This window comes from Odocoileus virginianus, chromosome 8 (genome assembly GCF_023699985.2).
Source record: "Odocoileus virginianus isolate 20LAN1187 ecotype Illinois chromosome 8, Ovbor_1.2, whole genome shotgun sequence".
In the NCBI taxonomy this organism is placed as follows: Eukaryota; Metazoa; Chordata; class Mammalia; order Artiodactyla; family Cervidae; genus Odocoileus; species Odocoileus virginianus.
Window position 1 is genome coordinate 71,829,322 of NC_069681.1, and position 566,623 is coordinate 72,395,944.

General features: G+C 46.8%; 5 protein-coding genes, 1 long non-coding RNA gene and 2 other non-coding genes across 22 annotated transcripts; 3 read left to right on the plus strand and 5 right to left on the minus strand.

Annotated features, from left to right (window-relative positions):
• The first annotated feature begins 36,170 nt into the window (after positions 1 to 36,170).
• Positions 36,171 to 127,056, plus strand: TNFRSF19 (TNF receptor superfamily member 19). 3 transcript variants are annotated; one of them, XM_070471678.1, is made up of 11 exons: positions 36,171 to 36,246; positions 36,687 to 36,843; positions 58,903 to 59,002; positions 61,775 to 61,885; positions 79,510 to 79,688; positions 88,909 to 88,994; positions 116,543 to 116,707; positions 117,156 to 117,281; positions 120,346 to 120,448; positions 121,535 to 121,940; positions 123,992 to 127,056. In XM_070471678.1, the coding sequence occupies exons 3-11, from the start codon at positions 58,937 to 58,939 to the stop codon at positions 124,022 to 124,024; spliced, it is 1,275 nt and encodes a 424-aa protein (XP_070327779.1). In that variant the 5' UTR covers positions 36,171 to 36,246; positions 36,687 to 36,843; positions 58,903 to 58,936; the 3' UTR covers positions 124,025 to 127,056. The 3 variants fall into 3 exon arrangements, with proteins under 3 accessions (XP_070327779.1, XP_070327778.1, XP_070327780.1); XM_070471677.1 differs by lacking the exon at positions 36,171 to 36,246 and having other exon boundaries at positions 36,270 to 36,843; XM_070471679.1 differs by lacking the exons at positions 36,171 to 36,246; positions 36,687 to 36,843 and adding an exon at positions 45,192 to 45,338.
• TRNAC-ACA (transfer RNA cysteine (anticodon ACA)) lies at positions 95,494 to 95,566 on the minus strand. The gene has a single exon. It is a non-coding gene; the product is annotated as a tRNA-Cys (tRNA).
• Positions 127,057 to 154,763: 27,707 nt separating the features above from the next.
• Positions 154,764 to 234,787, minus strand: MIPEP (mitochondrial intermediate peptidase). 3 transcript variants are annotated; one of them, XM_020894641.2, is made up of 19 exons: positions 234,609 to 234,786; positions 231,794 to 231,967; positions 228,438 to 228,526; positions 227,160 to 227,246; positions 222,899 to 222,962; positions 220,757 to 220,939; positions 219,865 to 220,021; positions 212,878 to 212,926; positions 211,401 to 211,461; positions 209,144 to 209,196; positions 208,563 to 208,716; positions 207,301 to 207,378; positions 205,636 to 205,840; positions 204,394 to 204,503; positions 192,123 to 192,197; positions 189,204 to 189,323; positions 170,773 to 170,894; positions 168,729 to 168,802; positions 154,764 to 155,022 (listed from the first exon to the last, which is right to left on the minus strand). In XM_020894641.2, the coding sequence occupies exons 1-19, from the start codon at positions 234,744 to 234,746 to the stop codon at positions 154,925 to 154,927; spliced, it is 2,091 nt and encodes a 696-aa protein (XP_020750300.1). In that variant the 5' UTR covers positions 234,747 to 234,786; the 3' UTR covers positions 154,764 to 154,924. The 3 variants fall into 3 exon arrangements, with proteins under 3 accessions (XP_020750300.1, XP_070327782.1, XP_070327781.1); XM_070471681.1 differs by lacking the exon at positions 234,609 to 234,786 and adding an exon at positions 230,597 to 230,872 and having other exon boundaries at positions 231,794 to 231,881; XM_070471680.1 differs by lacking the exon at positions 154,764 to 155,022 and adding an exon at positions 157,500 to 158,851 and having other exon boundaries at positions 234,609 to 234,787.
• Positions 234,788 to 237,986: 3,199 nt separating this feature from the next.
• Positions 237,987 to 246,410, minus strand: C1QTNF9 (C1q and TNF related 9). Of its 2 annotated transcripts, XM_020894637.2 has the most exons (5): positions 245,715 to 246,405; positions 241,694 to 241,843; positions 241,330 to 241,511; positions 240,383 to 240,445; positions 237,987 to 238,946 (listed from the first exon to the last, which is right to left on the minus strand). In XM_020894637.2, exons 2-5 carry the CDS (start codon positions 241,717 to 241,719, stop codon positions 238,174 to 238,176), a joined length of 1,044 nt encoding a protein of 347 aa, XP_020750296.2. In that variant the 5' UTR covers positions 241,720 to 241,843; positions 245,715 to 246,405; the 3' UTR covers positions 237,987 to 238,173. The 2 variants fall into 2 exon arrangements, with proteins under 2 accessions (XP_020750296.2, XP_020750298.2); XM_020894639.2 differs by lacking the exon at positions 241,694 to 241,843 and having other exon boundaries at positions 245,715 to 246,410.
• Positions 246,411 to 247,864: 1,454 nt separating this feature from the next.
• Positions 247,865 to 471,480, minus strand: SPATA13 (spermatogenesis associated 13). Of its 9 annotated transcripts, XR_011489094.1 has the most exons (14): positions 470,954 to 471,480; positions 308,232 to 309,830; positions 294,464 to 294,829; positions 292,521 to 292,665; positions 263,890 to 264,026; positions 263,000 to 263,179; positions 262,528 to 262,713; positions 260,357 to 260,536; positions 259,450 to 259,682; positions 256,589 to 256,718; positions 254,598 to 254,970; positions 252,850 to 252,924; positions 252,347 to 252,466; positions 251,431 to 251,506 (listed from the first exon to the last, which is right to left on the minus strand). XR_011489094.1 is itself a non-coding variant. In XM_070471683.1 (13 exons), exons 1-13 carry the CDS (start codon positions 470,963 to 470,965, stop codon positions 251,331 to 251,333), a joined length of 3,792 nt encoding a protein of 1,263 aa, XP_070327784.1. In that variant the 5' UTR covers positions 470,966 to 471,480; the 3' UTR covers positions 247,865 to 251,330. The 9 variants fall into 9 exon arrangements, 8 of the variants coding, with proteins under 8 accessions (XP_070327784.1, XP_070327786.1, XP_070327787.1 ...); XM_070471683.1 differs by lacking the exon at positions 252,347 to 252,466 and having other exon boundaries at positions 247,865 to 251,506; XM_070471685.1 differs by lacking the exons at positions 252,347 to 252,466; positions 470,954 to 471,480 and adding an exon at positions 355,471 to 355,691 and having other exon boundaries at positions 247,865 to 251,506.
• On the plus strand, positions 280,839 to 294,091 carry LOC139036349 (uncharacterized). The gene is made up of 3 exons (XR_011489095.1): positions 280,839 to 281,262; positions 288,844 to 289,065; positions 290,653 to 294,091. It is a non-coding gene; the product is annotated as an uncharacterized lncRNA (long non-coding RNA).
• Positions 440,362 to 440,434, plus strand: TRNAE-CUC (transfer RNA glutamic acid (anticodon CUC)). Its single transcript has one exon. It is a non-coding gene; the product is annotated as a tRNA-Glu (tRNA).
• Positions 471,481 to 530,156: 58,676 nt separating the features above from the next.
• AMER2 (APC membrane recruitment protein 2) lies at positions 530,157 to 540,330 on the minus strand. Of its 2 annotated transcripts, XM_070471691.1 has the most exons (2): positions 539,461 to 540,327; positions 530,157 to 539,145 (listed from the first exon to the last, which is right to left on the minus strand). In XM_070471691.1, the coding sequence occupies exons 1-2, from the start codon at positions 540,179 to 540,181 to the stop codon at positions 538,268 to 538,270; spliced, it is 1,599 nt and encodes a 532-aa protein (XP_070327792.1). In that variant the 5' UTR covers positions 540,182 to 540,327; the 3' UTR covers positions 530,157 to 538,267. The 2 variants fall into 2 exon arrangements, with proteins under 2 accessions (XP_070327792.1, XP_070327791.1); XM_070471690.1 differs by having other exon boundaries at positions 530,157 to 540,330.
• Between the last annotated feature and the right edge of the window lie 26,293 nt (positions 540,331 to 566,623).

A 566,623-nucleotide genomic window follows, 5' to 3' on the forward strand; every position in this document is an offset into this window, starting at 1 on the left:
CCAGTAACAGAGCTGTAGAGTTTGCTTCCAGGGGAGGCAGCGTTTGGAACAATGCTTATCATTAACAGTCATCCGCTTCTGATGGTTAAAAACATTGATGTTTTTTCAAAAGGCTACTGAAATATTTTATACCCACCAAAAGAGAGTTTAACAGAGTGTATTAAATGCCCACCCTCCTGGGCCCATGCCGTGGCAGAAGGAAACCTGTGACATGAACCAGAATTTGAGTCTAAGAAAGATACTTTGATTAGAAAGAAAGAATTGAAGTCAGTTAAAAGAGAAAATGAGGATTTGAGGGGCAGATTTCCTTGTAAGTATTTCTGTGTGTTTTCTTCTAACTCCTCTAATTCACTCCTTCCTGAGTGAATCAGCTGAAGTCATCTGCCTCTCCTTGGCATTTCAGGGACGTTTTATTTAGCTGTTCCTCAGAAGGGAATGAGATTGTGGACTAAGGAGATTTGGGCATGTGTCTTCTGTCCTAAAGCAAGCGTGAGGTTCTTTGAGGATGTGAACCTCATCTTCACTGTTATGTCTCGAGTGTCTTCCAAATACAGGTCCTTCAGGTGGTGACTACTCAATAAATGTTGAGTTGAAGAGGAACGAGATGGGACAAAATGGATGGAATGAAGAGACTGAGGACAAGACGGAAGGAGGTTCAAGACACTTATTCAAAATCAAAACAAGTTCCCAAAAATGTATGCAGGGAACAAAGACATTTGTTCCAATTATCTCTAGTATCAGAGAGCAGTGGTAGAGTTGAATCTGAAATAGTTATGGTGAAGGCTTCAGCCTATTGGTCCCCTATAAATTTAGCTTAGATGTCTCATCCAGAAGAGAAAACAATTAAAAGCCAAATTCCTTCCCAAGTGGTACTATGAAAATGTATCAATATGTTTCCCAAAATCCCACCCAGCAAAGCCACTTCAAAGCTCAAGGTAGAACATGACACTCTTGGATTGTTACAGAAGTGTTTCTCAGTCACAAAGATCTACCTGGTTCCTTGGCAATACACAAGCAAATACATAAATTAGGTTGCTTCAGCATTTTTAAATGGGGGCAGCCTGGAAATGTTTTCCAAAGAAAGAGTAACCTGTATGTTGGACAGGTGTATAGATAGACTACCCCTCTTAATCACTGGAAATAATGCCTCCTTTCCCACTAACTTAGTCCAGAACAAGCTCATATTATGATGACACGTTCAGAAAGAAAACACCTGGCACAACTTAAAACTTGTTAACAAGGTGGTGACAAGGAGTTGGATGGAGTTCACCAGTGGGTCGCTACATGTTTGCAATAAACAAAAACGATTTTGATCTACCCAGAGCCTTGCTCACAGCGAGTTTAGATAAATACATACCTTCCTTCCATCAGAGGTAGGATCACTGTTCTTTGCCAGCAGGTGGTGCAAAAACCGTATTGTAGAGATGGGCCCAGAAAACAACAGGATGTCTCAAGTTGGGAGCTTAGGAGCACATGGACCTTGCTTCCAGAAGACATGATATGGAGCTCCTTGTGTAATGGTCGGCGGGTGCTACTTCCATAACGCATCACCCCTTCCCACCCGAGCACCTCGCTAATTCCACACCTTTGGTTGGAGAAGAGCTGCTCCATTGTGGCTGTCATGATAAATTAGTACTGGTCAGCTCGCATCTCATGTCCCCTGCTTTCCCCAGCTCAGAGGACCAGCTGGGTCCAGGCCAGCATGAGACTGTTAGCCATTCCCAAGAGAGGCGGGTAATTTGTGACTCCTTCTCACCTCACCAGGTGGGGTGTCCAGATAAGATCAGGGTCCCTGAATCCAGTGGACTCTTGTCTATTGAGCTTCTGTATCTGTTTCGCCACCTCACTCTCTGCTTCTGATCAGAGATGAGATTCTGCACTATTGAGACTGGTTCAAGGCAACTGACTGTCATTATTTATGACAGAGACGTGATCCATGGGGTGTGTTGTGAACAGACAAAACCAGTTAGAAATGTGAAGCACTTCAGAAACTAAAATGATCACTTTGAATAGTTTAAAATCTGCTGGAAATAAACTAGACCCAAATTTAATTCTTCTCTGTGCCAGGCACTGGGCTATATAGACTTTCGCATACTTCAGTAAAACAGCTAGTAAGAGACAATTCCAGGACTCAAGTCCAAAATCCAGTTGGGTCTCCCGATGAGTTTCTCTTCATGTCCTGATCCATAAACGCTAATTCGATCTTGGGTGAGAGATCTGAGCAAGGCCACGGCTTGAACGGGACACTGAGTGAAGCGGTGCTCCTTAGCTGCCGAGGGCACACAGTCACAGGGATGCTGGTCACAGAAGATCCCCCTCCAGAAACGCACGCTCGTTTTGAATTACTAGAGAGACTGGACATTCTGCCCTGTGTCACAGAGATGGCTGGCTGCCTGAGAATAATCTGTTTCCTCTCAAAGGAGCACTGGTGCCCAGAATCAGCCAGGAGAGCACACAAACTTCCCCTCATCAGAGATATCCTCGGGTGACCTAGACAGACCTTGCAGGATCTCTCCGCCGCCTGGACCACGCCCACGCCCCGCCTCTTCGGCCTCAGAGCTGAGGCTCCCTCCGCAGCCCCCTTCTTTTATCTGCACCTGCATTCCAGGCCCCAGCGAGCTGGCTCCCCGCAGGCTCGATCAGCCTGCCTCCTCCCGTGAGCACTCACCACGGAGCCTTCACAGGAGCCGCTCGGGGGACCTGAGCAGGCCTGCCCCCAGACTCCAGGACTCCCAGGTTCTCAGACGCACACCGCTCCCACCCATCCCCCACGCCCCGCTTTATTTAGTTACGGTTATGTTTGTGTGCCCTTCCCTCACACAAAGATGTAGAGCCGTTCACATTCATTCCCCTAACTCTAACCAAACACGGAACTTTATATGCTCCATAAATGCAGTTTTTTATTTATAGGTTTTCTACATAATCTATACACTTGTGTTAGATGGCATATTTCACATGGATTCACATTATCCCACTGACTCTCATTATATCGGCAGGTGTCTGACCATAAGACACGTTTTGGTCAATAATAGGTTCTGATGATATCATGTAGGTATCATGATATGAGACTGTAGGTGTTTATTGCTGATTCTACTTGTGTCTAATTTTTAAATTTTTTTCCTTTTTGGTTGCGCTGGGTCTTTGTTGCTATGTGGACTTTTCTCTAGTTGCAGCGAAGCGGGGCTGCTTTCCAGTTGCGATGTACAGGCTCCTCATTGCAGTGGCTTCTCTTGTTGCCCAGCACAGGCTCTAGGGTGCGTGGGCTCCCGAAGTTGCAGCACGTGGGCTTGGTAGTTGCGGCTCCCAGGCTCTGGAGTGCAGACTCAGTAGCTGTGGTGGATGGGCTTAGTTTCTCCAAGGCATGTGGGATCTTCCTGAACCAGAGTTTGAACTCTGCGTTGGCAGGGAGATTTTCTTATCCATTGTACCATCAGGGATGTTCCACTTGTGCCTAATTTTTGTACTAAACTTTTGCATTAAGTTTATCAAATGAGTGATCCAGATGACACCAGAGACCACCTACCCTTTATCGTATTAGCCACATTATTCAACAAGGATTTATTAAGTATAAACCAATTATTTATTAAATGTAAACCAAGTCTTTATTCCAATCCCAAAGAAAGGCAATGCCAAAGAATGTTCAAACTACCACACAATTGCACTCATCTCACACGCTAGCAAAGTAACGCTCAAAATTCTCCAAGCCAGGCTTCAACACTACATGAACTGTGAACTACGAGATGTTCAAGCTGGATTTAGAAAAGGCAGAGGAACCAGAGATCAAATTGCCAACATCTGCTGGATCATCGAAAAAGCAGGAGAGTTCCAGAAAAACATCAACTTCTGCTTTATTGACTATGCCAAAGCCTCTGACTGTGTGGATCACAACAAACTGTGGAAAATTCTTCAAGAGATGGGAATACTAGACGACTTGACATGCCTCCTGAGAAATCTGTATGCAGGTCAAGAAGCAACAGTTAGAACTGGACATGGAACAATAGATTGGTTCCAAATTGGGAAGGGAGTATATCAAGGCTGTATATTGTCACCCTGCTTATTTAACTTATATGCAGAGCACATCATGTGAAATGCCAGGCTGGATGAAGCACAAGCTGGAATCAAGATTGCCGGGAGAAATATCGACTAACCTCAGATGTGCAATGACACCACCCTTGATGGCAGAAAGTGAATAAGAACTAAAGAGCCTCTTGAAAGTGAGAGAGTGAAAAAATTGGTTTAAGACTCAACATTCAAAAAACTAAGATCATGGCAGCGAGTCCCATCACTTCAAGGCAAATAGATGAGGAAACAATGGAAACAGTGAGAGACTTTATTTTTGGAGGCTCTAAAATCACTGCAGATGGTGACTGCAGCCATGAAATTAAAAGACGCTTGCTCCTTGGAAGAAAAGCTATGACCAACCTAGACAGCATATTAAAAAGCAGGACATTACTTTGCCAACAAAGGTCCATCTAGTCAAAGCTTTGGTTTTTCCAGTAGTCATGTATGGATGTGAGAGTTGGACTCTAAAGAAAGCTGAGTACCAAAGAACTGATGCTTTTGAACTGTGGTGTTGAAGAAGACTCTTGAGAGTCCCTTGGACTGTATAGAGATCAAACTAGTCAATCCTAAAGAAAATCAGTCCTGAATATTCATTGGAGGACTGATGCTGAAGCTGAAACTCCAATCCTTTGGCCACCTTATACAAAGAACAGACTCATTTGAAAAGACCATGATGCTGGGAAAGATTGAAGACAGGAGGAGAAGGGGATGACAGAGGATGAGATGGTTGGATGGCATCACCGACTCTATGGACATGAGTTTGAGCAAGCTCCGGCAGTTCATGATGGACAGGGAAGCCTGGTGTGCTGCAGTCCATGGGGTTGCAAAGAGTCAGACATGACTGAGCAACTGGACTGAACTGACTGAAATCACTGAACTGACCTCCAGGAAAGAAAACATGAAAGTAACACTCTCAGCCCTCAAAGATTTTTATTGCCTTGAAACAGATAAGTGTGTATACAACTTCCGCTAAGTAGAATGAGGTAAGACTACCTCAGAGGCATAAACCAAGGGGGTCTATAAACACAGATGAGGGAGAGGTCTTTCTGGTCGATGGCAGGCTGGAGATCAGAAAGGGGCTGGACTGGGGGGCTGTGCATCTGAGGATAACAGTGTTCCCAGCAGCCAGCTGAACAGAGGGACCCTCCAGCTTGAGGGGAGGGTGCAGAATGGCTGAAGCCACGAGGAGGTGATGGGCAGTTCACGTGCACTGCAGCTGTGGTTGGCAAGGCAACATGGCAGGGGTATCAATAGCACTGAACTGGAAAGGCGGGTGTGGATCCAAGAGGCATTTAGAGACAAGTCCTCAGGTTTTGACAGGTGTCTGATGGGCCAGCAGGACCTTGCAGTGCCTTCCCCAAGCACCAGGCCTTGTCACATGTGTTAATGCTGAGTCCTCAGGACAAACTCTCCGAGAAAATGGAGAAGAGAAGGAAATGGAAGAGCGAGTCACGAGCCCAGTTGTTGCGCTCCTCCAGGGCTCTCAGAAGCCGAGATGGGACTCAGAGGCAGAGAGGTTGTGAGCTGGCCTTTCAGCAAGAATGTCTCAGCTACACAGCATGGCGAGCAGTGGGTGGGCCCTGAAGGCTGGCTGGAATCCCAGTCTCTCACCCACTGGGTGTGTCCACTTGGGCCAGTTCCAGGTGGATAAGAGTTGGTCCTCGCCAGTCAGGCTGCAGTGAGGATTGACTGCGTTAACATGTGCAGAGCACTGCAATGGGGCCCAGCAGTGCTGAACACACAGTTACACCTGAGCCAGGCTCCAGGTGGGTTGGACGGGCCATGCGGAAGGGGGAGGCTGGGCAGGGCTGTCAATGTCATTGCCCAGTTTTCTTTGCTTTTCCAAACTTCTCTTATGTAGGTGTCCCCTAAGACAGAGATCTATCCCTGGTCTTCTCTTTCCTCTCTTTTCACCCTCCCTGGGAATCTTGTACATTCCATGATTTCATTTAGCAACACTCTAAAGACAACGTTTATATCCCTTTGTCAATTCAACCAAATATGGTTGAGCATAAGTGCAAAGTGGAAAACACGTTACTTAAGGAGCTCAGTAAGTTATAGTTATATGAATTATAAACAAATACAGTGCAGTTTAATAAATGCAACAGGGCCCATGGCTGGATCAGCCTGTGAGTTATATCCTGACGACCGAGAGGAGATTCACCATGGGAATAATAGTAGAGGGTAGGTCTTGTGGACTTCTGTTTCTCCTGTGTTTGGGGAAGCACTTGAAACTGCTTCCAGCCAGTGCTGGGGGGCAGGGGCGGGGGAAGTAGGACCACGACATCCTCAGGGGGCAAGAGTACTCAGTACTTGCTCTGTACCTCTGCTTGGGTATTCCACTAGTGACCAAATTAAACACATCCCAGTCCGATCCCTTCTTACCCACATACTGCACACATTCTCTTCTTCCTCCAAACAGGGGTTCTTTCTTTACTAGTTCACAGCGCCCGTTACTCCTGACAACCTGACCTTAGAGATGTCATCCTTGAGGCTTCTCTGGGAAGCCCAACCCTGCCAAGTCCTGAGATCCTCCCTCTGAATGTCTCTTGGATCCACCCTCTCCTGGTTTAGGTCACCTCCAGATCCTCTCAGCCTTCACAGAAGGAGAGGCAGCTAGAAAGTGGAGCACTGCATTGAACAGCCAACAGAAGAGAGTTTGTCACTGATGTCATAAGAGAGGGACAAGAGAGGAAGACAAACACTGTGGCCCCCAAGATGCTTGAAGCTGCCTGGGAGATACAGCCAGTGCTGGGGGGCAGGGAGGCGAGTAGAACCACAGCATCCTCATGGGGCCAGAGGATGCTGGCTCAGTGGATCCAAATCTTCTGAGTTCTGAGGGAAAGCCAGAATGCAGACACACATGTACATAGTAAACCTCAGCAGCTAACTCTGGCTTAGAAAATTCAAGGTGTGACTGGCTGCAGCACTGTGGGTCAGACAAATGCCATCCCTGGAGGCAGCCTGTTTCCAACATCCAGGTGACAGTGAGTAGGAGGATAGGATGACTGCTGAAATGGTGTTACGCAGTTAGCCGTTGTCAGAACTTGTGTTGTTGTTTAGTCGCTCAGTCTTGTCTGACTCTTTGTGACCCCACAGACTGAAGCACACCAGGTTTCCCTGTCCTTCACTATCTCCTGGAGTTTGCTCAAACTTATGTCCATTGAGTCGGTGATGCCATCCACCCATCTCATCCTCTGTTGTCCCTTTCTCCCCCTGCCTTCAATCTTTCCCAGCATCAGGGTCTTTTCCAATGAGTCAGTTCTTTGCATCAGGTGGCCAAAGTATTGGAGTTTCAGCTTCAGCACCAGTCCTTCCAGTGAATATTTAGGACTTATTTCCTTTAGGATTGACTGGTTTGATCTCTTTGCAGTCCAAGAGACTCTCAGTAGTCTTCTCCAGCAGCACAGTTTGAAAGCATCCATTTTTTGGCTTCCACTTTCTTTGTGGTCCAACTTGCACATCCATGCATGCCTACTGGAAAAACTATAGCTTTAATTATATGGACCTTTGTCAGCAAAGTGATGTCTCTGCTTTCTAATATGCTGTCTAGGTTTGTCATAGCATTCCTTCCAATGAGTAAGCATCTTTTAATTTCATGGCTGCAGTCACCGTCTGCAGTGATTTTGGAGTCCAAGAAAGTAAAATTTGTCACTGCTTCTGCTTTTCCCCCTTCTATTTGCCATGAAGTGATGGGACCAGATGCCACAATCTTAGTTTTCTGAATGTTGAGTTTCAAGCCAGCTTTTTCACTCTCCTCTTTCACCCTCAGAAGCTCCAGGCACTCGTTTGCTCAGACTGCACAGGGAGTCCCATGTTCTCACTTACAGAAAGCTCAGCACAGGGAAAATAGAAGTTATTGTCTCCCTAAAAGCCTTCCTCTAATACCTGCAGGGGCCAAATGGCCCAGACTGGATTTAATCAGCTAAGGTCAGACCCATTAGCATCCATTAAGGCGTTGCTATCTGGGGCATCTTTTGAAGTTCTACGTGGCCCAGGCAGATCCTTTCAAAGCCTGCAGTGATTTTGTTTTGGCTGAGGCCAGTGGGAAAGCCAAGACAGAGACCCAGGAGACTGGGGATACAGTGCTGGGTGGGGCCGGACCACCACCCAGCAGAGAAAGGCTCTGAGCTGGACCTGCTCGGGGACGTGAGTCTTGCCTCTCAGAGGGTCTCTGCTCGGTCAGTTCTCCACTCAGGACAGACTGAGTGACTAGGCCATTTGTCTCTTGTTGTTCAGTTGCTCAGTCGTGTCCGACTCTTTGTGACCCCATGGACTGCAGCACGCCAGGCTTCCCTGTCCTTCACCATTCTCCGGAGCATGCTCAAACTCATGTCCATCGAGTCAGTGATGCCATCCAACCATCTTGTCCTCTGTCGCCCTCTTCTCCTGCTTTCAATCTTTCCCAGAATCAGGTTTGTTTCAATAGGACTTGGTTATCTCTCTACAGAATGGAAATGATGATAACAAGGCTAAAACCTGACCCAGGAGGTTTCCTGCACTTATCCTAATGCAAGTACTTTAAAAAATCAAGTACTTAATTAAAATATGTGTGAGCGTGTGAATGTGTGGGTGTTTAATAGAGAGCTTCCATCTAGTAAAAAAATTTTAAAACTGAGGCTTTTTTTCTCTTTAGTCCATTAACTGTAAATCACAGAAGAGATAGATGTTATACACACACATTCAGTGAACTGTTTACAACCACATTCTCCATCTCATTGGAGACATTCATCATTGTTCCATTTCAAAGTCGGTGCTATTTAAAGGTTATGACGTATGTTATTGGAAAGCTCCAGTAAACATATCTTATTTCACTGAGCATTTCTGGAAAATTACTTCAGAATTGTTCAGGATGGTACAGAGCAGTTTTGCTTCACTCAAAAGAAACTGAGGGTGATTTAGTAGCTGTGGATCGAAACTAAGTAATGTTGCCAAAACAGTGCAAAGCCTCTCACTCAGGACCTTGGTAATAATTCTCATGTTCATGAAAGCTAAGTACAACCTAACACTCTGAAGTTCTCTCCTAATGCACCCTCGTTTCATTTACTGTTTCATCTTCCCACTGCTTTGATGTTTGGATTTGTTTATTTTGTAAGCATTTTGTTCAAAGACACTCTATGATTATTTGACGGCTATGCCCATTCTTGCCATCCTTGGGATGTTAAAAACTACCTGTCACGGGCAATCACTAGGACCATTCTGCCAAGAGAGAATAATGGGATTAAAATGCCACACACATGTAAGAAATATCTAGGAACACAGTGGAGTCAATCTAAATATACATTCAATCAAGGGTAAGTGCACTGGACAAAACAAAGGTGCAAGTTCATTCAATATCAAGGCCTGTGTGTGCAAAGTGCGTGTGCAAAGTGTCTTTCCTCCAGGTAGTGCTGCTGCTGACAGAGGGCTGGCCTGGGTGGCCCAGAGATATCTGTCTCCTTTTGGGTTACTTTGCCCCTGGCAAGGAGCTGGGTGAGGGCCATAGGCACAGCCCACCATTCCATCGTGAACAGGGCTTCTCATTGACTTAAGAGAAAACCCGCTTTCTCTGCCCTCAGACCTCATGTCTCACCTTTACGTGCACCAATTCATCCTTTCAGAGCAAGGGCCACCCTCCCAGCAACCAGCTCCCAACAAGGGAAGGGTGAGGGTGAGAAGGTCACAGAGAAACTGGTAACATTCTCTTCTGGACCACGACCTTGGGATTTTACACACATCTCATTGTGCCATTTTCACCTTAAAAATGCCTGTTACAGCCTGACTGTGTCCCCTGATTCCTGTGTTGGAATCCTAATCCTCCACTATGGAATTATTAGGAGGTTGGCTTTGGGGGCGATGAGGTCATGAAGGTGGGGCCCTGTGAACAGAATCAGTGCCCTTTTAAAAAAAGACACTTTTCAAAAGGGAGCTCGCATGCCTCTTCCACCACATGGTGTTTTTGCTGAGGGACAGCCGTCTGTGAACCTGGCCTCGAGCCCTCTTGCCCATAAGTCTGCCTGCTGGCTTCTTGATCTTGGACTTGCCTACCTCCAGAACTGCAAGAAATAAGTGTTTGCTGTTTATAAGCACATAATCTATGGTATTTGGTGATAGCAGCCCCAACTGATTAAGACAACACTAGGAGAGAAAGGGCTTCCCAGGTGGCTCAGTGGGAAAGAATCTGCCTGCCAGCACAGGAGACACGAGAGATGTGTGTTCAATCCCTGGGTGGGGAAGATCCCCTGGAGAAGGAAATGGCAACCCACTCCAGTATTCTTGCTTGGAGAATCCCATGGACAGAGGAGCCTGGTGGGCTATAGTCCATGGGGTCGCAAAGAGTCGGACATGACAGAGTGACTAAGCACAAACACACAGAGTAGAGAAAACCCCATTCAGGTCTCATAATCATGGCTTCTCATAATTGAAATTATGATGTGGCCAAACACTGCTTGCTGTCCAGATGCTTTTAAAACAAAAATGTGACATTTCTCCAAAGAAGACATACAGATGGCTAACAAACACATGAAAAGATGCTCAACATCACTCATTATCAGAGAAATGCAAATCAAAACCACAATGAGGTACCATTACACGCCAGTCAGGATGGCTGCTATCCAAAAGTCTACAAGCAGTAAATGCTGGAGAGGGTGTGGAGAAAAGGGAACCCTCTTACACTGTTGGTGGAATGCAAACTAGTACAGCCGCTATGGAGAACAGAGAACAGTGTGGAGATTTCTTAAAAAACTGGAAATAGAACTGCCATATGACCTAGCAATCCCACTTCTGGGCATACACACCGAGGAAACCAGATCTGAAAGAGACACGTGTACCCCAGTGTTTATCACAGCACTGTTTATAATAGCCAGGACATGGAAGCAACCTAGATGCCCATCAGCAGACAAATGGATAAGAAAGCTGTGGTACATATACACCATGGAATATTACTCAGCCATTAAAAAGAATTCATTTAAATCAGTTCTAATGAGATGGATGAAACTAGAGCCCATTATACAGAGTGAAGTAAGCCAGAAAGATAAAGACCAATACAGTAAACTAACACATATATATGGAATTTAGAAAGATTGTAATGATAACCCTATATGCAAAACAGAAAAAGAGACACAGATGTACAGAACAGACTTTTGGACTCTGTGGGAGAAGGCAAGGGTGGGATGTTTCGAGAGAACAGCATCGAAACATGTATATTATCTATGGTGAAACAGATCACCAGCCCAGGTTGGATGCATGAGACAAATGCTCGGGCCTGGTGCACTGGGATAACCCAGAGGGATCAGGTGGAGAGGGAGGTAGGAGGGGGATCGGGATGGGGAATACATATAAATCCATGGCTGATTCATGTCAATGTATGACAAAAACCACCACAATATTGTAAAGTAATTAGCCTCCAACTAATAAAAATAAATGGAGAAAATAAACATATAAAACAAAAATGTGACTTCTACAATATTATCATGGTGTAATTGGTATGAAATAGAGTTAGTACAGCCCTTAATAGTCACTAAGCACTTCCCTACAGTTTAACTCGTTCAAGCCTAGAACAGAGATAACAAGCACAAATATTCTTACTGTGATGCTCATCTCAGATGTAGACATTGAGGTTCAGAGATGTCTAAACTTAGTACTTGTCAGAGCTGCCATCCTTTTGACCTACAAAAGGCCATTCTTTCCCACTTCACACGATTATCCTTGATCAAAATTTTGTAAAACGATTCCTGATATGCAGCCCTGGGGTACGTGAAGTTTCATGCCCATTTACCCAGTTGCTGTAAAGCTAAATCAATTGTGCTAGAAACCTGGATTGAATTGTTCAGTCACTAAGTCACATGTGGCCCCCTGGACAGCAGCATGCCAAGTGCCTCTGTTCTCTACTGCCTTCCGGAGTTTGCTCAAACTCATGTCCATTGAGTCAGTGACGCTGTCTAACCATCTCACCCTCTGCCACTCCCTTCTCCTTTTGCCTTCAGTCTTTCCCAGCATCAGGGTCTCTTCCAATGAGTCAGCTCTTCACATCAGGTGGCCAAAGTACTGGAGCTTCAGCATCAGTCTTACCAATGAATATTCAGGGTTGGTTTCCTTTAGGATTGACTGGTTTGATCTCCTTGCTGTCCAAGGGACTCTCAAGAGTCTTCTCCAGCACCACAGTTTGAAAGCATCAATTCTTCATCTCTCAGCCTTCTTTATGGTCCAATTCTCACATCCATACATGTCTTGGTGGCCCTGTATCCCTGTATGGCATGGCTCATAGCCTCATTGAGTTACACAGGGCCCTTCACCACGAGGCTGTGATCCATGAAGGGGCTGGATATAATAGAATTCTTTAAAATGTGACAAGAACTCCGTGCACCTAAAAGAACTTGTCTTCCACATATAGAACTGAAAACACCAGTCTGGGGACAGAGATAGAGAAACCATGGCAGTTCTCTCTGGTTACAACAGCTAGTCCTCTGCAAACAACACAACCCCAGCCCCATCATCATTCCTACTGGGAGCAAGCAAGCCTGCGGCTCATGTTTCCTGACTGCTTGTTGAAACATGCGATTTATCTCTTGCTAAACACTGATTGACATTGGATTCATTTAAAGCATTGGATAATAGACACATCACGGAGCACACAGTATATCTCTCATGTGACTAAGCAGTATGTCCACAGATCTAGAATATTCTCCCGTTTTGCTGACTTGCATTCCTCTCCCAAACAGAAAGCCTCTCTAGTGAACTCTGTACATCCCTGAAGTCTCTCATCGTGGTCTTTTTTTTTCCTTTCTCTATTATCTTTGGTTCAGTTCAGTGACTTCAAAATGTTGCCAATCTGATTATTTACTAAACTGCTTCTTGAAAGGCAAACTGCCATGTTTACTTATAGGAAACAACTAGCAACAGAGTTCCCAAGTGAGTATAAACCAGCCAAACACTCCTGAAGCTCCTGGTGGGGCCTCTCTCTATGTAGACACAGTGTTGCTTTTCTTGGGGTACCAGAAACAGTGATCTTTCTTCTTCATTCATTATTTCCCTTTTCAAACATGTTTAAACCATTGTTTTCTATCCATCCTCTTATAGGAATGGACCAAACATACTCTTTCATGAGCTTAATCCAAAATGTGAGTCTAGAGTTTGGGACCTTGAACAATCCTTCCAGCTCTGAAGATGAGGGCCCGCAGATAGGTTAAGGCACCTCTTCTGATTTCAAGTTGTTTCATCTAGAGAAAAAAGAAATCAAAGGGATTCCTTCATCATTACACCCAAGCTCTGTAAAGCCGGCCTTGCCTTTAGTAGCAATGATTTAAGACAGAAGAGGATGAATGGGAAGCCTCAGTGGTTCTTGAACCACTCCCTCTCTTCAGGGGGAGTTTGCAATGACTAGAGATGTTTTCCATTATCTTGGCTGCCTTGGGTCTTAGTTGCCACACACTGGCTCTCTATTGTGTCACGTGGGGTTAGTAGCCCTGTGGCATGTGGGATCTTAGTTCCCAGACCAGGGATGAACCCACCTCCCCTGCATTGCCAGGCAGATTCCCAACCACTGGACCACCAGGGAAGTCCCAAGATATGTTGGAGGTGTTTTACATTATCTTGAGTGGACTTGGGAGCAGCTGCTATGCTGATGTAGCAGGTAAAGGCCAGGGATGAGGCTGGAGGCTGGGCATCCTACGGGGTGGGGTACAGCCCCCCAAAAAAGACTGTTGTCATGTGGGATTGATTGCTTTCTGACCACTACTTGCCTGTGTCTGAACCATACAATTAGAGGAGTTATCCCAATCCTGTTGCGTGGAGAAAACAGATAGGCATGTGTGCTTAGTCACTCAATCGTGTCTGACTCTTTGCAATCCCATGAGCTGTAGCCTACTAGGCTCCTCTATCCATGAGATTCTCCAGGCAAGAATACTGGAGAGGGTTGCCATGCCAGATATCCAGAGGATCTTCCTGACTCTGGGATCGAACCCAGGTCTCCTGCATTGCAGGCGGATTATTTGCCATCTGAGCCAAAATGGATAAGGCATGTGGTGATGCTCATTCTCATTCTCTGATCAGCTGTTGCTGAAGCTGAGGGAGAACTCCAAAGTGACAGGGGCATCCATACTCCAGGGCTGCACGTCCATCTGTCCCCTCACCGCCGCTCTTCCCTTCGACAAGACTATGGGCAAGATGGGCTGTGGAGGGTTTTCCAAAGACCCGTGCAATTGTAGACATTCTGATCTGAATACATTTCTTCTCTTCATTTTCTGAACTGACTTGACTATGGATTAATGTTGTCTTTACTCTGGTTTTAAGGGCTTAAGAGCAACTGCAGCGGTTTAGAGGGTATCGGATGTCATCGAGGTGAGTAACCACGACCATCATTAGATCTGACGTGTGTTCTATCTGCCCACTCTGCCTCAAATTGTAGGCTCCGTAATAACTAAATTTAACTTGGACATGTTCTCCGTCGTGTTTATATAACATGTTTTGACCAGCTCAGCCTAGCAGGAAGCCAGAAGAGAAAACCATAAATAGATTTAAAAAGCTTTTCGATTCAGTGCAAACAGTAATCCACATTCAGGGTTAAACCTTGAAATTCCAGAAAGACTTAAAGGTTTTATAAGGTTTACCCACCCATTATGTTAACTTCTACCTTCCTTAGTAACTAACGTAATTGCTTTGAAAGACAATTCTTAAAATGACTGGTTTGGTTTGGTTTTGTGTTTAACCAAGGTTTTTCCAAAATACATAGCTTATTTCACTAGCTCTCAAATATTTGCTGCCTTTTGGGGATAATATCTTTAAAACTGTATTAGATGACAGTAAGTAAGCCAGCCAGGATACTATCTTAGGTGGGTAAGATCTCTCTGGTGGACCTAATTATATAGGACACTGTGTGGGGTAGTGTTTAAAATCCAGAACCAGAGTGCAACGACCTGGGTTGGAATCCGGCCTCCTCACTGGAGGGTAGGGTAGAGTATCGCCACGTGACTCCATCTCTCAGCCTGTTCCCTTGTGTGTAGCAGGGGACCCTCCTAGGTATCTGTCAGAAGCAAATTAGTTAAGTCAATGGTTCTCAACATTTGGTTCACAGTCTGCGGGCAGCATCACCTGGGAACTTTAGGAAATGCCAATACTCAGCCCCGCCCAGACCCACCACCTCTGAAGCCCATCTCGGAGGTTCTGATGCACACAAGAGTGTGAGAACCACCAAGGTAAGCCACATCAGAATAAGCACTCAGTAAATGTTAGCTCTTATCATCGTCCAGTCTGTCAGCCTTCGCTTTTCTGAAGTATTTTATACTCCTGTCTGCTCAGTTCTTTGAAAACATCTACTTCTGACACGCCCTGGCTTTCATACCCTCCTGGCTTTTAATCAGGCACCAGGTGAGTCATTCGGAGTCCGCTCTGCCCGCACCCGCCTCCCTCCTGGCCCCGGGGACTCCCCTCCACCCTGCCCACCCCCACCCCACCCCCGCTCCAACCTGGTCTTTCCTCTGTGAGTCCCGCACAGACCAGCTCTCTCTGCTCTCCCAGAGCCCACGATGATGTGCGGAAGGGCAAATGCCCTGCTGCCAGACAACACGAGGACACTTGGGGTTTCCTTTAGGTCCACAGGGGCCCCCAACCTCCGGGACCTAAGGCCGGATGATCCGAGGTGGAGCTGATGTAACGAGAATAGAAATAAAGTGCACAATACATTCTATGCACTTGACTCATCCCCAGACCACGCCCCTCCCCACCATCCATGGAGGGACTGTCTTCCACGAAACTGGTCCCTGGTGCCAAAAAGGTTGGGGACCTCTGCTTGAGGGCACAATCTCCAGCTTGTGGTTCACCCCGCCACACAGCTGCAGGAGGAACCGTTCACACCACATTCCATGTCACCCTGCTGGGTGTTGTCCTAAAGGGAATTGTTAGGACAAACGGGGGAGAGACAAGGAACTCAGCACCAAGAGCAGCATTTTTGAAGACGTGGGAGCCCTCTTACTCCCACAGCAGAAAGGAAAACTCTCCTTTGGGACTTGGACCCCACATAGAAAGTCAAGAGGCAAGGTCATCCCAGGAGACTTCTGATGAAGAAGGCCTGGCATGATCCCAACAGAAGTCCCGTCCTCACTCAGCTCCAACAGATCAACTTAACTGACAGGAAAAAGAAGAGCAAGCTTCCTTCTCAGGAGTACAGTTCAGAGAGGGGCGAGGGAAAGGACAAACACAGCCTCAGCCAGGTGACCTCGGTCAACAGCGGTAAATCATGCTGACCACACATGCCCTTATTTTTATATGATGTGGTGGAAAGGGCATTTTATGCCTGTGGTCTTCCTCCCAAAAACCACAGCCCTGGTCTAGTCTTGAGAGAAACATCCAAAGATCCCAACAGTGAGACCGACCACAAAATGCCTGATCAGTGGTCTTCAGGGTGTCCAGGTCAGCAAAAATAAAGAATATCTGAGAAACTGTCAGAGACCAAAGTCTACTAAGGCGCCATAAGGACTAAATATGATGTGTCCTCTTTGGAGTCCTGGAACAGGAATAAAAGACATTAGGAAAAACTAAGGAATAGTTTATGTATAAAGTATGGACTTCAGTAACAGTAAATCAACATTCATTTATTAACTGTGACAGATGCACTGTACAAAGGTTAAGATTTTCATGATAGTGAAAACTAGGTGAGAGGCACATGGAACTTTTTTCAACATCTTCATCAGTTCAGTTCAGTTGCTCAGTTGTGTCCGACTCTTTGTGACCCCATGGACCGCAGCACGCCAGGCCTCTCTGTCCATCACCACCTCCCAGAGTCCACCCAAACCCATGGCCATTGAGTCTGTGATGCCATCCAATCATCTCATCCTCTGTCGTCCCCTTCTCCTCCTGCCCTCAGTGTTTCCCAGCATCAGGATCTTTTCAAATGAGTCAGCTCTTCGAATCAGGTGGCCAAAGTATTGGAGTTTCAGCTTCAACATCAGTCCTTCTGATGAACACCCAGGACTGATCTCCTTCAGGATGGACTGGTTGGATCTCCTTGCATCCAAGGTCTCAAGAGTCTTCTCCAACACCACAGTTCAAAAGCATCAATTCTTCGGTGCTCAGCTTTCATTATACTCCAACTCTCACATCCATACATGACTACTGGAAAAACCATAGCCTTGACTTAGACAGACCTTTGTTGACAAAGTAATATCTCTGCTTTTTAATATGCTGTCTAGGTTGGTCATAACTTTCCTTCCAAGGAGTAAGTGTCTTTTAATTTCATAGCTGCAGTCATCATCTGCAGTGATTTTGGAGCCCAAAAAATAAAGTCAGCCACTGTCTCCACCGTTTCCCCATCTATTTCCCATGAAGTGATGGGAGTGGATGCCATGATCTTAGTTTTCTGAATGTTGAGCTTTAAGTCAACTTTTTCACTCTCCTTTTTCACTTTCATTAAGAGGCTGTTTAGTTCTTCTTCACTTTCTGCCATAAGGGTGATCATTTTTCTTTAAATCGCAAATATTTCTAAGAGTGGAGGCTGTTTAGTTCTTCTTCACTTTCTGCCACAAGGATGATAGTTTTTCTTTAAATCACAAATATTTCTAAGAGTTAACATTTGTTAAAAACAAAACAGTAAGACTTGAGAGGATTCAGCCACTATGGAGAGCAGTATGGAGGGTGCTTGAAGACCTAAAGATAGAGCTACTGTGTGATCCTGCAATTCCATTCCTGGGCACATATCTGGAGAAACCATAATTGGAAAAGATACTTGCATCCCAGTGTTCACAGCAGCACTATTCATAATAGCAAGACTTGGAAGCAACCTAAATGTCCATCAACAGATGAATGGGTAAAGAAGATATGGTACATATGTGCAATGGAATACTACTCAGCCATGAAAAAGAATGAACATGGATGGACCTAAAGATGATCATACTAACTGAAGTCAGAAAGAGAAAGACAAATACCGTATGATATCACTTACATGTGGAATCTAAAAATGAAACAAATGAACCTATTTACAAAACAGAAACAGACTCAGATGTGGAAAAACAAATATGCAATTAACAAAGGGGAAGGGGGGGCGGTGAATCTCCCAGTAGGCTTGGGAAATGTGGGCTCCCCAGGCATAGGTAGTTACCCTTGACTTCCCTATGACATCGTGATAGTCCAAATCACCTTTGCCACTGATGGTGTAACGGTAGGGATAGTACTCATTCTGGTCAATGATATGAGAAAAGTGGATTGGAGGGTTGTTTGCTCACATTGTCTAATGGGGACAGGGTTTCAGTTTTGCAAGATGAAGAATGTCCTGGGGACTGGCTGCACAACACTGTAAATACCCTTAGTGCTACTGCACACTGAAGATGGTTAAGATGGTAAATTTTATACTAAGTGTATTTTACCACAATTAATCCTTTAAAATATATATATTGAGGGCTTTCCCTTGGTGCTCCAGTGGTTAAGAATCCACACTTTCAATGGAGGGGGCTGGTTCCATCCCTGATCAGGGAACTAGATACCACATGCCACAGAGCATGGCCGAAAAAAAATTTTTTTTAATTAAAATATGTATATAGAGAGAGTCTTCCAATATATAAACACAGTGTATCTATTTGTTCAGGTATTCTTTCATTTCTCATAGCAATGTTTTGTAGTTTTCAATGACCACATCTTACAATATTTTGTTGCATTTATTGCTAGGCACTTCATGTTTTTGATATCACTGTAAATGGGATCATTTAAAGGCAGTTTTACTACTTTTTCTTAATTTGTATTTCTTCCTTCCTTTTTCTCTCCCCTCCCTTCTTTTCTTCCTTCCTTCCTTCCTTTCTTTCTTGATGATGTTGAGCTCAAATGGAGAGACAGACATCCTTGCTGTGTTCCCAGTCTTTGAGAGAAAATGTTCAGTCTTTCTCCATGAAGTATGGTGCTAACTCTAGGATTTTCATAGATGAGCAGATTGAGGAAGTTACCCTATATTCCTAGTTTGTTTAGAGTATTTCTTATTAGTGGGTGTTAGATTTTGTCAAATTCTTTTCCTTGCATGTATTGAGATTACCTGGTGTGTTATTATTGTTCAGTTGCTCAGTTGTGTCCAACTCTTTGCTACCCCATGGCCTGCAGCCAGGCTTCCCTGTCCTTCACTAGCTCCCGGAGTTTGCTCAAGTTCATGTCCATTGAGTCGATAATGCCATTCAACCATCTCTCACCCCTTCTCCTGTCCTCAATCTTTCCCAGCATCAGGGTCTTTTCCAATGAGTCAGCTGTTCGTATCAGGTGGTTGAAATATTGGAGCTTCAACTTCAGCATCAGTCCTTCCAATGAATATTCGGGGTTGATTTCCTTTGGGATTATCTGGTGGTCATGTGTATCCTGTTATTATGGTGAAGTATCTTGATAATTTTTATATGTTAAGCCATCCTTAGAGGCCCAGCATGAAACCCACTTGAACTTGATGCCCTATCCTCTTCATATCTTAATGGATTTGATTGGCCAACATGTGCTAAGGATATTTTCTTCTATGTTCACAAAATATATTTGCAAATGGCTTTCCTTTCTTGTAATGTCATTTTCTAGATTTGGTATCTGGGAAATATATCATAAAATTAAGAAGTGTTCACTTCTCCTCTGTTTTCTCTAAGATTGATAGAAAGAATTTGGGCAGAATTCTGCCATCCAAAACTATCTGAGTCTGGAATTTTCTTTATTGAGAGACTTGACCTCAGATTAAAATATTTAATAAGTATAAGCCTATACATATTTCCTATCACCTCTTGAATCATATTGGTTTGTGTCTTTCAATTTGTCCATTTAATCTAAGGTGTTAAATTCATTGTCATAAAGTTGTTCATAATATCTCATTATTCTTTCAATATATGTATGATGTGTGTGATGACCCACTCTTATTCCTGATATTTGTGATTTGTGTCTTTTCTTCTTAACCACTCTAACAATCACAGAAAACAGCTTCTGCTTGCACTGATTTTCTCTATTGTTTGGTTGATTCCTAATGTATTAATATGTGATCTGCCCTTGTTTTTCCCTTTCTTCTACTTTGGGTTTCATTTGTTCTTTTCTAGCCTATATAATGCCTCTAAATATTGCTTAAACTGTCTTCTGCATTTACCTATGCATTTTTCATTTCTGATGTTTTTCTCTCCTTTTAAGATTCAAGTTACTAGTATGATTTTACTTCATCCTAAGGAATTTCTTTTAACATTTCTTACAATATAAGCTGTGGAAATGTCTTTCAAGATTGTTTGTCTTCAAATGATTTTCTTGATTTTTGGAGAATATTTTCACTTGTTATAAACTTCTGTGTTCCCACTTTTCTTTTATCAATTTAAAGATGTCTTTCCATTGTTTTCTGGCTTTTACTGGCTCTGAGAAGGATGGAACATTCCTAATTTTATTCTCATATACATAAAGTCTTCACCTCTCTGGGCTGCATTTAAAATTTTCTCTTCATCCTTAACTAGCTAGCTATGCTGTGCTCAGTCATGTCTGACTCTTTGCAACCCCAAGAACTGTAGCCCGCCAGGGATTTCCCAGGCAAGAATACTAGAGTGAGTTGCCATGCCCTCCTCCAGGGGATCTTCATGACCCAGGGATTGAACCCATGTCTCCTGTGTCTCCCGCACTGGCAGGCAGGTTCTTTACCTCTTGCACCCCCTTCATCCTTGGTTTTCAGCAATTTGAGTATAATGTTCCTTAGCATTTTTTTTTTTCATGTTTTTTTCTGCTTGGAATTTATTGACCTTCTTGGGTTATAGGTTTATAGTTTTCATAAATTCTGAAAAATTGTGACCATTATTTAAATTTTTTTTTCTGCCATTTTCCCCCTCAAATGACATGTTAAATCATTTTATATTTTCCTACATGGCACTAAAGCACTGTTCATTTTTGTTCAGCATTTTTTTTTTCTTTTTTGTCCTTCAGTTTGGAGTTTCTATTACTGTGTCTTTGATTTCACTAACTTTTTCCCTCTGCAGTGTTAAATCCACTGTTATTCCCTTCAAGTGAGTTTTCTCTTTCCACATATTGTACTTTTCAACTCTAGAAGTCATACAATATGCATCCTTCTGATTAAGTCCTTGCAGGTCTAAACCATGGGAGATGGTAGGTCTCACACTGATGGTTTCCCCTTCCTCTGAAGCTCACTCTGTGCTCTCCATGGTCCAGCATCTTCAAGTCATTGCTTCAAAAACCTTGTATCCTTTTCTTTCTCTTTCTTTTCTCTTTAAAAATATTTATTTATTTGGCTGCACAGGGTCATAGTTGCAGCATGTGGAATCTAGTTCCCTGACCAGGGATTGAAATCAGGTCCCCTCCATTGGGAATGCAGAGTCTTAGCCACTGGACCACCAGGGAAGTCCTTGTCCCCTTTTCTAGTTCTCCATGGCAGGAGGAAGAAGAAGAAGAAAGTGAGGAAGAACTAAAGAGCCTCTTGGAACAGCATCGAAACATGTATATTATCTAGGGTGAAACAGATCACCAGCCCAGGTTGGGTGCATGAGACAAGTGCTCGGGCCTGGTGCACTGGGAAGACCCAGAGGGATCAGGTGGAGAGGGAGGTGGGAGGGGGGATCGGGATGGGGAATACATGTAAATCCATGGCTAATTCATTTCAATGTATGACAAAAACCACTGCAATGCTGTAAGGTGATTAGCCTCCAACTAATGAAAATAAATGAAAAAAAAAAGAAAGTAAAAAAAAAAAATAAATAAAGAGCCTCTTGATGAAAGGGAAAGAGGAGAGTGAAAAAGTTGGCTTAAAGCTCAACATTCAGAAGACTAAGATCATGGCATCCACTCCCATCACTTCATGGCAAATAGATGGGGAAACAATGGAAACAGTGACAGACTTAATTTTCTTGGTCTCCAAAATCACTGCAGATGGTGACTGCAGCCATGAAATTAGAAGACGCTTGCTCCTTGGAATAAAAGCTATGACCAACCTAGACAGCATATTAAAAAGCAGAGACATTACTTTGCCAACAAAGGTCTATCTAGTCAAAGCTATGGTTTTTCCAGTAATCATGTATGGATGTGAGAGTTGGACTCTAAAGAAAGCTGAGTGCCAAAGAATTGATGCTTTTGAACTGTGGTGTTGGAGAAGACTCTTGAGAGTCCCTTGGACTGCAAGGTCAAACCAGTCCATCCTAAAGGAAATCAGTCCTGAATATTCATTGGAAGGACTGATGCTGAAGCTGAAACTCCAGTACTTTGGCCACGTGATGCAGTTCTTTGGAACTGACTCAATGGAAAAAACCCTGATGCTGGGAAAGATTGAAGGTAGGAGGAGAAGATGGTTTGAGGATGAGATGGTTGGATGGCATCACCGACTCGATGGATGTGAGTTTGAGCAAGTTCTGGGAGTTGATGATGGACAGGGATGCCTGTCGTGCTACAGTCCCCAGGGTCGCAAAGAGTCGGACACTACATAGTGACTAAACTGAACTGAACTGATGGCAGGAGGGTAAGTCCGTAACAATGATAACAACGTGACTGAAAGTGAAAGTTGTTCATAAGCTTTTGACACACTACCTATATCACTTTCTCTCCCTTACTCTCTTTTCTTAGTTTTTCCTACTAGTTCTTAAGTTCTGTAAGGTCAGGGAATTCAGTCTGTTTCCTTGCTGGTACTTCTCCATTACTTAAGCTATACCATAAACATTGCTCACATCATTGAATCAATTATTTTTTTCCTGCAATTTGAAGTACTTTAGCCAAGAAAGAATGGTACTATATTTGTTTCAGTATATCCAGCTTTGGCCTGGCATATCAATGTTCACTATCACAAGTCCACATTCAGAGGTGTTTGTGTAATATTACATCAGTCAGCAGGTGAGACGTCACTAATTAGCAACATGTATGTGAAAAATGGGCCCTTGCTGGTGAAATCAAAGGCATTCAGAATGTGGGGACAGGCTAGGGTATTTCAGAGGCATTCATCACCCTCATAACACGTAAGAATTCAGTGAGCCTGTAGTCTGAACTCAGTGATGGTATGAGGCTTAATCTTTAAACAATCTTGAATCCAGCCATTTCTAGGCAAAGATGCTTGCCTGACAGTGACTATGGAATGTTGTCATGCATTTTATGCAAAGCACTAATCAGGGCACCCTGATGTACAGGGAGCTGGAATTTTATCTAGATTAGAGAACCAGTTTTCTGTCTACTTCCTAAACAGTACGGGCTGTGCTCATGGAAGAGGATGGAAACTGAAGGGGCTTCACATCCAGCCAGGTCCAGGATACACATTACTGCCTGTACCACAGGAAAGTGAGGTAGAGGTAAAAATCGTACTTTATGGATACAGGAAAAACGTCTTCTAAGATGAAAGGGCCATCCACAACTTCCTGTGATGTCTCCCACACAGGACACTGCTAGGCTTCTGCATTTCAGTTAAAATCTGGACCCTAACTTCTCCCAGGCCGAGCCTTCATCTCCAAGCTTTTCACCAACTCTTCATTTGCTCACAAGTGTCTAGTGCTCATTTCTCTGCCACCAGGTACAAGCTTCTTTCAGGTCAGGGCTATGCTTTATATCCTCTGGGTCTAAAACAACATTTGGCTCTTATTAAAAAGCATTAATAAGTATTTTTAAACTAACTGGCTTTCTGGTCACCTTAAAAGCCAAGATAAAAGTCTTTTCCTAAACATTTAAGAGGCCAAGAAAGATTCTTACCACTCTAAGATCAAGGACTAGTTCCTGTTGGAAAGTATTCCCTTCCCCAGGTATAGCATACAGCATCATGCAATAAACCCACCAGAAGAGAAAAGTAGGTCTCTAACTTCAAAACTTTTCAGAGTGTGAGTCTTTTACAATTGCTATGGCAGATGCCATCAGAGCAGCCTGTCCAATTGTAGCTTCCAGAAGGAAAACTCCTTGGAGAATTTCTCTGCATCTCACTCACAAACTTCAACAACTGCCTTAAGTAGCAGTGTCTGCTTGGGAAAGTTCATCATAAAGAAGTCTGGATTCTCTGGCCTGTAGCAGGATGTTTCTATTTCACTTCTTAAGGTGACTCAGAGGGGCTGGATGTAATCTACAAAGCTCTACTGTCTAGGTAAAAATTCCTCAGAGAACTTCCCTCTCCCTTTCACACTTCACAGTAATTAAGATACTGGGCTGTGCTACTGCTTATGAGCAAAGATCTGAATTTCAGAAGTAGGAAATTTGGCCTTGAAGAAGACAGTATTATCTTCACAATCTTCCTATTGTGATTAAGCAAACACGTTAGATTAAGCAAACACAATCCTGAGTAACACCCAATCTGTCTTTTTTTTTTTTTTTTTTTTTGACAATGGAAATGGGACTAGTGTAATTTTGGGGTGGACCCAGTGTAGCCAAAAATAATAAACAAAAATATTTTTTAAATTATAGAGGAAACATAGAGACAGCATAATATATAACACATAGCTTGGAAAAAAGAGTAATGCTAATCCACCCACTGAGCGAGAATTAGAATCAAGGGGCTCAAATTTGAGAATCAGGTCATTCCTGTAGAAATTAGTCGTTTATTCATTCAGCCATTATTTACTGGTCATCTGCTATGCCGTATCCCCTGTAAAACGCTGAGAATTACTACCAATTACTAAAAGACATTGACCCAATCCCTGAAGGATAATTCAGGTCTCCTAATAGTAATCATTCTTTAAAGTTTCTCTGTTTCAATTGAATGTGTACATAGTCATGTCTTAGTGGGAATTTAGGTCAACTATTCTTCTCCCAATAGTGTTCCTGTTTTACAGCTCATCTGTTTTAGTTGAAATGCTTGACTGGCTCCAGTAAAGCCAATCAGAAGAAAGCAGAGACAGTCCATCAGCAGATGATGACAATAAAAAGTCCTTTCTGTTAACTGCTGCTCCCACCCCCAGGTTAACTATCCCACATTTTATGACTGTTAAAAACTTGAAAGGCCAACTTACATAATTGTGAGCTTGAAATAACCTTGGTTACAATGAAAAGGAAAGTCTTGAGTTGGGTCAAATGCTCCAGGGGTTTACATCCCAGAGCAGCAAAGGAATATTTTCTCTGCTGTCTGCTTCTCCAAAGATGACAGCAGGACGGCGCAGAGCAGCATTTGTTAACAGGAGTAAGCTGATACCGTTGAGAGGGTCCAGAGCCCGGCACCCACATGATCAAAGGAGTTCCTTGTGCATTAAGATCAAAAGCCCTGGCAGAGTGTAGACTGGCTGAGCAGTGGTGGGGGGGATGGATGCTGCCTGGGTGCACGATAAGAGCTCTACAAATATTTAAAGGGTGTTAACACCCCAGAAGGCAAGTCATTATTTTGCTTCCTTGGGGGTGACATAATGTGAGAAACAGTAAAGGTAAAACTAAAGCAAGAACAAAGTACCCAGAATATCTGGAAAGATTTCCTACAAATAACGATTGAAGTTTTTTTTGCAAAATGTCCAGCATTTGATCCATGATGCCCATAGCAAAAATGAACCACACAAAACTTCCCTTCCTTGCAAATGTTGTTGTCTTTCTTACCTTGTTACCCATCATTTAAGACTTACTAATCCACCTTCCACCTGTTGCCAAAATTCTTTCATGTCCTTAAAGTTCCCATCAGTGACATTGCACCTACTTTTTGATCGAATACGATTTATGTAGCCACGTCATATAGACATTTACAAATAGGAAACCTGTGGATGGTGGCCATCACTGATGTAATCCCTAGAGTTTTAGGAACCAGAAGCAAGCTTGAGGGGACTGCTCTCATCAGAGAGGCTGGGGGACTTCTCTAAAGTGTACCAGTCTCATGACTAAGAAGAGAAAAAACCAGGTCTCACCAACGTGGGACCAAATCCCAGTCTACAGCAATTTTGTTGTTTGTCACAAAGTGGTGTCTGACACTTTTGTGACCCGCCATGTAGCCTGCCAGGCTCCTCTGTCCATAGGATTTCCCAGGCAGGAATGCTGGAGTGGGTTGCTATTTCCTTCTCCAAGGGATCTTCCCAACCCAGGGATCGAACCCGTATCTCCTGCATTGGCAGTTGGATTCTTTACCCCTGAGCCAGCTGAGAAAGCCCAGGAAAGAGTGGAAGCCCACAACAGTGGAAATACAAATGATCAATAAATATATGAGACATTGCCTAACTTCACTTGTAATTAACACAGAATGCAAAATAAGATAATGAGATAATAGTTTTCACCTATCTAGTTGACAAAAAGTGGAAAATATGGATAAATTTCAGTGTGAAGCAAAGGTGAAGGCTGGAGTAAAGAAGTCATGTTCATATGCTGCTGGTGATAATGCTAAATGATCCAACATTTTAGGAGGGTACTGCAGTGATACCCTAAGACATTGGCTGCCTATCACTTGACCTAGCAATGTTCTAGGAGTCTTTCCTAATGAAGTATTAGCGTGTGTTGGCAAAGATATTAACTGTGGTACCATTTACAATAACAAAATAATTGGGAATAACTTAATATCCACTAGTAAGGAAACACCATACTAGCATTCTGATACATTTAGTATACAAAAGGTAAGTTGTAAAACAATAGAGGGAAGGATAGCATAGCCACCTTTTGTTTAAAAAAAATACGTACGTGTGTACACAGTGCGGTATGTGTGGTGTATGTCTATGGTGTGGCGGAAGTGTGTGTGGTGTGTGTGTATACTATGGTGTGGGTGTGCAGTGTGTGTGGTATATGCATGGTGTGGTGTGTGTACATGGCATGTGTGCACAGTGTGCTGTGTGTGTGCAGCACGTGTGATGTGTACATTCTGTGGTGTGTGCACAGTGTGGCGTGTGTGTGCCGTCAGTGTGTGAACCTGCACAGACGCACACTTGGAAGGCCTCCCACTGCAGGGCTGGCAGAATCAGCCTGTGTGATGGGATTAGCATGGAAAGAAGGAAGGAGGGGAAGGAGTTCCTTTCACTGTACACATTCAGTGTCCTTTGAATCTTTATTACAGATTCCTGTACTGATGTTCTGATCTCTGAGTCATGTTTCTCTTTTCCTGCTAGAGCTTTCAAGAGGAAATGGTGCAATTTCTATTCGAATTCCAGCACAAGAGACCTTTCTCTTAGGAACCTCGTTTGAGGACAGTGTCTTGTTTTGCAAACCTCCCCCCACCCGGTGTCAGAGACATTCCCAATAAAGGGGCTGATTGTCAAAGACATTTGTTCCCTAAAGCTTTGCTCATAGATGTGATTATGAGATAAAGCAGCGCCCAGCATTTCCTGTATTAAATATCACACTGAAGTAGCACTTCAGATCCCGACCAGAAGGTTAAACAAACAGGAGAGGAAGAACAACCGCATCAGAAACCTGCTTGCTAGATGCCTTCTCCTTTCAGGATTTGCCAGTAATGAAAAACTTCTTGCTTTAATCATTTAAATCCATATAATTTTTATAAAGAAGACTAAATCACTATTATGGATGAAATGGATAATATCTTTTTACTTTGCTTTTGTGTACTTATTCAGTTTTTTAAAACAAATATATACTGTTTTTATAATCAGAAAAAAGAAACAGTGCTTGAAATTTAACATCTTAAACAGGAGGACACATAAGCCTCCTGTGGGCATTTCTGTAGTCCAAGAAGCCCCAGTAATTTACAGAGGCTATTAACACTTAGGTTGGCAGGGTTCCCTACTTGTGAAAACTAAAGCAGGGTTTTAGAAAGACATTTAATTAACAGAAAAATAGTGAAATAGTGTGATCTTGTAAAAGAACACAACATTGGAGTCATACACTCTTGAGACTGATTTTAGCTATGTGACTGTGGAAGGCTGATATATCTTTTCAGCCCCTTGGTCTCCTGGCCCGTGAACTGAGGGAGTTGATTATGAACCTAGCAAAGGACAAGGCTGAAGGGAGGTAGTTAGCCAGGAGATGTTGCTAATAGCTCTGCAAAACGCACATGGAAACGGAGAGTTCCACTGTGTCCCCAACCTCTCAGAGACCCCAAAAGAACTGTCAGATCATCAAGGCATCTGAGGAGCACTGGATACTTTTCTGCCTCTGATCACAGACTCTCATCCTGGTGGCATCCCGGGTGTACTGGGCCCCAGGGTCCTTCACTTCTGACCTTTTAGCAGTTGGACTTCCTCCATCTTTCACTGGCTGAGGTCTTTGCTATTCATCATGCCATGTGCATCCTTCCAGACCATACCCTTAGTCTTAGCACAAGAAGTTCTGTGACTTCTAGCATCTCCAGGCTTGTGCCCTCTCTCTAGGAAGCCTGTACCACTCCAAGATGGCAGACTTACAACACAAAGCTGCCCCCAACCCCCAGCACACAGACCACCTCTACTGTGATCCCAGGATTCCTCCCTGTCTCCATTGTGACCCTTTCCCTCCACCATACCCTTGACTGGTGAAGGACCAGACATCCTTTGCTGACAGTGGGCATTCTGTCCCTCCAACAGGGAGGACTCACTCACTGTCTAGCTGTTCCAGTGTATGAAAATCCCTTTAACTGACTGAAATTTATATACAATATATACACTTTCACTTCTTATTTTGAGAGAACCTTGTCAATCTTATGCATTCATCTAGGGTGGTGAATCCTTAACCTCTAACCTGAATGAAGTATCCCCTCTGAAAACTGTCATAATATGCTTTGGACCTTTTGATGGTATAATACTAAAATATCACAGTTGTTCAGTCGATAAAAGTTGTGTCTGACTCTTTATGATGGACTGCAGAAAGCCAGGCTCCTCTGTCCTCCACTATATCCGAGTTTGCTCAAATTTATGTCCATTGAAGTCAGTGATGCTATTAACCATCTCATCCTCTGTCTCCCCCTTCTCCTCCTATCCTCAATCTTTCCCAGCATCAGGATTTTTTCCAATGAATCGGCTCTTCACATCAGGTGGCCAAAGTATTGGAGCTAGGGAATGGCAAGCCACTCCAGTATTCTTGACATGAGAACCCCATGAACAGTATGAAAATACCACAGTGGCAATTTTTAAAAATCCAAGTTGTCCACATTCAAAGCTATAAAACATGTTGTTTGCCAAAATGCAAAAATATCTTTTGACTTCAACATGAGAAATGCTTAGAAAAAGCAGAATACAGTGTGCTTTTCTCTTCCAAAGACAATTTTTTTTTCTCATCTGACACAGTTAGAAATGACTCTCTCTCTCTCTTTTTTTTGGCAACACTTTAAATAGCTGGGACTTAAGATGTGCTCCATACTTACTATATGCCAGTATTATTCTAAGGTTGACAAAAACTCTAGGGAGTAGATAGTCTTATTGCCCCCACGTTTTAAAGATAAGGAATCTGAAGTTTAAAGTGACTTATTGACACTCAGAATTTCATGTGGAAATACTGGAATTCAAGCCAGCAAACCATGGCATGAGCAACCATTCACTTAAGCAATGTGGCTCCAGCTAACACATTAGAAGGTGAAAAGTTGACTAGAACAGTTTCTTTTTGAAAAATTCCTTATATCTACTTCCAACAATGTATGCATCTCTTACTTGTATGAGTTCGATCCCTGGGTCTGGAAAAGGAAATGGCAACCCACACCAGTATGCTTGCCTGAAAAATTCCATGGAGAGAGTCTGGCAGGCTACAGACCATGGGGTCGCAAGGAGTCGGACACAACTTGGCAACTAAGAATGCACACAATTATCTATGAAGCTGGAAAATAGAGACTAAACTCTGAGGCTCATACAACCTATAGGCTATGATCTTAAACAAAGTTAGGAAAGATCTACAATGTAGTCATTTTTCACAATTAAAAATGGCAACTGTGTAGTGTATGCTTTATTAGAAGGTAAGTTTATATCTGGGCTTCCTTGGTGGCTCAGGTGGTAAAGAATCTGCCTGCAATGCAAGAGACTCCGGTTCGATTCCTGTGTTGGGAAGATCCACTGGAGAAGGGATAGGCTACCCACTCCAGTATTCTTGGGCTTCCCTTGTGGCTCAGCTGGTCAAGAATCTGCCTGCAATGTGGGAGATCTGGGTTTGATCCCTGGGTTGGGAAGATCTCCTGGAGAAGGGAAAAGCTACCCACTAGAGTATTCTGGCCTGGAGAATTCCATGGACTGTATAGTCCATGGGGATGCAAAGAGTTGGACATGGCTGAGGGACTTTCACTTTATATCTAGGGAATAAAGAATACCAATTTTACACAAACTTTCATAGAAAATAGAAGAGGATGAAATATCTCCCAACCCATTTCATGAGGCTGGCATTACCAAACAAAGACATTACAAGAAAAGAAAATGAGCAAACACTATCTTTCATGAACATAAATGCAAAAAAATAAAAAAACCTGAATCCAGCAAAATATTAAAAAGCTCAGACAGCACAGCCAAGTCCTACGAATGGAAGACTGACCTCACCCAATGTATAAAAATCAATCAGTGTAATTCACCATATAAACTGAAGAAAAAGCATGCAGTCATCTCAATAGATGCACATAAAAATGTGTCACAAAAGTAACCATCAATTTATGATTAAAAACAAATATATTAGAAAACTAAGGATAGAGGAGGCTTTCCTCAACCTGATGAGAAACAAACGTCAGGACAAAAATCCTGACAGCTGCCATTGAACTTATTGCTGAAAGATGGATGGTTTCTCCTTGATACTAGGACAAAAGCAAGTATGTCTTCCCTCCCCGCTCCAATTCAACACCCTAACGGAAGCCCTAGTGATGCAGGAAGGCAAGAAAAAGTGTGTAAGCACGAGTGGTTATCCATTTACTCTACCACTTTACCTTGCAATTCAGTTTTATTTTGCATAACTACTCTATTACACTTCTTTTTAAAAATAAATTTTATCCTTTCCTGATTTTATACAGCAATTATCATTATTCTGTGTGTTTTATGCCACCAACATTATGCTAGGTGCTTTTTCAATTTCATTAAATATTTTGACTTTAGATCAGCATTTCTTAAAGTAGTCTTCTACTTTTCTTTATCTAAAACTGGACTTCCTGATGAAGCGAAAATCTCTCTCTGTGGTATTATACTGAAGACATTCCTTACTGAATCTTTCTGTATGTTCTCAACATTCCATTAGCAATCTAATTTCCTCATGTATCATGTCCAGCTTTCAACAAAAGATCATAAGGGCTGTCAAAACGCAAGATAATGCACAATCTCAAGAGACAAAGCAAGCTTCAGAACTAGACTCAGACATGATCCAGTTTTTAGAATTATCGCATAGGAAATTTAAACTAACTGTGATTAATATGGGCTTCCCAGGTGGTGCTACTGGTAATGATCTCACCTGCCAATGCAGCAGATGTAAGAGACATGGGTTTGATCAATGGATTGGGAAGACCCCTGGAGAAGGGCACAGCAACCCACTCCAGTAGTCTTGCCTAGAGAATGCCATGGACAGAGGAGCCTGGCGGTCTATAGTCCACTGGGTAGCAAAGAGTTGGACACGACTGAAGTGACTTAACACGTGATGAAGATATTAAGGGCTCTGATGGAAAAAGGAGATAAGAACAGATGTAAGCAGAGAGATGGAAACTCTAAAAGAGAAAGGGACTTTCCTGGTGGTCCAGTGGTTAAGAATCCATCTTGCAATGCAGGGGATGTGGTTCAATCCCTGGTTACCGAACTAGGGTTCCACATGCTGCAGAGCAACTAAGCCCATGTGCCACAACTGCTGAAGCCTGCACACCAGAACGAGAGAGTCCATGTATTGCAACAAAAGGTTTCACATGATGCAGTGAAGATCCCATTTGCTGCAACTAAGACCCCATGCAAGCCAAACAAATATCTTAAAAGTAAATTTAAAATAAAACAGAAAATAAAAAAGAAATGCTAGAAATCAAAGACTTTGTAACCAAAATGAAGAATGCCTTCAGTAGGCTCATCAATACGCAGGACACAGTGAAGGAAACAATCAATGAACTTGAAGAAATATCAGTAGAAACTTCCAAGTGAAAATGCAAAGAAAAAAATGAAGAAAATCTTCTGGGATAATTACAAAAGGCATAACACACTAGTGATGAGAAAGTCAGCAGAAGAAAGAAAGAAAGGAACAGAAGAAATATTTTAAATAAATAATAACCATTGTCCAAAATTAATGAAAAACACCAAACCATAGATGCAGGAAATTCAGAATCTACCAGTCAGGATAAACACAAAAAAACCTACGTGTAGGCATATCCTGTTTAAACCACAGAAAACAAAAGACATCTTGACATCTAAAAACAAAAATCAAAGCAAAAACACTTTCCTTATCAAGTAACAAGGATAAGAATTGCATCAGATTCTTGATAAGAAACTATGAAAGCAAAAAGAGAGTAGGGTGAAATATTGAAAATGTTGAAAGGAAAAGCAAAAAATCATCAAAAAATTCTTCAGAGAAAAGGAAAGTTTCCAGGTGGCACTAGTGATAAAGAATCCGCCTGCCAATGCAGGAGACCATGGGTTTCATACCTGGGTTGGGGAGATCCACTGGAGGAGGAAGTGGCTACCCACTCCAGTGTTCGTGCCTGGAGAAGCCCATGGATAGAAAAGCCTTGAGGGCTACAGTCCATGGGGTCACAAAGAGTTGGACATGACTTAGGTGACTCAGTATGCACATATGCACCTAGAGCTTGCAATACACATTTACAATTTCTTAGTCAACAGATTGAGAAGGAAGAAATTAAATTTTTTTCTGTTTACAGATGTCATGATTATTATAGACAATCCCAAAGAACTGACTCAAATAAATGATGGAAAAAATTCCTGGAACAAGTAAGTGATAAGAGCAAGGTTGCAGGATATAATACACAAAAGTCAACTGGGCTCCTATATACAACCACTGAACAACTGAAACTTGAAATTATAAACACAATGTCATTTATCTTAACAATCTACCCCCCAAAACTAAAATATTTAGGTATAAAACTTTTCAAATGTATTATATGTACGAGGAAAAGTACAAAACTCTGATCAAAGAATTCAAAGAAGATCTAAACGAATGGAGAGATATTCTAAGTCCTTGAATAGGGAGATCCACTGTTAAGATGTCAGCTTTTCCCAGTGTGATCTAAAGGTTCAATGGACTCTCAATCAGAATTCTATGTATGAGATAGGACATTGCATTTGTCAAAATCTATACAACTTCTTTGTACAATTCTGTAATGGCAGTGAAATTATTCCGACTGAAACAGGATACTATGCCTTTGTTAAAATCTGTAAGAACTGTACAACACAATGAATGGCCTTTAATGTGAAGTAGGGATTTCAGCTAATAAAATGTATCAGGTCTTTGGTGGTCCAGTGGTTGAGAATCTGCCTTGCAATGTGGGGGACACTGGTTCAATCCCTGCTCAGGGAAGATCCCACATGCCACAGAGCAGCTAAGCCCGTGTGCCACAACTACTGAGCCCATGCGCTGCCACTGCTGAAGTCTGCACTCCCAGAGCCTGCGCTCTGCAACCAGAGAAGCCACTGCAGTGAGAAAACCCACGCGTGGCAACATAGAGTAGCCCCGCTCGCCGCAACTAGAGAAAGCCCATGTGCAGCAATGAAGACCCACCACAGCCAACAAATAAATACATCTTACATAATAATAATAATGTGTCAGTATTGGTCCAGACCCACGACACAGCCAGGTGGTGGAGACAGGACGTGGGGAGGAGAACGAGATATGCCGTCTATGCAGGACGTGGCTCTAGGGATCAGAAATAAAAGACTTCAATTCAGTATTGTTCAACCGGATCATAACAGAGTGGCGGCTGACGTATTTCTTAATGTCTTAGCAAATGACTTAATTTCTCAAATCTAAGATTCCCAGAGGGGAGAGAGGAAAGCTGTGCAGGAGCTCCCCTTCATGGAGCCCTGCAGAAGCAACCACGGTGTGGCCACGTCTCCACATTGCAGGAGGCTCCGTGGGCATAGCCCTTGTGGGCTGGGTCAGGAGGTCAAGTCTCGTTCCAGGCGGCCTTCAGCCACACTCTGCTCCAGGTGACATAGGTGGTCCTAACCTCGCTTCCTGTCGTCTCACATGTGGGGGGGCTCTCGGCCACAAGAGACGCAACTCAAAATAATTCTCAGCCACTGGGTGAATAAACTCCTCCTTTGGAGATGATATCACATTGCTAGGCTTCCCTGGTGGCTCAGAGGTAAATAATCCACCTGAAATGTGGGAGACCTGGGTTCAGTCCCTGAGTTGGGAAGATCCCCTGGAGAAGGGCATGGCAACCCACTCCAGTATTCCTGCCTGGAGAATCCCATGGACAGAGGAGCCTGGTGGGTCACAGTGCCTGGAGTTGCAAAGAGCCAGACACAACTGGGTGTGCACGCACCATTGCGTCATCATCATCACATTTCTAGACATACTCTGAACTACAGATTTTCCTTGGTGAGGTTCGTGTAAATGTAGGATCACTTGAGTGGTTTTCACTTAAGTCCCTGCTTTCAAATGCATCCTGCCAGGTTCCAGTGGAAGTGTCAGAATCCTGACTCGGCCCCTCACCCAATTTCCACTGGTGTTGAACTCTATCGATACACTAGGATTTTACATGCTTATCTGAAGAGCCTCACAGAGCATCTGTGTGTGTCTATGTATGGTCAGTTGCTCAGTCGTGTCCGACTCTCTGCAACCCCATGGACTGTAGCCCTCCAGGCTCCTCTGACCATGGAATTTCCCAGACAAGAATACTGGAGTGGGTTGCCATTTCCTCCTCAGGGGGATCTTCCTGAACGAACCCTCGTCTCCTTCGCATCTAGGGCTCATAAATTAATATGTTGGTGTATCAGGAAACATAACCTCTGAGCGCTGCTTGGTGGAATATGGATTTCACACTAGGGGCAAGGCTGGGTTACCTCAGAGAAGAAATGAACACATGGCCACTGGGAAATATTTTGTCCTTTTTGGTATTCTCTGTAATGTTACCTGGAGTCCAAGTATCACAGGAGTTTTCCTGGTTACTTTTGAGAAGTCATAGGAAATCATACCTTGATCATATACTATCTGAGCTCTAAGCATCTTCGAGAAATGACCTGTGGGGGAGGAAAATTATACAAGAAATGCTGGGGGAAATGATTACTTAAATGTTAAATACTGAACTCAACTGTGGAAACCAAAAATTTTGCTATCAAAATTTGTTTGAGAATCCCAGACATCTGGAAATAAACACACCATAAACTACATTTTCAAAAATCACATGAGGAAAGAATTAGATGAAACTAATTAGGAAGAGGAGTTTATAACGTATATAAATTAAATTCTATTGTCTTCTAAGTTTTACAAAATATTTTTAACTGACTTCTAAAGGTTGGCAAGTCGCCATTAGAAAACAGAAAAATTTCCTTCAGGCCATAGAAGAGTGGCCTGGAATTCAGAAATGCACTGTATCCTGGATTGTAAGATGAAATTTTGAAATTATTTTCTATTTTGATAAATACTAAAAATAAACTTATTTTATTGAATCTGCTGTTGTTCAGGATGGATAGTCAGACAATTCTAAATAATATGTAGTAAGTTTCAGGTTAAAATATGAATAAATAGACTAAATGTGATGACTTTTAGTGTCCAAACTATGGGTTTAGGAGAAATGGCCCTAAAAGGCAAGGAACACAGCCTTCTTTATTTTTGTGAATTTTATTTTTTAATATTTATTTATTTTATTTAATTGACTGGGCCAGGCCTTAGTTATGTGAGATCTAGTTCCCCCATCAGGGATCAAACCAGGTGCCCTGCACTTGGAACCACTGGACCACCAGAAGTCCTTCTTTTGTGAATTTTAAATACTCAATAGGTGTTAATGAATTACACCTATCTAAGAAGTACATGTAGTTTTAAAATCTAATTTTTGAATCCTAAACTAAGATCAAAACTGTGTCGGGCCCAGTGGCTTAAGTGAGAGGGTGAGAGATATCAAAATACTGGGTAACTTAGTTATCTGCTCGTTAATGACTTTGATTAAAGCGCCGGTGATTAATTTGCAACGTGTAATAATTTAAGTTTCAAGGAAAAGACAGGTTACTCAAAACCCGTAAGGACTGGTCACAGGGAAGGCCGGAACAGCCTTTGAAGAGAGAGGTCACTCTCTCCTTCGGGGTCCCCACTGCTCCTTGGAACCATCCTGGAGACTGAACGCCGGCTCTGCGGGACGCACCGCGGTTCCTCCGAGAAAGGGGCAGATAAAGGTTGTGTCTCTGGCAGCCAGCACAGCTCGGGGGTCCGCTCCCCACCGGGTGGCCCCGCAGCAGCGGCCAGGCTTTGCCGCCGGGGCCGCGGGCGCGCGGCGCGATAGGAGGCGGCCGCCCTGCCCCCGGGCGCGCTCCCCGCGGGCGGCCGTCCTGCCAGGCAGCGGTGAGGTCATGGGACCCGCGGCTCCGCGAGATGAAAGGGCCCCGGCGCGGCCGGCTGGCACCAGGCGAGGCTCCCAGCGCGCAGCCCGGGCGCAGCGCGGGGGCCCGAGCGCCACGGGCCCAGACTCTCAGCCCGGGCCGGGGGCCACCGCGGGGGCCTCCTGGGTGCCAGGGAGAGGAGAACGGCTGGATCCGGGTCAAACAAAAGAATCCGAGGGCGGGGAGGCGCGGGGGCGGCTACCTGCTAGAAAGGAGCGTTCCGAGAGCCCTGCGCGCGCGCGCGCGCACACACACACACACACACACACACACATACACATACACACACACATACACACACACGCACACATAGCAACTTGGCCTGCCTTTGATGTGCGGCAACTGATCACCGATCAGATTACGGGCATTTCATCTCCCTGCTCGTCTGCCTTTGATCTGCAGGCTTCATTTTCTTTTCCCTGGTTGGAGGTTTCGTCTGGGCTTGTGCCGACATACATTTTTCGGAAGGTACAAGAGTTGGGCGCAGAAGGGCTGCCAAGGAGAAACTCAGTTGCCGAAAAGGGTGGTGAGTCCTTGGAAAGACTTCAGCACGTTGAAGGTACAGCGATTTCTGTTTGTTGTGGCTTTCGGTGCACTTTTCCTGCATGTTCTCAGAAAAGAGGGTTTTAGTCTAGGGGGCCACGAGCATTTCTGTCCTTGAGTACTCTGTGTGTGTGTGGATGAAAGGAAATCCGATACTCCGGGGTCGGTTTGGTAGTTTGTACAAAGGGTTTGCAATCTGCCGCGCACATTTTACTTGGAAATGAGTTGTTCCAACAGGACCGAAGGGGAGGGAGCTAACTTGAGCCATCTCCCCCGCCGCTGCAGAGCCCAAGGTCTGCAGGCTGTAATTGCTCTAAGTATTTACAAGTTGCTTTACTTAGTAAACAGGCGGAGGGACTCCATGGATGCCAATGCTTTCTGTTTTCTCATAGAAAGAGCACTGCATCTCTGGTAACACTGTTTCTTAATTTACTCTCTCACCTCCAAGATGCCGACCCAAGAAATACGTTTTCTTATGCGGTATGTCCCCTCCAAGGAAGCACTGGAGAGCCATTCAAGTACGATTAAAGCCCTTTTCTGGGTAAAACTAAAGAATTGTCAGACAGGGAGGGTTAGGTTGTGCTGAGTTTGGTTTAAAAAAAATCCTCTGGTGATCTTCTGGAACCTTTGCACAAGCCTCAAGTGCAGACACATCCCGGAGGTTAATATTCCTAAACTGACATGTACTTTTAATGCAGTGACAGCTGTTGTGAGTTAAAATTTGCCAACTGTTTATGAAAACTGGGTGATCAACAGTTATGATGTTAAACGATTTTTAGTCCCATTTTCCCTTTAGTTTACACTCAGCATGGCAAAAAAGTATATGACTGTACTGAATTTGCAAGTTAACTTGTCAATTCAATGATCATGCATGCACAGTGGAAATTTAAGAGCACCATGTTCATATTAGCTCATTTTAATGTTTTGGTCTTAGTTTTACTTGGGTAGAGTATGTATCATCACGGTAGTCTATTTAATGCCATCTCACAAAGCAAGTATAAGTGATGAGATCAGTTATTTTTTAGTCAGAAATTCTGATGAGACAGGAAGGGCCTAATGAGCCTCATTTCATGTGTAATTAATTTTTCAGAGCCAATTAATTAAATTACTTTCTAAATTTTCCTCTTGATGTTTGAAGGAGCATAATTAGCATTGTTTACTTAATTTTAAAACTGATAGCTGTTAAGTGGAGATTATTTAAAACCATACCAAACTGGCTTTGTTTTTAAGATGTATCAGTAAGAATTCAAAAGATTTAACTCCTGTTTTTTAGTCATGACAAGAGAGGCATTTAAATTTTTGTTTTACTGACAATGTGACAAAGCATGTTCACAAAATCCTGAATGATCAGCTTAAGTTGATTTTTTTTTCATTCGTTTGCTGAAAAAGTCCTCTTTACATCACAACCACAGCAATAATGTTCACATTAGGATAAAGAAAATTAAACTTTTAAATTAATGACTGGAGAAGATGCCTAAAGAAATAGTGTGCTTAAGAATTTGGTCATTTAGTTCCGATTTGGGACTTAAAATTTTTTTTTAATGACTATTATTCTGCTACTAGGCTCATTCTAACAAACACACACTTTTTCAACAGAAAACAAAAGGGAGTATTGGCAATTATCTGATTAATTTAGGCTTTGCAGAGAGCTTGCTTGGGCAAGTCAAGTCATTGAAAATCCACTTCAGGGTCTGAATTAATTCAGGGAATTGTTTACATTTTGTGTCTTGGTTGAGAAAAGATGCAGATTGTATTTGATTTTTAAAAAAGGATGCCTGTTGCTAAATATACAGGTACAGTCTTAAAAGTCATCTCTGAACTGATTGCTTTATGTTGATCTTGACTGTGATTTAAATCCATAAGATTTCTACTGAAGAAAACCCTTACATTACATTCTTCAAAGCCCTTTCCTATCTGATGCTTCAATGGCAGCTTTGTTACTGCAGAAACTCCAAGACTTCAAAAGACTTATTTCTAGTCCTGATTCTCTCACTAATCAGCTATGTGACCCTAAGGGATTCACTTCACTCCCCAGTGTTCTCATGTGGGGAATGAGGGAGTGGACCAGATTGTCCTCCTGAAATAAGCAGGGTGGAATTTTTATAGCTATTATACAGATGAGGAAACTAGGACTGCGGAAAAGTTACTTGACTTTCTTAATTAAGTTACGTGGCCAGTTTTCCAAGTCTTGATCCTGTGTCCTTCCCAGTTCACCATGGATATTTTCCAACACCTGCTAAAACAAATGCACTGCTGACTGGAGACCAGGGTTAGTTTGAAAGATCAAGATAACCACTTCCTTCTGCTGTGTAGTTTTTGTTTCCATGAGAAATGTGTCAGTCAACTGGACCAGTCCTTTGATTTCCCGACAATTGCTGTTGCTTCTGTGTTTCTAAGCAGTCTGAACACAATTACTGCCACACATAATTTGCCAGAACATTTAAAGTAATTTTCACAAAAATTTAATATATCTATGCAATGTGGAATTATATATATTTGTGTATGTGTAGATGCAGGTGTGCATATATATATTATGCACATATTTTGACATTATATGCACACTCTTTTTGTGTTTCCAAGGAATTGATACTTTCTTGGAGGATGTTAGTGAAAAGTGAAAAGTTTGATGTAATAGTTAACTAAAGGTTGTTATTCCTCCCTGGAGAGTCCCAGTGGGATTTTGTGAGATTTCAGTTTACAGATTCAATATGGGCTTGTGCATGATATATATTTCATATTACATTTGATTATATTAAGAATTCTTGAGCAAGTTTTCACTAACTCCTTCTGGGATTTTTTTTCTTGAAAAAAAAAAAGAATATATCTCTTGTGAATAAATTTATTTATTGACTATAAATTTTTCACATATACACTGATCTCAAGGCCAAATAGCTATCTCTCATGTGTTATCACCCTCATAAAGATTTCATATAAAGCCTTACAGATTATTACTTAGTAACATTCACTAGCATTTATTAATGCACTAGTTATTAATTCACTCATATCTATGGAGTACTTGTGTGTCACGCACTCTGACAGTATTTTTAGGACACCATCTGATTTAAATTTCCAGCAATTAATTTTGTTGCTGCAATTATACAGAAGAGAAAAGTGAGTCTCAAAGGGATTAAATATCAAGTGCAAGCTCACAGGACTAATTAAGTGCACCACTGGAGTCTGATTTCAATTCAGGCTCTTTTGTTTTAGGGCTGGGCAGTTAATTCTGTTGTAAGAATTGCATGGAGCTGAACTTGACTGTTAGCACACATTGCAGCCAAAATTTTACGGGGGGATGGGCTTTGTAAAAAATTTCATTTGGTATATTTTATGAGAGTTATTAGAATTTTTTGATCGCGTTTTCCATCATTGGCCTAGAATCTTCAACTATAAAGGACCTCGGGATCTAAGTCATTCTTTCTCTGCTTCAGGACTGGACCACACTCATGCATCCATCATTGGTGTGGTTAGTCAGACTCTCTGTGATAATAGGGCCAGTCCAGGACACCCTGGAAGCTTTCAGAAACCAGTGCATCATTAAGGAGTGATTCTTTAACATGTTGTCAGCACTGCTTAGAGGAATGGGCTACGAAAGGGGGCGTGAGGAGGCTCCCTGGTGGCCATGCTCCCTCAGGTCCACTCACTGGCTGAAATCACCACTCCAGCCTGACCATCTTTCACATCCTTGCCGCAAAGTACTTCAGCATCACCCACTGTGACTTAACTCTGCCCTTTGATGAGAAGGCGGAGGGAGATGACATGGGGGTGTTGAGCGACTTGATCAGACTGATTCTTCCAACACAACTGGCTCCCTCTCTGAGAAGCGTTCTAAGTACAGCTTTCTCCATCCTGTCAGTGGCGCCCAGGACTTAGACAGTCCTACAGACTAGCCTTGGGAGCTGCTGCCCAGTAAGCCTGCTTCTTCATCCCACTATGTGCAGAGGGATCAGTCACCTGTGTTTCTTGGGAAGCAGAAAAGGAGCATCATGGCTTGTTTCTTCTCTCAATAAACACAGAAGAAGATTTTGACCAACGTGGTATCATAAACTCACCAGGATCAGTGCACCTGCTGCAACTTACAGCAATTTTGCTCTATAGATGTCATGAGTTTGACGTTATATCAACTGAATAAACACCCTCTTTGGCCTGTGTTCGTCGCTCAATCATGTCCAACTCTTTGCGACCCTATGGACTATAGCCCACCAGGCTCCTCTGTCCATGGGATTTCCCAGGCAAGAACACTGGAGTGGGTTGTCATTCCCTTCTCCAGAGGATCTTCCCTACCCAGGAATCATACCTGGCTCTCCTGCATTGCAGGCAGATTCTTTACCACCTGAGCCACCAGGGAAGCCCTAAGCCACATATTAATTTATGCATTCTTGGTATGGTGATGATTATATTAGGATTCAGGAAGCCTGGATTTTGGATCCTGCTTTGTTATTAACTTGGTGTGTGACCTTGGACAAGTTGCTCTCTGTCAGGCCCCTGCCCTACACAGATGGCCTGACATCAATGGTCAGTAATGGGTGCTGGGAATTATTTAAATATCTGGGTCTTGGTTATATTCCCCTTTATTTTCCTAACTATATTTGGCAAACTTTATAACTCTTTGAGATTTTTACCCCTATTTATTCATTCATTCAACAAATTTTTAATGAGTACCTACTATGTGCCAGGCACTGTGAAGGAACAGACAGAATTCACAATTCTCATGTGACTTGCCTTCTGTTTCTTTCCCCCATGAAATAGTGTTTTATGCTGGAAATTACTTGAAAGTCAAGCAGTTTTCCATTAACTTTTATTCCAGTGAGCTAGCTTATCACGGAAACTATTTTCCCAAGAGGTTTGTTAACTTCATTGGTTCAACTTTTTTAGGAACATATTCTAAACAAATGCACTTCAAATCAGCCTAGCTATTGCTAAAACTAGCTTCAGAAAGCCAACTCTTAACATAATCTTTAAAACTACGCCTCTACCAAAATCCTCGTAAGAATTTGGCTCTTTCAGGGAATTGCTTGGTGGTCTAGTGGTTAAGACTCTGGACTTTCACTGCCATGGACCAGAGTTTGATCCTTGGCCCCAGGGAACTAAGATCCCTCAATCCCCAGTAGCACCCCCCCCTCCGAAAAAAAAAAATTGGCTTTGTCAGTAAAATTTCAATTCATTAATAGCAATCAGTGTGGGACTTCCCTGGGCTTCCCAGATGGCTCAGTGGTAAACAATCCTTCTGCCAATGCTGGAGACACAGTTTCATTCCCCAGATTGGGAAGATTCCCTGGAGAAGGGATTGGCTACCCACTCCAGTATTCTTGCCTGGAGATTCCAGTGAAGAGAGGATCCTGGTGGGCTACTGTCCACAGGGTCCCAAAGAGTCGGATTGAGCGACTGGGAACACATGCATGTGGGACTTCCCTGGCAGTCCAGCGGTTAAGACTCCACACTTCCACTGAGGGGGTGTGGGTTCCATCCCTGGTCGAGGAACTAAGACCCCACATGCCAAAAAGTTAAAACAAAAAGAGTAAAATGCACTCAATAGCCACAGTGCAGCCGTTCAGTACTCCTCACTGTCAAGCGCCATTTGGGTTATCACAGATCTCTGATGCTTGGCATTGTGTGCCTGACAAAAGGCTGCCATTTATTGAGCACTGACTATGTGCCAGGCACTGGGCCGAGCTCTTTGCATCCCTTTTCTTACTGAACAACGACCAATGGAACCACGCCTTTCACAGTTGAAGCAGAAGTTTAGGAAGGTCAAGTAACTTTTTCAAGGGCATACAGCTAGTGAGCGGCAACTTAGCATCCAAGGCCAGAATGTGCAATGCCAGCGGCTGTGTGTGTGCATCAGACCCGTCCATGGAGAGTTAGCGGGCTCAGGGGAAATCCAGCCACACACACATGAGATGGTGCTAAACGACTGAACGAAGTAATGTGCTACTGTCTCGAGCAGAAAGGGAAGCCAGAAGAAAACAAAGGAGTTCCTGGGCTGGCAGATTCTGTTCCTCTCAGAAAACACTGAACATTCATGTGAATGTTTGATACTGTCAAAGGTGCACGTTTGAGCAAAATATGCCGCTTCTTGAAAGCAGAACTCCTTTTAACTCCTTGAGGAAGAAAGCTAAGTCACAGGAACAGGGCATTCTCCCTCTACTGAGGGAGAATGTGGCAAGTACTGTTCTTGTCTTAAGAAGGCCCCAGACCTTAGGGAGACTCGTGAGAGCTGTGGCTTCTGGCGTGCGAAGGAGTCAGGTGAGGGAAAGAGGTGAGCGTGAAGAGAAGGCTTGGGGAGCAGAGGGAGGGCAAGTTCAGGGCACACTGGAGGCAAGGCATGCAGACCAGTTTGGCCGGAATGTGAAGTGGTCGGTGCAGAGGAAGGAAAGATAAGGCTGAAGATGTGGGTGGAGCCCAAACATGGAAATCCCTGACTGCTAATTTAAGGGATGAAGACGCCATTCTTCATAGTGAAGAATCCTTGGAAATCTTTCCACTGGTCAGTGACCATGATGTAAGGCAGGAGGAAGACAGATGGGCTGGACAGGGTAGCGGGGAGGGAGGTTTGAAAAGGCAGGGCGTTCAGGCGAGAGGTGTGGAGGGCCTGCACTATAGGTTGAGGTGATGGGGTAAAGAGAGAAAGAGGGAAAAGGGTGAATGTGTGAGACCTTACAGAGAAGCAGCAATAAGTCAGCTTAAGGATGGGAGACGGAGGATCCCCTGTGTGCTAGGCTGTGGGCTACTAAGAAAATAAGAGGTACCCTCGGAGGTGGAGTCCAGTTAGACAAACAGGTGACTTCCATCGAAGAGGGAGCTTGTGGGTGAAGTTCAGGGAGTGTTGTGGTCCCAGATCACAGCTGACAGGTAGGTTTGGGAAATGCAGGCTTGCCTTGAGTTTCAGGTATAATGTGTGCGTGCATGCTAAGCCGCTTCAGTCATGTCCAGCTCTTTGTGACCCCGTGGACTGTAGCCTGGGAGAATTCTCCATCCATGGGATTCTCTAGACAAGAATACTGGAGTGGATTGTCATTCCCTTTTCCAGAGAATTTTCCTGACCCAGGGATCGAACTGGCATCACTTATGTCTCCTGCATTGGCAGTCAGGTTCTTTACCAATAGCTCCACCTGGAAAGTCCTCAAATAGGATAGGGTATATAATTTGTAAATGATTAAAAGTAAGTTATTATTGCAGTTTCTATTCCAGCCATGACAACCTTGAGGCTGACACTTGGAAGGATATTTTTAAAGTATTTTTCACAACTACCTAGTACTGAACTGGGCATTCTCAGTGTGGGGTGTTGTGTGTGGTAACTAACCATAGGAACGTATTCAATCTACAAACACTTATTGAAGGCTACTATGGGCCTTGGAGTACAGAAGGGAAACACAGGATTTGGTTCCATCCAAAGGAACGTGAAGTTTTGCCAGGAAATCAAAGCCATCACAGGGAGCAGGGCGCTCTTCTGCATCAACTCAACGCGTGCGCGGCATCTTGGGCTGGAGAGAAGTTTGTGCACTTACTCACTGGCCAGATGATGATAATTGCTTACATTTCTATACCATTCTACTGCGGAAAAACTAACTTTTTCTGTACTTGGAAGGATATTTTTACTCCTTCCACCAAAGGTGCGGAGTGGGCACCGTTAGCCCCGCTTCTTAAGTGTGCCAAGTGAAGTTTGGACACCATCCCTTCACGAGGTGCGTGTGGAGGCCTGGATCCCCGGGGGCTTGGACCAGACCGCGCTGGGCCTATGGGTGCACCGGGCCCTCTGGAAGCCAGCGTCCCGTGGACCCGCTGGGAAAAGCCTCTGTGAGCGGGTAGGAGCCCGGTGGGCCAGGTCCTGGTGATCTGGACCCACTGCACTCGTGTCACGTGGCTTCCCGCGCCTTTCCTGGTGCAGAGGCGGGCGCAGGGTAGAAGGTGAGGAGCAGCGCAGAGGCACGAAGCCTGGAAGCAGGTCCAAGTGGACGCGAGGGTGCCACTCTAGCCGCAGGCAGTGACACAGCCCCGCTCTAGGCGATCCGGATGAGCACCCTCCGCCTGGCCCAGACCCGCCTGCGGGATGCAGTCAACAGCTCCCAAAGCCCCGGGGGCCACGGGCGGCTCAGCTGCGGCCTAAGGTGCTCGAGGCCGGTGGGGACAGCCCGGAGCAAGGGGTGTGCGGTGGCTCTACTGTGGGCGGGGCAGGCAATGGGCGGGGGTCGAGAGGTGGGCGGGGCTTAAAGGTAGGCGGGCCATGGGGTGGGCGGGGCTCAGGCGTGGGCAGGGCAAGCTGTGGCGCCGCCAGGAGCCTGAGGGCAGGAGGGGACGTGGGCGGGAATCCTGGTAGGCGGGGCCCCTGGTGGGCGGGGCCGGGAGGCGGTGGCGGTTGCCGGGCTACCGGGGAGCGCGGGGCCGCAGCGCGGGGCAGTGCAGGGCGCGCGCGTGAGAAGCGGACCCCGGCCCAGCTCCGCGCCGCGTGCCGCGCGCCCCTGAGCCTACGATCGCCGTCGGGACCTACGGGGCAGCCTCAAGTCACCGGGGAAGGTAGGTTCCCGCAGCCCACCCGGCCACGCCACGCGGCTGTCCCAGCCCTCGCCCCGGCGGTTCCGCGCGAAACGCACGCTGAGAGAAGGCGGCCGCGGGTGGAGGCAGGGGCGCCAACCTGGGCTGCCCGCGCTCAGGGCAGGGGACGGGAGGACAGGGTTGGCGGAGCCGACCCCTGGGAGGGCTGACGGCGGTGGGCACGGAGATGCCCGAGCTGGGGGAACGCCCCCCGGCCCGCGTGGGCGACCGGACAGAGCGCGCTGACCCTGGGTGCAGGGATCTATCTGGTCAATAGGATGCTGCGCGCCGGCGAAGGTGTGTGTGCGTGCAAGTGTGTGCTCGCCGGGCCTGGACCGGGCGCTGCAGCCCTCCAGGCGGGAAGCGGTCTGCAGGCCGGCCGGCCGTGTGCGAGCTGGGGAGGGAGGAGGTGCCGGCACGGTGATGCACAGGGCCGCCCTCGCAGCCTTGGTCAGGGATCTCCTGCCATTCGATGGCAAAAAGATGTAGCGCATTCCCTCTTGAGGAGGAAGTTTGCAAGCACCCAGCTGCAGCGATGTTTCGTCGGTAGCGAGCTCTGCGTCACACCTACAGTTACCATTGTAGGAAATCCATTTCAATTGTTTTTTTGTTTTTGTTTTTCATTTAAAAAAAGGACTCAGTTTGCAGACAATCAAGACCATTAGGCATTGTTCGGTATTTCTTTAATTGAAATAGTTTAACTCAAACTATGAATGGGTGGTTTTTACTCCAGTGACAGTTTTCCTTTACTGTTTACAATAGAAGACGATTTCTTTATACAAACAGGAAACAGTTACTGTTAAACATGACTTAGGCAAACAGAAGAATTTATTTTGATGTGTTGTTATTTCATGATCAGATACTTATATGCAAAGGGGAAGATTATTTTGCATTAGTTCAGGATTTACTCCCTATGTTTTCTGTTGTACAGCTTCACCTTAGGCGTCTTTGCCATGCTTTCATGTAGTTTAAAAACATGTCTTATTTCAAGCACTTTTTAATCTAATTTAAAGATATGTAACTAGAGGGGGTGAGAATAGAGTCCTACCCTGGAAGACAGTTTTTGACAGTTATCATTCACAGAGATGTCAGTACTTGAAAAGGGTTTTTCTTCACATAATATTTATCAAGTTCTGGCAATAATACAAAACATAGAAATGCAGTTTCATTTTGAAAATACTCCCTTGGCATGAATACATGGTGCTTTATCATAGCTCTATGTTTGTTTCTTTGTAACCCTTGGAAGTGTCTCATGAAGTCTACTTTGTTATGGAGGCCAGGTGTCTTTATGTACTTTGGAATTTTTTCCATATTAAGTGCTGACTCTAGGATGTTGTGTTAGCATTTTCTGGGACATTCATGGAGTTTATTTGTTTCTTTGATGGGAGTGTCTTTAGGCTCTGAGTCCAGACTGAATTTTGAATTTGAAGGTAAACACATAGGAAGACTTTTTATGCACTTGAAATTGTAAAGTGCCTTTCCTACCCAGATGACTTGAATAAAGAACATTGCTAACATTTAAGAAGCTTTTTAAAAGAACAGAAAATTTTTTAACCTCAGATGATCATGAAGTTTAACTGACATAGAATGTATTTGTACATACATGTAATAATTACATGCTGTGCTAAGTATGTTAATTTAACTTACTAGTTGTAGCTCTAATATGTGAATCCAGGGTATTTGGGGACATTTGACATCTGAGTGTGGAGTTCTGCTAACACTCCTGAAGAGACTTTGGTTCTCCTTTTTCACCTATTTAAACATCCAAACCCAACCTTAACCCAGGCCTCTGCAACCGGTTCAGCCATTCGAAAATTAACACAGCAGAAACAAAAGACTGAAGGATCTTTAAGGAAAATAGCCAAGTTCTCTTAAATCTGATAAATCAGTATTTTAAGTTAAGCATTTAAAGATCTGGAAAAGGCCAGCATGCTCTGTCTGTTGACAACAGGTTGAATAAATGTATGCCCTGAATAAAGAGACAGCTGCTCATGTGATAAGAGAGCAGGAACAGCTTAACAGTGAGAGGTGTTTGTCTCATGGCAGCTGATTCTTAAATGTTCATAACCTTTCTAAAATGACCTTCTGGCTGAAGAAAAAGAACAGTCAAGCAATACGAACACAATTTCCTTTCATGATTTACTGGCTGAGCAGTGAGTTCATTCATCGTATTTTATCTGTCTCAACTGTTTACATTTAGAAGTAAGATGTTTAAACAGTATTGGGTTATCATGTAGTCCACACATCACAGAATATGTGCCTTTTAAATTGAAGTTTTAAGAGCTGGGTTTTTAAAATGAGGACAGCCAACCTCAGCAATTTTATACCAGAGGAGCTTGTCTACCTGAAGATTAAATGTTATTCAGCTAACTCTTCCCCTCTGTCTGCTCGGATGGTTCTAATATGAGGAAGTTCTAAAAGAATGGAGGCCACTTATAATGGAGAACTCTGCACATGTTACAGAGAGGGGTTTTGGAATCTGTCCAGACTTCTAAAGTAAAAATTTAAACAGCTGTGTTGTAGACATTGTTATGCACAATTCTCTTAGAATAGACTGTATGGTTGTTTGGGGTCCCCTTAGACCCTGATGCTACAATTGTCTTATTTGTCTTTTAGGATTGGAAAACATTAGTAAAGTTAGGAAAGAGTATCCAGTTACAGTATGCTTGTTGATTGAACATTTTGAGAACACTGTGTCTTCCTAAGGCAAAAATGATACCTTTTACAACTCAGAGAAATAAAAAGAATTATTTTCAAAAAACCTATCCTAGTTTAAGTTCTGTTAAAAACAATTGTAGGAGCCTGACAGTGAGTGGCCCCTAATGATTTTGAACTTTGAAGGAATTGAAGGTATTGTATTTGGCAACAGAACATTTTAAAGCTTGTAGAGTTTTGAGTAGAAAATATTTCTTGACTTGAAAGGGGAAATCATTCCCACTTCCCAGCCAACAACAATATGTATATTTTTATTACTGCATACTTTCCTGAGCTTTCTAGGCCACAAAAGGGGCTCCAAATTCTACTGTGTAAGAAGAACAATTTTCAGGATAGAATGAAATTGAAGGCAAAGATACAGAATAGCCAGCAGCTAGAGGTTGTTGCCGTGAGTGGAAATAGCAGCACCCTAAATTTCTAATTAATTTTTTATTCTCTTCGCATATGGAACTGACATTATTCTTAGCCATTTATGATTGTGTTCCACCATTAAAATATAAGAGGCCATACGTGTAGCATTGGCGTCATTTCAGTGCTGATTTTATAAATTGTAAGCCTGCCAGTCTAATGTTACTTTCTTAAAAAAATATCTCAGCTTATTACATATTGGAAAAATGTATGAGTTGGTTGTGGCTTCATGACCTAGTGTATATATAGTTTTACTAGATGAAAACGTTTTCCTGTTGCATGCTCTGCATGTCAGATAATAAATCAAATGGCTTTGAAATGTGAGGGGAAAAAATAAAATTGAGCAACTTTTTCTCTGAAAAAATTATTTAGATTATTGGAACTATTCTAAGAGTCATATATCTTGGTCATTTATAAGATCAAAAATAAGGACCATTCTTGGAGATGTTACTGAATTGTTAAAATTGGAAAGGTCCACGCGAGCTCTTCCTCCTTGGGGACGTTTGTTATTATTATAGCTCTATTCTCAGAAACGCCCTCCTCACCTGAACCGTGCTCTCCCACCATCAATTATGTTTCAAGCTCAAGGTGTGGTCGGTCGCACACATTTCCCCGTATATTATTTTACTCCTTATGACAACCCTAACATTTTACTGTTTCTAGCTAATGAATTTCTTCATTGCTTCAACATGTATTGCGCACATATTTTGGATGTGTTACAGTTCTAGAGCAAAATCACAGTTCTTATCACCAAATATTCCAACCCCAGCTGGTGATGAACTCTTAACTGCTCGGCTGGTGATGCAGGAAGGTTGTGACGACAGAGGAGGTGGAGACCGTAGCCCCCAGCGCCTGAATTCCTCCGTGGATGGGATCGTAGCTGCTCAGCTGGAGCTCGGGTCGCCTTGACGTGGGACTTGTGTATGCCAGGCTTTCAGTTTTCAGGAAAAGTCTTCATTTTTTATATGAAAACTGATCTTTAAATTTAAGTGCTATAGTGACAGAAGAAAGTGATGCGTCCTGATAAGATGCAGTTCAAGGGCAACAGACAGAAGGAACCGGACGGTCACCCTGTAGGTTGGCAGGACACCCAGGGTGCTGCAGGAGCCCCAGGGAAGGCGCCCACGCTAGGTTTAGGGAGATCCAGTGTGGCAGATCCGTGGAAGGCGTGGTAGGTGAGGCCCCGTGTGCAGGAGAGCCCGGGGGCAGAAGCGGGGGCGGCTGGAGGGACCTGCAGGTTGGAGCAGCCCTGTGGTTCAGATCCAGTGGGTCTGCACCGTTCGGACGGGGGAAGCCTGGGGCTGCCGCTCCCAGCCACTCCCGGAAACCCTGAGCTCTGCCCGGTAACACATGCACCAGCCCAGGTCTTCAGGATCTGGATCAGCAAGGGGAGGGGGGTGCGTTTCATTTCCGCACCTGTTGGATTTACCCTCACGGAGGGCTGGCAGTTAGGTGGCCTCCGTGTTAGTTACCATTCATTCAAATGAGCAGGCTGAGCAGCTTGATCTGATAAGCAGTCACTTTCTCTGCTGCTGAGAAGTGTTTGCCCGCTCTGTGCTCTGGGCTCTTCGTTTCTGCTTGCCTGGTTCTCCTGACACCTGCTTGCTGTTGTTGAAGAGAGATGGCAAGACAGCAATCCCATACACCTGGATTCCTGTACACCAGGCATCTTTGGTCTTCTGATTGCCACGGCTGGTTTCTCTGCACACATTTTGGAAAAACAGGCACCAGACTCTTAGTTGATGTGTCATCTGGACACTGAGGCAAAATGTGAAAGTCCCTGTGGGCCCATTGTTGTTCAGTTGTTAAGTTGCGTCTGACTCTTTGCAACCCCAGGACTGCAGCCCGCCCGGCTCCTCTGTCCATGGGATTTCCCAGGCAAAAATACTGGATTGGATTGCCATTTCCTTCTCCAGGGGATCTTCCTGGCCCAGGGATCGAACCCATGCCTCCTGCATTGGCAGGCAGATTCTTCACCTCTGAGCTACCAGGGAAGCCCGGACCCATTGTCCACAATCTCATAATGTGTATATTCTGTGCTTGTCAGGTTCTTCCCCAGATAAACAGAATGCTGGCATCTATAAAAAGCATTTCTCTACCTGGGCCAGACCCAGAAGTTAAAAGCAATTTCAGTAAATACCTTTTTATTGCCTTATTTTTATTTTAAACATTATTACTTACATGCTTGTTATTCCATTAAATTTTCCTTCTTTTTTTTATGGATGCCAACACATTTCATAAGCGATTTCATTTTATTCCAGGAAATTCAAGGTCACGCTTAGAACACTCCACCGGCTGAATGGTTTATTTCTGAACAGTTCTTGGTCAGGCAGCCTGAAGAGGTTCAGCTGCTCTGCTCTGCCAGGAGCTCGGGCCAAGCGCCCCTTTACCGCGCCCTCCCTCAGGTGGCTCCTCCTCCTTGCAGGCTCTGATAGCTGTCCCATCAGAGCTGCTGGGATGAAGGGCTGCACTGTTGAACACGGTATTTAGGTGGTTGTACAGCTTTGCAGTATCGACCAGTTTGGTGGAGTCCTACGGAGCTAAGTGAAAGGGTCTTCGATACTCACTGGGGCGGGTACAACCCTTAGTCAGCCTGGCAGAGCACCCAGAGCCCTGCCTTGGGGTCACCAGGAGTAAGTTTTCTTTGGTTTCCACCATTTCTAGCCCATGTGTCCTTTGGGCCTCAGTGTCCTCCCTTGTATGGGGATAAACACCTCGTGTAGAGGGTAGGTAGTAAGGAAAAAAGCTGTCCTTTTCCTAGAGCATGGACACAGTCCCGATGCTATGAATGCCTAGTTCACTGGCTCCGTTCTCAGTCTTCAGACACTCTCTGCAGCCTCAGGTCCAGAGGTCTGAAATGCTGCCTGGTCAGTCCTGACCATCTGGGTGTCCCACATTTGTCCAGCAGGTTGCAGCCTTCAGGGACTGTCAATACCCTGGACCATTTGCTCCTCAAGGGTAATATTAATAAAGGCAGGGTATGTTCATGCAAGTAGCTTTGGTTGTGTCTAACTCTTTGTTACCCCATAGACTATAGCCTATCAGGCTCCTCTGTCCTTGGGGATTCTCCAGGCAAGAATACTGGAGTGGGTTGACATGCCTTCCTCCAGGGGATCTTCCCAAGCCAGGGATCGAACCCAGGTCTCCTGCATCTCTGGCGTTGGCAGGCAGGTTCTTTACCACTGATCCAACTGGGAGGCCCAATAATGTCAGCACCCATTGCTGACCTGTATTGAGCACTTATTATGTGCCAGGAACAGTCACGTCTCAGAGTATCAGGCTCACTTATTGCTTACAGCCATTCTGGAGGCAGTCCTGTCACCGCACCCAGTTCAGAGAAGAGGAGACTCGGGTCAGGTCCACAGTTAGTTAGTGATGCTCCCAAGGACAGCAAAAACCATGGCAACCTCAGCAGCCATCATCCTTTAAGCCTTTACTCTGTTCCATGCTGTCAGCTGTGCCGCTTGCCTGCATTATCGCAGAAAACCCTCCCACACCCCACAGAAAGGGCCTGTTTTTGTCTCTACAGATGTGTGATCTCAGAGTGACTTTGCTGAGAACCCAGGTATCCTGGCTGCATTTTCTCCTGACCATTCCCAATTACCCGCAGACTATTTTCAATTATGGTGGGTTTTCCTCAGTTCAGTTCAGTCACTCAGCCGTGTCCGACTCTTCACAACCCCATGGACTGCAGCACGTCAGGCTTCCCTGTCCATCACCAACTCCCAGCGCTTACCCAAACTCATGTCCATCAAGTCAGTGATGCCATCCAACCATCTCATCCTCTGTTGCACTCTTCTCCTCCTGCCTTCAATCTTTCCCAGCATCAAGGTCTTTTCCAATGAGTTAGTTCTTTGCATCAGTTGGCCAAAGTATTGGAGTTTCAGCTTCAGCATCAGTCCTTCCAATCAACATTCAGGACTGATTTCCTTTAGGATGGACTGGTTGGATCTTCTTGCAGTTCAAGAGATTCTCAAGAGTCTTCTCCAGCACCACAGTTCAAAAGCATCAATTCTTTGGCACTCAGCTTTCTTTAGAGTCCAACTCTCACATCCATAGGTGACTACTGGAAAAGCCATAGCTTTGACTAGATGGACCTTTGTTGGCAAAGTAATGTCTCTGCTTTTTAATATGCTGTCTAGGTTGGTCATAGCTTTCTTTCAAGGAACAAGTGACTTTTAATTTCATGGCTGCAATCACCATCTGCAGTGATTTTGGAGTCAAAAATAAATGAATAAATAAAGTCTCTCACTATTTCCATTGTTTCCCCATCTATTTGCCATGAAGTGATGGGACCAGATGCCATGATCTTAGTTTTCTGAATGTTGAGTTTTAAGCCAACTTTTTCACTCTCCTCTTTCACTTTCAAGAGGCTCTTTAGTTCTTTGCTTTCTGTCATAAGTGTGGTGTCATCTGCTTATCTGAGGTTATTGATATTTCTTCTGGCAATTTTGATTCCAGCTTATACTTCATCCAGTGCAGCGTTTCTCATGATGTACTCTGCATGTAAGTTAAACAAGCAGGGTGACAATATACAGGCTTAACCTACTCCTTTCCCAATCTGGAACCAGTCTGTTGTTCCATGTCCAGTTCTAACTGCTGCTTCTTGACCTGCATACAGATTTCTCAGGAGGCAGGTAAGGTGTTCTTGTATTCCCATCTCTTTTAAGAATTTCCCACAGTTTGTTGTGATCCACACAATCAGAGGCTTTGCCATAGTCAATAAAGCAGAAGTAGATGTTTTTCTGGAACTCTCCTGCTTTTTTGATGATCCAGCAGATGTTGGCAGTTTGATCTCTGGTTCCTCTGCCTTTTCTAAATCCAGCTTGAACATCTGGAAGTTCACAGTTCACGTATTGCTGAAGCCTGGCTTGGAGGATTTTGAGCATTACTTTGCTAGCATGTGAGATGGGTGCAATTGTGTGGTAGTTTGATCATTCTTTGGCATTGCCTTTCTTTGGGATTGGACTGAAAACAGACCTTTTCCAGTCCTGTGGCCACTGCTGAGTTTTCCAAATTTGCTGGCATATTGAGTGCAGCACTATCACAGCATCATCTTTTAGGATTTGAAATAGCTCAGCTGGAATTCCATCACCTTTAATAGCTTTGTTCATAGTGATCTTCCTAAGCCTACTTCATGTTCCAGGATGTCTGGCTCTAGGTGAGTGATCACACCATCGTGATTTATCTGGGTCATGAAAATCTTTTTGTACAGTTCTTCTGTGTATTCTTGCCACCTCTTCTTAATATCTTGTGCTTCTGTTAAGTCCATGCCATTTCTATCCTTTATCGTGCCCATCTTTGCATGAAATGTTCCATTGGTATCTCTAATTTTCTTGAAGAGATCTCTAGTTTTTCCCAATCTATTGTTTTCCTCTATTTGTTGGCATTGATCTCTGAGGAAGGCTTTCTTATCTCTCCTTGCTATTCTTTGGAACTCTGCATTCAAATGGGTATATCTTGGTTTACCTGAAGAAGACTGTTTGAACTTGGCCCTTATATCACCATAGCCACTCCCTAGATAGTCCACCCAAGCCTAAACTACTTCTCAGCCTCTTGGTGTAAAAAGCCAGGTTAAAAGAGAAGCCACAGAAAAGAGAAGTGACATAGTTCACTGGCACATTTCAGCCCCCAGTTCCCAGTTTAAGAAATCTGTGAATGACCGCTTGCATTTTTTAAGTGAATTAAGATATTTAAAAATGTCACTATGTCATTTAATCCTGTCTCCTGATCTAATGTGAGCTTCTCTGATGGCTCAGCGGGTAAAGAATCTGCATGCAGTGCAGGAGACGCAGGGGACTCGGGTTCAGTCCCTGGGTCAGGAAGATCCCCTGGAGGAGGACATGGCAACCCGCTCCAGTATTCTTGCCAGGAGAATGCCATGGAGAGAGGAGCCTGGTGGGCCACAGTCCATGGTGTCTCAAAGAGTCAGACACATATGAAGTGACTGAGCGTGCAATCTAATGTACTGAATGCCTTGAGCAGGTAGTAAGATTTCATGTACGTATATTTGTCTGAAACAGAAAAGGAAGAATTAAAAGAATTAGAATTAGAATTCCACAGAAGAATTAGATCTGGTATCCGCAACCAAATCTCAGGTGTTTTCCAGGAAGTGTTTTTCATTGTTTTGTACTGCTTCATCCATTTAATTCCGCACACGTTCGCGGAGCACCCTGGTGTGCCTGACGCTAGGAACGAAGTCCCAGGTGTGGCCCCTGCTGTAAGGGACCGTGTCCGTGAGCGTGGACAGGGCTGTGGGGCCACCGGGAGCTGCTGTGGACAGCATTCAGCAGAGTGGTCGCTGGCTGGCTCTTGGAGGGACTCAGAAGGAGAAAGGCTCTCCAGACCCAGAGGAGCAAGATCACGGGCGTCCAGCAGAAGAGCAGGTGTCAGGGTGTGGCTGAGCTGGGCCGGCAGTGAGGGCAGGGACCAGTGATGAGACCTCTAGGCCAGAGGGCAGATGAAAAGGGCATAGGTGTCTGGCCGAGGAGTTTAGAAGATAATTTGCAGGCTTCAACCCACTGTGTCCCTGGAAGTGTAGGTGTAGCAGTGCTCCTTTTGTATTCCCATTTAAACTACTCAGTTTAGCATGTATGTTGGGAAGGTAATATAATATAATATAATATAATATAATATAATATAATATAATATAATAACTTTCTGGGCTGGCCAGAAAGTTCCCATAACACCTTACAGGAAAACCTAAATGAACTCTTTGGCCGAAAGAATAAAGTGAAAGTGAAAGTTGCTCAGTCATGTCCGACTCTATGTGACCCCATGGACTGTATAGGCCATGGAATTCTCCAGGCCAGAATACTGGAGTGGGTAGCCTTTCCCTTCACCAGGGGATCTTTCCAATCCAGAGATTGAACCCAGGTCTCCCACATTGCAAGCAAATTCTTTACCCGCTGAGCCACACGGGAAGCCCGAACTTTTTGGCTAACCCAATACAAATCAGCACATTGAGTCTAGTTTCATTAATTTTTGTCCACCCTATCATGTAAAAAATTTTTGTGATGCAAAAATCATAGTACTTTGTTCAGTGTTCTCCTTTTTGGGTAGTGTATGTATGGTTTTTATCTCATCACCTTTTTTAATTTATAAACTTTTAAGAAGGACCATGTTACTTACATTTTTGTCCCCCAAAGCACAATACATATATTTGTTTCATTATTAATGAAATATTTATACTACAAAGAATGTTCAGGATAAAGAGGGTAAATAATCCCCCCAGATTGCCACAGTATAACTCTAAACCATTGATGTTATTTTGGCATATTTATTTTCATACATGACATGGGTGTGTCTTGTGAAGTCAGAATCGTATTGCCTTGACTTCTGGCTTGAGGTGTGTGTCATCAGTCATCTTTTTAAGAAGATGCTGCATGTTTTGTCTGCCTTCCACAGTAGTTAGCACCATGTCCCAGTAAAGTTACCTGCCCTAACTAGATGCTCAACTATAGACTGATTATTCACAGACTCTAGAAGAAGGGGATGACAGAGGATGAGATGGTTGGATGGCATCACTGACTCAATGGACATGAGTTTGAGCAAACTCCGGAAGATAGTCAAGGACAGGGAAGCTTGGTGTGCTTCCGTCCATGGGGTTGCAAAGAGCCAGACACCACTTGGCCACTGAACAATAACAACAACGATGCACAGACTCTAGCAATCTCTTTATTCTTCATGTTCTATGTATATACTTTGGTGTTTATAACCTCTTTTCTGTGTTAGTTCAATTCCACATAGGTTTTGTGCTTTTTACCTTAAAAAATATTTAGGGCCCTGCTGGGAAAGAGACAGCCTGAAGCATATCATTCAGGGAATGTGATGTTATCTTCTGACCCCTATCCTGTGTCTACACAGCAGCAGGTTGCATGGTTGGGTAATTGCTGGATGATTTTGAGATATGCAAGGGGGGCGGGGGAAAGCTATGATCAAGAAGCTGGAAAAGGAAAAAAAAAAGAGCTGTTTGAATTCACTCAAAATGGGTTATTCACTCAACCAAGTTTAAAAATGACTTTTTGTTGCCCTGATGTTTGGACCTGCGCTGGCAGCTGGGATGACCACCTGGACAGTCTCCTGGCGGGGGTGGGGTGCCCCCCGGCTGGCTGTTTGGTCCACAGTTGGGACAGCAGCCTGCTCAGCTCAGCCTGCTTCCTTTGTTGTTACTGTTGCTGTTTTTCTTGAGCTGTTTGATTTTTGCTCTGGTTTCTTTCCAGGTAGTTAGGCTATCTGCTCTGAGGTCTTGCTAGAAACTGAACCAGTGTTCCTCTGCCTGATTGGTGGAGTGAACAGATGAGTCTTTACTTTTTAAAAATGTTCAAATAAATCTCTTCTCTTGACATTGCATGAGTCTGTAAAAACAAAACAAAACACACTTGTCTCTACATTTTACATCATTCCTGGGAAAGAGAAAGAGGCTTAGTTTGTTTGTTCTTCTTGAAGTGTCAGGGTAGTACCTCCAATTCATCACTTGTAAATGATTTTTAGGTGTTTTTTTTTTTTTAATAAGTGCTCATTTTTCTGCTAGTAGATAATTTGCACTGTACTGGTTTGGGGAAGAGTTCACAAATGCCAGATGTTAGTTGTTCCTGCTGCTTAGTGAAGCTCAAGACCTGAGACACAAGCACGCAGTTTTTGTTTTTGCTTTTTTCATTTATTTTTATTAGTTGGAGGCTAATTACTTTACAGTATTGTAGTGGTTTTTGCCATACATTGACATGAATCAGCCATGGATTTACATGTATTCCCCATCCCGATCCTCCCTCCCGCCTCCGTCCCCATCCCATCCCTCTGGGTCTTCACAGTGCACCAGTCCTGAGCACTTGTCTCATGCATCCAGCCTGGGCTGGCAATCTGTTTCACAATTGATAATATACATGTTTCAATGCTATTCTCTCAGATCATCCCACCCTCACCTTCTCCCACAGAGTCCAAAAGTCTGTTCTATACATCTGTGTCTCTTTTTCTGTCCTGCATATGGGGTTATCGTTACTATCTTTTTAAATTCCATATATAGGCATTAGTATACTGTTGGTGTTTATCTTTCTGGCTTACTTCACTCTGTATAATGGACTCCAGTTTCATCCATCTCATTAGAACCGATTCAAATGTATTCTTCTTAATGGCTGAGTAGTATTCCATTGTGTATATGTACCATAGCTTTCAGCCTTCAGAATGGGAGAAAATAATAGCAAAGGAAGAAACAGACAAAGGATTAATCTCAAAAATATACAAGCAACTCCTGCAGCTCAATTCCAGAAAAATAAATGACCCAATAAAAAAATGGGCCAAAGAACTAAACAGACATTTCTCCAAAGAAGAAATACAGATGGCTAACAAACACATGAAAAGATGCTCAACATCACTCATTATCAGAGAAATGCAAATCAAAACCACAGTGAGATACCACTACACGCCAGTCAGAATGGCTGCTATCCAAAAGTCTACAAAGCAATAAGTGCTGGAGAGGGTGTGGAGAAAAGGGAACCCTCTTACACTGTTGGTGGGAATGCAAACTAGTACAGCCACTATGGAGAACAGTGTGGAGATTCCTTAAAAAACTGGAAGTAGAACTGCCATATGACCCAGCAATCCCACTCCTGGGCATACACACCGAGGAAACCAGATCTGAAAGAAACACATGCACCCCAATGTTCATCGCAGCACTGTTTATAATAGCCAGGACATGGAAGCAACCTAGATGCCCATCAGCAGATGAATGGATAGGAAAGCTATGGTACATATATGCAGTTTTTATTAAATGGAGCAGGTTGATTTCACGGTGTCTGTCATGGGGACATTGGAGCCAGCCACCGGGGTTGGCATCCAGCTCTGCCTCTTACCACCAGTGTGACCCAAGGCAAGTGACTCAGCCCTTAATGAGCCTCTGTTCCCCCATCTCTAAAATGGAGATAATGACCGCATCTACCTTCTAGGGTAGTTGTGAAAATGAAATGAGTTCTGCTAAGAATAGTACCTGGCATTGTGTGCTTAGCATGTGTTGTTATTTTATCATTGGTATCATCCTATATGACTAAACCCATATAAATGGGAAGTTTCTGTGAGTTTGAATGTAATTTTCTGCTGGGTGAAGTTGACACTGTAGAGATTTGGACAGAAAGGAAATAAAGGCATCTGTAGCCTAGGAATTCAGAGCCAGTAGGTATTTTTTGTGTACTGTGTAGGTTGACAAAGCTTCAGTTCTCATAACCTAAATTATTAAAGAATTGTTTAATATTTATCTCTGGTATCTTTGAAAAAGATAAGTCCTTTTTAAAACATAAATGATATTTTGTTTTACTAACATACTAAATAGCATTGTTTTACTAGTGTATATAGTAAATGGTAGCACTGTGTAGTAAATACAAAGCACAGTCACTACTGATATTAACTTTAACTGTATCTTCTTCCCTTTTAGAGCTCTTCAACCAGAAATACATTTACTAAGAGCAATGGCTTCAAAGGTGCTACTCAGGCAACAGAAATCTTTCACAGTTGTAGTTTTACTAGCCTGTTTGGTAAGTCAACTCTTTACTTTCATAAGAATGTAGGGGAAAAATTCATAGAACTAGGACCCAATCTAATTCCAATTTTTAACCCCATATCTTCAAAATTTTCTTTCAAATTCCTTTTATCATTGTTGCATTTAATTAATAAGTCAGAGGCTATTGTTGGGTCTTGACTTTTGTGGCAATAATTGCACTTATTTATTTCAATCTTGATGAGATCATCAAGTCATGGCATTACTTGTAGCCCCAAGATAATGATGCTTCATGGGCTTACAGGCAGATGCCTCTCACAGCACAGCCTAGATGCTAACAAGGTTTAGATTCTAGCTTGGAGCCCATGACTTCACAGTCCATGTAGAATTTGGAGTTGATTCTTAAATGCTATTGTTTTATGTGATTATTTATATCCATTTTGACTTCAAAAAGCATCAAAGACAGATAGAGAATTGTAACCTTTGAAAGCTTTCACACAAAAGGTCTTTGAATGTGTTCAAAAGAATTACTGAAGCATTCGGTCTGGAGATGCAGTCATGATCTACAAATATAAAAAGGATTAATGACACCAAAGACAGTTCCTGAGGTCTTCTTGGAAGACAGAGTGAGGGGAAGTGGGGTCAGATTGGAGTCTGGGATGCAGCTAGATGTGAGGAAAACAACCCTTCCTTAAGTTGAGGTTGTTAAATATTGGAAGAAATGGTCCACGAGAGAGGCTGTGGCATTTCTTTCTCAAAGCAAATGCAGTGTCTTTGTGGTGGAAGGAATATTCTCTCTCCCTCAAATGAAACCAATCCCTGGTGGCTCAGAAGGTTAAGAATCATCCTGTATTGCGGGAGACCCAGGTTCAATCCCTGTGTCAGGAAGATTTCCCTGGAAGAGGGAATGACAACCCACTCCCGTATTCTTGCCTGGAGAATCCCATGGACAGAGGAGCCTGGTGGGCTGCCCATGGAGTCACAAAGATTAGGACACAACTGAGCGACTAACACTTTCCTCTAAGGTTGGTTGTCAAGTGTGGTTAAGAGAGGCTGGAGGTGATTACTAGACCTTTAGCCCCCCATTAGGATCTTGAACCCCACCTTGAATTCTCCCTCCTGCTTACTCTAGAGGATAAGGCTGGGATTTTATTTAAGGAGGTTGGATGACATCACTGTAGATATTTGCTTCGAGTGGAGGCAGTGTGTACTGAATAACTGCCCATGCTGTCATCACTAAAGCCCATTCTATGCACCTCCGTGTAAAGAGCATTACACACTCACTCCAGTCTCTATTCCGCCCGTGCCTCCTGACGCTCTTAGTTTTCATTTAGGGCAACAGAATTAGCATCAGGAATATTACGGAGGGGGCCTTTGCTTGGCATGAGAGTTTGAACTGAATGTTGTCACCAGTCTGAGATTCTATTAATTCCAACACTTTTTAATGAAACACCAGCTATTAAGAAGCAGATATACGTACTTTTGTAAGATGAGTGCATATAAACTTAACTGTTTTTAGGTAAAAGAAGAAATAAAGTCTGTATCTTGAAAATAACTTACAACCTTTGTTTTTGCAAAGTAGATAGTCCTTCCATTTAAGACCTATCATGTGAACCAAAGTATATTGTAAGGACATAGAGAACAGACTTGGATGGAATGGGAGGTTAGGGTTAGCAGATGCAAACTGTTACATATAGGATGGGTAAACAAAAAGTCCTACTGTATAGCACAGAGAACTATGTTCATATCCTGTGACATACCGTAAAGGAAAAGAATATTAAAAAATAAAGTATATACATATATCGTGACGTAAGAGATATGAGTTCGATCCCCTAGGTTAGGAAGATCCTCTGGAGGAGGGCATGGCAACCCACGTCAGTATTCTTGCCTGGAGAATCCCATGAACAGAGGAGCTTGGCGGGCTAACAGTTAATGGGGTTGCAAAGAGTCAGACACACCTGAAATGACTTTAACATTTATGCATACATATATATGTGTAATTATGTATGTATGATTGAGTCACTTTGCTATACAGCGGAAATTAGCACAACACTGAAAATCAACAATACTTCAATTTTTAGAAAAAGGATATTGTTAGGTTCCATTTAAGTGGCAAAATGGCAATCAATAGGAAAGTAACACTTTTGCTTTGAAGAGCAGAGGATTTGGCCATTTTTGTCATCATCATAATTATCAGGAATTTTACTGACCTTAATATTGTCAGAATTTTTTGAATGATGGACTCTAAGTAAATGTAATTCAACTTAAAGGTGGAAACTACTGCATCAAAGTTGGATTTTGGATATGTCTAAAAGATAATGGCAGAGTTCTTGAGTCCAGTCTACGTATTCCATTTATTTATTTATTATTCAATTCATTATAGCTGAATATGTTTATATTAAAAATTTAAAAATAACGATTTTTAAATTCAGAATTTTTCCAGTTGAAGAAGTACCCTGGGTCTCTGCATAACTGCTCTTTAAGTCATCTTCTCACTTAGAAAAGAGAACAGCTTCTAGCAGTTTTTACCTTGGGTTCACAAATGTGTAGGAAGAAGATGGCGATTGATTCCAGAAAAGGGGAGTTCTCGTTCAGAAGCAGAGAAAGGACTCGGGCTTGAATTGTTTCTCTGACTTTTCCAGAAAGTGGTTTTCCTTCCTAAAGTGGAAACTGAATTGGCCTCACTCTGAATTAATGTTTACCTTCAGTGGTTATGTCAATAATACTGAAGATACTGTTCCCTTCTTGTGAAAAACAGAATTACCTCACCTTAAGATAACGTTTTGTGAAATGTGTTTTTTTTTTTTAGGCATGTGGAGTGATTTGTGAGACAGGAGACTGTGGACAGCAGGAATTCAGGGACCAGTCAGGAAGCTGTGTTCTGTGCAAGCAGTGTGGGCCAGGCATGGAGTTGTCCAAGGTAACTGTGGGGTGCGTGGGGCGGTTATACGCCTGTGTTTTCTATTTACATTTATTTGCTTATTTGCTTGGCTGCCTCAGGTCTTGGTTGTGGCACGTGGGATCTCTTGTGGCAGTGTGAAAACTCTAGTTGTGGCACACAGGTTTAGTTGCTTTGCAGCATGTGGGATCTTAGTTTCCTGACCAGGGATCAAACATGGGTCCCCTGAATTGCAAGATGGATTCTCAACCACTGGATCACCAGGGAAGTCCCACATCTGTGTGTTTTTAAATGCATTCTTATCAGCTGAATTCTTTCAGTTGATGACTGGTGATGATTTCCTCCTTTAGCCAAGTGTTGCACAATTCCCTCCTCAATACATTCGATTCATGTGTCTCACTGAGACAGAAGAAGTCGATTCTGGTAACTGTAACTCAATAAATGTCATAGTTCTGTATACTTAAATGTTCACCATATTTTACTAAAAAAATAGAATCATCAAACAATAAGGTCTCACTGTGTAGCACAGGGAACTATATTCAATATCCTGTGATAAACCATAATGAAAGGGAACATGAAAGAGAATGTATACATATGTATAACTGAATCAGTCTGTGGCACAGCAGAAATTAGCATAACCTTGTATATCAACTATACTTCAATAGAATAATTGAAAACACATAATAATTTTATTTATTGATTTTGTGTGTGCTGAGTCTTTGTTCCTGCATGGGCTCTTCTCTAGGTGCGGAGAGCAGGGTCTGCTCTCTAGTCACAGAGTGTGGGCTTTCAGCTGTGATGGCTTTTCTTGTTGTAGGCACGGACTGTAGGCATACAGGCTTCAGTAGTCATGGCACGTGGGCTCAGTAGTTGTGGTTCCCGGGCTCTAGAACTTGGGCTCAATAGTTGTGGCTTTGTTGCTCTGTACCACGTTGGATCTTCCTGGATCAGGGATCGAATCCTTGCTTCCTGCATTGGCAGGCAAATTCCTTGCCACTGAGCCACCAGGGAAGCCCTGAAACAATCTCCTTTAAAAAAAAAAAAAGAATCATTAAGGTTTATTTGCCTTAACTAAAAAGAATCAACATTCTACTAATGATTTAAAAATAAAGCATTGATAGCAGAATATGTTAATGCTCCTATTTACTGGGCCTTCTTTTTCTTAAGATGAAGGTTACCACTGCTAGTCAAGAAACAGAGTACAGAAGTGTCTTAAGTAACCAGGCTCCAAGGGAGCAGTTGTTTTCCAAGCCAGAATTTTGAACATTCTTTCGACAATGTCAGTGTGATTATTATTTTTCCGATGCTGAGTATGGACTTCCCAGGTGGTGCTAGTGGTAAAGAACCCACCTGTCAATGCTAAAGACCTAAGAGATGCAGGTTCGATCCCTGGGTCGGGAAGATCTCCTGGAGGAGGGCATGGCAACCCACTCCAGTGTTCGGGCCTGGAGAGTCCCAGGGACAGAGGAGCCTGGTGTGCTACAGTCCACGGGGTCACACAGAGTCGGACATGACTGAAGAGACTTAGCAGCAGCAGCATGCTGAGTATAAGCTCCTTTCAGGAACATCTTAAATAGACTCATCTTCAGGACTGCTTGTGAGGCAGCCGTGTTCTAAGGGGGTGGACGCAGCATCTTGGGTGTTCTGGGGCCCTTCTCTGTCCTGAGAATCTTGGAAGCTGCGCACCCATTTGCTTTATTGACTGACCTTTCAAAGATGTTAGCAGTTGGGCACAATTGATGTATCGTTTTGTTCTAAATAATGCACCAAGATCTTCCTGTTAGAAAAGAACAAAAAATGTCTCTTTAAGTGACTTTTCAAAGAGAAGTCCTTTCCCCTATAGTCTACTGTTCTCTGAAGTTGAGTCTTGTCATTCATAGATTTTTGATCGATGATCTGCAAACATGGGAAAACAAAGAATTATGCATTCCACAAGTAATTCCTGGTGGATGGCCTATCTGGATGTTGTGTTTAATATGCGATGGCGTTCAGTCTCCTGGGTCGTCCGTCTGGGCAGAAACTGGCTGAGTTTTGAACTCTGCTGAGTCAAGTTAACTGGAGCACCCTGACTGATGATTTTTTTAATCCCTGTCCATTGTAAAAAGGTCCTTTATAATGGCAAACTGCATATCTGGGATCTATCGACAAAGTTAAGAATGAGATCATGCCTGGGAGGAAAATAGTAGTGTTTCTACCCCTCAGAGTTCTTCTTTTTCCAAATCTCTCTTAAATATGAATGAAAACTCACAGATTTGAAAAGATAAGATAAGTCATTTCTAAGAAACCATTCACTAACCTTCATCATTTATCTAGAGAATGAAGATGAAGTTTCTATCAGCTCCAATATTTTTTTAAAAAACTCATCCTCTGAGGTTAACTGATAGTAGTTTCCATATTTCATAATTTCCCATGGATAGCCAGATGAAGTATTTTTCATTAGGGAGTAATTTTCCCTGATTGTTGCAATAGCTGTCCAACTTTATTTCATTAACAGCAACAAAAGGAAGCAATGAATAACTCTCCTATGTGTACTCTTTTTATTAGTATTTATGATCCATTTCCTCATTTTAAAAATGTCCAGGACAAATTGAGGGAAAAAGAGTAAAGGTAATGATGACCCTGAAATATTAGATCTTGGAGACCCACTCTACTACTATAGGCAAGAATCCCTTAGAAGAAACGGAGTAGCCATCATAGTCAACAAAAGAGTCCGAAATGCAGTACTTGGATGCAATCTCAAAAATGACAGAATGATCTCTGTTCATTTCCCAGGCAAACCATTCAGTATCACAGTAATCCAAGTTTATGCCCCAACCAGTAATGCTGAAGAAGTTGAAGTTGAACAGTTCTATGAAGACCTACAAGACCTTCTAGAAATAACACACAAAAAAGATGTCCTTTTCATTATAGGGGACTGGAATGCAAAACTAGGACGTCAAGAGATAACCTGGAGTAACAGGCAAATTTGGCCTTGGAGTACAAAACAAAGCAGGTCAAGAGAATGCACTGATCATGGCAAACACCCTATTCCAACAACACAAGAGAAGACTCTACACATGGACACCACCAGATGGTCAACACTGAAATCAGATTGATTATATTCTTTGCAGCCAAATATGGAGAAGCTTTATATAGTCAGCAAAAACAAGACTGGGAGCTGACTATGGCTAAGATCATGAACTCCTTATTGCTAAATTCAGACTTAAATTGAAGAAAGTAGGGAAACCACCAGACCATTCAGGTATGACCTAAATCAAATCCCTTATGACTATATAGTGGAAGTGAGAAATAGATTCATGGGATTAGATCTGATAAACAGAGTGCCTTAAGAACTATGGACAGAAGTTCATGACATTGTACAGGAGCAGTGATCAAGACCATCCCCAAGAAAAAGAAATGGAAAAGACAAAATGGTTGTCTGAGGAGGCCTTATAAATAGCTGAGAAAAGAAGAAAAGCTGAAGGCAAAGGAGAAAAGGAAAGATATACCCATTTGAATGCAGAGTTCCAAAGAATAGCAAGGAGAGATAAGAAAGCCTTCCTCAGTCATCAGTGCAAAGAAATAGAGAAAAACAATAGAATGGGAAAGACTAGAGATCTCATCAAGAAAATTAGAGATACCAAGGGAATATTTGATTCAAAGATGGGCACAATAATATGGACCTAACAGAAGCAGAAGATATTAAGAGGTGGCAAGAATACACAGAAGAACTATACGAAAAGGATCTTCATGACCCAGAAAACCACAATGGTGTGATCACTCACCTAGAGCTAGACATCCTGGAATGTGAAGTCAAGTGGGCCTTAGGAAGCATCACTATGAACAAAGCTAGTGGAGGTGATGGAATTTCAGTTGAACTATTTCAAATCCTAAAAGGTGATGCTGTGACAGTGCTGCACTCAATATGCCAGCAAATTTGGAAAACTCAGCAGTGGCCACAGGACTGGAAAAAGTCAGTTTTCATTCCAATCCCAAAGAAAGGCAATGCCAAAATATGCTCAAACTACTGCACAATTGCACTCATCTCACACACTAGCAAAGGAATGCTCAAAATTCTCCAAGCCAGGCTTCAACAGTATATGAACCATGAACTTCCAGATGTTCAAGCTGGATTTAGAAAAGGCAGAGAAACCAGAGGTCAAATTGACAACATCCATGGGATCATCAAAAAAGCAAGAGAGTTCCAGAAAAACATCTACTTCTGCTTTTTCCACAACAAACTGTGGAAAATTCTTCAAGTGATGGGAATACCAGAACACTTGACCTGCCTCCTGAGAAATCTGTATGCAGGTCAAGAAGCAACAGTGAGAACTGAACATGGTACAACAGACTGGTTCCAAATTGGGAAAGGAGTAGGGCAAAGCTGTATATTGTCACCCTGCTTGTTTAACTTCTATGCAGAGTACATCATGGAAACGCTGGGCTGGATGAAGCGCAAGCTGAAATCAAGATTGCCTGGAGAAATATCAATAACCTCAGATATGCAGATGACACCACCCTTATGGCAGAAAAGGAAGAAAAACTAAAGAGCCTCCTGATGAAAGTGAAAGAGGAGAGTGAAAAAGTTGGCTTAAAGCTCAACATTCAGAAAACTAAAATCATGGCATCTGGTCCCATCACTTCATGGCAAATAGATGGGGAAACAGTGGAAACAGTGAGAGACTTTATTTTGGGGAGCTTCAAAATCAATGCAGGTGGTGACTGCAGCCATGAAATTAGAAGACGCTTGCTCCTTGGAAGGAAAGTTATAACCAACCTAGACAGAATATTAAAAAGCAGAGACATTACTTTGCTAACAAAGGTCCCTCTAGTCAAAGCTATGGTTTTTCCAGTAGTCATGTATGGATGTAAGAGTTGGACTATAAAGAAAGCTGAGCACCAAAGAATTGATGCTTTTGAACTGTGGTGATGAAGAAGACTCTTGAGAGTCCCTTGAACTGCAAGGAGATCCAACCAGTCCATCCTAAAGGATATCAGTTCTGAATATTCACTGGAAGGACCGATGCTGAAGCTGAAACTCCAATACGTTGGCCACCTGATGTGAAGAACTGACTCATTGGAAAGGACCCCGATGCTAGGAAAGATCGAAGGCGGGAGGAGAAGGGGACGACAGAGGATGAGATGGTTGAATGGCATCACCAACTTAATGGACATGAGTTTGAGTAAGCTGTGGAAATTGGTGATGGACAGGGAAGCCTGGTGTGCTGCAGCCCATGGGGTCGCAGAGAGTTGGATACGACTGAGCAACTGAAGTGAACTGAACTGAAGACCCACTCCGAAGCAGAAATTTACACATGCTGAGGGTGTTTCTGCATGCCCTAATATGTCCCCCCTGCAGGCAGGTGGCCGGTCAGCCTTCACCCTCGCGGTCTGCACAGACTGCCCAGCTCCATTCAGCAAACACTTAGTGTGTCTTTGCTAGAGGAGTGAATAGATCAGTCAACCTCAAATGAGTTTTGGAAAGTAAGTGCTAGTACATAGTGAACACGGTGCTTAGGCGCTCAGTCCTGTGTGACTCTTTGTGACTCCGTGGACTGCAGCCCGCCAGGCTCCTCTGTCCATGGGATTCTCCAGGCAAGAATACTGGTGTATTGCCATGCCCTCCTCCAGGGTATCTTGCCAACCCAGGATTGAACCCAGGTCTCCCACAGTGCAGGCAGATTCTTTACTGTCTGAGCCACTGGAAAGAAAGGTCACAGTTAAATCTAGTAGTATAAAAGTTAATGAATGTGTGATTGGTGTGTTACTAATAATGTTCGCCAAGCCTTTTAGTTTGGTTTTAGCTCTTAGTAAATAAAATTAGCAAGTGAGCCTTGCTCAGACTCTAAACTGTAAAATATAAGAAAGGCAAAGGATTCAAACATACCAATGGAAGTGAAAAAATATTTTTATTTCCCCGTTAATTAATCAAGGCCAGGGATATGAGGGTTTTTTGTTTGTTTGTTTGTTTTTAATATAAGCCATTACTTTGGAACTAGAAATCTCCAAACTGCCTACCCGTGAATTTGCGGTTTTCTCCTTCCAGGCTGATTTTATTAAATTTTTAGCAAGAACATACATCTTTCAGAGGAAAGAAAAGTTCTGGGTATATTAAAATCAGATAAATCAGTTAAATCAACAAGTATGTTCAATTGGTTATTGACTCACTTCCAAGTTTTTCAAAGTGAGGTAAAAATATTTTTTTACTAAGTTTTTGTTGAATTGTTAGATATCAACATTTATAAATAATCTAATTGCATTCTGCTTGGAATATTAAATACATCATTTGGAGGGGGAATCTGTTCATTTGGAGGGAAACAGATGAGTACAAGCATCTTTGCTTTTTTAACTGAGGCTTACCAGTTTGGTTACCTGTGGTGTTTGATATTTTGAAAGCACAATAAATACTTTTAGATTAGTTATGAAAAAGTAGAAAAGCTGGATCAAATGATCCATACCCACAATCAAAGTTTTCTTCATGTGAAGAATTTTAAAAGGAGCATTTTCACCAAACATGGAGCTTTCAAATAATCTTTCTTCTAACATTACTATGTAATATATTTTGCTGTACCAAAGGTAATTTAAAACTTCTATTTTCTGCTATCATGTCTCTCTAAAATAACAAAGTCTGGGTCATGCAGTTCTTTGAATTGCAAACATGTATCTGTATCTTAAAACTTAAGCTTGGAAATTCTTTTGGTGAGCAGGTATACTTAAAATTTCCATCTGTGGTTTTATTACTCCTAATTATTATTTTCTTTGGAAAGCTTTCAGCCCTGCCTTTTTCGCAAGGTGTCTGGCTTCCTCCCCCGTGGTTGGGTCTCTACCCTTAGGATGCGCAGTGGGGCTTGTTGCCAGCCGTGGGGAGCGCTCACCGGGGGCGCTATGCTCTCCGCTCAGCTGAGTTGGTCGTGGTTCCCACCGCTTTTCACTTCCTCCCAGTAGTGAGAGTTGTAAGGCGTCTACCCCAGAGCCCCAGGTTCCATAAGACCCTTGTGGCTCATTGGGATGGACACTCTTTCCATCTTTGGCCACTTTTTAAACGAGTACTTGTTTTGAGACTTCGTGTGTATACTTTCTGTTATGTGCATCTATCTGCAGGGTGTGTCTTATAAAAAATAAGGCCTCTCTATCTCAAAATGTCTGTCCCTGTGACTCTGTCATACGGATCATGCAACAAGAATGGACGGCTGATGTCACTAGCCGGCTTCTGTGTGATCTCCGTGTGTGCCATCAGAAGTGCTCACAGCGTAGGTCTGAAGAGGGGAGTCTAGCTGCTGCTGTTCACAGATGGGGACCCAGAGACGCAGAGATTAGCCGGCACGTCCACCAGCGCTGTCTGTGGGGAGGGTGTTGGGGCTGCTTGGGGTCACCCTCTGCCCGTTGCCGCCCCGGCACAGCGCACCTGGCAGGGCTTTCTGTGCCGAGGGATGGATGTCTCAACAGCCCGTTTGGTTCCCAGGTTAACCGCCTCCCTCCTACCCCGCCCGAGAGCCCCAAGCACCATCTCTCTCATTTAGGCCCTTTTTTAAGAAAATTTCATATTCATTTTGTTACTTACAATGATATAGTATTGGGTTGGCCAAAAAGTTGGTTCTGGCTTTTCCAAAACGAGATTTTTGGCCAAGCCAGTATTAGTCTTTTCATGGTTGTAACGACAAATTACTACATTTCAGTACTCAAGTAGCATTAATGGAACTATGACAGTTGTTATTATCAATGGGTCACTGTAATCCCTGATATGTTAAGGTAAACAAACACATAAGTACACATATGTATTTGTATGTGTAAATGTGTATTATATTAGCATTACATAATTGATATTACATAGCTCATGTATAAGAGACTTCCCAGGTGGTGCTAGTGGTAAAGAATGTGCCTGCCAATGCAGGAGACCAAGGTTCAATCCCTGGGTCAGGAAGATCCCCTGAAGAAGGAAATGGTAACCCACTCCAGGATTCTTGCCTGGAGAAGCCTGGCGGGCTATAGTCCATGAGGTCACAAAGGAGTCGGACACAACTGAAGAGACTTAGCACAGCACAGCACAGCTCATTTATAATATAGATACGTATACTGTGTATATTACATTTATAGTATATGTAGTCAATATTCTACATAATGTATACTGATACATAATTAACCTGTATGCAAAATTTAATTATTTTAATTAGACAAATGTATTTGATCAGCTTCCCTGGTGGCTCACAGGGTAAAGAATCCGCTTGCAATGTGGGAGACCTGGGTTCAATCCCTGGATTGGGAAGATTCCCTGGAGGAGGGTATGGCAGCCTACTCCAGTATGCTCGCCTGGAGAATCCCATGGACAAAGGAGCCTGGGGGGCTACAGTCCATGGGGTCGCAAAGAGTCAGACAGGATTGAGTGACGAAGCACAACACAGCACCTTTGATTGGCAATATATGATCCATGCAAATGTTAGCTCACACTCTTTATTATTTAAAATTAAAAGCTCAATTAAGGAGAAATTTAAATGGGGAACAAAAGAGAAATGTTCAAAAGAAAAAAAAGACTTTTTAGTAACTCAGCTTAAGTAGTTTTCCTGAATCTTTTGGAAAATAATGTGGTAAGTCATGGAGCCATTCAGAGTCTGTTTTGAGGGTTTTATTCCCTTGAGCCATATTTACTCTCTCCCCCACTGCATGGTTTAGGTTTTAGTTTTTGAGAGTCTATGATAAAGATAATGAATAATGTCTTTTTCCTATTTCTGAGGCAAAAAATACCACGTGTGGTTTCCGTGGCTCTGTGAGCAGCGCCGCCGGTGTTATGACCAGGACCGTGTGCGTGAGTGTCAGGTGGCGTCCCAGGGGCTCATGAGAGCAAACAGCATTGGGATGTGTGGGAGATGATATTTTTGTTTTCCCGAAGTGACCATGTTAGACTTGGATTCTAACCATCTCGCGCTTGCCCAGCCCCTCCCCCACACTGAGTATTGATGCCAACAGTGAGCTTTTAACACGGTCGCCTCTCAGCAGTAAATCAGGAAACTAGTTTTTGCATGAGCCTCTGGAAACAGACTTCAAGTCTCTGGCATGGTTTTCAAAGTAAGCTTTGCTAAGCAATTATTGGGATGACTTTAGTTAATGTGAAAAAATCAACTCTTGTAAACAACAAGAGTTTATGCGAGTCTATGTGGGGCTTCCTATTTTTAAAGACGTCTCCCTCTTTGGAAAATTGTTTTCATCCTTATGAACAAAGTTACACAAAATTTAGTGTAATTTTCAAGTATAAAACGATTCATTTCTGCCATTTAATTACACCGTTGCTCACTTTATTTGTGTTTAATTATACCTAATCGAGCCCAGTGATGTTTGGCAGATATTAACAAGCTCTAGCTTGTCATTTTTCTTTAGAAAAACTCAACTGTGGGTTTTCACAAACCGAAAGTTTGGGGGGCGGGGGGGATGCGTCTTTGCTGTTGTTTTATTAAAGGAAATTAAAAAGCTGATTTCTAAACACCAGCCACATGAATCTAATTTGTCATTCCCATTTCTGTGCCCTAGATTTTCTCTATAAATAACTTCTTCTCTGTCCAAGTTGAGCTTTTAAAGTTCAAAGAACCCAAGTTAATAGTCACTGGCCGCACAAATAAATAGTGCTTTCGACTCGAGTGCCCAGAGTATGTCTCCGGGACATTTCGTGGTCTGGGAGGATCTCCCCTGTTGGGAGTGGGGGCCTGCTCCCCCAGCATATAGGTGGGATCCACTTGTGTTTTTGTTCGGTTCTGGGTTTGCAGAGGGAGGGAGGAGAGAAGGGGATCTGAGGACTGTTTACTTTGAGTCATTTTGCTACTGGAAAGCCACCAATTGTGGCTTTAAAATATTGGGCAGAGTGACAGAGCCACGGCCGCCGGCTCGGTCCAGCCTGCTGCTGCCTCGGAACCAAGATGAGGCAGACGCTCTGTGCATCCCCGCCCTCCCAGGAGGGAGGCTTGGCCTTGCTGACCAGGAAATATTGCCATGGCCTGCAGGCTTGCTCCCTGAAGTTAAATAATAGCACCAGTAGTAGTAGTGGTAGTAATAATATACTTTAGGAAAATGCACAGTATTTGTTCATCCATCTTAAACAGCAGGCAGTTCTTTATTACACACTGGCTTATCTACTGCTAAAGAAAAGTTACTCAGTGTCTCTTGTCAAGGAACAGGGATGACTCAGAACCTTTGCAGCAGGTGTAGGGTGTGCTATGGTGGGATTTTAGAGGGGGAGGCGGTGTCTCTGAATACATCCTGGAGAAATGGGAATTCATAGCTGAGGAGCACTGTAGCCCACCGGGTTCCTCTGCCCATGGGATTCTCCAGGCAAGAATACTGGAGTGGGTTGCCATTCCCTTTTCCAGGGAGTCTGTCCAACTCAGGGATTGAACCCATGTCTCCGGCAGGTCATAAGTTAAAAAATAAAGGCCATAGTGTCGTCTTGAAGCCTCCATGCATTTCTAGCATGGATATTAATGAGAGATGGTCCTCCATAAACAAAAGTGAAAGTGAAGGGAAAGTCACTCAGTTGTGTCCGACTCTTTGTGACCCCCTGGACTATACACTCCATGAAATTCTCCAGGCCAGAATACTGGACTGGGTAGCTTTTCCCATTTTCAGAGGATCTTCCTGACCCAGGGATCGAACCCAGGTCTCCCGCATTGCGGGCAGATTCTTTACCAGCTGAGCCACAAGGGAAGCCCAAGAGTACTGGAGTGAGTAGCTTATCCTGTCTCCAGCGGATCTTCCCGATCCAGGAACTGAACCAGGGTCTCCTGCATTGCAGGCGGATTCTTTACCAACTGAGCTAAAATATGTCACTAATTCTAGAGCCCAGGCTGGTGACTGACTCACTCTTCTCTCTCACACCACACCATGCCAGACACACACACACACACACACACACACACACACACACTCCTTCTAATAAAAGGATCAGAGGGAGAACTCAGGGCCACCTGGGACATGCCGGACAGAGGTTAAAGCAGTAAGAAGAACTTCTATTCAGGAGCTTTTGCAGCAGAGACTTTGGCCTACAACTGGGTTCAGTTTCAAATCCAGGTGGACACATGGGGGGCGAGCGTCCAGGAGCAGGATGGGGATCAGGGTGGGACTCCCGAAGAGGAAGCATCAAGGGAAGGGGCATCCCAGCTAAACAGACGGGGGGAGTCCTGCTGAAGGTGGGCAGACAATCAGACATCACCAGTGGGTGGGGAGGGTGGGGGGAGGGTGAGGAGAGCTGGTCAGATACGGAGAATAAGCATGTGTGGACAATGGGAGACAACTGGGCTCTTCAAGACCAGACCTAAGAACAGGGCATAGTTGAGCAACTGGCTCAGGAAAGCTTGTCCGGCTTGGTCTGTCAAAGGTAAGATGAAGCAGATCCCCCGCGGGCAGCCTGCTCCCTGCCTCCTCTCCAGAGACCCATCCATCCTTCTTGCTTCTGTACTCAAAGAAAGCACTCTACCAGAGAAATCACTCCCTGCTACCCCAGAGTCATGCGGGAAAACCCAAAAGATCAGATGCTATTTTGGTTAGATGCCCAAGTGTAACACGTGGTCCTCACCAGTGCATTTCACCCGGTGCAGAGAGGTTGCCCTTGGGATGCAGTGGTGAGACCTGTATCCTGAACACTGCCACCATGCCCTGAGACAGGCAGATGCACTCAAGTTGCACACACATGCACACGCACAGGAAGGGTATGTCTGTGAGGTTTTCCCAAACCTGGCTGTAGTGTTTGTGGTGGAGGGTAGGAAGTTACAAATGGAGGATGGGTTGTTTATTGAACTTAATATGGAAGATTTCAAGGCATTTTAACCACTTTGTTTTACTGAGTGAAATAAAAACATCAAAGTAGACATTTATATTGGGATATAATTTAATATTTATGTGCTGTTTACTTTATAGCCTGGATTTCAAATAATTTTGGCATCTGTATGTTTACGGTGCTTTAGAAATATGACAGATCAGCTCTAAAAGTGGTTGCTGCCTTGGACGTTGTACAGTAATTCTTTGGAAATAATTGCTCTGAATTTCTAGTTAATTCAAGATGTCTAGTTAATTCAACGCATGAAATGGTCACTTCATACACTTAAGCTGGCATGAACTGCAAGCTGTGATGTTATTCTTAAAAGTTTAAAAATAGTTTTAGAATAGTATTGTTTTAAAAATGGCAGATACTTTAGAGAAAATACATACTTTTAAAAATTTTATTGAAGTATTGTTGATTTACAATGTTGTGGTAATTTCTGCTGTGTAGCAAAGTGATTCAGTTATATGAGATATATACATTATTTTTCATATTCCTTCTTATTATGGTTTATCACAGGATACTGGATAGAGATCCCTGAGCTGTACAGTAGGACCTTGTTGTTTATCCATCCTGTATATAACTGTTTGCATCTACTAACCCCAGACTCCCAGCCCAATCCTCCCCTACCCGCCTCCATCTTGGCAGCCATTCTCTATGTCTGTGAGTCTGTTTCTGACTGAAAGCGCAGGTCGCTCAGTCGTGTCTCTCTGCGACCCCATGGACTATATAGTCCATGGAATTCTCCAGGCCAGAATACTGGAGTGGGTTGCCTTTCCCATCTCCAGGGGATCTTCCCAACCCAGGGACCAAACCCAGGTCTCCCGCATTGCAGGTGGATTCTTGACCAGCTGTGCCACAGGGGAAGCCCAAGAATACTGGAATGGGTAGCCTATCCCTTCTCCAGCAGATCTTCCCAACCCAGGAATTGAACCAGGGTCTCCTGCATTGCAGGCGGATTCTTTATCAGCTGAGCTATTTGAGTAAAATTCATCCAAATAATCAGTCTCTGTACAAGTATGACTCATGGTTCCTGCTCTGTGCATTTCGGTACTGTTTTATGATACTAATGGTACAAAGCCTTACCTCAACCCGTCACCCAGTGCTACCCCAAAGAAAATTGCTATTGCTGCCAGTAAAACATATAAACTCCAGGCAGAAGTAGTGAGCCAGTATCCAGTTATTAAGGAAACCTATGATACAGTTGGAGCCCCACTTTTTTCTTTCTATATGTGATTTGGTCCATTGTAGAATGAGCCAAAAAAAAAAAACCATGAAATTCTCTTTCTATAAAATCTAATGCCATGTAAATGACACACAGCGATAATATGGCAAAAACTCTTTGGCCAAAACAGTCCTCATGTAGGATATGAACTCCAGAATACAGCCAGGAATCAAAAAAGAAGCACAAAGATTTCTCTGACACTGAAGTACATGTTCTTTCTCAAGAGAGATGGGACTGTCAACACCCTTGTGTGTATATTTTCAAGTCGGATCGTTTATCCAGTTTCTCGGGAATGGGGAGAGGAAGTGAGTGGCTGTGGACAGTGATGCCCGGCAGGAGGGAGGGAGAACAGCTGACCGGCCGGCAGGGGTGTTAACCCAGCAGCAGCGCCTGCAGCCCCAGGGCTGCCTGGTTCTTTGTACGACAGCGCAATGCAGCAGTAGATTCAGCCGGGAAAGGTGAAATTCTATTTTATGTACCCATTTTCAAAAGCAAGTAGTTGAGACTCATTTTAGACAGATTTTTATTCAGTAAAAATGTTTTAGATGAAAAGTGATGCTTTTGTTGTTATTGTTGGGTCTCTCAGTTGTGTCTGACTCTTTGCGTCCCCATGGACCACAGCTCGCCAGGCTTCCGTGTCTTCCCATCTCCTGGAGTTTGCTCAAACTCATGTCCATTGAATCGGTGATGCCATCCAACCATCTCATCCTCTGTCGCCCTCTTCTCCTTTTGCCCTCAATCTTTCCTAGCATCAGGGTCTTTTCCAGTGAGTCAGCTCTTTGCATCAAGTGGCTAAAGTACTTCAAAGTGATGTTTGAAGTCACCTAAAAAACTGGGGTCTGCAGATCACTTTGTTCCCCAGCGAGACTTTATTATACTGGAATCAGGAAAACGTGGGCTGTGGAGCATTCAGAATAATAAAAGTCATTGGTATCCCTTCTTTGGCCGGATGCTAGTGCTTGATTTCTAGTTTGGAGGCTTTATATGTTTTCCAGTTTATTTCTCAGAATAACCCTATAGGGCCGGGCGATTATCCCCTCTCACAGATGAAGCAGCTGAGGGTCAGAGAGTTCCCAGAGTAACTTGGCTGGCGAGTGGCCCGTGTGCGTCTGTCTCCAGTGTGGGAGAATACCCCCATTCTGCTGCGTCAGCCTGGCCGGGAGAGCAGCGTTTTGGAGGTGTGCTGCCAGTACATGGACCCCTGCCTCTTTCCCTTTGTTTGCTTGTCTTCCTCTGCCCGCTGTTCCTTCCCCTCTCTGTTGTGTGTTAACCTGTATATGAGACCCGTGCAATCCAAGCCGCCTGCATCCAAGAGTGATTTTGCAGTTGTGGCCGCAGGGACCTTTGACAGGGATGCTGAGCTTGAGGCCCCGCCCCGGATGTCACATGCTCTGATCCCTGATGCTGGGGGCACGGGGTGGGAGGTGCCCTTCTGTGCCAAACGAAAACCTTGGGATGCTCGGCTCTTTCTGCAGCGAACGTGGTCCCAACGCAGATCGCACTGAGAGGCGCAGCCCCCCAAATAGCAGGGGTTCCCCCCCACCCCACTGAGACCAAGTAGACACCCCAAGAACTCTCTCTAGATGTGTCTGTGTTGTTTTCCTGATTGCTACAGCTGCTTTCTGCATGAAAATCAAATCATTACGGAGTTATGAGAACTGAAAACACCTCATCATTCCGCCCCCACAAAAAAAAAAGAATCTGTTAACAGTTTTAAAGAGATTCTAATTTGTGAATTGGGGCTTCCCTGGTGGCTCAGATGGTAAAGAATCAGCCTCAGTGCGGGAGACCCCGGTTCCACCCCTCTCCTGTCCCCGCCTGCCTTTGGGTCGGAGCTTTGTCGGGCTGGAGCCCTCAGAGTTGAGGAGGGGCTGACCTCCTGCTTTGTTTTTCTCCACAGCGCTTTGCTGTGCTTGTTGAAGACACGTCTGGAAGACAGACAGGGGCTGAAAGGGAGACGAGGGGGCTCCTCCTCCCAAATGTGCATGAGTTCATTAGTGGGTTGAAGCCTTATTGCCAATACCCTTTATTGAGTTCTTTACTGAGTACAGGCAACACTATTCTTTGTATTGGTTTTTGCTTTTTAATTGAAGTGTAGTTGATTTACAACGTGTTAGTTTTGGGTGTGCAGCAAAGAGATTCAGGCATACATATATAATACCTATGCTTTTTCAGATTCTTTCCCCATTATAGATTATTATAAGATATTGTGTGTATTTCCCTGTGCTATATCGTAGGACATGCTGTTTACCTGTTGTATATACAGTAGTGCGTATCGGTTAACCCCAGCCTTCAGAAGTTGTCCCTCTCCTCCACCTCCTGCTTTGGTAACCATAAGTTTGTTCTCTATGTCTGTGAGTCTATTTCTGTTTTGTAATTAAGTTCATGTGTACATTCTTGTATGTGTGCCTGTTAATTTTGATTTAATTTTTAATTAGTTGTCTTTGCATATAAATATGGATGGAGAAGTTAAATGTGTAAACGTTATGGAGAAACAAGGATTTTTGACCTCTCTGGACCTGTGTTCTGGCTTCCACGGTTCCCAGAAGAGGGACCTGAGGCTGTGAGGGGAGCCCTGACTCCCGCTGCCCCTCTGGCGGCCCGTGGGCCCCTGGCACACCCTCGTGTGGGGCCATGTGGGCCCCTGGCACACCCTTGGTGTGAGGCTGTGCGTACAGCTTATGAGCTGCTGCCTGATTTTCTTTTCAAGGGTCAGTGTTCTATAGAAACCAGCACATAGTTGGTTTAACTATGGTATGTAACTCTTCAGACATCCTTCTGTGTATATGTCAGATAAGCTGCCAGAAAGGCCCACAGTATGATAATAGGAAGTCTGGCTCTGGAATTAAATGGTGTAGGTCTTGTACCTTATGTCCCAGCAGTTCTGCTCCAGGGTATATATATGAAAAAAACAAAAACACTAATTCAAAAAGATATATGCACTTCAGTGTTCATAGCAGTACTACTTAAAATAGCAAAGGTATGGAAGCAACCTAAGTGTCCATCAACAGAGGGATGGATAAAAAAGATGTTGTGTGTGTATATGTGTGTGTGTGTGTGTGTGTGTACACACACAATGGAATACTACTAAGCCATGAAAAAGAATGAAATTTTACCATTTGCTGCAGGGTGGATGGACTTGGTGGGCACTATGTTAAGTGAAGTTAAGTCAGAGAGACAGGATACTGTAAGATATCTCTAATATGTGGAATCTGAAAAATACAACAAACTAGTGAGTTAAACAGAAAAGAAATAGACTCACAGATAAAACTGAATAAACTAGTGTTACCAGCAGAGAGAGAAGAGGGGGGCAATATAGGGATAGGGAACTTTAAAAAAAGGATTATTATGGGATTATATAAAATTATGTGTGTGAAACTTTCAAAAATTGTAAAGCACTATAGAATCAATTAATTAGTCAATTTAAAGACTATTCTGGGAATATCCTGGTTCTGATATCAACCATGTCTCTTTAGTTAAGTGCGCCCCTTCTGGGAAACCCCCCACTCCGATCTATGAGTAGGGCTTTCCTTACTGGGGGGAGTATTAACTAATGAGAGCCTGACATGAAGAGAGCCCCCAATAAATATGAGTACTTAATATTAGTGTTTTTGTAAGAAATGGGGTCATACTTCTCATTCTGTATTATGACTTATTTTTTAAACTCTCACGAACACCTGTCTATAGCACTCTTGTGGTTGCATTATAACTGCATCATGATCCGCTGTGATTGATTTAGTGCTTGAACTTGTGGAGATGATTGCACGCAGGTCAAAGGGTCATCTGTGAGGCCCATCCCTGGAAAGCAGCGCCGGGTTCTGATGCCCAAATCTGGAAAGTCCTGAGACTTTAGTGTCACAGGGCTTGATCCAGACAAGAATTTAGTGTACTTTTAGGCGTCATATAAGTATCTTCTATCAGACAGCAATAAACAGCCAGGGCTTCCCAGGCGGCACAGTGGTAAAGAACCTACCTGCCCATATAGGAGACGCAGGAGATGCAGGCTTGATCCCTGGGTCAGGAAGATCCCCTGGAGAAGGAAATGGCAACCCACTCCAGTATTCTTGCCTAGAGAATCCCATGGACAGAAGAGCCTAGTGGGTTATTAGTCTATGGGGTTGCAAAAAAGTCAGACTCGGTGTTTAAATGATGATAATAAACAGCTAAATATTTCAAGGCAGTTCACTGCATAGGTTTATAGGCTTGTAAGCCTCTGACATTTCATATGCAGCTGTCCTTGCCTTCTAATACTTATCAAAGCACTTATTTTATGCCTTGATAAGTGTGTGTGTGTCTGCCTGTTTCCCTGACTCCAGTTTCTGAGGACTTAGATGACTGGCCAAGTTAGAGAATAAAGTGCCTGATTCCGCCCTAAGCCAGCGATAATTCAGCAGCAGGAGGCAGAGAGCCTTTCGTATTCAAATGCTCATGCTGCTGAAATAAAGTGGATGACAAAGTATACTTCTGGCCGTAAGAGAGATTATTAGCGGGGAGACACATGGGAACCACTGAAAGAGGGGCCTTTGTGTGCAGGGAGGCAGACGCTGGGTAATTACCAGCCCAGTTCCCCGTCTTATCTCGTCATCCTCCTTTTTCATGCTTGCGGGGTCTGAATAGCTGTCTCTTGTCTTTTCATCCCCACAGGAATGTGGCTTTGGCTATGGGGAGGACGCCCAGTGTGTGAAGTGCCGGCCGCACAGGTTCAAGGAGGACTGGGGCTCTCAGAAGTGCAAGCCGTGCCTGGACTGCGCCCTGCTGAGCCGCTTCCAGAAGGCCAACTGCTCGGCCACCGGCGACGCCGTCTGCGGGGACTGCCTGCCTGGGTATGTGTCCAGTCCTCCCCGGGAGATCAGGTCGTTATTCTGAGCAGGATTTTCTTTCCGGTTCCCTTCCAAACATGGATGCCTGCTGACATCAACCCCAACAAGGTTGCTGAGGTTCACAGCTTTTCTGTTTCCCGGGCCTCCCGCGCACCCTGGACAGTGACAGGCGGGGGGTTAGGATCAAACAGATAAGCCAGTGACCAAGGCTCGGTGTCACAAAAGTCTGCAGAGTCCCCACCGGTCAATGAGAAAGAAAAGACGGACAAAGGGATGAAAGAATAAGGCTGCTCACAAAAGAGGAAGTGCATGTGGCCTGTGATGCTAGAAGATGGCCATCCTCCATGTGATCAGAGAAACGCAAACACCACCGTCCAGCTGGTCACTTCTGCAGTTTGTGTGGGGCAGCTGCTAGGTGTTGCTTTCGGGAGGGAGACAAAGACTGCTGCCCGTGGGCAGCTTACATCCTAATACAATTTGAAAGGTACCTGCATAGTAAATAATAAGTTGTGTAGAAAGGTAGAAGGTGGTGGTTCGTGGGGAAAACAGAAAGCCTTCAGCAGCTCAGGGGGCTGGGTGTGCCCCCTGGGGCCAGAGAAGAGAGGCAGGTGGCAGGATCAGAGTGGGTCACGGGCTGGGTGATGCTAAAAAGGTGAGGTCTCTGAGGATGCAGACCCTAGGGTGGACGTGTGTGCATTTCAGAAACAGCCAAGAGGACAAGACAGGTGTAGGAGGCAACAGAATGGGCTGGAAGGAGAGGCAGAAGGGGTGGCAGGGGTGGACTCATGTAACACTGGAGACCTTCAATGTGCACATTGGAAAGGAGCCCAGGCCGTGGACAGAAAGCGGACCACACCTGGGCCAGGTGGAGAGACAAAGCCCAGGAGGAGGAATTTTTAAATATTGAAGTGCTTGTAGATACTGGTTGGCTGGACATGCCAGATAAAACAGGCAGCTGGAAGACAGAGTGGTGATGAAAACTGGGACCCACTGGGGCCGAGTGGTGGTCTGTTAGAGAGCGAAGAGGCCTTGCTGCGGGAGGTAAGGCAGGGAAGAGACCAGGTGACTGCCAGGAGGATGTGTTTAAACAGAGCAGAGCCAGAGGAGAGACCAGGAGTCCGGAGCTTGCCTGGAACCCAGGTTTTATGGCAGAAGTGAATCGACCAGGGCCAGCAGCATTACGGGAGCAGCAGACATGTATTACTTAGTGGCCAAGCACTCTACATCCTCTGGAGGAGGAAATAACAACCCACTCCAGTAACCTCACCTGGAGAATCCCATGGACAGAGGAGCCTAGCGGGTACAGTCCATAGAGTCACAAAAAAGTCGGACAGGACTGAAACAATTTAACACAGAGAAGCACTTTACATGAATTATTTTCTGTAATGTTCACAGTGTTTTAAAAATGAAGAAACAGCCTTGTCATTAAGGTTATTCAGGTGAGATTGCACAGACAGTACGAGGCGCAACTTGGAGCCATGTCCAGGACTCTGCTGCCAGAATCCACACTCCAAGTCATAACAGATGCAGGACCCTCCCTGCACTTGACCAGTATGTGCCCACAAGACCAGGGGTTTGACAGATGCCAGATGCTTGTCCTGGGGCTTCTATTGAAGCCAGAGGACAGCTAAAACTCTGGGCCCAAAGAAAGAACAGAAAATAGCCTTACAAGTCATGTCCTCATGCAAAAACTTACCACCCAAACAGCTGCAAAAAGTAGTGGTCTTACACCAACAGCACAATGACCAAAGGGAAAACAGCTGTATTGGACTTCATTGAAATTAAAATCTTTTGTGCTTCAGTGGATACTGTCAAGAAAATGAAAAGACAACCCCCCAGCATTAGAAGAACTATTCATAAATCATAAATCATATATGTAATAAGGGACTATCTTATTTAGAACATATAAAGAGCTTTTACAACTCAATAACAAAAAGACAAGTAACCCAATTAAATTATGGGCAAAGGATATGAGTAGACATTTCTGCAAATAAGATACACAGATGATACTCATGAGTGAGCTCATGAAAAGATACTCAACATCAGTCATCAGAGAAATGCAGAAAAATACCGCCACATATACTTCATGTCCATGAGGATCAGTTTAGGTCAGTCACTCAGTTGTGTCCAACTCTCTGCAAGCCTATGAACTGCAGCACGCCAGGCTCCCCTGTCCATCACCAACTCCCAGAGTTTACCCAAACCTCATGTCCATTGAGCTGGTGATGCCATATAACCATCTCATCCTCTGTTGTCCCCTTCTCCTCCTGCCCTAAATCTTTCCCAGCATCAGGGTCTTTTCCAGTGAGTCACTTCTTTGCATCAGGTGGCCAAAGTATTGGAGTTTTAGCTTCAGCATCAATCCTTCCAATGAACACCCAGGACTGATCTCCTTTAGGAAGGACTGGTTGGATCTCCTTGCAGTCCAAGAGACTCTCAAGAGTGTTCTCCAACACCACAGTTGAAAGCATCAATTCTTCGGTGCTCAGCTTTCTTTATAGTCCAACTCTCACATCCATACATGACCACTGGAAAAACCATAGCCTTGACCAGACAGACCTTTGTTGGCAAAGTAATGTCTCTGCTTTTTAATATTCTGTCTAGGTTGGTCATAACTTTCCTTCCAAGGAGCAAGCGTCTTTTAATTTCGTGGCTGCAGTCACCATCTGCAGTGATTTTGGAACCCCAAAAAATAAAGTCTGACACTGTTTCCACTGTTTTCCCATCTATTTGCCATGAAGTGATGGGACCAGATGCCATGATTTTAGTTTTCTGAATGTTGAGCTTTAAGCCAACTTTTTCACTCTCCTCTTTCACTTTTGTCAAGAGGCTTTTTATTTCCTCTTCACTTTCTGCCATAAGGGTGGTGTCATCTGCATATCTGAGGTTATTAATATTTCTCCAGGCAATCTTGATTCCAGCTTGTGCTTCCTCCAGCCCAGCGTTTCTCATGAGGTACTCTGCCTATAAGTTAAACAAGCAGGTTGACAATATATAGCCTTGACGTACTCCTTTTCCTATTTGGAACCAGTCTGTTGTTCCATGTCCAGTTCTAACTGTTGCTTCCTGACCTACATACAGGTTTCTCAAGAGGCAGGTCGGGTGGTCTGGTATTTCTATCTCTTTCAGAATTTTCCACAGTTTATTGTGATCCACACAGTCAAAGGCTTTGGCATAGTCAATAAAGCAGAAACAGATGTTTTTTTTGGAACTCTCTTGCTTTTTTGATGATCCAACAGATGTTGGTAATTTGACCTCTGGTTTCTCTGCCTTTTCTAAATCCAGTTTGAACATCTGGAAGTTCATGGTTCACATACTATTGAAGCCTGGCTTGGAGAATTTTGAACATTACTTTACTAGCATGTGAGATGAGTGCAATTGTGCCATAGTTTGAGCATATTTTGGCATTGCCTTTCTTTGGGATTGGAATGAAAACAGACCTTTTCCAGTGCTGTGGCCACTGCTGAGTTTTCCAAATTTGCTGGTATATTGAGTGCAGCACTTTCACAGCATCATCTTTTAGGATTTGAAATAGCTCAACTGGAATTCCATCACCTCCACTAGCTTTGTTCATAGTGATGCTTCCTAAGGCCCACTTGACTTCACATCCAGGATGTCTGGCTCTAGTTGAGTGATCATACCATCATGGTTATCTGGGTCATGAAGATCTTTTTTGTACAGTTCTTCTGTGTATTCTTCCTTCTGTGTCCACAAGGATGGCTATGGCCAAAAGACAGACAATAGCAGGTATTGGTGAGGACCGGAGAAATGGGGAAAATAAAATGGTGCAGCCGCTTTGGAAAACAGTATGGAAGATCCTCAACAAGTTATACATTGAGTTTACTTGCAACCCAGCCCTTCTGCACTTGGGTATATATAACCAGGGGAATTGAGAATGTGCCGCACAAAAACTTGTACACAGCTGTTCACAGCACTATACGTAATAGTAAAAAGTAGACATGACCCAAATGTCCTTCAGCTGATCAATGGATCAACAAAATGGAGTGTAATTAACAAATTAATGACAGAATGCTGTTCGGCAATAAAAGGAATGAATTACTGATACCGGTGACAACGTGGGTGAACCTCGAAAACATGATGCGGAGTGAAAGAAAACAATCACAGAAGACCCCGTTTTGTATGATTCCATTTGTGTGAAATGTCCAAATGTGGCAGATCTAAAGACCAGAAAGTAAATTAGTGGCTGTCGAGGGCTAGTGGCTGCGGAGGCTTGAGAAGAATGGGTAGTGGTTGCCAAAGGAGGCAGAGTTTCTTTTCTGGAGTGATGAAGATGTCCTAAAATAGTCGGTTCTGATGTAACACCGAATGTGTCGATACTAAAGATTGCTTACTTTACAGGGATGGAATGCATGGTATGTGAATTATATCTCAATAATCTACTCTGTTTTTATTTCTTGACTGTGCTGCGCAGCATGTGAGAGCTGTTCCTGACCAGGGATTGAACCCATGCCCCCTGCATTGGAGGTGCAGAGTCTTAACCACTGGATCACCAGGGATGTCCCCAATCTGTTATTAAAAAAAAGAAGAAGTAATGTAATCTCAGAAGGCGCTGATACCTGTTGCGTATCATTATGCCGAGGTTTGACCTTGTGCAAATCTAATGCAGGGATAGAAACTGAACACCTGTCTTATCTCTGTTCCTGTCCTGACAAAACCAAGTCTGTGCCCCTCTGCCCTCTTCACTGGGGTCGGGCATGGGGGCGGGGGGACGAGGAGGCCACGGGGGCTGCTGCCCAAAGTGGGCAGTGCCTGGAGACCCAGGACTTGCTGTTTGTGGAGTTGGGGCGGGGACCCCAGGTGTGAGCTGCTGGACCGTGAGAGGATCCAGCCTCCCCCGAGCTCCCTCCCAGACATGCTTCTTCATGCTCCACCAAATTTGCTGTCACCTGAGCCCACAGCTTTAGTTTCCAGAATGTTTGCTCGTCCTGTAAATAAATGCTTCCATGCAGGAAGGTTAGAAATGAGTAGGTATTTGAATAGTGTTTCATTGTTTATTTATATGATTAGTTTAAAATTACATCCTTTCTAAGCCAGCATGAAGGTATGAGGCAGGCAACAATTACAGAGTGACTTGTACACAGGTCTTCCTGGGTGTGTTCAAAGTGCTCACCCAGCTTGACTGTGTTTGTGTGAAAGAGGCAAATAGTTCACACGTGCTTTACAGACAGGAAAATTGAGGCGGAAAGAAAATAAACAGGGACGTCCCTGGTGGTCCAGTGGCAGAGACTCTGTGCGTCCAATGCAGGAAGCCTGGGTTTGATCCATGGTCAGGGAACTAAGATCCCACAGGCCTTGTGGCCAAAAAACCAAAACATGAAACAGAAGGAATATTGTAATGAATTCAACAAAGACTAAAAATGGTCCACATCAAAAAAAGAAACTATAAGATAAGTCAATTATGTAAAAATATGTATATAACATGTAGTAATGCTACCAACCTGTAACATTGTTGGAAAGGTTAAGAATAGAGCTTATGTCCAGAGCCTGGCAGAGTGCTAGGCACAGTAAGCACTAAATACGTCACAGACATTGCTGTCAGTTAATGTTGTGTGGGGCCTGTGAAAGCATTGCAAAAGGGGCCACATGGCCTCCAGCCCCGGCCCCACCCACCTTTCTCTGCTGAGGGGGCCTGGGGCCCTGCCTGGAAGAGGAGCCCACGTGGCCAGTTCTCTGCTGCTTTTAGTAACCAGGACGGCTGACACTTTCCAAGCACTCTGTATGGATTCAATGATTTAATTGCCGAATCACTCTGTGAAGAAGGGATTAGCATCACCCCTTCCTTGTAAAGGACGTTTTTGTTGTCATTCTCATTCAGTCTCTTAGTTGTGTCCGGCTCTTTGTGGCCCCATGGACTGCAGCACCCCAGGCTTCCCTGTCCTTCTCAGACTCACGTCCATTGTGCCAGTGATGCCTTCCAACCATCTCATCCTCTGTCTCCCCTTTCTCCTCCTGCCCTCAATCTTTCCCAGCTTCAGAGTCTTTTCCAGTGAGTCAGCTCTTTGCATCAGGTGGCCAACTTGTTGGAACTTCAGCATCAGTCCTTCCGATGAATATTCAGGGTTGATTTCCTTTAGGATTGACTGGTTCGATCTCCTTGAAGTCCAAGGGACTCTTGAGAGTCTTCTCCAACCCCACGATACAAAAGCATCAATTCTGCAGTGCTCAGCCTTCATTATGCTCCAGCTCTCTCATTTATAGATGGCTAATGGAAAAACCATAGCTTAGGAGTTACTTAAATACTCTGGATATCAAGCCTTATCAGTTAAATGATTTGCAAATAAATTTTCCCATAGTATAGGTTGCCTTTTCATTCTTTTCACTGTCTCATTTTCTTTTAACTGCCAAAGAAACTGTTACTAAAATTCAAAAGTCTTTTTTTTTTCAGTTGTGACATTTTTAACCACTTTGTTGAGGTATGATTGACTAAAGCTGTACATATCTACTGTATACCACTCCATGAGTTTGGTAATAAGTACATATCACATCAATAGTATCCTTTGATATACAAAAGTCTCAGATTTAATATACTCCATGTCTATTTTTGCTTTTGTTGCCTATTTATTATATACCTTTTGATGTCGTATCTAAGAAATCATTGCCAGATGTTGTCATGAAACTTCTCCTGTATTTTCTTCTAGGAATTTACAGTCTGGGGGTCTTATGTTTAGGTCTTTAATTAATTTTGAATTAAATTTTAACAAATTTTTAACAAATCAAAGAACAAAGTTGTAGGAGTCACACTTCCTGATATCAGAACACTTTACAAACTCCACTTTTCAGTACAGTGTGATGCTGGCATAAATGCAGACACACAGAACAGAACAGAACAGAACAGAGAGCCCAGAAGTGAACCCGCACATGTGTGGTCAAACGATTTTCTACAAGCTTCTACAAGGACGTGTGTCTCCTCCAACTTTGTTCTTTGACTTTTAGTTTATAAATTCCAAAAGAAAGATTTTTTATCAAATTGTGGTGGGAAGTCACTGTATTATGATCATTTAAGCAGATCTTCACAATCCATTGAAAATGGAAGGTTGAGCAAGTACTGGATAAATCTGAACATTTGGTCTAATTATCTAGTTTTAAATGCAGATTTTACTTCAACCACAAATCATGCAGATTTGCTAAATAATCCAATTTCACAAAATAATTGCATCTACCTGTCTCTATAAACTTGATCTGTAGTTTATTCTCCATATCACTATTTTTGTCATGAAAAAGTTGGAAAATATATGTATATATATGTATGTATATAAAAAGCACTGGAATCCCCATCATTTAGAAATAATCTCTATTAATATTTGGTGTATAATATACCAAACTATTTACAATGCACCTTTACACACATAAATGTCTTTGGCTGCATTGATAATTAAATAATCTGAAAGAATCTATACCAAAGTGTGTGTGTGTGCAAATTGGAACTATATTATTCACAATTCATTTTCAGTTAATGATATTTCATAAATTAAAATAAAAAATAGATATGTAGACCTGCATCGTGGTTTCTAAAGTCCCCCTTGTATTTCACAGCCTTGGGTCCACCACGGCTGAGGTCACATCTGCTATTGGGTATGGGCCAGGCCTCTTGGGTTTTTTTCTTTTATAAGCAATGCTGTGGTTTCTCTATTTACATCCAATTTTCCCCACTTGATTATTTTTTGAGGATAAATTTCAAAACATGAAATTACTGGATAGGATGTAAACTGTTCTATTGAGTTCTGATGGCCTGTTGCTAAATTGCCCTGTAAAGCAGCGGTTTGTATTCCCACTGCACATGTGTGCCCGTTTGCCTAGGTGCATGCCAACAGGTTTCCAATTTTCTAATTCAAAACAGTATATTTTCATTGCAGTTTGCACTTGCTTGTTAGTAATGAGGTTAAACATTTTAATGTTAAAAATTTTTAAAGTTCTTAATTTCATCGTCTTTTCCCTCTTAGCTCAGTTGGTAAAGAATCCTCTGCAATGCAGGAGATACTGGTTCAATTCCTGGGTCAGGAAGATCCGCTGGAGAAGGGATAGGCTACCCACTCCAGTATTCTTGGGCTTTCCTCGTGGCTCAGCTGGTGAAGAATCTGCTTGCAATGCAGGAGACCGGGGTTCGATCCTTGGGTTAGGAAGACCCCCTGGAGAAGGGAAAGGCTTCCCACTCAAGTATTCTGGCCTGGAGAATTCCATGGACTGTATAGTCCATGAGGTTGCAAAGAATTGGACACAACTGAGCGATTTTTTAAATTAAGAAATTTTAAAATTATGATGTGTTCTTTGGAACATTAGTGTTCTTTGCATGTTTTTCAGTTGCCATATTCACTTTTATAAAAATTTATTTTTATTTTTTAAATTTATTTTTGGCTGCACTTGGTCTTTGTTGCTGTGTGCAGGCTGTCTCTAGTTGCCACAAGTATTAATAGTTGTAGCCCTGGGGCTTTGTTGCTCCGAAGCATGTGGGATCTTGCCAGAACAGGGATCAAACTCATGTCTCCTGCATTGGCAGGCATATTCTTAACCACTGGACCATCAGAGATGTCCCATGTTTACTTTCATCATAATGATTTTTAAGTTTTAAGTTATAGACAATACTGTGATTAGAACTATTTTTCAGTTTTCTTCTGCCCACTAATTATGTTGACGGCTTGTTTTTCCTTTTCAGGTGTCTCTAGTATTTGTGCACACATGTGTGTGTGAGTGTGTTTATGTGCGGGTTCAAAACTGTTAATCTCTTCCATTCTGCCTCCTGGATTTCTTGTCATTCCTAGAAAGGTGTTCCCATATCAAGATTGTGTATTTGCCTACATTTTCCCAGTGTTCTTATGGTTTGTGTGGCATTTTGGTTTCTGCATTTCAAAGGTTAAAAACCAGCACCGCATAAAGTATTTTGTCATATAAATAACAATAGAAATGTCCAGATTTCATATTGCCTCTTGGTGCCCCTCCCACCACAATGTACAAAAGTGGGGCTGAGTAGAATCTACAAAGTTACATTTAGTGAATTGTCATTTCTTAAGTCCACTGCATGCTCAGAGTGCTTTCTAAAGTTGTGTCTGTCTGAAATATACTGTTATATTTAAGCCTTTGAGAACCTTTTTTCAAACATAGAACTGGTAATGGAGACTGGCAGTAATTTATGACAGAAATCTGTTTGCTGCATCTGTGAGCTGAGATGAAAAAAGCAACACAAAGATTATTCTCTTTTCTCTTCTAGGTTTTACAGGAAGACAAAACTTGTTGGTTTTCAAGACATGGAGTGTGTGCCTTGCGGAGACCCTCCACCCCCCTACGAGCCGCACTGTGAGTCATGCCCTGCACACAGAGGGGCTCTGGGCCTTTGTAAAAGCTTTCTGCAGTTGGCAGATGGAACACAGTCTCTCTATACTGCTGGCTTAGAGGGTGCAGTCTTTTGTCAGGTGTCCAGCAGGACAGAAAGCCCTTTTGTTGTGTGTCTCAGTCAGCAAACTGCGTCCACTGATCGGAACCTCGAAGGGAAATACAGACATGTTGCTACTCCTGTTCCCTTCAGCCTCTTATCTTTCAGTCTAGATGATGCCTCGGGCAACTCCAGTTAACTAGGGGTCCAGATTCTACCTGATGTGTCCCGTTTTGTGCTGTGGCCCCCTGAGTCCGTGTGTTTCCCTTCCTGGTCCCCAGACCATGGACAGAGGAGCCTGGTGGCCACAGTCCCTGGGGTTGCAAAGCAACAAGAGAAAACTTGTTTGCATGTTGGTAGGGAGAAAACTGCCTTTTCTCTTTGTAGCAACTAGTTAGACTTTCTGACCATGTTGTTTCTTAGATGTAAAAGGTATTTGTTACAGGTTATCAACCTGCATTGGTTTTGATTAGGAAAGAGAGGCTCCTGACTCGTCTTAATCCTAAATATAAATCTGGCCAATGAAAACCCCTCCGGGAGATGGTGAAGGACAGGGAGGCCTGGCATGCTGCAGGCCATGGGGTCGCAAAGAGTCGGACACGACTGACTGAACAACCACAGCAATGAAAACTCGCTAATAAGGGGGCAGAAGGGGAGTCAGGGTGGGCGCCCCGCCATCCCCCGGCTGTGCTCGGGGTGGGCTTGTCTGTGCTGAGGGGGGCAGCAAGGTCCAGGAAGGGGGTTGGAAGAGGACACTGCTCGAATGGGCATTGCTCTTTCCTTTCGGGGAGCATAATACAGACATTTATTTATTTAGGGATTACTTTGATATAATTCTCCATGCCCAGAATCTGACCTCTTACTTCTTTTCGTGACAGGAGCCCCCTTAAGTTAATTTAAATTTACTTCATTATTTGATAAAGTCACATGGGATTTTTGTTTCCGAGAATGTCATGGAATTTTGCAGTCCCTATTATTATGTCCTTTACCAAAGTGCATTCCTTTCTACGTTTGAAGTGACAGGAAGGCCAAGGACTTGACTCGTTCTTTTATAGAAATGCCGTTGACCCCTCTCTTTGTAATAGGTAAATGTTCATCAGATAATTCATTGCAGTTAACAGATGCAATATTGAATGTCTGTTTTGTGTGGGTCACAGTTGGTTTTACTTAATTTTCTCAGGGTCTCATCATCAGCTCTCAGTCATCAATGCGAACACCAGTCCAGAGAGGTTAATGACTCTCCACTGTTGGCTGGTAATTGGCAACCGCGGGTCTAACTCCAGATACTATGTTCTCCCCCACATGCCCTGCTGTCTCCGTGCAGTCCTCAGCCGTCCAGTCGATCCTCTGTTGGCTGATGTCATCCACTCCATGTTGACTTTTTCTTGTATTGTTTGCTTTACTGTTCATCATCTAAGGAAACTCTAAAAGTCCAACTTAGGAGAGGTGCTGAGTCTCTTTTTGCTATGTAGCTCAGAAAAGGACATGTCCTCTTGCCAGTTAGAATGGCACAGCTACCAAGTAAAGTGGGTCAGACAGAGAAGGAGAAATATCATATGACGTCCCTTATGTGCAAAATCTAAAGAGAAATGATACAGATGAACTTATTACAAAATAGAAACAGTCTCACAGACTTAGAGAATGAGTTTACAGTTGCCAGGCTGGGGGGAGAGGATGGGTAGAGGATCATTGGGGAGTTTGGGATGGACATGTACACACTGTTACATTTAAAATGGAAAGGCAACAAGGCCCTGCTGTGTAGCACACGGGACTCTGCCCAACGTTAATATGGCAGCCTGGATGGGAGGGGAATTTGGGGGAGAATGGAGACGTGTGCATGTGTGGCTGAGTCCCTTTGCTGTCCACCTGAAACTACCACAACACTGTTAATTGGCTATACCCCAAAATAAAATTAAAAGTTAAAATGAGGCAGCAGCCTCGTCTTGCCTATGGCTCAGCTCAGCTGTCATTCTGTCCAGAGGCAAAGATTATCCCCTTCATCCTAAACTATCAGAAAAAGATTTAGTGAAGAAATTGATATTGCCCCATTTAGAGTTAGAAAGGCCTAGGTTTTTTTTTTCCCTTTAATTTATTGGGCTTAAATTTAATGTGATCTAGTCATGTTTGAGGCACTGGAGTTGTTTGCCTTTGGGGAATCTGACTAAGCTTGGACATCATAAATTAGGCTTTAAGCATAGATTTCACATTTAACTTTTAATGTCTTGTAAAGCCCTAAGTAAGTGATCATTTGAAAATAAAATTGGCTATATATATATATTTAATATTTCTCCTGTGTGAGACTAAATTTTTTTCCAAGCCAGAAATGCCGCGCACACAGCTAATAGCTTTTCGAATTGTGAAACAGCTGTATGGTGGTCTTTAGTGAGCCTTAATCCTTATCTCTTTAAAGGAATGTTTGCTGCATTTGGCACAGTTCTTGGGAATAATTCCAGAACGCGGCTAATCTCTTCAAAAGAGTTCTCGATGTCTTTGGGGAAAATTATGTAAGGCGCCTCATATTTTCATTTCTCCTGCTTCAGGCTTTTGCACTCATCCATGAACAACTGCTTCTTTAGTGCCTTTCCCAGAGGCGTTCTTGTGTTATTTATACTCTAAGCGCCAAGGTGGTGGCCCCTGGGAAGCTCCCTGCAGAGCCAGGCTTCGTTTCAGGGGTGCACGTGGCGGTGGGAGCCTGGACTCCCCAGACCAGGAGCAGCCTCTGCTCAGGGCCACGGGCAGCCCTGGGGTCTGGGGACCGCGGCCCCCGCAGCAGGAGGGTCCCTGTGGCTCCTCTCTAAGCCTGCAGGCCCTGCCTAGGCCCGCTGGCCTCCCCACGCTCTCAGTGGGCTGCTGGGGCATGTGTTTGCCCCTTCGGGCTCCTGAAGGAGAGAATCCCGCAGATGCAGGTGAACACCATCGTCCTGGGAGCTCCGCCCTTCCCGCTTACCTGCTGAACAAATACTCGGGTGTCTACGAGGTGCACACCCACCGTGGGGCGGACATGGGCCCAGCCCTTCCCTTCATGGAGCTCACGGTCACTCAGACGCCGCACACCTGGGCGCACCTGGTGATGGTCAGTCCCGCCTGGAGGACCCTCGGCTCTGAGGTGATGGTGCAGGAGCTGCGGGGAGGCCCCAGCTGTGACCCGGCAGTCAGCCAGGGGAGGGCGAGCCCGAGGAGGGGGACGCGGGAAGGAGAGCATCCTGCAGCGTGGGGTGCTGACTGTGGTCCAGCCAGCCGACACCGGCATTGCCCGTGGACTTGGTCCCCGGGAAGTCTTCGGTGGCCGATTCAGTGAGTGATGGAAAGGGAGCCCAGGCGACGGGGACGTAGGAGGCTGTGCAAGGGAAGGAGGGAGCCGACGGTAGGTCACTCGGTCCAGAGCCTGCCTCGACAGTGACCGTGGGGAGCGCAGTCAGAGGAGGGATCTGTTTTATGTTGTTTGTAGGTGAGAGGCACGCCTGTCTGTTTGCAGGTAAAAGGGAACGATCCAGTTGAGAGAGGCTGACTGTTTTATCTGAGAGGACAAGAGAATGGTAAGGTCTGTTGAAGGATCCAGAGAAGGGTTGCCCTCTGCTGGAGGCGGTGCCGGGCTCCATGCTGTAACCAGGGCAGGGGCAGGCGAAAACCCGGGCATGTGCATCCATCCAGTGGCCGGCAAGGGGCTCTCCTGCGAGGCTGTGTGTGTGTGTGTGTGTGTGTGTGTGTGGAGCACGAAGCACCACTCTCCCAGGTGACACTGGACCCAGGCCCGCAGAGGCTGGGCCAGCACAGGCGTCTGAGGTTCCGTCAGTGAGAGTGGAGGGGTCAGGGGAGAAAACAGAGGACTCCTGGGAGCACCAAGGGTTCAGCTGGATCAGTGGTCATGGTGAGCCTTGTTTCCACCTCCTGTGATGTCTGTAGGGGCCTCTGTGCCACAAGACGTACCTAAATTGGGCCCGAAACGTGCAGCTTATGGTGGTGGTTGTTCAGCCGCTCAGTCGTGGCCTACTCTTTGCAACCCTGTGGACTGCAGCACTCCAGGCTTCCCTGTCCTTCATCATCTCTTGGAGTTTGCTCAAACTCATGTCCATTGAGTCAGTGATGCCATCCAACCATCTCATCCTTTGTCGTCCCCTTCTCCTCCCATCTTCAATCTTTCCCAGCATCAGGGTCTTTTCCAATGAGTTGGCTTTTCGCATCAGGTGGCCAAAGTATTGGAGCTTCAGCTTCAGCATTAGTCTTTCCAGTGAATATTCAGGGTTGATTTCCTTTAGGATTGACTGGCTTGCAACAAAGTCCTTTAAAAGGACGACTGTCTGTGTTAATAACACGAGAATAATTTTAAAGGAATATAAAGACATTTTAAAATTTTTTTTACTGGAGGCTAATTGCTTTACAGTGTTGAGGTTGTCTCTGCCATAAATCAGCTCTGATCATTGATAGTTATATATATGTATATACATCCCCCACCTCGAGCCTCCCTCCCCTCACCCCGTTCCACCAATCTGGGTCATCACAGAGCGCCACGCTGGGCTTCCTGTGTTATACAGCAGCTTCCAGCGAGGTATCTCTTTTTTACATGGTAGTGTATTTATGTTGCGCTTCCCAGGTGGTGCTGCTGGTAAAGAGCCCACCTGCCAATGCAGGAGACGTAAGAGATGAAGGTTCGATCCCTGGGTCGGGAAGATCCCTTGGAGGAGGACATGGCAACCCACTCCAGTATTCTTGCCTAGAGAATCCCATGGACAGAGGAGCCTGGCAGGCTGCAGTCCATAGGGTCACAAAGAGTCGGACACGACTGAAGCAACTTGGCATGCACAGATGCTGTCTTGAGAAAGGACCTCAGGACTGCCTGGGGCTGTGGGGTTTAGCAGAGGCTGCGGCTCAGAGTCCAGCAGTAAGTGCGGGAACCTGGATGGGGCGTAAGGAGAGACGGAGGGAGCTTCGGCCATCCGTTCTCCGCAGGTCAGATTTGTGACCAAGAGTGTCTCGGTGGCAGTTTCTCTCTCTGAACCACGTACTCAAATTCCTTATAAACTGCTTTAGAAAACTAGAAGGAAGTTTCCATCCAACCTCCTGCCCTCTGACTGTATGTATTGGCCCAGTCTTGAGTCCTCAGACCCTGGCGTCCACCAGCAGCCGAGGGTGGGGCACGGCTTGGAACCAGCGAGAAGTCTGGGCACCCTTTCCTCTGCCCCGTGGCCCAAAGCACCGCGCCCGCAGCCCAGCCAACACGAGCTTTAAGCTCCCCTGCCCCGGAAGAGTGGTGGGTGTGTGAACCTTCATTCAGGCCCAGGCTCTGCCTTGGACCGCGGGTGTCACCTCGGGCAAGTCAGCTCACCACTTTGAGCCTCCCCTTGGCCCTCGGGAGATGGGGATAACTGTGCCATGTTGGCAGAGGGGAGATAGACGCGAACGGGATCGCATCCAGGAGCGCCAGCCTTCTTTCCAACGATGACTGCACCTGGCCTGCCGTGCCGCAGCCCCGCCCATCCAGGTGTGCCCCGTGTGGGAGGTGGTGGCTGGGAGCTGCCCCACGCGGGGAGGGTCCCAAATGCAGCTGGCCTCAGTCCTCCCCTAGCCCTGGGGAGCGGGGAGCGGGAGTTGAGGGTCACCTGGATGGGGTTGCAGAGGACTTCTGTGCTTGGTGATCCAGACGGCCAGAACACCAGGCCGCTGCTCTCCTTTGCCCCTTGGCCCGAAGCCCCACGCCCACTGCCAACCAGCTTGAGCTTTAAGCTCCCCTCCCCCTGGCAGAATGATGGGTGTGTGAACATGGATTAGTCCACCCAGAGCATTCTAATTTGTGAGGATGGAGCTGCAGGTAAATAAAGGCACCCTTTCCATAGAAACCCCTGCTCCACCCTCTGATAAGGGGCAGCTGTTTACAGCATTAGGAGAAACACAGAAAAACACTAGAAATTTTAGAACTACTTCCTGCCCTGGGCCTGATAAGAAATGCAGGATTGGCGTGATTTCCTTTAAGCAGTGTTTACTTAATTTGGAACAAACACTGTGGTTGGAACAAATGGTTTTGAAAACATTCAAAGCGGTTTTTATTTAAGGGTGTTTAACCGAGATGTTTGCTTTGTCCTTGGGGGCTTAGTAAAACAAGCCACGTGATTCCTAGGAGATAAGCCATCAGCTAAGTTCCCCTGTGGGGGAGATAGGAGGTCGGGAGCTGTGCTGACCCACAGCTCTGTAGGATTTACCATGACTTCATCCTCTCAGAAAGCCCGCCACTCTCCGCACCAGTAAGGCATTTCGTTGTTAAAAGGAGGAAAGTCAAGTCGCTCAGTCGTGTCCAACTCTTTGGGACCCCATGGACTGTAGCCGTACCAGGCTTCTCTGTCCATGGCATTTTCGTACCAGGCTTCTCTGTCCATGGCATTTTCCAGGCAAGAATACTGGAGTGGATTGCCATTTCCTTCTCCAGGAGATCTTCCCGACCCGGGGATTGAACCCGGGCCTCCTGCATTGTAGGCAGGCGCTTTACCATCTGAGCCACAGGGAAGTCAAAGGCTGACTGTTTTCCAAAGGAAACTCAAACCATCTTCTAAATAGAGAATAAAAGTAATTTCAAAATAAACTTTTAAAGGAACTCTTTGCTCATGGGGCTTCCCTGGTGACTCAGCGGTGAAGAAACTGCCTGCCAACACAGGAGACGTGGGTTCGATCTCTGGGTCGGGAAGATCCCTTGGAGGAGGAAATGGCAACCCACTCCAGTATTCTTGTCTGGGAAAACCCACAGACAGAGGAACCTGGCGGTCTACAGTTCACAGGGTCCCAAAGAGTCAGACACAACAGCAACTAAACAACAACAACACATTTGCTTATTTAATTGATAATTTTTTAAGTTTAGTAGGAAAAAAAGGAAGGGGAGAGCATCGGAAACAAAACATTTCCAACATTGACACATACAGAACAAAATTATGGTATTCTGATGGTCTTCTTTTCAGTCTTTGTTCTATCTGTACTACTGATTAAAAAATAGGTGTAATTATGCCATACACAGTTTTGTAACCTTTTCCCCCTTGAGATGTATATTCATATACTAATTATTACTTTAATGATATTTTCAAGTAAGTGCTGCAGGCTTCAGACTTGAGGTGGACTTCAGGGCTGTCTGCCACACACACTGCTCTGTCCACACGTGTGGGAGCCCTTCCCCAAGTGCCTACAGGTGCTTATGTGTGCAAAGGCACTCGTATCTTCCGCTCTTGACCTGTGGTGCTAAATTGTTTTAAATAAGGGTGCCTGGTAAACACCTCTTTTAAAGAAGACCAATTTAAAAGGAGGGCTTCCATGGTGGCTCAGATGATAACGAATCTGCCTGCAATGCAGGTAGACCCAGGTTTGATCCCTGGGTGGGGAAGAACCCCTGAAGAAGGAAATGGCAGCCCACTCCAGTATTCTTGCCTGGAGAATCCCATGGACAGAGGAGCCTGGCATGCTACAGACCACGAGGTCACAAAGAGTTGGACACGACCGAGTAACTAACACTTCCTCTCAATTTAAGAGGAAACAAATGGGGAATGTTCTGAAATCGATGCCCGTGTGGGTTTTCAGGTTGCCTGTGGTGGAGAGCAGGTGACTTCAGCCGCTACCTGTCTACAATTGAACCCCTGAGAATCAGAAGTCAGTTTCTGCCACCTCCCTGCACCCAGGACTCTTCATCCGGGGACCCAGCACTCACTGAATCTGATCAGAGTGATGTAGAAAGAGGTGCAGAGAGATGTACATAATCCGAAAGATTTATAGCAAAGCCATGTGCTTCAGAAGCATCCTGTGGTGTTGTTGCATCTGTGTATGTTTCCCATTCCTGCAGGACAGAGTTCTCCTGAGTTGGCTCATACTTAGTGGCCTGACTTTGCAGAGAACTTGCTGGATCCTCTGCCGGACAGGCCCACAAAGCCACCCTCTGCTGATTACGGGTTCAGTTTACACGGGATGTTCTTGGAGTCTGTGGTCCCCAGGCCAGGAGTCCGAGTGTCGGGCGGGAGACTGGCTCCTGTGGGTGGTGCCCCGTTTGGGGACTCTTTTCAGGGTAGACAGATGCTCCCGGGGCCTCGAACAGTAGGGAAGGGCAGCTTCTTCAAGATGCAGCTCTGTCCTGTTCACAGAGCAGGGCGAGGAGCGGGAGGACAGGGCGATCAGAGAAAACAGCCCTGGCTCCTGGAGCCGACTGCAGAGTGGCCCCCGGGCGTCTGGAGCACATTCCCCCACTGCCCCCTCGTTAGTCACTGGTTCCGGGAAGTCCTCTCTTCTCTTTGTTCATCTTGCCACAGTTTCCTGCTTTTCCTCTCTTTCTCTTTCTCAGTTCCTGTGATATCCTTACTTTATTGACAAGCTAACAGAGTGAACATGGAAAGTGGCTTACGTGGGAACCAAGAGATGGAAATCCACCAGGGCACCCTGCATGGTCCCCGCACCAGGGCTTGGCCCCAGGACACCCTGAGGGCCCCGTGGGGTCCACAGAGGCTGTACTGTAGATGATGCTCTGACAGCTCCGCCTGCCGGGCAGAGAGCAGGAAGTGGGGGCAGCTGCGGCATGCAGAGATGCTCGGATGCGGGCGGAGAGCAGGGCGGCTTGTATATCCGGCCTGGGGGCGGGGACCCTGGACAGAGCACCCAGCGTGCTCCAACTTCGTGTAGATGGACCCCTGGGTTATCTGATACCACCTGCTACAGTCATTGCAGTTTTCACTATTACTCTGGACCTAGGAGGGGTGGGGAAGGGGAGATCCAGTCACATTGGTTGGAATCTTTTCCTGAAAACAGAAAGCTGCTCTCGTTTCTTTGAAATGGTTTCCATCCCACATAGTTAATCTGGGTTTTTTTAAAGCAGATTTGCTTCTAGGGTAAACAACTGTTTTCTAAAGATACGTTGAAAATCTGTCATAGCAAATGGCTCCTTTTCCAAGGATGTTGAGAAAACAGTGGGGCAGCTTTAATGTCTTGGCCTCTTTAGAGAAAGAAGTGCTTAGTGAATGCAACCGCTTTGAGTGATTATTTAACTATTTCAAATATTTGTCTTTCCTTAGCCCTAGTTTCACTAAAGGTAACAAAAATCAAGAAATTTTAAGAGAAAAATGTTTCTTAGACTCACGTGCTCTACCCGCATGCTTTTCTCCCAATATAAAATGGCCAAATGTTTGTCAGCTGTGCACTTGGTCCCACATAAAGAAAAGAAAAGCAAAGAACAGTTTGAGTGCTGTCCCTGGGTCCCTGGACCATGTCCCCCAACCCTGGAGATGCTTCAAGAGCTCGTCTGCTGGCCTCAGTCTGGAGGTAGGGGAGTCCTGAACTGGAGGCGCCAAAGGCTTTGATCCAGCCCCTTGAGAACAGGAGTGGCTGATCATTACCCAGTTGGCTATAAATCCAGTTCCTTGGCCTTTCTCTGCAGTCTCTCTTAGACATTCAAAGTCAATGAGCTGGTTTAAATATTTACTCACCAAGAAACAGGTTGTGGTTTGTTAAAGGCCATCACTAAATTAAATGAGTGTTAGATTAAGTACAGTTTATTTAAAAAATATAAAATCCAGCAGGCCTGTTTCATTAAGTCATGGACTTTTGCAAAGGGATCAGTGATTTGTGTGTGTACCCATTAAATGCTTAAAATAAAAAAGCATGGTGTAAAGCGACCTCACAGTGCACACCAGACCCGATGCAGAGACTGTCAGAGGTTCAGCTTAGCAACGACTCCATCCCTCAGAGCCGAGCGTCTGTCCTCGGGAGGAGCTGTGTGAGCTCTGTCCTCTGGCAGCCACATCCCACGGGCAACTGGAATAAGCATAGCTGCACCCACGGAGGGCGTCCTTTTGTCTCTAAACCCGCGTGTGTGTCCAGCCCCTTCCCACACCAGCTCTTGACCAGGAACGTCATTGGAGGAGCATCACTTCGAGGAGGGAAAGGAGAGGAGAGCCCCAGGAGAGTTTAAAGCAGCAAGTGGGTCTTGAGTCCTGGAGGGAACCACTCTCCATGTGCTTCTCCTGGCCTGCACCACCCCCACGTCACCGCCAAGAGGCGGCCACAGCAGAGAGGCAGGCCTGGACCCCCAGCCTGCCCCACTTCTCCAGGCCAGCTCCAGGACCAGGAGTGAGGGCATTTTAATTTTAAACTTAAGAAAGAAATCAGAACAATACTTGAAAAAGAGTTAGACCTACTTGGAAAAGAGACCATAAACAAAGCTGAGCGCTGAAGAATCGGTGCTTTTGAATTATGGCACTGGAGAAGACTCTTGAGAGTCCCCCAGATTCTGACCTGAAGAATAAGATGCAGGAAGTTTCTCTCTGACTTCTAATGCTCGTTAGCACTGAAAAGACATAACTGTCTTACCCTGTCATCTCCAAATTAATGTCAGCCAGTCTCTACGGGAGCTTGCTTTTGAGTCCTAGTCCCAATCCTTAACTTCCAGATAAGCTATTTAGGTTGTCTGTGTCCCAGTTTTTCGTGAACCAATTGAAGAGTCTCACCATTTTTAAAGTTGATTTTACCTGTTTCTTTTATTTACTTTATCCAATGTTGGTTGTGTTGCGTCTTCACTGCTGCATGGGCTTTCTCTAATTGCAGCAAATGGGGGCTACTCTCTAGTTGAGATGCATGGGCTTCTCATTGTGGTGGCTTCTCTCATTGTGGAGCACAAGCTGTAGGATGAAAGGGCTTCAGTAGTTCTGACACATGGGCTTAGCTGCACCGTGGCATGTGGGGTCTTCCTGGACCAGGAATCAAACCTATGTCCCCTGCATTGGCAGGCAGATTCTTAACCACTGGACCACCAGGGAAGAAGCCCTGAGCATCTGTGTGCTCAGTCCTGACTCATTGTGACCCCATGGACTGTAGCCCACCAGGCTCCTCTGTCCATGGGGATTCTCGAGGCAAGAATACTGGAGTGGGTTGCCATGATCTCCTCCAGGGCATCTTCCCAACCCAGGGATCGAGCTCCAGATTCTCACAATTTTAAAAGAGGAGATAAAGCCTTGGTTGAAGTCCTAAATCTGCACCACTTTCCAAACCTCAAGACATGTTCTCTTTCTAATCTAACGCAGACTTGGGTTCTTCACCATAAGTTCTGTCAACTATAAGATTATGAATAAATGAAGAGCAAGGTCGATTCTGCTGGAACAGGGATAGCAAGAAACACAGTCTACATCCAGGTTTTCTCCTCAGTCTAGGCCCCGCCATGCTAAACTGGGCAGAGACATACACATTTTTTTTTTCTTAGTAAGACATTAATAGGTCGAAGTAACTTGAGTTTTATCATCTTAGAATCATTTCACAGTACTGCAGTGAGGTAAATAAGAATTATCCACTCTACTAATAACAAGGAAGCTGATGATTCCTGGAGCCAGAGTCCTTAGGTGCAAGCATGCCAAGCTGGACGCTGCCTTCCCCGAGGATAAGGTCGAATGAACAGGGTTCCCTCCACGGGAACGCGGGGTCCAGGGCCCCCAGTGCAGCCTGGCACTGCGGGGTTAAGCGGAGTCCTGTTCGGGAACAAGGAGGGCAGGGGCCCAAGTCGCTTGTCTTTGTTCCAGCTCCCAGATGGCAGCCCCGTCCGTTAGTCCCAGTTGAGGCAAAACTATTTTTGAGTCTGTGTATATCCTTCAGCACAGATGGTGGAGGCCGTAATAATGTGTTTCTTTTATGGTGTCTTTTCTGTTTCTTGGTGTGGAAGTTTCAAAGCTTCATTGTTCCATCAGTCAAATAAACACAGCGAGACCTTCTGGGACTGGGGGATAATAAAAAGAAGAGAAACATCCTTGAAAGCAGGAAAAAAAAATCCTTTTTATCGTGTCTACAGAGAAATGCTATAGACAAGCTGCTTCCATTTTGTGGCTTATGGTGTTTTTCAGTGTTAATTATGACATTTATCATAATTAAAGTACCAGACAGTTATTTATAATTCACCCACCGCCAAACATAAAGTGACGAGCTTGCTCTGGGTGTCACAGGCTTCCTCTGAACGGCACAAGTGGCGGAATTCGTCAGTCGACCCTGTGGTTGAACAGTGGGCAGTGCTGGCCTGGGGTTCGTCTCCCTGCCCCTCCAGCCACTCTCCTGTGGCAGTCACCTGCTCTGCCCTTTCTTCTTTCTTTCTGTTCCCCATAAAGACATGCATGATCATGTTTGGCTCAGTCCAGGCGGGGAATAGATTGCCAGGCCAAGTAGTCTGGCAGCAAGGTTAAGAAGAGCAGAAACCAAGTTTAGTTTAGTCATTGACCGAGTCTCAGCATCTGGGACCTGCAACCCCGCTGGGAACAGGTCCCCTGCCAGGACTTTCCTGCCCAGGGCTATTTCTGCTCACTGGGTTTGGCCTTCAGGATGCTCCCCCTGACCTCAGGCTTCCCGGTTCCTCCCACCCCCAGGCCTCCTGGGACGCCTTTCCACCTGCTGGGAACCTGAGGCCCTCATCCATCACCCCAGCCCCTCTCTTAACACTCCTGCTGACCCTTTGGCCTGCCCGACCTCCTGTCACACTTGCTCCAGGCCCATCGCTGGGCCGCCAAGGGCCCTTGAGTCCTATTTTTGTTTGGTTTTATCATTGCATTTCTGATGGCACACCTGAGGACACACACATCTTAAAGCATAGAAGACTCTTTGTCTTGTCCATCTATAATTTTCTTTTGTCCCGCTGAGAGAAAAATAGAACTGTTCAGTTCAGTGCCTCATGAATATGGTTAATTTTCATTTTCTGGATAGAAGCGTTGACGTTTTGTACTAAGAAATAAGATCCAAAGCAAACTTGGGCTTCCCAGGCGGTGCTCGTGGTAAAGAACCGGCCTGCCAATGCAGGAGACAATGAGACGCAGGTTTGATCCCCAAGCTAGGAAGATCCCCTGGAGGAGGGCATGGCAACCCACTCCAGTATTCTTGCCTGGAGAATCCCGTGGACAGAGGAGCCTGGCGGGCTACTGTCCAAGGGGTCACAAAGAGTCGGACACGACTGAAGTGACTTAGCATGCGCGCACACACAAACCAAATTTAAAGAAACGAAAAATAGGGAAACTTTCCCACTCCCGTTGGTAGCAGTCGTGGACAGCGGCATGAGCATACGTGGCCGGCACTTGCAGGGACGCAGGGCTGGAGGAGACGCAGCTTGCTTCCCAGCTGCTCCTCACCGCTCCGGCTAACACCGCGCCGGGGCTGAGCGCGCCCATGAGGGCGGGCTGTGCGCCCCTGGCCCCTCAGGGCTCTTGGCCTGCAACAGTGAAAGCTGGTGGCTTTCAGTCCACAGCAGCCACTGCTACAAAGAGAGCAGCCCCCGAGGGACCGATTCCGGCGGCAGGGCCGGGTCTATGGGGAGCAGGTGAGTGGGAATCAAGTGGAGATGGGAGAAGACAACAGAGACCTGGGGATCTGGAAGGATGACTCTCAATGCAGTGCACACCCTGCTGGATGAGAGGGGACATCCTCAAATCATGATTTTCTGGCCATTGAAAGACAAAGTGCTCGTTATTGTGGGCAGAGTGAGTGATGTTACTGTGGCTTTACACCTTGCAACAAAACAGATCGCCACTGGCGGATACCGTGCTAGTCGTTAGGTGGCTGAGAGCAAGTCAGCTCACTAGACATCTCAGAGGTGTTCTCATGCGCGAGCATGCAGCTGGTGGCAGGTGGAGCGGTGGGGACGCATGGGTGGTGCCCCACTCTCAGGAGGAAGGCGATCGGCTACCCGGGATTCTGTTCAAACACTACAGGGGCCCATTTACGTAGTTGGATGAGGTTTACAGTGGAAACGCAGCCTCAGTTGGACGGGGAACCAAGCCCTTGTCTACATACACCAAGGAGAGACTTGGTGACTTCCACTTGATTTTTTAAAATCAGCTTTTGCCACCATGCAGGTTAGTGATTGAAGTGAGAGAATGTAGTTGTTGTGTAGCTCTGTTGGTGAGAACGTGAGCCTGCTGCATTCCTCTGTAAATTCACGCCATCATCTTATTGTAAACACACGCATCACCGACTTCCTGACCCTGAAGTGTCCCCAGGTGGGAGTGAAAGTGACACTCAGGTAAAAGGTCACACATTAAGATGAAACATCCCAACACTGGGGGGAATTTCCCGTCAGTCAATGTGTCTTTCTGGTTGTAAATGCTGTGCTGGCCGGGTGGTGGTCCAGCCTGCTTCCTCTTCTCTATCTCCCCTTCACCCCTCTTCTTCTCAGATAGGAGGGCCTATCTCCCCACACTGAGACCCACAGCTTTGAAGATGCACATTGAGCATCACCATCCACCCTCAGGAATGAAGTAAGTCAAATTTCGTTGTCCACAAAGACAGTTATCACACATTCATGGAACTGGCCTTTTTTTTCTGCTGTAATTTCACAGTGAAGCCAGACCATCTAAATATTGGTAGTAGAACCAGGCAAATATATACATGAGAAGGGAGTTTTCAGACAGTCATTTCTATTAATCCATCTTCTATCAAATAGCCTTACAAAAAATACCTGAGAAAAGAAGAGAAGCTAAAGGCAAAGGAGAAAAGGAAAGATTTAGCCATTTGAATGCAGAGGTCCAAAGAACAGCAAGGAGAGATAAGAAAGCCTTCCTCAGTGATCAATGCAAAGAAATAGAGGAAAACAATAAAATGGGAAAGACTAGAGATCTCTTCAAGAAAATTAGAGATACCAAAGGAACATTCCATGCAAAGATGGGCAAAATAAAGGACAGAAACAGTATGTACCTAACAGAAGCATAAGATATTAAGAAGAGGTGGCAAGAATACACAGAAGGACTGTACAAAAAAGATCTTCATGACCCAGGTAACCACGATGATGTGATCACTCACCTAGAGCCAGACACCCTGGAATGTGAAGTCAAGTGGGCCTTAGGAAGCATCACTACAAACAAAGCTAGTGGAGGTGATGGAATTCCAGTTGAGCTATTTCAAATCCTAAACAATGATGCTGTGACAGTGCTGCACTTAATATGCCAGTAAATTTGGAAAACTCAGCAGTGGCCACAGCACTGGAAAAGGTCTATTTTCATTCCAATCCCAAAGAAAGGCAATGCCAAAGAATGATCAAACTACCGCACAATTGCACTCATCTCACATGCTAGCAAAAGAATGCTCAAAATTCTCCAAGCCAGTCTTTAATAGTATGTGAACCGTGAACTTCCAGATGTTCAAGCTGGATTTAGAAAAAGCAGAGGAACTAGAGATCAGATTGACAACATCCATTGGATCATCAAAAAAGCAAGAGAGTTCCAGAAATATATCTATTTCTGCTTTAATGACTACGCCAAAGCCTTTGACTGTGTGCATCACAACAAACTGTGGGAAATTCTTAAAAGAGATGGGAATACAAGAACACCTTACCTTCCTCCTGAGAAATCTGTACGCAGGTCAAGAAGCAGCAGTTAGAACTGGACATGGAACAACAGACTGGGTCCAGATTGGGAAAGGAGTATGTCAAGGGTGTATATTGTCACCCTGCTTATTTAACTTATATGCGGAGTATATCATGGGAAATGCTGGACTGGATGAAGCACAAGCTGGAATCAAGATTGCCGGGAGAAATATCAATAACCTCAGATATGCAGATGACACCACCTTTATGGCAGAAAGGGAAGAAGAACTAAAGAGCCTCTTGATGAAAGTGTAAGAGGAGAGTCAAAAAGTTGACTTAAACCTCAACATTCAAAAAACTAAGATCATTGGCATCTGGTCCCATCACTTCATGGCAAATAGATAGGGAAACAATGGAAGCAGTAAGAGACTTTATTTGGGGGGGCTCCAAAATCACTGCAGATGGTGACTGCAGCCATGAAATTAAAAGACGCTTGCTCCTTGGAAGAAAAACTATGACCAACCTAGACAGGAGAGACATTACTTTGCCGACAAAGGTCTGTCTAGTCAAAGCTATGGTTTTTCCAGTAGTCATGTGAGAGTTGGACTGTAAAGAAAGCTGAGCGCCAAAGAATTGATGGTTTTGAACTGTGGTGTTATAGAAGACTCTTGAGAGTCCCTTGGACTGCAAGGAGATCAAACCAGTCAATCCTCAAGGAAATCATCCCTGAATATTCATTGGAAGGACTGATTCTTTGGCCACCTGATGAGAAGAACTGACTCATTGGAAAAGACCCTGATGCTGGGAAAGATTGAAGTTGGGAAGAGAAGGGGATGATAGAGGATGAGATGTTTGGATGGCATCATCAACTTGAGCTCCGGGGGTTGGTGATGGACAGTGAGGCCTGGAGTGCTGCACTCGATGGGGTCGCAGTCAGATGCAGCTGAGCAACTGACCTGAACTGAACGGATCTTCTATCAATGTCCTCTTTTGTATGTAACTTAAATTTATGACACTATTTATGCTTAATGTCTATTTGTATTTATCTATCACTATGTTGGTAATGGGGCTTCCCTGGTAGCTAAGCTGGTAAAGAATCCTCCTGCAATGCAGGAGACCCCAGTTCGATTCCTGGGTTGGGACGATCCCCTGGAGAAGGGATAGACTACCCACTCCAGTATTCTTGGACTTCCCTGGTAGCTCAGTAGGTAAAGAATCTGCCTACAAGGTGGGAGACCCGGGTTCAATCCCTGGGTTGGGAAGAGTCCCTGGGGGAAGGCATGGCAACCCACTCCAGTATTCTTGCCTGGAGAATCCCCATGGACAGGGGAGCCTGGCAGGCTATAGTCGATAGGGTCGCAAAGAGCCAGATGTGACTGAAGTAACTTAGCATGCATGCGTGCACATGTAAGTAACAAGTCCAAACCATGATCTTAGTGTTCAAGAAGCTAGAAGAGAAAGAAGCATACTATTTTCGTCTATTCATCTCAAATCCTATACAAACACTACTTAATAAAAGCCTTTGAGGAAGACTTAGAAATCTTGGACAAACATCATAGTCAGTTGTGACTCGTGCCTGGAGTCTCATTTACTCAGAATTCCCCACCAGTGTCTTTAAGGAGCAGCGAGTACAGGTCCTACGGCTTGTCTGCCATGTCCCTCCTGCTCTGTGTTCTCCAAGCTGTCTTTGTGCCTGACCATTAATATTTTTCTGTTTTGCCTGAAGTTTTATCCTACAGGCTCTTTTTAGTAATAGTTTTACCATTTTATTCACAATATTCCAAGAGGTTGATTTATTTTGCTCATGGTCGCTTATTCTCATGCAACATTGCTTAATGTTACTTTGGGCAATCATATGGCAGGAGGGACCCTTTGAGACACTTAGATAAAAGTAGCGGCAGCTGTGTCTTTTGTAAGAAACGAACCTAAACTTCTGGGGAGAATTATGTTAGTTTCTCTTCACTGTGCGCTTTCCTGCCCTCCAGGGCCATGTGATAAGGACACAGGCTATCCCTTCAGGGTGCTCATCGGCCTGCCTGCTACATAGGTGGTTTCACTTGGTTTAAGAGACCATCCAGATTCCACCATAATAACAATTAGAATATGATGTCTGATTCCGAATAATAATAGGAGAAAGGATGGCTAACTCAGGAAGTTCACTGTGGGAGGTACCAAGATGACCCTGTGTGTGTGTATCACTTCCTTCAGGTCTCACAGACCTTCAGGTAGATACTTTTATTTCCTGGTTGTATTGATAAGGAAACTGAAGTCATCATTTGCTGGTTGGTGACACAGCTACTAAGTGGCTGAGCCAGGATTCAAACCGAGAATGCTGACAACAAAGCTTTTAACCAAGAGTGTGCAGCACTTTACAGTATATTTTAGAGCCAGGAAAAGAGGGAAGGAAGAAAGGATAATGACCCCAGATGTCCATGTGCTGCACTTGGACCAGTGGAGGGAGGCTTCTGCCTATCCGTTTTAAATTTGAGCTTTGGTCCTTCACCAGCGAAGTGCTTACGTTCATCAGCCTACAGTGCTTCCAGCTCGAGCAACAGCCCCTGACAGGCTGCCCAGGAGAAAAGGCCACGTGTTTGCTATTTTAATTTTCACTCAGTAGAATCGGGTTCATGTAAACACAACATGCGTGAGCTCTCCACATATGAGCCGATTACCACTAGGCTCTGCTAGTTGTTTGTTATTCTGTACATTAACTTATCCGAAGGGTCACTGCCACTGTCTTCTGCTCTGCCATCAGGAGGCCTGCTCAAGTGTGTTAGTTGCTCAATCATGTCCGAAACTTGTTTTGACCCCATGAACTGTAGTTCTCTGTCCATGAAATTCTTCCGTCAAGAATACTGGAGTGGGTTGCCATTCCCTTCTCCAGGGGATCTTCCCTACCCCAGGGGATCTTCCCTACCCAGGGACTGAACCCAGGTCTCCCCCATTGCAGACAGATTCTTTACCATCTGAGTTACCAGGGAAGTCTCAGGAGACCTAATCATAAGCAATTGTTCTTCTGTGTAATCAAAATACTGATGATGCATTCTTATCTTTAACCCTTTAATTGGTAATAACATTCTGTCACTTCCGAACTCTTAACAGTCAATTACCTCATTTTGGCATTCGGTCCCATCACTTCATGGCAAATAGATGGGGAAACGGTGACAGACTTTATTTTTGGAGGCTCTAAAATCAATGCAGATGATGACTGCAGCCATGAAATTAAAGGATGTTTGCTCCTTGTAAGAAAAGTTATGATCAACCTAGACAGCATATTAAAAAGCAGAGACATTACTTTGCCAACAAAGGTTCATCTAGTCAAAGCTATAGTTTTTCCAGTAGTCATGTATATATGGATATGAGAGTTGGACTGTAAACAAAACTGAGCACCAAAGAATTGATGCTTTTGAACTGTGGTGTTGGAGAAGACTCTTGAGAGTCCCTTGGACTGCAAGGAGACCCAACCAGTCAATCCTGAATAGTCATTGGAAGGACTGATGCTGAAGCTGAAACTCCAATACTCTGGCCACCTTATGGGAAGAACTGACTCATTGGAAAAGACACTAATGCTGGGAAAGATTGAAGGCAAGAGGAGAAGGGGATGACAGAGGATGAGATGGTTGGATGGCATCACCGACTTAATAGACGTGAGTTTGAGTAAGCTCTGGAAGTTGGTGATGGACAGGGAAGCCTGGCATGCTGCAGTCCATGGGGTTGCAAAGAATTGGACATAACTGAGTGAGTGAACTGACTGACCACTGACTTTAGTTAAGATTTTCTAAGAGCAGAGATAAAGTTGGAGATAACAACTAATGGGCGTGTGGTTTAAAGAAGTTTCTGCTTTTCTAAACACATACCTCTTCTAGGGTAAGGAATTCAGGAAAAAATGTTTTCATAAAAGCTTTCCAGAAGGTAATAAAGGGCTTTGATTCATATCACTAGTATTTTCATTGCAAGATTTGGACTTTCCGTCTTTAATTCAAAACATAATGGAATAATTGGAACCATTTTGGAGTATTGGCTATAATCATATCTTTTTTAATGTCTCATAATACAGGGTAATATTTATTGATAATCTTAATTGCTTCCCTGGTGGCGCAGTGGTAGAGAACCTGCCTGCCAGGAGACATGGGTTCAGTCCCTGGGTTGGGAAGATCCCCTGGAGAAGAAAATGGCAATCTACTCCAGTATTCTTGCCTGGGAAATCCCATGGACAGAGGAGCCTGGCGGGCTACAGTCCATAGGCTCAGAAAGAATAGGATATGACTAAGCAACATGGCCACTTGCTCTTACAAAAGAAAGACTCTGTGTATAAGATTGTGAGAATAGACAGAAAATGTGAAGGAATGTATGCTTTACATTTAAGAGTGAATAGAATTATATCCACCACCCTCCCCCTCTTCAGCTTCAAGAAGAACAGTTTGCTTTTTTTTTTTTTCAGTTTGCATTTTTTCATGGTTTCCTCCCAACATGCATGGTAAAGGCTGAGAATAGCAACTGGGCAGCAGTGGGCAGGCAGCCCAGAGGGAAACAGAAATTGGTGGAGTCAGAATGGCCGATGGAGTGAGGGCTCAGAGGTCCTCCGTGGGGGTTTCCCGCTCTCCTGCTCTCAGTAACCTGTGGAACCACCATCCCATAGTCTCATAATCAGGGACCCATCCTGACATTGTGGGGTACCCTGGGTTTCTTTGGTTCCATAGCCTTGCAGCTTTTACGTATTGCTTTATTTATCCTTGGTGATTCACCCAACTTGAGCAATTGGGAAGCAGAGACACAAAAGTGTACTTCTCAGAAGCCAGCTCTGCTTATAATAGAACTGTATTTATGAGTCATCTGTATTAGTATTAAAAGAAAGCAGAGTGGAGGCTGCCTCGGGGTTCTGCCTTGATTCACTTGAGTTTAAATCATGAAAGGACTAGTAACTGGGGCAGTGCCCGAGAGGGAACTTGAAAGAAGGAACTTCAAGCTCAGAAGTTCTGTGTTTATAAACAGATGTTACAGCATTGCTCAACAAAGGAAAAATGTTTGCCTAGTCGTACTGTTTTTGATATGCTGTTAAGTTCAAAAAGGAAAATAAATTTTAAAAAAAAGTTTAGGACATTAGCTTGGAAACTCAGCACTCAGAGCGTGTTTGAAAAGCAGCCTGACACGATGAACTTTTGGTTTTACTTGCATACAACTGGCTGCCCCAGATACAGTTGTAAGAAGGTGGTCTGGCCAGTGCTTACCAGGCTTAGATTCTGTAAACAGAGACATCAAGTTGAATAGTTTGGGTGAAACTTCAAAAGTAAGGTCAGAATGATTCCTTTTTTAAAAAGAAAAAGATACAAATCCTCATATAATCCTTCTACCATTCATTTGAAAAATGATACTTTCTTCATTTAAATGATCTTGCTTCTTGATGAATAAAATCTTGCTTATATCTCGATTACTGTTTTGTTGTAAAATCCCGTTGAGCTTTGCTCCTCTTATTTTACTTAGTGATATCGTATTTCAAAATCACATTTTAGTTTCATTTTAATCAGATGGTTTGTTTTTCTGATCTTCAGTTGTGTGGAAGTGAACGTGTTAGTTGCTCAGTGGTGTTGGACTCTTTGCAGCCCCACAGACTGTAACCCACCAGGCTTGTCTGTTCATGGGGATCCTCCAGGGAAGAATACTGGAGTGGGTTGCCATGCCCTTCTCCAGGGGATCTTCCCAACCCAAGACTGAGCTCCGTTCTCCTGCACTGCAGGCAGATTCTTTACTGTCTGAGCCACGAGGGAAGCCCATATTTAAGGAATCATTGCCAAATCCAAGGTCATGAAGATTTTACCCTATGTTTTCTCATTTTTAAGGTAGAGTTTAGAGTGTCCGTATTGATTAAGGCACATTTAAGAGAAGACTCTTTTGAGAGTCCCTTGGACTGCAAGGAGATCAAACCAGTCAATCCTAAAGGGAATCAACCCTGAATATTCATTGGAAGAACTGACGCTGAAGCTGAAGTGCTAATACTTTGGCCAACAATGTGAAGAGCCAGCTTATCAGAAAAGACCTTGAAGCTGGGAAACACTGAAGGCAAAAGGAGAAAGGGGCGGCAGAGGATGAGATGGTTAGATAACATCACTGACTCAATGGACATGAACTTGAATCAACTCCAGGAGATAATGGAGGACAAGGAAGCCTGGCATGCTGACGTCTCTGGGGTTGCAGAATCAGACACGACTTAGTGACTGAAGAACAAAAGGGAATCATATCTTAAGCAATTTTGAATGTTGCCTGTCTTCATCTTGTACATGCCACTCCAGCACATTTAATATTGGTATTCATCATGCTCTCCAAGCCAGTCAAGCTTGGGATCCCCAACATTTCTGTGTCAGTAATGTAAGGTATGAAACTAGCAGATTCAGTAAAGACCTGCTTCATCCTCACCACACTGGGCATTTAGATGCCATTCGGGTTGGGTTTACAGGATGGGGAGTGGCGATGATTCCGGGCCTGAGTCTCCTAACAGCAGAGATGTGGAAGGGAGGAGGAGATGCCCAGGAGAATGGCTACTGACTGCAGACCACTGCCACTGGCCTCATGGTGGCATTGGCGGGACTGGGGGCAGCTGTGGTGTCCTGGGAGGAAGACCTGAGAGTTCTCAGAGTTGTCTGATTTGAACAAATCTGCCTGGGTGGGAGCATCACCTGCAGCAGCAGCCCAGTCCAAACCTGCCCACCACCACTCTGCCCACACCTGCCCGAAGGGCACACGGCACATCTCACTGGGCGTGCAGAGAACTGCTGGCTCAGGGTGGGCATTGGCAAGCATGCCTACTGGTGTATTGAGTGCTTTTGTCACAGAAGGGCGTTGGGTTTTGTCAAGTGCTTTTTAAGCATTGTTGTCCCCCTGTGGGCCCACTGTTGTTTAGTTGCTCAGTCGTGTCCTAGTCTTTGTGACCCCACAGACTGTAGCCCGCCAGGCTCCTCTGTCCATGGGATTCTCCAGGCAAGAATCCTGGAGTGGGTTGCCATTTCCTTCTCCAGGGAATCTTCTCGACCCAGGGATTGAACCCAAGTCTCCTGCACGGGTGGATTCTTTACCTTCTAGGCCACCAGGGAAACCCTTTTTAAGCATAATTGAGGCAATTAGTGTTTTTTTTTTCCTTTCATTTATTTTTTTATCATGGGTTATATTGATTTTGGTATGATTCATCATCATTGCCTCCCTGATGAATCCCACTTGGCTGTGATGTATAATCCTTGAATATGCACTGACTTTCATTTGGTACGTTTTTGTTGAGGGTTTTTGCATCTGTACTTGTCAGGGATCTTGATCTGTAGTTTTCTCCCCTTATAGTGCCTTTTTCTGGCTTTGGTATTGGGATAATGTTAGCCTCATAGAAAGAGTTAGGATGTATTCTTTCCTCTTCATTTTTTGCAAAAGTTTGAGAAGGATTTGGCATTAATTTTTCTTTAAATATTTGGCAGAATTCACAAGAAGGCATCTGGTTCTGGGCATTCCTTTGTCAGGAGGTTTTTAATGACTGAGTCCATCTCTTTGTTGCGGTCTGTTTTCATTTTCTATCTCTTCCGTGTCAGTTTCACTGTTTTGTGTATTTCTAAGAATGTCTTTTTTACCTAGTTTATCCAGTTTGTGGTACCTTTGTTCATGATGTTCTTTTATAACCTTTTTATTTCTGTAAAGTCCATAACAATGTCTGCTCTTTCATTTCTGATTTTACTTACTTGAGTCTTCTTCCTTTTCTCCTCTGTCAATCTAAGTTTCATCAATTTTGTTGATCTTTTCAAAGAACCATCTTTCGGTTTTATTGCTTCTCTCTATTGTTTTTCTCTATTTATTTATCTATGTGCTAATCTTTATCATTTCCTTCCATCTGCTAGCCTTTGGTTTAGTTTACTCTTATTTTTCTAATGTAATAAAGTTAAACATTAGGCTGTCGATTTTAGATCTTTTTTAGTATAGACATTTACTGCTATATATTTCCCTCTAAACACCGCTTTTGCTGTATCCCATAAATTTTGATATTTTGTTTTTTATTCTCATTCATCTCATCCCAAAGTGTTTTCTAATTTTCTTTGTGATTTCTTCTTTGACCCATTGGTTATTTAAGAGTAGATTGTTTATCTTCTGCATATCTTTGAACTTCCCAGTTTTCCTTCTGTTACTGATTTCTAGTTTAATTCAGTTGTGGTTGGAAAAGATACTTTGTATGATTTTAGTCTTTTTAAAGAAGAATATATATTCTGTAGTTGTTGAGTACTTCCTATTTTTCCTAGAATAGAATTCAAGCTCCTCACTATCGTTTCAATTCCTACAAGTACTGGTCTTGACTAGCTTCTCTGGCACTGTCTCCCTCCACTCTTCTCTTGGTTTGCTCAGGAATTTTTTTTTTCCTGACTTATTAATTAACGTAATGCTCTAGTGTAATAACATTAAGTATGTGAGTGACTGATTAACATAACGCCTTAGTGAAGGAACACTAACCTTTTGATAGCATGTGGAGCCATTGTGTGTATCTCTGTGAAAAGTTTAAAAGTGTATGGAGAAAGATTGAACATGAATGTTCATAGCAACATTATTCACAATAGCCAAAAGGGGGAGACAGCTCAGATGTCCACCGTCTGATGAACAAGTAAACAAAACATGGTCCATCCATACAATGGAATGTTATTCAGTCATAAAAAGGAATGAAATTCTGTTGCATGCTGACATAGATGACCTCAAAAACTTTCTGCTAAGTGGAAGAAGACAGACACAGAAGGTCATGTAATATTTTATGTTTCCTTTTATAGGAAATATCCAGAATAGGCAAATACAGACACAGAAAGCAAATTAGTGCTTGCCAGGATGTGGTGGTGGGGAAGTAGGGGGTGGGACATGACTGCTTCATAGGTTGGGGGTTTCCCCTCTAGTGGTGATGCTTACATAACATTGTGGAAGTACTCAGTGTCGCTAAAGGTAAACTTTATGTTATGTATATTTCACCACAATGAAAAACTCAATCCAGTTTAAAATCTTTTTTTTCTCCTGTGCAAAAGAAAGCTCTCATTTTCAAATAATATTTTTTATCAGTATTGAAAAACAAACCACATTGTTCAAAGACCAAAGTTTAAAATGAAAAATAAGTAAAATGATTAAGACTCACTCTTTTACATGACATTACATCCAGTGTCAGAGAGCTTGGTATAAAATGGACTTTAAAAAATCCAACTATTTTGTTTACTGGCAGACTGTTCTGTGGTACATCTGGAATTCATATGTTGAGTGTTACCGTAGATATTTTTGTTTAACCAGTTTGGATGAACAAGATAAAGCTTACACTCCAAGCCTGTATCTTTGCCTCAGTTAAGATTGCAAAATGCTCTTTGTTAATGTATATTTTTAATTAAGGAACATAGCTAGAGATCAATCCATCATGTTTTGGTCTTGTTACACAGTTACTCAACATGAGTTTTCTTGGTGGTGGTGATGAAAGAGCACAGAAAATAATGAATTGATTTTTTTCTTGAAAAAAATATGAAAGGCAAAGATAAAATATGTTCCTGAAAATTATTAGAGAATGTCTGTTTATCTTCCAGAACTAATTGTCACTTGAATTACTCATGACAAAACACAGCCATCAATAAGTGAAAATGTTCGCATCTCCGATTATGTTGGAGCTTCCATGTCACATAGCATGCAACCTGATGTTTTATTTTCTTCTGTGAACTCTGTGATGAAAACACAAGGCGTTAGTGAAATCTTAAACATGGAAGCCCAGCAGAAAGCAGAATTAGTTCATATATGACAGTTCATATCTTTCCCTACTTGTTTAATACTCATCTAGTTATACTATATAGACCTTAACAAGAACGTTTAAAAAATAAATTTAAAGAGTCATATGTTCTTTTTCACTGCAATAAAACGCAATAGCCTCTTTAATCTTGGGGGTAAGAGAGGTTGGACTTGTGAAGATGTGTTTGTGTTTTAAATTAGGCCAAGTCTTATTGTATATGTTAGCTAATTAAGTTGAATTTACTGACCTGTGCAAAATTTGAATAATAGTCCTTCACACTCTTGTTGTTTTTTTTTTTCTCTAAACAATACTATTGGAATGTTGAGAGGAATGTAGCATAATTTTTTTTTAAGAGCATATATTTTAGAGTCAGACAGATTAGGCCTAAATCTTGATTCAACCACTTGATGGTTGTTTAAGTGAAAACCCATTTCTAGATTTGTAGACATCTTCATCTGTAAGACCCTTGCTGTGGAGGATTGTCATGACATTTTGAAGGTGGGCGACATGGGGCCAGTCCTCCGCAGGTATTTGGTGTGTGGTCTCTGTGATAATGTTGATGGTAATTTGGATGACTTTCTACCAAAAATATTCAAGGACTCCTGTTTTTAGCAGATCTCTAAATAATCTCGTCATTTTTTTTCCATCCTCCTGTGTGGTTTTACGGAGTGCTCAAATTGTCTAGTCGTATCTGACTCTTTGGGCTTCCCAGGTGGCGCTAGTGGTAAGAAACCTGCCTGCCAATGCAGGAGACATTAGAGATGAGGGTTCGATCCCTGGTTTGGGAAGATCCCCTGGAGGAGGTCATGGGAGGTCATGGGTCGTGGGTTGATGGCAACCCACTCCAGTATTCTTGCCTGGAGAAATCCATGGACAGAGGAGCCTGGCCACCTTTTCTGGCTTCTTTGGTTAATTCACAGTGGGCATGAATTTGAGCAAACTCCAGGAGACAGTGAAGGACAGGGAGGTCTGGTGCACTGCAGTCTGTGGAGTCACAGAGTCGGACACGACTTAGTGGCTGAACAACAAGTGGGCAGGTAGTCTACCAGAGAGAATCTGAAGGCCGGGGTCTAGTTCTCAAGCTGTCTCATTTTGATGACAGATTTGTCAAAGCCTAGTGTGGACTGGAGCTTGGTTACTTGATGGAAAATTTAAGCTACAGGGCCCAGTCTCACTCTAAAGTAAATCATTTTCTCACAAACATGAATCAGCCTCACGATTTGGTTGCAATAAGCAATACTCAAGTTTCCCAAGTTACTTACCATTCGTTGTAGCCCACACTTTTACCTGCATTAGACATAAATTCCTATTCGTGTGTTTATTTGTCACTGTTTACACAGCTGTGTTTGTTTATGTTCATACATTCTCTGGTGAATTTGCCCGCTTATAGAGGCTGTTTCGAATTTAGCTTTCCTCTCTATCAGGTCTGGGCTATGTATGATCTTTTTAACTTGCTGTGTGGTGAACATCTAATGTGTGCTGTTTGATTATGACATTATGTCTGCATAACTAGAAGCAATATTTTTATGAGTGTTGAACATGTTTACCAACAAATATCCTTTGTGGTTGGATTATGATTCTTATTCATCCAGGTCCAAACCATATGGTGTCTGTACCTTTCCCGGTGACAATGAGAAACATGTTTCAGGGTGGCCCAGAGTCATGGAGCCCAGATACACCAAGACTCAACATCCCCAAATGATCATTCTTGTTTTTGTTTGGGCTATCATGTTTTTATGGTTCAGTAACTCAACCCTGATGTTTGTTTCTCTGTGGCTCTGGCTGCGGGGGCCGTGGCCAGAGGAAACCCGGCCTCAGTGGAAAGCTGACTTTAGGAATTAGGATGGGGTGGTCCTGTGTGGCCAGGGACAGGGGGAAAGTCCCAGGTGTTCCAAGTGGGCTTTAGTGCCTCGCAGCTCAGATACTGGTAGCAGCCAGTTGTCTCTAGAGCTGCCAAGTCCATCACGGTCAGCTGTAGCCACACGGGTGGACAGGCCCTCAAACAAGCTCCATCCAGACAGAGATGTATTGTCAGTGTGAGGTCATGGTGGTGTTAGCTTTTTTCCCTCCAAAACGTAGGTGTTGTTCAGTACTGTAACAGCGACAGTGTTAAAGTAATAATAATAATGTTCACTGTCTCAGAATGTGGGGGCCCACGGCAAGGTTGTGGTCCGGTGGGCTGAGGACGTGTGTGTCAGGGTGGCGCATGGTTGCTGCCGTGGAAAGAGAGGAGAGCTGCAGGTGGAAGTGCAATATTCCAGCCATGTCCCGGGTGGAGGGAGTGTGTGAGCCGCCTCGCACACCTTCCCTCCTCACCGCGGCTTCTGCGCTCTCACTGATGTTGCGCGAAGGCCCCTGCAGGGGACCCCGCGTGCAGTGTGCGCGTCTGAGTCTCCTAGGTGGTGGAGACATGAGAATTCTGTCCCCGTGGTTTTCAGGTACCAGCAAGGTCAACCTGGTGAGGATCCCATCCACGGCCTCCAGCCCGCGGGACACGGCCCTGGCGGCCGTCATCTGCAGCGCCCTGGCCACCGTGCTGCTGGCCCTGCTCGTCCTCTGCGTCATCTACTGTAAGCGGCAGTTCGTGGAGAAGAAGCCGAGCTGTAAGTCCTGAGCGCTTGCTGTGTCTTGGCATCCCGCCGAAGGGTGTTGATCATCATCATTGTCCTCCAAGTGTCCAACGAGGACCTGAGAGGAGCATCTGGCTGCGGCCACGGGGACAGAGAACATGTGCAAGTAGGGGAGGCGCTGAGGGTGTGGCCGAGGGGCGGCATCACTTCCCCGGGGCCTGAGGAGGCAGGGCCGCCCCCACCCTCCACAGAAACACACTTCGTTCCAAGTTCTGGCAACACAAGGGCCCCCCATCTCGAGCTTTCTTGGCCGATTGTTTCGTTTCTCTGCCTTTTTGTAAGAAGAAGTAGTTTTAAATGGGAACCACAGCTGTCCTTTCCTCCCAAACTGCAGAAGCTGGGATGGTTCTGGTCGCGCTGTGATGTTCCCGGGCTTCCCCTGGGGAGCCTGTCTCGCTGACCGAGTTCTCGGCCTCTGCAGGGTCCCTGAGGGCACAGGACCTGCAGTTCAACGGCTCCGAGCTGTCCTGTTTCGACAGACCCCGGCTCAGCTCCCCTGCGCCCCACGCCTGCTGCCAGTGCCTGCGGGACTCGGCCCAGACCTGCGGTAAGTTCAGAGCTTGGGGTCCACTAGGAACGCAGGCCCCGAGGCCGCAAAGAGCGCTCCTGCTCTGTTTTCCAGCTAAAGCTGATCGAGTTTAGTCATTCTCCCTCGTCCCCAGAGGTTTGGGGTGTTGGGCATCTTTAAGTATTAGTATCAAACAGAAAAGAAGCATCTCATTAAAATTCTAGGATTTCCCAGTAACTTTTAAAAAATGAGTTTGCCTTCATTTTGGTGTCAGTTGATTTAAAGTAACGTGAGCCTTTTGTAGAGTAGGTTTGTCTGTCTCCTTTCTTGTCTGGTGGGTTCAAAGTGAACCTGTACACGACTGTCTTGGTGTCTTTCTGGATTTCTTTTTCTTTTAACTAATTTATTTATTTATTTTTGGCTGTACTGGATCTTGGTTGCTGCGTGGGCTTTTCCCTGGTTGTGGTGAGCGAAAGTTACTCTCTCTTTGTGGTGTGCGGGCTTCTCATTGCAGTGGCTTCCTCTTGTGAAGCAACAACTCTAGGGCTCATGGGCTTCAGAAGTTGGGGCCCCCAGGCTCTAGGGCACAAGCTCAGTAGTTGGGGCATATGGGCTTGGTTGCTCCGTGGCATCTGAGATCTTCCCAGACCAGGGATCAAACCCATCTCTCCTGCATTGACAGGCGATTCTTTCCCACTGAGCCACCAGGGAAGCCCCGGATTTCTTACAGAAGAGGGAGGAGGGAGACCTGTGACAGGGTTTTCCACAAACCAGTGTTGCCTCTGGGATTATTAACAGAGATGGAAGTTCAGGGAAGTCCAGGCAGACCCTGGAGACACTGGGGTTCAGTTCCAGACCATTGCAGTAAAGAGAACATTGTAATAAAGTGAGTCACGGGACATTCTGGGTTCCCCAGTGCATATAACATTATCTTCATGCTATGCTGTAATATATTAAGTGTGCAATAGCATCATGCCCTAAAAAACAACATATACACCTTAGTTTAAAAATAATTTATTGCTGAAAAATGCTAACCATCATCTGAGCCTTCAGTGAGTCATACTAAAATAGTCACATCAAGGTCCCCTGAGCACAGACCATCATAACAAATATAATAATAATGAAAAAGATTGAAATACTGAGAGAATTACCAAAATGGGACACAGAGTGAGCAGATGCTGTAGGAAAAATAGTGCCCCTAAATTGCAAGACATAGGGCTTCCACAGACCTGCCCTTCGGGAAAAAGCAATAATTGTCAGGCACGATACAGCCAGGTCTGCCTGTAATTCAGGTGGACTAAGGTTTCTAACATGGGCAAAAGTCAGTAAAGGAACACTAGCTTACGCTTAACTTCCTGCCCCATCCCCACAACCTCACCTCCTCTGCAGGGCATAATCAAGGTGGCCGCAGCCCTTCCAGAAGCCTGCCCTCTGCCCACTCCATCCTCACCTGTGTGTCCCCTGCACCTGTGGACACAGCACCTAGCAGTGTGTCGTCTCCTATAACGGTCTGTGAGGTTCAGTGTTTCCCAATTCGATGGCTGGTCTTCTCGTAACTGTCCGATCTTTCATTTTAAGACATCGAAGGGTTCAGCTTTTCAATCTAATATTTGATATGGGAAATAAGGCATTTTTAGCACAATTCTTTCTCCGCTGACCGTTACTATCTGCATTTATTAGTTGCCTTCCTAGGTAAGCAAGAACTTCCCTCTTCCCCACTTATTCTTTCCTTTAATTACCATGGATGCAATGTCCCTGATAAAGGGATGATGGTCCTTGGCGATCATTATTTATTTTGAGGCTCAGATTTTCCCAGGTTTGGCCAGAGGAAGTCCCTTCACCCTGCTCAGGCGTCATTTGGACACAGTTTCATTATCCTTTTAGCTTCTCTGTTATTTTCTGACTCAGAAAGAAGTTCCAGGCCCATCTTGTATTTCCCAGCTGGAACCCTAGAACCAGCCATTTCTACAGGGAATGGTGGTGCCTTTCTTTGAATAAATTTGAAATGTCTCAGAGTGAGGGTGACTTGCTGAAATGACTGGCGGTGGATCCAGGCGCGTCACCACAATCATGGCCACGTGAGACGAGGGCTGCTTCCCAGAGTCGGCTGCAGGCTGGGCGGCTATCCCTCTCAACACGGCTCACTGCTGCATCTCAGTGGTTAACTTTCATTTTTAAAAGGGAAATGGTTTCATCATCTTTTTTTTCTCTTGATAAAAGTAAAGAAAGAATTCATCATGGAAACTTGGATGTGTGTGTGTTTCTGTATTAATATATAACTTCCTCAAACCTTTTCTCTGTATATTATGTGCGTGTCTTTTGTGTTTGTTGGTATGCTTTACTCTGTTTATGGTTTATAAAATCAGATTTACGTGTGTCTGTATACATAGAGAGAGGAGTCTAGAAGGCTATTCAGAAATGTGGACAGTGTTTTGCAGTGTATGGAATTGGGAAAGATTTATTTTTCAATTTCTGATCTAATCTCTCTATTTTTAAAGTTTGTCTTCAATGAATGTGTATTGTCTTCATAACCAAAAATAATATACATACTGCTTCAGTGAACAGAGTAGTTAGTAAAGCTGTATGCACATAGATAGTTATTTCTTAAGCTACGTTCCTAGCAGTAAAGAACAAAGTGTGTGTTGAGTTAAAGGCTGTGGACATTCGTGTTCTGCCCAGCAGTGCCCTGCCTGCTTGCAGAAACACTGTCCTTCATGTATGAAAGACTCATTTCATGTCCCCTGTCTTCATGCCTTTTCAGCATTATTTTCATTGCAGTGAAATTGACATCAAATTAAGTTTACCGTTTTAACCATTTCCTGGTGAGCAGTTCGGGGACATTAAGCACGTTCACCACCACCATCCCCAAAACGCTGTCCTGACCCCACACAGGAAACCCCCATCTTCCCACCTCCGGCCTCTGGGGACCACCCTCCTGTTGCCCGTCTCCAGGTCCTGCATAGAAGTGGCTCATCATTTTTTAAGATAAAAGAGAAAAAATTAAACCTCATGGCCCATCCCCCTCAGAAATCACCCAAAGGGGAACAGCTAAACATTCAAGTTCAGTGTTGAAGCAATGTAACAAGCCCTCCGACTTTCCTAGGGCCCGTCCACCTCGTCCCGTCCCGGTGCTGTGGTGGGACCTGTGGCGTCGGCCGGGACGCTGCTGGTTGTCGGGGGCACTGCAAGGCCACCCTTCAGGACAGGTAAGTGGATTGATGTTTCTAAAATATTTCTTTATTTAATTGCTTGGCGGCTCTGGGTCTTAGTTTCAGCACATGGGATCTAGTTCCCTGGTCAGGGATCAAACCCAGGCCCCTGGCACTGGGAGCTCAGAGCCCTAGCCACTAGACCACCAGGGAAGTCCCAAAGTGGTGTTTTTAATCAATATAATTTCATATTCCCTTGTGCAAATATACATCCTACTTATTTACATTTCATGCGGAACTGTGAGGACATCACTTTCTTAGTAGTATTAATGACATTCTGGACATTTAAGAGGGTGGGAACTTTGGAAAGAATTAGGTAAGTCTCTCAGGGTTACTGAGAGCCAATGCAACATTCTTTATACTGTATATCCTGCTAATTTTGTTTTTGTCTTATATTCATGATTTGTAACACTTTTGTCATCTCTAAGTAATTTTTAGTATGCCACATACCCAGAGAATTTTAGAATAGTAGTCAAACTCAGTGAAGACCTAGGACACTCCATATTTTAGACGTTGGATTAAGTATAAATATAAGGAAATGGCAACCCCCTCCAGTATTCTTGCCTGGAGAATTCCATAGACAGCGGATCCTGGTAGGCTGCACTCCTCAGAATCACAAAGAATTGGACACAACTAAGCAATCAACACATGTTGATTAGAAGAAGTGGGTATAGAAATTCAATTTTATAGTAAATGGAGTAATTTAACTTACTGTACTGAAGCAAGTTTATAAAAAAGGAGGCACGAGAATTCTGACTTAATAAAATGGTGTTTATATCATGTTGTTGTTCAGTCGCTAAGTTGTGTCTGACTCTTTGCAACCCCATGGACTGCAGCACGCCAGGTTTCACTGTCCTTCACCATCTTCCGGAGTTTACTCAAACTCATGTCCATTGAGTTGGTGATGCCATCCAACCATATCATCCTCTGTTGTCCCCTTCTCCTCTTGCCCCTAGTTTTTCCCAGCATCAGGGTCTTTTCCAATGAGTATATTTCATCTAGAAAACTAGAAAGCATAGCTGGAGTTTATAGGAGGTTTTTCTCCTGATAGAGTTACTTATACGCTTTCGAACATGTGTCCAGAAACACAGGTCCAGCGGGAGAGGCGATTCCCACTTTCTTCGGGTCCCTGTCAAGGTCCCTCTGCGGCGAGTTCTCAGACGCCTGGCCTCTGATGCAGAATCCCGGAGGAGGTGATGACGTCTCCTCCTGTGACTCCTGCCCTGAGCTCCCTGGAGAAGACACTCACTCTCTCGACCCAGAGAGCACAAGCTTGGCTTCCCTGGACTCAGACAGCAGTCAGGGTCTGGTCGGTGGAGCGGGGCCAGTTCTAGCTCATCCGGAGACCTTTACAGACACTACTGATTTGTCGAGACTCAGCGATGCACTGCTGGAGCCTGTGCAGGCTCAGGTCGTGCTCACTGCTGGAAACCAGCTGGATCAGGGGCGAGGAGATGCCCCACACCTGACCACACAGCCACACGCCCAGGTGAGGCCCCCCCCAAGGGTGGATCTCAGGATGGGCACAGTACTGACTCAGGGACACCCAGAGGGAACCAAGCTCTGACGCCAGAAAATGTGGGGGACCCTGGGGAGAAGGTCTTTCCATCCTTCATACCTTCTTGTGTGTTATAGGAGAGTATGTTTACATTAAATTTCAGGAGTTTTTTTTTTTTTTTGTACTAACAACCCCACCCCTTTGAAAATAATTTATGTCTATTTTATTTTCAATGAAACTTTAAATTCCTACCGAGACACTCATTTATATTTTAACCTCTATTTACTCTTTTTTCCCCAGCTTTATGCAGATAGAATTGACATATAATATTGTATAAGTTAAAGGTGTGTAGTGTGCTAATTTGATTTATTGCCAGGTACATCTTGGCACATCCCAGTTAGCTGCTCATGTGGTAAAGAATCCACCAACCAGTGCAGGAAACGTGGATTTGATCCCTGAGTTAGGAAGATCCCTGGGAGAGGAAATGGCAACCCATTCCAGAATTCTTGCCTGGAGAATCCCATGGACAGAGGAGCCTAGACAACTACAGCCCACAGAGTCACAAAGAGTTGGGCACAACTAAACATGCAAGAAATTAAAAAAAAAATTATCAGATTTCTAACTTGTGATTCATTTGTTCCCCAAAATGTGTTTTTACACAGTAGTCTTCTTGTGGGTGGTTTAATCCACCCAGATCTGACAGTGATAGTCACGGTGGTGGTGGTTTAGTTGCTCAGTCGTGTCTACTCTTGCAACCCCGTGGACTGTGGCCCACCAGGCTCCTCCGTCCATGGGATTCTCCAGGCAGGAATACTGGAGTGGGTTGCTATCTCCTCCGTGTAGTTATCAAGCAAATAGGAGTGAGCGGCTTCCTTAGTCTTGTGACTCAAATTTAGTCAAATTTTCCCTCAACACACCTCTCCAGAAGGGAAGAGGACTAAGATATTGAGACATCACTTGCAAAGACGTTTGGGGAATGAAATAGCTTGTTTGATTATAGGAAAAGCTTTTGTGGGTGGTGTTTTTTAACAAACATTTTAAATGTCAGCATGAAATATGGGAGGAATGATAGAAAAGATATGAGATCACCTGGGTTCTAGTTTCTCAATATATTAAAATCTCTCTTTTTTTTCTCTCTCTATTGACCAATTAAGTATAATTTGCCTTCCACAGTAGCATTAACATGGTTGGTATTATCATATCAGTTGACCAACATATTTGACAAAACTATCTTATTGAGAGAACCTCAGATATTTCTATTTTGAGATAATCTGCTTAGACTTATGAAAAAATTTTACTGTGGATGTATCTGATATGTCATCAACGCCAAATTAGTAGTAAGTTGATGAAAAGTGACTGCAGAAATGAGGGTTTCACGTACATATGATAATATGCAGTGGCCAGACCTCAGCCCCTCCCAAAGTGAGGTCACTGCCCTTTTTTTGACAAGGGTCACACCTAAAGGCTGCTCCCTGCCAATGACGTTTGCCCTGTGACATGTGTGAGTGTTCCAGGGAGGTCATTTATGAGAGAAGTCTCCTTCCCAAACTCTTTCTAAGCTTTCTCCAATAGCACCACAGAAGTTTTAAATTCAAAGACCAAGAATGGCACTAATCGTTAACCATCTTTGTTCTTTTAAAGAATAGACTAAAGAATCCTAAAATCTTTGCCTATAGTTGCTTTAAAGAAGTGCAACACAGAACCGGGCTTGAAATGTCTGACAGGTTGAAAATCAGCAGAAGAACTGTCCATTGATATGGACAATTGTCCGTTGTCCATAGTTTGTTGGGGTTCATTTTCATCTTTTAAGGACTGTTTGCCCAGATGGAGTGAGTGGGTTGTTAGGAAGTCTTTATTTTTATTCCCAGAGTACATGGGTGCCTGATATTAGGACACCGTAACAGGAGCTTCCTGTCCATATATCATTAAATTCACATGCACCATTAGGAAAAGTGAAGCACTGTCCATCTTCACAGTCACAGTGTAGCGGTTTCAGTTCGTAAGGTGCTGTGTTCAGAGCTCTCCTTGTGTCACCATTTCAGGGGGACGAAAGGACTTGCTTCTTTCTTCAGTGAAGTGTCCATCAGAGCCTGCTTGTGGACCTCGCGTGGCTTCTGGGGGAAAAAGTGAATCTGAACTGAACTGATGTCATTTTAAGCTTCTGAGCCAGGCCCGCCGCGAGCCGAAACCTCAAGGAATGGAGCCTCCTAGCTCTGCATCTTTTCCACCCAAGGAGCGTCTGAGCGGGAGGCCGACTTCGGAGACACAGTGGGCCGGGTTTGCAGCCTCCGAGCTTAGGGGTATAACGAGAAGCAGAAACGCAGTCATGCTTCTCTTCGTGGTGGATGTGGTGGTTTTGCCGAGACTGAAGGCCCAGAGTATAACTTTTCATTCACACTTCCTGGAAATAATTTCACATCTCCTACTAAAAATCAATGTCAGATCGGTTACCCAGTTTTTACGTAGGATAGATTCACAGGTGAGTGTTTCTGTGTACTGGAGGTCACCTTTTCATCATCTGAATAATCAGCGTGGAAGGTTAGAATTGACCTCACATGGTCTGCCTGAGTCTTGGCTTATCAGATGGTGGCCTGGGAATCAGAAGAGATCAAATCTTACAGAATCAACACTTCTCCATCAGCCACTGTCTCATCAACCCCAGCTGAGTTAGTGACCAGAGGGGCCTGAGTTAGTGAATGTGGTTGGGAAAGGGCTACCCAACCTCTCCCCCGAGTTATAAGCTCCTTAATCCTTATCCTAGATTAGCAGATTTCCTCGAAAATCCACTGATATGGAAGCATTTGTTACTTCTGTCCCTGGGACCCAGCTCAAAAGATCCAGATTTTCTCTTCTATAGAAAAGCGGTATTTATAATAATCTTTTGTTTGCATCGTGTTTTATAATAAAGGCTTTAGAAATGCCAGCACATGGTGTATCCACGCCACTGAAACACGATGCCAGGTGAGTAGTCTTAGGAGACGACTCTGCGTATTAGGACCGGGAGAACAAGCACAGTGGGTGGTTGTAACCGCCATTGTGTCGTCTGATCAGCATGTTACAGGGCTCCCTCCAATCTCTAAGCTTGGTCAACACAGCAGTTTCCACCGCAGCGCAGTGACGCTGGATTGAAGAGTCCAGTGCTTCTACGAAAGCGATCCACCCCTGCCACCTTGGTGTTTACATACTAGAATTTACTCTACAGCTAAGGCCGAAACAAACCCAGCTCAGTCGTGAACCAGGGGACAGCTCCTTAGCTCTTCATCTCTGCACCCCGGAGAGGTTTTATTTGAGCAGGATTTCTTTCTTTTCCTACCACGCTCGTAATCAGTCCTGGCAGTTGCCTTTTAAGTTATGACTATTAGCTTTGTTCTATTTGCACTTAAAAAAGACATAAACCTTCAAACATCCGTGCGTTAGAGAATGCTCACATATTTTGTTTCTGAGTTGCTCCTCCAAAATCAGCGTCTTCTTCTGACCTTCCATTGGAAGGTCATTGGAGGCAGTTGCCGGTGGTCCAGTGGTTAGGATTCAGCACTTTCACCGCCATGGGTCTGGGTTCAATACCTGGTCAGGGAACTAACATCCCACAAGCCACATGATACAGCCAAAAAAAAAAAAAAAAGTTTGAAGTGAGCATTAGAACTCTGCCTTTCCCAGGACACTGTTACTTCCCTCTCATTACCCCGTGCTTTTCTCTCTTGCATTCATGAGCTCTCACAAGACACCCCCATCATGTTCCTCCATCCACAGCTCAGGCCCCCTGCAAAGACACAAACTCACCTGGGTGTGGTGTGTTGTGTGTCTGACCTCCGTTCCTTGGACTCAAATAGGAAATTAGAGCATCTCACGGTAACGCATAGCCTTTCCCGTCTAGCTGGTACCCAGCCAGAGTTAACTGACTTTCTTTTTTCTCTTCCGTTTTTTTAGTCTAAACCAATGATTCTTAAGCTCTGGCATGCACCAGCTCTTCTGAGATGTGCCTTTAGGAAACTCATGCAAAGTACTTAGGATCTGAGCACTAGAGGGCCAGGAAAATGCAGATTTCATCTTAAGTCACATGTGCTATAGTCTGCAATCCAATCACTTTTGTTACAACAGGGTAGGCCAGGGCAGTGTTCCTTTTTATAATCAGAGTATATCTTCCATGTGTAGAGCCCTCATTAACATCAAAGGCAAACACTTGCAGGAGAAAGCTAAGATTGATGGAAAAGAGGCTCTGGCTCCAAATCCTGAAACATTACTTCTGATTAATAGAGATGATGATGTTTAGTTGCTAAGTCGTGTCCGACTCCTTGCGACCCCGTGGACTGTTGTCTACCAGGCTTCTCTATTCATGTGGATTCTCCAGGCAAGAATACTGGAGTGGGTTGCTATTTCCTGCTCCAGGGGATCTTCCCAGCCCAGGGATCGAACCTGCGTCTTCTGCATTGGCAGGCAGATTCTTTACCACTGAGCCACCAGGGAAGCCCTAGGAGAGAAGATTAGGGTTACAAATGGATTTTATTTGATACAACATTTGAAAAATCTTGGGTTATTTTTATCAAGATGAAGACATTGTACTACCACGTACTATGGGAACAGACAATGATGTTATATCCTGTGCTCTTTGTAAACACTGGAAAGGACAATCCAGCCGGCATCTCATATCATTGGAATATTGGCAGCACTCGGATAAACTCAGCTGCCGGCATGCCAGGAAATCAGCATCAAGTGATAACAGGACTGGACGTGTGAATTCTTGCTACTTTCTGTGCCACAGAAACTCACCAACAAGGATGAGATGAGGATTGGACAGCAACCACAGAAAGGCATGGGTTTTCTGATTTTGTGTAAATGGAATATATTTTTCCAACATAGATTTTTCTACTTTAGATAAAGTGTTCATGTTGCTGTTACCTAGGTCAAGCACTGTTGTCTGTGCTAATAAAAAAAAAAAATAGAAAAGGAAAAATCCCATCATTGCTTTAAGGCAGTCAGCTTGCATCCATTTAGACCTCATCTTTACTATTTTGCATACTGGAATTTATGAATTTGTAAATGTTGGTTTCCTTACACAACTAGTTTTGTAAGACCTTTTTTTATTTGTGAATAAAATTGTTACCTTGTATTCTTGTCGACACATTGGGTGAGAAAATGATGGATGGTGTGAATGCAGCTGTGTTTCCCCTCCTGCTCCCCATGGAGGGTCTCACTAAGATCGTGTCCTCCCCACGACCCCTCTCTGGACCTCTGACCTCTGAGGATTTAGATTCCTCCCTGGGGACCAGGTTACATCTCTCAGGCATGAGGCAGGTCAAGCTACTAAAAATGTTCTAAGTTATCTCAGAGGTTTTGGTGTGAAGATTTTATCATGATCTCTTTTTTTGGTCCTTCGTTTTGTGACACCGAGTGGGAAGGTCTGAAGAAGAAATTCTCCATTCATCCTCTTTGGAGGCCAGTGGGGCTGAGGGGACGAGGGGCTCCCCCGGGGCAGCAGTGGTCACCTGAGAGTTTCTTTCCTCTTCGCTCCTTCCCTTCTCCTTTCTCAGCCCCGTCTGTCCCCCTCAGTAAAGCTTTGGGTGTAAATGTTGGTTTTTCTCCAAAACTGAATCCAGTTTTGAAAAGTCCTAGATTTTGAGAGGACTTTAGACTTCCTCAACAAAACATGGATTATTCATTTTTTGAATTTAATTTTTATCTTAAAGTTGATTTACAATGTTAGTTCCAGGCATGCAGCAAGGTGATTCAGTTATACGTGTATCTATTCTTTTTCAGGTTCTTTTCCAAAAAGACAGCTTCCCTGATAGCTCAGTTGGTAAAGAATCTGCCTGCAATGCAGAAGACCCTGGTTCGACTCCTGGGTCAGGAAGGTCCCCTGGAGAAGGGATAGGCTACCCACTCCAGTATTCTTGGGCTTCCCTTGTGGCTCAGCTGGGTAAAGAATCCGCCTGCAATGCGGGAGGCCTGGGTTCGATCCCTGGGTTGGGAAGATCCCCTGGAGAAGGGACAGGCTACCCACTCCAGTATTCTGGCCTGGAGCATTCCATGGACTATATAGTCCATGGGGTTGCAAAGAGTCAGGCATGACTGAGCAATTTTCAGTTTCCAAAAATAGGTTAAAGTGTCACCATGTTCTCTCAGCTTACTGTTCAGTGTCCCTGTGGACCCCATAAGGGAAGGACACTCAACACCTTCTTTCCTCTTTCCCAGTGTCCATACAGACAGGGGTGGGGGCTGGAGGTGCCTCCAGCTCTCTAAGGAAGGCAGCTCAGATCTAAGCAGAGTCCCGCAGGGGGCCCACAGGACTCTGCCGTCACTTAAGCAGTACATATGCGTGATGATCACCATGATGAAGGTCGGTTGGCAGCTGCCTACTTGTCATTCTGAACTTGTCTCTTTGCCCCATTTCAACTTGAGCAGCTGTCTGATTTTTTTTAAATATATTTGGCACCCGATAAGGTATGAAAATATAGCTTAAATGTACCACTCAGTTATCTTGTAACTAAATGGCAGTCTGAGAATTTCCAAAATCTTCTATAATTTCTAAGACATTTCACGATTCAAAAGTGGTCGTTATGCAGAGTCAGCAGAGAAAGGTCAAAGCTTGCTTTCTATCCTCCAGATTCCGGCAGGCAGCGGCCGGGTCCTTTCACAAACCACAGTCGCCTTTGAAGTGGTGTGATTTATGACTGCTTTCAAATCAACCTCTCTAAGAGCCTCGAATGTTAAAAACTTAACCAGCAAAACACTTTCTCTGGAGCCATGGGTGGTCTTCCGAGCCAGGTTTCAATGATTCATCTGTAAAAATGGAGGATTTCTTTTTATCTTAATTTCTAACGGCATTAACTATTCCTGTTAGAGACAGAAAGAGCTGTGTTCTCTGTATTTTGTTTGGGGTTAAGCATAGCCAGCAGGGCCCTGCAGAGGCATCTCCTCCCTGGGGTGGACTATTTACAGTCAATAGAAGATCTGAGAAAAGGCTGGTGATCCTTTAATTGCAGGTGAAGGGAGGCAGGTGGCCCATGCCTGGCACACGTCCCCTGCAGTGTATCAGGTAAAAGCTGTCTCCCCTGAAACCTAATCAGGAATCTAATTCCTCCCAGAGGCCTGGCTCTGAAAAAACGCTGTTTCCTGTGTCAGGCCTGCCTTCCTTCCTTCAGCGTGTATTTATAGAGTCATATAGTGCTGCTGTTTAGTTGTTAAGTCGTGTCTAACCCTTTGCAACCCTGTGGACTGTAGCCCGCCAGGATCCTCTGTCTGTGGAGTTCTCCAGGCAAGAATACCTGAGTGGGTTGCCATGCCCTCCTCCAGGGGCTCTTCCCAACCCAGGGATCGAACCTGGGTCTCCTGCATTGCAGGCAGATTCTTTACCATTTGAGCCACCGGGGAAGCCCTGGTCACAGTCTGTAGCTCTGTGGGTGTAATTGTTGGTTTTTCTCCAAAACTGAATCCAGTGGGTAGAGTTACCCAACCAAGGATATGCCCGCTTTGGAGGCAACTCTGAAAGATGCATTTGAAAGAAATCTTAAGTAACAGCAACATTATCAGAATAATGAATTGTCCAACCAAGGAACGAACATCTTTGAAGTTAATGATATTTATCTGAATAGTCAAGGTTTGTTTTTCTTTTTAATCTCAATACTTAACTGCTAGACCTTGTGTGCAGGACATTTCTGTTGGACATGATGAATATGCTCAAAGCCAAATCATTCACTTTGGGACCCACGTGTGACGTTTGAAAACAGCTCATGTCTTCTTCAGCACATTTACATCCGTTTTCTCATTTGACTTCAGGTCTGTCCTACGAGCAGGATTATGATCTTCCTCTTACAGAGAAGGAAATGGAGATTCAATACAGTAAATGCCAGTCTTAGAGTCAGTGAATGGTAGAAAGTGGTAGAAAACATGGGGAAAAGTTTTCAGCCAGTAGTGGTGGAGCTGGGACGTGAACTTTGGATTGCAGTCTCGGAGCCTCGATCCCCCAGCTGCGGATGCAACCGCAGAGTCCCTGTCCACACTGCAAGGTGGGGAGTGGGGACCCCAGCTTCTGGCCACATTTGTGTGGAATGAAGCCACAGGCTCCTGGCTTCATCTTACAGCCTCAGGCTGGAGTTGGAAGGACCACAGAGATGGGTCCAGCAGTTTCAGCCCAGAGATCTGAGGAGGCTGCCTCAGGGAGCAAGAGAGGCCTGTGGGCGGTCCCTGGTCCACCTCGGCCCTGCTCCAAATGTAGGACCGTTCACCTCTTACTGTGCAAATGCACAGATGTAAAAACAGAGAATCTCCACTTCGTCCTTGGTCTCCTGGCTCCGAGCATGGAGGACAGCCATGGCTTGATGAAGCTGGACACCAAGGCCAAATTCCAGTGAGTCCTGCCACCAACAGCTGGATGAGCTTGGGCACATCACTGACCCTAATCACCCCCTACCCACGAGGCTGCCGGGAGTCCACCCTGACCTGGCCTGGGGACCCCTTCATTCCCGGTCCCAGCCTTCACAGCCCAATGGGAACGTGCAGGGTCACCAGGGGCGTGGAGAGTCCAGTCCCTGGGAGGCACGGAGCCCAGCCGCGGGCGGGTCCTTGAGCTTCACTCAGGCCCAGCCGTGTCCTGTGTCCCACCGGCCCCCACCCCAGCCCTGCCTGCCCTGTGAACAGGGGCTGGTGGGGGCTTCACTCAGCTGGACTGGGGTGCTAGGCCCTGCCCGGGCCCTGTTCTGAAACCTTAGCCCATGACCCCACTTCTCTACGTCTTTTTCTTAACTGCGGCGAAAGAGAGCATAGAACTGACCTTCTCAGGCACCTGAATGCACCGCTCGCCGGTATTCGTCCTTTCACACGGCTGTGCAGCATCACCACCCTCCATCCCCACGTTTTTCTCCTTCCAAACTGAGTCTCTGCCCCCATTAAACACTCTCCACCCCCCGCCCACGGCCGTCCTGCCCCTTGGCGAGCACCATTCTCCCTGTCTCTGACCGTGAGGATGCACAGAGATGGAAGCATACGATGTTTATCCCTTCGTGGCTGGTTTGTATCACTGGGCTTAATGTCCTCAAGGTCCATCCGTGTTGTAGCCTGCGTCAGAAATCCACCTTGAGTTTTGTTTTTTTTTTTAAACTATTTCTGTGCAAAATGGTGACTATTTCTAACTCTCCAGAAAGAATATTGTAAGAATCAGAAAATATCTACAGCTGTCACAGAGGGGTCCTCAACAAGTGGAAGATATCATTATTTCTACATGTATTACTAGTGTAATAAGATGTGGAAACAGTCTGCAAGCCAAACGGAAAGAGTCTTCAGACAAAAAATAGTGCCCTGTCATTCCAGTGAGTGAGGAGTGTTGCTTCCCATGAACCATCAGCCACTGAAGCTGCCCTGGTGGTGCACCCGGAGGGGATTCAGGATGCAGAAAGACAGGACATTGGCCCTGGACAGTTAAGATGAATATTGAAGGAGTAATTTGAATGAGCTCAGACTTCTTGCCTCTTGCCGTACACAAAAGAACTGAAATCATTAACTTGAGGTATCTGTTATTTAGGCTCAGTGGTAAAGAATCCACCTGGATGAGAGAGACCTGGATTTGATCCCTGGGCTGGGACAATCCCCTAGAGAAGGGCATGGCAACCCACTCCAGTATTCTTGCCTGGAGAATCCCATGGACAGAGGAGCCTGGCGGGCTACAGACCAGGGGGTTTTGAAGACAGACATGACTGGGTGACTGAGCACAGCAGTTATTTTTGACCAGCGGTCATCATTTGCTGTTTCACTACATGTTTGGGGGTTTTGGTTTTTTTTCCCTCCCCAGCAAACACACCTGCATATCCTGACTCCTCCCTTCCCTCCCCCGAGCAGTTTCTCAGAGGACCCGAGAGGCCATCTCCTGAGCTACAGTCCTCAGTGAACTCTGGGAATAAAACCCAACTTGATACTTTTAGGTCATGCATTCTTTTCTGCCAACAAGTCATAGCTACCTGTTCATCTCAGCCTGTGGGGCTTGGGGTGATTTTGCTGCCTCCCACGGTAACATGGGGTTCTTTAGAGGCAGAGGGAGAGAAAGGCCGAGCTGTGGTCTGGGGGCCTTGTTCTCTCCGGGAGGAGGTGTGTGTGAGGGGTGGGATGGGGGCTGCGAGGAGACCAGGGTGACAGGCTGGGGTGACAGTGGCTAGGAAGTGGGTGTCGGCAGGTGGCCCAGGGTGTGTGCATGCTCCCCTTCTGCGTGGGGGCTGGGGTTCTACCAGTCCTTGCCGCGTGTGTGCATGCACGCTAAGTCGCTTCAGTCTGTGTGCTACTCCTTGCAACACCGGGACTTTACCCGCCAGGCTGTCAGTGGGATTCTCCAGGCAAAAATACTGGAGTGGGTTGCCATTTCCTTCTCCAGAGGATCTTCCCAACTCAGGGATCGAACCCACATCCCCTGCATTGGCAGGCAGGTTCTAGTGCCACCTGGGAAGTACCCCATTGGATAAACCTGTCTGATGCCCGTCCGGGAATGGAGATGGGCCTGGGCAAAACTGGCCACCAGGAGATGCCCTCATGGGACTTGGTCCACACTAATAGCCATAGACAGCTCTTCCTAATCCTGCTGATGGAGGCCGGAAAGGCTGGCTGCAGCGACAGGGCCCAGCACCCAGTACTATCCATCAGTGAGCAGGAAGGACCTAGGCGGCCCTGCAGGAGCGCGGCCAAGTGAGTGAGCAGTGGGGCTCCACAGGCCCCCCTGAGCTTCAGGCCTCGGGACACTGTGGGGTACTGGGGACCCCAGTGTCCCCGAGGCCCACACCCACAGGCTCAGACCTCAGCACCATGACCCCGAGCACTGGGGGTGGTGGACAAGCCTTCTGGGAATGAATGAATGAATGAATGAAGTCTCTCGGTTGTGTCTGACTCTTAGTGAGCCCATGGACTGTAGCCTGCCAGGCTCCTCCATCCATGGAATTTTCCTGGCAAGAATACTGGAGTGGGTTGCCATTTCCTTCTCCAGGGGATCTTCCCAACCCAGGAATCAAACCCAGGTTTCATGTACTTCAGGCAGACTTATTGCCGTCTGAGCCACCAAGCAAGCCCAGCCTTCTGGGGAAAGACGCGCTAAAGCTGGTAGGGGAGAAAAGCTGTTTGGTGGTCTGGCTGCTTTTCATTTGCTTTTCTGGTGGAAGAGGAAGCTGGGGAGCAGGCAGAGAGCCTGCTGGTGGCACCGGGCTGAATTCCCTCCCTCGTCACCTGCCTGTGCCCACGCTGCAGGGACCTGAGCCCCTCTCCTGCTAGGATGGTGCTGGACGGGGGGCACCAGCTGGGAGACGGTGACCGAGCCGGCTGGACCCTGGAGGTTCCCCGAGCGCCCTGTGTGTGGGGTGCCCGCCCCAGAGGGGCTCGGTCCACGGCCCCGCAGCAGCTGCTCCTCCCCAGGTGTGGTCTGCCTGATCTGATCTGATCTGCTCCTCAGGGCCCCAGATCAGAGGGAGAATTTCTTCTTTCTTGTGGCTCCTTTGAAGGCCCTGGGCTCACATTCCTTCCCAGGACGTCTGTGAGCCCAGCTACGCTCCCCTCGGCCCCTGGGGCTGAAGCTGAGATTCCATCTTGTGCCGGGCTGTGATTTCTCCTAACCATGGGGCCCCAGCCCTGCCTCAGCCCCAGGCCCAGCGTCGACAAGCCTGCCTTGGCCTTGCCCAGGGAGTAGCTTCTGTGACGATGTCCTGGAATCAGGCAGCTTCAAGGCTTGGCCCAGAGCACAGAAGAGCCCCGCTCTCATGCCCTGTTTGCTGTTGCCTTCTAGAATCCCTCAGTACTTGTTTGAACCTGGAACTTTGTGTTCACTCTGGACCAGGCCCTATTGGGGTAGAAGCTAGGGCCCAGCCTGGAGCACATTCCTGTGACCACTGAGGGCAAGCAGTCATGGGGAGACATCAGGGGAGGGTGAAGGAGGTGGACTTGGGGCCCCCCACCCCCGCTTCTCCCCTCTCCCTTGCACCAACCCCCCTGTGTCTCTCATTCTAAATGCCCATTGTGCTTGCTGGGACCTGGGCCTAAAAGGGTGCTGGGCAGCTCTGTGCCCATGAGCCAAGTCACCCCTGCCCAGGGGACAAGGAGTGGGTCCCCCTGCCTCGGATTTCACTGTGTTGGAAGCATCTCAAATCAAGGTGCCTTGAAAATGAAGATGAAACCTCTTTTGGATTTCCAGGTGTAGGCTAATCAGAGAATGGGTGCCTTGAAAACGAAGATGAAACCTCTTTTGGATTTCGGGTATAGGCTAATCAGAGAAAATGAAATGTCTTCTGAAATGTGAAAAGTAGTAAAAGCAGCTGGTGATGGCTTCACACAGCAGGCGTGACCCTGCAGAGACTGAGAATGGGGTGGGGGTGGGGAATGGGGAGGGCTTTGTGATGCTCAGAAGACCGTGGTCCAGCTTCCCCCAAGAAAGCCTGACTGGTGACTTGGCTCTCAGTGTGATTATCTCCAGGTCCATCCATGGTGCTGCAAATGACGTTACTTTCTTCTTTTAATGGCTGAGAAATATTCCATTGCATATATGTACCATATCTTCTTTATCTATTCCTCTGTCAATGGACATTTAGGCTGCTTCCATGTCTTGGCTGTTGTGAACAGTGCTGCTATGAACATAGGGGTGCGTCTATCTTTTTAAATTAGAGTTTTCTCCAGATATGTGCCCCAGACTAGGATTGCAGGATCATATACTAATTGCTTTTACTTTTCTGAGGAACCCCATATGTGACTGCACCAACTTACATTCTCACCATCCCTGTAGGGAGGGCTCTGCTTTCTCCACACTCTCTTCAACACTTGTTATTTACAGACTTTATTGATGGCCATTCTGAGTGGTATGAGGTGATATGTCATTGTAGTTTCAATTTGCATTTCTCTAATAATTAGTGATGTTGAGCATCTCTTCAGATGCCTATTGGCCATCTGTATTCTTTGGAGAAATGTCTATTTAGCTCTTCTGCCCATTTTTAAAGTTTTATTGTTGTTGACTTGTATGAACTGTTTATATATTTTGGAAATTAAGCCCGTGTCAGTCACATCACTTGCAAATATTTCCTTCGATTTCTGTAGGTTGTCTTTTTGTTTCGCTTATGGTTTCTTATGCTGTGTAAAAGGTTGCTAAGTTTGATTAGGTCCTATTTGTTTATTTTTGTTTTTATTTCTGTTGCCTTGGGAGACTGCCCTAAGAAAACATTGGTACAATTTATGTCAGAGAATGTTTTGCCTGTTCTGTCTTCTAGGAGTTTTATGGTGTCATGTCTTATTTAAGTCTTTAAGCCATTTTGAGTCTATTTCTGTGTATGGTGAGAGGGTGAGTTCCAACTTTTATATGCAGCTGTCCAGCTGTCCTAACACCACTTGCTGAAAAGACTTTTCTCTATTGTATATTCTTGCCTTCTTTGTCAAAGATTAATTGGCCATAGGTGTGAGGGTTTATTTCTGGGCTCTCTAGTCTGTTCCAATGATCTTATGTCTGTTTTTGTGCCAATACCATGCTGTTTTGATGACTGTAGCTTTGTAGAATTGTCTGAAGTCTGGGAAATGTCCTGACAATAAATGATGAATGGGGAAATGAGACCCAGAGGGGAAAACACTGACTTAGGACCACTTCTGTACCCTGTTGTCATCACCATGAGCCACCCACACATTCACTGGCCACTTAGTCTGTGTCAAGCACCGTGTTTGCCAGATCTGCTGCAACAGCCGTCACGGGATGCAGGCAACTGGAGTGTAGTGTTACCTGTCAGCAGTGTAGAGGTTCAGTTCAAATTGTCCCTCAGCTGAGACCCCTCCCTGGAGATGCTGATGGCCAAGACCCTGAAGCTGTGGGTTTAAGGTGATATTTGAGAACCGAGGAGGGTAATTACATGGTTTACAGGTAAAGCATTTTCAGCGTCTGAGAGGAGATGTGTGGAGATCAAATAAGTTTCCAGGATCAAGAAGGCCTTTGGTAAATCTTCTCATTTGTCATTTACAGCGTGCTCCTAGCCCAAAATAACCCTGGAGATATTGAGATTAGACAGTTGACCTAGGACAGAAGGAGAGAGTATTATTGAGAACAATATCCAAAGGCTAGAATTAAAGCCAGAAGATGTTGATAGCCTAAATGCAGTAAAGGTCCCATTTTACAAGGCTTGGACTTGAGCCCTCCTGGATAGAGCAATCTCCATTTTATTTTTAAAGATTCTGCAGAAAGAAACTCTCCCTCTGTACCCCCATCCCCCACCCCCAGGAAATCTGTCCTTGGCTCCCATCCCATGCCTCAGGATTAACTGTAGAGAAACCTTATCTCTAATCTTTTTCTAGTGCTAACCCATCTGCATCATGTAAAAAAGATGGGAACCACAGCTCACCCTGCCCTCAACAGGAGAACGCCTCACCCTTGGGAGGAACACTTGTGCCTGTATGTGCGTTCACAGTCCCACAGTCCTGGTGATTTCATGTTTTCATTGGAGCTCATATCTCTGAGTCTTCCCAGGACTTCCCCAACAGCATGGCCGGCAGGATCTAGAGGCAGAAGGAGGGGTCTCCATGGTAAGGCCCACCCCCTCCAGCCTCGCCTCCCTGCCCAGATGACTTGGGGAGGCGGCTGCCCAGTAACCGAAACTCTGAAACTCCACGAGCCTCCCAGATGAGGATGAGAACAGGATGCAAAAGGCCAGAGGCACTCATTGAGGGCAGTTAATAAAAGGCGCCCAGGATGGAAAAAATTTAGGGATTGCCCTGAAGAGGGCAAAAATCCCAAACCAAGTTACTAATGGCAGGGAGATAGAGTGTCTGGAAAAGACAGACGCTGAGTGAGACCTCAAGGGAATGAGAAAAGGCCAGCAAATTATATGTGAGCTCGGAACGGGATCGGGGGAGCAACCACAGGAGCACTCAGTTGTGAATCACATAGTTGAGGGATGGAGTCAGGGACCAGGAACGAGTGCCGTCGCCCCAGACCCCTGGAGCCAGCAGGCTGGCCTGCAGATGGCGGAGACTCAGCCGAGGTGGAGGGGATGGACAGAGGGCCCGCGGAGGGGGAGGCAGCGGGGGCTGGATGGAGAGAATTCTCTGCAGAGCTGGTGCCTGTGGACATGGGCCGGCCAGGCCCAGCCCCGGGGGTGGTGGGCCCGGGAGGGCAGACCAGCCATCACCAGTGTGTGCAGAGCCTGGAGGCCGTGGGACCACTGGCAGTGCCGCTCTGCGAAGCGTGTCGGGGGCCAGGTGGTGTCAGAGTTGTAGGCCCATGCGCGGTCTGCACAGCAGCCATGGCTGTGGCCCCTTGGAGCCCGGATGAGCTCTGAGGGAAGGCATGAGCATTTCCTCAGCCTCTCGGGCCTCACGCAGGATGCTATCACAGGCTGACCCTGGCAGGGACTGGGCAGCTGTTCCCACCTCCACTCATGAGACCCAGGTCTCTGCAGAGGCCCCCTTCCCCAGCCTGGCCTTTCTGTCCCTTCTTGGGGTCTGTTATCTGCCCTTGTCTCAGGCTGAGAGATGGAGGAAGGCAGGGTAGACACAGACAGGTAGAAGGCTAAAAGCCCCCAGACAGGGTGGGCACGGGGACTTCCCGGGAAGCCGAGGAGAGGAGGCATGGGGCGGCAGGGCAGCCTGTGGGCTCCAAGGGCATCCGACAGCGGGCTGAGGGCAGGGAACCATCCAGGGGCCTGGATCCCATTTCAGCTACAAGCCTCGTGGGCTCTGTGATGCATGCCCATCTCCCATGCTTTGTGCAAATGTGTATTGACCCCACGTACCAGACTCAAAATGCAAAAATGACCCCCATGGACCCTGGTCACACTTGGGGGAGGGGCGGTGGCTGAGGTGTGAGATGAGACCCAGGACGGGGGTGGCCGTTCAGCTGGTGGTGATGGCATTGTGAGGGGTGATGCATGGGCTCCTGCAGATGGAGCAGGGTCTGGCGGGCAGGGCAGGGCTGAGGGCACCTCTGCACAGGAGCATAATGTGGAGGCTGGGCTCCCTCTGCCTGGCTTCGTAGCTGTGCGACCTCAGGCAAGTGACAACATCTTCGTGCCTCGGTTTCCCCATCCATAAACAAGGATGGAGAATGCTACCCACCTCCCAGGGTCGTTCTGAGGATTACACATGTTAATATACACAAAGGTCTTAGGAGCACGTCTAGCACAAAGAAAGTGCCCATTCTGTAAGAGTCGCCATCTTTTTTGTCATGTGTTGGGAGAACCTGGGGGAATTCAGTGTGACCAGATGGGAGACACCAGGTCCAGGGCTGGAAGAGGGGTGGGCGCAGAGGGTGAGGCCCGAGAAGGTACCACGGACAGGTGCAGGCCCTGGGTCTTTTGGAGACTGAGATGAGAAATAGCTCCTGACACTTCATGCTATAGATTTCTAAAGATATTACTTTTTTTCATTATATTTAAAATTAGTTTCCAATTCCATGACTTACAAAACCAAAAACACGCTGCTACTTTTATATTACCTCATTCAGGAGCTGTACAAAGCTATTGTTCAAACATATATTTGGGTGTGTGCATGCTTAGTCACTCAGTCACATCCAACTCTGTGACCCTTTGGGCTGTAGCCCGCCAGTCTCCTCCGTCCATGGGATTCTCCAGGCAAGAATATTGGAGTGGGTTGCTATGCCCTCCTCCAGGAGATCTTCCCGACTCAGAGATCAAACCCGCATCTCCTGCTTGGCAGGTGGATTCTTTACCACTGAGCCGCCAGGGAAGCCCTCTATAGGCGACCCCAAATGGTGACATTAGCGCGTGTATGTGAGTCGCTCAGTCGTGTCTGACTCTTTGTGACCCCAAAGACTGTAGCCCGCTGGGCTCCTCTGTCCATGGGATTCTCCAGGCAAGAATACTGGAGTGGGTTGTCGTTCCCTTCTCCAGAGGATCTTGCCAACCCAGGGATCGAACCCTGGTCTCCTGCACTGCAGGCAGATTCTTTACCGTTTGAGCTACAGGGAAGATTAGTAATCAAAGCAAAAACCATTGACATCCCAGTGCTCTGAAAGCCTTCATGTGAAGGCAGTGCTCTTGGCCTGGGAGGTGCCCAGCAGAGGTGCTGAGGGCCCGGGAGAGGACTTGGGGTTAGGAGGAGCTGGGGAGAAACCGTGGTAAACCTCTGAGATAAGGAAGAAGACACTGATTTTTAAATTAAGTTATAAGCATTCACCTATGCTTCTTAAAAATACGTACATCCTTTTCCCCCCCAAACTACATTCTTCCGGGTGAGGGGTGGAAGGATGGCGCTCCCAGGCAGAACGCTGGGTGTCCTGATGCCTTCAGGGTGGGGTAACAGCTGAGAAAGATCGTGCTCCTCCAACGGCAGCCCCGAAATGTGAAGAGTTAAAAAGACTCTGAAGTCAGGAAATTCTACCCTGGTTTCGACAGCGTCTCCCTGGCCCCCACTTTCCCACAACCACCCGATGGTGGCCAGGAGGTCTTGCCAGAGGCCACTTGAAAGACAGGGGTTGGTCCGCGCTCCTAGAACTGCGAGTCTGCACGTCCACAGCCCTTGATAAACATCCGCGGACAGGCTGGGGCTCAGCTCTCCCCACCCTCAGCCGGGGGAGAGCAGGGGTGTCTCGGGGCGGACGGGGCCTCTCATTTCCATACTGGCCTCAGCGTGGGCTGGCGGCGCGCCTGGCCAGATCCTGGATGTGGCCAGACCCCTGGAGGCCCATCTCGGCACACATGTCTCACAGACCCTGGGTGCCCGGTGCTGGGCTGGCAACGTGATGCAACGGGCCGCCAGTCACCCTGGCGCTGCTCGCTATGCTGGGGACACAGACAAAAGCAGCGCTGGGCCGCCAAGGGGCTTGTGGAAAGTGAGGGGGTGTGGTCAGGTCACAGGGTAGACACGCCAAGTAGGGGATGCTTGTCCTGAGTAGGGGGACGGGGGGTGGAGCACGGGGTGGAGGGGAGAGCAGGGGTGCTGTGTGGGCAGCAGCCTAGGGCGTGCTGGGCCTCCGGCTGGCAGGAAGCGGTCAGTGGGTGCCCATGAGCAGAAGGCAGGCAAGCACGGTCCCAAGACATGGTGTGGTGGGAGCCCAGGAGCCAGGCTGAGATGCTGAGCGCAGTGTCTGGGAGGAGGGTTCACAGGGCTGCGGGGGCAGGGTCCCCGGTTCCGACCTGACTCTCCCCTGACTTCGGAGCCCCACATCAGGCTGCCCAGTGGACATGAATATGGATGGAGGAGACTTGTGGGCACGGGGGAGGTGGTTGGGAGGGGCCACCTGTCCCCTTAGCGGGGCTGGAGCCCACACCCAGTGATGTAGGCACCCGCCAGGTGCACACCGACACCCGATGTGACACAGACTTCTGCTCCCAGGGACCCAGGGGATGTTAGCCCCGCTGTGACGACAACTCGCGGGGGCCTCGATGGACCTGGAGTGATCAACGGCAGGGGTGTAAGTCAGGAAGTGTGGAGAAGGGTGGAAGCCCATTGTGAAAGGTGAAGGATGGGTGGCATCAGTGGACATGCTCGGCAGACAGGACACACCCTACTTTGCAGGGCTTCCTGACCCCCACTACTGTCAAAGCTCTCGCTGTGGCTGGTTTCTAACTACCCAGGGGAAGCCAGCAACTTGGAGCTGGGAAGGGATGCACACAATGGGCTCTTTGGAGCTGTTCCCACTGATGCCAGCTCTCCTCTCAGAGGGATGTGGTCCCACCAGGGGCCCAAGATTATAGAGGTAAAGGGCGTGGACTCTAAACCCAGGCAGACTGGGTTCAAATCACAGCTCTGGTGTATATTAGCTGTGGAATCTTAGACAAGTAACCTAACCTCTCTGTGTTCAACCGATCCCCGTGTAAAGTGGGGATAATAATTGAAGCTACCTGAGGAACGTTATAAGGAGTAAGTGAATTTATAAAATACCTAGCATGTAGTAAATATTTCAGTGTTTTCCAAATAAAATATAGAAGAAAGAGGGCGGAGTTCATGTTTTGAACGTTTCCATGTTCAAGGACCAGTTCAGAAACAGGCACTTTTGTGCCTGCAAAGAATGTTAGACAATAGGTAAGTGTGGAAGGAGACCATTCATTGTTTGCTTTAAAAAATGTATCATTAGTATTCCACAGAATTTAGTGCCTTAACGTAGACCTCTTGCAGCCTTCAAAGAGTCAGGCTCATCTCCACCCCAGGGCCTTCCCATGTGATATTCCCTGGCTTCTCCCCCAGATATTTGCGGCTCCTCCCCCAGACACCCCATGGCTCCTCCTCCAGACACCCCAGAGTTCTTTCACTGTCTTTTGTCACTTTCCCAGGGAGGCTGCCTCTGACCTGCAATTTTCCATTGCCTGGCTCCCCAGACTCCACATTCCCTCCCCTTTCCCCCATGGATGTTGCTACCTTTTAAACTACTATGTGTTATTTTCCATGATTCTCTGCTAGAGTCGAAGTGCCGCGACAGCAGAAGGTGTTCACTGTCCGTTCACTGATGGAACCCTAATGCCCAGAAGGTACCAGATGCACAGCAGGTGCTTAGGAAGTATTTGTGAAGTGAATAGAGGAACACATGTGTCTCTTTGGACTCAGCTAAATTCTTGGAGTTATTAACTTCATAATAATCATGCCGAATTGCTCTGAAGCTTCAGCTGTAAGTTCAGTAGTCTGGATGGTTTTTAAAAAATTTTTATTTATGTCTGGTTTCACTGGGTCTTTGTAGCTGCACTTGCACTTTTTCCATTTGCAGCAAGTGGGGGCTACTCTCTAGTTGCTGTGTGTAGGTGTCTCATGGTGGTGGCTTCTCTTGTGGAGAACAGGTTTTAGGTGCTTGGGCTTCAGTAGCTCCGGCTCTAGGGTTTGGGCTCAGTAGTTGTGGTGCATGGGCTACCAGGGTTGAACTTGTGTCCCCTGCATTGGCAGGTGATTCCCATCCACTGTACCACCAGGGAAGTCCAGTAGTCTGTAACTCAAATATCAAGGTGGTTCAATCAGTTCAGTTCATTTCAGTTGCTCAGTCATGTCCAACTCTTTGGACCCCATGGACTGCAGCACACCAGGCTTCCCTGTCCATCACCAACTTCTGGAACTTGCTCAAACTCACGTCCATTGAGTTGATGATGCCATCCAATCATCTCATCCTCTATCGTCCCCTTCTCCTCCCACCTTCAATCTTTCCCAGCATCAGGGTCTTTTCAAATGAGTCAGTTCTTTGCATCAGGTGGCCAAAGTATTGGAGTTTCAGCTTCAGCATCAGTCCTTCCAATGAACATTCAGGACTGATCTCCTTTAGGATGGACTGGTTGGATCTTGTTGCAGCCCAAGGGACTCTCAAGAGTCTTCTCCAACACCACAGTTCAAAAGCATCAATTCTTTGGCACTCAGCTTTCTTTATGGTCCAACTTTCATATCTGTACACGACTACTGGAAAAACCATAGCCTTGACTAGACGGGCCTTTGTTGGCAAAGTAATGTCTGTGGTTTTTAATATGCTGTCTAGGTTGGTCATAACTTTTCTTCCAAGGAGTAAGCGTCTTTTAATTTCATGGCTGCAATCACCATCTGCAGTGATTTTAGAGCCCCCCAAAATAAAGTCTGTCACCGTTTCCACTGTTTCCCCATCTATTTGCCATGAAATGATGGAGCCAGATGTCATGATCTTAGTTTTTTGAATGTTGAGTTTTAAGCCAACTTTTTCACTTTCATCCTTCACTTTTTTCAAGAGGCTCTTTAGTTCTTCTTCACTTTCTGCCGTAAGAGTGGTGTCATCTGCATATCTGAAGTTATTGATATTTCTCCTGGCAATCTTGATTCCAACTTGTGCTTCATCCAGCCCCACATTTCTCATGATGTACTCTACATATAAGTTAAATAAGCAGGGTGATAGTATACAGCCTTGACTTAATCCTTTCCTGATTTGGAACCAGCCTGTTGTTGCATGTCAAGTTCTAACTGTTGCTTCTTGACCTGCATACAGACTTCTCAGGAGGCAGGTCAGGTGATCTGGCATTCCCATCTCTTTAAGAACTTTCCAGTTTTTTGTGATCCACACAGTCAAAGGCTTTGGCATAGTTAATAAATCCTTTGTTAGTGACAGTAGTTATCAAGTGCTGTGTGAGGATGGGATAAACCAGTGTGTATTGTGAAAAGCCACTTTCACTTACAGCTAGCAGTGATTGTAATGTTGGGAGAAGGAAAACCTGGAAGGGGGAAGGAAAGGCTTAGAAGGAGGGGAGCCCAGCAGGTGGGCTTTTCCCCCAGCCCCGCTCATCCCAGGGCCTGACTCATCCCAGGACACTGGGTGGATCTGTAACAAATGAGTTTTGTGAAATTGCAGGGGAACAGCTCTTTCTGTGAGCATCACTTTGTGCCGATCCCAGGTGATGGTTCTTGGTTTCGGGGCTTGGGGTGGTGGTGGGGAATGCTGTGGAAATGTGCAGTTGTTGTCCTTGAGGGAATCTGCAGTGGGGTTTCAGTTGGCTGGTAGCCCCTGATGCTGTTACTGAACCTCACATGGGTCCCCTCCTCTGGTCCTAGTAAAGCCTACCTGTGACTCCTGGTTGTGGTGAAGGACAGGGCAGCCTTTACTGCAAGGCCAAGCAAGGGAAGGCTTTTGAAGACAGGGTTGGGGCGTGAGGAACCAGTGGTAAAGCTCCTGCACGTTCTTCTGGTTGGTTGGTGGTGAGATAGTGAGGAGTTAACATCATCAACCTGGTTCCAACGTGTTTGGGGTCAACTTGCTTGTGGTCAGCCAGCAGTTAACTTCTTACACTTGATGGGGGTCTCAGTATCTGCAAAACAGCTCCAGGATGGCTCAGACTGTTGTCTACAGTTCTTAAGGAGGAACTAAAGGTCTGACTTTGTTTTAACGGTTTAACAGTTACTGTTTTGAATTGCTTGACTATTTGCCTTTGTTTTTGCCTTTTCTTACTTCTCTGGTTAGATTTGCTCTTTGGAACTCGGTGAGGACCTATGAGGCTAAAGTTTTTCTACAAACGAGAGGCAGTTGGAGGACATGGGGGAGAGGGGTCTGACAAAGGAAGGACCATAGTGTCCTCCTCCATTACAGTCCCCCCGCTTCTTTGATACTCCTCATTCTTGAAGGGGAACAGGTGCAGAACAAGAAAGGGAATAAAGTTTAGGATACAGAGGTTAAACAAACTTGGCAGAGGACTTGGTTCCAACTAAGCCTGGAGGCCCACCGCTGTGCAATGGGACTATGCTTCCTCTGGGTTCGTCCAATCCATGACTGAACATGGACCATTTCTTCTTTTTCACGTTTCTTTTTTCATTTTGAACACTTTGAGGTAAAATTCACATATACACACTCATTTTGTGTGTATAATTCAATGCTTTTTAGGGTATTCACAGATTCATGCAAACATCACCACTAATTCTAGAACATTCTCATCTTCCCCAAAAGAAACCTCATACCTTCCAGCACTCACTCCCCATTTCCTCCACACCCAGCCCTCCTGCAGCTGCTGGTAAGTCGCTTCGGTCGTGTTCAAACGACCCCATAGACGACAGCCCACCAGGCTCCCCCGTCCCTGGGATTCTCCAGGCAAGAACACTGGAGTGGGTTGCCATTTCCTTCTCCAATGCAGGAAAGTAAAAAGGGAAAGTGAAGTCTCTCAGTTGTGCCCAACTCGTAGTGGCCCCATGGACTGCAGCCCACCTGGCTCCTCTATCCATAGGATTTTCCAGGCAAGAGTACTGGAGTGGGTTGCCATTGCCTTCTCCGACACCCAGCCTAGGCAGGCACTAAACTAGTCTCTGTATCTATAGAATTGACTATTCTGGACATTTAACAGGATTGGAATCACAATTTGTGGCCTTTCACTTAGTATAATGTTTTTGAGGCTCAACTATGTTGCAGTATTTTGTTTTTACTGCTGAATAATATTCCACTGTATCGATATACTGCTTATCAGTTGATGAACTGTGGGTTGGTTATACTTTTGGCTGTTATGAACACATTTTCTTTGAACATTCATGTGAAAATTTTTGGGTGGACATATTTCACATATGTATATGTAAATGGGTTATATTCATATAAGTGTCAAATATATTTGATATGCTAAATATATTCATATTTCATTTTCTTGGGTATATACCTAGGGCGGAATTTCTGAGTCATATAATAACTCCATAATTAACTTTTTGAGTAACTGCCAAACTGTTTTCCAAAGCAGCTTTACTATTTTCTATTTGTGATATAGGTTTCCAGTTTCTCACGAACACTTGTTACTGCCTGTCTGTTTTATTCTAGCCATCCTGGTGGATGTGAAAGTGTCATGTTATTTTAGTTTTGATTTGCATTTCCCTGGTGGTTAATGATTTTGAGCATTTTTCAGTGCTTATTTGTACACCTGTTTGTATGGCTATTTGTATATATTCTTTGGGGAGATGCCTATTCAGATCCTTTGCCATTTTTAATTGGGTTGTCTTCTTATTACTGATTCACAAGAGTTCTTCCTATATCGGCCTATAAGTCCTTTATCAAAAATAGGATTTGCAATGATTTTCTCCCATTCTGTGGATTGTCTTTTCATTTTCTTGTTGGTTTAATCTACAGCAAAATTGAAAAGTTTAACATTCTGGTGCAGTCTAATTTACCTATTCTTTATTTCGTCTCTTGTGCTTTTGGTGTCATATCTAAGAAACCACTGTCTAACCCAAAGTCATAAAAATTTATAGCTGTTTCTAGTTTTAGCTCTTACATTTAGGACTATCTTCCATTTTGAGTACATTTTTGTATATGATGTGAAGTAGAGGTACAATTTCATTCTTTTGTGTGTGGATATCCAGCTGTTCTGATTTTTCGAAGAGTATTCTTTTCTCTGTTGAATTGTTTTAGTACCCTGTCAAAAGTCAGTTGGCCATAAATGCAAAACATTATTTCTGGACTCTTTTTTTGTTTGTTCTGTCAGCTTATGTGTCTGTCCCTGTTGGCTCAATGGTAAAAAACCTGCCTCTCTATGCAGGAGACGTAGGTTCGATCCCTGAGTTGGGAAGATCTCCTGGAGAAGGAAATAGCAACCCGCTCCAGTATTCTTGCCTGTAGAATCCCATGGACAGAGGAGCCTGGTGGGCTACAGTCCATGGGGTCGCAAAGAGTCAGACACGACCACTACACAGCAACAAATGCCAAAACTGTACTGTCTTGATTACTGTAACTTTGTGGTAAGTTTTGACATTGGGAAGTGTGAGTTCTCCACCTTGGTCTTTCTCAAGCTGGTTTTGGTTGGTTGGAGTCCATTTCCCCATGGATACTGGGTAATTTTTGAGGGATGCAGACCCCTCTGCTGGGAGATCTGACCTGGGGAATCCACACTGGCCTGGGCTGAGTGGAGACTCCTCCTGCCTGAGATTCCTCCTCCACACCCTCCTTTCACAGGTGTCAGACCCGCATTGGTGTCTACCTGCCACCTCTGCTTCCTCCCGTGTCTCCTTCAAGCATTTCCCCCAGTGATCTCCTCATCTCAGCATCTTCTCCCTAGAGAGGCTGAACTGACTCGGTTTCCTAACTTGGAGTTTCTGACTCTCTTTCCAGGCCCTTTTGATATATGATACTTGGGAATGTATCAGTCAACTAGGAAAGAGAAATGCCGACTTCTAGAAACAGCCCTTCTTTTAAGAGCTGGGGCCCAGGACACTTCCATAAGGAGAGTGAGCAGGTGCAGCTCTGGATGTCCCACCAGTAGCCCTTCCACAGTGAGTGCTGAAGTGGCCAATTCCTCAGCACATGAAGCTTTTTAGGGTTCTTTTCCCTGGGTCACCCATAACCATGTGGCATGACAGTGCTTTCCCTTGCGGCTGATTGTAGAACTATCTTACTTGCAGCCAAAGCATCCTAATTCCTGCTGACTGTCCTTGGGTGGCTGTGAGACATTTTAACAGTATTTTTGTAAGAAATCATCCACTTTACTCAGGCTACTCTGCATCCTGTCATTTGCAATCAAGAGAGTCAACAAAGTGTTCATGTTTCTAAAAATCTTGTAGGAAGAAGATAAATTGACAGTTTGCATAGCAAGAGAAAACCCATCTTCATTCTAACTTTACGTTACATTTCATCTATTTCCGAAGCTGTTAAAACTAAATAAAAAGTGCTTATGTGCCTTGAAAGGGGGAGAGAAATAAGAATTATAAGCATTAGTGTGTACTAGGTACTTTCAGGAAGTTATAATTTCGTAACAAAATGGAACTGTTTCATTATATGCAGAAACAGTCACACTTCCAATCAAACATTATGTTTTGGAGCTTGTCACCCACAGAGCAAGGAAGGGAAGTAAAAATATCTACCAGTTTCAGGAAGAAAACTGTTCTGTTAGGAAGAATCTGTTAAGGCAGAAGACCATTTAGCAAGAATCCGCTAATCGTCATTGGAGCCTTGGTGACAATGCAGCCAGACGGGCTGCCGTACCAGACACTCTGTTATTCCGTGAATGAACATGAAAGGGTATGGATCTGGCCTCAGTCCATTCACAGTGTAGGGAGGAGATAAATACTGATAAAGTATAATTATGGATTCTCTAAACATTTTTATATATTATTTTTGGCGGTGCTGGGCCTTCATCACTGCACAGGCTTTTCTCTAATTGTGGTGCATGGGCTTCTCATTGCGGTGGCTTCTCTTGTTGTGGAGCACAGGCTTAGTTGCTCCATGGCACGCGAGATCTCCTGAGACCAGGGGTCAAACCCCTGTCCCCTGCGTTGGCAAGTGGACTCTTTACCAGAGTCACCAGGGGAGCCCTAGAGGTTTATTTATTTATTTATTATTTTTTTTTAGAGGTTTATTTCTTAAACAGCTTTATTAAGATATAATTCATATACCGTAACATTTACTCATTTAAAGTATATACTTCAGGGGTTTTTGGTATATTGCATAACTACTTAACATTGTGATTAAGTGTCCACAACACAACATTTTCCATCTTAGACACTATTGAGTGTACGTTCACTACATTTACATTGTTGGGCAGCTATCATCGCTCTCTATGTGACTCCAAGGATAATTCCCCCACTACCCCACCCCAGCCTATGGAAACCTCTGTTTTAATTTTTCTCTCTGTGAACTTGACTATTTTAAGTAAAATCATCCAGTATTTGTCCTCTTGTGTCCGGCTTCTTTTACTGAGCATGACTTTTTGAGTTTCATCTATGTTGTAGCAGGGATCAGCACTTCAATTCCTTCTTACAGTGAAATGATGTTCCATGACACAGATATATCATGTATTGTGAACCCGTTCACCTGCTGGTGGGCAGTCAAGTCATTCCCACCTTCCGGCTGTTGTGAGTAATGCTGCTGTGAACCTTGGTGCTTTCAGCAACTTCGGGTATGAAATTAGGAGTGGAGTGGCAGGGTTGTGTGGTGATTGTGTGTTTAGGTCTCCGAGGGGCAGGGTTCCAGGTTGCTGTCATGGTGGACCAGGCACATGGGCTAACCGTGTAACAGGAACCTGGTTGAGACCAAGGGGAGAGTAGGAGTGCTTGGGCACTCAGGGTGTTTTTGCTCTGGAAATGTTTGTGTGGAAAAGGCAGTGTTGAGACCACATTGCACTTTTGACAGCCCCACAGGGCCATTCCAGGGAGTGAGGGTCAGCCGGACATATGGGTATCTTCCCTGCTTTAGGACCAGGTGCTGATAGGAGTAAGGAGAACTAGAAAAGTACTTGTAGGATTTCAGCCCACTTTTTGAGTGTTCTGAGTTGCCCAGAAAATCACTAGTGCTTTACATGAAACATAAATGAACTAAGTGATCCAGTTAGAAGACACAGAATATCCGAATGGGAAGCAATATAGGAGCATGCATAGATATGCTCTATGATTTAAACACATGCTCTAAATTGTAAATGCTCTATAGCATGTAAAGACACACCAAACACATAATGACATAGTGAAGGAACAGAAAATACATCATGCAAATTTAAACAAAAGAAAATACATGTAGTTATAATAAATTAGGCAAAATAGGTTTTCAGCTAAAAAGTATAACTAGAGATAAAGAGAATCATATCATAATGATTAAAAAATTTACCAGGAAGATAAAATACTCCTAAATTTGTTTGTAATTAGCAGTGAGGCCTCAAATCTAAAAGCAAAAATTGACGAAATTATGGTGATAGATAGATAAATCCACAGTTATGGCAAGAGGGTTTTAGTACATCTTTCAGATGTATTACAGCAGATTAAGCAGATAATAGATAAAGAAAATGCATCTTGCATCTAACAACTATAAAACACACAGAAGTGACCATACATAGGGCTATAAAGTGGGTGTCAGTAAACTGCAGAAGACATAGTACAGAATACGGACTCTGACCACAGTGCAATGAAAATGAGAGCCAGTTCCTAGGTAGGTTGATAAGAAGTCCAGGGTCCCTGAGGAGGAGAAAGTTGATAGACTTCAATGCATATCTTAGAAAAGAAGATAGGCTGAAAATTAATAGGCTAAGCATTCACCCAAGGCATCATGAAAGTTGGAGGAAATAATGAACAGGTAAGCTGCCTGTGGAGGGCAGTCACCCTGGCCCCAGGGTGTCTGGAGGGCAGAAGGGCACCCAGCACCTGCTGGTCTGTGTAGGTGCGATGCAATAACAGGCCTGGAGGGCAGCTCATTGCTGCTGACGGTCTTATTCAAAAGGCGTGGGTTAAGCTGTTCATGAACCCAAAGGACCGTCCCAATGGCCCCCACAGGCTTGTTCTGGCACTGCTTCCCACACGGTTTTCTAAAGTCGAGTCACAATTGAGATGAGCTCGTAGGTGCCACCCACCCCCACTTGCGGACAGCAAGTTCTGTGGGCGAATTTTGCAGGTGGCCTCTTCTCTCCATCCCCCAACCTCGTCCCTCCTGGTCTGATGCTGTGACATGTCATATCTGTAGTCTGTCCAGGGGCATGGGCTTCTTCAGGCAGGAAGACCACAAGCGCCCTCAGGTCATGTGACCGGGTGGGTCGTGTGAGCACCCAGCGCTCTGTCCGAACATGCACCTGGGTGCCTGCAGGAGACTGCATTCTCTCTGAAGACCCGGTTGCAGTGGACGGGCACAGGCCAGGAGTCCCATATCAGCGTGACCAGCCCAGCTGCCGACACGTGGCCGGCCTGCCCGCCTCACAGTCACAACAGTGTCCCGACACCACCTGCCCTGTGACCTCCTGGGCAGCGGGCCACAGGCAGGATGACCATGTGATAAAGTTCTTCATGAACTGAAAACGGAAGTCAGGCACTGCTGTTCACGCTTATCTCAACCGCTGCGAGGAAATCAGCCTGAAGCCTGGGTATCCGTGCAATTTCTGCCTGTACAGATTGTGCCTGAATGTCTCAGAGACATTTTCTGGACTTGCTTACATCACCCAGATATTAATATTTCTTCAGAACTGGAAACATGCATTTACGTTTGGCTATGTCATGATTAAACTTTTTGTAAATTTTAAATTATTTTTAAATTAGCACATTGCCTATTTTTTTTAAATTTGGAAATAGAAGGAAAATAAAAGGCCAAAATCTCAACATTAAAGACAACCACAGTAACATTTTATTCATTATTCTTCAGTTCTTTCTCTGGATTATTTTTTTTTTCCTGTTTACATTTTCATAAGTAGTTTAAATTGGATTTTTGGAAGCTGGTGGTAAGCCCTAAGTACAGGAGAGAATTTTTCCCAGAGAAACTGCTGTGTTATGGGTTTATTCCCATCACAAGCAAAAGCATTCATAATAAAATAATTTGCTATTATGCTCTATCCAGCTGTTGTAGAGAAGAGAGGCAGTGACCCCTAGCATTCTCAGGAGCTCCTTGGGGTTTCCTCTGCTTTGACTCTTGATCTAAATTACTTATTCTTCTAGTGATTTTTAAAGAAAAAGTACAAAGCTGCAAAGTTTCCAGAGCCTGTGTGTATCTGACAGTGCCGTTCTGCATCTTAGCCTTTGCCTCTCAAAACTTTGCACTGTCCTTCAGCTTTTCACAGTGATGAACCATTGACTTATGGGAACACGGTGAGTTTTGTTCCTTTATGTGTAAGCCCATTGTTTCTCGCTGGACAGTTTTTAGCACCTAGTCCCTAGTGTTCTGAAGAGTATCACTGGTAGGTCCTCCAACAAAGGTGGGTGCTGTCATCATACACATTCAGGAAACGTGTTGTGGATGCGGGCCTGCCGCTGAGACGGTGAAACTCACAGCTCACTTGTATTTCCCAAATGTATAGAACAGAGGACCCTTCCAAGTTTGTGGAACACTAATAACTCCTGGGAAATGTCCCACTGGAGGTCAGTTGGCTTATAATCTCAATTATATTTAAGTTATCAAAAGAAAAGGCAGATTTTGTCTCGTTGGGGCCTCTCTCCACTGTTTTGCTTTGATCTGGAATGCAGGATTTGCTTCTCTCTCTGTTTGCATTTGTTTAGCTTTAAAAAATTGTGACAAAACATACACAACAAAAATTTTACTGTTTAAGCCATTTCTGATTGCATAGTTCAGTGGAATTCAGCACATTACATTGTTGGGTGGCCAGAAGGGACTCCCTCTTAAATTACACATTCTTTTTTTTTTTTAATCTTAGAAGAGTTTCCTTAAATTCACTGAAGGGCATGTCTTCAGCAGAGCTCCCGCGACGTGCTGGTCATTGTCCTGAGCTCTGGGAACACAGGAGGACACGAGAACTGGGGCTCGGTGATTGCTTCTGTCCCAGCCGTCCTGGCTCCACCCGGAACCCTGGCTGCTCCCTGGCTCCCGGCTCTCACAGCGTGTCTGCACTTAGCCCACACTCAGAGCGCTCTTCATCTCTCCTTGGTAGTTCTGCTTCTGTCTGCTCTGATAATGTTTGAAATCATTGCACCATAATCTGTTTCTCTGCTTTTCTTTCTTCTTTTTTCAGCTTCTCTTATTTTTAAATTTCTGCTTGTTCTTTCTTGATGGCTTTCAGCTTCATAAATACAGTGTTTTCTCAAGTCTAAGAGTAGCTGAGATGTTTTCTGCAGTGTGCCTTAGCTCCTTTAAAAACAATGTCCAGCACTGTTATATTTAAAATGAGTAACGAACAAGGACCTACTCTAGAGCAACAGGGACCTCTGCTCAACGTCACACGGCAGCCTGGATGGCAGGGGAGGCTGGGGGAGAACAGATACATGTGTAAGTGTGGCTGGTCCCTTCGCTGATCACCTGAAACTACCACAACATTGTTGGCTGGCTAGACCTCAACACAAAATAAAAAGTTTAAAAACAAAACAACGTTCCAAGTTGGGCTCTTCCGGCATCTTTCAGGTGACCTTCCCTTCCTTTCTCTAAGGCTCCCTGTGATTTCCTGTGCCGCTCGCTCACCCTCCACTGAAAAGGGAGGAGAAAGGCTCAGGGCCTCGGTGCCGGGAACACCTGGGGCTGCCAAAGCTCCTCTTCAAACTTACCTGTAACTGAGAGCAGGTTGGCGTCAGCATCTCCAGGTCTGTTTCCCAGGCGAGAGCCAGCGTTTGTGTCAGGCAAGTATGTCCCTTCCCCGGCTCAGAGACCATGGGCAGGGAGGGGGTACCCAGGTCTGCCCATGGCCCGCATCCCCCCTCAGCTCCCACGGGAGGGGGGGCAGGGGCACGGCTGCAGGGCCACCCTCCTTCCTGCCCAAGGGTCCTCTGGATGTTGGGGTTTCCGCGTGTTCACAGACAGAGAAATTCAACAGGGGAGGAGCTGGGAGAGGATGAAGGCAGAAGGGCCACAGGTGGTTTGCAGGGTGCTGCTCCTGGGCTGGGGCGCAGTGTGTTAGCTGTGTGAGACCTCAGGTGTGTTAGCCGTGTGAGACCTCAGGTGTGTTAGCCGTGTGAGACCTCAGGTGTGTAGCTGTGAGACCTCAGGTGTGTTAGCCGTGTGAGACCTCAGGTGTGTAGCCATGTTAGACCTCAGGTTTGTCAGCTGTGTGAGACCTCAGGTGTGTTAGCCGTGTGAGACCTCAGGTGTGTTAGCCGTGTGAGACCTCAGGTGTGTTAGCCGTGTGAGACCTCAGGTGTGTTAGCCGTGTGAGACCTCAGGTGTGTTAGCCGTGTGAGACCTCAGGTGTGTTAGCCGTGTGAGACCTCAGGTGTGTAGCTGTGAGACCTCAGGTGTGTTAGCCGTGTGAGACCTCAGGTGTGTAGCCATGTTAGACCTCAGGTTTGTCAGCTGTGTGAGACCTCAGGTGTGTTAGCCGTGTGAGACCTCAGGTGTGTTAGCCGTGTGAGACCTCAGGTGTGTTAGCCGTGTGAGACCTCAGGTGTGTTAGCTGTGTGAGACCTCAGGTGTGTTAGCCGTGTGAGACCTCAGGTGTGTAGCTGTGAGACCTCAGGTGTGTAGCTGTGAGACCTCAGGTGTGTTAGCCGTGTGAGACCTCAGCTGTGTTAGCCGTGTGAGACCTCAGGTGTGTAGCTGTGAGACCTCAGGTGTGTAGCTGTGAGACCTCAGGTGTGTTAGCCGTGTGAGACCTCAGGTGTGTTAGCCGTGTGAGACCTCAGGTGTGTAGCTGTGAGACCTCAGGTGTGTAGCCGTGTGAGACCTCAGGTTTGTTAGCCGTGTGAGACCTCAGGTGTGTAGCCGTGTGAGACCTCAGGAGCCCCCCACCCCAGCATCCAGGTGGACCTGCATGGTGAGGGGGGTGGAATCACTGACGTTCTCCATGCGGCTCATCTGTTTCTAGCCTGGAGAAGGTTGGACATGTGTCCTAGTTTGGGGGATTTTTAACCTTGCCTTTTTGCTTTGTCAATGGTCTTTCAGTGAGAAGCTGGAAGAGGCCACTAGCAGGTGTCATTTTAAACTAAAGCCTGTAATTAAATCCTTGACTTAGAAGGTGGGAACAACTTATTCAGTACTGTTCTACAGTCCCTTCAGCAGGAACCCCACCTCCACATCCCCAGGTCTCTGCTTCTAGACTTGGCTGGGCGGTCAGACCTGCTCCTTGGCTTAGGTCTCCAGAAGCCATCAGCAAACACACCCCCATGTGCTGTAGCTGCCGCATTCCTCCCTTTGCTTGCAACTTTGTGGAACGTGCCTCACTGACTGTAACTGTTACCACAGCCAGTGTATTCTGACAGATGCCTAGCCTTTAAAAAAACCTCGCAGTTTCCTTAAATCGGTTCAGTTACTTACTGTTGGCCGACTCTGAAATCCCCAGCATCCACCGGGCAGTTGGATTTCTTCCATTATGCTAATTACCCTTGTAGCATGTAATTCCGCTCGCGTGCTCTCTTAGCTTCTCGTCTTGGACTTTCATTATAATTTCTTTGCTTTAAAACGAGTGTGATGCCGCAGCGAGTCAACATTCCTCTCACCATGTGCTCTGTAAGAGGTATGTGTATGTGTGTGGTGGGCGTGTGAGCCAGTACTGAAGTGGCACGGTCAGCACACACAGGTTAGTAGGAAGCTCAAGAGACAGTGCCGTCCTGCCTACAATGGTGACGTGGTACGGCCAAGCTGCCTTTTCAGAGGGCCTATCTTTTCAGTGTGAAGTCATTTTTAAAAATAATAACCTGTTTTTTTTCTAACTAGCTTAAATCAGGCGGACTTGAAAATGGTTCTGGATGCAATTAGATTATGCTGTTTGGACAATAAACTCACCTTGACCTAAAAAAAAATCCTTCCTGTAATTAACACATGGTGATATGGCATGCAGTGATGTTTAGGACAGAGGCAGCGTCTGCATCTCGGTCCCAGGTTCATTGGAGGCTGAACTTGACACACGACTCCCTCATTGTGCTGCAGTTCATTCCGTGTATTCGTCATCAGGTCAGAGGAGCGCCCGTGCGGTCCATCCCTGACCTCGCGGAGGAGCCAGGGCAGCCCTCACACGCACTGTGGAGACAACACATGGTTTCTCCGCCGCCGTAATTGACCGCTCCACTCTCAGCCACCTGTACAGTCGTCTTAAGAAATCACGCAGAATCTGCCAAACAGGCTAAGAGCCAGCATAATTAAAAAAAAAAACATTTATTCCAAGATCCACGGGTTTGAGGCTTTTCACAAGTTATCACAGAAGTGAAGACGGAACTCAGAAACAAGTGTTCATAGCTGCAACACTTAAAACAGAATCAGCGTCACCATGACCCTGATCTAAAGGACTCAGGTGTCTCCCTCACGTAGAATCCATGAGGAAGGTCTCGAAGTCTAGGTCCAGGTCGGAAACGAGGGTGTTTACAAAGTCGTCAATAGAAGGACACTTCTGAAGCATACCTGCCAACAGAGACAGATGGTCAGCCAGCTTGCCTGGGGACAGCACAGAGCGACAGACGGACAGCACGTCCACATGGTCGGGGATGCTCGGCTTCGTGAGCCGCAAGCTGGGAACAAGGACATTTCAGAGCGTCCAGGCGGTGCCTGGGCTCTGAGCTGTTTCTTGTTTTATTGCCTTTTTTATACTATCTCACCAACACTTAGCTTAGAGATTTAGACCCAAATATGTTTTGGAGATATTACTGTACCCTTGGAGCCCACTTGACCAGCAGTGCAAGGAACCACGCGTCAGGTTTGGGGGCCGGGGGTGCTCCCACCAGGCCACCATCTGCAGTGGAACGTAGAGAGCTTCGGGCAGGCCTAGGGCTGGACCCACAGACACGGTCGTCCCCACTGGGGGACATGGCCACAGGGACTGGCCAAGGCCTGGCTTGTACGGTGGTCATAAAGCAGCAGAGCCAACACGTCCCTGTCAGCCCCCCACTAGACCCCATGTGCTTAGGAACAATATGGATGCCGTCGTGGTCTCGCCACAGCCCAAAATATTTTCATTCTCGTTCAGATCCAGGTCCTCACATCTCCATCACAGGAACCATCTGAGGAGTAAGGTCTGGCTATTGGAGAATTTCGTTGCTGTGTCTTTAATTGCAAAACTAAAGTTCAAAGCAATTTTCTTTTTACAGTAAAATAGTTCCTAGGGATGAGAAAGGCCCTCCAGTCCTCCCGAGTCTCTAGCGATGGGACGTGATGACTCAGACGACGGCCAGGCAGTGCCTTCCACTCCGTGTCTTAGAGATGCAGGCTCTCACGTAAGCAGAGCAGTAAACCCCGTTTGTGCATTTCCTATGGGCCAGGGTTCTTAATGCAGAGAAGAGTTGTGGGGCAAACATTGAAATATGACTTTTGGTCAGATGTGTTATCCTGTCTCACCATTCTCTTTCCTTGTAACATGTGAAACATCCTGTAATTACAAACTGCAAATGACCGCTCGCTTGTAATTAAATGGTTAGAACTGTCAGAAGGTGGGGCCAACCTGTGCAGTGAAGTGTGGCCGCTGGTCCCTTGAAGTGTTCCCATCACCTCCACCAGTTGTTCACGAACACAGGACCCACCACCTCGGGGCCACAACCTCTCCAGGGTCACCTGCAGCCACTTCTGCGTCTCAGAGGACGGCCACCTTGGGGCAAGTGGAGAAACGCACACACGCTTGGGGGAGTTTTAAATAAAACCTGGCCCGAGAGGAGTGGTTGGACTGTCGTGTGTGTGCTGCAACCGGTGAAGACAAAGGTTCAGAGAGGATGAACTAGTTACCAGGGCGGGAATTCTCCTGCCACACGGCTGCAGTGTCCTCGCTTTAATTAGATCTAAGTGTTTGCAAGTGTCAACATGAACTAACAACTTCTACACAGGGAATCAAACACAAAATGTTTTCAGGCAGTTCCACAAATAAGAAAAACTGAATTTAGTGTTCACATATGTAGGGTAAAGATTCCAGCAACACGTGGATATTTTTAATAAAGCTGGTGAAGATGTTCTGTGTGTCAAGTCTTAGTCTTAAAAGGCTGGTATTGGGATGAGCAGTTTCATAGGCGCCCCCAGAATCCACTGAGGGCCAAGTCCAGAGCGGGTGGAGCTGACACACATTCTCTGGAGGGCAGGGGCGGGGGGTGCAGGGGGCTGAGACTGTAAAACAAAACCGAGGGTAACTTCCCCCTCAGAGGGACACGTGGGTGGTGGTGTAAGACAGACCGGCTGCAGGGAACCCTCAGGGAAGGAGAGTGCCACCTGCTCGTCCTCCGCGAGCCCACAGGGAACAGCCCGTAAAGCAGTTACGATGACGAGTTAATTTATTTTCCTCCTCCTTTTCCCCGGGAGGCGAATGGGCTGATAAAACCTAGGGCAAGCCCGAACGTTTCTGTCTCGACTGCTCTGCTAAACCAGTGTGTTCATGACCTCGGAGGACCGGGTGGCTGTTCCAGGCCTGATGGCAGTGAACTAGGGTCTCCAGGGGCTCCCAGGCAGGCTCCGGGGACCCCACCTGAGCTGGGAGCTGGCCTGTGTGCAGTGCTGTAGCCTGCCGCTTGGGGGCTGCCAGCTGCAGGTTATGTGTGTGCCCGCAGGGGACGCCATCCTGGCCGCCACACTGGGGCATCTGGGCCCCCCAGGTACGGGGCTTCCTGCCTTCCTGCCTTCCTACACCCAGCTTGGTGCCATCCCTGTGCCCCCCGGGGACCCACTCCTGGTCACGATGACGGGAGGGCGGGGACACCAGGGGAGTGAGCCTGGTACAGGCACCCAAGCAGCTCGTCTGCCCCGACACGGAGCCTGGAAGCTGCTTTCTCAGCTGGCTTTTGGTTCTCCCCTTGACTCTGCGGCCGCCTCTGTATGGTTCCCCCAAATTCCTTTCTGCTTGGTCAGCCTGAGTTGGTGGTTTCTTTCAAGAAGATTCCCACCTGATAAAGAGATTCGTTCACAAGTTACTAAAGAGAATTTAATGATACCCGGGAGACACTGATATTTTTGTTTGAGGACCAACTTTCTAGGCCAAGGGTTTGGAGTAAAACCAAGTGCTTTCTGCTCTTTCTTTTCTCATTTAAATGACCACATCGTCCCACAGATATCGGAAACAGGTGACATACAGGCAAGCTTTACTATCAGATCTCTTTAAGGTCACTGGCGGGCAGTGAGAGCTGTCTTGGCCTGAGACAGGGGAGAGTCTGTCTCTGCCCCCAGCCCCACCTGCTGTGGTGGGGGGTGTGCTGGGGGCAGGGCGAGAAGGGGGGGGGAATGCTCTCTCCAGAGTGCGTGGTTCCTCCTGAAATTGCTTCTTTCCTGGTGGAACTGGAAGGACCTGCCCTTCTGTCTATGGGCCTCGCGGTGTGACAGGCGCTCATGGGCTGCACATGCGCCCAGGAGCCCAGGAGAGGGGTGGATGTGGCCCCCACACCTGCGAGGCCAGACCTTCAACACCTGAGGTGGCTGGGGTGGGTCACCCTCAGTTCTTTCTAAATCAGAGACAGAAGCCAAGCACACTCCTACATTTCAGGCACAGCACCGGTACTTGGTTCAAATGAAGGTACATCAGCCAGGGTTCTGTGCGAGTTAAGGCCCCCAGGCATCATCTGTTTAGGGACCACAGCCCAGCTCTGAACACCCCAGGGGAGCTGCCGTGGGTGCTGGCGCTGGGCACGTTGGGCTTTCAGGCCAAAGGGAACATTCCCTGGCTCAGCCCAGCATCTTACAACCTCAAATTTCCAGCTGTTCTCTCTGCTGACTGTCCCAAAGTCTCCCTCGGAAGGGTTAGTGAGGAGGAATATAGCAGAAAGATAAATTCCTCCTTTCCTGAACAAGACTGCAAGACTGAAGGTGCCCCTAAAGAGGGCACTGGTGGTTAGAGCCAGGGCTTGGTGAGTAACCCTGGTCAACCACCCGGTTCAGGGCCTTCAGCCCACACTGGACTTCCGAGACTCGCTCCTGCTAGAATCAGCCTGAGCGGAGGCTGACTGGTGAGTGAGGTGTGTGTCTCAGGACCAGAACACCAGCAGGGTGTCGTCTACACAGCTTGACTGCTGTAAGCATTGAATAAGGTGCACTGAACACGTGGGAAAGGCTCTATATCTGGTAACAAGAACCATCAGAGTGAAAGTTCAAGGGCTGAAGGGTGAGGTTGCTTATTTTCTTCACAAGTTGAATTTCAAAATGCTGTCTGTGATAAAGTATTTAGGGTTTTATCATCAGACACAATCCTGAGCTGATTATCCAGCTAATGAATCACAGCTTGCTTTGTATTCTCTGGCTTTTCCATCTGCTTTTGATGAGATAACTTTATCTATGGAAAGAAGGAAACAGAAGCGGTAACTAAAATCAACTCATTTTCTACCTGTTAGCAGCTGTGATACAAGGTTTACCAAAGAGACCATGGGGATGGTGGAGGAGTCCTGGAGATGAACAGTTGCGATGGTCACACAGGGCTGAGGGGCACTGCACTGCACATTCACAGTGGTTAAAATGGGACATTTTGTGTCATACACACTTTACCACAGCTTAAACAAGAAGGGACCAGAAGCACCAAGACAGCCTGTGACTGGCCCACACACTTGGCTGCCGTGGCTCCGGCAACACGGGACGCCCCAGACTGTGGGTCATCCATGCGCACCACCCTTGGGCCTGAACACCCAACCCAACAGTTCACGCGATGCGCCAGACCACGGGTCATCCACGCAGACCATGGACTGCCCTCAGGTCTGAACACCCATCCCAACGGTTCATGGGATGTGCCAGACCACGGGTCATCCACGCAGACCGTGGACCGCCCTCAGGTCTGAACACCCATCCCAACGGTTCACGGGATGCGCCAGAACACGGGTCATCCACGCAGACTGTGGACTGCCCTCAGGTCTAAATATCCATCCCAAGAGTTCATGGCATGTGCCAAAGTGCAGGTCATCCATGCGTACTGCGAATTGCCCTTGGGTCTGAACACCCATCCCAAAGGTTCACAGCCACTTTTCATGCTGAGATAAGGTTATGTGCCAAACTTGGCCAGATCGATGGGAACTGTAGCCCGAGCCGGCCTGGCCGAGTGAAGTGAGCTTTCTGAGGTCGGAGCTCACCCGAGGGCCAGCTCTCCTGGGCCTCAGACGCCGGCTCCTCTCTCTGTCTTGTTCTGAAGTTTCCTGGGTTCCATGCAGGGCTGCCCACGCTGTTCTCTAAAGGTGGTTCCACTACCTACTGTCGGTCCTGGAAAATGAGGACATTAGCCACAAGGGAAACTCCGTTCCTCCTTTGAACTGAAGACCTCTCCAGCCCCTCGGCTGGGCGGCACCTGTGCTGTTTGGAGCTGGGCTCTGCCCCATGCCTGCCTGTGGGCGGCTGGGCCTGGCATGTCCGGCCAGGTGGGAGCGGACGTGGGAAGTGGAGCTGCGGACGTGTCCTGTTCCTCATTAGTTTATCCCAGTTTCATCGTCGGATTTAACAATTCCGTTTACTGAGTACCTTTCTGGGTTACAAAACATTTTGCCTTTTGAAGTTCCACGTCTTCCTCAAACAAACACACCCACACATCAAACATGTCCACGCCCTCTGAAAAACCAGTGCTTTTACGAAAGGGAGGCCGCAGCCTGGAGCACCCAGGTGCTCCTTCCTGGGAACTGGGGTTCTGCTCACACGACTGTGACTCTGGTTGCCGTTCACCCGTTACTGATGCCGTGCTCGCCCCGAGCCGTTGCATCCTACGTCCGCTTCCCCGACACGCTTCCCTCCCTCACTCCTGTTCTCCGCAAGAGAAGAGGAGGTTCTGCCAGCCAGTGTGTGGTCAGGACCGCAGCCTGCCTCTGAGTGGACACGCGTCCTCACTGAGTGAGGCCTCACTCTGCCACGAAACCACTGCTGTGTGGAAGGCAGAGGTACCATCATCTCCATCCCTGGGACATCCTGCCCAGGGCATCGAGAGCATCGTCTGAGCATCCGGGGATGAGGCGACTCAGCCACCGAGCGTGGTGACAGAGCCGCTGGCAGGTGCGGCACCGACACGCACACAGCTGTGCCCAACACAAGTGCGCCCTGGTCCTCCGGAGAAGTCAGAAACACCAGCAGTCCACACAGCACAGGGGGTGGGGAGCACCTGGGCCTGAACTCTTCTAGTCCTGTCTCCATGGGGCGACCTTGGGCAGGAGGCCACCCGAGCACCCTGGGACTGCAGACACAAGAGGACATGCGCAGCGCACTCAGCATGGGCGGCCCCTGGCCCCCAGCCCCCAGCCCCCGGGTCAGCGTGGCTCTCACTGTGCCTCTCTTGCCAGTACCTGTCCCCCTCCTGTCTGTTCAACTCTAGATTCAAAAGCGGCAGAAGTCAGTCTTAATGGCTAACATCCAATGTAAAGTACCTTAGGAAAATCGGGGCATAAGGCTACTGCAACATTTTAGTAAAACGCTCATCCTGAAGGGAAAAGAAAGTGCAGGAAGAAGACAAAAATGTAGGGCTGAAATTATATGGTTATTTTGAGGGTGTGATTTAAGATTTCAAGAATTTTTAAAGTTAAAGCTCCGTTTTGTTTAAACTGGTTGAAGGGAGGATGTGAGTGGAGTTCAGCTGTTGTCCCGACCCTGCCACTAAACACTCAGTACCCTAAGGAGAAGGGCTTACTTAATGTACCCCAACTTGCGTGATGGGGTCGAGTATCTGAGACATGCAGGCTCGGAGATTAAGGAGGGGTTGTCCTGTCTTTCAGACTTTAATGTAAAGATGAACTATTAAATGAGAATATCAGGTTTAGGTACAGTCATCCTTAATCTAGTTTTGTTATTAGTGACATTAAGAGTCTCAAGGGGAGGGTTTCTGTAGAGACAGCCGGAAACAGTCACTAGGAGACACCTTGTAAATGACCTTTCAGGAGCTAACCTGGTTAAACCCAGAGAAATGTCCCTTCTCTGAGCTCTATGGACGTCTCAAGAGCTGGTTAGCAAACATGTTTCCATCCCTCCCATGGAACCCACCCTCGGGCTCTGCGTCACGGGGTGGGGGGGCAAGGGGAAGGGCCTTGGCCTTACCTCTGTGAAGGGGGTCACAGCTCCCAGAGCAAACGCGGGCGTGTTAAGGGGCCACCGTCACCCCGTCACTGTCCCCAGACCTGTCCTGAGCGCGACTCCTTGTGCTGAGTTGTCACGTTGTGACTGTGACCAAGCAGGTCACCTGGAGCCGTGGAGGCAGGAGCCTGGCTGCCCGGGGGAGGGCAGGGGCTGGACCTGTGACTGCAGGGAGTGTGCCGTGGACATGTCCACTCGCTGGGGCCTGAACACACGTGGCGTGCGATGCAAAGTGCGGTCAGCATAGTACAGGTCAAATTCTGCTTAGAAGTTACCTTCCCCAGTGGCTTTTCTTCATTGCTAGCAAAATGTATGTTGGTTGAATTTATTCACTGGAACACCGACACCGTCGATAATAGGAAAACGCAAGGACCATGAAGGCTCCAGGGCCACATTTACAGACGGAAAGACCTGTCCCTTCCTGGGAAAGCGACTCCTCCTACCTGGGTGAAGCTGTCACCCACACCCCAGGTCTAGGAAACACCCATCCGTTTCTGGCCTGTGTCTGCGGTTATCTGACTGCTCTGTCAACAAGTCCTGGAATCCCACAATCCGTTTGTTTAGAAGAATGAAAAGCTGCACTCCTTCCGGGAGGGCATCTTCTCTTCTTGGTTTATCCTGTGTTGGCAACACTGACCTTGTCTTCACTTTTAGCTCTCTGCATCTCTGTTCACTGAAGGTTTGACCTGTGCTGTTTATAAGCAGAGGATGTGATGAGATCTTGGAAGGGGGTGCTGTACAGAATGCTGTCTGCCTCCAGGACAGCTGATGGACTGGACACACCCGGGGACGGCGGGGTGGGGGACATGGCTGCAGACTCGGGTCTGATGCCTGCTAATGGGACGGACGTGTCCCGAGCCTCCTTACCCCTCGGCAGGCGGCCTGCCCTGCAGGCCTAGGTCTCTCTAACTCTTCTGTTATCTGTGTCTGTTGTGCTGACCGCGTGATGTCTGTCATCTCCTCTCCCAGATCCTTCTGTGCTCCTCTGTATCACTCCGTCTGCTACTCATTCCTTCCAATGTTTTTTAATTTCAGTTACCCAATTTCTTCATTTCTGATTGGGTCTTTTTCACATTTTCTAGTTCCTTATTAAAATTCTCACTGTGCTCGTGTATTCTTTTCTCTATTTCAGTTAATATTTTTATTACCAACCTTTCAATTCTTTATCTGATACATTTTTAATTTGTTGCTTATTTTTTAGGTTTTTTTCTTGCTTTTTAACTGAGAGCACGTCCTCTGCCTCTGTGAATTCAGGTGAAACAGGACCTGGGGTGAAGGGTTATTGTCATGAGGGTGCATTCCTACACAGACCGTGGAGTCTGACACCTTTATGGGGAGAGCTGGCTCTGACCCGGACACGCGTTGTACGTTTGCTCAGGGTGAGCTGGAAGCTGTTGCTGTGGTGGGGCAGGTGAAGTAAGGCTTCCTTTCTGCTCAGTGGCCGTCACTGCTCTACTAGGGGGTGGGGCCTGACCCCCAGGATGCTGGCAGAGGAGCCCCGAGATCAGGCCTGGGCCCTCTCTGCTCCAGGGTGCTTCCCCTTCTCCCTGCACAGGACCCGCTGCGGAGGCCGGGGCTGGAGCCGAGGTGCCCGCAGGCGCTGCCCTGGCTGACGCGGCCGCGGGTGCAGGCCTCTCTGTCCCTCACAGCCTGTCCCTGTCCTGTCGTGGGGCTGTGCCTTGTGGCCTCCTTGTGCCCTGGATGGCGGGGCCTGCTTCCCAAGGCGTGGTGGTCTCTGTCTCCCCGAGTCCCCTCCCAGGGTGCAGACCTGAGCTCTGTGCTCACTCCCTCGGCTGTGCCTGTACATGAGTCCTGCTGCCAGTTTCTGGTTAGTTTCCAGTGAGAATCGCGGCACGTGTGCGTGGATTTTTGATGCATTCTTGGGGAAGGTGAATCCCATGCCCTCCTCTACTTCAACATCTTGTTGGACCCCTCACAATCACGTTTTTAACGGCCTGAGAAACATCGGACCTTCTAGGCAAACACATAAAGTGCGTTCGCGTAACAGAGCCTGCGGGCGGACCCTCTGCGGGGCCGGCACGGTGGGGCCCAGCCGCCGCCACCTCCTCTGAGAGTCGAGACTCTGCTCGGGGCCCTGACTGACCACCTGGGAACAAGGACCCAGGAGGTGGTCCGTCACCTCACATCGCCCCAGGGGTTGGGATTAACACGACTCGCTGGTGCTGACCGTGAACACCAGGCAGGCAGTGCTTCCCCCTTCCTTCCAGAGCACAGGGCGGAAAGGCGGGTCACAGTGTGGCCCACACTCGGGGCACACAGTGCCCTGTGCCTCGAGGGGGGCACAGCTGCAGCACACACCTGAGTTCTCCCGCACGAGAGGTCCGTCCCGTTTGTTTATTCAGTCACTCCTGTCAGGGCGCGCTCAGGCTGTATACTTTGTATGTGTTAGGTCCCAATGCTGCCTTATTTACTTTTTTGCTCAAATTGTTGACATTTTGGCCACTGTGCGTTGTTAGGAGCCGGGCACCCCTGACACACACACACACACCAGGCCATGTGTGTTCCTGAGCACATGGTCCTCTCCCGGGAGGGCGCCCCCAGCCAGCCCTGCCCCGGGGAGCCCCGGGCCCTCCAGCAGGGAGGGCGTCAGCCCTTCTCCCCAGAGGAAGGTGTCGGACCAAGCTCGAGTGCTCCCTCGAGGAGGGAGGCTTCTATGGGAAAGCGAAGTTCTCTTTACACACAGGGACAAGGGTAGCCCTCTGGAATATACAAACCACAAATTCTGACTTGTTTCTTGAGTAAAAATAATATGCAACAAGTTAGAAGAGATGATATAGGATAATCAGGGCAAAAATGAATGTGTTTTGAAAACCACAGAGCTCGGCAGAAATGTAAGGTATGATGATTTTAATCAGCTTATGGAGAGGCCCTGTGGGCTTCTAGACTTGGGTTCCGTGAGTCAGTCTGGCAAGACAGAAAAACTGAAGGGAGTTTCACTGAGAACTGACTCATTTATCTACATTTCTTTTCATCTTATCTGATGTTTGGTGCTTTTTAAAACTCTGTCAAGTTATAACATCCTCTGTCTATGGGCACACTGCTTTTGGCCAGAAGTCATAAAGCTAAGAGTTTCTTTTCTGGAAAGGGGAACAGGAATAAAGCTGTTTAACTTTTAAAAATAACCACTTGAAAGACTAAACTCTTGGGCTTTGCCCTTTGCTTTCCGCACAGAACTCTCTGTGCGGAGGCTGCAGGGGCACCGGGACCCACAACCAGCGGTGGAAACGTGAGACCCAGCGGGCAGGGCACAAACGTGGCTGCGGTCAGCCTCGTCCGGGGGCCAGCATGCCGGAGCGTGCCCGCACTCGAGGGGGACGGCTCTGCCACGGAGTCAAGGAGCTCACGGGGACACACGGGACAGAGAAGCTCACAGCTGGTTGGGGGTGTCAGGCAGGCCTCACCAAAGGGAATAGTTAGGATGTGGCATTAAACACACAGACTCTGGGGAATCACTGAGGCCTCCAGGCTCAGGCCACTGACATCCTCACAAGTCTAAGACCCATCCAGACTCAAGTCAGACGTTACAGATGAGCTGAGAAAGATGTGTGAGGGGCATGAGCCTCAGGGTCCATGGGGATGGGGGGCAGGAGGCACGGGAAGGGGAGGTGTTTCAACGTGTTGGGTTTTTCTGGTCATTTAAAGATAAAATCTGAACCTAGGAACAAAACAAGGGCCACTTACTCAAGACCTCTGGATAACATGGAAGAAAGATAAAGTGGGCTGCGAGGGATGGCAGACCCTCCTGTGAGAAATTCACCTCTCTTCTCAAGAGTGCGAGACAGTACCACTCCGACCCCACCAGCCTCCTCGGGGCACCAGGTGTCACCTCACTTGCATGCTTATCTTCTTCCTAGAGAACCGTTCAGTTTCTGAAGAGCTTGTGAGAGAAACTGTTCACCACAGCACACCTAAAGTTTTCTAGTACGTTTTTGAACATGACAAATGAATATGGCATATATCATCATGGTTTAAGCAAAAAGTAATGTGATGCTTAAACCAGAGAACACTGCGGGGTATGGAATGTGCAAAGACTGCAACTTACCCCAGAATCCTTGGATTTGGTCAGGTGTTGCCATCCTGTGTTTAGTGGAGGATTAAGTAACTAAATATTTTGCTTAAAACATCCTTATATGAGCTATGGATGTGTTTAAAACGAGATAAGGACATAATTTCGATTTGAAGATTAGAAAGAAGTGTTTTTTTCCCCCGCCTGCATGCAGCATCATTTTTTTACGGCTGTGTGAATGTTTTAGATTGTAATTTAAAGGGAGAAACTGAGTATAAGTAAAAGGTGTAATTCATGTCATGGCAATAATATTCAGAGAGAGCTTGCTGGGACTCTAAAAGTGTTAATGGGTGCCTTAGTGCCAAATATTTGATAGCATCAACAAAGCATCTGATAACTATGACAGTCATGGGCTTCACAGACAACCAACCCTGTTTCTTTTTAATTGGAGTTTAATTGCTTTATAATGCTGTGTTAGTTTCTGCTGTACCACAGTGTCGGTCGGCTCTAAGTATACATATGTCCCTTCCCTCTGAAGGCTCCCTCCACCCCTTCCATCCCCCCCCAGGTCATCACACAGCGCCGAGCTGAGCTCCCCATGTATGCAGCCGCTTCCCACTCGCTAGCTGTCTCATACAGCGTGTGTGTGTGTGTGTGTGTGTGTGTGTGCGCGATGTCACCCTCTCAATTCGTCCCCCTCGCAGTCCCCCACTGTGTTCACAAGTCCATTCTCTAAGTCTGCGCGTCTATTTCTTGCCCTGCAAATAAACCACACTTTGTTTCCCTTAGGGAAACTGACTATCTCGAGTGATTTAGTAAAGCACCAGAGCTGCTACCTGCAGACCCAATTCTGTTTTACTGTGTAAGGACTATCTCCCCCTTTGCGGAAGGAAATGGCTTTTTAACTACGATTTTGTTTTATTCAAGTGGCGTTTAGAGTTTTGAGAGGGATTCTGTGGGTTTACCCTGAGGTTCCTGGGCAGAGTTAGGAGAGAAGCCCGCGTGTGTGGGCATCCATGCAGACCCTGCCCACCGAGTGAGGAACCTTAAAGCTCACCTGTGCCGTGTTCGTCACTCAGATCCCAAGCACAATGCAGGGAGTCCTGACTGATGAGTGGCTTGAGGCTCCTCTGAAATGCTCACTCTTAAGTCAGGAGGTTAAGCAGTTGTTATTTGGTTACAGAGGTACACAACTTGAGAGTAAGGGCTCTGTTTCTTTACCTCCCGCTAATTAATAGAACCCTTTACATGTCCCTAGTAAGCAGTTAGACTAGATGAAGCACCTACGTTTTCATAGAAGAATAAGACCAGCTAGATTGAGCTGTCCCTCCAACTCTGACTTGCCCATCACTGCCCAAGGCCGTGAGCCACAGTCCAGGACAGTCCTGCTTTGGGGCTCAGGCTGGCCGCATGCCCACAGAAGAGGGGATGCCTCCGATGGTCTTGTCCTACAAATCCCACCCTGTGGGGTGACAGCAGGCATCACACCCTCTGCTCATCTGCCAGACAACTAAGCGTGTGGAGGAGTGGGTCTTGGGGGATGGTGTCAGGAAGATGTCAGTGCCATGAGCAGAACCAGCTGCGATCCGGATGCTCTATCTTCTCTAGTCTGAACCATAGGCTTGCTTTTCTCTTGTGAGTATGAGTTTCAGCGTGGAAAAATACTAAGGTTCCCGACACAAAAATGTTTCATATGAAGAACTTGCTGGAGAGATGACACAACAATCTTAGAAGCAGAGGAGAAACATACACTGAGAGAGGAAACTCTGGAAAGGATTGGTGTTCTCCTCCGGCTGGGGCCGTATGTGGGCTCATGTTTACACTCGCGGGCATGCAGAGGTGGGGTCGGGAGGGGCACACGGAGTGCCGCCGCTGGGAGCGCTCGCCCAGGACCCCCGTCACAGCGGGCTGCCCGTCTCCACAGCACCGCGGCCTGCCAGCCAAGTGCGCGCACGCTCACCCGAGTCCACACGGAATGTGCAGCTGGCTGTCCTGGGCTCCGAAGGCACAGGTTTGAGCCTGGCTCCTCTGCGCCCTGCCTCATGCAGGCTGGCCCTGAGCTGCCCCCACCAGCGGGAGGGCAGAGGGAGCAGCCTCCGCAGGGAGCTGCTTGGGAGAGTCAGCCAGTGCCTCATCACGAGGGTGACCCGAGGCGATCCTGAGGGGAAGCCAGGGCTCACCGAGAAGCATGGCAGGGCTGGGGTGGCAGACTCACGTTACACGCTTGTCGGAGAGACTGACCCTGGTCGTGCGCACCCTCCCGGGAGGGCTGTGCACTCAGAGTCGCCTCCAGTACCAGGCATGGCAGCAGCTGTCAGCCATGGCGCTGGGATGGACACGGCCCTTCCCATGAGCACAGCCATGCAGACCCAGGCAGCAGCTCTCGGCCATGGGACTGGGATGAACCAGGCCCTTCCCATGAGGACAGCTGTGCAGACCCGGGCAGCAGACATCACCTCACCCCTCACTAGTAGGACTGCGGGGTTCAGCCTGAAGACAGCGCTGCCCCACTTGGGGCATCCTCCTGCTGTGCCATCAGAGGACCCGCTGCGGTGATGCCCACACCCCGAGACATCAGCACCACCCACCTCTCCTTGAAATACCATGACAGTCTCTCCCATTCACAATTAGATTTTCATCCAAAACACACAGGAAAACAAGCACTGTGTTATGTCACAGAGCAGACTTAAGTAGGTTCTAATTTTTAAACAAGTAAAAAAAAACCCACCCTGATGCCATGGAATTTCTAACTGTATATGGCCGGGCTTTCATGAGAGGTAAGAAATGAGTTCTTTAGGCTACCCACTGTAACCTATCAAAAGCTAAGGCAAATTTTCTGAGAATTTGTAGCAAGTTTCTGATTAGAGTGTTAGTAACAAACATTTTGAGAGCTAAAGCCTGAAATTTTTTCCTCATCTCAGTCAGTCAGTCACTGGCTTGTCATCTGGGACACAGTGAGACACCCTCACAGCAAGGCTAAAGCATCCTCTCTTTAAAAGGAAAAACAAAACATGAACAGCTTTCATCACAGATGATGCAAAACAAACACACACACACAGCTCAAAACCTGAGAGCGCGTCTCACTTTGGCTCACCTTGCACCATGAGCATGGGCTCCCTGCCCCCGCCGTGGGCCAGCATCTCCCGGCGATAGCGCTCCCCCGCTGCCCTGTGGGGACGGGGTTGTTAGCACACCTTCAGACACCCTCCACACCCCCGAGCCCCCAGAGGAAGCCACATGGATGTCACCGTCACAGAAGCTGCCCTCCATCATCTTCTGGTTTCTAAACATCCGATTTCTATCTTCACCTTACTCTACAGAGACCAGCAGTGATACGTTCACTCTAAGAGGACAACTCTAGTTTTCACTGTGTGTAGCAAGCATGTGCTTTGTAGAAAGGATTGTGTGTTACATATCTCCTCCTCCATCATCTTTAGGATTACTTCAGTGAAGAGGAGAGATTTGAAATCATTTAGGCCATTCTCTCAGCAAAGAATTGGAGATGGCACCCAACAAACAGAAAAATAACAGGGACACAAGAGTGAAGGCATAAAAACGTTCAGGAGAGGCCTTGGCTGTGGTCAGAGACAGTGGGGTGTGGGGACAGCAAAATAGGTAGACTGGAAGCATTTTTACAGACAGAAATTCTCCAAATTAGCGACATCTGAAAACAAGTTATTTAGTGCTGAAAGTGAAAGTGAAGTTGCTCAGTTGTGTTTGACTCTTTGTGACCCCATGGACTACAGCCTACCATGCTCCTCCGTCCATGGAATTTTCCAGGCAGAGTACTGGAGTGGGTTGCCATATCCTTCTCCAGGGGATCTTCCTGACCCAGGGATCGAACCCGGGTCTCCCGCATTGCAGGCAGACACTTTTACCATCTGAGCCACCAGGGAAGCCTACTTTTTAATAGAAAATGCAAGTCCTTTAATGCAAAATAACTAAAGTTAAGTAAATAATGCTTTCATTCCACTATTTCTGGAGGCTCTTTATGTGGGCGATTTTGCGACTGTGGTCTCTAACCTGGAATGTTGCTAGCATTTCAGCATCAAAAACACGCTGACATCAGATGCTAATCCTGGCTCCGTCCTGAAGGGAGCGCTGGGGTGGCATGCGCCCCAGACAGGACTGTGGGCGGAGGCTGGGGACGGGCAGTGAGAGGCCCGCCTGCCCCGGCCAGCCTCAGCTCTGCTGCCTGGCTTCCAGCCTGGACTTTTCAGAACTGGGACCAAAAAGGATCTTTTGATAGAGCTTAGACATTTTCTAGTCCAATGAGTATTTTTACTAGCTTACTTTTACATGTCCATAAAAATATAGCAACTGCATGTCTAGGCGAGAATGCGTACATAAACAAGGTACAAAAGCTGAGGAACACATGTACTTAAGGATATGCGGTTTTCTAGTAAAGTGTGATTCCTTTAAACAAGAGAGTATTTTGCCTATTTTATATAAATCTTCAGTAAAGAACTATAATCCCCAGAGTTGATTCATGGTATTCAATGTAGGCTTTAGAGCCTTTGAAAGTAATAAAACCTAACCAGCAGCCCAAATGTCCACAGAGGTGCAGAGGGTGGGAGATGAAATAGCATGTGGGCACCGGGCTATAAAACACTTAGAGACTCTATCACATCAGATTCAACTGAGAATGACTATTAACTGCTGAGAAAACTCAAGACTGTGCCAAATGACATGAAGAGCTGAGGGGGGTGGGGTTGAGGGGAGTGAAGGACTAGGGATTAGCAGACCTCATCTTGGTCTGGTTTGTTCACTGTGACACCTTGAACAAATCACCAGCCCCCTCTGAGCCTCTGTCTCCCCTCTGAGAACACTCTCTGCCCCGGATGTGGGACTGACGTGTACCTGCCAGGGGCGGGCGTCTGAGGCCCCCGCCTTAGCCCCACCATCTGAGAGGCGAGGGGAAAGGACGCCCTGGGTGACTGCAAGCCCAGATGGGAATTACTGCTCTGCTTTCAAAGGACGTGACTTCTCGGGACTGGTGAACTGGAACTGGCCTCTCTGGCCCCCTGGGGAGGACGCCCGGCCCACAGTGGCCCAGTTTCCTGCAGGGTCCAGGTGAGCTCTGGGCACCTGGCCTCGGATGCAGGGGTGCGGGCCATGAAACCCACCGGGTCCGTTACCTGTTGAAAGGGTCCTGCCGGAAGCACTCTCTCCAGACCATGGACGCCACGGCCCTGGACATCAGGTAGGAGTAGTACTTGGCGCCATAACCCACCAGGTGGCTGAAGCGCAGCTGCCAGGCCTGTTGGACAGAAGAGGCACAGGGAGGGTGAGTCTGCACACGTGTCCCTTCCTCTCGCCCGACAGGGCGGCCCTCACACCAGCACCCTCCACGTCGTCACACTCTACGCCGGGGAGCGAGTCCCCAGCAGCCCGCAGGCTGGGGCCCAATCCCCAGGACCCTGGAGTGAGACCATCTGTGGAGATGGGCCTCTGAAATGAGGCTGTGGGGGCAGCCCGAGGCCAATAAGGCTGGGTTACATGGGTCCTTACGAGACGGGGAGACCGGGGAGGACAGGGCAGGAAGGCGACTGCCAAGAGCCGAGGACAGGCCTCAGGAGAATCGCCCTTACCCCGACTGCCTTGTATAAAGCTCACTGCCACTGGACTCAGGTCAGACACAAACAGGACACCCAGGCTCGTGGTAGGAGCATCGGTCACGAGCTGGACAATGTCCACGATCCTGTCTGGGAGGCCCAGCAGTGACGACAGTGATGCTATCACCGTCAGAAAGGCCAGGGAAGAGCCTCCCCCAGCGACTCCCTGCAAGTGCTGTCTCTGGATGGGAGCTGAAAACAAGGCTCCGCGGCTGCCTGGCAGGAAGCAGGCTTGCTCCGAGGGGCGGCCCCCAGGCACACACAGAGCCACTGCTACTGGAGCCGGTCCTCAGAAGACGCTTCTCTGAAACAAACCTGACCTGCAGGCGTAATCCTACTGTCTCTTCATGGATGCTTCAGCTGACAGGAAAGTTGTTTGAGAGAAAAAAAAAAAAAATGAAGCCTAAGTTTCTGAACTAAGGTAATCATTGTCTAATAAGTCCTTTCACATCCTGGAAAATAAAGTATGAATTTTCATCACCAGAATAAATGTTTAAATAAACAACTCCTCCCTAATCAACTAAGCTGCAAACAACAAACAAACAGCCCCTTGGTGACAGTGGCGTGGCCGACCTGAGGACACCCCAGCCCTCCCCACAGCACAGGGCCCTTGAGTGTCGCACGTGAGCGCTGCCAGAGGTGGCCTGTTGGGTCACACGCAGAACTGAAATTTCCCTAAGAACAAGGTCCAGGGGCACACGAGGCACTCACCGCTGTCTGTGAACAGCGGGGTGGGCGGACGGGTGGACAGAGGATGGACACCGCAGAGCTGTGTCACAGTGGTTCCTCACAGGCTGGACTCTGGACCGAGACCAGGAGGCCGGCGCCCAGGAACAACACCCACACAAGTAAGAGGGCGTCCTGGCACTAGAACACATCAGGATCTCAGGCTGATTCTTAAACACAGCTGGTGTTTTTCTTCCTAAAGAATTCCTTGACTGCACTATATGACAGTCGTTATAAGACTCTGGGGGCTGGCTTTGGCACCAGAGGCCAGGTTTGGACTGTGTATAGCATCTGCGTGGTGTTTCTTCGTGTGCGATTCGGTCTCTGTCAAGCGTCGCAGACTCAACAAGCCAGGGGCCAGCAGGACTGCACAGGCGGGCATGCCACGTGCCCCCGCCGTGAGCAGGGCTGAAGGACAGCAAGACCGAGAGCGCTTGTGCACCAGCCCTATGGCAGCCTTCCCTCCGGGCTGCCCGCCCCCTGCGCGAGCAGCACTCTGCCCGGGTTATGTCCCGGGAGGCCCAGCCCTGGGTGTCCAGAGCGCCCACCCAAACATGTGGGGACCAGGGGACCCCCACCACACCTGCCTTCTCAGCTGAATATTCTCTATCAATGTGTGTACATGTTTTCCATGAGGTCATACAGACAAGTATTTCTAATATAAAGTCCCCACTGACATTTTACCAAAACTCGTGAAACAGTAATGCCAAACCCACAGGGATTCTGCCTGGAATAAAGTGATTTTAGGAGAAACCCAGCCACCGTGGTGGATGTCCCCTCCAGGCCCCGTCCTCCATGGATGCTTGCGTGGGCCTCCACCCCGTGAGTGCAGGCAGGTGTGGCCATCGAAACTTGGCCAAGGAGCGCGATGTCTGCGGGCTTGTCTCCCGTGGTCGGCAGCCATAGTGGGAAAGCCCGCCTGCAGGGACCCTGCAGGATCTGGGTTGGGGATTCGGGGCCTGAGGGCCACGGGGGTCCGACAGCTGACAGCAAGCAAGAAGTCAGCCCCCTCAGTCCTGCAAACATGAGAACTCTGCCAAGAACCCAGGTGGAGCAGGCACGCACCAGGTGAGACCTCAGCCCGGCCAACACCCTGACTGCCACCCAACCCACAGGAGCCGTGAGCTGTGGTTCAGCCATGAGTGCATGGTGATGTGTTAAGACACACACCGATATCTATTTGAGAACAGAGGGCTGGGCTTCCCTGGTGGTTCAGTGGTAAAGAATCTACCTGGCAACGTAGGGGAACGGGTTCAATCCCTGATCTGGGAAGATCCCACGTGCCTCAGAGCAACGCACACAAGCAGTGAGCCTGTGCTCTAGAGCCCGGGAGCTGCAACTGTGAGCCTGAGGGCCTGGGCTCTGCAGTGAGAGGCCTGAGCTTCTCAACTACAGTAGCCCCTGCTGGCCACAACGAGACAAGCCCACACACAACAACCACAACAGTGCGGCCGTAAATAAAGAAAATGATCAGAAAAAGAACAAAACATTAGAGCTGTGCTCAGAAATACTAACAAGAGAAACAAACTGAAAATTAAGAATGGATACCAATACCTATTAAAGTATATCCATGTGTCTTCATGCAAACATTTTGAGGAAGGTATTTTTACAAATATTTTATAATTTTTAATAGCTTCTATTGTACAGTAGACTCAAAAGCATAAGTGGTTCAAGGCCATGGGCAGAGTCTGCCCAGCGTCCCCACGTCTGCCTTGCCCAGCGGGCCCTGGCCTGCACCACTGCCCCCCGGGTCTCCGGTGACTCAGGGTGGCCGTGCGCCAGCAGTGGGCGTAACTGCAGACCAGGTGCTTCGGAAGCCAGAGGCTCACCCCCGTGACCTCTTTCCCTTCCTGCTCCCTGGAAGAAGCAGGAACCAGACTTACACCTGGGACTCAGGGAAGCCACAAGCTGAGGAGCCGCTGGCCTGACCTGCTCACCTCTGCCTTGCTGGGTTATCTCACTTAACACATTATTGATCTAGGGGCTTCTGCAGAAACTAATGGCTAGGCCCAGCGATCTGTTATTTAAATGAATACTCAAAGACTCTAGTCAATAACGTTTGGGCAACAAAAGACGTGTTAATACGTCTCTGGTCAGTAAGTAGTTAAGTCACTGTTCTGGGGGCTTTGTCGTAGCAACTTCACCTGTACTCCACAGGATGCAGAGCCCAGGGTCCTAATCCGAGCTCCCCACCCACCCCCCAGCTCCCCGTTTCTCCATATTGCCCACGCCGCATTTCTAACTATGGGATGGTCTGTGTTCACAACACATGTGAAGGTTACAGCCACCTGGACTTCAAATCCCACGGAAACTCAAACAGATCCCCATGCCATATTCCCAAGTTCAGACGAGACCCTACAACTTGTAAATTAATTTCTATCCTGTCGGCTTCAACACATATCAAAGCATACCACCCAGCTACTTTTACAGCTAAAAAGCAGAGCCCCTGTGCAGACTGACATCAGAGTACTCCACTATGAGTACACCAGGGTGCTGACACTGCTGGCCCCGGGGTAGGGGTGGTGGGCCGCCTAGAGGTGACGGCTGTGAGAAGCTGAGGCACAGGGACCCTACTCCACGTGGAGCAGCGAGCTAGAATGTTGACACTGCTCTCTGGTATATAAAAACAAAACCCTCTCCATATTACCATAGAAGCCTGAATGATTTCCACAGGACCAGTATCAGAATTTTATAAAGTTCTTAATGACAACTAGAAACCATTTTCTCTGCTAATGGTATGTTTATGGCTCATTTTAAGGAGACTGGACCTAGTCTTCTAAGAAAAAAGTACTCCGAACTACCTAACCAAAATAATAATTCCATTGTCAGTTCTATTTATATATAAATAGAGGGGAAAAGGATCTCCAAAAAAAGAAACAAAAAGTAAAGCCCCATGAAAATACTAGTATGTGACTGTCAAAACCAACTCCATAAGCAGAACAAAGACGTAACCAATTCAGATGGAAATGCTCTTATCAGACGAAACATGGAAACATAATGGTGATCTAATTAATTGAGATAACTTAGGTGAATCCCTAAAATTATGAAGATGTCATCAAACAGGTAAAAATGACTAATTACTGACTACAGATACACACCGTCTGAATTTCTGAAGTGAAAAAACAAAATTGAAAATGTTACTAATTTTCATTAACTTTTCCCGGGATCAGGCTGAGATGCATGGGTTACACTGAGCAGTGGGTGACTCAGGGCAGTTAATTCTCAGTCACGTGCTGTCCCTGAAACCTATGAAATCTGGTGTCTACACAGCAAACTCTTCACTTAACTGGCTCCTGCCTATCAGACCACTAACTTTACATGATCTGTACCCAACGTCCTTGGTGTGACTAATTGCTGCTTTGCAAATTTATTTAATTGGCACAGTGAATGATCCCTTCGCATCATATTAAAAGTGCCTGCTATAATCTCATTTGTAGACTGCAGTGGGCTGCAGTAGATATGTGTCTCACTAAGGGTGATGAGATGAGACCTGGTTTCTACAAAGTGAGAACACCCTCCCTGCCCCCGTCCTACCATGCACAGCTGGGGGTCCCCGCCCCCACCCCAAGGGTAGCACGTGCCGAAAGTGCAGCCCAGGGCTCATGATGCCACATCACTTGCAGGCCAGTCCCTGCGTTCATTCTGTAGAGAGTAACTGACATGTAACACATGTGACTGAGCCCCTGAGACTACTTCAATCACCCTGTCATCAGTCTTCCCTGATGATCTTGTCTGAAGAATCTCCAACATTCCTGATGTAATAGCTTTTAGCAATTTCTTACAAAAAAAAAAAAATCCTGCTGTATTTATGCTTAACATATGGAAACCCCGGAAAATGCCCAACAATGCATATTACTGCAACTCAAAACAAGTGTTGGATAAAAAAAGTCAGCACCTAAACATTATTGGAACTTTTCACATAAAAATACTCAGGTACCATCACTTCACAGTGTAGTAACAACAGGAGCCCCGGAAGGCTGCCTCTTGGTTCTCCAGGGTTTGAAGGTCAAGGTGTGATCTCCCAAAGGTTGGCTGTGAGCAGTGGCTTGTTGAAAGCTGAAAAGAACTGATGCCCTCTTATTTCTTTCTAAATCTCTTCTCTAAACTCAGCCGCGGCCAGATATTATTCTCCAGAATCTTATGTATTTATTTATTCACTTAAACTTATTCTGTACAAGACTGGTTAGACTTTTTGAAGGATACATTAAGTTTTAAGAAGGACAACGAGTTAGAAAAAGTGTGAGACAAATGTAAACTACCATCTGATTTATAGACCTCCACTGTGTTCATGTAAAGGACTGAGCCGCATGAGAGTGCTGTTTAGACTGCATGCTGGCTTAAGTGGAAAAATGTTATTGCTGAAATTGCGTAAATCATTTCAAATATTGTTTGATTTTATGCTTTTTAGCTTTTAAGTGTCTGAGTTTTTCTAAATGTTCTGAGAAAGTCTGGCTCACCTTCACTCTCCATAAATCAGCAAGCATTTCAAAGCTTCCCTGAGACTCTGAAAAAACATACACATGTGAAGAGACGGACCTGAAGGGCAAGTGTATTAAATAAAGCATGCAGCAGTGTGCTCAATTCCACAATTACTAACTGTACACACTACAAATCGAGAGTAAGCAACTCCATGGTAAACTCCTCTTACACTCGATAACCTGGTTGGGGACGCAGGTTCTCAGGGCACAGGCCCGGATCACAGTGCTGGAGCACGTGGCTGTGGGCGCTATCACGGGACGCGGGTGGCCCAGCCAACAGCCACCCTTCTGGTCAGGGGTCAGCCTCAGCATCCTGACCACAGGCAGGGATGTCCATCTCCTTTAATGTGTGAACCTGCTTCTCCTGCTGCAGCTGCCCCACTTGCAGTGATGAAATCCCCTTTCAGTAACCACCTGTTACACTGACGAGAACACGACTGCTTAACGCTCGCTGTGTTCTCACCAGGCGCCAGGCGCTGGGCTGCATGCTTCCACATGCGTGATCTCCCTTGGTCCTCACGATGACCACGCGAGTCAGTGCTCACGTTACAGAGGAGTGTCCAAGTCTCGAGCATCTGCTGCAGCACCACCACGTGGGGCGACCTCGCCTGCCCCGTCCCCCAACTCCAGCTGCCCTGCCTGTGTGCACACCTCACTCCTGCCTCCGTGGTCAGACTACATGCCTCCTGACCTGGGAACAGCCTCTCAAACACGCATACAGGCTCGCTCTCAAATCCAGCCAGAAATATTCCACTGAAACTGTGGACACAACCAGGGTGCTCAACGTCTCCAGTGTTATTTGCCGTGATTGTAAAAGTCCAAGTTACTCAATCTACAAATTCAGTGCAATTCCTGTCAAATTACCAATGGCATTTTTCACAGAACTAGAACAACAACAACAAAAAGCCAAAATTTGTTAAGGACACACAAAAGACACTGAATAGCCAAAGCCATCTGGAAAAAGAAAAACAGACCTGGAGGAATCAGATTTCCTGACTTTAGACTATACTGCAAAGCTATAGTCATCAGCTGGTACAAAACCAGAAATATAGACCAATGGAACAGGATAGAAGGACCTGGAAATAATCCCAAGCCCAATGGTCAATTAATCCATGACAAAGGAGGCAAGACTACACAAGGTTGGAAAGACAGTCTCTCCAACAAACAGTACTGGGAAAACTGGACAGCCACATGTAAAAAAACGAAATGTGATCATTCCTTAACTCCATACACAAGAATAAGCTCAAAATAGATTAAAAGACCTAAACGCAAGAGTGGACACTACAAAACTCCTAGAGGAAAACATAGAAAGAACACTCTGACATAACAGCAACATCTCTTTTGATCCATCTCCCAGAATAACGGAAATGAAAACAAAAATAAATGCGACCTACTCAAATTCAAAAGTTTTTGCACAGTAAAGGAAACAATAAACAAAACAAAAAAGACAACCCACAAATTGGGAGAAAATATTTGCAAATTTATGTGACTAATAAGGGATTATTCTCCAAAATTTACAAATAGTTCAAGACACTTAACAGCATCAAAAACAAACAATCACTCAAAAAAGTGAGCACAAGTCCTAAACAGACATTTCTCCTAAGAAGACATACAAATGGCCAAGAGGCACATGAAAAGATGCTCAACATCAATAATTATTAGAGAAATGCAAATAAAAACTATGAGATATTGCCTTACACCAGCCAGAATGGCCATCATCAAAAAATACACAAACAACAAATGCTGGAGAGGCTGTGGAGAGAAGGGAACACCCTACACTGCTGGTGGGAATGTAAACTGGTGAAGCCACTGGAGACAGCAGTACGGAGGTTCCTTAAAAAACTAAAAAACAGAGCTCCCACCTGCCCCTGCAGTCCCACTCCTGGGCATATATCCAGAGAAAAACACGATCCAAAAGAATACATGCACTCCAGTGTTCACTGCAGCACTGTTTACAATAGCCAAGATGTGGAAGCAACCTAAATGTCCATCAGCAGAAGAATGGATAAAAATGTGGTATATGTATACAATGGAATACTACTCAGCCATAAAAAAGAATGAAATGCCATTTGCAGCAACATGGATGGACCCAAAAATCATCATACTGAGTGAAGTCAGAGGAGAACTATCATATGACATCCCTTATATATGGAATCTAAAAAGAAATGATACAAATGAACTTACTTACAAAACTAAAATAAACTCACAGACTTAGAGAACCAACTCATAGTTGTGGGGAAGGATGGGAAGAGGAAGGGATAGTTGGGGAGCTTGGAAAGGTCATGTATACACTGCTATATTGAAAGTGGATAATCAACAAAGACCTCCTGTGCTGCACATGGAACTCTGCTCAACATTAGGTGGCAGACTGGTTGGGAGGGGGCCATGGGGGAGAATGGATACATGGATATGTACAGCTAAGTCCCTTTGCTGTCCACCTGAAACTACTGACAACATTCATTGGCTCTACCCCGATACAAAAAAAAAAAGTTCAAGCCACTGGACCAGTGAAGGACACAAGGGTCACAGAAATGTTGAAAAGGGGCAGCAAAAATATTACGTACACATGCTGTGAGGTTTCATACATGTGTGTAAGTATGTATTTACACACAGAGAGAGTGGTATCTAGAAACCTTTACAATCCCGTGAACATGCATCAAGGACGGCAGGATGTTCATTAAGAATGTCAGCCACAACATCAACACACTAAAGTAAAAATAACTTTCTGTGTGCCAACGATAAAGAGCTAGAAAAGGGGGTAAGGGGCAGTAAGAGAGCCACTCTCAAGAGCAAGAAAAAGCCCATACAACAACAGGAGGACATTAACAAGATGTATGAGGCACTCTGAAAGGAAGACCATAAATAAAGATGGTGTGACAGGAAGAGGCAGATCCACAGAGGGAAAGTGGAGCCAGGCACCTATGTATAAAAACAAAAATCAAAAAACCCCACAAAAAAACAAAACCCCTCACAAACGATTATCCAGCCTTGGCAGAAGCCCTGAAAAAGAAGCTTAGACACAAATCTTACTCACAAAGGAGACCTTTTCAAATCAGAGGGGCAAGTGGGCTTTTAAAAACCCAGTTAGAAAAAGTAAAATTGGTTCTAAATCTGGTGACCTACACCACTGGAAACTTAGACAGACAAAGATTTAAAAGTAACAAACAAGACCACAGAAGTGCTAGAAGGAAATATGTGGAGGCCCACGGATGAGAAGTGCCTCCACACCTGTGGAAAGAGGTTCCATCCTCCGGCGAGACGGATGAGAAGTGCCTCCACACCTGTGGAAAGAGGTTCCATCCTCCGGCGAGAGGGGGAGAACTACATACCACGGGGGCAGAGGGTTGGGGGGGGGGGTGGTATGGGTAGCCACCCCCGGACAGGCCCAGAGCAGGGAAGACTGCCTGCAAACCCTCCATACCTCCTGATTTGTGGTTACATGCATCTATGACGTTCCTCAACTGTAGTTAAAATGCAAGATTAACATCAACTAACCTAACTCACCCAGAGGATTCTTCCAGGGCTGGTGCTGCCCCCCAGACTCCAGGGCACAGGGAAAAGGCCACCGGGAACAGCCATCCAGATCCCGAGCTCCCTGCGTCCTGCCCACGCTCACCGTGGACGAGAATCCACTCGGACAATCACCAGGGTGGAAGCTTCTGGAAACATTAACATCCTCAAATCTAAAAGACACGTGTATCGTTTAAACAGTCTACCTAGTGAAAGGAAATGAGTATCCTGGGTTTTTATTTCACTTGACCTAGCCTTTGTGAATCTGCAGTCAAAAAAAATTTAAAAACCATAGTACTATTCATGAAAACCAAGATGAGAATGAAAGTTGGTGACTTGGCTCCAAGGACTATGTTATAAAAACAACTGGGTAAGTCATATGACTTCCTCATGTTTTAGATCAGTGAACTCTAGAGCTGCAGCTGTCCCACAAACTGAAACCAAATAAATTTTTAGCAAATGAGTCAATCTTGAGATTAAAGTTTCAATTTATAACACTTCTGTGTTTTAGTTACAAAGTCATAAATAAATCTAGCATGACAGAGAAGGTAAATATTTTCTCAGTTGTTTATGGAACCAAAGAGGAAAGGAATTTAACATGCAATTAACCACTTAGGTTTTTCTAGATAGGCACCATATGGTCTTTGTATTTAAGAGAAAAAAATAAATATTGTTCTGTTTAATCTAACATGTGCTTAGCAACGTCAAGTACGCCAAACTATGCCACCTGGGCATGCCTTCACCTCCCAGGAGACTGTTCTCGTTTGTTCAAGAGCCAAGGCATAAGAATAGCAGGAAACATGACTGCTTCCCCAAGGAAGAAACTAGACAGGAGGAAGGAGGATTTCTAGCAAACAGTTGAAGCTAGATTCTCTGGAAAGGGACTGACGAACTTTTCACCACCCTGGGGTCTAGGTCTACTGTTTTATAGACAGAATTTTTTTTTTTTAACACACTGAAAGAAAGAAACCTTTATGCCATTCCCTGAGCCAACATCTGAGTGTGAGGGAAGAAGAGCCAAGGTCGAAGCAGACCTCGGATTTATATATAAAAGCTCCCACATGATCACGCTCTCTCACCAGGCTTCCTTTAAAACTAACCGATTGGAAGATGTCTGCCATTTTAATCTAGATGGAAGAAATCAGTTAATAGACACATTTCCTTATCTTAGTGTTTTATCAGTTAATTTAAAATTAGACCTTTTCAAATAAAACCATCAACGCTGGATGCCACATAAAGTCAGTAAGTTATGACACGATTTTATACGAAGTGAACTAAACTTGTGACATCTCTGATGAAAACCTCTGAAAGATATATTTAAAAGTAAAGTTATAAAAAACTAATTCTTCATCTGCTTGAATGCACAAACGTCAGGTATCTACATGGATTTCTATACTTCAGTTCAGCTGAGTTCAGCCGCTCAGTCATGTCCGACTCTGCAGTTCCATGGACTGCAACATGGCAGGCCTCTCTGTCCATCACCAGTTCCTGGAGTTTACTCAAACTCATGTCCCTCAAAGTGGTGATGCCATCCAACGATCTCATCCTCTGACGGCCCCTTCTCCTCCTGCCTTCAATCTTTCCCAGCATCAGGGTCTTTCCAACCAGTCAGTTCTTTGCATCAGGTGGCCAAAGTATTGGAGTTTCATCTCAGCATCAGTCCTTCCAATGACTATTCAGGACTCACCTCCTTTAGGATGGACTGGTTGGATCTCCTTGAAGTCCAAGGGACTCTCAAGAGTCTTCTCCAACACCACAGTTCAAAAGCATCAATTCTTCGGCACTCAGCTTTCTTTATAGTCCAACTCTCACATCTATACGTGACTACTGGAAAAGCTATAGCTCTGACTAGATGGACCTTTGTTGGCAAAGTAATGTCTCTGTTTTTTAACATGCTGTCTAGGTTGGTCATAACTTTTCTTCCAAGGAGCAAGCATCTTTTAATTTCATGGCTGCAGTCACCATCTGCAGTGATTTTGGAGCCCCCAAAAATAAACTCTCTGTTTCCCCTGTTTCCCCAACTATTTGCCATGAAGTGATGGGACTGGATGCCATGATCTTAGTCTTCTGAATGTTGAGTGTTAAGCCAACTCTTTCACTCTCTTCTTTCACTTTCATTAAGAGGCTCTTATAGTTCTTCACTTTCTGCCATACGTGTGGTGTCATACAGATATGCAGATATGCCTATCTGAGGTTATTGATATTTTTCCCGGAAATCTTGATTCCAGCTTATGCTTCATCCAGTCCAGCATTTCTCATGATGCACTCTGCATATAAGTTAAACAAGCAGGGTGACAATATACCGCCTTGTACTTCTTTCCTGGTTTGGAACCAGTCTGTTGTTCCATATCCAGTTCTCACTGTTGCTTCTTGACCTGCATACAGATTTCTCAGGAGGCATGTCAGGTGGCCTAGTATTCCCATCTCTTTAAGAATTTTCCAAAGTTTGCTGTGATCCACACAGTTAAAGGCTTTGGCATAGTCAATAAAACAGAAGTAGATGTTTTTCTGGAACTCTCTTGCTTTTTTGATGATCCAATGGATGTTGGCAATTTGATCTCTGGTTCCTCTGCCTTTTCTAAATCCAGCTTGAACATCTGGAAGGTCACAGTTTATGTGCTGTTGAAGCCTGACTTAGAGAATTTTGAGCATTAATTTGTTAGCATGTGAGATGAGTGCAAAGGTGTGGTAGTTTGCACATTCTTTGGCATTGCCTTTCTTTAGGATTGGAATGAAAACTGACCTTTTCCAGTCCTGTGACCACTGCTGAGTTTTCCAAATTTGCTGGCATATTGAGTGCAGCACTTTGACAGCATCACCTTTCAGGAGTTGAAATAGCTCAACTGGAATTCCATCACCTCCACTAGCTTTGTCTGTAGTGATGCTTTCTAAGGCCCACTTGACTTCACATTCCAGGATGTCTGGCTCTAGGTGAGTGATCACACCATTGTGATTATCTGGGTCATGAAGATATTTTTTGTATAGTTCTTCTGCGTGTTCTTGCCACCTCTTCTTGCTATCTTCTGCTTCTGTTAGGTCTATACCATTTCTGTCCTTTATTGAGCCCATCTTTGAATGAAAGGTTCTCTTGGTATCTCTAATTTTCTTGAAGAGATCTCTAGTCTTTCCCATTCTATTGTTTTCCTCTATTTCTTTGCACTGGTCACTGAGGAAGGCTTTCTTATCTCTCCTTGATAGTCTTTGGAATCTGCCATATTCAAATGGGAATATCTTTCCTTTTCTCCTTTGCCTTTCGATTCTCTTGTTTTCACAGCTATTTGTAAGGCCTCCTCAGACAGCCATTTTGCTTTTTTGCATTTCTTTTTCTTGGGGATGGCCTTGATCCCTGTCTCCTGTACAATGTCACGAACCTCCGTCCACAGTTCTTTAGGCACTCTATCAGATCTAATCCCTTGAATCTATTTCTCACTTTCACTGTATAATCGTAAGTGATTTGATTTAGGTCATACCTGAATGTTCCAGTGGTTTTCCCTACTTTCTTCAATTTAAGTCTGAATTTGTCAATAAGGAGTTCATAATCTGAGCCACAGTCAGCTCCTGGTCCTGTTTTTACTGACTGTATAGAGCTTCTCCATCTTCGGCTGCAAAGAATATTATCAATCTGATTTCCATATTGACTACCTGGTGATGTCCATGTGTAGAGTCTTCTCTTGTGCTGTTGGAAGAGGGTGTTTGCTATGACCAGTTTGTTCTCTTGGCAAAACTCTATTAGCCTTTGCCCTGCTTCATTCTGTACTCCAAGGCCAAATTTGCCCGTTACTCCAGGTATTTCCTCACTTCCTACTTTTGCATTCCAGTCCCCTATAATGAAAAGGACATCTTTTTTGGGTGTTAGTTCTAGAAGGTCTTGTAGGTCTTCATATAACCGTTCAACTTCTTCAGCATTAGTGGTCAGGGCATAGACTCGAATTACTGTGATATTGAGTGACTTGCCTTGCAAACGAACAGAGATCATTGTGTCGTTTCTGAGACTGCATCCAAGTAACTGCATTTTGGACTCTTTCATTGACTACGATGGCTTCTCCATTTCTTCTAAGGAATTCTTGCCCACAATAGTAGATATAATGGTTATCTGAGTTAAATTCACCCATTTCATTCCATTTTAGTTCACAGATTCCTAAAATGTCAATGTTCACTCTTGCCATCTCCTGTTTAACCACTTCTAATTTGCCTTGATTCATGGACCTAACATTCCAGGTTCCAATGCAATATTGTGCTTTTTAGCCTTGGACTGTACTTCCATCACCAGTCACATTCACAACTGGGTACTGTTTTTGCTTTGGCTCCATCTCTTTATTCTTTCTGAAGTTATTTCTCCACTGATCTCCAGTAGCATACTGGGCACATACAGACCTGGGGAGTTCATCTTTCAGTGTCATACATTTTTGTCTTTTCGTGCTGTTCATGGGGTTCTCAAGGCAAGAATACTGAAGTGGCTTGCCATTCCCTTCTCCAGTGGACCACATTTTGTCAGAACTCTCCACCAAGACCCGTCCATCTGTGGTGGCCCTACACGGTATGGCTCATAGTTCCATTGAGTTAGACAAGGCTGTGGTCCATGTGATCAGATTGGTTAGTTTTCTGTGATTGTGGTTTTCAGTCTGCCTTCCCCCTGATGGAGAAGGATTTCTATACATACTCACATATCTATTTCGGAGAAAGAAGTTCTTCAAAATTCATATCGAGTGAACAAGAAACAAGCTCTAGGGAAAACACAGCCCCACCGACGGGAGCAGGGGCATCTTCTCCATTCAGGTGTGTCTGTGACCTACCTTCTAAGGCTAGAAAACCAACCAGAGCACAACGGTGCATGCAAGCACACGAGGCCAGTGCGCCCACCCTCTCCACTCGCCGCCCGCTGCCGCTGGCCCCGGCTCTGTGTGGTCAGGGGGCCTGAAGGAGAGCTGGCCAGGGAGAGCACACTGGATGAAGGCTGGCTCACAGCTGGCCGTACTCCACCCTGACCTGTGGATCGGCGGCCCTGCTCCTTTGCACTTAGAACCACAATGGCAGCGACACAGGTTAAGAATCTGCTCAAAACTTGAGCAGCTTCCGGATAGGAAGCCCTCAGGTCCCATGTGACTCGTCTGCTGAGAGTGTATCTACTGTGAACACAAATCCATGGTAAATGTCCTACAAGCAACACTCCCAGCTACCTAACCCCATAAAGAGAATAGATGCTACTCTCTAGTAGTAGAAACAGAAGAAAAAACACATTTAAAATCTCAGTTTTTGCTGGTACTAGAAAAAAGCTGCTTCAACGAGAAGACAGGCTGACAGGGTGGGCCATCCCACATGTCCCCCATCTCACCCAGCAGGCTCTCGGCTCACAGCATCCTCTGTGCGGGCGCACGCCTCGCTCTCCTACATGGCTCCCCAGCCCTGTCTCCTGGCCCGCAGCCCCAGGTCCCACGGCTGCTCACAGGCATCGCGCACTCAGCCTGAATTGCGCCCCCCCCCCACTGGTCCCCACACTGCACCCCCTCCTCCCAATGGCCCCTTCCAACATGGGGAGCACCCCTGCCAGCTTACACAGCACCAGCGCCCAGTGGGATCTGTCTGCCCAGCCCACCGCCAGGCTCACAGGCACCTTCCACACTGGTCCTCACCCGCCAGTTCCCTCTGCCCACCAGCACTGTGGTCCCCATGCGGGAACAACTTCCCTGCGGGTCACTCAAGCCCATTCTTCACCTCATACACTGCAGTCGAAACAGCCTGGTCCCACTTCGAGGCATGGGCTGCACACCAAGAACGCCCTTCCATATTCTGTTGAGTGACCCATTTACCAACTGCACGGCTGCTATCAGTTTAAGTGAGAAAGCATTCCTAAGACTTCGGTGCGCCCCTCCTTGCTCGGGGGGTAAGACTACCTGAATTTGGGGCTCACTATTCACTTCTCTTTATAGTTCTACTGGTCTTGGCACCTGGAACCTGAGACCACACCTTCTCTGAGGTCCATGTGGGAGCTGAGCCTCTGACTCACTTTCACAGACATCATACCACGGTCAACACCAGGTACCGTCCTCACAGACGATGTCACACCCCTGTCAACACCGGGCACCGTCCTCACAGATGGCGTCACACCCCTGTCAACAACGGGCACCGTCCTCACAGATGAAGCCACACCCCTGTCAACACCGGGCACCGTCCTCACAGACGACGTCACACCCCTGTCAACACCGGGCACCGTCCTCACAGAGGGTGTCACACACTGGTCAACACTGGGCACCGTCCTCACAGACAGCGTCACAGCCCGGTCAACACTGGGCACTGTCCTCACAGATGACGCCACACCCCAGTCAACACCAGACAGTGGTGAACACCAAGAAGCACAGACAACATCTGTGGTTCGTATGTGCATGAGCCGGCTCTGGACTCGCTCTGCTCCTCACCTCCGTCAACCTCAAGGTCACTCTCGGGGGCACAGCACATGTTCTCTTGCACATTCACAGCACTTTAAAAAATATTTCTTTTCCAAATGGTACATTTTATGTCACCTGTTTTTTTTTTTTTAAGCACAATAACAATTTAGAAAGGAAAAAAATTTTTTTCCAGTTACAATGCTGAAAACCTCTATGCCAATCTGTAGCTCCTTACTGGTTTTCACCCGGTTCTTGAACAGAAGACTCAGGCCCTCACGCAGTGGACACAGCCTTCCATGCCGTATGCACGTATGGACACTGGAGTCCAAACAGGAACAAAAAGGAGCGCTCAGATAGACTCTCCCCCAAATTTAAGCCTCCGCTCCTCACATCTGGGCTTTAACCCATTTTACTTCAGTGTGCAGAAGGGGACAGATCCAGGTTTCGTGTCTTCCTGGCGGATGACCTATCGGGATGGCACCACTGAAACTGATCAGTCCCTTCTCAGCCCTCACAGCTGCATGGCTGTCGGCTGACAGTCAGGAGGCCGTAAATGGACCGAGCCTGCCCGCAGCACTGGGCTCAGCTCCAACATCCTGTGCCCCCGCACCCCCACAGCATCGCTACCTGCCTAAATCCTCCAGCTTCCTGGGTAGTGGTCCCAACTGGACAAGCCCACCCTTCTGCCGCTGTTCTTGAGCCATCGGCTTCCACAGGAGATCACAGTCAGCTCATTAGGGTTAAGCCAACAAGTGAGGACATTAAGTGTATGGATTGGAGAAAAATCAGTACATCAGATCTTTCCTTCTGTAAATATGGTTCAGTCCTTCATTTATTTAGGACACTGACATTAAACACAACGTACTTTATGAACAAGGTGCTCTGGGGGCGTCCCTGGCAGGCTCGTCCCTGAAGAGTACACCTGCCAGTGCAGGAGACGCAGGCCGACCCTGGACCCGGGAAGATCCTACACGCCACGCAGCAGCTGAGCCCGCGCACCACGACTGCCGAGCCTGCGCTCAGAGCCCGGGAGCCACAACTACTGAGCCCACGTGCCCTGGAGCCCGTGTTCACAAGAGAGGCCACTGCAGTGAGAAGCCTGTGCACTGCAACCAGAGAAAAGCCCACAGCAACAAAGACCCAGCACCCCTCCCCAAAAAAACCGGGCACCACCCTCACAGACGAGGTGATCTTTCCTCCTGTAAATATAAAAACAAACAAAAAAAATTAAAAAAAAAATCAAAAAATCAAAACTGGACAGACAACTTTTGATAGGCACCTTCTACTTTTTCTTGCTGTAATCTATATTTACAGTTTTTTGGTTTGTTGCTGGTAAACAGAGACGGGTTAAATTTTTATATAATACTTATCCAAAAAAGGCGCTAACTTTTGTTCTCCAAATACACAGCAATACACAGCACTGGAACAATAAATTATATGTGTGTATACATACATACACTGAAACAAAAAATTATATATATGTGTGTACACACACACACACACACTTTGGTAGTGTGACCAGCACTGTGTACCTCAAACACGTCATGAAGCTTCTAAGACAATCAAATACACAGATACACACAGACACACACACACATGCAGTAGTGTGACCAGCACTGTGTACCTCAAACATGTCATGAAGCTTTTAAGACAATCAAATGCTGCAGATGGGAGTCTAAGGAAGACGAAACCTCCAGTGACTCTGCTTGTCTGATAAAGATGAGCACCCTGCACACCACCCCCCCCCCCCGCCTCCAGTTTGAGCCTGAGGACCTGATGATCTAGTGGATGGTCACAGTTTCCTGACTAATGCAAACTCTCAGCGCCAACACATGCTGGTACTCAACCTGGAATAAATGAAACCACATTCATTTGGCATTTTCCAGTTTATAGAGCACTTTCCAATGAGCTCTCTCTCTGAGAAGGCAAAGCTGGACCTTCTGGTGGTCACCAAGTCACCCGGACAGGGTTGTCTGCCTGAGAACAAGACAACTTCGGAGAAAAGAGATGAGACACGGAAGGAGGAGAAACCTTCTAAAACCACCATGTAGGAGCTCACTCAACCCAGCTAACCGGCAACCAGTCCGACTGACCCCTGCACCTTGCAGTCGTGGGACTCAACACACACTCCTTCTGCTGAAGCCACTAGGAGTCGGGCTCCCACCACTTGCCCTGAGGCCCCGACGGGTACGAACACGCCAGCCTCGTGCCAGGGCCCTGGGCATCCTCCCCTACCCCAGCTTCCTAAGGAACCAGCGAGATGAGAACACATGGCTGCCGGGCTGGGTCTGTGCCCCAGCAGCATCACTCATCCCCTCAAACTCTCAGACAAGACAGGTCACGTGCATAGCCTCAGGTGCACCCCCAAAGGTGGGGAAGCCATCCCATTCACGGGGCTGCTGGGAGAGTCGGGAGTTGTGGTCCAAGAAGTTGGACGGGCTCTGGCACCCAGTCCTCGGTGAACAGCAGCGACATGCCTGCTCTCCACGCGACAGAGCACAAACCACGTCCCTCCAAACCCTGCCACCAGTGTGGTTCTCTTTGCAGTGACAATGGCTGGGAAGCAAACATCGCCGTCATCTTATATCAGTATTTTTCTCATCATAGAAAAATAACGGAAAGAAAAAACCACAGATGAGCTCCAGTGGCCTTTTTCACCTCCACCTTCCCAGGAGGAACGCTGCTGGCAGGACAATGAGCACATGTCAAGGACAGCTGGGGGCCGGAAGTGACCAGGCATTCCCAGCACCCGCCCCGCAGGAAGCCTCCACGCCAAGCAGAGCCGTTCAGGTTCACAGCCCCCCACTCGACACCTATGCCCGCCCAGTGGCACACACAGGGCACACGCCAGACTCACAGTGTTGGGGACGTAGGGCAGGCCGTAGAAGCGCTCCTGGGTGTCCCTGAGGATGTCTGTGGTCGAGCTCTGGAGCGGATGCTTCCCATGGTAGATCTGGTCCAGGGCGGCGTAGAAGACCTGAGGGGTGCAGGCGCCGTTCAGTCTGGGCACTGCGCGCATCTGCCACATGGCAGCTGAGCTGTGAGGGGCGCACAGCACAACAGCCCGGGCCCGCAGTGGGGCACACGCTCATCAGTGTCGTGGACTGAGGGTATTCTGCATGTCATACCACATCAGTGATGAAAAGGGACGCTCTCAACCTCCTCACGATTAAGAATATCAAAAAACCCTGAACCTGTCTATAAGGTACTTTTTGTATAGTACAGCAAATTAAATTTGCGACTGCAAAACTCTACATAATTTTGGAAACATATTTATAGTTGGAAACATGAAAAATTCTGTTTGGCTTCTTCCTGGAATCGTGATATAATTCAGTGAGAGAAATGACAGGGTGAGGACCTATTTTGGTGATGAGAGGTGACGGGGCAGGCGGGGCGGGTGAGGGAGCAGGAAGCGGCTGTCACAAAGGATGGAGGAGCAGCTGCAGGAGTGTCTGGGGCCAGGACCAGGCCGACCCCACCCCGGGGTCCGGGCACACAGGACGCAGCTGCCGGGCGGGGCCACCCTGGCTTCAGGAGGCGACCAGCAGGGAAGGCTCGCCTCCCGCCAGGAGAGGGCAGCGGCCACTGAAACCAGATAGGAGAGCAAAGCCAAACTGCTGCTTGTTTACCGAGTTCTGAAAACTAAATTTCGTACAAAAAATCTAAAGTGCTTTTTCTCTACAACATTTAACTTGAATATTAAACACTGATGGAAGTTTACCTGAAGCAAACACATAGAAAATGTTTTATTTTCAAAGGAAAAAAATCCTGTCATGCAATTATGCTTCTGATATGTATCTTTCTGATTCAAAATTGGAATCTGCAGAGAATGTGCAGCTGTTGACCTAAAAGCAGTCAGGATCAGTTTGGATAAAAGAAAAAAGCTAAATGACCTCTAACTCTGGCTTCATCTAGATATAGAATTATGGCTCTAAATTATAAAGTCAAGTTTAAACCTTCCCTGGAAAAACACAGACATTTCTTAAAGATAAATATTGCTTTGCTCTAACTGGCAACTTAAACATATACTAAATACAGCTCTTTCCATTCCATATCTATGAAGGGTAACAATGCACAGAGAGACTCAGAGGGGCCCACATTACTGATCTATATCCATATTCCAACAGAATAAACCATTAGAAATTGAGATTCTTAAATTCTAACTTCAACTGCAGTGGGTTTTTCTGGCCCAATCTACAAACTAATTGGAATTCAAAAGTTTTGTTTCTTCAATTATGCCTTTCACAAATGAAAGATACAAGCATGGAATGACATTTTTTTTTTTAAACTATAAAAACAGCAAAATAAGTTAAGTGTGCATATATTTCATACTCATTTGCTGATGAAGCAAACACGGCTGAGCTATGAGCCCACCGGGGGATCACGTGTGCCTGGGACCAAGAACCTTGGAGCCCCCAGAAAACAGGGGCTGTTGTTAAAGTAATGCACAGAAAGAAAAGCACAACCTAAAAAGCACTATAAGCTACTTGCTTAGGGCCCTGAGATAGTTCATGTCCTCCTCCCTAGGCTGCCCTGCTGCTCAGGGTCAGCGGGGGGTCTGTCCTGCTGCTCAGGGACAGACAGGGGACATGAAAGCAGCGGGAGGCCTCAGGGTGGGGACGTCCTCCCCTCCTCCAGCCCTCAGCACCCCTCCTCTTCCTCGCTCTTCTTTTTCTTTCTGGAGGATGGCAGATTGTACAAAATGCTGATTTTCTTTTTTAAAAGAAAATCACTGGAACAAGTGTTGCAAAGGAGGCCAGGACACTGCCTTTTAAAAGATTGGATACCCACGACAGACACATGTAAATCAAAAGACTGTTGCCAAGTAACATTGACCTTTCAAATGATTCAGAAATCTTTTTCCAAATAGATATGATACAAATAGACACTGAATAATGTAAATCCATGGTTTTGTCTATAGCAACAGCATCTTCACTGAAATGTATATTTTAAGGTCCAAAAAAAAAAAAAACAGAGCTCATTCATTACTTTCCAGGGATTGGATCTGACACAACTATAAAGCAATTCATAGTGACAACACTTTTAAGTAGCTACTGGATCATTATAAAGTGAATATTGCCTGAGATGAAAGAAGGGCATGTTGGTTGTATTCACGTAACTCTCAAGATCTGAAGAAGAGGGAGAATTCTATAAACAATCTCAAAAATTACACCCAAGGCATCTGGGATCACGCAGACCTGATGTCCAAATCACGCAGACCTGACGTCCGAATGGTTTACAGAGTGTCTCCAGTCTTTATCTGGAAACTTGCAACACTGGCTTCAAATTTTATTAAAAAACTAAGAGTTCTTACTGTTGAAACTTCTCATCTAAAAACACACATTTTTAAGAAAAACACAAAGTGAGGGAATTTATGGCAGTTCAGTAGGGCTCTGCACTTTCACAGCCACGGGCTTGGGTTCAATTCCTGGTCAGGGAACCTAGATCCCGCAAGCTGCATGGTGTAGCCAACAAAAATCAATAAATCCCAGTAAAAAGAGATACAGAGTGAACAAAGAGATCTAAGTTGGTTTGCACGTAACTTGTCCATGCTTTGATTTTTCACTGAAATTGGGAAATAACCTTGACTACCACTTCCTAAGGACGGTTGGAGGACCAAATGAGTCAAGGTCAATCAAGTTCTTTGAACTCAGATGAAAGATCTTTTGGAAGCATAATTATTATAATAAATGGGTAGCACTGGCAAGAATTTCAAGTCGTACGTTTATTCTGAATAATGACCCTGGAAAACTTCAGAACAAAGGCACACGCCCACCTGAAGCTGCATGTCCGCTGCGGCACAGACCTTTTTAGATTCACAAAGACGAGACACCATATTTCTGGGCAGCGACTGAAAAAGCAAAAGAATATATGCATGTGAGTAAATTGCGTAGCAAGTCATTATACGATGAACTTTTGAGGCAGGAAAGTTAAAAATAACATCAAATTAAAAAAACAGAACTTCATTATGGTTTAAAAACAAGAACTTTGAAATATTTTTGTCAACAAGGATGAATACACTCCACTGAATTTCAAAAAATCGTAATTGTCAAATAGAGATTTGTACATGAAAACACAGGATTGTAGGGAAATAAGACATTGGCACTGATCTTTAAAAATCTAGTTAAACCCTTAGGAAAAGTTACTGCTTTTTCTGTTCCTGTGTTAGCAATGAAAGCCCGCTCAAGTGCTCCGTTGACCTTTAAGAGCATGTGGAGAAGACTCTTGAGAGTCCCTTGGACTGCAAGAAGATCCAACCAGTCCATCCTAAAGGGAATCAGTCCTGAATATTCATTGGAAGGACTGATGCTGAAGCTGAAGCTCCAAAACTTTAGCCACCTGATGTGAAGAACTGACTCATCTGAAAAGACCCTGATGCTGGGAAAGACTGAAGGCAGGAGGAGAAGGGGATGGCAGAGAATGAGATGGCTGGATGGCATCACTGACTCAATGGACAGGAGTTTGAGTAAACTCTGGGAGTTGGTGATAGACAGGGAAGCCTGGCATGCTGCAGTCCATGGGGTTGCAAAACAGTCAGACACAACTGAGCGACTGAACTGAAATGAATGACTGACAACAGGAATCAAAGACGACAAAACCAAGGGATAAGTCCTAGTCTGGGGACCTTGCCAGTACTGGAGCTGAACTGACAGCCCAACAAATAACCACAATAATGAACTGTGTGCTTTTTTATTTTCCAACCTGCAAGAATTATAGGGCTTGGAAACTCAGTATAATTAATGTCCCTACACAATTTAGGGCATCCTCTTGGGCCTAGTTAGGCCTAATCACATAACATTGCATATTCTCTTAGAAATAAACAAGTAATTGTTGAAGAAGTAGTTTGGTCAACTGATCTACTTTAAAATCACCAATACTGGTGTTTATTGAAGACAGCTGCCATTTTATACAACTCTATTTATAATCTAAATTAAATTAAAAGCTCTTCTAAAGAGAAACAAATTATGTAAGAGACTTGTGGCAGGTGACTCTGCACTGTGGCCATAGAGACGAACCACTCATGAGTGGTAATGTGATCTGTCTGTTGGCAGGGGAGCAGGCCCCACCCTGCGTGCGTGTGTGTGCACATGTGTGTGCATGCTGTATCTCTATATCCGTATAGGTCTCTTCCCAGGGCCCAGGGCAGGACTGGCCCACAGCGGACACTCAGGACACACCTCAGGACAGGTGAACAAACACGAGTATGGCTGCGACTGCCGCAGTGCGGGGTGAAGGCTCAGTCAGCCAGGCCACTCTCTTCTCTGTCTACTTGGCCACAAGAACAGCAAACCAGCAGAAAAAGGCAATTTTCAGGAGCGAAGATGAAGCCTGTGGGAAGCTTCAGAGTGTAACTTCGGTGCAAGGAAAAGTCTTGAGCCTTCCCAACCTAAGCCAAGAGTTTCCTCCAACAGCGCCTTAAGATGTTGAGGTTTAGAGACATCAGACACGCTAGTGGCTTGCATCGGGAAGCTCCAGTCTCTTGACCCTTCCTTTATATCACATGGACGGGACTGCTGCTGTTTTTGGGTTTCTCCTGATTCATAAAGCTTTAATTGTCTTATTTTCATATTAAACATCTTCTCATTCATCAACAAACAATGGAAACTCCTGCGGGCAAGCACGGCTTCTAGCCTGAGGGACAGAAAGGGGGTGTGCGTGGACCAGAAACGGTAGGAGCCGCATGGGTTCCAGGAGGGAGACAGAGCACAGGGGTCACAGCCCCCACGTGGTGCAGCCTGGAGGGACAAGGTGCAGAGTGGGACCTGTGACACACACAGGTGAGAGGCGGACGAGAGGGCTGGGGTTAGGGCAACCCTCATTTGTTTCAGTAATTCAATGTGAATTCCTCCACAATTATCTTTGTCCTTTGTTATTTAAAAATAACAGTGCTTGATTTCTGAAGAACTGAGATCCGGCTTTGTGGGACTACAACAGTGTCAATGCAGCCTGCTGGCAGTCAGCGCCAAGGCTGGGGTGTTCATCGAGACCCCAGGTCCACAGGGGACAAGGTCCGTTCAGGTAACATCTTCCTCCAAATGCATGGCTCAGATGTACGTTCCAGAGCCCCAGGGCGACCGCAGTGCACTCAGCCATCATGGAGTGCTCAGCCGTTTCTTTTAAACATATCCACACCCGGGTCAGAACCTGCATTTTAACCAGATCCCAGGTATTTCATGCATATTGCCGTGTGAGATGCCCTGACTCAGAAAACAATCATCACGATGATCTGGCAAAACCAAGGTGAAGGTGAATGAAATGAAACAGTCCGGACCACCGTGGGAAGGCAGAGCCTGGGGTGAGGCAGGGGCGGCCGCGCTGGGGCTGGTGTCTTCCATTGCTGCGTGTTTGTTTTTTACAGCAGGCACGGCTCTGGGTGTCTTGCTTTCTCACTTGTAAGATGAGGATTAAAAAAAAAACAACACTATAAAAAATGACTAACGATGCAGTGAGCGAAAAGTGAAAGTGAATGTTGCTAGACTCTCCGCGACCCCATGGACTGATTCTCCAGGCCAGAACACCGAAGTGTGTAGCCTTTCCCTTCTTCAGGGGATCTTCCCAACTCAGGGATCAAACTCAGGTCTCCCGCATTGCAGGCAGATTCTCTACCATATGAGCTACAAGGGAAGCCCAAGAATACTGGAGTGGGTAGCCTATCCCTTCTCCAGCGGATCTTCCCAATCTAGGAATCGAACCAGGGTCTCCTGCAATGCAGGCAGATTCTTTACCAACTGAGCTATCAGGGAAGCCCAACAATCCAGTGAGGTAACAGCTATTCAATCAACTGGTGAAAAGTGTGGACTAACTAGAAGAAACTCAGTCCCTCCAGGCAGCTTGGGTATCTTCTAAACACTGCCGAAGGGGACCACACAGGTGGGCCTGTGGCCTCAGGGGGATGGTCCCCTCTACCCCCTTCAGCTTCGAGGCCTGGACGACAGCATCCCAGCTGCACAGAGCCCGTGGACCCCGCAAGGGAAGAGGCTGTTCAGCTGCACCCTGGGAATGAACAGGGCTGTACCAGCTGCGCCCACACACAGAAACAGGAATATGACAATAATACTAGAATCCCATTACAGTCAGAAAGCACATTTTGGGGTAAGACTCTAAAATAGTGTCAGAAGTGCAAGCGTGCTGGCAAACTTGGCATGACTTGTGTCCTCTGGATGGTCCCCCATGAGCCTGCCTTGTAAGCACGAAGCCTCATAAATCTGCCAGGTATCTTCGATCACTCGACAGCTCAACGTCTGTCACATTACAAGTTCTGGCATCAAATTCTTACAGAGCCAAGTCATTGTGATACAGTCTCTGGCTTATTTATGAGCATTTAGAAAACGTATTATGATAGAAGCTGCATGATATTCAAAGTGAAGACGTCCTTTGCACAAACCCCTGTTTTCCTACCACTGACGACCCCTGGGAACACGCTGGGTCTAAAGACACAGGCGTGTTGAGGCACGGGCACTCCCAACAGCAACGGGCCTCCAGGCGGCTGGCCAGGCACCGAGGGCACCGCCCAGAGTCAGCAGCCTCCACACGCAGCCAGGTCCCAGCTCTGCGCCCCAATCTCGGCACGTGTCTATGGCTGGGAAACGAGCCGATGCGGCGTCTCAAGCTGCCCGCTTTGCTGTCAGTAATCCTCCGATGGCACAGCATCAGTGCAGCAAAGACGCTGCCGAGGCCCAAACAGACCAAGTCTCAGCTCCAAACCCAGAGCAAAGGGCATTACCTCTTACTTGAATTCACTGGTGTTTTCTAACAAACTGAGATGATACACGAGGCGAGGACCAGAGAAATGCTTACACAGTGTCAGCGATGGCACAGAGAAACTTCCACTGCAGCCACCTGGCTCTCACAAAGTCTTCAAGTCAACATGAAACACTGGGGCGTGCAAGAGTCTAGCTTCCATTTTTTCCAAAAAAAAATTCCAATTACACCTTGTTTTCAGTTTGCATATATTATTAAATTTGACTAGAATTTCTGATGTGAGTAGGGAGCTATTAGTTTTTAGTTTCTGTTTATTTTATATAAAAGAGCAGACAAGTCTCAGATGAGCGCTGACTGACCTAGGCCATCCGTGCATGGCGGTGGGGCTGGGGTCAGACCCGTCTCTGCCCTCCGGTTCAATGGTCTTGTCTAGACATACCTGAGAAGCATTAAAGCTGAAAAGAAGACCTTTCAAAACAACTTAAGTTGCCAAACGGAATCCAGTTCTGACTGCTCTGTAATTTCTACCTTCAGTCCTTGTTCACTTCTCCTGGGAGGATGACAGGAGAAGATTTATTATAAGGCGGTGTGACTCCCTGGAAACAGATCTGAGGCAGTTCTAGCCTCGGGCTGACTCACAAACGAAGGCAACAGGCTCAGGCTCGTGATGACGCAACACACAACAGGCCACAATGAAAGCGCCAGACCTGCACTCTGAGTAACACAACGCAAGGGCCTGGTGTTTGTGACACATGCTGTGTAGGAAGCGCAAACCGTTTCCTACGACATGAAGAGATTTTTCATTAGGGAAAACTGGAAAAAGAAAACACCCACAATGCTATCATACTGGTTTGAGTACTACTGTGTGACCCTTGAGAAATTACTCAACCTCATTTTCTACAAAGCATGGATAAACTATGTACCACCTACTTCACATATTGCTGGACAAATTAGAAAAAAACACAAAATAATGTGAATTTCTATTATTTACTGCTTGATAAATATTTTGTGAGAAAGATAACTAGAGCAAGAAACGTCTCAGTGTGGCTAATAGACAAAATTATGGAAAAAGTGTAGCTTCTCTTGAACTGACAACATCTCTGGTTATCAGTAATATGGCTGGGGGTCACCAGAAAAGAAAGAAGACACTCTAAGAAGCAGTATGCAGATCAAGAGGCTAACACCTGAGGAAGAAAGGAACGGCTCAACTCTATGCATACAACAAAATATTCCCAAGTAGAGCAAAAGTCAATGAAATTACTTGGAGGGCACTGACATTACTCTGTGTACACCATAACGCCGGACACGTCATTATACATTTGCCCAGACTCACAGAACAGACACCGTGGACTCGGGGAGACGGTGACATGTCTGGGTAGGTTCATCCCGCCTCCCCATGCCCCCCACCCCCTGGGGATGCTGATCACGACGGGGAGGCCGTGCCTGAGTGAGGACAGGGGTGGCAGGTCTGTACACCTTGCCCTCAATTTTGCTGTGAACCAAAAATTGCTTTAAATAAAGTCTCAACAATTAAAAATAAAAGAGACAAAACTAAGAGGAAAATGATATAACCTGCATCCTAGTGGAAGCCTTCCTTCCATCTCTCAATCTTTTGCTAGTTAGCTGTCAAAAATTTAAAGAACACAACTGAAAGGATAACTTAACAGAAGGGCATGAAACCCCAAGCTCAACAATTAGAAAATATACAGTGTCCTCAAGCACAAACAGAACATTTCAGAAACTGATGACACACTGGGCCATAAAATAAGAATCAATAAAATGCAAAAATCAATACCAGTTACACTAATCAGATATCAATAATAAAAAGACAGGGCTTCCCAGGTAGCTCAGTGGTGAAGAACTCGCCTGCCAATGCAGGAGACACAAAGATGTGGTTTGATCCCTGGGTCGGGAAGATCCCCTGGAGAAGGAAATGCCAGCCCACTCCAGTATCTCTGCCTGGAGAAGCCCATAGACAGAGGAGCCTGGCAGGTTGCAGTCTGTGGGGTCGCAAAGAGTCGGACAAAACTGAGCGCAGACACAACAACAAAAAAAACACTTCTCTGCAAAGATTTAAAAAATTTAAACTACACTTTGAAACAACCCAAAGAGGAAATTACAGTGGAAATAAGCAACATAAGAAATATTTTGTATGATAGTCATGGCATGCAGCTAAAACACTGCATCACATAGTTTAAATTTACAGCATTAAAGTGTAAACATATGTCAGATAAAATTGAAAACTAGTCAGCTAAGTATCCACCTTAAGAAACTGGGGGAAGAAGGGAGAGAATAATCATAAAAACAGAAGCAGTAACTGAAACAAACAAGACAGGGAGCGTAAACAAGGTGAGTGTGAGCGCTCAGTGAAGACTCCTGATACCAACACTGACACCAACCTTCTGCAGGATTAACAGAGACGAAAACAGGACGAGAGTGCTAGGAATGAGGCAGACAGAAGCGCAGGACCTGAAGCATGAAAGAGGCTGTAAATAACTTTATGCCAATAAACTCGAAAACTTGGATTGACAGATACATTTCTGGAAAATTATAAGTTAGCAAAGCTTACTTCAGAATTAAAGAAGGCCAAAGAGTGCTGTGACTATGAAGGAAATCAGTCATTTAAGAAATCTTCCCACAGAGAAAATGACAGACCCTGAATGGTTTTATAGATGAATTCTGACCAAGTTTCACGAAACAGATTATTACTATTTCATAAAAGTGCCCATAAGGAGAAGGAGCTCTGTAGCCCAACTTATGAAATGGGATCCACTTAATGCCCACACCACGAGAGAGAGGACCCAGAAAACCACAAGCCAATCCCTCACCAGCCCAGACGCAGACGATCCTCCAGACACAAAATACGAGCAAACCAGAGCCAGCGCAGTGTTACAAGAAACAAGTAACAGTAAGTTAGGACCAACATCATCCAGTCCTTGCCTGTGTGTTACAATAAGTAAGTTAGGACCAATGTCGCCCAGTCCTGGCATGTGAACGGGGCCCAGCATTAACACCAACATTCAAGGCATAACTAGACGAACGGAAAAGAACCACCCAATTACCTCAAAAGATGCAGAAAAATGAAGTAATTGTTGGGCTTCCCTCGTGGCTTGGTGGTAGAGAACCCGCCTGCTAACATAGAAGATGCGGGTTTGATCCCTGATTCGGGAAGATCCCACACGCCACGGAGCAAATAAGCCAGTGGGCCACAACGACTGAGCCAGTGCTCCAGAGCCCGGGAACGGCACTCCCGAGCCCACGCGCCTGGAGCCCGTGCTCCACAACAACAGAAGCCACTGCAGTGAGAAGCCCACGCACCCAGCTAGAGAGGAGCGGAGCCCCCTCGCCACAACCAGAGAAAAGCCCACACAGCAACGAAAACCCAGCACAGCCAAAAATAAACAAACAAAACTATTTTTTAAGAAAGGTTCCACCAGGAAAAACAAAACAAAACAAAAAAATTTTCAGAGGCATCTCCTTTTTGATCCTTTTCGAGAAGAATCCACTGAACTGAAATCAGCTTTGCTTGTTTTCCCTCTACTGCTCCAGGTGATACTTTTTCTGAGACGACACAGGGCAGACCTATCCTGTTCCTCTACATGGTATCCTTCAAATATTGTACGACAGACTGCAGCTTGTTCTTCTGGTCTAAAACCGGATTCTTACATCATTCCTAAGAGGAAGGTTCTCAGTTTTACATGAAGTGGCAGCCTCTTCTCAGGGTGCTTTCTAGGTCCCCTATGTACCGGTCACCCCACGAGGAACAGAATAGCCCCTGTAGCCTGAGATGCAATGAGGGGTGCTGGGAGGAGGGGGACCAGGCGGAGGGGGTCAGGGGAGGGGCAGGCCCTGCGGAGGGGGCAGTGTGCTGCCGGGCTACAGGGACAAGGACCCTTCTGCCCTCACCCCGGCTCCTGGCACGGAGCGTGTAAACCCTGGGGACTACCAAGGGGGCAGTGTGCTGCCGGGCTACAGGGACAAGGACCCTTCTGCCCTCACCCCGGCTCCTGGCACGGAGCGTGTAAACCCTGGGGACTACCAAGGGGGCAGTGAGTGGGCATCTGGATTCACAACGAGCCCCTTCACCCGCGGGGCAGTGAGGCTATGCTCACGACAACCCGATTACAGCTGTGACACCAGCGACTCCAGCCTGAGTAGCACTGACCTTTGGCTTCACGATTCGAAGACCCGGCCTCAAGAGCGGGAAGAGTACCACTTCTCCTACCAGTCTAAGGGCATCAGAGTAACTGCAGCTTGCTCCGCCTGAGTGTGAGCAGAAAACTACCACTGTCAACAAGGAGAAGCTCCAGCCCCATCTCCACTCCAAGAGGACAGCGCCCTGGGTCAGCGTGAGACGTTATGGAGGACGGACCCCAGCCCTGATCCCGCAGAAACAATGCCGACGGACAGGGGGCCTGTAGGCAGGTTCCCGCAGGCAGCCCTTGTGGCAGAACTCTCTGCAGGGACCACATGCCCTGTCCCCGCAGCAAAGCTACCCTGTAGCTCACCTCCAGCCCCAGGACACCTTTCCAATCTTTGGGTTACACAATGCCTCTCCTAACCTGCTGCTTCTTTCCTTAAAGAAGGGGAAATGAAGAACAAGGAATCGACAGACGACTAGATCACTTCTCCTTCAGGAGCCTCATGAGCAAAGACTGTATGGACAGACAGGGTCTAAAGAGAGACCGAGGAGTCCACCAGTCTGCACACAGGGGTAGGAGCGGGGCTGGCTAGGACTCTGGCCCCCACCTCAAAGATTAACTGAGATGACTCCCCTTCCTCCCTTTAGAAACCCTCACAGCTGAGCAGACTCTCCAGAGGGGGTTCTGGGACAAGAGTCTGCCTTCCCCCAGGCTGCCGCCTCCTGAATAAAGCAACCTTCCATTCCCACCAGCACTGTCTCTGAGCGGCGAGCAGCCGAACCAACCGCAGCCAAAAGATGGAAGAAGCACAGATGTCCATGAGCAGAAGAAAGGCTGAACATCTTTGTGTGGTCCCCATCTTCGTGTGGTCCATCCACACAAAGATGGCAACCCAGCCTTAAAAAGGAAAGCCGTTCTGACACATGCCACCCCTGAGATGAACCTTGCAGATACTGTTCTAAGTGAGATAAACTACAAGAGACAAATGCTGCCATGATCCACTTCAGTGAGGTCCCCAGAAGAGTTGGACTCATGGAGACAGAGCAGAGTGGTGGCTGACAGGGCTGCGGAGGGGAGAAGAGACGCAGTGTCTGATGCGCACAGAGCCCCAGCTCTGCAGGATGGACAGCATCGGGGTGGGGTGGGGTGAGAGGGGAGCATGGCACCTGGGCGCACTGACCCCGGAACATCGCTGACATGCCGGTAACCTGGCGAGTTTTACATTCTGTGCATTTTACCAGGATGGCAAGGAGCTGTGTGTGGAGATGTCTAAGGGAGGAGAGAGCCATGCTTCCAGGCAAGTAAGCCATTCACCTTGCGCTCGCTGGCAGCACCTGGAAGGGGTCAGGCTGCAGGCCACAGCCCACAAGCACGAAGAGGAAAGACACACCCCAGCTCCTCAGACACCATGGGCCCTGCAACACCGCCTACGGGCACCGGGATTGAAGGAGCTCCCTCTAGACCGCCGAGCCGCACTGGGTTCATCACGTCTAAAAACCTGGACCCTTTCATGTGAGCTGCTACCAAATCTGTATTTCTACGCTATTGGTTTTAAGATTAATTTGCAACAAGCCCTGCTGCAGCCCTGGCACTGTCAAGACAGTCTGAACCTTGAATGAGCACCCCTGGGGTTTGCTTCCTCTGGCAGCTGCGAGGCACCTGCAGACCTGAGAGGCATACTTCTAATTCCTCGACCACAGGAACCTGCTGGCTCTGGGATGCTGAGTTCAGATAAAAGACTGGGAGGGGTTAATAAGTCACGGAGACATTACCCCGACTGTGAGAGCCTCTGGATGCACCAGGCAGCCAGCGGGGAGACCAGCGGGGCAGGAAATGAAGCACAAAGATGCGTCCACAAGTGCTCTTCCGGGCCTTCATGTTATTTATCTACAGAGGCCTAGACTTGGGGGAATGAACTCCTGCCCTTGGGCGAGACCTGCCCTCGGAATGAAAACATCCAGCCACTTGGCGTTTAATCAGCGACAGGAAGAGCAAGCCCCCCGTGCACCTGTGCCCCGTGCCCCTGGCGGGCTCTCCTGTCTCCATGGAATCACAGAATGGTTTCCTGCCGTGGACACTGTGTCTGCAACCCCTCAGCCCACTGGGCATCCCTCCTGAGTCTGGGCCTGGAATTAATCCAGAGCAGCTTGCTGCTTTCCTCCGGTCTCATCTCTGAAGAGGACTTGTGGACTTCATACTCTTTTCTTGAAGCAATCTTGTTAGAAAATGGTTCTTCTGACTGAAGAATTCAGGATTAAAATAGGAACTTATCAGGGATGGTACACCACTCTCCAAGCAGGGGTTCTAGCCCATCTTTGTTTTCCTGATTGTTCTGGAAAGGGACAACAGTAACTGCAAACTCATTATCTGTGGTGAATTTCAGCCTCACCCTGAAGGGCCCGCGCTGCTCGGCTGAAGTCGCCCTTCGTGCGGGTGTCCAGGCCTCTTACGAGCCCAAGCTCCTCAGACAGCTCCTTTCCTGCTGCCCTTGGTTTCTTAGGCACCTCTGCATGGCTCTCAGGGGCCACCTCCAGCTTCCCCACCCTTCACCGGCCACCCCCAAGCTCCTGTCCCTCAGCGGCCACCAACTCAGGCTTCAAGGAGGCGCGCAGTCAGCTCTCCTCCCCATTCGCAGGCCCCAGTGTGGAGCCGGGGTGGACGCGCTGCCATGCCAGGGGCTACGTGCTCTGCGTTCTTGGCTGAGTTTACATAATCCCCAGCGCAACTCTTCTCAGGCGAACAGGTAGCTGAATGGATTACTAATCCTTCTATTTCATCCTTTTAACAAACTTAAATAGATTATGATAGAGAGTAACTCAGAGTAGCTCTCCAGAACTCAGCCATTATCCTACACTGACAATAACAGAGACAATCAAAGTCCAAAGAATAGAAACAGCCAACTCACATCATGCATCCAGAGATATAACTAGAAAGAGAACTGGAAAGAGAAGTCACAAACAAAGGTGGCTTGGACCCTTTTACTGATTCTGCTCAGTCCTTCAATTGCTTTGGTGTTTGGCACAATTCTAAATGCTGAGGATTCTACAAATAAAGACCTATAGTAAATTTTAGTAAATTTTAAATGAAAAAAAAAAAAATTAGGATTTGAGAGGCTCTCCTGTGAGCATAGATGCTTAGTTTTGCTATGTAAAGATTTCCTACCTGGGTCTTACATCTGTTTGTCAAACAACTGAGTTCCAAATCCAATGGACTTACCATCTTTTTTCCTAATTCATTTCATTGCTTTAACTGTATTGCCTGTTACATAATATATAAAGTGCAACAGATATATTTTAAAAAGTTACATAAATAAATGCTGAGGATTCAAAGATGAACACGGCTGTCCCCGGGCACTCGGGGAGATGCAGACTGAGGGGAACACCACCTAATGAAACAGCACGTCATCAAAGCCCCGAAAGGACAGGGACACGCAGACAGGAAACACACGATGCTGACAGTCAGCTTAGAGCTACTCACTGCAGAGCACGGCTCCCTTAGCCCTACTCAACAGAAGCACAATCTCTAACATGACAAGGTGCTAGTTGAGCCTATCCCTGGTAGCTCGGTGGGAAACAATCCACCTGCCGACACAGAAGATGCAAGAAAGGCATGTTCAATCCTGGGTGGGGAAGATCCCCTGGAGAAGGAAATGGCAACCCACTCCAGTATTCTTGCCTGTAGAATCCCATGGACAGAGGAGTCTGGTGGGCTACAGTCCATGTGGTCGCAAGAGTTGGACACAACTGAGCGACTAGACGAAGACAACTCAAACTTAAGAGATTTTTCAGACTTGGCCTCATACAGACGCTAACTAAACGTATTAGGGAAATATGCCATCACAGTTTATGAAACAACAGATTCAGATGGAGAAACAAATGTTCAGAAGCAGAAAGGGCAGGAAGAGCAGAAGTTCTCCGAGGCAGCACTGAGGCTCCATGGACGGCCTCACCCCTCTGGAGACAGGACGCAGTGCCTTCCGAGGGGGATGGTGTGTGGACCCGACAACACTGCTGGTGCACGACAAGGGCAGCTGCCTGTTCCCCTCGCGGCACGACAGCGACAAATGAAGGGGGCGAGTCAGGAAACAGGAGGAGGAGTCTGGTTTGGAGAAGATTCTGCAGAGGCAGCAAGCGTTTGGTGCCGGCTGCTGAGTCCCAGGAGCCACCCCTACCATGCCCAAGGACACACACGCGTCAGCCCTACCTGGCCCGTCTGATAGTGTCGGGCAAACTGGTGAACCACCCGGTAATCGTTGGCAAAATACTCCATCAGGATAGATGGGACCTCGGCGAAGTCCGTGGGGCACCTGGTCCCTGGAAGGGGCGAGAGGAGAAGTCGGCAGGAATCGTGGCAGCGTGTCAATGTCACCACAGGCACTCGTTTACATTTTTATTTGTATTTCTGATGAACTACAATAGTCTTTAATTCATTAAATCAATATTTTACTTCTATAAAATTATTGCACATATTTGCAGGAAAGTCTGTACTCATCTCACACACTTTCCCATGTATCAGAAGCAAAACAAAATATTTGCACAGCTGGGTAAAGCACTTGTGAAGCAACGGTTCACACCCTCTACAAACAAAACTGTCTTCAGCTCCGCCAGGCTACACCTGACACACAGATTACAACATCCTTACAATGAGCTCATTCTAATTTAACGCGCTGAATTCCACTACCAGAAGCCAGGATCCTTCATTCCTTTTCAAAGTATTTTATCTACTATTTCTGGAGCAAGGTCAACCCTCAATATAGAAAGGCAACATTTCAAACCCAAAATTACTTAAAGTAACGAATCCTATAAGAACGTGTTGGTGGCACTTTATGATTTTGTCCAGACCATCTGCAGTCTTTTCAAAATATCTTCTCCTCTCCTAAATACTGTGTGTGTGTTAGCTGCTGAATACTGAAAACCACACCTGCCCAGTGGTGCAGGGCTGACCCATCTGATGGTGAGCTTAGAGAGGATGACGAGGAGGGGGGCTGACATTAGCAGGAAAACCATGGCTTTATGCAGGGGATGCAGAAGAGAGACAGTAAGGACCTGGCCATGCCTTTCAACATGCCCTGAAGTTTTCTGACTGGTTTTGGATAAAAAGAGGCTGTATACATTCACTTGTTCACTTGCTAAGCCTGCACTGGAGCTAAGAGTGCTTGTTCACACACATAGCCACTGATGTAAATTCCAGATAAAACAGCAGAATGCAAAATGGTACAAACTGGAGAGACAGGCACTCAGACAGCCTTGTGTGAGAACTGTTGTCATGGATGGAAAAAACGTATGAGGGTTGGGTTGAATCACAAGTGGAAGGACAAGACAAAGCCATCTGCGATCAATGACGACAGATTTTCTAAACAAAAGGCTTTTTTCCAACTAAGATGAAAAGCATGTGTTTAAAGAACTGCAATAAACGAAGTCCTGTACTGAGTGAGCTCCTGCTCACCAGTGACATGCTGGTATCGAGTCCGTCCCAGCATCGAGTGCATGGCATGGCCCATCTCATGGAAAAGGTTCTCCATCATCCCAGGAGTCAACAGCGTGGGCAAGTTTCTTGAGGACTGGGGCAGGTTCAGCATAAGGACCACCACGGGGAGCTGGTAGTCCCCATCTTCCTTTAAACGACCTCCTCGGATGGTGAAGTGGCAATCCTTTAAGAAAATGAGACCAGTGAAGAAATGATCAGAAGCTAAAGGGTAAGCAAGTCTTAATGAATACAAGGTTCTATCAAAATGGATGAGTACAAGTGTTATCATAATTCTATTCTTTTATTTATACTTTTTTTCCCAACACTTTCTCCTTTGCTGAAATGTTACTTTTTTAAAAAGCACCAGTAATACCCTGAGCTCATGTTGACAAAGTCATTCATTCACTCCAAAGACGTGCTGAGCTGATGTTCGAGGAGCTGAAGACACAGTCACCACTGAGGTCAGACCCTCAAGATGCTCAGGGCAGGGAGAAAGGCAGCCACAGGGGGAGGGACGCTGGTGTTAATGAGTCCCTTCTGTGGCCGGCGATGAGACAGGCCACACCCCCACCACTGTCTCCATCGCTTGAAGTGACGAGCTCTCAACTATCACAAAGCATGGACCCTGAATCACTTTTTCAGTCCACATACAAAATTTGATCATTTCTTCTCACATAAGCCTATGAGGCAGATATTTCATTTCTGAGATGAGAAAACAAACCGAGTCGGAAATACTAAGTCACGTGTCCAGGGACACACAGCTAGGGCCGTGGCACCTCAAACCTGAACCCAGGTCACAAACCTGGACTCTCCAGCCTTTCAAGCACAGTGAAGGAACAGATGATGCAGCGGCCAATGGCCCTCACCCTGGTCCCACTGTGCAGACCTGCTGGCCACATCCCCTGGGAACTGGTTACCTCCACCAGCCTCCCCTCCACCAGCCTCCCCTCCACCGTGTCAAACGCCAGAGCATTAACTAGCATCTGTTATAACTGCTGTGGAAACTGTGGATCACCATTAAATACAAGGTACCATTATTTCTGTTATAACTTTATAACCTGAATTCTTCACAGTTCCAATCCAATGGCCCAAAACTGCTGAAGCTGACTGACCTGGAAACCTGGCCTGTGGCTTCACACAAGGAGCGAACTGGTGGTTGACAAGGTTCCTCAGAGACACACCTTGCCCAGTGTTAGAGCAGGCCCATGCCACATACAGACAGAAGTCCGGGCTCCAATCCCCGCACCTCTAACTGTGGCTCTGGACAAGTAACCGCAGCTCTCTGGCCTCAGTGTCCTCACCTCATCAGGACTGAGCTCAAAAGGCTGAGGGGAACTTTCAAAGCTGCACATGAGAAGGGCTCAGGGTGCTGGCAGGCACAGAGACAGGCTCCTAAAATGTCAGCATTCATCACTATGATCATTGCTACCTCGACCCAGATGAAAACAGCAGATACACATTTCTGTAACCATCTCGTAACTTCTGCCATCTTTAAATTCTACCCAATTTCAAATGCACACATTTAGTTACCACCATTAATGTCTTTTAAATATTAGTAACTACAAAAATGAGAGCTAAAGTTAACATTAATACACATTAACTGCTAATCACTCTAGAGAGATTGGTTTGTAAATAAAGTATCACCTGGTGTGGTTTGTCTGCTCGCTGAAAAAAGTCACAGTAAATGTATCCCAGCAGTCCTTCTGATTCATGAACCACGGCCTAGAAAAAAAAGGTTGATTTACTGGTGAATGAAGCCATCAGAACTTCCATAAGTAGAAACACATTCCAAACACCAGAACCTGCACATAAAACACTGACAGCCACCAATGCAGACATTTTATGACTTTCTGCTTCCCAGGTCACCTCAACGTCGGTCCACGGTGCCTTCAGCCTCTTCTGTTGTGTCTCTGGGGTGACTGGCGAACTCTGACGGGAGAGGAACCCTCCCAACAAGCCCTGAGTTGTGACTGCAGTCCCCGCGCCACGGCTCTTCCCTGGGCCCGAGTCAGCCTAGGACGGCAGCACAGCGACCCCTTCTGCAGCCCAGGAAGTGAGGACACCCGCACACCAACCACGGCGGCGTGGGCTTCGGCCAAAGAGCAGGGAGTGATGCCTCCTCCCGGGTCAGCCCCGCGAGGCACAGCTCAAGGAGAGCGGGTCTCCATCCACCTCTGCACAAGCGGGGACTCTGCTGGACAGAACCTCAATGCCTCGGGACTCCAGCAAGCCTCCATGAGGCAACCTCTTGGTGCTAGGAACTGCTCAAGGCACTGGGGAAACCTGCCCAATGCAGGGGGCTCCCTCCTGAACGGGACCCTCCATCGCCTGCACTGGCTCCTGGCACTCTCCTGTTACACCTTCTCCCTTCGTGGCATCGCTGCAGGTTATCCATCTGTGTGACGCTCAGCAGACTGCCGGCTGTTTAATAACTAAGCTTAATCTACAATCACCAAACACAGCCAGGCAACGAGGAGACAGTCCATGCTTCTCAGAAAACAGTGATGAGAGTACAGTGCGCTAAGCCAGAGCACTAAGCCTGAGGGCTGCAAACCCTCAAACTTCACCAGGAAAGCAATACCTGCAGCTCACACAAAGTGGGCCCCGATGGGAGGGAGGGCCCCGGGCTCAGAGTGACCGTCCAGGACTCACACCAGCAGATGGGCCACAGCCCAGCCGCCAGTGTACATGTGGGCTCAACCCTCTATCCAACTCCTCAGAAAGGTGTTTTCTCTCAGGGAAAGAACTCTGCTGCTACGTGTTTACCCTACCTTCCTGCAACAGCTGATTCTAGAGAACACTGTTCTTTCACAGCGCCCGGAACCAGAGCAGCGGTCTGGATTGAAGCTCTGTGGACAGGGTACCAGGCCCCGCAGATGGGCGCACGCTCCGCCCCGGGCACTCACCAGTTTGCGGACGTCCTCACTCCACACCTCACCCTTCGCGGGCTGCTCCCCGTACAGCGAGACCCCCAGCAGCCTGTTGAACAGGAGGCTCAGGCCCTCCATGCAGGCGCCCAGGGAGAAGAACGGGCAGTAGAGACTGGGCTCGATGTTGAACCTGCGAGGAGAAGCAGCGGCGTTTCTGTGTGCTTCAGCGTCTAGAGGGGAGCGCGGCTCACTCTTCATTTATAAATCAGGAGTCAAGGAAGGACTGAATCATGAAGCAGGTCTCTACCCTGGAGGGGTTTCAGACCTGCTCTCCTTCAGAAGAGCAGCAGGCTGACTACTACGGCAGTGAGGGTGAAGCCAGGGGTGGAGGCAGACGGGGAGACACTCGGGGGTCTGCAGAGGGGAACCACAGAAGCCATGGGGACAGGCTGCGGGGGACAGGCCCAAGAGCGCAGCTTCCAGACCGGGGAGTGACCGCCACGCAGGCGCTGGCCGCGTGGGCGCCAAGTGAAGGCACGGCTGCCCAGTAGGTGGGCAAATGCTCAAGACGCATCGCTCCTGCCTTCTCACACGGGAGCACTTCTCCAGACACACACCTCTCAGCCCGAATCAGTCCGCTGTAGTATGGGGGGTCCCAGGGCATCAATTCCTGCAGCAGAGAAGCTTACCGTTAGGAAAGCTGGGATGATTTCACAGTTTTCATCAATAATGCAGCCAGTTTATAAAATGTAACCTGTTACTGTATCAGGAAAGTTTTGTAAAAACCCTAGGAACTCATCACCTGGCAAGAGTTTCATTCCTTACTCTCTATTCCACCTTCCCTGTGATCAAAGAGCTGAGAGGCAGAAATCAGCCATACTTGCAGAACTGGGGGAGAAGGCAGACAAATGTCATTCTAAAATGTGAGCTATTAAAAGTCGACATTAATAGATGAAATTAGCCACGTTGAAATCTACCCCAGATGTGGCTCATGTATTAACCCACAAGACAATACAGGTGGGTTAGGGAACTAAAGGCACGACTAGGGCCCTTTCTGGACCTAAAGAACCTTAGGGTGGATCCCAGAGATGAAAGCAGCAGTTCAGACCAAGCCGTGGCAGAATTAACCCTGAACTTGGCAAAGAAAACCTGTCATAAAGAAGCACTTGAACAATCATTCCTGACACCGGCCGCAGAGCAGTGACAGAGCTGGGAACCCTGCAGGGGCCACTGTCCCCGGCGGGGGGGAGGGCAGGCTGGCAGGTGACAGAGGACAGTGGCCGGGCCAGACGCGGTCAGCCTGGCTCAGGTTCGCAGTCCACATGTGCCGGCCGCCAGTGCGTCCCCACCTTCCACGTCCCCCTCACACACCCCTGAGCCCACCCCCTGTGAGCCTGGCCTGGCCTGCACCGGCCTCCCACGCCCCTCTCTACCTGGTTCGTCCCTGGCTGTCGCGGGCCCCTCGCTTCTCCCAGGGCTGCTCTGTGTCATCTCCCCGGAGGGGTCGTCACTGCCCAGGCCTTACGAGACAGCCCCTCCACCCTCCTGTCTGCACTATTCCCTCTGGAGCCCCCACCCGGCAGGACCGTGCGGGCTGACTCTTCCTGTCTGCAATCTCACTCCTCCCCAGGTGTAAGCTTCGGGAGGGCAGGCTGTGTTTCCCTTGTCCTACCGTGTCCTGGCCCCGAGCCCTGGCTGCTGTGCAGCGGTCCCTCATGAGCCGTCCTCTGAATCACTCAGCAGCACCTCCTGGAGAGTATACTGCTTAGAAACACAACTCTGAGCAGAGCTCCGTGAACAGGGTCTCCGTCCTTATGAACGGGGTCCAAAAGGTTCAGTTCAGACATCATTTCCTCTCCTGAACCAGACGCACAGCATCTACTGGCCCACAGATATCAGTCAGTTCAGTCTCTCAGTCATGTCCAACTCTTTGCAACCCCATGGACTGCAGTACACCAGCCCTCCCTGTCCATCACCAACTCCCGGAGCTTACTCAAACTCATGTCCATTGAGTCGGTGATGCCATCCAACCACCTCATCCTCTGTTATCCCCTTCTCCCACCCTCAATCTTTCCCAGCATCAGGGTCTTTTCAAATGAGTTAGCTCTTCGCATCAGGTGGCCAAAGTATTGGAGCCACAGATGTCAGCCACAGTTTAAAAGTAAAGAACAACACTGTAAATCAGCTACACTTCAGTAAAAAATAAATGAAAGGAGCGCAAAGCAGCGAGTGAGTGAAAGGAGCACAGGGGCACTGCAGGCCTCAGTGGGGGCAGAGGACAACGGCAGGGGCCCCAGGGTGGCGGAAGAGAAAGGGCCGGGAGGTCTCGGAGGGTGTGGTGGGAAAGCTAGGAAATAGTCTGAGAACTCTCTGAAAATGTTAAACAACAGGGGGCAAGGCCCATCAGAAAACTCCCTCCGGAGGAGCCCTGAGGGCCTTCCGGCATCTAACTCTGAGCCTGAGCCGGCCCCAGGGGGCAGAGGGGAGGCGGATGGGATGCAAGAAGGCAGCAGACACCGGCTGCCAGAAAACCAGCTCCCCAGGCACATGAATCACCGGGGGAAGGAGGACAACCTCAGCCAGGGCCGTGGTGACAGTGCGGAGCGGGAGCATGGTTCCCAGCGCCAAAAGACAGAGCCCTCAGCCAACAGACTGCTTATAATAAAAGTACCTCTGGACTTCCCTGGTGATCCAGTGGTGGAGAATCTGCCTGCCAACATGGGGGATGTGGGTTTGATCCCTGGCTGGGGAACGAAGATCCCACAGGGCACAGAGCAACTAAGCCAGTGAGCCGCAACTGCAGAGCCTGCCCCAAGGGCCCCGGGGGGACAAATAAACAGCAAAAAGGAAAAGAAACTCAGCATGATCACTTACAGAATTTTGAGGGTTTAGTTTCATTTTCATCCCTCGAATCATCTCAAAATCTTTCATAGTTCTGTAAAATAGGTTTATCATTATTTGCCAGGACAAAATTTTCATAGGTAGATTATAAAAGATGAGTTTGATTCTGCTACTTTTCAGTAATCTTGACAGAAGTAATTTGCAGTAAAAATGTAAACTAGTATTAATCCAAATTTTACATGTATTAGAAGAGACAGTGATACATACATCAGTAAACTACTGTAATTTTTACCTAAAAAGTTGATATTTGTCTTAAAGTACTAAAATTTGGAAAATTTAAGTGTTACAGAATATACAAATTCATCAGTAAGCTTCAAATCTCTACTTTTTGCTATACTTTAAAAAAGAGACTAACAAATTAGTTTCTCTAAAAGAAGATTTTACTTAAGATTACCATTTATCATTTTCCCCTATCAAAAAACTAGTTGGGCCGAATCACACATGCACTTAATATTTGCAAAGTATGAAGTTTCGGTTAGAATTAACTTCTATAATTAAAAAATACAGTTCACTAAATATAATTTTAAAATCTTCGCTAAAAAAATCTGAAGATAATATTTGCTTAAAATATCTATAGCTACATACAAGTGAAAAAAGAACAATAAAGCTTAACTAGCAAAGTAGAATAAATTTTCAAATAGCTGCATAACTGATACTACTTCATTCTATCAAAGCCATAACAGCTCACTGCATTAAGAAAAATCATTTCAGAACTAATAAATATAACGCAAATTAGAGAGGACTGGGTTCTAAGGCAGTAGTTTATAACGGAAACTGGAAATTGGAGCTAAACTTTAACATGCAGGTGCAGTCAAGGAGCGAACAGGGGTTAGACAGCCCTGCAGGAGAGAGAAGACCACGGTCCTCCAAGACCCTGCCAAGACTCGTGCTGGAGGCCTCATGCTGGGAGTCTGAAGGCTCCTGGGGGCTCGGCCCCCAGAGAAGCAGGACCAGATCGGCGAGGACCAGGCGAGGGGGCTGGGCAGGGAGAAGGCCGGCAATGTGGCAGAGGGACCACCAAGAGCAGAGAGCCTTGGGTTACAAACACTGGGCACTCTTTACACACAACACAGCAGGTGTGATCCACCAATTATTTAGGCCCAAAGAAGAGCAAGACTAGGTGACCAAATCATTACAAGCTAAAATGCATAGTTTCACAAAAGGTTTGGGGGATTTTAAACAGTCCACCTCAGTAATGAGTTCCTAAAGAAGACCGGTTAGTTAGAGAGGATGGCCCAAGTGTTCGGGACAGTCGTCCTCGGAGGACAGCTGTGAGCTTTCAAAGTACAGTTCACTGTTAGTATAAGATCCGACCCATATTCCAACACCTATATTCTTCATGGGTCACTTCCTAATTCTTTTAATAAATCTTTAAAAGTCTTTAAAAAGAAGAAAAGCTAAATCATGTGTACTCTAAAAAGCAGAAATAAAAAAAAGAAAAAAAACGAACCTTTCAGAGAGTTTGTCAGACAGTTTCTCAAGGAACTCCATGACAGTCTCTAAAACGAAAATCCCAAAGAAAATATATTTAACTACATGAAATAAAATGAACACACATGTTAAAATCACAACGTTGTGACCATAAATCCATACAATACAGTTTCTTTAAAGTGATGATTCTCAAAGGGAAGCAGGGCTCCTAATACTAGACACTTTATATGAAAGTTTATCAAAGCTGACACCATAAACTCCAGAGCTTTAGATGATACCCCAAAATAAAAAGAGCTAACAGGAAGCAAAAGAAAATCATCCAAAATCTCAATCTATTTCTATATCTATGTATAAAGGAAAAAAAATTTCTCAGTTTTTTTGATAGCTATATTAATTTGTTCATAAAAGTCTGCACAATTTAGAATCATCAGATTTTAAAAATCAATGTTTTTCTGAATATATGGTTTTTTTTTAATATACACAGCAGAATAATCTATTCAGGATCTATATTGGAAGAAAATGTAGCAAAATTAGAACATTAAAACTTTATATTCTCCTTCCTACAATGCTGCAGGTGGAAATGTAAACTGGTGAAGCCACTGTGGTGAGCAGTACAGAGGTTCCTTAAAAAACTAAAAACAGAGCTCCCACATGCCCCAGCAGTCCCACTCCTGGGCATATATCTGGAGAAAAACATGATCTGAAAGGATATATGCGCTCCAGTGTTCACTGCAGCACTGTTTACAATAGTCGAGACGTGGAAGCAACCTAAGTGTCCAAGCAGAGGAATGGATAAAGATGTGGTATATGTGTACCACGGAACATTATTTGGCCATTAAAAAGAATGAAATAATGCCATATTCAGCAACATGGATGGACCTAGAGAGCGTCATACTGAGTGAAGAAAGACAGACAAGGACAAATATTGTATGCTATCCCTTAATGCAGAACCTAGAAAGAAAGGATACAAATGAACTTAGAAAACAGAAAGAGACAGGCTTACAGAACTAACTTACTGCCCCAGACAGAGGGGCAGGGGTGATAGTTAGGGAGGACATGTACACACTGCTATAGTTAAAATGCATAATCAACAAGTATCTACTGTAAAACATGGAGAACTCTGCTCAACGTCATGTGGCAGCCCTGGATGGGAGCAGAGTTTGGGGGACAGAGGATACAGTGTACATGTGGCTGAGTCCCTTCACTGCTCATCTGAAACTATCACAGCGTTGTCAACTGACTGTGCTCCAGTAAAATTCAGGCTGGCAGAATTTTTTTTTAACTACTTAAAATACTTCAGCCATAAGTCATTATATTGCAGAAACCCATAAAAGCAAGGCAGTGAAATTGTGATTATTTCCCATAACAGGAAATTTTTCACGTGAATTTTTGAATTTAGCACTTTTAGGCACTGATTCATGTGTATAGAGTTTTTCATACATATTTTAGAGTAAGCTACAAACACTGCTTTTATGTTTTCAGATGATCTTTTACATGGTTTTAATTTCTTGCCCTCTTCAGTTTATCTCATTTCTGAGTAAATAAAAGGCTGGGGAAGGAATGGACCTGATCCAGGAAGCCAGGGTCTCTCGTCACCATCAACACAGATCCCACCTGCAAACACGGCTTGGTGTATTGTGTTAGATGGTGCTAAGGCTTTTAGGAAAAAACTGTTATTTAGCTCAAAATAAAACCTTATTTCAGGATGTCAAACCAGTGGGCACAGGGCACTGTTTTCAAACATATCTCTGTGTGTTTTCTATTTCAAAATAATTAATCTTTTACTGGCGCTCACCCATTTTGTTTCTCTAGCTCTCTCGAACAGGAAATATCTACCTCGATTCCCCAACTGGAACACTATCCTGTGAAGAGCAGTGAGTCTGAACCGCCTGCAGGCAGCCGCATGGCTCCTGGAAGACAGGCCCCTGACGCGCCGGTCCCGTGGGGCCCACCACGGCCTGCCAGCCCTCGCCCTGTCTCCCTGCCCCCACTGCCCACCTCCAGCTTCCCTTTCCTCACGGAACTTTCCACAGCCACCCAAGCATCTGTAAACCTCCAGAGCTCCTAAAACCCTAGGGCCCTGCGGTGCCCAGTCAGTGCGTTCAGCACTGGAAGGACACCGACCAGGATTAAGATTTATCCTCACGTGGCCCTGTCCAAGCTCCCCAACTAAACGCTGCAGCCCCCGAGCACACAGGTCACACCTTACACGACGTGTGTGCAGAGTCCACCTCCAAGACACCTCCCCACGGACCACCCCGTGAGCTGTGGACTTGCTGGTCACCACTCAGGCGCCTCTGTCGGCCCCAGCTGCCCCCAGCACTTGTCCCAGCATGTCCCATCCATTGCCCACCCTGGTCGCCACCTGCACACTGATCCGCATCTCCCGCTGAATTCGGACCACCGTGCTCCCAGCCCCAGCCCCATGGGCAGGACTCCCTGTCCTCCCAGTGGCTCAGTCGCAGGCCTGGCTCTCCCTTCAGGAGCCCGAATGTGACGTCTCACCACGTGCAGAGCTGCCAGCAGCCCGGAGCCTTGCAGCCTCCTGACTGCAAACGCATGCTCCTGCAGCTGCTCTCCACACCCCTCGTGGTGCCCCCTGCCAGCGACCACCGACAGCCCTGCTCAAACCCACCTCCCCAAGAACAAACCTCCTCTACTTGTGCCCACTCCTTCCCACTCCCCTCCGCACTCCTCAAATGTGGGCACCCCATCTGGACCCCAAAGACACACATGAGAGAGAAAGAAACAAGGCAAGCAGGCATCAAGAAAACCTGGGAGAAGCTATGGGCCCCGCAGAGAAAGAAGGGCTGGACACCGGATGGACAGAGATAGCATGGAGCCTGCAGGAAAGGTGACCCTCCTGCTGCAGGGCCGTTCCCAGTGACCCCACAATTCCTCCAGACACACAGATGGAAACCCGTGGTGTCCACTGCCATCTCCTCACGCTCAGCCCGACACCAAGTCCTGTGAATTCAACCCTGAAAATACAGCAAGTTTGAACAACCCCCCAACACAGCCACTCCACTGAGGACTTGGGTCTAGAGTGTAACTGTAAATTAATCAATGTCTTTGAATTACACCATTTTCATTGTGATATATTTTCTCTTATACGTGATAAATCATAAAGAACAAAGGAAAAGGTAAGTTTTTAACGAACACCCAGAGAGACGCTCCCCACTCCCAACCCTGCCAAGCAGCCCTCTTCTCTCTGAAAGGAGGAGTCCTATATGACCTGGGCCACACTCAACCCTGCCTCCAGCAGGGGCACTGATCACCCATCTCCTCCCACACCAATTCTAACAAGGCTGAGCACAGAAACCAGCTGAGTTAAAACAAAAATAATTCAAATCACCATCAATGATTCATCAATGAAATAATAAGTATGACTCAGTTCAGTTCAGTCGTTCAGTCATGTCTGATTCTCTGAGACCCCATGAACCACAGCACGCCAGGCCTCCCTGTCCATCACCAACTCCCAGAGCTTACCCAAACTCATGTCCATTGAGTCGGTGATGCCACCCAACCATCTCATCCTCTGTCATCCCCTTCTCCTCCTGCCCTCAATCTTTTCCATCATCAGGGTCTTTTCTTTTTTTTTTAAATCAGGGTCTTTTCAAATGAGTCAGCTCTTCGCATCAGGTGGCCAAAGTACTAGAGTTTCAGCTTCAACATCAGTCCTTCCAATGAACACCCAGGACTGATCTCCTTTAGGATGGACGTGTTGGATCTCCTTGCAGTCCAAGGGACTCTCAAGAGTACTCCAACACCACAGTTCAAAAGCATCAATTCATTGGCACTCAGCTTTCTTTACAGTCCAACTCTCACATCCATACATGATCACTGGAAAAACCACAGCCTTGACGAGATGGACCTTTGTTGACAAAGTAATGTTTGTTTTTTAATATGCTGTCTAGGTTGGTCATAACTTTCCTTCCAAGAAGTAAGCCTCTTTTAATTTCATGGCTGCAGTCACCATCTGCAGTGATTATGGAGCCCAAAAAAATAAGGTCAGCCACTATTTCCACTGTTTCCCCATCTATTTTCCATGAAGTGATGGGACCAGATGCCATGATCTTAGTTTCCTGAAAGTTGAGCTTTAAGCCAACTTCTTCACTATCCTCTTTTACTTTCATCAAGAGGCTCTTTAGTTCTTTTTCACTTTCTGCCTTAAGGGTGGTGTCATATGCATATCTGAGATTATTGATATTTCTCCCAGCAATCTTGATTCCAGCTTGTGCTTCTTCCAGCCCAGCGTTTCTCATGATGTATTCTGCATATAAGTTAAATAAGCAGGGTGACAATATATAGCCTTGACCTACTCCTTCCCCTATTTGGAACCAGTCTGTTGCTCCATGTCCAGTTCTAACTGTTGCTTCCTGACCTGTATACAGGTTTCTCAGGAAGCAGGTCAGGTGGTCTGGTATTCCCATCTCTTTCAGAATTTTCCACAGTTTATTGTGATCCACACAGTCAAAGGCTTTGGCATAGTCAATAAAGCAGAAATAGATATATTTCTGGAACTCTCTTGCTTTTTCGATGATCCAACGGATGTTGGAAATTTGATCTCTGGTTCCTCTGCCTTTTCTAAAACCTGCCTGAACATCTGAAGTTCATGGTTCACGTGTTGCTGAAGCCTGGCTTGGATAATTTTGAGCATTACTGTACTAGCGTAAAAGATGAGTGCAATTGTGTGGTAGTTTGAGCATTCTTTGGCACTGCCTTTCTTGGGAATTGGAATGAAAACTGACCTTTCCAGTCCTGTGGCCACTGCTGTGTTTTCCAAATTTGCTGACATTGAGTACAGCACTTTCACAGCATCATCTTTCAGGATTTGAAATAGCTCAACTGGAATTCCATCACCTCCACTAGCTTTGTTCATAGGGATGCTTCCTAAATCCCACTTGACTTTGCATTCCAGGATGTCTGGCTCTAGGCAAGTGATCACACAATCATGATTATCTGGGTCATAAAGATCTTTTTTGTATATTCTTCTGTGTATTCTTGCCACCTTTTCTTAATATCTTCTGCTTCTGTTAGGTCTATACCATTTCTGTCCTTTATTGAGTCCATCTTTGCATGAAATGTTCCCTTGGTATCTCTAATTTTCTTGAAGAGATCTCTAGTCTTTCCCATTCTGTTGTTTTCCTCTATTCCTTTGCATTGATCTCTGAGGAGGCTTTCTTATCTCTCCTTGCTATCCTTTGGACCTCTGCATTCAAATGGATGTATCTTTCCTTTTCTCCTTTGCCTTTCGATTCTCTTGTTTTCACAGCTATTTGTAAGGCCTCCTCAGACAGCCATTTTGCTTTTTTGCATTTCTTTTTCTTGGGGATGGTCTTGATCGCTGTCTCCTGTACAATGTCACGAACCTCCATCCACAGTTCATCAGGCACTCTATCAGATCTAGTCCCTTAAATCTATTTCTCACTTCCACTGATAATCATAAGGGATTTGATTCGGGTGATACCTGAATGGTCTAGTGGTTTTCCCCACTTTCTTCAATTTAAGTCTAAATTTGGCAAGAAGCAGCTCATGATCTAAGCCACAGTCAGGTCCTGGCCTTGTTTTTACTGACTGTATAGAGCTTCTCCATCTTTGGCTGCAAGGATATAATCAATCTGATTTCAGCACTGACCACCTGGTGATGTCCATGGGTAGAGTCTTCTCTTGTGCTGTTGGAAGAGGGTGTTTGCTATGACCAGTGGGTTTTCTTTGCAAAACTCTATTAGCCTTTGCCCTGCTTCATTCTGTACTCCAAGGCCAAATTTGCCTGTTACTCCAGGTATTTCTTCACTTCCTACTTTTGCATTCCAATCCCCTATAATGAAAAGGACATCTTTTTTGGGTATGAGTTCTAGAAGGTCTTGTAGGTCTTCATAGAACCGTTCAACTTCAACTTCTTCAGCATTACTGATCGGGGCATAGACTTGGATTACTGTGATATTCAATGGTTTGCCTTCGAAACGAACAGAGATCATTCTGTCGTTTCTGAGATTGCATCCAAGTACTGCCTTTCAGACTATTTTGTTGACCATGATGGCTATTCCACTTCTTCTAAGGGATTCCTGCCCACAGTAGTAGATAAAATGGTCATCTGAGTTAAATGCACCCATTCCAGTACATCTTAGTTTGCTGATTCCTAGAATGTCAATGTTCACTCTTGTCATCTCCTGTTTGCCCACTTCCAATTTGTCTTGATTCATGGACCTAACATTCCACGTTCCTATGCAATATTGCTCTTTACAGCATTGGAACTTCCTTCTATCACCAGTCATATCCACAACTGGGTGTTGTTTTTGCTTTGGCTCCATCCCTTCATTCTTTCTAGAGTTATTTGTCCATTGATTTCCAGTAGCATATTGGGCACCTACCAACCTGGGGAGTTCATCTTTCAGTGTCCCATCTTTTTGCCTTTTCACACTGTTCATGGGGTTCTGAAGGCAAGAATATTGAAGTGGTTTGCCATTTCCTCTCCAGTGGACCGCATTCTCTCAGACCTCTCGACCATGACCCATCCATCTTGGGTGGCCCCACATGGCATGGCTTAGTTTCACTGAGTTAGACAAGGAGTGGCAGCTGAGAGGAGCTACCCCTTGTCCAAGGTCAGGAGCAGCGGCTGTGCTTTGCTGGAGCAGCTGTGAAGAGATAACCCATGTCCAAGGTAAGAGAAACCCAAGTAAGACGGTAGGCGCTGAGAGAGGGCATCAGAGGGCAGAGAGACTGAAACCACAATCACAGAAAACTAGCCAATCTGATCACACAGACCACAGCCTTGTCTAACTCAATGACTTACTCAACATACACATAAAGTACACTAGTTGTGCAGATATATTCCAAATGATTAGCTCTGTTTAAAAATCATTCCTAATAAAGAGGCAAAGTATCTCAGTAACTGGTCTCCAAGTAAATTAAAAATAGCACAGTAACTTTAGCTATTTAAAGTCAGAAGTTCAGCTTCATAAAAACCCTGTTTTGTCCTGAAGAGCTGGGTAAACAGGCTCACCTGGACTTTGGGCGATTGTTCCCTGGAGGGCTCTGTGGGAGTAGGTAGGATACCCTACCAACTTTGCCAGGAGGTCTCTGCTGCTGAGCAACTCTTCTAGACGTTTCAATTGACCAGCATTGGGATAAAGAAAAATTTTATAAGCAGCTTCTCGCACCTATGTTTAAAAAGTGGATGGTAAAAGACACACGTACGAAGATACGAAGCCCTATATGATAATAACACACGTTATCTCCCCCCACTTTACTCTGCAGGTGAGCAATGCTTAAACACAAGGCCTTACACAGGCTGAATGAAGTTTCTGGGCTCATTACCGAGTGAGGGGGACACATCGCACTTGGCCCAAGTCCTGCTGAGGGGCAGAGGGGCAGAGGGGCAGGGGGCAGAGGCTCTACCTGACACACAAGGAGCGCCACCAACCAGTGACGTGAGGCCACGTGCTTAGAGTGTGAGTCCCTGCAACGGCCAGCGCCGCTGTCGCTCACCATACTTTGAAAATGAGGAACTCTTTACAACCGGGGTAATCAAAGCATTTTCATTATTCAAAGCATTTCCCTGATAACTCAGTCGGTAAAGAACCTGCTTGCAATGCAGGAGACCCCAGTTGGATCCCTGGGTTGGGAAGATCCCCTGGAGAAGAGAAAGACTACCCACTCCAGTATTCTGGCCTGGAGAATTCCATGGACTGTACAGTCCATGGGGTCGCAGAGAGTCGGACACAACTGAGCGACTTTCAGTTTTTCACAGAATTAGTCATCCCTGTTCAATTTTTAGTGCTTAGTAAACATTAATATATTTTTAAAGGTGTGATCATGTGATCCCTGAATTTTGGGGTCACGAGCCACGGCCCCTATATGAGGATAGAACTACACAGAGGACGGAGCGCACGTACCAAGTCGTCGGGTGCTTCTGCACGCAGACTGTCCACCACCACGTGGTCCCCGGCCAGCTCGAAGTGATGCCGGATGCGTTCTGGCAGGAGGTGCTTCCCAATCGTGTTGGGGAAGTGGGTTCCCATGAGAAATGCACTGCTCAGATCCAAGATTTTAACGTTCAGGTCCACAGCTCTTTTACGCTGTATGTGGGGGCAGTCAAGTTATTTAAAGTAATATTTCACAACAAATTGGTAATCTATAAAGATGCCAGTCAACATATAAAGTTGAATTATAATTTAATAAGGTATTAAATATATTAAGTGATAAAATGAATACTGAATACTGTATCATAAATGTTTAATACACAATAACCGTCTACAAATGCTGACTCTATACTTTTGGTAGTTATTTAGTATCCTCACCAAAAAGTTACCCTAGTGGTTCCACAGTGCGTCTGTACTTTCAGATGTACATAACTTCCGGAATTCTCTTTTATGTCTAGGTTATACAACATGTCTGTGAATGAACAATGGGAGGTACTGTCCTTCCCTGGCTCCGAAAACAGCCTAGCTGACAGGCAGGGAGCAGCGGGCTGGTTGAATCTGTCTGACATGACAGTATCTGAGACACAGATTAGAAACCAGACTCAGCCTTAAGAGATGAGACACAAGGGCAAGGGAAGGAAGGTTCAATGAACGCAGCTCTTCAGCGAAGTGTGGTGAAGGGCACTTGCAAAGCTCGGCCAGGCTCGCTGGAGCGGCCACAGGAGGGCAGCAGCCCAGAGGCAAGGGCTGGAACCGCTTCGGGGAGGGGGGGGGGCGGGGACCACGGCCCCCAGCCATGCATCTGGCAGTTTCCAGTCTCTGCCAGTCATGACGGTCACAGTGGGGTGGATCTTCTCCTCGCTCACCCCTAGGATGCTGTCGGCGGGGCACCCCATATTTGGGACCAAACTTAAAAACCGTCGCCCACATAACTGGTTAGGTCTCCTGGGGACAAGGAGGAATCTTCAGTTACTCGTCATGGGACAGCCAGACAGGCCCTGGACTCACAGCGGGCTTCAGGTGACACCACAGGCAAGCCTTCCCGGGGAAGGGGCAACGGCTACGGACAGATTCTAAACCGAACTGTGACCCTGAAGGATGACCACGCATATTTCTTAAAAGATAAACATAAATATGAACAGAGCAGGTGTACCCTTGATAAGACACTGGGAAAAATGAACTGCATCTTAGTAACAAAAAGTTTCAGTAGAGAAAAATCAAACTTCGTGGGAAAAATGACTTTTCAGATGATTCCTCTCTGCCTGTTTTCTTTCTGACATGGCCATCTGTCGCCACCTACTGGTGACCAGGGGAAAAACAAGACAATGAAGATAACTGGAAATTACACTCCAGTTGCAAAATTTTTCCTCAAAGCCTTTACTATTCAAAACAAAAAAGTGATAAAATTAGTTATTTCAAAGAAGTGATCACCTGTTACAATCCCTGGAAAAATAAAAACTGTTTCCTGACTTCGCCAACAGTCTGCTAAGCATGTCATCTCATCCTTTGAGGAGAATTAAACACGTAAACACATAGTACTTGGAGCTCTGGGAATGCTTTGAAACTGTTTTATTACATGACTGCTTAACAACATACTTCCTCCAATTTAAACTTTTTAATTATATTCACAAGACCTTAAAATGTAAGTAAGGAATAACCTGGAAAGAATATAGCAAGAACATAAGCCTCCATGACTTACAGGTTATGTTGGCAGCTTTATGTCGAGTTCTCTTAAAAAGTGTGCACACCCCCCTGCGCCCTGTCCGAGTGGAGCCCCCAGAGAAGAGACATGGAAGTGACCAGAAAGATCTCACAGGTGTGTCCAGGGCAGGGATCACGTGAAGATACACCAGCGCTGCGTCTCAAGGACGCTTCTGTACATCCGCGTGGAGACACTCATCTTCAGCTTTCCTCCTCATTCACAGTCCTTCCTGACACGACCCATCTCACCCCACCTCCACGACACCCGAAACCCCTCTGTCTTGAGTCATTCCTTAATTCTGAATTATCAAGGTGACAGGCCAACTTTCAGAGAGCACTCAACATTCAGGAATGGGATCGACAGCACACCAACCAAGTAACAGCAAAACAACAGGAGCTGAAACACGAAGTTACCTTTTCTCGGTCTAGATGGATTCCACTGATTTCAAAATCGAACATAAACAGTTCGGCCACTCGTCTATAAATAAAATAAGCGCCAGGTTAGAACAGGTAATAATAATTAAACAAAAATCCGTTTTTTGCAAAATGAATCCGTCCTTTTCAACTTTACTGCCAAAATGCCAGATGTTTCAACACATACACACGATTTTTCTGAAACCAGGAGCTTAACGTCTCAAGAGTCAGGAAAAACAGCTGGCTGGCCGGGGGTTACGCCCCCCTGTGGACGACACGGTATCACACACATGATGCAGACTGTACAGGCCTTAGACTGAATGAAATGAATGAGTTACTCCAAGGACGCCAAATTTTCTGCATTTTTTCCCTAGAGGAAATGGACATCTTTTCAACTGTCTATCCTCTACACGATCTGTTGCACAATACACGTGAGCACCAAACAAGCACTGTGCACCACATTCCCACGCGCCTGCTGGCATGAACGTGTGCACGTGAACCTGTTCCACCTCTCCTACTCAGCATGTGTACTGAACAGAACTCTACTCCCAGCTGCTCCTGGGCAAAGACTTCTACACTGAAGTAAGTCCAGCACATGGACTGCAGAACATGAAAAACAGTTATGATTAGCTTTTCATGTAGGAGCTTACTCCTTTATTCACAGAGCACAGACCTGTGAACAGCACTGTGATAATTACTTATTTCAACTCCATCTAAATCCCAAACATTAAAAAGATAAAATGGTTTATGCTTGGACAGTTTTTCAAAGGCTTTCTGCACCAGAGTCTCAGTTTCCTGTCCAGCCAGCGGCAGCTACTCAGAGCATCATCCTTTGATGCCGTGGTGGAAGCAGAGTCCATGGGCTCAGGAGGATGGTTTGCTTCCTTCTTAATCCTGCTACATGGTAAGAGCCGAGCTCAATTGGAACACGTCTTTCTGTCAGTAGTAATTTTTTTCTTTAACCACTTTTTTCTGGAATTAAGTTATCCAAGTATTTGATCTATTCTGCTGCTTTCCTTGACTTTTCACAATAGGGACATTCATCTTGCTGATGACCATGCCGATACACTGAATGAACAGAACTATTACTAGTGTATGCTTACTGCACACTGCTCCACGTTTAACAGCCATCTGTTGCTATTCCCTATGCCGTGGATAAGGGTTTCAGGAAAAGAATACCCATTTTTCTGTAAGGCAGTTCACTTTTTTCTTTTTAGATAATGTGTAAGGCATCAAAATATAGTAACTATATTAATCCTTCAGCATATAAGTAACACCTGTCCTGAGCTTCCCAGGTGGCTCAGTGGTAAAGAATCCACCTGCCACTGCAGGAGACCTGGGTTCGATCCCTGGGTTGGGATGATCCCCTGGAGAAGGAAATGGCAACCCACTCCAGTATTCTTGCCTGGAGAACTCCATGCAGAAAGGAGCCTGGTGGGCTACAGTCCATGGGGTCACAAAGAGTCAGACACAACTGAGCGACTGAACAACAAAAACAACAAACGCCTGCCCTATCGTTTATCCTGACTCTTAAATTTGTAAGGGCTTTGCTAGACCAAAGCTTGCAATTTTTATACAATCAAATCAATCTTCCCTTTTGTGGTCTGGTTTTGGTATCATGTGAAGAAAGACCTTCCACATTCCAAGTTATCAATACTTTTAGGATTTTTTTTTTTAATATTTAAATCTTAATTTACTTTTCCACTGGCCTAACATTACTTACTCAAAACCACACTTTTCCTTCCAGATACGAAGTGACAATTCTATCATGTATTAAACACAGTCCTGTGCTTTTGTGTTTGGGTCAGACTTTTCTCTATTCCTTCATTGAACTAATGGACTCTTCAGGTGTAAGTATAATGCTATAGTATTTTTATGTGTCTTATTACCAGTGCAAGTCCTCTCTGTAGCATTTTCCTCTACTAGATTTTTCCTGCTTGACCTAGCATATTTTTTGTTTACGACTTCAAAGTCATTTTAAATAACAACAACAATCTTCTTTAGATGTAAGTTGGACAGAATCAAACCTGCAGACCAGGAGAGAACACTGACATTTCTTCTACGTATCAGGAATACCGCATGTTTCTCCACATAAGCATCTTCCACGCCTCGCAGGACGGAGGTGCGCGTGCGCGTGCAGGCTCGCAGCCTGCCCTCCAGAGTGTCCTCCACGCTGCCCCACAGCTTCTGTGGCTCTCACGGCTCTGGGACTTGCCCTCCATTCTGTTTTCTGGAGAATGTGCTTATTATATTCTCTGCAAACAAGAAAGTTCTTGATGGTTCTAGACAACCCCAAGTGAAACAGGTTTCTTTATGGCCAGGCTTCTCTGAGACTCTGATGTATTGAGATTTTCCAAGAGGGAAAATTTTATTAATATGTGCGATTTCCAAACTTACCGATCAATGGGTCCCTTCTGGCAATACTCTGATACCTCACAGAACTAGTGTTTCAAGGAAGGCACCTAATGTAAGATGGTACCATTTCTCCTACACAGGACCTTGTCATGATGGATACTGAATCTCTAACGCTCTATCTCAGCCACTGCAGGCTCCTCTGTCTCTCTCGAGGTGCCTCCCGGGTGCTGGCCAACACTCCCAGTGATGGACAAGCACCATGACAGTTCAGTAATCATCACTTCCAAGTCTTGTTTCCGCCCACTCACAAGTCACCCTTCTTTTCTAAAATACAGATCTTCTACCCAGCTTCTTTTCCTCAATGTGTTTATCATTCTGTTATTTTAAAAATCCTATTGGCATTTTAGTAACATTGAGAAATGTGCGCTTCCCAGGTGGCTCAGTGGTGAAGAATCCGCCTGCGAAGGCAGGAGACACGGGTTCAATCCCTGATCTGGAAGGATCCCACGTGCCACGGGGCAACTAAGGCGGGCACAACAAATACTCAGCTTGTGTTTTAGAGCCCGGGAGCTGCAACTACTGAGCCCCATGTCCCGGAACCTGTGCTCCACAACAAGGGAAGCCACTGCAATGAGAAGCCCACACACAACCTGACAGTAGCTCCCGCTTGCCACAACTAGAGAAAATCCACGAGCAGCAATGTAGACCCAGAGCAGCCAAAAATAAATAAAAAAGAAATGCAGTAGAAATGTGGTCCATGTCCAATTAGCACAAGTCCTCTGTACCTCAAATGGTCCGCCAATCCACTTCCATTTTTATACATTAAATACAAGAAAGCAAACCTTCAGTAAAAGTCAGATTACGAATAACCCATCGTTATAACAAAGTCAGTAGCAGCTGAGTAAAATCTGACACAAATAGCAGGCATTCAACTTCAAATCACCTCGCTAACCAAAGCAGGAACAGTAAAATCATGATCAAGACAGGTTATTGTACTGGTGCAGTCCACTTCACATGTACCGTGAGCGTCAGGATCGCTGAAGCGAATCAGGACTGCAGATACCTGTCCACAGGCAGACAGGTGAAAAGCCCCTCCCTACCTCTTAGCCAGCATGTCACCCACACACCAGACAACACAGGACACCACCACCATCTGCTCCCAGGGGACAGGGTTCACGCGGGGTCACAGGCACGTGTGGAGACAGGAGAACAGAAAGCAGGAAGAACCAAGCAAGTATCTCATACATAAACAATATACAAGTACAAACAGGCTCACAACAAAAATTAATCTCTGTGCCTTGATACAAATAATACCAGATGAGTTAATGACAAACTATGATATTTATAATACATCTAAGCAAAGAAACATAATATCCAAAATCCTATATCAGGTATATTTGTATACTGAGCTACAAAAGAGGTCTTTTCAACTAATAAATGGTATGAATCAAAGCCAACCATCTCAAGGATCTGGACATCCACCAGTAAATGAATCCAATTTGCTTGGATCTTCTGCTGTATCCATGACGGAACTTTAGGAACGCAGCTGAATGGAACTGTCAACCTTGCAGCACCTCCTCCAGGCCATGGCTGGGAGAGATGCTGAGATGCACAGGGAGCAAGTCAGACCCGGCCCCGCCCTCGTGGAGCCTCCCATCCAGAGGGTGGGAGATGCTGACCAGACCCACCAGCAGAGGAGAGGCTGCTAGAGCGACAGGACCAAGAGAAGCAGGAGGACAGGGTGAGGCAGCACAGAGCTTTCAGAGCAGGGGACGCCATCTGAGCAATGTCCATCACCCAGGAGAAACTGCCTGGACAGATGGGCTCTGAGGGCAGAGACACCCTGGGGTGGCTGCCAAGCTCCTGTCCAAAGTCACAAACACAATGAACACAAAGGAAGCAGTACCTGGTTTCCGGATCAAGGGAATCCACAAGTTTCTTATCAGCTAGTAACCTCTGCAAACTTTGATATAATTCCACATTTGTGTTCAACCTAGAAAAATTACAAATGAAAAATATTCAATGATTTTCTAGTACCTTCTCGTTTGGCTTTCATCAAGAGAACAGTGTCAAGTTCTAGCGCACACCTGGCCAGAGGCCAAAGGCTTGGGCTATTGTTTCATTTCTTCCTTCCGATCAGGAATAGCATAACCACTGTTAGTACAGGGAAGGCAGCGTGTGAGAACAACGTGTCCCAGGAGGTAAAAGTGTAAACCTAAAGCCACATGCAACAGCTGCGGCCAGAAGAGCAGATAGGGCCTGAGTCCACCCTCATCGAGAGCCAGCCACGTGGGGTCAAGCGAAGACACTGGGCCGACACTCCCGACAACACCTCTTGACAGGCTGTGGCTCCTGCTGTCCGGCCCGGAGCCAGGAGCGCAGGGCCCGTAGTGCAGGTTGCACCCGGAGCCCGGCAGACAAGAGTACAGGCCAGCGCCCAGGGCTCCCGCTCATCTCCGGGAAGCCCCTGCTCCCATCCTGTCACCACGCACGCGGGATCCCAGCTTGCAGCGACCAGTTCACCCATCGAGGAGCCAGTTTTCACAGCCACCGTCCCCAAGAGGGCAAGCGCTGCAGTGGGGGACAGCACGGCAGCCACCACGCCCCTCCAGGAGCCCCCGGGGACAGAAGTCCCCCTCTCCCAGCCATCTCTGGTCTCAGACGCAGGCCCTGATGTTAGCTGGGTAGCCTGACAGCCTTCCCGGGGGGGCGTCCTGCTCCCTCCCTGTTACCGTAACAAGCACACTTAGTTCACCTCAGAATCACTTTAAAACAACCGACTCCACCCCGGCCCGGCCTGCTGCAGCACCCACATCACTTTTATGGTCTCCCCAGGGCCAGCCTCGGGGGCCGCAAGGCCACCACATGGGGGTGACCCGCTGGCCTCGCCCTGCGGCCCCAGCATCGAGGTGACAGCACTTTAACTACCACCTACCCGAGAGCTAAAGGGCCCGTAACCCAGGGAGAGGAGGATCCCAGGCATCCGCTGCGCCCGACCGCCGCCCCCATCACAGGCGTTTTAGTCACCGTCTCCCCTTCTCACAGCAACCCTGAGAGCAGATCACCGTGCCAGCCCTCAACAGGACGAGGACCAACTGACGGGACGGGCAGCAGCCCAGAGTTCTGCGGTGGGCACCCCCTCCCCACCCTGCCCCGCCAGCACCCCCGGGGAGGGCACACCCACTTCTCCACCATGGTGCCGATGCTCCGACAAGCCTCCTCCGCGGCCTCCCTGAACGCCACCTCGGGGTGAGCAATCTTCACAAAATCGGCCTAAAGGAGACACAAAACCAAAAGGATGTTTACGGGAAGCCTGCTCCCAGGGTCTGAGGGTGAAAATGAAAATGTGCCATCTGGCTTCACCTGGGCATTTCCATTCCTGGAATTCTTCTCACTGCACATTCATGAAACCTGTTATTCCCAGGAACCGAGTCCATTTCATTCCAAAGAAAACTTTTACCAACTTTTTTTTCTTAGAAAAGTCTTTCTTATTCAAATATAAGCATGAAGTAGACTCTTCCTCATTGTATTGTTCAAATAAGCACACTCTGGTTTCAAATCATCCAGAGCTTTCTAGTGTTCACACTATGGTTCTCACACAAGGACACTGACCTGGCTCCAGGGAGCATCTGTGGGAGGCTCTTCCTGTTTGAACAGACACCTAGTGCAGTTTCCAGCCTGAGTGAACTGCATTCCAGCCTTTGTGCAGAAGACAAAGGTATGTTCTGCACTGCCTTCAAATCAACATGAATTCACAGGGGCAGACGGCCTGGCACGAGACTAGGACCACTATTGTGACTTTAGAGTCTAAGCAAGCCAGAATCCTTTTTTTTAAAGGTGCAAAACTAGATTTTAGACTTCATGTTAATTACAGGGGAAAATGCGGGGAAACTGCAAAATACTACATGTATTCTTCATTCTCATGAAAACAACATGTGCGTAACAGGAAATAAATCACCACAAAGTAAAATTTCCTGATTTTATTATCAAATAGTTTTCAACATAGAAACATTTAAATCCATAGCTTGAGCCGACATCTGACGCAATAGTAGGACAGTATTAGTAGAATGCACCTGAGAAGTGAGCTGTGTAAAGTTTACAAGTTATATAAATCACTTGTCTACATGCTGCAGGATTTACAAACAACATTAACATTCAAAACACCATTTTAAAACTCGTTTTTGATAGTAATGAGGTAAGCAATACTGTTACACAGGGACTGGGTTAAGAAAAACAAAGGACCAGTTGACGGGAAATGTAGTTTATAAAATCTATGCCTTACAATATGTTACTGATCTTACTAGCAGACAAAACCTTAAAAATTCAAATATAATGTTCTCTGAATTTTTTTACCCAAAGATGAAGACTCTTGAGAGTCCCTTGGACTGCAAAGAGATCAAACCAGTCAATCCTAAAGGAAATCAGTCCTGAATATTCACTGGAAGGACTGGTGCTGAAGCTGAAACTGCAATACTTTGGCCATGTGATGTGAAGAGCAGACTCACTGGAAAAGACTCATTGGAAAAAATGCTGGGAAAGATTGAAGGCAGGAGGGGAAGAGGACAACAGGATGAGATGGTTGGATGGCATCACTGACTCAATGGTATGAGTTTGGGTAAGCTCCGGGAGTTGGTGATGGACAGGGAAGCCTGGTATGCTGCAGTCCCTGGGCATTGCAGTCCCTCGCAAAGAGTCGGACACTACTGAGTAACTGAACTGAACTGTACATGTATAGGTCACATCCTAGCCTTTTTGAATGAAATATCATCAAACTTCATAAACACAAAAATTTCAAAAACAGAACAAGCTACAGGGCAGAAAAGCTAAAATCTTCTAGGGAAAAGCAGAAGTAAAAATGAGGAACAAATGATGGAACACTGGAATTAAAAGTGGAGCCAGGATGACAAACACAGAAAGTGCTGGGATTTCTGAGCGCAAAGCTGACACTTGCTTTCACGTAAGTGAAACCTGCTGGCAGCATCTACCTTTCAGGTTCCAGTGACACAACCAAGCAGAGGAGGTTCTGACAGCACGTCGGTCATACTCTCTTGGGACAAGTGCATCCTAGTGGGACAGAACCCAAACCCAGAGCAGCCAGGAAGCAACTGAAGGAGCTGGAAGCACAGCTCACTTGATTCCCAGGAAAAGCCTTCAGGAGGAATATCCTGTCCACTTCTTTACAAGTGGGACGCCTGCAGTGGGGACTGTATGGTGATCAATAATCAGGAGTATGACTGCCCAGAGCAGGAGGAAGGAAACTTCCCAGAAAAGGAAAAAGCAGAGATGGGGAATGTTATGCTGGGGAAAAAGTCAACCTCAAAAGGTAAATAAGATTCCATTTACCTGACACTTTAGAAACAACAAACTACAGGAACGGAGAACAGGTCAGAGGCCGCCAGGTGAGAGGTGAGGTGGGTGTGACCCTCAGGGAGTGTTTTGGGGTGATGGAAGAGGCACGTGTCCTGATCATAGGGGTGGCTGCGTGCACACAGGGTCAACACGGAACAGCACCGGACCCTGCAAGAAGTTGATTTTACTATATGACATCTCACAAGACAGGCAGGTGACCTTCCTATCATTCCAGCGAAGGTTCTGTCCAGCCGAGGTGGCAGCCAGCCCCTGGAACAGTGAGAGAGCAGCCTCTGTGGTCAGACTGTCTGGACTCAGGCCCAGATCCACAGCTCACAGGCCGGGGGACTTATCCTCCAAGTGCCTCTTTCCTTGTTGGAAGGCAGACGTGCAAGGAGGTTAAATCAGCCCATCCAGGTACAGCCCTCGCCAGGATCGGGTGTCAGTAAGAGCTACGAGCAGTCCACACCAGAGCACAAGCCCCACACACTCGGAGTCTGCGTCTGCCTCATGTGACTGTGTTCCCGGGGCCCGGCTCTGGCTGGGGGTTCCGTGGAGAATGAACATGGAGGAACAGCTGTACAGACAGGAAGGGTTGCGGCCTGCAGGTCCCTGCACCCGACAACATCTTCACCCACAGGACCGCTCGAGACGCGGCCGCTGGCCGAGAGGAGTCCTGCTCCCAACTCAGCTGACAGAGACGTGCACACACTTCCATCTCAACTCCAAGTGTGGGGGAAAGATGCCTGATGTAAACAATCATTTGATGCAAACACCTTATTTTGAACTAGAAGATATTCCTGAAAAGGTTTATAAAATCTATTTTATAAGAATTTTATTATAAATGCACAGATAAGTATTCTACTAGAATTTTGGTAGAAGCTCTCATAAATGAAGAACGTTTGTCACATGAAGACTCTTCCCCGTGTGAGTAATCCCTCTCTCACTGCATGTTACACAGCTGTTCGATTACATACACATACTCAAGTTTAAGTTCTAACTGTGACTTTTCCCTGTACAGTCTTTCCATTCAATAGCTCACTTCACAATAACAAACGATGGCCAACGGCTCTCAAACCCTTCAGACGAGAACAGAGAACTGCCTTCCAGTCCACTACTGAGCCTCATAACCTGAACTGAAACTGTAACTGAGAGAGGCGGTCTTCAGCCCCGGCCCAGCACCTTACTCACCAGGTCGGCCACCCTGCACAAGGAGTCTGAGAGCTCGTCGAAGATGAGCACGGTCCATGGCCCGGGTGGCGTGGTGCACACGCGCCTCACCAGCTGCTCCGTCTTCCTTAGGGCCTTCTCCTGGGCCACGCGGAATCCTTCTGGGGCACTGAGCTCGGGAACGCCAAAGAGACCCTGGAACCCAAAGAACAGCTCCCACTGAGAACAGAGCACGTGACCTGGGGGTATTACATACACTTTTCTCATACAGAAAATCTCAGCTTTCACTGGTATTTCTTATCATCACGACACCTGTCATCACCTGTATCCCTCTCACATTCCCCGAGACGTTCCACATACACGACACTGGAATGGAATTTTTCTTCAATTCTTATTTTATAAAAAAAAAACAAAGATAGAATGATACACATTCAAAATCCAGCTCTGTCACTACCACAGAACAGCCAGGATTACATGACACACTTTTTAAAAAACATTTTAGCATGTCTGGCACGCAGAAAGCATTTATTTAACAGGTGGCAGCTGTAACCACTATCCGCTGTATGACCCTGGTCAAGTTCTCACCCCTCCTTGGCCTACCGTCTTCATGGGACCCAGGGGGTTAATAGATGCTTGGACCCAGGAACCAGGGGACTCCATTCTCAGGACCCTGCCGGGCACTGAGTGAGGTCCAGGGCATGGCACCCAGCACTCCACAAACGACACAACAGGGACCATGAGTTGACGACTGAGCACACACATATCTTTAAAAGACAGAATAAATATGCCAAACCAAGTCACAGGCTGAAACTGGCAGCAAATGCTGTACTTTCCACAAGCATTCCAACACCTGGACAAAGAAAAAAATCACTAATCTAATGGGAGGGACCATCTTCTTGCACTGGTTCAATCACACTTGCTGCAACACCCAGGAAAGCAGTGTTCTGTCACTCAGAACCCACAGCGCTTCTTACACATGCAGTGCGTGCCGAATGTGCACCATGGACTTCAGGGGCTCTCGTAAGGCACAAAGTAGCACCCTCCTTTCACAGATAAGGAAACACACTCTCAGAGGTTGAATAGGTTTGCAGTCACTAGGTCACAAGTGCAAGAGATGTGACTTGAACATGCTCCAAGCACCCCTAAAGCCTACGCTTTCTCTGTGCGTGGACCGCAGCTTATGTTGAAAAGTCTCTTTGCGCCAGCACCAGGACTAGGAACTCTGCTCTTCCACCAATTTAACCAGCAACCCAACAGAGGGCCTGACATAGGCGGGAACTCAGGAATGAGTCAAACTAACAGGCCAAACGCTTAGCTGTACAGATCAGCTGTGTAGATGCTTGCCAACTGTAGGGAATACCAAGAGGTGAAACAGGCCTGTCAGGTCAACAGTTTCTGCAGGACTGGATGCAAGAAGCTATTAATTTCTGTTCAAAATACATTAAGTTGGAGGAAATAAAGACAAGGACAGAGCAGAATCAGGGCCAAAGCCTTCCCTGGTCTTTACAGTGATCTAATCTGATTCAACTACAGACTGTTTGTTGTTACCTCTCAGCACACTGCCCCATACTCCTCTCGGGAATTCTGAACCTCAGCCTACCAGTTACGGCCATGTTGAAAATCTACATACGCTGTAAGGTTTCTTTTTTAAAATAAAAGCCAACTCACATATTTGAAAATCTGCTATCAGCACCTAAAATCATGATGTATAAAAGAAAAATGAATAAAGGTAAAAAGAGTACTCTCATCCACCCTTCATGTGGATGAAGTTCTCTTTCATAACCCTTTATGTCTTTCTGCTCAGTACACACAGGTCGTTCTGATTCTCACACCGATTACGTCAATACCAGCGTTATTTACTCCCAAGGAAGCTTGTGCAGCAAATTTCACTCAAAGATAGTTTTAAAACAAAGAAAAGTGTGTGTGTGTGTGGGGGGGGGGGATATGAAAAACTCAACCATGAGACCCCCTGTAACCACATCCCTAACTCATCTTTCCAAGAGAGGCAACAGTAAATAATCATGAAAAAATAAAAAAGACAAAACCAAGAGTAACAATGTAAACTGAGCAATATCCCTAAATGCAAAGTAAAGCAGGCACAGTTGAGTCCTTTCCAAGCTTCCCTTCCTTCTGCCCCTCAATCCAGTCATTAACTCAATAATGAGCGTCAGGAGCAGGTGGTTGGGCGGGGAGGGGGACTGGCTATTTGGGACCAGCAGCGGTTGCGGACTGTCACAGAAGTGATGGACAAGCAGCAAGTCCTACTGCAGAGCCCAGGGAGCCACATTCAGCACCCTGCGACACGCACAATGGAAGAGAACGTGAAAAAGGAGCTGAGCTACTGTGGTGTGCAGCTGAGACTAACACCGCACTGTGCATCAACCAGACTGCGACAAAGTGAGCTTGGAGAGAGGAGGACTCAATCACAAGTGTCTGCGGCACGCCAGACCCGCGCGCGTGCGGACGGACAGACCGCCGGGACAACCAAGAGGTGGCGACCTGCGGCTAGGTGGGTCTCCGCGGTGGGCAGCGCCGCCTCGGAGGCCGGTCCCGCGTTTTACAGGAAAAGAAGAGGCCAGAGCTTTGAAGAGAACTGACGAGGGCGTCTCGGGCATCAGGGACAGACCAGCGACACTGACCACGGAGGCCCGTCCCGGAGTAGTGACACCACAGGCGGGCTCGCCTCACCCGGGCCGGCCGGGTGGGCAGGGGTCCGCGCGGGCAGGAGCCGCACCCGCACGCAGGGCCGCACCGGGCATCAGACCCTCAGAGCGGGGACCCCAAGGTCACCACGGACAGGAGACCCCCGCCGCCCGCGCCCCCAGACTCCGCTCACCCCGCGCTCGCCGGACCGGTCCAGGCGGCGGCCCTGGGGCTGCACGGTGAAGGCGGCGCCCACCGGGGACCAGCGGGTGCTGACCCGCCGCACGCGGAGCCCGGCCCGCAGGCCACCCAGCCTCCGGGCGCACAGCATCACGCCGCGTCTCCTGGGCAGCGCCCGCGCCCCCACGTGACCCCGCGCTTCCGGGAGGGCCGGGGCCACGGGGCCAGAGCGTCGCCCGCTGACGTCCGCCGCGTGGAGCGCCCCCGCGCGCCGGGAGTGGGCACCGCAGGACGCGCCGCCCCGCCTCGGCGCCGGCCCTCACACTGGACCGAGACCCGTCGCCCCCTGTCGGCTTCCGCTCCAGGAAGGAGCGCTGCAGGTGCCCTGCCCCTCCACGTGCGAGCCCTGCGGCCAGAGCTGTCGGCCGGCCTCGGTCCACTGACCGTGAACTCGCGGAGAGCGACGACAAACCGACGGAGCAAGATCTGAGCCGGGAGGGCAGTGTGGCGGAGAGGGCGAGGGCTGGGGCCTGAGGGGTCTCTCCAGGTATCCGCGGGGGGCGGAGGCCGTGCAGGGATGGGAGCCTCACCTGGACGGCCCGCGAGGATGACCCTGCCCGAGGGCAGCCCCAAGCCTGCTGCTGTGGCCTCGCCTGGGCTTGGCGAGGAACCGGATGCCCGGACCAGCTCCATCAGGCCTGAAGGATGCCTCGTGCCAAGGTTCAGGCCGAGGGGCGTCGTGTCTCACCTGAGTGCGGTGGCGGTAGGTCCGCCCTGCCTGTGGGCTGTGAGCAGCCCCAGAACCTTCTCTGAAGTTCCAGAATCGAGGGCCTAGTTCCATCCTGACAACACCTTAGTCTTAAACGGAGTTTGGTTTTAATTTAGCCTGGTCGGGAGAAAAAGCCCTAGTGATCAAAATGATAAGATATTTAAAATTTACTTAAGGCAAGTGCCTGGGAGGGCCTGCACAAGTCTCTACAACTTAACTACAGATTCTGCATTTGTGTATATGTGGCAAAGCATGATTTCATTTTCTGCAGGCTTTTTAATGAAAGATTTCAAGCTATTTAAAATCCCCAAAGTCCTTACTCTATGGTGATTAATACTGTGACTGGGTTGGTCCTTGGGGCGACCACATCTCAGGTATGCATGGCAGGACTTACACACATGTCAAATGTGTCATGTAAAAAAATGTATCAATAAATTTGACAAAAGTACTTATTTTATCATAATTTTTAAAAGGGGTTTCAAGTCTGAGAACCTTTTTTTGAGCCCAGAATGGTTTTTATACAAAGGTAACTAACCGTTTTAAATGCAAACACTGAGGCCTGCAAACACCCTCAGAGGATGATGACTTATGCTGCATTCACAAAGTGTGTTGTGTCTCAGAAAACCTAGCGTAGTTAGACTTGTAAAAACTACAGAAATCCACAGCTGAAGCCCCAATACTTTGGCCACCTGATTCGAAGAGCTGACTCATTGGAAAAGACTCTGATGCTGGCAAAGACTGAGGGCAGGATTAGAAGCGGACGACAGGATGACATGGTTGGATGGCATCATTAACTCAATGGACATGAATCTGAGCAAACTCTGGGAGATAACAAAGGACAAGGAAGCCTGGCGTGATGCAGTCCATGGGGTCGTAACAACAAAATGGAAATGATTTCTGTATACTTCCAAAGTTTTCCAAAACCACCGTGTAATTTTTCAATAGTTCATCTATAGCAGTGCTGCCTGCTTGTAATGATAATTCAGAAAATTCCCATTTTTCCAAGGAATGAAGACACTGTCACAACCATACTGGCTTGGTTGGCATGTGACAGGAGTGGCTGTAAGTCCCTCAGAGAACTAACAACGCCCCAGGCTAGGGTTTTGAAGGTGCTGTTGCTCAAATATGCACCAGGCTTATGCCCTCTTGCTTGTTGTGTGTGCTAAGTCATTTCAGTCCTGTCTGACTCTTTGCGACCCCATGGACTGTAGCCCACTAGGCTCCTCCATCCATGGGATTCTCCAGGCAAGAATACTGGAGTGGGTTGCCATGCCCTCCTCCAGGGGATCTTCCTGACCCAGGGATCAAACCGGCCTCTCTTATGTCTCCTGCATTGGCAGGTGGGTTCTTTACCACTAATGCCACCTAGGAAGCCCATTTCTTGCTTATTAGTTGCTCTCATCTAATAGAAAAATGCCTGGATTTAACGTAGGTATATTTAAACCTTTTAGAAGGGTACTGGGACCATGCATAATTATTTCAGTTCAACCACTGTTGCACGATCAGAGACAGGGTCACAAAAGGGCTGAAAACTCACCCAAGTCCAACTCCTCTGCTGTGGCTGAAACAACACCTTGATTCTTGGTCTTGGGTTGTTTCCACTATAACCCTGCCAGAGACCTTGGACCAGACCTTGGACCATAATCCTTGGACCAGAGACCACTTGAGATTCTTTCAGACAACAGCAGTAGTAACACAACCTGCCTCAAATTGGTTTAAGCAAACAGTTTGTTGACTCACACACTGAGACCGTCCAGGGGTACCTCTGCTTTCAGGACAGCTAGGCTTACGGCCTAAACCTTGTCATCAGGACGGGTTTACCTCCAGCTCTGGCTTTGTTCTCAGGCTCTAAGGATTAGAAGACAGCTGCCACCTAAAGCTCAAGCTTCAGCTGAAAGAGACCTTTTCTGTTTTTCCACAAGTCTTTTGCATGGCAGATTGTGTCTGTTGGCTCTAGCTGGATTGAGCGCCATCTCGGAAGTAGGCACCATGGACCGAGGAAGACAATGTTCTGACCTGCCAGACCTGCACCTCATGTGCACCCCAGACCCCAGCGTCTACACTGCTGGAAAGACCAGGCCTGAGCGTGGATATCAGGATATGTTTACCAGCAGGAAGGGAAGTGGACAGTATCTGTCTGAACAGGAAATGTCCACTATGGCCTGGAGGGCTGGTTTCCCTTTTATCCACCATGCCCTAGAAGGCACATCACCACCCTCCACTTCCAACTCTCTGCCTGGTCTCCCTGTTCAGTAACTTTTCCTTCTGCTTCATTCCTTCAAAGATTTTAGAAGGTAAACAGTGAGGAAACTCTAATGGAATTTACCCTGCTGGGTTTGGCTTAGCTGGGACCTGGGACCCTTCTTGTCTTTCCTGTTTCTCCCTTGTGGATGGGACCTGCTGGCCCGGGCCCTGTCCACTGCTGTATAAGATAACTTCTTATCTGCTTCCTCAAGTTCACAGGTGAGAAGAATTTTGCCCCAGGGTGATTCATATAGTAGGTCTTGTGGCTCCTTCGAGCACTAAAACAGTATCAAAATGCTTCCCACAAGAAACACGCAAGCAGAGGCTCTCTGGACTGTGGGAATGAGGAAAAATATTAAATAAACTGTAATAAACACAGCAGGTATTTTTACATTTACTCTTGGAGGGATACTGAGTTTTCTAGAATCAGTTTTAGGGAGAATGTTCCTCTTTTTACCTTTTTATGGTATGACAGTGATAACATAGTTAATAGCGTAAAATCATCAGATAACGTCTTCACCAGGCTAACCCCGGTGGATGGGGAAGATTGCCCTCCCCGCACCCGTCAGGAGCTGCTGAATAGCAGGAAGCCCGTGAATGTTGTGTCGTCGTCCTCGTCAGCGAACAAGCCGTTGAACCTCTCCCCTCCGGTCACCTGCAGCCACACCTCGTCCCCGAGCTTCAGGGGCAGGACGATGCCGCCCGAGGCCTGGTCCTCGGAGCCTGTGTAACCGTCCTTGGTGTGCAGGACTTTGGCCCCGTTTTTGACCAGAGACACCTGGACGTTCCTGGAGAAGACGGTGACGTGGTAGGTGAAGTAATAGACGCCGGCCACGTGACAGGTGAACTTGCCCGTGGCCACGTCGTAGTGGCCAAACTCGTTGTACAGGATCCTGTCGAATTTGATGGGCATGTCTGACGGAGGGAACTTGCTCAGCACCGTGAGCCCCACCGTGAAGGCGCTTTTGGGCAAGGCGGGCGTCTCGCCGATTTTCCCCTTTTCTCCTCGCTCCCCTTTCCAGCCTCTCAGGCCGCGGACTCCAGGCTCGCCCTGGGGCCCCAGGGGGCCAGCATCTCCCTTGGGACCTGGCTTTCCGATGGGGCCCGTGGGCCCGGGCAGTCCGGTTGGGCCCGAAGGTCCAGTGTTGCCCTCAGGCCCCTCTGGACCCATGGGCCCCACGTCGCCCTTCTCCCCCTTCTGCCCCTGGGGGCCCGTCTCCCCCGTGAGGCCCTTCTCCCCCGGGGGGCCCACGAGTCCCTTCGGCCCGTGCTTCCCTGGGGGTCCTCTCGAGCCCTGGTCACCTTTGACACCCTTCGCTTCCACATGTCCGTCTGCCCCTGAGAAGGAAGAGAGAGAACAGGGGAAGAGACAATTCGTGAAGCTCTGCCTTGTGAAGATATTCCTGAGAACATGAATGAAATAAAGCAGCACCCAGGCTTAGTATGAGGTCAGGGTGTGAAAATTTTTTTTTTTCCGTTTATTTTTATTAGTTGGAGGCTAATTACTTTACATCATTGCAGGGTGTGAAAATTAATTTACTCCTCAATCGTGCAGATACACACACACATGTGCACGTGTACTCAGGCGCACCCAGAACACTGCCTGACTCAGGTAACACCGACTAAATCAGTGTTGGGGCTCATGTTAAAATGACAGTTCTTCTTTGGGGTCTTCCCTGGCGGTCCAGTGGTTAAGACTCCCCGCGTCCACTGCAGGGGGCAAGGGTTCAATCCTTGGTCCCCTTGGTCAGGAGAACCAAGATCCTGCATGCCCCAGGGCATGGCCAGCCCAAAAAAGAAATGACAGCTTTCTGCCCATCCCCCAGGGAACTCCTTTGGAAGCGGGAAAACCACAGACAGCAGGTTCACCAGGCCGCCCGGGGAGGTGACTCGCAGCACTGATGACCTGATGCTCCGAGAAGCTCCTCACTTGAGCTCTGCTCTGGCAGGTGCATCGTGCTGTGCTGGTTCCCCCTGTCCCCGTCCCCCCCAGCCTGGCCGCCCCCTCTTCCCACACCTGAGCCCGACTGGGCAGCAGCGGTGTGAGCACAGCTCTGGAGTCAGACGCCAGGATCCAGCCGGCCTCCACCACTTCTACACAAGCTGATGCCCACCTGCACCGGTTCCTCACCTGTGACCTGGGATAATAAACTGCCTCCTGTATAGGCTGTTGTGTTGAGTCAGCACATGGAAGGCACTAGAACCACTTTGTGGCAAGGACGCTGTGATCACCACCCCCCACCCCCATCAGCACCCTCCCGCCTCCAGGGACCAGCTCAGGTGCCCCTTCTCCTGCAGGTCCACTGAGTCAGAATCCTGCGTCTTTCTCAGGGCCCAGCGCAAAATCAGGCTTCAGCAAACCACAGACCAAGGGCCACTTCTGCCCTCCACTTCCACCCTCCTGTTTTTGAACAGCCCGCAAGCTAGGAATGGTGGGCATTTTTACATGGCCACCAGTCATGTTCCGAGATTCATGACAATCATGTACAATTCAGGTTTCACGGGACACAGCCCCGCATGCTGAGGCCTCCCTGTCTCTGCTTTCCCCTACGACGGAAGAGCTGAGCAGTCATGACTGGGACGCTGTGGCCCTTTACAGAAAGTCTGCCCATCTCTGCACTGAACTGCGAGCTTCTGGAGAGAACTGTGTGGCCTTTCCCATGGGTCACTCTCAGAGCCCTGTAAGGGACTTGTCCTTGGTTACCACTTAACACTTCTCGCCACATCACTGACAACTCAGGATGAGGGCAGCTGAGTGGGAAGCTGTGTCTGACCTGGTTCTCCTTTGTCACCAGTCATCCCGTCCTTCCCAGGGCCACCAGGACGCCCTGGTTCTCCTGGCAAAAAGTGAGAAAACAGACAGGAGTTAAAATTCTAGCTCCAGTTTCCTGAGTGTGAGTCAGCGATGGAGGATCCCAGGGAGCCCCAGCCTGACCCCCTCACACACGACACATGGCGGGGTGTGAGCAAGGGCATTTGGGGCGAGCAGCAAGAATGCTGAGTGGGCAGAGCAGCGGGCTGTGAAGTGGATGGGTGGGCCTCCCAGGCATGCAGCTGACGATCATGGTCGTGTGTTTCTCACGTGACAAGGACTTGGGTGGGGGCAAGGGGGCTTTCTATGGTCCTTTTCCATCACTTTCTGGGAAGTGGACTGGAAGGTCTACTAGCCTCCTATGAAAGCACAGAGGACCATGCTCACACCACACTACTGGGGATGGAAGAGTGGGTTCTGGAAGGACCTCTCCAGTGCCTTAGAGTGGTGGTCAACGTGCTGTGCAGACCACTGGGATGGGAGGCCATGAGGTTAGCACCACACTGGGTGATCTCTGCCAGACACCCAGCCATCAGAACTCTCCAGGCCCTGGTGCCAAAGACCCCTCATACCTGCCACCTGAGGCAAAAATATCCATGACGTCACTTGCTTCTGAAAACGGCCCTGTGGTACCGGAGATGCTGACAGGCAGACACGCAGCCCCACCCAGTGGGAAGCCCTCAAGGACAGGGTCCTGATGGCCAGTGCTGCCCTGTACCCCACACCCAGCCTGGGTCTGGCCGGGACAGGCTGTCTATCAGTGTCTTCTAGGTGATGGAGAGAGATATGTGTGGAAGGATGGAGAGGGGCGAGCGGGTAGGCGCTGAGCACACAGGCGATGAATGAATGGAGGAGGCGAGAAGAAGTAGGGAGGAGCGGAGGGCAGCTGCAGGCGCAGGTGGTGGGTACCTGCATCCCCCTTGTCGCCCTTTGCCCCGTCTCGTCCATCTCTCCCAGGCAGTCCATTGTGACCAGGGTTCCCGGGGACGCCAGGGTGTCCCTGCTTGCAGGTGTCCTGTGAGCTCGCCATCCCCATGCAGACTCCAGAAACAAGCAGGAGCCACGAGATCCTCATGGCTTGGGCGACAGGGCTGAATGGAAAGAGGGAGAGGCTTTCGTCACCGCAGCCAGGGACACAGCCTCTGCTCTGCACAGTGGTCAGGCTTGGACAGAAGGATCAGGACGGGTTAGGGTGGGAGCTGGGAGAAGACCAGCCACCCACAACAGAAGGACACAGCCTTGAAGGGATGTGGGAGGTCGGGGCAACTCTTACTGGTGAGCAGTCAAGGAGAGAGCCATGTCCCAGGTCAGGAAACTCCCGCTGACCAAGTCCCTTTGGGCAGACACTCCAGTTGACTGTTTTGCTTTGGGCAAATCCCTTTTTGGAGCCAGAGAAGAGATGAATGCTTGCCTCTCGGGGCTGCTGCAAAAAACAAGATCACGCTGTGTGTGAAACCATGTGTTGACTGGTGAAGCAAACACGGAATGAGCCTCTGCTTGGCATCCCCACTTCTGGGTGTACACAAAAGAGGTGACACAGAGGCTCTGCCAGATATTTGTCTGCCCACATTCACAGCAGCGTGGTCCACAACCACCAAAAGTGGAAACATCCCACGTGTCCCCTGACACATGAACAAAATGCGGTCTGTGCAGAGAGTGGACACGATTAGCCTTAAAAAGGAGAGAAACTCAGGCATGTTACAACAGTGATGAACCTTGAAGACACTGTGCTCGGTGAACTTAGCCAGTCATACATGGCAGACATTGTTTGGTTCAACTTATGGGAGGTACTGGGAGGAGTCAAGTTCAGAGATAGGAGAAAGGTTGGTTCTAGAACCACTGCAATAAAGTGGATATCACAAAAAAACTGAGTCACACAAATTTCTTGGCTTCCAGTGCATATAAAAGTTATGTTTACACTATGCTGGGGTCTGTAAGTGTACATGGGTTAATTTTCAGTGAAAGTGAAAGGGTGAGTCGCTCAGGTATGTCTGACTCTTTGCGACCCCATAGACTGCAGCCCACCAGGCTCCTCTGTCCATGGGATTCTCCAGGCAAGAATACTGGAGTGGGTTGCATGCCCTTCTCCAGGGGGTCTTCCCAACTCAGAGATCAAACCTGGGTCTCCTGCATTGCAGGCAGATTCTTTACCCTCTGAGCCAGCAGGGAAGCGCCCTCCCCACCAATTGCAGAAAAATGCTAAGCATCACCTGAGCCTTCAGCAAGTAGCAGTAGTAACATCAAAGGTCACTGATCACAGATCATCATAACAAATAGTGATGAAGACATTTGAAATATTGTGAGAAGTACCAAAATGGGACACCAAAGGAGCTGATGCTCAATGCAGGGTTGCCCCAAACCTTTAATGTGTTACAGAACGGGATATCTGTGAAGCACAATGAAACGGTGTGTGCCTGTGTATGCAGTAACAAAAATTAGAAGCAGATATATCCAAATGCATAGGGCTGCTTCAGAGTGGGGGGTTCCAAGAGCTTCTCTTTTTTCAAAAGGCTTTTTTACAGTTTCTTAAAACTGTTTCTAGAGATACATCTTCTAAACCCAGCTAGACTGTGACACCAAGGATTACGTCGCCACCTGATGGAAGCCACTACGTGTCTCAGGGCCCAGGCTGATGCACAGAAAAGTATTTTTGGAAAAGGAAAGGTGGATGTTTCCCTCTAAAGTCACAAACTTACGCCCTTTCAGGAAATCAAGCTGAGTTTTCTCAGAGCCAGTTTCCATAAATAAACTACACCTTCCTCTTCTGTTTAACTCAGAAGTGGCTGGTTGCAATCAAATCTAAACTGCATACACCAGCCTCTGTAGGGGTCTATATTTCTCCCTTTTTTTTCAAAATGTGTGTTACAATTATTCCAATAGTAAAACAGATCGTGAGCTCATAAAATGTCAGGTTGGGATAAACTGCACTCTGCTCTCCGGCCAGAGAGGAGCTGAGATGAAAGCAAACGTGCACCCTTCCAGGAGTCTCTTCTGGGCTCTTACACACCTGACATGGGCAGAAGTGCCAGTTGTGAATAAAGGAACACCTTCGTCCCCCAGATGAGCAGCGAGAAAAGGGGCGGCACCGTCTCTAAAGAAAAAATGTTTAGCAGATGGAAGGAGGGTTTGCACAAGGCATAGAGGAGAAATCATATTCGTGAGTTATTTTCCAAAATAAAAAGTTACACAGGTGTTTCTCACAAAGCCTCAGGCTGGCTCCTCAGTTGCAAGGTTTAACTCCAGCATCCCGTGTTTGTGTAGAAGGTGCTGGAGCTAGGACCCACGGTGGCTTCCCTCCTCCACTTCCCCTCTTCCTCTTGTCTTCTCTGGCTCTCTCCCCCTTCCCCACCCATTCTCCACACAGCCCCTGGACCGGCATCACTTGCAGGTAACAGCATACTGAAGACAGCAGCTGCATCTTTACACTTTCTTATTTTCGGCATATCACAGTCCAGTATTTGTTGTGTGGTTGAATGAATGGATACTATCCTGGTTCTAACTATGTGCGAATTATCACAGGCAGGCAGCTGGATGTTGAATCTAATCCTTGTGGACACTTTCAGTGGAGGGTCTAGTCTCTCTAACGCCCCTGCTCCCCGTTGCCAATGGTGACAGAAATTCTATCTAGCATGTGGCAGCCCATGACAGATTCATGATCCAGCTTCCTTGCAGCCTAGGTCCACCGTGAAACTAGCCTGTGGTCACAAGTGGGTGAAACCAACACAGGCAGCGTGGAGACCACGACCTTCCTGGGAAGGGGTGCCCCCTCCCTCGTGAGCCATAGTGGACCCCTTGAAGGAGGGCAGCGCCCTGGGGACAAGAAATCCTGGTCTCTGATGACAGCGCAGCCACCCTGCCCTCCCGGCCTGTTGGTGACATGGGCAAGACCTGCATGTTCTGCTCACTCGCCGGAGCCTGTGATGTGGGGTCTCTTACCCGCATCCAAGCCTACATCATAAGCGATGCAAGGCTTCCGCTGTCAAAGGAATGGGCGCCCATCCAAAGTGAGTAGGGCTTGACGCCTGTAGTTACTGAGCTCTGGGCTGCTTAAGACACACTGGATCGGAAACCCTGCAGGTGATACAATGAACCTCTGACAGCGGGGACAGCAGTGTATCGATACCGCCAGTGTGGACGCATGGAGAGTGGACACAGTCCTCCTGCTGGATATCAAGTTCATGGGGGGAGGAGGGCCCCTGGGAGGCCCCCATGAGCCCCTAACCCTAACATACGGAAACAGCTAGGGACGAAGGGTTACAGACTGCAAACGCTTTTGGAGTTACTGTGTTTGAGACCCAAGTAAAATCGGTTCTTCTTGTTTCTGGAGAGTTTCTCCTATGCTTGGTCTGCATTCTCCTTCACTACTGAACTGCTTTACGAAAGGTCACTCAAGGCACACCCTGATTACTATTCTCCAAGGACATGATGTCCCTGGTCCACGGCCAAGGTTAAGGGTTTCCACTTCTCAAGGTTCCTACTTCTCCAAATAGGAAGATTTAATGAAGATCGGCCAGAACCCGGTAGAGCAATCTTCCCTTGGTCTCCAAACCTCCAGCCTCTGAAGGCTGCATAGAACACAAAGGGTGCATGAGCCCAGAGTCACCCCCGACATGACTGCCCAAGAATCTAAACCTCCAACCTGCCATCACTGAAGACATTTTCCTCACTTTCTCTATACTTTGTACATATGTATTTCTTCTTCAACACATGTTGAGGACCTTGTTTTAAACTATCCTGGGTAAGTTAGTACTGCCAGAAATCTAAGAATGTCCACATTAACATTTGTGTAAAATAATCCAAGCTTCTCTAGAAAGCTCCCTAGACAGTTCTCATGATTTATTCTAGGGTTTCACCCTCCTCCCAGATAGTCTGCAGAGTTCTAGCAGAAAGATTTCAAAATCTGCTTCTATCTCCTATGTAGCCTCTTCAGAGTGTATTTGGAACTGGCTTACTCCTTTCTCACCCCAAACTCTGTAGACATCTACCTACTTTGCAAAACGTGGGCTTCCCCGATGGCTCAGTGGGTAAAGAATCCACCTCCAATGCAGGAGACGTGGGTTCAATCCCTCGGTCGAGAAGATCCCTTGGAGAAGGAAATGGCAACCCACTCCAGTATTCTTGCCTGGAGAACTCTATGGACAGAGGAGCCTGACGGGCTGCAGTCCGTGGGGTCGCAAGAGTCGGACACAGCTGAGCGACTAAGCACACACATCACACACCAGTGATAACAGAGCTGCTCTCTGACTCCGACGCCTTAAATTGAATGCAAAGAAGTTGTGTCTTAAGGCACTTACCTGCACCCAGGGCTGCAGGCGGCACCCAGGGGCTCTGAAAACCAGGAATCAGAAGCAAACTAAATAAAATCATGCCTTCCTGCCAGGCAATCCCCTGGTGGCTAGATCTGCAAAACAGCAGGAAGGGGAGGGAACACGTGAGCATAAGACCTCTTGGAAGAACTTCAAAAACTGAGGCAATGCTCGAGTCCGCCGTCATCCAACACCACCACTTACTTCAGCCGATAGAGCTCCTTCTTTCCTCCTCTTTCACTGAGAGAAGGTGAGGTGGCTTCCGGGTGGGCCTGGAGGGAGGCGTCCCCAGCAGCCTCCTCCCCTTAGAGAGACCTTTGTGCCTTTGCTTTCTTTGTGCGGCTCTGAGCCGACCTTGGGTCAATCATGAGCCAACAGAACCGAAACAAAGATGGTACCATTAGGCCTCCTTCAGACCCTGGACGTTTCGACGCGACATCGCTTATCTCGGTCTCCCCGCCTCCATGTAGTTCTTGTCAGTGTGGGCGCTTGTGTGCCTAAGACACCTGTCCTCGTCACAACACATGGGCTTTCCTGGTGGCTCAGCAGTAAAGACTCAGCCTGCAATGCGGGAGACCTGGGTTCGATCCCTGGGTCAGGAAGATCCCCTGGAGGAGGGCATGGCAACTCACTCCAGTATTCTCGCCTGGAAAATCCCATGGACAGAGGAGCCTGGCTGGCTACAGTCCATGGGGTCACAGAGTCAGACATGACTAACACTTCTTCACCACACGTGTGCACGTGTGCACACACGCACACAGCACTAAGAACATGCATGCGTGCATGCTAAGTCGCTTCAGTGTTAACCCTATGGGCTGTAGCCCACCAGACTCCTCTGTCTATGGGAAGCCCCAAGAACAACATGGTGAAACCTTTTTTCCAATCCCATATAATCAGATTCCTCTTTTCCCGTCAGTCGATGAATGTTGATTTCTGACTTAAAAATAACATCAAGAGAACAAATGCCCCAATGCTCTTTCTCAGAGAACAGCTCTGAGGGCTCCCCTTTGGGGTCTGCTGGGGCCCTGCCTCCTGCCCCAACCCCCCAGGAAATGGGCAGTCCCTGAAGTCCTCCCAGAAGCCAGACATTTGCTCCCTTGTCACAGGCTGCATTCTAGTGATGCTCTGAGTGCTTGTCTCCGGACCACATGCCCCACTGGACAAGCACCCGCCTTGCTGCCTCTCTGGTGTCCAGTGGGTGGGTGGGTGACTCACCTGGACCCCTCTGAGGACAGCCCTGTCCCCCAGCCTGCTCCTCCCCCCATGGGTGCCCTCCTGTGTCATTGGCACCACCCTCTGAATCCACACCCCCAGCCCATGAGCATAAGCCCCGCTTTTCAGCCTAGCCAAAGGAAGTGGGGCAGGTGGCTGTTCAGGTAGAGTCAGCGGCAGCCTCTGTGAGGACCCCTTCCTGGTGACCACCACAGCAACAGTGAGTCTTTGCTGACTTTCCCGAGCTGAGTTAGGGAGGGAAATTCCCTCATTTCCCCACCCCAGTGGCCTGGCTCAGTGAACATGGCTGGCTAAGCCCCTCCGGGGAAGAGCCAGCAGCTGCCTCCTGCCCCTGGGAATCAGAACAGGCCTCCTCACTCAGGTTTTGGCTTCTCCAGCCTCTTTCCAATGTTTGGGGGCTCTTCTCCAAGCCGAGTGGCTCCTCTGTTCTCTCGGAGACCTTTCTCTCCCACACTCACCCAGCCGTCTGACCAAGTCATTAATGGTGACTTTTTGCTGAAAAGAAATCTACTGGCATCCAGACAGGGAATGGGTTGTAAATCCCAGAAAGCTTCCTAGATACTTACTCTCCACTTAAAATATGCTACACACACATACACACTCATACACACATACACACACACTCACCCCCACACACACACGCACACACCGACCCCATACACTAAACACACCCAAACACTACACACCCACTCATACACTCACACTACATACACACTCATACACTACACACACATGCATACACACTCACACTACACACCACCCACACCTCCCACACACATACCTACACACTACACACACACACTCTACACACCCACATACACTCACCTATACACCATACATACATATGTAATACACCCACAACCCACACACACACCAGGAAACACACACACACTCAAATGCATTACTACAGTTTGACAAATTAACTTTAATATACAGATACAAAACAACAAATATAGATTCACAGCATTTACAAGAAATCATTCAAATAACATTGTAAATAAAATTTTTTTTACAAAAACTTCAGAGAAAGTACATACTTGTAGTACAAGCAATCTTATACAACACGTCAGCTGACAACAGCTATGTCATCAGTTGGGAAGCTGTCACTTGACCTCGACAGATAATACCGTCTTGATGTTGACGAGTCGGAATTGAAGGAACAGGGCCTGGAAAGCCTTGAAAAGTAAGTAAGTCAAACATGACGGATGCTGACATTTACAAAAAAAAAAAATTGACCAATTGTTAAATCACAGTTACAGTATCTTCTAAATTCGTGCCAGATATCTAATAAACAACAAAGAAGGTAATGTTAAGTTTGTTGTCACTATATGTGTGTCCAGTGTTTAAGTTCCAGGTTTTTTACGAGATCAGATGTTTTCTACATGTTATTTTCAGAGTCTCTTGGATTCCACCTTTGTTGCATACATCCTGAGAACAGCATTAGCCAGGTGACATTTTAACAGGAAGACAATTTGTAGGTTAAAATTGTTATGGGGACAACTTTAGGGCAGTCTCAGCTTGTCGTGTGCCCAGCATCCCTGGCCAGCAAGCCACGTTGATCCACACTTGTTGGCACTCAATGGTGAGGGACACGTTTGTTTCTCTTCTCCCAGACAAACATTACACACTCTGGTTTCTTCCCTGGTTCAGGTGGTTGGGCTGTTGTGTCCCAGCTGGGTAACCGAGTTGATCTGCGTCGAGAACCAGCAGTCTGGGCTTGTAGAGATTCCCAACTGATAAAATGCTGGTTTGTGGCTTCGACCGAACATTCCTGTTGTGAAACAGGTTTTGGATTAAATGCACTTTTGCTGTGTCTAGACAGCAGGGGTATAGGATCTGAGAGATTTTCTGAACAGGCATGGAGCTCAGCCTCTGTAGTATGAATAAAAAGGCACGGCAATATCCAGAAATGGGGTGGGGGTGGGCAGATGGGGGATGATGACGGAGATGTTTCCAACATCAGGTCCATTGGATGGGGAGAAGGGCGAAGATCAGATCAACTGAGAACACATGAGTCCCAAGAAGAGGCTGGCAAACCACGGCCGCTTCTTCCAGTTTGCAAGCCAAAGACAAGGATGCTACTTCTCCAGGGCTTTAGAAATATCCTGCTTTATGATAGCTCACAACCTATTGCAAGACTGTTCTACATTTTAGGCTTCATTAAAACTGAGAATGCTGCTTTGGACCTGAGGCCATTTCCCAGGTCTTTCAACAAAGTTAGCAGAGACTTTAACATGAGTAACAGAGTAAGTGAAATTTATCACGTTATTCTATCTTTCTGGCAGGCAGGTCCACCCATATTATGCAGTGTAGGGTTAAAAAGAAAAAAAAGGCAGGACAGAGGGAGTGAGATTTCCAGAGAAGTCCATACACAATCTGGACAGGAGGCTGTTTGTTTTGACTCCCTTTCTCTCCAAGTGGGACACGCAAGGAATCAAGAAGGAAGTTTGGCAAATGTGAAAACAGTACCCTGGCCCATCTATTCTGCAGGCATCTGCTAATAAATCCAAGGCAGACACACAGATTTAAAGAGGTCAAAGGATGCTACATCCTTTGAAACGTATTTTAGTGATTTTTCAGATCACCTGGAAACCCCAGCAGGAGTCATCTAGGATGGACATCTGACCAAGCGACAGCTTGTATGGAGAGACTGGGGGGTGGGGGTGGGCAGCCTGGGGCACTCATGGCTCCATCGGGAAGCCCCAGGGGAAAGAAGAGAGGGGAGCAGGGAGTCGGGGATCAGACAGGAGACAGACCAGGGCTGCCGACAGCACCTCCAACCCTTGGTCCCCATGCTCTGGGGGTGGGGGAGCTGGGGGAACTGGGGGAGGCCAGGGGAGATGAGGGCCCGCTGGGTGCTTCTTCAGTGGAGCCAAGTCCTCACTGGAAATGTAACATGAGCAACTGATTCGCCTTACTTCCTCAAAGTAATTCTCTTTTATTAAAAAAACAACCAACCAACCAAGCAACCCAACCGTCCACAACTGTCATATACACACACAACTCTGTTTAGCACAGAGTGCATGGTTTCTGCTGGAGGGCCCCACGAGAAGATTATATCATTATGCCTTGTTAGTAAAAAAAAGGTCAGTTATATAAATGCACCTAGAATGGAGACGTCTATTCGAAAAGGAAACACACGCACACACAAGGAGCCACAGCACCTCCCGGGAGGCCCCCTCACAGAAGGGGCCTTCATCCGGGATCCGGGGCCCGAGGTGCCCAGAGGGAGCACCTCCCTGGGGGGTGGCTCTGGGACCACACCTGGAGGCTCAGGTATCCCCCGTGAGGACAGCACAGGTGTGTTGATGCTCAAGCAGGGGCCTGGTAGAAAAGAGGGACTTCCGTGCTTTCAGCATCACAGAGAGATTCTCAAGCAGACAACACCAGGGCCTGACTGGACCGCCGCCTGCTGCGCGAGGACGGGCGGCTCTCCTACCGGCACCTTTACAAGTATTTGCATCAACATTTACGACGAGACAGAGGCAGGGGGGTGACCGCCGACAGGTGTCAGCCGCGTGGACCTCGCTGGAGAAGACTGCTCTCTCTGGACCTGGATCTGTTTTGTCAGGTCCCTTTCATAAGAAACACATCTTCAGAAACCTGTCGACGTGTGCATCACCACACAGCTGGCACTACTGCTGGGGTACATGTGACAAATGGAGGAACGTGCGGGAAGTGGGACCCTGGAGTGCCCTGCATTCGCAGCAGCAGAAGGTCCATCTGTGTCACTGTTGCTGGATCAGGAAGGACAGACAGACAGGCACCGGGTGCTTTCTGAGCTGCTGTGCCTACACGTTCACTTTATGGTCAAACTAAGGGGAACAGGGTTTCTGTTGCAAACGCATGTGTGTGAGTAGGTTCGTGAGTGCCGCCCAGGGGGTGGCACGCGGGCGAGGACCTGTGTACACAGGGAGCAGCAGGTCCCCCTCCCTGAAAGCCTCCGTGTCTCTGGGGCGCACTGGTCTGTGCACCTCGGACCCTGGACCGCATGCAGGCGCCGCCCTGATCTCCCTACCACCAGACATGGATTCGGAAGACGCCAGGGCACCCTGGGACCCCTGCGGGGCTGCAGCACCCCTCCCCCGCACTAGAGAGGGACAGCCCCTGCACTGCCCGCCCCTTCAGGACGGAAGGCCAGTGACCCAACCCTCCTCCTCCTGCTCCTCCGGGAGCACAGCGTCCTCGGCCCCGCCCCGAGCCCGGACCAGCTCGTCATCAGCGATGCTCCCGGGGCCCCGCCCAGCATCACTTCGGAGCCGGAGGGGGCAGCCGGGCCTCTGCTTCCCCAGGCGGGGCCAGGTCCTGTTCTCGGCTGGAGCGGGGCCCGGGAGGCCTCTCAGCACCGGGTCCCCGGCCGCTGCCCCCCCGTCACTTCCTGAAGGGGGCGAGCTTGTTGAAGGTGTGCCAGAAGAGCGACGGCTTCCTCTTGGGCTCGGCCAGGGCGAACACCTGCTGCTGCGGCAGGCTGCTGGGCACGGTGACGTGGCGCTGGTGGACCGGCCGCAGGCTCTGGAGCGGGGGCGCCGCGGGGCAGCCGCCGTAGCCTGGGGCGGGGGTGCAGAGGGAAAGCCACTCAGGTCACAGGTCAGCCCAAAGCGAAGAGCTCCCCCGCGTCCCCTGGGCGACCTGCAGTCACATTTCCCAGGAGGACCCCAATGGCCGTCCAACAAACCCACTCAGATGCTGCGTGCTGGACACAGATGGCCTCCCCCCGAGGCCTCACCTAAACCCCGTCCCCGGACCACCCCGAGAGGCCCCGAGGCAGGGAAGGAGCCGGAAGCCGGGAAGGAGCCGGAAGCCCGGCACTGGCGGGGCAGGAAGTGGACGCGGCGTGGGGGGAGCAGCGGTGAGACGCGCTCGGTGAGAGCCCGGCGTCGTCCGCTCACCGCCAGCTGGAGGCGTTAACTGGGTTTCTCTGAGCCTCGGTTTTCCAGTCTCGGAGACAGGGGGGTACAGTGCTCACCGGGGCGGTTATGAGAGTTGGGTGAACTCAAGTAATGTGCTTAGAATCGCACCGATGGCTCATCAAAATAACTAGAACTGTTTCTCTAGAGCTGGCATTTTAAACCTGTGCACCGGTGGTTGGAAGTGAAGTCAAAGTGGCTCAGTCGTGTCCGACTCTTTGAGACCCCATGGACGATACAGTCCGTGGAATTCTCCAGGCCAGAATAGTGGAGTGGGTAGACGTTCCCTTCTCCAGGGGATCTTCCCAACCCAGGTCGCCCACACTGCAGGCGGATTCTTTACCAGCTGAGCCACAAGGGAAGCCCACTGGGAAGCCACAAGGGAAGAACACTGGAGTGGGTAGCCTATTCCTTCTCCGGCGGATCTTCCCCACCCAGGAATCTAATTGGGGTCTCCTGTGTTGCAGGCAGATTGTTTACCAACTGAACTGAGGTGTAATAAATCAGCTACAGGACCACAAGCTGACTGTGATGGTCAGCAGGAGAGGGCAGAACAGGGGTTCTGGAAGATGGGCTCTGTTCACAGGCCTCCCTTGTCCCCTGGCAAGAGAGAGAGGACAACAGGAGGGAACTCAGGGAAGGGGCGACCCCGGAAACCTTAGGGCTCCTCCCAGCTGGCCGCCCTGTGGAGAATCCCTCTCTTGCCACCCATGCCTCCACAGGCTCAGGGGGCAGAGGTGGGGGCCTATAAGCCCCCCCCGCCCCAAGTTAAACCATCTTACAGACGCCTCTGCAGATGGGAGCATGCACTGAAGTCCATTCAGAACCAAATGCAGGTGGTTTTAAACCATCCGTTGCTTTGATACATCATTCTTTTTAACTCACACTTGTCTCCCACTCAGTGGGTCACACACACGTCACAACCTCAGGCATTTCTCCCCATTTTAATTCCAACACTGACACACACACACTCTGAAACTCACCTTTTGACTTTCCGTGTGCTGCCTTTTGAGCATTTAACATGGCAAGTTTCTTCTGATTTTCCGAAATTTCCATTCCTGGATTTAGACACAAATGTGGTATGTATTCAAAACTCATGAAAACATTTCAGGATAAAACTTGCACCAAAACCCATGTTAACCCTGAGGTCCTCTCTACAACCAAAGCAGAGAGCCTCAACTGTTGAGGAGGCAGAAGGGGCCGAAGAGGGCGGACAAGGAGGAGGGCTATCACCTGGATGGCCACACCACCATTTCCCACGCCGGGACCCCATGCAGAGCGACCACTTGTGTAAACCCAGATGGACAGACACACAGGGCCTCCCTCACTGTCCCCCCACAAGGAGGGTGCTGGGGGAGGCCAGACCACAGGCCCTGTGAAAGCTTGGCTTCATCCCAAGCAGAGGTGACGTCTGAGCCAGGGGTGCTGGTTCCTGCACCCTGATTGCACATCACATGGACAAGGGCCAAGGGCAAGACTGAGTGGGGCCGGGTGGCTGTGCTGTTCTGGGCAGGCCCTCCACCCTGAAGCCAGAGACCTATGCAGCTGGCCGGCCTGGACCCACTGCCAGGACCCCCTCTACCTTGTGCAAAGGTAGAGTGTCCTGGGCCTTGGTCCCTCAGCATACCTGACTCCCGTCCTGACAGGCCCTAGGGTCCCCTCCAGGCTCTGGACCCCAGGCCCGCCCGGCCCTTCACCTCCTTCCCGCTCTCCACACCTGCCTGGTTCATGGAGCCAGGATGCATCCAAGCAGGAGACACCGGGCACATGCAACTGGCCAGGCAAGGTCGGGGTACCTATCTCACCCCACACATGCCTGGGCCACAGGCCTGCCGGCCCCTGGGGGACACATGCATTCTTCCCCCTCATCCGCTCATCCACCCATCCCTGTCCCCCAAGCCCCAGCTACAGGAAGCATGGCTGTGCCAAGAGGGGTACGGTCAGGCCCGTCCAGGGCAGAGCTGAGAAGCGGTCACTGCTCTGCCTGACTGGTGAGACCTGGGAGGCCTCCCATGGGTGAGAGTCTCCACGGTGGACTCGTGTGAGTCAGGGGAGACTGCTGAAGCCCCTCCTGGTTTCCAGGCAAGCTCCCCTCATGGCAGAGCAGACTGCAGCCCCTGAGGTCTGGGACTCCGTGGGCTGCAGACACCTCCCTTCACCCCACCGTCTCTGGGGCTCAGGCCCTGTCTCCATGTGGCCATCTGTGCTCAGACCCCGGCCATGCCCAGGGGTGGCTCTAGGCTGGGCTTGGAGACCTGGGTGTAGCGGGGTGGGACGTCATAAATACCAGGCCTGGCAGCTCCAGCCTGGGGGAGTGGGAGCGGAAAGACAGGAGGGGGCTGGGCAGGAAGCAGGGCTGCCTTAGCAGCCCTGAGCTCTGGGGCAGGGAGGGGGTTGCTGGGCCCGGACGGACGGGGCTTCAAGGTGGATGCACGGTGTGTGATGTGTGGAGCAGAGCTGGAGAGCAGACGTCAGGCTTCCTGTGCCTCTCCTGGTCTGGGGCAGGGGGGAAGTTACAGGCTTGGGGGGAGTGTTAAACTCTACCGGCCATGCTCTAAGCTAAGAGCAGGCAGGGCCCTGGGCCTCAATTTCCTCATCTGTGAAATGGGGACAACCACTGGACCCACAGCACCTTGCCTGGTCAGTCTTGTCAGCAAGTTCAGGAACACGAGGACCTGCGGGTGGTTCCCCAGCCTCCTCCCCGTGGGGGTGAGCGGGGCCCCAGGCTCACCCAGCGCCCGGTCCTCCTGCACCCGCCGGCGCTCGTCCCTGAAGGCCTGCAGCCACCGCGCCTTGTCCTCGGGCTTCCTGGCGCAGAACAGGTGCACCTCGTCGCCCGTCGGGCTGGCCAGCCTGAAGGCGTTCCTGAGGCCCGGCCCGCGGGCGCCGTCGCGGCCGTCCTCCAGGTCCACCAGCTCCACGGCGTCCGTGTCGGCGCGGCCGCGGTAGTAGAGCACATCCCTGCGCAGCAGGTCCTTCTTGCAGAACACCAGCTGGTGGTCGAACAGGAAGAAGGTGCGCTGCTGGCTCTTGCCCTGCCGCGTGACGCTGGTCAGCTCCCCCGAGTGGATCAGCTCCGAGCTGCGCTCCAGGAGGTCCTGGCCCTGCGGGCAGGGATGCAAGCACGTCTGAGGTCGCCCGAGGGAAGGTCTCCTCCAGGTGCTGGGGGTACAGGGGGGCCCTGGCATGAACCCTCTGCAGGCGGCCAGGTACATGGGGCCCACGTGTGGGGCAGGCCCCCAAAGGCCAGTCAGACCTCGCTGACAGCCTCCTCAGGTGGGGAATTTCTTATCTTTCAGACTCCATGAGAAAATGTGAGCGAGCCCGTGTACCACCTAAGGGGTCCCCTCTAGCAGAGAGACCTGGTGAAAAATGCTGGGTGGAGGGACCCCACCGGGAGCCAAAAGGGTGGCAGGCCTGGACGGACCCTGAGAGCGCGGGGGCCCCTGCGGCTGGGCGCTTAAGCTGCAGGCAGGGGGCTTCTGAGTCAGGCAGCAGCTCCCCGCATAACCAGCTCAGGGCCTCGGAGACAAAAGGCCAGATGGCACGATGCCAGCAAGAAACTGGTAAGCTTCTGACAACAAACCGTCCCTGAGACATCAGAGTGCAAGGGTAGGAGGAAAAACATACTTCTGTAGTATTTAGTTTGGATCTAACCCAACATAACTTTACGCTATTTGCTATGATACTGGCCTTTAACATTTTATTCTCCCTTGATTCCAGTTATACACAGTATTTTTGGAGGCAAAGGATCCTGACTGTGAAATACTAGCCTGCAGGGATTCTGTGCCCCAGCTTCCTCACTCATGGAACAGGAGGCTGAGACCCAGGGACTGTGAGCACCTTGAAATACTATTTCTCTCCAGCGCTCACTGCTGTCACCCACTTTAGTTAAAAAAGTTCCACTTCCTCACTGCTTGGGGAGAGTGAGTTCTGACAGCTGATCAGAGGCGGGACGCCCCCTGCTGGATCTCATAGCCATCTGCACGTCATGGGCTTGTCCTTGGTGATGGCCAGGTGCCCATTCTGCTCCCTCACCTTTCTGTGCCTCGGTTTCCCCGTCTGTTAAATGGGCTAATAATAGTTCCTACTCCCCAGGATTGTTGAGAGGATTAAATGAGTTCATATATTTAAAGGGCTTATTCCAGAGCCAGACATGTGTGAATCCAGTACAAGTCCAAGCTTTAGCTGCTGTCACTGTTGTTTTTATAAATAAAAGCGTGCGTGTGTGTGTGCGTGTGTGTGTGTGTGTGCACGCTGGACCACCACTCAGGCTGTGTCAGTGCTACACTGCACCGCCTCACACGGTCCTCACCAGCCCTGCAGGTAACACCTCTCCTGCCTGCCCCCCACCTTACAGATGGAACATCCTTCTCACCCAGATCACAGGGGACACGCACTCCCACCTCCACACAACCTGCTGCTCTAGGAGCGCTCTCCAGCCGCCCTCATGGAGCCCACCATCAGGCAGGAGGGAAAAAGGGTATACCCAATAAACTGATTATTGGGTACTCTGAAGACACTCTTCAGAGTACTTCCCAGTGGAGGTGAAGGGTCAAGCATTTGACTGCTAACTTCAACAGCGTGAATCAAAACATCACACCATGGAAGCCAAGAGCAGAGAGAACCTATCACAGGTTGTAAAGCGTGTCATCCCACCAGGGGACCACAAGTTGGGGGTGGAGGGGGGTTCGGTGCTGAGGGTGGCGGGCTCCAACGTACCTCCCAGCCCACAATGGACACCTGCCAGCGCGCGATCTTGTCTATGCTTTCCAGCTTGCGTTTCCGCTCATTGATCAGGCAGGCGACGTTCTTCATGGCCTCGTAGGCTGCCTTTATGTTGTCGTAATCACTGCAAGGTAAGGGGGTTAATTTTAACCATGTAACAGGCGACGGGCAAAGAGGACCCATGAGGCAACACGCTCCACCCCTGATTGTACACTGACAGCCTAGACAAGATGGCCTCTAAACAACAGCCGTTGTTCCTCTGTGAGTAGGCTACAGTCCGCGTAGGCTAAGGGGGACCGATCAAATGCCAGCAGAATTTTCTGGAATAAGAATGTCATCAGTTGTTTCCCAGAAACCACAGTGAATGAAAGCAGAGGCCACAAGAACAAGTTTTAGTCACAGTGACGAGGGGTGGTTTTCATTAACAGAGACGGGACAGGCCTCTGTTTTGGCTCTGGTCCACACAGAGCTAGTCTTCCCTGTAGAGTTCTGTGACGGTCACCACTCATTCCAGGAGTCCTGATTGGCTGAGCCTCGTCTTACATGGGAGGACATAAGTGAGTTGTGTAAATGCTGACCGGCATTTCCTGTGTCCAAGCACCTTCATTTCTGGTGCTTTCCACACTGCAGTCAAACCAAACCGCTACATCCCCCTGCCCAGCAGCCCCTCAGACCCTGGAGACACTAGGAAAACAGAGGCTCTGATCTGCACACAGGCTGCAGGAGAGCCTGCGGGGGGCCAGAAGGGTTTACATGCAGGTCTTGTTCTGCATTAACACTTTCAGTTCAGTTCAGTCACTCAGTCCTGTCCAACTCTTTGTGACCCCATGGACTGCAGCACACCAGGCCTCCCTGTCCATCACTAACACTTTGGGGATGTGGAAAGCAGTCGCCCGGCTAAGAGCTAAGTCTTTTCCCCCAGCACTTTCCTGTGTCTTCCAGGACAGACACAGCCCCAGGGTCTCGGGTGGATTAGACTGCGGTCCTTCACAGCTAGGGACAAGCCTTGGGAGCAGACTCTGCTGTTTACCAAATACTCCCCACCCCACTGAAGCTCTAATACTTTGATCACCTGATGCAAAGAGCTGACTCACTGGAAAAGACTGAAAGCAAAAGGAGAAGGGGGTGGCAGAGAATGAGGTGGTTGGATGGCATCACCGACAATGGACATGAATTTAAGAAACCCCTGGAGATAGTGGAGGACAGAGGAACCTGGTGTGCTGCAGTTCCTCTGTTCACAGAGTCAGACATGACTTAGCAAATGAACAACAACCCCACCCGCATCTCTAGGCAGATCAGACCCCACTGTCTTCAGACAGAAGCAGAGCAAAAAAGAAGAACCAAGTGGCACACGGGAGTTGCCAAAATAACGGGAGCAACCCCCCCAGAGAGGGCTCCAGCAATAAGGAAAGTGTGCAAAATTACTGTTTTTCTACAAATTTTTCTGTACAATTCCAGAAAAGAGGCAGAATGTAATGGTCTTTTAAAATATTTGGGTTTGTTTTAGTTCAGATGAGGAAATGGCTTTTTGTCATTTCCTTTAAAATGGTTTTTTTTTTGGTGAAACAAAGTATGCAAATGCTTCATAGTGAAAAATGCCCTTAAAAGAGAAAAATTAGTGCTGAAGGGTGATGAGTGCACCCCTGGTATAGCTTTCCCATCTTTCAAGATATTCTGCTTCCTAAGTTGCATTTTTATTTTTTCTGGTTCCTCATCATGATGTCTTTTTATTCTCTTCAAAAAGATTTCTTCTAATTTGTGACTTGCCTGACTTTGTTATCTTTTTTTTATTAAAGTTTTCTGATTTTCCCATCAGAAAAAGAAAAAAAAAAAATCACAGCTTCTTTTTAATTTTTTTCAACAAACTCCTTCCTCTTAGTCCTTTCATCTTGATTCTTTAAACGAACATCATTGTCTGGGCATGTCGATAAGTGACCCTGCTCTTCCCTTCTACCTTCCATCTAATTGTGAAAAGCCCCCTTTCCCAGGCCTGTCTCTCCACAGGAGTCCAGTGGCCGAGGACAGAAGAATGACCCGTCCCCTGCAACATACAGGGCGGGCGCTGCCTGGAGAATCTGACTGCTCTCAAGGCAATAGACAGATGTTAAGCCGAATTGGTGGTCTGCTGCAGCAAATTCTTCTAGGCACTGTCCTCTCCTGGCTCCCTCTTCCCAATGGACCCCTGTCCTTCCGAGGGCTGCAGGCAGAGGCAAAGCCTTGTGTTGCAACACAGATGTCAGGGACAAGGTTTGGTTTTCCTAAAGACATAAGCGTTATCCTAAAGTATTGCTGGGTGACAGCCGTGTCCCCACTGGCCCTCAGCTGTAGGCTGCTGAAAACTCATGGAGGGATCATTGCTGTCAGCAAAGGGCGCCAAGCAGCCAGGCCTGTGGGGGGAGACCCTCACCCATGTCCCAGAGCTGACCAAATAGGTGACAGTTGACATTCAATCACAGTAAAATCAGACATGGTTCTGTACACGCAGGAAAACGACAAGCTGCTATTCATAAGCAAAGGATAATTTGGGGGGGGTTCTTTCGGGAGAATTCACAAATTCACAAATTCACCTCCCCAAAGGGAGGTGGAGCGTTCAATAACCACAATCAGAAGCCCTGTGCTCAGAGCCAGAGGGACAGGGTGGGCAGGCTGGTTACGGAGCAAGCAAGCACTGGACCAGAACCAGGTGGAGCCCAGCCGGACCTCAGGAAACCATGCCCCCTACTCAACACGCCCTGGAAACTGCCTGCTCCTTCAGGGGTCCTGTGTGTCCTCCCCCTCTATAACAGGACTCTGATTCCACTAGGCAATACAGTATGACGCAGGCGGCCCTCCACGTCCGAGTTTCTGCCCCCCACCTGTGCTCCGGCGCGGTGTACTTGAGCAGCTCGGCCAGCTGCAGCGGGTACTTGCAGATCTTCTGCACGGGCGTCAGCAGGAAGCCGTCCAGCGCGATGTCGATCATCTGCTGGAGCAACCGGCAGGCCTCGAAGAAGTGGCGGTAGCGGCGCTGCTGCATCAGGCCCGCCAGCTCTGCACAGGCGCCCGGGTGGTTGTTGCAGTACTCCGAGTAGATGGCGAAGCCCTCTTGCTGGGGAGAGCGTAGAGCCGCGTCAGCTCAGAAGCTCCGGGGCCCACAAGCACGGAAAACACCAGTCTCCCAACCCCCATCCCGCACAGGGGCGCCTGTAGCACAGACTCCTCCCTGTGGCTGCGGAGGACACAGCATCCCCCCTTCCCCCAAACCGGCCCCTTCCAAGGACCCCCAGAGGGGCCTCCCTGGGGGGCGGCACCCTCCGTGTCACCTGGGACAAGGTGGAGGTGTCAGTTTCTGCCCTGGCTGCCTCCTGCCCCCTCCTCTCCCAGGCAGGGGGGTTTCTCCCGGTGACCAGGGGAACGCAGAGCCCTGCCTCGGGGTCACAGGCCTCCTTCCTGGGCTGCACCTGCTGTCCACGAGCCTACTTCCTCCCCGCTGCCCTGCAACCCAGACTCCCTGGAGGCCCCTCCTAGCCACCTCCGAGAAATTACTCCACTAACTCCAAACCCCAGAGAAGTGAGAAGACTTGAAAAAAATATAGACCTGGGGTATTTAGGTCAAGGTGAACCATATAAACTAATTAACTTAATTTGCAAGTGACACCTCCATCCTATGAGAAGTTAAACAAAGAAATAAAACAGAAAGGGACCCCTCTTCTTCGCAAAGAAACATTTCTAAATTACTTAACTGGATGTGACGTTATTAATAAGAAGTAAAAGGTGACGTACGTGCTGAAGGAAGCAGGACCCTATTTTACTCAGATGAGGTTCCTCTTTATTGTACTGCTTCTCAAGGTCTTTCAAGAACTTTCTTTGAAATCTGTAAATGTCTTCAATGTTTCCGAAAATGGTGGCCAGTTGTGCCACCGAGAACATCGCTGTGTGCTTGCGACACTGTCTGATGTAGCCCTAAAACACAGGAAAGCAAACTCTTTTCTATGAATCTAGGAATTCAAAGAAATTATTTCAACAATACTGCTTTTGGGGCCCCAGAGCCATGGTCTTAGAGTGGGCTTTAAAAGAAAAAAAAAAAACATATATATATATATACACACACACACAATTTTATTTTTTATTTTTGGCTGTGCTGAGTCTTTGTTGCTGCACAAGCTTTTCTCTAGTTGCGGTGAGTGGGAGCTACTCTCGAGTCGTGGGGTGCAGGCTTCTCATTGCAGTGGCTTCTCTTATGACAGAGCATGGGCTCTAGGTGTGTGGGTTTCAGTAGTCGAGGTGCAGGGGCTAAGTTGCTCCGAAGCACGTGGGATCTTCCCGGATCAGGGAACGAACCCGTGTCGCCTGCATTGACAGGCAGATTCTTTACCACTGAGCCACCAGGAAAGCCCTAGAGTGAGTTTTAACTAGAGAAAATTATCTTAACCTGAGATAATTATGGGCTAATTATACTTCCATAGCTAAGATGTACCCTAAATACGTTAAAGACAAAAGGAAAGAGAAAACGTTAAGTGTGGTTGGATTTATAATTCAAGAAACCACAGAAAGCTTCCAGGCTATACTCATGAAACAGGTGGCTTGGTCTCAAACATCAGAGCTCAGAAATTGGTCCTGCCACACCTTCTCTAAACTCCTAAAATGCCCGGGCTCCCATCCTTAACTCCACATTACAGCCAAAAAGACCTGCCCAGCATAGACGCATTGCTGACTGTTCCCTGTCACAGGCCAGGGCCAAGGATGGCTTAGCCGGGGCTCTGCTGGTACCCGCTTTCTGCAGAAAATGACACGAACCTGGATATCTCCGACCCAAGGCTGCACTGATGACAGCCCCGCTAATTCCCTACACCCTGGATGCACGCGGGTAGGAATGGCATTAGTATGGAAAGGCCGTGGAACACCTACAGTTGTCCCCAAGTGGGCATGGTGTAACTGTACAGACTGAACTGACCATGGCAGGACAGACCACAGGCTGCAGGGTGGCGGGTCGGGTTTACACCGCAACCCCGCTTACACCTGGGCTTCCTCGTCTGCCCTCGGGGTGCATGGACCCGCCCTGAGCGCTGCAGGGTCGACTTAACCCAGGGGAGGGGCAAGGCCGTGCTCAGCAGTCATCAGCAGGGGCTGTTCCCCTAAAATAAGGCTTTGCTCCCTCAAGCGTGGGTTCCCAGGAGACAAGGCGGCCACACATAAGCCAAAAGCTGGGGGTCCTTATCTGGGGGTGAAGCCAACCCCACAGAGCGGGGCGCACTTGGCCTGCTTCCTCTAGGCCATCTCAGCGGACCGCAAACTGCAGGGTCCGCATTCACGGTCAGGAGGCTCGAGTGACCAGGGTGGGCACAGGACAGTCTAGCGCACCGCTGTACAGAATCCACAAAAACGGGAAATACCGCGGTGGGGGTAGGGGGTGGGCGAGACTGTTGCCAACGGGATCCCGAACACTGTAGGACAGAGCTGGGGTGTCACCAGAGGATACTGTGTCCCTGCCTGCGTCTGGGTGAGACGGACCCCGCGGGACTTCAGAGGGGGTCAGGCGGGTCTCAAAGGTGTTCCTCACAGGACGGTCAGTCGCTCTGAGTGCCCTCGGGTCTGGAGGGGGTGGCGGCACTGCACTGTCCGGGGTGGACTAGCAACTCGTGAGCCAGCAGCCGTGGGGGCGGGCGGGGCTCTGGAAACACCAGAGCGGGGATAGAGTCGGCAGGGAGGGGCCTTGGGTAAGGGGAGGGGCTGCGAGTAAGGGGAGGGGCTGCGAGTAAGGGGAGGAGCCTAGGGGTGGGGCGGGGCCGTGAGTAAGGGGAGGAGCCTAGGGGCGGGGCGGGGGCGGGGCGGGGGCGGGGCCGCGGGTAAGGGGAAGGGCCGCGGGGCGGGGAAGGGCCGCGGGGCAGGGAAGGGCCGCGGGGCAGGGGAGGGGCGCGGGACAGGGACCGGGCCACTGCGTCGTCCAGGCCCACCTCGCAGATATCCCGGAGGTGCTTGATGTACACGCGCTCGGTGTCCATGATCTCCTGGACCACGTTGGCCCGCATCTGCTGCTTGCTCTCGGGGTGCTTGTGGCGGGCCCTACCCATGTCCTCCTCTTGCTCCTCACCGGGGCCGCCGCTGGAGCCCTCCGACAGCTCCTCCTGGTTGACGCGCAGCTGCGGCCACACGGGAGGGACAGTCAGTGGGGGCGGCACCGGGCCCGGGTCCCCTGGTTTCCACTCCCCAGGACGGTCAGGAGGGCGGCAAGTGTCCTGAGCCCGCAGGTGCCCAGCCGAGCATTGCAAATGCAGCAGCGATGCCAGCTGCCCAGCTGACCCCAGTGGACACTGCTCCACGACCCAGCTGACCGCAGAGAGGTCTGGCTCAATGGGTGATAAGGAAAGAGTGGCCCTGGCACTGCACCTGCCCTGCCCCTGCCACTAGAAACAGGAGGACACTCACCCGTACGAAGCTGGCCGGGAACCAGGCCTCCCTGTCTGCGCTGCGGCCCCACCACCAGTCCTTGTGCGAAGCCTCCAGGACCTGGATGACGTCCCCCGCCTTGAAGCCCAGCTCCTGTTCGTCCATGGTCACGTGGTCCCACAGGGCCTCCGCGCAGACCACGCTGCCATCGCCGATCAGCTGGAACGGAGAGGTGGGCGCTCAGCACCGAGCCCGGGGGGACCCTGAGCCCCCCAGCCCCCAAGCGCCCACATGGATGATGCTCAGGCACCTGATGTCACAGGACATGATGGGGGAAAGAACCAGGGGGGCACCCTCACATGCTCTTAAAGGAACCCCTGAGCCCACTCAGTCCATAAGTCAGTCACCCAACAAGTGAGACTGTCTGGACTGTTCACCCTCTAGGGGGTTTCTGAGCCTCCAAACAGGCTCCAAATGAGCTCCCAAGGCTAGAAGGGCTGCTGCAAAGACTTTTGTAAAAAAAAAGGGCTAACGACACAGAGGAGCAGAAAGAAGCCCGGAGAAAGGCGTGTTTCACTTTGGCTCTGCCACCTGCTAGCAGGTCGCTAAGCCTCTTAGCCTCCGAGTGTTTGCCAAAACGTGGACAGTATCTAACGCTCGCTGCCCACAAGGGCTGTGAGAACTTTATAAAGGTAGGCAGGGCACTGCCTGGACCGACAAGCCCTTTCCAGGCATCATGACGGCCTGCTGACTGGGAGGGACAGCTTTGATCGTCTGCAACACTTAATCACATAAATTGCCCTTGAAAATGCCTAACTGGAGTTCTCAGTGTTAGATTATGTTCACTAAGAAATAACCAGAGAAACAAGTAGGAGTGGATTCTAGGCCTAGACACACCAGCCGCCGCCACGTGGAACGGACCCCAGTACCTCGTTGATGGCTAGCTGCTCCCCGCCCGGCTGCAGGTATCGGGGGTTGGCCCGACACAGGTCCTCGTAGCTGAAGTCCTCCTCGCTGCCGTTGTCGTCCACTAGGGCAGACGGCTCCGCACCTCCATCAGAAGAAACTGAGAGAGAGAGAGCGATGGTGTGGTTTAAAGGACGCAGCTAATGGCAAACATATAAGGACAAATTCTGTGAGCTCTGAGAAAGCGTCCTCGTGGGAAAGTTGTCATTTTTTATCCTACCCAGAGTAAGAAACCATTAGAAAACGTCTACTGAGCTATCATAATCCAAAGATAGCAGCTGATGCTAGGAGGAGCCAGGGCTTCCTGTCCCAGTGGGTGGGAAGAGGACACTTCGGAGACCACTGTGGACAGTGATGTGCAGGGTTATTCCCTGAGTCAGAATACTGAGCAAACAATGTGTGATGTACTTGGAAATTTGTGTCCCAAAGTGGATGTAAAAGATGCAGTGTTTCTAAATAAGCTTGAGGAGGAAAACAAAGTTGAAATTATAATATATATATATATATCTATCTGTTCTGTTCTGTTCAGTCGCTCAGTCATGTCCAACTCTTTGCGAACCCATGAACTGCAGCATGCCAGGCCTCCCTGTCCATCACCAACTCCCAGAGTCCACCCAAACCCATGTCCATTGAGTTGGTAATGCCATCCAACCATCTCATCCTCTGTTGTCTCCTTCTCCTCCTGCGCTCAATCTTTAAGTGTCCTGTCACCATGTTTCCCTGCAAGGCACAGTTGTGCTGTTGAGTCAGGAGATGCTGAGGGTATCCTAAGTGGAGCCAGGCAGCTGGGCTTCCTGGTCGTCCACACAGCAAAGGCTGGGGCTCACGTGTCACAGTTAGGAGTTACCCAGCACCTTCTGAAGATGGGGGCAGCGTTCAGGACGGACCACCTGGCCACTCCGATCTCCTTTCAGGATGGCGGACTCCTCGCCAAGGCTCATCTGTCACCAAGCATCCCTGTGAGAAGGACAGGGCCTCCTGGGAGAGGGGCCTGGCCCCTGACTGTGGACACACGTGGCTGCATTTGGGCACCACAACCTCGAACAAAGAGGGACTGGAGAGCAAGGAGGAGCCTGGGCAGGAGAGTGATGGGTCCCTGGCAATACAGATAAAGAACAGGTGTTAAGAGTCTGAATTCAAGCCTGCCCACCTCCAGGCAGGGAGCCCAACCAGGCACCCTGTCTCCCTGAGCCCCAATCCTTCTGTTGTAAACAGTAGTCTCTTTCTTTTTGGAGAATTAGATGAGATAATGTGTGTCAAGTCCATAGCATCCTTGATTTGTGGTTGGAACTCGCTAACAGGAGTCACTGTGGTGAGGACATCCATGTTGGTGGGCTGGGACAAACAAGAGCGACTTGGCCACAGCTTGAAGGGGGCCGGGGGTGTGGGCAGGAGACCAGTTGCGGGAGGTGGGTCAACTGAAGCAGGAGGGACCACCATTCTCCATCAGACAGATGGCTGGAGGGCGAAGATGGGGTGTGAAATTCAAGGACATGCAGGTCCAGGTAACAAGGGGGCAACAAAGAGGATCAAGTCTACCTGGTTCAGAAAATCCCAGGTTATTGGGAGAATTAATGGGAAAGGGAGTCAGGGGAGGAGCTGTGGTGGGGGCAGGAGGAGGAAGGTTGGCTGGTGATGGCGGAGGGAGAGCCCTGATGATTCTTTCAAGGACCCACCAGTTGGCATTTCCAGTCACTTCACCCTCAGGGACAGGTCTATTTCTAAACTGAAGAAGCTGTTTTTAAAAATGAGATTTTTGAAAATTTCAACTTTTTAAAAGTAAGATATTTCCTTACTTTGTACCAAGTCTTTGTGACCTGAGTGCATCTTACATCCCCAGCCCATCCCTCTGGACAGGCCATGTTGCAGGTGCCCTGCAGACACCTGTCTATCCAGGGCCGGGCCCCAGCTCTCCTCTGCCCTTCCCTCCAACCCTGCCGCTTGCTCAGGGCACACCTCCCACGGTGCCTGCTGTGTGTGTGTGTGTGTGTGTATGCACGCACACGTGCATGTGTATGTGTGTGTGCGTGTGCCGTGTGGTCACCCCTGCCCTGTGCTGTGTCACAGTGCACTGCGGTCTTTTCGGGGGTGTGTCCGGGAGTTGGGGAGAGGACCTGGAGGAGGCAGACACACCTGCTCTAGGCACACGAGTCTCTTATCAGACACCAGGGAGGCAGCAGTGAGCCTGCAGCCCATCTCCTACGGAGCCCTCGGGGAGCTGCCTGACCACAGCGCGGCGTTCACAGCTGACTAGGGAGGGGGGACCACGCCACCCCAGGTCTGTCAGAGCCCCTCATCCTTCTCCCCTGTGATCTTAACTGCCTTTGGGATCTTAAAGCCCCTTCTAAGTCAATGGCCCCCTGTGCTTCTGTACTACGGTTCACATGTATTTCAGGGAGTGGGGTTTCTCCAGTGTCTGGACAGGAGGGGTGGGGGCACATTCTGACACTCTGTCTGCACAGAGCAGGGTTCCTGTCACCCCACACTCCTGCCCTTGGTTTCCTGTCACCCCACACTCCTGCCTTGTGAGGGTTTCCCTTCTGAGGTCAGAACTTCTTGAGGGAACAGGCGGAGTCTATTCTTGTACCCCAGCACCCAGTGCAACCCCTGGCATGCAGAAGGCACTCAAAAATGCAGACTGCTGGTGAGGGAACTCAGGCTCCCAGGAGTTTAACTCCTCCTCTGGGGGCACAAGGGTCGGTGGAGGCTGAGAACACACCCAGGTCTCTCTGCCTACCATCCCCACCACCTCCAGCCACACCTTATGCGGATCCAAGGCCGACTTCTGGAAACACAGTTCCCTCGTGTACACGAAAACCCCAGAGCAGTGACCAAATGCCTCAGTGCAGATTCCTCTGCAGGGAAGCCCCATTCCCTGCCAGCTAAATGCCCCCCTCCCCCGCAGAGCCCACCCCGCTGGGCAGACCTCCCCGAGCCTGCCCGCTCACCAGTGTCGCCTTCTCACAGAGGCCTGTGTGTCACCTGCAGACCCAGGTTCACACGGGGCCTTTCCTGGAGGTTATTCTGTGACCCTCTTTCTTGTCTGGTTTTCAGTGGTGACTTTTTATTTAGGGCTGTTTTGCATGATGTGAATCTACTACTGATTCTCAAAATGCACTTCCGCAAAATTAGGAGAGATGAATACATTCTAATAATGAAAGAGGAACCTTAATTAATTAGCGTCCTTCTTTCCTTCCTTTAGTGGTAAAACACCCATAGAACAGGCCGTCCCGGCCATTTATAAGTGTACACTTCAGCAGTGTTGACTACATGCACACGGTTGTGCAACCAACCCCAGGACTTTCTCATCTTGTGAAACTGACACTCTGGCCCCACTGAAGACTGACGCCCCCATTCCCTGGCAACGAGCCTTCCGCCTTGTTTCTGAGCTCTGAACACTTTACACCCTTCACTGAGTGATGGCCCACAGTGATTTTGTAGCGGGCATATTCCCTTCAGCACCATGTCCTCAAGGTTCACCCATATAGTTGCCTGTATCAGATTTCCTTCTACTGCACCTGATACCGAGCTTTCTTCACCCATCCAAACGTCCAGGTGCGTTTGGGGTGCTTCTGCCTCTTGAACACAGCTGTGCAAACACCTCTTCCAGGCCCTGCTCTGGATTCTCCTGGATGTGTGTTCGGAGGTGGGATGACCGGGTCATGTGGAAATTCTACTTAGCTTTCTGAGGTCCCTGCATGCTGCTCCCCACGGTGGTTGCGCTGCTCTATGTCCCAACAGGAGCACTCAGGCTTCCAAGTTCCAGGTCCTCACCAGCCGCATCATTTCTTTTATTGAATAAGTTATTTTTGTTCAGTCGCTCAGTCATGTCTAACCCTCTGTGACCCCATGGACTGCAGCATGCCAGGCTTCCCTGCCTTCACCATCTCCCTGAGTTTGCTCAAACTTGTGTCCATTGAGTCGATGATGCCATCTTAACCATCTCATCCTCTGTCATCCCCTTCTCCTCCTGTCTTCAATTTTTCCCAGCATCAAGGTCTTTTCAATGAGTCCGCTCTCTGCATCAGGTGACCAAAGCATTGGAGCTTCAGCTTCAGCATCAGTCCTTCCAATGAATGTTCAGGGTTGTTGAATAAGTAGGTGTGTGAAAGTTATGTTCGAAAAGGATCTTGTGAACGGTGAGCAAAGACTGTTGAAAACTGAAATGGAAACCTCGACCCCTGAGACAGAGGAATCTGAGATGGGACATGCTCGCTCCTCTGTCCACTGCGCCCTCACAGCTGCGGCCACGCCCAGAGAGGACGTCCTTTGGGTCTAAAAGACCTGCACACTCATGACAGCACACATGCCTGCAGGGACAACTCTGGGACAGTGGAGCAATCATGTGCAGACATTCTACACGCACGTAATGTGAACTACCCATGCTTGCTTAATGGTCACAGTCAACGTCCCCTGGAAAGGCAGGCATCCCAGGACTCCAGGGGCTGCGCCAGGCGGACCACCTCCCCCCTCACCTGCCCATCCCTCACACAGTCTCATCCTAAGATTCAGACCCGAATTCTTGCCTCCCCCAGGCTCTGCTTGCTTCGTGCATGCACCGATCTGAGGAAACCCCATCCACCCTTCCAGTCCTGGCCCAGCTCGGCTTCAGGAACATCCAGAGAGACCACTGTGGCCAAAGCGGACGTGCCTTCGTAGTCAGGACTGCTGCAAACACGGTAGAGACCATGTGAGCTTATACACAAACGCCAATGAAGAGCAGTGTCCACACCCCCCTGGGAGGGTGACAACTTCTGTCCTGACCTGGATTTCACGTCTGTGAGGAACAAAACCTGGCAACGGGCCCTCCAGGCGAGTTTTCAGGACAGGACATGCCACTACCACCACCGATGGAGAAGCTCGGACTGTAATACGCGCCAAGGACAAGGCCCTTCCACAGGACCCCAAGTCCCCCTCACAGCACACAGGCCCCCAGCCCCTGTCCCAGGGGGAGTTCTTCTCAGGACACAGGTCTCTCCCATCTGGCCTAATTTTGCAGATTTAAGGGCTTTTGCTTAGAGTGACAGAATTTCAAAAGCACAAGAGCTTGCTGGGGTCCCAGCCAGGCCCTGGCCCGAACTTCCCCGAGACTGCCTTTCTCTTGCCTGTCACACAGGGTTGGGGAGGGCAGGTGGCAGGCGAGAGGAAGGAAGAAGCTGACACGGTGGGAGTCATAACTGGGCACCTGCCTCGCCGGCCACACGGGTGTGGACACTCAGCACCCAACGGGCAGAGCGCTCTCCCGGGGGTTCCAACTAAAACACAGGTCACTTTAGGAAAATTCCTGCACTTGGAATAATCCATTAAAAACACACATTTTAGGAAACCTGCTGACCCCTCAGGCTTCCTCGGCCTGGAGGTAAACTGTTCTCATTTCCCATCTTTCCCATCTGAAGAGCAAAACAGCAAACCTGGACAGGTGGGCAGGCAGCCTATGCTCGGAGCCCAGCGTGGACTGGACAGGGTGCTGCTGCTGCAGGGGCTGGTCCACCGGCCACATCCCTGCACCCAGGGCGGCCCCTGAGCCATGAGATGCCAGAGAGGGTGCAAACACGGGCGCAGGGGGCTTCGATGTCAGAACCACCCTGCCGCTGACCTCAGGGCCACACCCCTCAGGGGTCCCCAAACACCCAGGGTCCATGGCTTCCCATGCTGGGCTGGGGGTGGGGGTGAGCTAGGGAGGGTTCAGAAAAACACACTCTGGCGCTGGGCCAGAGAGCCAGGTCCTCCAGGGGGCGGGGGCGGGGGGGAGGAGCAGAAGGGGGTGTTTGCCGAGAATCTCTTTCCAGAGCTCTCTTTCCAAGTGATTCTGACACCACGGGTGCCCAAGCTCGACTTTCTCAACCCCAGTGCAGGGACCTGCCCTGAGATGTGTGCTGTGAGACTCGTCTATGCAGCGAGACAGGCTGGAGGGCAGTGGGCTCGGATCTGGCTGCTTCAACACCTCGGCTTCAGCCACTCTGTGCCAGACAGTGTTCCCTGCTCTCAGCAAAAAAAGGACACAGTCCTTCGGTCCACACTGACCGCTCCACCTGGAGTGACGCCCCAACCCAGAAAGCCCGTAAGTTCCCCCTCCTCCTTCCGGGCGCTGAGCTCTCACTCTCTGGTGAGGGGTGAGGTTGGGACTTCGCGCTCCTGCCTACATTCCCCATTCCCCCGCCACTGGCCAACCCCCAGCCGGCAGGAACAGTCTCTGCTTCTCATGTCCTAAAAGCCTATCAGACTTACTGCCTTTGAAACGCTCACCATATTTACATTGTCCTTATAATTCATCGGCTTCACTGTAACACATCCCTGAGCTGTTCTGAGTCTCTCATATCCACCCCTCCTGCCCTGCTGTCCTCGGGAGACCAGGAAGCCCGTGCTGGTCAGCGTCAGCTCACGCCTAGTTACAGAAGACCCCCTTCCCGTTCAGGGCTCAACCTGACACCATCAGGACGGCCTCCTTATGCCTCACCTAGACTTTCAAACCACTCACACACAGGGCAGTGCTCTGTGAGTCTTCTAAACACATCGATGGCGATACAGTCAAAAAGGGCAGTTGACTTGGACGCGCTGCCCTCCACTGACAAACCCTTCATGATGCCCACGGGTCTCCTGGAAATGCTCCTCCCAGGACAGAACTTCACGTCTGGGTTAGACGTGGGGCCTCGCTACCCTTGATGCCCGAGCAGTGACAAGGGTCACACCAAGATAGAGCTTCATTTATACCAAAGCCCCCAGAACCTCCCCATTTATACCAGTCCCCCCTCCGAACTGATTCCTTAGAAAAGACTCTGAAGAGTTGGGAGTTGGTGATGGACAGGGAAGCCTGGTATGCTGCAGTCCATGGGGTTGCAAAGAGCAGGACACGACTGAGTGACTGAACTGAAACCAAACCCCAGGTGCCCTGTTCCTATAAACAGTTTAGAAAGCTTTGGCTCAAACCATGTGTGAGTATTTTTACTTCTCAATTTAAAGGTAAGTCGTGCCCTGTGCATCCTCCATGCTCTGTACCCCCTGGGGAGGGGCCCTTAGAGTCCTGAGGTGGGTGGGCTGGGGTTGGGCCTCTGTGCTCCTGGGGGCCCAGAGGCAGGACAGTCTCAGCCCCCAGTGTAGACCTGGGTTTAGGCTCTGGGTCTCTCAGTGTCCTGCCACGAGCCTTGGGTTCTCCCCTGGGCTGGTCCCTTGGCATCTCTCTCCCCTCAGCAAGCTGCTGCTACTCCTCAGGCTCAGCTCTGACGGTGGCTGCCCGGGCCTCTGGCCGCGCCCCACTCCTTCACTGGGCGCCCCGGCAGCTCGTGCCCACTGCACCCCTCTGGGCTCCTGGCATTGCCTCGTAGGCGGGCTGCACCACCCTGGGAAGGAACCCGGCTGCTTTCACCACATCCCCAGGATAAACTCCATGTGTACTAGGCCCTGCGCTGGAAGTGTCTTGGAACCATCACTGTCTGTCAACACAGGAGCAAACTGTGGCTCCCAGAGGTGAAGGAACTGCTCCCCAGTCGTGGGGCTGGAGTTCAAGTCCTGGTCTGTCCGGCTCCAAAGCAAGCCTGCTGGGCACCTGCCCGGGGCCTCGGCCTCGCTAACCACAGCCACAGGGCAGCGCTGACCGCCCACCCTCCCCACCCGCTCCTGCCAGATATTCCACTGGGGGGCCGCCAGACTGTCCCTCAGGGTTCCCTGCCCACTCGGGGCTCTCATCTGAGACAGAATCCCCCCAATAAGCAAGCTCTCCACTTGATTCTCTGCTGTTGCATCTGCGGTCATTTCCATCACGTTTACACACATACACACTTGGCACAGTGGGTACATCAGAGACAGTGCTGGGAACACATGGAACCATCAGGAAGAGAGATGACCCCAGCAGAGCCCGCATCTTCCTTCGCTTGGCAGCCAGGCTCAAAGGTGGGCAGGGCTGGGCCTGGAGCCCGAGGGCACTCGGGGAGGAAGGGTGCAGACCCCTCGCAGGAGGCCTGGCCAGTGTGCCTCCCAAAGTGTTGGGCTCAGTCCCGGGGCTGAACCCGGCTTCTCTTGGCCTCCACACACACACACACACACACACACACACACACACACACACACGTGGGAGGGAGGACCGGGCCCTGTGCCCGCCCGGGGTGGAGGAATGCGGGAGGCGGGCTCCATCGGCCGGCTGCCCTGGGGTAAACACAGGCGCACCCCCAGCACAGGAGGCCGGCAGGCAGCCAGCTCTCCTCCACGTAGGACCTGGGGCCACCAGCCACTCAGTGACAGGCACAACCACTCGGCGGGCAGGCCTGAGCCCTGAATGCAGAAACCACTGGGCCGCTTGTTTTTCTTTATTCTGAATTTGCGTCAGTGAAGCCCTCACCACAGCCCTGTCTGTGCTCGGCCAGCACAGGGAGCCAACGGAAACAGGGAAGGCCAGCAAGAAGCACAGGGTACTCAGCGCACTGCGGGGAGGCCCACGCTGCCCTCCGGCTGTCACCTGTAATTCCCATTCACTCCAGGGTGAGTGACTGGAATTCATTTAAGACAAAAACTGAGACAGGACTCTTGTTTTCTTTTTTAAGCATCCCATTGCATGATGTGTAGCAGTCAGCTAGAATGCTTTCCATGAAGCATTTACTCCTTTAAAAGCATACGTGAGTTCCAGGTGATAACCTCCTAGTGTGAGAGAACCACCTTTCTAGTTCACCTAGGAACTAGTCTAGTGACAACACTCACAAAAACACTGAAAAGCAACGATAGAATAAAGCCCCAAACAATAACCAAGTCCTGGGTAGTAACACTTTTTGCAAACGGTCGACTATTTTTCCAAAATCAATTGATACCGTTAAACCTCATGCACACCAAATTAGCAAGGAACACCGTTATGGACCCCAACAACAATCCTCTGAATAAAGAAGTTTCATGTAACAGAAGCAAAGCCTAGCGCAACAAGAACCAGATCCATAACTCATAAAGAACAATCCACGTTTGACTCTTGCTATTTTCTATTTCATACCAACGGCTGCATAACTCAAACCAGCCTCTGATTTACTGGGTCCACAGCTAGAACTTTTGAAATGAGTTTGAGCAAACTCTGGAAGATAGTGAAGGAAAGGGAAGCCTGGCGTGCTGCAGTCCATGGGGTCACAAAAAGTCAGACATCACTGAGTGACTGAAGAGCAACAACAGCTACAACTGCCCTCAGGACCCCAGGTCCGGACAAAAGACTGGCTCAGACACACACACAGACACACACACAACCTGACAAGAGGCAGCAGACAGAGCCCTGCAACTTGCAAGAACAGAGAGAGGATTCAGCAGCATAGCCAGTCTGCACGCATACCTGGGTGAAGGCTCTCCAGACTCCAGAACCTTCCCATTTCCCCCCTCGCCACCATCCTCGAGTTTGGGAAACAGCCGCGTTCAAAGCAGGGCTGTGGGGTGACTGAGCATCGGAGAGGATCACACAGGCTCTGGCTGCGGAAACGCAGAAAGCGCTTATTCACTGCTGACGCCTCTGCCCGCCTGGCCAGAGCCTCACAGCTCACAGCACCCGCGGGCGGCTGAGCTTGCAGCCCAGACAGGATGGCGGGGAGGGAAGTCTAAACTCAGGCCAGACGGCCGGCCAGAAACCTATCAGGAGCCCCCGGAGCCTCCGATGCCAGTGACAGCAAGGCGCCTGCTGCTTTTCATTATAACCCAGAAGCCTGACCCCCAGAGAGTTTGCAAGATGTGAGCTATCACACATAGGACGGATAGACAGCAAGTCCTACTGCAGAGCACGGGGAACTACATTCAACATCCTGTGATAGACCACAATGGAAGAGAGTATGAAAAAGAATGTATATAGTAATACGTATAACTGAGTCACTTTCCTGTACAGCAGAAATCAACACAACATTATAAATCAACAATAGTCCAAATAAAAAAGAAATAAAAGGGCTCAGAAAAAATTTAAAAAAGGACATATTTCACGGGGGAAGAAGCACAGAGGTCACTAGGTTCAAACTGTAGTTGGGATTCCACGCTCTGTTGTGGCAAAACCTTCAGCTTTGACATCACATTTATATTAACTGCAAATCTGTGAGCTCACTCTAAGAGAGATTTTGTTTAAAAAGTGTGTATGTGTATGTGTGAATATGTGTGCCTTCTATATAAAAAGCATATGCATATCTTTTACTGTATAAAGTACCTGTTCTCTGTAGTGCAGAAAACTGTTCTTTCTTTGAAGAGGCTCTAGATGACGCGGGCCACTTATTTCCTCTCTCGTTTTTGTTTTTTTCCCAGTTGTCTACAGTGAGCAAGTCCTATTGTGAAATGACACCTACTAACAAACGGCTTCCTTCCATTTCCTCAGGACAGGAAGACGCTAACTTTTTACCTTCACGAGCAAGGAGACGACATGCGGAGTAGTGATCATGTGGTCATCCCCCAATAGATGGCTGAAAACTGAGCCATGTGTGCAGGCTCTGGGGTGGCGGACCCCCCATCTCACTGCACCAGCTCAGACCTTCAGGGGCTCGTGTCTGGTCTGTGCAGTGGGGACAGCCAGCCTCCCACAGCGCTCCCAGGTTCCTGAGAACGCGTGGGGATTAACAAACAGGACTGCAGCTGCTCTCACAGCCCGAGTCTGTAATCACTGGCCGGTTCCCAGACTTCATAGCACGAGGGGTCAACGGGCAGAGCTGCAATGTCAGCTAAGACACCCACCCTGACCACATGCTTCCCCAGAGGCTTTTCTTATCCTTAATTATCTGTGGCTGCTTCTACTGACTCAGGGCATCCCACTCTTAAATCCAGCTAAGGCTTCAATAAACTACAAAGAGGCAAAACTTGCACACACATGAGCACACACATACACGCGCACACACTACACTCACAAAACTAGACCGGTTTCAAATCTATCCCATGCAAATATATATATATATTTAAATATTTTTTTATTTGTCTGTGCCAGGTCTGGTCTATATGGGGGATCTGGTCCCTGACCAGGGATTGAACCCCAGCTCTCTGTATTGGGAGCTTGGAGTCTTAGCCACTGGACCACTAGGGAAGTACCCTGTTGCAAATACTTTTTTAAAATGAATTAAAAGAGTCAAATTTTTAAAAACGATGAAAAGACAGTCATTCACTAGGAGTGTATGTGTCCTTAATCAAGGCAGTGCTTCATTGCAGGAGGGACTCAAAAGACTCCTCGAGGTTGCTTCTCAGAGCAGCTCACTGTCTATGAAGTAAAGTTGCTTCCCATAGGCTCCAAGTCCAGATTACGACACCCGTGTCACCTTGTTTAACACAGAATGTCCCATAAGGCCACAAAACCCTCGTTTCACAGTGACATGTACTACTGCCCCAAAGGCTGTGGTCCAGGAGCCAGCAGCACAGGGTGACCAGGGAGCTGGTGGGAAGTGAACTCTTGGGGCCCCATCCTGGCCCGTGGAATCAGAGCCTGACTCAGGTCTGAGAAGTGCTAATTCAGAAATGAGTGAAGCCCATGGAACACAAGGGTTGACCTGGTTTTAATGAAGAAGTGAAATGCTGAATGCTGAGACACAAAGCACGGAAATTCGGGGACTCATTCTGATGAGCACACTTTCTAACGGAGACTGAAATCCAGCAGGAGGCAAAGGAAATCCAGAGTGCTTTCATTTTCTTAAAAAAATAATTTTGTTGTTGTTGTTGTTAAAATTGCAAGTTTTCAAAAAAAAAAACAACCTCTCTTGGCTGCATTTCCTTGGCACCGTCTTAACTTGGGTCCACGGCTCACTTTCACTCTCCCTGGGCAGCTTCTTTCCCAAGGACTTTTTCTAAATCCAGAGATGGGGTCAGAGAGATTAAGGTCCTTGGGATCTTAGGATTTTAAACCAAAGGCATTCGCTGAGTAAACTTACTTTATTGAGCACACACTCAAAACAAACATAAAGATAAAAAGAAGGAAAAAAAGTAAATAAACAAAAACTGCATTTAAATGAGGCACTTCCTCAAAGGAAGATGAACCAACAACACTTCTCAGATATTTTTGGAAGAACCTGCACAGGCAGTTTGACTTAAGATTTAAAAAATTCTTTAGTGACTAGAGTCTATATTAACCAGATCAATAAGAATATTGCAACAAACATCTTAAGCACAGCTGAAGGAAGTCTTGAACTCCTCCACTGCTCTACCCCCAACCCCCACCCCTGGGAATAGTCTATTGTCCTTGGATAAGATGTTGCTACAGGGTTGGGACTAGGATGTCACCAACCTTGACTACTGGTAAAAAGAATTAAGAAAAGGGGTGAGTCCCACTGGAGAGCAGAAAAACCCCAACTGTACATTAATATCAAATATTTGGAAGTCAGAGAGGATAAAATAAAAGTTGGAATCACACAGGATGTTACGATCATGTTTACTCTACAGATATAGAAGGAACTAAGGCTATTTTTGGCAGAGTGGCCCTAAGACCCACACACAGCTATACCCATGCACACAGTCTGGAAAAGGAGGGGGCAAGTTAGTGGTGGAGCCTCTGACTAAACCAGCACTCATCCCTTTACCCTCCAGGACCGGCTCTTGAGATGACCAGGTGGTCATTAAGGCTGCACTTAGCTTAGAGTTACTGGCATCTCCTTAAGTACAAAATGGTTCAGGTCTTCTTACATGGCCACCATAGGATTTGGGGCGGAAAGGTCACCAGCATGGGCCATCTGCTCAGCAACCGACGTTCCCAGCTGCTGCTTCACCAAAGCTGTAGCTCCCTGCATGGCGCAGAGACTCCCTTAACCTGGGAATATACTAGAACCTCCCCCACCCCATGATTAGGTACCACCCCACCACCAAGACCTGCAGGACAGCCACAGGGTGGTAGGAGGCAAGCGACAGGCATGCTGTGCCCCGACCAGCAGTACCACCAGCTTCAGAAAGTGAGCTGCAGGTTGGGACAAGTCACAACCGAGGCGGCTCCTGCCCCCGCCGGATTGAGCCCCAGCCCGGACCCCCGGCGAGCACCCAGAGTCACGAGGAACACAACAAGGACTCTGAGTCCACCCAGTTGCTGCCCTCGCTGCTGATGCCCTAAAGCTGGGATGGGGGTGATTTCTGAACAGGAAGTGATCCGCTTCACCTACCATGAGTTATTCAGACTCACGGGCTTCCTTGTGGCTCAGCAGTGAAGAACCCTCCAGCCAGTGCAGGAGATCCAGGAGAACCAGGTTCAATCCTGGGTCGGGAGGATCTCCCGAAGGAGGGCATGGCAACCCACTCCAGCATTCTTGCCTAGAGAATCCCATGGACAAAGGAGCCTAGCAGGCTACAGTCCATGGGGTCACAGAGAGTCAGACATGACTGAGCGACTGACCCACAGTACCCTTGTCTATTAGCATAAATAATGGAGTGTCCAGAGGGGTCCCTGTATTCTGAATGGATTACGGACAGACATTAGCACTAATCTTACAGGCCACAGTTACGCCATTTTTGAGAGAAGCAGAGCACAGAACAGAAACCCTCAAACAACACAACACAAAATGTTTTCTAGCCCACACAGTCGTACAACCAACCATAGACCCCGTTTTGGTCAGCTGCCTGCTGGCAGAGAGCAAGGCAGGCCCCACGCAGGTCTTCCTGAAACATTGCTCAGCAGTCAGACTCCTGACCACAGAGGGCAGGCCCGTCACTCCAACACACAGGAAACGAGCGCAGGTGACAACAAGGAGTAGTGAGAACCGAAGGCAGAGGCTAAGACGTGGGTCTTCAAAGCGGCTGCTTTTCCACTGGAGGTGCCGGGGGCCTGCCCACCCTAACTGATAGAAGATGCACTCTTAGTGCCTCAGTGAACGCCATCCCGCTCCAAAAACACCCCAAAGACACTGGTCCTCCCGGGCTCCTACTACAACTTGTAGGCTAATTCAGAAACAGATCCAAAACTCTCCCTTTAAAAGACAAGCTGCCGTCTCAACAGTGATGACCGAGGCCTGTCCCATCTTCTGTAAACAACCACGTGGGGTTTCCATCCTTCAAGGCCTGGGACACATTTCAAACACAACAAGAGCAAAACAGAAAATGGATGAACTTCACTTTTGTCTTTGTTTTAATCAAAGGCAATTATTAGGCAAGGCCTTAAAAACTGGCACACGGGTGAACTTCTGTGCACATAAACAACTTCTGTGCACATAAACAGATAGTGGAAAAGCATAGCCCCTGGGAGACAGTGAGTGGGATGGGAGCAACGTGGGCTTTGGGGTCTGTTTGATCTGCTCTGATCGCCGGCTTCACTGTCTTATGACTTAAGTCCCACTTAGCTGAGCAAGAAAAAGCACAGCCTTAAAGTTTTTAAGCCTCAGATTGCTCATCCACAAGACAGGGATAGGCATGCAGGCCAGGCGTTTGGCTTGGTGGTGGTTTGCTTCACGTTTATCTCTTTTGCGCTCCTCCGCTTGACTTTAATAGTCTTTCTTTTCCTTCTCTTTAAAAAAAAATTATTTTATAGACGTACAGATGACTTACAACATTTTGTTAGCCTCAGGCACATGGCACAGTGATAAGCTATACACATACAAATAAATATACTCTTTTTCATCTTCTTTTCCATTACCATCTATTACAGGGTATTGAATATAGTTCCCTATTCTTTTCTTTTTAAAATCCAGTTTCTGAGACTTGGCATTAGATGCATGGTATTTTGAAAACTTTTTAAACTCTGTACTTTAGAACGATTGGAACAGATACATGTGTTAGAACTGAGAATGTTTTGAAGGTTAGAAAGATGAGAATTTCAAGACTTTGATGGAAATACGTTAAAAAAAAAAGCTTCATGATGTTTTTCTGAGACAGGAAGAACACCATCATTCTTTAAAAAAAAAAACAAAAAACTCTTGATTCTGGGCAACGATAAGGCTGAGACAGCAGCCAAGGCTGCTGGAGCTGACACCTGTCTCAGACTTGCAGGCCTGTGGTCTAAGGGCCTGACGTCTACACCTGTAGGACTGGCTCCTCCAGGTGGCACCCTGTCCTGGTTCTAAATCCAGACGTCCACATGTTCTCACAGTGCAGTCAGCAGGGAGAGACGTTAGCCAGCACAGTGTCAGTGTCTTCAGGCAAAAAGAACAGAATCATCTTGATTCTTCAGGCAAGTGAACAGAACAGAATCGTCTTGGTTCACAAATAAAAACAACCAGTGCTCGTGATCCCAGGCAGGAGAGCCTGAAATGGGACGGGGACAGCAGAGAGCCCGACCCAGCCCCATCCACGCCTGACCGTCAGGGCTCCACCGTCCCCACCTTTCAACCGGCCTCCCTAGAGCTCCGCTACAATCACCCTCTCCAATGGGACTGAGCAAGGACCAGACGACTTTGTATTTTCTCTCTGATTCCTCATTGAGAGAAAACTTTAGGAAAGCAGACGCAGACAGAGGTTATCCAGAGAATAAGAGATCAGACAAGGTTTTCTGGTGCGGCTAAAGTAACCTCAAGGCATCACACACCCCTCAGCACCTGCTATTGCTTTTCTTTTCTTTTTCCTTTTAACAAAAAGTTTAGGCATTTCTAGGACATACTTTGGGAAATCTCTGATGAGGCCTGAAATTTGGGGTCAAGAAAGTCAAAAGAAAACATTCGGTCGAGCTACCTTTTTTCCCCCCTAATAACCTGAGTGTCTGCCTTTTAGATGGATTTAACTGACATTTGGATAATAATTAAACAGAACACTGTCACACATGGACTCTTGGGTAACTCCTAGGGCTGTCTGTACACATTAGATTAAATGACCTGTCAACAGTTAAACTGCTGGTTACTGACGCTGAGTTTGTAACTCAGAACTCTGGCTGCAAATACAACCCATCACTACCTTGTCACCAGAATAATGACTGCTTCTTTTTACTGCACACTTAGAGCATACCAGATCGTTCTCACACATCTGTGGACAATAGTAATATTTCCTACTGATAGACGAAAACATTAAGACTGGGGTGTGAAATGACTTGTCAAGGTCAATGAGGGACTGGGACTCAATTCTGTTTTGTTGACCCAAATGCCAGTTCATAAGAAAATCAATGTTCATAACAATCACTAGAATAGAACAATGCCAGAATTACAAATAGGATCATCAACAACAAAAAACTAAGGCAAAAGGAAAAAAACCTATTTTTTTGTTTTGACCATGTAAAAAATTAATCTAAAGAGTCTTAACAAATTTATTAACTTCACAACAAGACTTTTCAAAATATATGACTCAGTAATTTCTTGTTGCTGTTGTTTAGTTGCTGAGTCCTGTCCAACTTTTTGCAACCCCATGGACTGTCACCTACCAGACTCCTCTGTCCATGGGATTTCCCAGGCAACAATAGTGAAGTGCGTTGCCATTTTCTTCCCCAGGGGATCTTTGAGACCCAGGGATCAAACCCATGTCTCCTGCATTGCAAGCAGATTCTTTACTGCTGAGCCAGTAATTTCTTAAAATTTATTTGATTAAAAAAAAAAATCAGAGCTTCCCTTGTGGTTTAGACGGTAAAGAATCTGCCTGCAATGCAAGAGGACCCCGATTTGATCCCTAGGTTGGGAAGATCCTCTGGAAAAGGGAATGGCTACCCACTCCAGTACTTTTGTCTGGAGAATCCCATGGATAGAGGAACCTGTCAGGCTATAGTCCATGGGATCACACAGAGCTGGACATGACTGAGCGACTAATGATTAAATTGCCCCCACTTTCTCAATGTTGGGGCATTACATCAGAAGTCTAAACCAAGGAATGGAACTTTCTGGTGTGTACTTAACATGACTATTTCAAAAATATTTAATAAACATTGATATGGTCCTATTAATGAACTTTCACATATGGTAACATAAAGCCAAGATAATTTTTAATATAGTAGCAAAACAAATAGTTTTTAATTAGTCCTAACACTTAACGGAAATTTTCAGCTATCAAATCAGAAAACCACCACGGATAAACCAAACAGTAGAACCCCTCCACACTCATACACAAGGTGTAGACTTTTCCCCACAACCTTGCAGACACCCTCTGTGCATCCTGGCTCTGCCCTTCCACTGAACTGAAACTGTTTTTCTCAAAACCAACCAGTTCATGGGCTTCACTGATGGCTCAGTGGTAAAGAACCCACCTGCCAATGCAGGGGACATGGATTCGATCCCTGATCCTGGAAGATCCCACATGCCAGGGAGTAACTAAGCCTGAGTGCCACAACTACTGAGCCTGTGCCCTAGAGCCTGGGAGCTGCAACAAGAAAAGCCACCGTAATGAGAAGCCCACGCACTGTAAGAAAAGCCTGCACAGCAACGAAGACCCAGCACAACCACACACACACTCACAAAAAACACCCAGCAAGTTCCTAATTGCCGCTGGATCCATGGAGATGGCTCAGAGCACACAACTTGACCCTCGCCACAGGTGACACGGTAAGCACTGCATCGCTGGGGCTCAGCATCTGTGGACCACTGGGCACCCACTCACCCGTCTGGCCGTTCCATTTCTATCTTCACTGTGGATTTCCTTTCCTTTACGAGCCCCCCAGTGCTGCCCCCTCTTCTCACTCCACACACACCCTGCTGGTACCTCTCCCTCATCGGCCTAGAGAATAGTCAGCCATGTGTGGACCACTCCTACCTGATCTCTCCTCGAGCCTGGGCCTCCGTCCTCATCAGATCACATAGAGCAGGCCGGGTGATGAGATCTCCACCCAGCTGTCCCACCAGGGCCTCCAGCTCCAAGGCCTGGAACGGACCCAAGCCCTGCACCCTTGTGCTTTTCTCCTATGCTCCCCTTCACCCGGGTGCAGGGGGGTCTGCCTCCCTAATATCCAGACAATGGCTGGACATTCAGGTCTTTGCTTTTCCAAGAGAACCATCATGTTCCTGGTTAAGGGCTCTGTCTACTGGTTGTCTGCTCTGTCCCCAAGCAGGTCCACAATCTAGCTAGTAAGTCACCGAATGCAAAGCAAACCACTTAAAACTCTCCTGTGGCTCCTGGCTCTCCCAGGAGAGACCCTGGGGAAGGCCCTGAGCAGGCCGTTCCCTCCCACCCACCGTGGTCTGATCCCCGGTACAGACCCGCAGCTCACCCCGCTATAGCCACCAAGTGTGGTCAAGCTGCCTGAAAGGCCCACGTCAGACACAGTACCCCTGCATCACGGCCGGAACCCTTCAACTTCTACATACAAAGGTGCGGCTGCCTCATCAGTGCCATCCCTGAGGACCAGAGGTCTCCCCACCATGTGATCACGGGATGGGTATTCTGCATGTGAGACCACGATGTGTCAACTGTGATGGCCAGTTCTGGATGCTTTTAAGTGATAACCAGAAGCATTCTGAGCTCAGAGTTCCCGGTTTTTCTACATTTTACGCTCTCAATTCTTATCTGACTGAAATAATTTTTTAGCAATTCATCTTTATCAAGAGCTCAGTTTTCTTAAATGTGAGTCTCTTCTGAGTCTCACATTTACATTTCATTTGCTAATGGAGCCGGACAAGCTCCATGACCGCAGTAATGACCACAGCTGTCACAGCCAGGCTGCAGCCATGCTCCTGAATCCCGGTAAGGACACGACCCACCCATGAAAACAGTGGTGGGTGCTATGTCAACCACCCCACCCCCCAGCCATCCCAAGCGAGCCCTGGGCAGGAACAGGCACCACCTGCATGGAGGACACTTCCCTTTGGTTGGGTCAGCATGTGGGTGGGTTAAGAAAGCTTCTGAGGGGTGACCTGACCCTGGGCTTCTCAAGCAGGCTCTCCTCGTGCCCCCGCCCTCTGTACAGGCTGCTTCCCGGCCTAGAATAAACACACCTTCTCCAACAACAGACTCCACCTAAGTCCCACTCAGCCTTCAATCTCAGCTTTGGTGTGGCTTTCCTGGGAGAATCTGGGACTCCCTGGACAGGATCTGCGACCCTGTGGTTACACTCACCTCCTTGGGCACTGCCGTGGCTTTCCGGACCCGGACACCCGCCGGGGGGTTCTGTGAGCTCGGTGTCTGGCTTCCTGGGACCCGCCAGCCTGCACCCCAGGGCCCCTCTTATCACAGGGCACCTGTGTACACCCACGTTATGCACAGCAGCATGTAACTGTGCTTGCTCTATGCATCCATACAAATGAGGTGTCTCCTAACCCAAGGGCGAAGTGAAAACAGCTTGACAAGGTTTCGGGCACCCTGCTCACGTCCTGAAAAGCCACTCTTTATCTCCTAGTGGCATGTCCCACATCATTTCCGGATAATACTAAGCTCATCAACCTCATAAGGGGGCTAGGTAAGCTGGCTTCTAGAACCGACACTAGTTCCTAAGTGGGGAAAAGAAAACTAGCTCCTACACGAGAAGATCTCCGGGTCTGAGATATCAGTACACCCAGGGCCAAAATCAGCCGGAGAATGGGAAGTTGCAGAGGGAACAACGGCCCCGAGGGGTTACGCCAGCCGCTCCTTGAAAGTGAGGGGCTTCAGGGGCGGGGGCCTCTGGACACACGCCTCTCCCAGTGGACGCACTAGCCTTGAAACTGTGGGGAACGTTCACTCGAGGAAAGCCTGGCCGGGAGGGGGCGACGGTTGGGGGAGCGCACGCAGCCCCTCCCTCCCCGCCGGCCGCGCAGCATCCCGCGCGCAGGACCGCAGGCCCTCCAGCGCCGCCCTCCAGCGCCGCGCACCAGGACAGGGGGCGCGCGGCTGGGGTTTGGGAGAAGCCCCTTCTCGGGCGGCTTCCCCCGGAGGTCTTCGGGGTTTGCAGAATGCAGGGCAGTTGTCCGGGCCGCGAGCCCACCCCGCAGAGCACCCTCGGCTCGGGGCGGACTGAGTTGGACCTGCCCCTCTGCGCCCTTCTCCACGGACCCCGCAGAGTACAAGGGCAACCCAGCTGTCGGGGCGGGACCCCTGTGGGCGGCCCAGGCCACACCCCTTCAGAGTTGGACCCGGCTCCACCAAGAGCCTCTGTGTGTTCTCCACAAAAGGAAAAATGGGGCATCTTGGGCTTCTCACCACCAAGTACCTTATTTTGTAAATTCTTAATCCCCATTCTTATCTCTAGATTTATATTCTTGCTGTAGGCCCTGATCAACGGCCCTGCGGTCTGTGGTATTTTTTCTTGCTTTCTTACTGACAGTGGAAACTGGGAATTTTTAAAACCTCAGAGTATGTTTTTCAAAATAGCTCCTCCCTCACCAACCCCTGGCTAGTTCTAACGTGCTTCACGAATAGGTGGCCTGTTGTATAATTTGGGTTATTCTTTTGTAGAACAAGATGTTTTATATAAATATGTATGTGCATATCAGTCTATATATCAAGCTTTTAAAGACTGGATTCTTTGGATTTTTCCACATGAAAAATGTACACGGGTGGTTATGAGTTTGAGCTCCAGGCCTCCCTTGTTAACAGCTTAAATGGTGACATCATTCTACTGAAGATGGATTCTGGCCTGGCTCATTGGATAGCTACCCTGATTTAATGTCATCCTCTTTCCTACCTTGTGAAGTGACCATATTACATTTGTAAGTAATTAAGGTATGAAAATAAAATCAAATCAAGCAATAATTTGAGTAAATTTCAAAATAGTTTAAAAAGGCATTAAAAAGTCCGATCAAGTCAACTCATGCTTTTCTCCACTTTTTATAATTAGTTATCATTGTACCTAACCGAGGATCACTGAAAAAGCAAGAGAGTTCCAGAAATACATCTATTTCTGCTTTATTGACTATGCCAAAGCCTTTGACTGTGTGGATCACAATAAACTGTGTCAAATTCTGAAAGAGATGGGAATACCAGACCACCTGACCTGCCTCTTGAGAAACCTATATGCAGGTCAGGAAGCAACAGTTAGAACTGGACATGGAACAATAGACTGGTTCCAAATAGGAAAAGGAGTACGTCAAGGCTGTATATTGTCACCCTGCTTATTTAACTTATATGCAGAGTACACCATGAGAAACGCTGGGCTGGAAGAAGCACAAGCTGGAATCAAGATTGCGGGGAGAAATATCAATAATCTCAGATATGCAGATGACACCACCCTTATGGCAGAAAGTGAAGAGGAACTAAAAAGCCTCTTGATGAAAGTGAAAGAGGAGAGTGAAAAAGTTGGCTTAAAGCTCAACATTCAGGAAACTAAGATCATGGCATCCACTCCCATCACTTCATGAGAAATAGATGGGGAAACAGTGGAAACAGTGTCAGACTTTATTTTGGAGGGCTCCAAAATCACTGCAGATGGTGACTGCAGCCATGAAATTAAAAGACGCTTACTCCTTGGAAGGAAAGTTATGATCAACCTAGATAGCATATTAAAAAGCAGAGACATTACTTTGCCAACAAAGGTCTGTCTAGTCAAGGCTATGGTTTTTCCAGTGGTCATGTATGGATGTGAAAGTTGGACTGTGAAGAAAGTTGAGCACTGAAGAATTGATGCTTTTGAACTGTGGTGTTGGAGAAGACTGTTGAGAGTCCCTTGGACTGCAAGGAGATCCGACCAGTTCATCCTAAAGCAGATGAGTCCTGGGTGTTCATTGGAAGGACTGATGGCTGAAGCTGAAGCTCCAATACTTTGGCCACCTCATGCGAAGAGTTGACTCACTGGAAAAGACCCTGATTGGGGGCAAGAGGAGAAGGGGACGACAGAGGGTGAGATGGCCGGATGGCATCACCGACTCGATGGACATGAGTTTGAGTAAACTCCGGGAGTTGGTGATGGACAGGGAGGCCTGGCGTGCTGTGATTCATGGGGTCGCAAAGAGTCGGACACGACTGAGCGACTGAACTGAACTGAACTGTACCTAACCTGGCCATTTTCTCTCCTCTGTTGTTCTCCTTCCTGGGGAGCAATTCAGACATCACTTGGTTTGCCTCACAGGAGAAAACTCATCTGAACTCGACAGGCAGGGTGGGTAGAAAGAGAAGCATGCATAGACACGAGAATAAGAATTCTGAAGGGTGATCAAACTGGACTTCTGACCAGAACAGGCAGACCAGTTACTGGAGGGAGGATGGCAGGAACAGAAGTAAGTTTGGGAAATTCAGGCTGCCATGGAATAAGCTGTCTTGGATGTAAGAGGAAAATGTCATAAAGGAAAAGCACAGATGGCAGTGAAGACAGTTTCCTAAGAAAAAGTGAGCACGGACAGGCACAGCTGCTCAGACCCAAGGAAGATCAAGGGGCACAGACTCCACTGCCAATAAAGCCACAGGGTTTGGCCGGCCGCCTCCCAGCCGTCAACTTGATAAAAGAACCACAGTGACTCACGGTGGAATTCTATTATCCAACGCCACACCCGAGCAGTGGGTAAACATGACCCAGGACTGCTCCATGTCACCTCTCCTCAGACACACATGAGCCAGGAAGAAGCTGAGACAGTGCTCTAAGCAAAGGGAGAGAGAAGGGAAAGTTCTGGAAGGGAATGCACCTAAAAGGTGAAAAGGTCTTCACCTCTCAAAAAAATTAAGTTGCTACGTTCAAATCTCTACATTTTGAGAAACTGTTACTTTCGGGGCACATCTTGATTTGAAGATTTTTGAGAGCACCTGACCAGGGAAAAGGAAATATACTGTTCACTACTTTAAAAAGGTTTTATTCTAGGAAATTTCAAACAAACTCAGAAGTAGAAAAATTATATGATGAACCCTTAAGAATCAATATTTTATCAATCTTTTCCAACTAGTTCCCAATGACTTTTTGGATATTTTAAAGCAAATCTCGAGTATATCATTTCATGCAACAAATATTTAGTATGCACCCAAACGAATAAGGACTGAAAAATAACTACACTATCATTATCATGATAATGAACAAAATTGACAGCAATTCCTTCTCTGAATACTGAGTCCATGTGAAAATGTCCCTTCTCATCTCAAAATGACCTTTTGATAGCTGGTTAGTTGGTATCAGAATCCAAACAAGGTCCACACACTGCATTTACCAAACACAATTCAGATCAAACCAGATCTGTCCATTTGGGTGGCATCTACCAGGGATTCTGCAAGTAACACACAGTTCCTGAGCTGGGTGCATTCCAGTACGTTGGTGGGAGGGGAACCGGGCCCGCAGGTTGCCTATTCCTGAGACAGCTGAGGGGCCAGCCTCTGGCAGATGGAGAAGAAGGGGTCTGGGAGACAGGAATACTGGAGCTGGCCTGTCAGGTTCTCACCATCCCCCGGACTTCCCAAACCATATGATGGACACGGCAGCTTCTGTTAGTGGGCCGGGGGCCAAGGGGTCCAGGACTCCCGTGGCGGTGGGAGGTCCATACAGAAGAGCAGATGTCCTTTCTGTCCTGGGGGGCAGGGCCAGCTTGGTCACTGGGATGGTACCTCCCACCAGACCTCCGGCTATGCTAAACTTATCACATGGTCCCAGGGGACAAAACTGACGAGTTTTGACCATGAAGGTGCTGCTTGATTGGTGGGGCAGGAAATCCCCAAGTCAATGGGCAGGAGGCACACATGAGCCACCACCACAGGGTTCCGGGGATCTCGCTCCACACCCCAATCTAAACTGGTTCCGACTCAGAGCCTCCTCCTGAGGCAGAAGCCAGATGACCGTGGGGTGGGGGGGTCCCATTTCTATAACCCTTCCTTCCCGTGAATTCCTTGGTGATGGAGCCCCCAGGACAGGGCGGTCCCCCAGCATCTAAGCGATGCTCTGTCAGAAATTTCTGACTGAGAGGAGATGGCCTCAGTAGAGGTTACGCATGTGGACCAGAGTGAATGGCTTGGCCGAGGAGCCCCTGGAGGAGCTTGGGAAGGACACTCTAGGTTACTGGACTGCTCCAGGGAGGATGTGACTGGTCATATCAGAACACGCCCCAGCAAAGGAAACCACCCGTCCCATGGAAATCCACTGCAAACAAGGTTGTTTAACAACTGTGTGACATTATGTCCACCCCACAAATGCCCATCTTTGTTCCTGGTCATCTTGATGCTGACTCAGTGGATTCAAAAAATAAAACAGCCCTGGTGGCAGAAACAGATGCCAAGCCTGGGCTCAACCACGGGTGTCCCCTCAACAAAGTTAATGATACAGTGCCTTGAAGGACCCAGACGGCTACTTGTGGGAAGCTGATTACAGTGGACCCTTTTCACAATAGGTGGTTTGTCTTTCCTGGAAGAGACACTTATTCTAGATTTGGATTTGTTTGTCTTGCCTATCAAGAGTCCTGCTAGAATCTCCCCGGAGAGGTTGCTGTTCACCGCAGTGCAGAAACGAAGGGGTCAACACGGGAGTTCACGATCACTTAATAACACACTTGCAAAGTGTTTTCTTTCCACCCAGTAACTCTGCTCTGTCAAAGCTGAATCTCCTCCCCTCTCACGAGGGGCTCCTAGCAGTGTCCTAGCCCTGGTGCCGCTGGCTCTGAGCCCGGGCCGGGCTAGTGAGCCTCCTCGTGCACAAGGAATGAGCACCCGGGGAGCACGTGGTGTCCTCTGCGGTCCCTGCCACCAGCATTTCCCAACTGGACAAATGCGGCAACCTCCAGCCTCCTTCCTCTGGCTTCGCTCCCTGATGGCCTTGCTCTCTGAAGCCCAGCTGGCAACGGCTTCCACTTCACTTGGAACAACCCTGACTCCTCGAGACCTGCAATGCCCTGTCTATCCAGACTCTCTCCAGCCTCCGGGCTGCCCCGGCCTCCCCCGTCCTGGACTCCCAAGCTCCAGGCACCCGGCCTTCTCACTGAACCTTGGACACACTGAGCTCCTGCCTGACCTGGGCATTCAATGTTCCTTTGACTGGGACCTCTGCTCCCTCAGATCTTTGCTCCCTGCTCATCCTCCAAGTCTCGGCTCCAAGGTCACCTCCTCAGAGACACGAGGTCGCCCTCCACCACTCCCACCTTCACCTTCTCCAGAAGGCACACTAGTGCCCGAGGGAGCCCTGCGTATCCCCCACTGCTCCTGTTTAAATGCGGGAACACACACACTTCGCGGTGCTTTACTCTCTACTCCAGCAGGGACAGTGGTGCCTGGCTCAGAGCTGATGCTCCACACATTTTTCTTTCTCTTTTTTGTAGACTGACAGGTTTTCAACTAAGAGGGAAATAAAGGAGACCGTGATGACTAGAAGCAAGCAGGACCACTGCCAGCTCAGAATCTTGGAGAAGAGGCTTGGAGCACCTCAGAGGGCAAAGATAAGCACCAGGTGCTGCGAGGGGCAGGGGGTCTGGAGCGCACGGAGACCAGACTTGCAGAGGGAGAGACAGCACGTGTGCCCCACAGCCGGCCGCAGAGGGGAGGTACGTCCTTTCCTGGTATCGCGCGTGTGCACGCATGATGTCTTCGGGTTTTTGCGTGTGTGCACACATGATGTCTTCGTGTTTTCTGTTTCCTCTCCTCCCACTTCTTTCCACTGGAGACGTGTGTGCTGCTTAAATTTACTTCTGGCAAACAGTGGTGGGCCTGGAGGAGGGAGTCATTTGCTCAGAGGCCCTGGACTTGGAGACGCCAGCAGTGACCAGTGAGCCTCTGGGCTGCTTTCAGGGAAAGACTGAGAGGGTTCTCATTAGACAGGAATTGGTGTGCCATGACCTTTTAAAAAACGAATGCCTGGGAATTCCCTGGTGGTCCAGTGGTTAAGACTTTGCGCTTTCACCACTGAGGGCCTGGCTTCAGTCCCTGGTCAGGGAACTAAGATCCTGCAAGCATGCGCCACCCCCTCCCCGCAAAGAACACCCTCCACCTGCTTCACCCTTCTTCACGGTGCCCCCACGGTATTACAGCTCCTTGTTAACTCATCATCTCCGCACGAGGACCTGTGAGACGAAAGGGGCTTCGCTGTGCTCCCAGCACATGGCAGGCCCTTGGCAGATACTGAATAAATGAATGAATGATTTCCCTGAAGGAGTGACCATCCTCCACTGCAGTTGGGGAATCCACACACCTGCCGCCTCATCCCTGGAGGACCCACCCTCCTCCTGGCCCCCGTGCCCCGAGCTGGTGGACCTATCACCTGAGCTGGGGGGCTGAACCCCCTTCCTGGGACTCTGTCTCCTGAGTGAATGACTCAAGGACAGATGGATGGTGTCCTCCTCGGCTCCTTCCACATGGATCCCCGACTCCCAGGGGCCACCCTGACTGCCAGGCATTTCCTAGATGCATTTCCAGCCACCCCATCAATTTTGGGGACACCTGACACCTTCCCAAGAGATTTGCTCCAGCTAGGCAGGGTTAGTTTTTGCTACTTCTCAACAAAAGAACACTAAACTCAAAACAAAACATAGTTCCAGAAAGCACAGAAATAAGCTGTTTGTGTAAGTACAGGGTTGGAGGAGAAACCATCCACATCCCCACCCACCTAACTACAGTATTTTCACTTTTGCACACTCGTGGTAAACCTTTGGCCGCATGTGAGCATGCTGCATAGGGTTGTGATCATGGTTTGTCACGGGCTGAATGTGTACCCCCCAAAAGATGCTGAAATTCTAACCCTCAGTACCAGCAAGGATGTGTCCTTATTTGGAAACAAGCTCTTTATAAATGATCAAGCTGACAGGTGGTCATTAGGATGGTGCCCCTAATTCTTGAGGGCACCACGTGAAGATGAAGGCAGGGACCAGGGAGATATAGCCAGACGCTGAGGTCAGGGGACCCGAGGCCGCCAGGAGCCAAGAAACGGCAGAGGGTCCCCACCTCAGGCCTTGGAAGGAATCTGCCCTGCTTCCAGCCTTCAGAATGGAGACAATTCTGTCCTGCTGATGAAGGGACCCAGTTTGTGGTACCCTGTGACGGCAGCCCTAGTAAATAAAACAATATATGTGTGACTTTATTTCCTTTTTTTCCTCACTTTTCTCACATTACAGTGGTCACCTTCCCTGTCATTACAGACTTTTTCCTGACGATGCCGTAAGCTGTTCTGAAGCGGTCACCCATAGACGCCAAGCTGACTATTCCACCGAAAGTGGACACTTGCTTCGACTTCTTTCCATCACAAGTAACGCTGGGAAGGACATCGTGCGCTCGGAGCCTTTTCTCTCCTTGTAACAGCTTTCCTAAGATACATCACCGGACGCTGATGACTGGGTGGGACAGAAGGGACTGCTGAGCAGAAGGATGATAGATGGTGCATTTGTCACCGGGGTCCCCAGGGCAGTGGGTTTGAGTTCTGAGCGGAACAAATGCTGCCGTGTGTGAAGGGAAGGAAGGAGGTTCTGGGCAGAGTGAGGCTGCGAGCCAGGTGGTGGGTAGGAGAGCGGGTGGGAGACAGGAGAGGTGCAGATGGCAGGTGGGCAGGTGGCAGAGCCTGTGAACTCCTTACAGGGCTGGGACTTTATTCCAGTAACCACAGGGAAGTTCGCAGGGAAAGGGCAGTAAGAACCGAACAGGAATAGGTGCTTAGAACCAGCATGGATGGAAGCTGGGCCCAAGGAGAGGCAGGGGCCCTGGGATGAGGGTGCGGGCGCGATCCCAGGGGCCCCACCTGCTCAGCTGAGAAGACACAAATCAAGAGATGGTCGAAAACTTCCTTGGCCCCCAGCCACCCTCCAATTCCTCTTTCTTGTCGCCCTGTCTGATGAGAGTTCAGACTGGGTTCCTCCTGGGGTAGAAACCAGGCTACCCGATGGTGGGAGAGGAGTGGACAATTCCTCAGCCATACGTTCAGGTCGATCGCTCAGCCCCAGGCGTGGACCTCCCAGGACACACTCCCAGGACAACCATTTCTGGGTCACTTCTCCACGCGCCCTGGTCCCTCCTCCTCTCACTCCCTGAAACCTAAGTGACACCGAGAAATACCCTCCTTCAAGTCTCCAGAAAGGACACTCTTTAAATCCCGCCCCTTCTTGTGGCTCCGGTCACCACTGTCACATGGAGGGCGTGCCCTCTGAGGGCGAGCTGGTGAGGCCTCTGAGCGCCCTGTCCCTCACTCACGCTCACGTGCGAGGCTCGTCCTCAAAGACAAGACAGAAAAAGTCAGCACTGAAGTTAGCTCAGACTGGCTAGCTGTCCACTGTCTCTATTTAAAGAGTCAGCACAGCTCAGTGGTTAAAAACATGGGCCTGCAGCGAAAATTCTACCCGATTGTAGATTCAAGTTCCTTCTCTGCCACTTCCTGGGTGGTTTATCTATTTACTCTTGGGGTTTCTGATCTGTAAAGCGAGGATCACAAGAGCATCCGCCTAGCACAGAGCTGAGATCAGATGAATTAATCCTCAGAGCACACGGGAAGGTGTCTGCCCCACAAAACTGCCGGTCCTATCCCCGCCCGTGAGCCGGCCAGGCCACTGTCCAACCAGCGGGCTGGCTCAGACATCAGTGTCCGTGCTCAGGAACCTAAAGTCAGGTCGGCAAGTGTTCACTGGGTAAGTCCTAGGCTGGCATATGCATGGCTCTATTAGATAAAGTCTTGCATGCATATACCATCTATTAGATAAACAGTATGGGTGAATCTCAAACTCTCAGGAAGAGCTTTCAGAAGGTTAAGACAAATCCCCAGGAGCCCATTCATGGTCAGATCACCACAGCAGGAACGCGGGACCCAGACTTCTCAAGATCAAGGTCACTGGGACGACGCAGAGCCCATAGGGCACCTTCTCTGGACAGGGGCGCCAGGCCTACCCCTGCAAGGCTGGCTCTGACAGCCAGTGGGCCCAGGGCAGGCCAGACGGGCGCAACGGACCGGGCTCCCAGATTGAGCAGCGACTCCACTCTCGCCTCTGGGAGAGGGACCTGCCCGGGGGGGCCCTGTGAGACTCACCGTTGGACGCTCTCAGGTGCCGCCGGCGTCCCACACGGTCCAGCCCGATGGGGGTGCTCTGGGAGAAGGCGCAGGGCCGCAGCCGGGCTGACACCGCCCTGTAGGGTGGCACCTGGTGTGCGGGCACGGGTGGCCGGGTGGCGGGCTGCAAAGGAAAGGAGGGGTGGTGAGGAGAGGCAGGAAGTGGGGCTGGGAGCCTCGAAGCCCCAGGTCACGGCTGCACAGGCTCAAGGGCAGCCTTCCTCCAACGCGGAAACCCAGTGCAGACCCTCAGGGTGTCAGGTTTTCAGGTCGGGACACACCATGGGGACACTCAGGAAAGACCCCGGTGGAGGAAGGGACAGCGTCCAGCAGCACCCCCAGGGAAGCTGAGGCGGTGCCAGTGACTGAGGCCCGTGACTGTTCCTTCCCACACCCCCCCACCACCACACATACACCCACCCGCAGGCAGGGACCAGCATCTGTGGAACACAGTTCTCGTTCACCTTAACTAACAGGACAGTGAGCTTTGTGTAAAAGGATAGTTGGTTTTCCACCAATTTAGAACCATCTATAGCCCCTGGGATCTTCCGTACGAGTCGTCCCTAAAACAACACCGAAGGCCATGTTGGTCCATGCTTTCCATAGGCTTTCTCAGTATTTCTCTATCTAGTTCCCTAAACAAGCTTAGGGGGCAGAAAATTATCTTACTATGCTCCTTTTGGATGCTCTGAAGTGAAAAACTGTCTTAAGTGCTTAGATCGCCCCTAGACTGTGTTTCACATTAGAGTAGATTTGCTTCTATTCAGAATCATTTCCTGTGATACCATGGTGAGGATGGCCACCTTCAGAATTATTTCCTCACATGTAGAACATCTCAACACAGCAAAAAGTCTGCAGTATTCTTCAACATAATCTGCTTTCACCTTGACTGAATTCAAATTAGTTCAATTAAGCAAGAGATTTTGGGGGCACTTGTTGTAAATAAGCACTGTGCCAGGGTTATAGGGAGAATGGAAACAGAAAATCCAATACCAATATATTACTGCCTTTTCAAGAGAATGTGTGGGTTATTTAGGGCTTCCCTGGTGGTGCAGGTGGTAAAGAATCTGCCTGCAATGCAGGAGACCTGGGTTTGATCCCTGAAGATCTCCTGGAGAAGGGAATGGCAACCCACTTCAGTATTCTTGCCTGGAAAATCCATGGACAGAGGAGCCTGGTGAGCTACAGCCCACGGGGTCACAAAGAATAGAACATCACTGAGTGACTAACATTTTCACTTTCTTCCTGAGTTATTTATGATATCAACTAGCAAGTTAAATAAAGGAAAAATGAAACCCATACTTACTCATGTATGGTTCTGTGGACCCTTGACCATGGCTGGGATAAGACCTCACCAAATATAAACTCCTTCTGAATGGGGCCTTTATTTAAATGCTTGTATCCTCAAAGGGCTTTCTGGGTAATTGATAACCATATGTTGAATTTCTAAAATATACTAAGGGAATAATATTAAGATTTTAATCTACTGTCAAAACAGTTACAAAGCTGCAGCTGACATGTAAAGAGTAATAAAATGGCAGAAAAAATTACTTTCTCAGCTAGAAAAAAATCAATTTTCTTCTTGTCTTTCCCTTTTAGGGATAAAAGGCATTTTCTTTCCAGATTTCTTCTTTGAGGAAGCTCACTAAATACACACGGCTACTTTCCCCAGATGATTCAGAACAAACAGCAAACCAGTTTCACATATTATCTGAGATCCCAGAAAGACAGAAGATTAGTCAGAGCCATCCAAATGTCAGTGGGTTAGTTCTAATTCATGCATGTTTTCAGAGTCAGGAAGAAAGGCTGTGAGCAAATGCCGCCATCCCCGAGGCAGAGAGAAGAAAGGAAAACGTGTCTGGGAAGTCTGCAGCAAGAGGACAGAGGCCAGGAGGCTCTGGGGGTAGCACGCCTGGTCTTACTTGGGGCAGGAGGGTTTCCCCCTCCTCCGTCTGGCTGCTCCCATAGAAGCTGACCCCGCCGATCACAGAGATGGGGCGTCTTCTCGGGCCCCCCCGGGGACAGCCCCCAGCAGGAGTCTGGTCTTCAGGGTCTGTAGGGGCCACGCTGGGCTGGTGGTCACTGTCCACAGTGTCCTCTTTCTGGGGGTCCATGGCGATTGCATCTTCTGGGATAGACAGACTTCGGGCAACCAGCTGGCCATAGTCGGAGAGTGGTCGGGGCCTCGACCTCCTCCCAGACCCCAGTCTCCTCCTGGGGATCCTCTGAGCCTCCGTCCTCTCTTCCTCCGGTGGGGGAGCCTGCCTCCAGGACCCCTCAGTCACAACCTTTTCAAATGCGAACAAGTTAAGTAAGGGTGATATCCAGGAAGGCAGTGAGAACAAGCCCCCATCCCTCCCCACCAAGCTGACTGTGTGCCAGAAAAAAGTGACTGAAACATGGATGAGAAGAGGCAAATCTGTCTTTAATCAGAGGCTTAATTAAAACCCTAATTTCAGTAGTGATGTTTGTGACCCATAATGAACCATCATACAAGATACTAAGAAAATCAGTGCCCATTTGTTCATTTTTGTTTCCGTTTTCATTAGTCTAGGAGGTGGATCAAAAAAGGATTTCCTGCAATTTATGCCAAAGAGTATTCTGCCTGCACTTTCCTCTAAGAGGTTTATAATACCTGACCTAACACTGAGGTCTTTAATCCATTTTTGGGTTTATTTTTGTGTGTGATGTTAGGGAATGTTCTAATTTCATTGTTTTACATGTAGCTGTCCAGTTTTCTCAGCATCACTTATTCAAGATATTGTCTTTTCTCCATTGTATGTTCTTGCCTCCTTTGTCATAGATTAATTGACTGTGGGCATGTGGGTTTATTTCTGGACTTTCTAACCTGTTCCATTGATTGACATTTCTGGCTTTGTGCCAGTACCATACTGTTTTGATTACTGTAGCTTTGTAGTATACTCTTACACAACAAAGGAAGCCATAAAGAAAATGAAAAGACAACCCTCAGAATGGGAGAAAATATTTGCAAAAGAGACAACTAAGGAGTTAATTTCCAACATATACAAACAGTTCATTCAGCTCAATGCAAAAAAAATAAATAAATTAAAAAATGGGTGAAAGTGAAATAAACATTTCTCAAAAGAAGACATACAGACAGACAAAAAGCACATGCAAGGATGCTCCACATCACTCATTATTACAGAAAGGTGAACCAAAACTAAAATGACGTATCACCTCATACCAATCAGAATTCCTATCATTAAGAAATATACAGACAACAAATGATGGAGAAGGTGCAGAGAAAAAGGAACCTTCCTACACTGTTGGTGGGAATGTAACTTGGTGAAGTCACTATGGAGAACAATATGGAGGTTCCTTAATAAACTAAAAACAGGGGTGCCATATGATCCAGCAATCCTACTTCTGAGCACATATCCAGACAAAACTATAATTCAAAAAGATACATTCTAGGAAACCAGATCTGAAAGAGACACGTGCACCCCAATGTTCATCGCAGCACTGTTTATCATAGCCAGGACATGGAAGCAACCTAGATGCCCATCAGCAGACGAATGGATGAGGAAGCTGTGGTACATATACACCATGGAATATTACTCAGCCATTAAAAAGAATTCATTTGAATCAGTTCTAATGAGATGGATGAAACTGGAGCCCATTATACAGAGCGAAGTAAGCCAGAAAGATAAAGACCATTACAGTATACTAACACATATATATGGAATTTAGAAAGATGGTAACGATAACCCTATATGCAAAACAGAAAAAGAGACTCAGATGTATAGAACAGACTTGTGGACTCTGTGGGAGAAGGCGAGGGTGGGATATTTCAAGAGAACAACATCGAAACATGTATATTATCTAGGGTGAAACAGATCACCAGCCCAGGTTGGATGCATGAGACAAGTGCTCGGGCCTGGTGCACTGGGAAGACCCAGAGGGATCGGGTGGAGAGGGAGGTGGGAGGGGGGACCGGGATGGGGAATACATGTAAATCCATGGCTAATTCATTTCAATGTATGACAAAAACCACTGCAATGATGTAAAGTAATTAGCCTCCAACTAATAAAAATAAATGGAAAAAAACCCAAAAAGATACATTCTCCCCAATATTCACTGAAGCACTATTTACAATAGCCAAGACATGGAAAGAACCCAAATATCCATCAGCAGAAGAATGGATAAAGAAGATGTGGTACATATACATTAATACAATGGAGCATTACTCAGCCTTAAAAAGAATGAAATAATGCCATGTGCAGCAACACGGATGGACCTAGAGATTATCATAAGTGAACTGGACAGAGAAAGACAAGTGTCATGTGATATCACTTATATGTGGAATCTAAAAAAAGGGTACAAGTGAAGCTACCTACAAAAGAGAAATAAGAGTGACAGATGTAGAGAACAAACTTACGGTTACCAGGCGATAAGGGGAGAGAGGGATAACTCGGGAGACTGTGACTGACAAATACACACTGCTGCTGCTGCGGCAGTCACGTCCGACTTCATGTCATGTCCAACTCTGTGAGACCCCATGGACTGCGGCCTGCCAGGCTCCTCTGTCCATGAGATTCTCCAGGCAAGAGTACTTGAGTGAGTTGCCATACCCCCCTGCAGGGGATCTTCCCAACTCAGAGATAGAACCTGGGTCTCCTGCATTGCAGGCAGAGTCTTTACCACTGAGCCACCAGGGAAGCCCATATACACAACTACTATAAATAAAACAGATAAATAATAAAGCTCAGGTAACACAGGCCTGCAGGAGAAATGGCCCGGAGGCTGCATTTGCTATCCAAGGCACCTTCTCTCAGCAGGTTCACAGACAATGTGTCTTAAGGGGACCGAGTCTGGGCTGCTGCTCGGCCCGACATCTGGGGACTTGGTCTGATGGGGTGAGCACTGAACCAGATCAGCCTACTAACTAGCTGGGTGTGCCTGAACTAGTCACCACTAACCTGTCAGGATCTCAGATTCCAGACCAGACAACCCCACAGGTGGAGAGTTTGCCGCCCGGAATTCGACGACACTTCCCAAAGTCTCAAGTGGCTGTTTCAGAGGCAATGCCATATACTAGGAGAACCCCCAAGGTGTGGGAGTGGGCAGACTTCTATCTAGTCCGCCTGGGCCTGGGGTTGGCTCTGTGGCCCCAGGCAAGTTGCCTGAGGTCTGCGGACTTGCTTCAGCCACTGCTCCCATCTGGGTGCTGGGAGGACAAACTGCAACCGTGAGGATCAGGGTGCCCATCCACCTAAGCCCTGGTGAGTCACTGCTCTCAAAGCGCTGTGCAGGAGAACCACCACGAGGGCTCAGCTCACAGACCTTCCACGTCTGGGCTCAGAGCAGGCAGCGGTCCCTAGAAGCCTGGTGCCCTCAGCTCCTCCATCCCGAAACACTGTGTAACAACGATTTGAAAGTAAAACAGAACCCCACCCAGGGAGGGCTGGAACAACCAGGCAAGTCATGAGACGGCAGGGCAGGCAGAGTGGCCACTCTGGTTGATGTCTCCCCACCCCCAAACCCCCAGAGCCCTGCCCTGAGGACTGGCCCAACGAGTCCCGCCTCTCGCCAATCAGTGGCAACTGACACCTGAAATGCAGGTCATGTACTTCTGATCTGAGACCCAGGGAAGTCTGGTGACTTGCTCAGGGCCACGCAGCCAGTCAGCAGCAACAGACACCAGGTGTGGGCCTTGTAACCTGTCCCCACTACGCCACGATGTGCCCATATGCCAAGTGGTCCTTGTTTAGTCCCTCAGTCGTGTCCGACTCTTTGTGACCCCATGGACGGTAGCCCACCAGGCTCCTTTGTCCTTGGGATATCCCAGGCAAGAATACTGGAGTGGGTTGCCATTTCTTTCTCCAGATATACCAAGTCACCTCTCCTCAGAAGGCAGTGGGTTCTGGCAAACTCCACTCCCTTTTGACCCGCCAGTTTGATTTTTACAGTCAGGACATCTATGTCCAATTCAAGTCACCACGGACGGGGTCCAGAATACACCATGGCGAATAAACACCACTTTGAGCTGCAGACACGTAAGAACAGGCTTTCCTTTTCCCTGAAAGCAGGAGAACTCGGTTGACATAAATCCTTTCCCTTCCTTGCAAGGAAAAGGTACTCTTTTCCTTCCTACCAGGGAAGACTGACTCTTATCACTGTGAGGAGAAGCCCTCAGTTAAACAGACACCGGCACAAAACTAGCCTGTCTCTCCCCTATTCTACAGGGCCCTCATCTTTCCTAAAAGTTACTCATTTTCCATAAGTGGCTTTTCCTACCTCTTTCCCCTGTTAAGATGCCCTAACCACTTCCTGCAGTCACAGTTTTCTGTGAACTCCCACTTATTCACATAAATAAAAGTCATCTTTTGTCAGTTTAATTTGCATATCTCCAGAAAAAAACATAAGAGGGTGTATTAAAACATTTTCCCCTGATGCCACAGGAAAATATGAGAGTGACTGGGGAAAAGTTTGTATTATTATTATTATTTTGCAGTATGTACATATAAAAACAGGCTATTATGGGTTGCTTAATTCATTTACTAAATCAAACAGCACAGACAACTTAAGCACACGTGAGAATAAACCCGTTTATATCATCACCCTGTGACAAAAAGGTTCAGAAACAGCATGCTAGAAAAAACAGAAGTACAAAAAATTTGCAGACAATAAACTGTTGGTTTTTTTTTTTTTTTTTTTGCACTTACGCAACCTGCTTTCCTCATTGATACAGAAAAGAGAAAACAGAGAGACAGACAGATGGGTTTAGGAAAACCAGCGGCTGTCTTAGATGATCAGGTAACAAATCCTTCTGAGAGCAAACACGCTCCAGGAAGCGATGGGGGCGGGTGAAAGGAAGGTGTGCAGAGGCAGGAAATGAGACGCTGGCTGCTTTAAGCTCATGCCCACAGGGCAGCTCGGGGAGAACCGGCTGTGGCTGTGCTTTGACACTGTGCAGCCCCATAGGAGACAGGAAAGGGAGAGAGCTTGCATTCTGGGTGGTGCAGAATTGTAATACATAAAACCAAAATGTACACTTTACTCAAAGCAGAGGTCCAGAGGGAGGGAGGGACAGATGGGGAAAAACCGCTCAGACTGAAGCTCACATCTGAACAGCGAGGCTTTGCCAGAAGACACATTCCTTGCAAGACACATGTGAAGCGTCCTGCAAATTCTAAAACTGAATCATTGAGCAAACTTTACGTACTTTGAAATACGGCCATCCAGGGGACACAGCTTGATTGCGACTCTTCCTAGAACTACAGACACCAGCGAGCCAAGACCTACCCCAACTCTGCTGCAGGCAGTGGCCCCCAAACGCTCTGAAGAACAGCAGGTAACCACATCCATGTTCTCCAAGAGTGTTCCCTTGCTTTAGAAACACTCTGAGTGTAGGTGGCCGGGCCGGAGCCCCACCTGGTCCACCTTCTCACAGTCCAGCAGCTCAGCGCAGAACCACCCAGGGCTCAGAAAGCCTGACCTAGACCTGCCAATTCACACCCGTCATCAACGTCTGTACACAGACTTGTGTGTGGCCTCGTTAACCCTTGCTTCCTAGTACAGTTTTAAGTACTTTCCCTAGGCTGTGGGAAGAAAGCTGGATATGGAGTCAAAAGAGAAATACTGCTGACTCTGTGTGTATGAGCTCAGTCGTGTCTGACTTTCTGTGACCCCATGGAGTGTACCTGCCAGGCTCCTCTGTCCACAGGATTCTCGGGGCAAGAACACTGGAGTGGGTTGCCATTTCCTGCTCCTTGGAATCTTCCCCACCCAGGAATCAAACCTGCATCTCCTGCATTGGCAGGTGGATTCTATACCACTGAGCCACTTGGAAAGCCCTCAAAAGAGAAACACATGAGCAATTAATGCTTGTTCTCTCCCTGGAGAGTGCAGCGCTGGTGTTACAGACTTCAGTTGTCCTGACAGGTGTAAAACTGATGATTAAATGTGCTGAAAAGAGTCTGTGAGCCTATGGCCTTTGTAACTTGTTTGACAGGTAGAATAGGTAATTTATTAAAAATGCAAATATTAACGTTCATGCCAACACAATTTACTACCAATCACGCAGTTCTCTGAGCATAAAAAACCCTTACTGATAACTATGAAAAATCTAGACTCTTGAGGTCTCCCCTCCCCTGCCTTCATAATACTCATTCAGAGGAATTCCATTTTGGGGACTTAACAACCCCCCCCCACCACCACCACCACTGTCCTACAATCTCAGAATCAATAGGAGCATAATGCAAGAGCTGACTCACTGGAAAAGGAACTGATGCTGGGAAAGATTGAGGCCTGGAGGAGAAGAGGGTGACAGAGGATGAGATGGTTGGATGGCATCATTGACTCAATGGACATGAGTCTGAGCAAACTCCAGGGAAGCCTGGTGTGCTGCAGTCCATGGGGCCACAAAGAGCTAGACACAACTGAGTGACTGAACAACAAAATGAACAACAAATAGTTGGACACAACTGAACAACAACAAAAATGTTCCAAAATCAAGAACCGTGCTTTAGAGCTGAACATGACAGAAGCCTATTTTTCTTCTACACCTTCTTGGACAGGAGACCTTGTTGATGCCGTCTGAGCTCCTCCATACAGAGACGGAGAGGAATCAGGATGCAGGGAAGGAGGCAGGGAGGCAGGGCTCGGCTTACTCTCTGGGGAGGGTGATGAAGGATGGTGTCTGTGCTCCCAGCGTCAGTGAAATTCAAGCCACAGTTAGCAGTACAGTCATGCCACTCATCCGCCCTGAATGCCTGTAGAATCCAGGAAACCAAGGCTTTCTGGATTAGAATGCAGAACAGCACCTTCATAAACATGCCTGCCTCTGTGTTTCAGCTGAGGAGATCTCAGGCACCCTTAACTCTTCCCCCTCCCTCTCCAACCACCCCCACCCACGTGATGACTATGTTCTGCCATCATTCAGTCTCTCAGAAGGAATCTGTTCACTGCTCTCGTGGAAGCAGTAACTCTCTCCCGTGTCTCTAATCCACTCTCCATCCTAAGAGGAGCATGGCTAAGACTCTCCTAAGACTCTCAGTAAGACACACATCAGATCATGGCTGGCGATTCAAAACCTCATCCTTATGTGCCTTTCCTGCTCCAGCTTCACCAGCCACACCAAACAACTCACTGTTTGCCACACGTTATCTGATGCAATTGGAAATGAGGGAACGGCTGCTCCCTCCACTATACCTTTTTGCCCCTGTCCACCTGGAAATTTTATCCTTCAACATTCAATTGAAGTATCACTTCCTGCAAGAAAACCTCATAAATTCCCCTGGGCTCTAAGTTCTGTTTTCTGTGGCTCTGTTAAAACCACTGCTATATTTTTATAGGCTTGATTTATTTATCTGGGTGTCACATGAAAGCAGCTACTTACATTCTTTCCAAATGATCTGATTCTATCATCACATCTCCAAAGTCTGGGAAACCAGCTGTTAGAAACCTTCATGAATGGTTAAGGGATGAATGGGGACTGGTGGATAAAGGAGCAAATAAGTGAGCAGTTCTGGGTGTCAAGGAAGCAGTTCTCACCCTACACCCAGACATGACTTTATAAAAAGAACTCGGGGGGGTGTCAGAAAAAGGACATGACTTTCCCAGGATTCTTTCTTTTTGGCAACTCTCACTGATGATGACTAGATCTGTCACCCCTCCTTTAAAGGGACAAGAGTCCAGCCAGTGAACTTGATCGGTCAAGTAAACCCTGAGCCTGATGAGATGGCTGCTCAGCAAGAACACCCTGGTTAAGAGGCTGGGGCTGTGGGTACAGGGACCACGGGAGGGAAGTCATGACCAGGAGCGGTGCCTGGTGTTTCATGAGAATCTAACGTGGATGCTGCAAAAGATCTCCAGTGTGCTTAATTCAAAACTTGCAGTATAAGTATTTCAGATGAATAATTTATGCCTCAGAAAGAACAAATCCAGACACGCAGTGGAACCACGCTGTAAGTAAATATATGACACATTTATGCCATATATCAGGGACTGGATCAGTCATACACTGTGTCCAAGGGCCATCCACCCCACCCGAGGTTCTGACCTTCCAGACATGGCTCTGGCCCCGGAACCACAGGCCCACTACTGTCCACACAACTTTCTCTCCTGTGCCATCAAGTGACGCACCCAAACTGCCAGGAGAGGGATGGAATGAAGGTCTTTAGCGAGCGGCCCAGCCCACCCCAAGCTGCCAACTCCACCCAGAAAACCAAAAGGACTCTGCTCTGGGCAAGGACCCGTGGAGGTAGGAGGTGATCCACGCTCCGTGGCAAGGATGCTGGATGCAGGGACAAGAGAAAACAGTGAGGAAGCATGCAGACAGCAATGACACCAGCATCTCAAAACTGGCCTTCACTGATCCCATCTCATTTAATCCTAAAAGCCATACAGTAGATTCTTTAAATTCTGTTTTACAGATAAGGAAGATGAAGGGATTGCACCAAAGACTGGGAAACCAGAAATGGTCAGAATGTGTTTGCATGCAGGTCCCAGAAGAGGCTCCCCAGGCTGTGGTATCCCTGGAGGCCTGGCTTCAGGCCCAGCCATGGGACTTGGGAGGGGGCGGTACCCTTTCCAGGTGTCAGTTTACCCAACACCTAAAGTAAACCCAAAAATGCTGACCTTGAGAGGGCAGCTGAGAAGGGCCTTTATTAAGTGAACAAGTCGGATAAACAGAGGTTGCTATGCATACTTTTAGGTGGATGAGTCAATGACATTTTTAGAGTTCCAATGTGAGCTGGTAAAATTCCATCCCCCACCTCCCCGAAGGGGGAGTAACCATTGACGGTCAACATATTTTAGACCAAATGCTTTATATCACCGTTCCTTCTGGCTTGAAAGGTTTTAAAGCCATTTCTGGGAACTGGCGTTTGTACTCTATAGAGGCTCATGTCCAGTTGATAAGAGTTCGGTGGAAACACCAGAGTTACAAGTTATGTTTAACTCTTTCAGGAGTTAACGCCTCTCCTTCCTGAACCAGGAGTTAGCTGGACAGAGCTAACTGTAAGAGAAACGCCCAAACCTAATCTACAGGACATCAGGACCATGACAAGCCTGGCTGAGACAGCAGGGGTCCACACTCAGTGCCTGACCTGTTCCCCTGCGGGCCCTGTTCTAGGTCCAGGTCATGGTCCCCTGCGGGCCCTGTTCCAGGTCCCGGCCACGGCTCTGAGGCACAAGCTCCAGCTGAGGCTCAGGGTCTGTGCCCTTCTGTGCACCCTGGCTGGGCCCATTCCAGACTCAGAGAAACTGGCTGGAAGGTGGAAAGTGATTTGCAGAGTTTAACTGGTCTGTACCGAAAGGCCTGACTGAAGGTGGCAATTTTAACTAACAATGAATCTGATAACAGCTAATATTTATGCTTTGTTATTAGTAGTAATAATATCAATAATAAATAATACTATAGTTTTAATTATATGGTAAATAATATGACAAAATAAAACAAAATTTCTATTTATAATGTATAAAGTATATAAAATAAATGCTACATGCTAATGATCTTAATACTACAATATTATGTTTAAAATATAAAACATATAAAATATATGCATATTAAAACAATATACGCTAATGATATTAATAATAAAGATATTAATAAGCTAAGCAATCTTAAGGTATTATCAGTATATTTCAGGCACTGTGGTATCTTTTTTAAAAAATATTTATGTGTTTAGTTATGTTCAGCTGCGCTGGGTCTTTGTTGTTGCGTCTGTTGCTTCACTCTCCGTCCTTCCTCATGTGCTGGATTTCCTCCCAACACTTCAGAGCTCTGTTACCTCTGAGATCTCTGTGGCAATAAATTCCAATAGCCTTCTCCCTGGTCATCTTTCTCCCCAGTTCTCTTTTTTTAGAGACGGTGGATTAACTTTTCAAACACACAGTTCTGAGCTTGGCCCTTCTCTATTCAAAGACATCTCTGATCCCTCAATGCTTATCAAGTAACATACAGATTCTTTATATGGAATCAAAGAATCCACAGTCTGAACCTAATGATTTCAGCTTGACCAGTACAGTTCCCCAGGACACCAAATCAAACTATTGTGTCCTGTTCTGTGAAATCACATAAAACCTCTGTGCCTCTGACCACTGAACTGTTCTACTTCCACTCCATAACTACCACCTTCTTCAAACCAGATGTGATCACCCCTATTAAGCCTGCCTGGATTTGGTGTGTGGGTAAGAACTGCAACCCTTGTGAACTCCCTCAGCATCACGGTTTTACCCCTTTTGTGAGGTTTAACTCACTCAGCGTATTCTACTATGACTTAGATACATCTTAGGTCATTGATCGTCTCCCCGACATCGCCCACTGTTCCTCAGAGCTACATCTGAGTGTCTGGAACCTGATGGGGACTCGGCAATTTGATCCATAAGGGTGAAACACGGTGGGTGTCAAATCAGTTCTAGAAAACACTGACCTTACCTGGCCCCTGCCTGAAGGAGTCAGGTCAATCGAGGATGGGAAATCACAAAAGGAAAGTGAATAGCAGATGGCGACGGCCGCTGGGAAATACTGAATCGAGCGTTTACCACATAATTTCCTTGGTTCTTACAGACCTCCAAGACAGAGGGAGCTCTCCCGTGCTCCACCCTTGAGGTGTTTAAGGGTCTGCCCAATGCTGGGCATCTTTCAAATGGCAAACTAAAAGTCTGAAGCTCCATGTAAAGGCGTTACAATGGATTCTCATCACCTGAAAGAGTTCATCTGTGGTACACTCAGCACCACCAGGAACCCGGGCATCCTTTCTGCAGGACCAAGGACAGGGCCCCTAACTCAGCAAGTGAGCTACTGGGTGACTCTGCAGGGACACCGGCAACCACACTACGCCCTGTGCCTGCTCCCTTATAAGGAACAGGCATAAACGCTCAACTGCATTTTTCAACCAAGTAACAATTTCAGTTTCATTCCCCACGTCATCGTTGTTACACAACGTTTACCACTAGGTGGCAGGAATACAATGCTATGGAGGTGATTTGGGGACACACAGTCTTGTTTCATTGTGTGCAGTTTTTCGAAGATTGCCACTTTTATTTCTAAATGATTCTAAGTTAAAAAGTTATTCTCCTTTATTTAAAACTGCATGACAATAAGCATTTTAAATATCATAAAATGTACAGCTTACAATCTTTTAAAATTCAACAATAACCATAGCTCAAGCTAGCTTTAAACGTCTAAGTAGAATCACACATACTACATACGTACTAAGTTGCTTCAGTCATGTCCAACTCTTGGTGACCCCACGGACTGTAGCCCTCCAGGCTCCTCCATCCATGGGATTCTCCAGGCCAGAATACTGGAGTGGGTTGCCATACCCTCCTCCAGGGGATCTTCTGGACCCAGGGATCGAACCCACATGTCTTGTGTCTCCTGCACTGGCAGGCGGGTTTTTGACTACTAGCTCCACTTGGGAAGCCCACAAGTGGAACCATACTATTGATAAACTAAAAAAATAACACAGTGTACATTAAAACAGTAAAGGCTGATATTTAGTTTTATTGTGGCTATATAAGATTGACAAATACTGCTTCTAACCCAGGAAGATTGGAATTGCTCCATTTTAAAGCAAGATGCTCTCTGGTTTGTTTTGTTTGTACTTTGCTTCTAAATGACAAAATAAAAGAGAAGGTTTCATGTTATATTTTACAAGTACTTCTCTGCAAGTAACACTGAAGATTACCAGCATACACAACATAAATTGGGCAAAATCAGTTTTTTCTCTATTCGACATTTACTTTAACAAGCACACATAAGAGGAAGTTTGACGTGCTACATGAGAATTTTGCAGAAATGAATGCAACCTAAAAATGTAATAAACATCTTAAAGAAAATCTGTAGCATTATCAACATGCATGTACTATTAACTACTCATGTCCTGCTTTCTCTCTTCAGTGATTTCTTGTGGGTGGAAATTAAATGACATAAACTAAGAACAGCAAATATAAATGTGAAATTGTATAACAGTCAAAAATTACCCTGGGAAGTAACTAAGTTAGAAACTAACTCTTGAATATATTTAATTAACATGTGCTCAGGAATAAAATACTTTAATGGCTTTTTAAAATTATTATTAATTTTGTTAAACAGAAAATGAAATCCTCACCTTTAACACAAAGAACCCTCTTGACCACAGCAAATCCCTCTTTTGAGGAGGAGGGAGGTGTCCTAAAATTCTCAGTATGGCAGGACAGGCTGCTTGGTGTAAGGAATCACTGGTCATCTCATTATCCAGGCAGAAGTGAAGCCCAGACTGGCTCAGGCCTTGATGAATAACACAACCCATGGCAGAGGCAGGACTTTTCCCTTGGCTGGCACTGACTCCCATTTCCTTATAACTGCTCCACGGACTCCTTTTAGGAATATGCAAATGAGCAAGTGGTCATCAACAAACAGGACCTCTGGAAGACAGATTGGCCCCGAGGTCTCCATGCAAGCCTGAATCCAGAAAAAGTGAGGCAGTCTCGCCCTCTGGCTACCCAGGGACCCATGAGGCTACTTAGATCTCCTGAAAGCGATCTGTGGTAGGCTCCCTTTCTAAGGCTCCCTATAACGCAGCATTTACAAAACAGTCCAGAGGCTGCCCTGGATTCTGAGTTTGCTGCATCATCATGCTCTCTGCAGGCATGAAGGCAAAACTGAGGTCCTCTCTGGGGGCCAGTGGGAAGGAACCGCTGCTGGCACGATTTATACTTGTGATATAGTCTAGATTCCCTGGTGGCTCAGTGGTAAAGAACCCGCCTGCCAATACTGCAGGCACAGGTTCGATCCCTGGATAGGGAAGATCCTTTGGAGGAGGAAATGTCGGCCCACTCCAGTACTTTTGCCTGGAGAATCCCATGAACAAAGGAGCCTGGTGGGCTACAGTCCATGGGGTCGCAAAGAGTTGGACACAACTGAGTGACTGAATAAAAACAACCACACAGTCTAGGATCTTATGGGAAGAATCCTTTGCAATACAGACACAAGCATGCATCTCCTTTGCTCTCAGCTCTGTAAGGGAACGTTACTGAATGCATTTATAGAGTAGAAATTACACAGTAAGGCTGCCTGGATCCTTGACAGGAAATGAAAAGAACATTGCTCTTGGAGCCTTGACAGTTATTAGTGAATTTGATTCATGAGATGCTTGTGTTCTACTCTAAAAATAAGTACAATAACCATCATAAAAATTTCTCTGAGCTATCATCACTCAGGGTTGACAGGTATAACAGTGCACATTTCTAATTCACTCTTGGGAAATGAAGCCGACTTAGAACATGTAATGGCCTCTTAACAAAGAATCTCATTCACATGAACTCTGTTGAAAAGGACATGGAAACAGTTTAAAGCAGAAGGAGAAGGAAGCTCATAATAATAATAATGTCTCAAAGATTAGAATTTTGAGAGCCCCTATTAGCTGCATGGAGTACAAGAGAGATGCCTGCAACTTTTCTCCCAAATCTAGCTCAGAGCTGGGCTCATCTCTCCTGGAGGAACTGTGTGGTATAAATGCCACCTCCAGGAGCTTCGCACAACAGCAATACATTTCACAACAAAGAGAGAAGTCACTTCTTAACCTGAGAAATAGCAACCGAAGAAGACGACTCCTGAGAGCAACACAGCTCGGGCGCTGCCTCCAGGCAGGTGAAGGGACCACCTTTGCCCATCTCAGTGGGAGGAGGGTGGCGCTGACAGGCACCTGTCATGCTTGGCAGGCCACCAAGGATCCTTACCTCTTCTGTCTTGTCTTCTGGACCGTCCGCCCCTCCAAGGCTGGGCTGAGAGTGGCCGCCGGCGCCGCTGTCCTCCTTGCCCTGGTCACAGGTGGCTGGCACGGCCTCCCGAGAGCACCCGGAACTTTGCTCCCTCTGGGGGGGCCCCTCGGCCCTATCCTCGCTGTCCGCTGAGCTCAGCGACAGCGCGCTGACACTGTTGGGACACTTGGCACTCGCTGCGTCGGGGCTCCGAGGGCTGGGGGGCTTGGGCGTGGTGGGCCTCGGGGGCCCGAGAGGGTGCTCAGGCTCCGAGGGAAACCGGTCGCCAGGTCCCGGTTCGTCGGAGCCTCTGTCCGTCATCTCCCGGGCCGGTGGGCTGGACGGAGAGCCCTGGGCACGAGGAGCGGCACCTACTGGGACTGCTGCCCTGGGCGGTCCGCCTGCACCCACTGGGCCCGGGTCTCGGGGCTCCGCGCGCCCCCGTCCACGCCCCTCGGGGCCGGCAGCCGCGCGGCGGGAATAGTCATCGTGCAGCCGGCTGAGCGGCCGTGGCCCGGACGCTGCGCTCCCGGGGTCCCCGGTCCGGCCGGCCGTGCCACCCCCTGAGAGCCGCAGCACCCGGGCCAGGTCCGGCACCCGCAGCGGGCTCCTCCAGCGCCTGGACCTCGTGGGGGCCCCACCTGAGCTGTCGGAGTCGGCGGACGAGCCGCTCAGCGTCCTGCGGGGCCCCCGGCCCTCCTGCGCGCTCCGCAGCTCGGCCAGGTGCGAGGCGGACTTCCTTCGGAAGGAGCTCTTACCGAGGAAGGTCAGGCTGTCCGTGCTCTTGCTGCGCCGGCAGACACCGTTCCGCTCGGGCTCGCGCGCTGGGGGCTCTGGGGCCTCACATGCCACAGGCCCGGGGGGCTCCGGATCGAGGAGGCGGATGCGCCCCAGGCCGTAGGCACGACGGAGGCTCCGCGACCGGAGGGCGCCGCGCGCGAAGCCGTCGTCCGGCTCCTCCGGGTCCGAGCCGTCGGAGGCGAAGCCGGGCCCCAGGGCGCACCTGCCCGCAGGGGCCCCTGCCGCCGCGCCGTTGGGGATGGACTTGCCCGGGTCTCGATCCGAGGTTCCTTCCTTCGCCGCATCCCACCCCTCCCGGTTTTGAATGCCCTGGAGGACCGAGGACTTGAGTTTTTTGAAAGAGCCCATTTTCCGGAAGGAGGCCAGGGCGTTCCACGTGGAGGAGCTGCCCACGAGGCCGGCGGGCCGAGGCCGCTCGCGGTCGGCGCGCGTCCTGCCCGGGCCGGCAGAGAAGAGGCGCAGGATGCGGGCCGGGCTGAGCCGCGCCTCCCGGGCGCCCGCGCCGCCGCTGCTGCAGCCGCCGTTGCGGCACGCCGGGTGGGTTCCCATGCCAGGGTCCTTGGGGTCAGGGATGGAACCAGGGACCGTAGCTCCGCACCCGTGGCCGTTCTGCGCCGTGGTCATGTTCTCTGGGCCGGGGGCCCGCAGGCGCAGGTTAGCGCGGCTCAGACCCACGCGCGCCTCGATGTCCCCCGGCCCCCCGCGCAGGCCTTCTTCCTCAGGGCCTCCAGCCTGGCCTTCCCGCCCGCCGTGCACATTGGGCTCCGCAGTCACCGCCTGCAGCGGAAACAAAGCAGAGAGTTAGCCCCGTCAGTCCAAGAAGAACCTCCATCAGCGGAGGCTTAGCTATTTTGTTTAGGAGTTGCTAAGAGAAAACCAGGCCTGCCGATCACATAAAAACTATTTTCAATTACGCTATTAATAAAATGTTATTTTTTCCTCCTAATTCATAAATGAAATGGGAAGAATGCAAATTTTGCCTATGGGTTGTGCATTCCTTATGATGGTAAACTCTGAAATCCACCCACATTTGTTTCAAGAAAACTTTTGAAAAACTGCTAGAATGAAAAAGCCAAGGCGTAGTTCAAGATTGTATCTTCTTATTCAAAATAGAAGACATCATCAATTATCTCTCACACACACACACAATCCAACAATATTCCAAAATGTCACAGGGAAACTTGAACCAAATTCAATTTAATGCAGCTCATAGGAGGCGAGTGCTCAGTACACAGGCGGCCTCAAGCAAGGAGCTGTGATGTCAAGACAATGAGCTGCGTATTGTCTATGAAATACCCCAAACTGTAATGACAAAGATGCAAAACACCCCGGGGGCCACCAGGGCAGGAGGGACCAAGCTGACTTGGCCTGAGGTCAGGCTCTGGGAAGGAAACCACATTAGAGGGGCCTCGGACCAAAGATGCTAACTGGCTGGGGGAGTACAGAGAAATGAAGGTAATACTGAACTATGAGAAATCCAGACACACAAATTCACATCAAACCAATAGCAGTGTCTGTGCTCTCCCCCAGTGAACAAGCGGTTCCCATGGCCTCTGCCCATCAAGGCCAGCCTGGCCTTCCCAGCGAGGGAGCATGGCTCCCCTGCTCTCAGTGAAGGATCAGTGATGGAATCAAGGAGGGTGCTCATCATCGTTTTACCAAGTGCGTGCATGTCAGACCCCAGCGCGAGGTGCTTCAGAAACAATGTGGTACTGGCAAACCTACGAGGTCAACAGGACTATCCCTGTTTTATAGACAGTCAGATGGACACCTGGGCAGGTTAGGTAAGTCACCTGAGGGTCCCACAGCTCTCCCACCCCAAAGGCTATGCTCTTCTCCACTGCTTCAAGCTAGGATTTGAACACAGGTGTCCAACTCCAGGTTCAATGCCTCATGACATTGTTCAGTCACTCAGTTGTGTCCAACTCTTGGCGACCCCATGGATTGCAGCACGCCAGGCTTCCCTGTCCTTCACCATCTCCTGGAGCTTACTCCTGTGATAGAACCAGTGGAGGCCTGTCCAGAAGTAAGTGGCTCTCTCTCTCCAGGATGATTTAAGAGGCGCTGGCAACCCTAAGCACCTCCCTCACATTCTGTCACAGCCCAGGCCCAAGGCTTGTCCGTCCCAGAGCCAGCCCTAAGATCCGAGCACGGTCTGACAGTTGTTGCTGTTGTTCAGTCGCTCAGTCATGTCCAACTCTTTGCAACCTCATAGGCTGCAGCGTGCCAGGCTTCCCTGTCCTTCACCATCACCCAGAGCCTACTCAAACTCATGTCCATCGAGTCGGTGATGCCATCCAGCCACCTCATCCTCTGTCATCCCCTTCTCCTCCCACCTTCAATCTTTCCCAGCATCAGGGTCTTTTCAAATGAGTCAGTTCTTCCCATCAGGTGGCCAAAGTATTGGAGTTTCAGCTTCAGCATCAGTCCTTCCGATGAATATTCAGGACTGATCTCCTTTAGGATGGACTGGTTGGCTCTCCTTGCAGTCCAAGGGACTCTCAAGAGTCTTCTCCAACACCACAGTTCAAAAGCATCAATTCTTCGGCGCTCAGCTTTCTTTATGGTCCAGCTCTCACATCCGTACATGACTACTGGAAAAACCATGGCCTTGACTATATGAGCCTTTGTTGGCAAAGTGATGTTTCTGCTTTTTATTTTTTTATTTATTTTTTTATGTTTCTGCTTTTTAATATGCAGAAACATATTGGTTTATCTGTCTTGTTTGTCATACTTTTCTTCCAAGGAGCAAGCAGGCGTCTTGGTTTTATGGCTGCAGTCATTGTCCACAGTGAGATAACCCTGACTTGTCAGGTCCTGGAAGTCCTCATGACACCAGTCAAGACCGATATTCTGAGGGGCTTCCCCTATGGCTCAGCTGGTAAAGAATCTGCCTGCAATGTGGGAGACCTAGGTTCGATCCCTGGGTTGGAAAGATCCCCTGGAGAAGGGAAAAGCTACCCACTCCAGTATTCTGGCCTGGAGAATTTCATGGACTGTATAGTCCAGGGGTTGCAAAAATATTCTGAAGACAATGTTAAAGGTAGAAGAGAAGGAGCAAGGTGTATACAGACCTTGAGGTCGGGTCCCAATCTGGCAAAACCCTCTCACATGCAGAAAAAAATCCGACCTCATGCAGAGATCTCCTCTGCTTCTCCACTCCAGATTCTGACCTTCCTTTGCCCCTAGCTTGTGCCCACTGAGGGGGATTCCCAGGGAGAATCATAGTTAAAGGGTTGATTCCATCTGGGACCAGGGAGGCTCCACAGATGCAGACCCGGGAGCCTCTCTGAGGTCCACTTAGCCAGCTCCCTTCATCAGAAGATGTCCTCTGAGGTCTACTGTTCATAGAGGTGAGGGGCCTAAAGAGCTGGGGGCTGCATCTGAATCAACCATATCAGCAACATCCCAACTCACCCTGGCACCAAGGCTGGATACAAAATCTATCACCAGCCGCAGAATGAACCTAACACCCAGCATTGCCCACCCATCCTCACCTACCCTGGGAGGGACAGGCATTGTGGCTGTTGCTACTTCTCACAATCTTGAAATGAAGCAGACAAGTTATGCCTACTGCCATGTCCAATCATAGGCACTGACTGCACAGTAGGTAATAATAAAGGTCCTGTTATGAGCTGCCCTGGACAGAGAAGAGCAGACAGTATCCCTGCCTTGTAATCTGGCTGGACGAAGACGGTGTCTTGACACGACAACCAGAGGGCGCTATGAGACCTTCTATAACCAAGGACCCACGGGTGAAGCTGATCCTAAGGGCTCAAGGGGTGCAGGGAAGCCTTGCTTTCATGTTGGGTGGTTTGAGAATGTTCCATGGAGGACTGAGGGCCAGGTCTAGGTCTAAACTGTCGCCTGAATCTTGAGTAAAGCCATTTCTGTCAGCCTTGCTTCAGCACCATCTATAAAATAAGAGATGCGGGCATGTACATCAATCTCTGCTGGCCTGTGGGAGGTGGGTGGATCCATGATAAATTCAAGGCGGTGACATGGCAATGGCCCGTTCCAGGGGGGTCTAGCACAGGTGCAGGAAGCTGTCCGTTGGCCCCCGGATGGGGGGTCCTCCAGGCTGTGGGACTCTCTGAGGTGAAACTGTAAAGTTCTTTGCAAACCAAGATGACCGTTGATCCTACACTAAGGATAACAATATGGCTGGAAGGATGGTTCGATGTAATAGTGGAAACTCAGTAAAAATAGGTTTAGAAAAACCTAAACCTTCCTTGGTCTAACACTTGAAGAGTATCTGCAGGTGCCACCTTTGAGAAGCCATTGCTAATTCCCTAAAGTGAATTAAACCCTTACTCTGTGGGTTCCAGTTGTTCAGTTCCTCAGTCATGTCCAACTCTCTGTGACCCCATGGACTGTAGCCCACCAGGCTCCTCTGTCCCTGGGACTTCCCAGGCAAAATACTGGAGTGGGTTGCCCTTTCCTCCTCCAGGGGATCTTCCTGGCCCAGAGATCAAACCTGTTCCTCCTACATTGGCAGGCGGTTTCTTTACCACTGAGCCACCCGGCAAGCCCAGGCAGCTCACCAAACGGCTTTACCAAAGCGTATTCTGATGATATATATTTATATTTATCATTTTAACAGGTTCATGTGGCTACCTTCAGAACAAGACTGCTTAACTCTTTGGGAGTAAGAACTGTGATTTGCACAATTATTCAAGTTTATATGGATGTGAATTTTGTATCTGTCTTTCTGCCTTACTAATATCTGTACCAACAATTCATCATTACATACCACCATGTTACTCTAATAAGAACTTGTTCAAATTTTTACAACACTAAAAAGTGTGCACTTAAAGCTTTATGTAAGTTTCAGGATCCAGTAAAATACATGTGTATCTGAGTTTCTGATTGGGGCAACATGCTTCTTAAAAGACCAGTGACTTAGTATTCTATGAACAACGTGATTGTCTGTTGCTTGGAACGAAACTGAAAATCACGGAAAAAAGCTTTTCCTGGAATTTCCGAGTAACATACCAACTTGCATTATTTAGAACTAATACTTTGACCTCTATTCAGTAACAAGGGCTGTGATTCAATCAGTGGTTTTGTAGCCAGTCTTGTAAATTACGGGAGCTCAGCCAGAGATATTTATGAACAGAGCTACAAGAAAGAATTTTAGATGGGAATATTGTGAAATCCATTGTCTACTAGCTGGATTCTGGACCGTATGAACTTTAGAAGGGAACATTTCTTTTCATTTGTAATGAGAATTCTCTGAAAACAACCATGATCAGTAATTTTTAAATGAGAACTTGTACTTGAATTTGAAATTCAGGAACATATACCAGGTTCATGTACAAATAAGGAGGTTTTGGTAACATGTTAGGGTAAATTATAGAAAATGAGACACTGGTAGAAAACCCAGAAATCTGGATGCTCAGGGGTGAACGCACAGAGCCCTGAGTCACAGCTCAGAGACCAAGACCCGCCGTGCAGCCACGACTGTGAAGGGGCAGCCCTGGCTGCTGGCGACCCGGCTCCAGTCCCAGCGCTGCCGCATGCTGGCCAAACCCCAGGGTCATCCCAGCCCTCTTCCTTTCCCTCCCCATCTCGCTGGTTTGGCCTGAGGTTCAGAGCGTTTCAACAGTCCTGGCCTTGCCCCAGGTCCAATACCTCCACCGGGATGGCTAGCTACCCTGATCAGTCTCCTGTCCTACGGTCTGACTCACTCGCCCCCCAGCCACAGTGTCCTTCCTGCGTGCAAACAGACAGGCACCACTGCGTCGAGTGTCACTGGCTGCCCCCGGACCTCAGACAGAGTCGCATCTCAGCCCAGCCCACCACGCCTTCCCTCCACGAATGCGGACGCTCGCAGCGACCCCTCTTCATGCTGTGATGCTCTGGGCTCCTTCTGTGCCGGCTCTCAGAGCCATTCGCAGCCATTCCTGTCTGTGTTGGGGAACCACGGTCCTCACGCTCTCCTGACCAATGGCTTCCGGCCATGCTGGCCAGGGGGTGGGCCCGTGGGAGACTCCAAGTGGGGGGTGAAGGGAGACGCAGGGTTTCCCCTCTGCTCGGGTCTCAGCCCAGGGTTGTTCAGCACCCCCTCCTTGGCTCCTACTCCTGGTGGGGTCCCTTCCTGTCTGAGTCCCCATGCCAGGGCCTCACTCCTATGCAGGGGGGCCCGCACCTGGCCCTCCATTTCCCTCCAGCCCTGGGAGGCAGCACCTTCCCGCTGCTGTCCGCCTGAGCTCTTCTGGCTTCTCTCGTCTCTCAGCCGAGTAAGAGGATTCCTCTATTAGCTTCTCTGTTCGGAATACCTGGAGATGCTTCTCCTTTCCTGACAGACATACACTCTGCCTAACCATCTTTAACTCAAATGAGCTCTTTCTTGGGAGGCACGGTCTCTTTCCTCCCAGCTCAGACGCCCCCTAGTCCTCAGGGGGACCCCATGTGCACCACCGTTTCAGCGCTCGCCACGCTGCTCTGCAGCTCTGGCCCCTGTCACGCTCTCCATGAGGCTGAGAGGCAGAAACCAGGTCTTACTGAACTCTGTGTCCTCTGCCTCCAGCCTGTGACTGACTATGGAAGGGGGGGTCCACTGAGTCAGACCGTCCTCAGCTGTGAGGCTGGCCGCGCACTGGCCGACGGTCAGCACTGCCTTTCGCTGAACTTGTTCATCTCACTCTCCCCTCCCCCTTTCTGGAAGGTCCTTTCCTTCTCTCATTCACTCCCACATCTTTCCCAGAATCTTGCTGAAATCGAGACTCTAACTGGGAGCTCAAACTCCAGTCCCCCACTTTATGAACAGGTTGTATTCTAAACAACTCTGTGCAACCACATGGACCTGCCATCCATGGACATCTCCAGGCAAGAATACTAGAGTGGGTTATTCTTTCCTCCTCCAGGGGATCTTCCCAACCCAGGGATCGAACCCAGGTCTCCTGCACTGCAGGCAGATTCTTTATCATCCGAGCCACAGGGAAGCCCACGAGTTACTTACAGGCAATCTATTTTCTCATAGACTCTGTCCAGCAAACCACATTTAGCTGATAATATAATGAATTTAACCACAATTTATAACATTTCCTATGCACCCAAGATTCAACGGTGGGTTCTAGTTTCAAGGATGAAGATCCTCCCCCACTGCCCGTCAGCCCTTAACACAAGACCCTCTCTCTGTTCTTCCCAACCCCCATGTGCACATGTCAAAGGAAACCTGTCCTTCCCCGGGGACCTGGCATCCTCAGCATCTTTCCAGGAGAAGATGGGGGAATATGCTTCAGCAGAGTGGAGCTCTGGCTTCATTTAAATACCCAATCATGTAAGTGTCTAAAAACTGAAAACATAAACAAAACTGTAGCTGGACAAGACTGGATCACTGCATCTTCTGGAAGGGTGTGGATTCCGTACAAGGTGTGACTGGCTGGCTGGCCTTATCTGGGTCACTAGGCTAAATCACATTCCTGCGGGTGAGAATGGGATTTCCCAGTGAGGATGGATGTTTGCTTTGTCAATTCCAAGGGTTTGCCAAGGCAGGCCTTAGGCCAAAGAGAGGAAAACCTTCCTATGGTCTCTGAAGTTGGGGGTTGGCGGGTCTAACCAAGTGTGCTAGGTAGGTCTGTATCTGCACTGGGCTTCCTGGCCGTAATCCCAACATTCAGCAAAATGCCAGCCTCTGAACCCCATTCCTGCACCCCACTCTAAACCCGGGGTTGAAAAGGCCTTGGAAGACTTCAAGAGGGACACCACCAAGGAAAGAGCTGCAGACTGCCTTCCTGGTTCTCACACCTCCTCCCAAGGTCCCACCTTTCTCTCTTGGTGAATACGTCTGCAGCAGCAACCTCCCAAGTTCATGGTGAGGACTACCTCGTGCCTGCAGCCACCCCTGAAACGGATGACACCTCGGCAACAGGACCTCCCGGTACGGCACTGACTATTCAGAGCAAGGAAGGTTTCCAGATGGGTGGCCCTGGTCTAGAAGGCACTTTGAAGGTCACTGGAGCAAAAGCAGCGTTTCTGCTCCCAAGAGGCGATTTAGCAGAATCCAGAGTGGTAGTGACCGGGCTCACCCTGCAGGCTGCACGGAAGTTCCCTCGACACAGCTTGTATATCCAGCGCTTGATAAAAACGTTTACAAGAATATATATCTGTGCTGCGTGCACTTATTTTACCTCCTAAGTCCTTTGGTTTTGTTGTTTGCATAAAATGCGTCTCTGGACATAGACCCCCAGTTTACAACACTGCATTTTGGAGAGGACAAGATCAGCCTACCACCCTATTTCCATCCAGTTCGGCCTCAGTTTAGGGGGTGTGGGAGCAGCCGTGCTGCCAGCCCTGAGGAGAGATGGTCCAGAGACCACCTTCCCTTGCTCGTTCACTCAGTGGCCCACATGCTCACGCTGGTTTTCATAGCAAAACAGTTGCTGGAATGCCTCGTTTGTCTGATTTAAACTGCCTGCTTCTAACTGAACTGACATGTGGCTGTTGGTTCACGGATATCCTCCTTCAGGAGATTCCCTGGTACCCAAGGGTACCAACGAGACCAGAGCAGTGGTGACCGGCCACTGTCCCTGAGCAGAGGCTCCCCAGTCATGGCCCCACCTCGGGGGGCCCAGCAGGAGCTCAGCGGGGTGGAGGCGGGGAGGCTGCTTAGATAGAGGGGGCTGTGGTGATGAGCCCTCCCCAGGACACCGTGTGTCCCTCTGCAGCCGAGGACTGAGGACCTTGGTCTCCGCAAAGGAAACCTCCTCTAATGAGGGGCCCCAGCCTTACTCCCAAGGCTCAGAAAAGCCAACAGCCCCAAGTGCAAGGAAACCCGGATGGAGCAAAGACCGCATGTGTCTCAGGCCCTCACTTGGTGCCAATCCCTCAGCTCACGTTTGTCCTTCCAAAAATGACTAGTGGGCAACTCAGGAGAGCTCCTCGGTGGCTTCTTTTGGGGGTTTACTATTCTTTCTACAACAGAGACTTGTGCTGGAAGCTTCCACGGGACCCTACGGCCGCTCCATCACCCGGCTTCTTGCCCAGGGCCGCTGGTGCGGGCAGATGGCCGCCCCTGGGGCTGTGCACACTGAGGTCTTCCAGACAGCAAAGGTGACATGCCTTCTGTGGACACGGCCCTGTCACTGTCCACTCTCTCTACTAACCCACCGCTCCCTGCAGGGGGAGCGAGTGTGGGAGACTGGCCAGGTTTCATCTCTCCCTCCAAACACAGCCCACAGCATCGTTCTCTCCTCCCAGCTTCAGTCCTGACCCTCTCCCCAGCCTGTGCTCCCGGACTCCCCAACCTCACGCAGCGTCCAGCTCTGCCGGTGGGGAGACCAGCCACCAGCCAGCCCGTCCCCCAGCCCCATTTGCTCGATGGGATGCTGCTGGCTCTCACAGGCTGGAAGCTTCTGGAAGCCCAAGGGAATGAGGCAGGGACACACATGAGACTCAGGAACACCTGGGCCCCACCCCCGTGACACAGGGCTCCACGACGTTCTCCATGTGTCGGCTGCTCAGAGGGCCTGATGTGAAATGAGCACTACATTCTGTCTTTTGTGAAGAGTTCAAAACCAATTTAGGCGCTTAAAAAAAAAAAAACTAAAGAATAACAACGATGGAACTGTCTTGAACCTAAAACAAGGAGAGTGGGAGGGGAGGGGGCGGGTCTCCCTGGAGGCCCAGGAAGGTAAGCCCCAGGCAACCAAGAAAGAACTAGGTCTGTCCACCCCCAACAACCACAAGCTGCGGGGGGCTGCACAGGACCCAGAGACCGCAGACAAGGCCTAGCGAGACCCTCAGTGAGACCAGCCTCGGAGAGTTAGGAAAGCCTGCCCAAGTCTGATGGTTCATGTTCCTGACTAATGATCACTGCAGAACCATAATGACACAGCATCACCTCGGGTCCCCACTGTCCCTCCTAGACCGAGGGCTCTGATGCGAGAGGCTGTGCCTCAGCAGAAACGTCTCCTCCCTGCCTCGGAGCAGTGACAGAAGCATCTCAGGACAATGTGCAGGTAATCCGAGTGCAGGCAAATCAGAGAGAAGCACCGGCGGCTTCTGATTAAACAGGTCACCTGTGGCTTGTTTTGAGACTTCATCTTGTAACAAGAAAACCTCACTTGAGGCTTCATCTGTTTCATCCATTCATTCCACCACTGGTGTTGGGATAGTCGGAGGATGAGAGTGGGGACAGTGGACACTGTCTCAGCCAGCTGGGAGACACATGATTAAACAAGCGACTGTAAGGAAGTCTGCATGGTTATGACACCCCGACAGGCTCCCTCAAGAAGTGACATCACTGCCAGGACTGCAGGGGAGGGAGGTGGGGGTACCTGCAAAGGTCCTTATTTATTGACTCACCTTTGACAAGAGCTGTCTTTCATTCCCTCGCCCCACACCTTAAATGTGACAATCCGGTTTCAATACCAATCTTCTAAAATTAAGAACTAAATGAAGTTAAAGCCTTACACCTACTGAGGTTTAACAGAGAAACAGAACAGCCTCTTCAACAATTACTGTTGATGTTTTGTGACGACTGCATTCTCAAGCTGCATTCCTAAAATCGCCCTGGTCCTAAGCATAGCCCTTGACTGTCTCTATTGGGGCTGGGACATTACTTGCTGTGTCTTATTGCTGTTATACTGTGTCCCCTGAGGGCTCTCCAGTACTGACACTGAGGTCAACAGGGGCCTGTTCTGCAGGAGATTACAGTCTTGTCCAGAAAACACAAAAACATCACTAGAGATTCCCATTTTCTGGGAATTTTGTGTTTTCTGCATAATTTTGTAAAAATTTAGGTTAAAGAAATCCCTACATCCAACAAAAAGTGAGCATACATGTCAAGACTTCTGCTTGTCTTCAAACTAAACCGAGCATATAAATTTCTGCAGAAGGCTAAGCTTTTCTCAATTTTCTTCTCCTTTTATACTTAGCAAAGGCCATTTTCGGACAGCTAGTTGAAAACTGCTTAATAATGGAATTATTAGGTGCTTCTTTTGACCAAGGGGCTGCATAAGAGACTTGCTGAGAAGCCAGAGCTCATGAACTGGGAAGTTTAGGACCTTCTGGGCCAGGGTTGAACCCATTTGCAGCAAAGACCAGCCTGGAACATAGCTTCTTTCACAAGGCCTGATTCATGACCGACTAGGAGCAGCTCACTTAGAAATGTGCATGTGTCCTCCAGGACAGGCCTGTCCTTGTCACCCTCAGCTACTACGTGTACCCAGAGTGTCTGGCAGCTGTTAGCAGCTCAATAAATATTTGATGAAACATTCAGGGACTCCTTGTGAACACTAAGTCTGCATGCCTACAATGTAACCCTACCCACCTGTAGGAGGGACTGCCAACTTTTCTCCGGAACTAACTGTGCATTGTAAGATCCAAAAAAAAGAGTCTTTCTGATCTCCTTTCCCACCTCTCCACCAAGAAAAATGAGAAATAAGTCTGAGACTTGGAGGAGCCAATGAATTTAAGCCACAAAAAATTCTGTATCTCAATCCTCGCTTTCAAGACCCAGCCCTGAAGGGAAGACCCCATGTCACTGTGGCCAGGCTCTCCCAGCACACATGTGAGTCACCACGTGTCACACACAGAGACCTGGGCCTCATGGCATGTCCTCAAAGGTGGAGTTCAAGGAAACCATGAGAACGAAGGGCCAGGAGTCCACCCTTTGCTGGATCGGACACCTGGCTCCTCACCAAAACAGACTTCATGAAAGGAAGCTTGTGTCTCTGTGAGGAATTGAGAGAAGGAGGGAAAAGCAGCCTTATGGGCATGACTTCCTTTCCTGCCAAGGGATGGGGATGCCCCAGGAACCAGTCTGCATCCTCCACAGAAGGGTCTGCTGCACTTGGGGTGGGAGGGGAGGCTTGCAACGAGGCAACTCCTAATGTGCTGCCCAGAAACCCTCATGGAATCAACCCACTACTCCCCTCTCAGCCTCCCCACCGCCAGACTGGACAAGGACAGGATGCTTCAGCTCACAGACCCGGCAGTGGTCCCTACCCTGTCCTCATCTCCTGTGGAGGCTCCATCCTCTGCACTCAGTGCAAATTTCTGATCTCACATCATTAGAGAGGCAATCGGAGACACACAGAAGACAAAGCCCATGTGATGAGACCTGTCACCATCTCCACCTGCATCTTCCCAGCAGGAACAGGGGGTCTATTATCTGTTATTCTGCACGATTTTACCTCCTACGCCCTTCAAGTATTAAACCTCAATTTTAATTTTCTTCCCCAATTTGCACACACACACAAAAGTCATAAAAGCATTCTAATATTGTACCTCAAAGTACAGATGAGACTGGAAAATAGGAACTTAGGTCTCTGATGGAGGCCAGTGCTAGAGTCCATCAATTCTGCTGGCTGGATGCCCCTACCCAGTCCTTCTGAACTTGAATCCTAGAAGAACTAGAAAACAAACTTGCCAACACACAACAAAGTGATATCCTTACTTATTATCTTTTAAGAGCAAGAATACACTCAGACGTAGCAAAGAATATAGGGATCAAGTATTACAGAGTTACTTATTGTCATTGTATAAAAATGCATTTATGACAACATGGACAGACTCCAAGAGCTAAATGAAGCCTTAAAGGACACAGTGCAAGAAGACAGACATGGAGGGGCTTCCCTGGAGGACCAGGGGTTAAGACTCGGCACTTCTAATGCAGGTGGCGTGGGTTTGATCCCTGGCCAGGGACTAAGGTCCCACATGCTGCGTGGCTCACACGCTGCTGGTTTCTAGCAACTCCAAGGTGTCCAGGAAGGATGACTCTGCAGACACAGGAAGTGGAGGCTGGGGGTTGGGAAGAAAACAAGTGGTAACCATAAAAGGCCATGAGGGTTCTTCTGGAGACCACGGTTGCATAGCTCTGTAAAATTCACTAAAAATAACTGACTTGTACAATTGAAGAGAGTGAATTTTATGGTATGTGGGTTATATGACTAAAGATGTTAAAGCACAAAATTGACGATATTAAGCATGATGGCCTTGTGAATCGTCTAATAAACATTCCGAAGAGGATTTAGACACATAATTCAAGGTAAAGCATATATTTGCTCTAAGTGTCTGAGGAATGAACTTAGGTCAAAAAAGCCAGCATAACTTCCCAGGTCCCCACCTCAGAAATGCCACAAGGTTCCCATCTTCATCACCAGCAACCTCAGGAAAAGTCAAAAGTCTTTTCTCCTGATGGTTTTCCCATCACTTTTTTTCAGGGACTTTACAATGGAGATCTTTATGGCTCAGCTTTTGCTTGTTTGGATTTGCAGGCGAGCAACCCCCTTCCTGTGACGGGTGACTCATGGTCCACACCAGAGGCATGGTAAAGTAACCAGTAAAGCAACCAGGAGCTCTCGAAAGCAGGCGTGAGCCAAAGGTGGGGAGGCGTCTCCGCTGAAAGCCAGGCTCCAATACAGATGGCAGGCTGGACCACCTCCCTGGGCATCTTGAGGGGTTGCCCAAGTGGGCACCTGCGCCCAGACAGCAGGGCTGCCACATTTCAGCTGGTGGGAAGCCCCAGCCAGCTAGGCAGGCACACTCACCCACATTCGCACCTGCCCACATGCAAGGCCTTCCTGGCCAGTTCCACATTCGACATTGGTTACAGGCTGAAAAATTAGTCCTATAAACCAAGCAGCCCCTGGGTTGGCTGCCCTGGGTTTTGTTTTCTGTTTGTAAGGGCTTCATCCTCATGCTCTCGGCTCTGTCCAGCCCCGGCCTCCCCTCATCTTCCTCCCTGGTCTCCTCCTCCCGGGGACTGAGATGTTGCCCACTCTCCTGGTGCTGGTCTTGGTCCTAGTCCTCAGCTGTTTCCAGAGATGGGATTTCCAAGGGTTAGAAACGATAGAGACTTCTGTTCAATGTCTCATTTTACCAGTGAGAAACCAAGAGAGCAAATCAAAAGAGCTGACACGTTTACAGTAGATTTATTCACAGTTGCCAACATTTGGAAACAGGCAAGATGACCCTCAGGGGGGTGGCTAGACAAACTGTGGTGCGTCCAGACGGCGGAATAGCATTCAGTACAAAAAGAGCTGAGCTCTTAGCCATTTGAAAACACATGGAGAAACCTTCAACTGCTGCTGCTGCTGCTAAGTCGCTTCAGTTGTGTCCGACTCTGTGCGATCCCATAGACCAGCCCACCAGGCTCCTCCGTCCCTTGGATTCTCCAGGCAAAATACTGGAGTGGGTTGCCTTCAAGCATGACACTAAGTGGAAGACAATCCAAAAAAAGCCATATACTGGATAGCTCTCACTCTCTGACATTCCAGAAGAGGCAAAGCCTTGGAGACAATGAACAGAACCGGTGTTCGCCAGGTGTTACAGGGAGGGAGGGGTGCATAGGGGGCACAGAGGATCTCAAGCAGTGAGACCACTCTGTGAGAAGCTGTCCAGATGGGTGCTGTCACCATGCATTTGTGCCAACTCAGGATGGACAGCACACCCCAAGAGTGAACCCCAAAGTAAGCCACAGTTCTGGGGGATGACAAGGTGGCAGTCAATATTGGCTCATGGACTGGTACAACTGTACCAGGTGGATGTGAGAAGTTATAAGCAGGGGAAAACTGTATGCCAAGCAGACGGATATTAGAGAACACTGTACTTTCTGATTAATTGTTCTGTAAACTGAAAAATACTCTTAAAAAGAGTATAGATTTAAAATATAAGTAAACAAAGAGCTGCTGAGTGAGCGGAACGGTCAGGCCAGCAACACAGACCTTTACTACTTGAGAGCTTTGTCCACAGCAGAGGGTCTCTGCTCATCCAGGTGAGCACCCAGAAACCCACCCCTTGGGTCAGTGACCACCTGACCAGGGTCTGTGAAGGGAGAACCAGCACCATTGCATCACCAAGACTCAAGAACACTTCCATCAAAACCCAACTCTATGAGTGAGTGTGTCATCACAACCAGCGGATTTTGAGGTTCACATGAAAGAACAAGGGTTAGGGGATCAGCAATATTATGGGGGGGGTGGTGTTGGGGTGACAGAGAGGGAGAGACAGGTGCCAAGTCAAGGGCCTCTATTAACACAAGGTTGAAGTTGGATTATTACGTGAAATCAAGCATTTTAATTGCATTAGTGAGTAGTTCATTCAAGCCAGATGTGAACGTGAGATTTTTAGGACCCACAAGTGACAGGGGAGTCGGGGGACCTGCCCGGGTTTCCACAGAGGCTGGGGAGGAATGCAGCACAGAAGTAATTCATGGGTCCCCCGGGAGCAGAGAAACAAAGCGGCTCTACATTCACACCCCAGACGTCAAGCAAAGAAATGTTGAGGGGTGTGTTTCCAGGCAGAAAATCAAAAAAGAAAACTGAGGGAGTGACAGGGCTTCCCGGTGGCTCAGACAATAAAGGACTGGCCAACAAAGGAGGAGATCTGGGTTCGATCCCGGGGTTGGGAAGATCCCCTGGAGTAGGGAATGGCAACCCACTCCAGTATTCCTGCCTAGAGAGTCCCATGGCCAGAGAAGCCTGGTGGGCTACAGTCTATGAGGTCACAAAGAGTCAGACGCAACAGAACAACTAACATTTTCACTTTTTTCCAAGGACTGATAAGCCCAAAATTCAGAGTGATGGTTACCTCTCAGGAGGGGTTGTCAAACTTACCCATGTTACATATGTTCTTTGTACAAATTAAGTGTTTAATAAACTCATTTTAAGAAGATACACAAGTGTTAGAAGGATAAGGCAGAAAACACTAATATAAATAACGTACCATAACAGGACTAAGTGGGTGAGGGGCTTCCCAGGGGGCGCTGGTGGTAAAGAACCCACCTGCCTATGCAGGAGACATAAGAGACCTGGGTTTGATCCCTGGGTCAGGAAGATCCCCTGGAGAAGGGGATGGCAACCCACTCCAGTTCTCTTGCCTGGAGAATCCCCATGGACAGAGGAGCCTGGCGGACTGCAGTCCACGGAGCTCCCAAGAGTCAGACACAACTGAAGTGACTTGGCGCACATGAATGCAGACAAGGGGTGGACTGATCACTTGGCATCAGAGAGACCTGTGTTCAAATTCCTACTGCAGGTTTAGCAGCCATTCAACCCTAAACAAGTGACACAGCTCCCACATCTGGAAAAGGGGGAAAACAGTAGTATCCTCAGCTGGAGTTGGGTTAAATAGTAACTTGCCTGTTGAAGAGTTCAGAGGCATCTGGGAAAGAGAGGAACAGATCCCATTCGGACCACTGACCATGTGCCAGAAGCCATGGGAACCCTACAAGCACAGTCCCACTGGATTATCTCCAGGTCATATAGTAATAAACAAGGAGATAGAATTTGAACCCACAGACAGTCTGACTCCAGCGCTAGGCTCCTGGCCATCAGGCTAGTCTCTCTCTCTGATAAAACTCCTATATTATTATTAATAGTGTTGCTTACTATCATAAACATTAGGTGGCTTAAACAATTAGGTTAAAAATTACCTATACATCACTAACATGGGAATACTTGACACAAAAGCAATTTATTTCAAGAAGAACTCAAAGGTAGAGAACCAACTGGCCAGTGTGATCAATATTGCACATGACTCTCAGAAGTTCCAATACACTCAATTCTACACAAAACGATAGGAGCTGAGCTTGATCAAAGAGGCAACAGTCTTTCCCAGCCCTACCCTAACCTGTTCCCCGTGCAGTTAATCTGTGATAACACACACAGTCCTAAGTACCACATTTTAGAAGAACAGAGTCACTGCAGATCGGCCTAGACAATGGTCTGGCACCCATGCCCTTTCACAGACAATAGAAGGATCCTGGGATGCTCAGCTTCTAATACAAAATTTAGGAATTTTCCTATGGAAGGAGCACAGATTTATTCAGATGTGCACCCTCTGGGAGAATCAGTGCATAGAATGCAGTCATTTTAGTTCTGGGACAAAGAATTCATGAAGCATCAGGCGTCTAGCAGCTCAGGATGGTTCAGTGGCCACAGAGGGGTTTGGGGGCTGGACGCATCACCTCTGACGTTCCTCCGCCATAGGTTTTATGATCCTGAAAAAACAAACCCCATCTAAAAATGCAATCCTTTCGGAAACCACAGAAAGGGCCCTTAGGAAAGGTACTGCCCACCTTGGACACCTTGCAGTTATTGCTCCTTAGAGCTCTTCCAGTCCTGCTGAGTCCCAGACACCTCTCAGGGTCCACACTCTCATGACCACACATGGGACAGACCCACACAACATCTGGGAGAAGAGCAGAGCGGAACAAAACGCACTGCCAGTTTTAAGTCCCCACAACACTTACTTGGGAAACTGTCGTGAACTGAGCCACCCCAAGAATAATGCTTCCCGGTGACCCCAGACCACACTGAACCAGACGTCCAACCAGACCTAACCAAGCATACAATCACATTTACCCAGGCCCCAGATGGGAGGGGAGACACCCACAGACCTTGTCACCTGACTCTAAAGGATTTCATGGCGAAGGGTTTCAGAGACCTCTCGGCAATTTTTCCTGTTTCTGGAACACCCAGCAAAGCCATCTGTCCCTGACATAAGCTTGCTGCCTGATTCCCGCGTCCATGCCGGTATGGAGTGGGGAGGCGGGGAGGAACCTGACAGGGAGCACAGTCACTTTAGAAACAAAACAAGTGTAGACAAGGGGATGAGGGGAGGAGGAGCTGGAAGAACAAGGCTCTGCTTCCAGGAAACCAAATGTCTGTCACACCCTGTGCGCTGAGCCCCAGGCATCTGATAACTTCAGTATGTTAGTGGCCCCTCTAATCCTTACACACATTTTAAACAGCAACCAGAAATGGAAACCCAGAAGAGGGTGGCACTTTCAATACCACATCAGAGCGGGTCCCATAGGACTCCCCAAAGACAATCTCATTCTCCAGAGAACGTGCCTAATTTTTACTTGCTATTTCCTGCTGATTAGGTGAGTCACAGGTTAATTTGTAAACTACCGCACAACTGCACTCATCTCGCACGCTGGTAAAGTAATGCTCAAAATTCTCCAAGCCACGCTTCAGCAATACATGAACTGTGAACTTCCAGATGTTCAAGCTGGTTTTAGGAAAGGCAGAGGAACCAGAGACCAAACTGCCAACATCTGCTGCATCATCAAAAAAGCAAGAGAGTTCCAGAGAAACATCTATTGCTTTATTGACTATGCCAACGCCTTTGACTGTGTGGATCACAATAAACTGTGGAAAATTCTGAAAGAGATGGGAATACCAGACCACCTGACCTGCCTCTTGAGAAACTTATATGCCAGTCAGGAAGCAACAGTTAGAACTGGACATGGAGCAACAGACTGGTTCCAAATAGGGAAAGGAGTACGTCAAGGCTGTATATTGTCACCCTGCTTATTTAACTTCTATGCAGAGTACTGGGCTGGAAGAAGCACAAGCTGGAATCAAGATTGCCAGGAGAAATATCAATAACCTCAGATATGCAGATGACACCACCCTTATGGCAGAAAGTGAAGAGGAACTAAAAAGCCTCTTGATGAAAGTGAAAGAAGAGAGTGAAAACGTTGGCTTAAAGCTCAACATTCAGAAAACTAAGATCATGGCATCCACTCCCATCACTTCATGGCAAATAGATGGGGAAACAGTGGAAACAGTGTCAGACTTTATTTTGGGGGGCTCCAAAATCACTGCAGATGGTGACTGCAGCCATGAAATTAAAAGATGCTTACTTCTTGGAAGGAAAGTTATGACCAACCTAGACAGCATATTAAAAAGCAAAGACATTACTTTGCCAACAAAGGTCTGTCTAGTCAAGGCTATGGTTTTCCCATTGGTCATGTATGGATATGAGAGTTGGACTGTGAAGAAAGCTGAGAGCCAAAGAATTGATGCTTTTGAACTATGGTGTTGGAGAAGACTCTTGAGAGTCCCTTGGACTGCAAGGAGATCCAACCAGTCCATCCTAAAGGAGATCAGTCCTGGGTGTTCATTGGAAGGACTGATGCTGAAGCTGAAACTCCAATACTTTGGCCACCTCATGTGAAGAGTTGACTCATTGGAAAAGACCCTGATGCTGGGAGGGATTGGGGGCAGGAGGAGAAGGAGACGACAGAGGATGAGATGGCTGGATGGCATCACTGACTCGATGGACATGAGTTTGAGTAAACTCTGGGAGTTGGTGATGGACAGGGAGGCCTGCAATTCATGGGGTCGCAAAGAGTCGGACACGACTGAGCGACTGAACTGAACTGAACTGAACTGTGTCTCGTAGCGATGCAGATCATTTCTGCCTTTCAGAAAAGATAACCACAGAGGAAACTATTTTACTGCCTGTGGGGCATTAGCCGGTTTTGTCTCCCACTCAGCAAACCTCTCAGCCTTTCCTGACTGTCTGACCTCTGCCCCCAGTACCCTGAGTCCCCTGCCCTCAGCACGCCAGCCCCGTACCCTCACTCATGGGGTAAATCAGTCTCTGACACATGCTCACCATGGATTTGCAGGTTACCCGTGTTTTAACATTGTGAAAATTGCCCCTTGATGCATTTAATCTATATTCAGTCACCACGGTCCCATTACTCTTATCCTCTATAATTTTCTACTGAGTCTGTGTTATGTAACAGTTTTTGTCATTATCCTCATACACTCTTAACTATCTTATACAAATAGTACAGATTTAGACAGCAGAATTAAAGATCAACTCTTTCTCTAAATACGGGTCTTTTTCAAAGACTGAAAAATAATAAAACATAAAAACAATAAGTTCTACCACAGAGTTAAGGTTTCTAAGTAACCAAGTCCCCTTTTTCCAATATATCTGATCACTGTCCATCTATACTGGCACCTGGTTGTTCCCTTCAAACCGGGCTCCTTCTCAAATTGGTTCTCTTTAAATATTCCAGTCTAATTTAGAAATCATGCTTGTTATTGTCTCTCAAAGTATGCTACTTTCTACTAATGTGCCGATTTCTTTAGACCACAAATAACCTTTACTGAACATTAAGTGACACATACCGTAGCAGACGTGTTTGAATAAAGAGGCAAAGACGAAAGCAGAACTGCGGTCATCTTTACTTGGCTCTCTACAACCCTAACCCCCGGGATGCTTCTCAAAGTCCTCAATCCTCTGAGTGCTTTCACTCTTTGCTGCCTCTTGTTCATCTGTATTATTATTGCAGACGTTAGATTGCAGTATGCTCCTTGGACCTACTCAGCTTCTGGAGCTTTTGAAAATGTCCTCTGCTCCACTCACCCTCTGACCACCCCAGATCAGACGCTCCCAGGGGAGCAGGATCCCCGGTCTGGTCACTCCTGTCTCTGCCCCACACGCAGCTCTAACAACCCTCTTCTCACCTGAGGACCCAGGCCTCACAGTGGGGTGTAGGGCTCCTGGGAGGAGGCCCAGGCTAGGCACCACTGCGAGACCAGTCTGACCTCTTCCCCAAACCCTCTCAGCACAGCCCTGGCTCCAGAAATTCCTAAGAACTTGACCGTACCTGACCCCCTTGGGAGGGAGCAAAGGGATGCTTAGAAAGAGTTGGCCACGTGACCCAAGTCAGAGCAAGCTCAGGTCCTTTCAGGTGTAAACTGTCATCTTCAATGAATTAGTCATGAACATTCAAGCCCCCCGGCCCCAGGTCCCCTCCAAGGCATCTCTGTGTCTTTTTCATTTCGTGTTGCCTTGTGCTTGATCTCCTCTATCAGGTCCCAGTGCTGCTTCCTCGAGTACCTTTGTAGGCTTTTTTGGGAGTGACATAACACACCACCATATAGACAGTGATAATTAACAAGGAAATACTGTTTACCACAGGCAAATCCACTCAATATCTTATAATAATCAGGAAGGGAAAGGATCTGAAAAAGAACACACACACACCATAGAATCACTTTGCTGGACATCTGAAACTAACACAACGCTGTGAATTAACTTCACATCAATTTAAAACACACAAAAAAGAAAAATCCATATTAAAAATAAAAGAACTCCTTCATACGAAAAAACACATGGATAACATCTCTACACTTTTTTATCCCTAGTCCAGGGACCAATAAACATTTACTAAATAAATGGATGGTTCAATAATAAAAAAAATAAAAATAAAAATAAATGGATGGTTTAGAAAGCTGTCCTCCGTAAATCAAAACATCTCCCAGCTGTCTTGTTGCTGCTTTTGGCTGCACCACACGGCTTGTGGAGTCGTAGTTCACCAACCAGGGATCGAACCCGCACCCTCAGCTATGAAAGCACGGTCTTAACCACTGCACTACCAGGGAATTCTCAAGGTGCAGCTATCTTTAACTGTTCTTTAAGACTGTTTTACAGTAAGGTAAACGTTAGCTAGCGACTATGTGAATATCACGAGACAGAAGGCAAGTTCACAGGACTGTTAAAGACTGGAGCTGACACCTCGCGGTGACCGGCCTCTTGACACCAAGCCCCCACTCCATGGCAGCGCAGCTTCCTTCTCACCATGGTGACAGGGGCTTCACAGAGAAAGTCCAGAGAAACACTGACCAGCACACCTCTCACCACATTTCAGCAACAGTGGAAGTTCTTGAAAATATTACCCCAGTCTCCTTAAGATGTTCTGAAAACTGCATGAAATTAAATGGCGCCACTTTAATTTCTTGTTCAAATACAAACTGAGGCAATAAAATTGAGCAGCAGTTCTCCCTACAGAGTGGTCATTCAGATAATACAGAAAATGGCTAATTAACTTTCAATATTGATATTAAAAAGACACAAAGTTTACAAATTACCACAGTACCCCAGAACACAGCCCCAGAGGCCTGCAGAGAGCTACCTGCCATTAATCTAAAACACCACTTGAGCTAATGCAGTCAGTCTTTTCTTCTTGGCCAACTTGTTAACAGGTGTTAATATGTACCTACATTAACCAGTTTAACTTCTCCCAGCTTCCCTCTCCTCCCCAGGGAAGTGAAACTAGATATTGTTAAAGTGAAACCAACAGGTCAGTTGCCTGGAAGACAAAGAAAAAGAAACCAAAATCCTAGAAAATCTCACCTCACAGAAAATCGGTGCCTGCATAATTAGGAGTTTTCTAGAATACTGTGTTGTTCTGGACAATAACAAGTGCTGACAAAGACACGGAGAAGCCAGAGCCCTCTTACACAACTGATGAGAATGCAAAATGGAGCAGCCACCTTACAAAAGAGTTGGGCAGTTTCTAAAAAAATATATGAAATATAAAGCTATCATATGACTCAGCAATTCCATGGCTAGGTGTCCACCCAAGAGAACTGCAAACAAGTCCACACAAAAACTCATACATGAGTGTTTGCAGCAACATTATTCCTAACCGTTGAAAAGTAGAAACAAACCACATATCCATTCACTGGTGGAGGAGGAATAAGCCAAATATAACGTACCCACAGATCTGAATATTCCTTGGCCATAAAAAGAAGCACTAATACCTACTACACATGGATGAACACTGAAAATATTGTCCTAAGTGAAAGGAGCTGGTCACAACAGGCAACATATTATGCAATTCCATTTATACAAAATGCCAAGAACGGGCAAATCCATGGGGACTAAAAGCAGACCAGCGGGTGTCAGAGGCTGGGGAAACTTTTATGGTAAAGGACAGGGCAGCCTGGCGTGCTGCAGTTCGTGGAGCTGCAAAGAGTTGGACATGACTTAGTGACTGAACAACTGCTCACTTCCTATGAATTTTGCCATAATTCATCTTCACAAGAGACACTGTTTCACCTCCTATGACAACAAACGAGCAGCCTGCAACTGACCTCTGGGAGTACAGAGGAAATCATTGATTCATGCCCAGCAGGTGAAGTCTCCACATGCATTAAGCACGTGGAATTTTTAAACAGTGCACAAGTGAGTCGGCCACAGAAGATACTTAGGTGCCAGGAAAGGGAAGTCCCCGTCCTTCCAGCTTGGCCCATCGGCCAGCTTAGTCTGAACGCCTACGCAGTCATCGTCAGGACCACAGTTCAGGTTTAGAAGATGGAAATAACCGTCCTTTATAAAGTCACGTGAGGGGTAGGTAGGATGAAAAATCAGCAGTCCCTTCCCACAGCCCGTGAATGACTCAAACATCCACAGGAACCAACTGCAGCAATATTAGGAGCCCGTGCCACCCGCTGGCCACATCCCACCTCCCACAAAGGGCCTGGGACCCTCCTGTCTAGGTCCTGCCCTGCTCCTGCAGGCCACGAGGGAAAGGGAAATGTCAGGGTGATTTTAGTTACGTGGACTTTCCTTTCTTTAAAAAAAAATAAACTAAAATCCTGTTTTGAATGACAGAGGTTGAGGGCACTGAGAAATGCAGATTTAAACCACTGCACATGTGGGCACTATCCTGACACAACTGCATGTCAGCTCCACGTACAACCGGGTCTCCTTACTCTAGAATCTGCCCTTCAGGGCCCCTCCGGCTGTGCAGGGGGTGCCGCAGAGTCCATGTAACTGGAGGCAGCAAAGACCAGGAGGCACTGTGGGGGACCCCGCTGCTGACCTAAATGTGGACCCACAGACGGGAAGAGGGGCCTGTGTGGTCCCCTCTGGACTTCTCCCATGGACCACCATCCCCTGATGACTATCTCACCGCGACACTTGGAAACTCTACGAGGACGGGGCCGCGTGGGTGGCTGCCCTCCATGCTTCTGCCAAACTTCTGTTAGAGGAGGCTGCAGATGATCGGGCAGCAGGCTGGCTGAGAACTGAAGCCGCCCAGCCACTCGGCAAGGCAGCCCCTGGACCCTCGAGGGCCTCTGTGAACCCCAGGCACAGCCCCCGTGTGACCTGAGGCCTCAGGGAAAAGGTCTGTGTTTGCCTGCTACCCTCCCCTTTCCTGGGGCAGTGAAGGGATTCCTGGGTCTGAAAGTCTGGAAGCACGTGACCAGGGACAGCACAGGTGACGCTGCCTTGAAAAAAGTAGTTTCCTGCCAGTGTCTCAACAGAGAGCCCAGCGCCTGCCGGAACGGTCTCCAGAAGGAAAGGATTAATAAAAGGCTCTTTGTTGATCCCGCCCTGTTCGCACAAACCCGCTCCTACCCGTCTGACCCGCACGAAGGCCCTTTTAACTGAACAGCAAATCAAGTGTGACAGAATCACCTCCTTGATAAATTAGCCGATTAGAATTTCCTGAGGACACACAAACACCCGATGCATATGATTTCCTACCCTTCCTCTTGGAATTGCTTTTTTTCCCCCTCCATTTCAAGACGGATTTTTTTCCCAATAGTTCTGTTGCCCATTTCAAACAAGCTGCCCCATGGAGGACTTCTGGAAAACCTGTATTTTCCACACAGAAGACAAACGTGTGCCCACTCCATCACCAGGCTTTACTGTCAACTTCCTGAAACCCAACGCTGCAGAATCCTGGTAGGTAACTTCTCTCCAGCGAGCAGGCTGAGCATAGAGGCCTGACTCAGACCCTGATGCCAACAGAAAGTCATGTCAACTGCAGCCCTCAGCTGGAGGCATTGCTGAGGTTCTGTCTGCGTGCAGGTCTCGGGGGGGGGGGAGGGCAGGGTTCATGGAGGACCCCATGGCTCCCAAGGGTCCAGGGGCCACGTTGCTGAGCAGTCCAGCCACCTCCGGGCTCTGCCCATCAGTTTTGCTGGGCTGTTGCACTGCTGTTCCACCCCCCCCCCCACACCCCTCGCTGTCTGAAGGTCACTTTCAGCCCCTACACTCCCAGTACGTGACCTTGACATATCCTTGACATGCTCTCAACTCCTGTCCTTAGTTGCACCACTAATTTCCAATCACTGGTGAGGCATCACATTTTTCTGGTCACTCCCCGGCTTCCTAATTTTCTACTTTTACCTTGAAGTTAATTCTTCTTCATGTGAGCAGGTGGAGGAAAGAGGGCTTTTTAGTGTCCACACAGGGAAACTGACAACCCAACTCTCTCTCCATTGGGAGGTGGTGATGGTTACATCATGTGTCCACTTCACTGGGCCACGGTGTCAGTTATTTGGTCAAACACTAGTCTAAATGTTGCCATGAAGGCACATTTTAATGTGATTAACAGTGAAATCAGGAGACTCTGAGGCAAGCAGATGGCCCTCCATAATACAGGTGGGCTTGGGCAATTAGTAGACGGCCTTACAAGACTGAGGTCCCCCAAGCAGAAAGGGATCCAGCCTTCAGACTGCCTTCGGTGCAAGACTGAGACATCAACTCTGGCTGGAATCTTCAGCCTGGCCAGCTGCCTACAGACTGTGCTTTTGCCAGCCCCACATGAGATGATTCTCTAAAACCAAGCATCTCTTTTGTCTCTCTCTCTCATATCAGGTCTGCTTCTTTGGAAGAAACTGTTAAATTCCAACAATTAAAGACCTTCAATAAAATGCCTTAAGCAATCGTTAAAATGCAATGCTTTGTGTGTTAAGACAAATGACTTGCTTTGCTGTTGTTGTTCAGTTGCTCAGACGTGTCTGACTCTTTGCCATTCCATGGACAGCAGCAGGTCAGGCTTCCCTGCCCTTCACTATCTCCCAGAGCTTGCTCAAACTCAAGTGCATTGTGTCAATAATGCCATCCAACCATCTCATTCTCTATCACCTCCTTCTCCTCTTGCCCTAATCTTTCCCAGCTTCAGGGTCTTTTCCAATGAGCTGACTCTTCACATTAGGTGGCCAAAGTATTGGAGTTTCAGCTTCAGCATTAGTCCTTCCAATGAATATTCAGGGGTGATTTCCTTTAGGATTGACTGGTTTGATCTCCTTGCAGTCCAAGGGATTCTCAAGAGTCTTCTCCAAGACCGCAGTTCAAAAGCATCAATTCTTCGGTGCTCAGTTTTCTTTATAGTCCAACTCTCACATCCATACATGACTACTGGAAAAACCATAGCTTTAACTAGACGGACCTTTGTCAGCAAAGTGATATTTCTGCTTTTTAATACACTGTCTAGGTTTGTCATAGATTTTCTTTCAAGGAGCAGATTTCCACAACGAGAGCATGTTCAAAGACTAGATATGTAGACCTGTCAATAATCACGATGTCAAAAATCATAGGCTACTAGTGGACTCAAAATTAAAGAAGGAACTCCTTTCAGAGGTAAAATCCAAGTGCTAACTGAAATTTGGTCCTTTCAAATCTCAGTCTTCTCTGCACTGGTTTATTTCTTACAGAATGGATTTTCAAGTAGCTTTAGAATAAATTATAGCCTTGAGTCAGAAAAATCTAAATTACAGGCCCCTAAAAAAATCATACACACAACAGAACGTTGCCAATAAATAAAATCCCTTATGAAAAAAACCTTCCATAAAGCAAAGCAATAAAATTTTACTATTTTAGTGCCTATCAGGCACTCTGGGAACAGTTACAAACAAAAGCATTTATGGTACAATCTTTGGTCACACAAACTAGCACCTACTTAGTGCCACAAACACACATCACAGTGAGATGCCCTGGTCTATATTGTTAGGAAAGGCTTATATTGCTTTACATAAATGGGGAGAATGCCCAGATTGATAATGAACACAATTACAGAGTGGGTCCCTGGAGAAGCAAAATACAAGGTAAAACGAATGCACTTTTCAAAAGACTGACTCCAAGCGCCTGCCCTGAAAAGTGTGAGCTCTTCCTGGTGGAACAACTCATTAGAAAAAAAAAGTGTTGGTTGCTAAGCCATGTCTGATTCTTTGCAATCCCATGGACTGTACCCCTCCAGGTTCCTCTGTTTGTGGAATTCTCCAGGCAAGAATACTGGAGCCGGTAGCCAAGCCCTTCTCCAGGGAACAACTCATAAGTCCACTCAAATCCTGTAACAGTAAGGCATCCCTCACTTTTGGTACAAGCCACCACTTGACCTTAAACTCAGAACAAAAATAATGGGTTTTCCTTTAATTCCAATCTCCATTAAGATAACAAAAGAGCTATTTCATTAAAAAAAAAAAAAGGCAGTCGGGCCCCATCCTACCTTTCCAGGTCTTCAAAAGGCCACCACCAGGGTCGTACCACACACAGTAGGGATGAATTTATTCTAGGTCCTGGTGGCTCCACAGGAGAGCTCAGACCATGAAATTATCAGAGCTTTGAACTTTGTCCTATGCAGAACACAAAAACCCACCAGTGTGATTTGTGGGTTTGTGCTGTGGCCTAGTATTAAGTTAATGTGTAACAACAATTACACATCAGAGAGAAAAAAAATCAACAAGTTAAATATATACTTCAGAAAACCCCAAACTGACAACAACAGCAAGTAAGTGGTAATCTTGGCAGTGCGGCGTTTTCCCCGCTTTCCCAATGTGTCGGGCGCTTGCTTGGGATCAGGCGGCGGGCATGTGGATGCTGACGGCTGGGCCCACCTCTGACCCAGTCAACAGGGCTGGGTTCTGTCCAACCGCGTGGTTTGGGTTTCAGAACAAAGGCAGTCTGATTACTTGGGTTCAGGTAGAACCAAAAATTCCTCCCAGAGGATTTTCTGTATGGAATTTCAACACCCAAATGAGTTTAACACTGATTTCTCAAAATGAGTCATTCTCAGTGAGCACAGAGCTCAGATACCTATTCAGAATCAGCCACTCATACAGGCTGTCAGTACTTGCCATGAATAAAGAAGAAACTAGTCATTATTTGAGATGATTTGAAAACAATAATGAATATAATTCAACTCTCAAAATCACTACATGCCTTTCTTCCTTTGGGGGCTTTCTTAGGTAGTGCAGTGGTAAAGAATCCACCTGCCAATGCAGGAGACCCAACACACGGGTTCGATCCCTGGGTCGGGAAAATCCTCTGAAGAAGGAAATCGCAACCCACTCCAGTATTCTTGCCTGGAAAATCCCATGGACAGAGGATGCTGGCAGGCTACAGTCCATGGAGTCACAAGGAGTCGGACACAACTAAGCACTGATTGTACACACACAACCAACAAGGACCTATTGTATAGCACAGGAAACTCTGCTCAATGTTATGTGGCAGCCTGGATGGGAGGGGAGTTTGGGGGAGAACGGATACATGTATATGTATGACTGAGTCCCTTCCCTGCTCACCTGAAACTATCACAGCATTGTTTGTTGATTGGCTAGTTTTAAAAAAATAAAATTAAATTAATGTACATCTGTGTTTACTAAGTAGTCTCCATTTTGTAAACCATATAAATCACATGTCTCACATCATTCCATCAGAAGAAAAAGAATCTCTCTGAAATCCTGTAATCTTTGTCTCAGAGACTCATAGGTGGACTGTTAAAGGTCTATTTAGTCTATGTGGGAACTTGATATATGTTAATTAATAAAACTGGATGAGGACCACTCAGGTGGACCAGTGGTTAAGACTCCGCCTTCCAACGTGGGTGGTACAGGTTCGAACCCTAGTCGGGGAAGTAAGATCCCACATGCCATAGGTTATGCCTTAGAAAAAAATCTGAATGATTTGTAATATTAAAAAAAAAAAGAAAAAGTTGCCAGTGACTCCTCACTTAGCACTCTGTGTAACTTTTCATGACAGTCCTGTGAAGGAAATTAGCTTTTCTGAGTGACTTTTAACAGTTACCTCACCTCCCCAAGTTAGTCTCCTTCACAGGGTGGGAGTACTAATGTCTGCTCACTGCTTTATGTAGGAAGTGAACCAAGACATGCAAAACCCAGGTAGCCCCATTTCAGAGGACACACACATGATCATTTAAAAAAATCACACAAACTCAGGGCAAAACCAGGATTTGAACAAATGCTCCAAATTTCCAGCCCCACGGGAGGGGGGATCAGGAAGAGGAACACATGTAAATCCATGGCTGATTCATGTCAATGTATGGCAAAAACCACAATATAAAAAAAAAGAAAAAGAAAATAAAAATAATTGACTCAGTTGGAAAAAAAAAAAATTTCCAGCCCCAGTGTGGAGAGGAATGTGGGTCCCCTCTCTTCCTTTCTTAGTCCCGGTATACCAAAGGTAAGGCCGCCGTCAGCCAGTGGAGAGCATCACAAAGTAAAAAAAAGCCTTGATTTGATCTCTGAAAACTTTCCATGTAGAAAGAGTTCTGACTTTTGGACACGACGCTTTTCTGAGCACCAAGTTTACAGAGCGAGGACTCTCCTAGTTCTGCCTTCATCCTGGTTTGCTTTGGTGGCATTTTCCACAGAGAAGAATCATGTCTGCCCTGAAGAAAATCTGTATTCATTATAGTTGATTTATAGTTGAAAATGTATGTTCAATTTATCTGATTTTTGAAACACTCAGCCCTCTGCTAAAACAACCTCAACGTGCACATAACAGAAAATGAGATGAAGAGATTTAGATCTGTAAGACAGAGAGAGCCTTAAAGGATACCGGAAATAAAAACTCAGAAAAAGGCTTTAACCTTATCATTAGGAAGTCGTGCATGCACGTAGAAATCTTTCTCTACCCTTGCTGGCAAGTTGCCATGAGTAAGAAACCTATGTGCGTAGATGTCTTTCTTGAGAAGTTCCATACACCGGAATCTCAAATGCAGCAATACAGTAACACCTGTTCTGTGAGCTCCCACCCTCCTCCCTGCCCCACTCCACAACCCCCTACCACCTCCACCACCCTGCCAGCACAGAGGACAGTGCCTTAACAGCCACCGAGGTACCCGCCCCATCCTCGGAGGTCTCATCAGCTTTGTTTGGATGGACTAGGCCTGTGTTACAAAGCACAACAGCACAGATAGTCTTCTAATACAGATCAAACCTGCCCATCAAACTAGATTTAACCCCGTTAGCAGCACCCCAGATAACTAGAAATGAAGGTTTTGACAAAGTAAGAGATACAGCTTAAGGAAGGATAAAGACAGGACCATCAAATCACAGCACTGAAGCTGCACTAAACTCATCTTCCCACTGAAGGCAGGGGAGGAAGCTGCCTGCCTCTAAGAGCCTCAGGCAGGATCCTAGAGACAGGTGGCATGTCACCCAGCCTGGACTCCTTCACAAGGCAGGATTCCTCCTACAGGGAAGAAAAACCCACAGAGGAGTTTTCCATAAGTAGGTGAATAATTTCAACACAGCCTTTCACTGGGGCATTTACTGGCTGCCAGGCTACACGAGGTTCTCATGAGGAATATGAGCGCACCATCCCAGAGCCTTCAGCTCCTTCTAAAGGCCAGCGGCAATGCTACGCATTCCTCTGCAGAACCTCTCTGAATTCTCAGTGGAGCCCAAGGAAGCATCAGGTGAGGAAGCAGGGGGACTCAGGCCCAGATGGGCTGATTCTGCAGCCCAGGACCTCTGGCATTTCCTCAAGGGAAAATGAAAGTCTTCTATAAGAGCTTCCAGAGACATTCCAAGGAATTATTAGGGAAAAAAAAAAAAAGAATGCTCCTTTGTCAGAGAATTTAATAAGGAAAAATTTCAGCTAATCAGCCATTAAAATTAAGATATTGAACCAAATCATCTATTATTTCAAATACATATTAGAACATGGTTATTTATTAGAGAAATATTAAATATGTATATTAAATATGGCTAATATCAGCTTCATTCTCTAAAAGGAGCTTAAGCCATCAGGTATAAGTCATTATTTAGTGGTGCTAATAGCACAAACTATTGGGGGTTTGGGGGGAAAAGAGGAGTGACTGTGGGCATGATGATTTCTTCTTGTGCTCTAAAATTGACTGCAGTGATGACTGGCATGATTCTAGATATACTAAAAACAATTTCTCACTTTAAATGGATGAGAGGTAAGGTATGTCAATTATATATATATATTTTTAATTGAAGTATAATCATGTTGATCAAACCAGTCAATCCTAAAGGAAATAAACCTTGAACATTCATTGGAAGGACTGATGCTGAAGCTGAAGCTCCAATACTGTGGCCACCTGATGCGAAGAGCCGACTCACTGGAAAAGACCCTAATGTTGGGAAAGATTGAAGCCAGAAGGAGAAGGGGACGACAGAGGATGAGATGGTTGGATGGCATCATCGACTCAATGGAGCAAAACCTGGGAGATAGTGAAGGACAGGGAAGCCTGGCATGCTTCCCCAGTCCATGGGGTCACAGCAAAGAGTCGGACATGACTGAGCAACTGAACGACAACAGTTGTGTTTATTTCAAGTGCAGAGCAAAGTGATTCCATGATATACATATATCCCTACGCTTTTTCAGATTCTTTTCCCTTACAAGTTATTACAAAATATTGAGTATTATTCTGTGTGCTACACAGTAAGTCCTTGTTGGTTATCGATTTTATACATAGTAGTGTGTGTACGGTGTGTGTATACACGGTACGTCTTAGATAAATCAGGTGACTTCCTGGAGCCTCACTGTCCCCTGTCTGTGCAGTGATTCTGGATGAGGACAACTGTATATATGCCAAGTATACTTCACAGGGCTGTTTAAAAAAGAAGCAAGTGAGGCTGCTGGCTTTGCTGTGGTGTCAATTCATTCCTTTTTTTAATTTTTATTTTATGTGGATTATAATTGATTAACAGTGTGGTGTCAGTTTCAGGTGGACGGTCAATGCATTCTCTTTTTACTTTTATTTTTAATCAGAGGACAATTGCTTTACAACATTGTGTTGGCATCTGCCATACAACAACATGAATCAGTCATAAGTATACATCGGTCCCCTCTCTCTTGAACCTCCTCCCCTCACCTCCCTCCCCAGAGCGTCTGCATCTCTATTCCGGCCCAACAGCTCTTGCTCATCTGGAGTTCACAGACTAGAGATGACAGTGGAAACCCCCGTGACTAAGTAGGGAGGAGGGAGTCCCTCATCACCACCCAGATTCACTGCACAGACAGAGGGACAACGAGGCTCCAAGAAGCCACCTGATTTGTCTAAGGCTCACCATGTCAGTCAGGCCAATGGATGTACGTCCAAGCTGTCATAAGGGCATTTGATCTCCTTCTTCCAAATATCTCTAAGAACTTGATGTCACAGTAAAGTAACGGTGAATCAGGGGAGCAAAGCAGAGTCCATCCCGCTGTGATTAACTGAGAAAGAATAAAAGCAGTCGCCTAGACCATTTCCCACTTCTTTTTATCCTAGGAAGAAAGAGGATGTTCCTTAATGAAATGATAAAAAATAAAGTTTGAGCTTGTTATTTTCAACCGTTAATAGCTCATCAACCAATCATCTACCATTTATTTAGATACATGGAGCTTTCTTAGAGACTTACCAGGAAACACAGTAATGAAATTAAAGAGCTACAAGGTGAGAGAAAGAAGACAGGACCTTCTCCAGGGATCACGCCAGGTTCCTGTGTACTTAATCTGTCCTTGGACTGGCCTGGCCCCATTAATCAAAGCAAGTGGTTTTCTGGGAAATAACATGCTTTTGTGATCTGAAAAAGAGATACTAGAGGGAAACTATGATGTCATAGGGGAAAGGACAGCAAACACTGTGATATATTTAACTGCATTTTCTCACTTCTTGTTGTGTTACATGTAATAGAGTAAGGTCTTTGCTGCCCTTCTGTAACTGTACCTGGTTAAACAGGTTAAACTAACGGTGTATTTACAAAACGACATGAGGTAACGTCAGTATGGACACTGATACCAGATCTGTTTGTACTTAAATCCAACAGCACTTATGTAGATATTCTTTATATAGTTATGTTACTGAAAAAAAATTTTTTTCAGTACATAAATTTTTTTTTACTATACATGGAAGCTTCTATTTCTGAAAAAACAACACATAAAAATGGATATAGAGTATAAAATTTATACTTGGCCTCTATTGTTATAACAATCAGAATGAAGAAAGAAAAAGTACAAAAGGAGTTAAGCAAATCCAGACTCCCTGCACCTACTTCAGTGTGTGGCACTTGGGAGACCTACAAGAAATGCCAGGTTTTTAACTGAATGTGACTCTACAACAATGTAATAAAAATAGTTTCTCCACATGGTACACTTAATACTGCTGCTCAAATTTAAGTTGTGTCATCTGAAACTAAAATAATCTTCAAAATTTAATTTACTCTTTGGTTTCCCAGTAATCAGTCTTTATGGAAGCCATTGAGATTTCTAGGTTTTCTTCTGTGGAGAATAAAAAATATTTGAGTCCATGTCTCTCTAGTTAATTTTTATATTCTCAAGAACTAGCACCACGTCTGGAACAGAGGAATTACTCAACATGTCTTTCAGAATAGATTAAAAATATAGCTTTATATCAATAACCCACCACTCTGCTCTAGATCTAATTAAAGATTGAATACTTAGTAAGCAGTGAGTTAGTTAACTAATAAATACTAATCAACAAGAAGAAACCTAACCAATCTTGAAATACCTCCAGTCCTGGTCAGCAACTCCAGCTATCTGACCTCTAATTTTGATTGAGATCTAGGATATGGTTTTCGTCAAACTTTCTAATCCTAACACAACAGTGTAATGAAATGGTCCTCTGGTACCACATTTCCAATAGAGAATATAAACTCTATCCTCCCCTTGAGGAGGGTTGTCAAAGTTGCCCTAAATTAACAATATGGATGGTTATGGATTTTCAGTCTCTTATTTTTACCAAAAAATATGAATTAAAATTCTTCACTGTCTAATCCTCATTCCCCTTTCCTCACCGGAAAAAAACAAAAACAATTACTATTAACATCACTGCAACAAAATACTCCATTTCAGGATTAAAAGCATTAATCGACAGGATTAGAAAGGCATAGTACACTCCACCCTACAACAGCAGAATATATTCTTCTCATATGCACACGGAATATAGATCAAGACAGACAATATCCCGGACTATAAAACCAACTTCAAAAATGCTTAACTGAAATCATACAGAATGCATTCTCCAACCATAAGGGAATAAACTGAAAATCAATAACAGATGTGAGGAAATTTTCCAAACATCTGGAAACTAAACACACTTTTAAATAACCCACAGGTCAAAAAGGAAATCTAGAGAGGAATTAAAAAAAGACATTTAACTAAATGAAAATAAAAATTAAATGTGACATATCAAAATTTACAGGACAGAGCTAAAGCAGTGCTCTGAGGAAAATTTATAGCATTAAATAAATACATAAGAAAATAAGAAAGAACTCAAATCAGTAGTCTAAATTCCCACTTCAAGAACCTAGGAAAAAAGCAAAACAAACCCAAAGCAAGCAAAAGGAAAGAAATATCAATAACAAAGGTAAGAGCAGATATAAAAGAAAGCAGATAAATAGCAAAAATCAGTAAAACTAAGAGGTAGTTCTTTTAAAAGATTAATAAAGTCAACAAACTTCCTAGAAGATTGACTAAGGGGAAAAAAAAGATAGAAAAAACAATATACCAATATTAGGAATGAGATGAGATAGCACTACCCGCCCTGCAGACATCAAAATGATAGTAAGAGAGTATTATGAACAACTCTACACATAAAAAATTGGACAACTTAAAGAAAATGGATCACATGCTCAAAAAACAAAAACTACCACATCTAATACAGTATGAAACAGATAACTTCAACAGATATTAACCATTATGGAAACTGAATTTGTCATTTCAAAATTAAGACGAAATCTCACTGAAGAACTCTACCAAATGTTTAAAAAAGAATTAACATTAATTCCACCCTTTGTCACCCAGGAAATGAAAGGCATTTTCTGTTCATTGTATGAAGCTAGTATTACCCTGATACCAAAATCAGATAAAGATAGTACCCTACAATACTACCAAAACCAAACAAACAAAAACCCAACTACAGACCAAGATCTCTCATGAATATAGACATAAGAACGCTTAATAAAACCTAAGAGAATATGAGTGAGTGGAGTGAGTGAAGTTGCTCAGTTGTGTCTGACTCTTTGCAGCCCCATGTACAGTAGCCCACCAGGTTCCTCCATCCAAGGGATTTTCCAGGTAGGAATACTGGAGTGGGTTACCATTTCCTTCTCTAGGGATAGCAATATATAAAAATAATTATGCACACAATCAAGTGGGTTCCATTTGGGTTTATTCCAGGAATCCAAGACTAGTTCAATATTTGAAAAATTAAACAATATAATTCATTATATTAACAGGCTAAAAAATCATAATCATCTCAATTGATAGAGAAAACACTTGACAAAATCCAGTCATCATTAAAAAAAAAGAGAGATCAATTTCCTCAACTTGATAAGGCACATCTGCCAACAACCTACAGCTAACATTATACTTAATTGTGAAAAGACAGGAAGCCCTCTAAGATCAGAAAGAGGCAAGGACATCTGCTCTCACACTCTTATTCAACATAGTGTGCAAGAAGCTCTAGCCGGTTCAATAAGGCAAGAAAAGTAAATGAAAGGCGTACAGTTTAGAAAGAAAGAAATTAAACCATCCCTATTTGCAGACGACACAGTTATCCACATTGAAAGTCCCAAGGAATCCACAAAAAAACCCTAGAACTAATCAGCGAGCTCTACAAGGTTATATAATACAAGTCAAACACACACACACAAATTTTTTTTACTGTATTTCTACATAGCAATGAACACATGGGCATTGAAATAAAAAATACAATACCATTTACGAGTGTTCAAAAAGTGAAATCTATGCAAACATGAACAGAAAACTACATGGTTAAAACTGCACAGTAATAATGAAAAAAATGGAAGACTGGAAGATTCAAAATAGTAAAGATGCCAGTTCTCCCCAAATTCTAGCAGATATGAGAAGATTTTTCAAAAATTTATATGAAAGCAAAAGGAACTAGAATAAAAAGCTAAAACAATGCTGAAAAAGAATAAGCTGGGATGAATTGGTCCACCCAATTTCAAGACTCAAAGCTATAGTAATCAAGACTGTGATGTTGGCTGAGACACATAGCTCAATGCAACAGAAAGGAGAACTTAGAAACAGACCTACACAAATATGCCCAACTAATTTTTGATAAAAGTGTAAAAGTCACTGAATAGAAAAGGCATAGCCTTTCTAACAAAAAAGGGGGCTGGAGCAATTAGACATCTACAGGCAAAAACCACAAACAAACAAAAATCTCACAAAAAAATACAACCTACATCTCACACCTTATACAAAAGCTAACTCAAATGAGTCACTGACTTAAATGTAAAACTATAAAACTTAAAAAACAGTAGAAGAAAATCTTCAAGATCTAGGGCTAGGCAAAGAGTTCTTAGACTTGACACCAAAAGCATAATCCATAAAAAAGGAAAACCAATCAATAAATCAGACTTCATCAAACTTAGAACATATTTGCAAGCCACACATATCTAAAGAAGTAATATCATCTTCAGAGAAGTGTGTTGAGTAAGCAAAGCAATACCTAACATACAGTATGATTCCAATTTTACAATATTTTTGAAATAAAATTATATGCAGAAAGAATTAGTGGTTGCTAGAGGTGAAGGAAGGAGTAGGGGCAGGAGGGAAGTGGGTGTGGATATAAACGGACAACACAAGGAACCCTCTTGGTGATAGAAATGCTATTTATCTTCACGTAGCAAGATCAACGGGCTTCCCACGTGGCTCAGTGAGTAAAGAATCTGCCTGCCAATGAAGAAGACGCAAGTGACGTGGATTAGATCCTTGGGTTGGGAAGATCCCCTGGAGCAGGGCATGGCAACCCACTCCAGTATTCTTGTCTGGAGAATTCCACGGACAGAGGCACCTGACAGGGGACAGCCCATAGGGTCGCAAAGAGTGAAACATGCCTGAAGCGACTGAGCATGCATGCACGCACATCAATGTCAATATCCCGGCCATGATGTTGTACACATCACATAAATATCACTGCATTATACCATGCATGTGAATCTACAATAATTTCAGCTTTTTAAAAAAACCTTAATCTTAAAGATTAACAAGAATGTAAAACTCCCCACGAATAGAATTCCATATTGACAGAACTCTCAAATCCCCACTCTTTTCTGCCAACTCTTGCCTCTTGTGTGTCAGATTTTGACTCTTAACAAAGTCACTCCAGCTAAAGAAAACTATCTACACACCACAGCTGAGTCTTCCATACAATCAGGCACCAGGATCTGGGTATTTTACAGAGACCTTCCTGACTGTGCAAACCTCGTGACTAACAGAGGCAGATTCAGCAAGAGAGCCCAGGACAGGTGCCAGAAGTGTCTGAGTTCCTGCGTAGACAACAGCAGGTGGACGTGGGCACCTCCACAGGGAAGCAGCAGGTTCTGAGACCAAGGCCACCGCTTCCCCATCTCCCTCCGCCTCTGGCCGAGACAGCACTGAGTATACAAGGGCCTTTGCACTCCGAAAGCAGCAGAGCCGCTGCCCTGAGACCAGGAACCACGCAGATCCCCTCCTGAGCCCTTAGGGAATGGATCCTGATGCGCATCTGAAGTTCCCTCCTTCTGAGGTGGAAGCTGTAGGCTCCTCCCAATGGGGAAAATACCTTTCCATCTAAAAGACCATGAGAAACGTGGTCCAAGCTAACTGAGTCCTGCAGCTGTGAGTCTGTATGAGGAAAAGAAAGATTCACTGACCAGGCATGTGGAATATGCATGGCTAGTCATCTCTAGAAACAATCCCATAAAAGAAACTCTCCTGTTTGAAAGAAAGGTGTGTGCATGCCTGCGTGCTCAGGTGCTCAGCCGTGTCTGACTCTTTGTCACCCCACGGACTGTAGCCCACCAGGCTCCTCTGTCCATGGGAGTCTCCAGGGAAGAATACAGGAGTGGGTTGCCATTTCCTTCTCCAGGGGATCTTCCCAACCCAGGGATCAAACCCACATCCTCGGCATTGGTAGTTGGATTCTTTACCAACAAGCCACTAGGGAAGCGACATACATAAAGAGCCATAACACTCATGAAACCAGTGTGGTTTTTGTTTTTTTTAACCCTCTCTCAATAATGCAAACCAAAGTGCTTCCTGTCTCTTCAGTTGACCTGCAAGCATACACAGAGAAGTGGCTGCCCCGGGTCCGGGTGACAAGGGATCAGAAACCCTCCTGTTGAGCCAACCTTCTGTTTCTCCTGGACTGATCTGCACAAATAGCCACTATCTTCATCTCAGAAGATGAGTGTTCCAACTGACACAAAGACTTCTTAAAAAATTCCCAGCCAGAGAAAAACAGATGCACTGTGTGGAGAGTAAGACCTGCTTCTATGGAATCGACTTTCCAGGAAAGCCTAGAAACAGTGCTGTCTGCTGACAATGGCATTTCCTCCTTCCTTAGAGACGACTCATCTCAGCAGGAAAGAAAAACCAGGAGAGATTGGATGTATTCACCCACAAAAATAAAAACAGGCTATTAAAGTCCTAGAGGAGAAAACAAGCAAAACTGTAATTGTCTACTGGGACAATACAAATTCAGTAATCCAGCATGCACCAGAATTTAATAAGCCATTTTGCTTCAGAATAATTGTTGCATGGGGTTTGATTTAATTAATCTCAGCAGGCTTGGAAACAGCCCCCAGGAAGTCAGTGTGATAAACCCCCTTGGACGTGCTGGTATGTCAGGGCGCCGCAGGCTCACACCTTCAGGCAGCAGCAAGGGCGCTGTGCACTCTGACCCACCCACTGCCAGCCTTGAAATGCCAGGACATGCGCGCATCCCTGTCCCGCATGAAGGCTTCGGGCGAGCACCAACTCAGGGTGAGCACCTTGGATGAGGGTCAGAGTAGGAACAAAGACCAGGAAAAGCAGAGAGAAACCCTGCTTCCTCCTACAAGGTGATCAGAAAGGTCTACCGAGTTCTCTAAGCCTGAGCATTTTCTCCTAATTTTGAGTCGAGCCACAGGAAGCCCTGACCCACAGCAGGGGAGGAGAGCATAGACAGATAGAGCATCTCCACCCTTCTACAGGGCTCCCCATCCCCGGTGGTAGGAAAGTCTAGCCTGAAAGAGAGCCCAGAGAAGGTCACCCTACATCACCGCCCTCCCACCCAGCACAGAGATTTAGGAGGGACGGTGAGACTGCAGGGAAGGATTAGTGGAGACTGGGAAGGGCCTCCCCATGGCTGGAACCACGGCTGTGTTTAGGAATGACCCGTCCTTCCATCTCAATGAGCACCGTCATCATCCATGAGCACAAGGCACTCTGCCGGGCACATGGCATTTCAAGAGCTGCATCTGGACACGGGCGGCTCAACCCTGAGCAGAATGGTTGACCCCGATGCTGGTGGGTGAGGACAACTACTGAAAATACAAATTGACTTCCCTGATGGCCCAGTGGTTAAGGCTCTGCACTTTCACTGCAGGGGGCGTGGGTTCACGCCCTTGTCAGGGAGCTAGGATTGCACATGCCTTGAGGTTAAAAAATGAAGAAAAAATACGAATAGGATCCCATCAGTCATCCAGATTCCACAAGCTGCAAGTTTACAAGTCAGTCTTCCTCCTCACCCCTTGCCATGGCTTTTCATCAAAAAATGAATCTTCAGAAGAAGCTGCCACTTTCCCTATTCAGAATCCCACAGCTTCATTTCTCAGGGATGCCAGGCGTCTCAACCTGACTTAGGCTCAAGGATACACTAACTCAGCACAGCATGTGTGTGGGCCCCACCCTAGACACACACACACACACACACACACACCCCCAGAGGTCACCACCAAAAACTGGAGCTGGGCCATAACGGTGAAGTCCCCCACGCTTTTCTGGGAAGTGCGGGACACTATGGTCCTGGCAGAGAGGCCTGAGGACGCAGAGGGATGATCTAGCACTGGACTCAACTTGATAAAACAAGCAGGCTCTTCAGTAAGACGGGCCACTCAATCCACTCTGGGGAGTTTAGGTTTGTTTCAGAAAAGTCAAAGGTAGAGAAAGCATGCCTGGGAGATCTTAGAACAGACCATTTTAAAGAACACTGTTGACTTTTCCTGTGTATTCTGGGTTATTTCTTAACCTCATATTTTTAAAATTAAAACACAGTTTTAACTTTTCTCATTTAAAAAATCTAACCCTTTTGAATATAATTGAAGCTGTAGATATTCATATATTCCCTCCTCCTTTATTGTTTCAAATGAGGGGTTGGGGGATGTTATTTCAGAAGGATTCATGGAACATTTAAGCCAGGGCAATTCCTGTGAAGGCCTGTATTTCTAAAGGCTATTCAGCCCGTGGGTAACACCAGTGATAATGCTAAGGCCACACAATGGAGGCTAGTCTTTACCATAATACTGAGCCACTTGTGTACCGGCCACACAAAAGTTTCCCTAGTGGTAGATTTTCACTTAGTCCTCGGGCAGCGGAACAAATAGAGTGAATCAATTATTTCTATTTTCAACACAGATTTAAATGTACTCCGGCCAACCTAAAGAGTAAACATCAGCTTCCTATATACCCTGCACAGCAAAAAACAAAACCAAAAACAGAATCTAACTTTTCCACAGAGACAGAACAAATCATAAACCTGAGATATGAATTCTCCTATTTCTTGTTTCTTTAATTGATTTAACCAAACCACTAGGACGGACTCTAGACTAAAAGAAATGAGAAACCCACAGACCTTACACTGGATGGTGGATTTCATCCTGAGAGTACTAACTATGGTCTCCAGCCCCAGGCAAACTGGATTTTAATAACTGGTGGGGATATTTTAGGATAATTGCTGCACGGGGTTTGATTTAATTAATCTCAGCAGGGTTCAAAGAAGGCCCATGGAGTCAACATGAAAAATGTCCTTCAGATGTTCTATTATTACAAGTGGGGTGATTACATCACCAAAAGGTGTAGAGCAGGCTGCAGCTATAAACTGAAACCTAAAGAAACGCCTTCTACACGGTGATAGGTATGCTTGTCCTTCCACAGGAAAGAGGGGATAAAACCATCAGCTCAGGCTCGATGCAAAGCAGACACCCATCAACAGTTATTGAATTAACAATGAATGAAGGTTGAAAGAATATGTATGACAGGGCACAGTATGCAGAAAGGGCATATGTTATTTAAGTAACTGCCAGAAAAACACAATTTATAATATGACATTTAGATCCGAGAAGACAGTCTGGTGTAAAGACAGAGATGGAGATGTTTGGTGTGTTCAGGTGTAAAGACCAAGTCTGGAGGTGTTTGGTGTGTCTGAAAACAGGTGTCTAGGTACAAATGAGAGATTAGGGCAGGGTCAGAACCCCGGGGTCGGGGGGGGTAGCATTCTTACTGGAAAGCACTGCACCTTCATGAGTTTAGAATCTGGTTATATTCCAAAGTCAAGTTGTTCTGTACAGAGGATGGAAGACGGTGCCAGTGCTGGGGAGGTGGGCCGGGGGTGGGGGTCTGTGTGCTCAGCTCACACAAGACCTCTGCAGTCCTGCCTGGAGGAGGCTCAGAGTCAGACCTGGAGATGCACTCAGAATTGGATGGAACCACCAGGAGAGCCCCAAACCAACAGGCCCTCAACAACTAGCAAGTATTCATGGAACAAGCGACAATGTCTGCGCTTTCTCCCCATCCCATCACAAAACCATCAGAGCCTCCCCTCCCAGCTGACAAGTGCCAGGACCTCTTCTGAGCACCCTGTAAGAATGGACTCTCCCATCCTCATGGCAGCCTGTGACCAACTTCACTGCCCCTGAACAATCAAACACTATTTGGGGGTGGGAGAAGTCATCAATCTTTCCAAAAGGCCCCCAGGTAATTGCAACACCCAAGAAGGTCTGAGCCACTCAGTGAAGAGATGAATACCACTATCTACACTGTTCAGAAAGGCTACTGAGGCAGAGAGGTCAAGGCCACCCCAAAGTCACACAGCTGGCAAGCAGCAGAGTTGGGACCTGAACCGTTTATCTGATGACCTTGAAACACTAGGAAATCATGTCAGGGAGCAGTGTTGTAGAAATAGTTTACGTCACTAGTAGGGATGAAATGAAGCAGGGTGGGCAAGGCAGTTGTGTGAGTGTACACGGTACAGAAACACAAGGACGGTGGGTGGCGGATCCCAGAGAGAGGTCTGACCACGCAGGATCTTTGAAGGAGCAATGAAGAGCTGCTGTTTTTCATACATTCTAGAGCGCTGGTTCTCAAACTAGCATGCAAGAAAGTCACCTGGAAGGTGTTAAAATACAGACACACACCCCTGAGCTTCTGATTCTGGGGGCTTCCAGGGGGAAAGTCCTAGAATTTGCTTTTCTAATAAATACCCGGGAGATAGTGACTCAGAACCACTGCTCTGGGCACACGGTGACAGTAATGAATGAAGGGCCCCTCAATTCTAGGGGCCACTCAGAATTGTCTAAAGGTCCCTCATCGCCGAACTGGGGTCTGTCTCCCCATCTCTTATTCTGTCCCCAGAGGCTGGAATGCCTCCCTCTGTCAGCCCCTTCCCCAACCTGAGCATTCCTGTTCAGCCCAGGCTGTGGTTAGCACCTCCTCCAGGAAGGCTTCCTGGATCCTAGGCTTCTCATGGACTCCCCTAAACACCCTCCCTGCAAATTGACCCCTCACCTGCTATGGGTCCCAGGACTTTCACACACCAGCCTCTCCCCCAGGAAAGTGTGTGAACTTCCCTGACGGTAGGGATGTTCCTAGCATCCAGCATATAAACTCTTGAAGCCACAGAGTCCCAACACCCCAAGTGGACAGGTTTCTACACCTACAGGTCAGTGGTTTTAGAACTCTGACCTACTTTCTCTCTTTATACCTTGTATGTGGAGGTTACTGAGCAGGGCCTGACCCTATTTAATGTAACTGAGGTGTAACTGTGATACTCCATGACAAGACTGCTTACCGCTCCTGTTATATGAACCGCAATTTCCCTGAAAGCCTGAGATCCAGGTTCTGCTACCAGGAGCATACCTCCTCCCTGGCCTCCTGACCCCTCTGCTCTGACAGTAAAATCAGGGTTCCGCCCCCTGCACCTGCCCAGGATGCTAAGCAAAGACCCCGGCTTCCTGTGGGCTGCCTACCGCCATGGCCACTTTCCAGGCTAGTCATTTCAGACCTGTGTGCTATTTTCTCTGAGGACAGCTTGCCAATCTCTGTAACAGAGCTAGTCGGGGAGGGAAAACGCTGGTCCCTCCCTTTCCCAGATTAGCCAGAGGGGTGCTCTTAGAGCTCCCCAACTCCATGGCTAAACCCCAAGACAGAATGGGGGCCCACTCAGATCTGGCCAGAGAAGATGTCCCGAGTCAGGCACTCGGTCCCTGAAATGACAGCGCTGAGCTCGCAACGCTTCCATGGTGACGTGGAAACAGGCGGAGGCTATTTCTGGCCAAGTAATCAGGTCCTCGAAGGTCCTAGAGAGGGGCGGGAACAGTCCTCTGTCTAGGATACCTGAAGATCACGAGCACAGGCTGAGGCATGGGGCGTTATCCGTGACCACAAGTGTTGACATGCCAACCACAGCAAATGGCCACAACCACGTTTGGACTACCTCTGTCCATCTGGGGCTCGTCGCAGTTCCTGGCTTCCCCCAGTCAGCAAGCATACCCCTGGTCCAGGAGGGAGATGAATGAGGGTGCCCGGAAACCCCCCAAGGCCCCACGCACCCCTTTGTATCCCCACCTTGCCTCGGCACCAGGAACCTTCTAGCTCGTAAAAGGCCCTGAGGACACTGCTGCAGAGGGAGCTACAAGCTTCAGAGGAGATACGCTGGAGATGCATGCGTGTGGGTCTCCTGAGCCAGGCAGCCCCACGTTCAAACCTCAGCCTTGACTCGTCCTATGGGGCTATAGCCATGAACCTTGACGCCTTCACCTATGCAAGGGAGCTGTGAACCTAACCTGCTCTTCAGTTACACAGTCCTCATCCAAACCACAGGACACAGACACATCTCATCAGTTCTCCCAGGGACACGCAGACCCACCCATCTCATTCCGGAACATCAGAGAGAAGTTAATTACATGCAACATACACCTGAGGGCATCAGGACTGGATTCTGTCAAGAACGGCAGATACGGAATGGTTGAGCAATCGTGGGGAGGCAGCACCTTCCAGGTTCCCCGAGGGCTCCTGGAGAAAGAGGTGAACCGGACAGCACGGAGCAAAGCTGGGAACTGGGGGGCACAGACAGGAGTCCCAGGTCAGTGGGAGAGACGGGTAATCAGGGCAGGGCCAACACAGAGACAGGCTCCCTGTCAACCCTATTTCATCTGAAATGCAGAGATGAAGAGAACCACGTGAGTACTAATGCCTTTCTACTAATGCAAATAGAAAACGCAATCCAACATTCCAGTTACTGATTCTGAAACTGCCATGGATTGTACAATGTGCCTCTAGAAAGCAGTGTACATTTGGTGTTCCTGCCTGATGTTCCAGAAAACAAAAAATACTTCTTTCTTAAAACACTTGAATTTATACTTCTGTGTTTTTATGATCCCATGTATGCCATTACAAATCTCAGAAGCAAATATTCCTAAAATATTTAGCTTTCAGACAAAAAAAAAAAAGAGCCCACGGACAACTCCATCCTCAATGAATCCTCCTGCTGCCTCTGAGCTCAGGAAAGGGTGTGGGGGCGGGGGCAGCACTCGGCTGGCTGCTCCGCACAGCAGGTCTCTGAGAGGCCACCCCGCCAGGCTGCAGAGCCAGGCATGGAGAGTCTGGCCCAGCAGCCAGCAGGTCGGGCATCTAGAGCCAGCCCTACCATCCGGCTGCCTCCCTTGGACATGTCATTTTATTTCTCTGGGCCACGGTTTCCTCATCTGTGGAATATAAGGTCCCTTCTAGCTATCGAAGCAGAAAACTTTCCCAAGACTCTGCTTCAGCATCAGCAAAAGAACAAATACTTTCCTACAACTCACAGGAAGGCAAAGGAGATATCCGAACAAGGCTTTAAATTGTACAATGGAATGGAAACAAACTAGACTCGCAGCATCACAGGGAGTTCAAGGACCCTGCAGCTCTGGCCAGCTAAAGTGAAACTGACCTCTCACTGTAGGGGCGGAGCAGCCGGCAATGGTCTTGGCGTGAAGCTTTCTCGAGCTCTCCTGTACCCAAGGGGGCCAGCACTCCCTTCAGGAAAGCCAGCTGGAGGCCAGTCCAGGCAGTGACTCTGTCTTTTTGAAGGACGGGAGACAACAGCTTTTCCCCACATGCAACCTTACAGGTACAGCTATTATGCCCTCCACTGCTGTAAACTGCAGACTAAATAAAATACACAAATAATGACCTCATTTCCAAAGCCAAATCCCAACCCATGTCTGAGTTCAAAAGTTGGTGTGGTGAGAAGAGGGGCTCTGGGCCTGGTATTTCACTTCTCCAAGCCTCCCTTTATCCATCTGTAAAATGGGGCTAGGAATGCATCGATGTTACAGGGATGTGAGGATTCGTGAGCTATTACTGCATGTACGTTCCTCAGAAGGGTGCCTGGCTCCTTGTAAGTGCTCGATAACTGCTACCTAACATTCATATCAATGTAAGTATCAACACAGCCAGAGAACTTGTCTATGGGTCGTACTACTTCAGCGAGAACACACACACAACCAGGAGCAGGAAAGGAGATCCTTGAATCCACAGCAGTCCTGGGGAAGCTGCCCCCTTCTCCTGACACTTTCCAACATTCTGAAATAAAGACGTCTGCCAGGTGATAGGGGACCGACTGGAAGAGAAGAAATGGACAGAGGGATGGCGATGCAGGAGAAAAATCAGCAACCAGAGGAACAGAAACAAAGTGTGCACTGGAGGCGGGAAAAGCACAGGGAGAAACAGGTAAAAGGTAGGTAGAAGACAGAACTCAGGCAGAAAGACAGACCAGCAGCCTGGTGGGAGGAGAATGGCTGATCTGGGGACCAAGGTAGGTGGGTGAAGATGAGAATGCTGGGTAAGAGACAGTCACATAAAACTCTAAAGGGTGGGGGCAGGGGCAGAGGACAAGGTTCAGAACCAGGAGGCACAGACAACAGGTTCCCGGGAGACTGCAGGGAGGAAGCCTGGTAGAAGGGGGACACAGAAAAGGAGTGTTTGTTAGGAAGTGGGGGTGGGGGGATGCGGAATAAAACAGGTAACGTTTCTAAGCCTGCTAGAGAAGGCGAGCACAGAACTTGGGGACTTGGCAGGGATTTAACAGGGTAGTGAACACCAGGCACGGAAAATGACCTGAGACGCAGCAGCGGGACGAGAGGACCGGCGCGTGATACACGAATTCAGACGGCCTTGGTAACAAGTGCTAAATAAACTCAAGTTATTCTTCTGTTCATCGACAAGACTGTCCAGTGCTGGGAAGCAACTGACCGAGAGAGTTTTGAGAGTTTTGTTTGTCTGCTTGGTTGGTTTGGCTCTTTTTCCGCACCTGGAGGGGTTGGGGGAGGGCAGTGCTCGGGCTCTGAGCACAGCCAGATGGTGGCCGTCCGCGCAGGTCACCCGACTTCCCCAGACGTGGGCGCAGCACGGGTCTGTGACCCCTGGAGCTGGGGTGCCGACTCCCCCCACCACGCCGACCACAGTGGAAGGAAAACGGCCCTGGAGCCCACCCCTCCAGCTCGGGATCCCGCCGCCTCTCTCAGGAAATGAGGCCCGGGGCACCAGGGAGAGAAGTTCTCCACCGCATCCCCTGGGCGGCGCGGGCGCCCCGCGCCTTTGTCCCTCCCGCAGCCCGCGGCGGGTCAAGTCTCGGGGATCCCCGGGCGCGCGGGGCTGGAGTCCCACGATCCCGGGCCGCCCGGCCACGCAGCAAACGCACTGAGCGAACCTCACGCCCAGGCTGCGGGGCCGGGGTTGGGGTACCTCCGCTCCCGGACTCGGGCTCCCAGTGGACACCCGGGCGCCGACGCTGCGGACCGCCGGCCCAGCGCCCCGTGCCCCGATGCAGCCTCACCTACAGCGGCCCCGGTCGCAGGAGCCTCCGAAGTCGGCCGATCCTAGACGTCCCGGCGACTTAGGATCAGTCCTTCCTGGCCCAGCGAAGCTCTGAGCACGCCGGGGTCTCAGAGAAGCCTCAGCTCCGGCAAACCGACTCTGGGCTGGCGGGCTCGGATGCGGCGCGAGGAGCGCGGCGCGGAGCACACCAGCCTCGGACTCCCAGCCCAGGCCACGCCCCCGTCCGGGCCACGCCCCCGGCAGGGCTCTTCTTCCGCCCCCAGGCCACTCCACGCCGTCTACTGGCCACGCCCAGCCCGGCCACGCCCCCGGCAGGGCTCTCCTTCCGCCCCGTTGGGCCACGCCACGCCCTCAACTGGCCACGCCCATGCCCACGCCCCGCCCCTAGTCGGGCTCTCCTTCCACCTCCCCCAGGCCAGGCCACGCCACGCCTGTCCCCTGGCCACTGCTCAGGCTCAGCTCTGCCTCCTTGCTTCGGGCCACACCTCCAGTTTGGCCCCTAGACAACCCCCCCAGCCCCACCCCTATCCCAGGCCACCTTGGCAGCAGTCCCGCTACCCCCACCATTCTCCCAACCATTCCCAACCCCAGCCCCATCCACCACGAGGATATCCCACCACCGTGTCGGGCGGCCCTACTACACTGCCCCCCGACCCTAGCGCCTCTTCCCCTCGGCTACATGCCCCAGCCCGGCTCCCTTCCATCCGCAGCCAACGACTCCTCCCATACCAGCACCCCCAGCCCGGCCCCACTAAGCTCGCCCCCCCACCCACCCGTAAGAACTCCCCAGCCTCGCCTGGGGCCGAGGGAGCAAGGAGCATTTGCATCACCAGGGCCACTGCGGCCCGCAGCCCCCTGGCCCCATCTCTGCCCTGGAAGGAGGTCACTGCAGGCCAAGGCGCCCTGGCTGCCCTTTTCAAGGGGCGGGTGTTGGGGAGAAAACCCAGAATGAAGACTTTTAAACCTACCCACCCTCCAGGACGCTCAGCAGGTCTTCCGTGGGCTGTGTGGGTGAACCCACTCAGGTTTCACCTTCCTGGTGGCTCAAGACTTAATCACTAATTCACGCAAAAACCACAGAGGCAAAGGCAACCCTCCAGCGCTAAGATCTGGAGCCCTAAAATTTCCATGATTGTTTCCTGATGTGCACCTAATGGAATTCATAAAATAAACACGTTCTTTTAAAAACTGCCATCTTTTAGATGATTCATTTCAGTGGTTCTGTGTGCCAGCACTATTATTATAAACATGTGTTACTTTTATAATCAAAGAACAACTACCTCTATTAAAAAACTAAAGAACATATAAAAATACTAAATTTTGAATGTGTGTGGTGTTCCTCGTCGCTCGGTGGTGTCTGACTCTGCAACCCCATGGACTGTAGTCTGCCAGGCTCTTCTATCCATGAGGATTCTCCAGTCAAGAATACTGGAGTGGGTTGCCATGCCCTCCTCCAGGGGATCTTCCCAACCCAGGGATAGAACCGAGGTTTCCCTCATTGCAGGCGGATTCTTTACCATCAAAATTAATTCTATATATGCTTTCTTGAAGAGTGAAAAACTCTTCTGTGTGACACTCAAATGGTGACTACATGTCCTTATGCATTTGTCAAAACCCAGAGAATATACAACACCAGGAGTGAACCCTTATGTACTCTTTCATCATAATCTATCAGTATTGGCTTATCGATTACAACCAATGTGCCACAATGAGGCAAGATGTGGGTAATAGGAGAAACTCGAGGGGAGGAGCTGAGGGAATCCATGCCAACTCTCCTTTCCTCTCAGTGTTTCTGTAAACGAAAAAAACAGCCCATTAATTAAAGCACAGGCTTCCCTGGTAGCTCAGCTGGTAAAGCATCTGACTGCAATGCAGAAGACTCCAGTTCAATTCCTGGGTCAGGAAGATCCCCTGGAGAAGGGATAGGCTACTCACTCCAGTATTCATGGGCTTCCCTGGTGGCTCAGGTGGTAAAGAATTTGCTTGTAATGTGGGAGACCTGGGTTCGATCCCTGGGCCCCCGGAGAAGAGCATGGCAACCCTCTCCTTCTTGCCTGGAGAATCCCCTTGGACAGAGGAGCATGGCGGGCTGCAGTCCATAGGGTCACAAAGAGTTGGACACGACTGAGCGACACAGCTCGCCAATTAAAGCACACACACAAAAATATTAATGGTCATTATCTCTGAGTGGTGGAAATATGAGCAAATCTTTGCTATTGTTTGGATCTTTATTGAAATTCTCCAAATTTTCAACAATGAACGTATTTTTTTAAAGCAGAAACATATAAACAGGCAATAGAAAATTTTAGAGAGCTCTCATGAAAGGCTAATATCAAATATTTCATTTTATTTCCTTTTTAAATTTTATTGAAATATAGTTGATTTATAATGTGTTAATTTCTGCTATACAGAAAAGTGATTCCGATACATACATATATATTATTCTCTTTTTAATATTCTTTGCCACTCTGGTTTATCACAGAATATTACATATAGTTTCACGTACTATACAGTTGTTGTTGTTTAGTCGCTAAGTCATGTCTGACTCTGTGACACCATGGACTGCAGTCCACTCGGATCCTCTGTCCATGAGGTTTTCCTGGCAAGAATACTAGAGTGGGTTGCCATTTCCTTCTCCATATTTTATTTCTACTTTATATAACTTTAACAAAACCTGCAAGAAGCTCTCAAAGTTGTTAAAAATGACATCAATTTCAATATTGTTTAAAAAAAGCATATCAAGCACTGAATTGAGTTTTTAAATTAGATCTTTAGAATTAGCAAAAATCAGAGGAAAAATGTTTTTATTATTCTCTTTAAAAAATCAGTATCTCAAAGGATCATCTCTGCCTGCTTGGAAATTGTCACAAATGTTTACATGAACACATGAACACTGGCCCTCAGATAAACAGGTTTCTCTAGAGCTGTAAAGACTTGGCCTGGAGGCATCCTGTCCCTGTGATTTAGCCCTTGACCTTTCTGGGTTTGTTTCTTCAGTGAAAAGGGAAACACCCTCTCTTGTTGTTCAGTTGCTCAGTCCTGTCTGACTCTAGGACCCCATGGACTGCAGCAAGTCAGGCTTCCCTGTCCTTCACCATCTCCCAGAGTTTGCTCAAACTCATGTCCATTGAGTCAGTGATGCTATCCAATCATTCCATCCTCTGTCATCCCCTTCTCCTCCTGTCTTCAATCTCCCAGCATCAGGCTTTTTCCAATGAGTCGACTCTTTGCATCAAGTGGCCAATGGATCGGAGCTTCAGCCTCAGTCCTCACAATGAATATTCAGGACTGATTTCCTTTAGGATTGACTGGTTTGATCTCACGGCCATTCAAGGGACTCTCAAGAATCTTCTCCAGCACCACAGTTCAAAGGCATCAATTCTTTGGTGTTCAGCCTTCTTTATGGTCCAACTCTCACATCCGTACATGACTACTAGAAAAACTACAGTTTTGACTATATGGACCTTTGTCAACAAAGTGATGTCTCTGCTTTTTAATATGCTGTCTAGGTTTGTCATAGCTTTTCTTCCAAGGAGCAAGCGTCTTTTAATTTAATGGCTGCAGTGCTCACTTAGGCAGCATATATAGTAATTTCATGGCTGCAGTCACTGTCTGCAGTGATTTTCGAGCAAAAATACCAAACTTTAGCCCATGTAGGACTCCAGGTATCTTAATACATGTGGATGCTTGATAATTAATAGTTCCTGCCCTTTAAAACATACTTTAAAAAACTTTTAGTGGGATTCTTGAGCTCCTGAGATAAAAGATACTTCTGGTTTTAGATTGTTAACTTGTTTGATAAAACAGGATGCTTCAAGAGAGAAATCACTGATTGACATGAAGCGGCTGGGTGTTGTACACAAGGACCTGCACTGGTTAACAGGCATCGAGAGTATAAATCACGAGACTTCTCCAGCTCTCACTTCCCTAACCTGTTAAAGGAGTGACATGGACCAGTCATCTCAAAGTTTCCTTCAGCTCCCATCATTCCACTGGGAGTCTCACTGTGACTTCTGAGGACAAAGACCCTAAATCTCCCACAGTGACCATTCTCTGCCCACAGGACCCGCCATCACTCACAGCCCTGCAAACAAAGCTGACATCTGCATTCCACCTTCCCCACCAACGGGGACTTCCAAAGGTTTCTTTGGTCTTTTTCCCATCCTAGTGATATGCTGCTGCCCAGCTCTGACTAGCAGCTTAAACTCTAATTCTGTTAGGAAGTCAGTTCAAAGTTTCCACCAAAGAGAGAATGAACTACCACTGGCACTGATACAAACCACCAGCTCTTACCAAGTCGACAGTGCACTTTTTTTTTCACACGATAATCTCCCTGAAATTATGTGTCCCTCTGTTAATATTTCCTGAGCGCTTCCCATGCTATGTCCTTCACACTCCCTCCACTGAAAGATTCAAAGCAGTGCTTGGTGTACCATTATCTTTTGTTGTTTATGATGGAGAAAACAAAGCTCAGTAAAGTTGAAACAGTCACCTACAGTCACACAGCTAGTGAATGATGGAGCTGTGATTTAATTTCATGTACCTGCTTTTAAACACTATGTAGAAAGCAGGACTGTGAGTGCCCAGAGTTCTGAAGGAGCATTGCTGCCTTCAGTCTGCCTCTGGAGTTTCTCAGGAGTCAGGACAGGGGAGGGAAGAGTTATGCCCTGAATGTTTGTATCCCTAAATCCTTATGTTGAAGACTAACACCCAATGAGATGGTTTTAGGAGGTGAAGATGTTCAGATAAGTAGGTTTATATGAAGTCATGAGGATGGGGCCCCGGGATGAGATTAGTGCCCTTATAAGAAGAGGAAGAGAGACCAGAGCCCCCTCTCCGTCCCTTTCTTTCCCCACCAGGAAGAGACTATACACCAAGAAATGGGTGCCCACCATTCACCGAATCTGCTGGTGCCTTCATCTCAGACACCAGAATAACGAGAAATAAGTTCCTGCTGTTTAAGCCCCCAGGCCATGGTACTTTTCGTTGCAGCCTGAGCTGACTAATACTGTAAGGAAACTCCCTTCTCATTTCAGATTTTTCTTTTTGAGGAGCTTCCACAAAGTAACCCTTCTGGCCTCAGGTCCCACCCTCTGCACCAAAGAAGGAGTTGCTGACAGGTGGGAGGAACCCATTGGTCCATCTACCTTGATAAAGTGAAATTGAAGATCACGCGATTGTGACTGACTCTTTGTGACCCCATAGACTTGTAGCCTCCATCCATCGGGATTCTCCAGGCCAGAATACTGGAGGGGATTGCCATGCCCTTCTCCAGGGGATCTTCCCAACCCAGGTCTCCCGAGTTGCAGATGGATTCTTTAACATTTGAGCTACCTGGGAAGCTGCTACCTTGATAGGATAGACCTAATTTATTAGTAGTTTGACAGTAATTCTTTAGAAGCACAGAGGAGTCACTCTTTTCTAACCTCTCCACCCAGATATCATCAGAGAGCAATCTGGAGTCAGGGGCTGTCCCCTGCAGGGTTGGTGGTGGGGGTGACTTCAGTTCTATGCCTGGCTGGGGGGCAGGGGGCACTAAGAGCATATTAGTGAGAACTTTTCTCAGACCTAAAGTCAGAATCTACAATTGATTTCATTTGCAATATCACTGACACTTTTATCTTCATCTGTCAGTCTCCAGTGCCTTGTTTCTTCATTGCTTATAGAGACGGGAGGGGATCAAAGAGGGTGGGTTGACCCCTTCAGTGAAAGGTAACATCAAGAGTCCAGGTCTCCGCTCCAGCCCTGGGGCTTCAGGAAGATGACTTAACCTCCCGGGAGTCCTCCTTATCTGTGAACACTGGGGTGGAAATCAACTGTGAAAACGTCCCAGGTCAAAGCCTGAGTAAAATGGTAAAACCTGAGTAAACTGGTAAAATCTCAGTAAATGGAGACTGTTTTTATCAATTAGAATGGACAAGCAGGATTCACTGTCTTCTGTTCTACAGCATATTAGACCAGATATCTAAGTATCCTAGAATGAAAAAATACTGTCAGGTATTCATGAAATTATGTTGGCACATAAGTATCTACCAGGGGGAAAAGAGGGAGAGTTTACCTGCTCTTTGCTCGAGAATGGGGCATGGAGCCCACAGGGCTGGAGAGCACCTGGCAGGGGTGGGAGGCAGACAGGCTGGGATTCCAGTCCAGTGTCTGTTGCAGCGCCCTCCTCCTGTGCTCAGCGAAAGGACCGCTCTCACACCTGGGTATGGAGGGAATCTGATGGGCAGGGCCACCCAGAGACAGAAGAAAGGGAAGAGGAGAAGGAACAGAAAATAGCTCTCTCAGCTCTTTCCTGCTGCTCAGAATTGGGCTTTCCTGGTGGCGCTAGAGGTAAAGAACCTGCCTATCACTGCAGGAGACGCAGGAGACATAAGAGACGTAGGTTCAAGCCCTGAGTCAGGAAGATCCCCTGGAGGAGGGCATGGCAACCCACTCTAGTATTCTTGCCTGGGGAACTCCATGGACAGAGGAACCTGGCCGGCTACATACAGTCCATAAGGTTGCAAAGAGTTGGACATGACTGAAGTGACTTAGCACACACATATAACTGAACCACTTTGCTAAATACCTGTAACTAACACAACATTGTAAATCAACTATACTTCAAGTAAAAAAAAAAACCTAAAGAGTCCCTACATAACCCCCTTCACCCCTCCCAACAGCTTCCCTTATTATTAACATCTCCTTCAGAGTACCACATGTGTTACAATTACTGAGCCAATATGAACAGACCCCTGCTAACATAAGCCCACAGCTCACACCTAGGTTCGCTCTTCTTCATGTTATTCAGTTCTATGGGTTTTAATGGATGCAGATACTATGTATCCATCACAGGAGAGCTTCACTGCCCTAAAGATACCCCCATGCTCAGGACTCCCCTGGTGGTCCAGTGGCTAAGACTCCATGCTCCCAATGCAAGGGCCCCAGGTTTGACCCCTGTTCATGCCACATGCCACAACTAAAGATCCTTCATGCTGTAACTAAGCCCTGGTGCAGCCAAATAAACAAGTAAACATTTTAAGCACTATCCCCTGTGCTCTACTGGTTTATCCCTCCTTTCCCTCTGACCCCTGGCACCCACTGGTCTTTCCACCATCTCCATAGTTTGGCCTTTTCCAGAATGTTGTAGAGTTGGAGTCGTACACTGTGTAACCTTAGGGAGCGTGAATGGCTTTACATTTGATGGCACTCTAAGACCTCGACATGCATTTGTGTTAGCACAGATCAAAGAGACCTCTGTAAGGGCAGCAATATTTTTCCTTCTCCTTTATTGACTTTGAGATCTCCCACAATACTAGGTACCAGAGTGCTGTGCTGTGCTTAGTCACTCAGTCATGTCTTATTCTTTGTGGCCGCATGAACTGCAGCCTGCCAGGCTCCTCTGTTCATGGGAATTCTCTAGGCAAGAATACTGGAGTGGGTTGCCAGGTCCTCCTCTAGGGGATCTTCCCAATTCAGGAATCAAACCCAGGTCTCCCACACTGCAGGCGGGATCGTTACCATCTGAGCCACCAGGGAAGTCTAGGTACAGAGTAGGCACCAGGTATTCAATAAAGCAGTAAATGGCAATAATAATAATACACCATTAGTTATTATCATGTGCTTTAAAGTCTATTACAAATATGAAATAGAACTATTAAAAAAAAAAAAAAACAGTTCCTAAAATCAGGGAATCTCACTGTCTAGGCATGCTGCCAGCTCTTTTGGTTGATTTTTGTTAAGTCCTATTAAAACAATCATTCTTTTCAACTCTAAAATTCTAAGCAAACTCCTAATAACCATCGCAGCCCACAGACTCTAATTTAAAAGGAATCGTATGACCAGTCTTGAATTTCAACTCTGACCAATCTCTTTCATTTTAAAACCCAAGTTAATCCTTTTCTTCCCCACCAACTTCAAAAGTACTGGAGAGCAGATGGGAGAAAACAGAATGATTCATTGTTTACTTATAAGTAACCTTAAAGTAAGGAATACATTAGGGGGACAGTGTTGTATATCTGAAAAACTGGGTTGCATTACAGATCCACAGTCACTAAGGAATATTCACATAAACCTCTAGACCTGGATAGTGAGGTGGGAGGGATAAATGAATGTGCCAGAAAGATGAACTGTAACAGAACTATATTCTTAGAAAGTAGTGATGGAGTCATACACTTACCAAGTCATTTAAAGAAACTGGTTGCGAATAATCAACATTCTTGTTATTACTGCCACTGTGACTATTCAGTGGGCTTCTCCAGTGGCTCAGCAGTAAAGAATCTGCTTGTAATGCAGGAGTTTGATCCCCATGTTGGGAAGATCCCCTGGAGGAGGAAATGGCAACCCACTCCAGTATTCCTGCCTGGAGAATCCCATGGACAGAGGAGCCTGGCGGGCTACAGTTGATGGGGTGGAAAGAGTCAGACACAACTTAGTAACTAAACAACAAAAAACAACAAATAAGATAAGACAATAGCCTACTTAGGTATGTGTCTCCTTAGCAGCAATTTTATTTATCCATTCCTATCTTTAAATTAAAACCATCAATTTTTTTCTGTCAACCCACCCTCATGGAAGACACTCAGAGTCTCAAGGATGCTCTGTGCATGGAGCAGGGGGCTGGCTGAACTGGAGAACTGTCGGGTCAGGTTTAGAGAGGTTAACGCTCCCTTCCAAGGCAGGAACTACCTTTCTGCTGGGGCTGGAGGACATACGCTGAACTGGCCGTGGTCCCTCATGGTCATTTCTGAATGGGGATGGGCTTTGTCAGCAGGACCAGGACACCCGAGGCCCATTGTCTGAGGGTCCCACATTGTGTTCAGAGGACAGTTGCCGTGTCCCAAGGAGCACCCTCCTCCAGTCAGCCAAGATGGCCAAAGCCGTTTTCTCCTCCTCTCTTCCAGTGCTCTTCAGAAAGGGACCCCACACCACCTCTCACCCTAAGTGTCTCCACAGCCTCTACTCAGTTGCAGGCAGACCAGGCCTCACATTGCACCCATGCAATGTGGTGGGCACAGGTGCTTGTCCATCTCCTTCCTCTTTCCCCATCCCCTCAGCTTTTTTTTGGCCTCAGCATCCAGCTGGGTTTCTCTCATCCACCAAGTTGAATTCTCTCCTGTTTTGCTCACACCCCTAGCCAGCACCACCAACCCTGTTTTTTATTCATGCACCTTTCTCTCTTCCTGGATTATAGCGGAGCCTTCCTGCATTACTTTGCCGACAAAGGTCTGTAGTCAAAGCTATGGTTTTTCCAGCAGTCATGTATGTATGTGAGAGCTGGACTATAAAGAAAGCTGAGAGCTGAAGAACTGATGATTTTGAACTGTGGTGTTGGAGAAGACTCTTGAGAGTCCCCTGGACAGCAAGGAGATCCAACCGGTCCATCCTAAAGGAAATCAGTCCTGAATATTCATTGGAAGGACTGATGCTGAAGGTGAAACTCCAATACTTTGGCCTCCTGATGTGAAGAACTGACTCCTTGGAAAAGCCCCTAATGCTGGGAAAGATTGAAGGCAGGAGGAGAAGGGGATGACAGAGGAGATGGTTGGATGGCATCACCAACTTGATGGACATGAGTTTGAGCAAGCTCTGGGAGTTGGTGATGGACAGGGAAGCCTGGCGTACCACAGTCCATGGAGTCGCAAAGAGTCAGGCACGACTGAGCGACCAAACAGAAATGAACTTCCTGCATTGGACAGAGAGCTTCCGGAAACATGGATTACGTCGTCTGCATTACCTCTCATTCTGTTAAGTTTGTTCCCTTTTGCTTCTTGTGTGTGTGTGTCACACAAAATGCAAAGTCATACCTTATTGGTCATTAAAAGTTCATGTGCCAGAACCATTTTCTCCATAGTATGCACTGGCACTTTCGCCAAGTCCCCCATGCCCAGAGCCTAACAAAGCTGATCTCGGACAAATACCTTCATTCTCCCATCTGTAAGCTGGGAATTGGAAGAAGCATTTATTTGTCTTCCCTTGCTCTCCTAGCTCAAATCTAGCTACATAAATGCGGACATCCACCTTCTGACTCTTCCTACAAGGCTTGCGATTATTTTCATTACATTGGCGAACATTTCATTTGAAGTCCTCTGTGTCCTCAGATTAACCGAGATGTGATGCTCGTGATGTTTCCATGAAGCATGGGGTACAGTGGATCATAGAGCCAGACAGACCTGGGTTCAAATCCTAACTCAACCACTTGCAGTCATGTGACCAGAGACAGGGGCTTGGCTTCTCTGGGAACTGAGTTTCTACTCTGCCAAGTAAGGATAACAAGACCTCAGCAGGCCAGCACTAGGGTGGCCTGGGATAGGGCATGCACGCCCTGTGGAAACCCAAGCTTTGAGGCTCAGTGAGTGGTCACCTACCACCCCACATGCTAGGGGCCTGGTCCTGGATCAGGCACTTCTCCCCGACGTGATGCGACCTTATTTAGTTTAGGGCGCCCGTGTGAGGTGGGCGTGATTATTCCCATCTCACAGATGAGGAAGCCAGCGAGGGTCCTGAAGCAGCCCTGGCCCCACGGCAGTGGGAGGATGGGGGGCTGCAGACTGAGCACCCAGTCTCCGTCCCTCCTGCCCCCCTGCCTGCCCTCCTCCTGGTGCTGCCTCGGCTCCCCTCCCGGGACCTAGACCCACATCATGGTCCCCTGGTGCGGGGAGGTAGTGTCTTCCAGATGTACCCAAACCCAGAAGCAGTGCAGCGTCAGTACAGGCGGGCGCGGGGTGGGGGTGTTGTGGACTGAGAACTGCTTGGGAAGGAGGAGAGGCTGCTGGCTGGTGATGAGTTTCTGCCCACAGGACACAGAGCAGGAACCCCAGCCCCGACCTGTCTCAGGTTCCCCAGAGGCAGGGAATCGAATGGCCTCCTAAAGGAATCTTGGTCTGTGAATCATAATTCCAAACTCTAAGTCACTGAGTGATTTACCAAATTCCTGAGACTCCAGAGATTATAAAATAATAATAATAAAAAGAGCAATTATCTTTCAAGGGGCAAGTTTGAAATGTTTTACATATACTGAGAATGGTGCAATATCTCTTCCATGGTATTTCTCCCCCACATGCATAGCCTCAGTCTAAAACAAGAAAACATCAGGCAAATTCAAAGGGAGGGAGTGACTGGTGGAGATGTTGTGAAACGGTCAAAATCATGAAAGGCAAGGGGACCCAAGAACCACAACAGTTTGAGGAAGCAGTTCAGTTAGCCAGCAAAATGTAGTGGGGCTCTCTCAGGTTGGATCCTAAACCAGACAAGGGCATTTGTGGGAGAAACAGTGAATAAAGTGAGAGGAATTGTGTCAGAGTTAACATCCTCTTCGGATCACAGCACTGTGGTCAAGCCAGATGACATCAGGGGAAGCTGGTGAGTGATATAGAGGCCCTGTCCTACTTTTATAACACTTTTGTAAGCCTAAAATTATTTACTGTAAAGGCTAAAAAAAACAACCAACCAACCAAAACTAGGTTCCCTACAAATGATTAACACTGTTCAAAGCTGCTCTAACATTAGGACTGTAAATCGTAATTAGCAACAAAACAAAACTTGCTGGATTGTTTTATGGAATAGTGAAAAGATGAGGATGAAAGCTGCCTGGTATACTTTTTATAATCACACAAGCTGGGGCATCTGTTTCTATGTCATGTTGAGCTCATTCCTGGACTGTTGCTTCTACAAGGTTCCTCCGAGATGCCTGAGCCTGAGGATAAACAGCTCCACAAAGACCCAACACCCATAGGTCAGCCCAAGTTAAGTAGCAGTTTTGAAGAAAAGGAAAACACCAGACTTGTCCAAAGTGGTGGTTAGTGTGCCCTGAAACAGCACATTATCTGCCCCGAAGTGATGAATTCGGGAAAAATCTGAAAACATTCACTTCATGGTACACCTGGGTCTGTTGTTCCTGCTCATCTGAGGCTTCATGGTTACTGATATAAAAGGCAATGATGGTTATCAGTTGTCCTATTTCTTACCATATAACAAATACCCATTAAATTCCTTCTGGATACAGGGCAGTGGGGCTGCAAGGACAAACAGGATGCAGACACATCCTCACGCAGACTTCATATTCCTGCAGACACTGTCTGCCCCAATCACGTTATATGGAGAAGCTCTATAGCAGAGGAACAGGCAAAGTATTTGTGGACCATGGGGGAGAGAAGAATTAGTTCAACGGGAGAAGTCAAGTAAGGCTTTGAGGAATGAGTATGATTTGACAGGTATAGAGGGAGTGTGGGCTTGTGCAATACCATAACCTGTTCAGGAGAGGGTAACTAGAATGTACAGGGAAGCAGGAAGTGGTTGGGAGATTCAAAAGCATTGGCCTAATGTTAAAAAGTGACCTTCATTAGAATTCCTCAGAATACTTAATAAGTTAACTTTTAAAATGTCAATTCTTATTGGTTCTTGTCAAGATCATGCCAAAGAGAGACACTTCAGTGATCGTAATGTTTAAAATGTGGCAAAGAGCCCTCGGAGAAGCCAAGTACTCATGAGGAAAGAAGTTAGAAAAGCAGCCCAGATTTCATGAGCCCACCCTCCTCACCATATTAATTCTGGGCTTTTTCACTTAGGTGAACTACAGAGAAGCAAAAACAATCCCTGGCTTGACTTTGATCCTGAATGCCTAATAAACTATGGAGAACTATTTCAGAAGGACCTACACACAGACAGAAACACAAATGAAACCAGACTTCTGAACAAGCACGTCTGACATTGGCAGAGAGACTGTGGCTCTGGATCCAAGGAGTCCTGCTTTGACATCTGACCCTATTTGTTTGGATTCAAGAAACTCTCACCCCAGGTCTCACCAACCCTCCTGCTTATAAAGGCCTTTGAAGATGAAAACCCTATAGTTGAATCGCTAGTTTCACTTTCCCAACATCAATGAGCCTTTTACATTTTGAAAATATCCTCTCTTCCTGCAGAGAAACAAAGTGTGGATTGATCATCTGAGCATCTCCACGTCCACAACAGCTCTTGACCTTCCCTGAATCCAACAAGGTAACAATGGTTTGACTATAAACTAACTCTAACCTATACTACTAGGCTTGTGTTTACCAAACACAGAATTGAAGGACCTTGCAAATATACATGTGAAAACAGAAGCAAATGGATTTATCTTATGGCACTTGTAGCTGTAGGTTATTAGAATTGGAAAGGGCCTTAAAGGTGGCCTATACCCTGTGGTTACAGATTTTGGAAGAAGTAGAGATACATGAATAAAGCTAATTGTTCTAAGTGACATAGTTAGGTGGTGCTAGAAACAGGAATATTCAGAGCAGTCAACTCTTGGTAGAATGTTTTCACCTTTACAGATGGCTGGAATTTATTTTTATAGTTCTGGGGGTTAGAAGCCAGTATCCTGAAATCTTAACAGCTAGTTTGTATGCTTTTATTTTGTCAATACTATACAGGAATACTTCCCTGATCACCTCTGGACCCTGATCAGGTTCAAGGGGAGCAAAGTAAAATTTCAACAACACACAGTCACAAGTAGGCAGATTCTACACAGGGTGTCAGACTGTATAAAATATGACCTTTACAGTGGGGAGGAGTGGGGGGCAAAAGAAGGGCAGGGGATTAAGAAACACAGACTACTGGGTAATAAAATAAACTACAAGGATATATTACACAACACAGGGAATATACCCAATACTGTACAATAACTATAAATGGAATAGCAACTTTAAAAACTGTGAGTCATTATGTTGTACACCTGAAATGTATAAAATATTGTACATTAACTATATTTTAAATAAATAAATAACAAAAGAGTAAAAACTTTTAAATAAACATGATGGCACCAAAATAAAGATAAAATGATTTTCACACTGGTTAAAAAACAAAATGGCATTTAGTTGCTGGTTTGTCAGACCTGCACTGACAAGGCACACAAAATTCTCAAGCTCTGGTCTGAGAATACACATACTTCTTGATAAAACTGAATTTTACTTCTTGATGGTATCATGATCATTTATCATTCCTCCTTGATAACAATAGTTAAGTGTTAGTCACTCAGCTGTGTCTGACTCTTTGCGACCCCATGGACTGTAGCCTGTGAAGCTCCTCTGCACAAGGGATTCTCCAGGCAAGAATACTGGAGTGAGTTGCCATTTCTTTCTCCTGGGGATCTTCCCGACCCAAGGATTGAAACCAAGTCTTCTGCACTGCAGGTGGATTCTTTACCATCTTAGCCATAATAACACTTAAACTGGATTTAAAAGAGATCTTATTTCCAAATTGTTATTACACACCACATTCTATAACTCTTCCCAGTAAGACATTTCCCTGTTAGAGAATGAATTTCTCACAGAAATCCCAAGCCCAGTTCTGTGTTCCCAGTTTTACCAAAGAGGAGCCCAAGGCTCAGAGACACCAGGAAGCTGGATGTGGGCCCCTGGGTGAAGTGCTGGAAACACAGGACCAGAGCCCAGGTTCATCTTTGTCACCGTGATGCTGGGAAGGCTTCAGCACTGACCTTCTCAAAGGTGGAGGACTCTTAAGAGCTGAAACCAGAGGACATGGGAGCTTTGCCAAGTTCACAGGGCAGTTACAAGGTGTGCAGACCTGTCTCAGCCATTGCCACACCTCTCACAAGTACGTGGATTCGCTGCACTCAAATCCACTGGGCAGCCCTCAAACAGATATTCCCTGTGAGCCCTGCGGGTGCTGACCTAATGCCTGGGCTCCCTGTCCAGACCCCACGGTCATCCACGGGTGGACACTCTTGTCCCCAGAGCACAGCCATTTGTCATGGAGGTTCTAGAATCAGAGCTTGTGGACCACACTTTCTGAGTTTCCCAGTCATTTCTGCCCATAACTGTTTATTTAAAAACAAGGAATTTTTGTGGTCTGGCAGTGAAGACCATTCAGGACCTCAGACAAAAAATTTCCTGTTAATAATCTGCTTAGGAAAAGCTCTCTCCCACACGCCAGCCAGGCCACGCTTAATGCCCTCTGCACAGCTTCTGAGGCTCAGCTGTGTGAGGGTGACCGAGCTTCTCCAGCCCGTTCAGGAAAGTGACCACATTGTTCTCAGGACATCAAAGATGTGTCTAAAAGGAAGCTCCCCATCCCCAGGTCTTTCAGATTCTGCTAGATGGGCAAAATTCGTCTCAACTAATACGCTTGCCTCCAGGCAACAAGTCAACCCATACACAGAATCCTCAGTCCACACCATGACCATCTCCTTCTACCCCCTCCACCCAGCAGTGATGCTGAGGATTAGCAAAAGCTCCTCACTAGGAAAACTGAAATCCAGTAATATTACTGTTAAAGTGTGAAAGCGACGCACGTGACAGTCTTCAATCCTGTCTTTTGTAAAAGGCACTGAACTCCCAATTTAGGCGATTATTTTAACCCTGAACAAATGTGATTGTATAGGACACACAGTCTTCAAACCTCCATGAAAAATACATATTTGTTTAAAAGGGACGTGCTGTCTCTGACCCAATGGTTGCGAATCTGAGGAAAAGAGGAGACAGAGGAAAAGGAGCATTTTCTTTTTTTCTTCTGAGGATGGCTATCTGAGTTTGCTAAGGCTGCCATAACAAAGTACTACAAACCGAGTGACTAAAACAAGACATGTATTTTCTCCCAGTTCTGGAGGCTGGAAATCTAAGACCAATGTGTCCGCAGGACTGGTTCCCTCCGAGGCCTCTATCCTTGGCGTGCAGATGCTGTGTGCCCCGGTGTCTCCACATTAGTCATCACCTCCTGTGTGTGTATCTTCTCTGTGCAAACTCCCCTTTTCTATAAGAACACCTGCTGCATTGGCCCAGGGCCCAGGGCCAGCCCCCGTGACCTCATCTGAACTAATTACATCTGCATTACATTACATTACATCTGCAGTGACCCTGTCTCCCATAAGGTCACATCCTGAGGTTCTTGGGGCTAGGGCTTCACTCCCTGGGAAGGTGGCTGGGTGCTTGGACCTTCAGGTGCAGTGTTAGGATCACTGTGTCAGGATCGTCCAGATGGCCTCATGCCAGGGAGGGAGATTCATCTGGCCTGAACCCCCAGCCAGTTACACATCTGTGATGCTCTCTTCACCTGTTTCTCCTGGCAGGGTCCCTCCAGGCACCGTCTTCCCTCTGTCCTTTGTGTGGACCATCTGGTACCTCTCCCTCCCAACCTGGGCTCAACGTTCCGCCAGGAGCCACAGATACTGCATGTTTTGGAAGGCATATGGAGCCAGCTCTCTCCTAGACCAGGACCACCCTAAGGGATTATCATAGTCAGTGAAGTGAGAGAAAAAGAAAGACAAATACCATATGATATCACTCATACGTGGACTCTGAACTATGAAACAAGTGAGATGATGAACAAAAGAGAAACAGACCCACAAACATAGAAAGCAAGCTAATGGTTAGCAAAGGGGAAAGGAGGGGGAGGATAAATTAGGAGGTTGGCATTAGCATATACACAATACTATATATAAAATATAATCAGCAAGGACCTACTGTATGGCACAGGAAACTATACCCAATGTTTTGTAATAATCTATATGGGAAAAGAATCTGAAAAAGTGTATAAGCACATGTATATGTAGGACTTCCCAGGTGGAGAAGGAAATGGCAAACCACTCCAGCACTCTTCCTGGAAAAATCCCACGGATGGAGGAGCCTGGTAGGCTATACAGTCCATGGGGTCCCAAAGAGTCAGACATGACTGAGCAACTTCACTTTCACTTTCCCAGGTGGTGCTATTGGCAAAGAGCCCTCCTGTCAGACGCGGGTAAGAGACACAGGTTTGATCCCTGGGTCAGGAAGATCCTCTGGAGAAGGGCATGGCAAACTTCTCCAGTATTCTTGCCTGGAGAATCCCAAGGACAGAGGAGCCTTGCGGGCGGGCTATAGTCCATAGAGTTGCAAAGAGTCGGACATGACTGAAGCAATTTAGTGTGTGTGTGTGTGTGTGTATCAGTTCAGTTCAGTTGCTCAGTTGTGTCTGACTCTTTGCGACTCTATGGACTGTAGCACGCCAGGCTTCCCTGTCTATCACCACCTCCCAGAGCTTACTCAAAAACTCATGGCCATTGAGTTGGTGATACCATCCAACCATCTCATCCACTGTCGTCCCTTTCTCCCGCCTTTAATCTTTCCCAGCATCAGGGTCTTTTCCAAGGACTTAGTTCTTTGCATCAGGTGGCCAAAGTATTGGAGTTTCAGCTTCAGCATCAGTCCTTCCAATGAATATTCAGGACTGATTTCCTTTAGGATGGATTAGTTGAATCTCCTTGCAGTCCAAGGGACTCTCAGAGTGCTCTCTAACACCATAGTTCGAAAGCATCAATTCTTCAGCACTCAGCTTTATAGTACAATTCTCACATCCATATTGGACTACTAGAAAAACCATAGCTTTGACTAGATGGACCATTGTCAGCAAAGTAATGTCTCTGTTTTTTAATATGCTGTCTAGGTTTGTTACAGCTTTTCTTCCAAGGAGCATCTTTTGATTTCATGGCTGCAGTCACCATCTGCAATGATTTTGGAGCCCAAGAAAATAAAGTCTGTCACTGTTCCACTGTTTTCCCATCTATTTGCCATGAAGTGATGGGACCAGATGCCATGATCTTTGTTTTTTGGAATGTTGAGTTTTAAGCCAGCTTTTTCACTCTCCTCTTTCACTTTCATCAAAAGGCTCTTTAGTTCTTCTTCATTTTCTGCCATAAGGGTTAGGGTCATCTGTGTATCTGAGGTTATTGATATTTCTCCCAGCAATCTTGATTCCAGCTTGTGCTTCATCTAGCCTGGCATTTTGCATGATGTACTCTGCATATAAGTTAAATAATCAGGGTGAAAATATACAGCCTTGACATACTCCTTTCCCGATTTGGAACCAGTCTGTTGTTCCATGTCCAGTTCCAACTGTTGCTTCTTGATCTGCATACAGATTTCTCAGGAAGCAGCTTAGGTGGTCTGGTATTCCCATCTCTTGGATTCCCATCTCTAGAAGAATTTTCCACAGTTTGTTGTGATTTTACTTTCATATATCTATATCTATATATACACATATATATAAAATCATTTTGCTTTATTCCTGAAACTAACACAACACTGTAAATCAACTCTATTTCAATAAAGAAATTAAAAGATAAAATAAAATTAAAAGGATAATTGAAAAAAGAAGACTTAAGCAACTCCAAGTAGATAAGCTGTCCTTCTGCTTTGACATTGGCCTCTGAATCAGAGCCACACTAGGTGTAGCCTAGTGCCTCTGCCCCTGACCTGACCACTTGTCAAGTTCCCCTGCCCCCAACTCAAGAACTCTGCTTCCTCCTGCCTTTTCTTTGCACAACTCAGGGACTATTTTCTGCCCTGTGCCCCAGTTCTGTGGGTGGGACTGGCTTCCCCACCCTGGCCATCTGCTCACGTCTCTGGAGCCCTCTGTCCGGCCTCCCCTTGCTGTTCTGGAAACTCAGGTGCATTTTGACCTACCTGCCACCTGCTGCCTGTCTTTGTATGATTATATGGTACCTGCACAACCTGCTGTTCTTCACTCACCTCAGGGATATCTAAAGCCTGTGACTTCCTCCCCGGCTGCTCACCTGCCTACCTTCCAGGACTGACTGCTCCATCTCCATCTGGCAAGATCTATCTTAGCCCCATTTCTGACATAAGTAAGGGCTGATTTCTGCCTCTGCTCTCAGACGATATGAGATTATCAGTGCCTGCTTGGTGAGGTCATGGGCATATCATCACAATGGAGGGAATAAAAATAAATGAGTCTGGCCCTGACTTCTTAGAAATTTCCCTTTGTGAGAACTCCTCGGTGTTTCCTTCTCTACACTTTGAGTTCCCAATACCACCTTATCCTTGTGTCTTTCTCCTAAGCCCAGCCTGGCTCAACTTTCTTAGCCCTGGTATTAATGATGCTTCCTATTTGTATACAATTTTTTATGCTTTCAAAATGTTTTCAAGTGATTTCTGATCTTCACAATGGCCTGTGAGCTGTCAAGACACTTCCCTAACCCCCAATGCTGTACAGAGAGAAATGCTGCCCTGGAGAACGGTGGATTTGCCGGAAGTCCTGCCATGAATGAATGACTCAGCCAGAGCGGGGACTCAGCCAGAGCGGGGACTCAGGCTGCCTGCCCATGTCCCTTCTCACACAGGGCTGCATATGCCAGACTTGCATCCAGCTGGTCACAAAGACTTGATGGCTGGTTTTGCTGGCTTCACTCAACAGAGGGTTTATTTTTCTCCCATAACGTGAAATTTGGAGCAAAACCACCAAAAACTGACATAGCAGCTTCATAATGTAACCAGGTCTCAGGTTTCCCTATATTTCTGTTCTGTCACACTTGGCAAGACCTTTTCCACCCATAAGTACCAGCTCTGCATTGTGGGGTGAAGGGCAAAGGGAAAAGATCAAAATGATGCCTGGCACTTACTTCTCCTCTGAGAGGCTTTCCTAGAAACCCTGGCCCAGGTACTCCATCTGCATCTTATTGGCTAAACTGTATCACCTGGTCAATCATAGCTGCAAGGGAGTCTGGAAGGCTGGGTGTCTTAATCTGCACACCGATACCCTGAACAAACTCTGAGCTGTATAAGGAATGAACGGTGGGCTGTGTGTGAGACAGCTGATGGCCCATCTAATCTGCCTTCCACTATTGTCAAGTAGGAGCCATTTCCTTGTCCTCTCTTGCCCCAGTTCCCCACCCTCCTAACAGTGCTACAACATCCCAAGACAGTCAGACTCCACAGTTGTCACCTGTTTCTCAGCAAAACTTCTATCTCTCCAGAAAAGTATTAAAAACAACCATCTCTTAAAGTAATTAACACAACCCTAAGAAAGGTTCAGAGAATTTGTGTTCATCCCAGATTCTCTGTTGGGTTTCCCACTTCAAGTCCATGGTCCTATTGTTCTCATAAATGGTCAGAATGTCTTGTAAATTCTACCACAAATCCCAACACTGCAGCATCCAAACTGCATCTCCTGGATGTCTGGAAGAAGTAGCCCAGAGTCCCTTTCTCTCACATGCTGGGATTCTGAGTTGTGGAGCCTGCCCTCCAGGTGCTCTCTGTGTGGATGGCAGACATCTGTGTCCTGCTCAGCAAGTGGAGGGACATGCGTGTCTGCAGAAGTTTGGGAGACATGCCAGGAAGGGGACATCTGAAGGGATGAGGCATGTGCAGCATGTGGTATGAATTCTTCTTCTCCTTTTTTTTTTTTTTTTGATGTAAACAAATGCACAAGAACTTAAAACTGGTAAACTTTGGTCTCCTCAAAGCAGCCACTAAGTGAACTTTAACAATGCAGCCTCTGTTCAAAGCATTCCTTTGCAAATGCAATTTATTCAAAATGCAAGTCCTTTTCTGGATTACTTCCAAGATTATATAAAAATCTTTGGAATTTTTCTCACTGGAAAATCCTTGTCCCTTTGGATGGGTTTCATATCTGGACATGGGGAACTGGTCTGGAGACACATCTTTGAGTCAGGATGGAGCAGGGAACAGCCCAGCCAAGAACTCTGCCCACAGCTCATCATCTTGCAGAGCTCACCTGCTGAGAGGCCCAGCTCCTTAGATCACATATGCAAAGCCCACTGAGAAGAAAGCAAAGCATTCAAAAGCAGGGGAAATTTGAACGGGCCTTTATTTAAATCCAAGACAATAGTGTGCTTACCAGGTCTGTGGATTTGTCTTCTTGGCCAGAGGACAGGTATTTATGACTTCACACAGGGTAGGGGTTTTATCCTGAGAAACTGTTAAGCCTTCAGCACAGAGACTTCTTCCTTTATCTGCTCAGGGGGCCTCCATGTGAAAGGATTCATCCAAGGGAGCCATCTCCTCTGTGCTTCTGACCTTGCCTGCCTGATAGATGGCTTGCTGTCTCGACGCCCAGTCATGAGTTGAAATGTGGCCCATAAATCAGCAAAGTCTTCTCATCACTTCTGACCTCTCCCCCCCCTTTTCTCTCCTCTGGTTACGTTTTCTCTCCTCCTGGCTGGATCCCAGGATGGTGGTCTGAGTCCTGTCAGCTACACAGACACTTAGAGGCCAGGTGTCCACGCGGTTCAGCCCGGACACTGAGGACTTTTTCCTTTCGGCTCTGTAAGTGCTGGATCCCCACACTCAGTCACCAGCACCATCCCCCATTTGTGCACAGCCACCTCTGCTGCCTCAGCCTGTGGCTCCAAGTGTGTGGACTTGGAAGGAACATCCCTCCTCCAGCGCCCAGCCCTAAGCAGGGGAATAAGGCAGCCCGAGGGTTCCTGGACAGTGCAGGGCAGAAAAAAAATCTTCCTGAGGAGATGGGTGGGTGGGCAGCATCCAGGTGCCCCACCCACCTCTTAGCACTTGTCCAGGTGTAGGAGGAGCCCCAGGTGAGTTGTGCATCAGGACTAGACACAGGTCAGCAGGAAGCAGCATGCGACGCCCCCGGCTGGGGCTGGGCTGCAGGTCCTCTGGGGCCCTGACCCCAGGCCCGGGGACTCGGGATTTTCCCTCCTGTGTGTGGTCCTCGTCCCAGAGGAGGGCACGGGCAGCCCAGGCGCCGCCCAGCAGGCAGGAGGTGGGCGCTGGGCTCTGTTCCTGGAGGGGCTCTGCGGACAGAACCTTGTGCGTCCTGAGTGATGGATGATAGATGTCATCACTCAGCCCCCGGGCACACACAGCAAGTACAGAAAGCACAGGCCACCAAGGTCAGAAATCTCCGCCGGGCTAGAAGTCACCATCTCTTCTGTCATCCAGACCGGAGAGCCCTCCTGCTTGGCCGACTCCCGACCGACAGCTGGCTGCGAAGCAGGACAAACCCAGCTCTTCCCAAGTCTAGGCTCAGGCCTCCAACAAACACCAGGCTTAAACACCAGTCACACCCTCCACCCTTTTCCAGACCAGTCCCCATCTGTGTTTTAGTAGATTTTTTGAAAAAGAATTCTGAAACACGAAAGGTTAAGGGATTGACCTGGGAATTCAAGGATTAAAGTCAGGCCTGGATTCTTGTCCATCCCACCCCTCACAGGACAGATTTCCAGGATTCTTTCATCACTAGATGTTCCTCTGACTGCCCCTCCCCTCCCTGCACTGCGTCACCCTGTCACTGCATCAGCGAGGGCTGGGAAAGCGGCACCGAGGTACACACAGGCCCCGTGACAGCTGGCACCACCCGGCTTTGGATTCAAGGCCCGTGCTGCAGAAGCCACCCCTTCAAAATCAATGGTCCTTCCAAGGTCTCAGCAGGTGGATGACTCAGACACAGGGTGACCGCAGAGGGGGCTTGTTTTCCAGGTGCTGAGTTTATTTCAGCATTTTCAGAAGGCAGATATGATGGGGCCTCTGCTAGAACTTTTCTATAACCATCGTTGTCCTAAATAAAGAAAATAACTTGATTTTGGATAGCAGAGAACGTTTTAAGAGTGTTCAGTTCACTTGTTCTCTTACCAGTTTTTAAAGATCAGTACATCATAAAATATAGTATTGAAAATGTAAGCATAAAATTAATGATCTCAGAAAGAGGATAAACTAAGAGCTAATCTTTTGTTCATATTTTTAGTGGGAAATAAGCAAGTTCTTAGGATGTAAGGTAGGATGTCTTTATGCTTAAATTCTCTTTCAATATATTTTTTGCTCTTGCTTCCAGGAATCTTATTTTCAAAATAAGGCCACCAGATATCACAGCAATAGGGAGCTGTAAAAATGCAGATTCCAGGCCTGAGAACAGCGGGTTCTCAAAGCCTTAGCTGGGGGCAGTGAAGCACAGGCTGGCCGGTTGTGACCTGAGGCCCAGTGGACCTTCCTGTTTACTCTGCCCACTATCAGATTACCGGGCTTCACCCTTCTCTTCAAACAGCTACCAGAAATCAGAGAAATCTGGCCAGGCGTGGGGTTAGAATACATTAAAGGCACTGCTGCAGAACAGTTTGAAAATCTTTACGGAGCAGGTCAGGCAGGTTCCCAAGCAGCAGGTCATTCCCCTCCGGGCCTTGACAGGTGCATGCAATGTAGTCACTCAACAGAGCATGGAAAAGTGTCGGATCAACCATCGAGGAGTCCAGCTCTAAAGGCCAGGGCCCCCATCTGGGACAGATCCTACAGGCCTGCTTGTGAAGAGAGCATTACCCCCTCCCCCTCACACCCCAGGCCCTGGGGGGACACACAATGATCTATAAGAGGTTCCATCTACCCAGAGTCTTCCCCTGCCAGCAAGAGTCCCTGTGACTTCAGAGAAAAATCCGCAGACACCAGAGACAGGCCTGAGGGGTGAGCCCTCTGTTTACAAAGCAGTTTACAGCCCTGTTGTTGGTTAATTACACTGTCATTTTGCCAATAGGAGAGTGAGAATCACTTGGATGCAAACTCATCTGCGGAGAAAAGTAAGACATGAGTAAAGCCGTAGCAGACTTGTTTTCTATTTCATCACCATCTCTGACGTCCCACTGAGATACACAATGTGGTCATCTTTGAATATACTGTGTACATTACGGGGCTGCCCGGTTGGTGCTGGTGGTAAAGAACCTGCCTGCCAATGCAGGAGACATAGGTTGAATCCCTGAGTGGGGAAGATTCCCTGGAGGAGGGCATGGCAACCCACTCCAGTATTCTCACCTGGAGAATCCCATAGACAGAGGAGCCTGGTGGGCTACAGTCCATGGGATTGCCTAGAGTTGGACACGACTGAAGCGACTTAGCACGCACACTCATTACACTCAACTATTACGTTTGAATGTCAGTATCTGATGCCCTTTCCAGTCTCTGGTTTCTGTTCAGCAAACACTGATTGGCATGTACAGTGTGTATGGGATGGGTGAATGCTTTGTAGGTGAAAGAGATGCCTGCTCTCCAGAAACCCTCAAGTTCCAGGCTTGACAGGCTCTGAACTGGACTGGAAGTGATATGTCACAATACCTCTCATTCCCAGAGCCCTGCCAGAGCCGGGTAGCTTCTGTTCTCCCTACTGCTCACCTGCTCCACCCCGCTGAGTCCTCAGAGGCTGCTCTGACTGGGCCACACCTGGGCTCTCACGCCCTCAGGCTTCTGCTGGGTTTGCACAACCGGGATCCCAGCCAGTGGGGAGGGAGGGGGCAGTGAGGTCACGACCCTTGCAGGGCAGCTCTCCACCTCCGGGTCTGGCACAGCCTCTCCTGGGCTTGGCGCTCCACGGCTACCCCCCTGGCTGGGCACTGCCCTGAGGCTTCCCTGCCCTGGTGAATTACCCCTTTTTGAGATATTTTTCAAGTCTCCCCCTCCTGCCATGCCTGACTAGCATTCCTCCCATGACTTTGGTGTTATTGAATTAAATTCTCAAATATCACAGTGAGGTGAGTATTCCCAACTTCACTTTACAGACCCTGGGAGGGACTCTCAGGTGGGTTAATGGATCTCCCGAGACCGTAGGTGGGAGAGCGGACTTGGGGGAAGTGAAGTCCGTCTCTGTTTGGCTTCACAACCTCTGGTTTTCCTGACGGCCGTGAGAATCATCCTGTGTGAGAGAAGCTTCATGGAACAGATTAGTCAAGAGTTGCCAAGTTAGTAATAAAAATAATAATGCTTATTTTCTGGTCTCTTTCCCTGAGTCTGTCCAGGGAAATGTGGTCAGGCCATCACTGGCTTCAGAATATGGCTCAAGTCTGACCGTTCCTGACGGGGAAGCTGTCAGCTGACCAGCTGGTTAGAGCGTGGCAGTGGTGAGACCACGTGGAGCCCCTCATTTCTGGTTAATTTGATTCCATGACGAACTGTGTCACAGGCCCCAGGCTGCACCCCACCCCCCAGGGACCCCTGCCCAGGCCAAGCACGGATCACAGCCATAGACCCTGATGGCGCTGCTCTGCTCCCCCCGGGAGAGGCGGCCCCTGAGGCACAGGGGCAGAGCGGGTGGCAGAACTGCCCTGTCACTTCCAGGCTGGGTCCAGGGGACGGCCCAGCTCCCCTGTCTGACCTGCTCTATCCCTGGTTCTCCAGGTGCCACAGGTCCAGCCTGAAGCAGAGCTGAAGACTGCAGCTCTTCACTACAGGAGCTTCACTGCTGGGGAGAGGAGTTGTTCGAGACCCATGCTCCAGACTGGGCTTGCTGTCCCCTCTTTTTCTCCTTTATTTACTCTGCCAGTGAGCAGGCCAGATGACTATGGAGTATCCACTATTTTCAAGGCAAGTGCAGGGTTCCCACACCCTTCTGCACCATTTCCTTTGGTTGCCCTATGTGCTTCTGCCCCTCTTCTTACTCACCTCCAAAATGACCCCTCTCCTTCTTCCCCTTCCTTGACAAGACAAGCTTCCAGCCCTGGAATCTTTTTATTTATTTATTTGACTGCACTGTGTCTTAGTTGCTGCATATGGGATCTAGTTCCCTGACCAGGGATAGAACCTGGGCCCCCTGCATCAGGAGCTCAGAGTCTTAACCGCTGGACCACCAAAGAAGTCCCCAGCCATGGAATCTTGACAGCCTTATGAGGGAGGAATTCCTTGGTTAATAATTCAGCAGGGTGGCCTGACAGCTCTCCTGAACTCTCCCCGGGTCATTAAACCACCTGGATGACAATCACAGGATACAGGAAAGAGTTTGGGTTGTTCCCTGGCTTCCCTGGTGGCTCAGATGATAAGGAATCTGTCTGTAACCCAGGAGACAGGGGTTCTACCCCCGAGTTGGGACAATCCCCTAGAGAAAGGTATGGCAACCCATTCCAGTACTCTTGCCTGGAGAATCCCATGGACAGAGGAGTCTAGTGGGCTACAGTCCATAGGGTCACACAGAGTCACTTTTCACACTGAACCCCTGGAGGGGTGGCTGTGTTCTGTGTCTGTGCTGGAGGAGGATGAAGAAGGAAGAACTTGCAGATACCCCACCTTCCCTCCCAATTTCCATCAACAGGCAAACGTCTTCCTCTCATCACTATCTCCCCTCCGCCCCTTCCCTGGACCCTGAGGCTCCAAATGCCCCTTCCAGGGCTTTTGTCCCAATGCAACAAGGGGACTTAACTCCCATTAGGAATGGAACCTACAGGCTCTTCTGCTGGAGAATCCAGAAGAGGTGGAAGAGGAGCTACCAGACACTGGCTCCAGAGTCTGTGCCTTTACAGCCACCTCCACATGCAAGTTTAAGTGATGGAGGGGTGGGGTGCGGCTGGAGCAGGCACTGCAGGATGCAGGGCGGGAGGCAGAAGGAGGAGACCTCGGAGGCACGGGGGCACAGGGTGGACAGAACCCACCTGGCCACTGCAGCCTCTAAGCCTCCCCTCTGCCTCCAGCCTTCCTCACCCTGTGAATGGGTTTCAGTTCCATTCATACTCTGACTCCATTGAGGGACTTACTCTCATAAACCCGGGCAGCCAGGCTGACACAAGGATGGAAAAAACAGCTGACACAAGGATGGAAAAAACAGCTGACACAATCCTAGTAACGTCTGGTCCCTCTCCAAATACTTGGACAAGTCTTGTAGAGTGTTAGAAACTAGCAAAAATGGGACAAACATTGACTCTATAACAATACATATAAAAAAAAAAAGAGAGTTTGGAGTGACCTGACTCACTGTTGTGTGTCACAGGGGACGACAGGAGGACGTGCACAATTCAAAATGACTGAATGAAATTTGCAAACGGAGGTCAAATGCTTACTTGCTTTTGAGAGGCCCATGCGTTGCCTAACATTCAGGTAGGCTTGTTGAGGGCCTTTGAGTAGATCCACTTCCAGAACTGCTATTTCCCCCAGAGTCTGTTCGACAGCAGAACACTCTAAGGGGTCCACACTCACTGGAAGTTGGGAAGGACAGGGAAGCCTGGCGTGCTGCAGTCCATGGGGTCGCAAAGAGTCAGACACGACTGAGCGACTGAGCAACAACTTGCTGGGAACATCTGATGTTCTCCTGCTGCCCTGGAGGGACAACCCCGGCATGGCCACGGTCCCCTAACCTCACAGACAGGCAGTGAGAGTGAGTTTTCACCAAGTAGCTAAAACACCCAAACATTCCAAACAAAAACTTCAAAACCTCCAGTCAGTTTCTCATCAGCTGTCTTCCCTGAAGAACTCAGACAACTGCTTTCCTGGTGACCTCACATGCATGCCTTTGGACGTTTGAAGACTCAGCCTCAACAGGCTGGACAAGGCGTTGAAGGAGGTAGGTTATGACACTGATGAGTCCCGGCCACCAGGCATGCCCACTGGTGTGGACCCGAGCGGCCCAGCCCTCCAGGTGCACCCCGCCCGCCAGGGGCGGCCACACGGTTCAGAGGTCAAGTCTTCCAGCCACTTGAGCCATCCTTTCCCACGGCCCAGTGTGCCTGGCTTATCTCAAAAGCCGAAAACAGGAAATCTGTTAAGAGTTAACAATGGTTATCTCTGGGTGGAGGAGCTGTAAGTGACTTATTTCTGCTTTAAACATTTCTCTATATTCCCCAATGGGCTTTCATAATTTTAAAAAAAAGCAAGCCTGAGATAACCCCTGCTTCCTATTTATCATTTGTTTTTCTGTCCCAGGAAGCTTCTGCCCACCTTTCATGGAAGTGCCTATACATTTCCATTTGTGAGGAGAACACGGTAAACTTCTCCTACACGTGGTTCTGCCTCTTTTGTTCAACTGTAATTGCCTGGGTGACAAGGATTCCGAAATAGGGGCAGCCCCTCCGGCTCCTGAAGTTGCACAGAGGCTTTTTAGCTGATACTTTGATTTTGAGTCTAAGCATTTAGTAACATAACAACAGCATTTAGGGAGAGTTTATGCCAGAACCTGTCTAAGCACTTCAGAAGCACTAACGGTGGATCCTCAAGGAACCCTTGGAGCCAGAGGCAGTCATTATCCCCATTTCACAGACGAGACTGGGAAGGCAAAGAGCAGCATAGTAAATTGTCTGGCATCCCCCAGTGAGCAAGAGGCAAGGCTGGAGCTGGAATTCAGGCAATCTGACCCCCAAACCACAGTTTACATTTATTAATAAAAAATGAGCATACTAAACCCCTTCAGTCTTGTCTGACTCTCTGTGACCCCATGGACTGTCTCCCACCAGGCTTCTGTGTCTGTGGGATTTGCCAGGCAAGAACACTGGAGTGGGTTGCCATGCCCTCCTCCAGGGGAACTTCCCAACCCAGGGACTGAACCCTCATCTCACTATGTCTCCTGCACTTCAGACGGGTTCTTTATCACTAGCGCCACTGGGAATAAACTTAACTTACTTTCCTTGCAGGCCCTCCTGTTGCTGTGCATGGTGGGGAAAGACCAGTCACACCATCAGTCTTTCCAGAAACAACAGCAAGGCCACCGTGAGTAACCCAGTCATGGGCCAGAGGGGCAGGAAATCTTTTGCATTCCGCTGTGTTTTCCCACACAGCAGGACACCAGTCCCTTGATAATCACTAACTAGAAGTTCAGCAGAAGAGGTAGAAGGTGATTTCTGCAAAGGAGCAAACAACCCCCAGGGGTTTGCAGAAGGAAGGAATCTCAGAGCCAGAGAAAATCACAGCAGGGCAGGAGCTGCCCATTTCCACAAACAAACCCACAGTGGCATTTGGTGGTTGCTCCTTGCTGCCATGCTGGGGGACGTAACTACGAGACGCGGGCTGTTTGATAACAGTGTCAACATCTGATGCCCCAGTGGTGATCTGGTGGGAAGAAATTCTGTCTAAAATGCCGAGGTCTTCTGCACTGGGATGCTTTCTCAAAGCATTCTTCTGGGTATGAGTGGATGGACTCGTATGTGTCCGTGGACCTGCCCCTGAGGACCGCTGCTTGTCTTGGGCTTTGGGCAGCTGGTGGTGGTCCAGCCTTGGGGAGGGCTGTCTGTGATGGCGATGGGAGATATGACTCCACACAAGACAAGTTGGACCCCCAGCTTGAGGAGACACACTGGGGAAAGCATGCAGGGGCTCTGGCTGAGCAGGTCCTCACTTCTCAGGGCCCTCTCTGGGGCGGCCACTCTCACCAAGCAGAAGTCATCACAGATGTTCACCTCAGTGGCGCAAAAAGTGTCTGGAGAAGAGGCTCCTGTAACTGCCCCATGAAAGTGCTTCCCTCCACGCTGTGTCCACAGGAAACCATCCACCAGAGGCTGGGGAAGGACCAGCAAAGGCGAATTTGGTCGTTAGTTTTTTTTCCTGCAGTATCAATGTGAAAACTTTTCTGTTGAATTTGTACAGAATTTTCGAGTTTTAAAATAGTCTCAGGTTTATGCTTGGCAAGACTTGATGAGAACTTGAAAATAACAGCAAAGAAGAGAACAAGGCCTGTGGGGGTCGAGCGTCTCTCCAGCCCCGCTTCACACCTGCATGGGACTGCGGGCATGTGACCTCACCCCTCCGAGGCTCCAGGGTTCTCTGTGACCTGGGAACCAGAGCTGGTGTCTCCCTCTGTGACATTAAATCTGCGTTCGGCTCTCGGTGCAGTCTGAGGTCACTGTGGGGAGTGTCTGGTGTGCTGGAGGAAGGGGAGCAGAGCGCAGTGCTGAGGTCTTCGGCCTCGAGGAGCCCCACCTCCACTACTTCTGTCTATGAGGTGTCAGGGTATTGGCGGCTCCCTCCTGCTGAGGTGCACAGTGGGGTGAAGCCGACCAGTAGCAGAGCCATCATGCTCATGGAGATCACGTGCTGGTCCCCTGAGGCTGGGGCTTGTGTCCAGCATGTGACCTGGTGGTCAGCCTCCGCAACGTCCCCACCTTAGGTGCTGCCCCCACGGTGAACCCTGCTGGCCTGTGACAAGCAACCCCGCCCTGCAGAGATGATGGTGAGTGGCTTGAGACGAGGTTGCTTGGACCACTGAGACACAGCGCTCACCTGGACCACTCCCAGGGGACGTCCACCAGTGATGTGGGAGCGCCCCAAGACGCTTCTGGAGAGGCCGTAAAGGGAGGCACTGAAGCCTCCTGCCGACAACCAGCAGCTGCCTGCCTGGCGAGTGAGTGAGCTGCTCTGACATGGCCCTTCTGCCTGCGGTCCAGCCCTCAGAGTGGGGTGGCCTGAGCTGACATCTGACGTCTGGGGACCCTGTGCTGGAACTGCTGGGGTGAGCTGCTCCTCAGCTCCTGACCCCTGGCACCAGATTACTGTTGTCAGTGCTAAGCTTTGGGGTTAACCTGTTGTGAAGTGAGAGGTAACAGTAACTTTCACTCTGGGGGCACCTGGTAACCCAGCTGATGACTGAGGTTGGCTCCCTCAGGGTCCCTTCCTGTTGCAGGAAGTGCCTGAATGTCCTTTAGGAAACATTTATTTGGGGACTTCCCCGGTGGCTGAGACTCTGCATTCCCAATGCTGGGAGCCCAGGTTCAATCCCTGGTCACGGAATTGGTTCCCACATTTCGCCACAACTAAGACTCAGCACAGTCAAATAAACAAAAATCAATGTTTAAAAAATTGTTTATTTTCACCATCTCGAAAGGGCAGACCTGAGGACCTCCAGGGTCCCTTCCTTTCCCGTGGTCCTACAAGGCAAGATTCCCTGTCTTCCTCCCCCGAGAGAACAATGATTCTGGAAACTTGTCATCCAGACTCCAGACCCAGTGGTGGGGGTGGGTGTCCAAAAGCAAAGCCAGAAGAATTGGACTGATCTTGAGCAATTTTTCAAAACCAAAAATAAAAACTGGAAGAAATCCATCTGAATTAAAAAAAATAAAATGTGACTGAGGCAGCATCGGCCTTAAAGTCAGTGGCCTGGTGAGCCAGGGAGGGCCCTGCTCTTGGCTCTGTGATGTTCTGCACACCCCCACACACATGCACACTCACACTTATACAAACACCCCCACAACACACATATACTCACACACTTGCATGCACATACACCCACACACGAGCGCACACACACACACACACACACTGAGTTGGCTCCCACACCCTCACAAGCTGGTTTCCAATCAGTTCTAACTCTTGGAAAGCAACGAGGAAACACACAGTCAGACCTGACCGACCCCTAGCAAGAGGAACAACCATCGCTCCTTCTTCCACCTTCGAGGAGCTGCCCTCCAGCCTCTCCAGAAGATGTTCCAGCCTGGCCACACATCTGAGTGAAGAGCCCGACCAGGTCGACATTTGTCCATCAGGCTAGAGATGGCCTGTGCGCTGCTCAGAGAAGCACTAATGAGAGGTGAACTCTTCCACATCCAGGCTTGTATGTAGAAGCCTTTCATGATTCAAATGACCTGAATGAGAAAACCCATGACCCCAGAGAACTCTGCAAACTAATAACACCTCCATGCTTCAGCAGGTGTTTCTGTAACTTGGGTTATTTCTTTGTCTTATTTAAGAAGGTAACTCCCTTGCTTTACAGAACCACCAGTTCAAAAATGAATATCACCGCTAGTGATGATTTAAATGAAAATAACTTTTGCCTAAAATAGTAAATAACTGAAGCAAAAATGCCTCAGTATGAGCACAAATCAGTTTTGTTACAAAACTAAACTTAAAAGTGGAAGTGCTCCAGATCACCTGTTCAGAAATGTTCCGGGAGCACGTGAGGGATGAGGACCAGGAAGCACCCTGGTGTCAGCCTGTGTCCTGAAGCTGGGGGATGCTTCCCTGGGCACCCCGGCTTCCAGGAAGTCAGGCTGCCCCATCTGGAGGTCATCAGAGTAAGGAACCCCTCCTGCTGAGTGGAGTCTGTCAGGATGAACTATAAAACAGTTCTAGAAAGTGAACGAGACTGCCTGAACCATACAGAGGGGGCCTTGGCATGGCTGGAGAAACAGCACAAGAGGGTAAGTGCATGGGTAAGAATCTGCAGCAACAGTAGCCAAGATCAAACACCACATCTCGACATTGAAGACCCTGCAGAGGCAGGCTGTTTCTGTCCCCTGAGGCCAGGAGTGGAGGAGGCCTAGGACTGAGAACAAAAATGCTGTTGCTGTATCAGTGAACAAAGGATGTCACAGCCATCAGGCCATCACATTATAGCCGCTGGGATGCTGAGCCCTGAGGGAATGCAGGGTGGAGATAAACCAGTTGCCCACTGCCCTTCTGACCCTAACACAGCACTGTAGGTCAGCTATACTTCATATGGAGGCAATAACAGCCCCCAAGTAAGGGAGGATTCCAGGGGGCAGGATCCACGTTAGAGAAAGTCCATGAGCATCTGAATGAAGATACTGGCAATAGACATGGAACAGAGAGATGAGGTTACAGTTTATTTTTGTTGGAGTTTAAATATTTTTCGTTAGTCTGTTTATTTTTATGAATAAAGAAGGAGTCAATATAAATTCTCATATAACACAACATTTCTCAGACTTTGTCAGCCTAGTGTAAGTTCACCCAGTTCCTTCACCTGAAGTTGGTTATAGACTAGGAAGGTTTGCCCTCCTCTGCACAATCTCTTTGTGGCTATTGTCACTCTATCATCACAGGCTAAGTATTTATTCCCTAAATCCTTTTCAAGTACCTTGTCAACAAGGATGTATTTATTTCACTTTGGTGTCCCCAGGATCTAGCATGGAAGGGGCTCAATAAAAGCCTGATAATAAAAATATTATGATAAACAACAGATATTATAATAGATAATTATTAATAAATGAAATGGTCATTTACCCTCAAACACTGCTCCTCCTCTGCTTTCTGTTAAGTATCAGCTAAATCGAGGCCCAGATGAGGGTAACAAGTGCTGGGGCTGCACTCAGCACGCCCAGCAGCTCAAGAGGGTCAAGAGGCTTAGAGCTGACCCATGGACTTCTTTTAATATTCAGTGAATGTGGCCCCCAAGTGCAGTCCATCCCTCAGGTCTGTCCTCACGTTTCCCTTATTCCTTGCAGAATCCACTGGACAGGGGGCGCTGAGGTCTCCCCCACAAACATTTTCCTCCCTCTTTCCTGCTCCCTGCCCAGCGCTGGAGGGCTGAGGACTCAGGGGAAGCAGGGTTAGATGGTAGGGGACACTGTGACACCGATTCCATGGGCCCCCCACTTCCTCTGTATGAAACTAAGTTCCACAAGTCCTCATATAGCTAGAACTGAATGATCAACACTAGAGGCACAAACAGTTAAGACAAGATGGCCTATTAGGTTTGCAAGTTTAAAAGTATAATAACATCCAAGGTTGCAAGAAAATTAGTACTGGCCTAGGATGGGGTGAAAAACTGATATAAACTTTCTGTAAGGCAATGAAACAATATGTGTCAAAGCCTTAAAAACATGCAACCCTTTCATGAAAAGATACTTAACATCACTATTATCAGAGAAGGGCAAATCAAAGCTAAAACAAAGTATCAGCTCACACTAGTCAGACGGGCCATCATTAAGAAATCTACAAATAAACACTGAAGGAGGTGTGAAGAAAAGGGAATCCTCCTACACTGTTGGTGAGAAAGTAAATCAGTACAGCCACTATGGAGAACAGTATTCAGATTCTTAAAAAAACTAAAATATAGAGCTACCATATAGTCCAGCAATCGCACTTCTGGGAAAATATCCAGAAAAGACAAAAACTAATTTGAAAAGATACATGCGCCCCAATGTTCAGTCAGCACTATTTCAATAGCCAAGACATGGGAACAACCTAAATATTCATCGACAGGTGAATGGATAAAGAAGATGTGGTACATATGCACAATAGAATATTACTCCACCATTCTCCATAAATAGAATGAAATAATGCCATTTACAGCAACATGGATGGACCTAGAGATTGTCATACTGAGCGAAGTAAGTCAGAAAGAGAAAGACAAATACCGTACGATATCACTTATATGTGGAATCCACATGAACATATTTGTGAAAGAGAAATAGACTCACAGACAAAAAAAAAAAAAAAACAGTTTATGGTTACCAATGGAGGAAGGAGTGGGAGGGATAAATTAGGAGTTTGGGATTATCATACACACAGTGCTATATATAAAGGAGATAAACAACAAGGTCCTACCGTCTAGCACAGGGAACTATATTCAGTGTCTAGTAATAACCTATAATGGAAAGGAGTCCAAAAAAGTATATATGTGTATATATATATATATATATATATATATATATGTATATACACACACACACACACACAAGTACACACACAAACACACACACACACACACACATGTGTGCACACGCTCATGAAAAGTGAAAGTAGCTCAGTCGTGTCCAACTCTTTGCAACTCCATGGACTATACAGTCCATGGAATTCTCCAGGCCAGAATACTGGAGTGGGTAGGCTATTCCTTCTCCAGGGGATCTTCCAAACCTAGGAATCAAACCAGGGTCTTCTGTACTGCAGGTGGACTCTTAACCAGCGGAGCCACCAGGGAAGCCCCTATATGTCTATGTATGTATATGTCTATGTATATATGTATGTATATGTGTATACATATACACACATACATATAGGCGTGTGTGCATGCTAAGCTGCTTCAGCTGTGTCCAACTCTTTGTGACCCGATAGATTATAGCCTCCAGGCTCCTCTCTCCTTGGGATTCTCCAGGCAAGAATATTGGAATGGGTTCCCATTTCCTTCTCCAGGGGAGCCTCCCAACCCAGGGATCAAACTCAGGTCTCCCACATTGCAGTGGGTTTTTACCAGTTGAGCTACCAGGGAATACACTCAGTTAATACACATAAAACTGAATCATTTTGCTGTACATCTGAAACTAACACAACATTGTCAATCAACTATTACTTCAATAAAAATCATAGTAATAAAAGCAAAAACAAAAAAGTGCAACTTTTTGATTCAGTGATTTCACTTCCAGAATTTATCCCTAGGACACAGTGACACCTCATCTGACATTAAGATATCCACTGCAGATGAATTTACTAGAGCTCAATTTATAATCCACCTAAATGCCTGGTAATGAGTACTGGTTAAATGAATTGCAATGTCTCCATACAAGGAAATACTATGCACGCATTTAAAAAACAATAATGATGTAGGGAATACTTTAAGACACATGGCTAAAGAGGGCAGAAAACCTCCAAAAGAGAATGTATGTTTCAAGCCCTTAAAATTTCCATTGGCTTTCACTCTGATTCACTTGGCTGACTCAGTACTCGTGTACACACACAAACACACAAACGGACACAGACGCTGGAGTGGGCACAGTCACCAGTGGAAGAGAGATTTTAAACCTTTCTGGAAGACAGAGTCAGTGCAAGTGTGTTTATGGTTGAAATGGGTGCAGTGAGCTGCGGCCCCGAACACAGCCCTGGGCTGGGTGGGGGCCAATCCTACTGGCAAAACCCCAGGGAAGCTCTGGGCTTGGGGCCAATAGGCTTAAAGAGTAAGAACAAAAGAAGGTGCTGAAAACAGGAACCGACTGGAAGCTCTCCTAGGGAACCTCAGAGCTGTCTTCCCAGCCCTACTGTTATGGAAACCAGGGGCATTTACTTCTCTCAAACCGGGGGCTTCTTCTAAATGTTAAGGACACTGTTCAGGGAGAATCCCCACTCCCAGGGCAAGTGATCCTGCACAGACTCACTCTGGAGTGAGTTCCTGGGTCCAGAGATCCTGTCCACGTGGACTCACTCCCCAGGGGGACATGCCTGTGAGGGGCAGGGCTGCACAGCCCAGGCAGCCCAGGAATTGACCAAGATCTTGGCTCTGACAATAAACAGGCTACATTTTACACCAAAGGGTCAAATCCAATGTTGGAGGAATAAGAAACATAAGTTTCAGCCTGGGCACAAAATGCAAAGGTGACCCACAGAAGAACTAACTACACATAGTAATTATTAAAATTGGCAAAATAGTGCAAACGAACTTTTTTCATACAAGAAGTTCAAAAGATATACCCTAAAAAAAAGATATACCCTAAGTTGATATATTACCTCACACGCTAGCAAATATATACCATAAGTTGATAACTCATCTCACACGCTAGCAAAGTAATGCTCAAAATTCTCCAAGCCAGGCTTCAACAGTATGGGAACCATGAGCTTCCAGATGTTCAAACTGGATTTAGAAAAGGCAGAGGAACCAGAAATCAAATTGCAAACATCCATTGGATCATCAAAAAAGCAAGAGAATTCCAGAAAAACATCTGCTTTATTGATTACACCAAAGCTTTTGACTGTGTAGATCACAACAAACTGAAAAATTGTTAAAGAGATGCGAATACCAGACCACCTGATCTGCCTCCTGAGAAATCTGTATGCAGGTCAAGAAGCAACAGTTAGAAACAGACATGGAACAACAGACCAATTTCAAATCGGAAAAGGAGTACATCAAGTCTATATATTGTCACCCTGCTTATTTAACTTATATGCAGAGTACATCATGAGAAACGCTGGACTGGATGAAGCACAAGCTGGAATCAAGATTGCCAGGAAAAATATCAATAACCTCAGATATGCAGATGACACCACCCTCATGGCAGAAAGCAAAGAAGAACTGAAGAGACTCTTGATGAAAGTGAAAGAGGAGAGTGGAAAAGTTGGCTTAAAACTCAACATTCAGAAAAGATCATGGTGTCTGTTCCCATCACTTCATGGCAAATAGATAGGGAAACTGTGGGAACAGTGACAGACTTTAATTTGGGGGCTCCAAAATCACTGCAGATGGTGACTGCAGCCATGAAATTAAAAGATGCTTGCTTTTTTGAAGAAAAGTTATGACCAACCTAGATAGCATATTAAAAAGCAGAGACATTACTTTGCCAACAAAGGTCCATCTAGTAAAGGCTATGGTTTTCCCGGTAGTCATGTATGGATGTGAGAGTTGAACTATAAAGAAAACTGAGCACCGAAGAACTGATGCTTTTGAACTGTGGTGTTGGAGAAGACTGTTGATAGTCCCTTGGACTGCAAGGAGATACAACCAGTCCATCCTAAAGGAAATCATTCCTGAATATTCACTGGAAGGACAGATGCTGAGGCTCAAACTCCAATACTTTGGCCACCTGATGTGAAGAACTGACTCATTGGAAAAGACCCTGATGGTGGGAAAGATTGAAGGCAGGAGGAGAAGGAGACGACAGAGGATGAGATGGTTATACAGCATCACCGACTCAACGGATATGAGTTTGAGTAAACTCCAGGAGTTGGTGGACAGGGAGGCCGGGTGTGCTGCTGTCCATGGGTCGCAAAGAGTCAGACATAACTGAGTGACTGAACTGAACTGGGATGACTCAGCAGTGCACTTGACTGTGAATGCTCTCCCCTGTGGGTGTAACTTCCAATGTTTCATGTGCACATAGATTTTCTCCAGCAAAACCCAGGTAACTGGGACTCAGTAGAGAGCTGGGGCCTTACAATTTTTTTTGTCATGAAAGGGAGACTTCAAAAGGGCATTTGAGCACCCAGCCATCTTGTAATCATCTTGTGTTTCACTCTCTCCTTCACTTACTATATCTACTTTAATTTCTAGTATTTCCTTCCCTGATAGAGTTATAAGAGCTTTTTCATTCCCTCCACTACTCTGGAAGCCTGCATTCCTTACCTCCCCCTTTTCACCTCCTTTATCTTCCCTTCAAGATTATGCCTAATCTGAAGGTTCCCAGAAATATAGCTTTCAGAGAGGAAACGCAGCTAAAATCCTATCAGTCAATTCCTCAAACGTTCAAAAGGGCCCATGGACGTGCACACATGGTCACCTTTCCAATCTGTGTTCCCACATTCGCTCAAACGCACCGGATCCACTTTATCTGGAATCTTGAATGAATTTAGGAACAAGATTTTTCTTTTGTGTCTCTTTCTTGACAAGCTTACCTATTACTCCCATTTCTTTCAGCAGGTTCTTGGCTTCAGACCTGTCGTGTGGGGTCTGTGTAGAGGGGCCCTGGCCCTCACCTTGAACTTGCCTGCGCTTTGCTCAGGAGCCAGAGCCAGCCCTGTGGGACTGTTGGGACATAGATCTAGTGAGACACAACGCTGGGATTGTTCCATGCACGCCGCCAGCTGACTGCCGGCTTTGCAGGGACCGTCAGGGCTGGTCTCCGCTAAACAACTCTTTCAACAACTTGCGAGGAAATCTCATGATTCCCACCAACACCAGCAGTGAGATGGTTCACATCTTCATTTCATTTCATACGAGCAGACATTGAGTGTAGAGAGAAGATAATTCAGGTTCTAACAGTGAGAGAGGAAAGATCTGGCTAGTTAATATTAAGCAGATACTCTCTGTGACTTTCACAGCAGAAATCTATTTTCTCAGAGGTCTGGAGGCTGGATGTCCAAGGTCAAGGGGTCAGTAGGGTTGGTTCCTTCTGTGGCCTCTGTCCTTGGGGTGCAGCAGCCAGGGCTTTCCGTGTCTTCACATGGTCTTCCTCTGCTCGTGTCTATCCTGATTGCCTCTCTTATAAGGGTACCAGTTGGTTTGGGTTAGGGCCCTTCCCAGGGGCCTCATTTGAACTGAATTCTCTCTTCAAAGGCCCCTTCTCCAAATACAGTCAGATTAGTCAGATTCTGAGGTTCTGGGGGCTAGGCCTTCAGCATACAAATTTGGGGGGACATAGTTCAGCATAACAGAGACTTTTCATTTTTATCCTAAAATTTTCACATCTATCCTATTCTCTGCTGGCTTATTTTAGCTCACTTCCTATACCACCCTTTTGCTTTTCTACTCCCTCAATATATATATATATATATATATGTATATATATATATATATATATACACATATACACAAAATTTTTACTTTATGCTTAAGAATAGTTGCTTCACAATGTAACAATGACGTGTTACAGGTATATAGCAAAGAGATTCAGTAATACCCATACAAGTATCCACTCTTTTTCTAATTCTTCCCCCATTTTGGTTATTACAAAGTATTGAGTAGAGTTCCCCATGCTATACAGTAGGTCCTCACCAGTTACCTGTTTTATATATAGCAGCGTGTGTACGTCGGTCACAAACTCTCAATCTACTCCTCCCCTCACAACCCTTCCCTGCTGGTAACTACAAGTCTGGTTCTCTATGTCTGTGAGTCTGTTCTTGCTTTGTAAATAAGTTCATTCGTATCATTTTTTTTTTTTTTAGATTGCACATTTAAGTGATATCATACGGTATTTGCCTTTCTCTGTCTGACTTATTTCACTTAGTATGACAGTCTCTAAGTCCATCCACGTTGCTGCAAATGGCATCATTTCATTCTCTTTAATGGTTGAGTAGTATTTCATTGAATATATGTACCACATCTCCTTCATCCCTTCCTCTGGATGGACATTTAGGCTGCTTCCATGCCCTGGCTGTTCTAAATAGCGCTGCAGTGAACGCTGGGGTGCTGCACCCTTTCAGACCATAGTTTCCTCTGGATACATGCCCTGGAGCAGGATTGCTTGATCATAAGGGAGCTCTATTTTTAGTTTTGTGAGGAACTTCCATGCTGTTCTCCATAATGGCTGCACAGTTCACATCCCCGCCAACAGTATAGAAGGGTTCCCTTTTCTCCACCATCCTCTGTAGCATTTATTGTTTGTAGATTTTTCTTTGATGGCCATTCTGCCCAGTGTGAGGTGATATCTCATTGTAGCTTTGATTTGCATTTCTCTAATAGCCAGTGCTCCCTCATCATATATTTATTGAGTTTCCATATTACTGAGCTTCCACACACACTGACTTTGCTCACACTGTGCTTGGTGTTGGAGACCCCACGATGCCTCCCATCCGAGCAGATGACATGTAAAAACGTCATAACCATCTGGTTAGTACCTTAAAGAAGGGACAGATAATGTTTTGTGGGAATTCAGAGGACCAGCAATTCCTGCCTGGGAGCAAACAAGTCTGAGCAGAGAAGATGACAAATAAGAAGCTTTTAAAATGACATCTGTGATTTGTGAGGAAGAGACACAAAGGCAACATCATAGTAGAAAAAAGACAAGGAGTGCCAAGTGCCCAGGCCTGACAGGGTATGCACAGCGCAGCATATAGTTGCCAGCAGGCTGAGGGCGGGGAGTGGACAGAAACGGAGCCGGAGAAGTGGGTCAGAGCCAGGCCAGGAAGTTAGGACTTGAGCAGAGGAAGTGGACTGATGTTTACAAACAGTAATTAACTAGCAAATTACTATATTAAAACCCAGGTTTCTGAATATGTTCTAAGTGCAAAGTGCTGTTGGACATCACTGAGCCTTGTTCCAGCTGGACTCCAGAGACCACACACCTTTATCCGACACTTTCCTTCCCCAGGTTCCCAGCACTGTCACCATGAGTGAAAACAGGAGTAGATGAAAATCAAGTCTTTTCTTTCCAAGAAACAATCGTCTCTGTGCCTGACGCTTATCCACGAACACAAGGATGCCCACATACATATGTTTATATAAAACACTTCTCCTTCATATATGTATTTAACGGAAAGTGTTGTAAGGACTGCTGGATACATGCCTGTTTTCAGAATGCTCAAATTAGAACATATTTAAAAAACTGGATGAGTTGAATTCTTCATTTTATAGGCTGGTGGAAGCAGGATCCTTTAAATTAAGATGAAGTGAAATCAACTGGCCCTTTTTTTCAAACATCAAACATCCCTTTCTTAAAAAGCCCCCTTTGTTTCCTATACTACTCAAAACAAGGCTGCTTGCCCCACAGGGCCCTTTCTTACTGGAATCTCCTTAGCATTTACACACACCCTGGACAACCTCACACTCACTTTATATTGCTCTCCAGTGGTTTCAAATAAGTGATTTCCTTTATAAACCATTAAAAATGTAACATTTATATCTTTCCGTTACCCATAGCACCTGCTGTACAGAAAATAGAAGAATGGCAAACAGTACACAGTGCCAAATTCTCTATGGATTATGAACTCTTTCAATTCTTATAAAAATCTGTGAAGTAGGCACCATTATCATCTTTATTTTAAAGATACATTAAAAACTGAAGCATGAAGAGGCCAAGCGACTTGCCCAAAGAGCCATGGCTAAGCAGGCCTTGTGGGATTCGAGCTGAATGTGACTCTAGAGTCTGCACCTTGACCATGCAGTTAGAAGGTCTCCTAAGAATTCATTCACGCTCAGTACACATCTGAGCCCAGGGACCAGGGACAGGACTGACTCCTCTGTCCACTCAGCTGCTGGGGGCGGTGGAGGGGGGCAGGCAGCAAAGTGCTGGGCTCCCAGGACAGTGCCTGGCAACGCGTCTCACCGCACGCCCAGCTCTGTCCTGGGCGCCAGGCCGCCCAGCTGTGCAAGGTCAATAGACCTGTGTGTGCGGCCAGCTCGAGGCCACCGACAATGACCTGCTTTCTTCTCCCGGGGCGTCAGCAACGACATCACCAAAAGGCTTTTGTTTTTATAAAAATGGCTCAAAGAGACTGCAAACAGCAAATGGTGGTTATCATTACTTTCAATCTTTTCTCTAGAACTATGAAGGATAAATTATAGTTAATAATATTAATAACAGCTACCATTTATTGAGCCCGTGATATATGGCAGGCACTGGACCAAGTGCTTGATTGCCCTGTCTCATTTAATCTCCCCCAAGACCCCAGGCAGGAAGAAGCAGACTCCCACTTACAGACAGAGAAGGAGGTGCAGGGGCCACACCTGCAGAGAGAGCTCCCCTCCTCCTCCCGTCCCCTTCCTTTTCCTCACTCCTTTTCTGCCCTCTCCCCTCTCCCCAGAATGACTTCTGATCCTGTCCATTTTTCTCTCTCTCTTTATAAACTGAAGTATACATGAAACACAGTAAAATACAACTTATTTTTCAGTGTCAGTTTCATTTAGAATAAGATAGCATTACGGTTACATATTTTCTTTTAGATCTTTATCTCTTAAGATGCATAATAAAGTCTTTACAATGAAATGGTAAGATGTCTGCTTTGTATAAACATTTTTCAATGAGGGCATAGATTAAACAAAAACAGGACACATCTGTCCCCAGGTCTGGGTGGGGACATTTCTAGCACCTGGAGGACCCAGCCCTTTGTGTCTACATTTATTGCCTCTCAGAAAAACCAATAAAGTCCTGGTGAAATTCACATCAAAGCCAGAGCTTCTGGGTGACAACATTCTTCTGGAGCATCAGATTTTATCAGCAAAGCTACTTATGCCTGAGGTGCAGTTGAAATCAGAAAAGTTGTATGGGAATTCCTGGTGGTCCAGTTGTTAGCACTCTGTGCTTTCACTGCCAAGGGCCTGCGTTCAATCTTTGATCAGAGAACTAAGATTTCACAAGCCACGTGGCATGGCCAAAAAAATAAAGAAAATAAAATTCTATCTTTAAAAAAAAGAAAGAAAAGTTCTTGACCCACCCAGGTTAGACTTCACTTGGACCTCAGCAGCTAATTCCAATTTCAATTCAATTCAGGAAAAGTGATTTGCAGGAATTCTCTTTAGGAGGACAGGCATTTCTATTTTTTTTTTTCCTTTTTTTTTTGCATTTATTTTTATTAGTTGGAGGCTAATTAATTTACAACATTGCAGTGGTTTTTGTCATACATTGAAATGAATTAGCCATGGATTTACATGTATTCCCCATCCCGGTCCCCCCTCCCACCTCCCTCTCACCCGATCCCTCTGGGTCTTCCCAGTGCACCAGGCCTGAGCAATTGTCTCATGCATCCAACCTGGGCTGGTGATCTGTTTCACCCTAGATAATATACATGTTTCGATGTTGTTCTCTTGAAACATCCCACCCTCGCCTTCTCCCACAGAGTCCAAAAGTCTGTTCTATACATCTGAGTCTCTTTTTCTGTTTTGCATATAGGGTTATCGTTACCATCTTTCTAAATTCCATATATATGTGTTAGTATACTGTAATGATCTTATCTTTCTGGCTTACTTCACTCTGTACAATGGGCTCCAGTTTCATCCATCTCATTAGAACTGATTCAAATGAATTCTTTTTAATGGCTGAGTAATATTCCATGGTGTATATGTACCACAGCTTCCTCATCCATTCGTCTGCTGATGGGCATCTAGGTTGCTTCCATGTCCTGGCTATGATAAACAGTGCTGCGATGAACACTGGGGTGCACGTGTCTCTTTCAGATTTGGTTTCCTCAGTGTGTATGCCCAGAAGTGGGATTACTGGGTCATATGGCAGTTCTATTTCCAGCTTTTTAAGAAATCTCCACACTGTTTTCCATAGTGGCTGTACTAATTTGCATTCCCACCAACAGTGTAAGAGGGTTCCCTTTTCTCCACACCCTCTCCAGCATTTATTGCTTGTAGACTTTTGGATAGCAGCCATCCTGACTGGCGTGTAATGGTACCTCATTGTGGTTTTGATTTGCATTTCTCTGATAATGAGTGATGTTGAGCATCTTTTCATGTGTTTTTTAGCCATCTGTATGTCTTCCTTGAAGAAATGTCTGTTTAGTTCTTTGGCCAATTTTTTGATTGGGTCATTTATTTTTCTGGAGTTGAGCTGGAGGAGTTGCTTGTATATTTTTGAGATTAATCCTTTGTCTGTTGCTTCGTTTGCTATTATTTTCTCCCAATCTCAGGGCAGGACAGGCATTTCTAAAACAAGGTGCTCACACAGAGCCTCTCCTCCCGTCCCTCTTGCATCAGGCCGAGTGTGGGGGTGGCCTGGGGCGGCCCCAGGGCCGATAACCATCACATGGCCACTATTATCAATGCTGTCCTTGTTTATGCTATAAACATGGTATAAAACTTACTTGGAGATAATCATAAAATTTAGTGACATTTGACAACCTAAATAGTATAGAAAAGCTGGCAATAATCAAGGACTTGGCATGTTCTAAAGCAGCACTGTGTTGCAATTTTTTAAATACCTTAAAACTTTCTGTAAGTGTTAAGTAGAGTAACAGATTGTTTAAAAGTTTATGGATATACTTTTTTTTTTTTTATAAACTGAACTTTTAGATTCTATCCTATTAGTTGATTAACTTCAACTCTATCATATCTAGTTAGACTCTAGAATGAAGAGTCTTTGTGAAAGAGACTGCTTTGTGCTTTGTGAGTAAGGTGGCGAGTTGCAGAAAATCAGGAGCAGGTGGAGGACCTGCTGAGGCAGAGCTAACCTGAGAGGGAGGGTCACTTCCAGTGTGTTCTTTTTAAATACAGCAGGATTATTTAAGGCCACTGAAATTTGAAAGGTTGCAGAAAACAAATGAAGTGATCGCTGAAAAGTGCTGGAGTCAGCCCCACATGCAGCAACTCCTCCTCAGCTAATAACCAGGAGAAGGCCACCCTGGGCCTTCAGCCACGTGGGTCAAGGGGCCGCCTTTGCTATTTTCTCCCCACAGGACTGAGGAGATGGCAGTTCTGGAGATAGTGCTGCGTCTGTGAAAAAGGATGAAAATTTCCGTAAAGGGATGTATGCTTGAGAGCAGGCTTCTCCACAGGGAACGCTTATCTCAATCCTCCTTCATCCTTCCTCCCTGCCCCTAAGATGCCACGTCTGAATCGCACCATGGGCCCGTTTCTCTAAGCGTGTGGTCTCATGTGATGCCGGAAATGTAGCCCCTGCATTTATTCAGGTGCTGGGAGGAGGCATGAGATAAAGGGGGTAAAAAAGCCTTTTCTGTGGCCCAGGTCTCTGGACAATGTGAGAACGCAGGGGCGATGGCAGCGAGTGCTGATTCTGGGAGAAGGAAACACACTGCTTCCTCTGAAGCAGTGATCCTGAGCAGGCACCAGGTTTGTGTGCATGATGGCTGCCCAGGGCACTCAGTCCCGGGGCAGAGCCCGGCTTCAGGGCTCCACACAGCCGCCCCACCCAGTGAACACTGTTTCCTTCTCAATTGTGTGTGGGCAGAGCCTTGCCAACCCCAGGTCCAAGGAGAGAACATGGTGGGGCAGAAAGACCTCTGCTCTGCCTCTGCCTGGAAGGGCTCTGAAAGTGATGCTGAGCTGACGTTTACCTTTGGAAGGATGTTTCCTGCCATTGGGAAATATCTCTTTTTGCCAATTTTGCTGGATATATATGTACAATTTATAGTACATGTATAATGTATGCATATATTTACTTATATAATTATATGTATACACAGATACCGACACAAGGAATGAAGGGTCACAAAGGATCAGACAACCATGACCCCACCAAACAAAACCAATAAAGCTCCAATAACTGATTCTGAAGAAATGGAGATCTATAAACTCTCTGATGAAGAATTCAGAATAATCCTCTTATAGAAAGTTAGTAAACTACAAGAATACACAGATGATCAAATGAAATTTGGAAAATAATAAGGAACAAAATGAAAAATAGAAACATCAAAATAAAACAAACAGATTCCTAGAGCTGTAGAATACAATGGCCAAACTGAAGAATTCAACGGAGAGCTTTGCAAGCAGACATGACCGAGCAGAAGAAAGAAGCAGTGATCTGGAAGGCAGATAATGTGGATTTAACGCAGTCAGAGGAAAAGAAAGAATGAAACACAAATAAGGAAGCCTGTAAGGCTCATGGGACACCATCCAAAGAAATGATATATGTTACTACAGGAGTCTCAGAAGGAAAAGAGAAAGAGACAGAAAGTATATTTAAATGGCTGACACTAATGGGGGAAGGTGGTCAAAGGGTACAGAATTCCAGTTATAAGATGAGTTAGTTCTGGGGAACCTAGTGAATAGCATAGTGACTACAGTTATAATCCTATTCTGTAAACTTGGAAGTTAGTAAGAGAGTAGTTGTTAAAAATTATCACCACACACAAGATGGCAATTATCTGTTAACTAATCTTATTGTGGTAATTATTTAACAATATATTAAGGGGGCAACAGAGGATGAGATGGTTGGATGACATCACAGACTCAATGGACTTGAGTTTGAGCAAACTCTGTGGAGATAGTGCAGGACAGGGAAGCCTGGAGTGCTGCAGTCCACGGGGTCACAAGGAGTCAGACACGACTTAGTGACTGATCAACAACATATATGAAATCATCATGCTGTACGCTTTAAACTTACAAATGTTACACATCAACTAATCTAAATAAAGCTGGGGAAAAACCTGTGTGGCAAATGAACAGAGTGACAAGGCAGCTTAGTTAGGGAGAAAACATTTGAAAGCCATTTATTTAATAAGGGATTAATATCCAGAATGTATAAAGAATGCATACAACTCAACAGTAAAAAAACAAATAGCTTGATTAAAAAACTGAGTGAAGGACTTAAATAGTTCTCCAAAGAAGATAAAAAAAAGCCCAAAAACATGTAAAAAGATGCTCGAAATCACTACTCATCAGGGAAACACACATCAAAACTACAATGAGACCTCACCTCACACCAGTTAGAATGTCCATCATCAAAATGACAAGAAATGACAAGTGTTGGTGAAGATGAAGAGGAAACGGAAACCTTGTGCACCCTTCATGAGACTGCAAAATGGTGCAGCCACTGCGAAAAGTAGCAGAGATTCATCAAAAAATTAAAAACGGAATGACCACAAGCTCTAGCATTGGCACTCTGGGTATATATACAAAAGAATCAAAACCAGGATCTCACAGCGGTGTTTCCACTCCCATGTACAATGCAGCTTGGTTAACAGCAGCCAAGAAGTGGCAACAACCTAAAAATATTCATCGACGGATGAATGGATAAATAAAATGGGGCACAGCCGTACACTGGAATATTACTCAGCCTTAAAAAGGAAGGAAATCTTGTCATATGCCACCACATGGATGTACTTGAGAACATACTAAGTGAAATAAGCCTATCATAAAAAGACAAACGTGGTATGATTCCACCTCTATGAAGTATTGAAGAAGTCGGACTCAGAGACAGGCAGAGGGATGTGGTTACCAGGGGCTGGGGAGAGAAGGGATGGGCAGGTTTTCTGTGGGTGTAGAGCTTCAGGTTTATAGGATGGGAAGTTCCAGAGCTCTGCCGTGTCACAGTGCGCACAGGCTGACATTACTGCACACTTAAAGATGGCTGAGACAGTAAATTCCCAGTTATATTAATATGTGTTTTTACCACAATAAAAAAATAGAGTAACTGAATACATAGTAGCATTAAAGAGGGTTAAAGAAACAAAAAAATTAAATTTAACAGCAAATAATAAACAAACCATGGGTTAGCACTACAACATGAAAAAAATTCAAGTGCAGCAGGGGTTCTGAAATTGATAGCAACTTATTGGGCTTCCCAGGTGGTGCTGGTGGTAAGAAACCCACCTGCCAATGCAGGAGACGTGGGTTCGATCCCTGGATCAGGAAGATCCCCTGGAGGAGGAAATGGCACCTGCTCCAGTATTCTTGCCTAGAGAATCCCGTGGACAGAGGACCTGGCAGGCTACGGTCCATAGGATTGCAAAGAGTTGGACATGACTGAAGTGACTTAGCACAAACACACCCATGCATGCACTTATCAAAGCAGACAACCCTCATGGCACACCTGTGATGAGTGGTGTGTAACAGAAGCCCATCTCCTCCTCTGCCCTCTGTAACTATCCCTGGGGTTTCCCCACGCTGACCGCTTCCCAGCACTAGCTGGGTGTCTAAAATTCTATTCAGTTCTGACACTGTCCATCTGGAGTGAGCACAGACTCCACTGTTCACAGGCTCCATCGCATAAGACTACACCCCACTGAGTACAGGCTGTCACCTGTGCTTTTGTTGATAAATTGGAGGTTCCTAAACCCCCCTCCCACCCCCTCAGCTTCGGTCATTGGCTAGAACAGCTCACAGAACTCAGGAACATGGTCTACTCACGGCATTCCCGGTTTATTTATAAATAATCAGAAACAGCTGGATGGACAAGAACACAGAGCAAGACACCGGGAAGGGGTGCAGAGCTCTCAGCCCCACCCTCTGTGTTCACCCCTCCCCCAGCACCCCCGCCAAACTGCAAACTCCCCAGACTCCATACCTTAGAGATTTACACGGTGGCCTCGTTACCAGGCAGGACTGGGCAAATCAGTGGCCAGTAGTGGTTAACTCAACTCCAGCCCCTATCTCCTCCCCGGAGGTCTGGTGTGGAGTTGATGTTCTAACCCTCAGTCACATGGTTTCCCCCGGTGACCAGTCCCCATCCTGAGGCTCCCCCAGAGCCCAATCACAGGTCATCTCGTTAGCTACCAAAAACAAACAAATAAACAAACAAAAACTCATCAGAGGGTTGGGTTTCAGGAGCTGTGAGCCAGGAAAGGGGGCCAGAAGAGACCAAATATATATTCATTTTCATTCATATTCATGACTGTGAGTAGAGAAAGGGATGGGGGAGAAAGGAATAGATGAGAAAAGGGAAGGAAAGAGGGGTGAAAGAGAGAAGAGAGTGCGGGGAGAAGCAAGGACAGTTTCAGTAGGCAAACCAGAGTCAGCAATGGATTTCTTTGTATTTTTAAAGATTTTCTAATAGGCGTGTAATATGACAGCCAGAGAAAAGAGGCTTTTAAAATGTGAAAGGACATCAGATTAAAGAGGAACAGAAGGGAGCCGTGGGCGGGGGCGGCTCTGTGGTCAGGGGCGCTGGCCCATGGGGCCAGCAGCTGCACAGTGAGTGGGCACAGGAGCCCAGGACCCCAAGTGAGGGGCAACCTGAGGTGCCACGGCCACGCAGAGCAGCAGAGGCACCAAAAGTCACGCCTCACCTGCTGCGGGTTCTCCCAGGTGCCCACAGGGATGTAGATTTCCCTTGAAAGAAGCAGGCAAGTCTTCATTTCATGTTACTCGTGCCCTTGAATGGTGGCTATGGGTCTCAGTAATGATGCTGCGATGCCATTGGTCACACCGAATAGATGCTTTCCCCTTCTCAATGCTGTGAAGTCCAGTGGAAATTTATATCAAGAGAAAGCACAAATGTACCCTTGAAATTACCATCCAAACACCGGCTTAAACACAAGCGGCCCTTGGCAGGAGGGTGAATCTTAATCAGCAAAGGTGAGAAGTGTGGGTAGCACAGACAGGGAGCTCTGGGGAAAACAGAGCTCTGTCCTGGACTAGACAGAGGCTTTTGAAGAGAACGCAGAACTGGGGGTTTGAAAAATCAAAGTTCATCCCCAGCTTTGCTCCCTGGAGTTCTGTGACTCTTTCATCCTTCTCCGGGGGATGCATTCTCCGGGTCTCAGATTTTTAAAGTGACTTTATTTATGTATTTTTGGCTGTGCTGGGTCTTGTTGCTGCACATGGGCTTTCTCTAGTTCTGGTGAGTGGGGGCTACCCTTCGTCGTGGCGCTCAGGCTTATTTTGGTGGCTTCTCTTGCAGAGTACAGGCTCTGGGGCAGGCAGGCTTCAGGAGCTGTGGCGTACAGGCTTAGTTGCTGCTCTTCATGTGGGATCTTCTGTGACCAGGGATCGAGATCATGTCCCCTGCACTGGCAAGCGGATTCTTAACCAACGGACCACCAAGGATGTCCCATAAGTGACTGTTCGAGACGGCTGAATAGAATCAGTCATCTCTCTGTATGTCTCCAACAGAACCTCCTACCAGCACCACCAGAGAAATTCTACACACTGCATGTTCTCCTGGAGAGAGTTTACAGAGGGAGGGCTGAGAACCTGCCGTCAGCAGCACTTTTCCAGACACGTGAGTTGCAGAAAAGCAGAATTGTCTGAAAATGAAGTGCACGAGCTGACAGCAGGAGCAAACGGAAAGTCACTTTTCTCTCCTTTAGAGAGCAGGTTGGTACCTTACAGTGAACCGAGTGCAGTCTTCTTAAATGTTAATGCAGTGGGGGACACACATGTCACTTATGTCACTTAGTTAAAAGGTTTGGCCAGGAAATGGAAAGATCGTAAATCAGGAGAAATTATCTTGTCACAGGCACAGTGCTCTGATGAGGTACTCCTAGGTTCCTTTAAATCTTTTTTTTTTTTTTCTTTTATTATAAAATAAAACTGCTGCCCCACTGGGAGACTCCAGTGGGAATCTGACGTTTCTCTTCATGACTGAGCCTGATTTTCTGTATAGTTTATAAAGGGTGAAAATAAACATCTTTGGGTTCACTCAGCTATTCATTCTTCCTGAACTGCATGAAAGTCAGAAATGCTGTAATTCACTGTTTATTCGCCAGGATCCACTGTTCTGAGCCACTGGAGATGAAAAAATACTACAGCAATTTGCCAGTTTTAAGAGACCTTATAGTTAGTGATCTAGGTCCATGATCAGGTAAAATGACCACCCCAAAATGAGATGGACCTCAGAAGGAAAAGTTGCTAAATGGTTTCAACAGAAATGCAAAGTTTGGGCACATTTCAGACATATCCCTGAGGACAGCAGGAAGTCTGGCCCAAATGCTCTTTGAGGTCTGGTTGACTTCTCTTCTGCTAAATGGAACAGTGGTGGAAAGAGGCCACGTCACAGAGAAGCAAGAGTAGCTTTGGCTTGGTGGCCAGGAGGAGGCTATAAGATAGGTTTCTTTTAAATACTTTGAACTTGAAAAGCCTAGCTGCTTTAAGAACCAGAGTCTAGAACATTAAAATACAGAACAGACATACAGAGAGGAAGCCAGTTTGTGGTCGTAGTACTTACTGGACTGCGTGAACACACAAACTATGTGCTTGTTACAATGCAGCTTCCTGGGTACCAGCTTTCCCTGTACCAACAAATCAACGTCTAGGACATGGGATTTGATTTTTATTAGTCACCCTACCAGAATTTTATACACTATAAAGTTTGAGAACCACCCTCTAAGAACTTCATGGAATTCCTAGTTTCTTCTCATAAGCAGCTTAATATTCCAATAGCACAAGAGTGAAACACAAACCAGATACTAAATTCTTCTCTCCTTTCTTAACTGTTACAACCTCTGCTTCCTGGGTGTTTTCTGTCATGCAGTTCTAACTCTTCCTTCTTCCCTTGGCTTCTTTAAACCACCTTCCTAACTCTTGCTAGTCTTTCCTATAAACAGGTTAATTTCTCCGGCCAATCATATGTTTGGTCTGACTCATGGTCCTTCCTGGTGGTTCACGCATCTTGTCATAGAGAAGGTTTCATGAGAGACAAAGTGATAGATTTGTCTCTCAAAGAAGTGGGTTTATTTAGAGTGATACACCTTGCACAGAGTGTAGGCCATTTCAGAAAGTGAGAGGCCTCAACACTGTTTTAAAACTTCTGCCTCTCATTGGCTCATCTACTTTGAAAATCTAAACCACAATCTTATCATTCAGGTAATATTGATTAGAATCACTCAATAGCTGTATGCAACAGCAAGGAAGTAATAAAAGTCTACTGGGGATGAGATAAGTGAAATAAACACCTAAAGCTTTAACTGTTCCCAGAGGGCCTAAGCATCCCCTTCCTAAAACTGCCTCTCTTCTAGGACTTCCCAGTGCCCCAAACACCACAGGACTATGATTTCCTGCTTGAGGAAAGGCACAGTCTCTAAAGAGCTCCTTAAAAAAGTCAGTACTGGAGAAGCAACTTCCAGAATAGTGGGGTAAGGACCGTCAAAGACCTCCATAAAAACAATAAGAAATGAACAAATTTGTCCAAAACTCCCTTTTAGAAGACTGCAAATAGAAGGATCACAATTTCTGAAGTATTTATTCAAGGAATATGACTGAATCTCAGTAGGAGCAGTGAGCGCTGTTGGTGCCTTGGGAGCTAACAGCTACAAGAAAACCTAGCAGCAGAATGGTGTCATGGAAGCTCCCTGGAAGGCTCCATTCTCTGGGTTTGCATTTATTCGACCTCATTCAAAGCAACTTTGGCACAAGAAGCTGTATCCCCAGGGCGTGTATCAAACACAAACTGTGGCAAGTGTTTAACATGGTGGCCGCTTGAGGTGGTGAAACCACTGAGATTAACATGAAGCTGAACAAAAAAAAAGGGAAATTCTGGGGAATGTGATGTCTACAGTGGGCTTTGTAAAGCTGTGACATGTTACGGAGACTCTAGAAGGACACACGCATGTGCAGGGCTGTGTGTTTGTCGCAGCAGGGTCCTAGAAGGTCTAATCTCTCACCTCTGGCTAACAGACTGTGTTCAAGAAGGAAGGGATGGCCAAGGAAGAGATGTAAACCATCTGCTGGAGTAGTGAAAGCATGACCCAACATACAGAGAGCTCCTTATAAAAAGCCTGGAGCTATTCCTTCAATGCGGTTAAGAAATCGACAGGAAAATCAAGCTAAGCAGAGACTCAGCAGGACTTGGCAACTGATGGGATGGGGGTGAGGGAGGAGGTGTCAGGTCGAGGCTGGGGTGGTGATACCATTGCGGAGAGGAGACAGCAGAGCTCACGCTTGTGGGGATCTAAGTTCACTTCCGACAGCTGATGTTGAGGCTGTTGGGACGTCCAGGCGGAGGTGTCGACAGTTAGACACACGAGTCTGACGGTTGGGACAGAGATGAGACTGGAGGTACAGAGATGGAAGTTCCATCAACATCAAATCCCGTTCACAAAGCAGACGTGTGTGTGTGTGTGTGTGAGACCCCAGTGAGACCCAGCAAGGCAGCTGCCACCTGTGGGTTTATAATGGGAAACGGGTGCAGGTCCAGACAGAGAGGTTCACATAAGTGTAACTGGGTGGGAATCTGACCCACTCTTAGAATCAGAGTCTCTGGGTTTTATACTTAGTTCCAATTTAACAAAATTGCCAAATTTTTTCTCACAAATTGTGGTCAAGCTCTGCTCCCTCCCACCTTCACGTGACTTCCCCACTGGAAATCAGTCAAATCTCTTGGTTTTAGGGTAGTGTTCAAAATCGTTTGAAACCTCACCCTGACAACTCTTGAACTGGCCACCAACAGGTCCCAGGTAATCAGAAATTCATCTCCAGCTAAAGAACTGTGGGCTGCATTTCTTCCCATAAGAAAAATAAGCCAGGAGTTTCCATGAAGTTTTGACAGGAAGAAGATATTCCTTCAGTGCATTTAAGAAATCGACAGGAACCAAGCTAAGCAGAGACTCAGAAGTACTTGGTGACTGATTGGATTGGGATGAGGGAGAAGGTGTCAGAGGGCTGGGGGTCGGGTCGGGGTGCAGAACACACTTGGGGCCCCGGAACCCACTGTTAGCCAGCCCACGGCTACTGCACATATTTAGAAGCACAAAGAAGGATGCAGATTCCCTTCCTGGGCATTCCACCAACTGTAAGGTATGCTTGTGAGCAACTCCTCCATCACCCGTGCACCAGCTCCACACCCCCACGGTCTCTCAAAAGCAGCCGATTTGTACGCCTCTTTATTGTACCTGGGTGCCTGGTGCTCTGTTCCCTTGTTTCCACCCACATCCTACCAGTGAATTGAAATTGTTCCCTCCTTTCTTCTTTCATCCAGCATGTTGCTAAGTTACAGAGACAATTAGGAACAGGTCTGTGAGCTCATTACAATTCCAGGCATGGTTCTTCCCCCCACCATCCTTTCTTCTCTCTCTCTCTCTCTCTTCCTCCCTCCCCCACCCCCATCTCTCTCTTTCTTTCCAAGAAGCAGGAGGAGTGGGAGAAAGATGTTTCTTAAATGGAAATCAACCAGAACGTTCAGTTTTCTGAGCAGGCAACCCAGGTGGTGGGCATGGTGCTGTGGACTCTTGTAAACTGCACTGATGACGCCACGTTGCTGTGGAAACCCCTGAAATCCTTCATCAGATCCCAGCCCCGTTTTACAGAAAGTGTCAGGAAGTTATGTGCACTCGGGACAAGACTGCTGGGCCAGAGAAGAGGGTGGGGCAGCCAGGAGAGGAGCAGTTAGAACTTAATAAAGCTCTAAAGCAGTTGAGTGGAAGCAGTCTGTAGCCCAAGCATCAGCACTGGGCTGAATTCAGTTTTTCAAGCCAGGAAGCGACTCCCAAATTCCCAAGCAGCCTGTGCAAGAGAGAGATCAGAGGGAAGCAGAGTTTTAATCCACTCTGATTAATGAGTGAGCTCCCCTGATACCTGGGATATTATTTGAGCAGACAATGAGAGCAGACAGGTCACCGTCATCCTCCTAAGGCCGGCGCCAGCCTTGTCTGCTTGGTCCCGGAGGGTCAGGCGCCCTTGGCCCAGTCAGGCATATTCCGCTTTGACCCTATTGCATGCTTGTGGTCTGTGTTCCAGGGCTCTTGCTGCCTGGGGAGGCAGAGCTGAGCTGGCACCTGGGCCAGGTACCCTTTGTCAGATGCTGGGAGCTGTCGCCTGTCCCCTGGGTTTCCTGCTGGGCGCCTGTCTCTGTCTCATTCCCTGGAAGCTCTCCATCTGCTGGTGCAGAACTTGTTGGGTCCCCAGATTATTCACTGATGCCTTTCTCTCTTTGGACTGGAAGCGCCCTGAGGCTAGAGAAACTGCCTCCTCAATCTTGGCAGCTGTAACATTTCTTATCAAACAGATAGATGAGTTTTCACCCTCAAGTAGAAGCTGTAATTTTTGACCCACCTTCATTCTGAGGCTTGGGCAATTACAATCATTAGGCATTTAGGTTTATTCTCTGAAGCCCTGAGGACAAACTGCATGAAAATGCTACTCTTATAAATTAAACAGGTCTCCAGAAAAGACAGCCTTTCCATACTGAGATCACTGATCAGTTAAAAAAAATTTTTTTATTGAAGTATAGTTAGTGTACAATATTTTATAAGTGTCAGGTATACCAATATAGCGGTTCACAATTTTTGAAGGCTGAGACGTTTTTAGTTTTAGTGCTGTCACATTTATGTGAAAATAATGCAAAGATCTCAGTTTTATTTCCACTTTTTTTTAAACTTCAAAGTCACTCAGCCATATCTGACTCTTTGCCACCCCATGGACTAGTCGTAGCCCATCAGACTTCTCTGTTGGTGGAATTCTCCAGGCAAGAATACTGGAGTGGGCCATTCCCTTCTTTGGGGCATCTTTCTGATCCGGGGATCAAACTGGGTCTCTTGCATTATAGGCAGATTCTTTACAGGGAAGCCTATTGCAGTTGAGCATAAAAATGTCCATGGCTCTCTCAGAACCCACTATGCTGGGCAAAACTCTGCCAAGATTGTTGGCCATCTCAAGGTGAATTCTGTATCAATGTAGCCACTCCCTAATAACAGCTAGCAATGCTATTTCAATAAAACAGATCTAGCACATCACTGGAGAAGGCAATGGCACCCTACTCCAGTGCTCTTGCCTGGGAAATCCCATGGACTGAGGAGCCTAGTGGGCTACAGTCCATGGAATTGCTAAGAGTCGGGCACAACTGAACGACTTCACTTTTGCTTTTCACTTTCATGCATTGGAGAAGGAAATGGCAACCCACTCCAGTGTTCTTGCCTGGAGAATCCCAGGGACGGCAGAGCCTGGTGGGCTGCCTTCTATGGGGTTGCACAGAGTTAGACACGACTGATGTGACTTAGCAGCAGCAGCAGCAGCAGCAACAGCAGCGGATCACTAATTCCTAGTTTTCAAATCACACTGAGCCTAGCACCAGAGCCTGATATCAGCTCAAATCCTGCCCTGCAGAGGGAGAGCTGCATGTCCCAGGGGAGGAACTCAGCCTTTCTGTGTATCTGTCCTCACCTGTCAGCTGATGTTGGTGCACGCCTCACAAAACTGCAGGTATTCTGGATCCTGCACATGAAGCAGCTGCCACGGAGTTTGGCAGACAGCAGGTGCTCGACAAACGGCAGTGACCTTAAGATTGTTACTGTTCTAGATGCCGACCCGATTATGCACAAAAGGTGGGGTTGGCTGAGGGCGCTGTGGTGGTGCTCGGTAAAGATAGATGAGCACACAACTTCTGACCCGTAAATTCCAGTGAGCACCAGCCCTGGCACAGGGCCAGGTGATCTAGGAGTGTTCGTGGCCAGTAACCTGGGGTTTACCTGGGGAATGGCTGAGAAGCAGACAGAGGAAGAAGCTGGGATGCTGTGAGGCTGTGTTAACAGCAAACACAGCATGCTATTTTCTAAGGTTTAATCACAGGATGAGATTTCACAGCACAATACTAATGATGTCGATTGAAACTGTCTACATACATGGAACAACACCCTATTTTTCTTTTTCTTTTTTCCCTATTTTTCAAAGATGCATCTAAGGACATGTGCTGAGCACGCTGGATAGGTTGCTTACAGGATGGGAGAGAAGGGTTCATGGGAGGGAACTGGGGATAAAGTAGAACAAAAGAATAAAATAAAACAAGAGACGGGTCTTATACAGATGATTAGTAAACTTTGTATGACTAATGCATTCCTTAACTTCATGTCCAAAAAAACCCACGAGCAGTGGTGTCTACTGTATGGACAGATTTACTTGAAACAAGTCAAATCATCATGCCAACCAGTCCAATGGCAAGACCACTGAGAGTAACTGATGTTGTCTTTCATTTTTATTATCACAGTACTTAGCACAGCACCAAGGCTATAACAGACAGAAAAAAATGAGTAAAAACAAATTTATTCCTTTATGTAGAACCAGGACTTTCCCTCCTTAACTTCCTGGGGGCTGACAGATGACAGAGGGAGTGTTGGAAAACTGAAGGGGGTGGGGGGCAAGGATGTCTCCAGGAGACACTAGGAGGGGTGCTGGAGCTGGCTATCCAGCCCTCAAGAGGCGGGTCTACTCTCTGGAGGGAGACGAGACTTACACACATGAGGTCAGTCAATACAGCCCACCAGAGCACAAAGCAAAGCGCAAAGTTGACCAGGGCCTTGGACCCTGAGCTCCACAGAAACCAGAAGATGACTCTGGCTCCTTGGCATGTGTTACATGGTTCATAGTACACGGTACACCAGTACACGGTACATGGTACACGGTATATGGAAATGGTTCACAGTACATTGTACAAGCCGCCTCCCAGTGTGATTGATGCTCTGTGACATCAAGGTCGTCGGCCAAATCCCAGACCTAACTGCAAATTTGAGGGGCAGCTCCCCTCTGAGATGACACATGGCTCATCAGAGCTAATGGATCCCAGGGCCGACGGGGCTCAAATCCCCAGGTGCTGATGCACATGGCAACCCTGACGTCCCCTCCTGCCCTGCTCTGCATCTGCAGGGTGACAGTAGGCCTCTGGGGCATTTTACATAATTCGAGGCAGTGAGGAGGCATGCCACAGTGGTGAGGTGAGTGATGGGGGTCAAGCAGCACGTCTAATCCTTTGCCTTAGTTTCTGATAAGGTACCTAATTAATCTCATCACCATCCATTTATCCCACAGCAGAAAGCTTTCCAATCTGCTGCAATGCCCCAAGTTGTTTGCTCATTACAACAAAACTTACCAGGGTGAGTAATAGGATCTTATTCTAGGTGCGTCTGTGTTGACACACAGTCAAAGGAGAGAGATGGGTGGAGGGCAAAGGTAAACTTGGTGCTAAAAGGGTTTTGGATTTAGATCCAAAACTTGAAGGTAAGGAACACAAGAAGCAAGATTTTCAGAATTCTCAATCTTCTTCAGTCTAGGGTTAATGAATATTTTAATTCAATTACTTCTATTTCTGGTGTCATTTCTGTTTTGGAGACAGTGGTGTCTACGGATCAATCCTGAAGCAAGAAAAGCTGTTGGGTCTTCATCAAAACATCTTAGCATCTTCAGAGAGATGCTGGTTTGGATACAGGTTGATTTTATGATTTATTGTAAACAGTCTGTGAACACCCCCAAGGAACACCATCCTCACCAGAGAGTCAGAAGCAGGGACCAGGAGAGCACTGGCCTCCATGGCTGGTAGGAGGGACCTCCCCTCTGACCCTCAGGAGTCCCCCAGGATCAGACACCTGCATGTCTTACTGAGTCTCAAATCAGAGCAACCAGGTCAGCAAACAGAGTTCAGCCAGAGTCCTGCAGATGGGAACGTTCAGACCAGGAACCCCTGCTTCTCTCTAACCTCTTCTGTATCACAAGGCCAGAGTGACCTTCTCACACCGTAACTGGATCACGTCACCCCCTCCCCAACTCACCTGTTTAAAACCCTTCCACAGTCCCCAGTGACCTTGGTATAAAGATAGAATTGCCCAGTGGATCACAAGGGCTTGGACATTGGTCCTCGTCTGTACCTCCAGCCTCACGTCACCCCACACAGTTTCTGCTTCTACATGTCTCACACATGTAGAGCACATCTGTGTGCTTCCTCACGCCTCAAGATCTCTGCACACGATGTCCTCACTCTTCCACGGCCTCTACTCATCCTTCAGTTGTCAAGTAAATATCACTTCCTCCAAGAAGCCCTCCCCAATTCTCTGGCTACGTCAAACCCAATGACAGGCTCACAGCACTCAGCACCACACTCAGAGCAGTTGCTAGTTGTAACTCTACACTTACTGGGTGTCAACAGGATTGGCTACAGGACTGTAAACACCAGAAGGCAGAGACTGTCTGTCAAGTCGTGTCCCCAGAATCCGGAGCAGTGAGGATACGGGAGGTATTTATTTATTTAACAATTGCCTCGATAGATGAATGAACGAATGAACAAACCAGGGCTGAGACTGGACTTGGGGAAGAACTGGGAATGCATGTAGCAGTCACAGGACTGCAGATTTAGGAATATACCTTCATAGACTAGGGCAACAGCTATTTCTAAGCACACCTTCCGGGAGATGGCGGTCTGGATGGACAGAACCGAGAAGGGCAGTGCTTTACTTACTAGGGTCTCCCGTCGGCTGGGCCCTGGCTGGAGCCGCACACAGGTCGCTTCTGAGGCTGTGAGTGCCAGTCTGAAGGTGCGCTGGGCTAGAGTCTTGGCTCCATCACTTACCGGAAGTGATTCTCCAGGCAAATCACCAAAGTGCTGGTTACCTTTCCTCGTTTGTAAAACTGGGTCATAACAGCACTGACTTCAGACCGTGACTGTGAGGTGTGAGTGAACACAGAGTTCTCACAATACTTCTCACATAGTAAACATGAAGAATATCACAGCTATTATTATCAACATCCCTGTTTCAAACAGAAGGAAATTGGGGCTCAGAAATTTCCGTCGGTTGGTTTAAAGCCCCACAGATCATAGAGGCCGATAAGACCTCAGACTGAGGTGTGTTGGTCCAAAGTCCTCGCTCTCAGGACCCTGTTGGCTGAGGTGCTGGCAGCACTGAGCCTCCAGGCGGAGGGTTTTGGTGTCTGCAGATGGGTTGGTGTGGACAGTGAGAGCAGCAACAAGCCAGGGTCCAGGTGGGCAGGCAGCCAGCACGCTTGCGGCCATAAGGGCCCAAACCCAGTCTAAGTCCCAGGACAGGTGATGGGACCAGGAAGCACCATGGAAACTGACAATGGCTAGGAGCAGCTTGCAGGAGTGGGGGACGGGCAAGGTGGCTGGGGACATGGAGCCAGGCCCTAGAGGTCGTTGGGTCAAGGTTGGGACTCTCCCTCAGCCTGCAGTGGGCCTAGCCCCATGGCAGGGGGACTATGGGAGCAACTGAGGGGTTAGAGGGTGATGGCCCTGGATCAGTGGCCACATAGCGGTGGGGCCACCTCCTGAGGCCTCAAGCCAAGGGTGAGTGGGGCAGGGAGGGCTGCAATCCTGATCCCCCATATTGGAGTGGGCACTGCACTTCGCTGGAGAAACAGCAGAACATTTGAAATCCAACAACACTGTACATCCCGAGCCTCCCAGTGCAAATCCACTGTACACATTCTCTTCTTCTGTTTCAGTAAGAACATGCTTACTTGTCAAATCAAGAGTCCTAGTTTGGGCTCAGAAAAATTTGGTCCCCGTAACTATGGTCCAGCTCTATCATAAATTAAACCGGCTCTTGTGGACTGGAACCAGGATCCTAATTCTTATTTCTACTTCCTGTGGGAAAAGTCATTTCAAGTTCCAAAGAACTTTTGGGCAGCGCCTACCCACTGGAAAAATCCACTTGCTGTTATTAAGTTGAACTGTAATGACATTGTGTTCTTCCTCGACATAATTCCACTTTATCCACAAGGGATGGTACTTTAACAGAAAACAGCCATGGTGAAAATTGTGGCTTGACAAGGAACCCAGGGTCCCCTCAACAATGTCTGAATTAAAGGGAAAGAGTTTGCTGTTTTATAACTGGAAAGCTAATCGTTCTTAAGAGCAGAGCGAGGTTAACAGGGGTCACCGCCTTGATGGCCCACCAGGCAGCCAGTCCTTGAGAACCAGAGGGGTCTGGTCTGCACATCAGGGGGACCGCACTTGAACTCTGCACTCAGTCTGCCTTCCGCTTGACGTCTATTCCCTTTCTGGAGGGGAGCAACTTCCCTTTGATGAAGCATGACCTTCTGGATTTTCTGATTTCTTGTGAACAGAATTCTTCCCTCTGTGACCGTTCCCCCAACTCCTGTCCTACTGAGTTACCCCTAGCCTTAGTTCTTGCTTTTACACTCACTGCAGCAACTGTGAGCAACCAGAGTCACAACACCATACATGACCTTCAATTATAAAGCCCCAGGTTCTGCTGGTTTGTTTATCAGTTCAGTTCAGTCCCTCAGTCCTGTCCGACCCTTTGCGACGCCATGGACTGCAACACGCCAGGCCTCCTTGTCCATCACCAACTCCCGGAATTTACTCAAACTCATGTCCATTTGAGTTGGTGATGCCATCCAACCAGCTCATCCTCTGTCAGCCCCTTCTCCTCCCACCTTCAATCTTTCCAGCATCAGAGTCTTTTCACATGTCAGTTCTTCCCATCAGCTGGCCAAGTATTGGAGTCTCAGCTTCAGCATCAGTCCTTCCAATGAATATTCAGGACTGATTTCCTTTAGGATGGACTGGTTTGATCTCCTTGCAGTCCAAGGGACTCTCAAGAGTCTTCTCCAACACCATAGTTCAAAAGCATCAATTCTTTGGCACTCAGCTTTCTTTATAGTCCAACTCTCATATCCATACATGACCACTGGAAAAACTATAGCTTTGACTAGACAGACCTTTGTTGGTAAAGTAATGTCTCTGCTTTTTAATATGCTGTCTAGGTTGGTCATAGCTTTCTTCCAAGGAGCAAGTGTCTTTTAATTTCATGGCTGCAGTCATCATCTGCAGTGATTTTGAAGCCCCCAAATTAAAGTCTGTCACTGTTTCCACTGTTTCCCCATCAATTTGCCATAAATGGATGGGATCACACGCCATGATCTTAATTTTCTGAATGTTGAGTTTTAAGCCAACTTTTCCACTCTCCTCTTTCACTTTCATCAAGAGGCTCTTTAGTTCTTCTTCACTTTCTATTATAAGGGTGGTGTCATCTGCATATCTGAGGTTATTGATATTTCTCCCAGCAATCTTGATTCCAGCTTGTGCTTCATCCAGTCCAATATTTCTCATGATGTACTCTGCATATAAGTTAATAAGTAGGGTGACAACATATAGCCTTAATGTACTCCTTTCCCGATTTGTAACCAGTCTGTTGTTCCATGTCCAGTTCTAAATGTTGCTTCCTGATCTGCATACAGGTTTCTCAAGAGGCAGGTCAGGTGGTCTGGTATTCCCATCTCTTTAAGAATTTTCCACAGTTTGTTGTGAGTCACACAGTCAAAGGCGTTGGCATAGTCAATAAAGCAAAAATAGATGTTTTTCTGGAACTCTTGCTTTATCAGTGATCCAACGGATGCTGGCAATTTGATCTCTGGTTCCTCTGCCTTTTCTAAAACCAGCTTGAACATCTTGAAGTTCACAGTTCATGTACTTTTGAAGCCTGGCTTGGAGAATTTTGAGCATTGCTTTACTAGCATGTGAGATGAGTGCAATTGTATGGCCCTCATTCTTTGGCATTGCCTTTCTTTGGGACTGGAATGAAAAACTGACCTTTTCCAGTCCTGTGGCCCCTGCTGAGTTTTCCAAATTGCTGGCATATTGAGTGCAACACTTTCACAGCATCATCTTTTAGGATTTGAAATAGCTCAACTGGAGTTCCATCACCTCCTCTAGCTTTGTTCATAGTGATGCTTCCTAAGGCCCACTTGACTTCACATTCTGGGATGTCTGGCTCTAGGTGAATGATCACACCATTGTGATTATCTGGGTCATGAAGATCTTTTTTGTATAGTTCTTCTGTGTATTCTTGCCACCTCTTCTTAGTATCTTCTGCTTCTGTTAGGTCCATACCATTTCTGTCCTTTATTGTGCCCATCTTTGCATGAAATGTACCCTTGGTATCTCTAATTTTCTTGAAGAAATCTCTAGTCTTTCCCATTCTATTGCTTTCCTCTATTTCTTTGCACTGATGACTGAGGAAGGCTTTCTTATCTCTCCTTGATATTCTTTGGAATTCTGCATTCAAATGGGTATATCTTTCCTTTTCTCCTTTGCTTTTCACTTCTCTTCTTTTCACAGCTGTTTGTAAGGCCTCCTCAGACAGCCATTTTGCTTTTCTGCATTTCGTTTTCTTGGGGATGGTCTTGATCCTTGTCTCCTGTACAATGTCTCAAACCTCCATCCATAGTTCTTCAGGCTCTCTGTCTGTCAGATCTAGTCCTTTAAATCTATTTTTCACCTTCACTGTATAATCGTAAAGGATTTGATTTAGGTCATACCTGAATGGTTTAGTGGTTTTCCCTACTTTCTTCAATTTAAGTCTGAATTTGGCAATTAGGAGCTGATGATTTGAGCCACAGTCAGCTCCTGGTCTTGTTTTTGCTGACTGTATAGAGCTTTTCCATCTTTGGCTGCAAAGAATATAATCAATCTGATTTAGGTATCGACCATCTACTGATGGCCATGTGGAGAATCTTCTCTTGTGTTGTTGGAAGAGGGTGTTTGCTATGACCAATGCATTCTCTTGGAAAAACTCTATTAGCCTTTGACCTGCCTCGTTCTGTACTCCAAGGCCAAATTTGCCTGTTACTATCAGGTATTTCTTGACTTCCTACTTTTGCATTCCAGTCCCCTATAATGAAAAGGACATCTTTTTTGGGTGTTAGTTCTAGAAGGTCTTGTAAGTCTTCATAGAACCATTCAACTTCAGCTTCTTCAGCATTCCTGGTCAGGGCATAGACTTGGATTACTGTGATACTGAATGGTTTGCCTTGGAAATGAACAGAGATCATTCTGTCATTGTTGAGATTGCATCCAAGTACTGCATTTCGGACTCTTTTGCTGACTACAATGGCTACTCCATTTCTTTTAAGGGATTCTTGCCCACAGTAGTAGATATAATGGTCATCTGAGTTAAATTCACCCATTCCAGTGCATTTTAATTCACTGATTCCTAAAATGTCGATGTTCACTCCTGCCATCTCCTGTTTGGCCACTTTCAATTTGTCTTGATTCATGGACCTAACATTCCAGGTTCCTATGCAATATTGCTCTTTATAGCATTGAACCTTGCTTCTATCACCAGTCACATCCACAACTGGATATTGTTTTTGCTCTGGCTCTTTCTCTTCATTCTTTCTGGAGTTATTTCTCCACTGATCTCCAGTAGCATATTGGGCACCTACTGACCTTGGGAGTTCATCTTTCTGTGTCATAAGTTTTTGCCCTTTCATGCTGTTCATGGGGTTCTCAAGGCAAGAATACTGAAATGGTTTGCTATTCCCTTCTCCAGTGAACTACATTTTGTCAGAACTCTCCACCATGACCCATCTGTCTTGGGTGACCCTACACGGCATGGCTCATAGTTTCATTGAATTAGGTAAGGCTGTGGTCCATGTGATCAGATTGGTTAGTTTTCTGTGATTGTTGTTTTCAGTCTGTCGGCCCTCTGATGGAGAAGGATAAGAGGCTTATGGAAACTGCTGCTTCTTCTTTTTTTTTTTTTTGCATTTATGAACACTTTTATTCAAAAAAATCTTCCCCAAATAGCGAGTTCTAAGTGATGCATTGTTTGTTGTTTACTTGCTCAGTCGTGTCCATTTCTTTTGTGACCCCATAGACTACAGCCCAAAAGGCTCCTCTGTCCATGGGATTTTTCCAGCAAGAATATTAGAATGGATTGCCATTTCCTTCTCCTTATGGAAGCTTCTTGATGGGAGAGACTGACTGAGGTTTGTTTATATATATATATATATATATATATTCTCCATTAACAAAAAGCTTTGCTTCACCCTTTGCACAAATGATATTGTAACAAGAATAAAGACACAAAAAGACACAAAAACATAACATCCATAAACTCAACTTTCTTTTGGAACACCCACCTCCCCTATCCTGGCCCAACTGCAGACCTGGATGTAACTGGCCTTCATCTATTGCTCAGGGATGGAGCACCCACATGGCCCGAGATGGTCACTCTGCCCAGGAGGAGTTTGGTCTGCACAGTTTATAATCAGTGTGGCCATTGTATTTCATGAAACTTTAATGAGGAAAATGGGACAGATTATTCCCAATGGGACAGATCTACTCCTCATCTGTGAAGCAGGCAAACTTCGCGCTGTGTTCATTGCCAACTCTTTATGTTTCTGTTCTGGGCATGATACAAAACCAATATTGATAGAACACCTGGATTCCTAGCCCTGACTTACAATGTAAAATCCTAATTGCTAATGTATTGTGATCCTAATTTTCTACCTCGCTGCATTAACTATAATCCAGTTACACACCACATCTGTGTCAGTTCACAAATCACTAAAACACATAACATTCTAGGATTCTGCTTTTGTACTTGGGGATCTCTGAGAACTTTCCAGAAAGAAAAACGTACATCAGTGGTGCTCTTAATGAATTCCAATGTAAACATTTGCTCTATTTTACACATAGAAAAACACATTTGTACGAAACAGAAAAGCTCATGCTCAGCTTTGTTTGGACAGCTAGACAGGGTCAGAAGGTGTTAGAGTAAATGTAGTGCTTGCTGCCATATTATTTCTTAGTTTTAGGTACTTTTTTCTATTCTAGTCAATTTTAGACCCTAATTTTTCAATAGAAAGTCTTTTTTCTGCAGGGAAAGCTTCTCTTTCACAGGGAGAGGATGTCAATTAAGGGAGAAAGAAAGGTGGTAAGTGACTGTGAGGTCCTGCTTCCCTTCCCATCTGGCAGTGACCTGTGAGACCCGGAGCAACCCCGGGATCAGCGGCAGAGCCGAGAGGCTCCGGTCCAGGAAACCTCCTGCAGGCGAGATGAAAACCTTCACTCATTTCAACTCCAGCTGAAATTACAGACAGTCTCCACGTTTCTTTGAACTAAATACTTAACTTTTACTAAGCTGGATAAACAACTTTGTCATGACTTTTTCAATTTCATAAAGTAGAAACGATGCCAGCATCACAGCTAATCTGATCAGCAAACTCCGGTATCAGAATATCACACGGTCATTAGAAACTGGAGAATATTTTAGCCATTATACTTAACTCTTGAGTTGACTTAGCCTCCATTTAGAATTGAGTTTAAACTGGCTCAATGGGAAGAGTTCTCCTATATTCACAGTTGTTTTCCTTTCAATGATATTATTGTAAGATTCTAAGTAGCCAGAGATCCACTTATGTTCCATCTATTGTCTTCCATTTAGTGACTGCACCTACAATTTTCTAACCAAAGTCCTAGTGATGGGGTGTAAACAGTAGGAAGCAAACACAGGCTTATCCTTCCATGGAGCTTACATTTTATTAGGAGACTGGAGGTGAACAGAAAGTTGAAGAATGGTAAAAATGGTAGGGAGTAAAAAGATCTAGGCAAGGATTTAATACAGGGGCAGCGATGAAGAATAACCACACAGTCAGGAAAGGCCTTAAACTCAGGTGTAAACGGCAAGAAGGAATCAGCTGTCAGACAGAGGTGAGAGGGATGCAGCCCAAATCAGGAGCAGCCCACAGAGCAACGGTCACCGTGACGCTCCAAGGAAGGGACCATTGCCCGCGGCAGTGCGTTCAGAGTCAGAGGCTGCAGACGGGGGGGGATCTAGACTCACAGCCAGGCTGGGGCACTTGAACCTCAGTTACAACCTCAGTTACATTGCCAGATTCAAGCAGCCAGGACCAAGTTCCCTTATACTTATGAGGCTTCTTTCCCTCCATACTTGGTTTTTATTACTCACATAACGCAATATGGCATTGGTGCTGAATAGCATGATTACCTGCCGAACCTAAATGTGAACCATCGGTACACGTCTGCACACCAAGCTCAGAATGGAGGTCTGTTACATGGAAAGCAAAACCAAGTGCCTCAAGAATAAAGGTAAAACCTGGGACTGGACACTGCAATAAATCAGGCCTCATGTTCATACTTAACTCTTTCCAGATGAAAAGAAGTATTACCACAACACATCTAACTGTGCTCATTTATATATAAAACACATTTCACACATCACAAAAGACCTTCCATTATAATGCACAAGTGACATTCCCAGACGAGCATCGGCGACATGTCCTGTCTATCCTTGCTATCATATAACGCTATAGATAAAGCACGGTGCAGTTCTTGCCGGTACAATGTGGATAATAATAGTGCCCAACTCATAGGCTGGCTGCCAGGTTTAAAGGGATTCATATATGTCAGAGCAGTATCTTACATAGACAGTGCTGTATAAGGGATAGTCATTATTTTTAGTATTAAGAGTGCTAGGTATATACATCCATGTTCACAGTAGCTAGAAGGCAGAAGCAACCTAGATGTCCACAGATGGATGGATGAGTGGATAAGCAGAATGTGTGTGTCCAGACAATGGTGCAGCCACAATGGAGAACCATATGGAGGCTCCTCAGAAAACTAAATGCACAGTTACCATGTGAGCCAGCAATTCCACTTCTGGGCATAGATCCAGACAAAACTCTAATCCAAAAAGATACACGAACCCCAGTGTTCACAGCAGCATCATTCACAATAGCCAAGACACGGAAATGACCTAAATTCCCATTGAAAGAGGAAAGGATAAAGAAGATGTGGTACAGGTGTACAGGGAGATATTGCTCGGTCAGAAAAAAAGAAAATGCCATTTGTAGCAACATGGATGCAATTAGAGATGATCATACTGTGAAGTGAAGAACGTCAGAAAGAGAAAGACATATACCATATGAAACCACTTGCCTGTAGAATCTAAAATATGACAAATGAACCTATCTATGAAACAGAAACAGACTCACAGACATAGAGAACAGACTTGTGGTTGCCAGAGGGGTAGGGGAGGGGAGGGATGGACTGGGAGTTTGAGATTAGCAGATGCAAGCTATTATATACAGGATGGATAAACAACAAGGTCCTACTCTACCACACAGGGAACTATATTCAATATCCTGTGATAAAGCATAATGGAAAAGAATTTGAAAAAGAATATATATGTGCACAACTGAGTCACTTTGTTGTACAGAATAAATTAACACAATATTGTAAATCAACCATATTTCAACTTAAAAAAAAGAAAGAAGATACTGTAGCCATGAAATAAGAATAGGATACATTTTTTAAAGAAAGAAACCATTTGAGAATATAAAAAATGTTTTACAATTGGTAGTAAAAAAGAAAAAGGCTGAGTTTTCAGTTTCCAGGCTAAACCAAGTCTGGAATTTGGGAGATGGTTTGGTTTGGATGTGGGAGCTGGGGAGCCATTTGTGCATCGGGTTTAGCACTGGATGAGACAGTCAAGGATGAAATCTTGCGTGACGTTTAAAGAAGATGGTAAAAGAAAAGGAACCAGTGACAGACACTGAGGAGGAGGCATCAAAGGCTGGAGAAGAACCTGGACCAAAGCGAGGCCAAGGGAGGAGACTTCTGAGCTGCCAAGAGCATCATGGCACAGAGGGGTGTGGAGAGGGAGAAAGAAGGGCCTCTGGTTTCGCACACAGACCCCTGGTAACATTCCAGCATGTGGTTTTAACAGAAGCTCGGGAACAGGAGCCAGAAGCAGGGGACTGAACTGTGCAGAAGTGGGAGGTTCGGGGGGGCGGGGCACAGTCTACATGACCCTGTGATGAGGACTGTTTGTCAGCCCAGGGGGGATGTCACAGGAGCCCTGATGTAACAGGGCAGCTGACGTCTGCCCCACGGGCGCCCATGGCGGAGGTGGACCTGCGAGGGGGTCAGTCTGAGCATCCATCATGGTGTGGCAGGCCATGCGCAGGCTTGCTTGTCGATTTCCCTTTCTGTGTCTCCCTCCATCTTATCCAGTATCTTTTCAAGGCTTCATTCAATTTATCCAGGTATGAAAATTCTAAGACCGTCTCAATCCAGAATAGTTTTGAAAAAGGGTACTTGCTTAAACAGGGACAATGGTTTTTGACAGTGGTTCAGGGACTTTTAAAAAAAATAAATTTGCATCAGTGACTCTAGATGTTTTGTTTTGTTTCTTTTTCCTAGGGTTAGTCACGACCGCTTCTTGTGATTCTGAGAAAACGTTTACCATGTGACAAGGAATAACTTTTTCCCTCACATACTTCTGTTTTCATACTTCTGTGTTCAACTTTAGTTTCTGCAATTCACTCTTACTATCCTTGACTGGATATGCATACTTCTTTTATTTTCTATAAACAAAATGAGAAAAGGACATATGAGTTGAATTATTAATATAGCAGGCACATGTTGCCAACTAACTCTGCCAACAAAACCATCAATAACATGCTGCAACCAACTGCAGATCCTCATTTCTTTAAGTCCTCTGGCTACTGGAGCCCCAGGGACAGCTGTTAATAAAGTGAGCACAGAGAGGCCCCTCTCGCTCAAAAATTCTTTAAAGCCTCACGATGTTAAAACTTTTGCCAACACAACAACAGAGCCAACGGTCTTCTGGAAAGATCACGTAGTGGGTGGTGATGCCAAGAACCTCCTCCTCACTCCCGCTGTCATACATGGGGCAACAAAACACGTCAGCAGCAAGGATGCCAGCTTGGATGAGCACGGTGCCACGAGCTCCAGACCACCGAGTCAGACCAAGGTTCATATCCTGGGTCCATCTTAAAGAAGCAATTGAGCACGTGGGGTGAGGCCGTGCCGCGCTCAGTCGTGTCCGGCTCTCTGTGACCCCATGGACTGTAGTCCGCCAGGCTCCTCTGTCTACGGGATTCTCCCGGCATGAATACTGGAGTGGGTTGCCATGTCCTCCTCCAGGGCCATCTTCCTGACCCAGGGATCAAACCCACGTCTCCTGGCATCGGCAGGCGGATTCTTTACCACTGGGCCACCTGGGAAACCAGTGGGGTGAGGCACTTCCGTCCTAAGGCTTAGGACTCTGGGGAATCAGACCCGCTTCACAGACTTCTTAGGAGGTCTGAACACGGCAGCCCAGGCACAGGCTTTCTCTAGAGCCCCGCGCAGTGGCAGTGGCGGCATTGCTGTTATTGCCCTCGGGTACGTCCACTGAAGCTCTTCAGAGCAGACTGAAGCCTGGCTGCGGTTGCATCGGTTCTGCCATCTGCCTTCCTGCCCTCTGCACTTGCCGCCCTCTGTCCCATCTGTCTAGGTGAGCTCTAGGCTCCTGTGAGGCTCCGGATACGCAGACTTCCTTCTAGAAAGGAATGATTCTGCCACGTTCAGGCAGTTCACAAGGAGGGGGGTGAGGTGCTGGTTGAAAAGCCTACACAATACCATGCATTTCTAGTGTGAATCCTGTCCTCTCATCATCAAGGAGATGGTGTCTTCAGCCAGGTGTGGTTCACCTGCCCCCTGGCCCGGGAGGATGTTTTATTTCCCTGTTACCCGAGTCTGTGTTACCTGCTCACACTCCTCCGTGCCTACACTGCTCTGAACGGTCAGGGGAGCTCTGTGTGGTTTACTGGGGTGAGACTTGCTTCAGGGCTACAGGGGACATTATACCCAGAGCTCCAGTCTCGCTTCCTTCTCTCTGTCTCTGCACAGATCTGGGGGGTGGGGATGGAATCCAGGGAGACTGGCCATCCTCCAGTGCCCGCTGTCATCTCCCACCCCACCCCACCTGTACCCGCTCTAGAGCTCGGCACATGGAGGATCTCGGACATCACCCCTGACTACGCAGTGGCCTCAGGGCCTTGACCGCCTCCTAAAAAAGTTTTTTCCTGCACAGATGTCATTGAATGTGTTTTATGTCCTGTGTGCATTATTGGACAACCCACTGAGAGGTATAGCATCACGGAGTTTTACTGCCAAATGATTTACTAGCTTTGTCGATCATGAAGTTATATAATGTGATGAAGTTCTGCAACATAGTGCAGGGGTCAGTGGCGCTGGGGCAGGACTATGAGAGCCACGTCAGGACACTCAGAGGTGCTCTTGGCTGAAGGCTGCCTTGTTTTCCTTCTTTGTTTCCCACGGGGTCCCACAGGGCCATGTCACTCACTGTCTTCCCATATATGTCTGTCTTCTCCGCTGACATGACCTTCAAGATGGGATGGACAAGGTCTGTTTTGCTCACTACCTTCTCACCATCATTTCTCTCATGCCTGGTCTGAAGTGCTGGTTGGTACTGGACAGACAGATGAATGGATGGATGGACAGATATGGGTAGATGGATGGTTGAATGGATGCATGGATGCATGGATATCCTGTGATTCAGCATGGTATTTGGGGTGAGGAATACACCGTGAGGTCTGATGTGGGGGCCTAGAGATCACTCTGCCCTGGCATAACTGACTCAAAGAGATGCTGGAATTATCAGAAAGGGATCTTAGGTAGATAATTCTCTATTTTGGTAAAACTGGCAAAGACAGTACAGGGGTTTCCTGTGCGTCCCTTACCCACCCTCCCCTCCTGCTGGCACCTTACATGTGTCACCCCACTGTCAAGGGCACTTGTCAGGACTACATGACGGAGGCGGGTGCCAGTTGCGACCTGAGCCCCGTGTGGATTTAGCCACAGCCATTGACCACCCTTCCCTGTGTCCTAGGCCCCGAACCTGATGCCACACTGCATGAAGCTGGCACCTCTCCTTGATCTCCTCTGGTTTGGGATAGTTTCTCGGGCTTTTCTTCTTTTTCATGACAGTTTTTAAAAAGAATTGTGAAGTAGTTTATAAAAATTTCCTCCAGTTTGAGTTTGATGCTTTTCTCATTATTAGACCGGGCTTGGATCTGGGGGAATTCTCACATGAGGGGTTCACACATCCTCATGACATCACTGGTGACATCAGCCATCCTCCCCTGACTCAGGTAGCACTGCGAGGCTGTGAGCAACTCTTTTCCTTTTGATTTAATTGCAGTGCTTTATATCCGCATGTCATTCCGTCACTAAATCATAAGATGCGGGCTTGATGGAACCACGAGACATGAGCCATTTCAGCAGTTTTTGTTGCTTTTATGCTGATGTGCTATGAGCTTGAGAACTTATTCAGTTTTCTGGGATAGAAAACTAGGTTGACTCACTGGGGAAGACGTCTGGAGGTGGGCCTGGTGCAGCCGACAAGCAGGTGCAAGAGAGACCAGGAGAGGAAGAGCTGGGAGGGTGGAGGTCGTGGCCGGGGAGTGGAGACCCTCATGGGGAGCAGCTCTGGGTGTGGCCACAGGAGGCCCTGGGAGTGGAGGCAGCGCCACCTGGGATGTCAGGAAGTGTTCCAGATGCTGGGCTGTGGGCTGCGGGAGAGGGTGATGGGGACACCAATTCAGGTCAGCAATAAAGAGGGGCAGGCAGCTTCCTGACCCCACGATGGGCCATGGGGAGGGGGCTTCTGTTCTGATTTGTTTTACAAAATGTGAAAATGAAGTCGAGGGTGCTGACCCCTCTTCCGGCCCCTGAGGTTCAGGGGGCTTTGGGGCAGCATGCTCCTGGGTGACAGCTGGGGTTCAGGCCAGGCGAGGAGGTGGAGGAGCACCTAGTGGTGATGTAGGCACTGTGTCTTTCTGCAGCCAGAGTACAGAAGGCAGGACAGATCGCCCAGGAGGGAGGCACCTGGGCCCTGGGCCGGTGAAGAGGAAGTTCAGATCAGCTCATGGTCAAGACCAGAGGATAGCAGTAAGCCAGAGGGCTGGTATCTTGGGCTCAAGTCCAGAGTGACTGCGGCTCATGGGTTCATCCCATGAATATTTATTGGGTGCATCCTTTGCGCCTCATGGTGGCTTGGCAACAAGAATGCAGAAGTGAGCAGCACAAGGTCCCTACCACGTGGAACTGCCTTCACCTGTCTTGCCAGACACTCAGAGCAACGTGCTTATTCTCAGCTTCCCTTGTCTCCTAGAACAAAGCCACCAAAACACACAGGCATAGGTAATGATCTTTTAAGCACTGAGTATGCACAACTCAGAAGGTGAGTCACTAAGAGAAGCCAGCTTTCCATTCACTCAGGTCCACACGTGTATGGGTATTCTCCACCTGCATCCGGACACTCCTGGCTCTGAGTGGACAACAGTGAAAGGCCAGATAACACCACCACCTCCACGGAGCCGATGCACAGCACGGGAGGCCAGGGCGCCACGGGAGGGCATGGGAGGAGCACACAGAGGGAAGCCTGCACCTGCCACTTCAATTCTGAAGGTGTCTGCACCTTCATCGTATAAATAATCCATGATAACTCTCCCTTTGTTGACGTATTCATGTTTGAAAAATCCTTGTAAATGCCTACATTGTGGCCCACATGATAATCCATTCCTGAAAGGGTTCTGGTTCCCAGCCAGGTTTCAAATAAACCATGAAGAAATTGAAGGGATTTTTTTGGTCTTTTTAAAAAAATTCTTGTCTGGGTCTGGACGGTTGAGTCACCAGCCCCCCAGATATTACAGACATGAGACCAAAGCATTGCCCTAATCGTATCTGCCGGGCTCCGGAGTTCCCAGGCAAGACAGAGCCGGCAGAGAGGGTGACGGCAGGCAGGGGCCTCCCCTGGCCTCGCGGGGACATCAGCCCTGCAGGTGTGTGCTCCTCGACACCTGGTGGCCGTGCAGAGAAGTACCTGCTCCCGCCACTCTACAGCAAGCAGGGGCTCAGGTGCCAAGCTGGCTGACCCTCCTCATGAGTCCAGGGTGGAAGCTGCCCAGTCTCATGGCTCCAGTGAGTGGAGTTGGGACTTTGTCTCACGGATCAATTCTACCTGGACACTAACATGCAGCAGGTCCAGGCAAATCACCCACAAACCATGAGTGCTGAGAGGGAGTTCCAGCAGCTCATGGTTCACTAGGCGTTTACATCTAAATGCAGTAACTTTCCAAATTCTATCCTTCATCTTTTATCAATCATGGCACTGTTTTAGGAAAAGAAAACACAATGAAAACTTACACTTCAGCCTCAAAGAAAAACACGTCAAGACAGTCTTGGAGAAGCGTCTCAGGCAGGGCCCTAGCTCTGAAACCCTCTGCAAACTTAACTCACACAAGACCTTTTCTGCATTTCATGATGATAAAATGCAAGCCAGCAAAATGTTTTTGCTCCTCAAACACTTCATGTTGTATATCTAAAATGAAAATATCACAGAGGTAAAGAACGTTGTGCTGTAGATACATAGAGGTATTATAAACTGAAAACAAGATGTTAAAAGAGACAATTTTTTAGCCTAAAGAGCAGCAAGGGAGGCAGAAAATTCAAAGGAATTAGGAATCAGAGCTGTTAAACCAAGTAGAAGGGGAAAAAAAATCAAAAGCCAAGGTTCTTATTCCCAAAATATCCCTACAGGAAGCTCAGTGGAACAATTTTCCGTGGAAAACAGGAGGCATGTCTCATAAATAAAGAGCTGGGCAGGGCTGTGAGTCAAACAAGGAACCCGGATGGAGGAGGGGAGGCTACCAGGCAGGCTCCGGGTGTGGGCCTCCCGACTTGAAAAGTGGGGGGTGAAGGGTCCAAGGCCAAGATGCTGAATATTTATGTCCTTCTTATAAAATGTGTCTTTCATAGAGAAATTAGTCACATTTTACTTTTCCAAAGAGTCCCTCATGCTAAGAATCTCTTACACCATCCGTCTCCCCTTGTCATCAGGCTGGTGTCCATGGAGACCGGTTCTCAGTTGGAAATGGGGGAGTCAGGCAGAGATGCTCTGCTGGGGGGTCCTAGCAACCCGACTGGAACATTTGTTTCTCACATGACAGAAAGTACACACACACACACAAACTGCACCAATAGGAAGAACTCTTACTGAGGTAAAGGCTCATTCTGAATTTAAATGTAAGATCATTTCTTAATGACAACCAAGAAACAAACATGTTAGCATCAGACTGTGCCACTGGGCCCCCAAGAGACGTTGGAATCAGGCCTGGCCCTCCCGTCCTTCCACTGGGAGCCGTACAGAGAGCACAGACCCGAGGGGCCCTGAGGCCCAGCGCGGACGGGTCGGTGAGCCAAAGCCCAGCTCTGCCTACAGCCATCGGCGCTCGTCACCGACCAGGCATGTTCCCATCCATTCGTGGGGAGAGGAGACACTGGGGAAGAGAACATGGCACAGGGGACCCAGGGACCCAGAGATGCATGGTAGGGGCTGGACTGGGATGAGGAGCAGGACCGGGCACTTGCCGTCTGCCCCCCTCACTTCCCTGCCGACTCTGGTCCTGGAGGACCAGCCACCACAGGTTCGTCCCCGTGATTCTGATGGCGCTGCCCCACTGCATCCAGTCCCGACTCTCCTCTCACCGCGTGCCCTTGAAGCTGCCTGCTTTTCTTAAGGTTCAGCTCAGAGATCTCCCCCTTAAGGGGCCTCTTCTCTCCTCTCATCATCCCTGGACCCCCGACAGGGACTGTTCTCTCCTCAGGACTCCATGTACGCGGCCAGCGGACACAGCATTACTCACGACTTCCTTCTACTGACCCCTTTCCCAAAGATAACCTCTTCCTCCATCTCTGGCATATTTATGTGCATCCCAGGATCCCCCGAGTCCCACTCTTGGGCATCTTCCAGGAGCCCCAGCAGGAAGTGAGGGGTGTGACCTGGAGCCAGACCCTGTTGGTTGCACCTGGTGAGGCTGGTCAGAGCCTGCACTGGTGAGTGTGCAGCCTGCGGGAAGGGGACCAGGTAGGCCGCCTGGAGGCCACCCGTGAGGGGTGCTGATGCCACAATGCAGGCTGCACCCGGAGTGCGTGGAGCTGGGGGTCTGTGACAAGTGTCAGTGGGGCCACTGTACAGAGCTGGCACAGGGCTGTGTAGGATGGGGTGGGGTGGGGTGGGCAGGAACAGATATGGGGCCTGAGGATCTTTCCATCTCTTCCAGGTGAGGAAAGATCATCCTCCCACAATGTCAAGACGGAGACAGGCGATCCTGATGACTGCAGACACAGCCCGTCCTCTGGACTGGAAATTGCGTCTGCGGGTCACGTCCTCTCGGCAGGTTGCAGGGACCCTGCGACCAGGTGCATCCTCTGTGGGAGAAGGCCAGGGAGAAGCTAGGGGGGTGGGGCCAGAGCGTGCCCCTCAGCTCTTGATTCTCACTCTCTCCAGCATCAAGGGAACCAGAGCAGAGGCTTTCCCACCACATCCCAGCTAGTCCCCAGCCGATCAGACTAGAGGTCAGCTTAACTCACAAGCCCCTCACCCAGAAGATGGTGGTGGGGAAAACCCTGAAGTACATAATTCAATGGCTTAGTTCAACAGCTAGTGAGGAGCGTGCTTGTAAATAACTGGAGGAAATAATTTCAAATGCTAATATGATGGCATTAACCTGGCAACCATTAAAAATCCATTATGAAAATTTCATCAAAATTATCTGGGAAATTTAAAAAAAGCAAGTAGCACATCTCTGAGAAGTGAGGAGGTCTCCTGGGACGTCACAGAGGCACCAGCATGGGAGGCTTCCCTCCAGATGTCGTGTCTGTGTGGTGCAAACCAGCGCAGCCAAACGTGGGCAGCATGTGGCTCCTGCCCGTGGACATGGAGGGTGGGCTCAGCCCTATGGCTTACAGACACCTATCCTCAACACAATGCAGATCCTGAATTTGGAGCTGGATAAGGCGGTTTCATGTAACATCAGGAAAGTACATCACCATCTCTGCATTTTTAAACCCCTGACTGAGACACAGCACAGAAAACGACTTCACCTCACTGGGTTCTTGCCCGAGGCTGAGACCCACCCTGCTGCCCTGGGCCCCAGGCCTCCCTCGTCCTGGCCCGGATGGCCTCTGAGTGGTGCTCCATAGTCAGAGCCTGCCTCCAGTCTTACGAACACAAGGCACCTTAACGGTCCTGCCCGAGTGTCTCTGTTTCACTTCACTGTTCTCGTCTTATCACAAGGATGTTGGTTTCTCAAGAGGACTGGTCCAGCAGGTAAACTGGGCTCTGGGAATCTGACCAGTCAGCATTATCAGGTTTCAAGGAACCAGAACACACTGAAGATTTTCATCTCTTTACCAACTGAAATCAGCTTTATATCTGTTTTCTAATATCTATTATAGACAAGGAAACGTAAAAGAATTTCTCATAAATTCATGGTATCTGACTTCTACAGATGGTTCAGAAAGAGTCTGAAAACATCTGCAAACAAATATAGTCAGATTCACCTCTAGTTGACTCATACGATCCCTGCAGGTCTGTCAGTGTTGGTTCCTCGGTAAAAGTAATTTAGGAACTTTCTGCAGAATATAGACACACGCAGAGCAGGTGCAGAGGCCTTGTGTGATAAACAGAGCTTCCATGCTCCCTTTAAAGTTGTGTGTTTTTTTTTTTTGTCTGTAGTATTCTGAGGCAAGTCTCTTGGCAGATATACACAGGAAGTCATGATACTGCCAGACTGTACTACAACAATATTGCATTTTTAGACCTTAGTATGACCACTTACATTGTCTTGAGGATTACTCCTGCTCTTGCTATTGCTGTTTTATAGCAAAGGAAAAGCAATAAGCAGAGAAGCAATATGTTTATTTTTAGGCAGGAGGACCCTTGTTGGGGTTGACCCGAAAGGGTCGACAACCATTTCTGAACCCTAATACTGAATTTTTATAGCAAAGATTTAATAGTCCTGTGTTTACTCCATTATTATTGACTCCTATCTTAATTTCCTTTTCCTAGATCCTTTGGGTTTGTTTGGTTATTTTTTCCTTCCAGCATCTTAAGGTGAGTTCTAGCTTGCATTTTTAAAATTTTGTCTAGAGTGAAGAAAGCATTTAAGGCTATTTCCTCTAAATACAACTTTCCCTCGACCCCATAGGTTTGGTGTAAGTTTCTTTAGTTTTAACGCTCACGAGACGACATGTAACTTCACCCTTGACTTCCTCTTTGCTCTGCAGCTACTTTACAAGGGTGTGCCCTGATTCCTAAGTACTTTGATTGGATCTTTACACAGTTCATCTCATTTTATTGGATTTTGATGAAAGACCAAGTGCTCTAAAATCTTGACTTTCTTGAACTAGTTGAAATGTCCTTCCTCATCAAGTACCAAATTGGAAGGCAGGTATGCTTACCACTAAAAACTGAATTTTACAAATTTTGAAAGACAAAACACCTAAGGGAAAATGACATATTATGTATTTGTAGGATACAAATTTCATATGTGTTAATACATGAGATTATGGACGTGTGCAGACCCTATGCACCTTTGATTGTTTAAAGTATGCTAAATCTGCTAAATTGCAAAATAAGAATATTTATACTCACTCATTATATTTGTGCTTTACTGAATTCTGCTTATATTTCTAATGAAAGTGAAGTCGCTCAGTCGTGTCCGACTCTTTGCAACCCCATGGACTGTAGCCTAATAGACTCCTCCGTCCATGGGATTTTCCAGGCCAGAATACTGGAGTGGATTGCCATTTCCTTCTCCAGATATTTCTAATAGCTTTTGCTTTATTTGTTAGGTCCCATCTGTTTAAGGTATGCGGGCACCTTACCTCATCTAAACAATGTGAAGGTAATGTTAACAATGCATCAGGTGCATTCATCACCTGGGAAATGCAGGTTAAAATCTTCATGAGCTGTCACTGCACAGCCATGAGGTGGGAACACCAAACTGAGAAAGCAGACCCCGCCAAAGGTGACAAGGAAGAAGAGGAACCCACACTTGTGTGGGGGTGTACACTGGCACAAGCACCTTGGAAAACTGGTAAGACTTGTAACACTCACCAATCTGCAGACCCTCAAGTCAGCAGCTATACCCCCAGGTGTTTGTCACACGGAAACACGTACACACATTTACTGTAAGACACGTACGGGAATGCCTACAGCCAGTTTACTCATAACATCCCCAAACTGGAAGCCCAAACCTCCATCCTCAGCAGACGAGACACACACATCTGGTGTTGTGCGGTAGACATCCACACATGTGTAGGCAGACATTCCTACAGCCAGAGGAATAGACAAACCATGCCTTACACACACCAGGCACGAATCTTGCAAACGTCCCGACAGATGAAAGAAGCCACACACGCAAGAGAGTGCTAGGCTCGCTTGTGTAAGATCCCCACACAGACAAAGCCAAGCTGCAGTGTCGGAAGTCTGGACAGTGGATGGACACAATTCTAGGGCGGAGTAGTGACCAGGAGGGGGCAGGCGGGGACCTGGGGCTGTTTCTTAGTCTCAGTGCTAGCACCTGGGTGTGTTCAGCGTGTAAGAACCCCAGCGGCTGCCTGCACACATCTCACTTGAGCACCTCTCTCTGAGTGTGATATCTTCCACCAGACTCCAAGGAAACGTGCATCAAGTGCTGTACAGAGCATCTCTTTAATTTTGCTATTGTTGTTAGATGGCCAGCACTGCCCATGGGGAAGGCATTATGATCCCATTTCACAGATCAGCCAGATGAGACTGAGTGCAGACCACACACTTTGCTAGGGATAGATCTCACAGAGGGGCGGCGGAGCTGGGGGGACTCTAGCTTTCAGTTCCTTCATCACTGTGACCACACGATGGCCTTGTTGAAGTCAAGAGCCTGGACTGAGGACAAATATCAGGAACCCAGCATGCAGATTATTTTTGTCTGCAGGGTGTAAGAGCGGTCTTCCCTCAAGAAGTTTCAAATGAATTGCTTAGAGATGGTTCAAACTAAAATTAACTGTACCATTAATTAACGGTACATCTAACTTCCCAGCTTCCCTTCCACGTTGGTTTTATTTAATTCCCCATTGTCATAAAGCCTGGTATGGTTTATAGTTTCATTTTATACAATAAATTTCTTTCCCAACAAGTTTTTACTCTTACAGTATCTGTAATGATAAAAAGAGTATATTATGTGATCCACCCAATTCCATGTAATAATATTACAGCTTTATTTAAGGTACTTGATGTGTTTATAGTAAATTAAACTCAGATCAAAAAATGTTTATTCAAAATGTACTGCCTATTTTCACCCTGCCTATTCCTAAAAAGCTTTGGTGCATAATAAAAGGTAACTATAAAATAAAGCTGAAATACATGATTTAAAACCTCACAGAAGAAGAGGAAATTAATTCAGGATAATACAAGGGCTGAGACTGAATATTAAATTTGGCTCTAAACATTCTGGAAGACAAGAAGTACACAAATCTCCTAATCCGATAAAAGGAAATAGACCCATTATTCAAAGAAGACAACTTTCCAGATACAAATTTCCAAGAGGCACATCAAAAACATTGTACAAAAGATTTGATAGTGAGTAATACGTAGATGTAAAGTGATATGAAGAAGTTCATTTTAGGAGGAAAATTTTACAAACAGCCTTGGATTTTATATTTAGAGAATGAGTTCTAAGGAAAAAACAAAAGAAAACAGAGATTGAGGATTTTACAAGGCAGCAGAGACCCACTGGGCTGACCAGGCAGTGGCTGGGACAGCAGGTCACCCAGGGATCACTCAGCAGTTTTGGGGTTGGACAAGCCCCATCCTGTGCCTCAGTTTCCCTACAGAGAAAAGTGAGAATAACACTTACCCTGCAGCTTCACATTAAAGCACTTGGGGAAATGTTCAACCAGTATAAACTCATCATCTGACTTCTACCAGCACCATCAAATTGGGGGGAAAACCCACAACTCGTGTTTCCAAGGCTGAGAAGCAGTTAACATCTGTCTTTCTCCTTGAAACCTTTGTCTTGAGGGTGATGTCATTTGTTCCACTCACTGTCCTTTGCAGCTTTGTCAGGAAGGTGTTTATTAGAAAATATCAATGGATAATGAATCAGTGCAGACTTAAAACAATGCAACATTTCCTGCTGAATGGTGCTCACCCAACGTTCTGTCCTTCCTTCCAGGACAGGACTATAAACACAAAAATACCCCATTTAAAGTTATGAGAGACGTAAAATGTGGGACCAAGTTCATGGAAGACTTTATCCTCCAGAAGGGCGTGCTCCTCCAAGTTGACAATCATGGATTCCCACCTGGAAAATCCCAGTGAATCTGACACTGAGTGTGCATGTGTGACATGTATGCATATACTGTGTTTTCACGTAGGTGTGTGCCTGTAACCCTCAAACACGGATCCAGAATCTGAGTGACAGAGGATTCTCTTCTCCCCCAAGCATCACCGACTCAGTGGACATGAGTTTCAGTAAATTCAGGGAGATAGTGAAGGACCGGGAAGCCTGGTGTGCTGCTGTCCATGGGGCTGCAAGAGTCAGACTCGGCTTAGCAGTTGAACAGCAACAACAAGACAGGAGGCTGTCTGAAATCCCCAAACTACAGGGCCCACTGGCACAGGAGAAGTCAGTGCTGTGTTTGGTTTGATTTTTAAAAAGACATTATTTGAAAGCTGCTAAGACCACAGACCTTAGAAGTCCTCATCACAAGAAAGAAAAAACTAACTCTGTGAGTTCACAAAGTTAGCTAGCCTGGTAGTAATCACTTCACACTCTATCAAACTATTAAGCTCTAACCTTAAACGTATACAGTATCATATGTCAACAACATCCCAATAGCACTGGAGGGAAACCAAGACTGACATCTCACCACCAAAACTTCTGCACCACGTGTACCACACATAGTCTCGATGTGTCATTGCCAAAGCAAAGGTCCACATGGGTCAAGCAGAGAAGTTAACACAGAGTCATCAAGTCAGACAGAGGGTTAGGGAGGAGGCCCAGCTGGGCTGGGACATCTCTATGATGTACACTGACGAAGGACAGAACCACAGCAACACAGAAAAAATGCACTTAGGTTGAGTGAGTTTGTATGTTCCACATAACTGAGCCACGACTGGCATCCTTAACCAATGAGTGAAGTCGCTCAGTCGTGTCTGACTCTTTGCGATCCCATGGACCGTAGCCTACCAGGCTCCTCCGCCCATGGAATTTTCCGGGCAAGTGTACTGGAGTGGGTTGCCATTTCCTTAACCAATAGCCATGTGCAAAAGGCTTCACTATTGACTCACACCAGTTTAAATGTGTACACATATCAACATTTGCATCATCCCATCAACTGTCACACTGCTGTGAACTTGAATTTAACAAATAGCAGGTTGCTCAGTAGGTGAAGAAACCACCTGCCAATGCAGGAGATGTGGGTTCATCCCTGGGTAGGGAAGACCCCGTAGAGAAGGAAATGGCAACCAACTCCAGGATTTCCAATGGAAATCCCATGGACAGAGGAGTCTGGCAGGCTACAGTCCATGGGGTCACAAAGAATGAGCCGTGACTAAGCAACTAATACACACACACACACACACACACACACAAGCAGCAGGATTTCCTAACCCAACCTCAGGTTTGTATGCTTCAAATATTTGTAAACCTTTGGCCTATAACCTAGTTGATGAAACTGATTCTGACTTTTTTGCTTAGTTCTATATAATGACATCTTTTATACCAGGGTCATTTAATTATGCGATTCTGATTCTGAATTTAATTTGGACATAGGCATCACTGGTTATGTGGATCTGATGTTGGTCAAGGTTTTCAACTGGGAAAACAAGAGTTAAAGTGATGTGCGAAAGAAAGGAAGGAAGGAAGAAAAAAGGAAAAGAAGAAGGAATATATAAAAAGATAAACAGCAAGGACCTATTATATAGCACAGGGAACTATAGTCAATACCTTGTAATAATACATAATGAAAAAGAGTCTGAAAAAGAATACATATATATATAACTGAATCACTTTGCTTTACATCTGTAAATCAACTATACCTCAATTTAAAAGAAGAAAAGAAAGAAAAGAGGGAGGAAAAAAACCAAAAACTCTTTGTATCAAAAACACAGGTCAAAAATCCCTTTAAAAACCCCAGTAACCTGTGTAACATTGAAATTGCCAGGAGACTATACAAAGAGAACATGTCATCTTTACAATGAGAATCAAGATTTCCCAGTTTTCTATGTGTTCCAGCACACTGAGGATTGAACCAAGCTAAGTGGATGCACTTGAACCATCCAGGCTCCATCCCCACCCCACAAGGCTCCTATAGGTAGAGCACAGGTTGCTCTAATCGTTGTTTCAAAGAAAAACCGCTTTTGCTGCCCTAGTCTACAAGCGGCTCTGCAGGGTCTGCCTGCATCTAACCACGCCGCCCTCTCTGCTCCCAGCAGCACTCTGAGGTCTCCTGCCAGACCACAGCTACAGTATTTCAGTTCATGCTGTCCGAGCAGTTCATGTAATCGGAGCAAGTTTTTTGTGACTGGATAATCACAGTCTCTGATCTTTATAAAGGAATTATAATCAACGGTTAGCAGGAGCCGGAGAGATTTAAACTATTAATAGATTTAAAATTGAAGTGCCTTGAAGTCCTTATTTTCCCCTTTCAATTGGCAAAATTTGCACCCAGAACAGAGAAATCCTAGCTGGACTCTTACCAGGGGACTTCCCATTGTTAACACTGTTAACACTGAGCTTTGCCAAACTGGTCCACCCCAGCTTCCGGCACTGCCTTCCCAGGACCCGATGCTGGGTTCACAGCGCCTTCAACACCAGCAAGCGGCGCCGATTCCTCCCCTCCGACCCCGTCCTGTCCGAGCACACAAAAGCGGAGTCTGTCGGTTTCTCTGCAGGGGGGTGTCATGAGTTTCCATCCCAAGCTTTAATTATTGCCTGTGTCCTCTTAAAAGAGCATAGACAGACAGCTTTGGACAGACTTTGTTTCAAACCTTGGCTCAGCCACCTAACACATGCGGGAGGTCTCAAAACCCCGCTGCTCAGAGCCATGGCTCCCTGGTTTGGAAGAAGGGTGTGAGTGTGTGTGCTCAGTCATGTCAGATTCTTTGTGACCCCATGGACTGTAGCTCACCAGGCTCCTCTGTCCATGGGATTTCCCAGGCAAGAATACTGGAGTGGGTTACCATCTCCTTCTCCAGGGCATCTTCCTGACCCAGGGATCAAAGCCATGTCTTTCGCATTGTCAGGCGGATTCTTTACCATTGAGCCACCAGCGAAGCCCCTTGGAAGAAGGGTGTGTGTTGTGTTGGTAAATACACCCCTGCCCTGATCAGAGCCTGACATGTCGTGAGCAGATTGTTTTCCTCCTCTGCCCACTCCTGGACCAGCTCAGCTGCAGCAGTGCCCCTTGTCATTTCACTTGCTGCCCACTATCTCCGCAGGGTCTCAGTCTGGGGAGTTGCTACCCAGTGGGCTTAAGTGGAAGTTTAGGAGGGTCGGGGCTGAAGATGCCGGGGGACTAAACGGTGCTTGTGGGGTCAAACACACAGCCTCTCCCACTGACTAGAAGGGGGCTTTCTCAGAGCAAATCCATGAGGACCGCATTAATAGTTGCCAGGAAAACAAGTCCCAGCAGAAAAGACAAAGGACCAGGGCCAACGATGGAAACTGCCCCCAGTCTCAGGCATGGCTGGGAGAATAAATGCAACCTACTAGAGACAAATAAGAAATGCAGAACTGATGCATCCCTCAAGTGGACAGAGCAGCGAGATGCAAGAGGAGGGACCGCCAGGAATGAGATATAAGACATCCTGCTGAGAATAAACTAGAAAAGTTGCCTCTGGTGAGATGATAAATAGCAGAGACATCACTTTGCTGAGAAAGGTCCAAATTGTCAAGACTATGGTGTTTTCAGTGGTCATGTATGGATGTGAGAGTTGGACTATAAAAAAGGTTGAGCACCGAAAAATTGATGCTTTTGAACTGTGGTGTTAGAGAAGACTCTTGAGAGTCCCTTGGATTGCAAGGAGATCCAACAAGTCAATCCTAAAGGAAATCAGTCCTGAATATTCATTAGAAGGACTGATGCTGAAGCTCCAGTACGTTGGCGGCCCGATGCAAAGAGCTGACGCACTTGAAAAGACCCTGATGCTGGGAAAGATTGAAGTCAGGAGGAGAAAGGACGGTGAGATGGTTGAATGGCATCACCACTTCAAAGGACATGAGTTTGAGCAAAGTCTAGGAATAGTGAATAGTGAATGACCAGGAAGTCTGGCATGATGCCATTCACAGAGTCACAGAGTAAGAAACAACTTAGCAATTGAACAGATAAGTCTAAGCACAAGTTTTTGGATGCAGATTTTTGCACATTAAACTGTCCCAACCCCTTCTGTGTTTTCAGATCCTTAAAAGTTGTGAATCAGCTTCCACGTTGGTGACACCATCTCGAATTTCTACCTCCGATTCCTATGACCACCTGGCATTTCCTCCCTCCAGGAAGGTCTGAGAGTTGCGTTGACAAACCCCACATTAAGAATAGCTGATGGAGGGGTGGCGGGTAGCCCAGTGACAGCGGGTGCAAAGGCAGGACTTAAACAATCGAGAGACTGTTTTCAGAGCCCTGGTGACATCACACACTGTGAACCTTTTATTCATCCTCTGCCCGGGATGGAGAAAGAAGGGGTCACTAATTACAGAGGTGGCGGATCAGGGAGCATTCGGGTTTTATAGCAGGACCTGCCCTCTCCTTGTCTGTGATGGTGTAAACAATAACCTTTTTATTGTCTGTGAGGAAGGGTGCATGAGAACGGGCAGGATGATAACAGAATCACCCCATTTCCTGCCACATCACTGGGCTGCCTGTCAGGGCTGTTACCTGGATGGGGAGCTGCTGGTTCTCTGGATTTGTAGCTCGCGTTTGCGGCTGAGAGTACAGGGCCATGCTGCAGGTGAGGTGCACAGATCTGACAGATCCGCTCACTTTTTCAGTGTTTTGCTTTTTGATAATAACTCCTAAGCCCCAGGGAGTCATGAATTAGATCAGAGGTTGGCAAACTCTGGCCTGGGGACCAAGTACAGTCACTGCCTGTTTTTGTTAACTAGATCTGAGCGTGGACACAACCTCGCCCTCTGTCTGCCCGAGTCCATCTTCCCTGGCTATGTCCCTACAACAATGGTAGATTGAGTAACAGCCACAGAGATCGTACAAGCTGCAAGAAGCCTAAAATATTTACTGTTAGCCCTTTACACAAAGAGTTCTATGACCTCTTGCTTGCTTCTCAGCAGAAAGGAGGTGCCTAACTAACCACATGTCCTTCTTCCCTGCAGCTAGGGGCGTGTTTGCACAGGATGGATGGAGTCAAGGGGCAAACCAAGGCTTCTCTTCCAAACATAGACCCCGTGGGATTGCAAAGACAAAATGACTGAAACTCCCACAGAAACACACAGCAGAGAAAACAACATCCACTGGCCCAGTCCAGGATGGAATTTCTTCTAGAGCTGAGGGTCCAAAGGATGGGACTGTCTCTAAGACCCTTCCTGACCATGTGATAATAGATCTTGGGTTGAAAATACCCAAATGACCAATCTGTTGAGAATCTAGCTTAGTTGTCATTAACCTTTTTATGGGGGAAAGAGAGGGTCATACTTCTGAAAAATGATATACAATCACAATTTTATTTGCAACTTTGGGGGGCTCTTGGACCCCCAGAAGCCAATCCATGAGCCCCAGATTAAGAAACACTGATCAGGAACTTCCCTGGTGGTCCAGTGGTTAAGACTCTGCACTCTCAATGCAGGAGACCTGGGTTCAATCTCTGGTCAGGGAACTAGATCCTGCATGCCACAACTAAGAGCCCACATGCCACAACTAAGACCTGGCACAGCCAAATAAATGAAAACAAACAAACAAAAATCATTGATCAATTCATTCTTTTTTGCTAGTTGTGGGGAAAACAGAAAAAATATTTTACCAAAAGCACTGGTCAAAGAGCCTGTTTCTAATTAACTTAATTAACAATTAGCAAGCTCTTACTTGGCAATTAATTTAAAAGTAACAGCATCTAATCAGTGCCAAACAAGTGGTGCAGACAACATTATCTGAATTGAGAGAAGAAAAAGATCATTGTTAAGTAAGATGAGGAGAATTCACAGAAATAATGTGATTTGTCTGAGATCTGAGTGCAGCGAAGTCTCAGGCAAGCAGAAAGGGGCAGAGGTACAGGCGTTGACCTACAGACAAACTGAAGGCTCAGAGAGCCCTGGGTCTTGGTTTCTTACATGTGGGCCCCAAGCAGAGAAGAATCTAAAGCATCCCTAAAAGGCATCATCCTAAAGAAATAACAGATTTTAGGCATCAGGGGAGATGGCTAGGCAGTAAACTATTCCAGATCTCACACCTTGACCATCAGCACTATCAAGATTTGTGTTCATGCCAACAACCTATCTTGGTCAGAGCAGGCTTGCATGGGTCTTTGGCTTAATGCTCTGCTGTTACTTTCTTAAAATTTCCAATCATTTTAAATCGAAAGGACTGCATTTTTATTTTGCAAGGGGCCCCACAAACTATCTTCTTCTATTTCCTCTTATTGTTCAACTAAGACAACCTATTGCAACAGATTCAGATGAAATACAAACAGATCTGAGCGTCCAGCTGAGTTCTGAGCCAGACGTTAAAGCCGTCTGCAAAGCTTCAGAACAGTGACACACTCCTTACTTCTTTTCCTCTGTCTTGAAAAATATACTTAATTCTCATAAAAAATATGTTATTTTGGTTATGGGATTCTTACTGTGCCTTTTAAATAAATTAATAAGTATTTTGAAAACACCTCAATTTTATTTGTTTCATGTGGCAAATAGTCGTCTAGCCCATTATAAACAAAAGTTCTTTGAAATCTTTGGCTTTTAAGAGCAAGAAGGGGGTCCTGAGACCAACAGGCTTGAGAGTCCCTGCCTCATAAGAACGGAGCACACTCAGGAGTATGCATCCTATTAGCCCTGCTTCTCTGGCACATGTCTGCTCGTGTCTGCGTCTTGCTTCTTCTAAGTGAGGCTGTGTGCCCAGAGCTCCTGCCTGGAAGGTTCCCACTACTGTTCCAAGTCTCCATGGCCAAAGCTAAACCAGGTGGCTTAAGAAGATCGCATAAGGAGAGCACACTTGAACTGACAGAGAAGTGGCCAGTATTCCAAATCACTTTCTCTCTCAGGACCTGTTAGAATTCACTATTAGCCCACAGTGAGCATTATAGCCTCTAACACAAGCATTTAGCATGGAATGACTGAATCCAACCATTTTCATGTAGAATTTGGTCTCCTATGTTATGTTATGTGATCCAGAGCAGAAAGGATAGTCGTTTTTTTGTGTTTGTTTGTTTGTTACATTAAACTCCACCACTTGGCAGTAACTGTATCAAGAGGAGCAGACTAGTAGATTTTGAAAAGAAGGTTCCCCTGGGTTTGAACTGAGATTATTATACTGCTGGATTTCTCAGCTGAGGGCCCCTCTTGACCAAGACTGTAAATCCCAGAATTTCCCAGCATCATTCCAGGAGTCTAAACAGTCTTTTAAGCAGCTGCTGAGTGTCACTGGTCTCATGATTCCTTAGAGGAATTTGTCTGTGGGTGGGGGAAGTCACCGCCCATGAGTCTTCATTAAATGTTGAAGGCTGACTGTGGCGATGAAAGAAACAGGATGGAATTCTCAGAATCTCGGTGTTGATAAACAGTCCCCTCTTCCATAAACAAGGACTTGCTACAGCAAACCTAAGGCCTCCATCTTTCTGTTCAGGGAAAAGCCCATTCTTGATAAAAGAAAAGGAAATGGGTGGTTCCCACAATTGCAGTTACCCAGGCTTCCTGGTCTCACCTTTTTTTTCAGATTGGAGTATTGCAATTTTGCGTTAGTTTCTACTGTACAGAAAAGTGAGTCAGCTATAGGTACACATATATCCTCTCTTTTTTGGATTTCCTTCCCATTCAGGTAACCACAGAACTGAGTAGAGTTTCCCTAGATATACAATAGGTTCTCATTAGTTATCTATTTTATACATCGTATCAATAGCGTATATATGTCAATCCTAATCTCCCTATCCATCCCATCCTCTCTTCCCACCTTGGTATCCATATATTTGTTCTCTATGTGTGTGTCTCCACTCAAGTCCTGCAAATAGGTTCACCTGTACCTTTTTTCTAGATTCCACTTGTGTGGATTAATGTATGATATTTGCTTTTCTCTTTCTAACTTATTTCACTCTGTATGAAATAAATCTAAGTCCATCATGTTTCTGAAAATGGCACAATTTCATTCTTTTTATGGCTTACTTTAACATGTTTCTCCTGGCGCTCACCTCCCAAGGCTCCACACAGGTAGAGCCATAGGACTCTCCTGCCAAAAGGTGGATGGCAAGACAGCCAGAGCAAAGGTGATTTTCACCAGAGCCACACCAGCAATATCCTAGACAGAGCTGCCCCTCACCAGGCACGAGACCAGGGACGCCAGGCACCCACAGCTCCTTGACAGCCAGGGCCAGGGACCCAGAGCCTTGCCAGCCCCTGAAACTGAGGCCAGATTGGCTGCTCTGCATCCACTTTCTCCTAAGCCCTCCTTCACATCAGGTCAAGTACAAAGTCAGTTTACCATCCTGAGCAGGAACCAGGAGGTTAGCAGGACTTGTGGGACTGGGGAAGGCTCCAGGAAGACTTGTGTGCACAGATCCCGTCAGCATCCTCAGGAGTGGAAGGCAGTCTCCCACCAGGACCTGAGGATCCATCCCTCGACCCTGCCGTGCCCTTTCGGCCCCATCAAAACACAAGAGTGAGCAGCAGCTTTCCAGCCTCTCAACTCCACTGCTTTGACTTTCGTCTCCATTAGCTTTTGGAAATTCTACTTTCCGAGCGGTTTCTGTTCGATGTGGTGGCTTCACACACCATGCAGAGGCCGGGGGAGTGGTCCTGCTCCCAGAGAGTCCAGTCCAACCTCCTGGGTGCATCCCGGGGGGACCTCCATCCCATACCTAAACCTGGGGGACCTTCTGTGGGCCCACAGAGTTAAAGACTTTTAAACAGTTAATTTGACGCCTTCCTTAGCTAGATGAAAATGTGACTTTCTTCTTTCTCTCCATTAAACATTTTATTAAGTGAAACTTTGCAACTACCCAAATTGAGCCAAACCAATAAATGAGTCAAATACCTAACCCTGGCCAGAACCACATCAAATACCTCAGTGTTCCCAGTTTGGGTGACCCAGAAAACAAAGATGAAGCCTCAGATTGGCTGACTCAACTGAGCTGCCCTGAACTGAACCATGAGGAAGCCCATCAGCCAGAACCTCGGCGACCCTCCAGGGCAGGGCTGCTGGATGGACCAGTGCGTTCAGGGTCCATCCTATTTCCTCCAATTTGGGTCAAGCTTAGCTCTCAAGTGTCAGGTTACTTTGGAGTTATTCTGCTCCTGAACCAGACGCTCCCATGCTCCCCAGACTCCAGCGTCTTATTTGCAATCCCAAGCTTCCGCGTTTCCATCGTGACAGAAATAAGCCAGCAGGCTTTCCTCGGGCAGCCACCCCGTGAACAAACACAAAATGAAACCCAAGGTGTTTGTCATCGCTCCCTGGGAAACCGCTGGCAGAGGCAAAGGGGGCTGACCCGGGCCACCCCCTCCTCCTGCAGTGCCACGTGCGTCACTGTGAGAAGCCACGCCCTGTGCACACCGCACACAGGGTGACCATGGGTGAAAAGTGACCTAAAAATGGATCAGAGGGACCCGGAGAAGCAACTGCCCAAAGAGGATCTTGTCTGCACAGTGCTGAGAAGACCCTGGAGACCTGGGAGTCAGTTTCCCCGGCCTGGAATGTTGCATGCAGACATAAAAAGAGAATTTTCTAGAGTTAACTGAGATGCTCAGTTCCCCAGGGCAGGTCACCATCTTAGTCATCTTTGCATCCATGACACCTGGTGTACTGATCCTGTAGACACCCGATGTGTGCTTATCACTTGTCCTTTCTGATTATTACAAACACTAATTTTGTTGGATATTACCCAGCCTGGACAGAGGAGCCTGGGGGCGCTGCCGTCCATGGTTCCCAAAGTGTCACTTTCACTTTGCTTTCCACAGCCTGAAGACCATGTAATTACCTTAGGTCACTTAATTTTTCTTTTTCTGATTCCAAGTTCCCCCATCTTGCCATCTGAAAAATCCCCAGAGTGTGGATGCAGGGATTCTGGTCCACCCTTCACTCTAAGTCAATACATTTGTACTGGAATCCCAGCCTCTGAGATGTATCCATATGAATCAGTTCTCTAGAATCAGATTAGCTCCAGGTAAACTGATACGATCGAGTTTCTGAGCCAGTAAAGCCAACAACAAGCTCCTGGTCTGTGCTAAATCTCTCCAGTGACCCCTGCGGCAGAGGGCAGCTCCTGTCTAAACCATGGGCCTGGCCCGGCTCCAGCACCACGCTGTCCACCAGAGGGCTTCCTGCCAGCAGGAGGTCTGATTGTGGCATAAATAAATAAGTAAATCACAACTAAACACATAACAAGCTTTAACACTTTGGCTACTTAGTACAGTAAAAGGTATTGAGCAGTGGAAGCAAATGCAACAAAGTGGGTGAACATGCAGGCTTTGCAGATCAGAAGAGCTAAGATGGTATTTGGGTTGTTAACTTCTGAATTTAAGCAAATTACTAAATGTTTATGAATCTCGATTTTCTCTGTGGAGTTAAGGTAATAAGGTTACCTATTTCATTAGGTTTGAAGGGGATAATCTACACTGTACCTTCCACTGCTGGCAACAGAGTGGACAAGAGAACCTAAAAAGCATCTCACTACAGAATACCTAGGAATGCAAGAGTCGACATTTTTTAAATCATCTTTTAAAATGCATGGATGAGTAGCCAGAGAGTACAGCATTCCTGTGGAATCAGGAATGAAGCTGTAGGACAGATCCAGGGAAATGAGAGATTACCGACCATTCATCTAGCCTTAAGGGCCGAAAGCTTCAATCTCAGCAGAAGCCTGGGTGGTGGGGGGGTTAGTTCGGGTGAGAATCAGAGTGATTAAGAAAGGCAAGACATATAATAGGCTCTGCCCTTCAGAGAAATGTTAATAGGGAAACATAAACACCCTACAATCAGCAGGCGAAGGAAGCAATCATCTGTCTTGGTTTGGCTTCCAGAGGAAGGAAAAAAAATCTCCCGACCTGGGTTGTCAGATACAGCAAATAAAAACACAGGGGGCTACAGATTTCCAGGGCAGTGATACTGTTTCATGTGATAATGATAATGGTGGGGACACAAAATTATACATTCGTCAAAATCCAGAGAATGTGCAACACCAAGAATAAACCCTAATATACACCACGGATTTGGGGTGATACTGATGTATCAGTGTAGGGTCATTAATTGTAATAAATGTACCTCAGGTAGGGGGATGCTGATGGTGGGGGAAACTGTGTGTTTGAGGAGGAAGGAAATGTAAGAAACCTGTTCTTAACAACTTTGCTGTGACCCCAAAGCTGCTCTAAAAACAAAGTTTAAATACACAAAAATAACAAGGTGCTCAGTTAAATTTCAGTTTTATATAAACAACACACTTTAACTTAAAAAGGATGTGAAACTAAGGCACAGAGGAGTCAGTCACCAGAGCATAGTCCCAGAGCCAGAGAGAGGCTTGATGTTTAGACTGGACAAGAAGAACCAAGAATTAATAAATTAACCAAGAACTAAGTGTTAATTCATAACAGTAGGAAAAAACAACCCAATAAACCAAAGAATGTGGAAGAAAGAAAATAATAAAGATAAGAACTAAAATGAATGAAGTAGAAAACAAGGATAGGCTAGCGGAAGAACAAAGTCAAAAGTTGATTTTTTGAAAATTTTATTAATAAGGTTAATAAGTCTCTAGAAAGGTTAACCGAAAAAATGCAAACAAAAGGCACACATTTCTAGAAGAAAGAGTGGAAATTTGACTTAAGAAGAAACAACGCCCATAACAATGAAAGCAGGTGAATTAGTTGTTTAAAATCTTCCTATAAAAGAAACAGTAGCTTTGTAACCAATTTCTATACACAGTTTTATAACCAGTCTTATCAAATATTAAAGGATAAGATAATTCCATTTTACCCAATCTAGATCAGAGAAAAGAAACAGAATCAATAATTAATATTGAAAGTGGATGTGGGAAACGGGAGAGAAGCTCTTCCTCCCCGCCCACACCAGAAACAAACATTAATGATCATTCGTGTGCCCTGAATGTGAAGGGCACAGAACATCAGACTTCTAGAAGAATATATGTAGGAGACCCTGACTTTGGGATAGGTGAGGAGACTCACAAGGAGTATTAATCATAAAAGGAAGAAGACAGAATGCATTAAGAACTTCTGTTCCTCAAGACACTGTAAAAACAGCCGAAATGTCAACTCACACACTGGGGAGAAGATATTTGGGATTCACATAATAGACAGAGAATTAGTATCCAAAACATATGAAGAACAAGAAAGCCAATTTTTTTTAAAAAGGACAAAATACACGATCAGATATTCTACTGAAAAGAAAGGTAAATGGCTAATAATTATGTTAAAAGATGTTCAACTTCCTTAGAAGTCACAAAAGTAAAATCCAAATCATAATGAGGTACCATTTTGTAACTAGTAAACTGCAGAAATTTGTAAACAGAATACCGAACTTCGGTGGTAGCTACTTCTGGTTTTAAGTACGAATTAGTACAAACACCTTGGGAAAGAGTTTAAGATTATTTATTATAACTGAATAACAACTCCAGTATAATCCAGTAACTCCTAAATGGATGCCCTAAGAATCTTGTACTCAGATTCTGGGAGACATGAACAGAAGACCCACAGAAGCGTGTCTGCACCAGTTAAGACTGGAAACAACTCAAATCTTCCTCTGTAGGAGAAGAAAGATGCACATACATAGCTTCTGGGATTAAGTACAACACTAGGAAATACTTTCATAAAAATGGATAGGCAGTCTGGTTGCTAAAAAGCAATTAGAAGGAAAATGTCCCTCTGTTCTAAAGAGCAGCCTTTATTGAAGACCCAAATCTGTTGGAACCATCTCCACCTGTTTTTTGAAGCTATTGTCCTGTAATTGAAGTTATTGTCCTGTTCCTTTTATATAAAAGCCCATACTATACATTTTTGCTTGAGTTTAATTCCAGGAAAGTTTCTGATTCTGCATGTGTTCATCAAATGGAAAAACATCCTGGCCACAGATTTTCAGAGCCTGTCAAAGTACTCTAAGGAGTACTTAGTAAAGACAATCAAAGCATCTAACTACTAATCATTTTTAAAAGATCACTTTCAACTACATTTTAAATTCTAAAAATGCTTAATTGAGTTCGTAAAACTATGACTAAGAAATATAAAGATTTGCTAAGAACCTAAGCCTAGCATGTGCTCAGTCAATATTTGGTGAATAATGCCTAGGAACAGGGAACGCGAACATTTTGCCTAAATCTAGCCCCACTGACCTTTAAACACTACTGGGACATGCTATGGGCTTGAGACCCACTAGGGGACACCACAGATAGCAAAGGACACGTTTCCCACCAGGGTTCTGCAAGCACCAACCAAGGGTTCACCTGGCCACACTTTGACATTCAAAGCAATAACAGACAAGTCCTCCAGCATTTACGGGTCATCACAACACAGCCCCACATACCTTTTCTGCCTGATATTCTCATCATCACCTTCATGTGACCTATGCTTCAAGCAAGCCAGATTCTTCAGCCTTCTCTACACTCACACGGCTCTCTGCACTTAGACAATTTCCCATCTCCATCTGTCACACCCTAGAAGCCCCCCTGCCCCCCACCCCACCCCCAGGCCATTCTTAATTTAACAGTTCTTATAGATCATGTTCTACAGCTCATTTGTAATGCAAATGTACATACATACAAACATACACACATTTATGAAACATTTGAGTTCTTTATATCCCCCTTTAAAAGAGTGCCTTGTAAATAAAAGCTTAAAAGAATTCATTGAATTTAACTGCAATATCTATCAGTTATATGTATACATTTTGTTTTAATAGGAATCAAAAACTATGTCACTGCTTATTTTTCAATACATCGCATTACATTTTGAAGGTCAGATTACCTGAAGCATTTACCTGGTTTGTTGAAGTTCAAACGTTTCATTTAAGGTTCAACAGCTCCCTCTGGTGGCCATAGAAGGAAACTGGGTTTGCTGACCATGAGCGGTTCAGAAAAGCCAGCATTTCAATTTACTTTTCAAACTTGAAGTGATTCTCAATCAATTTCAGTTTTGAGGTTATCAAAACCTTCAATTTTGAGATTGCCACTGAGTGGTAAATTTTATTTGGCATAAAAGTGTCATTTTTAGGCCAGGAATAAACATAAGCAGTTATTTGAAATTTAGGTCAGTGCTTTCCATTTCAAACATCTGTAAACTTGCTTTAAAATATATTAATATAGTTTCACTTAAGTTGTCATAAAATACTCGATTAAGGTTAGAAAGCAAAAGTTTTCAGACTTTTTCAGTGCATGGGAGTGAATAAATCTGGGAATTCAGTGAGAATACAAATAGGTTTCTGCTGTCCTTTTTCCTACTTTGGAATAATATTAACTGCAGAGAAGTTAAAAGCTCAAGCATTCTAACAAGACAAGCAAATGCTTAAGTTGGAAATGGAACTATTTCTTTATTACCTTTTTGGTTTTAATTTCCAGGAGAAGCTTTATTCAGATGAAATGCTTTTAAACATTTTAAATGAAACTTACAACCATGCATTCAATTGATTCAGCAAATACAGTATATATTGGGCATTGGCTTAACTGGGGTTGTCTTGGAGGCTGAAGGAGACTAATTTTAAAAAGTAAGCATGTTCCTTGCCCTCTTGGAGCTTACAGTCTGGGGTTTTATTGGGGTGGGGGGAATAAATAAAAAGCAAATGTGCAGTATAAGAGTAAGTGCTATGAAGAAAAATAGAGCAGAGGAAAGGCATAGCGGCACCCCTTGGGGGTAGACGGAACGTGCTCTTCAAGCCAGCTTGGTCCAGCACCTCCGCTGTGATGAGAAGCCCTCTGTTTCAAGTGAATAAAGCAAAGGAATAAGCCAGGAAACTATCTATAGCAAGAGCTTTCCAGGCTATGAGAAGAGAAAGGCCTGGGGCAGCAGAGCCTGGAGTGCTCAAAGGCCAGCAGAAGGGCCAACGTGGTTTCACCTGAGAGGGAGGAGGTGAGATGAACCGGAGAGGTGGGCAGGGGCCAGGTCACTTAGCGATTAGCAGCCAGAGTCAAGGCTTTAGCATGGGTCTAAATTACTATGACACTTATGGCTGGACTTTCCTCGGGGGCATGCTCTACGTCCCTTACTCCTCTTGAGGAATGAAAATAAACTAGCCAATCTAGAAGGATAAAACCAAGAAAGTTATTCCTGGCACCAATTGTTCTATTATTTGTTATAGGACATGGAACAATTTAAAACAAAGAACTAAGTAACATCCTAAACGTTAAACCCACAGTACAGCTCCCACTGAGGTCCAAATCCCTCGGGTCACTGTGCCTGTAGTGGGACGTTCTTCATGCCAGCAACTCTGGCTATTGGGGGCTCTGCACTCTGAGGGGGGCTTCCTAGCAGGGCGGCTGGAGTCTACCTCGCACCATGAGAGCAGAAGCTTCAAGAAAGGCAGAGAGTCTGAATCCGGACATGGACAAAGCCCCAGCTGGCCCGAGGATTCCAAAGAGGGGCTCCTGGAAGAAAGGGGTGGCCATTCTGAACCCCTTTGAAAGATCCCCCTGAATTCCCATGGTTGCATAGAACCCCTAAACTGCCAGGGGGTCCAGCAATTACTTCCAAACATCACACTTTTAGAAATGCTCCTATAGCATTTTATTTTGAAATAAAATCTAATCTCAGAGGCAAATTTTTCATTAATGATATTTATTCCTAATTGTGAAGGATGTACAAGGGAAAGAAAGGAAACCCACTGCCTGATACATTTGATGCATTTAGCACATGACATTTAAAGTGTTTGATATGGCTGAATAAATACATTTCTTTTTTTTTAAAAGCTATTCTTTTCTTTTTTTTTTTCCATTTATTTTTATTAGTTGGAGGCTAATTACTTTACAGCATTGCAGTGGTTTTTGTCATACACTGAAATGAATTAGCCATGGATTTACATGTATTCCCCATCCCGGTCCCCCCTCCCATAAATACATTTCTTAACGATGTGTTTATCAAAAAACAAAACAACAAAAAACATGTAGAAATTATAACTGGTTCTACTGCTATCAAATTTGTAGTGATCATACAGTTTTAAAAATACATATTGCATTTTCTTTCATAAAAGTCATAAACCTTCAGGCTCCCTCTTCTTTTTTTTTTTTTTCATTTATTTTTATTAGTTGGAGGCTAATTACTTTACAATCATTGTAGTGGTTTTTGTCATACATTGACATGAATCAGCCATGGATTTACATGTATTCCCCATCCCGATCCCCCCTCCCACCTCCCTCTCTACCCGCTCCCTCTGGGTCTTCCCAGTGCACCAGGCCCGAGCACTTGTCTCATGCATCCCACCTGGGCTGGTGATCTGTTTCACCCTAGATAATATACATGTTTCGATGCTGTTCTCTTGAAACATCCCACCCTCGCCTTCTCCCACAGAGTCCAAAAGTCTGTTATGTACATCTGTGTCTCTTTTTCTGTTTTGCATATAGGGTATCATTACCTTATCATTCATTATCTTTCTAAGTCCCATATATATGTGTTAGTATGCTGTAATGTTCTTTATCTTTCTGGCTTACTTCACTCTGTATAATGGGCTCCAGTTTCATCCATCTCATTGGAACTGATTCAAATGAATTCTTTTTAATGGCTGAGTAATATTCCATGGTGTATATGTACCACAGCTTCCTTATCCATTCGTCTGCTGATGGGCATCTAGGTTGCTTCCATGTTCTGACTATTATAAACAGTGCTGTGATGAACATTGGGGTGCACGTGTCTCTTTCAGATCTGGTTTCCTCGGTGTGTATGCCCAGAAGTGGGATTGCTGGGTCATATGGCAGTTCTATTTCCAGTTTTTTAAGGAATCTCCACACTGTTCTCCATAGCAGCTGTACTAGTTTGCATTCCCACCAACAGTATAAGAGGGTTCCCTTTTCTCCACACCCTCTCCAGAATTTATTGCTTGTAGACTTTTGGATAGCAGCCATCCTGACTGGCGTGTAATGGTACCTCATTGTGGTTTTGATTTGCATTTCTATGATAATGAGTGATGTTGAGCATCTTTTCATATGTTTGTTAGCCATCTGTATGTCTTCTTTGGAGAACTGTCTGTTTAGTTCTTTGGCCCATTTTTTGATTGGGTCATTTATTTTTCTGGAGTTGAGCTGGAGGAGTTGCTTGTATATTTTTGAGATTAATCCTTTGTCTGTTTCTTCGTTTGCTATTATTTTCTCCCAATCTGAGGGCTGTCTTTTCACCTTGCTTATAGTTTCTTTGTTGTGCAAAAACTTTTAAGTTTAATTAGGTCCCATTTGTTTATTTTTGCTTTTATTTCCAATATTCTGGGAGGTGGGTCATAGAGGATCCTGCTGTGATTTATGTCGGAGAATGTTTTGCCTATGTTCTCCTCTAGGAGTTTTATAGTTTCTGGTCTTACATTTAGATCTTTAATCCATTTTGAGTTTATTTTTGTGTATGGTGTTAGAAAGTGTTCTAGTTTCATTCTTTTACAGGTGGTTGACCAGTTTTTCCAGCACCACTTGTTAAAGAGGTTGTCTTTTTTCCATTGTATCTCCTTGCCTCCTTTGTCGAAGATAAGGTGTCCATAGGTTCATGGATTTATCTCTGGGCTTTCTATTCTGTTCCATTGATCTATATTTCTGTCTTTGTCAGGCTCCCTCTTCTTTAGAAACACACTGACTTTCCCTCAGTACCACCCAAGCTGTGACCTCACGCCTCTGATTTCCACCCAGTCAGAGGCTGGGTCGGGGCTTGGCATTCGCCTTCATCCTGAACACTGAAAACATCCTCATAAAACAGACCGAGTACCTTTTAATAGTTTATCATGTTTTTTTTCACCTGAGTGTACGTCAGGTGATTTTGAAGTAAGATACAAAGATTTCTGGTTATCCATTCATATAACATGCAAAACTTTGGAACCCAAATGCCATAATGTGATTTTTCCACAAACGCAAATAGTTAAAAATTCAAAGAGAAGATGTTACATTGGCAGAATATATGAGAAAAAATAGCCTCTTCATTTCAGGTCAATTGCAAATGGTAAATTTACATTTCAGGAAAGGTCGATGGTGCTCTAATTAATAATCCTGTTTGAACTTCAAACAAGCCAGTGATCTCTGAGCTGATAAGCTGTACCTTAGTCGTCAGCAGTAGCTATTAATGGATAGACCTTTTTGGATTTCTGACATATAAATGTAATCTCAAGCTGAACTTTCTAAGTTTTGCATTGTTGAGCTTGGTTAAAGTGCCGTCCATTTTACTTGGGAAATAAGGAATACAAAGGGCTATCTCACACAATAAGTAAATGGCAAGTAAACACCTTACTTGTTAGCTGGGAAATAATGCTAATATTTAACTGACCCTCCACATCTCTTGAAATCACTGTACCACATTCACTACCAACCTCTCACTTAATAGAATTTGAGATAGTTACTCACAAACTGTATTTTCTCTGTGTTTCAATGGAAAACCCATGGAATGTAGCAGACCTATGACTGCTCCCTGCTCTGAACAAAGTCTCTTACCTGTATCGGTTCTTTTTTTATGGGTGCTGTCACACAGATGTGTAATGTGTTTTTTCATTTATTGTCTAATGTTGCTCCTATCCAGAAGTGAGTCTGAGTATGGTGACTGCATATTGGAACAGGTGATAATTATGCAAGACATACTGTACTGTGGCTTAGAAGGTCAACTCAAAAGGTCAAGGGAGTGGAAGTCTTTATTAAGCAGGAAAGAAATGTCAGTTATGCCACTGTGTGCAGAGCAAGGAACCCACTCCTCCATTGACAAAAATGCCGAGGCTGTTACTTCTTGTGTCTCGTAGGCAACTTTGATGGTCTGTTGACAAATCTGAAAGAATGTGCAGTCCTTGGGAAATGCCCTTCTAAACACTGTGTCCTCAGCCCCTCCTCGTGACATTTACCAGCTGTTTTTCATTGTGATTATTTGTGACAATTTGATGAACTCAAACCTTCCCCACCCCCATGTCCCTGCTCCAAGAGTGATCCAAAGACAAATTTCTTCCTTAACCCGGCATGACAGCTCTGTAACTGCATCTCTTCACCAACCATCGCATAGTCCACAAGCATCCTTAAACTTGTTTTCACTTCATAATTGTAAATACTCTCTCTCCTGCTTCAGTCTGAACCCCTGCCTAGGACCCCTCAGTCCAGGCACTAGGAGGGCGTTCTGTTGGTCTAAGACACCAGGCAATTCTCACACTGTCCAAAATGAGCCCTGACTCTCACCTCAGAGCACATGCATTTCCTTTAGGAACAAAGTTTCATATGTCCATCCAGATCAGTTAAACATTATAAAAATGTAAGAATTAAACCAATGTTGCAATGTGAGCACTTATACAAGCTGTCCAAGCGCAGAATTTCTTTTTACCATTAAATGCTGATATCATCAAAATAAAGAGAGAGAGAGATTGAAAAATCATGAAACATATCTACCACCTCCCCAACTTCAGAGAAATCTCTCTCACCCTCCAAATAGCTAGTGCTTGAGCAGAGTAAGTGAACTTAGTCTCTGAGCCTAATCTGCTGTTCTTATGCAACCACTCGCCCTCATCCCAGGCTGCTGTGAGCCGGGGTGGGCTGAGTGGGGGTGGGAGATTCTATCAAAAGTGCCTTGGACCCCTTGGAAGGGACTCCAGCTGGCTTCTGTCCCTCTCACTAAAAGATAGGCTTCCTGGGTAAATTCTTACTTGTCTCAGCCTCACGGGTTTGAATCTGTGGTCCAAGAACATAATGTGTGTGGCCTGCTGGGGGCAGGGGGATGCTCGACATACAGTTGATCCCCTCCCCTGGCTGGGAGTGTCATGGGCAGAAGCCGGCACCAAGCGTGTGGCATCTGGGAGGGGCTTCCTGGGGGTGGGGGGCGTTGCCTCTTATCTGCAGGCGGGTCTGGTTGGCATCAGTGTGCTGATGAGGGCGTGCGTCCGGCTCCATGCACGACACATTTAAACACAGCAGTATGTCCGCACCGCCGACACGGTCATGGCCTTGTTAGTAGGGGATCCGCTAAAGCCATTCACAAAAACAGTCTTACGTGTAAGACTGCTGCCTGGACAGGAAATGTCACCAAGCAGACCCCAGGATGTTCTGTCCTTCTGTGTGAGGCCACGAGCTCTGACCTGCGGGCACACAGCGTCAGGCGTGGAATCCTGAGGGTCCTCGTGGGCCACGCTGGGGGGCGGGATGTGTTCATGACCTGCACGGAGCTGGATCCTTTCACCCTTTGTGCAGCAACCCAGTCGTTGATGTTTCAAGCCACATCTTTTCTGGTGCTTCCCGTCTTTCCCGAAGGCATAGGTGACAACACCGTCATGGGGGGTCAGCACACGACACGAGCAAAAGTGAGACATCCCAGCTAGAAATATGACCAGCGAAGATGCCCTTGAAAATTACACTTTAAGATGAACACAGACTGGTTCAGAGCAGAGACATCCAACATCGCCTTAAGTATATGACGGACCCCAGGCCTGGAGAACCCGAGTACAGCACACAAGGAACTCAACCAACATGGACAATATGGAACCAGCCAGAGTGTGCTGGGCAAAAAGGCGAGCATGGCAGGAATGCACACTTGGGGACAGGTGCGTGGGTATGAGGAGGGGGCCACACGTCTCAGGGACAATAACATCACCAAGAATCTGTGAAGGTGACAACAAACTATCACTCTAAACACTGTTTATGTGTCAACCGAGGCTTCTCAACAACTGCAGGAGGTAGGTCTGTCTGTAAGAGTCTGCATTCTACAGAGGGGTAAACTGAGGCCACACCATGAGGCAGCATCAGGAGGTCCAGTCCCTGACCATGGCCCCACCTGGCCCCTCAGCCCCTTCCTCCTGACGGCAGGCTCACAGAGCTACCCCACCACACAGAACCAGCTCATCCGCTTGGGTCAGGGTCCGACAGGAGACTGTATGGCCAGATGGCCAGTGTCCTCTTCCATCTGTGAGCTTGGCTGACCTGAGGCCATCCCTGAGATGGGGGTACTGTCTTCCAGCCAACAGATCAGGTTTCTGACCCCTATGACATTTAGAATTTGCATCAGTTGATCTCAACCAGAACCACTTGAGGCACTTTTGAAAAAAATGCTAATTAGATCAGAGTCTCTGGGGCTTCCCTGGTTGGCTCCGTGGTAAAGAATCTGCCAGTGCAGGAGACACAGGTTCGATCCCTGATCCAGGAAGATCCTGCATGATGCTGAGCTGCTGAGCCTGAGTGCCACAACTATTAAGCCCCTGGGCCTAGAACCTGTACTCCACAATAAGAGAACCTGCGCACTGCAACTGGAGAGTAAGCCCTGCTCGCCACAATGAGAGAAAAGCATGCACGGCAACAAAGACACAGCACAGCTAAAAATAACAAATTAATCATTTAAAAAAATCAGAGTCTCTGACTGAGGAGCCCAAGCACTGGTATTCTCCCCACATGGGTGTGCAGGCAGGGAGGACTAGGGCCCAGCCTGAGATGACAGAGGGCCCTGTAGCTGTGAGTCAGGGCCCTGCAGAGATGCAGAAAAGGGACATGTTATAAGGGTTGGTTCACACACCACGAAGGCTGATGAGTCCAAGAGCTGCAGCGTGAGCCTGGAGGCTGGAGGTCCAGAGGCCTGACGGCCGAGCTCTAGTCTGAGCCCGCAAGGGAAAGCAGAGCCGTCCAGCTGGATGACAGAGGGGCAGGCTCTTCTCGCTCGGCCCTGCTGTCTGCTCAGGCCTCTGGGAGACCAGATGAGGCCCCCACATTTGGAGGGTCATCCACCTTACTAAGTCCACCACCTCAAATGAGAAACTCATCTCGTCTAGAAATTCCATCCCGGAGACACCCAGAATGATGTTAACCAAGTGTCTGGGCACCCTGTGGACAAACGGGCACACGGCGTTCATCACCGCAGAGTCCTGCTCACACAGCGTCTGCCTGTGTCCAGGTCTCTTCTTTTGACATGTCTACACATAAAATCCTAAGGGCTATGCTGTCATTTTCACTTTCAGGGCATTGCCTGTCAGGATAAATGGTCACACATCTTTTCAATGACACATCCCAATAAGGAAAGCTGTTAAAATTCTACACATCCCTATACACACTTATTTATTCATTTATAAATTAAAATAAGGTTCTATTAGATGAGGAGATATATACATTCTGATACATTCTGAGAGGCCCTTGGACAGTAAGGAGATCAAACCAGTCAATCCTAAAGGAAATCATCCCTGAATATTCATTGGAAGGACTGATGCTGAAGCTGGAGCTGAAGCTCCAACACTTGGGCGACCTGATGCAAAGAGCTAGTTCACTGGAAAAGACCCTGATGCTGGGAAAGATTGAAGGTAGAAGGAGAAGAGGGGCAACAGAGGATGAGAGGGTTAGATAACATACTGATTCAATGGACATGAGCTCGAGCAAACTCCAGAGATAGTGAGGGACAGGGAAGCATGGTGTGCTGATGTCCATAGGGCCACAAAAAGTCAGACAGGACTTAGCGACTAAACAACAACACTCTGACATACATACATATGCATATCTATGGACATAAATATACATGCATTTATGTGTACCTGTGTGTGTACACACATTCTGACACTTTCTGCCCACCCAAGAGGAGTACTCTCACTCCCACTTTGGAGATCACAGGTGTAGACAACGCACTGGGTCTTCGATGTCAGGGTCACTGCTGACTTCAGGCTTCTTTGTGGGCGGCATGAGGTTGGGTGCCTGGAGCACATGGTGATGTGTGCTGAGACATCACATGGGGCAGAGGTCTGACGGACATGCCTGTAATAAAAGGAGCCATCTTACTCTCAGCCGTGCTGATGCTGTTGGAGGAATTTCAGGGCTTGCACTGAGACCTCTAGCTGTCACCTGACTCCCTGGATGTGCTCCTGGGACCCTGGGGTCAATGTGGTTGTGACCCCGAGACCCGGCCAGTGCAGCCTGCCCTCCAGAATCCCAGGTGCCAAGAGGCCGTGGAATCTGGGGCTGTAGGGCCCTCCCTAGGCCTGCGAGGGGTGCTGGCAATCCAGTCACAGGTCACTTTGCTTTCTTTTTCTGAAACTGCTTCCCCCCAATTGCATTCTTTTCAGGCTTCATCATACCTGTAACCACCCCTGCCAACACCTTTCCCTGGTCTGTGCGCAGGTGTGAAGGCCTACTTTGTTGCTGCTGTTCATTCACCCAGTTGTACCCGACTCTTTGCGACCCTACTGACTGCAGCACACCAGGCTTCCCTGCCCTTCACTATCTTGCAGAGTTTGCTCAGATTTATGTCCATTGGGGTCAGTGATGCCATCCAACCCTCTCATCCTCTGTCATCCCCTTCCTCTGCCCTCAATCTTTCCCAGCATCAGGGTCGTTTTCAATGAGTCGGTTCTTTGCATCAGGTGGGCAAAGTATTGGAGAATCAGCTTTAGCATCAATCCTTCCAGTGAATCAGTTCAGTTCAGTTCAATAACTCAGTTGCATCCGACTCTTTGCAGCCCCATGGACTGCAGCACGCCAGACTTCCCTGTCCATCACCAACATATTCAGGGTTGATTTCCTTTAGGACTGACTGGTTTGATCTCCTTGCACTCTCAAGAGTGAAAGCCTGATATTTTCCGGCTATTTTTTAGTACATCCTGAGTTATACATCATCTAGTGTTAGTACACCCACCTTTTGAAAGATGAGTAAGTCCTAAATAACATTAAAGCACACTGTGAGAATAGATATACTTCCTTTTGCATGTAACCTCTTCCATAAAGCCTCCTACAGCTCCCACCTCCTAAAGTCTGTCCCCTTGATAAAACTGTTGTCACGGAGCCAGCATTTGGTCACTGTTGAAGAGCAGGTCTCACTGTTCTTAGACAAAGTTCCTGTTCACAGCAGTTCCAAAAGCCTCCCACAGGCTGTGGAAAGGATGCCAAACCAATGCAAATTTTCAACAACAGCCAATATAGAGAAGAGGGAGGAAAAACTCAACAGCCCAACTGAGACATGAACAAAGGAAATGAAGATGGCCCCAGTGAAAGAAAATACAATGGCCCCAAAACACTCAGCATTTATTCCAGACATGAGAAAAGTCTGTACTGAGATAGTATTCTCCACCACGAGATGAGTGGAGATGAGGAGTTTGGTGATGCCGTTTTAGTGAGGGGGCAGGAAGCAGGTGGTCTCTGGGCTGGGTGCAAGTGGGGACTACATTCACAGAGGACAAGTTGGCAACAGCTGAAACTTTATGATGCCTGTAACATTTCATTTTAGCAAATCCATTTCAAGAAGTTTGTTTACTGGATAGCCTAATGCAGGTGTCAAATGATCTAAGTTCACAATTATTCACTGAAATATGGAAATAACCTGACCTCATCACTGGGGAGCTGGTCTATACAGTATGCTACAGCCATAGAACAGAATGCTAAACAGCCATTAAAAAGAATTAAAAAGGTGGAACCAACACAAAAGTCCATCAACAGATGAATGGATAAAACCAATGCAGTATATACATACAACGGAATATTACTCAGCCATTAAAATGAAATGACATTCTGATATATGCTACAACATGGATAAATCTTAAGGATATTATGCTAAGTGAAATAAGCCAGACACAAAAGGACACCATTTGTACGATCTGCTTACTTTCAGAGGGCTTCCCAGGTGGCTCAGTGGTAAAGAATACACCTGCCAAGCAGGAAACAAGCTTTGATCCCTGGGTTGGGAAGATCCCCTGGAAAAGGAAATGACATCCCACTCCAACATTCTTGTCTGGGAAATCCCAAGGATAGAGGAGCCTGGTGGGCTACAGTTCATGGGATTGCAAACAGTTGGACATGACTGAGCAACTAAACAACAACAACAACTTATTTTCAGATAGCTGGAATAGTCAAACTCTCAGAAACAGAAAGTAGAATGGGCTTAACCAGAGGCCAGGGGGAGAGGGAGTTAGTATTTAATGGGGATGGAGATTCAACTGGAATGATGAAAAGTTCTAGGGGTAAATGGTGGTGATGGTTGCATAACAAGGTGCATATATGTAATGCCACAGCATTGTACACTTGAAAATGGAACATTTCATGTTATGTATATTTTACCACAATAAAAATAAAAAAATGAGTGTTCTTATGTACTGATATGAAATTCATCATTAATATATCATCATATATCAAATACATCATAATGTATCAAGTATAATATATTAATATCATCTCTGAAATATATAATTGAGTAAAAATAAAAGATCCAGAATACTATGTATACCATCTCATCACTTGTGTAAAAATAGAGGGGAATAGAAGAAAACATACTTCCCTATATAGGTGCAGACTTTTTCTGAAGCATATGGAAAAACTGGCAATTCCAGCCATTCCCAGGGGTGCAGCTGGGTGCCCCGGAAAGGTTAGTGGGGTGAAAGGCTGCAGGAAAGAGGAGACTACTTTTCAGTAAATGTTATTTCATATCCTCTAACTTTGTAGCATGTAAATAAACTATATAAAATTCATATTTAAAAATTAAAACAAAAATTTTGAATTAATACACTTTCAAATTTTTTCAATAGTTTCTTCTTGCTTTCCTAAAAACTCCATCTTTCCCACTATGATAATCCATGTTTAAACAATCAGTTTATTACAAATATATTCTTTAGTAAACTACTTGAATATATCTTTATGTTCAATTAGCAATTAAACTATCAGGAACACCAGATTTTTAATATAAAAGAGGCTATTGACTCCTAAGCTTCCAACTTTAGAGTTCCACTAAAAAGTATAGTTTTTACAAGAAACTCTATCATTCATTAACAGTTTTTGAAAATTCTTTCACTTCTCTCATTTTTTAACAGGAAAAAAAGAGTCTTAGGTCATTGTCTAAAGGAATTTGCCCTTTTTTTTCTTTTCTTTTCAAACAGATTCTCACTGTTGATGGCATTTTAATTTTTCTTGCTTGTTATCCTCATATCTTAATGTGTGGCTTGCAGTGTAGCTTTGAAGATTGGCCAATTTGAAATTAAAATTTGTATAGATATTATTTATTGTGGGCAAGAAAACTGTTTATACTTTAGCTCATCAAAATATCAAACTTCCCAAATTCAGGGTTTCACCTTCCAATTTGTCAACATTTAATTGCATAACCAAATTATTACTGGTCAAATCATGTCTTTCAGGGGGAAAAATGCCTCATTCAGTGGCTGATTGCCTGAGTTGGCTGAAGACAAACACTGTTGGAAGAATGATTTGTTTGGGCAGATTCCCAGAGCTAATAGTGATTAATACAATATTTAATGTTAGAAGTGTTTCAACTTTACTCTGAAGAATATATTCCCATAATCAGGGGAACTGCTGATTTTCACAACATTCCAGTTGTCTTTTATCCCACAAAAAGTGTGTGTATCTCAGAGGCAGTGTGATTTCTTGTTTTCAAGTTACATATATATTCAAGATCTAGACAGGAAAAAAATTTCCTTTCTTCCCCCGTGAGGTTGGACGCTAGCTCTGCCATTTAGTCAGTGTGCCTTCTGACAGGTGACGGAACTTCTCTGTGCTTCACCTTAATAACCCCGACAGAAAAATGACAACAGCCCCAAGTGCCGTGTACTTTCTATAGTAAAAGTCTGGTTCATAGTCAGTGCTCATTCATGTCATTTCCCTTTCTTTATTTAAAAAAAAGATATTTTTTTATACTAAGAATTAAGTGTATCCCAACACATTTCTTAAAATTATAACCAACATAGTCAGAAGTTTTGTTAATTTCTCCCATCTGGTTGTAACACTGGTGAGATGGAATTAGTTATCTAAGCAAAGTATTGAGTTAGAATTCCTTTCCCCTGATACAGGGAAAAGAGAGAAAAGTCCATTGCTTGGATACTGGGCAGAGATCAAGGAGAAAACTGTATATACATCTCATGCTGATGCTATGGGTACACTCAGCTCATAAACCAAAATACTCTTACTTAGCTACAAATCAAAATATGCATTTTCCCTAAGATTTGCTTAATTGGAAGCTTTCGAAAAGTGTTTGTGTGGATTTCTCTTTTTCCTTTCAAAATCAATAAATATATAATTAGAAAGGGAAAAAAAATTTCTAAAACACCATGTTTACTACCTAGACAGAGACACAGCCATTACAAAGAAACCTGATAAACAAGACTCCAAGATGATAACTTCCATAAACTGAGAAATCTATATTCACTAGGCAGATTCAATTAGCTTCCATTTAGTTCAGTCCTCTTGTTCATTTAAAGTATAAATTCAAAACACCAAAACTTTTCAAAATTTCCTACTCAGTGTAAAATGATGAAAATTGTGCTTCCCTTTGTGTCTGCTGCAATTCAGTGGACAAGGAGATCCTTCCATGTTTCCAATCAAAGGAACTGCCAGGCACTTGAGCTGGGGAAACATCCCAAGATGCTTTTCTTGAGATGGAACGTAATAACCACAGAAACAGTCTCCATGGCCTTATGGTTTCTCAAGGCTGAGATCTCACAGCCAAGACATGGAAGCCAAGCGCATCTGGAGACAATTTTATTCTTACAAGGCATGAACCAAAAGAATAAAGAAAACTAATTCTCACCTCTACACCTGTCCTGGTGATACTTTCTCAGGGTTATGTGTGGATTCAGGGGGGTAAGACCATCACGGACTATGACGGTCTCATGGGGCCACCAGGAGACTCACTGATGGGTACTTGACAAGCATTTGGGGTTCTTAGAGGTGACACATTCCATTTTAGGCTGCCTTTTAGAAAGAGCAGAATTCCAGAACACAATGAAACTTCAGAAATCATCTAATCAAGTCCCTCCTCTTAACAGATAAAAAAAGATCTCTGGGAACTTGGCTTGCTGAAATATGTTAATTTGTGTTAGAGATGACACATTCACCCAGGTCTCCCCACTTTCCTCTAATGCTCATTCCGCTATGCCTTGGCTCTCCAAATAAAATTCTCAGCTGCCCTGATCTTCACATCACAAAGGCTTGCTGCTCAAAAATACATTTCACCTGCTGCAGGTTCAGAATACATTTTCTTTACAAATAGGATAACAGAACAGATCCTGGGCCAGCCCCAAATACCTAGCACAAGCAGAGGAAGCAGCTTGGCATAGTGTATAAAGAATCCACCTGGCAATGCAGGGGACACGGGTTCAATCTGTGATCTGGGGAGATTCCCCATGCCATGGAGTCAGTAAGCCTGTGTGCCACAACTTCTGGGCCTGAGTGCTCCAGAGCCCGCACATCAGTGCCTGGAGCCCGTGCTCCACAGCAAGAGACGCTACCACAGTGAGCAGCCTGTGTGCCTCAATGAAGAGTAGCTCCCACTCACTGCAGCCAGAGAAAAGCCAAAGTCCATGCAGCAACAGAGACCCAGTGCAACGAAAAGCAATAAAACAACCTAACTCCCTACAACAGAATTGACTGTGCAAACTCGAACTGTCAGGAACAATGGAATCAGAGACTCAGCTTTCCCTGCCCAGGACCCTCCAGCTGCAAATCTCTGCTGACCATCATACAGGAGTTCTGGGTCCCCGTGGGTGAGGAGTGGGGAGTTCAGTCGTGAGGAGTATGGGCTTCCGGGGCCATAACCCCAGGGGACACGCCTGTATCCCAGAGCTGGCCTCCCAGAAACATGTGTTTTTCTTTCCCTCCATCTCCTGGTAAGAGTCAATTGCCGGTGCCCTATCTTGTCACCACCTCGGGTTTGGACGAGGACTTTTCTCCTCTCTGCCCTGCTGTGGCTGTCCACACAGCCTCCTGCTCTTATGTTGCCTACAAATCCTTCTGCCCTTGAAATGAACACTCAGGCAGTCTTTTTAACGGCTTTCCAAGGATTTGTGAACTCTATCAGTGAGGAGAGAGTAGAAATGACTCCCTCTTCTGCTCCTTTGGCCCTGTCCCTCCTGTTTTTCCTTCAAATCCTGATGGATTCCCAGAAGCATAAAAGCTTCAAATGCTGTGACCAGACCCACTTTGGTGTAAACATGTCCAGCGAGCATCCTCAGTGGAAAAGCAAGAAAGGAACAGGTTAGGAGATTGGGGTGATGGGTACTGGAAGCCATGCTGAGAAAGGGGATGCAGTTCCCTGGCCGAGAACCCCTTGAGCAGCGGTTATTGCTGGCTTCCCAGGTGGCTCAGAAGGAAAGAATCCACCTGCCAATTCAGGGGACCTAAGAGACTCAGCTTCAATCCCTGGGTCAGGAAGATCCCTTGGAGGAGGAAATGGCAACCCACTCCAGTATTCGTGCCTGAAGAATCTCATGGAGAGAGGAGCCTGGCGGGCTACAGTTCATGGGGTTGCAAAGAGCTGGACACTACTAAAGCAACTTAGCACGTGCACTCTTATGCTTGGGTGCACAACTGGGCCTCTGTGCTTTCTTATTTTTCACATCTGTTTAGCCTGAACTAGAGTATCAGCTGCTTGAGGAGGAAGCCCATGACATGTCTTCTCATGTCCTGCAGCCTAAAAAGACCGTGAGTCACTCATGAATACTCAGTGAAAGCCTGGGAACTTCCAGGCCCCTTCAAGGTCATGACCTTCTCCAGTAACTGAAGGAATGAGGGGTACTTCACCAGGCCAAAACCCGGGGAGTCACAGTCAGCCACAGACAGTAGTTTCTCCTCGTTCTTCATGCATCTGTGTTGGCATCTTTCCTCCTAACTTGAGAGGAGTGCCTCTCAGGGGGGGTTTAATTAAAAGTGTTCTAGAAGCAGCCGTTGAACAGACCAACCCACCTTCTGGACCTGTGCCAGCTAATTTGCACAACTGACCAAGAAACGTCGGGCTTGAATCAGAAGGGGAAACACACAGTTCTGCCCTTCAGGAACTTGCAGTAGCTTCCAAGGCTGACTTTTCAAACTCCAGGCGCTGGCATCCAGCCCCTCACTAATGAAGTACACTTTGCTCTGAGAAGGAGGCCTTCTTTTTTGGCTGGGTTAACAATAGCTGGTCCGCACAAGCCTGTTTCTGAACCCTCCCATCATGGAAGCTGCTGGATCCCATCCAAAGAGCTAATCTGGAAAGCTGCTGGTATTTCTGGAAATTCTTCTCCAAGCATAAGGGATATATATTCTCCGGTATGGACATTTCAGATCAGAGCCCACGGTCTCACAATTGGAAGTAGATACAACAGCCATCAAAAATCATGACTCGGGACAGTGCCATAAAGACATAAAAGTGTCCAACTCTTTGTGACCCCATGGACTATAGCCCGGCTCCTCTGTCCATGGGATTCTCCAGGCAAGAATACTGGAGTGGGTTGCCATGACCTCCTCCAGGGGATCTTCCCAAACCAGGGATGGAACTTGGGTCTCCCGCATTGCAGGCAGATTCTTTACCATTTGAGCTACCTGGGAAGCCCCAAAGACATAAATAACAACACACAACTTAGGAGAGTCTGGGGCAGCTTTCCTGGGACTGTGACAGCAACAGATTCCTCTCAACAGACAGGGTTCCCATTCAATTTACCAAAAGAGCAAAGAAATGAGCTATTAATACTAAGACTTTTAGCAAATGACCAGCTATTCTAGGCAAAAAAGTGGACAGCCACACTCTACCTTTTCTGAAGGCAGAATAGGAAGGACATCAAGGAGACAGACAGAAGTCCTTTGAGAGCCTGACAACTGGTGAATATTGAAATTTCTGTTGCAGGAAATTCTGGAACTTTCTTAGGCCATCTTGAAACCTTGCCTGGATTCCTGCCCCCCTGAGGCAGGTCCTGTGGGGTCCACCCATGGGCCAGCACTGGCCACAGCATTGCAGGCTTCCCTCTGGGCCTGGATACTCTATGACCACAGCATTTTAATAATTTGAGCCTTTGCAAGCATTCCAGTTATAACCTTGTAAGTTGTTCAGTGCCTCAGAGAAAACCTTCAGATTCTTCTGGCCACCTTCCCAGAGCCTAAAACACAACACCAAGCATATCTTGTTAGAAATAAGCATGGAAAATGCCATGCAGATGGAAGGCTGCCTTGGCTTTTATCTTCATGGCTCTGAGGGTTGTAAAACCTACGCTTCCCTGTCCTTTCAGCACTGTGACTTTGTGTGTATAGGATTTATCATGCTCCACAGGCAATGCATGTGACTCAAATCAATCCACAGCTCAAAAAAGGCAGCCACATCTCACCTAGTAGGAAACATGGGGTCATGATCAGCTTCATCTGCCCTGTCAAAACGTGACAAGGAAGCTGGCCCTGCAGAGGTGAGAGTAAAAATAAACTATGAAGCAGGCTAAACACAGAAGAACTCAGTTCTGAATCTCTTTGTTTTCTTTCCAGTGGAATATACTGATGTGAAAAATTGCCGCAACTCACCCAAACATTGATTGGTGCCAGGAGAGAAAACTAATGGGAAGCATACAGCAATTGAAATAGGTCTGGTCTTCAGAGTCACAGACCAAGTTCACTTTCCTTAGTCTCTATTATGGGATAAAATGAGCTCCCTTAAAATTCATATTGTTGAAGTCCTAAACCCCAGGACCTCTGAATGTGACTGTATTTGGAGATGGGACCTTCAAAGAGGCAATTAGGGTAAAATAAGGTCAGATGGGTGGTGTCCTAAGTCACCTGAGTCGTGTCCAACCCTTTGCGACCCCACGGACTGTAACCTGTCAGGCTCACTCTGTCCATGGAATTCTCCATGCACAGACACTGGAATGGGTTGCCATTTCCTTCTCCAGGGTATCTTCTTGACTTAGGGATTGAACCTGAGTCTCCTGCATTGGCAGGAGGATTGTTTACCCACGAAGCCACCTGAGAAGCCCAAATGGGTGGGCCCTAAGCCAATATGACAGGTGTTACAAGGAGAAAAGGTTAGAACAGAGACACACACTCAGAGTGCAGACAAGAGGCAGCACCGTTCAGCCTAAGGGAGAGTTCTTGGCAAAAACCAGCCTTGCTGACTGTCAGCCTCCAGAGCTGTGACACGTGGTCTAAGCCGGCCAGTCTGGGACACTCCATTACAGAAGCCCAGTGGACCAGCACACCTCTCTCTGGGTCTCCTCGCTACCAGTTCTAAACACTGGCTCCTTCTTTCAGACTTCATTTCACTCTCTTTCTAACTCTTACTTTCTTTTGTTCCACTGAGCCTGGCTCCATCTCCTCCTTCTTTCTGCTTCTTTCTTGTCTTTTAAAAAAAGTTTCCCTCCCCTTCTTCCCAGACAGAGGTGGAGCCTAGGGGTAGTGACGGGGAGACAAAGGATTTTGCACGCAGCCTAATTGGGTCTGTCCAGAGGCTCAGGCTTGGTCCAGAAAGCTCAAGGGTGTGTCTGCTTTGCAAGGGCATCACACAGAATCACTTGACCTCATCAGAAGATGTGACTCTCCCTTTCTGGGTGACTCTGACCAAGTCACTCAACTTCTCTGAGTTTCTGTTTTCTCATCTATTAAAAAATGGTGATGCAAATTCCTGTGAAGGGGTTTAGGACAACTCTCCCCAAATGTGCCACTTTGGCACATGGATTGTTTTGCACTGAAGACAATAAGGCCCCAAATGACTTAGGAGGGGCTTTTGACCTCCCCCTTACCTGGCGCTAGTGGTAAAGAATCCACAGATCCTCTTGCAGATGATGACAAACAATGTCACAGGGAGTCCTGTGGGTGGACGTTGGTGATGGTCACACAACAGTGTGAATGCATATGGTGGTTCAGTGGTAAACAACCTGTCTGCCTACACAGAAGACCTAAGAGACCTGATTCAATCCTTGAGTCGATAAAGATACTCTGGAGAAGGAAATGGCTACCCACTCCAGTATTATTGCGTGGAGAACCCCATAGAGGAGCCTGGCACACTACAGTCCATAGGGTCTCAAAAAGTCAGACGTGACTGAAGCAACTTAGCATGCACGCAGCTTCCTACAGGAATTTAGACTGAGGCCTGACTCAGAGAGAGGGTTACTACAGAGAGAACTTTTATCTGAATGACTGATCTGTATGGCAGAGCAACTACCAGACTTGCCAAACATCTGTTTTCTCATTGTCCTGGGAAGGACCCCTTGCCCATGGAAACCTCAGGCCCCCATCCCTTTCCTCAGCTCGGGGTGTTACAGAAGCCTCAACTCCCAGACTTGTCCTTGGGTCTCACATCTTTGGGTGCTCCTCTACATATATAACTAAATTTGTTTTCTCCTATTAATCCTTCTTATGTCAATTTAATTATTAGATTAGACAAAGAACCCAGAATGATGGAAGAAAAAGTTTTTCTCCCCGACACTTGCATGGTTGTTACAAGGTTCAATTAAGATAATACATTGGAAAATAATTTATATACTAGTCACCATAACTCTTGTTAATTCTTTTCTTACCTTTTGCCATCATCTATAGTTAATTAATTTCGATAAAAATTTCTATCTGCAAAGTAGGTACTGCCTAGAATTTTAGAGTGTGGTAGCATGAAAAAAAACTTAGAATTTCTATGACTCTGAATATACATATTTTAAAGGATTATTTCTACTCTATATCTCATTGACCTGATAAAGTTTATTTTTGTTTCTCCTGCCAGTTAATAATTATGAAGAGTGTTGCACTTGGTACTAAGAGGAGGATTCTAAAGCCACAAAAGATCTGGTTTCTGCAATCTGTTCAGGAAAATAATATTTTAACTGTAAAAACTTAAAAAATTATTTTACAGTGGTTTTCAGGGCTGTCATGGGGTGTAGGTAGCCAAATCTAACTGCAGGTCAAGCCAGGTACAAACCTGAACTTTCTAGGACAACTTTTCATAAGGCAATTTCCAATTATCACCCATCTAAAGACAATGCCAGGAAAGACTAACAAATCTGATTGAAAAGATTTAAAATCAGGAAAGATAATAAAAACATGAATGATACCTAAGTATATATTTTGCTTTAAAGAAGTCTAATTCTGTAACAGTTTGTACTATAGAACCCTTTAATACACAAGTACCTCCAATATGCTTAAAACATGATTTTAATAACCAGATCTTAATTTTCTTACTAACCCCTTAGGAACCCCTAAGAAAAAAAGATTATTGATGATAGCAACAGTCCAGTAGGAAAACCATACCTTCTTCAAAAATGAAATTGAAATCTGATTTTTGAAATACCTTGCTTTAGAAACAGTTCAACCAAAAAGAAAATTACATAGGTTTCTTTTTTTGGTGGAAATTCACAAACTTCAAAGATAACTTGGTTTGTAGGGACATTGGGTCAAATGGTTTAATGCTTCAGAAGCAGGATGTCATAGCAACCATGTTTGAATTTAGATCCTGACTTAACCACTTACTGACTGTAAGTCCTAGGGAAAATCACTGTACTTTTCTGAGCATCACCTTCCTCATATTCTCATTGGGTACCTTTGCCTCGAGAGGGCAAGCATTGTCAGGGCACCACCTCCTGTCAGTAACAGAGGCCATTCTGAGTGGATTCCTAAGTGAGAAAGTATCATAGTGGATTCTGATCACTTACCAGCCTTCGCCGCTCCCGAAATGGTGAGTTTTTCTAATTCAACTTTGTCCCTCTCATCACTCACTCCTTTTCTCTCAAGTCCAGCAAGGTACACAGCATGGATTAGAATTCCAACCCATGTCTGATGAATGAATACACGAATAACTAAATAACACATAGATAAGTTTTAAATGGAGGCAGAGGAAGAAAGAGCCTAGTGTGTAGAATACATCTTAATTACTGGTAGCAGATCCATGTCTTTGGCAAACAATTTAATCTGGAGAAACAGATAAAAAATGCCAAAAAACAAACAAACAAACAAACAAAAAAACCTCTTAGCTATAGGAGGATAAAAGGAAAAGAGAGTAGGTGCAAGTCCTACTGTAGCTGTCAGTCACTGCTTGGAAAAGGTTATTCAAATTCTTTGCCAATCTTTTTCTGTAGTGCATAGCTAAAACAATCTTTTAAATAACAAGCCAAAATTATTCAGCACATTTACATGTAAGAAAAAACCCAGTGAGGGGCTTTCCTTCTGGTCCAGTGGTGAAGAATCCATCCTGCAATTCAAGGGACATGGGCTTAATTCCTGGTCCAGGAAGATCCCACATACCTTGGAGCAACTAAGTCAGTGGGTCACAACTACTAAGCCCGTGCTCTAGAGCCCAGGAGCCACAACTACTAAAGTACAGGTGCCTAGAGCCTCTGCTGTGCAAGAGAAGCCAGGGCAATGTGAAGCCCATGCACCACTACTAGAGAGTAGCCCCACTCGCAGCAACTAGAGAAACCTCGTGTGCACCAAAAAAGCCGAAGCGCAGTCAAAACATAAAATAAATAAATCTTTTTTTTTTTTAAAGGGAGAAAAGAGAATATACCCGGGGTGGGGGCGGGGGTGGGGGGTGGTGGTGGAGAAATGGAGTTAATTCTCTCACATACTTTTAAAGAGTCGTGTCTCTCTAAAACATTTTAAGATGCAACTGTCTGAATTTTAATATTGTATGTGCTTTACTTTTGCAAAGATTTTTTTTAATATGCCCAAAAGGCCGAAGGTCCATTCGTTTTCGTGAATCCAAACCAGGTTCTCCGTTAATTTTTTTTAAGTGATAATAATTAAGGGATATCCACGTAAACGAGGAAACAAAAATACTTCTTTTTGTTGTTGCTTTAGAAAGGATATCGTCTAACTTTTTCACGTCTTCCTTCTGACCACAATCCAAGTATTTTCAAAAACAGAGTATTAAAGCATCGAGTAGGCGGTAGCCTAGAAGCCTGATTATCTAACAGCACTCTCTGCCAATAGGCTGCAGTTACCCCAGAGCCAAGCGTCAAAGAAACACCAGACTTTGTGGCTGGTCCTCTGAGCAGCTTCTGAGATGCCAGGAACCCCTCGCCTTGTTCCTCCGTCGTCTGGCAACCCAAGCACGCCGCGGCTCGACCCCGCCCCCGCTGCCACGGCGACGCACGCCGCGACCGGGCCCCGCCCCCGATGCCATGGCAACGCAGGCTGCGGGTGGTGCTCGAGCCTCCCAGCCACAGTTCCGCGCTTGCGCTGCACCTGCTGTGGCCGCGGCAACTTCTCAAACCTCCGACTCGGCCAGTGCTGCGACCGCGCTCTCACGCCGCTCCCTCGCCTACTCTCAGCCTCGCTTTAGAGAGTGGGCAAGGACGCGGGATTTCAACCACCTGCTGCTTGGCGGTCCCCTTTCCAAGAGTGAGGGCAGAGGGACCGCCGGTGCAGAAACCCGCTTACCTTTCTCAGCATCCCTCCACGTCAGCGGGGTCTCCGGCGGGATCGCCCACCCCGCGCCGAGCTCGGGTGGGAAGGAGGTCACGGGGAAACAGAAGGGGAACTCGGCCCCGGCGTGCGCCGCCACGAGGACACCTGCGATCCCGTCATTTGCACGACAAAGGGGAGACCTTCGGCTGCTTGGGCGGGAGACGGTGAACCGGTCCGGCTGCTACCTTCTCGGCCGATTTCAGACGGGCTCCGAAGGGCTGTTCAGACTCCACGTTTCCGAAGCGACCAACATCCAGGGGCTCCTCTGCCGGGGCGAGCACGCCTCCGGGGCTCCGGGCTGCGCTATTGTTCCCCGGCCGTGCAGGGCGTGGTGGAGGCTGGGGGCGGCCGGAGCCGTTAAAGGCCGACAGAGGTTGAATTTCTTGCAGGGCTTTCCTCTAGTGCTTCCTCCCAGCCCCTCGCTGCTGCATATTCATAAGGAGGCGGGGCCTCTTGCATCTCTTTTGAATCCTCAGGGTTGATGAAGTCCAGGCGAAGTGGAGATGATTTCATTTGGAAACAAACACTAAGAGGAGGACAGGGTAGGGAAGGAGTAACGTAAGTAAGCAAACAGAGGGTTCCTGTTTCAGTCACCCCCCAGTCCCCCAGGCATCCAGGGCTCACACATGCACACACAGGACCTTCCTCAATTCCTGAATGGAGCAAAGGAAGCTTCAAGGAGAGTCTCACTAAGTCTCTTGGTCCTAACTGTAGTAGTAGACTAATTGGGGAATTTGACCGGGGGCACGGATTTTTAACAGATGATTTGATCTATGTGCTCCTTCCTCATGCCAAAGAGGGCAGTTAAAAATTATATATGCAGACCTTACTCATTACATCCATTTTATTGAGTTTCATTATAATTGTCTGCTTTTAATGTAGTGCAGCCCTCCACCAGTCTTTAAAAAAAACCCAAAAAACAGATTTTTCTGGGCTTCCCTGATGGCTCAGAGGTAAAGAACCCATCTGCCAGTGCAGGAGACACAAGTTTGATTCCTGGTGTGGGTAGATCCCACATGCATCAGAGCAGCTAAGCCCAGGCACCACAACTACTACCACAATTTCCCTAGACTTAACAAGTGGCCCTCCAAACAGGCTTCTCTTTCCTCCCTGAAATGTCCAACGGGGGCATCATCACTGAATTATATCACAGACCTCAGATCGAGCTGCTCCCCATAGCACAGGTGGTCCCTGAGGAGGTGACCTGAGGAATGCAGAAACTCTTCTGCTTAACACTTGACCCCCAAACGACCTGCTTTCACCACAGAATTCACTTCTCTGTGTTAAAGTCCTGTAGAGAAATCCCTGTTAAGATGTAAGTTTATTCGTCAAAAGAGGTGACCCGAGCTCATTTCCCCTCACTATTTACAGCTGGTTAGACTCATGGATGGGCTTCCCTGGTGACTAATCAGTAAAGAATCTGCCTGTAATGCAGGAGATGCAGGAGACACAGGTTTGATCCCTGGGTTGGGAAGATCCCCTGAAGGAGAGCATGGCAACACACTCCAGTATTCTTGCCTGAAGAATCCCATGGACAGAGGAGCCTGGCAGGCTACAGTCCATGGGGTTACAGAGTCAGGCACAACTGAAGCGACTGAGCACAGCACAGACTCATGGGTGTTAGAAATCCCCTCATTCTGCAGGTCCTCACTGCTGCCTATCTACTAGTGAACAGTGGGTGCTGGGGAAGCAGATGACAATGAAATAGCCCAGGGCACTGCCCTGGGAGCCAACCTTCTAGTACCAGGCAAACTACCACAAACAAAAAGTTACAGTTATCATCACTGCAGAGAAAAATAAAGCCATGTAGAAAGGCAGGTGCTTGAAGCCCAGAGGGTACAGCGGCGCCATGACTTCCTGGATGGAACCAACTGAGATTGAGTCCAGGTGTTCTGACGGGGTTTTAGGCTCGTTCTGTGGTCACCAACTGTGTGACATTTTGAATTGCCTTTCTGAGTGTCTGTTTCCTCTTAGAGCAAACAAACGAAAGGCTAGGCTACCTTTTTAGTAGTTTTCAGTGGTCAGGGAAGGTTACTGTGCTGATGGCAGGCACACGGAGGGCCAGAGGGTCTGACGGTGTGGTCAGATGGTCAGTGCATGGATGCAGTGGTCAGATTACTAGGCGAGACCCTTCACCTCTGAGTCTAGTTGCCCCCGTTGTAAACTTGGCTAATAATATCCACCTCAGACATGCTGGGAATTTTAAATAAAGGAACAAAAAATAATAGGATTAGCTATTGTAATAATGTCTCACCTTCTAAAGGGCAGCCCACTGGCATTTCCTTGAAAGAGTGTTTGCTTGACTATGAGAATTAACGTTGCTTTCTAACCTTGACCCTTGTCTCTAGTCTGTCCTTGCAAAGGGAAGTAGAACGTGAGGGACAGGCTAAGGCCTACGGATGCCCCCTCTGGCACTCTTTGTGCATCATCTCTTGGCCGCAGTCACCTCTAACCGTTGCACAGATTCAAAAGAATCTGAGCATGGTTTTCCTTAGTGCTGTAGTCACTTCTAGAGAGTTAATAAAATCACTGTGAGACATAAAGACAAAAATACATCCCCATTCTATTCAAATCCAATGCCCTGCACATGCCCTGCATGTGTCGTAAGTAATTGCTAACTGTTCTGTTGACCAGCCTTTCTTCTTGTGTTGATTCCTGTTAGTGACTCTGAAACATGTTTCTCCATCGTTTCTCAGGGCCCACTGTGAGGAAGGTTTCTGGTGCTGGCCGTCAGTGTGTCTGTGAAAGCATGCAGAAGGTGCTTCTGGGGTTAAGATCACCCTTCCACAAAGGATGAGGAAGAGAGCAAAGATGCGGAAGAGGGAGCGTGGGGAGGCCTAGCCATGATGAGTTGGCTGCCCTGTGACGCATCTCTGAATCAGGGGCACTGGGACCTGGAAAAGACGGCCGGCCAGGCGCCCACCCCAGCGATGCCATCTAGACCTCAAGGAAGTAGCTGAACCCCAGTGAGGCTCCTCATTAGCATGTGCTAAACCCAGTAAAATGTTTGTGTACTTGTCTGTAGATCTTCAATCTTATCAGGAACACAGTACTTTGTTAGGTACTGTTGGCTATGAGGTTTGGCTCAGTGACCACTCTTGTTCATTCTTCGGTACTGTGATCATCTGTGGTCAACTAATTTGGATAGATATTTCTTCTGCATTTGAAATACACAGAAATGCACTGTATTCCCTCCCTGGATTCCCAAGTTTATCCAAAAGAAATGTTAGGCTAATTATATAGGAAGATCTTTATCTAAGCCACAGGCAGGCAGAAATACACAAGGTAGAATCTCTCCAGATTTCAGAATGTGATGTTATTCCCATGATTGCTCTAATGCATTATTGGGACTTGAATCAAATGAGAGGAAATCAAAAGTGGGTAAGAAAGACTCATATCTACTGCCCTAAATTATTCTAAGCCTCAAACAAGCATGTTACCTTGGGGTCCTGATTTTCATTGCATACCCCAGAGAAGCAGACACATAAGCAAAACTGACAAGCTCTGACAGTGTCGTTAACCACCAGTGCCAAACTTGATCACTGTAGCACGGGATTCCCCTTGTGGTCGTGCTACTCCGTACAAGCACCTGCTGCCCTCCATCTACCAGGTGGACGTGGAGGGGAGGGACGTGAGATTGAATTTGAGGTTTCTTAGCAAATTAACCCCAGAGTGAGCCCTTAGGAATTGTCAGTCAAATTTCCCCCAAAGTATTAATTGTGCGCATCACTCTGTTGCTTTTGAAGACATAATAAGTTGTTACTCTCCACTTTGACTTTTGTTCACTCTTTCATTCAGTAACAGTCAATCGAGTAACTATGTATCAGGCAAGATGCTAGGCACCTGGGGAGTTTTTTTTTATAAAGCAATTATCCATAAGGACATTAAAATGTAGTGAGGTAGATATACTCCTAAGTATTTTATTCTTTTTGTTGCAGTGGTGAATGGTATTGTTTCCTTAATTTCTCTTTCTGTTTTCTCATTGTTAGTGTATAGGAATGCAAGAGATTTCTGTGTGTTAATTTTATATCCTGCAACTTGACTGTATTCGTTGATTAGCTCTAGTAATTTTCTGGTAGAGTCTTTAGGGTTTTCTATGTAGAGGATCATGTCATCTGCAAACAGCGAGAGTTTCACTTCTTCTTTTCCTATCTGGATTCCTTTTACTTCTTTTTCTGCCCTGATTGCTGTGGCCAAAACTTCCAAAACTATGTTGAATAGTAGTGGTGAGAGTGGGCACCCTTGTCTTGTTCCTGATTTCAGGGGAAATGCTTTCAATTTTTCACCATTGAGGGTGATGCTTGCTGTGGGTTTGTCATATATAGCTTTTATTATGTTGAGGTATGTTCCTTCTATTCCTGCCTTCTGGAGAGTTTTAATCACAATGAGGTACCATTACACGCCAGTCAGGATGGCTGCTATCCAAAAGTCTACAAGCAATAAATGCTGGAGAGGGTGTGGAGAAAAGGGAACCCTCTTACACTGTTGGTGGGAATGCAAATTAGTACAGCCACTATGGAAAACAGTGTGGAGATTTCTTAAAAAGCTGGAAATAGAACTGCCATATGACCCAGCAATCCCACTTCTGGGCATACACACCAAGGAAACCAGATCTGAAAGAGCCACATGCACCCCAATGTTCATCGCAGCACTGTTTATAATAGCCAGGACATGGAAGCAACCTAGATGCCCATCAGCAGACGAATGGATGAGGAAGCTGTGGTACATATACACCATGGAATACTACTCAGCCATTAAAAAGAATTCATTTGAATCAGTTCTAATGAGATGGATGAAACTGGAGCCCATTATACAGAGCGAAGTAAGCCAGAAAGATAAAGACCATTACAGTATACTAACACATATATATGGACTTTAGAAAGATGGTAACGATAACCCTATATGCAAAACAGAAAAAGAGACTCAGATGTATGGAACAGACTTGTGGACTCTGGGAGAAGGAGAGGGTGGGATGTTTCAGGAGAACAGCATTGAAACATGTATATTATCTAGGGTGAAACGGATAACCAGCTCAGGTTGGGGACATGAGACAAGTGCTCGGGCCTGGTGCACTGGGAAGACCCAGAGGGATTGGGTGGAGAGGGAGGTGGGAGGGGGGACTGGGATGGGGAATACATGTAAATCCATGGCTAATTCATATCAATGTATAACAAAAACTACTGTAATGATGTAAAGTAATTAGCCTCCAACTAATAAAAATTTTAAAAAAATTTAAAAAAAAAATGTAGTGAGAACATAACATCTATGTGTACGTCAATTTTCTATAAATTAAGTTGTTTCAATGTAGCTTTAAAAGATACACAGTGAGTTACAAAAACACCATAACTATGCATGGTGATGAATGTTAACTAGACTTCTTATAATTATTTTGCAGTATATACAATATCTGGGCTTTCCTGGTGGCTCAGTGATAAAGAGTCTGCCTGCCAGAGCAGGAGACACTGGTTTGGACCCTGAATGGGGATAATCCCCTGGAGTAGGAAATGGCAACCCACTCCAGTACTCTTGCCTTGCATATCTCATGGACAGAAGAGCCTGGCAGGCTACAGTCCACGGGGTCACAAAGAGTCAGAGTCAGACATGACTGAGCAACATGATGGCGTATACAATATATATATCAAATCATTATTTGTACACCTGAAACTAATATAATGTTACATGTCAACTGTATCTCAATTTAAAAAATAAAGGGCAATTTCCAACCAAAAGAGACACAAAGAAACATGGTTTTATAAAGCCAAGAATCCAATTGTAATATGAATAACAGCCTTTACTTGATTTTTAAGTTGGAATACTGGTATAAAACACATTTGTAAAGTTGAGAGGAGTCTGAGAAATGGCAGATTTCTTCCTGAAAGTTTTCCTGAATGACCTGGCTGGGGAAAGGCGATAGAGATGATGAGGGATTGGACAAGGGCATGGAGAAAAGAGGTGGGGAGATGGCCAGTGTGGGAATGGGGACCCCAAGAATGGCGAGAGATGAGGACACCAGGTTCAAAGGAGCCTCTAACTCAAGGCAGAGAGGTTCTGATAAATATGATTCAATGCCCAGTGTCCCCTGAGACGGGCTGGAGGCTGTGATCGGTGGTCATAGGTCAGGACTCCCATCCTGGCAGCAGAATAAGCACAGATGTTAGTTGTCCAAGAATTGTTGCCACGGGGCTCAGCCCAGGTACAGGAGGGTCAGACAAGTTCAAGGAATGTGGGGAGAGAGTAAGTCAGCTCAGGAGGAGACGGTTGGGAACAGTCTCCAATGGACACAAATCAAATAAAGGCTATTACCTGAGACATGAAGGAAGTGAGATGAGCTGGGCTGCTCTGTGGGGGAGACTTCCAGAAAGAGAGCCAGTAAGTGTGCGAAGCCAGAGACACACAGTTTAATGGGCTAAAAGCATCGGGACTCACTTGTCTGCTCACGTCTTCTCCTTTCCACTAGAATGAAGCACCACAGTTTACCCAGTAAACTGAAAATTCCCCCACAAGGCCTTAAGAGATTTAGTGTGTCTCTGAGATTACAGTCCAGAGCAGACTGTTATCTTTCTTTAAAGTGTAATCACATAAGTAAGACACGTGGATTTTGAATGTACAGTTTGATAAGCTTTAATAAATGTGTACACTGTGTAATTACCACCTTAATAAAAACAGAACAGAAATTTTCCGCAAGTCCATTTCTTCTCTCCCGCTTCTCCCCTCAAAAGCAACCACTCTTCTGGTTGCTGTCCTCACAGATGAGAGGGGACTATTGTTGGGCTTTATCAGAACAGAATCCTACAATACGTACTCCCTTGTACCTGGCTTCTTTCACTGAGTGCACTGTTTTTGAGTTTCACCCACGTTGTGTACTAGGAGTTTGCTCTATTCCATTGCTGTGTAGAAATCATCTTGAAATGGACAATTAATGTATATCAGCAGACATTTTTCATATCACTATAAATATCTTCTCAATGGAAAGAATATCATGTTTTAAATTTCTCATCTGTTCACTGCAATCTTGTTCCTTGGATACAACATAGGCCATCCGATTCAGATATAAAGTACCTACTTTCTCTTACTCACTCATAGATACACTGATCACATCCTAGGCCAGAGCTGTGGGCACTGATGGATGGGCTCAGCTCCCCCGTGTTGATGATTAAGGCCATCTGCTCTGGACTATTATCTCAGAGAGACGCTAAATCTCAATTACAAGGTAGAGCTTCCATAAGCTGAGCAGATGCTGACAGACTGTGGAGCAGGGGAGTGGTTTTGTTCAGTCGCTCAGTTGAGGACGACTCTTTGTGACCCCATGGACTGCAACATGCCAGGCTTCCCTGTCCATCACCAACTACCGGAGTTTACTCAAACTCATGTCCATCAAGTCGGTGATGCCATCCAACCATCTCATCCTCTGTTGTCCCCTTCTCCTCCTGCCTTCAATCTTTCCCAGAATCAGGGTCTTTTCAAATGAGTCAGTTCTTCGCATCAGGTGCCCAAAGTATTGGAGTCTCAGCTTCAGCATCAGTCCTTCCAATGAATATGCAGGACTGATTTTCTTTGGGATGGACTGGTTGAGCTCCTTGTAGTCCAAGGGACTCCCAAGAGTCTTCTCTAACACCACAGTTCGAAAGTATCAATTCTTTGGCGATCAGCTTTCTTTATGGTCCATCTCTCACATCCATACACACATGACTACTGAAAAAAACCATAGCTTTGACTAGATGGACCTTTGTTGGCAAAGTAATATCTCTGCCTTTTAATATGCTGTCTAGGTTTGTCATAGCTGCAAATGAAGAGAGCGACACAATGAGGAAAACTGGAGCACTCTGCTCTAAAAAGAAAAAGAAAAAAATATGCCTTCTGGAAATAAACATAAAAACAGCTATTTATAAGGGCACTATGACCCCTGAAAATGACCCCACACCACACAAACCCTGACCACCACTGCACAAGTGCCGGATGGAGGGAGGATCTAAGAAGACTTGTCAGGAAGAGAGCACAAAGACCCTGAAACCATCAGAGCTAAAAGAACAACCTGTAATGGTTATTTTATTTCCATATATTAACACCAAGCAATGGAAAATGACCTTTGAGAAACAAATATAGCACTCCTAGAGCTACCGCAAAAACAATGAAATTAATTAAAAAGCCAATAGATTAACATTTACTAAAAAAAAATTTTTTTTAATACATAAAAGGCAGGGAAAAGGACTAGAGGGACTTTTAAACGTTTTTGACCATGCCACTCAGCTTGTGGGACCTTAGTTCCTCAACCAGGGATTAAACCCAGGTCCAGGGCAGTGAAAGTTTTGAATCTTAGCCACTGGACCACCAGGGAGATCCCTAGTGGATTTTTTTTACAAACAGAGATAAAACAAATAAAAAATCATCAGGCAACATAAATCCTATCAATAGTTAAATGAGTATATAGTCGTATTTTGAGTTTGATGGGGCTTGCATAATTGCATTCATTTGCCAAAATCATAAAAATCTGTCAATGTTATTGAATGCATTTTCTTGAAAGATGAAAAATTCACATTTAAAAATGAATTCAAGTGTGAAAATAACAGGGAAATATTTCAGTAGAAGCACCTGACTCCACCCCCAGGAAGGCTCTGCACCAGCTATACCCGTGGGCTCTCTGGTCTTGCCTCTGGTTGAGTTTGGCCAATGGAAAGCCCCAACTAGAGATCTAATGTTGGGGGAGGAAAGGGAGGAGGCATATTTATTTCCTCCTCTGCCACTGTTCTCTCTGGTGGGATCACAGCAGGATGGTGGTGTCTCTGAACCAAGGTCACAGTTCCTATCTCCAAGGGGACATCTGAGTGTGGGATACACAGTCCTTCCTTGCCCTCGACTACTCACACTTGGTGTGTAAATGGAGGCACTGAGGCCCGCTGTTCACAGCCCAAAGGTACTAACTCCACTGCCCTCTTGCTTCTTCTTTATTTTGTTCGCATTTTTGTAAATATCACATTTCTCTTCTTTATCACATGAAGTTATCCAACTTAAATCGTGTCATTTCTTTACTTATGGAGCCTTTACTGATACAGAACCCAATCGAAATTGCAACAAAAAAAGGAAAAATACATCAGAATTAACAAACCAGAAATTGCAGAAGTTATGTAAAGAAGACTGCAAAATCCACAGAAGACTTAAAGGGAAAGACACCCATGTACTTGGATGGGAAGCCTCAATATCATAAAGACATCAATTATTCCTCAGCTGATTTGTAAGTTAAATGCCAACTGGTACTTTTATTGTTGTGTTGCTATTATTGCTATTGTTTCATTTTTGTATAAACAAACCAGTTTTATCATTCATGTTGAAAAATAAACATTAGCTATGGAAACTCTGAAAAAGAAGGGCAAATAGTAAAACATAAAATTATCACTAGTTTTTAATAAATCTTATGGTATGATGCATGAATTGAGAAACACTTATATAATTAAACAAAATTCTAGGAATATATGCAAATACTTGTGAAAATTACAATAAATTTTGCATCTCAAATCAGTGGGGAAAAGACTAGTAAGTAAATGATTTGAGGACAGCAGGTAGTATTCTGGGAAACAAAGGCAGCTGAACATTTTAACATGTATTGAGAGAAATTCCAAATGAATCACAGATTTAAATGCAAAAATGGAATCATGAAAGTATTAGAAGTATCATGAAAGTATTAGAAGTAAGTTAAAGGTGTTAGATGCTCAGTTACATCCAATTCTTTTCGACCCTATGGACTGTAACCTCTCTCCATGGAATTCTTCAGGCAAGAATATTAAAGTGTAGCCATTCCCTTCTCCAGGGGATCTTCCCGACCCAGGGATGTAATCCAGATCTCCTGCATTGCAGACAGATTCTTTACCATTGAGTCACCAGGGAAGCCCTATCAGAAGTAAATGTGAGCCCTGTTAGAAGGCCTGTTAGAAGCAAGGGAATTTGCTATAACTGTGGAGTGGAAAAAGTCTTTATAATTATCTTAAAATCTAGAAGTCTTGACAAACATTACTGAATATAGATTCCAAAAAACTACTAGTAATATCTAAAGATGAAGTGGGAATAAAATATCAGGTTTCCAGAGATCCATAAGAAAAAGACCAATAACCCAATACAAAAAATGACCAGAAGAACAATTAGAAGAAAAAAAAAACAAAAGAGTTTTAAAGGCAAGAGAAGATGCCCAACTTTTCTCATAATAAAAGAAGTGCAAATTAAAACAACACTGAGAAATCACTGTCCACTTATCAGGAAGAAAACTTAGAAAAATGACAAAGGAGTCCTGGTGAGGCTGTGAACAAAGAGTTTCCTCTGTATAAGGCTCTTAGGAGTAAATTGGTGCCCCCTCTACAGAGGGCTGTTGAAAACATCTATTAAAGTTCAAAATGCATTTACTCTTTGATCTAGCTATTCAATCCCTGGATATTTAGTCTGCAGACATAGTTGCACAAGTGCAAAATTATGTCTACATAAACTTTCTATCTCAGCATGTTTTTAATAGCAAAAACCCAAACCCCCAAATAATCCAAATATCTAACAATGAAGAGCTGATGCAATAAATTAACACATATTTATTTTCAGGTGGCTCAGTGGTAAAGAATTCACCTACCAATGCAGGAGATGCAGGTTCGATCCCTGGGTCAGGAAGATCCCCTGGAGTAGGAAATGGCAACCCACTCCAGTACTCTTGGCTAGGAAATCCCGTGGATAGAAGAGCCTGGTGGGCTACAGTCCATGGAGTCTCAAAGAATCGACATGACTGAACAACTCAGTGCACATACATCTATAAATTGCAATATTTTGCAGCCTGATCTAACATGGAGAATGCCCTCCACTTATCGATATGGCAGAATACTCATTGGAAATGTTAACTGAAGTAAGAAAGATCCCGAGGAGGGTGTGTAGTGCATTACAAATTGTATGAATGCAAAAGGAGAGGAAAGTAAGAAAGTACAGATTTATGGTTGCTTGTATATAAACAGGAATACTCTGAACAACAAGGTCTTACTGTATAGCACGGGAAATTATATTCAATATCCTATGATAAACCATAAAGGGAAAGAATATGAAAAAGAATATATATATGTATCTCTGAGTACACCTGAACTTAACACAACATTGTAAATCAACTATACTTCAATGAAATAATTTTTTTAAAAGAGTACTTTGAAAGGACAGCAAGAAACTAGTCAGAGTGATTGAGGGACAAAGGTGAGAGGTTGTGACGGCTAGGTGGATGAAGAGTAGAGATGGGAAGGTGGCTTGCATCATTTACCTTCTGATATTTAGGGAAGTTGAACCCTGTAACTATTACTATATCCTCCATTCAAAATTTTCAAAACATAGAGACTTCCCTGGTAGTCCAGTGGTTAAGACTGCAAGCTTTCAGTGCAGGGAGTGTAGGTTTGATTCCTCATGAGGGAACTAGGATCCCACATGCCATGCAGTGCAGCCCCCCCCCAAAAATAATGATAATAAATAAACAGATAAGTTCTTATTAAAAAACATTGTTGTCATTGTTGTTTAGTTGTTAAGTCATGGCTGACTGTTCTGCAGCCCCATGGCCTGTAGCCCGCCAGGTTCCTCTGTCCATGGGATTCTCCAGGCAAGAATACTACTGAGTGCGTTGCCATTTCCTCCTCCAGGGGATCTTCCTGACCCAGGGGTTGAACCTGTGTGTCCTGTATTGGCATGCGGGTTCTTTACCACTGAGCCACTAGGGAAGCCATTAAAAACATTAAGGTATGTTAATCTTAAAAGCAGGATCCCAGAATGATGAATACTAGCATGTTACGTCAACAGTTGCTCCTTAATTTAGCATGTGTTCTTCACATCCCTGGGGTTTACAAAGTGCTGTGAACATTTTCTGTTCTCATCCAGAGAGAACCAACAAGAGCAGGTCTCTACCCTTTGTTCCCAGCCCGGGCGCTTATTCCTCAATTCTGACCCACCTCAGGACTCAGAGGCAGGAGAGCGGCCCTAGGAATGATCCCCTTCCCGTCCTGTCGCGGGGGTGCCCACGCACGCTGGTTTTTGCAGGACTGTTGAACTTTCCTCTTTGGACAAGTTAATAAGAGCAAGTGCAACACATTCAACCTCACCACACAACTCAGCACCACTGCCGGAAAGAGGTCTTTAGTTTAGCCTGACAGCCTGTGATTGGTACTTTTCCTTTTTTTCTTCTTTTTTTTTTGCATAAGAACCTACTTCATTCAGCCTTATTTGTGCATATGACTGACTGCCTTAAGTTTTATCTACAAAAACATCTAGGAAGAGGTGTTTTCTACAGGTCATGGGCTCTCCAGTAGATGAGCATTCAAACCTGTCATTAAATCACGAAATGAATAGAAAGCTCCACAAAAGGAGGGGGAAAGCATAGGAGTCAGATGTGTGAATTTATTTTTCATTTTATTTTGGAAACCATGGTGACTGAGAGCTCCAATGAAGCCATCCAATACACCAACAATACGCCATCATCAACTCAGGTGCATATATCCCTTTGATCTATCTCTTTTCCTATTGGACAAAAATCAATGTTTGCCAACCACTATCAAGGTTTTCTAATATACACCAAATAGGTTTATAATAAACCAAACGGACCAATAGCTGCCCAGCAGAAATGACCTCCTGATGCGTAGCCTAGCCTTTTTCCAAATGCCTCCATGTCCCTGGGCGTGGGATTACAACCCTGAAAACTTCTGGAAATCTGAAAATGAAGTTACAGATTGAATCATAGGTCTCCATCTACTGCCACTCCACCCACAGGAAGGAATAAAAGCTGGTCTGTTTTCATGTCTTTGTGAATCTGCCTTCCTATCTATTTACACGCTGAAATGGCTTTATTCTGCTGCCTTTCTTTGAAAGAAAAGAGCATTTTGCATTTGTTAATGAGGCAGAAAATTCATCACACATCTTAAAGTGATCACACCATTCTTAGCACCTGCTTTTTTCAAGACTGCATTCTTCAAATGATGTGTGTATTCCTAAAAAGCTGGGTATGAATCTAATTTTTAAAACTTTAATTGAATTTTGTATTCATGAAGACCGCTATTTAAAGAAGCTCTGGAATGAATTCTTGGTAACAAGGACAGACTCTCCTAATTGATCCTCTTTGTAGGACTGGACCTTAAAGGATTTTGTTAACAGAATTATTTCAGATTGTCAATTAATAGATACATAGCTACATTAAGTCCCAAGATCAAGGTTGTTTGTTTTTGAGTGTAAAGCTCATACTTACCATGCGAATTCCCAGTATGACCCCAAGAGAACATATATATACTTATATTATTAACATTATGTATTTGTTATTTATTTTATATAGTTACACATTTACTATATAGTTATACACTTATATAAAGTAGAATGTATTATATATAAATTAAAACATAATATTTTAAAAACCCACATAATATGTATATTAACAAAGTAGGAAGGAAAGAGAAAATTTTTCATTTGACCTATTGTTTTCCTACATTTTAAAATTTGGGATCTGATTGCCAGTCCAGGTTTGATGCATGAGACAAGTGCTCAGGGCTGGTACACTAGGATGACCCAGAGTGATGGGATGGGGAGGAAGGTGGGTAGGGGGCTCAGGATGGGGAACACATGTAAATCTGTGGCTGATTCATATCAATGTATGGCAAAAACCACTACAATATTGTAAAGTAATTAGCCTCCAACTAATATAAATAAATGAAAAAAAAATTGCGGATCTGAAAGCTAGCCTTGGAAAATTATTAATTTTACTGATCTTTCTCTACCTTTTCTGAACTATGATTTTGGTATCTCCCAAAATATTTCAAATATGAAAATCATTTTTTTCATCCAAAATAATAGCACTTATTTTTAATATTCATAAATGAAGAAAATACATAACTACATAATGAAAAATAGCTATTATAAATTCAGCAACTTTTAAAAAATCATAAGATTAAATTTTGTTTTTTTTTAAAGATAACTAATCAAGATAAATACACACATAACTTTTAAAATCTAGTTAAATTGGGGCATTCTTGGTCTTGATCACAAAGGTAATCACTTTAAACCATCTGGTTTTTCAAGACCACTTTACTGAGATGTGATGGACACACAAAAAGCTGTACACACTCAGTGTACACACAACTTGATGAGATGGGGGATAAATACACACCCCTGAAACCTCACCACAAACAAGGCCACGACTTATCCATCACCTCCTCAAGTTTCCTTCTGCCTCCTTTATTCATTTATTTGAATTTTTTTCTTTTCCTTTTGCAGTAAAAGCACTTAACACAAGGTCTGCCTCTCACCAAATGAAGCGCAGTGAGTGTTGCTGACCACGGGCCCTAGTTGTACAGAGCAAATCTCCAGCTTACTCATGGCACAACTGAAATCTTGTATCCTTTCACTGATACGGCCCCCTCCTCACCCCCATGCTCCCCTGGGCTGCTGGTGCCCAGGATTCTACTCTCTGGTTCTGTGAGTCTGACTGTTTGGAGAGTCTTGGGAATGAGACAGCGTTTCAGCTGAGTCTTTAAACATGAGTGAGATTTGGATAGATGTTAATACTAAAAAGGAGGGTAGGTGTTACAGGCTAAGGGAATTTGTCCAAAGACAGGTGGCTATTCACCAAATCTCAGAGTTATCTCCCTTCCCTGGAATCGAGTTGTTTCTGGAAAGCAGCTGTCCTCCCAGCTCCCTATTCATCTAGAAGGGGCCATGTCATGAATCCTTGTCCATGCTAGATACAGGGACGTTTCCACTGTCTGTCTCCTCATTTCCTGGAGGAAGAGCAGTGCATCCATTAAAAGAAAGAGAAGCCAGAGACAGAAGCTTTGGCCCAGAGTCTCTCCAAGAACACAGCTACTCACCAACTAGTAACACAAACTCCTTGAACTGGAAAGAAAAGAAAGCACAAAGTGAGGATCCAGGCTATGGTCCTGTCATTACAACACACTACGTTTATCACTCAAATGGGGAAGAGCCATCCAGAGATCCTTAAAGCAGGAAGCTTCTAGTTGGTTAAAATGTTGAGAGAAAAAAATACTCATCTTCTAAATCTCTGTGGATGGTAACCGCAGCCATGAAATTAAAAGACACTTGCTCCTTGGAAAAAAAAATCTATGGCAAATCTAGACAGCATGTTAAAAAGTAGAGACATTACTTTGCCAACAAAGGTTCGTATAGTCAAAGTTATGGTTTTTCTAGTAGTCATGTACAGATGTGAGAGTTGGACCATAAAGAAGGCTGAGCACTGAAGAAATGATGCTTTCAAACTGTGGTACTGGAAAAGACTCTCAAGAGTCCTTTGGACAGCAAGGAGATCAAACCAGTCAACTCTAAAGGAAATCAACCCTGAATATTCATTGGAAGGACTGATGCTGAAGCTGAAGTTCCAATACTTTGGCCACCTGATACAAAGAGCTGACTCATTTGATAAGACCCTGATGCTGGGAAAGATTGAGGGCAGGAGGAGAAGCGAGCGACAGAGGATGAGGTGGTTGGACGGCATCACTCACTCAATGGACATGAGTTTGAGCAAACTCCGGAAGATGATGAAGGACAGGGAATCCTGGCGTGCTGCAGTCCATGGGGTCACAGAGACACGACTTAGTGACCAAACAACAATCTTCACTACACTCTTTCCTTAAAATACATCCTCTGGGACTTGGGAGGCATTTAGAAAGGGCACAGCATGCAAGTTGAAGGCAAGGGAAGAAAGGGCTCCCCTGAAAGGATAACTTCATTGCGCCCTGTGGCCCGAGGCTGCAGCTGACAAACCTCAGGTTTATTTTTCAGTTTCCCCTGGGCTGTCCGTGGCCACCCCTACCACTGGGAAAACTGGGTCATTAAATGGTAAGCACAACTGTCCTCATTTCCAAAGCTCTCTGGGGAAGCCGCGCCTGGGGCACCACTTGTAACAGAAGAAGGCAAAGCTACCAGGGTTTTCTGGGTGATGTGAAAGACGGGAGATGCAAGGTAATTAGGCTGCTCCAAGCAGACCAGAGTTCATGGATGGGATAGGCCTGTCTTCAGAAAGATAGACTTGCAATTCAATAAGGAAATTAATGTCAAATCAGATTATATCATTAGACTTAAGCTGACACTAGCCAGTTAACATTTAACATTAGCCTTTAGGATATGTCAAATCTAAAACAGTCAAAAGAAGAAGCGTCTAAATAAACAGGGACTCCTCTCCAAAATCCCATGCCCATTAAGACATATACAAGACTGCACACAGATCTCTGTAATGAGCCACTCATCTGAAGCCGGCACACTCGTGTATGTTGACACGAAGCCCTGGAGACAGATAAAATCAGACAAACATGGGATCTATCACCTGGGATAATGGCATCACTGACTCCATGGACATGAGTCTGAGCAAACTCTGGGAGATAGTGAAGGACAGGGAAGCCCAGCGTTCTGCAGTTCATGGGGTCATAAACAGTCGGACACAATTGAGCAATTCAACAACACTAATGGCTATTACAAGAATATAACATTTTTACTGTAAAAACTAAGCACCTCGGATTAAAAAGTGATCAGCTACCTATCCTGTCTTTTGGCTTTTATTTCCAATCAAAGGAAAATGGTGACCAAATACCAAACAACAGTCAACCTAAAGGAGAGAGATCCTGAGAAGAAGGCTTAGAATACACTCTGCCAAGGACCTGTCAGTGCTCCTGCATCACCAGGATTCACCATGAGATGCCATGTTTTCATGAATTATTGCTTAAGCTGTTTATATATAAATATGATAGGTATCATTTTAAGGGGAAGGCTGTGGAGCTTTTGAGACGAGCATTCTCCTGCAAAAGGCAAGAAGCTGCGTCTGTCAGAATGGGGCTATCTCTGCGGGGGGCTGTGCTCCCCCGGCCCAAGGAACTGGACACCCAGGGCCTCCATCAAGGGCAGCTTGGCAGACAAAGCCACGACTCTCCAGAACATGCCCACCTAAGTAGACAGAGCACACCTCCACCAGAGCACTTAGACCAACGAGAGATGCAGGTGGTTTTACAGCGTCTGTTCAGGTGTCACAGGCTCTCTGTCTCACGCAGCATCAGCAGTATTTGAGGAGGAGACAGAGCTGCGTTTTCAAGGGGCAGGAAGTGAGTAAGCAGAGAAATCATTAGGCAGCTTCCAGTGGAATTTATTAAAAAGATAGTATAGGCACTACACATTCTAGAAACATACCATATGACCAGTGTACCGCCAGGATACACGTGAGAACATGGACCAGGATACTGGCTGCAGGGACCAGGCACGTGCATCTGAGTAGGAGGTAGGAGAGAAATCCATCCTCTAAGGAAATGTCACAGCATTTAAAAATTACCCATTTCCTTCTAATGCATTTTATAAACGAGTTTATGGAAGAAACTTCAAAATCAGTAGGCCACCAAGAAGAGCCTAGGTAGCCTGCCAAATTGGCATGAACTAATATTTTGCCAGGTCTGCAGTTAAGGGAACAGAGGCTCACCTGTTAAGTATCAATATTTAAAAGTTATAAATATTAAATGTTATAAATCAACAAACAGCTAAATAAAATATGATCTACCCATTGCCTTGTCAAATAGACCTTCATAACAATAGAGTAGAAAAAAAGGTGTAGAGTTATGATTTTTATATTTTGGATTTAAGTCCAAAAATCACTGTTTATGTTTTTATTATCAAGCCTTCGGTGCCGTCACCGGTGGGGGGTGGGGCCTCCCGGCCCAAATCTAAGGTGGCTCTGCTTAAGGAGCGCCGCAGCCAGAACTATAAAGCCAGCCCCGTGTTTCATTTTGAATTTTCTAGTAGCCACATTAAACAATAAAAAGAGGTGAAATTAATTTCAATAGCTTGTTTTCTTCAGGCCAATATAGCCAAAATTCATTATTTTAATGTGTACTCAATACAAAAATGATTCATGGGATATTTTACGTTCTTTTTTTTTAAAAATCAAACTAATACTTCAAAACCCAGTGGTAATTTTGCATGTATAGCACATCTCACTTCAGACGGCCACATCTAAAGGGCCTGGTAGTCACAAGTGACTAGCGTCACATTCCAGACAGCACAGGCAAGGCATCTACTTCCCACACCCATTTTTTAATGTCATTTTTCTTCAAATTTATTTAATTGGAGGTAATTGTTTTATAATATTGTATTGATTTCTGCCATGTATCAACATGATACTACCATATCAGTATGAATCAACCATAAGTTGGTAAGAATCATAAGAATCAACCATAAGGGAACCATGAGTCCCCTTTCTCTTGAACCTCCCTCCCACCTCCCAGCCCATCCCACCCCTGTAAGTTGACACAGAGCACTGGGCTTGAGCTCCCTGCATCATACAGCGAATTTCCACTGGCTGTCTATTTTACATATGGTAGTGTATATGTTTCAATGCTACTTTCTCAATCTATCCCACCCTCTTCTTCCCTCACTGTGTCCACAACCCACACCCATTTCACTAGAACAAAGGAACACAAAAATCTTCTCTGAACAGAAAATAATGGCTACCATTCATGAAGTCTTTACTTGACCAGGTACCATAATAAGTATGTTATACTAATCCTCTCATCTAGCTCACTTGCAGGTACTATTTCTTTGCATATTTTAAAGATCAGGAAACAGACAAGAGAGTGATGAGTCCTTGACTGAGGAAGAAGAACATCTCAAGTCCTAGACCCTGCATTCCAGAGCTGAGGATACCACTGGGATAGGACAACCCCTGAGCTCTCTGTTGCACTCAGTTCCCCAGACACACTCCACAGAAAGGAATCAGGAAATGAGAAGATCATTTCAATGTCTTTGCCCACTACTGACTTGTTTGCATGAGCTCCATTTTGGATTTTCCCTCTTGGGCTTCTCATACCAAATAAAAATGGCACTGCTCTCCTGCCACCCACCCTCCAATGCAGGAGCCAAGAGAAATTCCGCATGAGGACTCGTTTGTTCCAAGGGTAGACAGCCAAGTGGGTTGAGAAATTAGCTCCTGCTTGGATGCAGGAATAATGACCTTGGCATAAGGACTCAGCTGGTTCTTAATCTTGTGTTAACCAGACATTCTGGATGTGCGGCAGAATTTTCATCAGGCCTGGGGATCATGCCAATGTTAAAAAACTGGGGCAACTGCAGGTTAGCTCACTACCCAGATAGCATCCATCAGCGCAGAGTCCTGTGATAGGTGGGGCAAACCGACAAGGTACACGAAGAAGAAGGATTTCAGCTCCCCTGCTCCCTGCAAGACTAAAAGATATTGGGAATAAGGTGGGCCAGATATCTGTTAATAACACTGAACAAAAAGAAATCTGTAGAGTCAGGATTTTTCATGTAAAGAATGTATTTAATCAGTACAGCTTTACAGCATAGTTTGAAATAATCAGGAAGACTGACACCTCCAACTTTGTTCTTTTTTCTCAAGTTTGCTCTGGCTATCGGAAGTCTTTATGATTCATACAGATTTTAGGACTATCAGTGGGCAAAATTTCTTAAACAAGGCACCAAAAGCAGTAACCATGATATAAAAGATTAATAAGTTGATTAATAAGTTAGCCAGGATAGAAAAGATTAATAAGTTGATCTTCATTAAAATTAACAACTTCTGGGAGTTCCCTGTAGGTCCAGGGGTTAGGATTTGGCGCTCTCACAGCTGTGGCCTCAGTTCAACCTCACAAGGCAAATGGCACAGCAGGAAAAAAGTTAAGAATTTCTGTTCAACAAAAGACAACATTGAAAGCAAAAGGGCTAGTCACAGAGGGGGAGGATATTTGCAATCCCTTCCCAGGTTGTGCTAGTGGTAAAGAACCTGCCTGCCAATGCAGGAGATACAAGAGACCCAGGTTTGATCCCTGGGTCAGGAAGAGCCCCTGGAAGAGGGCGCAGCCGCCCGCTCCAGTATTCTTGCCTGGAGAATCCCAGGGACAGAGGAGCCTGGTTGGCTACAGTCCATGGGATTGAAAAGAGGTGGACACAACTGAAGCGACTTAGCATGCCTGCAAAATGTCTGATGAAGTACTCATTTCAGACTATTCAAAGAACTACAAAACAACAACAAAATTCAAATTCAATTTTAACTTCTTTTTACCAAATGAGGGAAAGACTCGAACAAGCAGTTAACAAATATCCAAATAGACAAAAAGTACCCAAAAGATGTTGAACATCATATATAGTCATCTACTGCTGCTGCTAAGTTATATATAGTCATCACTACAGCACAAATTAAAGCCACAGTGAGGTCACTACACCCGGAAGGGCTTAAAAGGGCTGACAGTACCAAGTGGGAGGTTGTGAAACAAGTAAAACATGAATATTCTGCAAGTAGGGTATTAATGGGAGCAACCGCTCTGTAGAACTGTGTGCTGCTGCTGCTGCTAAGTCGCTTTAGTCGTGTCCGACTCTGTGCGACCCCATAGACGGCAGCCCACCAGGCTCCCCCGCCCCTGGGATTCTCCAGGTAAGAACACTGGAGTAGGTTGCCATTTCCTTCTCCAATGCATGAAAGTGAAAGCGAAGTCTCTCAATCGTGTCCAACTCTTTGTGACCCCGTGGACTGTAGCCTAACAGGCTCCTCTGTCCATGGGATTTTGCAGGCAAGAGTACTGGGGTGGGTTGCCATTTCCTTCTCCAGTAGAGCTGTTTGACCTCCTACAAAAACAGGATGTATGTATCATGATCCAGCATTTCCACTATATGTGTCCACCCAATGTAAATGAGTTCCTGGATCCGAAAGACGTGGACAAAAATGTTCACAGCAGCTTTATTCATAACACCCTGGAATGGGAAAATCCAAATGCTTATCAGAAGAATGGATAAATAAATAATGGGATATTAAAAAATGGAGTGCTACACAGCTGTGAGAAGAAAAGACAAACTCTGATGAATGCATCTGTGCGGACAATGTCTGAAGATACTTTGCTAAACAGAAGAAATCGTAACTGGAAAGATCCATCTCCATGATCTATTTATGTGAAGGTCAAGGAAGGCCATGGTCATCTATGGTGACAGAAAAGGAAGAGCAGCAAAACGTTGCAGGGTTGGGAAGGAAGCCCGGACTGAACAGAGACAGGGCTGATGACTTTCTGCAACTGCATCTGGGTGGTTGATCAGTGAGGATATACATGTTTAAAAATTACACCTGAGGGAGGAGGGACCGGGATGGGGAATACATGTAAATCCATGGCTAATTCATTTCAATGTATGACAAAAACCACTGCAATGTTGTAAAGTAATTAGCCTCCAACAAATAAAAATAAATGGAAAAAAAAATAAAAATAAAAATTAAAAATTAAAAAAAAAAATTACACCTGAAACTAACACAAGATTGTAAATCAACTATACTCAGATAAAAAAATTTTTAATAAAAATTCACCAAGATGTACACTTAGGATGTGTGCACCATATTGTTTGTAAGTCATATGTCAGCTTTTAAAAATTAAAGGAGGAAGAGAAGAAGTGAGAGCAACACATCCCCTTGAGAATTGCTAAACCAAGTACCAGCCCCAGTGACAGGAACTTTAGTACTGCTCGAAAAACAAGAAACCTTCTTGGTAAGGAAAGCATGACACTCAGTCCTAATTAATTGCCTACAAGAGCAAGAACACATGCTAATTAGGCTTGTAGTGTGAGACAGAAGAAAGAACAGTGTTGAGTTTGAATGGGATTGAATTTCCCTGGCCTGTAACTGTCTTTGCCCTTCACGTATGTACTTTGCTTCTGACTCAGTTTGCTTTTGATCAAAAATAGAAAATCCAACTCCATCTGTGTTACACTGCTAAGGAATGTACTGTCTCCCTAAATGTACAATCCTCCCTAGGATTGGCTTGGTTGGTTGACAGTCGCAACAAGGAATTCCGCTGCTGTTCCATCTCACCTCTTTATCATCAACAGCATCGGAGACAGTTTAAGCTAATTACTTCATGGGGGTGAGACAGTTGCATGGAGGCTACATTCTTCCTCATCCTTGTGAGAAGAACTGCTCCTGAAGATCTCCCCAGAACCTCCAGCAAATCACTTCTTGTGTCTTCTTGGCCAAGTTTTGTCCTAGTTCCATCCAAACCAAGCATTGGCTGGAGTGGAGGTTGGGACATGGGTGAGTGAGATGACCAAGATTGGTTTGATCTAAGGAGTGTCAACCCTAGGGCTGATGATGGGGTGGAGAGTGGGGGGAAATGCAGGGCTCTGTTTAGAACTAGAAAGGCAGGGGCTAGAAAAGGCATATGTTGGGTTGACAACCAATGATACTCAAGACAGTTTCCTCAACAAGATTTTAAGCACCAAGGTAGCAGTGAAAGTATTTATCCCCACAGTAGGGTACTGTCTGAAGACCATGGAAGATAGAGAACAGGATACAGGTGTGTAGCACCCAGAGTTTCACACATCAGAGGAACAGCAGCTGATACTATCAGCTAACAGTCCAGAGATGTGGATGAGGTTTCCAAGAGTGCCCCAAAGTTTAGAAGAGTAAGGAAGACAACAGCTTCTACTGGACAGAGCCTTGTCCATATCAACCCCGTAGACAATGAGCTAGAACAAAAGTCACAGCCAATCAAGGAGGACCTGATAACCTGCAATGGCGTCAAATAAGAAGGCAATATTTCTTTCCCTTCTCCCTGCCCTCTCAGTAAAGAGTCTGGAACACAGTAGGAGCAAAAGTCTAGCTTGGAAGTTGGAGTAGGCAAATGAATTGAACATGAGCTTGAAGTTTAAATATGAACAAGTCAGTGATAACTTAGGTGTACACTTTCATAACAGCCATATATATGTATAAAATTCACACACCATAAACTTCCCCCTCTCAAAAAATGTAATTCAACTATTTCAGTCTATTTCCAGAGTTGTGCAGCCACCACCACTGTCTAATTCCAGAACGTTTTCCTCTCTCCAAAAAGAAACCCAGACCCATCAGTTACTCCTCATTTCTTTCTCCCCTTAAGCTTTGGCAGCCATGACCTACTTTCTGCCTCTATGGATTTGCCTGTTCTGGACTTTTCACAGAAAAGGAGTCGTACAATATGTAGCCTTCTGCATCTGTCTTACATAATGTTTTAGAGGTTCATCCATGTGGTATCATGTGTTGAATAATATTCCATCATATGGATGTACCACATTTTGTTTGTACTATATTGTCAGAGTACAAGTCTTACACTAGTTTGTAAATTTATTCTTAAATATTAAATATTTTAGCCTTTTTATGAAGCTGTAGTGAAATCATTTTCTTAATTTCATTTGCAGATTTTTAATAGTTAGTATACAGAAATCCCTGGTGGCTCAGTTGGTAAAGAATCCACCTCCAATGCAAGAGACCTAGCTTTGAACCCTGGGTCAGGAAGATCCCCTGGAAAAGCAAATCACAATCCACTCCAGCATTTTTGCCTAGAGAATCCCCTAGACAGAGGAACATGGCAGGCTACAGACCATGGTGTCACAAGAGTCAAACATGACTGAGAACTAAACCACCACCATCACCATACAGAAATACAATTAATTTTTGCACATTCATCTTGCATCCTACACAGGGTATAAGTTTGCTGAAAGTCAGTGAATCTTACCACACATGCATTTCACTGCATAAAGTTTACTTCAATAAACAATATGTAATTTTAAAGCAAATAAACAGGACTTGTTTTTAGAATGAGACTGTTAAAATAACTGGAAATACTAAAGTTTTACATAACTGGACTGGCTCCTCTCAGAGAGAAAGGAGTGATGATGTTCAACAGAGCACAGCTAAGGGCTATTAATGGAAAAATAAAGCCGTTCAGTATCGATTCTCCAATGAGTGAAGACGACCCACTACATCAGTAACCATGGTGATAACAGATAGCGTAGGCTATTCTCTGCATTATGCTGACATTTACTTTGCCAGAGCACTCTCTCAATCAAAAAGGCGTTTGTTTCCTTTTAAAGAATACGTACTGTCTCTCTGTCAAACGCTTATTGAATTCGCCTCTGTCATAATCAGTGAGCACCCAGGTCCCAGAATCTTTGTGCCCGGTCCTCCTGTCTTAACCGCTCCCATCTGCAGGCACCTGGGGCAGAAGCAGCGCCTTTCCTGTCCCTCCGGCCGCGTTGTGAATGCTGAGCCGCTGCTGTTTGGTACTTATTAAGAGAGGTTTCGGCTGTCAGTCAAGAAATAAGGCTCTTTTGGCGCAGATCTTGTGAAAATACAACTCTGACAAGTTTTCATAACTATTGAGATAGGCGGGTCTGCTTCTTGCTGTAGTAAAATCTATTTCTTCTAAAGAGTTCATGACACTAGAGCTCGTGACACTAATGAACCTTAGTACCTATACAGTGCTTCCTGGGCCTTCCAGAATTTACAAAGAATGCTTCAAGACCAGAAGCTCCTGGAGATGTTGGTCTTTGAGCTTTTATACCTTAAATTAAAGGAAAGAAGGCCAGATGGATTAAATGGGCTCCATGGATCATGAACACTTTGTCAATGACAGGATGGTTCATCTTTCAAGTTCTGAGGTTTCAGCAGATCTTAGTCTAAAAAATCCTCTGCAAAACTAGCCAACGTTTACTTAAAACAACCTGTTTGTCTTTAGTCTTCTAAAGTGAACTGCTATCACGTAAAAAATCTAGGTATTCTTAAGATGATTACAAATAATCACCATTCAAGTACATTCTATAAAAAATTAAATTAACATTTGTTGAGTGATGCATTGTTCTGGTAATTTTATACATAATCTTCAGCTTAACAAAATTTTAAAATAATGAAAGAAAAAAATGCACTTTACCTGCCAAGTCAATTCAATAAATTTATGTTTGTTAAACAGACAACTAAAACATTGTTCTTATACACTCCAGTTTTTTTCTTAATATTTTAAGCTTTCCAAAAATTACTGTAAAGGCATCAAAACCTAATCACAGTTCATCCTTCTGATTTTCCCACTGAAGAACAAGAGAAGAAAATTCCATATCTGTCATCTAAAATCTATTAGTAACTATTTGGCTAAGCCTTGAAACTGAGATGCCACAGATCAATTACACAGGTATGAGCTGACATTTGCTTCCTGCCAGGGGCAATATGCACAGGTAGAAAGTACGGCTTTTCTGAATCTTGTTGCAGAAGACAATGTTCATGTTTGTAGGAATCTGAGATTTATGACTCTAGAACTAAGAGCTGTATGTTCCAAGAAAGGACTCAGGTGTGGGGAGTCTCTGGAAGTCCCACATTTCCTTGATGTGGTATCTCTTCAGCTGGCTTGTCTGGGTGTGCTGAAGCAGAGAGAATGCTCTTTCTTACTTCTGGCAGAGTTGGGCAGTAGTCAGGGGAGGAGGTAAATCCTTAATCCTCTCCCAATGCCTCCAAAAGAAGGTGAAATGTTACACCTGAAAGAGCCCTGCGAAGCCCACAGCCCTTGTCAAACAGACAAGGGAATGAGGTAAAGACTGAAAGTGACCTCAGTTGAAGCTTCTGGACCCTTTGTCATCCCTGCATTTCCATATGTCATTTAGAGATGATGCCCAGAGGTTTTGCTGGTGGGAATGGAACTTGGGTCCTTTCCAGCTGAGACAAGGAAAATGCAGAAATGTTGTCTTATGTGTGTGTTCTTGGGTGTGTATATGTTTTTATGTGTATGTATGTGTTCCTATATATATGAGTGATAGCAAAATAGCACAAAACATGCAGAGAGTCACTGAAAGTAGAGCAGTATCCCTTCCAAAGAACCTCTGATCCTCTCCACCGTGGCCCTCTAAGGAGTCACAGGTACACCCAGATGAATGAGTGTCAGCCCAAATGCAATTTCCACCTCGCAGGACCATCTACTAAAGTAAGGTGCCCTCTGCTTCACAATGGGCTTCAGGATCTGCCAGCCACAAACAGCTAGATGGAGATCAGTTGCTTTTAAAATACCACTGAGCAGGACTTCCCTGTTAGCCCAGTGGTTAAAAATCCACCTGCCAATGAAGGAGACATGAGTTCAATCCCTGGTCTGGGAAGATCCCATAAGCTGTGAAGCAACTAAACCTGTGCATCACAACTACTCAGCCCACACATGTAGAGCCAGTGCTCCCCAGCAAGAGAAACCACCACAATGAGAAGCCCGTGCACCACAACTAGAAAAAGTCTGCATGAAGCAAGGATGAACCAGCACAGCCAAAAATAAAATAAATTAATTAATTAAGTTTAAAAATTAAAAAATTAATAGTTTATACCTCCCCAGCGCTTCCCTGAGAGCTCAATTGGTAAAGAATCTGCCTGCAATGCAGGAGACCCTGGTTTGATTCCTGGGTTGGGAAGATCTGCTGGAGAAGGGAAAGGCTACCCACTCCAGTATTCTTGGGCTTCCCTTATGGCTCAGCTGGTAAAGAATCCGCCTGCAATGCGGGAGACCTGGGTTCCATTCCCGGGTTGGGAAGATCCCCAGGAGAAGGGAAAGGCTACGTACTCCAATATTCTGGCCTGGAGAATTCCATGGACTGTATAGTCCATGGGGTTGTAAAGAGTTGGATGTGACTGAGAGACTTTCACTTTCATACTTCCCCGGGTTTGATCACTGGGTCAGGAAGATCTGCTGGAGAAGGGAATGGTTACCCATTCCACTAGAATTTCCTGGAGAATTCCATGGACAGAGGAACCTGGTGGGCTACAGTCCATGGAGTCACAAAGAGCCAGACATGACTAAGCCACTAACACTTTCACTTTTCCACTTTTTTCAGAATGTTTACATTAACAAGAAGAGCATATGCAAGCCCATCTAATAATGTCTTTCTTGGAATAAAGTTAACTCCTATGCTGGCAATAAAACAACCAAGTTCAGTCTTCCCTTATCTAAGAAAAAGACTGGTGTCCTTTCTGAGACACCCCAAAACACAGAGAACCCCTCTTATCAAAAGTCTACATTTGATAGATTCCCAACATTTCAGTTTCCCAGCTCTTGTAGCAAAAGCAAATTTCTAAGCAATAGACCTTATGCCTTGTTGAAGCAATAAATTTCAACAGCACATGCAATATTTATTTTCTGGAAATTGGGATATAAACACATGACACTTGGATTAGAAATATAGGAAAGGCGTTTTCCCCTGTTTCTCACATTTTATGATTCAAAATTATTGAGTGAAAGACTTATCTGTTACTATTTTTCTATGTAAAGTGATTGTTTTTACTGGCAGTATGTAATAATGGATTCTGGTAGGAATGTGTCTGCTCAAATGTGAATGTCCTGGATACAGTCAGAGATTATGGCATAAGTGTGTCTCACTGCTGCCATCTTCTGGAGATTTCAGTCTCTGCAATATTGACCAGACCATTTTAAAAAAACCTCTGAATAATTAACCTCACTTAATGAAAACGCCAACATGGCTACACTTGTGGCTTGAGGTGTGTTTATGGTGGAAAAGCTTGACTACCTGAAACATGGAAGAAAAATCACACAGGATTGATCATAGAACAGAAGGTGCGATTCCTATTCTGTCCTTTAAGTGATCACCATAGCTCATGTCATGATAGTCAACAAAAGAGTTCGAAATGCAGTACTTGGATGCAATTTCAAAAACGACAGAATGATCTCTGTTCATTTCCAAGGCAAACCATTCAGTATCACAGTAATCCAAGTCTATGCCCCAACCAGTAATGCTGAAGAAGCTGAACAGTTCTATGAAGACCTACAAGACCTTTAGAACTAACACCCAAAAAAGATGTCCTCTTCATTATAGGGCACTGGAATGCAAAAGCAGGAAGTCAAGAGTTACCTAGAGTAACAGGCAAATTTAGGCTTGGAGTACAAAACGAAGCAGGTCAAAGGCTAATAGAGTTTTGCCAAGAGAATGCACTGGTCAGAGCAAACACCCTCTTCCAAAAACACAAGAGAAGACTCTACACATGGACATCACCAGATGGTCAAATTCTTTGCATGGAAGATGGAGAAGCTCTATACAGTCAGCAAAAACAAGACTGGGAGCTGACTGTGGCTCAGATCACGAACTCCTTATTGCCAAATTCAGACTGAAATTGAAGTAGGGAAAACCACTAGACTATTCAGGTGTGACCTAAATCAAATCCCTTATGATTATACAGTGAAAGTGACAAATATATTCAAGAGATTAGATCTGATAGACAGAGTACCTGAAGAACTATGGATGGAAGTGCATGACATTGTACAGGAGACAGGGATCAAGACCATCCCCAAGAAAAAGAAATGCAAAAAGGCAAAATGATTGTCTGAGGAGATCTTACAAATAGCTATGAAAAGAAGAGAAGTGAAAGGCAAAGAAAAAAGGAAAGGTATACCCATTTGAATGCAAAGTTCCAAAGAATAACAAGGAGTGATAAGAAAGCCTTCCTCAATGATCAATGCAAAGAAATAGAGGAAAACAATAAAATAGGAAAGACTAGAGATCTCTTCAAGAAAATTAGAGATACCAAGGAAACATTTCATGCAAAAATGGGCACAATAAAGGACAGAAATGGTATGGACCTAACAGAAGCAGAAGATATTAAGATGAGGTGGCAAGAATACACAGAAGAACTATACAAAAAAGATTTTCATGACCCAGATAATCACGATGTTATGATCACTCACCTAGAGCCAGACATTCTGGAATGTGAAGTCAAGTGGGCCTTAGGAAGCATCACTATGAACAAAGCTAGCGGAGGTGATGGAATTCCAGTTGAGCTATTTCAAATCCTAAAAGATGATGCTATGAAAGTGCTGCACTCAATATGCCAGCAAATTTGGAAAACTCAGCAGGGGCCACAGGACTGGAAAAGGTCAGTTTTCATTCCAATCCCAAAGAAAGGCAGTGCCAAAGAATGTTCAAACTACCACACAATTGCACTCATCTCACACGCTAGCAAAGTAATGCTCAAAATTCTCCAAGACAGGCTTCAACAGTATATGAACTGTGAACTTCCATATGTTCAAACTGGATTTAGAAAAGGCAGAGGAACCAGAGATCAAATTGCCAACATCCGTTGGAACATTGAAAAAGCAAGAGAGTTCCAGAAAAACATCTACTTTTGCTTTACTGACTATGCCAAAGCCTTTGACTGTGTGGACCACAACAAACTGGAAAGTTCTTAAAGAGATGGGTACCAGACCATCTTACCTGTCTCCTGAGAAATCTGTATGCAGGTCAAGAAGCAACAGTTAGAACTGGACATGGAACAACAGACTGGTTCCAAATTGGGAAAGGAGTATGTCAAGGCTGTATATTGTCACCTGCTTATTTAACTTATATGCAGAGTACATCACACGAAATGCCGGGCTGAAGGAAGCACAAGCTGGAGTCAAGATTGCTGTGAGAAATATCAATAACCTCAGATATGCAGATGACACCACCCTTATGGCAGAAAGTAAAGAAGAACTAAAGAGCCTCAGGATGAAAGTGAAAGAGACAGCGAAAAAGTTGGCTTAAAACTCAACATAAAGAAAACTAAAATCATGGCATCAAGTCCCATCACTTCATGGCAAACAGATGGGGAAACAATGGAAACAGTGAGAGATTTTATTTTGGGGGGGCTCCAAAATCACTGCAGATGGTGAGTGCAGCCATGAAATTAAAGGATGCTTACTCCTTGGAAGAAAAGTTATGACCAACCCAGACAGCATATTAAACAGCAGAGACATTACTTTGCCAACAAAGGTCCATGGTCATCTACATCACCATCTTTGTCATCACCTTCATCAGCAGCAGTGCTTCCCCCTCCTCCTCCCACTGTGCAGGTTACAGCCCATTTCAGGAAAGCTCACTGGGGGAATGGTCTGTGCCTGGGGTCAGGTTGGGGGGGGCGGACGGTGTCTGTTTCCATCGAGGGCCATCAGCGCCGGCTGAATGCTCTGTAGCATCACCGGGTGCTCTCTGCTAGGAAGAACCGCTACCCCATGCCCCATCTTGGCCTCCGGGCCCCACGCTGGCTGGAGCCCATTTTCTGGGGCTTTGGAGCCCCCCTTCCTGGTGGACCTGTGCATGCCTTGCCCCTCCTCATCTCTGAGGCCTGAACTCTGGGATTTACTTTTCCAAGGACTGTTGGGGGATATTTGCCACAGTTCTGTGGCTTCTGTAACAGCAAGCCATGTAGGAGAACAGTCTCTCCAGCTAAACAAACCCATGTTCCTTTGCTCATCAAAACACTTACACACCAGGTCCTTTCCTATAAGTCAGGGTGGCTAGACCCATCTCACCTTAGCTCCAGAGAGAAACACAAGCTCAATCACATGCAGGCAATTCAGTTCAAATTCAGTCCCAGGACACCAACATGTTGCCTCTATTTCAGGGAAGGCCATCACTGGAGGATGAGGCTTCTGGCCGTGGAAGATTAGGCATCCTTGTGCCAGACCTGGGATGAGGGGGCTGTGTCCATCCTGTCCAGGCAGGGCTGCCCCAGGAAACCTGAAGCCCAAAGGGGCGCTGGAGCCAACCCTCAAAGGAGGAGTGGGGCAGGGCTGCCCTCCCCATGTCACCATCAGGACCAGAGTGGATGCTGAGGTTTAAACTAAGGCACTTCCTCCACCAAGAATGAAACACCCCACATGAGAAGGACCCTCATCCCAGCACATAATACACAGCTTTCACAAGTAAAGCAGGAGTTTCATTATGAAAGGTAAAACTTAACTTCTGTGTCGAACCAGCCTCTTTTACTTGGTGGTAAAGGGCAGGTTCTAAGTCATCAACTGACAAAGACAGCAGGGGTCATTCTGAACAAATGGGTTTCTCTTTAGAGACACTTGTCTTTCAGTCATATGACCTCCCCCAAATCATCCTCCTTAAAGAAAAAGACTTGAGTTTTGATAAGCACCTTAGAAACACCCGTGTCAGCAGATGGTGCTGGGCACTGGGGTTTAGTGAGTCAGGGAGGGGTTTAGTGGGAAGGCTGCCAGGCCAGAAAGGCTGGACCTGGTCTTGGCTGTGTGTGTGTGTGTGTGTGTGTGTGTGTGTGTGTGTGTATGTGTATGTGTGTGTGTGTGTAGTCGGCAAGTTCCTTCAGCACTGGAGCCAGTGGTTCTCAAACTTCAATTTGATGACAAATCTCCTGGAGGGTTTATTAAAAATGCAAATTCCCATGCTCCACCCCAGAGCTTCTGACCAAGATCAGGAGCCTGATTTTTAAATAAGTGCTCCCATGTGATTCTTAGGCAGATGGTCTCTAAACCATGGTATACGTGTGTGTTCAGTGGTGTCTGACTCTTTGCTGCCCCATGGACTGTATCCCGCCAGGCTTCTCCGTTCATGGGATTCTCCAGTCAAGAATACTGGAGTGAGTTGCCATTTCCTTCTCCAGGGGGTTTTCCCAACCCAGGGATCAAACCTGAGTCTCTTTCACTGCAGGTGGATTCTTTACTGCTGAGCCACTTGGGATGCCCCCTCTGTGCCACAATTTGAGAGAAACTGTGATTGTTCCTCGTGGGTGAATTTCAACCCAGACCTTCCCCATGTCCCTCTGCTACATCTGTATAACATCACCTGGGAAATTACAGCCCCTGCACTGGCAGGATGGTTCTGTGGGTTAAACTTCAGTATCTCCAGGATGCCTCCAATACCCTCCAGCAGAATGGTCTAGATTCCTCCCTGGGTGTGTAGAGCACGTGTGCGCAGAGTCTTGTGGGCTTTTTATGTCACACCCAGTGATCCATTCTCACCATCCTCTTTACGTGTCTTTCTCCGTTTCCACCCAAAGCCAAATGCTTCCCTGAATTTGGGGTTTCCGTGGTATCTGCCAGTCACATCTCAGCAGATTCTCTTCGAGCCCCTGCTGTGTCCATTTCACTGTGAAAACCGTCAGCCACAGGCACAGCCTGGGGGTGGCCAGCTTTTCCGTGGACTTGGGGAATCACAGCCCCTCAGAGTCCTCAGGGCCCGGCCCCGGCCCTCGGTCTTGTCCCAACTTTGCTCAGTGGTGCTTTTACTCCTGGTCTGGCCGCCCGCAGGTTCACTGCCCTGTAACTGGCTCTGACTTGGCTGACACCATCCATCCCCAATCTCTCGACGGGGACCAGGGGCCACACCTGCATGCTGGTCTCCCCCAGACACTTTCCCAGGGGCCGGCTGGGAACACGATTGAGAGCCAATCTCATTTCAATTCTTCCAAACTTCCCAACACAAGATACCCACACCATCTGTGTTTTACTGAATTCTCATCCTTTCCTCTTATTCCAAATCAAATCTACTCTCCTGCCTGCTCCCACACATCAGTAAGCCAACAGAATGAAATAAATGTCTGCAGAACCAATAGGTCCATGATTAAACAAGGTACTGATCAGGAGGGTCACTGATCGTGGTAGCTAATCCCTGATACTTGTGGCGATGAAGACCCCCTTAAAACTAAAAGTGCTCTTGACCATGACCAAGTGTCATCAGCCCTGGGGCTACTCATGCTGGGACTTTGGAAGACCAGGTCACATTACTGTGCTTTGAGTAACTGTCATTTTCCCATTAAAATAAACATATTCACAGAGTCTTCCTTCTCTTAATAACACTCTTTTCTGCTACTTTGTGGCTGGGATGCTTACAAGTTTGTTAGTTGGTACCAACACACAGAGAGGCCTGATGGTCCCATATTCCTGGATTTGGGGGAGTTTTAACAAAGAGAACTGTGGGATAAATACTATTTATTTATTCTCATAAGTCCGTGGGACAGCTGTGGCTTGGGCATCTTGGAGCAAAGTGAGGTGTGGCCTGTGACCAAATGGCTCACTCAGAGTGGAGATGCTTTCACACTCTCCTCACACGTTTGCTGCAGACAGACTGTAAGTGGAAGCACAACAGACCCAGGCTGGTGGGTGTCCCAGGGGAACAAGCCTACAGCATAAGGCTCTGTTGTGCTGTATCTATTCTGGGGGAAAATGACTCTCCTCAGTGTGCTGAGATCTGAGGACAGCTCTGAAACGCTATTCACATGAGACATTCCCACAGTAGGAGATGTGGCCTGAGTCATGGGAGCCAGGGGGCAGATGGAGTGATGACCGAACTGGGATGCTCCGTGTATGCAGAGTCCACCTTCCTGCTGCTGGGCAGGACAGCTGTGTGGATGGAGAGGTGGATGCTGCACACGGGCTGCACGAGACTTGGATCCTAAAGCAAGACTTTTCTGGGAAGAGGGTATGGAGGCGGCATGTCCTTAGCTCCTAGCTTCTCAAAGTTGGCAAAACCTGGGCTCTTTTTACAAGTGTGGTCCTGCACATAGCAGCTCAGTGGTGCTGGCCCAGATCTGGGAAGAAGGCACAGCCAAGGATGGAGACAAGGACTAGAGGGGAGGGACCACAAAGATGAGCCGAGAAGATGCTGATGGGGAGGATGTCGGGAGCATGGGGCATCTTGAGCTGAGTCACCTAGTCACACTTTTTCTGGGATCCTCACAGTCAGAAACCATCTGTCTCTGTAATTCCGACAACAGCTAACACTTACATGGTGCCAGACATGCTTCCAGGCCCTGCACGTGTATCAGCTTGTTTGATCCTCATGACAGCCACGAGGTGGTGACTACTAGTATCCTGCAGATGAGAAAACTGAGGACTCCCCCATGCCCACACAGCCTGCAGTTAGACCAGGATTCAAACCTGGGTGCTGCCATCGTGATGCTATAGGTGTCACCACTGTGTTCTGAGGCCAAGTAGGAGCTCAAGCTCTTTGCATTTGCTTTTTGTTCTCCTTGGAGTGTTTGTCTGTTTAACAGACAAACAGAAAGTTTGTCTCCTCCTAAGTTTCAGAAAGAGGAAGGGACAGGAGTGTCCTGGACCATTTCCTCCTCTAGCCCTGTGTTGTGTGAGCTGGCGGGCCAGGAACCGAGTTTGGCTTCCAGTGAGTTTTCCTTCACCAGAGGCATTTTAAAAGCCAGACATTTGCACACAAAAATCCCCCTGCTCACATCTCTGCCTCCAGATCACCACAGTCCCCACCACTCCCTGACGTCCTACATGAGGCCACTTCATGGGCTCATATCCACTATCTCCCCCTCGACACAGCATTTCCTCCACCCCGTGTTCTCCCCTGAACTACGAGCTCATGAGAACCATGTCTCCCAGTCGTCCGTGTCCCCCTACAGCCCAGCACAGGGCCTGGAGCAGCCAGATCAACGATCCCTGCTCTGAGCATCCATGAGGAGCAAAGTGGGCAGAATCAGGGCCCTGAGGAGTGGAAGCAAGGGCAGAGGAATCAACGCGAGAATCCCTGACTCAGGGAGGAGGCTTTCGTAAGATGACTGTAAATGATGGTGATCCAAAGATAAATCCCAACTTCAGAGAGAGCAGCTGGGAAATCCCTCTTCCCTTTGAGTCAAGCCCCACGCCTGCTCCATGGAAACCTGCCGTGCTGTCTCAAGTAGCTGATTTCTTAATAAGCGAATGCATTTTCTGCTGTCACAGTCTCTCTCCTTCGCACACCATCTGTCACTTTGCGTCTCTACAAATGGATCCCTTCCAAGACATCACAGGTTTTGAAGTGGGATGAATATGCTCAAAGATGCTCCACCGCCAGGAGGACTGTTCTGTCCCCCACCTTCACCAGAGCCAGCGAAGACTTCCTTACCCTTCTCTGCTTTTCCAAAGTGTGAGCATTCATGACTCATGTGTGTGCACACATGTTAAGTCACTTCAGTCATGTCCAACTCGTTGGGACCCCGATGGACTGTAGCCCACCAGGTTCCTCCGTCCATGGGATTCTCCAGGCAAGAATACTGGAGTGGGTTGCCATTCCCTTCTCCAGGAGATCTTCCCCACCCAGAAGTTGAACCAGAGTCTATTATGTCTCCTGTGTTGGCAGATGGGTTCTTTAAACTAGCACCACCTGGGAAGCTCTCATGACTCATGTACTCAACACTAAAAGTGAATTTTTAAGGGAATATAGTTATGTTCTTTTAAAGGACAACACCAGTAAAGTTGGTCTCACTGTGATTCGCTGTTGGAAAGACCAAAGTCCCCATATTTTCCACCTGTCAATTGGATTCTGGAACACAGCTCTGATAATAAAAGATTTAATACTATTCGCCACTAGTAGCTAAGTTCCAAAGGGGCTTCTCTGATGGCTCAGTCGATAAAGAACCCATCCACCAATGTAGGAGATGGGATCAATCCCTGGGTTGGGAAGATCCCCTGGAGAAGGAAATGGCAACCCACTCCAGTATTCTTGCCTGAGAAATACCATGGAGAGAGAGGAATGGTGGGCTACAGTCCATGGGGGTCACAAGAGTCAGACATGTGTCTAAACTATCACCACAGCTAAATTAAAAAAATAAGTCTCTGCTTAAAGCAAGTGAATATTAGAAAAGGACACCCTTGTATACTGTTGGTAGGAATGTAAACTGTGCAGCTGCTGTGGAAAACAGCATGGAGATTCCTCAAAAAATTAAAAACAGAATTACTGTATGATCCAGCAATCCTACTCCTGGGTATATATTTGGAAAAAATGAAAACACTACTTCAAAAAGATATACACACCCCCACTGTTCCTAGCAGCATTATTTACAATTCCCAAGAAATGGAAACAACTGAAGTGCCTATAAATAACTGGCTGGATAAACAAGATGCCATATATAATACATATAAAATATATTAATACTATACATACATATACACAATAGAATACTATCTCAGTCATTAAAAAAAGAATTAAATGTTGCCATTTGCAGCAAAATGGATGGACTTGGAGGGTATCATGCTAAGTGAAATAAGTCAAACAGAGAAAGACATATACTGAATGTTATTATTTACATGTGGAATATAAAAAATACAACAAAGTAGTAAATATAACCAAAAGAAGCAGACCTCATAGCTGTAGGGAACAAACTAGTGGTTACCAGTGGGGCAAGGGAAGGACAGAGGGGCAAGACAGGGGTAGAGGGTTAAGACATACAGACTAGTTAGGTATAAGATAAATAATCTACAGGGCATATTGTATGTCACAGGGAATAGAGCCAATATTTTATAATAACTATAAATGGACTTTAACTTTTAAAAATTGTGAATCACTATACTGTACATATGTAACATATAATATTGGATATCTATAATACTTCAATAAAATAATAAAATAAAAATAATAAAGCAAGTGATTAGTTCACATAGAAGAATTGTGCAAGGATATTAACTATTCTTGCAGCTCTTCCTTCTACTAGGAAAATGTTCAAAGTGAAAATCAGAGTCAGGTTATCATATCTGGAAGGAAGAAAAATGAGCCTCCTGCTGTGGAACACAAGATGCTTATTAAAGCCTGAAACCCTGAAATTCTCTCATTTCTGTCTCTTTGCCCCATCCTCACCCCCTCCTCTCCCAAACACATCCTGCCGACTAAGCCTTAAACCGTGTATGTGGTCATGTTCATGCCATTCTGTGCTGTCCCCCTCTGCGTCCCTGACTGCAGCCGCCTGAGCACCAACCACTGAGTCACACTGTCCTGGCTCTACAAGCTACAGCCAAGGGCCTCACTCTGCCAGCCGGCTGTTTCTCGATCTTACTCTCTGAGTTGATACTAAACATCTAGAAAGGGACCTATGACTTGTTTTCTTAAGTGACATATTAGATTAGTCCCTTTAAAAAGGATGGACATTTTCCAAAAATAATCCTGATGGGACAAGACCCTATTTTTAATATGTCTGTCTCAGATGTGTCCTAGAACAATACATTTTGAACTTACAAGTTCATTCACTAGAAAAAATGTTTTGAAGGTAGTGAGTTCTTAACCTGCATTCTTGCGGTCTCTCATCTGTAAAATGGAAACAGTTACATCCATCAAAGAGTGACTGGAAGGAGAAAACAAGTGGACACGTGAACAGCATGAAAAGCACCACACGTCAGCCTTATGTACATACATGCTGCCTCTCACACACAGTTCTGCTGGAAAGTGCTCAGCATGAAAACCAGGGTCCACACCAGCATATGACCCGCTGTCTGCGTAAGTGACTGCGGAAAAGGATACTCAGCAGGTATTCCGGGTATCCGTTTTCCTTAGTTCTCTGCAAACGGTCACCTGGCTGAAGCAGCCGAGGTTAGGGATTCAAGTGATGGAAAAGCTGGCAAGGGTCTCCTGTCTGTTTGAGGAACCAGTGCGTGGAAGGAAAGGACACTGGTTCCCACAGACTCCGATTTCTGCCAAGGTCAGTGAGCTCTCCTTACTGCTGGTCCCATCATTAGTGATGGCATCGGGGAAAACAATGGCTTACATTTCCACTTCAATCTTCCCACAAAAGAGAGCTCAATCTGATAAGGCAAAATGCTACCACATCTCAAAGCTCTCATTACATAATTCAAAGAGAGTTTAGGAGCTTTTTAAAATTTCTCTTCAATTATTCATAACAGACATCTTTGAAATATTTACACTCCCTTCTCTGGCGGTCAGAGGAGAATGCTGATGGAAGGCGCGCTGCTGCCTGGAAGACACGCGATGCAATGCTGGGGGCTGGAGGCAGGCAGAGGGGTAGGGGGAGACGGCCTCCCGACCCAACCTCCCCACCCAACCCAATGCTTCTCGTTCTACAAAAGGCTTGCTCTGCTTTCTGAAACTAAGATCCAGGTTTTAGCAAATGGGATTTATTTTATCTAATGTTATTCTTGAGGAAGAGCCCTCAACCAAACCCAAGCAAACATGTGAAAAAGTGGGAAGGTCCTCCCCATAGCAAATGAGAAGCGGCTTGTTAGCAGATCATGGGGATGCTACTACCCAGACGCTAGTGCAGCTGGCACCCCTTCTGAGAGGGGATGATTCATTACCATGGTTACTGATGCCAGAAATATTACCTTCTGCAATCAGCACACACAAAGATCCTTTAAAGAGAGTGTAAAAATTAGAGCGCTGTCAACAATTAGTGAAAATTGCCAACGGGCACGGAGGCTGCACTCACACAATGCTGCTTTCAGGGCCGCAAAATGGGGTGGGGGGGGGGGCGAGGCGGGGATGCACCACGGCTGCATCAGCCAATCTGGCTGAAAGCAAATGAGACTCTCATGTTCAGGGAGGGAGCAGAAGGCCCCACCCACAAGCATTTCTGTACAGATTTGCTACCAGTCACATGGACAAAGTGAGAAAAAGGCCTGATTGGTCATCTCTGAATGATCAAGCTAATTAAACTCACAGTCAGTTTATTTTAAGTTGTAAAAATGGATTAAATTTCTTTTTTTAGACCAGTTTTAAGGTTACAGAACACGCCCTGTCCCCACCCCCACAAACTCCCCCAGCACCAACAACCCCCACCAGCGGTCCACTGGTAACTGAAGATCCATCATGGACACATCTTTATCACCCAGAGTCCATAGTTTACCATGGGGCTCGTTCTTGGTGCAGCACATTCGATGTGTGCTCAGTCGTGTCTGACTCTTTGTGGCAAATTCTTTACCACTAGTGCCACCTGGGAAGGCCGTGCATTCTGTGGTTTTGGGCAAATGTATAATGATACGTGTCTGCCATGAAAATACCATGCAAAGCACTTTCAATGCCCTAAAATCCTCCATTCTACTCCAGTTGATCCCTCCCTCCCCTCTAACTCCTGCCAGCCACTGGCCTTTGTACTGCCTCCATACCCTTTCCCAGAATGTCACAGAGTTGGAATCATGCTATACGTAACCTTTTCACACGGGCTTCTTCCACTTAGCCTATGCATTTACTCTTTCTCTATGTCTTTTCATGGCTTGATAGCTCTTTTTTTTTTAAGCACTGAATTATATTCCACTGTCTGAATTGACCACAGTTTATCCATTCACCGACCAAAGACATCTAAGTGGTTTCCAGGTTTTGGCAGCTATGAACAAAGCTGCTATAAACATCCATGTGGATGGACCTAGACGTTACCGTTTTAAATGAAGTGACTCAGACAGAGAAAGACAAATATCACACGCTATCACTTATTTGTAGAATCTTAAAAAAGATGTAAATGAACTTATTTACAAGGCAGAAATAGACTCTCAGACATAGAAAACAAACTTACGGTTACCAAAATGGATGGGGGAAGGGAAGGAGAGATAAACTAAGAGTTTGGGATTAGCAGATACAAACAACTATATATAAAATATGTAAACAACAAGGAATAGCTGAATAGTACAGGAAACTATATTCAATATCTTGTAATAACCTATAATGGAAAAGAATATGAAAAAAAATCTATATACTGAATATATAACTGAATATAAGAAGGTATAACTGAACCAGTTTACTGCATACTTGAAACTAACAACATTGTAAATTAACTATACTTCAAAAATTTTTTTAATTTAAGAAAGAAATGAAAAAAAATCTGCATGCAATTTTTTGTGCAGAAAGAAGTTTTCAACTCTTTCAGGTAAATACCAAGGAGCATGATTGCTGGATCAGAGGGCACAGGGATGCTTAGTTCTGTAAGAAACTGCCAACTGTCCTCCAAGTGACTGTACCATTGTGCCTTCCCACCAGCATGAATAAGATTCCCCCACAGCTTTTGCAAAGTGCCTTGGAAGATGCAGTGTATTATAGTGATACATCATTACAGACCAGTGCTGTTACATCTCAATAACAAAATAAGGAGAAAGAAGTTCAGGGAAAGGAAGCGTGGCTGTTAAATGATGACAGTTTCATTTTCAACTGCAATGGATTATTTCCCAAGTCTTGAAATGGGAAGACAGATGAACTCCCACAGGAAAGCTTTGAATGGATGAGTCATTTCTGTACTTATTTTATTCTATCTAAAGAACATCAACACCTTGGGGCAACCCAGTCTTTCATAAACTCTAGTCCAAACCCAGCACATCTCAAAGTCCCACCCTGCTCTACTGAAATGTCTGTGGTAGAACCTGGATTGCATAAAACTCTAATTCCTATCACGATCCCTCACATGTTCAAAGGACAGAAGTTTACTTCCAGCAGCATCATTTCTTCATACACCAGTTGTTAAATCAATTTGTAATATCAATAAGATAATAATCTAACTATAGGATAAAAATGATGTCACATTTTGTAATATAATCGTCAAAGTTGGTGAAACTGTTCTTTATGTCACATTTATTATCTATTCTTTAAAGAAAGAATAGCAGTTTATCAATACTTAACTAGCTGCTAGGATGCGATTTGATAAGTACAGGCACAGATGCATTCTGTACATGCGTGTGTGTGTGCCCAGTTGTGTCTGACTCCTTGCAAACCCATAGACCATAGCCTACCAGGATCCTCTGTCCATGGGATGCTCCAGGCAAGAATACTGGAGTGGGTTTCCATGCCCTCCTCCAGGGGATCTTCCCAACGCAGGGATCGAACCCATATCTCCTGCATTACAGGGAGATTCTTTACTGCTGAGCCACCGGGGAAGTCCCATCTGTACACACACATACAAAAGTAGATAGACGTATGTATAATGTGATCTCCAACTGAGCAATGTTTTTTCTTTTGTTTATATTGTCCACTTATCCCAAGAACCTAGACAAGTGTCAGCACATCAAAGATAACCATATAGCTTTCTAATACATACACACACACACACACACACACACACACACGTGAATGACTATGAAGGCTCCCTCCCGCCACCCTCGAATTCAAAGCTCTTCATGTTTACTTTCTTTTCTTTCAGGGACAACAGCTGCTCACCCTCCCTCAGGGCTGTAACTGTGCTTTGCAGGTAGGGCACCCTGGCCCCCCAAGAACCCACAAGTGCTCACCTGATTCTTGCTCTTGGATCTCAGATTTGATTCTGGTCAATTGTCTCTACCTTGGCCCCGTGGGCTGCTTCTGCTTTGCCTCAGCTCTTGGGTCCCCAAAACCAGCTTGGAAAGAGCCCTTGCTTCTTCTCTGCTTCACTTTGAGGTACTTCTTCAAAGCTCCAAACAGTAGCTGAAAACGAGATAATTGATCTGGTCTAGTCAAGCCTTACAGCATCCTTGTTAGTTGTTCCTTGGTGTTAATAGTTGATATTCAAATCAATGCAACTAAGCACTCTCAGGGAACAAATGCCCTTGCACACCAGTGCATGGTCAGCCAGAGCAAGACTGGCCAAAGGCCGTAAACCAGCTAAACTGCTGGGCTTGCTAACACAGTAGCTCCCAAACAGAATCCACTCAAAGGGGCTGATTCAGCAGTCACTAAACTCTGCTTTTTTTCTCTTTTAAGCAACTACATACATTCTGAGATTAACCAGGCTTGAGTACAATCATGTGCTTCCTGCTGTCTGGGGCAGAGGGTCTGGGGAGTGGTATAGGACAGGATGATGGAGGTGTTCGTCTCTCCGGGGCCAGCTCTGTCCCCCACAAAGTCAGGCTGACAGGGCTTAGCTGGTGTGGACCCCCTGTAAAGACCCACATTTCTCCGCCTCAAAGGAATATCAGGCCACCTCTGGTCGCGAAGACACCCGAGAACAGACAAACTCCCTGGTCAGGTCCGTCTTAGGAGACAGCTCCACGGAGCAGGCAGGGGCCTGGCTGGCAGCCTAGCACAGGGGGATTCCCGTCTCTGATGTGTGCTACCTGCATCGTTTTAGGAAAGCTTCATAACTTCTCTGGGCTTCGGATCCTGTCACTGTAAAATGGCAAAAGTCATCACCACGCACATAGGCTGTGACGAGGCGGGTACCGGTGAGCACAGAGTATGGGCTGCACAGGGACCCTGGGGTTCTGCCTGGACCATTCACCTACGGTCATCGTAATCCCTGGATGGACCAGCCCCACCTGGTGACCTCTGTGCACACTCCGTGTCCCCCGAGTGCCCTCAGACCAGCTGCAAGTTGCAATAATGCAAAACCTGGGTTTTATTAAAGATTTTATGAGGATTCAGTAGAGAGGACTCAGCAGCCAGTGCCCAGTAGAAACAATACAGCTTCCCTGGTTAACACCTTGGAAGTTTCCCTTGACAGTCATCAGCATCACATCTGCTTCTCTCCCCACAACACAGATTTGAAAGACCTTGGTGATCCCCTGCTCCATCCAGCCCCAGGGTCAGCTCCACATCCCACACTGAAACATAGGGCCTGGGGGTCAGCAACTTCTTGTCTGGCAGCTGGTGTAGACTTGAATTCCCACAGCCTTGACCCAAACGTCACTCTGGGGCTCCTCGGCTCTCAGAGAAGGAAAACACAGGCAACTCCGACGTGAGAAGGACCAGCTTCCGTCACAGCTTTTCAGTTCAGTTCAGCTCAGTTCAGTCGCTCAGTCATGTCTGACTCTTTGCAACCCCATGGACTGCAGCAAGCCAGGCCTCCCTGTCCATCACCAACTCCCAGAGCTTACTCAAACTCATGTCCATTGAGTTGGTGTTGCCATGCAATCATCTCATCCTCTGTCGTCCCCTTCTCCTCCAGCCTTTAATCATTCCCAGCATCAGGGTCTTTTCAAATGAGTCAGTTCTTCCCATCAGGTGGCCACAGTATTGGAGTTTCAGCTTCAGCATCAGTCAAGTCCTCACAGTAAGGTGGGCTGAGGGCTGCCCGTGCAAGCCTACCGCTGCACCCTGACATGTCCAGCCCCCGTCCTGTGTGTCCGGGGTTTTAGGGCCACAACTGCTTTCTGTCCCCCATGCCCTGCACTGGGCAGGTGCAGTTTAATGAGAATACTGGATGCGTCCAGATCCCTTCATCACCCATGACATAAAGTGAAGCGGAGTGTGAGACCTGGACTGCCTTGAGTAATCCAGCCGCAGGCGTGGTTTCCTGGCAGGACAGAGCCCCTCACCCTTTTCCCTGTCCCCCCAGCCTCCCTTCTTCCCTCGGGTGTGTGGATGGCTTATCTCCCGTTGCACCTGCTCCCGACTGCAGGTCCAGGTCTGTGCAGTAGTGAGGGGTGGAGTATAAGCTTTGCATCTTCCTGCTCAGTGCTTGAATCTCGGGTCCCCTGTGCACTAGTGGGCAAGATCCTTAACCTCTTGGGGCCTCAGTTTCCCCATCTGCAAAACACGATAGTATTACCTCTCAGAGGGCTGTGGTTCAGACCCAGTGTCTGCACAAGGCACTTCCCGACAGAGAGTGAGGATCTGTCCTGATTTGGACAGAGCTGGGTTCGGGGTTCCCTTACCACCTGACGGGCTTTATTTCGAGGGTCAGCCACATAGGCCTGCACATCGTCCTCAGGGGTCGCCATCCCCACCCCGACCACAACACTTCCTGCCCATTTGGACCTCGGGATTTCTCTCTCATCACCCCTTGTTTTCCTCAGTGACCCTCAACTAGGGCAATCATTTTACCAGGTCCCCCACCCCAGAGGACACTGGGCTCTGCCTGGAGACTTCTGTGGCTGTCAGAGCTAGGGGGGCGGGGAGCGGGATTGGTGTGCTACCGGTAACTGGTGGGTGAGGGCATCAGACAGCGAACGGGATAGGCCCTGCCACTGAGAACTGTCCAGCCCCAAGTCCTGCTGAGCTGGGAGGTCTAAGACCTTGTATCCAGAGGTATATGCTCACAGATGAAATGGCATTTTTTATTAAGTGGGGAAAAACATATTGTTTGGAGGCACTTATGCAAAAAGTGCACTTGTGGACAAATTCTCTGAAAAGAAAACCAAGACCTGTTATCGGAAGAGCAAGATCTCAGGTGACTTCTCTTGATATTAAAATCTTCCTATAAGGTGCTTGGGCAACAAATAAAAAAGAAGAAGAAATGAATTATTCTAGAGTGCAGCACAAGATTCAGCTGATATTTAAAAATACTCAGACTTGGAGACTCAATGACATTCAGACTCTCTTCTTTCAACCAATAGGTCAATTTGTCCCCACCCCACACACACTAAAAGACACCAACATTGGCAGGGAGTAGGGTGAGAAAGTCCATCCAGGTGAAAACAACTTAAGTAGGGTTTTTTTATTCATTTAATTTTTACATCACTGTTCATTAAACCAGAAAATGACGTGATTGTCATGACCAGTTAGGTCCATTTGGACAAAAATTTTCTGGTTTGACTGGTTTTTCCTTTAAAAAAATATTTTTTCCCCAGAAATTGTTTTGTCCTGCTAAGTCATTAAAAACTAGCAAACCAATCTGTGTAAAACAGAACCAAAGAAATTTAGTAGCTCAGAGGGGGAAAGTCAGCACTTAAAATTCCTTCCACATTATGGAGAGACAGCATCCATAATCAGAAAAGGAAACGTAACAGAACCTTGATAGTGAAGTGGCTGAACATGAGAAGACATTATTAAATCAAGGTGAAAAAAGATTCCTACATATAACACAAAAGGTTAATCAGGGCAAGACATTGAAAAGCCCCATTCGTTTGAGGCCACAGAATGGCTTAGATCTCCAAATACTATTAAAGAACCAGTTACACCCCATGTTTCTTGTTAGCCAAATACGTGAGACTCGGTAACTGCTTTCAGCCACTTGCAGCATGTTGCGTTAATTTGCATGTGGTTTACATACGCACTTCTGCAGGCAGATTATGTTCTTCATAAGCCTGAACTTTTCATTATATTTTTTTCAAAGAAAAGAATCCATTGACTAATAATGTGGGTGTCTTTCAGCTGTTAGCTGTAGCAGCTTTTGTGGTTCTGCCTCTAACTGCTGGATATCAGCAAGCTCCTGAATTGCCCTTTTGATTTATTTACTAACACTGATCAAGGCAAGATAACATGACACTCCAACCTTTAATCTTTGAGATGGTTCTATAGGATAGGGCTGAGCTTAGCTCCCCAGCAGAAAACACCAACGTTATGAAATTATAAACTGTATTATTTATGAAAGAGGAATTTTGTCTTAACAAAAATTAGCTTTCAGACAGTATTCTGTAATGGGTACAGTTAATTCGATCTGCTCATTCTACCCTGTCTTGTCTTGCAGTCTTGCAGAAATAATCTGTTTATTTATTCATTGATTCATTTTTGCTGCACTCCACAAATGCTTCTGGGAAGAACACACATGTACAATACACACACACACACACACACACACACAGAGTACTTGATGTGATAAAATTGAGGGAAAAGACTTAAGCCAAGGAGAGATTAGAACACAGAATTCAAGCCATGCAATGCTATGGAGCTCCCACTGTGGGCTAAAAATTTGGTGCCAAGCTTCTCAGCAGCCAAAGCAAAAATCACTCCAATTATTACAAGATTCACAGAAAAAAAAAGCAGTTGTTCAGTAGTAGAGTGTTTCTTGATTGTGGAAACTGAAAGAACATACTTGTGCCTCATAATGGCAATTTCTTGAGAGATTTGTCATATAATAGTAACACTTGTGTCTTCTGTCTCATTACTGTCTGCACTTATCTGTACTGTTTCTAAAACAGGTTAATAGAACACAATTTTGAAAAAACACTGCCCTAGAGAAACCCACATATGTACCTAAGAGCATTGTGGCAAAGAAACAAAATAAATGTTCATCATTAAGAGAATGCATAAACTTTCATAGCCATACATGGGAAGATAATACATCAGTTGAAATAAATGAATTAGTTCTACATCATCAACATATCTCAAAAATACTGAATCTTAAAAAGCAAGTTGGGATATGATACGCACACTTTGTCTCCTTGAGTAATACTAGATAGTGCCTATAGACATATATAATTAACAAAAACATATAAACTTGGGTGAGACGACACAGAATAATTTCATGACAGTAATTTCCTTAAGGGCACAGAGAGTTTCAATGCAGTGGCAATGAAACTGAACACCACGTGGGGGACAGGACAGCAAGCCACTTCTCCTGCACCTCTAAGACTCTCTTTAAACACAGATATGACACAAACTTGGCAAATTAATTAACAGTCTAACCTTGGTTGTAGGCACTTCAATGTCTGTTACATTTTTCTCTGAACTTTTCTGTGCATTGAAATTTTTAATACATAAATGTTTAATTTATGTTTAAACATAAAAAATTAAAAGAGTGAAAGTGAAGTTTGAGGACAGAATTTGAGGGATGGGATCTACCGTGAGATCTACCATGAACTTTCTTCTCTGGGTATTCAAAGTATTGGAGCAGAGGGCAGTCTTGCCAGAGCTGTGCTCTAGAAAGATTTTTCTACCATCCACATGGCATTGATATGAAGGAGGAGGGCTGAAGGCAAAGAGATCTGCTTGGGAGTTGTTGAAAAATGCACGCTTAAGAGATAGCGTGCAACCCTACCACATTAGTTAGGAAACATACATATATTTGCTTAAAGTAGGTAAAGTATCATGCTCTCACTCTTTCTATGATACCTACTTAATTCCACCCTTATCCTTTGATGTCACAGTCTCAAAGTTATTCCATAGGGATTATGGAACACTCACTGTCCCATTTCACCACCAGTATCAACGTTTCTTGACTTAGCTGTAGATCTTTGAAAGAGAAGATTTCGTTATTGCAGGGAGTGAATGAGAAAAAAATGAGACTAAGGGTACAGAGGGGATCAAGAATCTAGAAACATATTTGCTGTGATTAAAAATACCCTAAGGGGAGCAACATAAAATTAAAACTGAAAGCAGAGTTTGTGGGAATTACATGCCAATTCACTGGTGGCCCAGCTATTTTAAGCACTGGCTTTGTTAGGTGTGATTAACTCGAGTCCTAAGAAGGACTCATGCCAACACCCTGTTCCTCCTTGTTCGGGGATCATTCCAAAGCGTGTCACTACACTTTCCCCAGGAGTAAATGTGCCGGCACAGAAAGCCTTGAGCCACATCTGCTCCAGTCTGTGATCTGTGTGTGCCCGAAAACAAGGCCCTCCACGGGCAAGTTGGGAATTTCCCATGAGTCAGTGCACTGTTGCTGACATAGAGCACTTTATTAATACATCCTGGCAAGAAGTGTCTGCAGTGGGTGTATTTCTACCAACATTTCTGCTTTCTCCCCTCAAACTCCAAGTGCTGCTAAAAAAAAAAAAGTCTCATTACTGTGCCAATGGACTCAAGTGTGTATTTGTGCTATCTAACCTCAGGGCCCTTGCACAATTCTTTAAGTCATATTTCAGTCCCCTCCTCTGGGTCCCGACTGGCTGTTTCAGACTGTAGTCATCTGAATTCCTCCCACTCTCTGTTCCTGACAGCAGAAGGCTTCCCTTTCCCTTAACTAAGGACATAGGAGCCCTCTTTGTGCTAACGCAGGCTCACCTGTACTTCACGCTGATCACCTGCCTCCTCGGCGTCAGCCTCCTGCTCTTCCTACCCCTCTGAGGATTTGGTTTGACCGTGGCTCTGGCAGTCTTTAGGGCTGGAACACTGGACCCAGAGCTGACTCTTTTTTTTTTTTTTTTTAATTTTTATTAGTTGGAGGCTAATTACTTTACATCATTACAGTAGTTTTTGTTATACATTGATATGAATTAGCCATGGATTTACATGTATTCCCCATCCCAGTCCCCCCTCCCACCTCCCTCTCCACCCGATCCCTCTGGGTCTTCCCAGTGCACCAGGCCCGAGCACTTGTCTCATGTACCCAACCTGAGCTGGTTATCCGTTTCACCCTAGATAATATACATGTTTCAATGCTGTTCTCCTGAAACATCCCACCCTCTCCTTCTCCCAGAGTCCACAAGTCTGTTCTATACATCTGAGTCTCTTTTTCTGTTTTGCATATAGGGTTATCGTTACCATCTTTCTAAAGTCCATATATATGTGTTAGTATACTGTAATGGTCTTTATCTTTCTGGCTTACTTCGCTCTGTATAATGGGCTCCAGTTTCATCCATCTCATTAGAACTGATTCAAATGAATTCTTTTTAATGGCTGAGTAGTATTCCATGGTGTATATGTACCACAGCTTCCTCATCCATTCGTCTGCTGATGGGCATCTGGGTTGCTTCCATGTCCTGGCTATTATAAACAGTGCTGTGATGAACATTGGGGTGCATGTGGCAGAGCTGACTCTTTTACATGTTGAAACCCCTCAGCCACATGACTGGCTCAGAGGCAGTCACATGTTCTGGGGGCTGGCCAATCAGAGCCATTCAATTCCCCAGGGCACAGCGATGGGTTCAAGGATGAGCTTAAGATCTGAACTGGCCTAGTCCAGGCCAGCGCAGGACTGAGGCTGGACTTCCAGGAGGAAACCTCTCCTCTTGCCCTGTGCTTGATCCCAAGAAGAGGAGCAAGTTGCCAGGGACTGTCAACTTTGTTGAGAATTGGAGCCAACATAAGGAGGGAGGGAAAGAAGCCAGCTCTGATGGCCTCGTCCGAAGTCCTGGATGCAGCCCTACCTGGGACTTGTTTTTCTTCTTTTAGTTTTTACTTTATATTGGAGTGTAGTTGATTATCAAAGTTGTGTTAGTTGCAGGTGTCTAGCAATGTGACTCAGTTTTACACATACACGACGTGACCAGCAGCTTTCCTTTCCTCCTGAGCCAGGTTTCCTGTCCCTGTTGTTAGACAAGCCTGACTGGTCCAGCTGATCCAGGGCTCCCCCCACTCCCCAAGGCGGCCCCTGCCCTTCCTCTCCAGGCTCCACACCCGCTCCTATTCACCCTCAGCAGGCATCTGCCTCCTCCTCCTCCGAGAAGAGAAAGCACCAGGCACAAAGAAGGAAGAAAACGGAGAATAAAGGGAGAGAGAGAGAGAAATGGAGAGAGACAGGTGGGGGGAGGGGAGGGAGGGAGGGAGGGTTGAGGAAAGAAATGAAGATCACTTCCCTTTTTCCTGAAGATCAAGCTGGCATCCTCTTTCTTCACATTACTTCACATATTTGTTTCAAGAGCATTCTGTACCCCTACCCTTCTCATCCTCCATTCACTCCTCAGCCTGCTGCAATTAGGATTCTGCTCCAACTTTCCTGACATGGCCAAGCTCAGTGACCTAATTCCAACATCTCTCTACTCTGGAACAGTGATTCTGCTGACTTATCCTCCTCAGAATGGCCCCTCCAGCAGCACCCTCCCCCCGACCCCAGAGATTTTACTGTTTCTCTCTAGGGCTCCCTCCTCCACTCTCCACCCCTCAAGCCAACAGGGCAATGGCTTTTAGGGATGACAAACCTACTGAAAATTTGGCAGAACCTATGTTTTCTTTCCCTAGAAATGTGTGCTTTGCACAGTATTGGTCAAGGTTGTTAGAAACAAACAAAGGGTCTTCTTGGGCTAGTTTAATCAGAAAGGACTTCCCTAAGAGGTCAGAGTTCCCATAAGGGTTGGGAGGGTGAAACTTCAGGAACCTGAAGCCACACCCCAAACCCCTTTGCCTCTGCCTGGGAAGAAGGAAGGCTTACAGACGGAAAGCCACCACCAAGTTGCTGGCACGAAATTGCCACCAGCTCTGGCAGGAACTGTGCGGGGAAGGGGATGCCTGACCACCACTCTACGCTCATGTCACTCTGTCCCAGATCAATCACTTTTGAGGATCACAGGGCCCCAAAGGTGACCCAGTTTCTCATCAAGGTTGTTACAGCTCCTCTCACTGACAGCACGTGAATCTCAACCAGAATCCAGGCTTTGACTGGGAGCAGGAAACATTTCCATTATCCCAGTTCCGCACAGGAGGAGGGGCTGGTGGGGGAGTGCTGGCTCATCAAGCGCCTGGAGCCCATGTGCGTGGCGTGTACATGCAACACCCAAAGACCAGTTTGAGAACCACATTTTAACTGTTAATTCTTCCTAGTGCCTTAGTCAGGATCCTTTTTTTGGTTACAAGAGTCAGATCATTATTGAAATCAACTTGAGTAGGAGAGGGGACTTATTGGCTCAGTAACAGAGTGAGCTTGGTCACACCGTGTCCGTGAACTTGGGCACCATAATTGCTTACTCACTCACTCAGGTCTCTGTCACCTCTCCACCGTGCTTCCCTATGTATCTCTCAAATGGGAGCTCCCTGCCATAAATAGGAGATCTCTTCCCATGTCCCCAGCACCAGAGCAACCCTGGCAGACAAGGAACCCCTTTCCCCAGTAGTTTTAGCAGAAGACCTAGGGTGATATGTCAATGGACCAGGGAGTCAGGCACTCCTCCTGTACCCACCATGCGACCAGGGACTGCTGAGCACCTGAGGAGTGTGTCTGGGTGGTGTGTCCAGCCCTAGGTTCAGAATGTGGGGCTGTCTCTACATGAACAGGTCAGACTGATGGGCGGGCATGGAGGTGCTCCCCCGGGAAACAGTACATTGTTACCAAAATGGGGAGAGCAATGCTGGGAAGGCTAATTCAAAGGCTGTCCATCACACCAGAATTCTGTCTCCCGCCTCCTGGTCCACATTCCTTCTGGATAACCTCAACTACTTCTGTGATTTCAAGTGCTGCCTTGATGGAGGACCTGCTTCTCTGATCATTTTCATCCGAATTTCAAGTCACTGAAGGATACTGTCCAGTCCACAGGGATTTTTGAGAAGGGGTAGGCACTGTGGTTTCGTTTTTGGTCGAAGACAACAGTAAACAACACCCAGAAATGACTCGCGCCGCTTCTGATCCTCTGCTGGAAATGGGATTACATGTATTCACTGGTGGATAATCCAGCTCACCTTGTCAAAAGGGTGGACACAGGTGTTTTTGTCCGTAATATTTTAAAAATATATTTATTACTGCTTCTCCAGGAACGGAACCCATTTTTAAAATTTATTTATTTATTTTTGGTTTCACCAGGTCTTCACTGTTGTGCTCGGGCTTCCCTTATTGCAGTGAACAGGGGCTACTCTCCAGCTGCAGTGTGCAGGCTTCTCTTGCTGTGGTGCATGGGCTCTAGGCGGGCAGGCTTCAGTAGCTGTGGCATGCGGACTCAGGGGTTGTGGTTCCCGGGCTCTAGAGCACAGGTTCAGTAGTTGTGGTGCACAGGGTTACTTGCTCCATGGCACGTGGGATTTTCCCAGATCAGGGATCGGAACTGTATCTCCTGTATTGGCAGGCCGACTCTTTACCACTGAGCCACCAGGGAAGCCCCAGGAACAGAACTCTTAATCCTTGAGATCTTCTATTGAGATATTCAGTTAGTCATTTCTCTCACTTAAAAACGTTTTAAACTTGTGTGTTTATTTGTGTTCACTGTTACTCATCACACGAGAATCTGCTGAAATGTATGGTGTTGGGGATGTTATCATCTAACATCTCATGGGGGAGGGAACAATATAAATGGATTTTTTTTATATGAAATAGAGTGGATAACTGAAATTATAGACACTTTGAGTTTCCCTAAAATATGATTGACTCTCACCTTAGTCTGGGCACCTCCTGATTGAGGAGAGCTGGACCCCATGCTTTTCCCTTCGAAGCCTCTATAGAAAATGACAACCTGTCCATGCTACTGTCATGGAGGAAGAAGGGAGAGTCTGCGGACAACCACAGGGGACTTGGTAAAAAAAATTACATTTTCATCATATTACACAGTTATGCCAAAAAATAAGACAGGAAGTATCAGGGAAAATACGTAATACTGATTTTCTGTCAAAGTTTTCAATAAAATATCTTCAAGAACTTAGCTGAGAAAGTCCAGGTTGCTCTCCTGGATGTGGTTTGTGTCTGTCAGGGTTTCAGCCTCACTTGGCTCCACATTTCTTTTCAAACCCAAGACAGTCACCATCAGGGAGAAAATGTGTTCATGCAGATGGGTGATAAAAAATTGAAAACCATTTTGCAAAGCTTTCAAACATTTATAACGGTTGAGATTAGATTTTAAAAGTCAAGAGCTCAGCCTTTTCTTTCATGATGAAAGTTCTCGGAAGAAGAGCAAGTGGATTTTGAACCCAATTGGACTTTTTGACACCAACAACTTTGAAATGTGGAAGCTCTCCTTTGCTTGTCTTATGGGTGTGAGAGCAGTCATGCTGGGGGCAGTTACTCTGCGGAAAGTGTCCGCAGTCAGAAACAGACAGAAGCACTCTGGGTGGGTGGACAGACAGCACTGGGCCCACCTGGTCTCATCGACCCCAAGTCTGACTGCACCCTGGGCTGTAGGGCCCAGCTCCCTGCCCTTTCCAGTCCAAATGCCACTCACCGCTCCACACTTTGTCCATCAAATGGGCAGCAGGTGACTGAGCCTGGGTCACCTTGCCTGCTCTTTCTATCATGGCAGGGAACCCAGGTTTTCTCATCCATCCTCAGACCTGTGGGTACCATATGATGATGTCATGACCCCCATCCTCTGCCCCAGCCACACTCTACAGACCTCCAAACCAGAGTCTGGTGAGTCATTCCAGACACTGCCAGGCTGCCCAAGGGCTGAGGGGATCTGGCCCTCCCAGCGGACCTCTGAGGACTATCCAGTTAAAGCCATAAGCAATAAATCTTTAAAGGCTCAGAGAAAGTCTCCTAAAATTAACTCAAATCAAGCATAGCTGGTAGATCAACTAGGTATATAAGCTATAAGAACATAGTATCAATTTTTATTTCTTTTATTATAGATAACATAATAAAAATAACTTTTGATAAGGTTTTATTTTGGGCTGATAGAATCAAGGCTTTCTTTTCATTGTGTCCTTGTAATGCTGCTGTCCACTTCTGACACTAGACATGCCAACTGAGCAGTTTTCAGCTCTCCTCACCAACCAGGAGGCTATACCAAGAAGCCCCAGTGTCCAGGGATTTGGTTGGGGCTCATCACATAGGTGATTCAGTCATTGGCCACGTGGTTGAACTCAGTCTCCAGCTCCTTCCCCTCCGTGGAAGTCAGGAGGGCAGCTCACATCATGGGGCTCAGAGCCCCAACCCTCCAATCATGTAGCCAGTCTTTCTGGGTGATCAGTCCCCATGTTGAGTCAGCTCATTACATAAACTCAGGTACAGCTGGAAGACCCACAACAAAGACAGTCTTATTACTCAGGAAATTCCTGAGGATTTCAAGGCCATCTCCCAGAAAGGAACAAAAACTAGGCATGTTCTTTATAAAACAATCCCTGAGTACACTAGTTTATCAGCACAACACTCAGGACAAGCCTCCGAGATAAAACAGATAGTACATTGATTTTTCCCTAAAGGAGAACAAATAAATTGTTGGGAAGGTGATTCCGGGTTAAAGGTCAGTAGGCAAGAAGGTTATTAAGAGAACAATCAAACTACCAATGGTATTTTTCACAGAACTAGGACAAATAATTTCACAATTTGTATGGAAATACAAAAAACCTCGAATAGCCAAAGTAATCCTGAGAAAGAAGAATGGAACTGGAGGAATCAATCTGCCTGACTTCAGACTATTCTACAAAGCCACAGTCATCAAGACAGTATGGTACTGGCACAAAGACAGAAATATAGATCAATGGAACAGAATAGAAAGCCCAGAGATAAATCCACGAACCTATGGTCACCTTATCTTCGACAAAGGAGGCAAGGATATACAATGGAAAAAAGACAACCTCTTTAACAAGTGGTGCTGGGAAAACTGGTCAACCACCTGTAAAAGAATGAAACTAGAACACTTTCTAACACCATACACAAAAATAAACTCAAAATGGATTAAAGATCTAAATGTAAGACCAGAAACTATAAAACTCCGAGGAGAACATAGGCAAAACATTCTCTGACATAAATCACAGCAGGATCCTCTATGACCCACATCCCAGAATATTAGAAACAAAAGCAAAAATAAACAAATGGGACCTAATGAAACTTAAAAGCTTTTGCAGAACAAAGGAAACTATAAGCAAGGTGAAAAGACAGCCCTCAGATTGGGAGAAAATAATAGCAAACGAAGCAACAGACAAAGGATTAATCTCAAAAATATACAAGCAACTCCTCCAGCTCAACTCCAGAAAAATAAATGACCCAATCAAAAAATGGGCCAAAGAACTAAACAGACATTTCTCCAAGGAAGACATACAGATGGCTAACAAACACATGAAAAGATGCTCAACATCACTCATTATCAGAGAAATGCAAATCAAAACCACAATGAGGTACCATTACATGCCAGTCAGGATGGCTGCTATCCAAAAGTCTACAAGCAATAAATGCTGGAGAGGGTGTGGAGAAAAGGGAACCCTCTTACACTGTTGGTGGAAATGCAAATTAGTACAGCCACTATGGAAAACAGTGTGGAGATTTCTTAAAAAGCTGGAAATAGAACTGCCATATGACCCAGCAATCCCACTTCTGGGCATACACACCGAGGAAACCAGATCTGAAAGAGACACGTGCACCCCAATGTTCATCGCAGCACTGTTTATAATAGCCAGGACATGGAAGCCACCTAGATGCCCATCAGCAGACGAATGGATGAGGAAGCCGTGGTATATATACACCATGGAATATTACTCAGCCATTAAAAAGAATTCATTTGAATCAGTTCTAATGAGATGGATGAAACTGGAGCCCATTATACAGAGCAAAGTAAGCCAGAAAGATAAAGACCATTACAGTATACTAACACATATATATGGAATTTAGAAAGATGGTAACGATAACCCTATATGCAAAACAGAAAAAGAGACTCAGATGTATAGAACAGACTTGTGGACTCTGGGAGAAGGCGAGGGTGGGATGTTTCAAGAGAACAGCATCGAAACATGTATATTATCTAGGGTGAAAGAGATCACCAGCCCAGGTTGGGTGCATGAGACAAGTGCTCAGGCCTGGTGCACTGGGAAGACCCAGAGGGATCGGGTGGAGAGGGAGGTGGGAGGGGGGACCGGGATGGGGAATACATGTAAATCCATGGCTAATTCATTTCAATGTATGACAAAGACCACTGCAATGATGCAAAGTAATTAGCCTCCAACTAATAAAAATAAATGAAAAAAAAATTAAAAAAATAAAAAAAATTTAAAAAAAGAGAACAAAGAGCAAAGAGAATAGTAAGAAAGAAGGAAAGATTTAAACTAAAAAACATAATCTGAAAAGAAAAGATCCATTAGAAGATGCAAGTCCTTGAAATGGGGACACTTAGACCATGGGGAAAGGTGGAGCCAAGTAGGATTTTCACCTGTTACTGCTGTTTAAAGACCTACAGGTGGAGGGGGATCACTGTTGCAAGGTCAGAACTCTCTGAAGCAAAATTCTGGGCTTGGACTTGCCTGTGGATGAGCCCCCCACTGAGAAGAAACTCCAGGACACACACTAACCAGACACATCCTGGTGAGTGTGGCATCAGGCCAAGAGTAAGACAACAAGATGTGACAGGAGGCTTGTGAAATGCAGTCCCGTGGGCAGAAGAAAGATTTAGACACTTGTTAAGAAGCACATTGCCATCTGGAAATAAGTACGTGACATAGATCAATGAGGAATTGATGTCTTCCAGGAAACACTGAGGGGCTAGCTGCTAACGAAGAAAGATCTTTCTAGATTCTCACTCAGTTCTTGTGTGCCCAAGTGGAGGGCTTGGGAAATGAGCAAAGACAAGAAGCAAAAATGTCAAATGTACAGGTTCTCATTTTCTTCCAAAGTGAGAAGCTTGAGAAATAACCTTCAGTTCAGTTCAGTCGCTCAGTCGTGTCCGACTCTTTGTGACCCCATGAACTGCAGCACGCCAGGCGCCCCTATCCGTCACCAACTCCCAGAGTTTACCCAAACTCATGTCCACTGAGTCGGTGATGCTATCCAACCATCTCATCTTCTGTTGTTCCTTTCTCCTCCTGCCCTCGATCTTTCCCAATATCAGGTTCTTTTCAAATGAGTCAGCTCTTCGCATTAGGTGGCCAAAGTAATGGAGTTTCAGCTTCAGCATCAGTCCTTCCAATGAACACCCAGGATTGATCTCCATTAGGATGGGCTGGTTGAATCTCCTTGCAGTCCAAGGGACTCTCAAGAGTCTTCTCCAACACCACATTTCAAAAGCATCAATTCTTCGGCACTCAGCTTTCTTTATAGTCCAAATCTCATATCCATACACGACTACCGGAAAAACCATAGCCTTCACTAGACAGACCTTTGTTGGCAAAGTAATGTCTCTGCTTTTTAATATGATGTCTAGATTGTCATAACTTTCCTTCCAAGGAGTAAGCGTCTTTTAATTTCATGGCTGCAATCACTATCTGCAGTGATTTTGCAGCCCCAAAAAATAAAGTCAGCCACTGTTTCCACTATTTCCCCATCTATTTGCCACAAAGCGACAGAACCAGATGCCATGACCTTAGGTTTGTGAATGTTGAGTTTTAAGCCAACTTTTTCACTCTCCTCTTTCACTTTCATCAAGAGGCTCTTTAGTCCTTCAGTTCAGTTCAGTTCAGTTCAGTTCAGTCACTCAGTCGTGTCTGACTCTTTGCGACCCCATGAATCGCAGCATGCCAGGCCTCCCTGTCCACCAACTTTAGTCCTTACATTTGTGTAATTCTGTACAGACCATTTCCCTGAAGTCAGAGACCTTAGTTGTGTCTATCTGGCGTCATCTTCACTAAATAGTAATTGCTTCCCAATGTCTGGACATTTGGCAGCTGTGTTACCCAAACACCAAAGGGCTTCCCCAGTGGCTTAGCAGCAAAGAACCCGCCTGCCAATGCAGGAGATGTAAGAGATGCAGGTTCAACCCCTGGGTCAGGAAAATCCCCTGCAGGGGGCATGGCAACCCACTCCAGTATCCTTGCCTGGAGAAACCCACGGACAGAGAAACCTGACTGGCTACAGTCCCTAGGGTCGCAAAGAATCAGACACAACTGAGTGACTAACATAGACACAATCCCGTTTTACCCAAACACCTGTCCCTGTGCCCCATGCATAGTGAGGCCAAACCATTCCAAAACAAGGAGTTGGGTGCTTGTGCCTGAAAAAGCCCAAACTCCCCAAAAGCTTTCATCAAAGCCCTTTTCTAGGAAAGGTGAGGGAGGGGCCTTGTTAATTGTTATAAACCCCTTGCTATTGGGTCCTTTATTCTTGAGGTCAGATCATGGTCAGGTAACCAAATGTAATTCCCTGTTCGGACAAGAAAGAGCCAGATCCCAAGCACAGCTGTCGCCCTCCCAGGTCCCGGTCCTGACTGAGAGGAGGCAGAGCTCAGCTGGCGGCTCCCTCAGAGCCAGGTCCCCGGACACTGCCCAGGTGTCAGCCTGAGGGAGAAAGGCTCCCAACCCAACAGGCCCTCGGACTCCTCAGGCAGCCATATAGTGGAGGTCAGGTTCAGAAGACTGCATGCTATGCCTATGTTGTGAGGTGGTAGAGGCAGGGATGCGGAAAGAGTAACCACCTCAGGGTCTGGGCCCCAGTCAGAGGGCAGCCCTGGCGAGGGCTCTGGAGCCCTGCATAACACAGCCCCCCCAACCTGTTTCCTGGGTTCCCCCAGCTTACCTGCTGGCCCTAGGCCAGGTGAACCAGAAGGACCCCAGGAAGAACGCTGGGGTCCGCCTCTTACCTCACTCTCCTCTTGAGGACCACTGTTCCACTGACGGTTGACAGAATGGGCTGCTAACAGTCGCTCCTTGACAGGTGGTTGCCCGTGGGAGGGGCCACTGCAGCTCCAAAAAATGGCTGAGCAGGACCACTAAGTGTCCTTGAGTAACCTTTGCCTGGTAATGGGGAGGGAGTTTGTAAAGTCAAGAACCAAAGTCCACAGTGCTAAGGTCTGGGCACCACCGCCCTCTATGCCAGCTGCAGACTCAACACTTGCATATGTGTACTCAGTCAGTCAGTCATGTCCGATTGTTTGTGACCCAACATTTAGATGACTGTCTTGACCACCATGTGTCTGGTCACAGCTCTTGAGGCTGCCAACTCAACAACCATCCTTGACGTCCTCCACAAAGACAAGGTGTCATCCCTGAATCTCTCCTAAGCACACTTAGGCTTTTCATTTCAGAGCGATGTGTCTCAGAATAACACACTCAGACCCCTCTCCTCCTCAGCAGGCTTCACTCTTCACCAATCAAAGCAAATTCTCTGTTCAAGAAAAATTCAACTCCAACCCATCAAGTTTTAATTTTTATAAATGCTCCTTTTAGAAAAATAGAAGGAGCTAAATTAACATATACAAAAATATGTACTATGTCTTTGACACCTGCCTTTCTGAAAGTTAGTCATGGTACAACTATAGTGTAGATTAAATCTCATTACCCTCCTTTTATAGAGCAGGAAACTGTGGCTCAGAGAAGTTCAGGAAACTGCCTGAATTCACACAGCTGGTAATTGTCCAAAGTGAAAGTGAAAGTTTTTCAGTCATGTCCGATTCTTTCCAACCCCATGGAGATAGCCCACCAGGCTCCTCTGTCCATAGGGACTCTCCACACCAGAATACTGGAGCGGGTAGCTGGTCCCTTCTCCAGGAAATCTTCCCAACCCAGGGATCGAACCCAGGTTTCCAGCACTGCAGGCGGATTCTTTACCATCTGAGTCACCAGGGAAGCCTGGAATTCAAACTGGATTCTGTTTGATTCCGAAACTCTGTCTCTTTTTACCAACTTCACCACCTCAGAGACTTTAGGAAAGTCACAGCATCCCTGGGCTTTAGTTTACTTATTGCCTCATGAAAGAGGAATTTGGTTTGTTCTTGTGAGGTGACTTCTGTTGAATTCTAGGAAAAGGGGAAAGAGGAGGGTTGAGAAGAGCTGGGAGAAGGGGGATCAGACAGGGCGTCAAGATTTTGTGAGGCTCATGTCTCACTGTTTATGGCTTTGTGTCCACTTACTGTGACTCTTCTCTGTGATGAATCACAGCTCCCTTTGGAAGTGTGTGCTCATCGTGTTCTATAGGTAAATTTGTGTTTTTCTTCTTATTTAAGAGAAATGTAAGCAACTGCAGTATGGACAAACCCATTCTAAGAGAAGTAGACTTTCAAACAATCTAGGCAGACTTCAATTCTTATTTTTCAAACAAAGTGGTGCAACCTCATTATTCATCACATTAAGTTTCAGAAGTACTTGGATTTGAATTACTAGCCAGATGCGGTGAAAACATACCCCTCTGAAAACATCTCTTCAGAAAGATTCTAATTCTCTACTGCCTACAGTCACACGCAGCAGGTGAGTCCAACTCACAGGGGATTATAAGGAACAGAGATTTTCCTAGTAAAGACTCAGAAATCAGATCAGAGTCAGAATAAAAAACAAGCTTTTCCAGAGGTATTTGCTCAAGCCAAACAGTAACTTTGCACCTACTCGCAAACTGTGGAAAGAAATATGGGCCTCCTGATGGTCAAACGTACACACCACACACAGCAGACATGAACCACACACCCCACACATATACACCACACACACACACTACACCCACACCATACACACCTCACACCCCACACAATACACTATATACACACACACCACACACACCTCACACACTTCACTCATATCACACACACACACACACACACACACACACCCCACACACACACCTCACACATATACACTACATACACACACCTCACACATACTATACACACCACACACACCTCACACACTACACACATAACACACATACTACATACACACCCATGGTACACATATCACACATACCATACACACTTCACACACACCACACACACACCACCACACACACACACATCACATGGTCATTATTGTCATCACTAGTATAAACTCTAAAAATTAAAAGAGAGTGGAAATAAAATTTATCCTGGAAAAATAACCACCAATAGAATTCACATTTAATGTAAAGAAGCAACAAAATTTATTGACTGAATTAAACACAACATTTAAAATGGCAGTGCTGTACTTTCATTTTAAGATGTTTGAATGAAGAAAAGTGCTATTAGTCCAAGCTTCTTACATTCATTAAAGGAGTGACTATCAAAACCAGCAACATGCACAGTGATACATATGCACGAAATGGAATTATATCAACAAATATACAAAATACCCAAAATAAAATATTTACAGGTTTAAAAATATAAACATCGGTTCATCTATCCCATTAAACCATTGGAGAGGAGGAAAAAGAAAAGGCCCTATTGTTATTTAGAATCCTTTTTAAAAACAAGTCTTAAAAACATAGAGTAATTTTAGGAGACAATTTCTGATGTTGGGGGAGTTTAACATTCTATTATAAAAATAATATCTATAAACCTACTAACAACTTTCCTCCTGTGCACAAAAATAATACAGCCAAAATCTTGTCCTCAGAGATATGCTTGACTTTCAGGAAAACTAATTTTAGAAATATGGAGTTTCTTATTTGGATTTTCTTTGTCTTTATTTTCAACAACCTGCAATTCCCTATATTAAACCGAGATATTTTCTATAAATAACCTGGGCAAAACTGAAGTTAGCAATGAGCGTGGTATGTAGCTGGAGTCCATTAAAAATGACAGGAATTTATTTTGTCTGTAACATCTAAACCATTTTCCCTGATATTCTTGGGAAAAAAATACCACCATCTGATCCTTCATATTCAGCTAAATGTATACAATGTTAGGCATTACTTTGTTAGAGTTTTTCCTCTTCTATTTAGAAATAACTCTACAGTGGGGCATATTTGAGAAGGTTTACTAATTCCTCCAGGCACCCTGGGTTCATTTCATTTTATGACATGATAACGAGGATTTCCTGTGTGTCAATTTAATGCCCCTGTGTCATCTGATCAGTTATTTTTAGTATTTTCTTTTTTAGTGTATTAGGTAGGGATCTGAGAAAGTTTATTATGCCTCTAACAACCAGTGACCTAGGTTATATTTTATTAAAAATGATCTCACATAGAGTAGAAAGTTACTCTACCTAATTATTGAATAACTTCCAAAAATTACTCCAGTTTACTATTCAACACAATGATCACCTGTGATAAATACTTTCACTGCTTCTCATTAAGAAAGCATTTCACCAAGTGTGGGCAGCCCATATATGAATAAAATAACCTCTTTAATTGTGACAGTGATGCATTTCAAAATGATTTTCCCTAAACACTGACACTTGCAACTTCATAGAATCAGAGTGGAAGAAAACAGGTTGTAACCTGCCAAATTCACTATTGAAATTGCTTTTGTTGGTTTTTATTATTGACAAAGCTGTCATCAGATTATAAAATCTGTATGCAGACCTGCTAGCATGCAGTAATTGGCGCATATGGCCTAAAATTTTGACTGGCCAGGTGAGGAAAACAAAAAACAACCCTGCTAGCTCCAAGATCTACCTTTCAGACTTGCATGTACAAAGGCCATCAAATAATTTAAAAAAAAAATCAAGTTCACTTTTAACTGAAACAGTCATCCTTTTAATGGTATCCACAATCATAAAACTCTGGTTTGACTCTTGCAGTTCAGAACTTTGATCAGTTTCTTAACTAAATCACACATAAATTTAATCAGATGTCTAAAAAAGACATAATTAAAGCACAAGCAATAGAGTTAGATTTCTGGTCCACATTCTGTCAGTGGCTTGCTAAATTGCTGCCATTTTCCAAAAGGAAAAGATATTTTACCTTTTCATCATTTTCCTCCTCCATAGAACAGAACCAAGCCCCACCTTGCCTGATTCTTCTGGACAGAATGTCAACGAAAACAGAGCACCATCTCAGCTCACAATAAATCCACAGCATAGGTTTAGACTTAGAGGTGTGCATGAAATAGTAGTTGAATGAATGAACAAATCAGAAAATCCAGGCCAGCATTCAATGACCAGAGACAGAACGTGGGATGTACTACTTTCGAAAGAGCCAGGAGTTTGTCTCTGCAGTTCAGAATCATGCTGAGGTGGATGTCACTCCACCAACTACTAGTTCAACAAACAACACAGGACACCCAGAACCAGCCTAGACTGGGCTTAAAGGTAGAAAAACAAGTGAAACGTGCTCAGCATGACCGAAATCCTATCAGGGCAGAAGTATCACCATGACAACAGAAGAGATGTCTGTCTACACTTTTGAAGTTAATCCCAAGAAGGTGCAGATCCCTCCCAAGCAAGGAGGATTGTCTGCCTCTAAATGGTACCCAGCGGCAGCCTCCCCCTGGAATGAGGCTGAATACCACCATCTCTGACACAAAGCCAATTCTCAGCTGCATGACATGCGTGGGCTCCTTCTCTATTGAAAGTGAGCTGTTGAGATTTAGCAGTTCTTAGCGCTTGTACTACTGTAAATCATTAAAGAGTGTCTATCCTTGTCCTGGGTGAAGAGAGAAAAAGAGAGGGATGGATGGAATGAATAGGATAGAAGTAAACCAAAAGAATGAATTAGGTATGCTCTGTGAGGGAGGTAATATCATTTAACCCACATGGCTGTGAGAGGACTGAGTAAATATTTGTAAAGCTCCTGGAAGGGGCTGGCATGACGTACTCGACAAATGTTAATTGTTTGTATAATTACTACTCTTACTTTTAGAGGAATATGTGTGTGTGTGCTAAGTTGCTTCATTCGTGTCTGACTCTTTAAGACCCTCTGGACTATAGCCCGCCAGGCTCCTCTGTCCATGGATTCTCCAGGCAAGAACACTGGAGTGGGTTGCCACGCCCTCTTCCAGGAAATCTTCCCAACCCAGGGATTGAACCTGCGTCTCTTATGTCTCCTGCATTGGCAGGTGGGTTCTTTACCACTAGCACCACCTGGGAAGCCCTTTTAGAGGAATATGTTTGACTTAACCCATACCACCCCTGTTCAGTCTCACTGCATTTTGCTCCAACCCACAGACTATCAGCAAAATAAATAAATAAAAGTATAAAATGAAATAAAGGATGTTTCTAATGAATATTAAGAATGTCTGATTCCAGTACAGCTATGTGTGAACTCTGAAATGAATGGGTTTTTATTAAGCACGAGATCCAGTATAAGCCCCTTGAATATGTGTTGCATTGAGTTAAAGGAAATATCAAAATCAGATGTGCCCAGTTTCAGTTCTGGAGGCTTAGTGGCTATTTTAACCTTTTGTTTTTCAGTTTGAGAAGGAATTGCTTTCCATAATCATGAAGCGATCATTCTGAATCAGCCCTTAGAAACATTATCTGGGGAGATAACTGTCCTCGGAAGTGGCTATTGTTGCAACAATCGCCTCCTCTCAGTGGTCATCACAGTGAAAAGGCTGTGAGAGGCTATGCAGGGTGGCCTTCAGACAACCTTCAGAGCAGGACAGGGTTTGCCCTGAGGAGGGACCACATGCCCAAATCACCGGTTATAGCCCCCTCCCTTCAACAAGTATTAATAAATGTTGGCCTCTGGTTTTCCCACCTGAGAAACCAGGCTGCCCTGTTAGTCTTTGGCTCCTAAACTCCTTTTAAATATTTGTGCGTACAAAATTGAAGACTCCTAAATAAGAACTGTGCTGTTCATCCCTCAGTCTGCTTGGCTAGCAGAAGGGAAGTGGGAATTGGGCTGGGGTATTTCAGTTTCTCCTCTTATTTCACCCAGGTACTTCTAACAGGCCATCCCCAATCACATATGGATGTGAGAGCTGAACAATAAAGGCTGAGCACCAAAGAATTGATGCTTTCCAACTGTGGTGTTGGAGAAGACTCTTGAGAGTCCCTTGGACAGCAAGGAGATCAAACCAGTCAATTCTAAAGGAAATCAACCTTGAATATTCATTGGAGAGACTGATGCTGAAGCTGAAGCTCCAATATTTTGGCCACCTGATGTGAAGAGCTGACTCATTAGAAATGCCTCTGATGCTGGCAAAGACTGAGGGTGAGAGGAGAAGGGGGTGACAGAGGATGAGATGGTTGGATGGCATCAATGACTCAGTAAACATGAGTTTGAGCAAGCTCTGGGAGATAACAAAGGTTAGGGAAGCCTGGTATGCTGCAGTCCATGGGGTCGCAAAGAGTCAGACATGGCTGAGCGACTGAACAGCAGCAGCAGTGGTAGGAAAAAAGGTACTGTGATGCTTTTTCCTTATGTTTAATGGTGTAAGATTCTTGGATTAATTTTTTATCAGTGATAAAGGGAGCTGAGTATACATGTGAATGTAGAAGCCAAGCACAGGGGGCCACATCCACATAGTCTTAATGCAAGAAAGAAATCCAGAATGTCTGTGAGCGAGGACCGAGCTCCACTGTGCAAGTGTCAAAATAGGCGAAGATGATGACCAGCATCCCAGTCTCTGCTCCTCTGAGGGCACCACGGAAACAGGATGGAAACCAAAGGAGAGATCAGAAAGCTCGCAAACCAGCCTCTTCAGCCAAAGTTAACTGTAAAAGGTCGCTGAAAATTAATCTGACAAAGAACGTAAATAACAGAAACTCAGAAAGTTCAGCCAAAGACACCGCCACCACTAATACCATCTTTCTACTCTGACAACTGTGAAGGTAAAGGGTTATGTGAATATTCATGGAAGTGCCAGTAAATTGGCAGAAAACTATTTCTGAGATTAATGAATAAACCCTTAAACTCCTGAGTCATCACTTTCATAGACATCACACAATTTGTATTTAAATAGGCAGATAATTTGTGGGAAATGGAGTTAAAGGAAGTCTTTAATGTTCTACATTCCATTGTTGTTATTAGATGACATAATGCAAATCTACTTCCTCTTGAGATGATTCAAAATGCTCTAGGGCTAATGGAAGCAAGAAAACTTTAGTAAGAGGCATAGGGGTTCGAGCCACACTGCCTAGGTAACACAGATGCTGAAGTCAGGCTGTCTTTCTGCCAAGTTGTTAAAATGACTGATAAATGGAGGGCCAACAATTGATTTGGACCTAGAGGATGAGATGGTTGGATGACATCACCAACTCAGTGACATGAGTTTGAGCAAACTCCGGCAGACAGTGAAGGGCAGGGGAGCCTGGCACGATGCAATCCATGGGGTGGCAGAGAGTCAGACATGATTTAGCTAATGAACAACAAAACTATTTGACTTTTTCCTACAGAATTTGGCCAACTCTTTGACTAAAGGGTCTCAACCAACTATCTTAGCATCATAGATTCACAAGAAAGGTGTCAGCAGCCCATATCCAATCCTTTCCTTTAAAAAAACAGCAAATATGGCCAAATTACATAAGAGCATTAATAATTACTGGAATGTAAATCTACTAAAATTCTAGAATACAATCTCTATGAACATGAATAAGAGAAAGTAGCCCTTGGCACAAAAAGGCAATGACAATCCCTTGTCTGTGGTTGGAAAGGTTAAGACACAGCTCCCTACAATGGTCTTGATTTCCCATCAGTGACTGAGGCCATTTTACTCATTGCCTGAATCCTTCATTTGACTAGTGTGGATGGAATTCTTAAAGATAGAGAGTTTAAAAAAAAAAAAAAAGGAAAATATATGGGAAAAAGAACAGAAAAAAATAGTTTAAATCTTGTATAAATGGTTCACTGACAGGCAAGGGGAAATTAAGGTAAACTTTGCTGACATTTTTCTTTGCTAATAAAGACACAACATAGAGGTACAAATGTAGAAACAAGTCCCAAAACCATGAAAGCAAAACTAGTTTGTTCCAGCGCTTACAAAATAGATAAAGAGGTTGTCTTCCTATTACAATATTCTCATCAGTCCTTCAGGACTTCCTACCTTCCCTGTGCTATTGAACAAACAGAACTCTGTCATGGATTCAGGCTGGGGAGACTATAACCCCTGCAAGAAGATGCACAGGAAGAAAATAAAGATCCTTTGTTTTACAGCTAGAAATAAAATTTATGTTCCTCCCCTTCACTAGGGGGAAATGGACAAATTTTGAGTCTAAGTAGTATGATCAGTGTTGAATCGAATTCAAATCCCTTTCTCAAGACAAAACTAATCTCTAAGTCATCTCCAAGTTCACGGTGAACGCCTTTGTCTGTTGGCTGTGCACAGTTGAGTGCCTGAGCACGTGTGAGCTGCTTTATGAATTCTTGGTGGTATATTCAGAGTGCTCAAGGCTATGTCAGCCTATGAGACCTCATCGACAGACATAGGAAATTAAATATTAAAACACTACTTTGAAATAACATTAAGGATCTGACACAACGCAATAAAAGCCAGCAATCTGAATAATAAATAAATTCAGTCAATCTCTACCACTTCTTCTAATGGAGTCATCGCAGGTTTAAAATGGGGAACAACCTGCTTTGTGCTATTGGCTAGGATTTGTATTCCTTTGATGTCTGTTTATTTTGTGACTTCTTTCATATTATTAAAATAGATCTTCATATACTTGCCTTCTTCTTTCTTTTATAAAACAGAAAACAAACTTAACAAGCATGTGCTACCAGTTCATTACTTAGGGAATCTCCCTGAAAAATGAGAGTTGAAGAGAAGCGTACATGTCTTTTATGTGTGTGTGGTTTCACTTGAATACGAATCTCCCCAATACCATGAACCATCTCCTAGTAGAAGCTATGATCTTTTGATTAAATACACTGAAATGTTTCAAAGAAGATATTTTATAACCATTAGACCCTAATAGTATTCTAGGAAAGGCTTCAGTTTATCATTCAAACTATCGAGGCATATGGTAACCCTTTCTGAAATAAATGCTTCATCTAAAATAACAGAAAACACACATATAAGTAAATCACTTTTCAAAAATAATCTTGGCACACAATGTTAACGATACATAAGTTTCCCAGTGTCATATTCTTAACATATGTGGCTCAGTCCTAAGTCATAAAGAAGAAGTCAATGAAAAAACTACATTTTCTATTGTTTTTCTTTACGTGTTCCTCGTTTTGGACTCCTCATACTGAGACATGGTTGAATCCTAAATTTTTATAACCAAGGTAAAAATCTCTGAAAACCAGGGTTCAGGGTGAGAAACAGACTTTTACCCAAGACAAGGCAGAACCATTCCTTTGGGACATCAACACAATAGATTTTTTTTCCCCTACAGTGAAAGCCAGAGAACCCTTATAAAACAAAAAGAGAACTGCTTCTGTTTACAGTACATAAAAGAACATCAATGGTTTGGGAGCGGTTACGGAGTCTAGCTATAAAACCAGATTTTAAACTGGAGGTTACTGACAGATTATAAAAGGTTAACAGTTGGATAATCTGTAAAAGATGCGTTATCTACACATGAAAAGGTTACAGTTCATAAATGCTAAAACACTGTGTCTGTTGGCATTTAGTGAAATCTTGCCCTGGTCCTCATCTCTGTACTAGGTGGGGAAATAAAAAAAAAGAGAGAGAGAAAAAAAGCCCTGCTCTGCTGAGGTTTTTATTTCTCTCCAAACAAATGATCTAAATAAACCCACCAAACCCAAACTCTGTGATCATCTTAGTGGTAGATATATATCTATTTGCATACCTAGCAACTGAAAGTACAGCAGGTTTTCTGCCCATCAGTCCTGCCTCTGCTCATCAGGTAAGTACCTGGCTCTTTCAGCTTTGCAGGTGTTTCCCACACAGTGATACAGCAAAGGGTGTTTTTGTTTTTGTTTTTCTTTTTTCTCCTGGAAAGGAAAAGGAAAATAAGGAAGTAAAGTGTCAGGAAGAGGAGGGCTCCTCTCTGGTTCTTCAGATGCTTCCTGGAGGCCCGCTGGACGGTGACACAGCCAAATATCATGGCATGATGCTTCCTTAGGTTGAGTTAAGTCTTATTTTCTGCAAAGGCAAGTAAAGGTGACTTCCGAAAGTTCGGTGCAATGAAGAAAAAAGAAAGGGGGGGGGGCATTTTTAAAAAGGTTAAAAAAAGGAAAAAAAAAAGTGCTTGAAAAGAATCCTCAGGGAATTATCTGGAGGGGGAATCCCGTTGTGCAGCATTCCCCTGCCTGGGGGCAGAGCTCCTGGGTCCAGGCTCCGAGTGGGGACTGTCGGCAAGGCCTTTCTCTGGGGACGCAACATTTGTCCGAGCAGTTTCCAGACAAAGTTGTAATCCTCGACATGCGGCCCCTCCACCTCGGCCTCGGAGACCTCACAACTTTTTGGCACTATCGTGGCACGCCGCGGCCCGGAGGGTGGTCCCAGCCAAGCCCCGGCTGCTGACCCGGCGGACCAGCACCTTGGACACCGGGATTTTGGTTCTGGGCAGCTCGCTCCTGGCTGGTGGCTGGTGCACCACCGGGTGGCTGGATGGCAGGTTCGCCAGATGCTTGATGCTGACCGGGATCTTGGAGTCCTTCAGCAGGCTCCCCGGCGTTCGCAGCGGGCAGGTGATGGTGACCGGAGACACAGGCTTTAACCGGGAAGAGCAGGACGTCTCCTCGCTGGCGGCGGGGGCGGCGGGCAGGGCCGCGGGGCTTCCATCCGGCTCGGCGGCGCAGAGCTCGTGGAGCGCGTCGCCACTGTCGCTGTCCCGGGGGAGGCCCGTCTTCCTCGCGCCGCCGTCCTCCTCCGGCCTGGGGGTGGGGGAGTCCCAGTAGCCCTCGTCGCTGTTGCGGACGCCTTCCTGTGGCTCCTTGTCTGGGTGCTTGGGTTCTTCCTTCGGGGGGAGCTCCGTGGGGACCCGGTGGAGCCTCCGGCGCTTGACCGAGGACGCCTCCTTGGTCACCTCCGCACACCTGGCTTCTTTGGGGGTCTCGGGAGCCACCTGCGCGTCGGACGCCGCCGCCGCCGGGGCCGCTCCTCCCTGGGGCCCCTCTCCCCGGTCCTCGGTCTGGGACAGCATGTCCCAGAACTCCTGCAGGTACGAGTCGTCCGCCTCGGCCGGGCTCGCCATCTCCTCCCCGCCTCCCTGGTAGGCCACCACGCCCGGCGGCTTTGTGGCGGGGCCCGGCTGGCCCGGCCCGGGGGCATGCTTGGCACAGCCGGGCCCGGCCTCGTCCTCGGGGTCTGCGATAATATCTCCGCAGCCTGTAAGAGAGTCAAAGCTTTTCAGTGAAGTCACGTCAGAAAACATCAGACAAATACGATCTGCCGATGGGTCGGAGGGCGGATCGACCGAGGAAGGGTCGGGGGCGGCTGGCGCGTGGCCGCCTTCGGAATCTGCCCGGGGCGCCGTCTCTGCCGGCGCGGCCCCGGGCCCCGCGGCGTCCTCGGCCGGCCGGCCCTCCCCGGCGCGCGGCTCGGGCTCGGGGGGCGCGCGGGGCCGCTCGGCGCGCCGCCCGGGCCCCGAGGCGCCCTCTCCCGGGGCGCAGGCCGGCTCGGGCTCCCCCGCCGCGGGCTCACCTGCTGGCTCCGGCTGGCGCGCGGCCGCGGGCGCCTCCTCCTTGACGCACTCCAGGCTGGCGGTGAGCGAGCCCGGCCGCGCCAGGCCGCCCGGGGCCCCCGCGCGCCCCGCCGGCGCCGCGTCCTGGGGCCGCCGGTCCTTCCTGCGCCAGCGCACGCCGCCCAGGAGCCCCCGCAGCCCCCGCTTTTGTCTGCCACCGGCCTTGCCCGCGTCGGCCTGCTCCGCCCCGCCGCTCTCGGGCCGCCCGTTCTTCCGCAGGAGCGAGAAGAAGCTGTGCGACTTGGCCACCGAGCCGCCGGCCGCCGGGCCCGCGCCTCCCGGGGCCGCCCGGGGGGCCGCGGGGCCCGGCCGCGCCCCGTCCCCGCCGCCCGCGCGCGGCTCCTCGCGGCGGCCGCCCTCCAGCGCCAGAGCCTCGGCCAGCCCGTCGTGCGTCCGGCTGCGCACCAGCCCCGCCGGCCCCGCGCCCTTGCCGTCCCCTTTGTGTTTGACCCCGAAGATGCTGGGCATCGCGCCGCCCGGCTTCCTCTTCTTGAACAGTTTAAAGGCGGCCTTGTTGATCTTCCCCGACGGCGGCTCGGAGGCCGGCGGCTCGGCGGCGCGATCACAATGCAAGTCCATCTCTACCGCGAGGGTCCCGGCCGCGGCCCGCGCCTTCCTCCCGCAGCCCCCCGCGGCCGCGCGCCCGCCGCTGACAGCCGCGCCGCGCCCGCCCGTCTCCATGGCGACGCGAGCAGCCCGGCGTCAGCGCGGCCCGCGCCCGCCCGCGGTCACCCGCGCTCTGCATCCGCCGGCGGAGCGCGGGAGGGCCGTCTCCCCTCCCGCCGGGGCTTATATAACGCCCTAACCCACTTCGCGGCCGGCTCGGCTTTGTGCTGCGGCTTTTCTGCGGCAGAGCCGCGAGCTGATTGCAGAAATTAAAGGCCCATAATCTCGGAATGCAAATTCCACCCAGTCTCACCCACCTTCAGATTCCTCCTTCCGGCTTGCTCTTTCCAGAAGCCCAGTCCGAGGATCGAAAAATGCCCCCCACATGGACAAAGAAAGCCACGCCAGCACAAAATGCGGATCTCTCCCATCAGCCATCCCGGACTTCACGACTCTTCGTGCCTTCCCCACACCCTTCATGTCCCTCTTTATCACTGGGATACCAAGCCCGGCTGCCCAAGTGGCTCAGTGGTAAAGAATTCGCCTGCCAATGCAGGAGATACAGGTTCGATCCCTTGGTGGGGAAGATCTCCTGGAGGAGGAAATGACAACCCACTCCAGTATTCTTGCCTGAAGAATCCCATGGACAGAGGAGCCTGGTGGGCTACAGTCCATAGGGTCGCAAAGAGTCAGACATGACTGAGCAACTGAACAACAACCACCACCACCAAGCCCTCCAGGTACAGAGGGTATCTGTTTACATCAGTCAGGTCCAGGGTGGAGCACGGTCTCCCAGGGGATATGGAGTCTGTGTTACTGCCGTTCTGGTTCCTGCCCCAAAGGCATGGGCCATCAGTCAGATACCATAAAAGCAACTTTCTGCCATGCAAGTGCAAGTTCTGCAAGGTGGAAGTGGACTGGTCCTGTGGTACAACCTTGACTTTTATCCCAGACTCCAGCTACTGGAGCTGAAGTCACAGAAGCCATTAATTAGCCAGTCTGATCAAGCTGAGGATAGAGCACTCAGTTTGAGACTCTCAGGTCCCCTCCACAGGTGGTCCATGGAGTCCAGGGTCTACCCTCTCCTTTTCCATCCAGCAGGGCCCAGGCATGACTCCTGCTGCTGCTGCCAGCCCTGTTCACCATCTCCCATGGCTGGTCTGTAGCCGCCTCCCCTATGGGGCAAGAAAAAGCCTGGCAGGGTCCCTGAGTGCCACTTGGTCTGGCTGCTTGATCTGGGAAAAGGGAAATCTTGTCCCACATAGAGCCCAATCTGGAGATCTTTGAAAGTGGCTGCTGATATCTTTTTGTGGTTTAACAGCTGGTTTCTTTTTAATCACTGAAGAATATTCAGTTGTACACACGTGCCACAGTTTATTTACCCACTGAGTTGGGTTGTTTCCAGGTTTTGGCAATATGAATAAAGCTGCTTTAGGTATTCATATAAAGGTTTTTCCACGGATGTAATATTTCTAAGCATCTGAGTAGACACCTAGGAATACAGTTACTAGAATAAGACTAGTGTTGAATAATTTGAATATAAGAATAGTTGGAATAAGTTGAGTAAAACTGTTTACCTGGGTAAGAAGCTGCCTAACTGTCTTGAAGCCGCAGTACAGTTTTGCGTTCCCACCCATTGTGAATGAGCGTTCCTCTTGCTCCACAACGGCTATTGGTGCTGCCAGTTTTCTGGATTACAGCCATTCTGATAGGTATGGGTTGGTATCTTATTTTAATTTGTAAGTTCCCATGTGACTTGGAGCATCTGGTAACCTTGACACCTGACTTGATGATCCTTGCTGAGGGATTTTAGCAAATAAAGATGAAAACTGGAGAAATGCATGAGGAAGCATTTGGGAGCCCACCACTGTCATTGTCACCATCAACACCATCAATTCTTTTCTCAGGTGTCTTCCAACCCACCTTTGCCCTAAGATTCTCTCTTAGCGGAGCCACCAGAATGTAACGTGGAAAAGGCTGGGTGAGGAGTGTGGCTTCAAGCCACAGTGTGGCTGCCAGAGTACCTGCCCCTGCCACAGCATCCCTATTAGGGAGACTGAGGGTTCTATCTTAAATTTGCTTCATGTCGTTAAAGGGATAATGTTTAATCAGTGAAGTTTGAAGTGATACTTGACCTGGGACAAATACCTCCCAAGGAGAGCCCCAGCTTTGCCCTGACCCTCACCCAGGGTTCATATCCCAGACCTGGCCCTGCCCTCCAAGAAATGTTGAGGTTCTCTTGTGAGCTGAAACCAACAAGGTGACATGCACAACTGCCAGGAGAGCATGAGTGGGTGCCCCTTGCAGGAATCCTGGCCAGGAGGGTCCCATACCCTCATTCCTGGGGGAGGAGGGGATGCTCTGGATCAGGGCCGGCAGGATGAGGGCTAGAGGGTCTTGGCACAGAGAGTCTCAAGCTAGATTGAAGTCCTTATGTTTTCTTTCTCACGTTTTGATTCCTGGTGGCTTCCCTGGTGGCTCAGATGGTAAAGAATCTGCCTGCAATGCAGGAGATGTGGGTTCAATCCCTGGGTTGGGAAGACTCCTGGAGAAGGGAATGGCAAACCACTCCAGTATTCTTGTCTGGAGAATCCCATGGACAGAGGAGCTTGGAGGACTGCAGTCCATGGAGTTGCAAAGAGTCGGAAACGACTGAGTGACCAACACTTGCACCTGACTCTCATTTTGATTCCTGACTTCCCCGAATATCAGCTTTCACTATGATTTGATGGCTGTTCTGAGTATGTACATATTCAGAGGATAAACTCATTTCTAATGAGTAGATGCAGGTGTAAAAAGCCCAGCATGACTCGTGATTTTCCGCATTAACCAGGTGCACAGCTGGGGCTGTTGAGGGGACAGAGGTCCGCCTTGAGGAGCAGGAAGCCACAGGGGTTCTGGAATGGTCGGGAAGCTCAGCGCACAAGCTGGTCTGGACGCAACAGGTCCTCGTTCAGACGATGTCCCCTCAGCCCGGGCCCCATGGCTTTGTACCTGGGTCCTGGAGCAAGAGTGCCCAACAGGAGACGAAATGAAAGCAAAATGAGTGCTTCTTCAAAATGCCCAGGGGCCCAGGCACAGGAGCCAGGTGGCAGAGGGCAAAGCTGTATTTGGGCAGTGGCCGTGCCTTTCCTGTGGCTTCTGGTGATGGCTGCAATCACGGTGCCCCTCGGCTTCTAGACACTTTGTCCTAAACACTGTCCCCATCTCCACACAGTGTTGTCTGCATCTCTTATAAGGACATCAGTCACGTGGGTCAGGGGCCCACCTCACTCACTCCAGCGAGACCTGATCTTAATTTGCATCTTAGTCACATCTACAAATACCCTGTTTCCAGTAAGGTCGCATTCCCAGGTGCCAGGGGTTACGACTTCAGCACGTCTCTGGAGGGACACGATTCCCCTCGCGACAAGCATTTGCAGCGGTGCTGACAGCATCCGCCATGCTGCCGTTCTTTGGCTCGGTCACCAGTACCCTGGACACAGATGTCCACGCTGGTGGCTTCAAGTGGGGCCTGGGCTGCTCCCACATGTGGGGGCCCTTGGCAGATGTCAAGATCATGGGTGGCACTTGTGGAATTGCCAGCAGTGAGGGGACAGCACTCCTGCCAGCCAGTGTAAACAAGAAAGTGGGAGTGGGCTGTGATACCCTGGGGAGCCTCAGATTATCGAGGGGGAACTTCACCCAGTGATCCTCTTTTCTCCTAGTCTGCTGTCTAGCTGGGGCTACTCTTGAGAACATTCAGTCCAAAACGAACACATTGTTAATCAACTATACTCTTATATATAAAAAAAAGTGTTTTTAAAAAGAAAAAATATTCCATCCCAAATTGCAGGGTGGGGCGGGGTCTCTCCAGACCCTTGGCACCAAGGTGGCCAGAGGGAGGCCAAAAACAAGCAGAATGAGGTCAGGTAGCAGAGGGCATGTGGACAGACGCCAAGCCTCACACTTGGATGAGCACACTTCCGGGAAGGCCAGGCTCAGCCGCGGGAACCATCTAATCCTAGCGGGGATGCAAACTAGACCAGAGTTCAAGATGTGGGCCCACAGGTAAGCATGCGGAGGCAAGACACAGGAGTTCACGAATGTGAGCCCGGAGGGGCTGCAAACAACTGCCAAGCCCAAGCCCCTGGCCCCTCATTGAGCTTGTGCATCTGGCAAAGGAACTCCTTCCTGCCAGGAAGCAGCATCACACATGCGGTAGGTCCAGCCTTCTGAGCAGACACAGGTCACCTCTGAGCCGCAGTACACCCTCTGCTGTTCATCACTGCCACCTCTGCTGGGGGAATCCCCTCATCACCACCACATGGAGGCCTTGGGTGGTCGTTGACTCCCTTTCACATCTGTCTCAGAGATTCCAGAAAGCTCCCCTGCTTCCCCCACCCCTGCCCCACATGATACTACCTCATCCCCACCTGCCAGGATGGCATGGGGACACACACAAGGACGCTCAGCCCGTGGGGTGTCCCAGCCCCGCTCCTTTGGGGTGGACCTGGGTGCAGGGTTAGCCATATGCTTCAGAGTTTATTTCGCAATAAACTTAGCTTCTAAAGGTGAGTCTTCTCTGTTCTCCTGCATGTCTGCCTACCTATTCTAGTTTTCCGGCTCTGTCCCATCTGCTACGCACAACACATAAACAGTGGCTCTCACACTCTGTGTTCCAGCGAATCTGAGCACAGCCCCTGAGTAGGTGCTGGCCGTCTGCATCTGAACCACTGTCACTGTCACCTGGGGTAGTATTGCCCCGCCCCACCCCATACAGCTTAGGATTCCTATGCACGCTCTCCACGATGGCAGGGACCCCAGGTCCTCTTGGTTTCTCTGAGCTGCCGCAGATTTCCACAACACAGTCAGGCCGTTTTCTACCCAGCGTCCATTGTCTTGCCCAGGGCCCGCCCCTCAGAAGTGGGCTTTGACTTTGGGGAAACCAAGGCTGTGATGACAGTGAAGGGTATGGTTCTTCCCCAGCAGGTACGCAGCTCTGTCAACTCAATAGGAGGCTGATGAAGCTCTTTCTGGGGCCACCGTCTTTCTGTTTTGAGTCACGCAGGTGGATGGGTTACTTCCCTTGGTGTTCTAAGGTGTTACTTGGAATTCTGCTGGCTTTTACAACAAATAGCTCCCTAAATATCATGACTCAACCCAATAGAGGACTACTTCTTGCTCACCCTCCGAGTCCCTGGCAGATGTTCAGGTCATTGGAGGCGGTCTCCGCCACAGGATCTGCAGAGTCCCAGCTGTCTTGCCCCACTGTCTTCTCTGGGGTCCGGTTGCTGTCTGCATCCAGCTGATGGGAGGCGGGGAAAAACCCTGGGAGAAGCTCCAACTGAGACGCGGTGCATTTCACTTCCTTTCAGGGTCTGTTGGTGACAACTAGGCATGTAGCTGCATCTAGTGACAGTGAGAGTGGGAGATCCCGTCTCAGCCGTGCCTGGCTGCATGCCCACAACTGTGGAAGGAGAGAAGAGATTCGAGCGGACAGCTGGCAGGATCTGCCACCCATCCACCCACCCCCAGCCATGCGAGGAAAGGAAGCTTCCCACCCCCAGGGGTTCATCTGCCTTCCTGCCTCCTCCTCCGTGAGCCGTGTGGGAGATCCCAGGACCTCCGGGCCCACACCCAGTTCTCATGCCCTGTAACCTTCTCCTTCAAAGAGAATATTCTCTGTTAAAAAATAAGTGTATCTGGAGAAGTAAATGGCAACCCACTCCAGTATTCTTGCCTGGAAAAGTCCATGGACAGAGGAGCCTGGTGGGCTGCAGTCCATAGGGTTACATGACTGAGCATATGTGCACGAGGGTGGAGGGAGATGGGTTGGTAGCAATAAACTGGTAGAACTAAAAATAATAATAATAAGTATATCTAGTAAATGTTCGAAATGGGCTTTGTAGGTGGCTTAGTGGTAAAGAATCTGCCTGCCAATGCAGGAGATGTGGGTTTGATCCCTGGGTCAGGAAGATTCCCAGGAGAGTGTTATGGCAACCCACTCCAATATCCTGCCTGGAGAATTCCATGGACAGAGGAGCGTGGAGGGCTGCAGTCCAGGGGTCGCAAAGAGTCGGACATGACTTAGCAACTAAGCAGCAACAACAATAAAATGTTTGAAATAGGCTAAATTAACCACCTGACCGTGTTATCTTAGGAAGGGTCCCCATGCTGCCTTAGCTGTATCCATTCGAGTTTATGGAGCATCTACTGTGTGCCTGGAGGTTGGCAGAAATCAAGCATGATGCCAGCCCTGGACACTGACCAGGAGACTCATCACTGTGACCCTTATTCAGTATGAAACTCTCCACCTGGCCAGATTGATGTGACCTGGTTCCATCTCAGTTGTGGACCAGTGCGACGGGGCCTTGGCAGTTCACATGTTAGATTTCTCTCCTTTGGAAAAAACAAAAAAACAAACTCTGTGTTTACCTCCAGGATGGGTTAATCTCCAAACAGCCCGGCGCAGTGCTTGTGCCCAGACACTGGCCCCTCCTGGGCTTGGGGCTTAGCCCCTGATCTGGCTTCACGCGGTTCCCATTTGTGTTTTCTTTGCCATCCACCACCACAAGGGTACTTTTTTCAAAAGACAGACATCTCAGTGGATGAATTCATTCTGGGATGTTTCCCGGACACACACCAGTGAGCTCATTAGCCCAAGCTAATACCAGGAGGCTTCCCCGCCCCCTCCCCTCTTTTTCCTTTTTCTTTCTTTTTTCCTTTTAGTTTGCAGCAAAGAGCAGGACCACGTGATGTCCTCCTCTGAGCTCTCACTAGTTGGGGCAGCAGGGACTAAAATCACCCGCGGGAAGGGAGGGCTGGGCCCTTCTTCTTAGCCCGCTTCTTAGGAGTGTCTGCTTTTGTTTAGCTGACGACAGAAGCGCATACAGGAGATTTCTAGGTCAGCTACTCTCTGCTCTAATGAAAGAGAAATCGAGCCAAAGAGCACAGCAAAACCGTGGCCTGGCTTTCTGGAGTGCCTTGTCTGATTACCCAATGATTACGGCTCAGACAAGGCAGGGATTAACCCCCGAGGTGGGACAGATGGGGAGCACTCTTAAAGCACCCCACAGGGGGTTGCAGACTGAGTAGCAAAGTGACCACCTGTCCCCATCTCTTGGGTCAGCCTGTCCTCATTCGGGGCCTCAGGATCGCTGTCCTTGAGGCCCATGTGTAGAGCCAGCGACTGCCCCTGGCTGGCTCAGGACCCCTGCCCTCCTGCATGTCCGTCCCCATTTTCTGCTCTACCCTAGAATGACCTGGTAGAATTGTTCAGCTGAACTGCCAGTGACTTGGGGCTCGGGGCCTTTGGGACCAGGGCTGGGACACTATCAGATTGTAGCGGACGGGACGGTTTCCATCCAGGCCTCCTTTGCTTTGTGAGCTTCTGAGTGGGCAGCTCCTTCTTTTCCTGCCCTCCAGGGGCCACCTGGGCTGCTTCTGTGTCTCAGAAGCTGGAGACAAGTGAACTGAGATCCGTCTCGTGTCTTGTGCCTTTTTGCTCCTGTATTTGGGAGGTCAGGACAGGCTGTGCAAATCTGGGCAAGGAAGTCCAGGGCGACCGTACAGGCAGGAGATTGCTGTTAGCAGCCCATTCAATAATCAATAAACCATCCTTGATCCTACAGAAGTGGTGATGTTGACCTCGTGAGGATGGGTCCAAGAACATTCATGCTTGATGAGAAGACATTATGGCAAATTGAACATGTTGGGTGACCTCAAATTTGTAATGATTTAGCCAGATGAAGATTTCTTTCTTATCTCTCTAGTTCACGTATGCTCAGGAGCAGTGCACGGAGCAAAGTGATGGCCTCTTCCACAGGAGACATGGGACAGAGGACCTCAACCCTGTGAACAACAGCCCACGCACAACTGCAAGGCCCCCAGGAAAAGGGCCTCTCACATCCCCAGGCAGCTTACTCTGAGTCTGGACGATGCAGCTCACTCTGCGTCTGGACGATTTCACTAGAGACATTTTTAATAGAGTTGAATTATTTTGTATCTTATTATTATTATTTTGTATCTTCCATCCTTTCACCCTCATTCTACCCCAGGTTTTATGGAACAGGGATTGTTCTAAGTGATTCTCATGTGTTAAATTATTTAATCCCAACTGTCATCACATGTTTTACAAAAGAAACCGGGACAAAGAAGTTTCCTGATTTGCTCCAGATCAAATAGCCAGAAGGTGGCCAAGCAGCTGGCTCCACAGCCTAGCTTCCCAATCACTGTCTGGTATAGTTATTGCTAAATAATGTTTCTCTCCAAAACCTTAGTTGTTTAAAACAAGGCTCATTGGATTGGCTCAGAATTCTGTGGTTTGGATATTTCAGGAGGGCTTTGCTGGGTGGATCTTCTGTCCCACTGGTACCAACTGAGGTCCCTCGAGGACTGGGGTGTGATGGCACAAGAACTGGGATGGGAGGGTGACTTCACACCTGGCACATGGCAAGGACAAGCCAAAAGGTTCCACGTGACTTTTGCCAAATGACCGGTGAGTGCTTCTTTTCATGACAACTGGACCCCCAAAGCAAGCATTTCAACCTGCAAAGGCAAAAGTTGTATGCTTGCTAAGACCCAGAAGTTACCTGACCCCACATCCACTGAATTCTGTTGATTTAACAAGTCTCAAGGCTGCCCAGCTTCAAGGGGAAGATAACCAAACTCCACCGGTTTATCAAAGAATGACAAGGTCATAACACAGAAGAACAGGTGAGGTGAGAGAGGGTGTTGTGGCCACCTGGGGAAGCATCATCTACCAAAACCACGCCACCACACTGCATCTCTGGAAGAGAAGTTCATGCAACTTACAAGTGATACCTCTCCAGGTATGTGAAGCTCTCTCTCAAGTCTCTCTGAGCCTTCTGTTTGTCAGCTTAGCCTTCTTGTTCCAACAACTGTTCCTTATGAGAGTGGGACACACGCTGTCCTTCTCTGACACACCCAGGACATAGTGTCTGGTTCCAGGCTGTGTCTCAGCTGAAGGACCGTCATCCATGTGTTATAGCTGTGGATACAGCACTGGGAATTGTACACCATCTCACATGGCAGTTCTGTCACCTGAAATTCTCTGTCCCCCATGATGTATTTGTGCAATTGTTTCCAGGGACCCAGGTTAAATTCCATCTTGTGAAATCCAGCCTGGCCCTCTGATTCACTGAGCCTTTCTGGATCTCCATCTTGTCTGCCACTGTATTCACGCCCCTTCCCAGCTTTCAGTCAAATGTATGTTTGACTCACAACTCACCTCCTTCTTCTGCATCTTCTGCCACATGACCAACAAACCTACTGGCCTGTTCAGAGACAAGAGCAAAGCTCTGAGAACCACCATTTGAGCCTGTCTCCATGTTACAGTCTAGCCATGAATCGGCAGCTTTGCAAATGGATGGGGCAGTTGCTCGGGGAGTTTGGGCTTCAACCTGCCCTTGTGTGCAAGCCACCTCTTTCTGTCTTGGCATAAGAACCACTGCTGGCAGTTTGTTCAGGTTCCACAAACTTCCTGCTCCATGACTTCCCCTGGTGTGCAGCACAAGGAGTTTAGTCGGTCGGCCTGGATTGCTTTATGGAGCCCCTGTGGACTCCTGGCGATGGCAAATCCTCCCCTCCCCCAATCATCACTTTAGCATCCCACGCTGGACCCCTGCCCCAACTTGTTCACCTGCTGCCTTGTCTGGATGTCACCGCACTGTCCACCCATCTCCAGCCCTCGTCCTGGGCTCCAGAGCCCTTCAGAGAGAACTGCGGGGATGCTCTCATGGAATTAATCACAGCGCCACAAGTCTGATCCTCTTAAGAATCTGGGTCAGCAGACATAAAGTTAGAGTAGCAGGTGCTGCCAACTCTTTTCTAGAAACGTGGGCTTCTGCTCCCCTCAATGAGAAGGGCATAGGTTCTCCCTTCAAGCCACTTACAGTCTAGTTCAAGGGTGCATGCTAGTAACAATCATATATTTATAAAAAGAATATAATTGCTACCTTTACGAGGGTGGAAGTGAGCCATGACAGGGTTTATAAGACAAATTACTTCTACTTGGACAGGGAAAAACTTGTTGGAGGCAGTGGCATGTGGAGTAAATCCTAAATATCTGTTGAGCACTGGCGGAGATGCAGAGAGATGGCTTCTGCTCTGCTGCTTATAAGCCTATCCACTCACGGACATTCTTGAGAATGGCCAGGTGACAATGTAGCAGATTTCTTTAACATGCTGCTACCACTTGATCTAGTGCTGGGCTCTTCTGGTGGCTCAGGTGGTAAAAAACTTGTCTGCAATGCAGGAGACCCTGGTTCAATTCCTGAGTCTAGAGGATCCCCTGGAGAAGGGAATGGCTACCCACTCCAGTATTCTTGCCTGGAGAATCCCATGGACAGAGGAGCCTGGCAGGCTATAGTTTATAGTGTCACAAAAGAGTCAGGCATGACTGAGTGTGCAAAATCCAAGAAACTCATCCACATACAAAGATGTTCAAAGTGTTATTAAAATGATATTGCTGTTGAATGGAAGGGCTTTCCTGGTGGCTCAGTGGTAAAGAATCCACCTGCAATGCAGGAGACCGGGTTTGATCCCTTGGTCAGGAAGATTCCCCTGGAGGAGGGCATGGCCACCACTTCAATATTCTTGCCTGGAAAATCCCATGGTCAGGGGAGCCTGGAGGGCTACAGTCTAGAGGGTCACAAAGAGTCAGACTTGACTTAGCGGCTGATCACGCATGCAGCCTGTTGAATGGAATGCTAGGCAGCCAGCAGAAGACCATGGTGGATACAGACCTGACCTCAGCTTAGGGACTTAAGAGGCCCTCACTTGCTGACCTAGGTATCAAATTAACATGCTCTGACTCTCCACAAATGGTGAAAATGCAATCCTTTCCTGATAATCGTGTAAATGATCAAGCCTTTCCTTCCTCCCAGATGCTTTTTTCTGTCTATGCCCCCTGTCTGGGGCTACCCAAACTCAGCTTCCACAGCCCCCCAAGCACTTTATGCTTTGGGTGACCTTACTGACATTGTGGGGATGTGCAAGGGGGCTCAGATGAGGCTGCTGGGAGCCAGCCCACTCTCAATTCCCTAGTGCAACAGACAGGTCAGTCCCCATGTTTCTCCAGAGCTTTTTCCCCAAAAAGGAGGCAAATTTTTCCCTAGAAGGAGTTCTTGTATCAGTTGCTAATAATATACATTTCCCTCCTTACATTAGTGTGTGAGGAATTTCTCGTGACATGGGAAAATGCTTATGATAACATGAGCTGTCTGTGTTAGTCGCTCAGTCATGTCCGACTGTTTGTGACCCCTTGGACTGTAGCTCTCCAGGCTTCTCTGTCCATGGAACTCTCCAGGCAAGAATACTGGAGTGGGTAGACGTTCCTTTCTCCAGGGGATCTTCCTTATTAGTGTGTATATATTAATCCCAACCTCCAAATTTATCCCTCCCTGGTATCTTGCTGTCTTTATGGACATCAAAGATGTAGAAAAAAGTGCTTACCAGTAAATAATCCAAACATGCATGCGTTATGTGCAAAACACATGTACTAGAGACCTCAGCCTGCTTCCTGAATAGAAGGGTGTGGTAGGAGCTGGGAAGAGAGACAGAGAAGCAACCAGAGCTCAGATGGTAAGTTGTGTCTAGTTCATCCCACAAAGCAGGGCCAGCTTTGTGGCACAGCCAGTATCACAGGGCCTTGCTGGCTAATGGCCCATCGTTGCATCTTGAAATTGCTAATACTTTTTGCTCAGGGGAGCCCTGCATTTGCATTTTGTACTGAACCCCACAGACTCTGTAGTCAGTCCTGCTGCACAGCTCAAGGTCCCAGGAGTAACAGAGAGGGTCAGTGGGGTCTCTCCTGGAATCATTGTTGGTGGTGGCACTGTGGGTCCAAGTGCGCCAGGATCACAGGGTGTGGCCCCCTGGGCAGCCTGCAGAGAGGTCCACGGAGATGAGCTTGGGGAGGGCCAGGGGCTAGCCAGACGGCCGGGTGAGCTCTCCTTTTGAGGCCGGCGCCTGGGAACAGCTGCTTACTCTGCCCGGTTGAAGAATTTAGCTGCAAAAAATCTAATTTGGAACTCCCTAATTAAGCTAATGAAGTCAAGTCATTTTAATCTGTTCTCAGTCTAGTCCTGTGTCTAATCCTGGAATAAATAGATAATTGTGACTTTGCGGCATATGTGTCCTTTTTTTGTGATATGTGAGCCAGGCAACATCTTATTTGATTTTTTTTTTAACAGTTAGAAAAGGAACTGATTTTCCTTAGCCTTGAGTGTTTGAGATGAAGTGAAATTGCAGTACCTTTAAAATAAGTCAATCATACCCTCATTTTACATTTACTGATGACTATGAACCAGTTATGCCCAAACAGTCCTTTAGTTCTGAGAGACCCTATGAGGTCCACAGGTTTTTCTTTTTAAAAGAAAACTTATGAACAGTCAATGTTCATACACACAGACATCTCCTGAAACAGGCTGAGGTTAGCGGAAGAGAGGCCAAGCTCTTTCTGTCCTTTGGCCTGGAGTTCTACAAACTAGGAAAATTCACTCACTAACCTTTAAACTATATCAGATTATTTCCCTGAGACACACACATCTTCATAATGTCAGGAAAACCTATGAAATCCAGAGACAGAAGGACCCTTGGTTTCATCTGTCCAGTTTCCTTCCAATCACAATTCCTCCTTATGACAAATTCCTACCTTTCCTCAAATAACAGAGATGAAGTCATTCTCTCCCCTTTGGAGCTGATTGCTTCATTTTCTGAATTTTTTAGTAGGAATCCAAACACTAAGCTAGTTACAGGCATCATCTATTTCTCTGTTCGTGCTCAATTGCTCAGTCATGTCTGACTCTCTGCAATTCCATAGACTGTAGCCCGCCAGGCTCCTCTGTCCATGGGCTTCTCCAGGCAAGAACACTGGAGTGGGTTGTCATTCCCTTCTCCAGGGGATCTTCCTGACCCATGGATCGAACTCGTGTCTCCTGTGTCTCCTGCGTTGCAGGCAGATTTTTTACCCTCTGAGCCACTGGGGAAGCCCAAGGATCCAACATGCCTCCCAGCATAAAATAAAAAAAGATAAAATATCTCTGCTGGAGCAGGTTTCTATCACTCCACTGATAGAAAGCAAGCAGCATCACTGTGTATTTTGGAAGGAAGATGTCTCCTGTGTGTGGACCCTCTGAACAAACACTGGCTTGTGTCTAGCCTTCTGTGTGACCCTACGCAGGCCCACGGAGGGATGGCAGTCCCCTAGATGAGCCCTGTAATCAAGGCTAACCTGTTAGCACCGAGTTCCTAAGGACCCCAAAGTGAGGAAGGGCCGATTCAAGGAAGACAGGCCCAGAGGAGGACCTTCCGAAGCCTGAGGATGGAGAGAGAAGATGGAGGGCAGAGCTGCCTACGGGTGGGAGCACCCTGTGGACTTTCCCATCATCCTGTGACTGCCCCCAGCAACAATGGACTCTCTCAACTGTGCACAGCAGGGACCCCTGCCCTACTTGACTGATCCAGGGCACCGCATCTCCTACTGGTGACCCCAGAGTTCTGGGCTACCTCCACACTCTGCTGTCCCTTGCCGGGGATTTGGACAAAGGTTGTGAGGTAGACAACTTGGACGGGGCACACTGGCCCCCAGGACAGAGGCTCCCCAGCTGTCTATCTCTGGAGAAGCCTCTGAGCTTCCATTTAGGTGGACAGAACCAGAGGATTTTCATGAAGCTTTGAGAAGGAAACCTGGGGGACCAAAAATAACAGAGAAAGACAAATAGCTTTTCTTTCCTATTTTAATATTTGTCACTGAAGAGCCCCCTTGTTTATAACCCTCAGGGCATGTGCTCAGCTCCCATGACAATGCCACTGCGGAGCCAAAATGTGAGCTCAGACGCACTGTCAGCCACAGATGTGCGGCAGGATCTGGGCGGGGGGGCCCCCAAAAGGAGGGGCTGGTGTCAGCTGAGCACGAAGCAGTGGCATACTCTGTGCCATGGACGCTGATCACTGCAACGGTCCAGCCGGGGGCTTTTCACATGATGCTGGAGAGCCCACAGCAGAGAAGATTCTGGGAGACAAGAGGAGAACACAGCTGAATTTGGGTGATGAATTGAGTCTGATTTCATAGAGAGACAGGGAGCTTCTCTGCAGTCAGGCATTTGCTGAACCAAGAACGAGTTCCTGCTGTTGGCCAGTGGACACGTCACAGTGTCCTCTGGGAGATGACAGATGCCCAGATCATATTAATATTTAAGCTGATTAAAGATTTGTAGTAGCTCAGATAACCATGTCACTAGACTCACATCTTTTACTTCTACTTTAATTTTGAGGTTAAAATGAGAACCGTTGTGAAAACAAGCATGGAATTAATTTCCTGTCATCTTTCAGGAGGAATGTGACATCAGTACCATCGCTTGCACGGCAGGGCTGTCTGACTCGGTGAAAGTCGACAGTCAGGCACTACTTTAAGGCTTTGGAAGGGTGACTCTTCTAGTGACAGAAGCTTCCCATTTAATTTTTATCCCCTGTTTTGTTGTCTGTATTCACAGCTGAGCTCCAGATTTCAGGAGAACAGGAATCAATCTGTTTGCATCTATGATGCCTTGCACAGTGCCCCAGAAGCACATAGTAGCCACTCAATAAATACTTGTTGAATGTATGAACATGAATGAACACAGTTCCCATGAGGCAGGGAAACTATGAGGCATATTTTTATGGCAGAGTTCCCATCTCCTGCCCTTAAAGTGTGCAACCTGGTATTCTGGGATGCTTCTGTCACTAGGAGAGACACCCTTCCAAAGGCTTAACATAGTGCCTGACACTCGACATTCACCGAGTCAGACAGCCCTACCGTGCAAGCGATGGAACTGATGTCACAATCCTCCTGAAAGATGACAGGAAATTAATTCCAAATGGACACGAGTTTGTGCAAACTCTGAGATAGTGAGGAACAGGGAAGCCTGGAGTGCTGCAGTCCATGGGGTCACCAAGAGTCGGACACGACTAAGCGACTGAACAACAAAGGAAAGAAAGATAATTTTTTAAAAGCTCATACAAGGCTGACCGACTTAATTGACAAATAGGAGTGTCTCACATTTCCTTATGTATTCAGTTAATGGACTTCCCAGGTGGCGCTCGGGGTAAAGAACCTGCCTGCCAATGCAGAAGACATAAGAGATGTGGGTTCGATCCCTGTGTTGGGAAGAGCCTCTGGAGGAGGGCATGGCAACCCACTCCAGTATTCTTGCCAGGAGAATCCCATGGACAGAGGAACCTAGCAGGTTACAGTCCACTGGGTTGTAAAGAATTAGATATGGTGAGGAAAGGAGTATAATATTTGACTGTAAAATAATTTCTGTTCAGCAAATATTACTACAAATAATGTGAAATGAAAATTATAACCTTATACAATAAAATGATAACATCCTAAAAATTTAAAAATCAAATCAGTTAAAAACATGCTAAAATGGTAACATTATAACATTTATTTTTGATGTTCCAAATGTAATCTCCCCAAACTGAAGTACTTCCACCCCCACAACATTCGCTGGAACACAAGCCACCTTTCCCCAAACCACCGCTGTCAGCAGGTCCTCCGTCTCCATGGAGAGGGAAACTGAAGGTACCAGCAGGAGGAACCTGAAGGAGCCCATCTAGGTTGAGCTCTGCGTCCTGAAGGAGTGCAGCCCTCCAGGCCCAGAGCTGGGCTGCCTGCTGGCTCCTCCACCCTCTCTGGACAGGCCTTTCACAAAGCTCTTCCCTCGGCCGTGGTGCCAGGAAGCTTCTGTCCTGTGAGAAACAGTCCTGGAGGCAGAGGCCGGAAAGGGACGGTCTGCACTGGCTGAGATGCCAGCAGACCAGTGCCCCTGGCACTGAGAATTCTGCCCCCGTCTCTCACTCAGGAGTCTATTCAGAAGGGAAAATCGTCTTTAGAACGGATTTTTTAAAAGGAGAGAAACCATTTGTGACATGAACATCAAAGGACAAAAATTATGTGAGTAGAGAAAGCAGAACTTCTTTGGCATCTGGGCTCTTTTTTTTTCCCCAAAAAAATAATGCATTAGAGAAACACAACTGAGAGATCGATGATGTCGATACGGACATAGATAAGAGGAGATTTCTTAGAGGAACTGGCTCCCATGGATATAGGGGTTGAGAAGGCTCAGGGTTTCCCAAACTTACTGGCTGTCTTCGGAGGCAGATAGGACATGTGCAAGTTATTCTAAAGATGGAATGCAGCTAATGGGGGGAAATGCTTAACAGAAGAACACAGCTAATTAATATGCAAGCAATTATATTCTTGGAAAATCACAATTTTGGGAAGAAATGGTGGAGCTTGGGAACAATCATCAGTGGCTATTAAAATCCATCAGGAGTGACGTGAAGACCTGAGAGACCCATCCCACAAATGGAAGGCAAGGGAAGGTCCCGAGTGGGTCCTGATTTGAATAAATGAATCGAAACATTCATTTTTAAGCCAAGAGGAAAATCGAACATGAGTTGCCTCCTAAATATTAGATGTTGTGGGAATATTACTAAGTGTGGTTGGGCGTGATAACAGCATTATGGTTATGCTTTTTTAAGAATGTTCGTATGTATTAAAGACACACGCTTAAGTACCATCAGTTGTGATGCCATGTCTGGGATTTGCTTTAAAATCCTCCAGGAGACATCGCACAGGGGAAGAAGAGGTAAAACACAAAAGGTAGAATGCTGTTGATTTTTAAATGGGGGGGGGTGGTTATGACTGTATTCTGTCTACTTTTGTGTACATATGAAACCCATGTCCACAATAATTAAAACAAATTTTTGTGAACAAGCTAAAGCTTCTCTCCAGCCGGTTCAATTCCAGCCTGAGGACAGGAGGATCTTCCATCTCACCTGGGGACTGGGGACCCGGCCCCTCCTCTGACCAACACGGCAGAGGCTTACTCTCCCTCCCCCCTCCACCCTACTTCCTCAGCCGGGGAAGGGGGCCACACTAGGGACCAATAGAGCTGCCAAGTGTGGTCTGGGGTATGTACAGGAGAGAGAGCGGGGTGGGAAGGGGTTAAGGTGAGGGATAGGAGGGCAGGGGAGGAAAGAGAAAGGGCTGTTCCCTCTGTATTTGCAGGTAACATTTAACAGATTTTATGATACTTCCATTTTCTGCTGCTGAACACTTGAGCAGGTTAGAGCGTGGCTTATTTTAATTAGTCTGAATATCCCTGCACCAGGTGGGAGGTTAATTTAATTTTCACCACTGTAATAGACTAATCGGATTCTCCTCCTGGGGAGTTTGAACGTGAAATACAGAGACAGAGTCAGCAGAAAAGACTGGAAGCAGAGTGAGGAACCGACCGTACCAGGCTCTCCTGCCCTGAGAGCTGCCATGTGTTCAGACTGAGGGTCAGGTCTGCTCTGTCCTCCTGAGACCAGGGACCCAGATCTCATGTCTCCATCTCCTCCATATCCGTTAACAAGCCCTCCTCACACAAGGGAACCAGATGAAAACCTTTTTTAGCACTAGGAGAGCTCACTAAGATCATTGTTCATTATTTACTGTTTTTTAACCCTCTTCAGCTTCTCAGGTGATGCAGTGGTAAAAGAACCCACCTGTCAATGCAGGAGACAGAAGAGAAGGGGGTTCAATCCCTGGGTCAGGAATATCCCCTGGAGGAGGGCATAGCAACCCACTCCAGTGTTCTTGCCTGGAGAATCTCATGGGCAGAGGAGCCTAGGGGGGCTACAGTCCATGGGGTCGCAAAGAGTCAGACACGACTGAGTGACTGAGTGCAGTGCAGTGTCTTACTTCTCAGTTTTCATCCTGAATGAGTAAGTGAAATACATCCCAGCTCTCTGCTCATGAATCACATTGTTTTCCAAGGTTTGGTCTGGATGGTGTGGCCTGTGTGGCCAAAAGTGGAATTCACTCCGTTCCATTAGGGAACCACTGACCAAAACTGCCCACCTTGGCCACAGGATGACAACCACTTGCCCGAGTTGTCCCACAACAGAGGGGCTCAATACAGAGTGCAGTGCTGCCCCGAAAAATAACCCAGAGAATTAACCTGGAGAATTCGGGGTGAGGGACAGGGGGCAGGGGAAGGAGGAGGGAGGAGATGATTTGCCCTGCAAACTTCCCAGAATCTTTTGTGCTGGAATCTGTCTTAGCTGAGAGATGCGTGAACCACCAGGAAGGACCCTGAGTCATCAGATACAGTCCAAGCAAGATGATTGTCCAGAGACAACCAGGAAACCAAATCCATCACCTTAAAACCAAACCAATCAGCATAAAACTAAGCCTGTTACCATAAAACCAAACCCATCACTGCAAAACAAACCCATTACCTTAAAACCAAACCCATCACCATAAACCAAACCCATCACCATAAAATCAAGCCCATCACCATAAAACCAAACCCATCAGCATAAAACCAAATCCATGACCATAAAACCCAAGACTGCAAGCCACATGGCAGAGCAGTCCTCCTGGGTCCCCTCACCCCAGGGGTCCCCAGAATCCAGGATCTAATGCCTGGTGATCTGAGGTGGAGCTGATGTAATAATAATAGAAATAAAGTGCACAATAAATGCAATGCTCCCTAATCATCCCAAAACCATCAAACCATCCCCGGAACCCCAGTCCGTGGAAATACTGTCTTCTCTGAAATTGCTCCCTGATGCCAAAAGGCCGGGGACTGCTACTCACCCTACTGCTCTCTGGTAGACAGACTGCATCTTCCCAGTCTGTCCTGGGTGTCAGGTTAGGGGGTGTCTCAGGTGAGCAAAGTGGCATCGAGGTGTTACCAGTCTATCTGGAATATCTGACACTTTAGGAAAGAGCATGGAAAGACCGAAACCAAAACAAGCGAACTATGGGGGAAGAAACATTCAAAAGATCCTCACTGGCTCCAGAGAAGAGAAAGAAAGGAGAAAGGGCAGCGAGGCATCTGTGTCCTGATGGGGGCAGGCAAAGACGTGGGGGTTATCCGGGCGTGCACCTCAGGCCCGAGACAGCAGGTCCTCTCCAGACAGGCAGCTGATCCAGGGGGCAGCCTGAACTGGTCCCGCCAGCACCCCCAGTGCAGAAACGCCCCTCAGCCCCTGAGGCTCGTAGGGTTGGGGGGGAGCCTGCTCTGTGTGCCCTCAGATGGGGATGGGGTGTCCAAGGCCCAGGCAGTTGGAATGAGGCTGCACTCTGGACAAGGATGGCTGTGTGTTTGGCCGTTCAATCTGAAAGATCATGAAGGTATTTTATAAGAACCAAGTGCTGGTCATGGAGTGTCCGCAGAGCAATGTAGGGGAGTAAGGACACATGTTTTTGTGCCAGCTCCCAGATGTGCTCCAAGGGAAGGGTCAGTGGCTTCCTAGATCGAGGGCTTGGGCCACGGTTTCCTGGCTACATTTTGAATCATTAAGCAGAAGGAGCTTCTGAGGATAGTTGGCTCCGTGACTCAAGGCCAAAATGGAAGCCTGAGCACCAGGCTCGGCGGCTTCCCTGACGTGACTCCTCAGGATGTGGCATCACTCAGAGGCCCACTGGTTCTGGACCCGCTCACATCCTTCAGACCAGGCCCTGGGGCATGGGCTCTGAGCACGCTTTTAGATAAGAGTCACCAAAATGATTTTTCTTACTTTTAGCAACAGTTGGCCCTCACACTCAAAGAGTCTCCTGGTTCCACGTAGACAGGGCAATAGAGGTAGTGGCTCCCACTTTCCTTTTGGGGAACCTCTCATGTGCCAGGCACCCCAAGAACGGAAGGAGGGAAGCTCTGCTGACCCCAAGCAGTGAACCCTGCCCCCAGGCCCAGCTTCCTCCTTCACAAACTGGGGACCAGGGCCCCTGAAAGGATGGGTAACTGAGGCTTGTCACATGTCCAGCCCAGGAAAAGCCTTGAAAGCTAACCATCGTTATTGTTCACCAGCGAATAGGGCAGGGCGGGGGGCATGTGGGCCCTTGAGTGCATTTACTGATTTATATGCATCCTCGGTGGACAAAGGAGGAAACAGGATTGGCAGGTGAGGGTCACACCAAGCAGGATGTCAGCCTGGTGGTGTGAAATTGTCCAAGTGTCATCAGGGTGCTCTCAACCTGACTGTCCACCTGGCCTGTCCCCTGACACTGCAGTGATCTGAAGGAGGAGAGAACAGCCCCCTTTAGAGAGCGGCTGGGAAATGCCAGAAGCAGCTGCTCTTGGCCAGCCTCACCCACTCTTGGGAAATGGGCGCCGCACACTGGGGTCCAGCTCTAAGCTGGGAGCCCAGTCCCTCTGAGCGTCTGATCCTTACATCAGGTGACAGCAAGACTTCTTGCACACATCATCTATGGGTAATGATCCAAAGATAGAAGGAGATGCTGAGCAATACGGTTCCTGGTGAAGTCACACAGACTAAGTCTTGGGGGTTTGTTCTGGTTTTGCCCAGAGATAACTCTGAGCCATGGTTCCGACAGAGCAACCCCAAGACCTCAGTCCAAATCCCCAGCATCTCCCAACCCTGCTTCCTCATCTGTGAGGTGGGCAAGAGCCTGTGAGCCTCAGCAGGCTCTGCTGTGAGCCCCAGCATTTACCCAAATACCATATATATGCCATGATTCCCCCTTTTTCTCCCTTTTGAGGCCCTGAAAATTGCATCTCTGTTTGCCCCAGAGCAAGGGGAGGATTATCGCTGTTGTTCAGTCGCTCAGTCGTGTTCAACTCTTTGCAACCCCATGGACTACAGCACACCAGGCTTCCCTGTTCTTCACCATCTCGTGGAATTTGCTCAAACTCATGTCCATTAAGTCGGTGATGCCATTCAACCATCTCATCCTCTGTCGTCCCCTTCTCCTCCCGCCTTTGATCCTTCCCAGCATCAGGGTCTTTTCAAATGAGTCAGCTATTCATATCAGGTGGCCAAGGTACTGGAGTTTCAGCTTCAGCATCTGTCCTTCCAAACAATATTCAGGGTTGATTTCCTTTAGGATTGACTGGTTTGATCTCCTTGCAGTCCAAGGGACTCTCAAAAGTCTCCTCCAGCATAGTTCAAAAGCATCAATTCTTCGGTGCTCAGCTTTCTTGAGAGTCCAACTCTCACATCTGTACATCTCTGTGTGCCCCAGAGCACAGGGAGGACTGGATCTCTCCAAAGGTCGCGTGTCTGTTCAAATTCCATCGAGGACCCTTTCGCACACATCACTGGTGCTGATGAAACAGGGCAGAGTAAGGGGTTTCCTTCCTGGGCCGTTCTCAGCAGAATGGCCAGGCAGGGCATTGGGCTCCCCACTGCACGTGCGTGTCCTGTGTGGCTGCCCACATGCCTCTGATCTCCCGAGAGCTGCTCCAGAGAGGAAATATCTGACTGATCAAATGCTCCTGGGATAGTGATTCTACACGCTTTGATATAAAATAACATTTATGAAATACCCCAGGCTTTGGGTTGGAAGTGAAACATGAGGGTCATGAATGTTTCATCTCCTTCATTAGGCACAGCATCCCCGTGTCCCATGAAGCAGGTCTGCAGCTCCATCCATCACATTATTCTGTGCTGATCTGGAGAGCAGCCATGAGACCCTTCTGCGAGAGTGATGATTAAGGATGGAGTTTATAACCAGGAAATACAGAAGCCCATCTATCCTCGGATACTTACAGAAGTGCTGGGGGCATGAAATAGGATGGTTTGGGGTTCTGCCCCCTGGAGCTGCAGTCTGGATGAACCTGTCTTGGGCGCACAGGGCCTGGGCAGGGGACCCCAAATCCCTCCCTTCCTCTGCAGGTCTCCATCCCTCAGCTGCTGCTCCCAGGAGCCCCGCTCTGCAGGATGAACTCTCCCTGGGCTCTGTAAATCCAGTCTGATGGATCAGTGAAGCATTACCCTCAGGTCTCTGCTCAGTCTCCTCGGCAGAAGGCTGAGTCCTCAGAGTCTGTCCTTTCATCCCGCTGTCCTTCCAGAACAGCTGAGGACTTACAGGGCCTGTATGGATGGATGGAGAGGCATTGTGCCCACACCCTCTAAGGGGTCCTCGCACCAGCCCCTTGTTCCATGCAGGCTTCGACCTGCCTGTGGGCTGTCCCCAGGGAAGGAGGGCACAGCTAGGTCCTGACCTCGTGCCATAGTGGAAGAGGTCACACGGGGGACCAGTGGCTGGGGACCAGGCTTCACAGAAAAGGTGTCTGGCAGACGAAGCAGCAAAGATCTAAGCCACAACTGGCGACATCTCCTGGTTTATCATGGGAGGTGGTGCCGACCAAGGACAAATCAAGGGTGCTGGGGTCCTTTTCACTCTCTGAGAGGCAAGTGATCTGCTTGCCATCAAAAGGATGCTGTAAAATGAAGATCCTGGATGGGACCTCTTCCATGAAGCCCTCTTGGATTCCCATCAGCAGGCAGCATGAGGGGAAGGAAGCCTGAGAAACTGTTGATGACCAGAGGAGGTTACAGGGACACGACCCCCTAAATGGAACCAAGGGTAGGGTCCTGGAACAGAGAAGAACACTGAGGGAGAAAATGATGAAATCTGAGGACAGAGTGCAGTTTAGTGGTAACGTGCCAATATTAGTCCTGGGGCAAATCCCACTGCAGTGAGATGCCAGCAGTGGGGGAAATGGGGAAAAGCATCTGGGATTCTCTCCGTATCTCTGTTGTAAAACTAAGGTTATCCTAAAGTCAGGCATTTCCTAAAAAATTAGATGAGACTCAACAAAAACCAGTATTAAGCCATTTGTGTAAGTAAGACTGAGGAGGAAATTCTCCAATGGTCCAGTGGTTAGGACTCCCTGCTTCCACTGCAGGGGGCACAGGTTCAATCCCTGGTTGGTGAACTAAGATCCCACAAACCACGTGCCATGGTCAAAGACAAACAACAACAAAAATGCCAAAAACAACAAACAACAAAAACTAAGGAATAGACAGGACCCCCCCCAAAAAAAACACCTAAGCTAAACAACACCTGGACCCTGTTATTTCCAAGACCAGTTAAGACAACATAGATGGAATCAAACGCAGATAATAACTTCGCCAAATGCCAATTAGCTCAGATTTGGGACTCAGGACACTCAAATGATTGGTGGCTGTACATGGAGTAATTAATTATAAAAGATTAACTAGACTATGATTCAATGTGAAGTTTGAGTTTCCAGTCGTGCTGCCTTTTGTCCTGGGGAATCCCAGTTGAATGTGTCTTTGAACTGTGAATTTGCACTGGGAGTGACAGCCCAAGAGTCTGAATGCAATATCCTCCTCCGGCAAAGGGTGACCAGTTGGCCCCACTCCTCTCTGCTGCCTGAGAGCAGCACTAGCAGTTGCAGCTAATCCTAGGTTGCAGGAGCTGAATGAGGTTCTACATTTCAAAGGGCTTCCCTGGTGGCTTAGCTGGTAAAGAATCTACCTGCAATACAGGAGACCTGGGTTTGATCTCTGAGTCAGGAAGATCCCCTGGAGAAGAGAATAGCAAACCACTCTAGTATTCTTGCCTGGAGAATCCCATGGACAGAGGAGCCTGGCAGGCTACAGTCCATGGAGTCACAAAGGGGGACAGGACTGAGCCACTAACACTTTCATCTTTTTTTTTTTTTTTTTTAACATTTTAGAGCCTTAACTCTAAAAGTGCTGGTGCAGATGATATGGGTGATGCTGAGGGGGAGGGGCTGCACTTTCCCAGGGCCGTTTCTCCGTGGAGATGGTCCTTGCATGCTCTCTGGACCTTGGCAACGGGGTTGTGGACTTCCAGTCCTGCTGCGTCTGACTGGCAGCTCGGTGGGAAACCCAGCTCAGCACAATGAAAGCCCTGGTCCTCCAGGCCGAGGCAGGAACACCCGCAGCTCGTTCCCAGGCCTCCCACAGAAGGCGGCGGGGGCAAGGCCAGGGGTGCTGTGAAAGTGGCCTCCTTCCTGTGCCCCGAAATTCAATTTCCCATCACCCTCCCCTCTCCCTTCCCCCACTTCAGCAAGTAAGCACTGGAACGCTAAAAGTGGTATCGCGGTTTTGACAGTGGGTTTGATTTTGTCTTCCTAAGAAAGGATTCGTAACGAGAACAAAGGCTCCTTTCATCCCATTCTGGCTCGTGGCACACAAGAGGACTGCTGGCAGGGAAGAGGTTACGTCCCCAGTCCCCAGCGAGGGGCTGGGATTTTAGTCCCCAGTGAGGCTGAGATGTTATTCCCAGTGGGCCATGGGGGCCGTTGGAAGGTGCTGTCATTCAAGAACGGTGTGTGCTCAGGAGCATAAGAGGCCTGCCTGGAATGAGGGGAAAGTTTATGGGCTCTATCTTCTCCCTTATGAATTTTTCATGACACGGTAGGAAATTTGGGTCAAAAGAAAGTGACCCTTACCTCTAAGGTCAGTTTCAAGCAGAGTGACTCCTCAACCTGCAAACTGCCCTGTGGGCTGGAGTTGTGAGGTACACGTCCCAGAATGAGGAAGAGGGAAAATCACATGGGTGGGAAAATTGTTGTTCAATCACTAAGTTGTGTCCGACTCTTTGCGACCCCATGGACACAAAGTATACCAGGCTTCCTTGCCTTCCACTACCTTCCAGAGTTTGCTCCAACTTATGTCCATTGAGCCGGTGATGCTATCTATCCATCTTATCCTCTGCCCCCCCATTCTCCTTTTTGCCTTCAATCTTTCCCAGCTTCACGGTCTTTTTCAATGAGTCAGCTCTTTGCATCAGGTGGCCAGAGTATTGGAGCTTCAGCATCAGTCCTTCCAATGAATATTCAGGGTTGATTTCCTTTAGGATTGACTGGTTTGATCTCCTTGCTGTCCAAGGGACTCTCAAGAGTCTTCTTTAGCACCACCATTTGAAAGCATCAGTTCTTCTTTATGGCGCAACTCTCACATCTGTACATGACTACTGGAAAAATCATAGCTTTGATCTATAACATTTTCTTAATGAAGAAGGCTCTGGCCCCACTTCTGAATTATGACCAACAATTTGTTTCAGACCAGATAAAGAATGCAGCAGCTGGCTGGTGCAGAAGCAAGCTCTCAATTGTTAGTAATCTTGCATCGAGCCACTTTATTGATGCTTCATCAGGAAATGCTTCTTTAATTGATTGTCTGGGGTTTTCATAGGTAGTCAACAATACTGTCTGTGATTTTCCACTCCTTTTAAGTAATTATATATCTTATTTCCACTTGATCTAAGTGCACTGCCCAGATATTCCAGGAAATGGTAAGCAATGATAGCCATATCAGACATCCTTGGTTCACCCCCAGTACTGATGGAAATACTTCTAAGGTTTCACACTGAAGTCAGCTACTGTTTAATGAAGCTACATATTCTGTACAAATGTGCACTTTCAAATCTCTAGTGTTTTAAGGCTTTTTCTTATCTCAGTAGGGCAAAAGCCTTGAACTTCATAAGTCTCTTCAGCCTCTAATGAGATGAACTTTTCCTTTTTGAGTTATTCATTTGATTTATTAATATATTAATATTAGTGCAGTTATTCCTGTATTCCTATAGTCAATTTTACATGATCATAATAAATGATTCCTTAAATGTGCTGTTCCAGTTAATTTGCTAGTATTATATGTAGGATTTTCACCTGTGTTTGAAGCTGAGTTTGGTCTACAGTTTTCTATTCTGGAATTTGGGAAAAATAAATCTTTAACAAAAATTTTGATAATTTTTAATTATTGATCTATTCAAGTTTCCCATTTTATCCAGTTAAATTTTTTTCCATTTATTAGCATTTATTGTATTTTATAATCTTTTCAAATTCCCCTATACTTATTCATCCCTCCCTTCAACAACTATTGTGTTTGAGTTTATAGATCCAATTCCTAAGGAGTCTGGCAGGGAGATATCACATTTTAGGTATAAAATCACTGTGCCTAGTTGTTGGTTTAGGTGCTGGTGATACAGCTGTGAAAATGCCAATAGAACTTCCATCCCAGTAGGGGAACCATAGACAAAGTAAACAAATTGACTGTAGACAGTGGCATGAAGATGACAAAGGGGGGAAATGTAATGGGGACAGAAGAGTGGCTGCCTGGCACACAGTGCTCAGAGGAGCTCGGGTTTCACGGGAGGCAGGCCTGTGAAGGCCTAGGGCCAGCACTGCCAAGGCTCCAAAGCCAGAAAAAGCATGGCAAGTTAAAGAACAAAAAGAGCGCAGAAGGAAAGTCAGGCAAGTGATGAGAAAGGAGGCCAGAGACAGGCACAGCTGAAGGCCCTGTTGGGCGTCACTGGAAGACTGGACGGCTGCTAAAGGCAACGGGAGGATGCCGGAGGAGTCTCTGCATGGCTGGACAGAACCTCGTGCACACCTTGAGAAGGGCAGTGTGGCTGTTGTAGGGGTGTCGGGGCAGAGAACCAGAGTGGCCGCGGGGAGACTCGCTCGGGATTGAGTGGCGGTCCAGGCAGGAGATGAGGGTGTGGCCACGTCCCTCCCCTCATTTTGTTTTAGTTCTTCGCCTACCAAGTTGTTATTCTGGAAGTTTGCCTGCTTGATTGCTTTCATCTAGGAAACAGCTCTTGGCTTTCCTGATGCACTCTCTTCTGATGTTCTCTTGTCAATAATTCATCAGTGGTGTTCTGGGCTCTGTGATTGCTCTCTACCTATTTCTTTTGACATTCTGTTCCTTTTGCTCTTATCTGAGTCT

Coding starts and splice junctions, on each gene's coding strand:
- TNFRSF19 (XM_070471678.1), top strand. CDS start 58,937: ATGGCTTCAAAGGTGCTACTCAGGCAACAGAAATCTTTCACAGTTGTA. Junction 61,886..79,509: donor CAGGCATGGAGTTGTCCAAG/GTAACTGTGGGG, acceptor TCATCCCCACAG/GAATGTGGCTTTGGCTATGG. Junction 117,282..120,345: donor GGACTCGGCCCAGACCTGCG/GTAAGTTCAGAG, acceptor CGACTTTCCTAG/GGCCCGTCCACCTCGTCCCG.
- MIPEP (XM_020894641.2), bottom strand. CDS start 234,746: ATGCTGTGCGCCCGGAGGCTGGGTGGCCTGCGGGCCGGGCTCCGCGTG. Junction 227,247..228,437: donor ATCGGCACCATGGTGGAGAA/GTGGGTGTGCCC, acceptor TAATTTTTCTAG/GTTGAACACAAATGTGGAAT. Junction 212,927..219,864: donor AACAATCGCCCAAAGTCCAG/GTGAGCCTGTTT, acceptor TTTTCGTTTTAG/AGACTGTCATGGAGTTCCTT.
- C1QTNF9 (XM_020894637.2), bottom strand. CDS start 241,719: ATGGCTCTCTCCTTGACTGCTCACCA. Junction 241,512..241,693: donor CTCTCCTTGACTGCTCACCA/GTAAGAGTTGCC, acceptor CTTTCCATTCAG/CCCTGTCGCCCAAGCCATGA. Junction 238,947..240,382: donor TGGTGACAAAGGAGAACCAG/GTCAGACACAGC, acceptor CTTCCTTCTCAG/GGGCAGACGGACATGTGGAA.
- SPATA13 (XM_070471683.1), bottom strand. Junction 262,714..262,999: donor TCCCGGCCAGCTTCGTACGG/GTGAGTGTCCTC, acceptor GTGTGGCCGCAG/CTGCGCGTCAACCAGGAGGA. Junction 259,683..260,356: donor GGTCCTGCTTCCTTCAGCAC/GTACGTCACCTT, acceptor CGCTCTCCCCAG/CAAGAGGGCTTCGCCATCTA.
- AMER2 (XM_070471690.1), bottom strand. CDS start 540,181: ATGGAGACGGGCGGGCGCGGCGCGGCTGTCAGCGGCGGGCGCGCGGCC.